Source organism: Trichomycterus rosablanca, chromosome 17, assembly GCF_030014385.1.
Source record: "Trichomycterus rosablanca isolate fTriRos1 chromosome 17, fTriRos1.hap1, whole genome shotgun sequence".
Lineage (NCBI taxonomy): Eukaryota > Metazoa > Chordata > Actinopteri > Siluriformes > Trichomycteridae > Trichomycterus > Trichomycterus rosablanca.
The window spans coordinates 16,153,515-16,730,230 of record NC_086004.1 but is presented as its reverse complement, the minus strand read 5'-3'; the positions used below and the strand labels follow the sequence as shown (position 1 = coordinate 16,730,230).

At 38.5% G+C, this 576,716-nt stretch overlaps 21 protein-coding genes, 1 long non-coding RNA gene and 1 pseudogene across 34 annotated transcripts in view; 16 read left to right on the top strand and 7 right to left on the bottom strand.

Moving 5' to 3' along the window:
- Nucleotides 1-521, top strand: part of LOC134331660 (mitogen-activated protein kinase kinase kinase kinase 4) — a 4,493-nt gene extending 3,972 nt beyond the window's left edge. The window contains exon 3 of the mRNA XM_063013158.1: nt 1-521. This exon is cut by the window's left edge and continues 1,069 nt beyond it. The gene's annotated coding sequence lies outside the window, so the exon portion shown is untranslated.
- Nucleotides 522-2,888: 2,367 nt separating this feature from the next.
- LOC134331320 (F-box only protein 15-like) lies at nt 2,889-20,661 on the bottom strand. Of its 2 annotated transcripts, XM_063012673.1 has the most exons (9): nt 20,369-20,661; nt 16,447-16,551; nt 15,837-16,067; nt 13,887-14,084; nt 12,943-13,069; nt 12,759-12,841; nt 11,834-11,979; nt 8,502-8,635; nt 2,889-3,582 (listed from the first exon to the last, which is right to left on the bottom strand). In XM_063012673.1, the coding sequence occupies exons 1-9, from the start codon at nt 20,458-20,460 to the stop codon at nt 3,301-3,303; spliced, it is 1,398 nt and encodes a 465-aa protein (XP_062868743.1). In that variant the 5' UTR covers nt 20,461-20,661; the 3' UTR covers nt 2,889-3,300. The 2 variants fall into 2 exon arrangements, with proteins under 2 accessions (XP_062868743.1, XP_062868744.1); XM_063012674.1 differs by lacking the exon at nt 13,887-14,084.
- Nucleotides 20,662-31,794: 11,133 nt separating this feature from the next.
- vrk3 (VRK serine/threonine kinase 3) lies at nt 31,795-51,142 on the top strand. Of its 2 annotated transcripts, XM_063012840.1 has the most exons (14): nt 31,795-32,606; nt 34,860-34,976; nt 35,060-35,161; nt 38,361-38,495; nt 38,878-38,930; nt 39,862-39,928; nt 40,039-40,120; nt 44,780-44,882; nt 46,359-46,445; nt 46,541-46,673; nt 46,757-46,874; nt 49,308-49,366; nt 50,635-50,775; nt 50,866-51,142. In XM_063012840.1, exons 1-14 carry the CDS (start codon nt 32,396-32,398, stop codon nt 50,868-50,870), a joined length of 1,413 nt encoding a protein of 470 aa, XP_062868910.1. In that variant the 5' UTR covers nt 31,795-32,395; the 3' UTR covers nt 50,871-51,142. The 2 variants fall into 2 exon arrangements, with proteins under 2 accessions (XP_062868910.1, XP_062868909.1); XM_063012839.1 differs by lacking the exon at nt 50,866-51,142 and having other exon boundaries at nt 50,635-50,850.
- On the top strand, nt 33,830-33,980 carry LOC134331986 (U1 spliceosomal RNA; annotated as a pseudogene).
- A 3,918-nt stretch (nt 51,143-55,060) lies between the features above and the next one.
- Nucleotides 55,061-66,693, top strand: acd (ACD shelterin complex subunit and telomerase recruitment factor). 2 transcript variants are annotated; one of them, XM_063013223.1, is made up of 14 exons: nt 55,061-55,105; nt 55,216-55,334; nt 57,802-57,923; nt 58,961-59,051; nt 61,664-61,743; nt 61,842-61,886; nt 61,995-62,041; nt 62,211-62,362; nt 62,437-62,515; nt 62,711-62,797; nt 62,906-63,019; nt 64,848-65,188; nt 65,292-65,368; nt 66,524-66,693. In XM_063013223.1, exons 2-14 carry the CDS (start codon nt 55,227-55,229, stop codon nt 66,597-66,599), a joined length of 1,419 nt encoding a protein of 472 aa, XP_062869293.1. In that variant the 5' UTR covers nt 55,061-55,105; nt 55,216-55,226; the 3' UTR covers nt 66,600-66,693. The 2 variants fall into 2 exon arrangements, with proteins under 2 accessions (XP_062869293.1, XP_062869292.1); XM_063013222.1 differs by having other exon boundaries at nt 62,633-62,797.
- Nucleotides 66,694-75,156: 8,463 nt separating this feature from the next.
- On the top strand, nt 75,157-84,683 carry ogfod1 (2-oxoglutarate and iron-dependent oxygenase domain containing 1). Its single transcript, XM_063012954.1, has 14 exons — nt 75,157-75,242; nt 75,375-75,544; nt 77,126-77,271; nt 77,363-77,409; nt 77,495-77,595; nt 77,692-77,808; nt 79,362-79,453; nt 79,599-79,727; nt 79,820-79,933; nt 81,539-81,618; nt 82,655-82,914; nt 82,994-83,110; nt 83,991-84,049; nt 84,226-84,683. Exons 1-14 carry the CDS (start codon nt 75,211-75,213, stop codon nt 84,382-84,384), a joined length of 1,623 nt encoding a protein of 540 aa, XP_062869024.1. The 5' UTR covers nt 75,157-75,210; the 3' UTR covers nt 84,385-84,683.
- A 705-nt stretch (nt 84,684-85,388) lies between these two features.
- fbxl8 (F-box and leucine-rich repeat protein 8) lies at nt 85,389-89,752 on the bottom strand. The gene is made up of 2 exons (XM_063012955.1): nt 89,591-89,752; nt 85,389-86,927 (listed from the first exon to the last, which is right to left on the bottom strand). Exons 1-2 carry the CDS (start codon nt 89,725-89,727, stop codon nt 85,961-85,963), a joined length of 1,104 nt encoding a protein of 367 aa, XP_062869025.1. The 5' UTR covers nt 89,728-89,752; the 3' UTR covers nt 85,389-85,960.
- Nucleotides 89,753-90,069: 317 nt separating this feature from the next.
- On the top strand, nt 90,070-104,780 carry tradd (tnfrsf1a-associated via death domain). The gene is made up of 6 exons (XM_063012949.1): nt 90,070-90,180; nt 92,042-92,100; nt 92,216-92,369; nt 94,734-95,014; nt 98,016-98,142; nt 104,220-104,780. Exons 2-6 carry the CDS (start codon nt 92,080-92,082, stop codon nt 104,516-104,518), a joined length of 882 nt encoding a protein of 293 aa, XP_062869019.1. The 5' UTR covers nt 90,070-90,180; nt 92,042-92,079; the 3' UTR covers nt 104,519-104,780.
- Nucleotides 104,781-108,481: 3,701 nt separating this feature from the next.
- Nucleotides 108,482-133,973, top strand: gnao1b (guanine nucleotide binding protein (G protein), alpha activating activity polypeptide O, b). Of its 2 annotated transcripts, none has more exons than XM_063013477.1 (8): nt 108,482-108,635; nt 118,467-118,509; nt 122,591-122,732; nt 125,306-125,466; nt 130,137-130,265; nt 131,079-131,208; nt 132,017-132,170; nt 132,262-133,973. In XM_063013477.1, exons 2-8 carry the CDS (start codon nt 118,505-118,507, stop codon nt 132,447-132,449), a joined length of 909 nt encoding a protein of 302 aa, XP_062869547.1. In that variant the 5' UTR covers nt 108,482-108,635; nt 118,467-118,504; the 3' UTR covers nt 132,450-133,973. The 2 variants fall into 2 exon arrangements, with proteins under 2 accessions (XP_062869547.1, XP_062869546.1); XM_063013476.1 differs by lacking the exon at nt 108,482-108,635 and adding an exon at nt 117,487-118,319.
- Nucleotides 133,974-134,744: 771 nt separating this feature from the next.
- LOC134331610 (uncharacterized) lies at nt 134,745-142,182 on the bottom strand. Of its 2 annotated transcripts, XM_063013089.1 has the most exons (3): nt 141,966-142,182; nt 136,330-141,691; nt 134,745-134,831 (listed from the first exon to the last, which is right to left on the bottom strand). In XM_063013089.1, exons 2-3 carry the CDS (start codon nt 141,429-141,431, stop codon nt 134,789-134,791), a joined length of 5,145 nt encoding a protein of 1,714 aa, XP_062869159.1. In that variant the 5' UTR covers nt 141,432-141,691; nt 141,966-142,182; the 3' UTR covers nt 134,745-134,788. The 2 variants fall into 2 exon arrangements, with proteins under 2 accessions (XP_062869159.1, XP_062869161.1); XM_063013091.1 differs by having other exon boundaries at nt 136,330-142,182.
- A 2,077-nt stretch (nt 142,183-144,259) lies between these two features.
- Nucleotides 144,260-151,405, top strand: tmppe (transmembrane protein with metallophosphoesterase domain). Its single transcript, XM_063013189.1, has 5 exons — nt 144,260-145,088; nt 148,229-148,339; nt 148,412-148,577; nt 149,521-149,660; nt 151,165-151,405. The coding sequence occupies exons 1-5, from the start codon at nt 144,380-144,382 to the stop codon at nt 151,353-151,355; spliced, it is 1,317 nt and encodes a 438-aa protein (XP_062869259.1). The 5' UTR covers nt 144,260-144,379; the 3' UTR covers nt 151,356-151,405.
- A 3,776-nt stretch (nt 151,406-155,181) lies between these two features.
- Nucleotides 155,182-156,337, bottom strand: exosc6 (exosome component 6). Its single transcript, XM_063012650.1, has one exon. The coding sequence runs from the start codon at nt 156,311-156,313 to the stop codon at nt 155,498-155,500; it is 816 nt and encodes a 271-aa protein (XP_062868720.1). The 5' UTR covers nt 156,314-156,337; the 3' UTR covers nt 155,182-155,497.
- Nucleotides 156,338-162,171: 5,834 nt separating this feature from the next.
- slc38a8b (solute carrier family 38 member 8b) lies at nt 162,172-171,688 on the top strand. The gene is made up of 10 exons (XM_063013414.1): nt 162,172-162,369; nt 167,033-167,231; nt 167,434-167,584; nt 167,686-167,787; nt 168,386-168,443; nt 169,980-170,094; nt 170,697-170,844; nt 170,955-171,154; nt 171,255-171,306; nt 171,412-171,688. Exons 1-10 carry the CDS (start codon nt 162,172-162,174, stop codon nt 171,512-171,514), a joined length of 1,326 nt encoding a protein of 441 aa, XP_062869484.1. The 3' UTR covers nt 171,515-171,688.
- Nucleotides 171,689-177,330: 5,642 nt separating this feature from the next.
- aph1b (APH1B gamma secretase subunit) lies at nt 177,331-188,525 on the top strand. Its single transcript, XM_063012937.1, has 6 exons — nt 177,331-177,619; nt 180,415-180,585; nt 183,212-183,285; nt 184,729-184,851; nt 187,380-187,507; nt 187,658-188,525. Exons 1-6 carry the CDS (start codon nt 177,507-177,509, stop codon nt 187,823-187,825), a joined length of 777 nt encoding a protein of 258 aa, XP_062869007.1. The 5' UTR covers nt 177,331-177,506; the 3' UTR covers nt 187,826-188,525.
- Nucleotides 188,526-195,383: 6,858 nt separating this feature from the next.
- herc1 (HECT and RLD domain containing E3 ubiquitin protein ligase family member 1) lies at nt 195,384-292,091 on the bottom strand. 3 transcript variants are annotated; one of them, XM_063013252.1, is made up of 78 exons: nt 292,044-292,091; nt 281,507-282,460; nt 280,763-280,858; nt 280,486-280,680; nt 273,181-273,492; nt 272,682-272,778; nt 261,949-262,092; nt 258,696-258,823; nt 258,447-258,591; nt 257,061-257,232; nt 256,813-256,947; nt 256,570-256,735; nt 256,352-256,477; nt 255,626-255,823; nt 255,368-255,520; nt 255,135-255,267; nt 254,835-255,026; nt 253,763-253,978; nt 253,487-253,660; nt 252,844-252,958; nt 247,978-248,098; nt 247,707-247,872; nt 247,189-247,471; nt 246,471-246,591; nt 246,334-246,385; nt 244,104-244,366; nt 241,493-241,696; nt 241,245-241,365; nt 240,924-241,161; nt 240,310-240,473; nt 240,043-240,198; nt 239,828-239,934; nt 239,142-239,246; nt 238,864-239,034; nt 238,497-238,736; nt 237,267-237,350; nt 236,578-237,101; nt 234,440-235,104; nt 232,826-233,042; nt 232,522-232,682; nt 232,275-232,391; nt 230,958-231,168; nt 230,761-230,873; nt 227,884-228,113; nt 225,413-225,678; nt 224,912-224,964; nt 224,607-224,807; nt 222,491-222,665; nt 222,133-222,400; nt 221,331-221,544; nt 217,293-217,498; nt 214,534-214,661; nt 214,289-214,425; nt 213,630-213,830; nt 213,407-213,537; nt 213,106-213,317; nt 212,892-213,012; nt 212,642-212,788; nt 212,449-212,550; nt 211,260-211,433; nt 206,590-206,934; nt 206,353-206,418; nt 204,396-204,521; nt 204,160-204,298; nt 203,826-204,007; nt 202,419-202,574; nt 202,223-202,345; nt 201,999-202,101; nt 201,715-201,884; nt 201,493-201,631; nt 200,561-200,730; nt 200,139-200,308; nt 199,793-199,958; nt 199,591-199,667; nt 199,205-199,457; nt 197,146-197,298; nt 196,151-196,456; nt 195,384-195,985 (listed from the first exon to the last, which is right to left on the bottom strand). In XM_063013252.1, the coding sequence occupies exons 2-78, from the start codon at nt 282,425-282,427 to the stop codon at nt 195,800-195,802; spliced, it is 14,418 nt and encodes a 4,805-aa protein (XP_062869322.1). In that variant the 5' UTR covers nt 282,428-282,460; nt 292,044-292,091; the 3' UTR covers nt 195,384-195,799. The 3 variants fall into 3 exon arrangements, with proteins under 3 accessions (XP_062869322.1, XP_062869323.1, XP_062869324.1); XM_063013253.1 differs by having other exon boundaries at nt 227,905-228,113; XM_063013254.1 differs by having other exon boundaries at nt 247,189-247,447.
- Nucleotides 292,092-298,041: 5,950 nt separating this feature from the next.
- Nucleotides 298,042-306,863, bottom strand: fbxo22 (F-box protein 22). Its single transcript, XM_063012738.1, has 7 exons — nt 306,696-306,863; nt 304,726-304,858; nt 304,389-304,476; nt 301,473-301,577; nt 300,949-301,101; nt 300,080-300,245; nt 298,042-299,255 (listed from the first exon to the last, which is right to left on the bottom strand). The coding sequence occupies exons 1-7, from the start codon at nt 306,824-306,826 to the stop codon at nt 298,862-298,864; spliced, it is 1,170 nt and encodes a 389-aa protein (XP_062868808.1). The 5' UTR covers nt 306,827-306,863; the 3' UTR covers nt 298,042-298,861.
- Nucleotides 298,042-306,942, bottom strand: LOC134331364 (uncharacterized). Its single transcript, XR_010015116.1, has 2 exons — nt 306,888-306,942; nt 298,042-298,302 (listed from the first exon to the last, which is right to left on the bottom strand). It is a non-coding gene; the product is annotated as an uncharacterized LOC134331364 (long non-coding RNA).
- Nucleotides 306,943-312,528: 5,586 nt separating this feature from the next.
- On the top strand, nt 312,529-452,292 carry vps13c (vacuolar protein sorting 13 homolog C). 4 transcript variants are annotated; one of them, XM_063012862.1, is made up of 85 exons: nt 312,530-312,726; nt 316,907-316,950; nt 318,585-318,627; nt 321,250-321,345; nt 322,930-323,031; nt 324,532-324,591; nt 325,316-325,384; nt 325,543-325,652; nt 326,639-326,698; nt 329,288-329,347; nt 329,496-329,576; nt 331,597-331,654; nt 332,577-332,704; nt 333,198-333,304; nt 337,860-338,031; nt 343,181-343,243; nt 343,348-343,483; nt 343,622-343,716; nt 345,755-345,897; nt 346,069-346,261; nt 350,749-350,863; nt 352,652-352,788; nt 352,900-353,029; nt 353,765-353,882; nt 353,990-354,125; nt 356,848-356,929; nt 357,016-357,116; nt 357,684-357,837; nt 360,924-361,003; nt 361,105-361,164; nt 363,490-363,640; nt 363,896-364,012; nt 364,972-365,075; nt 365,177-365,344; nt 371,863-372,167; nt 373,229-373,376; nt 373,730-373,844; nt 373,931-374,058; nt 374,161-374,317; nt 374,651-374,730; nt 375,019-375,078; nt 377,148-377,301; nt 378,000-378,116; nt 380,731-380,834; nt 380,938-381,105; nt 386,856-387,160; nt 387,252-387,396; nt 387,973-388,117; nt 389,655-389,782; nt 389,880-390,040; nt 390,236-390,489; nt 394,041-394,258; nt 394,428-394,520; nt 396,235-396,600; nt 399,664-399,753; nt 400,045-400,200; nt 400,310-400,574; nt 401,080-401,240; nt 401,982-402,103; nt 405,533-405,830; nt 410,672-411,061; nt 412,939-413,043; nt 419,469-419,624; nt 421,700-421,825; nt 422,045-422,178; nt 423,533-423,659; nt 428,804-429,039; nt 429,203-429,347; nt 429,434-429,574; nt 430,029-430,110; nt 430,266-430,335; nt 431,393-431,504; nt 436,687-436,800; nt 436,914-437,047; nt 437,405-437,486; nt 437,606-437,719; nt 440,591-440,666; nt 442,242-442,405; nt 442,696-442,741; nt 442,884-443,007; nt 448,005-448,119; nt 448,887-448,978; nt 449,282-449,405; nt 449,493-449,573; nt 451,865-452,292. In XM_063012862.1, the coding sequence occupies exons 1-85, from the start codon at nt 312,627-312,629 to the stop codon at nt 451,970-451,972; spliced, it is 11,214 nt and encodes a 3,737-aa protein (XP_062868932.1). In that variant the 5' UTR covers nt 312,530-312,626; the 3' UTR covers nt 451,973-452,292. The 4 variants fall into 4 exon arrangements, with proteins under 4 accessions (XP_062868931.1, XP_062868932.1, XP_062868929.1 ...); XM_063012859.1 differs by lacking the exons at nt 324,532-324,591; nt 325,316-325,384 and adding an exon at nt 433,651-433,713; XM_063012860.1 differs by lacking the exons at nt 324,532-324,591; nt 325,316-325,384.
- Nucleotides 452,293-470,851: 18,559 nt separating this feature from the next.
- anxa2b (annexin A2b) lies at nt 470,852-478,907 on the top strand. The gene is made up of 12 exons (XM_063012619.1): nt 470,852-470,902; nt 471,054-471,147; nt 472,104-472,198; nt 473,569-473,682; nt 473,875-473,965; nt 474,059-474,138; nt 474,545-474,604; nt 474,714-474,807; nt 474,884-474,979; nt 475,088-475,146; nt 476,928-477,050; nt 478,313-478,907. Exons 1-12 carry the CDS (start codon nt 470,852-470,854, stop codon nt 478,370-478,372), a joined length of 1,017 nt encoding a protein of 338 aa, XP_062868689.1. The 3' UTR covers nt 478,373-478,907.
- A 2,265-nt stretch (nt 478,908-481,172) lies between these two features.
- Nucleotides 481,173-487,051, top strand: LOC134331876 (uncharacterized protein DDB_G0271670-like). Its single transcript, XM_063013413.1, has 2 exons — nt 481,173-481,197; nt 486,294-487,051. The coding sequence occupies exons 1-2, from the start codon at nt 481,173-481,175 to the stop codon at nt 487,049-487,051; spliced, it is 783 nt and encodes a 260-aa protein (XP_062869483.1).
- A 7,414-nt stretch (nt 487,052-494,465) lies between these two features.
- Nucleotides 494,466-501,252, top strand: LOC134331441 (uncharacterized). 3 transcript variants are annotated; one of them, XM_063012863.1, is made up of 10 exons: nt 494,466-494,531; nt 494,844-494,954; nt 495,839-495,880; nt 498,310-498,345; nt 498,510-498,699; nt 498,899-499,013; nt 499,097-499,353; nt 499,701-499,906; nt 499,992-500,151; nt 500,748-501,252. In XM_063012863.1, the coding sequence occupies exons 5-10, from the start codon at nt 498,513-498,515 to the stop codon at nt 500,882-500,884; spliced, it is 1,062 nt and encodes a 353-aa protein (XP_062868933.1). In that variant the 5' UTR covers nt 494,466-494,531; nt 494,844-494,954; nt 495,839-495,880; nt 498,310-498,345; nt 498,510-498,512; the 3' UTR covers nt 500,885-501,252. The 3 variants fall into 3 exon arrangements, with proteins under 3 accessions (XP_062868933.1, XP_062868934.1, XP_062868935.1); XM_063012864.1 differs by lacking the exon at nt 494,466-494,531 and having other exon boundaries at nt 494,797-494,954; XM_063012865.1 differs by lacking the exons at nt 494,466-494,531; nt 494,844-494,954; nt 495,839-495,880 and having other exon boundaries at nt 498,322-498,341.
- A 26,751-nt stretch (nt 501,253-528,003) lies between these two features.
- Nucleotides 528,004-529,105, top strand: nmbb (neuromedin Bb). The gene is made up of 3 exons (XM_063013300.1): nt 528,004-528,166; nt 528,397-528,557; nt 528,873-529,105. The coding sequence occupies exons 1-3, from the start codon at nt 528,004-528,006 to the stop codon at nt 528,927-528,929; spliced, it is 381 nt and encodes a 126-aa protein (XP_062869370.1). The 3' UTR covers nt 528,930-529,105.
- Nucleotides 529,106-546,858: 17,753 nt separating this feature from the next.
- On the top strand, nt 546,859-561,971 carry tpma (alpha-tropomyosin). The gene is made up of 10 exons (XM_063013534.1): nt 546,859-547,077; nt 547,459-547,584; nt 551,505-551,638; nt 551,762-551,879; nt 551,989-552,059; nt 557,172-557,247; nt 557,337-557,399; nt 558,323-558,392; nt 558,650-558,728; nt 561,783-561,971. The coding sequence occupies exons 1-10, from the start codon at nt 546,964-546,966 to the stop codon at nt 561,784-561,786; spliced, it is 855 nt and encodes a 284-aa protein (XP_062869604.1). The 5' UTR covers nt 546,859-546,963; the 3' UTR covers nt 561,787-561,971.
- The last annotated feature ends 14,745 nt before the right edge of the window (nt 561,972-576,716 follow it).

Below are 576,716 nucleotides of genomic sequence, written 5' to 3'. Positions count from 1 at the left end.
TAATTGTGACAGGCCTAGTTGAGTAAAAAAGGGGCATCCATTGGTTAGTTAGTTATCAATAAGGTGTCTTTTTTTTTGTGCCATCTCAATATGGCTTTGGAGTGTGATGGACCATTTACCACAGACATTCTTGTTAAGCAAAGAAACATAGGCATATTTGAAATGTGTATTTTTAACATGTTTTATTAGATCGACTTGCAGGCTGCAACTGCTCTGCATCGATGCCCTAGTTAAATTGCCTTGTAAGGACATGGTTTACATAATGCTATACAAGGAATAAACCACCATTACTGTGGGTGTTATCTGAAATACTGAAGTTGGTTTTGTGTTGAACATCTCATATATGTGTAGATGCTGGAGTTGCAATTCAAGGTGATAACACATTAACTCAGCTTATCACATCGGCTTGCAATCCCTCTTCAGAAGTTTTGACAGAGTGGGGATTAGCCTGAATAACTGATAATATAATATTAAATGCTGTTGCATGCCAACCAAAAATAAAGGACCAACAGGTGGGTTTATTTGTGTGGAATAGCGGTTTATTCTTTATACAGTACAATACCACAGAAAAGTTATACACATATTAGTCCATCCCCCTTACTGAGCCAAGAGTGGGTGGTGAGATGATCATAGGTTGCAATTTGATTATAGGTTAAATTACGTTTGATAGAAACGTATGCTAAGTTCGCACTACACAACTTTTAGGATGTTCAGATCGCTGTACAGTTCGCACTACACAACTTGATCTCTTGTAATCTGGAGTCTTTTATGTCGTGGTTTTCACACTACACGATTGATCGGCGATAGGGGTCACACACTACACCGTCTATCCTCTGGAGGAATCTCGGATTAGTCTGTCTGGTCTCCTAAACTACGTTTTGTCACGAAAGCACGCGAGAAGCGAAAAATTCAAGAACAACAAGAAGCGAGCAATATTAGAAGGCGTGGACGATAGTGTTACAAATACTGTATTGCTTGTGTGTATGACGATGTATTCTGATTGATAGAAGCTATATCATGCCCTTGCCCAATACATTTACAACTTGTCCATTCGGGTTTCCCCTCACCACGTATCTTGCGTTCTGTAGATGTACACCGCACTCACTGCCTGTCACAACCTGATTGCAACACACTTCAAACTACATGAGTTTAATTTTTCTTAAGTCTGCGAGCCTCTCGGAGTTACAGTTAACACATACCGATCGAGAGCAGATTTGCCTTCGAGCTGGACATCTAGCGGCGACCTGTCAGCGAGCAAAAATCAGCGCAAATCGTGTAGCGTGAACTAGGTCGGTATTAGGAGCCCCATATGAACGACATCGAAGTGCATACTATAAATGTGTGCTGCCACCTACTGGAGCGTTCATTCAGTAAATAGATGTTTCCCCCCATCGTCTTCATCACTACATCAAACTCAAAACGCGTGTACCACTTGCTGTGGACTTAATTGATTTCTGAAGGTATACGAATGGTTACCATTATATTGATTTTAATCCATGCATGGATTTTTTGGTGCCAGACATCAGTTAAATCAATTGGCTAAAAGCACAAAGTAATAAAAACTGCCTGATATCTTAAACATCAGTGGTAGCAAACTTAGAAACTAAAAGCTTATGTTTTGTTCGTCGGAAAAGTGCTACTAATTTTAAATAGGATGAATATTAAAAAGTGGTACAATAGGTTGAGTAGAATGCTTCTGCTTAAACCTATGTTTGAAAAGTCAAATTGGTGAATTGCTGTCATTCTGATGCCACATTCAGTAAACAGGCCTAGTTTTGAAGTGATGCACCCCAGAAAGCAAAATTAATTTTAATCAATGGTATTTTTTTCCAATGCATCGAGTCACTATTGATTCTTGATGTCATAACTGATTTTAGACTAGTTAGTCTGGTTTACACATTGGCGGATATGCTATCCACCCCTGTGTAAACCAGTCATAATGCAGTACATTTGTAGCAGTTTTTATATTTCAAATAATTTATGTTTGAACCATTAAACATACTGATCATAATATAATACATGGTTTGAATACACTGGATATGGGCAGAGAAAGACCTGAGTGACATTGATTAGGGCCTAATTGTTATGATCAGATATGAACTGCTTTGAAACAGCAAGAAATGCTCACAGGCAGCAGGGGTAAATAACCACCAACAGTGAAAATTCCACAAACTGCTAAGAGATTGTTGGGCGGCCAAGAGGCTACTCTGGCTCAGATTGCAGGTAATTTTAATACTGTGATGGCAGCATTAACGATCCATGCATGCATAAATATTTTTGTTTACCTCTGGGGCGGCACAGTGGGTAGCACTGTCGCCTCACAGCAAGAAGGTCCTGGGTTCGATCCCCAGGCGGGGCGGTCCGGGTCCTTTCTGTGTGGAGTTTGCATGTTCTCCCCGTGTCTGTGTGGGTTTCCTCCGGGAGCTCTGGTTTTCTCCCACAGTCCAAAAACATGCAGTCAGGAGACACTGAATTGCCCTATAGCTGAATGGGTGTGTGTGTGTGTCTGCCCTGCGATGGACTGGCGTCCCAGCCAGGGTGTTACTATGTGCCTTGCGCCCATTTAAAAGCTGGAATTGGCTGACTTCCTCTCCTGACCATGAATAACACACACCTCCTTAAAGTCGTGTGCGTATCTGGCTAATTCTTTTCACCTGCACAAAGCAGATTCATAGGGGAAAACTATATTTTGCATGGAGAATCATGCACCATTCGGCATTATCCGTCTCTGTGCTGGCGCCATCGGACAGCCAGCAAAGGCCGTAACTGGTCATCCTCTACGGCATTTCTACCCAAGAACAAGCCAATCATTATCTGTGTAGGTGCCCAGCCTGCCCATAGCAGAACTGAGATTCAAATTTTGTTTAAAATGAGTTTGAAATGACTGCTTTCGTGAGCTAGCATGTTTTACTGCTGTGCCTTCCATACATACCACATTCTGCAGTGTATTAAATAAGTTGTGATAATTACTGTCTCACTTTTGTGAGATTGAAAAAAGGCTAAAAACATAAATAAACATTAGACATAAATGACTCTTTATCATTCTAACATTAAAATGTGACAAAGTAAACAAGTAGGATTTTTCAATCTCAAAACTCGAGATCTAAAACCTAAAGCATCCCTTATAACAACACAGAAAACACTGACTTACACCCCATTCCTCCCATAAATAATATGTTTATGCAAATCATATAAAACCAAATCATTGTTAGAAGCCTTAAAAAGAGAAAAAAACTGTGCTAACAAATTAGGAAAGTCTGAATCTCGAACTTGCAGTGTTGAAATGTATAATTATTTGAACTATGTAACATCGGTGCGAATTCTCCTGTAATGAGCGTTTACTCTGGTCAGCCGGATCCAGATGTGCAGGCCGTCCAGGAAATACAGCTGCAAGTCCTGCATCCACATCAGTTTCACCCGAACCTTTCCATCATCATCATCGTATCTCAGCACAAATTGCTCCTCATCGTGGCTTTCAGATGTCACATGAGAAAACGGCAGAACCAGGCCAGCAGGCGAGCTGATGCACCACACAGGCCTCTGAGCCTCATCCAGCACAGACACAGTCATCATGCAGCAGTTCTGCCCAGAAAAACAAAAACAATTTACAGTTCAGCTTGAAAGTATGTTTGCCCTGGCAGGCTTGGGATTACCAGGGTATCTGCAGGTATTGGGAAATTAAATTTAAGACTTTTTAATACCACTCTGAGACAAAAATTAAGACCACTGTCACAGTAACAAAGCAGCAAAAAGCACACATCAACATTATGTTTACAGGCTTCATTGTAAGCATGCGAGTGCTGTATTTTCTGTTTAACCAATATTTAATTATTTAAACTTAAATGAACAGTTTTGTATAAACCAAAACCATTTATACTTATATTTTTGTATAAACCAGAACCGTCTGTACACTGAAAACGGGGTCTCAATTTTCTAAAATTTTTCAAATACATACACTACATTGCCAAAAGTATTAACTCCAAGCACCTTGGCATGCTGACTGCTTTTACAAACATTAGTGAAAGAATGGGTCGCTCTCAGGAGCTCAGTGAATTCCAGCGTGGTACCGTGATAGGATGCCACCTGTGCAACAAGTCCAGTCATGAAATTTCCTCAGTACTAAATATTCCACAGTCAACTGTCAGTGGTATAACAAAGTGGGATTGGGAACGACAGCAACTTGGGCCCCGAAGTGGTAGACCACATAAAGTTACAGAGCGGGGTTGCCAAGTGCTGAGGCGACTGCATAAAAGTCTCGAACGCTCTGCTGTATAACTTGTAGCCAAACTGGGCTTACATTTCAAGCTTAAAAACCCAATTAGAAACACAAAAATAATTAAATTGCAGCATTTAGGGCAAGTTTGCATTTAAAAAAAGACGTTCTCTGACTTCACTCGATTTCTCCGCTCGGGAATAATCTGTCCTGTTACATGTTAGCATAATTAAACAAGTTTATTTCTTAATTATTTGTCATTATACTAAGAGCACTGCTTATTTTCTGCATGTTCTATCTGTAGCTCTGTTACGGCTCTCTCTCTCTCTCTCTCTCTCTCTCTCTCTCTGTGTGTGTGTGTGTGCGCGTGTCTCTCGCTCGCTCTTTATTATGACTCTCATTATGACTGATTGATTCCCTCTACTGATGTGAAGCTGAATGGGTGGATTACAGTCGATAAGAATTGCGCAAAACTAAAAAATACACATAGCGGCTCCCAGAGGCGCGACTCGGTTCATTTCGTTCATTTTAAAGAGCCGTTCAATAGAATCTAATCGTTCGCGAACGACCCATCACCACTGTCTCTTCGGGGGACGGGTCACACATGAAAACAGACTGGCAGATCGCAGTCACACACACTAGCTGTCTGTCGCAAACACGCTCCTTGAGCCAACTATATTTTACGTGAACAATGGGAGCCGACTCCCATCCAAGAGCCTTTACTTTCTTTATTTCCTTTTGTAACTTAAAACAAGGCAGAATGTTAGGGTGATCTTCTCCACGGCACGGGCAGGCACTCCACAGGCAGAAGTGGTAAAATTGAAGAGCCGTTTTGGAGCAGAAAGAGCCGGCTCTTCTCGGTGAGCTGAGCCAAATGGCTCACCAAAAAGAGCCGGAATTCGCATCACTCTTACACACAGGCGCAAGCAAGGCGCAGGCGGAGCAGTTTTCATTTCAGGCTTTGCGACTTTTTTATTTCTCTAATAAGCGAACTATTCGGTCAGATAGCTATTTGTAGTGAAAGAAATACTGTTACGATTTCAAGCATTTTCAAGCACTTTACCCAAAATTCCAGCACTTTTCAAACCTGGAAAATATGACATGAAAATTCAAGCATTTTCAAGGATTTCAAGCACCCGTACGAACCCTGTTATTAAATTTACACTTTACCATGCCAGCAGTGGCGTTTAGCAAGTAATGAGCGTAAGGTTACCTCAAATTAGCGCCCCTCGGAACCATTAACCCTTCTGTCGTGTTCGGGTCAAATCTGACCGATTTACAACTTAAAACACTCATAAATATTGTGTTTTACATCTGATTGCCTCAAGGCCTCATGATATCCTCCACAATATGCACTTGAACATATAAAAGTGATGATCACCTCTTTCATTGAATTTTGAGTGTTTTAGTCAGCCTTGTGACACCTGTGGTGTTCCCGGTCAAAAGTGACCGCCATAGGAAATGAATGGGTATCCAGACTATATTTATCCATCAGACAGAAAACATCCCCATACACACCACCCAAACTCACTCACCCACCCACCCACCCACTCACCCACCCACCCACCCACTCACCCACCCACTCACCCACTCACACACACATTTCAGACTGAACAATGTCTTTTGCGTGTACACATCTCTTTCCCGCGCTTATGTGCCGATCCTCCCACGTGAACCAACTTCCGGATGAAACAATGTATCATATCTTGACCAGACTAAACAGGTGTCTGTTATGTGAACCCATCTCTTTCCCGCGCTTATGTGTCCATCCCCCACGTGAACCACACGTTAACCACACCTTCCAGACTAATCAATGTATCATCTTCACACAGACCCCATATATATAGATTGATGTTTGCCTTGCACTCATTTTACTCTGAGCACAATGAGTAGGCGACTGACCAAGCGGTTATCTGTGGAAGAGGTTCTGGTCCAGGTTTTTGGACATGATGAAGAGGGCACTGAAATTGAACCAGAGATAGAGGAGGATGTCTCGGAAGTGGAAGACAACACAGATTTAGATCCAAACTTTGAGGAGACTGACCAGTCAGATGGAGAGGGAGAGGCACCTGAAGAACAGGCACCTGAGGAGAGATTCCAGTCCAAGAGTGGACACTTGCTCTGGTCTTCATCCCCCCAGGACAGAGGAAGTAGAGCGAGAGTGGAAAACATCATAAAGATGACTCCAGGGCCAACACGGTATGCGACATCTCGTGTGGATGACATCAAGTCCAGCTTCCAACTCTTTTTACCAGAGTCCATTGAGGGAATTATACTGGAGATGACAAACCTGGAGGGGAAGCGTGTGTTTGGGGACACCTGGAGAGAAATCGACCTGGTAGACCTCCAAGCCTACTTCGGTCTGTTGATTTTAGCAGGAGTATATCGCTCAAACAATGAGGCTACAAAAAGTCTGTGGGATGCAGAGTCTGGCAGGCCTATATTCCGGGCAACTATGTCCTTACAACAGTTTCATGTCCTTTCAAGAATTATTCGATTTGATAACAGAGATACACGACCCGTCCGCTGGCGAAATGACAAACTGGCTGCCATCAGGAAAATTTGGGACAGGTGGGTGGAGCGCCTACCACTTATGTACAATCCAGGCCCTGAGGTGACGGTTGATGAGCGCCTGGTTCCTTTCAGAGGTCGCTGTTCCTTCAAGGTGTACATTCCAAGCAAACCAGGGAAATATGGAATAAAGATCTGGGCAGCATGTGACGCCAGGAGCAGCTATGCCTGGAATATGCAGGTATACATGGGGAAAACCAGTACTGGAAGGGCCGAAAAAAACCAGGGTATGCGTGTTGTGCTGGACATGACAACCGGTCTCCAAGGGCATAATATCACATGTGACAACTTCTTCACATCATATGCAAGGAAAAGCCTTGGTGACTCCTCTTATTCAACGGCGTCAGCACATTCCCCGCACACCAGCCTCTGCCAGTCTGGTTAGGAGTGTGCAAGCCCCAGCCCCAGCCGCTGCCCTGGCTGCTCTCCCCCAACAAGGACATGGGCAGAAAAGGAAGCGCTGTGAGCTCTGTGCCCCTAGAGACAACAAAACAAGCCTGAGATGCTGCAAATGTGATGCCTATGTTTGCAAGGCCCACTCTGACCTGAGTGTCACATGCCACACATGTGCATGAATTCGCATGCACACACACACACACACACACACACACACACACACACACACACGACTTCATGTACATTACATGTTCATTTTGTATTTTCACTGCAGTTATTTTATGTCTAATTCTATAAATTCATGTTAAACACTACTTTGAGACATTGATCACAGCTAAAGAATGTTGAATAAAAATTTGGTGGTGAAAAATGGTTTTTGTGCTAATTTAAGAGCAGTTAAAACAGACCGGTCAATTTTGACCGGGAACACTAAAGTAAGGGGCGGGAGGTGAACATGACAGAAGGGTTAAGACTGCCGTTGGTTCCGCTTAGTTCAGTCCGCCGTTTAAACAGTTAAACAATTTGCAAACAAAATCTGGAAATTACGAGATACAATCCGCGAAAATAAAACCTAAATTATATTTACACTCTGTGGCATTTTTAAGACCAGTGGCAGATCCGCGGACACCCTGAATTACAATCATTACAATGATTGCAACTGGTTTAACTGAATGACTGAAACCCAATTCATTGTCAATTCACTTTTCTTAAAATCTGCTGGGTCAAAAATACAGCAAATAAGATAAATTTGATGAAATATTACATTCTACCATGTACCTTTGTGGCATGACCTGTTAATTTCTCAAATATAGTATAGTGATTTTTCTGTGCCCATATAAACTGGGCTACAACAATGGTCTCTTGCCAATACCCAACTTATGTGGTCAACTTATGCTGCTTCAAGGGGCTGCCATGATACAATAAAGCCCATTCAATAACGAGTTAGCCAAATAGAATACATTTCATACCTGGTAGTGTTCAATTAGCTACGTTTATTTACTATGTTTACTTGGTGAACTGGTTTACCTGAGTAAACAAGAGGGCAATTACTTGTGTTGGCTAACTGTAAAATGCTTGGTTAGATTTAAATGAATAAAAAAAGGCCCAAGTCCTTCAAGAAGTTCCCCTTTTCACTCCTAAGTTCACAGAAAATTATAAATACTATTTTGAAATAACACCTTCCAAATTAAAACTGCATACTTTTATTTGGCTTTAAAATAGCGTAATAGTGTAAACAATTAATGTAAATAACAAACAATGTAATTCTTGTTTAAAATGTTATAATTAAAAATAACTATAATGTTGAACTATTATCTGTTACCTTGATGTCTCCCTCTAGACCCTCGGCCTTCCAGGGCAAACTGATCTCGCCTGAGACGGGAGTGTGGTTTGGCCATGGAGACATGTTGTAAACGTTTGAAGGTCTGAAATGTACATATTCACGATGGTCCTCCACTGGTGAGGACAAAAGAAAAACAAAAAAAATTACTATGGTGTACAAATAATAAGGACACAGCATAGTTGAGTCTCCAATCACAAACGCTACTACATTAGCAGTCATTAATGAAGCAGGAAGTACTAAAGACTACATGTTTCTACCATATTCCAATTCATCCCAAAGGGCTCTACTAGGCCAGTGGAGTTCCTCCATACCAAACTTGTCTTTATGGACCTGAAAGGTCAATAATGCAAAGCTGTCACTGTTAGGCCCTTGATTAAGGCCCTTAACCCTCATCTACTTGAAATGTTTTTTAGCTGAATGGTAAGTCGCTAAATGTCTAAATGTAATTCTAAAGAGCAATTCATCCAAAATGGGACCCCAGGGCATAACAGGGTCATGTTTTTGGGATCAGTATAGCAATAAAATACTTAACAAAGCACTATACAGGTCCTTCTCAAAAAATTAGCATATTGTGATAAAGTTCATTATTTTCCATAATGTAATGATAAAAATTTAACTTTCATATATTTTAGATTCATTGCACACCAACTGAAATATTTCAGGTCTTTTATTGTTTTAATACTGATGATTTTGGCATACAGCTCATGAAAACCCAAAATTCCTATCTCAAAAAATTAGCATATCATGAAAAGGTTCTCTAAACGAGCTATTAACCTAATCATCTGAATCAACGAATTAACTCTAAACACCTGCAAAAGATTCCTGAGGCTTTTAAAAACTCCCAGCCTGGTTCATTACTCAAAACTGCAATCATGGGTAAGACTGCCGACCTGACTGCTGTCCAGAAGGCCATCATTGACACCCTCAAGCAAGAGGGTAAGACACAGAAAGAAATTTCTGAACGAATAGGCTGTTCCCAGAGTGCTGTATCAAGGCACCTCAGTGGGAAGTCTGTGGGAAGGAAAAAGTGTGGCAGAAAACGCTGCACAACGAGAAGAGGTGACCGGACCCTGAGGAAGATTGTGGAGAAGGGCCGATTCCAGACCTTGGGGGACCTGCGGAAGCAGTGGACTGAGTCTGGAGTAGAAACATCCAGAGCCACCGTGCACAGGCGTGTGCAGGAAATGGGCTACAGGTGCCGCATTCCCCAGGTCAAGCCACTTTTGAACCAGAAACAGCGGCAGAAGCGCCTGACCTGGGCTACAGAGAAGCAGCACTGGACTGTTGCTCAGTGGTCCAAAGTACTGTTTTCGGAAATCAAGGTGCCAGAGTCTGGAGGAAGACTGGGGAGAAGGAAATGCCAAAATGCCTGAAGTCCAGTGTCAAGTACCCACAGTCAGTGATGGTCTGGGGTGCCATGTCAGCTGCTGGTGTTGGTCCACTGTGTTTTATCAAGGGCAGGGTCAATGCAGCTAGCTATCAGGAGATTTTGGAGCACTTCATGCTTCCATCTGCTGAAAAGCTTTATGGAGATGAAGATTTCATTTTTCAGCACGACCTGGCACCTGCTCACAGTGCCAAAACCACTGGTGAATGGTTTACTGACCATGGTATTACTGTGCTCAATTGGCCTGCCAACTCTCCTGACCTGAACCCCATAGAGAATCTGTGGGATATTGTGAAGAGAAAGTTGAGAGACACAAGACCCAACACTCTGGATGAGCTTAAGGCCGCTATCGAAGCATCCTGGGCCTCCATAACACCTCAGCAGTGCCACAGGCTGATTGCCTCCATGCCACGCCGCATTGAAGCAGTCATTTCTGCAAAAGGATTCCCGACCAAGTATTGAGTGCATAACTGAACATAATTATTTGAAGGTTGACTTTTTTTGTATTAAAAACACTTTTCTTTTATTGGTCGGATGAAATATGCTAATTTTTTGAGATAGGAATTTTGGGTTTTCATGAGCTGTATGCCAAAATCATCAGTATTAAAACAATAAAAGACCTGAAATATTTCAGTTGGTGTGCAATGAATCTAAAATATATGAAAGTTTAATTTTTATCATTACATTATGGAAAATAATGAACTTTATCACAATATGCTAATTTTTTTAGAAGGACCTGTATGTATTTAGCTGTAACACATACTTTTTCATGGCTGAGGTTAATGTCGTACACAGTAATAATACAACCCCAAATCAGAAGAAAGTTAGAACAGTATGGCAAATAAAAAAAACATTTTATTTCATTTTATTACTGTGCAGTAGGCCTGAAATGCAGGAATGGATGTATATTAACAAATGAAATATCCTGGGTTCATACTGTGTGCAATAAAATAAAAGCAAATGTGCGCACACACACACACACTTTATCTGCATTTTCCATACAGTCCAAATTTTCTTATAATTTAGTGTTTTAAAGAGCCATTAATAAAGGTTTTTGATTTTTTTTAGAAAGTAGGTGGCTAGATGACATTAGGATTCAAATTGACATAATTTTTATGAAAGTGTAAAGAAATTAAATACAAATAAATTAACTATATTCTTTACAAAAAAGAAAAGTTTGCACATTAACACAGAGACAAATTAGTGTTTTTATTCTGAATTAAACATAAGGGAAAAGAACGCTTAACACACAGCTGTTTAATGCAAAAGCCCACCAATGCAAAGCTTGAGATCTTTAGTTTAAATGTCAGCAGTGCTATTGACATGGCCAGGCATACAAACAAAACTGGTCTGCCTATAAACTACTATGTCTATACTTGCCATAAGGATGGAGTGTCAACATGGTTTTCTTGCCACTGCAAAAACATGACCGCAAGGTGTCTGCACTAATGATTCACAGAGATTTACTGATCTGTATGTGACACAACTCTGTGTGGGAACATGCCACTCAGCACAGCTTGGTACAAATGGCAGGAGAATTGCAAAAGTGAACTGTAAAAAGAAGTTTTGGAAGAATTAACTGGAAGGATAAAAAAGTGACAAGAGACTACTGCATGTGAGGGGGAGGGTCTAGTCTGCAGCTCTCCTCAGTCAGTATGCAACGGTGTAAGCTGCAAGGGAATTCTAATAAAGAATTGGAAATTACTTTTTGAAAGAAAAAAAACTAATAAAAGACAAAGGGGAAAATGCAGAAACACATACAGCCTAAACCAGATGTATTTGTTTATTTTTAATATTGTGCAAAATATTTGCAGAGACATGCCATATTACACCTGGACCCTGCAGAAGATGTGTTAATTTATACTTATTTTTACAATGTACAAGTAGTGTAGTAGTACTGATTGAAGAGGGTGATCAGTATTACCTATGGTACAAAGCACCGGTGAGTAACGGCAGTGCATGATCCGTCTAACTGAATTATCCAGCAGTATTAGAACAGAATAGCCATGAAAACTGTCTTCTGGGATAAATTCATTGTACATTGGGATGATCTCTGCTGTTCTGTACGGGCTAAAAAGAAACAGAAACCCACAAAAAGTAAGTAACTAGGAATGCAATTAATTCTACATGTACATACAAAAAGGAACCACTACACCTTTGCTCATAACTTTGAAAGAATTTTGAAAATTGATCAACATTTGCTACTATTGCAGTGTCACATCATGATGACTTATGCAGACGATTGGCTAAGTACAGTTTCCTTAGAAATCTGACGTGTTATTCGATGGGTCTGAGGTTTGTCCTCTTGGCTAAGCACCAGTTCTTGAACTTACGCTATGCTGTAACTACGCGCTTTGAAATAATGTCATTTGTTGACTGATTGGGCAGTCAAATTGCTACTGCCTGGTCAAAGCACCAGTACAAGCAGTAGAGAAATACAAAAAGCATGGCTTATTTTACTGTGGGGCTTACAAATGTTACTGCTGTCTATTACAAAGAAGTGCCTGGACACGTGTAGGAGGAGACAGCCAGCAGGGGGGTTGTGCATGCAGCAAAGGCAGCGAATGCAACTGGGAATTGACTTTTCTAAACTGGGGAGAAAACACGAAACTGCTGAAAATTTTCTGCCGTATTTTTCATTTATTTATCTCTAGATCACATCATTGCCTACAGCAATCTGAGGCAAGTTTATAGCCAAGTTAAACCCATGTTGATATGAGGCACCCACACTACCTGCTGTACTGCCCTGTTTTGTCTGTTACATACTCAAAAACATATTCAAAGGCAGAAAAACACATGGTTAGTGTAACAGAGACAGAACACAAACACACATGATGACAGCACCGTACCAGAAAACTGTTCCGAGCAGACTTCTTTCCACTAGTTGGTGAAAGTGCAAGGTTGCCATTACAAAAGCAATCTTCCAAGTACCCTACAATGCACATGCAAAAAAACCACAAATAATGCATAATACATTTCGTCAGTTTGAAAAACACAAAGCCTTGTAAAAAAATCTAGTTATTTTCAACTTACCCTCCACAGTCCCACAGTGATCCCGTCATCAAACTGCAACAGATTCACCAAACAGTCTGCCCCAAAAAACTTCCACCTTTTATCACTGCACACCTTTATTTTACTAATCAGAGAGCGCCAACGCGGCCTGAATGACAAATGAAAAAATGGCTGCCTGACCGATTACCATGTCATTTACATTTGCAGCATTTGACAATTTTACCCATAACTACTCAATTGTGACTGAATACAATTTACTGCTACCACTGAGCTACCTGCTACCACTGAGCCACTTACTTTCTCCTTTTACAAAACATCCCAACTTTTTTTGGAAATGAAAACTATTTAGTGTGGCAAATATGTAAAAATAATTTTTTTATATAAAAACAGAATAAAAATTTTTGAGTGGCCCAGCCCTGACTGATCCCAACAGAGATGTTGTAAGAAGACCTGAAACAAGAAGTTCATGCCAAATCAGTAGTGTGTCTGTATTAATGCGCTTCTACTCTAATTTTCAACTTACATTGAGGTACGACTCAAGTATGAGTCTGTCAGGCCAGCAGTCTGGTCAGGCATTTAACAGATACAATTGGCCATGTCAAAGAGAAGGAAGGTAAAATGGGAAAACACCTATTTGCTGCTGCAACAGCAGCTCCTACTGTCTGGTCAAGATGCTGGCACATGCAGCAGAAAAATACAACAGAGTAGTGTTGTTCGTTGTGTGCGTTAAGACCAGCGGTTTCACACGTATTGTGCCTGCTAGAGGTCACCAGAGTACACAGGGAAATTGAGGATATTCAAACTGGGGGCCAGTTATTACTGCCATATGTATAAAATGCTGTGAGCATCTGAATTCAATGAGAAAAGTGAAGAAATTATGTCTCTGATTATTAAGGAGGTGCATCTAATTAATATAAGGTGGCAATTACTGTATAGTGTTATGACTAAATGATGTGCTTAATCACTTGTAGGATGAAGTAGATGCAGATGGACAGACAACTCCATGGATCTGTAAGGTTAAAACCTGGCGGATGTAGGGCCACACGCCAGTGTTCCAGCACACAGTGACGGAGGAGTCCGAGAAAAAAGCCCAATTTTGCTGACACACTCTCTGCTGTCCATCCTTATGGGTCAGTGTGATTTCCCAACCAACACGAAGATTTCTGCACCACAAAAACTGTATGAGGTGTCTTACAAAAACATAGGTAGAGGTACCCTGTATGACCAAAAGTATGTGGACATGTCTCCTGGTGTTTTAGCCACACCCACTGCTAGCAGGTGAATAAAATCAAGGATATAAATTACAAAACCCCTTTCCAGAAAAGTTGGAAAACTTGGCAAATGTTAAAAACTTGTGTTTTCACAGACAAACCTAATTGTGTTTTGTAAATATTAAAACAATAAAATGTAATGTCTGCAACACACTCAAAAAAGTTGGGACAGAGGCAAAATAAGACTATACAAGTAATACTGCTCTGGAAGGTTCCACAATTAGCAGTTTAACTGGAAACAAATGAGTTGGAGCATCCACCAAGGAGCAAAAATGGGTCATGGTTCACCACTTTGTGCCAAACTTTGTGAAAGAATTGCACAAGATGGCAAATACTAGGTCTTTCACCATCTACAGTTCAAAGTATTATGAAAAAGGTTCAACAAGTCAGCCGGTGCATAATAGCCAAGGGCTGGAAACCGCTGCTCAGTGAACGTGAGCTTTTTGAGAAACATTCATGCTACTGTAATAAACATGGGTTTCGGAGTACTTTGAAAAATTACTGTCACTGAACACAGTCTGCTGCCGCATCGAGTAATGCAACCTGAAACTGTATTCTGCAAAGAGAAAGCCATATATGATTTTTTTTGGCGGAAATGCTGGCAAGTTGTCTGAGTCCGAAGTCATCCGAGAGAAACCGAAAAACAGTGGACAAGTGTTCTGTGGACAGAGGATTCAGCTTGTTTTTAGAAAAATGGACACAAGATTCTGTGCCAACGATAAAGACCATCCAGACAAAACAGTGCAAAAAACCAAAAATGCAAAAACCAGCATCTGTGATAGCATGGGAGTGAATCAGTGCCCACATCATGGGTTATTTGCATATTTGTGAAGGTACCATTCATGCAGAGGCTTATATTGGTATCTTGTAAAAAAAATTGCAAAAATTAGTGACTTAAATTCCCAGTATAATTAAAAGTAAAGAGGTAAACATGTCTTTGCCCCAGCTTTTTCTAAAGGTGTTGCAGGCATTAATTTATATATTTGTTTATATTTAACAAATAGAATTACCTTTGTCATTGAAAACACTGGCAATCTTTTCTTTGTCCTTTTTTTATATAAAATAATGGTTTAAGTGAATTAACAAACTACAGATTTAGTTTTTATTGTATTTTTTAGAAAGTGTCTCAACTTTTCTGGAAATAGGGTTTGTAAATTATAGCTATAATTTGTGGAACTTTGGAAAGCTAGTTTCCTGTTTCAGCATGACTATACAAACATCAAGGTCCATTAGGATATAGTTTGATAAATATCATGTGGAGGAACTTCACTAGCCTGCACAGAGCTCTGACATCAACCCCATCTGAACACCTTTGGGGATAAAGTGGAACATTAATTACAGCCAGGTCTTTTGGTTCAACATCAGCAATTGAACTCACAAGTGCTCTTTTGACTGAATAGCAAGAAATATATACAGAGCTTGTGGAAACCAAAGTCTGTTATAGCCACAAATTAATCAGATAGTTTAAAATGGTCATGGTAAATGTTCACATACCTTTGGCCACATATTAGTTATAATCTTTTAGCTACATTATATAATTATTTATAATCTTTTAGCAATTAGCAACATTAGCATCATAGCTTTAATTAAAAAAAACTACATTGAAGAACTGTGATAAAGTGAGATCTATGAGAAAGATCCGACCTGAGGACCTGCTCGGTTTGTTGAGGCATGCCTGTGTATGGGTTGATGTGCGTCAACTCTTTCTTCCAGTCCATGTCCTTATGGAAGCCCATGTTGCTGAACAGTAGCTTCTTCCAGTACACTGCTGGCATGTCCTGCTCCTGTGTACTCACAGTTTTCTCCATCACACCAAGCTTTAGTCTCCATTTCTTTTTTGCAGCTTCATAAACGAACAAGTCATACCAAGTTGCACTGCAAAAACAAATCCATCTAAATGAGGACACCAGTTATGGGAAGTTATGCTTGGTATAAAACCTTGATACTGTTGTTGCTCCTTTACCCTGACTTGAATTTTACAGAACTGTAAATGTGAAAAATATCTGCAGACCGAAAGTCGTTTATAAAAACACCACAAGTTAAAGAGCTGATCAAGAAATAGAAGTTTTGAAGTTAAGCATTTAAATCTCAGTAGTACAACCAGCTTGGCATTCAACAGACACAACTGTCTGTGTCTGAGAAAGGGAAGGTCAGACAGGATTAGGTTGTTTGGTCAAGGCACCGACACAAGAAGCAGAGGAACACAAAGGGCATTGTGTGACTATTTATTATATGATCTTAAACCAGCACCTACTTATCGTTGGCCAACTCATTAAACTGCCGATTCACAAAGCCAACACAGAAGAGAGACTCCACATCCAAATAGGAGAAGATCTTCAGGATGATCTCAGGGGGTAATCTGGTGGAAGATGATATTACAGTACATTTAGCTATAAGGTTATAACAGTTTTTAAATTTCATTTTTTCTATTTAAATTTTTGCAATTATTTTCTTTCTGTGATTGGAATTCATATATTCATATGCCCGTCATTTCAGTTCTACAATTTCAGTAAAAGTAACCAAGTACGCTTAAACATACAAGAAATTTGTGCATTTTGCAGTAGTATAAAAACACATAATTTTACCACACACTGTCACGCACACACAGTCATACCTGTAAAGTTTACATGTTGTCTGAAGCACTGAGTGCAGCAACTGAAAGATCAAGTGTTGTGTGTGATACTATATGTTTCTATATGATACTAATTTGTAAACCTGTTTATGAGCATGAGAGCATGTTGGAACAGGCATTTTGTGGACTGACCTCCCAATTCCTCATTATTAATTAAGATTGACTATAGCTGGTGACTTCTCTGTGAACATACACCGATCAGGCATAACATTATGACCACCTCCTTGTTTCTACACTCACTGTCCATTTTATCAGCTCCACTTACCAAATAGAAGCACTTTGTAGTTCTACAATTACTGACTGTAGTCCAGTAGTAGTTTTTCTACATACTTTTTTAGCCTGCTTTCACCCTTTTCTTCAATGGTCAGGACCCCCACAGAGCAGGTATTATTTGGGTGGTGGATAATTCTCAGCACTGCAGTGACATTGACATGGTGGTGGTGTGTTAGTGTGTGTTGTGCTGGTATGAGTGGATCAGACACAAAAGCCCTGCTGGAGTTTTTAAATACCATGTCCTCTTACTGTCCACTCTATTAGACACTCCTACCTAGAGACGATCGCTCATCTATTGCTGCTGTTTAAGTTGATCCTCTGGACCTTCATTAGTGGTCACAGGATGCTGTCCACAGGGTGCTGTTGGCTGGATATTTTTGGTTGGTGGACTATATAGTGGACTATTCAGTCCAGCAGTGACAGTGCGGTGTTTAAAAACTCCATCGGCATTACTGTGTCTTATCCACTCATACCAGCACAACACACATTAACACACCACCACCATGTCATTGTCACTGCAGTCCTGAGAATGAAAAAATTAAAATGGTGTGAGTTCAAACAGGTGATATCAGTAGACAACTGTAATAATGATTTGGACCAAAAGCAGTATCCACAAAAACCTACGTCTTTCAGAAGCAAATATGGCAGAGGATCTTGTTTGTCAACAAATATGTGAGAAAATTATTTAACACTATCACTATACTACTCAAAGAAAGATTGGAAGGGATTTGCAAATTCATTTCTCTTTAGTGCATAACATCATTAAACAATTCAAGGAATCTGCAGGAATTACAGTGTGTAATTACAGTGGGCAAGGACACAAGCCTAAGGTGAACACCCATGATCTCAGATCCCTAAGATGGCACTGCATCAAGAACCATTATTCATCAATAGATGATAAAACCACAGGGATTACTTTGGCAAAAATTGGTCAAGCACCACAATACAGAGTTACATTCACAAATGTTACTTAAAACTTATTAAAGTTGAAGACTTCTGTTAACCATGTGCAGAAGCAATGTTCTTTGGGTTTGGAAGTAGATAAAACATGTATTGTGGTCAGATGATTTAATAATTCAGATCTATTTTGAAAGAAATTAAGCCCGTGTGCTCAAAAGCAAAGGTGAAAAGGACCATCCAGACTGTTATCAGAAATAATAATAACCACGATCTGTCGTGGAATGGGGTTGTATCAGTGTCCTTGGCAAAGATAATTTACACTTATGTGATGGCAGCATTAATGCAGAAATGCTGCCTTTTTCAGAAACATTTGTGCATTTTCCATGCTGCACACAAGGATGGCATGGATGCAGAAGAAGAGGGCATGGGTACTACACTGGCCTGCCTGCAGTTGCGACTTGTCCTCACTAGAGAACGTGTGGAAAATTTTGAAACAAAAAAAACGACAGACATCTCTGTACTGTTGCACACCTTAAGACGTCCTCTGTGCCAAAACATCTTTTAAGTGTTGTGAAAAGGAATGAGGACATTACAGTGGTAAATGCTTTACCATCCCAACGTTTTTGTAATGTGTTGCAGGTCTGAAATGCAGAAATGTATATTAACAAAGGAAATAAAATGAACCATACAAAAAATTTAATATGTTGGGTTAACACTGTGCAATAAAATGAAAGTCAAAGTAAATGTATAAAATGTTTTATTTGCATTTTCTTTACTGTCCCACCTTTTTTGATTTGGGTTTTACTTTTTCAATCATAAACACTATTGAGAAAGTCTAAGGTGCCAGTTACGTGAATTATAAAACATTCTTTGTCATCAAATTATTAACTTGGCATTTATATGTCTAAAGTTTTAATTTAAATGTCTTAAGTCTAAAGAAAAAAACAGTTACATGAAAAAGATGTCATGCTATGTGTGAGGTACATTATGATTACTTGCCTCTTAAAGTAATTATCTTGGCAGAGAGGGGCATTGTCAGATTTGGAGGAGGATGGAGGATGGGAAAAGAAAGGTGGTGGTGGTGGAGAAAAAATGGGTTTGCAGCTATTACCTCTACATCTAAGCAAAACAAAGAAATATCAGTATATGGCCATTATATTTTAATAAAAAATCAATTAATGGAAAACAAACATTTTTGTTTAAATCTAAACACCCAGCTGTAGTGTGAACAATATTTCTGAAAGATTTCATTCCACAAAAACATGTTTAGTCAAAACCAGTCATTAGCTAAAGTGGTGCAGCAGTCAAGTTTTAGTTGCCACTATCTCAAGTTTTATTCTCAGCGGTGACACCAGCCTGGCTATGTGCTTAACAGACACAACTGATTATGTCTGAAGGAGTAAAGACCAGATGGAGAATCACCCCAGACACAAGACGTGCAGGAATAAGGAGGTAGTAGCTCCTTGTAAAAAAACAGTACTCCTTGTAAAAACAGCTGCTGGCTGGTGTAAAGTAAGGCGTGTGTTAACCAGGGGCTTTTCTTGACCAGCAAAAGTGTTAAGCAACTAGCACAGGTCGCCAAAGTGAAAAATTTAAAAATTAGGCACAAACCTTATTGACATTACAATGAAACTACTTGACATTACAATGAAAAGACCCCCAGCAGCATGGTGGCACGGCTCCAGGGTAATGGGAAATGGGTTTGATCATCACCAAAGAGTAAGTAAAACATTGCCCTGAAATGTATTCATGCTTTTGCTCTGACCAAGTGCAACCCTGATCAGGGTAAAGAGGTTAATGCAGGGGAGTAAATACATTAATAAATATTAATATGCTTGTATTGCACCTTTAATCCATTAATTTAACCTGAGAGTGGCATCTATTTCTTTAGTTGCACCTACTTTTCCCCTTTGCTGATGCTGATAAGACACTTTTAAAATTCAATGCCATGATGTTTGAGATTGATTAATTTGAAACATCAAATTATTCTTAGTTTTGTTTCTGATGCACCTAACATAACATAACAGAGTTCTCTGGAACTCTGTTAGTTGCATTGTGTGGCTTTTACTATCTGACATCAGGTTAGGTCGGAAATCTTTTATAGCGGATGCATTTTCTTAACTGTAACCAACAGCCTCCTAACTGTAATCTACAACCAACACCTGTACAGCTTTTGTCCACCACCAGTAGTTGCACAGTTACTGAAATCTAAGAGCTAAGAAACAAGGAAAGGTGGACAACATTTAATAACTGTACACCTACAATGTGGAACCATATGATGATAAATATGTGATCTTTACACTACCAAGCCAACTAATGCCATATTGGTGTTGGTAACAGAAACTACCACCTGCTGAAATCCTGTACACACCTTCTCTTTTTGGTCCTTCCATGTCTACCAGGCTGAGCCCTTTCCAACCCCTCCTTCAGACTCAGTAGAAATTGACCTCGTCCACCTGACATTACGATGAAAAAAGTCTTATTTCCTTAATTAAGCGGAGAAAAACAATAATTCAGTTTCTTCAGAGAGCTGCAACACTTTACCAAAGTACAACAATTAAACTACAATCCAGCAACTAAACTACAATCCAACTCTAGTACAAACAATTTAACACGCGCGCGTAAAACACTGCCTGCGTTGTCCTAAATCACACGGTTTTTACTAGTAAGCAGGGATGGACTGGCCATCGGGAGGGTCGGGAGTTTTCCCGGTGGGCCGCTCTGTATGTGGGCCGCTGAGGGAGTGAAAAATAAATTCTGTTTTAAATATTCCTGAATAATAATCCTGAAGTATGCATTGGCCCGCCACAGTATTCTCACTGCATATCCATTGGCCAATCACAGAAATGTCCCTCCCCCAGGATAAACCGTAATCACAACCACTAGTTCAAAAAATACATAGTAAATGAGTGCGAGTTGGAGAAAGGGTCGAAAAAGCGTAAAGGAAGTGCAGAAAAAGCTGCAAACAGATGCAGAAAAGTGCAGGAAACTGGACAAACTGTTTGGCAGTGAGGAACTACAGCATAGCCAAAGAGCTTCGTTAGTAACGTCGTTTAAGAAGAGACTGGGCCCATCTCAAATATCGCCTATGCCCTACTTAGGGTACTTCCTAACAGTACAAAACATTTCTTTTAACAGTCACTGAATGATTAATAAGTAGTTATCTAAGCTACTGTTAGATACCAGGGGCTTTAAACCAGCCGTTTTAAGGACTATTTTTTGTTTGTGAAAGTTCTATTATGTCATGTTCAACATAGTGCACTACATAGGGCGGTGGATATAATTTGAGATGGTACCATTAGTCTCTGCAAGTAAACACTATCTTGAAATTTTAGAGTGATTATGTGCATAGCTCACATGGTTAATTTCACTTGTGAACATATTAAAGCAGACCTGGGCATTGTACGGCCCAACATCCCCAACCGGCCCGCATGAGGTTCGTGGCAATTAAAAATTAGACGTAAATAAATGTACATCAAACATGCAATATAACAGAATTGATTTTGACGGGAGCGCCGTGGCTTTAAATATCCGTTTCGTTTTACGTGTGTGAGAGTGAGAGTGTATCAGCGTCACCGTAATGCGAACACAACTGAGTGTGACTGACGGTCGAGTTTTTAACAAGACGTGAACTTCTGAAGTATTTATTTACTGAAGTCAGGTGTAAAGCTGTTTAACGATCACAATGTAGGCTTTAAATCGCTGTTATGGTACTAAACTGAGAAATACAAGAACATGAACGATGCAGAGCGTCACACCTGAAGCTTCTCTAACTAAACTGCACAAGCAACAAGAACTTTTTATAAAGTTTAACATCCAGAACTGAAGCAGTCGGGACCAGCTCTGTGATTTTAATAAGAATATCCAACAATAACAAAGGACTGAAAAATAAATGAGGTAATTAGACTCAAAACAAAATAGTGTAAAGTTTAAAAACCTGCACATTTTGTTCACATTTGTTTTTTTTTTGCATTTGTTTGTTTAAATAGTAAAATAATGTTGATGTTTTACTCTGCCTACTTCTAATTGTCTGATTGTAACATCTAAACATTAACAGCTTATTAGAACTGCACAATTTACTGCTTTTAATAAAGAGTGGGCAGTTGTAGGCTAGTTCTTAAGGTACTGGACTAGTAACCAGAAGGTCGCTTGTTCAAGTCCCACCACCGCCAGGTTGCTGCTGGTCCTTAACCCTCAATTGCTCAGACTGTATACTGTAACTTTATTGTAAGTCACTTTGGATCAAGGCGTCTGCTAAATGCTGAAAATGTAAATAAAAAGATAAAATTAATATTGAGCAGAATTAAGTTCACCTTATTGGTCCGGCCCTCCACAACAGTCCCAGTTGCTTATGTGGCCCCTTCGAAAATTTAATTGCCCACCCCTGTATTAAAGTATTTACACATGCTATTTATTTCTTTGCTAATCGGAGCAATGCGCTAATTTGGAACAAACGTGAATCACGTGTGAATAAAAGTGTGAAAAAAGCATATTTACCAGTGTTAAAGGTTTAAATACATCCAATAGAATAAGAAAACTATACATCCAATAGTTAAGAAACTGTAAATTTTAAGAAATATTGTAGAATTTGTATTCTATATGTAAATATATACATATAGAAGGGTATGACATGTGTATATGTATGTGTATGAAGGGTATGATAAGGGTATGATATATAGGGGGTGATATGTGTGGCACGACTTGCTTGTAGTGGGCTGGTCAAGAAAAAAGTCCAGGGCTGGATTTTGTTCCCAGTCCAGCCCTGCTAGTAAGTGCACTATTTAAACAGTTTCGAATGTTTTATTGTAAAATATTTTGATACAAATAAAATCTCACTACGCTCTGTAGAAAGTAAGGATTAAAATTAAGCCTTGGGCACTCAAACACTGCTGCATAATGCCCTCTGTAGGGAATAGGGAGTATGGTGTGATTTGGCACAGGATCAGGGCGGAGCCTCTTCCACATAAGAATAACCTGATTAACGAACTGTTTAATTGAGTTAATTCTTTGTAAAACAATGAAAGACATCTGCAATAAATTTAAATTAAAATTTTAAATAAAAAAAAATTAAAATAAATTTTAATCAAAAAGTATCTCGTTTTCAACTGAACCTTCCACCCAGTGCAGGTGCCAGTTTGCCCCATGCTGCCCCATTTGACCACAACTGTCCTTTTTTTTAAAAACCAAAATATGATCAATCTAATGTAAAATATAAAAAACAAGGCATAGTCATTGACAATAAATGATGTTTTCCATGTAGCTTCAAGAAGCTTTTATTGAAATTAAAAACATAAACTTAACTGTGCCTTTTTTTATTTTTCCTGTAGCCAACTTGCCTTGGGAGCTAGCATGACTTTTGATAAACAAAATTGATAAGAAACTACTGAAACAGGTGAGGAGATCAGATGTCTACATGCATAACAGGTGCTAACTGGAAGTAACAAAGTTAAACCAGTCAAACCAAATCCAGCCCAACCGCAACTGCCCACTGAATGTTTGTGTTATTTAATTACTTTTGTGGCATTTCGCACACCTTTTTTTTAAAAGCAATTAACAGTTGTAAGAGAGTACAATTCAAGCAACTGTGGGTTAATGGCCTTGCTCAGGCTTAATGCTGCGATTTTCTGATCAACAGTCCAGTACCTTAATTGCTGACCCACCACTCCTCTGTATATGAGGTGGCAGGTTGGGTGCAATGTATTTATTATATGATTTATGTTTTTAAACATTTGTGTCTGGTTGTTCAAACTTCACACAGAAAGGATCCAAACCACTCCACCTGGGTATCAATACTGATTTTAGAGTTTAAATAAAGATTGACTGATTAGTTGAAATGACTGTTAGCATTCTATGATGTCATTACCTGAGTCTTAGATTGGCTACATTTCAAACTGATTGAGTTAAGTGCTGCTGCTGTAGGGGTCGCTTCTTCTACAAGTTTCTAGTTACACAGGTTAGACAGGCTAAATAAATAATTCCATGGCATTTAATCATCTAGTTTTTTGGGGGGTTTTAAAAAAATAATTTTAACATAAATCAGGATGAACTAAGTGTTTGAGATAAGGCACAGTGAAAAAATTATTCGTCCACCATGCTATTTATTAAACAGTTTACCCTGACTTTAACACATCAACTAAATAGCTAAGGCTATAACAAAAGGGAGGATGCAGTGTGCTAATGCACCAATGGGAATATGATTTCAAGCAGAGACACACCAGGCATGTTCCGCATGTCATGGGCTGCAACATGCCCAGGCAGCAATAGAAAATTCCAGCACATGTGAACACTGCATGTTTTACCACGAAAAGCACATCATGCCAAGCTAGTATGCCAGGTCAGAACCCCTTTTTATTGGTGCAGCAGGTAAAGCAGGTTGACATCAATTGTTAATTTCATTTTTGGAATGTAGGCAGTGATAATGGGTATAGCACTTAAATAGAAAGTGGTAACAACCGATGCATCACTATGTGGCTGGGGGCACAGGCACTATGGCAGATTAATAAACGGCACTTGGAGTTACTGTTTGTGTCCCTGTATATGTGTTACTTGTACCCATTAAGGGATCTATATGTGTGTGTGTGTGTGTGTGTGTGCGTGTGTGTATGTATGTGTGTGTGTTTAAGCAGTGGTGTGCAGAGAATTGTGAACTTTTTTAGTGTTCCATGGAGATTATAATATATTTCCTCTAGGACTTGATGTATAAGAATGAATTATTTAAGAAATATACTTGGCAGATATTGCTGCGTGCCATGTAGGAATTCGAGGTAAATAATAGGACAGCACTTCTTAGTGTGTTGGTTTATGAAAGTCTTTATTAAACCAATTTCCCCATTGTGAGATTCATCAGTGGTGCTGGGGAGCATTTTAGTGACACCTTTTGAACTGTTAGATCAGGTAGATCTAAAAGTTTTATTGTTTAAGGTAGTGCTTTTGTTAGTCCTGACCTCAGCAAAATACATAGGAGATACACACTATGTCTTTTCACAGTGCATTCATGCAATTTGCACCAAGGGGCTTTAAAGTGTTCCTAAAAACCAATCTCAGCATTTATTAAAAAATGCATAGCCTAGTCTCATATGGAACTTTTCATCCTCCACCATTTGCTTTAATAAAACAAGACCAATGACTGTAAATGTGTTTCCCTGTAGATGTGCAAGAACGAAGGATTTTAGAAAGAGCTATTAGCTCTTTGTTTCTTAGTCTTAGTCATATACAAGAAAGAGGATCATTAAAACTGTGCTTATCGCACTGTATAACAGAGGCAATTTATTTGACATACTCTGGCATGGACTTGACAACCCCTGCAGGTTTACAGGTACATTCCACAAGGGGAATGGCAACTTCATGGGCTCTATTTAAAGAAGTTCCAGTTCAGGATGTGTTTGCAGTGACGGGCTGGTCATTGCCAGGTTGCAACATACATTTGCCAGGTTTTATAAACTGGATGTAACAGTAGCACATACCAGTATTAAACAGAACCAGCCCTTAGATCCATAACAGGCTGGCAACAGGCATTTGAGACAGATCAAACACTGATGCTCAGTAAAAGAAACTATTTGGAATTTAGCCTAAGAATCAGACAGGATGTTTTGCAGCCATGCTACCTCTGGACTGGCTTTTGTGGATGTGGGAAACAGATAAGTTTGGTGAAGATTCCTTTTCCTCCATCACACAGTGAACCATCCCAACAGTGGTAACTGGTGACAGAGGTGAGGCTTGAACCAGTGACCTTTAGATCAATAATCCAGTACCTTAAGTGCTATGCAGCCAGTGTATTTCTTTAAGTCCTTGTTTTTGAACCGCATATGCGAATAATCATTTTTTTACTATTTCACGATATTAATGACACAACTATTATTGTACACAAATTAAAATAATGCCACTCTCTGGGTTTTACATGAGAAGGGTATTTGGTCAGTACCCTTGAGACAGACATGTTCTGACTTCTGATAAATGCAACTGAGCATCGCGAGTGTTGTTTGTTTGTTCTTGGGGACAAAAGTGATGCTTAGTGACACAGTGCTCCCTGTGACAAAGCTATAGCTGCGTCCGGAATCGCATACTTAGAGAGTACGTACTAGATTGGAGGAAGTATGTACTACTCTGCCGGTAAAAAAGTACATACTTCCAGTACAGAAGTATGCAGTATGCACACAACACTGCTACGCACTACATCCGCCATCTTTCCAACGTCAAGGGATGACGTGGGACGTGATGACGTAATATCACCATGGTTACAGACTCATTACAAACCCCACTTGCCAAACTTTTGGATATTTATATTTATTTGTTATTTATTCGTCTTTAAAATGTTTTATTTTATTTATCTTACTTACACTTGTAAACAGAGGACCGCTATCTTTCTTGTTTCTTATTACGCTTCGAACGCCTACGCAGCTCCAGTTGCATTATGGGATACATTAACGGACCGCAAGTGTGCATCGCTTGCATACTCAAACATGGCTGCCCAATAAGTAGGTCATCTGGGTACTTCTCGCGTACCTCTTTGTGTATACTGTGTATTCGGACATACTAACCGCTCTCGCGTACTCATTTCACGTACTATTGAGTATGGAAGTATGCCATTTCGGACGCAGCTTATTTGAAAATTTTTTTTTTTTGCCATGTCTTTCGCAAACCTCACCAGGGTTAGGTGATTACAAAGAAGAATGTATAAATAAATGAATAACCACACAAACTCACTTCTAAACGTTGTTTGTCCCTGGCATGGTGGCTCAGTGGGTAGCACTGTTGCCTCACAGTGTGAATGTCCTGGATTTGATTCCCAGGTGGAGTAGTTCTGTTTCTTACTATAGATGAATTTTGGGAGTGTCTCTCTTGGAATTTGTGCCAAATTATTGAAAAGAGCATTTGTGAGATCAAATGCTGATGTTGGACAAGAAGCCTGGTTTGTAATTCCAGCTCATCCACAGGGTATTTAGTTGGTGTATAGTCATGCTGAAATACTTTTTACATCTGATATATAGTATGCACGTAGACCACTAATATAGGACACAAAATCTATTTAGGATTAAGCACCCTAATTTATACTAGTGCACTAAATAAGAGTATAATCAATAACTGTGTGCTGCTGGTGGCTTCAGATGTTCCAGAAGAAACGTGGTAGACTGCAGCTGTCATCGACCACGGGTACTGTGCAGCTAGAGGGTGAAAATGGGGGAAAGATAAAATTGGGAGAGAAAAGTAAACCAAAAAAAAGAAAAAAGAAAAAAAAGAAGACAACTTAAATAAACTCAGTCCTAAATGTCTATGTAATAGGCATGTAAACCACTAAAATATAATGCAGAGACTATTAAACTAATGAGATGAAGTTCTGAGCTACTAAAAGTATTAGTACTAAGTAATTTAATTTAGTTATTTATTGAGTTTGAAGCTCTTCTCATGGCCATAAAATACTAGCAAAACAAAATTTACTTAGCAAAGCTAAATTTACTTTAGATTTTTAATATTTAAACTTGGCTAACTTTCTTTGTAATTTGCCCACAAGTGGATTTGTGGTGGGGTTGCAAACATTTTTACTTGTTATAATGGGTTCATTTGGGTGTAGGTGGTGAAGCAGTCTAATATGCTAGCTTATCACCTCGAAGAGTTCGAGCTCTTGAGTTTAAATCACTGTGCTACCAGTCTGGCCAGGTGCTTAACAGACACAATTGGTCATACATGAAAGAGGGCTGGTCACAAAGACTTTCCCATCACTGCTGCTGCAACAGTGATAGCTATAGCAACTCCTATTGTCTGGTTGTACACAACATATAAACAACCCACATTTGGAATTTGACATGCTGTAAAATATCTTAAATCAGTGCAGGCATTTAAGAGGACACACATTTGAATCTTTCTAGACACATTTATATCTGTCAATCATTCCCCCTTACATTTTGCAATAATTCTCATGCATTGAAGGAGAAGTGTAATATATAGAACATATTGTAGCAAGCGGCCAGCTCACTGTCAGGCGACCATCTTGGGTTCCCCCCAAAAAAGGGAAATTAAAAAGATATTAAAAATGTATTAATGTAAATATTTAATTGTTTAAGCTATTGACAAGACTTATAAAACAGTTTCTGTGCAAACTGGATTTATTATAAGTATAAGCAGTCAGGCCAATTGGAAATACTAAAACAGACAATGAATAAATTCATCAATTAATAAGCTTTCAGTTTATGCACTGTAAGCCCAGACTTTATATCTAATCAAACATTCTTAGTACAACATACATAAATTATTTAAGTTTTTTGAAATGCAGAGTACATTGTACTCATTTAAGTACACATGTAAATGTGCTAAAAGATTTAAGTTTACTAAACAAAAAAAATTACTTTTCTATCAGATTAACTTAAAAAAGTTAAGTTAAGGTAGTTAAACAGAAAAACGCCCCCATTTATGTGTAAGTCCACCTTTTTTCAGCTTGCTGTTGGTGAATCAGGCAAAAATGCTTTTCTTGTGTTCGGGAGCCATTTGTTTTAACTTTTGTAACCTGTTGTTGCAAATTACTTTTTACTTTTCATTTAAGGCTTTTTGCAAAAGTAAACTTGTCTTTCTCAAATGTCTTTTGTGAAGTGGAACCTTTGTTAAACTAAGTGGACGAACATTTTCTTCCTCATTATGCTATTTTTGAGTAGCATGTACACCAGTCTGATGGGGCTTTTTCATCTTCCGTCTAATTTTGGTAAGTGTTGTACTTTACTTAACAATTTTGTTTAAAATAAATGATCTTAATGTTGACACTAAATAAATAATCAAACAGCGCTGCTTTATTTGCCTTATTTAGGCTACATGCTAGCATGTTAGCATGCTAGCCTTCATACGAAGCAAAGAGTGTGCTGGTCTGCTTTATTTTAATCCTTAAATGAATGGTATTAATGTTGATATTAATACTTCTGTTTCTTGTTTCTTTGTTTTGTTTTAGAGAGCTGCCAGCCAAACGTTAAGAAATCAGCTTGCTGTGTGAAACTGAGTACAGGTTCATGGTTACTGTGAAGAGCTGTTTGTGTTTCATCAGAACTTTATATACAGTTTGTACAGGTTTTAAGATGTTTTCTTGACATTTACATTTTCAGCATTTAGCCGACGCTTTTATCCAAAGCGACTTACACAATGAGCAATTTAGGGTTAAGGGCCTTGCTCAGGGACCCAACAGTGATAACTTGGTGGTGGCGGGGCTTGAACCGGCAACCTTCTGTATACTAGTCCAGTACCTTAACCACTGAGCTATCACTGCCCCATGTATTTTAAGTAAATACTTCTGAAGTGAAATAAAGAAAAATAATTTTATAATTCTGTCTGTTTTTCTATAAACATTTGTAATTGATATTTAAAATGTAATTAACATGAAAACTAAGAAGAAATCAATATTTTTCTCCATTGAGCTCAAGATAATAAGTAGAATTATTGGGACAAGCAGTTGGTAAGTTTAATCAACTTGTGTTTTAGGTGTAATAACCTAATTTTTTAAGTTATGCTAACTCAAGTTTTCATTATACATTACTTAACCTTTTTAAGGCAACCGGTTTCCTCAAATTTTTTAAGTAGGGCTTACAGTGTGGAGAGAGATTTAATGTGATATGAGGACACCACTGGCTCAGTTGTTTTGTTTTTTGTTTTTAATAAATATGGTATGGAAGTTTAGTATATTACAAGTGCTAAGGACATATGTGACATACATTAATAAAGCAAAATGAGTTGTAATATATGGACAGTAATATAAAGTTAGTTTGTAGCTATACAATATTCTTAATAATCAGGAGTATCCACATACTTTTGGCCATATAGTGTAGCTTTATATACCTCAGCCTTGTCTTCTGCATGCCTAGTGTGGTTATTTAATGTAGCTGCTAATGTGCTATTGTCAGAGCTACTGTGAAGCTAGCAGATTTTTACGTGGCAAGGCAATTAATAGACACATAAAATAAGAGGAGCATTAGTGGGAACCCTATTCTGGATGTTATTAAACAGTCAGCATGTGACTCCATGGTGTGTCAGAGGTTAGTTTAAAGCTTTTACAGCACATAAACGAATAGCATTTGCCCTATTATCAGATTATATGTTATTGACTCTGGATCATTAAAAAGAAAACTAAAGGAATAAGAGGAATTGAAAAATTAAACCTGATGTTTAACTCATTTCTGTCCGTGTAGGCTGCAGGAACATATCTGGTTGATGGGTATCGCAGCTATTGAGCTGGCAAAATGGAAGCTACCAAACACTTCTGTAGTACAGAAACAATGAATTGGTCTACAAGCACTTGAAAATAGCAGAGAAAACCATTACAAAAACAACAAAGCAATAATGTAATAATACAGCATTCTGGTTTTATGGCACACTCCTTTGTCTCATGGTGGTAAGGTTAAATAAAATTAATATATAAACCCTAGGAAGGGAAGTAAAAACAATCACATAGAACAATAACCAACTATAGGCTTTGCCCGAACTGCTGCCATAGCAAAGGAACAATAATTAGAAGATATGACTACATACTTTTGATAATAAGGATAACAAATATATAAGATGTACAATACACCCTATATTGTTTTAAAGTGGTTTATTCAGGTTGGTCTCAGGATTTCTTCCTTTAATTTTAATGGAGTTTTTCCTTGCCATTGTTGCCCTCGGCTTGCTCAATAGGGGTTTTTTGTCAGTTGGTCCTGGATTCTGTAAAGTTGCTTTGAGACAATGTCCATTGTAAAAAGCGCTGTTTAAATAAATTTGACTTTATTTGAGTATTCACACTAATGTTTATTTTATACATGTTGCTTTACCAGCTGCTATATGTTCCAGACTGAACTCTTAATGAACAAAAGTATTGGGACCACTGATGTCAGTAACTCTAATCTGACCACATTTTTCAGTAACAAGTAATCTAACGCGTTACTATTTCCAATCCAGTAATCAGATAAAAGTTACTTATCCAAGTTACTGTGCGTTACTATTTTTGCGTCTCGGAGAGTGATGTCTGGCCTATGCGACAATTAAGTAACGAGCTGCGTCCGGAATCGCATACTTACAGAGTATGCACTAGATTGGAGGAAGTATGCACTACTCGGCCGGTAAAGAAGTACATACTTTCAGTACAGAAGTATGCAGTATGCAAACAACACCGCTACGTACTACATGTGGGGACGTGATGACGTAATATCACCATAGTTACAGACTCATTACAAACCCCAATCGCCAAAGTTTTGGATATTTATCGTCTTTTTGTTATTTATTTGTCTCTAAAATTTTTATTTTATTTATCTTACTTACACTTGTGAACAGAGGACTTAGTTTTCCGCTATCTTTCTTGTTTCTTATTCCGCTTCAATCGCCTACGCAGCTCCAGTTGCATTATGGCAGCTGCTGAACGTAACTAATAAAGTAACTTGTAATCTAACTTAACTAAGTAACTAAGTTACTTTTTAAAGGTAACTATGCCATCACTGATTGGGACAATTGCTAACAAGTGTAATAAATCAATTATATAAAGGAAATTATATGCTTCCAACTTTGCAGCAACAATTTATGGAAGGCCCTTTCATGTTCCAGCAGCAAGGTCTATAAAAACATGACGAAAAGCTCGATTTAAAGAAATTTAAAGAATTTAAAGAAATCAGTGGCTGACATAAAGACCTAACCTTAGCCGCACTAAACAGTTTTGGAATGAACATCGATTGAGGCTTTCTTGACCAACATCAGTTTTGGCTGTTGTTATAGCTGAAAAGATGACATAAAGGTCGCTCTATTTTAAGATTTTTTAATAGGATGTCCAACAAGCTCATGATCAAGTGTCCACATACTTTTGGTCATTACATTTACGGCATTTAGCAGACGCCTTTATCCAAAGCGACTTACAGTATACAGTTTAAGCAACTGAGGGTTAAGGGCCTTGCTTAAGGACCCAACAGTGGTAACCTGGCAGTGGTGGGGTTTGAACCAGCGACCTCCTGCTTGCTAATCCAGTACCTTAACCACTAGGCTACAACTGCCCCAACTGATCATATAGTATATGGGCATACTTAATATTTAAAGAGGATTTCCTGCAGTGATGAAAAATGATACTCTGCAATACATTTGGCCCCAGATCCGGACCAGAAGACATTTGCTATGCGGTACAGCCGAGCAGCTAAACCCACCCAGCCTACTAGCGTTGTTTGACTTTTATTTTGACAAATATATACAAAGGTGACAAGGAAGTGTTGCTGCTTGGTTAGCGTGATGACAATACGTTGTTAAGTTTCGAATAACAAGGCATTAGATGCGTTGGCTCGTATTTAGTCTCTTTTAAAGCAAGTGCAGACGAGGAAAAATAACTTAAAACTGAAATCATCGTATCGCCAGTTTCTCTGTGTTATTGTTTTTGACTAGGAGGACTCCAGTAGGACTAAGGATCAGATCCAGCATGCCGTTGCATTTTTGTCCGCAATGTGGCTCAAAGGTTCAGCCTGGATTTAAGTTTTGTCCGTCCTGTGGGGAAAAGTTGCCCTGCCAGTTCGATGCTCCTGAAACTACCAGCAACGATTTATTTGGCGTTTTGGATACAACAACCTGTGACACACACAGGCAGCTTCCGTTATCAAAAGAGGTTCTGCCACCCGTCACCAACCTGCAAGGTAAATTTACAAGTCACAATTTCGTCCAGCAAACAAGTGCCCTAAAAACGCGTATCGGCCTTTGTGGACGCTTGACATATTTACATCCATTCTGCCACAAGAATATTAGTAAGCTTAGCTAGCATTGTGCATGGTCATCTTAGGTTTGTTGGTCATAGAAACCCAGTTATTGTGTGTCACAAGGACAGACCATTTTACACACTCTAACTATAGCATTTGTCAGTCCCTTTCCATGAGCTTGTGATGGCCTACTAAAAGACCATATACATTCTGGGCTGGATCTGGTCCAAATGTGCAGAGTCTGATCCAGAGCCATAAAACAGATCTGGCCCCAATCCAGCATGCATCCAATTACCATATCTGATGCAAATAAGGATCTGTACAGATCCAGATCCACCAATCAGGACATACTTGTTATTTGCCTTTCAGCTGATGATATTCAAACTAAAATTTTACTGTTGGGCCCTGTCTGTAGTTGCCTTACATTTAACCTGTATGTTGCGACAGGTCTTTCTTTTAAACCAAATATTAGGGCTCTGTAAAAACAGGTTTTTCATTTCCTTAACATTGCTTGTCTTCGCCCCATGCTCTCCATGAAAGATTCTAAAACTCTGTTTCATGCTTTTATATTATTTTGCTTGTGTCCCAAAAAACCTCATATAGCTTATATCACCACAATTCTGTGTCATTTACACCGGTTACCTAAACTCCTCATGCTGATATACAAATCTCTACATGGTTCCTCAGATACAGGGCATTTATTTGTCCCAAACAAATCCTTCAAGTAGTGGCCCCTAAACTATAGAGCACATTACCCCAGTCTCTTTGTGACTCATTATCTGCCTTGAAATCTGTGCTTTAAACTTCCTCTTTTTGCAATACTTTTATTTTTTTACTCACTGAGGGTTTTTTCTTCCTCCTCTTCTTACACTGTAAAGCGAACTTGGGTATGAAAAAGGCACTATATACATTGAACTTCTTCTTTAACTTCTTATTTTTATTGTCATTATGACATAAGTCAAAAGATTGGTTTTATAAAAAACACTCGGGGTTGTTGAAATGTCATGATTTTTTATTTTTTTTGGGTGATAAGATTAAATGCTTACACTTTCTGCTAAAATGCCAGGTTTTTGTGATGTCATTATTTGGAACAAGGTAAATAATTTCCACCTTATTTGTGACACTAAATCTGTGCTGTTTAATTAAAACAGCACACCTAAAAATCGCTTACCTGGCATGGGCAAGACCATGATTAAGAAGGTGGTTCACCCAGGGTGAGGCTCCAGTTGTGCTGACCCCTGCAAATTCCCCAAATGTGGGAATCTTGACTGCATAATTTCTGATAGTAGGGTACTGCGTTCGTGCTCTCCCCTAATATTTTTGGGACAGTGGTAGCCTAGTGGGTTGAGTTTTGGGCTATCAACTGAAAAGTTGAGAGTTCGAATCCCAGCTCTGACATGCAGCCACTCTTGTGCCCTTGAGCCAAGGCCCTTAACTTTCTCTGCTTCCAAACAAGCAGGGATATGTGAAGAAAGAATTTAATTGTACTGTACACCTGTATATGTATACATGACAAATAAAGGCATTCTTCTGCATTCTTTTTCTAAAAACAAACTGAAATTGTTTAGAAGGGAAAAATAAACATAAAAAATAAAACAAATGTGGACACCCACTTATATTTGGGGATGTGGCTGTGTTCAGAATTAACCAATCACATACTTTAGCGGAATACCGTACTTTGGTCAGGGTGAAAGGAATTCTGAACAGTTCCAGTGAACAGTTCCATGAGCAGTTTTTTTTTTTTTAAAAGATGAAGAGAATTTTCACCTTTTAGCACAATAACAACCCAAAACATACCTCTACATCAACAAAAGAATGGCTTCACCAGAAGAAAATGGCTTGGAATGGCTTAGTCAGATTCCAGACCTGAATCCAATTGAAAATCTGTGGGGTGACATGAAGAGGGATGTGCACACAAGATGCACTTGCAATCTTGGCAAAGAAGAGTGGGCAAAGATTGCTGAGTCAAGATGTACCATGCTGTAGTTTAGGGGCGTGCATATTCATGAACCACACTTATTTATTTAAAGGTTGTTGTTTATAAAGGTTGCAAGATTAGTAAGTTAGTGCCTTCTTACTTGCACCATGTGAAGTTTGCTACATGTAAATAACTGTAAAGAGGCGAAGATAAGTGCTTACTGTGTACAATAAAAAGGTTAAGTGTAATATATTCTCTTTGTTAATTTCTTATAGCTGTTGAGTTGACTGCTTGTACAGCTCTGACCCGCACACCCATCCAAAGTAGCCGCCGATCATCCGCCAGGAAAACCAGCAGTCCATCCACACCTACCAAAGTTGGTACTAACACAGGTAAATAGGAATGAAATGGCTGTGATTTTAAAGTTGATACTATATGAAAAAAACTTGCACCTAGATTTGTAATTTTATTTCAGATCGAAAGCCTTTGACATCACCTCTAAAACGAAAGGCATCTGCTGAGGTGAAAGAAGAGGAGCAAAAGAAAGTGACCTCTCCATTATGTTCTCCCCCTTCAGGTTAGCAATCAAATAGAGGGGAATAGGTACATTTTAGTGTAGTTTTTTTATTTTTATAGTTTACTTACTTTTAAAGTTACAATTTTAAGCTCCAGATTTTAAGCATTAAAATGAGAAAAAATGTTCATACAAAAATATTGTTGTAATTTATAAGCTAAGTCTCTGCGTTCTGCATTTAGTACAAACCCATTTGCTGACACAACAGCAGTGAGCAAGGAATCATAAGGCACTCCTTATATTTTTTAGGCTACAAAATCCTCTTGTGGATCTTTTCTCTTTACCACTTGGGGCAGCACGGTGGTGTAGTGGGTAGCCCAGTCGCCTCATAGCAAGAAGGTCTCGGGTTTGATTTCCAGGTGGAGCGATTTGGGTTCTTTCTCTGTGAAGTTTTCATATTCCCCTCATTTCTGCTTGGGCTTTCTTCAGGAGCTCCTTTTTCTTACACAGTCCAAAGACATGCAAGTTAGTTGAATTGGAGATACAAAATTGCCCATGACGGTGTTTGACATTGAACATGAACTGATGAATTGTGTAATCTAACTATCTGTTCTGTCATGAATATAACAGTAGTAAAACATGGCATTAAAATCCTAACAAACAAACTGTTGAGCTCTCCCCACAGGTTTATTATTGTGTGGTATTGGTTAGGGTGCTGCCATGACAGATGCTTAAATCTTTGTTCATGAAACCATGTTTTTGATATTTAGCTAATAATAAGTAGCCTAAAGTGGCACAGGGAGTAAGTGGTTTTTGGTAGTGTATTTGTTTAAATCTTGCAAATTTACCCGTAATGATTTATTTTTGACAGATTTTATTTTGACCTTGTCAATTTTTGTTTTGCCTATTCCTTCTTGCAGAATTATTTGCCTATTCTTTCTTGCAGAAAGTCTAGTCAAATTTAGTGGACGGACATTCACCTTCCTATCCTAGTGTAATTCTTAGCTGCTTAGTGGAAGGTTGCATGTTTTTCTGAAGAATTTGGATATACTTGGCTTTGTCCATTTTCCCTTCAATGCTTGTCCAGTTCTTAATAAAGTAAAAAAAAAAACACGAGCATAATTTTGCCACCACAGTGCTTCATAAATAGTTATGGTGTATTGTGTGCGGCACTGCTTGGTTTTTGCCAAACATAGAGTTGAACTTCAGTCTTGATCTCATCTGACAATAAAACTTTTTGCCAAATTTTTTAGTTAAACTTATTTAAACTATGATGGTTAAGTTACAAAGATTTATGTGTATGTTATGATAAATAAATTTAAATTAAACAAATATGTGTAAAATTATCTTTACACTTTATAGTTACCCATGTGTACACCGATCAGCCATAACATCAAAACCACCTCCTTGTTTCTACACCCACTGTCTATTTTACCCAAATAATACCTGCTCTGTAGTGGTCCTGTGGGGGTCCTGATCATTAAAGAACAGGGTGAAAGCAGGCTAACAAAGTATGCAGAGAAACAGATGGACTACAGTCAGTAATTGTAGAACTACAAAGTTCTTCTATATGGTAAGTGGACAGTGAGTGTAGAAACGAGGTGGTTTTAATCTTATGGTTGATCGGTGCATATACAGTGGGGCCAAAAAGTATTTAGTCAGCCACTGATTGTGCAAGTTCTCCTACTTAGAAAGATGAGAGAGGTCTGTAATTTTCATCATAGGTACACTTCAACTATGAGAGACAAAATTAGAAAAAAAAATCCAGGAAATCACATTGTAGGATTTTTAAAGAATTTATTTGTAAATTATGGTGGAAAATAAGTATTTGGTCACCCACAAACAAGCAAGATTTCTGGCTCTCACAGACCTGTAACTTCTTCTTTAAGAAGCTCTTCTGTCCTCCACTCGTTACCTGTATTAATGGCACCTGTTTGACCTCGTTATCTGTATAAAAGACACCTGTCCACAGCCTCAAACAGTCAGACTCCAAACTCAACCATGGCCAAGACCAAAGAGCTGTCGAAGGACACCAGGAAGAAAATTGTAGACCTGCACCAGGCTGGGAAGAGTGAATCTACAATAGGCAAGCAGGTTGGTGTGAATAAACTGTGGGAGCAATTGTAAGAAAATGGAAGACATACAAGACCATTGATAATCTCCCTCGATCTGGGGCCCCACGCAAGATCTCATCCCGTGGGGTCAAAATGATCATGAGAACAGTGAGCAAAAATCCCAGAACTACACGGAGGGACCTGATGAATGACCTGCAGAGAGCTGGGACCAAAGTACCAAGGCTACCATCAGTAACACACTACGCCGAGAGGGACTCAAATCCTGCAGTGCCAGGCGTGTCCCCCTGCTTAAGCCAGTACATGTCCAGGCCCGTCTGAAGTTTGTCAGAGAGCATATGGATGATCCAGAAGAGGATTGGGAGAATATCATGTGGTCAGATGAAACCAAAATGGAACTTTTTGGTAAAAACTCAACTCGTCATGTTTGGAGGAAGAAGAATACTGAGTTGCATCCCAAGAACACCATACCTACTGTGAAGCATGGGGGTGGAAACATCATGCTTTGGGGCTGTTTTTCTGCAAAGGGGACAGGATGACTGATCCGTGTTAAGGGAAGAATGAATGGGGCCATGTATCGTGAGATTTTAAGCCAAAACCTCCTTCTATCAGTGAGAGCATTGAAGATGGAACGTGGCTGGGTCTTCCAGCATGACCATGATCCCAAACACACCGCTCGGGCAACGAAGTAGTGGCTCCGTAAAAAGCATTTCAAGGTCCTGGAGTGGCCTAGTCAGTCTCCAGAACTCAACCCCATAGAAAATTTGTGGAGGGAGTTGAAAGTCCGTGTTGCCCAGCGACAGCCCCAAAACATCACTCCTCTAGAGGAGATCTGCATGGAGGAATGGGCCAAAATACATGTGTGCAAACCTGGTGAAGACTTACAGGAAACATTTGACCTCTGTCATTGCCAACAAAAGTTATGTTACAAAGTATTGAGTTGAACTTTTGTTATTGACCAAATACTTATTTTCCACCATAATTTACAAATAAATTCTTTAAAAATCCTACAATGTGATTTCCTGGATTTTTTTTTTTCATTTTGTCTCTCATAGTTGAAGTGTACCTATGATGAAAATTACAGACCTCTCTCATCTTTCTAAGTAGGAGAACTTGCACAATTAGTGGCTGATTAAATACCTTTTGGCCCCACTGTAATAACGTTTTTTATTTTGTTGTGACTTCACCAGAATCCAAGGCAAAGCGAGCCAAGCGATGTGTTGTGGAACCTGTGCAGGAAGGGATGGAGCTTTGTGACCAGTCAGGCAAGAAATGGAGATTGGGCAGACTGTTAAATCGAACAGAGGTGGAGCTAACATATGAAGGTATGGTATTTGCTGACCAAACGTTTAGGTTCACCCTTAGTCTCTGCATAGATTTATCTTACCTGTTGGTTAAATATGACAAAATATAGTGTGGCATTACTAAGGAGGAAAAATCTGAAAGCTATTCTCTATGAATAAAAGACTTGTCATGTGGGGGCTTGACCAGACTCTTAAACCCAGGACGTTTCAAATGTTTAAGCCAATTTAGTTCTTCAAGAATATGAAATGATTGCTTGAAATAGGCTGCATCCCAAATCACAATGCTTTGAAGGGAAGTCATTGGCTGTAAACTGTATTTACTTTTATTTACTTTTTTTTTTTTTAGCTCTTTAATATTAACAAATGACATCACAATTTTAATGGTTTTGTTTTTTTTATACAGTGCAACAAGCTAATGTGAAGAGCACATCTGAATGGAACCACATTTTGAAAATGGTGAGAATTAGTATAAAAAGTAATCTGATTCACACTCTTATTGTATAATTGTATTAAAAAACACCAAATTAATAATTACAAAACACAATATTACACTAAGAGAGTAAAACACATCTTAAAATATATTTGTAAAATAATTGTATTCATCCTCGAAACAAAATTAGCCCAAAATGCATATCAACCTTGTAAAGACATTGATTTGCATGTAAAATGTAAATGTCAAATCTTAAACATTACCGAAGCTGTCAATATTTTTTTTAATCTGTGCTGAAATTTAAAGAACATTAACAAGAACTACACAAAACACTTCATCCTGGAAAAGGGTCACAAAGCCATTTCCAAGGCTTAAGGACTCCACCAAACCACAACCAAAGCCATTATTTTCACATAGAAGTAAATTTGTAACACTGCTGCTGATACTCACCAGTGACCAGACTGCTGAAATTTCTCCAAAACATCACAAAATAACCCAAACCAAAATGTCCTTACATAAGGATATTTATTTGAACAAAGGGGTGCATCTTTACCCATAAGAAATAATGCCCATATTATACCACTAATTCGAACACAAATGGCCGGCCCATTCCTGAAACCTCTAAAGAACTACAGACGTAAAATCCTAATACAAGTTCAGATTTGGAGTGGTCTACACAGTCTTGATCTGAGCCCAAACAGAGATGCTGTGGCAAAACTTGAAACCAACATTAAATGCCTGATAACCTAGCATTTCTGCAAAAGTAGGGCTTAAAATGTATCCACAACAAGTGTAATATGGATTTTGAATACTTTCAAAAATGAATGAAATTGAGTTTAAAAAGTGACATATATGCAATAACAGAGGAGATCAGAAAAGGGGTAATTACTTTTTACATCACCGTATTTACTAAGTAGAATGTATGTTTAATTATTATGTATGTCTCTTTTACCTTAGGGTGCTAAAGAAGGACAACTGTTTAATGAACAGAATTTTCTCTTAAGAGCTGCTAAATCTGTGGCAGGTCAGTTTTGACATGTGCAGTATTTAAAAAAAAAAAAAAACATTTGAGTTGGACTTGCCACTAAAACATATGGTGTATATGTGTGTGCATGCCTGTGTTGCCTTTTTCAGTGGAGAAATGGGTGAAAAAACTTAACCTGGACTTTCTTGGAATTCCACCCTCTGTGGGCTTTGGTCTGTATGAAACATACAGGTATGTTTACATATATGTTTTGATCCATGAACATAAAACCATGTGCATTCTTTATGCCTTGCTGCTTGACCTTGTACAGTCACAACTGAAGGCCAGTACATGCAATGATTGATAAAGGTGCAAATACACATTTGCTTATGATTAAGTCCCTACCTAATTCACGGCTGTGAAAATCGTGTCATTGACCGCAGAATGAGCCGTTTCCCGTAAAATGAGCTGTTTCCCGTGCTAAATGCAATTTGCTGTGAAATTGAAAATTTAAAGGTTTGTGTTTAGCGTATTAACATTTTAAATTTTTCATGTACAGTACAGGCCAAAAGTTTGGACACACCTTCTCATTCAATGCGTTTTCTGTATTTTCATGACTATTTACATTGTAGATTCTCACTGAAGGCATCAAAACTATGAATGAACACATGTGGAGTTATGTACTTAACAGAAAAAGGTGAAATAACTGAAAACATGTTTTATATTCTAGTTTCTTCAAAATAGCCACCCTTTGCTCTGATTACTGCTTTGCACACTCTTGGCATTCTCTCAATGAGCTTCAAGAGGTAGTCACCTGAAATGGTTTTCCAACAGTCTTGAAGGAGTTCCCAGAGGTGTTTAGCACTTGTTGGCCCCTTTGCCTTCACTCTGCGGTCCAGCTCACCCCAAACCATCTCGATTGGGTTCAGGTCCGGTGACTGTGGAGGCCAAGTCATCTGCCGCAGCACTCCATCACTCTCCTTCTTGGTCAAATAGCCCTTACACAGCCTGGAGGTGTGTTTGGGGTCATTGTCCTGTTGAAAAATAAATGATGGTCCAACTAAACGCAAACCAGATGGGATGGCATGTCGCTGCAGGATGCTGTGGTAGCCATGCTGGTTCAGTGTGCCTTCAATTTTGAATAAATCCCCAACAGTGTCACCAGCAAAACACCCCCACACCATCACAGCTCCTCCTCCATGCTTCACAGTGGGAACCAGGCATGTGGAATCCATCCGTTCACCTTTTCTGCGTCTCACAAAGACACGGCGGTTGGAACCAAAGATCTCAAATTTGGACTCATCAGACCGAAGCACAGATTTCCACTGGTCTAATGTCCATTCCTTGTGTTTTTTGGCCCAAACAAATCTCTTCTGCTTGTTGCCTCTCCTTAGCAGTGGTTTCCTAGCAGCTATTTAACCATGAAGGCCTGATTTGCGCAGTCTCCTCTTAACAGTTGTTCTAGAGATGGGTCTGCTGCTAGAACTCTGTGTGGCATTTACCTGGTCTGTGATCTGAGCTGCTGTTAACTTGCGATTTCTGAGGCTGGTGACTCGGATGAACTTGTCCTGAGAAGCAGAGGTGGCTCTTGGTCTTCCTTTCCTGGGTCGGTCCTCGTGTGTGCCAGTTTCGCTGTAGCGCTTGTTGGTTTTTGTGACTCCACTTGGGGACACATTTAAAGTTTTTGCAATTTTCCGGACTGACTGACCTTCATTTCTTAAAGTAATGATGGCCACTCGTTTTTCTTTAGTTAGCTGATTGGTTCTTGCCATAATATGAATTTTAACAGTTGTCTAATAGGGCTGTCGGCTGTGTAGTAACCTGTCTTCTGCACAACACAACTGATGGTCCCAACCCCATTGATAAAGCAAGAAATTCCACTAATTAACCCTGATAAGGCACACCTGAAAACCATTTCAGGTGACTACCTCTTGAAGCTCATTGAGAGAATGCCAAGAGTGTGCAAAGCAGTAATCAGAGCAAAGGGTGGCTATTTTGAAGAAACTAGAATATAAAACATGTTTTCAGTTATTTCACCTTTTTTTGTTAAGTACATAACTCCACATGTGTTCATTCATAGTTTTGATGCCTTCAGTGAGAATCTACAATGTAAATAGTCATGAAAATACAGAAAACGCATTGAATGAGAAGGTGTGTCCAAACTTTTGGCCTGTACTGTATGTGTTTACGTATTGAGTGTGTTTTGTCCCTTTGGGGATTCCATAGTCAATGGAAAGTGTGCATCTCTACACACATGATCAACAAGATGAACTTTAGCAAACTCTAAAGACGCTCGGTTACACTAGCAAACGGTAAGACAAAATGTTCAAGATGTCAAAGTAAAGCAGCTAAAAACACTACTCAGGTAACTGAATTAGGAAAACTCCCAACTAATTCTGTGGATGGGGGTGTCAAAACACGAACAAGCATTTACGTATTTGTTAGGGTAGGCTGTGCTGTGTATTGTAGTTTCCATTGATTCTATCATTCAATTCATGAGTGTTATTTAATGACTGTCGTGAAATGTGGCACTTTCCTTTAAAAATTTGTAAAATCTGTGATTTTTGAAAAACAAGGTCCTTGAAATTAAGCACAATTTTCCGTAAGTTTAGTAGGACCCTACTTTCATTTTATTTTTGGCATTTAGCAGATGCCTGTATCCAAAGCGACTTACAGCTGTGTGACAGTATACAGTCTGAGCAATTAAGGGTTAAGGGCCTTGCTCAATGGCCCAACAGCAGCAACCTGGCAGTGGTGGGGCTTGAACCAGCGACCTTTTGCTTACTAGTCCAGTACCTTAACCACTAGGCTACAACTTTATATCAGTACACAGTATGGCTAAAAGTATGTGTGAGGTCAGGCGCTGATGATGGACAAAAAAAAACTGGCTCATAATCAACATTTAAATTTATTCCAACTGTGATCACTGAAGTTCCTGCAAACCAGAGTCACAATTTGGCAATATATGCATACAGTGTATCACAAAAGTGAGTACACCCCTCACATTTCTGCAAATATTTCATTATATCTTTTCATGGGACAACACTAGACATGAAACTTGGATATAACTTAGAGTAGTCAGTGTACAGCTTGTATAGCAGTGTAGATTTACTGTCTTCTGAAAATAACTCAACACACAGCCATTAATGTCTAAATAGCTGGCAACATAAGTGAGTACACCCCACAGTGAACATGTCCAAATTGTGCCCAAATGTGTCATTGTCCCTCCCTGGTGTCATGTGTCAAGGTCCCAGGTGTAAATGGGGAGCAGGGCTGTTACATTTGGTGTTTTGGGTACAATTCTCTCATACTGGCCACTGGATATTCAACATGGCACCTCATGGCAAAGAACTCTCTGAGGATGTGAGAAATAGAATTGTTGCTCTCCACAAAGATGGCCTGGGCTATAAGAAGATTGCTAACACCCTGAAACTGAGCTACAGCATGGTGGCCAAGGTCATACAGCGGTTTTCCAGGACAGGTTCCACTCGGAACAGGCTTCGCCAGGGTCGACCAAAGAAGTTGAGTCCACGTGTTCGGCGTCATATCCAGAGGTTGGCTTTAAAAAATAGACACATGAGTGCTGCCAGTATTGCTGCAGAGGTTGAAGACGTGGGAGGTCAGCCTGTCAGTGCTCAGACCATACGCCGCACACTGCATCAACTCGGTCTGCATGGTCGTCATCCCAGAAGGAAGCTGACGCACAAGAAAGCCCGCAAACAGTTTGCTGAAGACAAGCAGTCCAAGAACATGGATTACTGGAATGCCCTGTGGTCTGACGAGACCAAGATAAACTTGTTTGGCTCAGATGGTGTCCAGCATGTGTGGCGGCGCCCTGGTGAGAAGTACCAAGACAACTGTATCTTGCCTACAGTCAAGCATGGTGGTGGTAGCATCATGGTCTTGGGCTGCATGAGTGTTGCTGGCACTGGGGAGCTGCAGTTCATTGAGGGAAACATGAATTCCAACATGTACTGTGACATTCTGAAACAGAGCATGATCCCCTCCCTTCGAAAACTGGGCCTCATGGCAGTTTTCCAACAGGATAACGACCCCAAACACAACCTCCAAGATGACAACTGCCTTGCTGAGGAAGCTGAAGGTAAAGGTGATGGACTAAACCCAATTGAGCACCTGTGGCGCATCCTCAAGTGGAAGGTGGAGGAGTTCAAGGTGTCTAACGTCCACCAGCTCCGTGATGTCATCATGGAGGAGTGGAAGAGGATTCCAGTAGCAACCTGTGCAGCTCTGGTGAATTCCATGCCCAGGAGGGTTAAGGCAGTGCTGGATAATAATGGTGGTCACACAAAATATTGACACTTTGGGCACAATTTGGACATGTTCACTGTGGGGTGTACTCACTTATGTTGCCAGCCATTTAGACATTAATGGCTGTGTGTTGAGTTATTTTCAGAAGACAGTAAATCTACACTGCTATACAAGTTGTACACTGACTACTCTAAGTTATATCCAAGTTTTATTTCTATAGTGTTGTCCCATGAAAAGATATAATAAAATATTTGCAGAAATGTGAGGGGTGTACTCACTTTTGTGATACACTGTATATATAGGCAATTAGCATTAAAAAAAAACATGGACTTATTAATTAATTTCAAGAGGTGTCCACATACCTTTTGCCATATAGTGCACAAGGGTTTTTACTGTGAAACCCTGTAGAACTATATATTGGATTAAAATGAGAAGCTGGTTTCTAAAGCAACAGTTTTTTGGCCATATAGCACCAAAAGTTACAGTAGATCCTTGTGAAGTCCACATGAACTCTGAAATTTTAGGTGTTTTTTAGAATAGTCTATTGAGGCAAGGGATTATGTTTTGTTAAATACTGGAGCTGTCTAAATGATTAAATGCTTATCATTAATTTATTTGTGTGTCTTGTCTTTCACCATGCAGATTTCTAATTTTTCCTGACATGGGCCAAACTTTGCTGTCAGTTATGGACACAGAGAAGGAGCCTCTCCCCGAGAGGGCAGCCCTGCAGTTAGCATGCCGATTGGTACATTATCACTTCCCACTTTCCTGGTGCTATTTTTGTGATTGCATTCTTACTTCATTAGGGTGCCCCCCACCCAATTTCTTCTATTTTTGCTAATTTGTTGCATTTATATTAGGGCTGTCGTTAATTGCGTTAATTTACGTGATTTAAGGCGTTAAAATTTTAATCGCGATTAAAAAAATTAATCGAGAATAAAATTTCTAATCAAACGATTTTTATTGGGCTATGGTTGTGTGCTTTAAACATACATCACTGTGGTATTTTGCACTGCTTTAACATAGCAACATTGTGTTTATACTGTATAGTGATAACACAGGTCTTTTTACAGTTTGTGGTCGTGATTTAGAATTTACTCGAGCTGCTGCTACATATTGCAAAATGTGGGGTGTTTTCAAAAAGTGAGAAATCATGACTAGACAAAATTACACGCATCTGTGCGCACGGATACGCGTTACAGGCAAAATGAGCTCAGACAACTTTATTTCAGAGAAATTTGGATGGAAAGCCCATGAACTATACATGTCGTGGGAACATTACAAACACTGGTGTTAAATGGATCGCAATGGCCTGTAGACACTTTAACATAGTTAACAATGTGGGTCGACATGATGTTATACGTGTTGCATCTAGAAATGGTTCATGGTTCTTTAATCTCGATTAAAAAAATTGATCGTGTGACAGCCCTAATTTATATATTTCAGATATTTTGGCTATTTTCAATACAAGATAAGAACAACATAAGTAAAGACAAAATGCATCATCTAAATTTCATTTATTGAAGATAACGAAAATCTATATCAGACACATGATATGAAACGTGATTGCCCCCCTAAACCTAATAACTGGTTGTTCCACCCTTGCAGGTAACAACTGCAATCATATGTTTGTGATAACTTGCAATGAGTCATTTACATCACTGGAAAGGGGTTGTGGCCCTCTCTTTCTTGCAGAATTGTTTTTATTCAGCTACATTGGATGGTTTTTGAGCATGAGGCAATTGTGAATAATTATCTTAATCCCAGAGCCTCAGCAATGGCTTTGTAACTGTTTCCAGATTGGTAGACCAAATGAGTTTGCTTTAGATCTGTATTTGAATCATTGTAGAATGTGGCATCATATGCTGCATTTTGAGACCTTCTAGCTTACTTTAGATTCAACAGACCTCACAGTAATCATGTCTGGGTGTGGCTAGTGATATTGAACCCAGTAGTCAAATGAATTTGTTTAACTGGTTGATTTAGTAGCCAAGGGGAAGTTACTTTTCCACATAGGGCAAGATAGAGCTAAACAGGATCTTTCTTCAATGAATGAAATCATTAAACAATTGCATTTTGTGTTCATGTCTTTCAGATGATTAAATTATGAAAATTAATTTGACTATCTAAAACAGATAAGTGTTGTAAATCTGCAAAATACAAGAAATTGTGAAAGGCTCAAACATGTTCACAGCACTGTATATATGCATGTTCATTTTAGTTGGATGCCCTGGAGTTCATACATGAAAATGAATACGCCCATGCAGACATCCATGCTGGAAACATCTATACAGACAAACGCTCACAGGTTCAGCACTTTATCAGTGTTAATGGTTTATATATGTAAAAGTTTTACTATGCTTTATGAAAGAAGGTTCTATTAATATATGTGTCTGGTTTTAGGTGTTCCTGTCAGGCTTTGGCCATGCATTTAGGTTCTGTCCAGGAGGGAAACATGTTGAATATCGGGATGGCAGCCGCAGTCCTCACCAGGGAAACCTTTGCTTTATCAGCCTAGATTCACACAAGGGGGCTGGTAAGCAGACCACATGCATGCCAATCAGTTGTCATGTTCAGCTCTCTAATTTGGGGTGTGTATGTGTTTCTTTCACATGATAGGTCCCTCTCGTCGCAGTGATCTGCAGTCTTTGGGTTACTGTCTGCTTTTTTGGATGACAGGCAATCTACCCTGGAGTAACATATCATTAGCTTCATCCATCTCTGCTGAAAAGGAGAGGTAACAAACATTTGTTTTTTCACTTGTATCCAAACATTTGGGCACCTATTGCCAGCTAGTTTTGCACCATGTGTATGTGGCTACAATGCAAGAATCTACCAGACCCAAGGGGTGTTAGCAGATTTTTGATATTAGTAGAAGGGCATAATTATTGAAACATCTGATTTAATCAAAGCTGCACATGTTTACGCAACTGACATAATAAGTGCAAACATTGTACAAGACATTTTTGCTGGCATCCACTAGTCCCCTCTAAGAATGGTTTAATGCATATAAAAATAATGTAGTGGATATACAAAGTCTAGACATCCCTGTTAAATTACCAGGTTTTTGTCTAGGTAAGATAAATCACTTCAGATTTAATTCCACACTTAACCTGACCTATAATCTGTGCAATTCAATTGAAAAACTAACTGAAATTTGTTTAGAGGGTAAAAATAAAGAACTAACAACGTGGTTATTTGTGCATTTTCTGACACACCAGAGTGGAGATTCGAACTCGGGAAGTTCAGAATCCCAGTGCTGGTGTGCTAGCAGAATATCCCACTGCATCACCTGGGTCACTGCACAACTGGGGATGTGGCTGTATTCATAATTAACCAATCACATGCAAACTCATGTAAAGTAGTAATCAGTGACACCTGCCATCACTGATTGTCACTGATTAACCCCATATAAAGTTCAGCTGTACATTTACTTAGTTGCATCATACAGCAAAAGCCATGGTCTACAAAAAGCTTACACAGTAAAGGGATATCATCGTCAGGAGAAGGGTACAAACCATACTATGGCACTTTTTCAATTTAACTGGACTGATTATAGGTCACATTAAAGGTGGAAACAGTTCTGAAATTATTAATCTTGGACTTATACAACCTCAAATCAGAAAAAGTTGGGACAGTATGGAAAATGCAAATAAAATAAAAATTCAGTGTTCCTTACATTTACTTTGACTTCATTTTATTTGTTAATATACCTCCATTCCCGCATTTCAGGCCTGCAACACATTCCAAAAATATTTGGGACAGTAGTAATGAGGTGAAAAAACTACATAATGATGTAATTCCAAACAGGTGATGTCAACAGGTGATTGTAATAATGGTTTAGTACAAAAGCAGCCTTTGATGAGCAAAGATGACCAGAAGGTCTCCAGTTTGTCAACAAATATGTGAGAAAATTATGGAAATGTTTAAAAACAAAGTAACTCAAAGAAAGATTGGAGGGGATTTGCATATTTCTCCCTCAACAGTGCATAATATCATTAAACGATTCAAGGAATCTGGAGGAATTTGAGTGTGTAAAAGCCCAAGGGCGCAAGCTTAAGCTGAACACCTGTGATCTTCGATCCTTCAGACGGCACTGCATCAAGAACCGCCACTCAGCATAAGCTGATATAACCACATGGGCAAGGGATTACTTTGTTAACCATGTCCAGAAGCGTCGTCGACTTCTCTGGGCTCTGAGGCATCTAAGATGGACCATCACACAGTGGAAACGTGTACTGTGGTCAGATGAATTAGCATTTAAGGTCTTTTTTTGGAAAAAATGGACAGCTTGTGCTCTGGACCAGAGACAAAAAGGACCATCCAGACTGTTATCAGCAACAAGTCCAAAAGCCAGGGTCTGTCATGATATAGGGCTGTGTCAGTGCCCTTGGTAAAGGTAATTTACACTTTTGTGATGGCAGTATTAAGTACAGTTAAGTGCAGAAAAAGTACACTGAGAAAAATATTAAGTGCAGAAAAGTACACTGAGATCTTAGAGCAACATATGCTGCCTTCAAAACGTCATCGTTTCCAGGGACGTCCATGCATTTTTCAACTAGACAATGCAAAGCCACATGCTGCACACATATTAAGGCATGGCTGCAGAAGAACTGGCCTGCCTGCAGTCTGCTTGGTATCCTCAGTGCCAAAACGTCTTTTAAGTGTGGTGAAAAGGAATGGCAACATTAGAAAGTAGTAAATGCTTTACTGTCCCAATCTTTTTCAGAATGTGTTGCAGGCCTGAAATGCAGGAATGGATGTTTATTAATAAATTAAATGAAGTTGACCAGACAAAACATGAAATATCTCAGGTTCATCCTGTCTGCAATCAAATAAATGTCAAAGTAAATGTAAGAAACTCTGTTTGTTTTTTTTATTATTTGCATTTTCCATGCTGTCCCAACTTTTTCTGATTTGTGTTTGTATTTGACAACACAAAAACATTTTAACAGGGGTGTGTGGACTTTTTATATCCACTGTATATAATATGCTGCATTTATCAGATGTAACTCAGGTAAACACTTATTCAAGATTTTGGACACAGAATTCTATACCAAGGTGCATTGAAACTGTAGTGTGGTTTAACCTTATTAGCACACTATTGTACAGATGTTAAATGTTTATTTCTGCATTATTTATGGATAAACCCTGCTTTTTGTCTGAACAGGTATATGACTGATATTCATGGGCTAGTGAGCTACTGTTATAAAAAGAAGAAAGTTTCAGGTATGTGTGTATTTTAAATTATAAATGTTATTCATGATGTTTATGTCTCATGAAGTTTGGCAACAGCAGCATACATGTCTAACCCTAAAATACATACTCGGGTGATGGAAAGCATAGACTTGTGAAAAGGCTCTCCACACTTTTCCTTTATTATTTTATTGTCATTTTTTGAAACAGAAATGGCTGTTTTTAAACTTATAAATTGATTTAAAACGTAAGAAAATTAGCCAACAAAAAGCTATTTTATTGTACTTTTTCCTGGTGAGGTTACTTATTTTTAACACACTAAATAGCAAATAAAGTGCAGTTTGTGACATCACTCTCCAGCTTGACAGTTAAAGCACTGTCAGGTCTTCTTGTGTTATTTTTTTATGAGAAACAGCCTGGAATTGTACGTAGATATGTGTGATATAGTGCACTTTATAAAGGTTCAGAGTTTTTTAAAAGTTGTGTAGTGAGCCCTAGGTAGTGATGGGTCGTTCGCGAACGATCCGATTCTATTAAACGGCTCTTTAAAATGAACGAAAGGAACCGAGTCCCGCCTCTGGGAGCCGTTATAATATATATTTTTATTTCTGCGCAGTTCTTATCGGCTGTAATCCACCCATTCCGTTTCACATCAGTAGAAGGAATCAATCAATCATAATGAGAGCTATTTATTGTCGAAATTTAAATCCAAAAACGCATTCAGTATCGTGGAGAGAGCGAGCGACACACACAGAGAGAGAGAGAGAGAGAGAGCAAACTTGCCCTAAATGCTGCAGTTGTGCACATTTTTTTGGAAATTTTACTAAAATTGTTTTTGTGTTTCTAATGTTTTTTTATGCTTGAAATATAAGCTTGGTTTGCCTGCAAGTTATACAACAGATGATACAAACTTTATTTATTTGCAATTATTTAAAACTATTTTTTGTTTAACTATTGTTATTAAAATACTTGTTGGTGGCAAAATTTGCATGATTGTTCATCAATTATATTAATATCGGGGGACCCAGTAGCCACCTGAAATAAAAGAACGAAGAGCCATTTTTTTGATCAGCTTTTTAAAACGAATGGAGCCAAAAGATTCAGCTCCCTTCAAAGAGCCATAATTCCCATCACTAGCACTAGGCTGTAGTCTGAGCATGAAATGTGCTTTGAGTCAATAGGCAGAATTGTCCAGTTAAACTGGGTGGAGCTAAATACGCCAGTGTTGCTGTAATTATGCTTTGAAAGGTAATTTTTGTTTGTATAATTTGAGTGTAAGGGTTTTGTTTCAATTTTGGCAGGTGCATTACAATCCTACCTGTCTCATGTCATGAGCCTGCATTATACCGAGAAGCCTGATTATTCACTTCTGAAAGCTGGGCTTAATGAATCTCTGCAGAAGATGGGAGGAACTTTGGGACAACCGCTGTTCTTCAATTTGAGTAAATATACAGATTTTGTACACAAATAAGATTTTTTTTTTTTTTTACAATAATTTCAGGTCATTTTGATTAACTTGGTGTTTTTTGCAGGTTAAAAATGAACTGGACCATAACACTATGTTTTTAATTTATTTGCTTTTAAAGTAAAAATATTTTATACATTTACAGTAACATTTTAATAGTGTGTTCTTGATTATATCATTTCACTGATAATCCACAAGATTGTGAATGTTCTGAATGTATGATCACTTGGAAAAAACTCACATTCTAAATGTTTAGTAACTGCATCCTGTTCTTTTTATCATGATCACATTTGTGTTATGTAGTACTGTTAGTTCCTTTGTTGGATGTGTAGATTTTAAATTGAATAAAATTATTTTAAAAACTCTTAAGTTTGAAATTCTGCTTAGTTTTTGTTACTTTTTTTGCTGTTAGTTGTGTTTGGTGTTTAGTTTTTATTTTCAGACACTTCAGCTCTAGAGACGTATGGAGTTAGATGTACAGTGGTGTTCAAAAAAATAGCAGTCCAACACCATTAACCTGATGAATCACTGTTTTTAGTAGAAGTGATATGTCTACATAGCAAATAATTTACTTGAAAGTGTAGTAGAGTAATGAAAACAAAACAAACCCAACAATTAGGACATGCATGCTGCTCATTCTGAGTAATCGAAGCATTGATTGAAAGGGGTTTGTTCAAAATAATAGCAGTGAGGAGTTCAGATGGTGAAGTCAGAAGAACGGGTGTCAATTTTGGCCCTTATTTAAGGTAGGAGGGTGGCAAATGTTGCACAGGTTGGTCATAGTGCATTTCCTTCTGAAATACTGGGTAAAATGGGTTGTTCCAGACATTGTTCTGATGAACAGCGTACTTTGATTAAAAAGTTGATTGTAGATGGAAAAAACATACAGAGAAGTGCAGCAAATTATCGGCTGCTCAGCTAAAATGATCTCAAATGCCTTGAAGTGACAACCAACACCTGAAAGACGCGGAAGGAATCGTGGAACTACTGTTCGAAAGGATTGAAGAATAGCCAAAATGGCAAATACTCAGCCAATGATCACCTCCAGAAAGATCAAGGAACATCTGAAGTTACCAGTGAGTACAGAAGATGATTAAGTGAAGCCAATTTACCAGCAAGAACTCCTTGCAAAGTCCCGTTGTTAAGAAAAAGACACGACCTAAATGGGTTCAAATTTGCCAAGGAACACATTGACTGGTCCAAAGAGAAATGGCTCAACATTTTGTGCACTGGTGAAAGCAAAATTGTTCTTTTTGGGTCTAGTGGCCGTAGACAGTATGTCAGACGACCCTCGAGCACTGAATTCAAGCGAAAGTACACTGTGAAGACAGTAAAGCATGGTGGTACAAAATGATGATATGGGGATGTTTTTCATACCATGGTGTTACGCCTATTTATGGCATACGAGGGATCATGAATCAGTTTAAATATATCAGAATACTTGAGGAGATCATGTTGCCCTATGTTGAAGAAGAAATGTCCTTAAAATGGGTGTTTCAACATGAGAATGACCCAACACATCTTGGTTACAGACCAACAAGATTGAGGTAATAGAGAAGCCAGCCCAATCCCCTGACTTCAGTCCCAGAGAGAATTTGTGTTGTAATATCTGAAATGTGTTCTTTTGAGGCAAAACCCAAAATTGCAGAAGAACTGTGGAATGTAGTCTAATCATCCTGGACTGGAATACCTGTTCAGAGGTGCCAGAAGTTGGTCGACTCCATACAACACAGATCTTGGAAACAATTGTTATGCCACTAAATATTAGTTCAGTAATTTAAAGTAAAGTGAAACCTCAAACATTTTTTTCAGTTTATACATACATTTTTTGAGTTTTTAAAGAAAAATGCTGGCACTGCTATTATTTTGAACAGCCTAATATTCATTTTTCTTAACTTTCTGTAAAGGATGAACACAAACTGGCTAAATTTTGTTAATGTTTTGATTTAGAATTGAAAGTGTAGTATTTTCAGTGCATTTGCATTTATGGAAATAAAAGTTATTATAATGACTGTGCTTTATTCTCTTTTTTAAAATCACTGCTATTTTTTTTAACACTACTGTAAGTGATGATTGTGATGTAAGTGATGATTGTGGTTTAGGCTTCAAAAATCTAGACAAAATTAAAAAATTTTGAAATTGTATATTTGTAAAAGCATTTTAAACTACAAGTTGCAATTTATATAAGAGGTTTCATTTAAAGCTTAGAATACCTGCTTCTTAACCATGTTTTAAAATACAAATTCAGGGATTTCCACATTTTCAGTCCATTATGTTATTAAAAGGCTCCAGAGCAAAGCTGAAAACCAGCATTGAATGCCCATGGCTATTAATGGCACTGCATTAACAATTGACATGCTTTTGTAATAAATATACCACATGGGCTCTGAAATAGTTTTTCAGAACACTGCTAAAATGTAACGCGTAAGGTTGATGTAACGCAGCAATAAACATGCACCTCTCCCAACTTGCGTATTTAAAATATATGACTTGGTACTGTTTTTACTTGAATAAAGGTCAGTTTTTGGGAATTGGGTTTATTATATAACAACGGTGGTACTGAGGCACAGTGGGTAGTGCTGTCGCCTCACAGCAAGAAGGGCCTTGGTTTGATTCCCGGGCGGACAGCCAGGATCCTTTTTTGTGTGGAGTTTTTATGCCCCCCCATTTTCCTCCCACTCTAGCCACATCCAATTAACCAAGTGCATTTTACTTCCTCTTTACTGCTGCTGACCTCCACTCCTGACTAAGGAGGTTCGTGACTAAACCACGTCCCCTCCGACAAAAGTGCAGTAGCAAACTTTTGTGTAGGCAAAAAGCTTCTTTTCACCTACACAAATCAGGTTCATATGGAAATTCATATTGCACACGTGGAGTCATGCACTGGTCTCCATTATCCTATGTCTCTGTGCAGGTGCCATCAATCAGCCAGCAGAGGTCGTAATTGCAGCAGTCATGAGGAATCCCCTCTGGCATTCTGACCCTCTGACAAGCCAATATGTCCACATAGGCGCCGGTAACAGATCTGAGATTCAGACTCGCAAGTTCAAAATGTCAGCACTAGTGTGCTGGCATATTTTACTGCGGTGCCACCCAAGCACTGAGTTTTTTATATAATGAGAAAAATATTTGATCCTAACAAAATAAATATGAATAAACATGAATAGAAAATGCTAACTTATTAGTTTTGTCTTCATGTCCTTTGATCTCAGTAGCTCTAAAATGGCAGTTGCAAAAATGGTTGAATTTTAATTTGCCAGGATGTTCATACCACTGATCTGGTTTGGATGCGATTTCACTCAATGACTGATGATCCATTTGCACTTGCATGTATGAAACACATTCGCTTCTCTTACGATGATGTACCTAAGTACCTTATGTCGTTGTCTAATGGATTTAAGGAGACTCCTATCTGTTTTCTCACCCGCTTAGGTTATCTTTATGCCTTCTTCAATACTTTTCAATTTTTATTTACTTTTTAATGTAAATTTGGTAGTTTGGTAACTATACATTATTTCACAAATGTATTTATTGGTAGTTTGTTTTAAAAAAAAATAGCTCTGTCTCTTGCTAATTGTGTTGGAAATTTTTAGTTGTCATTATATGTAAACTTATTTTCTTGTAAGTTCTATTATTTAATTTAATTTTTTAAAATTTGTTGTCGTCATTGCTTTTTCCTGGTCTGGGTCACGCTGGGTCCACCTGGAAACAGGCACAAGGCAGTTCTACCCTGTACAGGGAGCCAATCCATCGCAGTGACATCAAACAAGCATGTCCGTGTCTGTGATGTTCGAATCTCAGCGGTGGTGGGCTAGCGACAGACCATTACGCCACCCAAGCGCCTGTTATTTTACATCAAAGGTTTTCAAGAGAGGGCGGCTCAGTGGGTAGCATTCCAGGTGCTTTCTGTGTGGAGTTTGCATGGTCTCCCGTGTCCGTGTGGGTTTCCTCCAACAGTACAAAGACATGCATTCAGGTTATTTGAAGATTTAAAATTGCCCTAGGTGTGACACTGTGTGTGTGTGGATCCACCGCTTTGACTTGTATAAAGCGGTGTTAAAACAGACAATGAATAAATATATTTTCTCATGAGGTTCAGCTGCAGACCTCAGGAGCTCAAATGTTTTAGTAAATATTGTATTTAGAATGACGACAGTGCGTGCATTGACCTGAAGGGGACAGTCAAGTTGTACGGGTGCTTAATGTACACACGGAACTTTCAAACTCAGTTACCGATTTTCTGGACGGAACAAAAACATTGATGCGCTGTTCAACTGTATCGCGAATATATACGTGAAGAAAAAAAGGTAAACAGACTGTAATGTTTACAGTTAATTTTAGCAAAGAATCACTAAATGACTATAGCTTAACTAACCGTAAAATTAAATAGGACATTCTGGCTTTCCCGCTGTTCTAGTCAGAACCGAAATGCGTCGTTGCAGAACAGAAACGGAACCGGAGCCGTGGATTGAGCAGCTTATTCAGAACTATGGTAAAAGCCCACGGGAGATCAGCGTGAGAGCTCATGTAGTGGGGGTAAGTCTACAACCTCTGACCTGCAATTTAATAAATATTCAGACTTCACCGTGTTTCGTACACGTGTAAAGTGTGTTTACGTGTTTTTACAAACACAAATAAACACAGCAGTAACAACAACTAAATAAATTCTGTCGATCCCTCAATTTCAAAACTATTTATGTATGTAACACTTACTTCGTAAATCTGCATGGTACAGTGTAAAAAGGTAAAGACTGTCACCATTACACTTTTAACTACATCACCGTGGACACATTTGCTGTTGTTTTTTTAACAGTATTTGTCAGTGCATTAACTTGAACATAACTAATATGAAACTAAATTGTAATATGTAGATCACTAAAACATACTATGTTTGTTAGGTTTTTTATCATTCACCCTTATTATCTGTTTAGTTTTTATTCTAGATTTGATACTTGGGAAAGAGTAAAATTTCAACCAGTGAAGTTCCAAAAATAAAAGGCAGTGTGCACTAGATCACTTACAAATAAAGTATACTTTTTTGGACCCAAATGTATGTACAGTCGGAAAGCCTGCACACCCCTTTCACCTTCTCCACGTTTTTTACATTACAGACTCATTCTATAATAGATTCAGTTAATTTTTTGTCACAAAATTCTACACAAAACAGACAATGACAAAGTGAAAGCAGGTTTTTAGACATTTGTGCTAATTTGTTAAAAATCAAAATGTAAAACATCATATGTACACAAGTGTTCACACCCTTTAATGACACCCAAAAGTGAGCTGAGGTGCATTTAGTTTTCACTGATACCGCTTGAGATGTTTCTACAATTTAATTGGAGTCCATCTGTGGTAAATTCAATTGATTGGACATGATTGGTGATTGCCAACACCTGCCTATATAAGGTCCCATAGTTGACAGTGCATATCAGAGCAAACTCCAAGCCATGGGGTCAAAGGAATTATCTGCAGACCCCAAATACAGGATTGTGTCAAGGCATAGATCTGGAGAATGGTACAGAAAAATTGCTGCAGCTTTACAGGTCCCAAAGAGCACAGTGGCCACCATCATTCATAAATGGAAGAAGTATAGAACCACCAAAATTCTTCCTAGACCTGGCCGCCTGGCCAAACTGAGCGATCGGGGAAGACGGACCTTGGCCAGGGAGATGAGCAGGAGCCCGAGGGTCATTCTGACAGAGCTTCAGTGTATCCTTGTGGAACCTATCAGAAGATCAACCATCCAGGCATCACTCCACAAATCACACCTGTATGGTAGAGTGGCCAGACGGAAGCCACTCCCTAGTAAAAGACACATGACAGCCCGCTTGGAGTTTGCCAAAAGGCACCTAGAGGACTCTCAAACCATGAGAAACAAGATTCTCTGGTCTGATGAAACCAAAATTGAACTTTTTGGCCTGAATACCATGCGTCACGTCTGGAGGAAACCAGGCACCGCTCATCACCTGGCTAATGCCATCCCTACAGTGAAGCATGGCAGTGGCAGCATCATGATGTGGGGCTGTTTTTCAGCAGCGGGACCGGGGCAACTAGTCCTGATAGAGGGAAATATGAATGCAACTAAGTACATCGAGATCCTTGAAGAAAAACCTGGTTCAGAGCACTTTGGACCTCAGACTGGGGTGAAGGTTTACCTTCCATTATGACAACGAACCGAAGCACACAGCCAAGAGAACAAAGGAGTGGCTTCGGAGAAAGTCTGTGAATGTCCTTGAGTGGCCCAGCCAGAGCCCAGACCTGAATCCAATTGAACATTTGTGGAAGGAACTGAAAGTGCTGTGTACCGACACTCCCCATCCAACCTGACCGTGCTTGCAAGGATATGCCTAGAGGAATGGGCAAAAAACAAGGGCAGAAAACAAGTGTGCCAAGCTCGTAGCTTCTTTCCCAAGACACCTTGAAGCTGTAATTGCTGCCAAAGTGCATCAACCAAGTATTAGGCTAAAGGTGTGTACAGATATGTAACCCCTAAATAAACGATTTTTGTCAGTAAAATACATTTTCATATTTTGTAAACTCTTCGTAATTATTTTTATTATTGGCGAATGTGTTTAGATGTTTGAGGCAAAAAAAGAACTCAATCTGTTATACAGTAGAATGAGTCTGTAACGTAATAAAACGTGGAGAAGGTGAAAAAGGTGACTTTCCGGCTTGACTGTATGTATATTTTGACAACATATTGAGGTGGGTGGTCTTCACTCTAGTCACTGTTCTGTACACAATTTTAATTTTCATGTTTTACCACTGTTTTATCCTGGCACCATTTCATTGCTGGGCCAGAATGACATTATACTTGATGAAATTAGGCTCACTAGGGTGTGGACTCGAAGAACAGGAGACAAAATATGTCATTTTATGTTTATATAAAATTCCCTAATGAAAATGAACTCCCTGTAACACTGCTCAAAGCACAAGCATGACATTACATGAAATATCTGTAGAGCATATGTGTGTGTGTAAACTGTTATGAGTGTAATTTCAGGTGAGTGATTTAAGTGAGTCACAGCACACAGATGAGAACAATGCCTGTATGCTGTTTCTTTCTGATGGAACTGTGTTCATCCCTGCGGTGCTCAGCACTGCCGCCTGGGAGCGACTACAAGAGTGAGTACACACTATTACCACTACACAAATTATTAATTAAGTGTTATGACACCAGCCACTAAACACCTGAGCCACATGCCTAATTTTAGGCTTTCATCTTTGCCATATCATCCTAAGCCTGTTTGGCCAATCAGACATTAGAATATACAATAAGGCCACAGGTTAATAGACAAAACTTCTGACTAATGGATTTGGGTACCTCATCAAAGGTAAATGTCTCCATCAAGAAACATTAAAATAAATAATGATGAGCTTTGTGACTTTGTGTCAGTGAGTGCTTTTACATGCAGACTCTGAAAAGTACCAAATATGTCACCTCATTTTTAAAAGTAAGTACTGGGCCATTGGATTAGTGTTGCTGACCAATCCCCCCACACACGCATAGAATTATCATGTGCAATGTGTTACAGATTTGTGTAAAGCACAATGATATTGGACTCTGGAGCAGTACAAGCATTTTAGGAAAGTCTGGGTTTAAGGAATACTAACAGAACACAACAGTGGGCTATAACAGTGTTATAGATTGATGGAGTAATTATATCAGGCTTAATTGCTTGACATCAGTGCCCATCATTACTAAACGCTTCTGCTGAGTAAAAGGTCATGTGACTCAGGTCAATACATTGTTTGACATAAATATAAAAAATTCTGAACATAGATCACTGATTGTGGGTATCATTAGGTGTTGATAAGCAAATATTCTGTTACTCAAAGTGAGTGAATGTATACTAACTGAGTGGATATTTAAATCCATATTGTACCTGTGTTTTTTTTCCAACTTCTTTTTATAAATGTTTTATGTGCCTTTATCCTGTACATATACAATGTCTCTTCTTTATTTCTTTTTTAAGTGACTGCATGTATGTTGACAGGTTACATTTTTTTGTTGAATGTATTTGGACAACTAATAATGTTGACTACAGCTGTTTACTCAAGTAGGTCTTTATCCCAGTGGTCATGGTGGTTTTCTAGCAGTTTTCAGTAATTTCAGCAAGTAAACCAACTAATTATTTTACATATGTTTTTTTAAATGCCAGATTAGAAGAAAGAGAGACATTTTCGGGTCTGGACAACACAACAGTGTCTCTACGAAAATTTCATCTTAGCTTTCACATGGACACTGAACTGGTATGGCTAAATATATAAATAATATATAGATAAAGCTTATTATTATGCCAAAAATAATAATATAACAATGCAGTTGCTTGAAATAGTCTTTAAATCTTTTGGAATTGCCTGAATCTCTGCATAAATTACTTACAACCAATTTTCAGTTAAGTCATAAAGGTTACAAATACATTGTGCCAACAAAAAACATATTTCATGTACAGTTGCAATCAGAAATATTCTGATTTCATAGAATTGAATGAAAATGAGAGAATGAAAAAATGTATTACAATTTTGTAAAGCAATTTTGATAACGTGAGGTAACAATTTTAAGAAAAACATGTAGTTCTCTTGACAAACATCCATGTGCAGTATAATTACATCTTTCAGTACTTGAAACATCCTCTAATAAGCGATTTGTGCTAACAAGTTTTTGACACCTCACTTGTTGAATCTAGACCCTTACTAAAGGTCATACAGAAACACTTCTCAAAGACTGAAAGAACATAGACCATTAGAAACAAGCACAAAACACTGTTCCTGCAGTAAGTATTACAAATGTGCAAACATGGTGTTATGAAAACAAACAGACTAAAAGTTGTGAAATCTAATTCTTCTTGTGCAAGATCTTTCAGCCCATTGATGTTTGATGGATTTTGTGCTGCAACTGCTTTCTTTAAATCTCACCAATGATTTTTCTTTGGGATTTAAATCTGGAGACTGCAAAAACCTCTTTTTTTGAGGAGTGCTTGGGATTATGGTCTTGCTGGAAAGTCCAGTTATTAACAAGGTTTAATTTGACCACAGAAGACCCCCCTTAAAATGTCTTGTAATTTCTGTGCATCCATGATGCCACTCGCATGATCAAGATTGCCAATTCATGCATCAGAAAACATTCCCACATCATTCGTGACCCACCCCCATGCTTGATGGTCATAAGACTTGCCTTTCTTTCACTGGCCAGTATGGCCAAGCAACGACCATCACCGCAACAGAAGCATCTCACAGCAAAACAGTGGTAAAACCAAGACGACCCAATCTAAAACCAAAAAACAATAAACTAGATTATTCCAGGGGAACTGTTGAGGTCTGTGGGCCAGAACCAATAGTTAATTACACTCACCCCAGCAATAATCTGCCTACAAGACACTTAAATACCACTTCGTCACATACTATGACTATGTAGTAAATATGGGCAGCCAGTCTGAAGGAATGTGCCATTATTATGCCAGGAAAGACTAAGCACAGAACAAACACAACCCCTTAAACACCCTCAAAACATTGGCGGTTTAAGGTCAAAATAAACATAACTACTCTGACACCCACAACCAAGAAATCCCACAAGGATGCATTTTATTAGTTACCCTTCTGCGTTTTCTGCAGTGTATATGTTGTCGATCTGTGTATCGGATTCAAAGGTAAACACATGCCATACTTCAAATGTCAAATGCGGATTATTATAAACACAGTCCAAACAAACAAACACCAATGTCCCTAGGAGCCTTTCGAACATCCCCAACACCAAGTCTCTATGTAGAAGCCCAGGAGCCACCTCTGGAATACAGACGACTGAAACTCTTTCTACAATACATCATCAAGCTCAAAGACAACCTGCAAAACCCCGCACACAGTAGTACTCTCTTCACTGCAACCTTTGCCCTACCCACTTAAGTCAACCTTCATCCAGCCACATGGAACACGGGTAAAACCACACCTAAAGTAAATTAAATTAAATATGAACACTATCCCCCACATCTACAAAAACCCTCTTCCACAGTGGAACATTATCAAAGCAAAAATCATCATAAACCTAGCTAAAAACAAGAAACTAACGTATATGGACACATACATGAAAGACTTTCTTGTTAAAAGAGAACTATCTATCATGCTCCTTTATATACATGGATGGTTCCAAAACTGCAAAACAAGTAACAGTTATAATCGGACAGCTCACCAGCACCACATACTTACCTTAACATAGTTCAGTTAGCCAAAGCCCAAGCCCTACTCATAATACTAAATCGTATAAATGCTACACAAAAAAAAACAGTAATTTGCACTGACTTAAAGTACCATTTACTAGCATTAGAAACTTATTTCCGAAGATCACCCGACAATAAACATTCTGGATAAAATACTAATGCTGACTAGACAAAACTATGTCATAAGACTGTGCATACAAGAATAATGCATCTGCACTTAATGAAAGGTAAACACCCCCCATGTGAGACATGCCACACACCCCTGTCCATTAAACATGTGTTAATAGAGTGTCCCAGATTTGAGGGCCCCTGACAAATGCTTCAAATACCAAAATGTGTGAAAGAAACATTTAAACAAGAAAATGCCCAAAAAGTGCTCAGGTTCCTCACAGAGGAAGGAAGGAAGGAAAACTCAAAATAACTTTAACCAAATATACAAGGACAAAAAGAATTACATATTTTATAACCAGTGTAACCATGGCATTAACTTAAAACTCTACAAACATGTTTTCAATTATATCCATTAAAAATCAAATCCACAACACAATGTGTGCAAAAAAAGTCTGAATACTTTCTGAATCCACTGTATATGTAACCATAAACTGCCTTTGTAATGAACCTACTAAAGCTATTTTTATAACTGTTTTCCAGACTTCTTGTCAATTTTACCTCAGTGTCAATCAAATCATCACTGTGGGCCGAGTCACCAGGCATCACCGTCCCCCTAGCTGGCAAGACAATCACAAGTTTTTTAAACACAACATTTTTAAAAACTGTTTATTATTTATCCTGTTTAAAATAATCACACAACCATTCTTGTCTCTTGTAGCACAATGCTTCCATCAGTTAGGCACCACATCCTGAAAACATGGCGGTATGAGTATGTTCAAGTGTGCATATAAACATCAAACTAATAAAATTATGAAAGTTAAATGACTCAGAAAGGTGATAATGATGTTATCAGTTTGCCTTTTTTCTTCAGATCCCTAATAAAGGAGTGTTCTGTTAGTTCTTTGAACTCACAGTCAGGTTAGTAATGCACCTCTTACACATGAGCATCAAACTTGCACGCAAAAACATTACACTTATATTTACTCATTAAATACTGTTTGCATACAAAATTACTTGGAGTCATCGAAATATACTCATTTACGAGGCTACAAATTATGGCCCATTAAGAAATGTTTTTGTTTTACAGGATTCCCACTTTCCTGTCTAATGGGGGCATGGCACAATGACATCATCATGGAACTTCTGAATGATGCAATTAAAAAAATAGCCCCACCCACTGTGTGTCCCCAAGGTGTAGCCACACCTACTAACTGGCACCAAGAGAGACTTCACTGCAGGGTGAGCTGGTATCCATGCCTACCAAATGGCACCAGCTGTCAGTAGAACATCCAAACATATGTGTTTTTTTCCAGGGCGAGAAGTGTTTCAGCACTCCTGTGTCTCATCTCTTTATCCCTGAGGATCAGAAGGAGCTGTTGACAGCTGATCCTGGTACTGTCTACCATCTAATTAATTGCTCCTTATCATTACGCCTTTGGGAGTTTCACCAGACGTGCATATGAGTTTCACAATGCATGTGTTTTTTCCTGTTAATGTTCCTGTGCACAGGTGCATCAACTACTAGTGAAACTCCGAGTGGCTTGGTGCCTTTTAGTGAGGACAAAATGATAAACCATCTGTTTCTAGCACAGGGCCAGGTGAGAGATTTGCCATCCATGGCTTTTGATAGATCAGAAAATGGGGATCTTCCCACCATGGCCTACACAAGACCAGGTAGGAGAAGAGAGCAGTGATGTAGAAATGCTGAGGATGGTAAATACTGCTCTCAGGTGTTTACTGTGATGTTTTTGTGTTCCACCCGACCACCGCCCCCTTTCCTAGTCTCTCAGGAGGTCTGGTGTTGCGATGGAGGAGGGAATGAGGAAAGAGTGAGCCCGTGGGATATGTTTTGTCCTGCTCCTGATCTTCTAGGAACCCCATCTTCCTCTTCAGAGAGTAATTCCTTTTTGCTATCATTATTTAATACACAAATTTAATGCATAATTTATTGTACTAAATATTGAGTGTGTGTTTATAAGCGAGTTATGATAAATAGATCTAGAATATGAATAAACATGCTAAAAATAATGCCTTAAAGTATCCCTAAATTAGTAATTTAAGTGAATATTAAAACAAAACAATGATAATTGATTACTATTTCTTTGTTTGTAATTTTGTAATTTTTAACATACCATGATCTGTTTAAACATACCAGGGGTTTTAATAAATTATAAATATGCAAACAGGAAACACCCTTTTAATACTGACTGTAAGCAAGCTAGCTAAAACTAAAAAGCTAAATCACAGTAACAGGTAAATAAACCATTTAGACATTAGTGCTGTGATGATACATTTGACCCAAAAACTTTGTATGAACACAATTAACCACTCAAGAAGCATTAACATGTGATAGCTCAGTGGTTAAGGTACTGGACTAGTAAACAGAAGGTTGCCGGTTCAAGCCCCGCCACCACCAAGTTGCCACTGTTGGGTCCCTGAGCAAGGCCCTTAACCCTCAATTGCTCATCGTGTTCTGCTCACTGTGTAAGTTGCTTTGGATAAAAGCGTCTGCTAAATGCTGTAAATGTAAATGTTTTGGAGTTCTGGGGAACTTTGTGGTCAGCACTTGTGGACAACATTATTGGCACCCCTGAATTTTATGTGCACCATGTAAAATATCTCCTGAAATGTTTGTAGTAAAATTGAAAAGTGTTTGGAGTAACTGCTTGGATATTTAGGAACTCACAAGTTTGATAAAGAAAAGCACATGGCACAAAATCAACACAATAAAAACTTGACTGGAAAAGAGGATCCACAGTTAAAAATGAAGTCAGGACACAATTAATGACACCGTTTTGTCTGTTTGAAACAAACAGACTAACCTGTGATTAATTAGAGATTAGACTCACCTGTCTCCACCTTCTCTCACTCGTCAGTGTGCACATGACTTTAATTAGCCTAGTAATGGTGGCTTTAATGCTTAGGGAATGCTATGGTAAATGGTACAAGACTATTTTTAAAATACCATGACTGTTAGTCAGGCGTATAGCTATTAAGAAGTTGTTGTTGTTGTTGTTATCAAGAAGTTTGCTACTTTTGGAACAGTCAAGAACCTTCCAAAATGTGGTGAAAAGAGGAAACTTGAGAGCATTTTATGAAAGTGTGACAAAGCAACCATGTACAACATCTAAAGAACATCAGGCTGAGCTGGAGACATCTGGAGGGATGATTTTAACCTGTACCATAAGCTGCACACTGAAAAAACAGGGCTCCATGACCATAGGCCAAGGAGGACCCCCTTACTTAAAGAAAGGCATAAAGAAGAACAACTAAACTTACACAGACAACAATCCTTTTGGGAAAATGTTTAATTGACATATGCCACCAAACCAGAGCTCTCTGGCAATGCATACCAGCATTATGTTCATAGACAATGAAATGAAGCCTATAAAGAAAATGTACACTACTTACAGTAAAACATGGTGGGGGATCCATAATGTTGTGGGGCTGCTTTGCTGCCTCTGGAAACAATTAAATAAGAGAATTATTAGAGATTTTGGAGCAAAATGTGCTTTTAAGTGTTAGAAAATTTGTTTTGAGTCTAACAAAATGGGTCTTACAGCAGGATAAAGACCTCAAGCACATATCCAAAAGTATTTTTAAATGGTTAAACGGGAAAAATAGACTGTTTTAAACTGGCCAGAAATGACTTTGACAACCCAGAGTAAAAACCTAAATTAGAATTTTTTTCTAAAAATAATTTTCTGTTTGTTATTACATGTAGCCAGTGTAGAGCCAAACTCCCAGCACGACAGCCAATCACTGCTAACTGCACCCCTTCAGGTGCCCATCGCAGCAAGCACACAAGTACAGACCTCTAGTACGAGCACAGTGGATGGGTCAGGGGATATTATTCTGCCCCATCAGAGACCCCACTCATCGCTACATAGTTTCACTCTTATATGTGACAAGACCACCACAGATGTAAATCAGGAGGAGCAGCACATGTCAACTCCCCCACCATTGATGGCAAAGAAGAAAGTCCAGTGTTCCCAAGAAAAATCTCTTATAAACTCTAGCCATATAAAGACACACCTAGTGTCCACATCTGCCGAGAGGGGCCAGGTAGGTAAAATCCATAACACTAGAAAAAACTTATGGATTCAATTTGTATACTGTGTGTTAGTTACAATCCACAACCTTTTCTTTTTTTCCCATTACTTTACAGGTGCATACAGACAGCAGTGTTTTTTCCTACACATATAAACCTTGTCCACAGGTTGTTTCAGCTCTTAGTCACTTCAAGTAAGTCAAAGACCTTTTTATACATTTTTAATATAAACCATTAATTTAATATATCTTCATGTGGCCCAAAACACCTCTTTCATAAACGTTTGGACAGTAGGTAAAATGGTAATAAAACCAGAAAGAGGTTATTTGTAACATTTTACAGTATGATGAGAAACAGCGTAGAATGTTGATTGGTCAAACAAAATCCACAGTGATGGTCAGAGTAAGAGAATACAAGCGCTTTATTAAGCAGTGTCTTGAAAAACACAAAAAAAGAAACAGGGCTACAGAAAATTAAACAGCTCAACAATGATAGTGAGGCAAATCAAAAATCATCCTGTTGTAGCTTCTGTTATTGTTTACAGTAAAAGTGACAGTTAGATATGGACAGTAGTAAATTAGGTACCGCATGGATAGTGCTGGATTTAGATGTGTAACCATTTGTACAAGCCCAAATCAGAAAAAAATAGGACAGTATGGGAGATGCAAATAAAAAACACAATGTTTTTTACTTAGTGGTTTACTTTGACTTTTATTGTAGACTATTGTAGTATAAAGGTTTGACCTTGTCATTAGATCAGGGATTAGTCTGCTTGTCCAGTAATTGTAAATCAAGTCTTAGGAATCTTATGCACTGATTCGCATAAGATGGGGATTGCAGAAGAGTTTAAATTCATGTTGGCCTGGTTTTCTGTAGAGTCAGCAGGCTAAAAGTTTTGTCTTGGTGTCTTTTTCTTGTGGTGGTGCAGGATGAGATCAGTAAGATCAGACTTGAGCTGGTGGAGATCCAGGCTAATGGAAAGGCCAAACTAACTCACACAGGTTTTGGTCGTCTTGTGAAAATTGATCAGCCAAAGTCAAAAACATGCTTCTGACTCACAGATTTTTTTGAGAGATCCAAATATATTTTCCTAGCTGAGTTAGTTTCTCTTAAATTTTAAGGGAAAAAAAAACAGAAATCAAACAATTATCAAGTATGCTATTTTCATACAAATTACATACAAAACACATAACAATACCAGGTAATTGCTTAGGTTACACAATTATTTGACTGTTTCTTCAGAAAATACACATTGTAGTCGATAGCTGAAAGCCTTATTTCAATTTGCTCTATATTTCAATGTGTAAAATGAATATGATAAATAGGATATTGTGTTTTATTTTGTTTAGGGTCCCAGAGCAGATGATGCAGTGGGCAGTGGCTTACATTGGGACACCCCACCATTCACTTATTTTAAAAGGTTAAGCAGAACAGTATTTTAATCATTATTGTTAACAGATTTATGCACACTATAATGTATTGTGTTATGGTTGCTGTAATAAAATGTTCCTTATTTTAAGACTGTTTTGTATAAGTCACCAATATAAACTGGAACTGTTGATTCAGATGAGGGATAGTCCTGTTTTGAAGATTATAGTTGAGTTATTGGTTTAAAATCAATTAAAATAAAGTTTATATACAGTGCTGGCCAAAAGTATTGGCACCCCTGCAATTCTGTCAGATAATACTCAATTTCTTCCAGAAAATGATTGCAATCACAAATGCTTTGGTATTAATATCTTCATTTATTTTGCTTGCAATGAAAAAACACAAAAGAGAATGAAAAAAAAAGTCAAATCAATTATCATTTTACACAAAACTCCAAAAATGGGCCGGACAAAAGTATTGGCACCCTCAGCCTAATACTTGGTAGCACAACCTTTAGACAAAATAACTGCGAACAACCGCTTCCGGTAACCATCAATGAGTGTCTTACAATGCCCTGCTGGAATTTTAGACCATTCTTCTTTGGCAAACTGCTCCAGGTCCCTGAGATTTGAAGGGTGCCTTCTCCAAACTGCCATTTTGAGATCTCTCCACAGGTGTTCTATGGGATTCAGGTCTGGACTCATTGCTGGCCACTTTAGAAGTCTCCAGTGCTTTCTCTCAAACCATTTTCTAGTGCTTTTTGAAGTGTGTTTTGGGTCATTGTCCTGCTGGAAGACCCATGACCTCTGAGGGAGACCCAGCTTTCTCACACTGGGCCCTACATTATGCTGCAAAATTTGTTGGTAGTCTTCAGACTTCATAATGCCATGCACACGGTCAAGCAGTCCAGTGCCAGAGGCAGCAAAGCAACCCCAAAACATCAGGGAACCTCCGCCATGTTTGACTGTAGGGACCGTGTTCTTTTCTTTGAAGGCCTCATTTTTTTTCCTGTAAACTCTATGTTGATGCCTTTTTCCAAAAAGCTCTACTTTTGTCTCATCTGACCAGAGAACATTCTTCCAAAACGTTTTTGGCTTTCTCAGGTAAGTTTTGGCAAACTCCAGCCTGGCTTTTTTATGTCTCTGGGTCAGAAGTGGGGTCTTCCTGGGTATCCTACCATAGAGTCCCTTTTCATTCAGACGCCGACGGATAGTACGGGTTGACACTGTTGTACCCTCAGACTGCAGGGCAGCTTGAACTTGTTTGGATGTTAGTCGAGGTTCTTTATCCACCATCCGCACAATCTTTCGTTGAAATCTCTCGTCAATTTTTCTTTTCCGTCCACATCTAGGGAGGTTAGCCACAGTGCCATGGGCTTTAAACTTCTTGATGACACTGCGCACGGTAGACACAGGAACATTCAGGTCTTTGGAGATGGACTTGTAGCCTTGAGATTGCCCATGCTTCCTCACAATTTTGCTTCTCAAGTCCTCAGACAGTTCTTTGGTCTTCTTTCTTTTCTCCATGCTCAATGTGGTACACACAAGGACACAGGACAGAGGTTGAGTCAACTTTAATCCATTTTAACTGGCTGCAAGTGTGATTTAGTTATTGCCACCACCTGTTATGTGCCACAGGTAAGTAACAGGTGCTGTTAATTACACAAATTAGAGAAGCATCACATGATTTTTCAAAGGGTGCCAATACTTTTGTCCACCCCCTTTTTTATGTTTGGTGTGGAATTATATCCAATTTGGCTTTTTGACAATTCTTTTTGTGGTTTTCCATTGAAGACAAATTAAATGAACATTTTAATATCAAAGCATTTGTAATTGCAATCATTTTCTGGAAGAAATTGAGTATTATCTGACAGAATTGCAGGGGTGCCAATACTTTTGGCCAGCACTGTAAGTAATCCAGATTTGCATTATAACCACATGCATAAATAACAATAATTTCAAGAAAACAAAAGTAAGAAGAGCAAGAAATTATTAAATATTGTAATATTTTATAGTTGCAAAATTTTTTGACAATTTACATCGTCACTCAAAGCTGTTTGATTTAATAAAATCTCAAACAGAAGCTGAATGACAACATGTTAACCTCTGCAAATTTGGATTTGTGTGTAACATTATTTTCTTACTGACATTAGTTGGTTAATTTACGATGTTGGCTGCATGATAGCTGCAAGATGGCTGCTATTTTGTTATTAGCATGTTCAGTCAAACTGTTTGCTACCACCTTTGTTTAAAATCTACATTCTGAACACTGAACTAATTCTACGCACTGTATTTATGTTCATTTTATTGTTCTACATTACTGTCACATTAACTGTTTTAGCTGTTTTTATTCAATAAAGCATAAAGACTTTTTGAATCAGCATAAAGACTACCACTGGGTCCAGGGACCATGTGCCAAGCACCTACTAGTGCTCCTCAGACCTACACTGTGGAAAAGCCACACTCAAAGGCTCACTGAGAAAGTGGACATACTGTATGTGGGGGAAAATAACACAACCCCCATTTTAAAAAAAGCTGTGATTTGTTAGGCATGCTGATTTCACAAGGAATATATTGTCAGAGTGCATTATTGTTTTATACTAATCAATAGAATAATTTAAAATCAAAGCCATATTACAATTGATTCTGTACTGATTTCCATTTCTGTATTTTTCCCACATTTGCATAGTCTATCATGTGTCTAAATGGTCCCTCCGGTGTTGTCTATTAAATATTCTATGATTATTTTCTGCAGTTTCTTAGTGTAGTCTACTCCAGGAGGTACAGTAAATAGGTGATCACTCTTACTGTCTCCCTTATTCCGTACTGCTATTTCATAGACAGAACCTCATTCCTGCATTTGCAATCTGTGACGTCTGTAACCTTTTCTACCTGTCTATTCAAATCTTCAACCACCACTGACCATTTTCCAATGCCTCTAGCTGCATATCGGACATATTATTACCTTTTATTATGAGCTCTCATATTTTTTATTGACCAACTTGTGTCATGTACATTTTATAATAACAAATTTTCTTTGGTAACGTCATCGTGCTTAAAAGATGTCGAATCACTTCACCATGCACAATATTAGGGCCATCTGCTGTCATAAAAGCACTTTGAGCCCAAATTGAATCCATGCTTGTATCCATTACTTCCATACATTATAAGTCATGTCTAAACATGCCCCCAAAGTAGAATGGATAGGTGACATCTACTTTTAACTGTTCTGTCTTTAGCATCTGCCATACTGCATCAGGAAATCTCACCAGTAGGTCATCTGATAATCATTTAATGTTAGCCTTAAATCTGCACGTTATCTTATCTCAAGAGATTAACAGTTGTGTCAGTACACTATGACATTAAATGTTGTTTCCCAACTGTTAGCGTTAATGGTTGTGTATACTGGAATATTTGTTTTCCAGGAGAATTATCTTGCAAATAGGTGAAGCTTAATTCCTTGATGTCTAATGCATGAATATGTGGCACTAGTATTCACTAGGAACGGTATTGTTGTTTACTGTTTATTGTTTATTAACAATAACTAAATCTTTGGGGTCCACATTTAACCCAAGTGGGAAGGATGTTATTACAAATTGCACATCAACACCCCCCCCATCCAGGCACCTTCAGTACCACCATTCATTACCGCCATTCGGTGTCATGGGTATTCTCAGGAACAGTCTGGTTAGGACAATATTGCCTTGTGTGTCCTATCTATTGTACTTGTTGGTAGGTATAGTTTTGTTGCATCATTCCAGGTGGAGGTGGTGGCTGCAGTGCTGGCAGAACCATTGGTTGACCTTGTTTTGGTGTCCCAGGCTGTTGTCCCAGCTGTTGGTGCATGCCCATTTGCCTTTACTGGGTTTCTTAGCCTTCGCCTTGCCCCCTGTATCTTCCCCTTCCTTGTCCGCCTACAAACACATTTATAGGATAAACTTATTGAGTAGGTGCAGGGGCTGGTTCTTGGGCTATAACTGCCATTGGTTGACTGTGTGACACGCCACCTGGTGCTTAGACTTGTTGAGCCTGTACTGGTTGTGTTACCATGGTTGCCTAAACTGTAGTCTCCACCTTCATTGTGTACTTTAAATTGTTTTTTGTGTGTTCTCCCAAAGGGGCTTTGCACAGCCATATGCCTTAAATGTGCTTCTGAATATGTTTTTCATTGCTCACTTTTACATGGTTTGAGCTATTATCACTTTTAGATCTCCAATATCTAGTCTTTGGTCTGTTTTTTGCTCTTTAGATGCTGTTATCCATTTCTAGCCTACTTGATTTAGGTTTGGTAGGTTTTTAATTAACCTTTTGGGGTCTGTAAATGTTCAAGGGACATAGGTTTGCTCAGTTTCTTATACCACCACTGGTGCCATTTTTGTTGGCTGAAAACTCAAAGTTAAGTGGATGATATGGAAAACTTAGTATCTTTCTGAGTGGCTTTACCAATAAATATAAGGATTTAGGGGAGTTTGAAACGCCAATTATTTTGTTAGCCACCTTAAGACTATTATTGAGATCATTCTTAATCTGCACATTTAGGTTCCCAAACCTAGCAATCATAGAAAAAGCTAAAACAGATTTAATAAATAAAACTTATTACATTTATTAATATTTTTTCTATCCACACTAAACAAGTTTCTTAAGTTTTTTTTACAAATTTTATCAGTATTTACCTTAAAGGACAGCCTATCATTAATAACTATCCCAAGGTATTTATAACTATCAACAAAATTAATTGTCATCTTATTAATATAGATGATGGCAACTCGAGCACTTTACAGAAGTCAATAAGCATGTCTTTTGTTTTTGTAATATTTCATTTCAAATTCATATCTGTACACCACTGCACAAATTCCTCAGCCACTGGGCCATGTTTAGTCTCATCTTGCAGTAGGCTAACAATCATTGTATCATCTGCAAATTTCAGGATATGTCCGTTTTGATATTGACTTTTACATTAACCTGCTGTGGTCTACATACGTATTTAAAAAATCTATCATCCAGGCTGCTAAGTTGATGATTGTTCAGAGTTTCTTAACTAAAATTTGGGGTTTAACTGTGTTGAAGGCAGATCCACAAACGTACGTCTTGAATGAGTGTTGGGACCTTCATAATGTTTGTAAAGAAGGCTCAGTAGAGTAATAGTAGCATCATCTACCCCCGCTGGAGCTGTGTGCAATGTGCATTGGATTTAAATGCTTCTCCACTAAACTCAAGTTAATGTTTAACTCGAGTTTAATGAGTTTCTCAAATGCATTCAATACTAATGATGTTAAGGCTAAAGTCGTTCAGCTTCTTGGGCGATTTGCCCTGCATTTAGCAACAGTTTTTGTTTTAACTACAGGGGTACCTGTAGCTTAAATCACATGCTCTACACTAAGCTGACTTAACTCATTTAGATATGAGTATGCATAGGATATTTTTAAGGGCCAATTGTCACATTATATTGTAATATATTTTATAATACAATAAATACAATAATAATATAATACTGGGATTTATCTATTCAAAAGTTTGTAGTGGCAAAATCCTCTTTGTCTTTCCTTATGTGAATTGTAGTTATGTGAATCCTCTTTAACCATCCACAACCAAACAGTCTAATGACCCTAAACATTTTTGCTTCCCCCCACCTGTAGATATTAATCGCCCATAGATGTCTTGGACCAATTTAAGAACTTTTGGCCTCAGATCACCACCTTGCATGCTTTGTCCAGTAGGTGAACCTGAGGGGTTGACTACTTACCTTGCTTTTTCAGAATGGCTTTTCATAACACAGCAAGGTTTTCCAGAGCCACTCCAGACAAAGCATGTGACTAAGAGCTACTTGGGAACAATATGGAAAATGCAAATAAAATGTAGTGTTCCTTACATTTACTTTGACTTTTATTTGATTGCAGACAGTTTGAACCCAAGATATTTCATGTTTTGTCTGCTCAACTTAATTTCATTTGTTAGTTTACCTCCATCCCTGCATTTCAGGCCTGCAACACATTCCAAAAAAATTGGGACAGGGGCAATTTAGGGCTAGTAATGAAGCAAAAAACTAAATAATGATGTAATTTCAGACAGGTGATTGTTATCATGGTTTGGTACAAAAGCAGCATCTAGGAAAGGCTGAGTCTTTGATGAGCAAAGATGGCCAGAGAATCTCCAGTTTGTCAACAAATGTGTGAGAAAATTATTGAAATGTTTAAAAACTATGTACCTCAAAGAAAGATTGAAAGGGATTTGTATATTTCTCCCTCTACAGTGCATAATATCATTAAATTAGAAATCGGTAGGAATTTCAGTGCGTAAAGGCCAAGGGCGCAAGCTTAAGCTGAACTCCCGTGATCTTTGATCCCTCAGACGGCACTGCATCAAGAACCGCCACTCAACAATAGCTGATATAACTACATGGGCAAGGGCTTACTTTGGCAAACCTTTGTCAAGCACTACAATATGGAGTTACATGCACAAATGCCACTTAAAACTTTACTGTACAAAAAAGAAGCCTTATGTTAACCATGTCCAGAAGCAGCATCAACTTCTTTGGGCTCGGAGGCATCTAGGATGGACCATCACACAGTGGAAACGTGTATTGTGGTCAGATGAATCAGCATTCCAGGTCTTTTTTGGAAAGAATGGATGTTGTGTGCTCTAAGCAACAAGTCCAAAAGCCAGGGTCTGTCATAGAATGGAGCTGTGTCAGTGCCCTTGGCAAAGGTCATTAACACTTCTGTGATGGTAGCATTAATGCAGAAAAGTACATTGAGATTTTAGAGCAATATATGCCGCCTTCAAAACATCATCTTTTCCAAGGACGTCTATAAATTTTTCAACAAGACAATGCAAAACCACATGCTGCACACATTACAAAGGTATGGCTGCGGAAAAAGAGGGTATGGGTACTGGACTGGCCGGCCTGCAGTCCTGACCTGTCCCCAATAAAGAATGTGTGGAGAATTTTACAACGAAAAATGCGACAATGACGACCCCGTACTGGTGCACATCTTAAGACGTGTTTGCAGGATGAATGGGACAAAATAAATTCTGAAAAGGTATGGCAACATTACAAAATGGTAAATGCTTAACTGTCCCAACTTTTTTGGAATGTGTTGCAGGCCTAAAATGCAGGAATGGATGTTTATTAATAAATGAAATGAAGTTGACCAGACAAAACATGAAATATCTCGGGTTCATACTGTCTGCAATGAAATAAAAGTCAAAGTAAATTTAAGAAACTTTTTATTATTTGCATTTTTCATACTGTCCCAACGTTTTCTGATTTGGGGTTGTAATTTTAGTCTATTGCTCTGCATTAAAATCCCTATGGATATCATTAAAGTACACTCTCAGTAGAACTCAAAAGAAAATAGAAATTACCTTTTTATTATTCTTTTTTTAAATTTTTTATTATAATACAGTATTTCTCCTGTAACTCTTCACTTCTCTACCATTCTACCTCATTCACATTTCACACATTCTTTCCCTCTCTATGAACCTTCACAAATGTTCCCCGGTTCCCTAAGCCTATGTACCACTTAATGACTTTAACCTATAAGCACACTTGGCTCCTAATTTTAGTTTTATTCCCTAAAGGGCTACTTAAGTCAGCCAGGCAGAGCTATGGTTATCTGACAAGATGTATTTCAGCAGAAAGAGCCACAGCTACCCAGGAAAAGCTACAGCAGACTGTTTGTATTTTAGAGCAGAAAGAACTATAGTTACCTATTGAAGACAGGCATAGACCATATGTTTGGGCAGGGTTCTCTATGCTTTTTCAGGTGCAGTACTTGGCCAGGCAGACTACTTCTGACAGCTGTTACTTTTCTCTCCAGAGGTTGTCACCCGTACCCTCCTAGGTGGTGATGGTGCAATGGAATGCTCCACTATGGATTCCCCATGGTCCCTAAAAACCTAGAGCCAAACAAATGTCCCAGGGAGTGACTGAGAAACATACAACTCTGTGTTCATCAGCTTTATGTCATTCATTTCCTCTGAGTTTTTAGTCCCCAGTTAAATGTTTTCCTTCGCTATACCACTATTTGTCAGGATCCAATTAAATATGTTTTGCTGCCAGTTATTCTTGACTATTCTTGCCAGTTATTGTCCCACATTCCTCAGTAGCTCCATTATTTCTTACACCTGCGTTTATTCTTTATCAAAAGTTCTTATAAACAAATAGGGTCATGTCTGTACGTCAGTATACAGAAATATATTGGCATAGGGTCATCTTTGTATGTCAGTATACAGGAATACATTGGCAGAATACACCACTGCTTTATACTAACCACTAAAATTCTTTAAAATTAAAGCAAGTCATATTACAGTTGATCTCTAACGGATTTTCTGATTAAAAACAAAATAATAATTAAGTCGAGTAAGTAGAGCTTGTTGTTGAAAGTTAGAGAGATATTGGGAGCTTATTGGGGAGGTAATTGCATGTCAATTAAAAAGCTTGCTCATTTCATCAAAGCTAAAAATAAAAAACAGTTTAGACTTAGAAGGCATATTTTAATCAAAATATCCCAAACTTAATGATGACATCGTTAAAGTTCAAAACCTCATAACCATCGTATACCTGACAGTTGCAAATAGCCGTTTTTTTACTTTTCTAGATAATGTCTAAAATAGTCTATTGATTTCATCTGCAACAGTTTTTTTTAAATAGAAATATAAAGAGGTGGATGAAAAAGCCAAAGCAGCCCTACAGCTTTAGGTAACTACATAATATAAGAATAACTCTCTCCTTTGTGTAGTTGTTTTTATCTTTCTGATACATTTACTCGCCTCAACGAACTTTAGCCTTTGTTTTGATGGCGTCATATTTGTGCGCCCTTCCCACTTCTAGCTTTAAAGCAAGCATGTCCACTAAACGTCTGTCTAATAGCGCTAAACCTGGGAAAAGCGCTAAAAAGGAGAAACGATGTGAAACCGCCATTATCAATTCTGACTTAGACAATGATGCCATCCGGAATGGAATAAAAGATGCATGGAAAAACAGGACGAGTTTCTTTCAGGGTTCGTATCCCACGTGTGGATCATTTACACAAGTATTCAGTCACTTCAGTTTTTTGTTTAATAAACTTCCATTGCATTTATCCACTTTAAATTTACACGTTTTCTGAACTTCCACTTCAAATGTTACATATAGATATTGCCACAAGTAAAAGAAAGGATTTATTTTGCAGATTGCCTTTGGTTTCACAATAAAAGATGTTACAGTTGTTTGGAAATACGCATAAAGTAGTTACTGTTAAGTTAAATAAGCTTGGTTAAGTAATAATAGACAACAACAGAAAACTACAGTCATAAGACCTTAAATATTCCTCTTGGTACAACTGGTCTGATTACACTGCAAGTTAAGTGAATGAAACCACGTCCCTGTACAGGTACACCACACACGATTTTAAAGTGCTATTGACAACGAAGGTAAAAACGAAACCAGCAGTTATATGAAAATTGTTGCCTCATGTTGGCTATAGATTTTAGGTATAAAATAAACTTGGGCCAGTCTAAAATCAACTTTTTCTTACAAAGAGGGACCAGTTCTGTATGATGGATTTGTTATTTGTCTGGCCCGACTTGAATTATGCCACCAGTATGCTTCTGAAATTGCCCCTTTGAATCAATTTTCATGTGCACCATTGCTGAGTGTGCCATGTTGGCTATAGATTTTAGGTATAAAATAAACTTGGGCCAGTCTAAAATCAACTTTTTCTTACAGAGAGGGACCAGTTCTGTATAATGGATTTGTTATTTGTCTGGCCCGACTTGAATTATGCCACCAGTATGCTTCTGAAATTGCCCCTTTGAATCAATTTTCATGTGCACCATTGCTGAGTGTGCCATGTTGGCAGTTAGATTTTAGGTATAGAATGAACTTGGGCCAGTCTAAAATCAACTTTTTCTTACAAAGAGGGACCAGTTCTGTATGATGGATTTGTTATTTGTCTGGCCCGACATGAATTATGCCACCAGTATGCTTCTGAATAAAAATAGGTTTTCCTTACAGTGGAAATGCAGCCTGAAAGAATGAATTGAAAAAATATTTCACAAAGTAAATATTTTAATTATATTTGAATCACATTTTTACATTGGCAATATCACGATGAGAATCAGCCAAAAAAATTATGTTCACGTCTTTATTTAGTTGATTTATGTCGGTAAAATATAAAGTGTGCAGCAAATATCCATGGCGAACGCTCCCTTTATGAATAAGCAACCAACTTCAGCCGCTAAATAAGAAGCTGCGAATAAGTAACCAAACAAATCGGAAGCCGCGAATAAGTAACTAACTTCAGCCTCGTTTGTAAAGTGGTGTGAAAAAAAAGCCATGTACTGTTTCAGTGCAACCTTAACTCAACATAATGCTTTTGCATAAGTAACATTTTTTTTAAACCAAAGTTTTTGATCCATAAATGGAAGATTATTCCTGCAGTCATGTTCTAATGTGACTAATCTTAAAGTGTTAGTGTATTAGTGTATGTTAATGTATTAGCATAGTGGTGGCGCAACTTGGGGGTGCCTTTTTATACTTGTTTATGGATATGCATATAATAATAAAAATTAACATAAGGTTTTCCTTTCTTCTTTATACAGGCAGTGTACACTTGGCGTGTGAGCCGTTCCCTCACTGTAAGATTGATCATTTTCTTCAGAACGAAAGATTTGCAGAGAGCTTGCGGGATGAGCTACTACAGCTTAATTTTCACAGAAAATCTAATGACCTATACAAATTCCAGCAGGTATTTATCTAATATAGTTGGATTTTCTTTACTGGGACTCTGCGTAAAGTCTTTTTTAATGACCACAAGAATTATAATTTGTCTTTTACAGTCTGATGATCTGAAGAACAGGAAAGATCACCACATTTCTGAGATAAGGTATCTTACAATACAATACAGTTTGTAGTGGGTTCTCTGCACTAAATAAGTTTTGGTATAACAGTTGTGTGTTTGTGTGTGTTAGATCCCTTATTTTTGAACAGTTTCGCTCATGGCTGGGTGAGCTCTTAGAAGTGGATTTAGAGCCAACTGTGGATATATCATGTGCTAAATATGAGCACACAGGTAATCTGTTTAACAGCCCCCTGGAATCTAAAAGTTTTTGGTTAAAAAAAATGTTTATTCACAATAAACATGACTTCTCCTTTACTCTTTTCACAGATGTGTTGCTGTGTCATGATGATGAGCTTGAAGGGCGAAGGGTTGCATTTATCTTTTATTTGTTGCCTTCATGGGACATGAGTGATGGAGGGACACTAGATTTGTTCAGTACAGATGGTAATGTGGTTTATTTTAAATAAATAAGTAAATAAATTAGATATACATATATATGCATATGGTTTTTCATCATAAATACTAAACCTGTTTATACCATTGTGATCAAGGTGAATATCCAGTCAGCATTTAATTAGGTAAAGCTATCTGGTATGTACCATAATTGATTATTTTAAAAGCTACACACTACCACACAGATTAACTTTGTGGGTACACAATAACTTACTGTAGCCCATCTGTTACTCTGTGCAGCCCATTGATTAATCTAGAGACCCCTTGTGGACCCCCACTGACCAGATAATGATTGGGTGGTCGATCATTTTCAGCATTGCAATAACGTGGTATTAACATGGTAGTGTGTGTGGTGTTGTGTGTGCATGTATCAGGTACAGCAGTGTTGTTAAGTTTTTGAATACTTTCTGGTTAGCACTTGCAGTAGGTGTACAGTTACAGCCTTTTTCTTTTTTTCATGCACAGTGTGCTTTAATCTTCTTCTGGTGTTTCATCAATGGACACTTTCTGAGCACAGAATGCTGTTGGCTTTATTTATTATACTGTATATATTTTGGTTGGGGCATGATTCTCCACCCATCAGTGACATTGGGGTGTATAAAAATTCCAACGTTACTGCTGTACCTGCTATTTATGCACAAACACACTACCATATTAGTGGAATTTTTAAAGTGCTAAAAATGGTCTACCACTCAAATAACATCTGGTCACTGAGGGTCCTATGGGGGTGACTTTTAATGGATAAATGCGGTATGGGATGGGGGTGACAAAGCAACAGATGGGCTACAGTCAGTAATTGTGTAACCCTCAAAGTTCATCTGTATGATTGGTGTAGCTTATAATAAACATTATTATTTAATAAATAAACAATAAATGTATTTATCAGATAGGTTTTTCTAATGAAGTCCTTGGTAAGTCTTGTACAATCAGGGAGGAAAAAAGAAAACTAATATTTAACCTTTTGTCATTTCTACTTAAAGGATATTAAAAAATAGTCTCTATCTTTTTCCAAATAGGAAAGTAAAGTGTATAACAATATGAAGTGGAGTAGTTGGCACAGTGGTAGCCAACTGGTCTGTCCTCATGTCAATGAACAAACCCAGATTTATCAGTTAGGATGTTGTGTAATAAATCATGATTCATCACTTCTGAGATTGAGACTGGGATCCATTACTTCTGGGAATTGAGTTTACACAGCTCCAGGACCCGATATTGGCCTGCTTTATACCAATCCAGTATCCGATATTCCTGCGTTTGTATAGCTTTCAGGTTGGAATTTAGTAGGCAGTGTTTCATCTGAGAACAATCAGGTCTTGACAGCCATACTCTGAACTTTTGCGGTTAACAATTTTACAGTCGAGCTGTACTAAGTTGCTACTAGGACCACTACTGACTTATAATGTCAGGTTGGTATTAGATGAAAAAATTTGTCAAACTCAAGTCTCTCGGACCATATCTTAACATAAAAATTATGCAGGCTCTTTTATGGGGTATAATGTTTAGTGGATGTGTAACATTAATGTTGCATGTGTTTTGCTGTTTAGAACATTATCAGCCTGTAAGTGTAATAAAGTCTCTGGTGCCCTGTTGGAACACACTGATGTTTTTTGAAGTATCTCCTGTCTCATTCCATCAGGTAGAAACAAATACACAGATTTTACTGAACTTCAGACACCTTCTGGTGTGTGTGTGTGTGTGTGTGTGTGTGTGTGTGTGTGTGTGTTTGCGCGTGTTTGCTCAACTAATATGATTAACAATAAAAGAATGTCCCTTATCCCTAGGTTTCAGAAGTTCTTGCTGAAGACAAGTGTCGTTTGTCCCTGAGTGGCTGGTTCCATGGGCCCTCCCTGCCGAGACCTCCTCGATACATAGAGCCTTTAATCCCACGTCACACACATATCCCTAGAAATGTAAGTTGGGTTTAGGGTTAGGTTCTGTTCAGAGAACACATGGTGTATGACATTAAAGTAATGTATTATTGTGTGATTATGTCCATATTTAGGAAGATATATTATTTGAGTGGGTGAATGAGACATACATGGACCCCCTGTATCAAGCACAAGTGCAGCAGGAGTTTGAGAACAGTTCAGAAATACGCTTACCTAACTTTCTGGTGGTAAGTCAGTTTTACCCCTTTGTTTGCCTATGTATATTGTTTGCATTTGCATATTTGTACTATACTTGCCCTTCAGTTTCTTTCATGACTCTTGAAACAGATTAACATCTTTTCCACGACCACAGGATGTGTCTTTTGACATAGTTGTTTAACAAATGAGAAGCTACTCACTGCATCAGTTAGGGTTAAATAACCTGTTGCCAGCTAAAACATAATCACCCATGCAGTAATTATCCAATGGGAGGCTCTTACCTATTTGCTTAATTAAATCCAGGTGGTGTCTTTTTTTTGGCCAGGCAGTGTATTTTGTAAATATAAACAGATTTTGAATTTGATGCCTGGAATAGAGGCATGTTTACTATTGTGTTACATCACCTTTACTCTAAAATCCAATATGGGGGACACTAAAGCAACCTCATAACATGACAGATGTAAGCTTTTGCACATTTTGCTGATAAGTCTGAATGGTATGCTTTGTCTTGCCATGGAGAATTTGACATCAGTTTTCTTAAAAACAAGCTGAAACATGGACTCATTTAGCCACCATCTTTCAGGCCATCTGGAATCTGTCTTTCGGACTCAGAAAACTCTGCAGTGTTTGTGCCTAGAATTGCTGTAAAGCTTTTTAAATATTAAAATTTCAGGTTGCATTTTTTTAACTATGTTAAGTGCCAACAGTTTTCCAAAGTACTTCCTAGCTCATGTTGCTATATTTACCACAGTTGCATTACAGTTACTCATCTAGTGATGTTTTAAAGGTCACCCATTCATAATTTCCCTACAGGGCCTGAGATTTCTTCAGAACCCCTTATTTTTTTACAGTATTATGTATGGTAAATGATGCAAAGACTGCTGAGCCTTTGGTGGATCTTTCTTTTATACTTAATTATGATAACCTTACCTGTTACTAATGTGCCTGCTTATTGTGCAGCATTTAAAAACAGTGAGATATTCTACATTCTATAAACTTTACATTCACATCACATTCTAAGTTTAATAATATTTACAAAATATAATTAAAATTGGTCAGTATATAAACATTTGAAATCTTTGTACTTTTGTAAGTTTTTATTGTAATTTAACAAAATCTCCCAACTTCTCTGTAAATAAGGTTTCCATTGAACAGTGCTTTTACAGTACATAATACATTTATAGTCTTTTATAGTACTACTTTTAAAAATTTTTATTATATAAAGTTTTCTTATAGTCTCAGTGATTTATTCAATAGTAGCCAAATGTGTAAAAATATTTGCTCATAATGTCAAATGTGTCAAATATTCTTTCTGAAGTCATCTGATGGGTTCCAAACAGCTAGTCTATCAAACTTCAGAGTGGTGAGACGTATTTCAAGTTGTGAAAATGGTGGTGAGGTTAAGGCAGGTTAAAAAAGCTTATCCTGTACACATAAGTATACAGCTCTGCATTTACTAGACTTAATTGTAAAACCTCACCAATTGTATACAATGGTCTTAGATTGTCCCTTTTAGGGCAATTTTTTTTACCAGGCTGATTTGGGTGTAGCATGCTAATATCACTAGAGACAATTGTATTTTATATGGTTTTACATTATATTGCCATTTAATTAGTTTTTCTGTTCTTAATTAGGAGGATAAATTTAAACAAGTAAGCAAGGCTTTACAATTGACTGAACTTCAGTGGGAGAGAAAAGGACCACCCAATAAGAGGTACAGTCAACCAAAGCTTAACTTACCAAATGTCAAAGGTATTGTCTCTGTTGTAATCAATCATCTGCCCCTTCCGGGAGGGGTTTCCATGTGGTTTGGAGATTCCCTGTGGGAATTTGTGCCCATTAAGTCAAAAGAGCATTTGTGAAGTCAGTCTGATGCTAGACAGAATGGTCTGGCTTGCAATCAACGTTCCAATCAGCCAAAAGGTGCTCAATAAAATTGAGATCATTTTGAAGTATTTACACTCATCTGACAGTCCCAGTTGCCTTTTCCCTGTTATAACCATGTTATTTAAAACAACAGCTGTCCAGAAGAAACAGGAATTAGTAATAGCATAGCATCTCAATAGCATCTAATAATAGTAATAGAATTTCAAAACTTATAAAGCACTTGGTGGCCAGAAGAATTATTGCACACTTACATGCTGTCAAAATGGCTCCAAACTCGCGAGGTGAATCATCCTACAGTGCATCCTGGTGCCATATCTTACAATACATTGTATTGTGTATATTTATAGTATATACAAACCCTATTTCCAAAGATTTTGACTACACAGCCTTATACACAGAAGGTTTGATGCACTTTATTGTTGCTTATCTGCAATTTTAGCCATAGTAGCACAATTAATTATCTTTAATAGTGGTTTGTTTATAAAGTACGCAGCATCATTTTCAGATTTGTGTGGATATGCTAAAGTATAGGTGTGTTAAGGCAAAGACTTCTTTGTAAACCTAGATAAGCATAGATAAACATATGTTCACAAATAAGTGTCAATGGTGATGGTTAGGAAAAACGCACATTTTAATAAGTTCAAGATCATTACAAAGTAGTAACTTCAATCCTTACAATTTGTGTCAGAGCACTCCAGTACCTGGATGGAAATGTTGGTGTTAATGTATTTTTATTAATTAAAGCAATTCTAGTCGGACCCAGGCATCTGTTGGCTTACGTATCATTTAGGGCATTATTTTGCACAGTATTTGAGGTCCTTTTCTACTTCTAGAGTGAGAATTTTGTGTCTGTGTGTGTGAAGGAGCTATACAAGTGCAAAGCTGGAGAGCCTGCCTTCATGTCTAAAGGAATGCTGGGAACTGCTGTCCTCCGAGCCATTTTTCCTCCTGCTTTCTAACCTGACAGGTCTGTCCCTTCATTATCTTGCTGCAAAAGATGAGGACAGTGAGACTGAAAGCCATTGTGAAGAAAGTGATGCAGAGAAGGGAGAAGGGAAGAGAAATGACACAGATGGTCAAAGCACTAGTACAGTTTCCTCCTTAACTACGGAAAACAACAAAGGTAAAAGATTTTTTCCTAAAATCAGGGTTAATTGAAGCCTGTTGTCTGTCTGTTGGCATGCTAGTTTTTTGTGTTTCAGGCCCTCCTATGTGTGTTGGTGAGCTCCAGTGCTGGACTCATGGTGATTACACACTGCTGCATGACTCAGTAAAAAGGGAGTTTGCACTAGACTTGCTTCTTCATCTGAACTGCAGAGGTATTATTCACAGCTGTTTTAATTACTGCATTATGTGCTGTTTGTTAATACCTTTCAGTCTCTGTCACATTGTTACATAATGTATGGATTCAACAGGACTGGCACCAATCAAGCTTGGGTGTCTAATTGAACCTAGTTATCTTTCAGATTAAGATTAACTAAGAAGGCAATTATTTTTTGACACTGGGCCAGTTCATGCTTTTCCTCTTAATAAATGAAAATCATTAATAAAACCGTAATAAAACTGAAAGTCGTTAATAAAATTGTCTTTGTGGTATTAGTTTTTGTTTAAGATCTGAAATATACTGTAACAAAATGTAACCCTAGAAAAATGCAGTTAAAAGAAAAAGCACAACCATTATGTGTATATTTAGTAATGTAACAGGATTTTATTGCATGCCTCTTACAAAAAACACATACTAGTGACAAGACAGTGACAAGTGATTGTGACAGCTAAAACAATTCATTAGTATCACTAATCAGAAACTATTGCAAATTGGACAAGTTTCTTGTACATATAAAAGCCTTGCTTTGTTTGTGTTGTAGCCTTTGAATGTTAACTGGGTTGATTAACAAAGACAAAAAGACTAAAATCTGTATGAATTACTTATCTTTATTTTCTGTTTACACTTTTCTTTTTACCCTTGGAAAGCATAGAAAGGTCAAAACAGGAAAACAACTAAAAAAAACCACAATTTGCAGTATTCATTGTGAAAGCATCAAGGAAAACTCCATCTAGTCTTATTAGTGAGCTTTGACTCTTTGCTGATGCCATTCATCCATGGTTGACACATGTTGGAAAACATCCTTCTAAAGAGTCATAAAATATGGGGGTATTGTAAAATTGAAATTATTATACTTTTCTTTTTTTTTGTCACAGGGTGGAATGTGGAGGTTGGAGGCTTTACATCCTATATTGCACATGATGAAGATGATGAGGTCTGTAATGGCATTAAAAATTGTCATACTGCATAATTTTATCTAAAATGGAATTTCCTAAAGTGCTTTTCCACCCATCAAGCCAAAATGATAAAAGTAAATGTGGCTAAACCTTTCTTAAACATAGAACTAAGAATCAACTTATTGTAAACTTTTCTAATTGTATGTGTTTGCAGCTCCTGACTGTATACCCTGAGGAGAATTCTTTGGCTCTTGTCTACAGAGACATGGAAACACTCAAGTTCATTAAACATATCAATCACAGTAGTGTTTCGAAAGACCCTGATCAGAAAGACACAGCATTTTATGACTTCTCTTTTACCTACTATGAATAATACGTACCTAATATAAATTTGAAAACAAATATTAAAAAGGACACTCATGTATGACTTTTACATGACTTAAGACCAATTGCATGCCTGGTTAAAAAGTGTTAAATGTATTATCACCTGAACAGGTTACAGAACACAGTTTCCATTGTTGATTAAGGGGGTAATCAGCATAGCCAAAATCCTCAATCATAATTATATGTAATTCTATATCATATCAGTATACATCATAATATTGTGCTTTTTCTGCTTAAGGTCAGATTTATAAAAAAATGAAAAGAAAAAATAAACATATTCACAACACAGCTTATGTCTTTTAATTGCAACTCTGTAAGCCCTTACACATTGTTATTTTTATTAAAGGCACTTTAAAGGTAACCTAATGTTCTACACCAGGGGTGTCAAACTCACAGCCCGCGGGCCAGATCCGGCCCGCCACGTCATTTTATGTGGCCCGCGAGAGCTTAAACGACTGTATGATTGTTGATGGTTCGAGTTGTTACAGAGATGTAGATATAATTTAATGGGAGTCCTGCGCCTTTAACCGGCAACTGCTGACATCGTAGTCATGGCAACTAACTTTGACCTCGCTGAGTAGCCATGTGACTTTTACTGCAAAAGAACGCGGGGTAGCGTAGTCAGTAACGTAAACAATAATAAATAAATACATATAATTATCTTGCAATATAATACCAAAGCATCGTCTGTAAGTAGTGGCGTTTATATTCTCAGTTGTTAGTAAATGTTTAGTGAGTATATCACAGCGTTTTAGTTACAAATTTACCGTAATTAAATACAATTGTTACTGTTACTATAGCAATTAGTATCTTTACATAAAATGCTAACTCGTTAGCGCTATTTTACGTTTGGTTAAATCTCATATTGTACCAGATGTAACACTTGACTACAGCTGTGTGCTTGTACTGTATTAAGTTCTTTATTGTTTTTATTGTTTGTATTTTTACTTCATTTTGATGCACACAGTGTATCACACAGCTGGGAAGCAAATAAACCGACTGTATTCTGAAGAGAGCTGTCTGTCTGTCTGTGAAAGGGGGATAAACTATTAGTGAGGGCAGAATATATAATATTAAAAATATCTTAAAAATATACTGTAAAATCCTAAACAAACTGCATCTTTTAAAATGCATGCTGATTTTGTGACCTGCAAAGTGACACATCCCGCCAGTAGATAATGTTACACATATTTACACATGATCCTAAAATGTACAAGAAGATAAGTAAGAAAATTAAGCATAAGGAGGAAATTTAATGAAAGTGAAAACAAGTTTGTGCTTCAGGAAGAGAAAACGGTGCGTCTCTTGTGTTATGAGGCCGTGTCTGTGGTAAAGTAGGACAATATAAATACAGAATTTAGCCTCCAAGAAAAACAACAGACTTCAATCACAGCAGAATACGTTACAGTCGGCCCTTTGAGGGCCACCATAATGCTGATGTGGCCCTCGGTGAAAATGAGTTTGACACCCCTGTTCTACACTATCAAATCACTGTACATTACACATTACATAAATAACAAGTAGATTCAGAAAACAACAAAAGCATGTTTGTATGCACTTGCAGGTTATTTAAGCAAGGTGCAAGTCCAGGGGTGTGGCTCCTTAAATGTTTTGAGTGTATATCTGTGCAAATCAGGGCAGTGTGTGCAGAATGCTGCTATTACCTCCTGGGAGACCACACAGTAACAGTGCACCTCACAGAGCTTCGTGCACTGTGTTGCCAAGTGTATCAGTGCTTTGTTAAGTTCAAGTGAAGGACAGGTTTGCAGACCCAGCACCTCCAGTGTGGCTGCATAATTCAGTGTGACCTGATGCAGCTCATGTAACAGGCATGTCCAAGTATGAAGGTGAAGTTGTCGCACAGGAATACTTGGGTAAAGCACTCTTCGAATGTGTCGATCTGGTAGTGTGTGGTCCAACTCAAGGTCTACCCTAAGACAAGGGTGCCTACGACTAACCTCTTGCCAAATCTGGTCGTTAAGAGGGGGAACATATTTTACAGAACGCTCACAGTGCAGCTCGAGCTGCTTCAGACTTGGTCGCTCAGAGACTAGGAGGTCTTTTAGGACATCTTGAGACAGGCTAGCCTGAAATAGCCCAATTGAGCTTAGGGCAGGGCAAAGTTTTAGCATTTCCCTCACGGTCTGAGCAACTACTCTGCACACAAGTGAACTATTGTTGATGAAAATGCTTTGCAGAGTGGGGCAAAGTAATGCTATGCTTTTGACAAAGCTGTCATTGAGGGTAAAGGGCACACCTCTTAGGTCAAGCATGGTGAGTTTTGATCCATCTGTCAGTACATCCATCAGCCCCTGCAGCAGGTCCTGCCCTGAATAAAACAAAGGTGCGGTCCCAACACAGCTAACACACAATGCATTCAGTTGGCCACTACCTGAAGCTAATGCCTGCTGAATCACCCAGAGTCCACTTCTCCGATTGATGGGTTCAGTCATACTGACACTCAGCTTTAAGTGCTTGACCAATGGCAGACGATTAGAGAATAGATGAGGCATGCAAGTTCCAGACTCACACCTGAATGGAGGAAAAATTAAGTGGGTAAAGTCATTGTTTACTTAGTTTAATAATAAAAATATTAAGTACATGATGTATTCTTAATTCCAACCCATAGAAATAACACTGACATCCCTTTAAATTCAAAAATATGTAGTAACTCCTCTATATAAACTATATGATCTAATGCATGTTAAAAAAAAAGCTTATTCGATATCCTATTTTATAGGCATTTATATGTAGTTGTTCCCAAGTTCCCACTCTGACGTTTAGGCTATACCAGTTTTATGCTTCTGGAAAGGATTTTCACAATATTTTGGACAGTGTCTGTAAGGACACTGTGTTAATTCAGACAGGAAAGTAATTCCATTTCCAGCTTCCCTTCCCCACGGCAATGCCAAGTTGTATTTGTGAACTACCAGGCTGGATGCTAAGGTATGGGGACACCTGGTTATAAGCTTGTTGGACATTCCTTTCCAAAAGCATAGATTAATATGTAGAAAATAAGTTAGAAAAGAAGGCCTGGGTCGCAATCAACCTTTTAATTTATTCCAAAAGTGTTCTTTGACAGTGAGGTAAATGCAGGCAACTGGAGTTCCTCCCCACCTAACAAATCAAACCAGGCCTTAATGGGACTTGCTTTGTGCACAGGGTCAAAGTCATGCTGGAACAGGAAAGAGCCTTTTCATAACTGTTCTGAGCAGTGGTGCACCACTCCAGTGCCCCAATCCTATCCAATGACCACATATTTGTAGAATTACTTAAATTTATAGCACTTAGCAGATGCTTTTTGCATTTCTCCTTTTTTCATACAGCTCTAGTCGTTTCCACTTTCCCGATTGTGAACCCTCCACTGCTCGCACCACTGACCATCAAGAGCTAGAACCATCAAGCACCATCTTCAAAAGGTTTTTTTGAGAAAAGTAAAACAGTAATTGGAAAAACAAAATACACCATCTTGCATTATTAGTATTCATCAAGGCCTAAATAACAGTGGTGTGGTCCTTGCCAACTTAACAAAAATATGACCTCAGGTAACAACAACACTTGCAACTCTTCCATTGATAATGTTTTTCAATGTCTTTCTTGTTGTGGAATTGTGTACATTAACCGTAACTGAGGCATGTGAGTCCTGCAGTTCTTTAAATGTTCATCTGGGTTCTTGTATGACCTTCTGGATGAGTGACTGGATTATGCTTTTTTCAGGAGATTTTTGTTGTCCGCCACCTCTGGGAAGGTTCTCCACTGTTTCAAGTTTTCTCCATTTGTTGAAAATGGCTCTCACTGTGGTTTACTGGAATCTCAGAGCCTAAGCAATTCCTTTATGACTCTTTCCAGACAGGTAGGTTTAAGTACATTGTTTCACATCTGTATTTAAATATATTTAGAGAGTGTTATGTCTTGTTTTTGAGACATTCTAGCCTGCTGCACCAGCCAGACAGGTTTTATGTAAGTTAGATTCAACTGGTCTAGTCAGATGAATTTGGTAACTGTAAGTAAGTCTTACATGGGGTTGGAAAATGCTGAATAGCATAGTCTTCTTTTTTACATGAGTTATCTTTGCCTAATATTAATTGTAATTGGATAATCCAAAACATATAAATGTGACAAATAAGTAAAAACAGAAGACATTAGGAAAGAGCAAATACTTTTTCAAACTATGGTCACGGGATGTAGCTCATGGGTTTCCTTTATATCTATGAGCATTAAATGACCTTGGACTGCATTTCCTGGGACACCCACTCCTACAAAGATTCCCAGCTTTTTAAATGTTTCCCATTTGTAAGCAATCCTTATCACTGCAGAACTGTGAATTAAATTTTTTGGGGGAAATGGCCTTTTAACCCATCCTGTATTCATTAGCAGCAACTAAAGGTCATGGCTTGGCCAATGTCTTTTCTTCTTGGCATGCTGTAGACACACACCTGAGTCCTCCAGACTACCAAACTGCCAATCTGGTTTATGAATGTTGGTTTACTTTTAGGCTCTTATGGCTGTGATTGAAAGAGGGGGTACCCTTCTTTTTCATTGACTAAGTAAACCCCTTGATTTATTGAACAACTTTTTTCAACAAGTTTACACCAAAAGCTGTAGAATTTTATTTTTGCTAGAGTATTCTTAGCTGTTGAAAGCTAGGTTAACTATAACACAATAATGCCAACTTTAAAAGCCCTATAGGTTTCCATAAATTTAAAACAAGCTGTTATATCAATTTAATTTAGACTTGTTTTAAAATTTAAAACAGACAAACTGTCATTTGGACTCGAACTTAAAATTGTCTTGTACTCATTTAAAACAAAAAAGTTATGTTTCAGGCAGGTGGACAAGAAGTTGAAGTGGCACCAACCCAAAAGACACCTAAAAAGCAAAACTCTGTTACACATTGACTTGAGTAGTCACAATATTATGTTGCTACCAGCCTGGATGCTATGACTGAAAAACTATTCAAAAAACGCTGAAAATATTATAATGCAAATCAAAACATATATTGGCATTCCATATGTGTACATAGGCCAGCTAATATAGTTTTTGTCTTTACTTTTTATGGTTCTAAATTGCATATATATATATATATATATATATATATATATATATATATATATATATATATATATATATATATATATATATGCAATTTAGAAAGTGCAAAAAAGTTTGTTGAATCAGCCTTATTATGTACTTACCTGATCTCAGTGTGTGTCCATACAGCTGGACATGTCATAGCGTTAGCCCATGCTTTACATACTGTGAGGGCAATGTACCTGTCCTTCAGAGACAGGAATGAGAAAATATGTGCAAGGATCTCCTCTGGCAGGTCCATTACACTGATCAGTAATGAGCTTACATGCATGTACAAATCTTTCATAACAATCACAATATCAGTGTTTGTGTTCTTCAGAAATCTAATATAAAGGTATTTACAGTGGCTCCGATGACAGATACATAATTAATTTATTGCGGTACTAGGAGGTTTAGTAGACCTACTTTGGTACATTTGTCCTACTCTAACAAGCGACAGTTTTTCTCCGCTTCCGCCTTCTCCAACAGTTCCGTTGGTACGCTAAAAATCTAGACAGCGCTGAGAAAAAAGGTTTTAACCAATCAGGTTGTTGAACACAGACTTCTCAGCCAATCAGAGCTCAGCCAATGCTTACGTGAAGTGTGCAATTGCGGCCCAACGTCTCCGTTGTGTTCTCTCCGACTTTTTAAACTTTTATTAGTTACTCCGGAGTCATCGTGGTATTGGAATCGTGTTAAGGCAATTTTGATTGGCGTGAGTAGTTCAATTACTTCTGATTAAATGTAGTTTTAGTACAGTAGGATGAAACGAACTACATCATTTTGGTTAACTTGGAAAAGTAGCATATTAGCTTTGTGACAGTTTCAGTTTGCCTGTCAAATACCAGTGTTAAAGAAAATAATAGTTTTTTAGTTTCATTAATAAATCCACGCTTTTTAAAATACATCATTATTAATATTGTTTAGTGTTAAATTTGTTGTTTCAATCAAAAGTTCTGAAGTTCACATGACGTTTTTTAGGGTCGTGTTCTATGACCTGAAAATAGTGATGGCAATTATGAAGTCTCATATGGCGATCCAGCCAAAGCACAGTTTAAATGAACTGGTTTACTTTCGATGCTTCAAATTTCAACTGCAGGCCTCTAGTGGTTATAAAGAACTATCAGCATGTGCAGCGTAGAAACCTGTGTGAGATGACCTCACTTTGTGTGTGAAATATGACCCAGTAAAAGCTATTAAAAAGCTTTTTAAAATGTGCAGTTTCCTACTTTACTTTCTTTATGTTGCTAGAGCTTGATGTGCCCCTGCACTTCAGTTGTGGTTTACATAAAGGTCTGATTAAAAATTACTAGATCACTCCAGTTTCTTGCTTAAATCAGCATCTCTACATATATGGCAGCCATTTCCTTCCAGTGTCTGTTGAAATCCAACACAGGCACACCTAATTCTTAAAGTACTGCTTAAATCATTGCTTGTACCAAACTTAACAAGGAACAATTTTTAAATCACCAGTCTGTGGTCATATCTGTCTTCTGGCAATAGAACCAAAAAATAATCACTGACCCTGTGAAAAGAGTGGAAAAGAAAATATTTAAATGAGGAAAAGAAGGATTCAATTTAAGATTTATTGGCAGAGAAATAAGGTCATGCAGCAGGACAATAAATATAAACTTGTTTTCTTTGTTTTATTTAAGGTCTTATCAGACTGCATCTTTTTATTTAAATCAGTTGTCCTTTTCTGCAGATAAATGCTTTAAATGAAAGTAATTTTATTTGGGAAAGTACTTTGGTTAGTAGTTTATACAATAAAGCAAAAATGTTCATTTTACTCAAGCACATATCTATCAATAGTAAAACCAGAGCTGTATATAAGATATAAAATAGGGATAATTTACTTAATACTTTTCTATTTCTATTTATTTTACTCATTTTTTTCCTTATTACTTTTTTAGTTTCCATTAAATTATATTTAATGACAGCTACTAGCAGTACAACACATGTGAAGCCAATGGCCACTTCTTTACCCCAACTAGTATACCTCTGCATTGCTTTGACCAGATAGTAGGAAACCTGCCAGACTTGACCAGTTGTGTATGTTAAAGTCTTGACCAGGCTAGGAGTACTGCTAAGACTTAAGGGGGTGGGCTAGTGCAGGAATTCCTAACCTTTTTTGTGTCGAGGCTCTCCAGTTAATTACTGTATGCATAAAGGCCCAAAACACTATAGGCACTACTTGAAAAATATAACATATATAACAATATAGCATAAATTCTAATTCTTTAATACTAAATTTAAATATGTTTGTGAATAAGGCAGAGCTTTCTATTTTAACAATTATTTTAAACTTTTAACTTTTTATGTACATTAACATTCACTGTACCATAAGCAAGACATTTAACCCTCCATTGCTTATTTCATGTAAATGCGTTTGCTTTGACTTATAAAGCTCAAGCTTTTTCTGTTTAGTATTGTTTAATAATTTTAAATAAATTATTTTACACAGAATAAATTTACATTTTGACCTTGTAGAATTTGTCCCATGTCCCATTTCTTTGAAAGCTTTGATAAACAATGTGGTGTTCGAATTTGACGCATGATTTGTGTTGCTTGTGCAGGCACTGAGAGAAGCTGGGGACTTTGGAATGCTCAGAAAATGGACAGCACTGACCTCACGGTACTCATACCTGGCTTTTGCTGGCACCCGTATTTACTGTTAGGACTGATGTTTGTGTATTGTTAATAATTTGTCATTATTTTCTGTTATCACTGTTGGTCTTACTGTATTGAAGAACTTGGATTTAAACAGCACAGATGATCGTGCATGGTCAGGATGTGTTGTGCTGTTTCTGCAATGTTGCAGTCAAGTACATAATCTAGTCACCATCTACAAAGATCAACAGGGAAAGTTCAGCATTTTCAAGGCCATCAAACTGACTCTTTCAGGTGGGTGCATTAGAGGAGACATAATGGTAGCAGCCAGGTTTGTAGACCCTTTGGAATTTTTTACGTGTCAGCATTAACTAAATGCTGCCTGTCTAAAGTTTACATAAGTTCATCTGGATTTTCTGCAATGCTTCTGTGTCAGTTTTGGATTGATGCAATTTAATTTAAGACATCTGATACATAACAATGTCTCCAAACATTATAGACCTGAGTATTTCAACCAAGCATAAAAAGAGAATTTTATGGGAGGTTTCAGTTTAATAAAAGTTGATGATGCAACAAAACAATTACCTAAACACATGTAAGTAAACAACAACAGAATGGTCAGCAGATAACTCCTCGTATTATGTCAATTTGTTTTGCAGATACAGGATATTAGGCTCTACTTTTTTCACCCTGGTCTGTAAATGATTAAACAGTGTGATCAATAAAAAAAAAAAACCCTTTATTTTATTAGTTTTGTCAGAAAGTGTCTCTGTAAGAGTTTGCTGCTAACAGGTGAAAATCGATGACTGCACATGTCAGAGGGGACACTTAATAGCTCGTGGCTCTCCTCGGCTAGCATGGGGGTGGTGCAAGCAGCAAGGGAATTGTAACAGGTGACTGAAAATGACTAAATTGGAAGAAAGGGGAGGAAATGCCCACACTGCTCTGTTCACCAAAATTACTTTAAAATCCATGTAATTCCAAAGGATTTACAAACTATATTGATATTTGACATATTGCTTACGTACTGGTGCTGGTCATAAAATTAGAATATCATGAAAAAGTTGATTTATTTCAGTAATTCCATTCAAAAAGTGAAACTTGTATATTATATTCATTCATTACACACAGACTGATATATTTCAAATGTTTATTTCTTTTAATGTTGATGATTATAACTGACAACTAATGAAAACCCCAAATTCATCTCAGAAAATTAGAATTAGAACATTTTCAGAAATGTTGGCCAACTGAAAAGTATGAACATGAAAAGTATGAGCATGTACAGCACTCAATACTTAGTTGGGGCTTCTTTTGCCTGGATTACTGCAGCAATGCGGCGTGGCATGGAGTCCATCAGTCTGTGGCACTGCTCAGGTGTTATGAGAGCCCAGGTTGCTCTGATAGTGGCCTTCAGCTCTTCTGAATTGTTGGGTCTGGCGTATCGCATCTTCCTCTTCACAATATCCCATAGATTTTCTATGGGGTTACGGTCAGGTGAGTTTGCTGGCCAATTAAGAACAGGGATACCATGGTCCTTAAACCAGGTACTGGTAGCTTTGGCACTGTGTGCATGTGCCAAGTCCTGTTGGAAAATGAAATCTGCATTTCCATAAAGTTGGTCAGCAGCAGGAAGCATCAAGTGCTCTAAAACTTCCTGGTAGACGGCTGCGTTGACCTTGGACATCAGAAAACACAGTGGACCAACACCAGCAGATGACATGGCACTCCAAACCATCACTGACTCTGGAAACTTTACACTGGATCTCAAGCAACGTGGATTCTGTGCCTCTCCTCTCTTCCTCCAGACTCTGGGACCTTGATTTCCAAAGGTAATGCAAAATTTACTTTCATCAGAGAACATAACTTTGGACCACTCAGCAGTCCTTTTTGTCTTTAGCCCAGATGAGACGCTTCTGACGCTGTCTCTTGTTCAAGAGTGACTTGACACAAGGAATGCGACAGCTAAAACCCATGTCTTGCATACATCTGTGTGTGGTGGTTCTTGAAGCACTGACTCCAGCTGCAGTCTACTCTTTGTGAATCTCCCCCACATTTTTGAATGGGTTTTGTTTCACAATCCTCTCCAGGGTGCGGTTATCCATATTGCTTGTACACTTTTTTCTACCACATCTTTTCCTTCCCTTCGCCTTAATGTGCTTGGACACAGAGCTCTGTGAACAGCCAGCCTCTTTAGCAATGACCTTTTGTGTCTTGCCCTCCTTGTGCAAGGTGTCAATGGTCGTCTTTTGGACAACTGTCAAGTCAGCAGTCTTCCCCATGGTTGTGTAGCCTACAGAACTAGACTGAGAGACCATTTAAAGGCCTTTGCAGGTGGGTGTTTTGAGTTAATTAGCTGATTAGAGTGTGGCACCGGGTGTCTTCAATATTGTACCTTGTCACAATATTCTAATTTTCTGAGATACTGAATTTGGGGTTTTCATTAGTTGTCAGTTATAATCATCAACATTAAAAGAAATAAATATTTGAAATATATCAGTCTGTGTGTAATGAATGAATATAATATACAAGTTTCACTTTTTGAATGGAATTACTGAAATAAATCAACTTTTTCATGATATTCTAATTTTATGACCAGCACCAGTATATTAATTGGTATGAGTTTTGTGTTGTTGAAGTTAGGGTATTGTATATCAGATGTTACAGGTGGGCTAGACGGTTATGAAATCCTAAAACTACATGATGCTGATCCCTCTCTGGGTGTGGAAATCAAGTTTATGGACATCACTCCTTGTAAGCGCTTTCTGGACAGCTACTCCTGTGGCTCACTTCTTCAGTCTTTGTCTCAGCATACCTCCCGTTTGCTGACCCTTCCTGATAATGTTGCATTGGAAGCCATGCTTAAGGCTGGGTCACATAACCTGGACAACAACCTTCAAGACCCAGAACTCTGTCTACAACATGTATACCAGTCCCAGGTAGAAACGTTTATGCTTTTTCTTAAATCTGGTTCCAATATGATGAAACATAGTTTTAACCTTTTTCTTTGCAAAGCATTCTTTCTTGTAGCATAGTAAAAATGTAAATAGTACTAGAATAAAAGCTAAAATTAAGCAAACAAAAATATACCCCTTTGTGTACACCCAGTTTCGCCTAGAATTTCAGTGATTGTCAGTTAGATTAAACAGATTTAAGTTACCAAATAGACTAACACTGCAAAAAACTGTTACATTATTTAGTACTAGTTTGGTTTTTTGTTTCTAGCATTATTAACAAACATTGTTGCAAGCAGGTTTACAAAGATTGTGGTTCAGACCCACATTTAGCATTGCAGAGGCAACAGTGGAAATGACACTACACAGGAGACATGATTAGCAGTTATTAAATGAATTTCGGAAAGAGAGCTTTGTTAAGCCTCAATATTTTTATAATCATGTCAAGTAAATTAAAATAGTAGCACAGTTAAACAGGATGAAGTACTACTTTTGAGTTGAATCGGAAAGTTGAATCGATATTAAGTATTAAACCCCTTTTGCACACTTTGTTGTATTGAGGATTTGATTTTGCATGGATGTAATTGCTTTGTTTACCACTCAGTCTACACCTAAATACCCATAATGAGTTTGTTTTGGGGTTTTTTACTAATAAGACAAAAATATTGTTATTAACAATTGTATTCAGATCACAGTTGGCCAGTAATTTTGACAAAAAAGTATCTTGGCAAAACAATAAGCTTTTCAAGAATTGGATATTTGGCCAAATCAGTCATCTGGGCAAAGAGGTCCTTTGTCAGGGAGGTAAGACAGAATTCACTGATCACTTAAAAAAGCTCCAAATGTCCTGTCCAGAGATTAGAGAAACTATTGGATGGACATATGGTGGCCGCATTAGGCTGTAGGGGGGATTCTACATGGCAGGGACAGGAACACTGATAGGAACTGAGGGACATGAAAATGCAGTCAAATACAGAAACATTTTTGAAGAAAATCTCTTTCAGAGCACACACAAACTCATACTGGGGCTATGTTATCTTTTTAATATGACTATGATCTGAAATATACAACCAAAACAGCACTGGAGTAGCTTTGGTGCCAGTCTCTGAATTATGTCTTAGAGCGACCCAGCCGAAGTCCAGACTTAAACCCCTCACACACCTCTGTGGAGAGACCTGAAGATGGCAGTACACAGACATCCAGTCTGACAAAGCTTAAGAGAATTCGCCATGAAGAATGAGATAAGCTGCTGAAATACAGCTATGCACAGTTTGTGAAGATGAATTTAATAAGACTTGCAGCTGTAATTGCTGCCAAAGTGGTTTCTACAAATTATTAAATAAAAGGTTTCTAAACTTTTGTGAATAAGAATTGTAACTTTTTTTTTATTTTAAATTTCTCAAGTTTTTACTTTGTCATTTTGGGTGATTCATTGTAGATTGTTGGGTAAAAATGGCAATTATATCATTAGCAATTTAAAAAAAGCAACAAAAAAAAAAGCTTTAAAATACTGACCATGGGCCAGCATTTAGAATCTACATTTTGATCACTGAACTGGTTCTGCTCACAGTATCTATGTTTATCTTACTGTTCTGCATTACTGCCATGATGTTACTCTGTTTTATATTACTTTTAAGAATACTGACTTGTTCACATGAAAATTGATGTTTTGTAGTTTAATGGGACACTATAAGCTCGATCCCCAGGTGGGGCAGTTCGGGTCCTTTCTGTGTGGAGTTTGCATGTTCTCCCCGTGTCCACGTGGGTTTCCTCCGGGTGCTCCGGTTTCCTCCCACAGACATGCAAGTGGATGTGAATTGGAGACACTAAATTGTTCATGACTGTGTTCCATATAACCTTGTGAACTGATGAATCTTGTGTAATGAGTAACTACCGTTCCTGTCATGAATGTAACCAAAGTGTGTAAAACATGACGTTTAAATCCTAATAAACAAACAAACAATACAAGCTTGTCTGTTATCGCTTAAAAGAAAATAGCAAAATTTACATTCCTAATTTGGAATCATAAAAAGATTATTATAAAACGGATAGTTCCGGTCCTAAAATCTGAGCCGCGTTCGAAGCCGTTGTAAAATCTCCGATAAACACACACCTATGACCACCTCACATCATTCCATATTAATACGCCACTGAAAAGAAAAAGTGAATGTTATGTTCGCCGTCATGTTGCCTAGCAACACTGTTAACGGACTACGTGATTTCGCGGAAGAATGCTTTTTGTAAGTGTTTTTGTAAATAAAAGCATTTATTTATTGAACATTGTTGTATTTTATTATATTTTATAATATGAACATATATAAACATCCTACAAAACATACAAACATACAAAACATTCTTCCCCGTCATAAAATCGCAGTAACGCACGGTCTCTCGTGGCTTATTGCTTTATTATTAAACTAGTATGTTATTTAACTTCTGCCGATGGCCCACTAACTGCTTGTTAGGGATTATAATTGACTACAGCTGGTGATTCTCCATGCCCATTTAAACAGGGCTAGAGGCTAAAGGGGCTTAATCTCTGTGAACTGCCCTTTAGGGCATGTGATTTTTTTTTTCTCTCAACAGTGTGAAATAAAAAAAATAAAAAAAATTTTTTAAATCAAAACATGCCTTACCTTATTACCTGATTTTGGTAAATTAATGGTTTTAAAATTAATTGATGCCTTCAACACATCAACAAAAGTTAGGATATGCAATTCAAGAACACAAATGTGGTCAAATGTTTTTGTCAAACATTTAGGGTATTTTACCCCTTCAATGGACAATATCCTTAATAAAAATATTCAAGGACTTCAAAGAAAAGGGTCTTAGGTTGCTTTTAAATGCCTGATCCCTCAGCCTTATGTTAACAACATTCAGGTAAATAAATTCAATTTCCAGGTGAGTTTAAGCTAACTTCTCTGTTCTTTAACTTGTTTTACTTAATCTAATTAGCACTACAACTTGTTTTCTTTTTGGTGTATAGCCCGTGCGTTTGCGTGATGATGAGGTCACACAGCTTGAGCAACAGCTTCAGAATAGCTATGCACCATCTAGTCAGACACCACAAGAAGTGCCAGTAAACTGCTTCCTCTTCCAAAAACGTTTGTTCAGTAAGTATAATAAAGATTATATTATACTGTAAAGCACAAGCTGTAGATTGTTTTTGCTTCATTCCAAACAATATTTACTGTATGTAATTTTCTCTGAAATTGTATTTTTGTCCAAGTGTTTGTTTCACTTTAAAAGAAGTAATTAAATAGATTACCACTATATGACCACCTTTTCTCAAGCTCTCAAATAAAAATTTCAGCAGTGCTACTTACTTACCTAGCTCGCCGTTCAAAAACACAATTGGCTGAAGCCAAGATGCAGTTGGTGATAGATAAAATCCTGTTAGGACCCTCAATGACCAGATGATAATTGAGTGGTGGACCATTCATTGACACTAATACGGTAATTAAATGGTAATGTATGTTGTTCTGGTATGAGTGTATTACATGCAGCATTGTTGTTGGGATTTTTAAATGCTATTTTAAGTTACTGACATCTTTATTAGATACATATACTTCATCAGCACTTGTTGATGAAAGCAAAAAGAAAAGACTTCCAATGTTTTCACTGATTCACATCACTGTATTTTGTAAATATAAACATATTTGGAATTTGATGCCTACAAAACACCAAAAAAGTTGGGAAAGAGGTGTGTGTATCTCTGTTTCATGACCTTTTCTAATAATGAGATGTTTTAATGTTTTGGGAACTAAACTCACTAATTGTTGTGGTTTTGCAAGTGGAATTTTTACTGGTTCTTGCTTGATACGTGACTTTAGCTGTGCACCAGTCTGTGGTCGCCATCGTCTGATTCTCCTTTTTATGCTGCACCATACATTTTCAATAAAAGACAGATCTGGTCTGCAGGTAGGTCAGTCACGCACACGCATTCTGTGTCTACTTTTGTAGTGCATACAGAATGAGGCCTGGCATCATCTTGCTGAAATAATCGTTGACTTATCGGCAGAAGACATCACCTTGATGGCAGCATGTGTCTCTCTAAAATCCCAATATATGCCTTCACATCAATGATACCTTCACACATATGCAAGTCACCCCTGCCATTGGCACTGATACACCCCATACCATGACAGCTGATGGCTTTTGCATCTTTAACTGATAATATTCAGGGTGTTCTTTTTCACCTTTTGCAAAGAGAACTCAATGACCATTTTTTATCTGACCACAGCACAAGTTTCTATGTCAAGCCCAGAGAACTCTAGGGCATTTCTGTGTAGAATTGATGAACAGCTTTCTCTTTTTTTTTTTTTTTTAAAAAGAGTTTCAGGTTGCATTTGTTGATGCAGCAGTAAACTTTGTAAAGTGACTCCTAAAGTACTACTTCTCCGGCTCCTGTTTGATTAGTGTTGGTTGTTTGCACGCATCTTTGTAGGGTAAGGCCCCCAAGAAAGGAGAATCTTTCACTGTTTCTGTTGGTCCAGATCTAGTAGATTGATAGTTCTGTGAAAGTTATTTTTTTTTTTTTTTTTTTTTTGGGATTGTGTAATTGTTGCGTTCATTTTAAGCCAGGTTGATTTAAAGATGAGGCCTAGGCAAAAGATGTCTTGGACAGTCATGTCAAATGAGAACTTGGACAAGAGAGAGTGGTAGGAGAGGTCAATGTTAAGTTTAGATTTCCTCCACTGTCTCTCAACTGCTCATCTCTTCTGTTGCTGCACAATGCATCTGAAAGCCAAGGAGCAGGGTGCAAAGGTTTTTTTTTAAGGGAGAGAGGAAAAAGCTGGTCAAGTGATGATGAAAGAGAAGAGAGTAAGGTATTGGTAGCAGTGTTGAGTGGGAGGGTAGCAAACACATTAGGGTTTGGCAAGACATTTATGATGTTAGAGATCAGAGAAGAAGGAGATAGGGAGTGAAGATTTGGGCAAGTAGGAAGAATTTATGTGGGGTTGGAAATGGAAAGGGTTGGGAGATAAAGGCAGAAGGACACAAATTATGGTTGAAGAGGTGACGTGGGGTGACAGTAAGGTCAAGAGCTAAACTTGCCTCCTTTGTGTGTCGGAGGGCTGTTGTTAAATAATGGAAGTTTGTTTAAGTCATGTTAGCATTTACGGCTATTTACATAACAGACACCTGGTTCCCTAAAAGTCTCTTTTATAGTTTCTTTTATAATACTGGAAATATGTATCTAAGGGCATGGTGTGTGCGCTATTATGTATCAGTTCTGTTTTGGAAAGTGCCATTGCAGTTTCCTGTTCTGTGTATTAGGTTTAATGAGTGGGGGTAGGGAATGGGATGAAATGGGCGCTGAGGAATGAGATGGAAAAGGAGCCCGGGCTCCTTAAAAAAAAAACAAAAAAAAAAACATGAAAAGCTGGGGGTGGATAAGGCTAGATTGGGTTGAATATGGGTAGAATAAATAGGGGTAGGGTTTGGGTGAATAGGGGAATAGAGTGCCACCAAGTTGTTTCAGAGTTCTGCTAACCATATGGACAGTGTTTCTCCAGGACATCTTTTCTTTTGCCATCCTCTTCCTCTTTAATTTTAGTGGCTGATTGGAATGAATGGAGCAAGATGGTGGGAGGAGGTAGGGATACATAAAATGGGTGATTATTTGTGACTATTTTGGTAGTACTAATTAGTGTATGGTGTGTGGTTGTAGTAAAGGATGGCATTTTCTAGCCCGTAGACAAGGCTGAATGCTGGGTAAATTGATGGATGGAGGCTTTTCATGTTGAAGAAGGGCTAATATTATTGTTGGAGGCATTTGTGGGTGGGGTTTTCTCTAAATATAGGTGTTTTTTGTTTGCATGGCATTGTCATTGCAATGGTCTGAGAAACAACGTTTAATTTTTTTGTGTTTCCTTTGGGTTTTGATATGCATGGAGATTAACTTTTGATTTGGGAGCGGAGCGGGTGAAGTGAATCCTTGGTATTTGAATCTTTGATGCTTGTGGCAGTCTGAGCTAAGATGTTGGAAGGGCAAAAAAGAGACTTATTCTGGGACTGTAGAAAATTTTGAAGCACAAATGTTTGAAGCAGGAGCTTCTAGTGTGCAGACGCAGACTGGAGAAAAGGTGGTTGAGCTGCTGGAGATGCTGGTGTTTTGCGCTGTTGGTGATTACAGCAGGTTTGTGAGAAGGTGTTGGCAGAAGTGGAAGATGGAGACAGTGGTGGATGGTAAGTACTGCTGGTTAAGATGTACTGCAGGGTGAGTTTTGCTGCAGCTTAGACGTATGAAATGAAGTTGTAGAACTGCTTTGGCTTTGAGATGAAGTTTGGATGTTGAAAACCATCTCGTGAAACTGCATGGTCTCTGATATAAGGCGTTGTAAAACCATTTGCATGGACTCATTATTTCTCCCAAATTCCATTACCCCTGTTAATAGGAAGGGTGAGCTGAACCAGTGGTAGGGTCCCAGAGTTGCAGGCATCAAGTTCCTAATTTCAGTTAAATAAAGGTTTAACAGAATTACCAAATAACACTTTTGTTTTTAATACATTTTCAAAATGTTACAAAAAAATTTTTTAAGAAATGGGCTATACACTATATTGCCAGAAGTATTCACTCACCCATGTAAATAATTGAATTCATGTGTTATCACTTTCATGGCCACAGGTGTTTAAAACCAAGCACCTAGGCATGGCTTCTACAAACATTTGTGAAAGAATGGGTCGCTCTCAGGAGCTCAGTGAATTCCAGTATGGTACCGTGATAGGATGCCTCCTGTGCAGTCATGAAATTTCCACTAAATATTCCGCAGTCAACTGTCAGTGGTATAACAAAGTGGAAGCGATTGGAAATGACAGCAACTTGGCCACGAAGTGGTAGGCCACGTAAAACGACAGAGCGTGGTCAGCGAATGCTGAAGCGCATAGTGTGCAGAGGTCGTCAACTTTCTGCAGAGTCAATCGCTACAGACCTCCAAACTTCATGTGGCTTTCAGATTAGCTCAAGAACAGTGTGTAGAGAGCTTCATGGAATGGGTTTCCATGGCCGAGCAGCTGCATCCAAGCCTTACATCACCAAGCGCAATGCAAAGCGTTGGATGCAGTGGTGTAAAGCATGCCGCCACAGGACTCTAGAGCAGTGGAGACGTGTTCTCTGGAGTGACGAATCACGCTTCTCCATCTGGCAATCCGATGGACGAGTCTGGTTTTGGCGGTTGACAGGAGATTGGTACTAGTCTGACTGCATTGTGTCAAGTGTAAAGTTTGGTGGAGGGGGGATTATGGTGTGGGGTTGTTTTTCAGGAGTTGCGCTCAGCCCCTTAGTTCCAGTGAAAGGAACTCTTAATGCTTCAGCATACCAAGAGATTTTGGACAAATTCATGCTCCCAACTGGGAAGAGTTTGGGGATGGCCCCTTCTTGTTCCAACATGACAGCGCACCAGTGCACAAAGCAAGGTCCATAAAGACATGGACGAGCAAGTTTGGTGTGGAAGAACTTGACTGGCCTGCACAGAGTCCTGACCTGAACCCGATAGAACACCTTTGGGATGAATTAGAGCGGAGACTGCGTGCCATGCCTTCTCATCCAACATCAGTGTCTGACCTCACAAATGCGCTTCTGGAATAATGGTCAAAAATTCCCATAAACACACTCCTAAACCTTGTGGAAAGCCTTCCCAGAAGAGTTGAAGCTGTTATAGTTGCAAAGGGTGGGTCGACGACATATTAAACCCTATGGATTAAGAATGGGATGTCACTCAAGTTCATATGCATGTGAAGGCAGACGAGCGAATACTTTTGGCAATATAGTGTAATATTTGTATTGAAATGTACAATATGAATACATTAACAATGCTGGTAATATAGATTTATTTACAACAATATACTGGTGCTGGTCATAAAATTAGAATATCATGAAAAAGTTGATTTATTTCAGTAATTCCATTCAAAAAGTGAAAAGTATATTATATTCATTCATTACACACAGACTGATATATTTCGAATGTTTATTTCTTTTAATGTTGATGATTATAACTGACAACTAATGAAAACCCCAAATTCAGTATCTCAGAAAATTTGAATATTGTGACAAGGTACAATATTGGACACCTGGTGCCAGACTCTAATCAGCTAATTAACTCAAAACACCTGCAAAGGCCTTTAAATGGTCTCTCCAGTCTAGTTCTGTAGGCTACACAATCATGGGGAAGGCTGCTGACTTGACAGTAGTCCAAAAGACGACCATTGACACCTTGCACAAGGAGAGCAAGACACAAAAGGTCATTGCTAAAGAGCCTGGCTGTTCACAGAGCTCTGTGTCCAAGCACATTATGAAAATTTCACACTGATGAAAGTAAATTTTGCATTACCTTTGGAAATCAAGGTCCCAGAGTCTGGAGGAAGAGAGGAGAGGCACAGAATCCACGTTGCTTGAGGTCCAGTGTAAAGTTTCCAGAGTCAGTGATGGTTTGGAGTGCCATGTCATCTGCTGGTGTTGGTCCACTGTGTTTTCTGAGGTCCAAGGTCAACGCAGCCGTCTACCAGGAAGTTTTAGAGCACTTCATGCTTCCTGCTGCTGACCAACTTTATGGAGATGGATATTTCATTTTCCAACAGGACTTGGCACCTGCACACAGTGCCAAAGCTACCAGTACCTGGTTTAAGGACCATGGTATCCCTGTTCTTAATTGGCCAGCAAACTCGCCTGACCTTAACCCCATAGAAAATCTATGGGATATTGTGAAGAGGAAGATGCGATACGCCAGACCCAACAATTCAGAAGAGCTGAAGGCCACTATCAGAGCAACCTGGGCTCTCATAACACCTGAGCAGTGCCACAGACTGATGGACTCCATGCCACGCCGCATTGCTGCAGTAATCCAGGCAAAAGGAGCCCCAACTAAGTATTGAGTGCTGTACATGCTCATACTTTTCATGTTCATACTTTTCAGTTGGCCAACGTTTCTAAAAATCCTTTTTTTGTATTGGTCTTAAGTAATATTTTAATTAGTTTTCAGTTATAATCATCAACATTAAAAGAAATAAACATTTGAAATATATCAGTCTGTGTGTAATGAATGAATATAATATACAAGTTTCACTTTTTGAATGGAATTACTGAAATAAATCAACTTTTTCATGATATTCTAATTTTATGACCAGCACCAGTATATATTTACAAAAATAGTGCATCATTTTTAATTTTTTGTTCTTTGTATTCTTGAAGATGACAGGCAGTTGACATCATCAGATCAGCAGCGCTTTGCCTCACTTGTGGGTCGCGACTGGAAACGAGTGGGAAGAGTTTTACAGAAGACCTGCCGGGCACTGAAAGGCCCTGCTATCGATAATCTTGCATATGAGTATGAAAGAGAAGGTCTTTATGAACAGGCCTATCAGCTACTGGGACGCTTCATCCAGTCAGAAGGACGGAGTGCGAGGCTAGGGCGCCTAATCAGTGCCCTGGAAGAAACCAAGCTGACTGGCATGGCTGAGATAATGTTGGACATTCAGTCTCAAGAATAAGAGACCCGAGAGACTTGACTTTGGGTAGGGTGGATGTGGGTTGGAATATCTGTCAGGGTTTTTTTTTTTTTTTTTTTTTTTTTATAAATATAGAAAAACCTACAGGTTCTGCCATCAATAATTTTGTCTGGTGTACCTATCAGCTACATCATGTCTTGATAATGAGAGACACAAGTGTGTGTGTGGGTGTGTGCGTGCGTGCGTGTTTGGCTAGGTCTGGTACCTTGGGATGTTTTTTTTTTTTTTTTTTTTTTTTTCAGAATCATACAATATTTTTTGAAAATGCAGTTTTTTATTAACGAATTATAGGTTGACTTTAAAAAGACTTTAATGTAGAGGTTTTAAAGACAAAGTATCTGTGGTGTGATAGTCTGCAGTCTTTCACATTTTGGCTGTGTATGTAAAGTGACCTTTGACCTTGGTATTTCCACATGTTGAAGGTCTAAGTCCAAAAGTAGAATGAATTGTCAAAAAAGGAAAATATTTGTACGATATTCTGTACAATTCAACTGAAAAACAAACTGAAATTGTTTAAGGTAAAAAATAAAAAAATAAATGTGATTGCAGTGTACATAAATCTTATAATGGGGTGTGTGGCTGTGTTCAGAATTAACCAATCACATTTGAACTCATGGTAAATAGTAGTCACTACACACAAACCATCAGTTAAAATGACTGATTGATCCCATATAAAGTTTAGCTCTTTGAGTAGGATTTTCCTGACATTTACTTAGTTGCATCGTAAAGCAAAAGTCATGGTCTGCAAAGAGCTCTCAGTAAACCTAAGTATAATTTAAGAGAATGGTACACAAATTTGCAAAGCATAACATACAGTGAGGAAAATAAGTATTTGATCCCCTGCTGATTTTGTAAGTTTACCCCCTTACAAAGACTTGAACAGTCTATAATTTTATGGAAGGTTTATTTTAACAGAGAGAGACAGAATATCAACAAAAAATCCAGGAAAAAAAACATTAAATAAAAGTTATAAATTAATTTGTGTTTAATTAAGGGAAATAAGTATTTGATCTCCTACCAACCAGCAAGAATTCTGACCCCCACAGACCAGTTGTGTGCCCATGAGGCACACAAATTAGCCCTGTCCCTGTATAAAAGACTCCTGTCACAGAATCAGTTTCTTCCGTTCAAATCTCTCGACCACCATGGGCAAGACCAAAGAGCTATCAAAGGACGTCAGGGACAAGATTGTAGACCTGCACAAGGTTGAAATGGGCTACAAGACCATCAGCAAGAAGCTTGGTGAGAAAGAGACCACTGTTGGCACGATAATAATTCAGTCCAGAATTACACGGGAGGAGCTTGTCAATGATCTCAAGGGAGCTGGGAGCAGAGAAATGCTGGATATGACCCCAAGAACACCATCCCCACTGGGCATTTCTCTGCCTCCAAACACGGCGAGTGGAGTTGATGCCAAAGAGCTCAATTTTGGTCTCATCTGACCATATCACATTCTCCCAAGCTTTCTCGGAATCATTCAGGTGTTCATTGGCAAACTTCAGACGGGCCTGTACATGAGCCTTCTTGAGAAAAGGGACTTTGCAGGCACTGCAGGATCTCAATCCATTACAGCGAAGTGTGTTACTAATGGTTTTCTTGGTGACTGTGCTGCCAGCTCCATTGAGATCATTGACAAGCTCCTCCCGTGTAATTCTGGACTGACCTCACCTTTCTCAGAATCATTCTTACTCCACGAGGTGAGATCTTGCATGGAGCTCCAGAGCGAGGGTGATTGACTGTGATCTTGTATTTCTTCCATTTTCGAATTATCGCACCAACAGTGGTCTCTTTCTCACCAAGCTTCTTGCTGATGGTCTTGTAGCGCATTTCAGCCTTGTGCAGGTCAACAATCTTGTCCCTGACGTCCTTTGATAGCTCTTTGGTCTGCCCATGGTGGTCGAGAGATTTGAACGGAAGAAACTGATTCTGTTACAGGAGTCTTTTATACAGGGACAGGACTAATTTGTGTGCCTCATGGGCACATAACCGGTCTGTGGGGGTCAGAATTCTTGCTGGTTGGTAGGGGATCAAATACTTATTTCCCTTAATTAAATACAAATTAATTTATAACTTTTATTTAATGTTTTTTTTTCTGGATTTTTTGTTGATATTCTGTCTCTCTCTGTTAAAATAAACCTTCCATAAAAATTATAGACTGCAAGTCTTTGTAAGGGGGTAAACTTACAAAATCAGCAGGGGATCAAATACTTATTTTCCCCACTGTATATACCATGAAACAGTAAAGACTGTCATCAACAAGTGAATGAAATATGGTACAACACTGACATTACCAAGCACTGGACATCCCTCCAAAATTGATGAAAAGACAAAAAAAGAAAAAGAAAACTGGTCTGGCAGACTTAGAGGCCAATGTAACGTTAAAGGAGCTGCAAGAATTTGCTTTGGAAATGTACCTTTTAGACTATTTGTGGTCAGCTCAGACAGCAGTCTTGTCTTTGCTATTGTGAACAGAGAATTAAACAGGTCTTTTTAAGCACCAGAACCACTATTCATAGGGTAATTCAAGTCATGTGAGCTGACACTGTAGGCATAGGTGAGTGTAATTTCTAATTAATCACAGGTTAGTTTTGATTTTGTCCTTTGTTTCAAACTAAACAATGGGTGCAATTAATTGTGTCCTGGCACTGTTTTCAATTTTGTATCCAAAATACAAAACAAAATACAACAAATATACACCGATCAGCCATAACATTAAAACCACCTCCTTGTTTCTACACATTACTGACTGTAGTCCATCTGTTTCTCTGAATGCTTTTTTAGCCTGCTTTCACCCTGTTCTTCAATAGTCAGGACCACCACAGCGCAGGTATTATTTAGGTGGTGGATCATTCTCAGCACTGCAGTGACAATGACATGGTGGTAGTGTGTTAGTGTGTGTTGTGCTGGTGTGAGTGGATCAGACACAGCAGCACTGCTGGAGTTTTTAAATACCGTGTCCACTCACTGTCCACTCTATTAGACACTCCTACCTTGTTGGTCCACCTTGTAGATGTAAAGTCAGAGATGATTGCTCATCTATTGCTGCTGTTTGAGTTGGTCATCTTCTAGACCTTCATCAGTGGTCACAGGATGCTGCCCATGGGGTGCTGTTGGCTGGATTTTTTTGGTTGTTGGACTATTCTCAGTCCAGCTGTGACAGTGAGGTGTTTAAAAACTCAATCAGCACTGCTGTGTCTGATTCATACCAGCACAACACACACTAACACACCACCACCATGTCACTGTCACTGCAGTGCTGAGAATGATCCACCACCTGAATAATACCTGCTCTATAGTGGTCCTGGGGGAGTCCTGACCACTGAAGAATTGCATAAAAGGGGGCTAACAAATCATGCAGAGAAACAGATGGACTACAGTCAGTAATTGTAGAACTACAAAGTGCTTCTATATGGTAAGTGGAGCTGATAAAATAGACAGTGAGTGTAGAAAGAAGGTGGTTTTAATGTTATGACTGATCGGTGTATATACAGTGGTACCTTATAGCTCGACATCATCCAAACTTGAAATCTTTGAAATTTGTACCCTTAAACTCAATGTTTCCCTTAAACTTTACATGTGTGCGACTGTTGCTTTGTTCAGCCTTTGGCTTGAGCGGTGCGGTAAAACGTCATCGAAGGGCGACTACGGGACGAATCTGCATTTGTGTGAAATAAAAGTCAGATTCACTCTGAAAGTGTCCACATGTATCCGTGTTTAGCTGGATTTTCCTTACTGTTTCACATTTAAACTTGAGTTATGTCTTAGGGTTCAGAGAAATTGTAAGAATCAACTTTTCTGAGAGTCTAAAATGCTCTTTGTTTAAAAAAAAAAAAAAAGCTTAATGTGACTTAATGTATTAAAAGAATGACACAGGAACACTAAACCTCTATTGTTACTGCTCATACGTTCTCTCCACTAATGAAATTCCTCGTTTGTTGTTTTATTACAATTTTTATTACCGCCACATTCCATAGAAAATAACAGCACAGCCAGCGCAAAAGCAATCATGTAAATGCGCACTTACCGACCTCGCTAAGGAATACGATATTCCAAGATCTAGCATTTTCACAATTAAGAAGGAAACAATGAAGAAGTCAAGGTAAGGTGCAGGTTTTATTGTATTTTTATTGATTTTTATCGATTGTTTTGCTATTGTATTTCAGTGTTTTGTAATATTATATTTGAGTTACTTCTATACACCGACTAGCATAACATTATGACCACTGACAGGTGAAGTGAATAACAGATTATCTCTTCATCACTCTGTGTGGGATATACAGTGGTGTTCAAAAAAAATAGCAGTCCAACACCATTAACCTGATAAATCACTGTTTTTAGTAGAAATGCTATTTCTACATAGCAACAAATTTAATCGAGTAATCGAAGCATTGATTGAAAGGGGGTTGTTCAAAAAAATAGCGGTGAGGAGTACAATTGGTGAAGTCATTCATTATGCAGAAGAACGGGTGTCAATTTTGGCCCTTATTTAAGGTTAGAGGGTGGCAAATGTTGCACAGGTTGGTCATAGCACATTTCCTTTTGAAATACTGAGTAAAATGGGTTCCAGACATTGTTCTGATGAACAGCGTACTTTGATTAAAAAGTTGATTGTAGAGGGAAAAAACATACAGAGAAGTGCAGCAAATTATCGGCTGCTCAGCTAAAATGATCTCAGATGCCTTGAAGTGTACAGTACAGATGATGATTAAGTGAAGCCAATTTACCAGCAAGAACTCCTTGCAAAGTTCTGTTGTTAAGAAAAAGACATGTCCTGAATGGGTTCAAGTCAAGTCAACTTTATTTATATAGTGCTTTTTACAATAGACATTGTCTCAAAGCAACTTTACAAAATCCAGGACCAACAGATATAAAAACCCCTGTTGAGCAAGCCGAGGGCGACTGTGGCAAGGAAAAACTCCCTGAAAATTACAGGAAGAAACCTCGAGAGGAACCAGACTCAGCAGGGCCCATCCTTCTTGGATGGTCTGGAGGATACTTTAAATAAATAGGATTTACACAAATCATACAAACACAGATTTAAATAAACTAAAAGTTATAACTAGCAATAAATAAATAAATATAATAATAATAGAGTTGTTATTCGGTCTAGTCTTCAATAAAGTCTGTAGTGAGTTCTTGTCATTCTTGGTGCAATTACTCCAGACCCGTCACATCCGGCAGGAGCAGCATCGTTGGTACTGCAGTCTCAACTTCAATCCTTAACCTCGGGCGGGTAAACAGGTTTCCATCAGAATGCCCTCAGGGTAAAACAATAGAGAATGTAGTTAATAATGTACAATTCTAGTTGAGTAAAACAGTTTTACAGAGAGTTTTAGACTCCGGCAGCCCTAATTATTACAGCATAACTAAAAGGGAGAGCGAGCAGGTAACAAGGTCATGAAGGCTTTCATAGGACATCAGCGCCCACCTCTCCTACCCAAACCTGAGTGATCGGACAGGAGAGGCAGAACGACAGCAACCCAACATCCCTGATCACCATAAGTTTCTATGACCAAGAACCCCCAAGCTCTGCGCCTTTGTCTATACTAATCAAAAGCCTGAGAAAATAAATATGTTTTCAGTCTAGACTTAAACACTGAGACTGTGTCCAAATCCCGAATAGAGGCAGGAAGATTATTCCAAAGTTGTGGAGCTTTGTAAGAAAATGCTTTTCCACCAGCTGTGGTCTTTTTAATTCTAGGAACTATAAGTAACCCTGCATCTTGTGAGCGAAGTGGACGCGCTGGGTTGTAGTGATTAATAAGTTCACTTAATGTGGAGCCAGACCATGTAGCGCTTTATAGGTTAGTAAAAGTATTTTATAATCAATGCGGAATTTAACTGGCAGCCAGTGTAGAGATGATAGAACAGGACTGATATGATCAAATTTTCTAGTTCTAGTTAGCACTCGAGCTGCTGCATTTTGAACTAACTGGAGTTTGTGTATGGATCTACCAGAGCATCCAGTTAGAAGAGCATTACAATAATCTAAATCTATTGTGACACCTAAGTTTTTTACATCTGAGCTGGGAGTAACGGAGAAAGTGTTTAGGTTTAGCACCAGGTTAGACAACATGTCTCTTGCAGCTTTAGAGCCAACAAGTAAAACCTCTGTTTTATCTGAATTAAGTGTAAATTTGCCAAGGAACACATTGCCTGGTCCAAAGAGAAATGGCTCAACATTTTGTGGACTGGTGAAAGCAAAATTGTTCTTTTTGGGTCTAGTGGCCGTAGACAGTATGTCAGACGACCCTTTAGCACTGAATTCAAGCCAAAGTTCACTGTGAAGGTAGTAAAGCACGGTGGTACAAAATTATGATATGGGGATGTTTTTCATACCATGGTGTTACACCTATTTATCACATATGAGGGATTATGGATCAATTTAAATATATCAGAATACTTGAGGAGATCATGTTGTCCTATGTCGAAGAAGAAATGTCCTTAAAATGGGTGTTTCAACATGACAATGACCCAAAACATCTTGGTTACAGACAAACAAGATTAAGGTAATAGAGTGGCCAGCCCAGTCCCCTGACCTCAATCCCATAGAGAACTTGTGGGACATCTGAAGCGCGTTTTTTGAGGCAAAACCCAAAATTGCAGAAGAACTGTGGAATGTTGTCTAATCATCCTGGACTGGAATACCTGTTCAGAGGTGCCAGAAGTTGGTCGACTCCATGCAACACAGATCTCGGAAACAATTGTTATGCCACTAAATATTAGTTCAGTAATTTAAAGTAAAGTGAAACCTCAAACATTTTTTTCAGTTTATAGAAATTTTTTTTGAGTTTTTAAAGAAAAATGCTGGCACTGCTATTTTTTTGAACAGCCTAATATTAATTTTTCTTAATTTTCTGTAAAGGATTAACACAAACTGGCTAAATTTTGTTAATGTTTTGATTTAGAATTGAAAGTGTAGTATTTTCAGTGCATTTGCATTTATGGAAATAAAAGTTATTATAATGAATTTGTGCTTTATTCGCTTTTTTAAAATCACTGCTATTTTTTTTGAACACCACTGTATAAGGCAGCAAGTGAACATTTTATCTCAAAGTTGATGTGTTAGAAGCAGAAAAAATGGGCAAGCGTAAGGATTTTGGAGTTTGACAAGGGCCAAATTGTGATGGCTAGATGACTGGGCATCTCCAAAACTGCAGCTCCAGTGGGGTGTTCCCGATCTGCAGTGGTCAGTAGATACTGACCACTGCAGATCGGGAACACCCCACTGGAGCTGCAGTTTTGGAGTGTTTTGGAGCTTGATAGATATCAGTGGTAAACCGGTGACAGGGTCACGGGCGGCCAAGGCTCATTGATGCACATGGGGAGCGAAGGCTGGCCCATGTGGTCCAATCCAACAGACAAGGCACCAAAACACATGGCACCAGGATGCACTATGGAAAGACAAGCCAGCTGAGGCAGTGTTATGCTTTGGGCAATGTTCTGCTGGGAAACCTTGGGTCCTGCCATCCATGTGGATGTTACTTTGACACATACCACCTACCTAAGCATTGTTGCAGACCATGTACACCCTTTCATGGAAACAGTATTCCCTGATGGCTGTGGCCTTATTCGGCAGGATAATGTACCCTGCCACAAAGCAAAAATGGTTCAGGAATGGTTTGAGGAGCACAACAACGAGTTTGAGGTGTTGACTTGGCCTCCAAATTCCCCAGATCTCAATCCAATCGAGCATCTGTGGGATGTGCTGGAAGAACAACTCGCAACTTACAGGAGTTAAAGGATCTGCTGCTAACATCTTGGTGCCAGATACCACAGCACACCTTCAGAGGTCTAGTGGAGTCCATAGTTTTGGCAGCAAAAGGGGGACCAACACGATATCGGTGTATATGCTCTGGTTGTTTATGCTCATCTTTTGCCAAAAGCACTAACACAACCCCATACCATAACAGTTCCTGCCTTGTGGACTTGTTGCTGATAACAGTCTGGATGGTCCTTTTAGTCTTTGGTCCAGAGCACACAGCGTCCACTTCTTCTAAAATACTTCTGACCACAATACACATTTTCAATGTATGATGGTCCATCCCAGATGCCTTTAAGCCCAGAGCACTAGACACCGCTTCTGCACATGGATAACAAAAGGCTTCTTTTTTGCACGTAAAGTTTTAATTGAAATTTGTGAATGTAACTGTATTGTAGTGCTTGACAAAGGTTTGCCAAAGTTATCCCTTACCCATGTGGTTATATCAGCTATTGATGAATGACGGTTCTTGATGCAGTGCCACCTGACTGATCGGAGATCATTTGTGTTTAGTTTATCCCTATATACACTGAAATTCCTTGAGATTCCATTTAATCATTTTATTATATTGTGCAATGTAAAGGAAGAAATATGCAAATCCCTTACAATCTCTCTTTGAGGAACATTATCTTTAAACATTTTAATACAAACAGAATATCTGCCCATCTTTGCTCCTTAAAAGACTTTTGTTAATACTGCTTTTGTACCACATTACTTATGCCTTCATCTACTAATTTATTAACACCTACTAATTTAATATTTTCATCTACTTGTTTACTTAGACCTAAGGGGAACTTGTAAACCCATTCCCAGCTTTCCTATTAATTAATTCATTAATTCCTATTAATGGGAGGTCACTGATTGTTGCAGTTTTGCAAGTAGAGTTTTTTTCTTTATTCTTTCTTGATATAAGACCAAAGTTGCTCAACAGACTGTGGTTGTCATTGCCTGATTCTCCTCTTCTTGATACTCTACATTTTAATAGGAGACAGATCTGGACTTCAGGCAGGCCAGTCAAGCATGCACACTGTGCCTACAAAGCATGTAGTACATGCACAGTGGGGACTGGCATTAACTTGCTAAAATAACCATGAATTTCCTTGAAAGATGTCTCCATGTCAGTAGTACCTTCAGACATATGCAGGTCACTCATGCTGTGGGTACCAATGCACACCATACCAAGACAGATAAAAAGAGAAAAGCCAAAGATCAGCTATTAGTTAACAGCTAAGATCTCTAGTTAGATAACATGTAGTTCACATCTGCTCTATCAAGTTTCCACTCATTTCCTGATACAGGAAAACATTTATTTTTTGTGGAAACCATAATAACTGACAGTTAGAGATTATGTTTGAATTGCTTTTTCAGTTTTATGTTTTATGTTTACATTTTTAGATCTAAAGCATCTAAATTTACTTATATATTTATTATTCTAGTAATATAAAAATATGATTTATGAATTTGATTCACAGTAGCTAAGTAAAACTGATAACAACATCACATTTATGTTCACACAGTTCTAATATATCAAACATGCTGTTAGACCTGAAAACAAATAGTTGTAATGGAAGACTTTATATTGAGGGCACTAAGATTAATAAAAACATATGAGGCTTTTCTGCATTAAGGCTTTGCTCAGGCCTGCCATTAAAGTATTAAATGGTTAAGAGATCACATTCATTTTATTTATGGGGATTTAGCTATTGCTGCGCTGTTTCATGAGTAAAGTCTATCCTGTTTAAGAGCTTCAACTACAACTTTAAATTGCACATATCTTGTATTTTTGCTTATTTGTGATATTGTGCACCTATGAAATACTTGTAGGTCTATACAGTTATGTAATGACTTTTTGATGTTTGTGCCTCTGTGAAGCATTTTTCAGTAATAAGGATAAAAGCACATTAAGCAGGCAGTGCATCCAAATATGACTCTTATCTCAGTAAAGTAATCCATCAAAACAACCTGTATGTGTGAGTGTGTGTGTTTGGGATGGGGGGGGGGGGGGGGGTATTCTGTGGATTATCATTTTTCTCTCTTAACTTCTGAGAACAGTGTTTTATGTCTACACATCTGCTTGCCTGTTTTTTATATTTAGAACCTTAAAATCATGTTTCCACAGACATGTTTTATTGACCCTACTTTCACTTTTAGGTACTTTTAGGTGTTTTCACTAACCAATTTGACTGTGTAAAGATGCACATTTACAGGTTTATGCCTGCAGCACACTCAAAAAAAGCATACAACTGCTTTCCATTTGGCATGTGCAACTCCAAATCAGAAAAGATTGGGACAGTGGTTACTGACTGCAGTGCAGAAAGTATAAACCCAAGATATTTCTGTTTTGTCTGGTCAACTTTATTTAATCTGTTAATATACCTCCATTCATGCATTTCAGGCCTGCAATTTATTTCAAAAAAATTGGAACAAGGGCAATTTAAGGCTAGCAATGAGGTATAAAAAAAACAATAATGATGTCATTTTAAACAGGTGATGTCAAAAGGTGATTGTAATCATGATTTGAAACAAAAACAGTATTCACTAAAGGCTTTGAGGGGCAAAAATTGGCAGATGATCTCCAGTTTGTCAAAAGAAATATTGGAAGGGATTCACATATTTATTCCTTTACAATGCATAATATCATTAAAACATAAGTCTAAGCTGAACACCTGTAATCTTTGATCCCTCAGACTGCACTGCATCAAGAACATTAATCAATAGCTGATATACTCACATGGGCAGTTCCTTTGGCAAACCATTTATCAAACATTGCAATAATGGGTTAAATTCATAAATGCCACTTAAAACTTTACTGTGCAAAAAAAAGCCTTATGCTATCATGTCCAGAAGCTGTGTCAAGTTTTCTAGGCTCAAAGGCATTTGGGATGGACCATCACACAGTGGAAAACATGTATTGTTGTTGGACAAATCAGTATTTCAGATCTTTTTAGGTGGAAATGGATGCTGTATGCTCCAGATCAAAAACGAAAAGGACCATCCAGACTGTTATAAGCAACAAGTCCAAAAGCCAGGGTCAGTGCCCACGGTAATAGTAATTTACACATCTGTGATGGCAGCATTATAGCAAAATAACACCTAAAACACTTCATTTTACTTCATTTGTATCCTCTGTGCCAAAGTGTTGTGAGAAAAAGTGGCAACAGTAGAAAGTAGTAAATGCTTTTTCTGTCGCACCTTTTTTGTGTGTTGCAGGCCTGAAATGGATGAATGAATGTATAATAAAAATTAAAGCTAACCAAACAAAACATGAAATATCTTGGGTTCATACTGTCTGCAATGAAATAAAAGTCAAATGTAAGAAACTCTGCATTTTTGCATTTTCCACAATGTTGTGGTTGTACTTTTGTGTTTTTAAACATGTTAAAACATTTAATAAGATGAATTGTATACTGGGTGTAAGTGAGTGTTTGTAAATCCATGGTCAGGTTACTGACCATGATATATTTCAAATATCTGACGTGAAAAGTAACTTAAGCTCTTGTCTGTTTTATGCATTGTCCAGTAATGTTAGCACATTATATAGTAAGAGGGCGTACACATGTTTCTAAAGTGGATGGTAAATGTACAGTGTATCACAAAAGTGAGTACACCCCTCACATTTCTGCAAATATTTCATTATATCTTTTCATGGGACAACACTATAGACATGAAACTTGGATATAACTTAGAGTAGTCAGTGTACAGCTTGTATAGCAGTGTAGATTTACTGTCTTCTGAAAATAACTCAACACAGAGCCATTAATGTCTAAATAGCTGGCAACATAAGTGAGTACACCCCACAGTCAACATGTCCAAATTGTGCCCAAATGTGTCGTTGTCCCTCCCTGGTGTCATGTGTCAAGGTCCCAGGTGTGAATGGGGAGCAGGGCTGTTAAATTTTGTGTTTTGGGTACAATTCTCTCATACTGGCCACTGGATATTCAACATGGCACCTCATGGCAAAGAACCCTCTGAGGATGTGAGAAATAGAATTGTTGCTCTCCACAAAGATGGCCTGGGCTATAAGAAGATTGCTAACACCCTGAAACTGAGCAACAGCATGGTGGCCAAGGTCATACAGCGGTTTTCCAGGACAGGTTCCACTCGGAACAGGCTTCGCCAGGGTCGACCAAAGAAGTTAAGTCCACGTGTTCGGCGTCATATCCAGAGGTTGGCTTTAAAAAATAGACACATGAGTGCTGCCAGCATTGCTGCAGAGGTTGAAGACGTGGGAGGTCAGCCTGTCAGTGCTCAGACCATACGCCGCACACTGCATCAACTCGGTCTGCATGGTCGTCATCCCAGAAGGAAGCTGACGCACAAGAAAGCCCGCAAACAGTTTGCTGAAAACAAGCAGTCCAAGAACATGGATTACTGGAATGCCCTGTGGTCTGACGAGACCAAGATTAACTTGTTTGGCTCAGATGGTGTCCAGCATGTGTGGTGGCGCCCTGGTGAGAAGTACCAAGACAACTGTATCTTGCCTACAGTCAAGCATGGTGGTGGTAGCATCATGGTCTTGGGCTGCATGAGTGTTGCTGGCACTGGGGAGCTGCAGTTCATTGAGGGAAACATGAATTTCAACATGTACTGTGACATTCTGAAACAGAGCATGATCCCCTCCCTTCGAAAACTGGGCCTCATGGCAGTTTTCCAACACGATAACGACCCCAAACACAACCTCCAAGATGACAACTGCCTTGCTGAGGAAGCTGAAGGTAAAGGTGATGGACTAAACCCAATTGAGCACCTGTGGCGCATCCTCAAGTGGAAGGTGGAGGAGTTCAAGGTGTCTAACATCCACCAGCTCCGTGATGTCATCATGGAGGAGTGGAAGAGGATTCCAGTAGCAACCTGTGCAGCTCTGGTGAACTCCATGCCCAGGAGGGTTAAGGCAGTGCTGGATAATAATGGTGGTCACACAAAATATTGACACTTTGGGCACAATTTGGACATGTTCACTGTGGGGTGTACTCACTTATGTTGCCAGCCATTTAGACATTAATGGCTGTGTGTTGAGTTATTTTCAGAAGACAGTAAATCTACACTGCTATACAAGTTGTACACTGACTACTCTAAGTTATATCCAAGTTTCATGTCTATAGTGTTGTCCCATGAAAAGATATAATGAAATATTTGCAGAAATGTGAGGGGTGTACTCACTTTTGTGATACACTGTATATATATAATGCCAAAAAGGTCAAATAACAAACTACAAAAAAAGTATGATTTTAAAGGTCGCAGCGGTTTAATAAAACCACGTCCCCAGTCAGAACAATTTCTGGAACTAGTAGTGTTGAGTAACCAAGAAACTCATTTCCATAAACATCAGTTACTTCAGTTAAAACTTTACTTAAAGAACAAACACAAACAAAAACTAAGCGTTACTAAATTATTATTGGTCAGGGCAACAGTAGAATTTGTAGCGCCCAGCCCCCACAGAACCCACCCAGAACCTGCAGTGGGGCTTTTCATTCGTTCATTCTTCTTTTTATTGGATACAATCCATATTCACATATCAAATATTTGATTTATATTGTTTCAGGGATGTAAACAATCATATATATTTATTTAAAACAGTTTGTATAGTAAGGTTTCAGTCTATTATATACCTACAAACTACACAGACGTGCATGGAGTTAACACCAGGAGTGACGTCAGCACAGGGCGGGCGAGGGCTTGGCTCTCGCGCAGCAGGAGCGCGCAGCAGGATGAGAGAGAAACGCGCGAGGCTTGCCGTTATCGCTGTTGCAGGATAAACATCTGTAAAACAGGGCGTTTACGATCGGACCAAAATCTGCTTTAAAATAATATCGGATGCTCTAGCACATTTCTACCGAGGAACACATAATTGGGGCTACGGACGAAATTTCGGCTGTACAGCTTGCTTAAGCCCGGTTTCAGCAATGGGATGCACGTTAAGTGCAGAGGAGCGCGACGCTCTTGATCGGAGCAAAGCCATTGAGAAGAACCTGAAAGAAGATGGAATCAACGAGGCCAAAACTGTTAAACTGCTTTTGCTCGGTAAGATTGTTCGTGAAAATGACAATGGTGGATTGCTGTGCAGATTATGTTTTATTGACTGAACCAGTGCCAAATTTTCCTGTACTGGACTGTTTGATGATTAGGTGTGAATGTGGTTATTCGTGCTAACAGTCTTTGTGTTTGCAGGTGGAGGGGAGTCGGGAAAAAGCACTATTGTCAAACAGATGAAGTAAGTCATTTTTAGAAGTTAATGCTGGTGTTATTCGTTTGTTTTCAGCTCCACCGTGTTTTTTCGGTAGATTTGTGGTTCTCTATCAGAGCTTGCACGTCATTTGCGCTGTCCAGTTTGCAGGTTCTGAAACAGTTCTGTCTTTAGCAACTGCTTTGTGTTTCTTACGTTGTGAATGCGTTGGAAAATTAATTAATGGGCTGCACAGTGACGCAGCAGTGTTGGTGCATCACTGGTCCAGAGATTCAGGATTTAATCCCTGCCTTTGATTCGTGTGTGTCGAGTGGGTTTCCTTCAGGTACTTTAGAATCCTCTTATCTTCCAGAGGCTGGTCTAAATTGCACCAGGTGTGAATACACGATTGAGTGTGTATGGGTGGTGCCCTGCAATAGGTGCTCCCATCGTGAGATCCATATCAGGATAAAGTGGTTAACAGACAATTAATGAATTAATTAAATTTCTCTTCAACTTACATTTCTATTCAACTTAACTATGAGTGTAGTAGTGTGTATATAATTAAAGGGTAGCCTTTTATAAACATGTCAATGATTAACATTTTTTTTTTGCTTTAAGACTTTGTAAAGCTTATGTTAAAGTAAGACATGACACCAATTATATATTAAATACTTGCTGTAATTAAACAGGAACAGTGTCCTCGAAATATGAATGAAAGCAGAACAAAGCATGACAGTGCATTTTTATGTTTTATACGTACCTTTTAGAAGTGGGATGCCTTATCACAATAGTTTACTGAAAAAGTTAGAAGATACATTAAGAAAAAAAATAGTAAGGCTAGTTACGGAAATGGGTAACTTCGCTCACTTTTAGGTGCATGTTAAATTTGCACAAATTTACTTCTTTTCTGTGTTAATCAAAACAACAAAGTGGTATAAAAGTAAAGTTTGGTAGATCAGACTTACAGGCCACTAGATATTTAGAGCAGAAATAAAAATACTAAAAACTAGAACACTTAAAATGTATGCCATATGTTGATTGTTTTTACATTCAATTACATTTGGCATGTAACGTGTTAAAACAAGTGGGTTATACAGTTAATATATATTAATACTAATAAACCTGTTATTATATGTTATGTTATTGTTATTAATACATTGAACATTTGTTAAACATTCATTAGCAATTGCTTAGTAAAATAACAGCAAAATGTTTTAAAACCCTCTGTGCCATGTGACTGAAAACACATTCATTCATTGTCTTTTTAACCACCTCTTTAGTCAGGGTCGTGGTGGGTCTGATTCACTGGGTGTAAAGTAGGAAACACCCTGGACAGGTCACCAGTTCATCATATGGGACACACACACACCTTCAAACTTATGACAGTTTAACTCAATTTGTCATAACTGCATGTCTTTGGACTTGTGGGAGGAAAATGGAACACTTATATTTAAAAGGATTTGATATCAGGTACATGATTTGTTTTGATTGATACAGTGTAGACAAGACTCTTGTGCAAAGTTGACTACAGTCATAGTGATGGTTACAAATGAAAAAATATTTTCACCCATCTGAGAACTGTTCTATAAAAAGCAAAAACTAGGCTTTGTATGTCTTAGGCTTTGCACTATTATTATTTTTTTTACAAAAGTAAAATATATACCATATGTTACTATGTAATAAATTAACAATCCCATCTTGATTTTCTTCTTAGTGTGTATAAACATCATATTTGTTATGTATTTGGTTTCTGAAAAAAAAAACAGACCACAATTTATGGACAACATAACACAAGGTTCATTAATGGGTCATGAATTTTGTATGTATGTGCGTGTTGTATGTATGTACAGTATGTGTATGTTGCAATAGCGCATATATGAAAGGATTAGAGCATTTTTTACTCTACAAGGGGTTGTGTGTATGAGTTTACATAAGAGGCTGCCCCTGTGTTAATGGTTAGATTTTAGTGCACATTAAAGGGATTATGGGTGATTTTACCAGTGTTGCCATAAACAGGAAGTGGGGCTGGTAGGAATGATTACAAGGGCCTGGAGCAAATAGTGCTAATAAAAATTAAAATATTCTGAAGGAGAATGGTCACGATGTATTACCTTTTCAAAATTTGGCATTCCTGGAATACATGACCTAAGTGTAAAACAATACAAACACACATCACACACAAACAATAATCTTGATAGTTGCATTCTCACAATTTTACAAAAGACAGTAGTAGACTGAACAGGACAGTGGTAGGTCAGTGGTTAAGGTAATTTTAATCAGAAAGTTGCTGATTCAAGCCCCGCTACTGCCAAATTAAATCTCTTCAGTTTATTTTAATGGACTTAAATGTGTTTTAGTACATACATTTTATGAAATAATTCCTCCTAGTAAATTGGATGACACATTTCTATTAAATCTCCACAGATTTTGCAAACTGGGCCTCAACAACATATTGCACTGACAATGCATATCTTACACATTCTGCACAGTCACATTCCATAGGATGCAATAGTTAAATTAAGGGCACAAGCACAGTTTATTCACATGAATTTATATATAATTTAAGCTTTTCTCTTTAAAAAGCTTTCAAAAACTATTTTCTTTTTTTCCAGGGCTTTTTTAATAGTGGTACATTTTAATAACAGTTTTGTATTGTGAGTGTATGTTTTGTTAAAAAAAGTTAATAATTTCATGTTGTTCATGATGTTCTTTGTAATTGTAATTTTTTTGTCATTGTAATTAATATTAAGTTGTCTTTTTAAATGTTTTTACTTAAATTTTTATCTTATTATCATGAATGTACATTCCAAATGTTTAATTATCTGTTTATGCAAAGTGAGTTATAGTTTCCCTTGTTACACTAAATACCAATAATTAATTTGGTTAAATGTTTATCTCATAAAAAAAAACACACAAATATATTGCAAATACATAATACATTGTAATTTTATTTCAAAATCAAATCTAAATATTTGGTTTTAGTAACCTGTAAAAATGCTGAATGTTCTTTTAAACATAAAATATAAACATGAAAATACACTTCAGGGTGCTCAGTGGCGCAATAGTAAATTACACTAGCCCATACTACTGGGATTGGGGGTTAAAACCCACAGCGGTGCTTTCAGTCGGTCAGGCATCTACATACAGACATGATTGGCTTTGTGTGTTGGGGAGGGATGGCCAAGACCTTGCAAAGGATTGCTGTCCTGTCTGGGGTATGTTACTGCATTGCATCCAGTGATTCCAGGGAAACCGGACCCACCGCGACTCTGATGAGGACAGAGCAGTGGTACAACATGACATTTAAATGAAAAATGAAAATGAAATACACTACTTATATTCGTTAGTGTAACAACATTTACATTGTCCCATTTTTCCATGCGTAATCACATTTGTCATGCTGCACTGATCAAAGGAAAAAACAGTCACCATGTGTATTCTGGTTGCATTGTTTTCTACATTAACTTTTGAACTTGCAGAGACATGTTAATTATTGATGTGTTTATTTTGTAATTTTAATGGCTACAAAATATACAGAACAGTTTTATTGAAAGATTTAACAAATAAACTAAATTTTGATATATAAATATAAATATGAATAAGCAAAATATATACATTTCTAAAAAATAAAGGGAAGAAAAGAATAATACTGAAGGGTATATAAAGACACTGCAAATGCATTCCATTTTTTATTATGTAGATTTAGTATGTAGTTTTTATGACATGAGAGTAGGCCCATCATGGTTTTTGCATGTCATGTCACTACGTCGTCATTGCTTTGCGATGTCTCATGTCGCTTGTAGACAATCCCCTGATAATGCAATGGTTTTTGCATTATGGCCTAATTGCATATACTATGTGATATGTGTTAGTTCAAGATATGTAATTGGTGTAATTTATAAGTGTTTGATCTGTGCCCGTTGTATTTTTAAATTGTTATAATTACCAGTACAACATAGTGACATAACCTTTACTTACCATGTACCTTTACTTTAATGGATTTTGTGTTACCTGCATGCAACTATATAGCAGAACTAAATTTATAAATTGTGTGTGCGCGCACACGTGTGTGACAGAGAGAGAATGAATTTATAATACTTTTAATTATAGTGTGTCTGTGTATTAGGATTATCCATGAAGATGGTTTCAGTGGAGATGATTTGAAGCAGTTTAAACCTGTTGTCTATAGCAACACTGTTCAGAGTCTGTTTTCCATTTTACGAGCTCTGGAGACCCTTGGCATTGAGTATGAAGACAAGGACAGGGCTGTGAGTAAACACCCACACACATTTATACATACATGCGCACACACACAAACACACAAGAACTGGTTCCCCATAAAAACCTCCTTCTTCATATGTGATGTGATATATGTAAAGCGTAACATATATTTTAATCAGCAGCTTTCCACATAGATACCTTGTTTAACTTAAAAAATTTAACTTTCCCGATGGTCTATAGTGACCGTGTATTAATAAAGTACATTCAGGCTTATGAATGCTCTTTTAACCAAATGTGCACACGTTTCCACATACAGTGGGGGAAATAAGTATTTGATCCCCTGCTGATTTTGTAAGTTTACCCCCTTACAAAGACTTGAACAGTCTATAATTTTTATGGAAGGTTTATTTTAACAGAGAGAGACAGAATATCATCAAAAAATCCAGAAAAAAAACATTAAATAAAAGTTATAAATTAATTTGTATTTAATTAAGGGAAATAAGTATTTGATCCCCTACCAACCAGCAAGAATTCTGACCCCCACAGACCGGTTATGTGCCCATGAGGCACACAAATTAGTCCTGTCCCTGTATAAAAGACTCCTGTCACAGAATCAGTTTCTTCCGTTCAAATCTCTCGACCACCATGGGCAAGACCAAAGAGCTATTAAAGGACGTCAGGGACAAGATTGTAGACCTGCACAAGGCTGGAATGGGCTACAAGACCATCAGCAAGAAGCTTGGTAAAAAAAGAGACCACTGTTGGTGCGATAATTCGAAAATGGAGGAAATACAAGATCACAGTCAATCACCCTCACTCTGGAGCTCCATGCAAGATCTCACCTGGTGGGGTAAGAATGATTCTGAGAAAGGTGAGGTCAGTCCAGAATTACACGGGAGGAGCTTGTCAATGATCTCAAGGGAGCTGGGAGCACAGTCACCAAGAAAACCATTAGTAACACACTTCGCCGTAATGGATTGAGACCCTGCAGTGCCCGCAAAGTCCCTTTGCTCAAGAAGGCTCATGTACAGGCCCGTCTGAAGTTTGCCAATGAACACTTGAATGATTCAGAGAAAGCTTGGGAGAATGTGATATGGTCAGATGAGACCAAAATTGAGCTCAACTCGCCATGTTTGGAGACAAAGAAATGCCCGGTGGGGATGGTGTTCTTGGGGTCATATCCAGCATTTCTCTGCTCCCAGCTCCCTTGAGATCATTGACAAGCTCCTCCCGTGTAATTCTGGACTGACCTCACCTTTCTCAGAATCATTCTTACCCCACCAGGTGAGATCTTGCATGGAGCTCCAGAGTGAGGGTGATTGACTGTGATCTTGTATTTCTTCAATTTTCGAATTATCGCACCAACAGTGGTCTCTTTCTCACCAAGCTTCTTGCTGATGGTCTTGTAGCCCATTCCAGCCTTGTGCAGGTCTACAATCTTGTCCCTGATGTCCTTTGATAGCTCTTTGGTCTTGCTCATGGTGGTCGAGAGATTTGAACGGAAGAAACTGATTCTGTGACAGGAGTCTTTTATACAGGGACAGGACTAATTTGTGTGCCTCATGGGCACATAACCGGTCTGTGGGGGTCAGAATTTTTGCTGGTTGGTAGAGGATCAAATACTTATTTCCCTTAATTAAATACAAATTAATTTATAACTTTTATTTAATGTTTTTTTTTTTTTTTCTGGATTTTTTGTTGATATTCTGTCTCTCTCAGTTAAAATAAACCTTCCATAAAAATTATAGACTGTTCAAGTCTTTGTAAGGGGGTAAACTTACAAAATCAGCAGGGGATCAAATACTTATTTCCCCCACTGTACATACTTCAAAGTCTTGTGAAAAACCTTCTTAAAATTGTGTCTGTTGTTATAGCTGAAAAGATCACATAGAGGTCACTTAATTTTAATATCATTGGTTTTTGAAATAAGATGTCCATCAAGCTCATGGTCAGGTGTCCAAATAATTTTGGCCATGAAGTGTAGCTAAATATGGTGTTATAGAACAAGAGTGGGAATTGATCTTTGGACGATATAGGGGAAATTCTGTAAGAATTGTAAAGCTTGTGTTTTTGTAAGGTACACCATATTAAGCTTTTCTTATTTACATTAAGTGTTTTGGATGCCCCACAAAATAAGCACATTTAATTTTTAATGCTGTGTGCCACTGAGTGCCCCCTGTTTAAAGGCTAATTAAGAACAACTTTAAACCATGAAAACTCTATTTTTTCCCTTTTCCTTTCCATTAATATGACAACCATCCGTATAACCATCTCCATCATGAACGTAATATTCTTCTACAATATAAATCTGACGTTTCTCTTCATGGGTGTAACAACCCTCCCTAACCTAAGGGTGGCAGTCAACCTCATCACAAGTAGTAAAACTTTCACCTATTTTAATTGTTACAACCCAACCCATGAGTGTAACCTCAGCTTTTTCATGTGTGCGACTGCTATGCCCCCTCTTGGGTGACACATTGATTTCTATGTTTATATTTACGATGAAGATAACGTTTATTACCTCCTCACTTTAAGACAGGAATACAAAAGAAACCCTATACTACTAACTCTACCCATATTTTAAGTGAAAAATTATGCCTGTTATGTGATTTGTCTGCAGGCAGATGGAAAGTTGGTCATTGATGTGGTAAACCGTATGGAGGACACAGAGTCCTTCTCAGCAGAACTGCTGGCTGCTATTAAGCGCCTGTGGAAAGATGGTGGAGTTCAGGCTTGCTTCAATCGTTCACGAGAATACCAGCTCAATGATTCTGCGCAATAGTAAGACAAATCTGCACACAGTTGCATTCACAAAAGCAACACAGAATGATAAAGCAAGAAGGTTCTGAAACTAACCAAGTCAACCACCAAACCGAGCAGCAAAAAAAAAAGAAAAAAAAGATTGTTATGATTAGTGTTTAACATTTTGTTTGACTTATCCAAAGTAAACATCACAGTAATCCAGCAAGAAGTGTGGTTGCTAAACAGCAACAGGGAGACCTAGTTCTGAAATCTAGTCACTTTGCGTAGTTTAGTACGTAGTTCTCCATGCTTGCATAGGTTTTCATAGTGTAATTCGTTTTCCTCCTTTATTTATAAACTTGCAAAAGGTAGATTGCCTGCCCATTGCCTCTTGGTGTAAGTGATTAAGTGAAAGTGTGTGGTGGACCCTTCTGATCAGGATGAAGCTTTACTAAAGATAAATGAATAGTAGCAGTAAGTGAAAATGAATAAATAAACAATAACTTAAATACCTTGAATTCAAATGCAAATATACTGTATTTCTAAAAATTACAGTGGCTTTGGGGTGAACTATTAAGGTATTATAGAGAGACTCTGGAGAGAGTAGTTAGTCTTATTGTCTATTAATTTAATAGTGGCGCAGTGTAAACTAGAAAGTATGGATCATGGGTGTGCCAACTTGCTTTATAGATTTTTTTTGTGTTATGTTGACCCAAATCGCAGCTGTCATATAACTTGCTAGATTGGCTGATGGACTGCTATTTATTAGTTTAAATGCCTCCCCAATGTGAAAAGTTTGTGGAAAAATACTGTAATAGAACACATAGATGCAGAAAATTTACTTGTTAAAACGTTGACTTTGGATGTGTTGGCTAGTTTAGCACCTGAGTTTAGCGGTTCTTAACCTTTTTTTTCCACTTAGAACCCCTTGTGTTCAAAAATATTTTCTGGGACCCCCTTAACACGGGTTATATTATTTTTACGCTATCAGCAAGGATATCAAAATGTGTTGTGATCTGCCTAAACCCTGCCTGAATGCATTATTTACTGTTTTTTATTGTAAATGTTATGTGTATTATTGTATATTATTATAATTATTATAGGTTTATGATGTGTTTTATGCAGGATAAAGGAGCACTAATAATAATAGTAGTGATAATTATTATCATTATTATCATTATTATTAATAATAAATCTGTGACAGCTCACCTTTCAACACAATGCGCAAAAGAATTTAGCCATAACAACACTGGAGTGGCTTTCACGAAAGTCTCCTAATTTACCGAAATTTCTCAGCCAAACCCCAGACTTAAACCCTATGAATATCTGTGGAGAGACCTGAAAATGTCAGTTTATGAACTTTTCACACAACCTGATAGGGCTTGAGATGATCTTCCATGAGGAATGGGATAAAATGCCCAAATCCAGGAGTGCAAAGCTTATAGAGGCATATCTAAAACACTTGCAGCTGTATTGCTTGCAAAAGAGCTTCTACAAAGAACTGAATAAATAAACTGACAACCTACAGGGGTTGGACAATGAAACTGAAACACCTGGTTTTAGACCACAATAATTTATTAGTATGGTGTAGGGCCTCCTTTTGCGGCCAATACAGCATCAATTCGTCTTGGAAATGACATATACAAGTCCTGCACAGTGGTCAGAGGGATTTTAAGCCATTCTTCTTGCAGGATAGTGGCCAGGTCACTACGTGATGCTGGTGGAGGAAAACGTTTCCTGACTCGCTTCTCCAAAACACCCCAAAGTGGCTCAATAATATTTAGATCTGGTGACTGTGCAGGCCATGGGAGATGTTCAACTTCACTTTCATGTTCATCAAACCAATCTTTCACCAGTCTTGCTGTGTGTATTGGTGCATTGTCATCCTGATACACGGCACCACCTTCAGGATACAATGTTTGAACCATTGGATGCACATGGTCCTCCAGAATGGTTCGGTAGTCCTTGGCAGTGACGCGCCCATCTAGCACAAGTATTGGGCCAAGGAATATGGCATGATATGGCAGCCCAAACCATCACTGATCCACCCCCATGCTTCACTCTGGGCATTTAACAGTCTGGGTGGTACGCTTCTTTGGGGCTTCTCCACACCGTAACTCTCCCGGATGTGGGTAAAACAGTAAAGGTGGACTCATCAGAGAACAATACATGTTTCACATTGTCCACAGCCCAAGATTTGCGCTCCAATATGAGGTATGGAGCCATTATGCAGTCCTTAAGCATTTGCTGTACCAGCTAGGCATGTTGGCATGTCAAGAGCTAAAAAATTTGTTTTGATTTTTTTAAAAAGTTTTTTTATTACTGTTCATGAATATCTTTTTTGAGGTAAAAACTATTTAAACTGAGTAATTCAGAGGTGGGCAATTAAATTTTCCTAGCTGCCACATGAGAAACTGGGACTGTTGTGAAGGGCCGGACCATTAGGCTGAACTTAATTCTGCTCAGTATTAATTGTATCTCTTTATAAGTTGTAAATTGTACAGTTTTGATAAGCTGTTACTGTTAAGAGTAGATGTTACAGTTAGACATTGTAAATGAGAAGCAGATAGAGTAAAACATCATTATTATATCACTATTTAATTAACACGAAAAGAGGTGTGGACAAAATGTGCAGGCTTTTAAATTAACTATACACCTATTGCTATTTTGTTTGGAGTCTAATGACCTCATTTAGTGTTTTCAAGTCCTTCTTGTTGGATATTCTTTCTGGATATCAGACAGCTGGTTTTAATTGCCCAAGTCCTGGATGTGTAAAATGTAATAAAAAGTCCTTGTTGCTTTTGCAGTTTAGCTAGCAAAGCTTCAGATGTGATTGCTCTCATTATTTAAGTTCTTGTAGTTCTCTGTGTTCAGTACCATAATGTTGATTTAAATTGTAATTCTTAAATGGGGGTGGGAGTGGCACAGTGGCTAAGTGAGTAGCACTGTCGCCTCACAGCAAGAAGGTCCTGGGTTCGATCACCAGGTGGGGTGGTCCAGGTCCTTTCTGTGTGGAGTTTGCATGTTCTTCCCGTGTCTGCGTGGGTTTCCTCCGGGTGCTCCGGTTTCCTCGCACAGTCCAAAGACATTCAAGTGAGGTGAATTGGAGATACAAAACTGTCTATGACTGTGTTCGATATAACCTTGTGAACTGATGAATCTTGTGTAACGAGTAACTACCGTGTCTGTCTTGAATGTATCCAAAGTATGTAAAACATGACGTCAAAATCCAAGTAAACAAACATAAATGGGGGTGGCACGTGGCTCAGTGGGTAGCACTGTCGCCTCACAGCAAGAATGTCCTGGGTTCAAATTCCCAGATGGAGCGGTTTGAGTCCTTTCTGTGTGGAGTTTGCATGTTTTCCCTGTCTCTGCGTGAGTTTCCTCCAGGAGCTCTGGTTTCCTCCCACAGTCCAAAGACATGCAAGCAAGGTGAATTGGAAATACCAAATTGTCCATGACTGTGTTTGACATTAGGGACTTGATTATGAATCTTGTGTAACATGTTAGTACCTGTCCTGTCATAAATGTATCCAAAGTGTGTAAAACATGACGTTAAAATCCTAATAAATTAATGAATAATTCTTGAATGGATTTACATCTGACTTCTGTAAATAAAAACTAAGAAGTCCATGTCTTGCTAAAACTCTATTGGCTCTTTCTATTTCACTCAAAGTTGTGTTTGCCAAAAAAGTATGGTAAAGTTGGATACACTTGCACACACAAATTGAAACGTAAATGTAAAAAAGCAGTCCCTTCAAAATGCCATTGTATTGCATGTAGGATATACACTTATTTACAACTGGTTTCTAATTACCACTGATCTCATACAGGCCGGTTGGGGACAGCCAAATGTGGCCCAGGGGCTGTAGAATGCCCAGGTGTGTATTTGTTGGCCAGTGTGCTAAATTTAAATACACTATAACTGAAGGTTTTTTTTTTCTTTAATTCACAAATGCGATAAGCATTATATATATATACTGTATTTGTCAGCCTATTTATGAATTGGAAATTTTAGTTTTTATTTTAGAATCTTCGAAAAAATTAAAAAACCTGTTTTCAGTTTGTCAGTATGAGTGATTAGGGATAGATTAATGGGTAAAAATGCAGTTATATCCAACAAAATCGAGTCAAGAACAAAAAGTGTGCAGAAATTTAATTTCCTTCGGGATCAATAAAGTATCTATCTATCTATCTATCTATCTATCTATCTATCTATCTATCTATCTATCTATGTGAATACAAGATGGTACTTACTGGTTTTCCTCACATGATAAAGTTTTTTTTTAATGTATTAATAATAATACTGATAATTCAGTGACACAGTTTACGCTTTTATTTTGGACACAGCAAACTTGTATGTTATATATTTTTGATTAATTTAACTTGTACATAAAAATAGAGAACAAAAATTATGTATTAATAAATATTATAAAGATATGTTAATATAATATATATATATATATAGATAAGTTTAAAGAAACTAAAGAGAATAAAAAGAATTCAGTTACTACATTAACATGTATACATATAGATTATATATACAGTGTAGAAAGTAAATATATTCCAGAAAAGTATAAAAATGAACAAAAATGGTTGAATATTCTTGACTTTTTAGGTCCTTGTTATTAATATACTGTTACAGATTTTATTTTGTGAAACTCTGTGGTCATGCCTTTATATCTTATATATGCTCTTTATTTGTTTAGTTACCTGGACAGTTTGGATCGCATTGGATCACCAGACTATTTGCCCACTGAGCAGGATATTTTAAGGTCGCGTGTTAAAACCACCGGTATTGTGGAGACACATTTCACTTTTAAGAACCTCAACTTCAGGTACAGTGTATCTGCTTTTTCATAAAGTTTGACTTTGCCAAGTATTAACTTACCAGACTCTATTCCAAACAAAACTAGTATTAATGTACTTTATGTACTATGTAGGTTAGTGTCACATTTAATGTTTATTAAAGGGTATAGAAGTCACATCCAACAGGTGTTTCTATTTCAGGGGTGTTCTAGGTAATTACAGATTTGTAATTAATACTGTATGTTAACACTAAAACTTACAAAAGATTTAGAATTTAAACACAAAAAGCCAGAGGCTAAATAAGGCTAAATTAAATTTTTTAATATTCCCTAACATATGGTTGGATACAAACTCAGTCCAGGATGTTAGCTGTGATATGTTAAAAACTCCAAATTAAATGTATATACATTAGCTGATTTTCATGTAGATGCAAACCACTGAGCAGCCTCAAGAAAATGTAAATCTACTTAAAAACATGTTAAGTGTTAAAGGATTCAGTAATGTAATTGCCATCCGTAGCCCAAACTTTGACTCTTTTTTTCAATGACACTATCCAATATCTGACTTCTGTAAGCTTGTTTAAAAACTAGAGCAGTAAACTTTCAAAGCCTAATTGGTTCTATTGCATTTTAACAACTGGCAGTAAATGTGTACTGGGGATTTACCTTACTTGCCACTATGACGTGAGATAAATCCTTTAGGGCAAAATGTAGACTAGCCAAGCAAATCTAAACTAAAATTCTTTGATTTTACTTGTAAAGCAACGTGTAAAGGTAAAGCTGATGCATGTAAAAATATAGATTATTTGACATTGTAACATGTTTTTGCTGTATCCACTTTAGATTGTTTGATGTCGGGGGGCAGAGATCAGAGAGGAAAAAATGGATTCATTGCTTTGAGGGTGTGACAGCCATTATCTTTTGTGTAGCAATGAGTGGCTATGATCAAATGTTACATGAAGATGAGACGACGGTAAAGAACTACACTTACATCAATGAAATGCATAACTCAGTATTATTTTTATTATTTTTTTTTTTTGTCATTAATACAAAATATTTTAGTTCATTTGATTTAAATTTATTTCTAAACTGCAGTAACCACATGTATTTGATTTTGAAGTTTTCATAAAGGTTGTTTTAGTTAGACTTCCTCATGCATAATATATATTAATTTCCTAATAATAATCATTTGTACATAAAAACATATATTTTAGCCTATACTTGGACATTAGTGAAAATAAACCCAAGTGTAGGATGCTTGACCAAGGTAGATTTTGTTAAGAGGAACTGGCACAGCAATCATCTGTGTCTCCATGCCCCATCTGCTGGACGAACTTGGGAAGGCAAAGGGCATGATTACGTGATTTCACAGCAGGTGGGCTTGTTACAGAACTCTCTCCCAAATTAACGGCTCCCAAAACTCTAATTCACTAAAGATGTTTTTAAATAATTCTCCTAAAGCCAAAAGCCCCACCATCCATAGCTTCCCTAGCAACACACCATCCTGGACAGGTGGGAGAAAGAGGGACAAATGCCCATTTAGAGATGGCATCTGTTTACTGCATGCTGCAGAAAAAATGGGGGCAAACAAAAAGTGGTAGTGGGCTAGTATAATTTATAGCTGCACCACCCGAACACCTAAAATGTATTAAAGATATTAAATAATGTATTTAATAGTATAAGTAGAATTATTAGCTGGGTGTACATTTGCACATTATTATTATTTTTAAATGCCCTTAATTTTTAATATGCTTTAATTTTATGCTGTCTTTTTACTGCAGAATCGCATGCATGAGTCCCTAATGCTCTTCGACTCCATCTGTAATAATAAATTCTTTGTTGACACATCCATCATCCTGTTTCTTAACAAGAAAGATCTTTTTGGCAAAAAGATCAAGAAATCTCCACTGACTATATGCTTCCCAGAATACACAAGTATGCATCTTAACATGTAGAATGTACAGACTACTATTGACACAACTTCCATCATATAACTGCTTTTGTAATCTTGTAATTTCTTTTACAGGTTCAAATACATTCGAAGATGCATCAGCATATATACAGGTTCAATTTGAAAGCAAAAATCGCTCACCTAATAAAGAGATCTACTGTCACCTGACTTGTGCTACTGACACAGGAAACATCCAGGTAGTCTTTGATGCTGTTACTGATATAATCATTGCAAACAACCTGCGAGGCTGTGGCCTGTACTGAAAGCTTGCACTAAATGGTTTTGTTAGTTTAAAATAGTCTCATCATTAGTCCCTCATTATGAAAACAAGTGACTGAACTGAAACCCCAGCATTTTAACTAGGGTCCTATGCTTAAAATGTTCACATGTTGACTTCTTGTAGTTTGTTTGTTTTTCTTTATATTCTTGGCTAAATTGAAATGGGCACAGGTTATGTTTGCATGTGCAATGTAAATAGCATTCACTTAAAGGCAGGACATGCATTATTATAGTGACCTGTCAAGAGCTAAAACAATGTTCATTGTATATGCAGACCATAAAAAACTTGAAATGTGAACTTTAACAAAATCTCAGGATCTTAGTTGGATAGTTTTATCATGTAAACAGTTTTTATTTTATAATATCTTATGATATGGGAGGTGGATGCTAATGTTTATTGTTCGACTTTGACATCTTGCTAAGCTGAATGCCATTTAAGAACCTGAATGTTGTTTAGAGGCAGCTTCCAAGCCATGAAGAGCCATGAGCTTTCTAAGCCATGTTACCTGAGCCTGCATATGGGTCATGCTGTAAAATGTGATTCCTTTAAGCTAGTTAAATTTCCTAATCAGTGTGATTCAACAGAATTCTTCCAAGAGCACAATTACTTAATTTGTATAATAATTTAAGTCACTATCAACTGTTTGTTTATTTATATAAATGTTAATGCTTGTATGTACAGATTTTTTAATTCTTTAACTGTATACATTTCAATAACATTAGGTAATAAATACAGAGGAAAAATATCCAGCACACCAACAACTGTAAAGAAAAGTCAATCAGTTAACAAAAAAGCACACCATTTCATTGAAGTAAATTATTAAATGGATGAGATATTGTTTGTAAATTTTTTATGTGTGTGTATCAGTATGGACAATGTATGCATTCATTCTGTACTTAGCCATGACTAGTTACTTAACCACGTTTATTTTATTCTACCCTGTCTTTTTTAATATGTGCGTGTGTGTATTTTAAATGTTAACCGTTTTCTCATTCATTGTACTGCTGGTTTGAGCTGACCAGCTAGTATATTTACTTAAATGTTTACAATAAAATTACAATTTAGCAACTTTTATATTTACCATCTCCACCGTCTGGCTCTCTTTGAAAGTGTAACAAAAATATTTGTTACAGTATATTTAATGCAGTTACCAGGTGTCAGCTCTTAATATTACCAAAGCCAGTTTATTTCAGTGCCTTTACTATCTTTACGGGCAGGAAGCTGGCTTGGGTAGCACTGTTGCCTTACAGCAAGAAGTTTATGGGTTTAGTTTCCAGGAGAAGTGGTCTGGGTCTTGTGGAGTTTGCATGTTCTCTCCATGTCTGTGCAGTCCAAAGACATGTACGTCTGGTGAATTGGAGATACAAAATTGCCTGTTACGGTGTTTGACATTGAACTTGAACTGATGCATCGTGTGTAACATGTAACTACCTGTTCTGTCATGAATGTAACCAAAGTGTAAAACATAATGTTAAAATCCTAATAAACAAACAAAATAATTACTATCTTTACTTGCACAATGCGTACTGCACTTTTAATAGCTTAAAAAGTGGAGCAGTTGTTTTAGAATAATTTAACTTTTGAATTATTTTTACTAAATGATTCATCCTGGTCAGAGTTGAGGTGATTCCATCACCACCAGGGCACCAGGCAGGAATACATCTTAGACGGGGTCTCAGGCTATCTCAACATAACATACACTCACATATTTACTTAATCAGTCGTGACTAAATGGCAGTTTAAATTAGCTCTTCTATTTTTTACAGACACGGGGAGACTGTGAAAAACTCATCACATGCTCAAATGCACAGAAACACATCTAAATAACCTTAATCAAATATTAGAAATCCTGTTAATGTCCATGTTTATGTACGAAGTCCATTTTCATGTCTTAGATCAATAGTTTTGTTCTTTATATAATATTATAATATTTTAAACAATCAACTCAATATAGTTGATTCTGAAATTCTGAATTCTGAAAATGGTTAATAAATAGCAGCTAACAGATCTGATTGGTGCTAATGAGCTTAGATGAATGAGCTTAGAATGAGCTTTGTGTCATCAATTTTCTTTTTTAAAAACCTGATAAATGCAGGATTAAAAATTTACCACAGGTTGTTTTTAACTTGTAGCCATAGACACATTAAGGTGCAGTCCGCACTGTTATAAATATTATTCTTATATACAAAGCCAATTTTTAAAAAGTTGGGACAGTAGCACAAATTTTAATAAATACAGATTGTAGCATCCCCCTTTAAATGATGGCTTGAGACTTGACTGATGGTATAAATTGCATTTATTGCTTCTCCTTGACAGCTTACGTTAAACCTTCTGAGCATTAATACAAAATAAACCACCGTAAGAGCTGAAAGAAATAAAACATACAAACAATTATGACACATTCTTCTAGAACAACCTTTCCATATAAACATGTACATAAGCACATAAACTAACATAACAATTCGTTACATACCCTTGCAAACATACAAAACTACCCTCTTGCATTACATACATACGTTGGGCAATGTTAGCTTTAGCATTCGCGCTAATGTGCGGATCCTTCCGACAGACGCATTTATCAAACTTTACTTATAGATAATATAAACATACTAATTAACAATAAAACATAACTTACACACCTTGTGCCTCTTAAAGGGGGGCTAAAACCATATAAAAGCTGCTTTATTTGCTCCTTTCAGCTGCTGCTCTGCCGCCAAACTAATCTGTTTTTTACCGTTAACCTGAGTTCACCTAGTTTCACAATAAAAGTCCCTCATACAAACATACTGTATGTGGTGGTTAAATTCACAGGCAATAAAATACAAAATAATTAGCACTTACTAAACAAATACAAAAACATTGTTATTCTTTGGGGTTATTTACACTCCCACCAAATTATATGTGTTTTAACTAAAGAACATGCACATATAATTTCCACATTTGAAATAACTCTTAATGTTTCACAGTTTACAGTCCTTGTACCATTCTAAACCGCTTCTTGCAATAAAACCAACTTTTGAACTGGTCGTTCTACCACTGAAGGCTTTCCAAGACGTTCACCTTTTTTGTTTAAATTTCTATCTCCTAAAGAGATTTTAGCCCTTCTAACCAGACCGTCCTTATCAATAACAGTCTCTATGACCCTTCCGAGTCTCCAGCAGTTCCTTGGTAAAGTGTCCTGTGAGTCTATCACTACATCTCCAATTTGCAAGTTCCTTTTAGTAATATGCCAACGCTGTCTTGCTATGATGTTGTGCAAGTACTCCTTTTTCCAACGACTCCAAAATTGTTCTGTCAGATACTGAACTTGACGCCATCTTTTGCGACCATACAGATCTTCTCTTTCAAATTTACCTGGAGGAGGTAAAGCTGTGATGGATTTCATAGTGATTAGATGATTTGGTGTGAGAGGCTCCAAACTGTTGGGACTATTCAGATTGTCGACAGTGAGTGGACGATTGTTAATTATTGCCATAGCTTCATAGAGAAAGGTCCGTAGAGATGAGTCGGTGAGTCTTCCTGACGAAAGTAGAAGTGTGGCATTTAACACGTTTCTCACAGTCTTTATTTGCCTCTCCCATACTCCTCCTGCATGGCTGGAATGAGGTGCATTCAAAACAAATTCACACTGATTTTCCGTAAGAAAGGTTTTCAGTCTATCCATATCAAGTTCTTGTAATGCAGCCTTCAATTCATTCTTTGCACCTACAAAGTTTGTGCCTTGGTCACACTTTATCTGACGAACAGTACCTCGTAATGCAATAAAGCATCTCAAGCTGTTAATAAATGCATCAGTTGACATGTCTTCTAACATCTCAATATGAATGGCACGAGAACAAAAGCAAGTAAGGAGCAAACCATACCTTTTGTGTTGCTTTCTGCCCTGTTTAGTCAGAAATGGACCAAAACAGTCCATCCCGCAAAAAGTGAACGGTGGTGAGGGTTCTACCCGTTCTGTAGGTAGGTCACTCATTCTTTGACCTTCAACTGGTCTTCTGAGCTTTCGACATGTAACACACTGATGAATGTGAGATGCAACTGCTCTGTTTAGTCCAGTAATCCAATAGCCATTGGATCTGATTTCATTGATAGTGAAGCCTTTGCCCTGGTGTTTTACCTTCTCATGGTAATGAGCAATTATCAAACTGGTTATGTGATGACCTTTAGGGATGACCTTTGGGTGTTTGAATGAACTTGAGGAGGATGAATGACCAAGTCTTCCTCCCACCTTGAGTACACCATCTTTATCCAGAAAGACATCAAGACTGTACAGTTTGTTGTGAATTGGCAATTGACTTCCCTTGCTCAACAGCTTTATTTCATTTTCATAAGCTTGCTTTTGTAGATCTTTGATGAAAAGAAGCTCTGCGCTTTGCCTTTCTTTTACCGTGGAGAGTGTATTTGATTTGTCTTTCTTTACACGACGTAAAAGACGTGCTACTGCTTTGATGGCTCGTGACCATGAGGAAAACTTAGACAGCCTGTCTGCAAGGGTCACTTGTTCTTTGGTCCTTGTCTGAAGTACATGGGACCTTTTGACTTCCGGATCTCCTATTGGAAGATCATGGATCAATTCTGTTGAAGGTTTAATTTCCTTTTCCCATAAAAACTTGGGGCCCGTAAACCAATTAGATGAAAGTAGCTCATCTATCGTTCTTCCTCTGGAGGCATTATCGGCGGGATTCTCATCAGTTGATATATAGGCCCACTGTTGAGGATTCGAACAGTGGCGTATTTTCTGTACTCTATTTGCTACAAAGGTGTGGAAGCGTCGAGCATCGTTGTTTATATACCCTAATACAACTTTGGAATCCGTCCAAAAGAACTCTTCCACGTTGGTGTAGCTTAGCTCTTCTTTGAGCATGTTGCTAACTGTGACTGAGACTACTGCTGCTGTCAGTTCCAGTCTGGGTATGGTAACTACCTTCAAAGGAGAAACACGGGCCTTGCCCATGATAAGAGCACAATGAACTTCTCCCTTTTCATTTTTCAACCTCAGGTAGGAGCATTGACCATATCCCTTATTGCTAGCATCTGAAAAGTGGTGTAGTTCCCTTTTATTCACCTTCCCAAAGTTAGTTGGTACATAACATCGGGCTATACTAATTCTTTCTAAGTTTGTGAGATCATCTAGCCATCTCTCCCACCGTGGCCTTAGTCTTTCAGGTAGTAGATCATCCCAACCAGTACCTTGATGGCACATCTCCTGCAGGATCCCTTTGCCATTAAGGAGATATGGAGCGACAATACCCAGGGGATCGTAGATGGAGGCAACAGTGGACAGTATGCCCCGACGTGTTGCTGGTTGGTCCTTTGCTGTAATTTTGAATGTGAAACTGTCACTTTCAATGTCCCAGTGAATTCCAAGTGCTCTCTCAAGAGACATATCATTCAATGTGAGGTTTTTCGTTTTAGTGTCTGTTGCACGTTCTGATGGAGGAATACTCTGTAGGACCACATTACTATTTGATACGAATTTGTGAAGACGGAGACCACCATTTGCACATAGTTCACGTGCTTCTAGTGCCAGCTCAATAGCCCTTTCTGCTGACTCTACACTTGTTACTCCATCGTCCACATAAAAGTCTCTTGCAATGAATTGTGCACCCATTGGATATAAATGACTGTTATCTTTTGCCAGCTGTTTTAGCCCATAGTTCGCACAACCTGGAGAAGACACTGCACCAAATAGATGGACTTTCATTCGGTAGTCTCGGGGTTGTGTGTTAGTGTCTCCATTTGTCCACCACAAGAAACGTAGATAATCACGGTCTTTAATTGGGACATGAAATTGATGGAACATTTTCTCAGTGTCACACATCAAAGCAATGTGATGCTGGCGAAAGCGAATGAGAACACCTGTTAGATTGTTTATCATATCCGGACCTGACAGTAGGTGTTCATTGAGGCTGTTACCTTTGTGTCTTGCAGAGCAGTCAAATACAACTCGCAACTTGTCCGGCTTTTTTGAGTGATATACTCCATGATGAGGAATGTACCATTTTTCACCACCAGCACCTTCTTCATGTACTTCCTCTACATCACCTCTTTCAATGAGATCCTTCATATAGATAATGTAATTATCCTTGTACTTCTCATTTACAGAGAATTTCCTTTTTAGGTGATTGAGTCTTATTATAGCAAGCTGCCGGTTGTCAGGCAGACATGGTCGTTCCTTAAATGGCAGGGGCATTTCATAATGTCCTTGTTCATTTTTCCTTATGCCTTTCCTCAGTATGTCCAGAAAAATTAGATCCTCTTGAGAGACAGTTTTGCCATCTCCATGGGTGTCCTTAAAATCAGACTCGAGAATTTTGATTGCATCGACTGGTGTCATTGCAGGGAGCTCTTTAACAGTTACTCGATGACAATGACCAGTTGCCATAAATGTACCAGCTTGCAGTGTTGAGCAGCCTACAATACTCCACCCCAAATCTGTAAGAATTGCATATGGCTCATTATCTTTACCAGATATGACCCTCCTTGGGACTAGAGTTCGGGGGCAGTTGTATCCAATTAGGAGACCGACCTCACAGTCAAGAAGAGGAGGTAAACTATCTGCGATGGTTGTGAGGTGTTCCCAATGTTTTGCCGTCTCACGAGTTGGTATGTGCTCTCGATTTGCAGGTATACAGTCCTTTGTGTAGGTAGAAGGGAGGTCAATATGTATAGTGGAGTCATAGCCTCTTACACAAAGGTCCGAAACTCTTTCACTTTTCATGATTCTATTTTCTCCCATCATTGTAGTAAGTTTTAGTTTTACTGGCTGTGTAGCCACCTGTAATTCCTTGCTTACATCTTCATCAATAAAGGTGGTGTCACTCTGCGTATCCAAAAGCGCATAAACAAGCTTTTCTTTAGATGGATTCCTTTTATAAGACACCCATACCGGCACTATCATTGAGGTACTAACTTCTTGACCTTTACTATGGACATTGAGTGACATAACAGCCGTAGGCTCAGTTTCATGCTTTGGTCGCGAATCCTTGCTTTGCCAGGGTCCCTTAGTGGTTTTCTTATAGTTGTCGTCATGGAGACAAGTAGGGTGTCTACCTTTACACAACTCACAGGTGTGTCGACGCCGACATTCCTTGGCACCATGGCCCAGCCTTAAACAACCATAGCACAGCCTGTTGTCTTTAACATAAGCCCTTCTGCTTTCTAGAGACTTGGACATAAACTCTGGGCACTTATGCAGATAATGACCGGTATCGTGACACAGCATACACTGAGTTTTCTTTCTTTCTTGATTTGCTGGGTGATCATTACTGTCTTCAAGAGTTTGAGTGTTCAAGACACTGGCCTTATTCCTTTTAATCTTTGTGTTCCTTTGATCATTGTAAGACTCAGATGAACGTAGTGCAAAAGTGGAAGTGATTGGATTGCAGGCAATTTCTGCTTCTAGTGTCATGAACTGAACAAAATCCTGGAAACAGGGAAATTCCTTTCCTTCTGTGAGGGCTATTGTGACCTGACGGTTCCATCGAGTAGCTAGCCAGTCTGGTAATTTTAGTGTCAACTTTTGATTTTCTTCGCAATCATTTAGAATGTCCAAACCCTTCACATGAGGCATTGCCTGCAGACATGCATTCAAGAAATCAGAGAAATCTCTTAATCCTTCAGCATCCTTGGACTGTAATTTTGGCCAATCTGACAGCTTCTCTCTTTTGGCTCTTTGAATTATAAATGGCTGGCCATATCGCCGATTTAACTTCTTCCACGCATCATTATAAGCTTCCTCGTCCTTACGATAGAAGGTGCCCTCAAGATATTTTTGGGCCGAACCACTGACATATCTCTTAAGAAAGTGCAGTTTGTCCGATGCAGGGATGTTCTTTCTATCTATTAGTGACATAAATGAAGCTTTCCATTCAATGAAGTGAAGTGGATTGCCATTAAACACTGTTGGTTCTGGAACTGGCAGTCTGTTCATGGCTATGCTGTCTTGAACAGCTTGGGCTAAGAAAGATATGTCGTTTGTTGAAGTTGATCGGACTTCATTAGACTGCTGATTGGCAGAGTGAGACACATGACTTTGACTTGCAGGATCCCTGTGAACTGAATAAATGTCATTTTCTTGTTTCACTTCTCTGTCATAAGCTTCTAGTCTGGCGTGAGCAGCCTTGACGCTCTTTTCAGCTTGCAAGCATTCTAATTCGGACTTGTGAATTTCTAATTCCTTTTTCTGTTGTTCCTCCATGGTTCTTATCCGTTCCTTAACTTTCCTTTCCTCCTGTAAGACCTTGTATTCAGCCTCTTTTGCTGCTAATTCTGCAGCTGCATCTGCTCGTTTGGCTGCAATGCAAGAGGAATCGGAGTGATGACTGATGCTTGACTGTGAAGCTGTTGAACCATATATGGAACAAGCGTAGTCAGGAACAAGTAGCTCACGCAGACGTTGCCTTTCGATTTCAGCATCAAATTCTCCATTTACACCAGTTAATCTCTCATAAATTATTTTGATAATGTCTTTAGTCACGGCATCACAGGCATCAACCTTACGCCTTACCTCAGCAGCAGGTGGAATGTATTCTCTTAATTCGTCATAAAGTTTGTTAATGTCACCCTTTGCCCCTTCGAGACTGTCTATTAGCGATGTCAAATGCCTTTCTGAAATATCTAATTTCAATTCTTGCCTTGCCTTTCGGGCTTGTACTTTCCATTGTTCATACAAACTTAAAAGTCTTTTCTCTTTTTTATGAAATTCCTCCTTTTGATAAGTTTGCATTTTTTCTGTAAGAACTCGTGGGCGTTCAGATCTTCTGGGCAGCTCTTTAGTGTTTTGAACGTTACCTTTTAGTTCAGTTAGAATTTTTTCTTTAGTCTGTATGCTTTCCTTTATTTCACGTCTTACTGCGCCCTCTGTAGTTTCTCTTTGGAGAATGTCTCTGCCTTCTTCAATCTCTCTTTGAAGAGTAATAATCTGCTCTTCGTTGTCCTTTGTGTTTGATGTGGACGTGGACATGTTTCAGGTCTTAATGTAGCAGTGTGCCTTAAAACTTTCTTGACCACCACACCGACTCTGTGCTGTCCGTGTATTTATCCGTACAAGCCGTTTTATTTTGCAGCACAGTAATTCGGTGAAAGCCAAAGCTCTTACTGTAGCATCCCCCTTTAAATGATGGCTTGAGACTTGACTGATGGTATAAATTGCATTTATTGCTTCTCCTTGACAGCTTACGTTAAACCTTCTGAGCATTAATACAAAATAAACCACCGTAAGAGCTGAAAGAAATAAAACATACAAACAATTATGACACATTCTTCTAGAACAACCTTTCCATATAAACATGTACATAAGCACATAAACTAACATAACAATTCGTTACATACCCTTGCAAACATACAAAACTACCCTCTTGCATTACATACATACGTTGGGCAATGTTAGCTTTAGCATTCGCGCTAATGTGCGGATCCTTCCGACAGACGCATTTATCAAACTTTACTTATAGATAATATAAACATACTAATTAACAATAAAACATAACTTACACACCTTGTGCCTCTTAAAGGGGGGCTAAAACCATATAAAAGCTGCTTTATTTGCTCCTTTCAGCTGCTGCTCTGCCGCCAAACTAATCTGTTTTTTACCGTTAACCTGAGTTCACCTAGTTTCACAATAAAAGTCCCTCATACAAACATACTGTATGTGGTGGTTAAATTCACAGGCAATAAAATACAAAATAATTAGCACTTACTAAACAAATACAAAAACATTGTTATTCTTTGGGGTTATTTACACAGATTGTATATACAGTGTATCACAAAAGTGAGTACACCCCTCACATTTCTGCAGATATTTAAGTATATCTTTTCATGGGACAACACTGACAAAATGACACTTTGACACAATGAAAAGTAATCTGTGTGCAGCTTATATAACAGTGTAAATTTATTCTTCCCTCAAAATAACTCAATATACAGCCATTAATGTCTAAACCACCGGCAACAAAAGTGAGTACACCCCTAAGAGACTACTACCCTAAATGTCCAAATTGAGCACTGCTTGTCATTTTCCCTCCAAAATGTCATGTGACTCGTTAGTGTTACTAGGTCTCAGGTGTGCATAGGGAGCAGGTGTGTTAAATTTGGTAGTACAGCTCTCACACTCTCTCATACTGGTCACTGAAAGTTCCAACATGGCACCTCATGGCAAAGAACTCTCTGAGGATCTTAAAAGACTAATTGTTGCGCTACATGAAGATGGCCAAGGCTACAAGAAGATTGCCAATTACCAATTGACATTGAAAATGGAAATAAAATAAATATGCAGTGTTCCCTACATTTACTTTAACTTTAATTTGATTGCAGACAGTTTGAACCCAAGATATTTCATGTTTTGTCTGCTCAACCTTATTTCATTTATTAATAAACATTCATTCCTGCATTTCAGACCTGCAACACATTTCAAAAAAAGCTGGGACAGGGGCAGTTTAGGGCTAATAATGAGGTGAAAAAACTAAATAATTATGTGATTCCAAACAGGTGATGTCAACAGGTGATTGTAATCATGGTTTTGTATAAAAGCAGCATCCAGGAAAGGCAAGTCTTTGATGAGCAAAGATGGCCAGAGGATCTCCAGTTTGTCAAGAAATGTGTGAGAAAATTATTGAAATGTTTGAAAAACAATGTACCTCAAAGAAAGATTGGAAGGGATTTGCATATTTCTCCCTCTACAGTGCATAATATCATTAAACGATTCAAGGAATCGAGAGGAATTTCAGTGCATAAAGGCCAAGATGGCACTGCATCCCTCAGATGGCACTGCATCAAGAACCGCCACTCAACAGTAGCTGATATAACCACATGAGCAAGGGATTACTTTGGCAAACCTGTCAAGCTCTACAATACAGAGTAACATGCACAAATGCCACTTAAAACTTTACTGTGCAAAAAAGAAGCCTTATGTTAACCATGTCCAGAAGCGGCATCGACTTCTCAGGGCTCTGAGGCATCTAGGTTAGACCATCACACAGTGGAGATGTGTATTGTGGTCAGATGAATCAGCATTCCAGGTCTTTTTTTTGGGGGGAAAATAGATGCTGTGTGCTTCAGACCAAAGACGAAAAGGACCCTCCAGACTGTTATCAGCAACAAGTCCAAAAGCCAGGGTCTGTCATAGTATGGGGCTGTGTCAGTGCCCTGGCAAAGGTAATTTACACTCCTGTGATGGCAGCATTAATGCAGAAAAGTACATTGAGATCTTAGAGCAACATGTGATGCCTTCATGTGATGCCTACTGTGTATAAAAGGTGCTATACAAATAAACTTGCCTTGCCTTGCCTTCAGGACGTCATCTTTTCCAGGGACGTCCATGCATTTTTTTAACAAGACATTGCAAAACCACATGCTGCACACATTACAAAGGTATGGCTGCGGAATGTATGTTTACCTTATGAGGCCACAAGTTTAATTATAAGTTTAAATTTAGTACTTATTTAATCTAAATAGCAAATAAGCCTCAAAGTCCTAGACTCCTCTATTTCAATCTAGCGTTCCCTTAGAGCACAGCGGATTTTTTCTCTCCAGTATACACTGCCCCTTTGTCATCTGTAACATGTAATCCTGCCCACAATTATTTAGATTGGCTGTTCCGCCGGTGAGTGGGCAGGGCTGCGGCAATCCAAAACAGTGTGGAGAGCGTGTCGACCAGTAGCATAACCGCTTTTCTGAATTGACCTCTCAAGTAGCCGATCCCATCGCGAAGTCCCAGGTTAACCACGCCCCTTTCACGTACGTTGAACTGCTTGTTGGCGGAAGTGCATGGCAAACCAGTAATCTGACTTTATTGGATAATATAGGTGTATTTAATTGTACTAAACATGTACAAAACAAGTACATGTTTAATTAATTAACACTGTAGTGCACATGCTATGGCGTGAACTGTACTAGCGGTCGGTTTGCGGCATAATGTTCGGGATAACTCGTCTTTCGACGGAGGGAAAGGTGGGAGTAGCCACGGGGGTCGTGTTCTTCTCTATGCTAATATCTAGAACGCTCGTGTCGGACCGAGTGCCTATAGAAACCCGCGCGATTCTGTTTCGCGTGCAGTTTCTACTCTTTATCAATTCTCTTCTGTTGCTGGGCTCTCTGTACATATGGAAGCGCCTGGTAAGGCGGCTGTGCACTGCTCGTGTGGTGGCGCGCGTTTGGCCACAGAGATGTTGGCGTGGGACCGTGCTTCTGTTTCTTGCGCTTGCTCACGGCAGCTATGTAAGCATGTTTTGGCTGGTGGACACAGAACCCCACTGGTTTGCAATGCTTAGCTTTACGTGTTTGGGCATTTATGTTATCCTCATATTCTTCCTAATGGCAACCAGCTGCCTGAACCGCATCCACCGGCTTTTCTCCCCCAGGTCTGATTGCCAGGATGGTTCTGCGAGCGGCGCAGTCAGGCAGACGCTTTTGGCTTTGTTGGTTACGGCGCTTTTGACAGTATACGGACTGTTTAATGCGGCACGGCCGCCGCAGGTTGTTGATGTAGAAATTCCGCTGGAGAAACTGCCGGTGTCAATGAACGGCCTCAAGCTGGTCCTGCTTTCAGATATACATTTGGGACCAACGGTTGGCCGCTCCAAGCTCCAGCTTATTGTTAACATGGTGAATCAGTTAGAACCAGGTAAGTGCAACACATTTTATAGCAGTTTACCCAAGTCATGAACACTAGCACAATAGACAAAAGTGCAGATTTATTTTTTGAAATGTATGGCTAAATGGTCAAATAATGTAAAATTTTACATAAAAAACACTTTTTGTGTGTGAATAAATATTTGTTTTATTTAACAGTCTGGATGTTCTTTTGTAATCTCTGCCCAGGAGAACTTGATGTCCATTTTTCCTAAAAGCAATCTGAACCATGGACTCATCTGACCACAACACATTTCCACTGTCTTTCAGTTCATCTAATGTCTTGTTCACACTACACAATTTCCAAGCGGCTTGCCAATCGCTCATCAACTGAAGAAAAATATCTACCATGCTAAATATCTGTCTGCGACTCAAAATCATGTAGTGTGCAAGGTGTTGCGATTAGGTTTTTACTGGCAGTGAGTGCGGTGTAGAGCTACAGCCAATGAGAACACAAGATGAGGGTAAACCCAGGGGAGAAATTGTAAATGTATTGGGCAGGGGCATGATATACAGTGGTGTTCAAAAAAATAGCAGTGATTTTAAAACAGTGAATGAAGCACAAAATCATTATAATAACTTTTATTTCCATAAATGCAAATGCACTGAAAATACTACACTTTCAATTCTAAATCAAAACATTAACAAAATGTAGCCAGTTTGTGTTAATTCTTTTCAGAAAGTTAAGAAAAATGAATATTAGGCTGTTCAAAAAAAGTAGTGCCTGCATTTTTCTTAAAAAATGTATGTATAAATAGCTATAATGTTTGAGGTTTCACTTTGCTTTAAATTACTGAACTAATATTTAGTGGCATAACAGTTGTTTCCGAGATCTGTGTTGCATGAAGTCGACCAACTTCTGGCACCTCTGAACATGTATTCCTGTCCAGGATGATTAGACTACATTCCACAGTTCTTCTGCATTTTTGGGTTTTGCCAAAAAAAAAAAAAAAAAAAAAAACGCGCTTCAGATGTCAGAACACAAGTTCTCTATGGGATTGAGGTCAGGGGATTGGGCTGGCCACTCTATTACCTCAATTTGTAACCAAGATGTTTTGGGTCATTGTCATGTGGAAACACCCATTTTAAGGACATTTCTTCTTCGACATAGGGCAACATGATCTCCTCAAGTATTCTGATATATTTAAATTGATCCATGATCCCTTGTATGCGATAAATAGGTGTAACACCATGGTATGAAAAACATCCCCATATCATAATTTTGTACCACCGTGCTTTACTACCTTCACAGTGAACTTTGGCTTGAATTCAGTGCTCAGGGGATGTCTGACATACTGTCTACGGCCACTAGACCCAAAAAGAACAATTTTGCTTTCATCAGTCCACAAAATGTTGAGCCATTTCTCTTTGGACCAGTCAATGTGTTCTTTGGCAAATTTTAACCCATTCAGGATGTCTTTTTTTAACAACTGGACTTTGCGAAGAGTTCTTGCTGGTAAATTGGCTTCACTTAATCATCTTCTATACTCACTGGTAACTTCAGATGTTCCTTGATCTTTCTGGAGGGGATTATTGGCTGAGCCTTTGCCATTTTGGCTATTCTTCGATCCATTTGAACAGTAGTTCCATGCTTCCTTCTGCATCTTTCAGGTTTTGGTTGTCACTTCAAGGCATCTGAGATCATTTTAGCTGAGCAGCCTATAATTTGCTGCACTTTTCTGTATGTTTTTCCCTCTACAATCAACTTTTTAATAAAAGTACACTGTTCATCAGAACAATGTCTGGAACAACCCATTTTATCCAGTATTTCAGAAGGAAATGCGCTATGACCAACCTGTGCAACATTTGCCACCCTCTAACCTTAAATAAGGGCCAAAATTGACACCCGTTCTTCTGCAGAATGAATGACTTCACCAATTGAACTCCTCACTGCTATTATTTTGAACAAACCCCTTTCAATCAATGCTTCGATTACTCAGAATGAGCAGCATGCATGTCCTAATTGCTGGGTTCATTTTATTTTTGTTACTCTACTACACTTAAGTAAATTTTTTGCTGTGTAGAAATAGTATTTCTACTAAAAACAGTGATTTATCAGTTTAAAGATATTGGACTGCTATTTTTTTGAACACCACTGTAGTTTCTATCAGAATTCACTAACACACACACACACACAAGCTACAGTATTTGTGACCTTACCGTCCACACCAAACCAATAATAATAATAATACCAATGTTGCATTGCAAAAAATATTTATTTACCTCCAACTCTCTCTCTGCAGAACAGACAATCCCTGCTGGCCACGTAACCCAATCCACTGCTTCACCTAGATTCATTTATTTTTCCTCCATGCTTTTAAGCTGCACATCAGCGCACAAACAACTTTGATTGCTCGCTTCTTGTTGACATGCATTTTTGGACATGGTATCATTATACCACTTATCACGTTTCGTGTTTGTTTTCATGACAAAACATAGTTTAGAATACCAGACAGAATTGTCAGAGATTCCTCCTGGTGATAGATTGTGTAGTGTGTGACCCCCTATCGCTGATCAATCATGTAGTGTGAAAACCCCAATGCCTTTACTCCCAATTACAAGATCAAGTCATGTAGTGTAAACTTAGCATAAGATGAGAGTTTTTGCCCAGAGAAGTAATCCTGAGCTTCAAAAATTAACTTTAGGGCCCATGATAATTGTGCAATAAAATCTCAAATCACATTCATGTCTATTTAAACTTGCTGTGATCATAATGAAACTATTCAAACTGCATCACTGCTGGCAGACACAACCACCATAATCTTGCCAGTTACAGTTTCACTGGCTGTCTGCACCTTTGTATGTACACACTTAAAGTATCATTTTTAATTGACCACATGAAAACAAACTTCCAACACATTAAAAAAAAACAATCAACTTAAGATATAATTTCTAAATTTAAAAATGTGTATGGTTCATGGTGTCCTATTATGCCATCAGTGGTTGTAATAAAAGCAGCCGATGGAAAGCAAATAATATTTGCCAAAAGGTTTTTAGGTTGTAGGTTATCTCCTTTTACCTCTTCTGCACACTAAAGAAAACACCAGAATCTTACCTACTATTCTGGCATAATAACAAAGCAACTTTGAATTTTATTTTTATGGCTTGTGTGTGTGTGTACTTTCATTTTAGATGTGGTAGTGATTGTTGGTGATTTAACAGACTCTAAGGTAACCCGGCTGAGGACTGCAGCAGAACCACTTGGCCTCATTCGTGCACGGCTGGGCTCTTACTTTGCTACAGGTCAGTGCAGAATAAAAAAGCTGATATACTGAAATATTCACAAATAATTTCCTGTGCTTCTATGGACATTAGGAAACCATGACTACTACACTGCTGATGTGGAAGGCTGGTTTGAGTTCTTGCACTCAAAGGGTATCAAACCTCTTCACAACAGCCATGTTCGAGTGTTTCCACATGAACAAAGCCAGGATTGGATCTGTCTTGCTGGCATAGATGACCTGGAGGCTAGCATGCTTCGGTTAGTCTAACGCACCCTATCAAGACCTACAGTGCAGTAAAAAGTATTTGCTTCTCACCTGATTTTTTCTATTTTTGCTAACTTAAATATTTCAGACCTACAAACAAATTTTATGTAGGATAGACAACCAAAGTATGCAGATTTAAATGATCACTCCATATATTGTTTTTCTTATTGTGGAGTTGTCTACTTTGACAGTGAGGCAAATGAGGCCGTCAGTGCTTTAGATCTTGTCTGCGTTCTTGATGAAATGTACGTAGACAGGCCATTCCTGGGAAGGTTCACTACTGTTCCAGGTTGCATCCAAGCTTGTGGGGAAAAACAGGGTTTTTCCTTAAAAAATAAAATTGTCAGTTAAAAAAAAACAGCATTTTGTGTTTACTTGGGTAATCTTTGTCTAAAATTAGTATCATATGTTTTACATTTAATTATCTGAAACATGTAATTGTGAAAAATATGCAAAAATAAAAGAAACTGGGAAGAGGGTCATTTTTTTCTTCACAAGACTACCTTATCTATCCCACAAGATTTAGTTGTTGTAATGCTTGTTTGATTAGTATAGGAATGTTTTACCCACCAGCCAAAGATACTTTAGTGTGTATGCTAAAATGTGTGTTTACAAAAAATACTAAGGTTTATTGTGAAATTTTGGGTTATTTTGCACAAATTCCTACAGAGATACTTTAAAGTTTTGTGAGAAGCTTTCTCAGAAAAATGGCTGTTGTAATAACAGAAAAGATCACATAGAGGTTACTCCATAATAGGATGTCCAGCAAGCTCATGGTCAAGTGTCCAAATACTTTTGTCCATACTGTATATGTACTATAACACAAATGTCATTTATAGTCATTTTTTTGCATTGAACTATTTTTAATTGTTTAATAATTCATACACTTTTTTAAAAGCTTCATGGGATAGTGAACTTATTTTTTGTTCGTTTTAGGTACCCTGGCCATGGTATGGATATTGAAAAGGCTCTGAGTGGCTGCAGTAAAAAACATCCCATTATTCTTTTGGCTCATCAGCCTTATGCTGCTAAAATGGCTCTCAAACAAAGGCCAGACATCAACTTAGTTCTGTCAGGTAAATGTTCTGATGTGGTTATTTTGCATATTGTTTTGTGTATAAATGAATCTAGTTACATATTTTGTAACTTACATTATTAACTTTTGATGGTACTTCACATGTAATGATAGTGGACTTTGAACAAGTCACATTTTATAAGGTTTCCAAATCAAACATACATTTAAGTTGCTTCACCTGCCCTCTAGCTACAGTTTGGTGAACCTTGTAAATAATTAATTACTGACTGTAGGCCATCTGTGACTGATATAGATAACCTCATATTACCTCTGCCATGACCATCAATAGAAAATAACCACCTTTAATGTATTTGTTTAATGTACTTTTCTTACAGTATGACAGAGGAATTTTTTTTTTTTAATCAGCTGCTTAAATTTTGCAGCCAACAAGAATGCTATGTTCAGATTCTAATAAAGCCCTGAAAGAAATTTAATAGTACACAGAATATACCAACTAGGTATTTGTGTTTAATAAAGGAACACTCCTGCCTTTCGCTAAACCTGTACCTGTAGTACACACATTGCTAGTCAGTTAAACCTGAGCTGAGGACACAGCACTAAATGCTGCAGGTACAGCAACCAGAAGTGCAAATTTTACCTGCCTTTTCGGTCACTGTCCCCTGTTGGTCCCATATGAATAAAAATATTATTTCTGTCTGTGGAGGTTAATATGATTTTGAAAAGGAAATCAAATCAATAACAGAACATGTGCAAAACAGTCAAGGGAATACTTTATAAATCCACTGTATGTTATATAATTATCAAATGTTACACATGATGGCAAAAACACCCATTAAACTGAGATCACTGGAAAATATCCATGTATGATTTTTGCCACATTACAACATGAGGTGCATTGGCACAGGTTCAGTCATTAAGATTATTGGATCCAATGAATCCATGGTCAAATAACAGCCAATATGCACTTTAAAAAGCAAACTGGATCCAGTTATGCAAAATAACCATCCCCATGCATACTTAAAAAAATCATTGTGTTAACATGGGTAATATACATTTCTTAAATCTCTCAAAAGACTGAACCTGGATTGTGAGAGCATTCCACTAGTGTATATTGTTCATTTTGTATTAGCCAACACAACTGCATTAGCTCAGTAATAGCTGGGTGGAAGGAAGGTAAAACATGACATGATTATTACATTTTCCAACTCTACTTAGTTCATGATAAACACATGTTTACCAATAAAATGTTGGTGTAATGGAAATGTAGGTTGGTCTATGGGGTTAAAACAGATAAAATGTATGCAAACAGGCAATACGTGTAAAATATTAAGGTAGAAAAAAGATTTAAAACAAGACAGTACTTTTAAACAGGACAATCCCAAACTACAGGATATTCAGTTGTACAAATCACACACATAATTGTCTGAAAAGATAATTAAGACCAGACATATATTATTAAAACTAAGATCACTAGTAAACATTTTTGTTTGCTTTTTCTTAAATATAAATCATATAAACAGTACGATGTATGTGCTTGTTTTTAGGTCACACTCATGCTGGCCAAATATTTCCTTTCACTCTCTTGGCATTCCTGGTGAATCCATATTTCTGTGGGCTCTACCATGTCTCAGACCAGACTTCAGTCTATGTTACTCCAGGAACTGGTTATTATGGCATTCCAATGAGAATCGGCAGCCGCGCTGAGATTACAAATATTATATTGAAATCTATCTGAGAGTTCAGGTGCAGATATATGCAACTTTGTAATAAAGAATTAAAAAATAATCACCATAACTGTAATTTATTGTTTATCATTGCCTGTGTATTTACCAAATACAATTGTCAACATCATATACAGTGGGGCCAAAAAGTATTTAGTCAGCCACTGATTGTGCAAGTTCTCCTACTTAGAAAGATGAGAGAGGTCTGTAATTTTCATCATAGGTACACTTCAACTATGAGTGCCAAATTGGGAAAAATAATCCAGGAAATCACATGGTAGGATTTTTAAAGAATTTATTTGTAAATTATGGTGGAAAATAAGTATTTGGTCAATAACAAACAAGCAAGATTTCTTGCTCTCACAGACCTGTAACTTCTTCTTTAAGAAGCTCTTCTGTCCTCCACTCGTTACCTGTATTAATGGCACCTGTTTGACATCGTTATCTGTATAAAAGACACCTGTCCACAGCCTCAGACAATCAACCATGGCCAAGACCAAAGAGCTGTCGAAGGACACCAGGAAGAAAATTGTAGACCTGCACCAGGCTGGGAAGAGTGAATCTACAATAGGCAAGCAGGTTGGTGTGAATAAATCAACTGTGGGAGCAATTGTAAGAAAATGGAAGACATACAAGACCATTGATAATCTCCCTCGATCCCGTGGGGTCAAAATGATCATGAGAGCAGTGAGCAAAATATCCCAGAACTACACGGAGGGACCTGATGAATGACCTGCAGAGAGCTGGGACCAAAGTAACAAAGGGACCATCAGTAACACACTACGCCGAGAGGGACTCAAATCCTGCAGTGCCAGGCGTGTCCCCCTGCTTAAGCCAGTACATGTCCAGGCCCGTCTGAAGTTTGCCAGAGAGCATATGGATGATCCAGAAGAGGATTGGGAGAATATCATGTGGTCAGATGAAACCAAAATGGAACTTTTTGGTAAAAACTCAACTCGTCGTGTTTGGAGGAAGAAGAATGCTGAGTAAACACCATACCTACTGTGAAGCATGGCGGTGGAAACATCATGCTTTGGGGCTGTTTTTCTGCAAAGGGGACAGGACGACTGATCCGTGTTAAGGGAAGAATGAACGGGGCCATGTATCGTGAGATTTTAAGCCAAAACCTCCTTCCATCAGTGAGAGCATTGAAGATGGAACGTGGCTGGGTCTTCCAGCATGACAATGATCCCAAACACACCGCTCAGGCAACGAAGGAGTGGCTCCGTAAAAAGCATTTCAAGGTCCTGGAGTGGCCTAGCCAGTCTCCAGACCTCAACCCCATAGAAAATTTGTGGAGTCCGTGTTGCCCAGCGACAGCCCCAAAACATCACTGCTCTAGAGGAGATTTGCATGGAGGAATGGGCCAAAATACCAGCTACAGTGTGTGCAAACCTGGTGAAGACTTACAGGAAACGTTTGACCTCTGTCATTGCCAACAAAGGTTATGTTACAAAGTATTGAGTTGAACTTTTGTTATTGACCAAATACTTATTTTCCACCATAATTTACAAATAAATTCTTGAAAAATCCTACAATGTGATGTCCTGGATTTTTTTTCTCATTTTGTCTCTCATAGTTGAAGTGTACCTATGATGAAAATTACAGACCTCTCATCTTTCTAAGTAGGAGAACTTGCACAATCAGTGGCTGACTAAATACTTTTTGGCCCCACTGTATAGAGTAGCCTTTTTTTTTTTTTTTTTTTTTTTTTTTACCCCTTTTTCTCCCCTTTTAGCGCATCCAATTGTTCAATTAGCATCGTGCTTCCTCTCTGTCCATGCCGAACCCTGCCCTGACGGAGGTGATTGAAGCTAACCCGTATCCCCTCCGAAACACGAGCAGCAGCCAGATGCATCTTTGCCACCCACACATTGACGAGTTTGGCGCCACCTAGCGTTGCATGCGGAGAGACACACCCTAAGGGCACCCCCTCCCATCTCTGTGTAAGCGCCTCCAATCAGCCGGCAGAGAACGCAATCGCATTCTGACAGAGAGAGACCCACATCCGGTTCTTTGTCCCACCCCCCACATGAGCAACCGGCCAATCGTTGCTCATATAGCCACTCAGCTTCGAACCGGTAAAGCAAGGCTGGATTCGATACGACGCTTCTCAGAATCCAGCCCTGGTTGCAGTGCGTTTCTTTTTACCGCTGTGCCACCTGAGCGGCGAGTAGCCATTTTTTAACAGAAAATTTAATTACATTTAATGTGATATACAATATACATCTCTTATTTATTGGCTCTGTTATTTGTGTTGAGATTTACAGTTGACTCATACGGGTAACACTTATGAACTGAAGCAGGTTTGTGCAGTGTTCATTAATGGTTTTTCTTATAAAGTCATAAAGATGCATACACAAAACAGCTATCTATAAACTGTGAAAGGTGTCATTAGTAAGCCTAATGATTGTTTATTTTTAGAATTTTAAACATTCATTCCAAGTTTGCCAATGTTTAAAAAGTGGGTAGGTGTTTCTATAGGAAATGCAAATTATTAACTTGATTTCTTAAATTTTCACTGGTTTGTAAATAGACAATTTGCCAATGTTGTGATTTGCATTTAAGTTTATTTACAATTAGTGAAATATGTTTTTTGTAGAACACAATATTAATCTAGGAAGTTTGTTTTCAAATGTATTTTCTCTTTTAAAATTGTTCTCTTAGACCAGGGGTGTCAAACTCAAGGCCCGCGGGCCAGATCCGGCCCGCCGCGTCATTTGATCCGGCCCGCAAGAGCTTAAACGACTGTATGATTGTTGTGATGGTTCGAGTCGTTACAGAGACGCGCTTATAATTTAATGCGCTCCTGCGCCTTTAAGAGACGTGACATCGTAGTCATGGCAACTAACTTTAACCTTCACTAAGAAGCCATGTCTTTTACGGCAAAAGAACGTGGGGTAGCGTAGTCAGTAATGTAAACAATAATAAATAAATACAAATAATTATATTGCAATATAATACCCAAGCATTGTCTGTAAGTAGTGGCGTTTATATTCTCAGTTGTTAGTAAATGTTTAGTGAGTATATCACAGCGTTTTAGTTGTTTAGTTGTTTTAGTAATTTACCGTAATTAAATACTGTTGTTACCGTTACTATAGCAATTAGTATCTTTACACACAATTTTAACTCGTTAGCGTTATTTTACGTTTGGTTAAATCTCATATTGTACCAGATGTAACACTTGACTACAGCTGTGTGCTTTTACTGTATTAGGTTCTTTATTGTTTTTATTGTTTGTATTTTTACTTCATTTTGATGCACACAGCTGTGGAGCAAATAAACCGACTGTATTCTGAAGAGAGCTGTCTGTCTGTCTGTCTAGCTGGGAAAGGGGGATAAACTATTAGTAAGGGCAGAATGATTGTCTTATAAATACACTGTAAAATCCTAAATAAACTGCATCTTTCAAAATGCAGGCTGATTTTGTGACCTGCAAAGTGACACATCCCACCAGTAGATGATGTTACACATATTTACACATGATCCTAAAATGTACAAGAAGATAAGTAAGAAAATTAAGCATAAGGAGGAAATTAATGAAAGTGAAAACAAGTTTGTGCTTCAGGAAGAAAAACCGGTGCGTCTCTTGTGTTATGAGGCTGTGTCTGTGGTAAAGTAGAACAATATAAATGCAGAATTCAGCCTCCAACAGCAATGTGACTGCAATCACAGCAGAATACGTTACAATCGGCCCTTTGAGGGTCACCATAATGCTGATGTGGCCCTCGGTGAAAATGAGTTTGACACCCCTGTCTTAGACAATGATGTTTTTCATGGCCCAGTATTTGAAGATCATTACCATAAAAGTTGACAACATATTTTTGGACAAAGACAGGCTTTTTGTTAAACTTTTATTTTCATAATATCATGAATAATGATTCATTAAGTCCCTGATTAAAGTAAAAACTCATTTTTAGACCCAACTTCAACTAACCAGTTATGTCATTATCTAGAAATGACAATATGTGGAGGAGTATGAACACAATGTTTTTTGTGCTAGAGAATGAATAAACATTTATGGATTTTCAGTTTAGTGTCAATCCATGGATGACCTAAATGCACAAAGTTTGCAATGCTTTTTAGTAAGTAATTCACGCCGCTCAGTCTGGTAGAAAGATATTTAAGAAAAAGCCTGAGTAAAATATGTTAAGTCTCATTTCTCAGATGGTGGTGCTTTTCTCTTAACAGCGCGCAGGATAGCTTGTTGTACCACCGGGTATAGTTTATGGCATCCCTCGACGCAGGTTGTCACTGCAGCAGTCAGCGTGTCCTCTCGCATCTCGCCTTCCGCATGAAGACCAGAAATTTGGTTGAGGTTCGGGAGAAGTGCCACCGTAACACGTCCCTGTTGTTCATTGTAACCTGTCTGCCAGTTTCCTTGGTCCTCCGATAAATCGGGGTCCAAGAAGAACGAATCACTGTTCTGTCTTAACGCGCAGCCCAGCACCATGTCGTACATCTCGATACCGGCGTCCACCAATGCCATGGAAGCGCAAGTGACTGCATGCGACAGGACCGAGCCGTCGTTTTCCAGCACCATAACGTTGACCTCGATTTGAGAACGCGGGTAACGGTGCAGGCAAACACCGGGCTGCATGCTCTCCAGCAACGATAAGGACAAATCCCGTTCTTCGTTGCCCTGGATCCACGCGCCGCGCTTCGGGCTAGAGAACGGCGCAAGTCTGAAATCGCACACGAGGCGGCCGCACTTCATGTCAGTATCGTCTTTGCGCTCGGTTTCTCGCGGACCGTACACTGCACACACGATCTTTGTATTGCCGGCCTCAAGGTAGGCAGAGCCTTTAGCCTGGCTCACCAGCCCACAGCGCGCGAACACTGACCGAACATCGGCGTTACCCCGATCCCCTTTCCTGCTGCTTACTTCGCTAATTTGTGCGCTCGCAGGAAGAAATAACAACGGAGACTGAGATAACTCAGGTCCACGGACTCGTTTGGTATCCACCGGCATCTTCTACTCACGTGTGTACAGCGCCAACGATAGTACAACTGCAGCAATGGGAATCAAGCAACAAACGAATTTCCGGTTACAGTAATATATTTCATAATAAGGGTTGTAACTTTTGTTTAATACAAGACAAAATATGCGACAAAAGTACACGTACTTTGAAAAAAAAAACGCAATTAAGCTGTAATTAATGAGTAAATCAACAGTCTCTGGAGAAATGTGTGTTCACAAAGTCAGGAGCCTGCCGTTTTAATTCCAATTGTAAACGGTTAAGGCTGTTTTACTATAAAAAATAAGGGTGTGTGTCTAAACCCTTTATACTTTAGATAACAAACCGATAAGCATGTTGGACTAAGAGAACAAACTTTCAGAACGTTTTACAAAAGTGTTAACCTAATACTGTCTTGTATACCATACAGCGATGTTGAGCGTTGCGAACGAAAGCTGATAACCGACTCTCACTTTTCCCCTAAGAATTCTACAGTACAATGCAAACAATGTAATAAGTATCTAACGTTGACTTGCCACTTTCCTTAGCTTTCCAGTTTCATGTAATTGGCCAGTACTGCACCTGTAGGAGGTGGTACATGCATTCACATGAGCTCACAGACACTGGAAATGCTGCTTCCACCTACTACAACTCAAAACAACTTTTCTGTTGAAAAACATCAGAAATTTCACCCCACCCTCTTTTTTTGGGTACTTTACCGAAAAATGCAATAAGGTCATAATTGTAAAATAAAAATAATAAAAAAAGAAAGAATAAAAAAAAAGAAAAAAAATATTAAGCATTTTAAGTAATTCCAGTCACAAGCAAAGGCCATTACCAGGACCATTACAGTGTCACAAGGACTGTTGGGGGAGGGGCAGGTAAACTGTTCCCCTCCAGATACAGTGTTACAGTGGGGTCAAAAAGTATTGTCAGCCACTGATTGTGCAGGTTCTCCTACTTAGAAAGATGAGAGAGGTCTGTAATTTTCATCATAGGTACACTTCAACTATGAGAGACAAAATTAGAAAAAAAAAATCCAGGAAATCACATTGTAGGATTTTTAAAGAATTTATTTGTAAATTATGGTGGAAAATAAGTATTTGGTCAATAACAAACAAGCAAGATTTCTGGCTCTCACAGACCTGTAACTTCTTCTTTAAGAAGCTCTTCTGTCCTCCACTCGTTACCTGTATTAATGGCACCTGTTTGACCTCGTTATCTGTATAAAAGACACCTGTCCACAGCCTCAAACAGTCAGACTCCAAACTCAACCATGGCCAAGACCAAAGAGCTGTCGAAGGACACCAGGAAGAAAATTGTAGACCTGCACCAGGCTGGGAAGAGTGAATCTACAATAGGCAAGCAGGTTGGTGTGAATAAATCAACTGTGGGAGCAATTGTAAGAAAATGGAAGACATACAAGACCATTGATAATCTCCCTTGGGGTCAAGATCTCATCCCGTGGGGTCAAAATTATCATGAGAACGGTGAGCAAAAATCCCAGAACTACACGGAGGGACCTGATGAATGACCTGCAGAGAGCTGGGACCAAAGTAAAAAGGCTACCATCAGTAACACACTACGCCGAGAGGGACTCAAATCCTGCAGTGCCAGGCGTGTCCCCCTGCTTAAGCCAGTACATGTCCAGGCCCGTCTGAAGTTTGCCAGAGAGCATATGGATGATCCAGAAGAGGACTGGGAGAATATCAAAATGATATTGAAATGAAACCAAAATGGAACTTTTTGGTAAAAACTCAACTCGTCGTGTTTGGAGGAAGAAGAAGAACCCAAGGACACCTGTGAAGCATGGGGGTAGAAACATAATGCTTTGGGGCTGTTTTTCTGCAAAGGGGACAGGACGACTAATCTGTGTTAAAGGAAGAATGAACAGGGCCATGTATCGTGAGATTTTAAGCCAAAACCTCCTTCCATCAGTGAGAGCATTGAAGATGGAACGTGGCTGGGTCTTCCAGCATGACAATGATCCCAAACACACCGCTCGGGCAACGAAGGAGTGGCTCCGTAAAAAGCATTTCAAGGTCCTGGAGTGGCCTAGCCAGTCTCCAGACCTCAACCCCATAGAAAATTTGTGGAGGGAGTTGAAAGTCCGTGTTGCCCAGCGACAGCCCCAAAACATCACTGCTCTAGAGGAGATTTGCATGGAGGAATGGGCCAAAATACATGTGTGCAAACCTGGTGAAGACTTACAGGAAACATTTGACCTCTGTCATTGCCAACAAAGGTTATGTTACAAAGTATTGAGTTGAACTTTTGTTATTGACCAAATACTTATTTTCCACCATAATTTACAAATAAATTCTTTAAAAATCCTACAATGTGATTTGCTGGATTTTTTTTCTCATTTTGTCTCTCATAGTTGAAGTGTACCTATGATGAAAATTACAGACCTCTCTCATCTTTCTAAGTAGGAGAACTTGCACAATCAGTGGCTGACTAAATACTTTTTGGCCCCACTATATATATACTGTATATATATAGAGAGAGAGAGAGCGAGAGAGATGGTCGGAGTCAACTTGTTCGAACGTCACGTGTTTCGCGAATTTCGGTTCGTAATCTGAAATTTGTTCGTACGTTAAGTTGAAAAAAATCGCTCGTAACCCGAAATGTGCATATGGTAAACCGTTCGTAACTCAAGGGTCTACTGTATTCCCTTATCAGGAAATTAGAATATTTAACAAAACATGATTCCAATCAAATGTCTTAGAAGTGTTTAGCAACTTCCATGTGCTTATGTCTGTAGTTAGCTGACAAGAAATCTGGCAAGGCTTCCAAATAATCTGTTAACATGAATGTTGCATATGATGGTAGTTTCAGAGACTTGGTTACCCCAAGATGCAAATCTTTTCTGTATCTTTCCATCAGGGATCCTTGTGGATATTTTTGCCTATCATCTCCCAAGTAAATGTTGGATTTTTCAAAACTTTTCAGTGTGAGATTTTTCTTACAGTCAGTCATGAGCTACGGCTGTGGTAAAACTGGGTAATGTATGGCAAGTAATACACAATGCTATACTCATTTACATATGGATAGCTAAAACAACAAGAAATTTGAGTGATTTTATACTTAACCTGAAACATAACAGTTAATATCTAATTGCTAAAGATAATGCCAGTTATCATTTTGCCATTACTTCCTAACAATAAGATACCATTGTACCCAGGGAAAGAAATCCCCTCCACATCCCCCTTCCTGGGAAAAACAGAGAGTCTTCACTCCCAGAGAGTCTTCACTCCCAATATAATCACTGTAAAATAACTATGTCATTTTTAATGATATATAGTGATATGATGCATTGAAAAAAAAACTTGTGCTAAGTATAAAATTGTTTTAAAATTTTAAAGGATTGCATTGCCGCCTTCATATGCCTCACGGTGGTTTGGTCCACTGTCTACCATCACCCGAATCCAACACATTAGTCCTCAGAGACTGTTTGAAAGTGTGTCAGTACTGGCTGACCTTCAGTAAATAGCTACTTTGCAAAATTTAACTTAAAACTAATTATATGTCAGACATTTTGCTTAAGTTCTACCACTCAATAGAATAAAAAAACACAGTTACAATATATTCAGACTAGGGATGCATCAATACCATTTTTTCCCAACCGAGTACAAGTACATGTATTTTTGCACTCGCCGATACCGATACCGATACCTATTTAGAATTATGCAATCTGGATCATTATGGAATAGTGTAGTTTTTAGTGTAAAATAGTGCAGTGGAACAGACATCATTGAGAAAGCTTCTGACAAGCTAACGTAAACGTTCATTAATAAACGCACGTAATTAACGCTGTGCATATCATACATGCGATGCGATTCTGCTGATTGAAATATTTACTTTAAAAAGATAATACAGTCCGATCCCATCTGAGCCGATTCTATCAGCACATCCATTCGTGGTTCACTTCGGTAAATCGTAAACGACTCTGAGTCGGCTCCCGCTCTGTGGTAAAAACCAGTATAATTAAGCCTGAGCTTTATAAGGTAAGCGAGTCACACAAAATGTTCTGTAGTATTTGGTGTTTATTTACAACCGCAACATTCATTATAACAGTAAAAACGGAGAATTGACTGAGAAAAGAAACTTACGCTGTGCTTAAAATGAGTCGACTCCTGAATCACTTGTATCGACACTGTGAACAGAGTATTGAACACAAACACGTCCTATAACAGCGGTCGCTGCTTTTGTAACCGGTTATCTTCGCTGTTAGCTCTATTTTGAAGGGGGTTTTTTTGTGAAACGGAACTAAATAACATTAAATGTGCGTGTGAGCGTGGTCAGTGAGAATAATTCAATCTGTCTCCCGTGGGTGAAAAATTAATTGCTTTAGTTTTAGAAGTAAAAAAATCTCGTAATGTCAGGCACTCGCGCCCCACAGGTTGAAAATCCCTGCGTTAACGCAGCAACGTGCACTAGGCACAAGGTATCGGATGTTTAGTATCGGAGCCTCGTCTGCGAGTACGAGTACGAGTTAATGAGCGCGGTATCGGGCTAATACCCGATACTAGTATCGGTACTCATGCATCTCTAATTCAGACTGTATTTTGTCTGCTCTATTACCTTGCGGTTAAATCTTGTGTGTCTCCTAATATGTAGCTAAGTTAGCTAGCTAGCTAAATATGTCTAGTGAGACATAAGATCCACTGTAAAAAATCAGCATAATGCACTGAATAGATCATTTAAAAAGACAAGAAAACTGCATGCCAGACAGAAAAGAAAAGAAAACTGCAAGTCAGAAAGAAAATAAAAGAAAACTGCATGTCAGAAAATTGTTAGATCCATCAATACCTGAAGAAATAGTACTGGTTATATTGTTTAGTAGCTCAGTGGTGTCTGTCTCCTCCTTTGACAAAAAAAAAAAGTTTTATTGTGCTACACGTTGTGCTTTAATTTCAGTGTTCTACATCCTTATATAGTTTTATAATCTGTTTAATACTGTTACTAATTTTAATATGTTAATATGTTTAATTCTAATTTTATGCTGTTACAATTGATAATGTATTGTACATTATTAAGTCTGGGTGCAAAATTGTCCATAGCTTGTTTTAAAGAGGACTATAGTGTGCTATGAACAGGCCATTTTGGTATTACTTGTCCAACATATAAAACCTGTAGCCTATTTAAAACAGTACTTTTGGTAGCACCTTTGGTGTCTGCCTCAGGAATACTCTTAAAATTTTACTTTTTATTGTCCCTCCCAACATGAAATGAAATTTATGCCCTTGTCCCTTAAAAAATTTACTTGTTTTACAAATTGTGTTGTTCCTATCCATGTGCTCTGTAATATGTTGTTTCATGGCCTAATAGAAAGTGTTAAAATAACTGTAAATTTAACCCCACTTTTTGAAAAGAACGTAAAGATGGGTAATTACAAACGTTAACCTGTATTAAAATTTCAGTAGCATTTTTGCCATCCTAAGCCGAAACTTTTAAGCGCAACGGTTGCTGTATTTAACGCACAGAAAACAGATCCTTGTGTCTTTTTCACAAGTTAGGTTCAGAATCCGTGACGCCAAGTCGCGCACGTGCTGAACATGTTAGGCAGACCTCGTATTAAGAATCTGGCAAATGACCTGCGACAGCAAAGCTAACAAATCTTTTCCACATTTCTCACCTGGATGTGACATTTTTCAGAGAGCCTTAACTCTGAGCACACACAACTCGTATGTTCAAGTGAACTGTTTAAACACGCTCATTTAAAAGCTAGTCCAAGATTTACTGTTTGAGTGTACCAACGGCATCGACTAGGCTGTGACGGACTGGACGGCTCGGTTTTCAGTGTATCCTCGCTGATTTAACCTGACGTGCTCCGCAATTGCTGCTTTAACGGATTTGAGATCCAGTCAGCATGGAGGAACTGGCGCGCGAAAGCATCCGGAGCATCAGTGTATTGCACAAACCGGCGCGAGGCTCCGCAGCACCGCGACTCGGGTCGTTCGGTGCAGTGTTCATCATGCTGAAATCTGCACTCGGAGCAGGACTCCTTAATTTTCCTTGGGCCTTTGAAAAAGCAGGAGGCGTGAGCAGAGCCATCACCGTAGAGATGGTAAGGTGAACATAGACAACCAGAGACAATATTTTGTCTTTTTTTGTTGTCACAGCTCACACGTGTGGACTAAACGCTTTAAGTGACAGTAACTAATATAAATTCTTATTTAAGACAAAGTAATATTTATCTTGTTTTCCTGTCGGGGCTGCTCAGGGCAATTGGGCCGCTCAGGTGGCGCAGCGGTAAAGTACGCTAGCCCACCAGAGTTGGGTTTCTAGATACATTGTATCGAAACTCAGCTCTACCTTTCCGACTGGTTGGGCGGCAGTATGAACAACATTAGGCTGTTGTTCAGGGGTTTAGGGGTAGAAGTCGGAGCATAGGTCCTCATAACTGGTACAACTGCGGCCCCTGCTGGTTGACTGACGGCGCCGTTACAGGGCTGAGGAATAACATTGAGGGGGGTGTGACCCTCCGTGCGCAGTGTCTCTCGGTGTACGAACTCGGCTCGTGCAGGTGAAAAATGCAAGTCTGTACTGATTGCGTGCCGGAGGGGGCGCAAGTCAGTTGAGTGGCGTCCTCAGTCAGCGGCAAAGGGTCGAATCAGTATAAAGGACACAATCAGGGTAATTGGACACGACTAGAATAGGGATAAAAATTGGGGGAAAAAAGTGGGAAAAAATCGATAATTGAAAAAAAAAAAAAGATAAGTTGCAATATTTATTTGTGACCTGCTAATAACTACTTTAAATGTAATGGTAAAGAAATTAACTGTATGGAACTTTTACTCATCATTTTAAAAGAAAAATCTGTAATATATTATTTAGAGTCATTATTCTTAAATTCAAAGTTCTCTAAAAGTCATGCTTAATGCTTTGGTGAACAGTAGGGCTGGGAGTCAAGTCTCTGATTTTTGGTCTTGAGAACTGAGTTGAATCTAATGCAGATTAAGATAAGGTTTTGTGAGTTAAAACTTTAGGATTGTGTTATCCTCCCTTTTAGCAATTTCAGATTTTCATCATAAATAAATACAAAGATTTTTTTTTTTTTTAAGTTATTTTCGTTTCATTTTTATTTACTTTATTCTGGTCAGAGTTGCGGTGGGTCCAATTTCACCTGGTGCACAGCAGGAATACCCTTGACAGGTCGCCAGTCCATTGCAGGGCTTTGGCCTTTCCCACTCAGGCATAGACAATCATGTCTGTACAAACACCTGGTCAGCTGGTAGCAAGACTGAGATTTGAACCAAGTTCTTAGTGTTGGTGGGCTTGTGTAATAGACCAGTACACCACCCTAATGCCAAGATTAAGTTCTGTTTATAACAAACAACAACAACAAAAATGGACGCAACCTTTCACAACAAAGTTCACAATTTTAAAATGCCATTTTAATATTATTATTAATTTTATTATTATTACAAAACTTGTGTTTTTTATCATAATTTTTACTTAATAAGAACATTATTAAGTAAAAAAACCCTTCAACATATACTAAATGGCCAAAAGTATTGGAAGACCTCACCATGAGCCTGTTGGACATCCCAATTCATAAACAAACAACATTAAATAGAGTGACTTCTGTGTGATCTTTTCAGCTATAACAACAGCCACTCTTCAAAGAAGTCTTCTCACAAGATTACTTGTGTGTCTGTGGGAATTTGTGCCCATTCAAACAAAAGCCTGGACACTGATATTGGTCAAGAAAGCCTCAATCGATGTTACAGTTAATTCAAAAGCTGTTCAGTGGGGCTAAGATCAGCCACATGCCTTTATAAATATTGCTCTGTTAACAGGGGAAGCATATAATTTCGTTGTGCACAGGGGAAGCATTTGTGCAAAGTTTAAAGCATATAATTTCCTGTATCTAACTGATTCCTTACATCTGTTAGCAATTGTTGTGACTGAAACACAAATTAAAAAAATAGAAACTTCTGTCTGTAGAGTGTAAGTAAGTAATTTGTGTTCTTATGCAATTTGCAACCACAATTTTCCCCAGATACAGTGTATCACAAAAGTGAGTACACCCCTCACATTTCTGCAAATATTTCATTATATATTTTCATGGGACAACACTATAGACATGAAACTTGGATATAACTTAGAGTAGTCAGTGTACAGCTTGTATAGCAGTGTAGATTTACTGTCTTCTGAAAATAACTTAACACACAGCCATTAATGTCTAAATAGCTGGCAACATAAGTGAGTACACCCCACAGTGAACATGTCCAAATTGTGCCCAAATGTGTCGTTGTCCCTCCCTGGTGTCATGTGTCAAGGTCCCAGGTGTGAATGGGGAGCAGGGCTGTTAAATTTGGTGTTTTGGGTACAATTCTCTCATACTGGCCACTGGATATTCAACATGGCACCTCATGGCAAAGAACTCTCTGAGGATGTGAGAAATAGAATTGTTGCTCTCCACAAAGATGGCCTGGGCTATAAGAAGATTGCTAACACCCTGAAACTGAGCTACAGCATGGTGGCCAAGGTCATACAGCGGTTTTCCAGGACAGGTTCCACTCGGAACAGGCTTCGCCAGGGTCGACCAAAGAAGTTGAGTCCACGTGTTCGGCGTCATATCCAGAGGTTGGCTTTAAAAAATAGACACATGAGTGCTGCCAGCATTGCTGCAGAGGTTGAAGACGTGGGAGGTCAGCCTGTCAGTGCTCAGACCATACGCCGCACACTGCATCAACTCGGTCTGCATGGTCGTCATCCCAGAAGGAAGCTGACGCACAAGAAAGCCAGCAAACAGTTTGCTGAAGACAAGCAGTCCAAGAACATGGATTACTGGAATGCCCTGTGGTCTGACGAGACCAAGATAAACTTGTTTGGCTCAGATGGTGTCCAGCATGTGTGGCGGCACCCTGGTGAGAAGTACCAAGACAACTGTATCTTGCCTACAGTCAAGCATGGTGGTGGTAGCATCATGGTCTTGGGCTGCATGAGTGTTGCTGGCACTGGGGAGCTGCAGTTCATTGACGGAAACATGAATTCCAACATGTACTGTGACATTCTGAAACAGAGCATGATCCCCTCCCTTCGAAAACTGGGCCTCATGGCAGTTTTCCAACAGGATAACGACCCCAAACACAACCTCCAAGATGACAACTGCCTTGCTGAGGAAGCTGAAGGTAAAGGTGATGGACTAAACCCAATTGAGCACCTGTGGCGCATCCTCAAGTGGAAGGTGGAGGAGTTCAAGGTGTCTAACATCCACCAGCTCCGTGATGTCATCATGGAGGAGTGGAAGAGGATTCCAGTAGCAACCTGTGCAGCTCTGGTGAATTCCATGCCCAGGAGGGTTAAGGCAGTGCTGGATAATAATGGTGGTCACACAAAATATTGACACTTTGGGCACAATTTGGACATGTTCACTGTGGGGTGTACTCACTTATGTTGCCAGCTATTTAGACATTAATGGCTGTGTGTTGAGTTATTTTCAGAAGACAGTAAATCTACACTGCTATACAAGTTGTACACTGACTACTCTAAGTTATATCCAAGTTTCATGTCTATAGTGTTGTCCCATGAAAAGATATAATGAAATATTTGCAGAAATGTGAGGGGTGTACTCACTTTTGTGATACACTGTATGTAGAGTGAGATATTGTTTCCTTAGATATGTATAATGGCATAATGTAAATGCTATGCATAATCTTAATTTGTTGCCAAAATTCACGTTTTTGGGCTGTATATGTGTTTTGATTAATTTCTGAATTGTGAAATATCAGTGCTTGACATTTTAATAATTTGTTTAATTTTCTGATAACAACCGAAAAAAAACTCCCTAAATTTGAGCTTATCAAAATTGACAGATTTTTTTGGGTTAGACATGTAACCTTTAAGAAAAATCCTACATATGTGTTATGTATGAGGGCAGTTATTATTCCCCAAATGCCATTTTGTATATTATTGAATATATTTAAATAGCCTTTATATGAGAGAGTCCAACGTGCAGCATAATGGCACAGCTGGTAAAGTGGGTCCTGTTGACCTGGGTTTGCCTTTGGTCACCATCTGTAAAAAGTTTTGCATGTTTACTTGGTCTGTGTTTTCTCTGTGTACTTCACTTTCTTCCACATTTTTAAAACAAAACGCAAAAAAAAGAATTAGCTACAACTAATTCCGTTTTGGTTTGAGGGAGTCTAAGTTGGTTAAAGTAAGTACATGTGTGTGTATGTGAGCTTATTGCATCCTTATTGTGTCATTAATTATTAGGCTTAGTTAAAGCAATGGTAACTTGTTTTTATTAAAGAAAAGAAACATAAAAAACAAAACAAAGAATTGCCTCCTAAGCATTTAGTTTTTCACATCAGGGTGTAAATTTACTCCTGCTTCTCACAGGCTGTCACTAAGGGTAGTTTGAGTTATTCTGCCCTGTATGTGTATGTGTGCCTATTGTATTGTCCTGTAGTTGCATTTTGTATTACTGTACCAACTTGATGTAGCCTATATTATAAACATTAGAAACATATCTTTTAACTTTTACTAGTCAGTGAAAGTATTTACGCATAGTTCTCATGTATAGCCTATACTTTCTGTGTTACACCCTGGTCCTGGATGAACTTTGTTTCATTTCAGTGTGTAATAGCATGTAACATGACAATAAAGCCTATTAGAACAGCTAACTTAGAACAGCACACCTTTGTTAGGTAATGAAGACTTTTCCATAATTAAGTTACTTATGAGACTGGTCTTTTCTACTCTTTTTTCTTTTTCAGGTGTCACTGATATTTCTAATCAGTGGCTTGGTCATTCTGGCATATGCTTCGTCTATTAGTCGACAAAGCACTTATCATGATGTGGTGAAAGAAGTGTGTGGCCTCAGGATTGGCCAACTGTGTGAGGTCTGCTTTGTCTTTAACCTCTTCATGATCTCTGTTGCATTCCTTGTGGTGGTGCAGGACCAGCTGGAAAAGTGTAAGTAAGAAAGGCTAGGAAGTGCGTGTCACTAAGTGTACACTTACTTACCACTTTTTTGGGGACATCAAGCTAATCCTGGACAGGACCCCTTCCTTTTTTATTCTCAGGATAGCCAGTTTTTTTGTTGGATGAATTTCATCAGGTGTTAGAAACATATCTTTTAACGAATTCATGTGTGTGGTGTTTGGGTGTATTTCAGTGTGTCTGTCTTTATATGAAATGGTGACAGGAGAAAAAGAGATGCCCTATCACTGGTATACGGACCAGAGCTTTTCACTTTTCCTTGTGTGCCTAATCATCATCCTACCACTCTCAATCCCCAAAGAAATAAGCATCCAAAAATACACCAGGTATATTTTAATATTTTATAAAAATGTAAGTCTTAAACACTGCTTTAATGAATAGATTGTGCTTTCAGTTTTAATGTGTATACAATTTCTCCTGTGTTCAGTGTTTTGGGTACGCTTGCTGCTACATACCTGAGTGTGGCTGTAATAATTAAGTATTACTGGAAAGGGGAACACATGGCCGACCTCACTCCACCACAAACAGGGTGAGCTACTAAGACTGTATGTCTGTATATTTGTATGTGAACCAGAATCCTGCTGTGCTTTATTGTTAGTTTTCTTACAATAAATAATCTAAAATAAAATATTTATTTATGTTTGTATATACGTATGTGTCCTATGTTGCTATTGTTAAACATTTAGGTATAGTTTATTACCCTAAAATAATACTTACAGAAAATACATTTTTACTTGTAAATGTTATGTGATTTCTAAAACCTTAAGAAATAATAATGGGCAACTGTACAACAGGTTTGCAATTATTTTCAATATATTTTGGGGGTGCAAATAATGTACAAAAGATTGTAGGAGTAAATGTACATAAGAAGTTTATGCTTTGATTTAAATTTAAATTCTAAATCTAAATTTCTAACATATAAAGTTAAACAAAGACAGAAGATTATATTTTTTCTTTAGTAGTTTTTTTTAATTGTCTTGCCTAAGTGAAAATTTGTAACTAGTTTCAAGCATCTTTCTTGAAGGTAAATTGTTAATTATATACTGGCTTCATGGTTAGCAATAATTACACTGTGGTAAAAATAGCAAAATACATAAACCTAAAAAAGCTCTTTGCGTTTGGTGCAGATTAGACTCCTGGGCCTCTATGTTCAGTGTGGTTCCAACCATATGTTTTGGTTTTCAGGTAAGATTTTATTACCACTTCTCTTCTTAAGGACTTGTTTACACCTGGATTTTAGAGCTGTCTTTCTGATCCAATCAAAGTGTCTACACTAATTACAGTATAAATGGGGTTAAATTTTGAAGATTTGAACAGTTAATCCACACTGGGAGGGGGTCAAAAATGCATATGGCCACATTTACATTGTGAATGTCATTGCAGTTCCAAATGCCTTTCAGACAGCGTTATTACAGTGTTCTAATATTTTAAATTTGTGGAGTTTGCATGTTTCCTCCGGGTGCTCCAATTTCCTCCCACAGTCCAAAGACATGCTGTCAGTCTAGGTCGGAATGTGTGTGTATTTGCACTGTGATGAACTGGTGACCTGTCAAGGGTGTTTTCCTACCTTCTCCCCGGTGAATCATACACACTGTGACCCTGAATAGGATAAAGTGGTGGTAAAACAGACAATGAATGAATTTTATTCTGTGTAATAAAATTTGGTAGACCTGTGTAAACTCTGTGTAAAGTTCAAGATTTTGTGTGCAAAAGAGAATCTATATATTAACAACAACTAGAAATGCCAAACTTATCTGAGGTAGACTGATATAAAGTGGAAACGTGTGCTGTGGTCTGACGGGCCCACCTTTTTAATTGCTTTTAGAAATAACATGTTCTCAGCTGTGCTATCGACCTGGCCAGCCATCCAACTGGAACAGTTATATGTGTCTGAGGGAGGGATGTCAATGGGACATCATTGCAAAAAATGCATCCTTTGCGGGCTGGTTGTGGCATCTGCACAAATGCACAATAGGTGCGAAAATTATGGAAAAATGTGGCTGGCTAGTGCTTTAGTGTTGGAGATGGTGGTTATAGACATGTCCCTCTTTAAAATGTTTAGAAAGGCAATGCAGCCATCACATTTAGAATTCCTTAAATTCAGGTGGTTATTGCAATGCAGGATTTTCAAAGCGAAGTGCCACATTTTATGGCAGTCATTAAAACATACATAAATTAGGTGATAAAATAAATGGAAGCTACATTACACAGCAAAGCCTAACTTGATAGGTGAAAGACAAAAGTTCTTGTCTGTGTCTTCATCGTATCGAATCTCAGCTCTGCCATCCGACTGGGCTGGGCGGCTATATAAATGTTTGGCTGTTGTTCATCCAGCAGGGAGCTGGATAGGGACCTCATAACTGATGCAGTTACGGCCTCTGCTGGCTGGTTGATGGTGTCTGCATAGAGTAAGAGAATAATGCGATTAGGGTGTGGCTCTCCATGCATAGAGCTGGTGCAGGTGAAAAGATGCAGTCGGCTACTGCTCACGTGTGCCTTATATTTCATACACTGTTGAATCACTAAACAAATTTTGAATTTCACAGCAAATTGCATATTTCACGGAAAATGGTTAATTTCACGGTCTATGAAGTTATCAAATTAGTCTGTAATATTAATTACCTAAATACTATAGATGGGGGCTCTGGTGGTGCAGAATAGATTGAAAAAATACTTGACACTATTTCTTTGCCCTTATGATTATTTATGTGTGCCATTTAGTGCCATGAAGCCTGTATTGCCATTTACAGCAGCATGGAAAACAAAAAGATTTCTCACTGGGTGTTCATTTCTGTGGTCTCCATGATCTTCTGCCTGCTCATCTACACTCTTACAGGTATGCTTAAGACAGGATATCACATCTGATAAAATTGCTGTGTTAGCTAAAGTAATAATTTTTCATCCTACAGTACAAAATGCTTATACTTATTTTAAAGTAAGGGGACACCAGGTAACACTAGAGACAACAAGAGCACACTAGAGTACAGCATCAAGGCACAGACTTTCACAAATGCTACTCAGCTTACAACTAATTCCAATTTGGTTACACTCAATTACCCTGTACCCTGTTCAGCCTCTGCTGATTGCACAACACCTTTGCTGATGGGCTGCAGGCTAAAACATGCCTTCTCTGACATCTATTAAGCTGTCAGCTGCATCTTCACAACCATCTTCACAGCCATTCTTGAATTCTTACAGAGAGGTTCAACACCTACAGAGGATCATCACTATTCTCTCTGTGTTTATGTATAGTAGGACTTACTGTTGCAAGGAGTTGATTCCCCACGAGGCCTCCCTTTCTTAAACACCAGTTGTACCTGTTTAGCACCTGGCCAGACCAGTGACACCACCAAAACTCATAATTGACTACTGTTCCTTCCAATCTCCTTTCTTAACCCTTTTTAACACTCATATATTCCTATTTCTTTTTCCTTGTAGGGGTGTTTGGTTTCCTTACATTTGGGCGTGAAGTTGCTTCAGATATCCTGATGTCATATCCTGGCAATGATGTGGTGATGATCATAGCAAGGCTGCTGTTTGGGATTTCAATCATCACCATCTACCCAATAATACTGCTGCTGGGCAGGTACACAACACAATAAGTTATCATATGCTATTAATCTTAAATCCTGTTTGCCATTTATTGTTTGAGATCACTTTCACAAACACACTGCTTGAATTTGTTATGCTCTCTAGGTCCGTTATTCTTACACTTATGCTACGTTACCGGGAGCACCAGGCGATTGTTACAGCAGTGTTCGAGTGCCGATGCAGAGTTTTTCTGACATTCCTGTGGATTGCTGTGACACTACTCATTGCCATCTATGTGCCAGACATGAGCGATGTCATTAGCTTGATTGGAGGAATCAGTGCCTTCTTTATCTTTATTTTTCCTGGTAACATATTTAAACAAACACAAATAAATGAATATAAACAGCAGTTACTCATAAAAGTCATAAATAAGAAAATAATTGATGTTAAACTATTCCCTTACAGGACTATGTCTCATTTTTGCCATGCAGACAGAACCAATAGGTCACATAATAAAGTCAGTGTTTTTTCAAATTATTAAATTCTTCCCCTTTCTTTATCACTGTAACCCTTTACTTTGTATTTTTACTCTCTCTCATAGTGCTGTTCTGTTTTTTTTTAGGATGCTGCTCACAGGATGGGGCGTTGTCACTGTTGTGATCGGAGCCTTCATCTTTGGCCAGAGTACTACTATTGCTATAATGGAAGTTGCACGCAAGTTTTGATCATCGTAATCCATACAATAAATGGTGCTGCTGAATAATGTAACTTAAAAAGTCATAATGTAAAATGAACAATGCTTATTTCAGAACAATGCTTATTTCATTTTTTGCTGACTTGGTCAATCCTCATTTTTTATTGAATTACTGAAAAAGCATTTTAACCTCCAATGTAAAGATTGTTTTGCTGGTGAATAGCATTATTTTAGTACAGTTTTAAATCTACAAAAATGTTAGTAATCATGTTTTAATTATATATTTTTTCTTATTTATTGTGAACATTAAACTTAACAGCTAAATTATTAAAATAAATAAATGAATCAGTTGTGTTTAGTTCAGGAAATGCAAGCGATTGTTCGTTTCCAAGTTAGTGCCACTAATAATAAGTTATGTGTTAATTAACTGAAATGTATATAAGGAAATATAAAAATATTTACAATTTGTTTGCACAGTCACATTATTTTAAAGTTAATACATTTTTTAATTTACCTGCTGTATTGACTACTCACTTTCCTTTTAAATTAAAATATCTTTTTCCACATATTTGAAGTAAAACATCTCAGGTGCTTCTGAAATAATTTTATCTATCAAAATATTTTCAACAGTTGGTTACTGATTCAGTCTAAACATGTAGTCAAAATAAGTTAAAATCAAAAAGCTTACATACACTTGTAAAGGCTGTCAGAGAATTCTTGTGATTTTAATAGATTCTGCAGCTGTTATTTTGCTGGCAGAATAATTGTAACATACTTATTTATCAAAGGGAATGTGCCAAAAGTATGTTTATTTATCAGTACAGTTGTTTAAGCCAGATCCATTGCTAGTATCCAAGGTGTATAAAATCAGTTATAAAGATTAATTTACGGTGATGGCCAAAATACTTGCACCCCTGCTCAATCTCCAAAAAAAATTGTTGCAACTGTGAATGCTGTGATATTCACATGTTTATTATTTTGTTTGCAATAGAATAAAAACAGAAATAGAGTGTATAGAGTTATTGGCCCTTCAAATTTGTATGTAAAAATTGCATTCCATTGTTATCATGTGGTGCTCATTTAATTTGTACTTAAGTGAAATCTCACTTCCTACCAGTTTAAATAGTGTTTACTTAATTTTTGTGTCTGTGTACCACACTGAAGAAAATGAAAAGCAAAAGAAAAATTAAGGATGTGAGAATCAAAATTGTGCAAAAGCATGGACAATGTCAAGACTACAAGTCTGTTTTCAGTGAATTAAATGTTATTGTGTACACATATTTAAGAAGTTTACACACAATTGCACTGTAGCTGACCTCTTTTAACATTGATAGAAAGGTGAATGGAAGATTATTTGGTAGGAGACCCAAAAGGACCACACTGCTGACACAAAGACATAAGGCTAGACTGGAGTTTTCCTATTTCCAGACAATTGGAACACTTTAAAGAAGCAATAAAAACTAAGAACTGTATTTAAATTGCTTGACCTCTTATTTAACTGATAGAAGTATAAAGAAAACATTTTCTGTGTTTTCACCTAACCTAATTGTGTTTTGTAAATAAAAAAAAATAAAAAATATGACGCATGCAGTACACTCAAAAAAAGTTGGGACAGAAACAAAATAAGACTGAGGTTATACAAGTAACACTGTTCCAGAAGTTTCCACAGGTCAACAGGTAAGGTCATCTAGACTGAGTATAACAGGAGCACCTTTGCAAGCAAGGATGGGACTTGGTTCACCACTTTGTGACAAATTGTCAGTTTAAAGACAATGTTTCTCAGTGCAAGATGGAATAGAATTTAGGTCTTTCATCACCTACAGTTCAAATATCATGAAAAGATTCAGGGAGTCGGAAATCTGATGCGTAAAATGTAACAATACTATAATCCACTTTACCTATAATGCTTAAGCTTCCTCTCTACTGATGCCAACCTCCACTCTGAGGAGAGCCGTGACTAACAAACGCCCCCTCCGACAAGTTTCTTTTTCAAAGAATGTTGTACAAACAAGCTTAATTGTTTATAAATTGTATAAAATATATACAGTATGTACAGTGATTCAGTATGCTGTTTACAGTAAGAAGTGCAATGGTAATTATAAATAGTGTATAGATTATGTTCAGTGTGTGCATTGTGGTTTAACAGTGTGGTGTGAAATTCAGTATAGTGGGCAGTGGTTATTTCACTGTAGTGAGGAGTTCAGCTGAGTGATGAATGAAGGGGAAATCTGCTCCTGAGCTGACAAAGACACTCTTGTATTACTTCCCAGAAGACAGGACGTTATACAATGTGTACCTGGGGTGAGAGGAGTTGATGATACTCTGATGATACTGGTATCTTGTGTCTTTAGTACTTAGTAGAGCATTCTTTTGCTGTTATGACGTGCCGCAAACATTTGCATAGCCAGTCACTAGCTTCTGGCTTCTGGTGTTCCTAAGGAATCTAAACCCATTCATAATGGGCAATGTCCTCCAGTTCACTCATTTTCTTGGGCTTGCAAGCTGCAACCACCATCTTTAAATACCACCAAAGATTTTTTAAAGAGTCAAAGTCAGGTGAATGTGATGGCTACTCCAGAATGGTCCAGGACTTTTTCTGAAACCAGGTCTTGGTGGACTGAGGTATGCTTGGGATCAGTGTCCTGGTGAAAGGTCCAATGGCACCCAAGTTATAGCTTCCTCACAGAAGGCATGATGCTTTGTCCTTGGATTTCCTTAATTTAATCTATCTTGCCCTCCACCTGCTGCATGTTTTCAGTGCCAGAGGAAGCAAAGCAGCTGGAGAGCATCACCAAGCCACTGCCATGCTTCACTGTAGGCAGGGTGTTCTTTTCAGTGTATACTTAATTCTTCCTCCTTCCTCCTATACAGCTGATCCATAGTCTCAAAAAATTCCATTTTTTATCACTACACAGACTTTTCTTGTGCTTTTGGGATCAGTAGACTTGTACCCCGGGGAGTTCAGGCATGGAGACCTTCAGTGTTTAGTATGCACCTTTAGTGACAACACCTGATTCTCAAATGTGTGTTCTTATGAGGTAATTCTGTTTGAGGGGTTGAATAATTCTGAGACTGAAGTAGTTATTAAATGTGGCATTTTTTGCTATAACTTTGTTGAAACCACTTGTTAAATTAGTTGTATTGAGCTATTTAAATTGTTTTGTTTGATTGGTTCATGTGGGCTGCACAGTGGCCCAGTGGGTAGCACTATCAATTCGCAGCAAAAAGGGCCTGGGTTCGATTTCCCGGCCAGGGTCCTTTCTGTGTAAAGTTTGCATGTGCTCCCTGTGTCCACATGGGTTTTTTTCAGGTGCTTTGGTTACCTCCCACAAGTCCAAAGACATGCAGTCAGGCCAACTGGAGGCCAAGTGTGAAAGTGTGTGTGTGTTACCATGTGATGGTTCCTGCCTTTGGCCCAATTAATCGGACCCACCATGACCCTGATCAGGATGAAACGGTGTCGAAACAGACTGCAACACTTCAAAAAAGCTGGGACATGTTTACCCCCGTGTTCCATCACCTTTCCTACTAAAGTGAAATATTAGAGTAAAACGTTCATAGAATAATAAAGTACAATGTTCCAAAATAAGCAGGTGATGGAACAGGTGAGGGAATCAATGATTAAGGATCAACCAAAGGTTATTACAAGCAATAATGAGTCATGTCTCACCACTTTGTGCCAGGAGAGAATCGCCAATCAGTTCAAAAAGAAAATTTTTCAATGCCAGATTGCAATTTAGTCTCTTACCCTCTACTGTTTATAATATTGTGAACAGATTCAGGGAACCTGGAGAGATCTTAGTCTGTATAGGGCAAAGCTGGAAACCACTGCTGAATGTACATAACCTTTGAGCTCTTAGATGGTACTGCATAAGAAACAATCATGCTACTGTGATGAATATAGCCATAGGGGCTCAGGAGTACTTCAGAAAAGCATTGTCACCTAACAATCAACAAATGTCACACAAAGAAAGCAGTGGCGGCTCCTGCCAAATCTCTCAGGGGGGCAATTGTTGCGATGATGGCCAAGGTGACCCGTTCAATGGGTAAATTAAAGCTTAAATAATTAACATCTTAAGTCATCTGTCAGTTTGCCCTCACAAATAACTTTGAACATGGAGAGAAACCAGCTTTACCATTAATCATAAAATTAAGTAAAGCCTTCACACTAACAATTTAATTCAGTCTTCATCAGATAGCATTTTATTTTAGGTGCAGCAGATCCAGAATAAAGATTGGCATCGGGGCTGATGTGCAATGAATAAAGAAGTACAATTAAACAATTGGGGAGATACAATAAGTGCAATCACAATTCACAATTTAAAAATTACATTACTTACTTGTAATTTACTTGTAACCTTTATGATTTTCCCCCTTTGTAGATACTTGCTTGATGTTTAAATTTTGGTCTGGGTGGCCCTAATTCTTTAGTTGCTAATTTATCCTGATTACTACGATGACTGAATGGCATTTCCCTTAATGACGCGATGGAACTGAGGTAATGGTAGTCATGGTGATGAGATCGCTACACCAGGTTACGTGTTACGCAAGCACGTAAGTGCGAGCCCTCCCGGAACCCATTCAGATTGTATTGCAGTGCCTACAGTTAAAAAAGTGCCTTAACATGAGAGTCTATGAGAGCAATCCGGGGTGATTTTCAATCAGACTGAAATCGCCCAAAAGGGGCGGTACTGTACGAAACACAACTCGACGCTGATTGGACTACGATGTTCAGAGGCAAGACAGACTGTCCATAACAGTCACAGCTAGTTTAACACTGGTTGAATGTGATAGAAACATTTCTTCCCTTTCGCCCTTTGGTGGTGCGTCGCCCGATCGCCCTAAGGAACGAGCCGCCCATAAAAGAAAGTGACCAAAGCCCTGCTATGAATTAGCACACTGTCCAGGGTATTTCAATGACTTTTCAGTCATTGTTCTCAGGTGAAACCAGACCTGCTGTGAGGCCCTGTCCATGATAAAGTGGCTGATGAAAAGGAAATGATCTTTTTTTTTTTTTTTTTACTTTCATGGAAGCCTCCATTTGCAGTAATTTCACAGCCTTTGTTGTAAAGGCCACATTTTTTACCATAAGGTCAAGCTGCTGCCATAACAGCACAATAGAACTAATTTGCGGTGATTCTGCTGGCCTTTGTCTTGCCTAATTTGGAGCAGTGCTTAGGGTCGTTAAACCGTGTTCTGATTAAATTGGCTTTCAAGCACCATCCACAGGTTTTGGCATGTTTTGGCAAAATTTATCACAAACATTACCCAGTGTTTTTGGCTAAAGCTGGACTCACCTCAACCCTGACCAGGATGAAATGGTTAGTAGATTAATTCACCAGTATACTTTAAAAATAACAATAATAACCTATTTTAAATAAGTTTAGGCTTGTGTTTATAGATAGCTCATAAACCAAGCAAGCATTATTAGCTTGAAATTAAAAAAAAAAAAATTTAAGTAATTCCAAAGAAAATAATTAAAACCTCCTACTTTATTAAATTAAAGTTAAAAATATAATAATTTATAAGAGATGAGGATTCTAGCCCATATTGCATTGTGAGTCATCTAGGATTTATATGATGGTTTACAATATGATTTGTTGTGGGCAAATCCAAACGCGCCCAAAGCAAACTTGTCCATCAGTACTAGTATGCTATCCTGGTTGCTCACGTCGGTTAGTAATTGGATCAATGTTGTTTTAAGTGGGTTTGTGGTTTAAAAATGTTTCACATTGAAAATGCTGCATCTACATTAACCTGTGTAAATGCGAAGGAATTCGGTTTGCATCTCTAATCACTCTCGGCCACCGTATTACGGCTGTGCTTGCTCACATGACAGGGAAGCGACATTAAGCTGTTAAATTTCCTGGTGTTGTGTGACTATTTGTAAGAAACGAAGACTCGTACTGGGTCGATCGTTTTTCCACCAACCCTCTAAAGAGCTGCATATATTTTAAACTAAGTAGTTTGCATGAGCAGACAGAAAATAATAGTAATTCCAAGCTAACCGAGGTTCGTTCATTATGACAGCCGCTGTTTTTTTCGGCTGTACATTTATAGCTTTTGGTCCAGCAGTAGCGCTGTTCCTTTTCACTATCGCCCACGATCCACTGCGAGTTATCTTTCTCATTGCGGGGTAAGTAAATCTGCCCTCATCATCTGTAGCTTCTGTTTTTTCTAGTGTTGAGCTACGGATGTTTAGTAGTTTACTGAGTGTCACTGCATTCCCTATCATTTATTTAATTTATCTCATTTACATTTACACGTCAGTGTGACATCACCGCAACTGTATTACATGTTTGCTAGCAATTAAAACCTTTTGATTTCTATAAGTAAAAAAAAAAACCTCATGGAACTCCTTAATCCTAAATTACATTTAGTCTGTTACATCCCTCTTGTTACTCAATGATTATTTATTCACGTTAGAAAAAAACCAAAAAAAACCCAAGAATAATTAGAAATTGCACTGGCCGCTTTTCCTAATCTGTTCCATAATAAAGTGCATAACTTAAAGGCATGGAGACTTCGGAATACAGTGACCTTAAGTTACCCAGTTTTCTTACTGGTTACCAGTGGTAGCATAATTATTGTAGAGTTAAGAACGCTTAACGTGAATAAAGCTATCACTGGTCATGAGGACACTTCCGCTCAAATGACGAACTTGTGATCCAAAAAGAAAGTAATCTTTACGTTAAGATTTTTTTCTTCAGATTTAAACATCTTATTCAAAAGCTTAATATGGCTTAATGTACTAAACCAGTGACCTAGAAACAAAACTTTTCTCACGTATCAGAGATAGATTGCAGACATGAAGAAACTTTTTATAGCGCGAGGTACTGGTGAGGATAGATCTCAGCCTCCTGCCAGAGGCGAGTGGACGAAAGAGTGTAGGTCCAGGGTGGAAGGGATCAGCCATGATCTTTACTGCTCACCTCAGTGTTCTGGAGGCTGGTAGATCCTTAAGAGATGGCGGGTTGCAGCCTATCACCTTCTGAGCAGAGTGAACGATGCACTGTAGTTTGTGCTTGTCCTTTGTAGTGACAGCGGGGTACAAAATAGTGATAGAGGAAAGCTACTTTGAATCTTGGAACAGAGGATAGACTCAGTAATGACTGTGTAAAAGTGCACAATCAGTGCCTTTGGCTGGATGAACTTTTTTTTAGCTGTTTAAAATACTGGAGTAATTTAAAGCTGTAGGTAATCATTAAAATAATGGAGACTGGAGGGTGTAGAACAGGTCCAAAATCAGCAGTGTGGGCTGCAGGCTTTCGTTCCAACAAAGCAGGACAACACTGAACTAAAGACTGAACAACGGTTTAACAAGTAGAATAAAAACTGTGCTTAGCTTGTTTGTAAAGACATCCTGCAGCAGTTTGTAAACCTCTTAACACTGCAAGTAGACAGTAGGGGTTTTATAATGGGTTAAAAGGCTGTTATAATAAATTTGAATTGGAAGAAAAAAAGCTTATCGTAAAAATTAATACTTTTCTTTTAGACAAGAGGTTTGTCAGTAGAGACTACATATGATCAGTAATAAGTGAGAGAAGGTTGGTGACCTAAGAAGGTCATTGTTATGGTAAATTAAGCCACATTAAGCTTTTTTCCTTATAATAGGTTTAAATGGAAAGAAAAATCCTAACAAAGATTAATACTTTCCTTTTGGAAAAAAAAATTGCACAAAATTGCTGGGACCAGGCAATGTACACAAGATGCCATATTGGACACACCCAAATAACACAGATTTTTATAATAACACTGCCCATTATTGTGCAGCATGCCAAACACATATTACATACATATAATTTTTGTCCATCAGACTGCCAGAGTCTAGTGGCAGTGTATTTCAAGATTGTGGATGCTTGTTTGCATCTGCCTAACCAGTAGAATTCCAGTTCATGAAGCTCAGGATGAAAAGTTAGCTGAAGATGGAGTTCAGAAGGTAGTAGTGATCACTGCAACTGAGGTCAGATCAATTTATATGTGATATGACTTAATAGTTGGTGGTGCCATTCTGTGCTTGTGTTGTCTACTGCTTTATGTCCAAGCTCTTTGTTGCTTTTAGATAGTTTTTGTATACCAAGAGCTAGCATTGTAAACTGGAAAAGCTAATAAATTATATGCCTTTTTAAATGCCACATTAGCAGCAACAGTGCAACTGACTGATCATTAGTCATGCTTTTAATATATTTAATAGAATGCCTTTATTTGTCATATATACATATACTGGTGTACAATACAACGAAATTCTTTTTTCGCATATCCCAGCTTTGGAAGCTGGTCTCAGAGCGCAGGGTCAGCCATTGCAGGGCGCCCCTGGAGCAGACAGGGTTAAGGGCCTTGCTCAAGGGTCCAGCAGTGGCTGCATGGCAGAGCTGGGATTCGAACTCTCAACCTTTCAGTTGATAGCCCAAAGCTCTACCCACTAGGCTACCACTGTACCACCATTTTATGCTAAGCTTAATTAGTTTCTGTAACAATAAATTCAAACAATCACTATATAACATATCAAAAATCTTTTTTGCAGCAAGCACTACTTTTTAGAAGTGTGCTAATTAGGAATGCAGATTTTGATCTTTAATGGATAACAGACTGTTATAAGTATTCTTATTTATCGAGTTCTTGTGTTTTGCCACTCTCATTGTTATTTGGTATATAAAATCAGTGCTTTAAGAACATACATGCTTTCTGGCAAGATTTGTTTGTTTTCATTGTTTGACATCTCTCCCCTGATAAAACCTTAAATTAATTTACCCAGAATCTTTTAAACTAGCTAATGTTGGATATATTGACCTTTATAGTGGAAGAAGGACAAGAAGTATGTAACAGTTTGAGGGTTTGATAGGTGTGTCTGAGAAGCTGAAATACTTCAGTATATTATAATTATCTCCACACTAAAATATATAATATGCTTTTTTTGTTTTTGTTTTACAGTGCATTCTTCTGGCTAGTATCTTTGCTGCTGTCATCTTTGGTATGGTTTATTGCTGTACAGATCAGCAACAAAGACAGTGCCACACAGCAGAAAGGGCTTCTTATATTTGGAGTGGTGCTGTCTGTACTGCTTCAAGAAGTCTTTCGATTTGCCTACTACAAACTACTGAAGTAAGTGTAGACACTTTTTAAAACCACTGCTATTAACTTACTTCATTAATGACTGTTGATGATAAACTATTATGGCAGAGCTCCTATAATAAGTTGTAGAAACTCAACTGGTGGTGTTTATACCATTGTTCTTACACCATACACCATAATCTTTTGCACCATACTTTGTGCTCACTTACATACCATAAATGTTATTGTTTTTAGTATATACAGTGGGGCCAAAAAGTATTTAGTCAGCCACTGATTGTGCAGGTTCTCCTACTTAGAAAGATGAGAGAGGTCTGTAATTTTCATCATAGGTACACTTCAACTATGAGAGACAAAATGAGAAAAAAAAATCCAGGAAATCACATTTATTTGTAAATTATGGTGGAAAATAAGTATTTGGTCAATAACAAAAGTTCAACTCAATACTTTGTAACATAACCTTTGTTGGCAATGACAGAGGTCAAACGTTTCCTGTAAGTCTTCACCAGGTTTGTACACACTGTAGCTGGTATTTTGGCCCATTCCTCCATGCAGATCTCCTCTAGAGCAGTGATGTTTTGGGGCTGTCGCTGGGCAACACGGACTCCACAAATTTTCTATGGGGTTGAGGTCTGGAGACTGGCTAGGCCACTCCAGGACCTTGAAATGCTTTTTACGGAGCCACTCCTTCATTGCCCGAGCGGTGAGTTTGGGATCATTGTCATGCTGGAAGACCCAGCCACGTTCCATCTTCAATGCTCTCACTGATGGAAGGAGGTTTTGGCTTAAAATCTCACGATACATGGCCCCGTTCATTCTTCCCTTAACACGGATCAGTCGCCCTGTCCCCTTTGCAGAAAATAGCCCCAAAGCATGATGTTTCCACCCCCATGCTTTACAGTAGGTATGGTGTTCTTGGGTTCTTCTTCTTCCCCCAAACACGACGAGTTGAGTTTTTACCAAAAAGTTCCATTTTGGTTTCATCTGACCACATGATATTCTCCCAATCCTCTTCTGGATCATCCATATGCTCTCTGGCAAACTTTAGACGGGCCTGGACATGTACTGGCTTAAGCAGGGGGACACGCCTGGCACTGCAGGATTTGAGTCCCTCTCGGCGTAGTGTGTATACTGATGGTAGCCTTTGTTACTTTGGTCCCAGCTCTCTGCAGGTCCCTCCGTGTAGTTCTGGGATTTTTGCTCACCGTTCTCATGATCATTTTGACCCCACGGGATGAGATCTTGACCCCAAGGGAGATTATCAATGGTCTTGTATGTCTTCCATTTTCTTACAATTGCTCCCACAGTTGATTTTTTCACACCAACCTGCTTGCCTATTGTAGATTTACTCTTCCCAGCCTGGTGCAGGTCTACAATTTTCTTCCTGGTGTCCTTCGACAGCTCTTTGGTCTTGGCCATGGTTGAGTTTGGAGTCTGACTGTTTGAGGCTGTGGACAGGTGTCTTTTATACAGAAAACGAGGTCAAACAGGTGCCATTAATACAGGTAATAAGTGGAGGACAGAAGAGCTTCTTAAAGAAGAAGTTACAGGTCTGTGAGAGCCAGAAATCTTGCTTGTTTGTTATTGACCAAATACTTATTTTCCACCATAATTTACGAATAAATTCTTTAAAAATCCTACAATGTGATTTCCTGGATTTTTTTTTCTAATTTTGTCTCTCATAGTTGAAGTGTACCTATGATGAAAATTACAGACCTCTCTCATCTTTCTAAGTAGGAGAACTTGCACAATCAGTGGCTGACTAAATACTTTTTGACCCCACTGTACTTGGAATGTCATAAATTAACTGATAACCCACAAGTCATTGTTCGATTAATGCTGGTGGTTAAAATATTCTTAAAATTAATTTTCAGCAGCTACACTAATGTTGTTAGGGTAAACTTTAATATACAGACTGCATCTCTAACGTTCATCATACACAACACACTATTTTAAACCATACGCTCTCTTATACCACATTTATACCATATGTTGCACTGTTTTACCATTTACATTTATAATTGCAGCATTTAGCAGGCTACCTTATTCGAAGGGTTAAGGGGGTTAAGCTTGAGAATTAAGGGCCTTGCTTAGGGGCCCAACAGTGGCAACTTGGTGGTGGTGGGGCTTGAACCGTCAACCTTCTGATTACTATTCCACTACCTTAACAGGTGCACAGGTGCTTTCACTGCCCTATCTTTTTATACCATACATCACACTCTTTTACCATGCACAGCACTCTCTTTCACCATACATTGCACTCTTTTATATACTATACACTGTAATCACTAATACAATATATTGCTCTTTTTTTTTACCATACACAGCACTGTTTATAGACATTCGCGATACTCCTTTACACCACACACATACCACTCTTTTAAACACTTTGCACTTTCTTTTAAACCATACGCTTCACTCACTTTTACAGTCGTCGAGGCGAGGTTCACAAAGACTTGATTTGGTGATTTTTATTGTGGAGACTTCAGTCTTTTATTGCACTGATTTTAATCACATTGACCATATTGAATTGGAATGATCCAAAAGCCTTTTTTAGAACAGAAGAGGCTTTTAATACTTTGTTTGTTGAAAACTTGAATTCATGTAGTATATAAAAAAAACCATATTATTATTATTCATAATACTCATTTGTTCACAGGAAAGCTAATGCAGGCCTGTTGGCCATTAGCCAAGAGGATACCATGCCCATCTCTGTTCGCCAGCTGGCTTATGGTATTGCACCACACTGACTGGACGATTTCTGTTTAAAATATGTACAGTTTTGTAAAAAAAGTATTTGTCCCTTCTGATTTATTCAATTTTGTGTTTGTGTATTTGTCACACTTAATTGTTTTAGATTAGACAAAACAAAGTAAACTTTTTTTTATTTAAGAAATAATTTTTAAATCACTTTTTAGGAAATACAGTCTTTTATAAAAGGGAAAAAGTTATCAAAAACCCACTGTCTGGAAAAAAATATTTTTGGCCCTTAGTTACTTAATTACAAAATAAACCAAATTTAATTCATTTTTGGGTTCCGTTAGAAAATGCCAGTTTACTGTCAGCCCTGTTAAGTTAAACATCACTTAAATAGTACCTTTCCAGGCAGTAGCAGGCAGCACACCACACAGCAATTAAAAGATATTACAGAAGGAAAGAAAAAGAAATTGTATTTATGTTGGTTTTGTATTCATGCAGTTTTTTAAAACTCTAAAATGGCTTTAACTGTCATTTTAAGGATTTGGAACTCCAGTAACCCTCTCCCAAAGGAAGAACCATCTCCCAAAAGAAAAACAACTTAACAGTGGTGTATACTACAGAGATCTTCCATAATTGCTCCAAAAGCCGCATTAATTAAAAAAAATGACAGAGTAAAATTAGAATGGGTCACATACTTTTTCATGGAACTATACTGTATAGTGAACTTGCAATGTTTCACTCATTAGGAACTAAAATGACTCAAAAGGAACTAAAAGAATGCAGGGATTTCCCAAAGTGAGATTATTTGTAATTTGTAATCAGCCGTTAAGATATTAAGCTTAACCACCTTGTCCTCCATGCTGTCAATAATACTTAAATTGGTTGGAGATATGCGACAGTCATAGTCTATATTTAAAAAAAAATAACAATTGGGATAAAGGGATAGTAGGTAAATCATTTAAAATTGGAGCTTGGTCTCTCATCATTTTGATGGGCTTACCTTTGTATTTCTGTTAAATTTCTTGTCATTATACCAATACAGGGTTTTACAGTATAAGAAAACACTGTTCGGCTACTTTTCCTGTGCATTGATAAAAAATAATTACAGAAAGAGACAGAAGGCACCTGGTGAATCTATAGTGTAGAATTAATGGCCTAGTTTTTACCTAACCATGTTTTAATTTGCCTGAAAGTGCCAACATTAGAAGCCCACAAATTAGTATCCCCCCTAGCCGGTCCGTGCCCCAGCATGACTCCCAGTGTAAATGGCTGACACTAACAGTTGATTAGAACTTTAAAACAATTTGAGAAGAAATTTTTTACATAACTATTAAAGTTGTTTGTTGTCCCTTCTGCCATGAACTTCACACATTCACACAGAAGTCTAACATTTTTCACATTTGAGTCATTAAAAAATTGCTTAACTTGCTATTTCTGTTATAGTTTTACATAATCCAATGCTTTTGTTTTATGTAGTTTCAGGCCTTGGCTTTGGATTCATGAGCGGAGCATTTTCAGTGGTCAATATCTTGTCGGACTCTTTAGGTCCTGGCACTGTTGGCATCCAAGGGGACTCTCAACAGTACTTTATTTCTTCAGGTAAAGGATTGTTTATTCAAGGTGAAGTGGACAGGCTGTGTAATGACTAGTGATTGTCATTGTTTTGAAAACAAAATGTTCGTCAAACAGCTATTTTTATTGTATGTAAAGTGTAATAAGTTAAAGCCTAAATAAGTCACCAGAGTCCTGCAGACACACAGTGGGTTATGTTGGGGAACTACCACTCAGAAGTGATCACTGTTTGTATGTCCCATCAGTTGCAAATGTTCACCCAAACAAACCTCTCTATTCAAATCAGCTGTAGTACTTTTAGGAGGTGCTGCTCAGATAGGCCTTACAGACCGCTGGAGTTTTAATAATCCTGAGAGTAAGATTTTTTTTGTCACTCACTTTATTGAAGACTGATTTCTTTCTACTATATAACAGATTTCTACACATAGTCAGCTCCTGTGAATATCATGCTACGGAACAAAAAAAGATGAGACAAAAAATGGGGTGGAGTCTTCGGCGCTGTGCAAGGACCCTAGTTAGTACCCCGGGCGCCTGTGAAGGAACGCAAAAGATTAGTGTGTAACTCTGTGCGTGAGACTAGCCGAAATATGGGCAAGTAAGAAGGGTTTGGTGGACTGCACATGTCGGAGGGAGCGTGTATTAGAAAAATATACCGTCCTTGGGCACGATTAGGGTCCTCAGCAGCAGAAGACTAAATGGCTATGCTAAATTGGGAGAAAAAGAGAGAAAATGCATAAATGAATTTGTATAAAAAGACAAGGATTCCACTCTTTACAGCAGTTACAGACCGATCTTCCTCTTAAATGTGGCATGTGCAGATCGTGCACAGTCAAACTGGCTTTAACATCAGAAAATAACTCAATATTCTCTACCCCTTTGACATACACAAAATTATTGCTTCCCTTGATGCTAAGAAAGCATTGCAGGATAGAATGGGACTATCTGTTTTTTGTCTGGAGAAGATTGGGTAAGGCAGACAATTTATTAGTTGGAACCGGCTTTTGTATTCTGACCCATCTGGTTCCATACAGATTGACAGGGTTACCCTCTTTCCCCCTTACTTTTGAATTTAGTTATAGAGCCATTGACAATCTGGCTCTGAAGCCAACTGCGATTCAAAGGTATTACCTGCTACAGTCTAGAACATACACTTTCTTTATATGCAGATGACATTCTTTTGTACATTTTGAACCTTGTCACCCCCTACCTCCTATTCTCTCAGGCTACAAATTAAATTTTAATTTAATTTAATTAAGCTTTTTCCAAACGGCCCCCTGAAGCTTTTATCAACACATTTTTTACTCCAAACCCAGCAAAAAAGTGCCTTATCAGATATTTATGATTTCGCAGTGTAAAGTGCATAATAAAGCCTGTTTTACCAATTCCAAATTAATAAAGATATTTCCAGATAGGAATGATGCCTGCAAGAGATGCAAGCAGTCTCCAGCAGATCCACAAAGTTGAATCAGTTCATCTGGACACAAGTTTGTTGTAGAGATACGTTTCGTCACTCAATCCGAATGACTTCTTCAGTCTGACTAAAGAAGTCATTTGGATTGAGTGATGAAACGTATCTCTACAACAAACTTGTGTCCAGATGAACTGATTCAACTTTGTGGATTTGTGTACCTGGATTATTGAGCATGCATCAACAGAGTCTCCAGCAAACTATCTACACATGTTCTGGACATGCTCCTTACACATTTTTGGGCTTAGATATGTGACACTCAGCATTAATGCAGTTTCTATCCTAAGCCAGTGACCTCCTTGTTTAGAATACCTCCAAAACCCACAACCAAAACTAGAAACCCAACAAACCCAAAAACTAGACGTCCCTTCAAAATTGTTGAAAAGACAAGACTAAAACTTGACAGAAGAGGCCTACAGCAACATTAAATGAGTTGCAGGAATTTCTGGCAAATAGTGGTTGTGTTCTACATGTAAACATTATTATTAATGTTTTAAATAATTGTTCCCAGACCAGTTTTCTTGTCTTTTCATTAGTTTTGAAGGGACGTACTTATTAATGACCGTCTTCACTTGTTCCATGGCTTATGTAATTCCCTGAGATTTTTTTGTACTTCTCCTGACTGATACCTTTCAGCAGTGAGATCCCTTTGATGTTGTGTAAGCTCTTTGCGGACCTTGACTTTTGCTGTAAGATGCCACTAAGTAAATGTCAAAAAAACTAGAACAGCTAAATTTAATATGTGGTTAATCAGAGATTTGTTATCTGCAGTATATATGTGGTTAATTGTTGGATCTGCTATCTGCAAAGAGAATGAAATTTGTTGCTATTTTGATAAACAAATTTAATTGACTTGATTAGTTAGAAATCCGCCGATTTGGTTTTGTTTTGTTACTTCCAACACACTTGAATTAGCTCAATAGGTAATTATAAATCCCTTAAAAGCAGGGAAAAATCCAAGTTAGTCCAAGTATAACTAATCCATTAACTACTGGAAACAAAACTATTGTCACTGTTTTCTGACTGATTAATAAATCAGCTCATTTCTAACGCTCATTATTATTGTTTTCTAATATAACCCTTACAGCTTTTATGACACTGGCTATAATCCTGCTGCACATGTTTTGGGGTGTTGTGTTTTTTGAGTCATGTGAGCATCAAAGATGGCTGTCTCTTGGGGCGGTGGTCTTCAGTCACTTGTTAGTTTCATGCCTGGTAAGTTTAACATGAATCACACAGTTGTGTAATGATGCTTTATTAACATCACAGCTACAGAGTTTAAATATAAAGTAATTCCAGCACTGTTTTATGATTTTTGTTGTTGTTATAGATACCTTATTAATAAATGGTATTTGTATGTTTCAGACATTTTTGAACCCGCAATATGAAGGCAGTTTGATTCCCACCTATATCATCCTGTGTTTGATGGCTGGCTGGGCTTTTACCTGTGCTGGAGGCTCTCTAAGAAACCTCAAACTGTGCCTCACCTGCAAAGATGGGGACTTTCTCCTGGTCAATCACCGGTCTAGATAACACTTTATCTGCAAACCTTAGTTGTCCGTTTACAGAATGGAGCAGGGTGCTTGCAAAGTTTATAACCTGGGATTTAGTGGATGCTGGGATTTTCTTTTGTTTTGTATACCTCGATCTGTGTATGTAAGCCAGGTTTTTCTTTTTATGATTGTCCTGTCTGAGATTAGTACAGTAACTGCTGCTGACACATTTTAGAGTATTGAGATTTCTTCCTTCAAAATCTAATAATTAAAAATTCAGATTATTTACAATCCCTTTTTTCTTTAATTATGCCTTAATACCTGTTAATAACATTACCTATTATGTTTAAGATGTTAAATCTATGACTGTCTTGTATGTAAATGTTGTTTTCTTTGATCCTATGTGTTTCGTTCATCAGGAACTAAGGTCTAATGTAAATTTGTGTTTTTCTAAAGCAGTTAAAATTAGTCTTTCATTAATAGCTTTTTGAATAATTCTCCAAACCCTACGAATGCTGTAAGTTTTTTGAGGGGCTTAAGGAATAACACAGGTACTACGTCACCATTATCTTAGATATTTTTTTTCTTGGCTGTAAGGTGTCTAGCATTTCTTTATTGTTAAAATCTAATTAGAAATATAATGCTATGAAGATTATTGTTAGATTTTTAAGTCTATACCACTCAGTTTTTTGTGTTATGAAAATTAATCAGATGTATTTAAATAAAAAACACTAAATCTGGACCTTTTTTGGGTTACTGTTTTCTCAGTATGAAAATTTTGTGGGGAGTTGCATTCATTCAAGAAGTACAGCATTACCCTACTAACGAACGAGTATATAAACGGTTGCAATTTAAAATGTTTAAATTTTAAATTGCAACCCCCACACACACACAAATTAAAGGTATTGTGGTAATGTATATACAATTGAATTAAAAGTATCCATAAAAAAGTCTTAGTAAACAGTAAGAATATTGACACATAAAAGCAATTTTGATAATGCAAGTTAATTTTAAACTTTAAATGAAAAATTTAGTTGTCTTGATAAATGTCCATGTGCACTGTTATCATTCTCAGTATTTGGCTTGAAAATCTGTAATAAGTGATTTTGGTAAGTGTTACAAGCTTATGACATCTCTCTTGTGGAATTCTCGGTCATTTTCTCATGCAAAGCTTCAAGCTTATTGAGGTTTGATGGCTTTCGTGCTGCAACTGTTTTTTTTTTTTAATCCAACCCAAGATTTGTGATTTACATATAAAGACTGAGCAGACAATTCCAGAAAATATATTAATTATATCTTTATATAGATAGATAGACAAAAAGTAGTTTTTACTTGAAAAAAAAGTCTTCTTGCTCCTCTGGCTGCTAATCACTTTTTTTCCTCCCTCCCTGGTAGATGGTGCCTTTTCCAGATGGGCGAACCTTGGTATAAACTCCTTTAAAGACTTGTATTTTGATAATGTATTTGCTTCGTTTCAGCAACATTCAGATAGATTTTCTATACCCAGACATCACTTTTTTAGATAACTACAGGTTCGCAGCTTTGTTAACAATACGTTCCCCACATTCCCCAACTCACCTGGAGACTCAACAGTAGATGGTCTCCTCACACTAAGAACAACTCTTAAGGGTCTGATTTCTAAAATTTATAATCAAATCTATGCCTTACGGTCAGAGTCGTTAAATACCATTAAATCCCTCTGGGAAGAGGACCTGGGGATAGTGATAACGGAGCCAGTTTGGGAGGAGATTTTACAACGTATACATAAGTCCTCCATTTGTGAAAGGCATGGACTTATCCAATTTAAGCTGGTTCATCGCACATACTATACCAAAGTCCGGTTGTCTAAATTCTATGAAAATGTATCTCCATTGTGTGATAGGTGTCAACAGGCTCCTGCGAATCTTATACATACAGTATGTTCTGGCTTTGCCCTTCCCTCTTTGCTTACTGGACAGAGATTTTTGGCACCCTGTCAAAGATAACTGGAGAGGAGATCGAACCAAATGCCGTGTGTGCGCTGTTTGGGGTTACTCTGTCACAATCTCTCCCAACACCCAAAAAGAATGTAATAGCATTTGTCACTCTATTAGCTATGAGATTAATCGTGATTAATTGGAAATCCAAAACTCCTCCTTCCTATACTCACTGGATAAGGGATGTTTTTCTCTTTCTTAAGCTGTAGAAAATTAGACTTACGCTTAGTGGCTTTTCAAACAAATTTGAGAGGATATGGGCCCCATTTTTCCAGTTTGTGGGGGGGGACAGATCTTCCACTCACTCATTTCAGACTAATCCTACTTGTTGGTTGGTTGCTTGGTTTACTGGTTATCGCTGAATGTTGCTGTTTCTGTCTAGGTATTAATGTTTGTATATGTGTTTTGCGTTGTGGGCTGGCCAATAAGGGTTTTCTTTCTTTTCTTTTAGAATTTCAATCGTATTTTTTTTCTTGCTATTTATTTATTTATTTATTTATTTATCTATCTGTTTTTCCCCCTTTTTTTATTTGTATTTTATTTTTTCTAATTGTATGTATGTATGTACAGTGTATCACAAAAGTGAGTACACCCCTCACATTTCTGCAGATATTTAAGTATATCTTTTCATGGGACAACACTGACAAAATGACACTTTGACACAATGAAAAGTAGTCTGTGTGCAGCTTATATAACAGTGTAAATTTATTCTTCCCTCAAAATAACTCAATATACAGCCATTAATGTCTAAACCACCGGCAACAAAAGTGAGTACACCCATTAGTGAAAGTTCCTGAAGGGTCAACATTTTGTGTGGCCACCATTATTTCCCAGAACTGCCTTAACTCTCCTGGGCATGGAGTTTACCAGAGCTTCACAGGTTGCCACTGGAATGCTTTTCCACTCCTCCATGACGACATCACGGAGCTGGCGGATATTCGAGACTTCGCGCTCCTCCACCTTCCGCTTGAGGATGCCCCAAAGATGTTCTATTGGGTTTAGGTCTGGAGACATGCTTGGCCAGTCCATCACCTTTACCCTCAGCCTCTTCAATAAAGCAGTGGTCGTCTTAGAGGTGTGTTTGGGGTCATTATCATGCTGGAACACTGCCCTGCGACCCAGTTTCCGGAGGGAGGGGATCATGCTCTGCTTCAGTATTTCACAGTACATATTGGAGTTCATGTGTCCCTCAATGAAATGTAACTCCCCAACACCTGCTGCACTCATGCAGCCCCAGACCATGGCATTCCCACCACCATGCTTGACTGTAGGCATGACACACTTATCTTTGTACTCCTCACCTGATTGCCGCCACACATGCTTGAGACCATCTGAACCAAACAAATTAATCTTGGTCTCATCAGACCATAGGACATGGTTCCAGTAATCCATGTCCTTTGTTGACATGTCTTCAGCAAACTGTTTGCGGGCTTTCTTGTGTAGAGACTTCAGAAGAGGCTTCCTTCTGGGGTGACAGCCATGCAGACCAATTTGATGTAGTGTGCGGCGTATGGTCTGAGCACTGACAGGCTGACCCCCCACCTTTTCAATCTCTGCAGCAATGCTGACAGCACTCCTGCGCCTGTCTTTCAAAGACAGCAGTTGGATGTGACGCTGAGCACGTGCACTCAGCTTCTTTGGACGACCAACGCGATGTCTGTTCTGAGTGGACCCTGCTCTTTTAAAACGCTGGATAATCTTGGCCACTGTGCTGCAGCTCAGTTTCAGGGTGTTGGCAATCTTCTTGTAGCCTTGGCCATCTTCATGTAGCGCAACAATTCGTCTTTTAAGATCCTCAGAGAGTTCTTTGCCATGAGGTGCCATGTTGGAACTTTCAGTGACCAGTATGAGAGAGTGTGAGAGCTGTACTACTAAATTGAACACACCTGCTCCCTATGCACACCTGAGACCTAGTAACACTAACAAATCACATGACATTTTGGAGGGAAAATGATAAGCAGTGCTCAATTTGGACATTTAGGGGTGTAGTCTCTTAGGGGTGTACTCACTTTTGTTGCCGGTGGTTTAGACATTAATGGCTGTATATTGAGTTATTTTGAGGGAAGAATAAATTTACACTGTTATATAAGCTGCACACAGACTACTTTTCATTGTGTCAAAAAGTCATTTTGTCAGTGTTGTCCCATGAAAAGATATACTTAAATATCTGCAGAAATGTGAGGGGTGTACTCACTTTTGTGATACACTGTATATGTGTATGTATGTGTGTGTGTGTGTATATATATATATATATATATATATATATATATATATATATATATATATACAGTGTATCACAAAAGTGAGGTGTCCACATTTCTGCAGATATTTAAGTATATCTTTTCATGGGACAACACTGACAAAATGACACAATGAAAAGTAGTCTGTGTGCAGCTTATATAACAGTGTAAATTTATTCTTCCCTCAAAATAACTCAATATACAGCCATTAATGTCTAAACCACCGGCAACAAAAGTGAGTACACCCCTAAGAGACTACACCCTTAAATGTCCAAATTGAGCACTGCTTGTCATTTTCCCTCCAAAATGTCATGTGACTCGTTAGTGTTACTAGGTCTCAGGTGTGCATAGGGAGCAGGTGTGTTAAATTTAGTAGTACAGCTCTCACACTCTCTCATACTGGTCATTGAAAGTTCCAACATGGCACCTCATGGCAAAGAACTCTCTGAGGATCTTAAAAGACGAATTGTTGCGCTACATGAAGATTGCCAACACCCTGAAACTGAGCTGCAGCACAGTGGCCAAGATCATCCAGCGTTTTAAAAGAGCAGGGTCCACTCAGAACAGACCTAGCGTTGGTCGTCCAAAGAAGCTGAGTGCACGTGCTCAGCGTCACATCCAACTGCTGTCTTTGAAAGATAGGCGCAGGAGTGCTGTCAGCATTGCTGCAGAGATTGAAAAGGTGGGGGGTCAGCCTGTCAGTGCTCAGACCATACGCCACACACTACATCAAATTGGTCTGCATGGCTGTCACCCCAGAAGGAAGCCTCTTCTGAAGTCTCTACACAAGAAAGCCCGCAAACAGTTTGCTGGAGACATGTCAACAAAGGACATGGATTACTGGAACCATGTCCTATGGTCTGATGAGACCAAGATTAATTTGTTTGGTTCAGATGGTCTCAAGCATGTGTGGCGGCAATCAGGTGAGGAGTACAAAGATAAGTGTGTCATGCCTACAGTCAAGCATGGTGGTGGGAATGCCATGGTCTGGGGCTGCATGAGTGCAGCAGGTGTTGGGGAGTTACATTTCATTGAGGGACACATGAACTCCAATATGTACTGTGAAATACTGAAGCAGAGCATGATCCCCTCCCTCCGGAAACTGGGTCGCAGGGCAGTGTTCCAGCATGATAATGACCCCAAACACACCTCTAAGACGACCACTGCTTTATTGAAGAGGCTGAGGGTAAAGGTGATGGACTGGCCAAGCATGTCTCCAGACCTAAACCCAATAGAACATCTTTGGGGCATCCTCAAGCGGAAGGTGGAGGAGCGCAAAGTCTCGAATATCCGTGATGTCGTCATGGAGGAGTGGAAAAGCATTCCAGTGCCAACCTGTGAAGCTCTGGTAAACTCCATGCCCAGGAGAGTTAAGGCAGTTCTGGGAAATAATGGTGGCCACACAAAATATTGACACTTCAGTTACTTTCACTAAGGGGTGTACTCACTTTTGTTGCCGGTGGTTTAGACATTAATGGCTGTATATTGAGTTATTTTGAGGGAAGAATAAATTTACACTGTTATATAAGCTGCACACAGACTACTTTTCATTGTGTCAAAGTGTCATTTTGTCAGTGTTGTCCCATGAAAAGATATACTTAAATATCTGCAGAAATGTGAGGGGTGTACTCACTTTTGTGATACACTGTATATACCTTCCGCTTGAGGATGCCCCAAAGATGTTCTATTGGGTTTAGGTCTGGAGACATGCTTGGCCAGTCCATCACCTTTACCCTCAGCCTCTTCAATAAAGCAGTGGTCGTCTTAGAGGTGTGTTTGGAGTCATTATCATGCTGGAACACTGCCCTGCCACCCAGTTTCCGGAGGGAGGGGATCATGCTCTGCTTCAGTATTTCACAGTACATATTGGAGTTCATGTGTCCCTCAATGAAATGTAACTCCCCAACACCTGCTTCACTCATGCAGCCCCAGACCATGGCATTCCCACCACCATGCTTGACTGTAGGCATGACACACTTATCTTTGTACTCCTCACCTGATTGCCGCCTCACATGCTTGAGACCATCTGAACCAAACAAATTAATCTTGGTCTCATCAGACCATAGGACATGGTTCCAGTAATCCATGTCCTTTGTTGACATGTCTTCAGCAAACTGTTGGCGGGCTTTCTTGTGTAGAGACTTCAGAAGAGGCTTCCTTCTGGGGTGACAGCCATGCAGACCAATTTGATGTAGTGTGCGGCGTATGGTCTGAGCACTGACAGGCTGACCCCCCACCTTTTCAATCTCTGCAGCAATGCTGACAGCACTCCTGCGCCTATCTTTCAAAGACAGCAGTTGGATGTGACGCTAAGCACGTGCACTCAGCTTCTTTGGACGACCAACGCGAGGTCTGTTCTGAGTGGACCCTGCTCTTTTAAAACGCTGGATGATCTTGGCCACTGTGCTGCAGCTCAGTTTCAGGGTGTTGGCAATCTTCTTGTAGCCTTGGCCATCTTCATGTAGCGCAACAATTCGTCTTTTAAGATCCTCAGAGAGTTCTTTGCCATGAGGTGCCATGTTGGAACTTTCAGTGACCAGTATGAGAGAGTGTGAGAGCTGTACTACTAAATTTAACACACCTGCTCCCTATGCACACCTGAGACCTAGTAACACTAACGAGTCACATGACATTTTGGAGGGAAAATGACAAGCAGTGCTCAATTTGGACATTTAGGGGTGTAGTCTCTTAGGGGTGTACTCACTTTTGTTGCCGGTGGTTTAGACATTAATGGCTGTATATCGAGTTATTTTGAGGGAAGAATAAATTTACAGTTATATAAGCTGCACACAGACTACTTTTCATTGTGTCAAAGTGTCATTTTGTCAGTGTTGTCCCATGAAAAGATATACTTAAATATCTGCAGAAATGTGAGGGGTGTACTCACTTTTGTGATACACTGTATATATATATATATATATATTTGTATTTTTCTTTAATGTCTTGTGTTTTGTGCTTAATATGTTATTGTTTAATTATTTGTTATGAATACCTGTAAGACATTTGTATGTTGTCTTTGATTAAAAAAATTCAATAAATAAAGTTGGGGAAAAAAAAAGTCTTCTTTGAGTGCACACAAACTCTTGGACGTTCACATTTCAACCTGACAATGACACTGAAAAGGTTTCAGGGTAAGTCTCTAAGTGAACTTATGTGGGCTAGTTTAAGCCCAGACCAATAGAACATCTGTAAAGTGACCTAAAGATGGCACTTCACAGATGCCCGCCATCAACTTTAATGAGGTACTCACAGGCAGCCGTGGTCGGAGGAGGGACAAGCCACAAATGATTGCCATGGTGTTGTGTATCCACAGCTCACTGATGTTCATTGAGAACATGAATGTTACAGTGTCTTAAACCAAAGAAATAAAACCACAAGAGTCCAATATTGATGCATTTATTTGGCTGCATTATGGAACTGGGTGTAGGCAATTAAATAAAGTTAAAACAAAATAAATATTGATACTAAAACAATTTCCTAATTAAGCATTATACAGAATGTACAACATTTCAATCCTTTTTCAAGAGATCATTTTATACACATTTCCCAAATGTAATAATCATATTCCAAAAAACCATGAAAAAGAATGAACAAAAAATGTGCTAAAGAAACTGTATCCTATTTGATAAATTAGGCCAACTTGATTACCGTAACTGCTAATAAAAGTAGTAATGATAAAAACACTGAGTTAATTAAGCATTTCTATGTAAATGTTCACCGTTTAAAAAGCCTGCACCAAGTTTTCATCTGTATTCATACAGGATTTACCAAACGTCTGTTTTTGTGCAAGGTAGAGGTTTAGTAGTCAGTGTCTGAACCCTCTGCGTTATCAACATTTCGAGACAACATGTAGTTGTCCATGTCAATTGAACGGCAGTTGTTGATAGCATAGCGCAGCCGCTCTGCCATCATAGACTGGCTGGAGTAGGGTGGAAGGCGAAGTTGGAAGAAACAAGTCTGAGAAGTGGGAAGACTATCATATGGCTGTGGAAAGAGAGACATAAAAAATCCTGAACAGGACATACATGTTTAAATATGTTCAGCACACATCCAAAGCAGGTAAAGCTGCCATTTTCAGTTATATCTACATTTTGAGTTTTTGCTTTGTAGTAGTAACAATGTGCACAGACACACAAAACTTTGCCTTACCCGGTCCACCTTCATGATTTGGAAGCGCTGTGAGATGTCGGCCATGTTTGCAGGAAGGCGTGAGCGGCCAGAGACAAAGCGCATAAAAAGCATCCGTTCTTCATTGGAGAACTCTTCCAGTGTCTGCCAGAACCACTGAACTAGCTGCTGTTGCTCCTCCACCTCACGGTAGCGCACCACCTTCTTTAGTACGTCAACACTGATCTCTGGAAGGCCGCACACCATTTGCTCCAGTTGGCGTGCTGTCAGCAGTGAAAGCAGGGGAACTGGCACAATCCATGACATGCCTTCACGTACTGCTGCTACCTGACTCACACAGGAAATAACATTTGTTACAATTTTGTAAATCAGTTGTAAATCAAGGTTTTAACTTGGTTGCTCATTAGCCAATTTAGAAGATTTAGTAGCCGGTCAGTATTTTTACTTCCTCTATAACATAACACGAGTCGGTGCAAAAAAGGTTTAATCAAATATGCTTCCTGAGGGAGAAAAATAAATTGCTTTAGTTTTAGAAGTAAAAAAAAATCTCGTAATGTCACGCCCCCCGGACAGGTACAGGTTGAAAACCCCTGGTTTATTTGGATGGGGCAGTCACAGAAGACTCATTGCTTTCAAGCACCATTCTAGCTACTTACATTTTATAAATTACACTTTTTAATTAGGTGTTTTATACAACACAATATTTGTAATCTTTTACAGTACGCACCTTTTTATGGGCAATAATGTAATGCTGCTTGCTAATGGCATTACAACTGTGATAAGCAAAAAAAGAATGAAAACCATCAGCAGCAATAATGTGGTCAACATGGACCGTAACCTAAAGGAACTCTAACACCTTGTAGAATTCATGCCACGAAAAATGAGGATGTTCTGAGAAAGCAAAAGGGATTCTACTAAGTTTTAGTAAATTGTTCCTAATAAAGTGGCATTTGAGTGTAGCTGCAGAAAAAAATCATAAGCTTTAATGACATGGCATTAAGAAATATTTAACAAACCTGACGGTCGATTTCATGTAGCCGGTATTCTATGGCACGCTCTACATACTCCTTTCTATTAGAGAAGGTCAGTGGAATGCTGTTTCCTCCCGGGATAATAGGCACCATTTTCCCATCAGCACTTTGACCCACAAATGAGTCAAGAGGAATCATCTACAAAATAAGCAAAAATTAATAATAAAATCAAGTGTCATTTACTCATGTTAATGCAACCACACATTCAAGCAAGTGTGGGATTATATTAATTATATATACTTATTATTCAGTAGCAATCACTATTACCCCCAAATTAGGTTTATTAGTAAATTTTACAAACTTTAAGCTGTTTTTTTCCCACTTTCCCCCCCCAATTTTTCTCCCCTAATCTAGTCGTGTCCAATTACCCTGATTGTGTCCTCTATACTAAATCGACCCTTCACCGCTGACTGAGGATGCCTCTCAACTGACATACGCCCCCCTCCGGCACGTACAGTCAGTACAGACTGCATTTTTCACTTGCACGAGTCGAGTTCATACACTGACGGGCACTGTGTATGGAGGGCCACACCCCCATCAGCATTATTCCTCAGCCCTGTGCAGGCGCCCTCAGTCAGCCAGCAGGGGCCGTAGTTGCACCAGTTATGAGGATCTATGATCCGACTTTTTTTTTACCCCCTAAAGCTGAACAACAGCCAATTGTTGTTCATGCTGCCGCCCAGCCCAGTCGGAAAGGCAGAGCTGTATTCGAAACCCCAACTCTGGTGCGCTAGCGTACTTTACCGCTGCGCCACCTGAGTGGCCCAAACTTTCAGCTGTTTGAAATAACACAATCAAGCAAGAACAATTTAAATAGTTCAACACAACATATACCAATTAGTTTCTCCAAATTCATCACAAAATGACTACTGCAGTCTCAGAATTATTCAAATTAGACCACCCTTTTGCTGTTATGAGCAGCTTCTGACAGTGATCCTGAAGAATCTTAGCCGATTCCTGGGACAAAGGCCTCCAGTTCACTAATAAACTTGGGTTTGTGTGCTGCATCTGCCTTTTTCAAATCTCACTTTTCCATGGGGTTCAAGTCAGGTGACTGTGATGGTCACTCCAGAATCTTCAGGGAAATCATTGGAAATCAAGTCTTGGTGGATTTTGAGGTATGCTTGAGATAATTGTCCTGTTGGAAAGTTGAATGGCACACAAGCATCACTTCAGCTTCCTCACAGAAGGTATAACATTGTCTCCTAGGATTTCCTGATTTAATTCATCTTGCCTTTCATACACTGCAAAATTCCAGTGCCAGAGGAAGCAAAGCAGCTGGAGAGCATCACCAAGCCACCTTTTTTTCCAACAATCATAGTTCCCCCACTTCTCACCAGTTTCCCTGTCCCTGTCACCTCGTTTCACAATAAGTATGGTATTAGCCAGATAATGTGTGGATGTCTGACCAAAGAGTCTCATTCCTCATCTTACTGCAAAATTCTTTTACATGAAGTTTCTAAAACTCTAACTCAACAGTGGCAACAGGTGGTCACCAGACAGTTCTGGAAACTCAAAGCTAACACGATGCACCGGATAACAATTTAAGGTGTCACAGTAAAGAGTTTGAATACTTCTGTGAATATGAGATTTCACTTTTTTGATTTTGAATACATTTTTTTAAACCCTAAAAACATGTAATTATCTTATTATGTCATTAAGGGTGATTAAGCGTCTGGTGGTAGTTAGCTGTGCACTTTTAACTTTGTTAATGAATGCTTTAGTGTGATTGAATATTTTCTTTATGGCTGTTGTTTAGTTGCTGTATTGAGAGCCTTTACTATGTAAAATCACCGCTCTAAGTATATTTAACACATTCTTACAAATTCTCTGTTTCTGATTTGTTTTAAAAGGTAAACTAATGAATTAACATTAAAAGTGCAGCTTAAAACCTAAGACACTACAGCAATGCCATTTGTTGTGAAAATAATACAAAATAACCAATCATAGGTGCAAAGCATAAGTTATAGTAACAGTCAGTAAAAAAAAAAACACTGTAAAATAAAGCACAGTTTTACAGGCTCTGTGTGTATAATTGTGCTACCTCATGGAAGTTCTGTTCAGTGATGCTGCTGTCTTCCAGATGAAGGATGCTGTTTAGTGTCTGCACATAGAGTAGGTCCACTTCCTCCAGGTCCTCCAGTGTGAGTGGGATGCAACACAGCTGCTTCCAAACCATCGGTGCCAAATGCAAATCCAGTGGTTTTTTGGTGCGGATGGCCACACCCATTAGGATGCCCAAAAACCTGAACTGCAGAAAATGCTCATCCAGGCAAGCTGATGGATTCAACAGAAACCTAAAATACACATACATGCATAAGCAAAGGAGATTATGAACATCCTTCCCACGTGCACTGAATTAATATACAAAGAGTGATTGGTGTAACTGTTTACAAAAGAGTATGAGTTTGAATAAAGGCTGAAATTCACCTGTCTCTGTTGTAGCCTACTTCCGCTGTAGCATTAGGAGAGGGAATAAGAAGGTCAACCACCCCTGTCTCAAGTTCCTACAAAAATGAACAAAAAAATATATCACTTAGAGCTCAAATACAGTATATGGCATCATCATGGTATCACAATAATATTCATCTAAGTAATTTTTTTAACAGTAGTCAGTGAAAAGTGGCTATACCTGACACATTTCAGTGATTGTGTCATCAAACACTCCTCCGGCATCATCAGCTCCCTCTCCCACTAGCTTGACTTTCCAAGCACGGGATGGCAGCCTTAGATCAGATGCGTTCAGCTTCACCACCTGTCGAGCAATCTGCACAAAGATGGGCTTACATTTCCGCCCTCTTTTGTGACAGAGAAAAAGACAAAAATACAGAAAACAAAAAATGAATAAGGAGAAGAAAAACACTTTTAAGCATCTGCTTCCACAGAACAATCTCACCTAACAAAAATATTTGACTATCATATATTCAACTTAAAAAGTTTATGGCACTAATATTGTGGACAATGCATACATCACTGACCGAGTGGAAATTCTCTTGACGGTGATCTGAGGGCCGTAGTTCTTTCCCTGGACCATAGTCTTACCAATGGAGCGCACCATTGGAAGCATATAAACACGTGGGGCCAGCAGGGGCCTCAGCTGCCCTTGAACTATACCCCAAGTTCCTTGGTTATAATGTGATGTGCAACTCTGAAACAGGCAAATACGCAGAATTTTTTATTGTTCATCGCATGTAATAACATTTCAGCATGTTAGTATGGTCTGCTCAGGTAGTACCACAACTATTTAACTTTCGCTTAGTGTTTTTATAACATTTTTATTTTACTTTCACTATATAACAAAAAGTAGGGCTAACTCACACAGCTACTACAGTTGACTACACATAGTGTTTATACATATCTGTTGGAGTTTTGTTACACATGGCTAGGTGTGTATGTGTACCTGGTTGTTGGGGCTAAGATTGAGCAGTTTCCAGGAGGAGTACATAAGGTCAGAAAAATGGTAGAGCAGACGCAGTCTGGCCCTCAGTACCTCCATGCTAACATCTCGCAGAGCATTATACTGAGGAGGCACACTTACAGGCAAGCCTAACTGCAGTGGTACTGAAGATCCTAGACAGCAAAAAACATAAGTTTTAGCTGCAAATGGATTAGAAGTTGCACACAGAGACCTGTGTGTGTGTGTGTGTGTGTGTATATAATTCAGTTTGAAAAACAGACAGGCAGAGAAAAAGAGAGACCTGACCATGAGCTTGTTGGACATCTCTATCCAAACACACTGATATTAAAATACAGTTGTAAAATAAATCTTATAAATGATATAAGATCATAAATAAATAAAAATGATTAAATACATAAATACGTTAAAACTGCCATGTCTTAATTATTTAACCCCTACATTCTCTTAATAGTTCTCCTATCCAGTACTGATCACTTTATTTGTAAAATATAACCTTGCTCACAGCATAAAAACTTTTATTATTTTCCCAATCTTATTATTACTTCTTGTACCTGTATTATTTCAGTGATTAAGTGCATATACCAATTTTACATGTATTTTTATGAGACACTGGTATTTTGTAATCAGGTTATATGTTGGTATTTGAAAGGCACAGTGTGTAATCCTGTCTGATAATGTTAAGTGTACTACACAGCAATAACAGGCAATGCAAACTTAGTGATTCTGAGTCTTTAAAAGTTTACTGTGCACTAGGTTTAAAAATGTTTATTTAAAAATAAAAAAATACAAAGCCAGAAAAAGGAAAGGAAAAAATAGTTTATATCTTATAATAATAGTCTTATAATTTCTAGAGCTAATATTCTACCCATACAACTTTTAATGCCTCTTTCCGACACCTTTTTGTATTTGTATACCTGGAGCTCTCTGTGGGATTGATGGTGCGGTCCATGCTGCACTGTGGCAGCGTCCTGCGGATATCTGCAGGATGTTCTTGCCTTGCAGAACGGTAATAAGAGTTGGCTCTCTTACGTGGTTTGTGTGGCCCAGACCCAGCTACAAAATATGCATATACAAACTCATTATTATAAGAATATTGCAAAACTACTTTGTTGCAGTTGTGTAAAGTACTAGCTTACTTGTCCCTCAGAGTTGCTACCCCAAGCATAAACATCTCCTGTGGATGAGAGAGCAAGTGTATGCTCCGAGCCCACTGCAACATCCACAATGAATACACCCAATAGGGCAGGCACCTGCTGGGGCCGATTGTGATTGCGTGCCCGCCCCTCTGGCAGACCAATCAGACGATCTATAACATTAAAATGGAAAACAGACATTAGTTATTTAAAGAACCAGATATTTATTAGAATATACATTGTCCACATTCGTTCATGTTAAAATGTGCTAACACACTTGCTGGTACCTTGGCCAAAAGTGTAAATGTTTCCATCTTTGGTCAAAGCCACAGAAAACTGGGTCCCACAAGCAACCTTTTTAATCCCAATTCCACACAGAACATCCACTTTCTAAAAAACACACATGCACACACAAGCATATATGCAATGATGCTGTTGTACTCTGTAACAAAGTTTAACACTGACAATATCTGTGTGATATTGTCATGCAATCTTTTTAAAATCTGAATACCTGTGGTGAAGATTTAGCAGTTGAGTTACCAAGACCCAGCTTCCCGTAGTCTCCGTCTCCAAATGCCCAGACTGTCATTCCATCAGCTGACACCACCAAGGTATGATTTAGACCACAAGCCACCTGTATGTACAACATAAATGAATGAACACCATCTACATGGCAATAAATATGTGTTAATAGAAGTCTTGTTTACCTGGCCAACCTGATGACCCTCCAGGGCATTGACTCTCTCAGGCAGTTTCTTATTGGATGTGTTGCCAAGGCCGAGTCTGCCATAGTCTCCATTCCCAAAGCAAAACAGCTTTCCATCCGCTGTTACTACAGCAGAGTGCTTAAACCCACAAGACATCTGTGTACAAAAACACAGTTATAATCAAGTTTTATATTGTACTTAATTATATTTTACATAGAATATAAAATACTTATAATTAAACACAACTAAACATGTTAGCAACAGGAAAGGGGAAATTTTGTAAAATGCAACAAAAACCTATTTGTTATGCAAATAGGTTATACCTATTTGTTGTCTCCTGTATGGTGCATCATAAAAAGAAGAATCACACGACAGTGATCACAGACTGTTGAGGAGCTAAAGTCTTGTATCATGCAAGAATGGGCAAAATATTAATTAGCAAAACTGTACAGTTCGTATCCTCAGTTGCTAAATGTTTAAAAAGTGTAATTAATAGGAAAAGTAATATAACATAATAGTTAACATGCCTCTTTTCAAGTATACCTTATTAACTTTTTAGACTAGAATTAAGCTTCCCAGTGAAAATGATCAAATCACAGGTTCATGTTTTTATTGCAGTTTACAAAGTGTCTAACTTTTCTGGAAATGGGGTTTGTATTTGAGAATAGGTGGGCCATAAGATTTCTACACAGAACATAGATTAAAAGGTAAATACTTACACAAGCAAGCAACATTCAGAAGATTGTTACAAAGTTTTTAAATATGTTAAACTGTTTGACAAAGTTGGCCTTATATTATGCAGATTTGTGAACATTAGCTTTGACATGCTTCTGTGTTTCAGAAACAAACACTGTCCCAAATACCTACTTTACTCTCCTGTATTCGAAACAAGGCAGCACATAGACTATGGTATCTGAACACTTGAAAGGCTAAGCACAATATTTTAGACACATCCATTTTGTGTTTTATACAAAGATTTTTTAAATTATGTTAAAAAATACTTACAACCTGTTGGACAAGTTTTGGCCAAAGCTGAAGCCAAAAGACTGAGCTGAGCCACAGGAAGAGACGCTTTTGTTTACACTCAGCCTCAAAGCTTAATCATGGTTAACAATTTATCAGTTAACTAGATTTAACTGTATTTTTGGGACTTATACATTGATTTTATTTTCGATTTTATAAAAAAATAAAATCTGGGACAAAATAAACCCAAAATAAACAAAACTGTTTTATAAAAAATTTTTATAGGACATCAATATGTGAATTACATTCTGCCTGTGATGTCCTGTGCTGCCTGTGATGTCCTGTGCTGCCTGTGTGTTATACAAACTTTAACATAATTTCATAAAATTGCTGTCACATGTTAATTTGGTTGTGAAAAAATGCAAGTGTTTTTCTGAACCAGACCTGCACCACCTCCTCCCCTTGCAGGGCCTCTATCTGTCGTGGTCTTCGTTGACGATCACTGTTGCCATGGCCCAGTTTGCCATAGTCACCATCTCCCCAGCTAAACACCTCACCACTCTCAGTCAAAGCCATTGAGTGTCCATCAGAGCCACAGGAAGTAACTAGCTGGGTTACCACAAAGCCTGCACATAAATGCATGCCGACCACAAGTGTCAACAAAGACATTAACAAAAACTGAAATGACTGCTGTAACTGATGCGTATGGTAGTCCTGCTACTGTGATAGTCCATAAAAACACTTAAAATATTGTCTGTGTATGTGTTTGTATTGTTACCTTGCAGTGCTGAGATGACAGTGAGAATATGCAAGTCATCAGAATTGCCCTGCCCCAGGCGACCATAGCTGCCCTCTCCACATGCAGACACTGTTCCATTGGCCTGAATCCCGAATGTGCAGTTCTGCCCACATACAACCTGCACATGCAGTTATAAGAATAGATTCATTAACTAATTTTTGTCAATGTTAAATTGTGTGCATGTATGCGCTACAGAGAAAGACACATCTGTGAACCTGCTGAGCCTGAGAGAAAGAGGTAGCAAGTGTAGGCACCAGAATGTTCCGTCCAGCCTCTGCAAGCTGACCATGACGACCTGCCCCCCACAAATACACATCACATTTTCCACCAAGGTGCCAGTCCTGTTCAAAACATTAAAACATATTTGCCTTGGGTTTGTTATTTGACTCAAGCTTTTGTTGAATTAAATATTTGCAAAAAGATTTGGGGTCGTCTGTCCCGATACATTTGAACCAAATGTGACTCTACTAATAACAATACACTCAATACTACAACAATACACAAAAGTAAATCATGGTACCTTGAGCCAATATTTTTTTATCTTGCAAAAATTTATATAATTAAGTTTTATGATATCACTGACTTTTTTTTATTTTTAGCTCTGATGACACACAAACTGTTAGTCTTGTTTCAAGATACTAGTATAATTAATCTGAACATAAAATATTTAATAAAATAATGAAAGATTATTTAAATGAAAAATTAAACTTCTCATAACTTAAACATGTTGCTGACTTAATTTCTTAAAACACTAATTTGATTTAACCTGCCCACTTAATGTCTGGATAAGTTCCAATGGCACTCACTCTGGTGACTGAACAAATCACAAAGTAAATGCTGTATAAAAGTTTTTTCATTTTTTGATTTCTTTTTTTAAAATTCTTTTAGCAAGTCTGCGAGAAAATAGACTTGTGAGACAAATGTTCTCTTATGCATGGAGGTATAAAATTTTATATGCTCTTTTTAATAAATATTGTATTTTTCTATATTATACATACTCACAGGTCACAATTGAAGCACACTAAATTAATAATTTATCCATTTCAGCAGATATATGCACTACTGGAGAGCTTTAAAGTACGAAATACATACAGTACATCAATTGTTCTGCCTTTTTACTTTCAATTCAAACAATATGATTGAAATACAAATTCACTTAAGAGTAATGTAATGCAAAAGTAGGATGGCACTGTAGATATAAGAGAAGCTATAAAACTCTCTTCTAGACTTCAACCCCAAATCAAAATAAGTTTGGACAGAAAAAATGCAGCATTTCTTAAATTGACTTATTTCATTGCAGACAGTATGAACCCAAGATATTTCATGTTCAAGATCAGTTAAGTTGTCCCATTGTTTTGCAAAACGTCTTAAGATGTGCAACAATACGGGTTGTAGTCGTCACATTTTCTTCCGAAACCATGATTTTGCAATATGAGCATGTGGTTTTGAACTGTCTTATTGAAACATGCATTTACGTCCGTGGAAAAGATGTCATTTTGAAGACAGCATATAATGCTCTAAAATCTCAACCTACTTTTCTACAGTAATGTTGCTATCACATAAGTGTAGATTTAAATTACCCAAGGGCACTGACACAGCCCCATACCATGACAGACCCTGGTTTTTAGACTTGCTGATAATATTCTAGATGGTCACACCATCAAGCATCCACCACCATCAAGCATCCATTAATAACCATTAAAACTCCATACTGTAGTGCTTGACAAAGGGTTGCCAAAGTTATCCCTTGCCGATGTGGTTACATCAGCTATTGATGAATTACAGTTTTTGATGCAGTACCAAGGGATCGGAGATCACGGGTGTTCATCTTAGGCTTGTGTCCTTGCCCGTTTTGAGATTCCCTGAATCATTAAATGATGTTCTTTGAGAAACGTTGTTTTTAAACATCTTTTGGAATGTGTTGCAGGTCTGATAAGTGGGAATAGATGTATTTTAACAATGACATGTAGTTGACCAGAAGAAAAAACATGAAATATATTTATACTTTTTGAAATGAAATAAGTCAAAGCAAATGTAAGAAACTGCATTCTTAATTGGCATTTTCCATACCAGCTTTATCCCAAATTGGAGTTATGGAATAATCTTACAAAATAAATAAAAAGACTATAATAGTACTAATATTTTTTTAAACTACATTCTTTGTGTTGTTACCTCAGGTCTAAATGTGGCCCATGACATTATGTGCTCATCCATCCCAGCAGTCCATTTACTGTTATCCTGGAACAAAACAAAATCTTACACATCATACTACAAAAAGTTAACAAAAAACATACTCTTTTAATAATTAAATATCAACGTTAATAACAGCTTGTATAAGTAGTTTACCTTCATAGGCAAACTTAAACCTCAAAACTTAAACTTTTCTTTAAATAAATGTACAGTACTTACCATTAGCAATGACATCTTGTCCTTGGCCACAGGCTCCAAATCAGGCACACTAAAGGATTCTGGGAAAGAGTGTCCTCGAGCGAGAGCCTCAGCTGTCTTTACAGTAGTGGAAAAGCAGTGAAGCCATGACCAGTCACTGCTGCCCCACAAATGTAAATGTGGTGAAGTGCAGGAAGAGGGAGATGATGAGCCAGATGAAGAGCCAGGTTGAAGAGTACAATGGACAAGGTGAGGTGGCACAGGAGGGTGACATAGTAGAGTGTCCAGCTGTAGCCCAACACCCAAAGAGGCCAAACACTGCATATAGGGGCTGTGGATCAGCTGCTCTCCACACACCACATGTGGCTATAGGACATGCACACATACACACAGATACACATGCTACTACATACTGGTGCAAATATAAGTACAGTTCAGTTTAATAAATTGACATTAGAATTTAAAATATTAGAAATTAAATGAAATGATTCAGGATACAGGCGCACAAACTCCTTACTCATTCCACTGCTTGTTGTAATACAAATATCAACCAGGATGTTGTTTTCATTCATTGGTAAGCACAATTTTTTTTAAATACAATGAACTAACTTAATCAGTCTAATGTAATAAACTTCTCTAATTAGTTATCTACCACAACATAAATTGATTGTTAGCTAGCAAGTTTACCACAGGATGAATTAGCTAGTTATTTATATATGTGATATGTCCACCCAGAGTTCTTACTTAAATCAACACACAATATGTATCAGAATATATTCTAATTAATGAATTTTAATAAGTTACCCTAATTATCATTGCCATGGTGATGGTGGACGCTGGCGCATTTGGCTGCCGCTACCGTTACCGTATTTTACCGTATTTTACCGTATTTTATTGTATTTTTATCGTTTTTCGTTTTCATCTTTTTACACACCTTGTGGATCTATTTCTTTTATGTTACTTTTGATACTTTTATTTGTGCTTTTGATACTTTTTGTTCTTTCTACTGTACATCGCGTCTGCGGCCGGTGGTGAACGGTGGATGAGTTTTCCTGGGATCGGCACGATGTTGAACTATTCCGTTGACCAGCTGAGGAAGTTCAACAACTGCACTACTCCATCGTGTATTTCAGTCATCAAACAGCTTGGACTCCTTCGCCGGCCTCGTTATATTCACAGGGGCTCCCGGAGAAAGCTTGTTTATCTTCGAAACGGTAACGCTATTCCATCCTTCTGGTCAGCCGTGCGCACTGTCGCTCCGCAAACACGTCATCAGAGCGCTGCTGCCTTGCACACCAGTAGCGGTGTAGTCTCCATGACAACGCTGTCCACGGAGTGGGATGGGAAACGCGGAGTGGACTTAGCAAATCTCCGTTCTCTTCCTCGTTCCTCACAGCCAACTACACAACAATACCACTTGAAAATGGCATTGCTTAATGTTCGTTCACTCAACACAAAAAGTACTGTACTCAGTGAATTTATATCTGACAGTGAACTAGACTTTTTCTGTCTCACTGAAACTTGGCATAAACCCTTGGATTATTTTATGTTAAATCAGACCACGCCAATGGGATACTCGTATATTGATGAACCTCGTATGGAAGGGCGAGGTGGTGGTGTTGCTGCAGTCTATAGGGATGATATTAAAATAACCACTTTGTCTTTTCCTGCTGCTCTTTCTTTTGAACACCTGGCTTTCAAGTTGTCAGGGCCTACTCCTCTGGTCACTGCTGTAGTTTATCGTCCGCCAAAGCCAAACGCTTCCTTTCTCTCTGATTTTTCAGATTTTTTAACCCAGCTTAGTGCCCTCTCATCCTCTGTACTGCTTATGGGTGATTTTAACATCCATATTGATGACAACAACTGTAAATTTGCCAGGGAATTTTTGGAATTGTTACAGTGTTTTAATTTCACACAACATATACATTTTCCAACTCATAAAAAAGGTCATACTCTTGACCTTGTCTGCTCTACTGGTGTCCTAGTTCATCAGCCGTCCAGCCATGACCTTACTGTCTCTGATCATTTGACAATCATCATGGACATTGAGGTCACTAGGCCCATCACTAGAGCTAAACGTAAAATATCCTTCAGGAATCTTCAATATATCTCTCCCTCTGCTTTCTCAGATTCTCTTGTTAAAAAGATGTCTGTCTGTCCTGTACTGTCTAGTAATTCATCTGACCTTGTCGATTACTATAATGACATACTCGCCTCATGTCTTGATGAGCTGGCTCCTTTGAGAACCAAATTTGTTTCATTTAGTCATTCCGCACCATGGTACACAATTGAGCTTCACCAAATGAAATCCCGTAAACGCCAGCTTGAAAGACTTTATAAGAAAACCGGTCTAACAGTACATTATCAGATTTATTCTGATTATCTTCAACATTACAAAGACGCTCTTACGGCAGCCCGATCCACTTACTATTCCGAACTCATACATGCTGGATCAACAAATCCTAAGACTCTCTTTTCCACAATAAATAAACTTCTCAAACCAATTGACAATACTACCAATTCCTTTACAGTTGACAAGTGTAACTCTTACCTCTCATTTTTTCAAACAAAAGTTGAGAATATCCACAATTTTCTGACAGTTTCCCCTGTCATCTCTGTTTCTCCGCCTATCTCATCTCAATTTATTACCCAGCCTCTGTCTCAGTTCTCACCTGTGTCTCTTTTGGACCTATCTGAGATCTTAACAGGGATGCGAAGCTCCACTTGTGTTTTGGATCCTGCTCCATCAAAACTTGTTAAGGGTTGTTTTCCAGTTATCTCATCACTTATCACAGAGATAATCAATTCCTCTCTTAGTTCTGGCTCAGTCCCTCAATCACTCAAATTGGCTGCTGTTACTCCCATACTTAAAAAACCTGGACTTGACTCTAACATTATGAGTAACTTTCGGCCCATTTCCAATCTTCCATTTCTGTCGAAAATACTGGAACGTGTTGTTGCCTCACAGCTCAAAGATCACCTAAATTCCAATAATCTATTTGAATCATTTCAGTCTGGTTTCCGCCCCCAGCACAGCACTGAGTCAGCCCTCCTCAAAGTCACAAATGACCTTCTTCTTTCCTCAGACTCTGGACAAATTAATATTCTCGTCCTCCTTGATCTTACTGCAGCTTTTGACACCATTAATCACTCCATTCTTCTGTCCCGCCTTGAATCCTCTGTCAACATCACTGGTACTGCCCTTTTGTGGTTAAGGTCATATCTCATAAACAGACAACAGTTTGTTAATATCAACAATTGTAGTTCTGCCATTGCTCCACTGTCCCAAGGCGTTCCCCAAGGCTCAGTGTTAGGTCCCCTTTTGTTTATTCTTTATATGCTCCCCCTTGGTGACATCATACGTCGGCATGGTTTACATTTCCACTGCTATGCTGATGATATTCAGCTTTACATCTCCTCCAAATCCATTAATACTGAACTTCACTCCACTCTGACAAATTGCATCACTGAAATGAAATTGTGGATGAAAGCTAATTTCCTCAAATTAAACTGTGAAAAATCAGATATGATCATCGTAGGTCCTACAACCCTGGCAAAAACCACAAAAAATTTTCAAATTACCATTGATAATGACACTTTGTCTCCGTCTTCTAACATCCGAAATCTTGGTGTAATTTTTGATAGCAACCTCTCTTTTGACCGCCATGTAAATCACATCACCAAAACTGCTTTCTTTCATCTAAAAAACATAGCACGTCTACGTCCATCACTCTCCTTTTCTGCCGCCGAAACCTTGATTCATGCTTTTATTACATCCAGAATTGATTATTGCAATAGCATCCTTTATGGTACATCTAACAAAATCCTAAAAAAACTTCAGTATATCCAGAATTCAGCTGCTCGCCTCCTTACTCATACTCGCTCCCGTGATCATATTACACCTGTTCTACAAAAACTTCATTGGCTTCCCGTTGCTCAACGCATTCAATTCAAAATTCTTCTATTCACTCACAAAGCTCTCCATAATCAGGCCCCATCCTACCTCACCGACCTGCTCCATCAGCACATTCCCTCCCGTAGCCTTCGCTCTTCTGAGGCTAACCTACTGTCCATACCCTCTAGGACCAAGCACCGGACCTGGGGTGACAGGGCCTTTTCCATAGCTGCTCCATCTTTATGGAATGCTCTCCCCAAACACCTACGAGATTGTCCTGACCTGTCCAAATTCAAGTCACTTCTCAAAACTCATCTATTCAGAGTGGCATTTAACTTGTAACAACACAAAATAAATGCTTTTATTTTTGCTATTCTTTTTAATAGTTTTTATACTTAGATCACGACAGAAATGTGAAGTCCTAGATCCTAAAACTTGTAAAGTTTTCAGTTTCCTGATTGCATGTAAATCTGTCCTGTTTCTGTCTAATTTTAAGAAATTGTTCTATATTTGTTGTTCTCTCTCATAATTTAGCTAATTTTTAATGAACTGTCTTATGCTGCTCTTTGTTTTTATCTTAATTATTCTTGATGTTGATGTACTATTTTGATTTTGTACTATGATTTGTATGGTGTATGTACGTATTTGTTTTGATTATTTGTCTTATGTAAAGCGTCTTTGAGTATCTTGAAAAGCGCTATATAAATAAAATGTATTATTATTATTATTAATTAGTGTCAGCAAAATTTAGATTTGAATTTAGAGATGGGGTTAATAAAAGACATTGTATTTGTACCTTTTCATATGCGTACTGTTCCTGAAGCATGATGGGGAGTCTCTCTAGGAAGGCCCTCATGCAGGGAGCCATGTTTAGTCCCACAACTCCCTGTTTCTTTAGGGCACTGCGACAGGTTGCTAATACATGGTTGGCTGCCATGAACTCCATAGAACAATTAACAACTAGAACATCCTACAACAGAAATTCAACAAGGTCATTAGAAACTAAAAATGAACATCCTGAAATGGTTGGTAATACGGATGCAGAACAGCACCAGTATCTCAGGAATAGGCGTTTAAACCTTAGGTCACTGTCTGTGAGAATCTGGCATGTTAACCCTGTTTCCCTCTCTTAAAAGCAGTAAAAGTACTATTGTTGCCCTGCTGGACCAACCATGACTCTGATCAGGATTAAGTGGTTACAAAGTCAATCTTGGTATTAGACAATATTAGTATTATTATTTATTTAATTGTTTTTTAAATATATAAATTTACTATTTACAGGGGTCAGCAAATTGTGCTTAAAATTAAACAAAATAATTGTTGATTCAATACAAATGTTGATATAAAACAAAAACTACTCAAATGCTTAATCAATTCACCTACTGACAATGATTTATTGTAAAATATTAAAACACTGTAAATGGGCACAATTGACCATCAATGTAAATGAGAAGGCATATTATATCAGCAGGAGAAGAAAAGTATAACTTTTTGATCACACCTAACTCAAAAACAAATTGTATTAAAATAGTGACATCCATGTGATCTATTTCCTTTATATAACTGATTTATTACACCTGTTAGCAGGTGTTGTGGCTGAAACACATGAATGCAATAATTAGAAAGGGCGTCTCAATAACGTTTTCCATGCAGAGTATATTAAAATCGCAATAGAACAATCAACAACAAATAATCGTTATATAAGGATGATGCAATAGCAAATAGGTAAGTCTATTGCAAGGTAGTAAAGCTTATATTGAGTATTTTTAGTTTGGAATTTTAGGTGCTGACAATATAAAAACCTAAAATTGAATTTGTTTTTGCATGGAACTGAATTTAGTATTATTAAAAATTAGAAAATAATTATGAATGTACAAAATGTCTAAGCAGGTCATGTCCGTGCAAAAAAGGTCCAGTTTTTTTACTGTATCACATACATATATCATATTAAAAATATAATTTATAATACTATCAAGATTTGCAACCTTTGATCGACTGGAGCAGACAGCCACTCCAACATCTGGGATCCACACAGTATTCTGAATAGCTCCAGAGCCAGCAACAACAGTCTGCAGCACTGAGCCATCCTACATACACATACACAATTTTAGTTATATGTCCACAAATGCATTGCACTAAATAAATAAAACCATACTAAAGGGTAATTCTGCAACTGACCCGAAGTGACCAGATGTTCAGGAGCCCTCCTACACCCCCAGACACCAGAGCCAGACCGTCTGGACTAAACGCTATTGTCTTAACAGGTGTTATATGACCCCGCAGTTGAAAGATGCACACTGCTGCCTTACACCATTGTGGGGCCAGCTGGAAATCAGATACATCATAACACACATAATGGATACAAAATCAACAGTAAAATGTCAAACTGGCAATACAGATATTCATGATTAAATATAACAAATAATACCTTGGGTTTAGACTTAGAATCCATTTCCCACCATGCCTCTGTGCTGGCTGAACCGGACTGGGAAAAGGCTGAAGGGTCCTGAGGTACAGTCCACACAGACACCAGGCCATTTTGGCAACACCTGTTAGGCACAGAACAATTGAGAATACGCTATAAGCAGAGAGGAGAAAATAGAACCACCGGTAAATAAGTGAATTTGTTTGTTTATACATACGTGGCCATCATGTTGAGAGCTTTGGGTTCTTGCCCAGGCAGGTTGCACCAAGCAACAGCATTTACAACACTGGGATGTGTGATGCTTTGAAGACATCCCCAGCTCTTTCCAAGCCCTATCCCAGACTCTGCCCATAGATGCACCACCTCTTCTTTGGCACAGCTTAGCAGGATCTGGCCACCTGGTGCCCAATGCAATGAACTGATGCTCTCCTATATTCAAACAAGGAAGGAAATTAATATTTTTATTTCATGCATATATTTACATATGTGCACAGTGTTTTTATATGCAACAAGCAAACCTTATGTGCATCTATGATGATCACAGATCCATTTTCCAGAGCTTCTTTACACCCAATCAGAAGCTTTCCATCAGAATAGCCAACAACAAACGGGCGATCCTCACTGTACCATGCAATGTGCATCACTGCCACTAAAAAAAATAAGTAAACAAGACAATAAATAAAGTTTGCCAGATGGCAGTCAACAAAGCATCCATAAATGTGCCTTTGTGTGTCTATGTACCATCTTTTCTATAGCAGTGTTGTAGTTCAGTTCTCTGCATGTTTGAGGGATCCAGAACTTCCAGCAAGCTCAAAGTTCCATCTATGCGACCAACCAGTAGCAGCTCATGAGATTCCCCAGCACAGGGACCCCCGGCCTCATTCTCTGGCCATGCCAGCGATGAGACCCAGTGAGGCTGGATGTCCAACAAGCCTTTACCGCCTATCATATATAACACACAAATACATTAATCTATAACTGCAAACCTGCTAAAGATGACATACCTACTCAAATGCTGAGGACAGGTTACTTTATGGTATGTAGTTTATGTAGAGTTTATAAAGCTGTAATGTTATTCTGACATTTTACGATATACTTAAAATGTCGATATACTTAAAATTGCCTTTGGCAAAAACTCCATATCATTTCTTCAAATACCAGTTATGACTAAGTGGAGGTTTATTAAGGTACCTGTTGAGCCCTGTGCACAGTCCAAGACAACTGCTGATACTATAAGGCTCCGATTACGACTTAAACCAATTAAGTATCAAATTGTGCTTTTATCACAAATATCAGCACAGTTAGAAATAACTGTTGTTTGAGTACATTTATTCTAAAAGATTCTGTAGTCAATAATCACTACTGAATGTTATTTAAGAAACAATATTGTGCTAACTTACCATTGACCTGCCAGATGTTGACCACTTTCTCTAAGGCGGCAGCCAGGAACTTTCCACTTACACTCCAGGCAACTGATGCCAGGCCAGGTTCACTTGGAGACCCAAGTCCACTCACACACTCATCAGGGGTACCATCTCTGAGAACATACAAGCATGCATAGCTGTGCTACATAGAATGCTCTGCAAAGTAAGACTACTACCTAACAGCTAATAAACCTCAACACGCGGCAGAGAACAGAGCTTACATTTTGTTGAAGACACAAGTCTGTTGCAGAGTGTACTGATTTTTGTTCACATTCCACACACGAACAGTTCCATCATTCCCACTGGTGGCCAACAGACCCTTCTTGTTACACCATCCACAGGAGATTACCTATAGAAAATAAACGACAGTAATTAACCTATCAAATGCAGAACATAAAATTTTGCAAACAAAAAACAATACACCCAGCCGAAAAGAACACACTTAAAACTCTAAACACCAAAGACAAAAATTAACAAATCATGAACACAAATCACAACTAAGTAATCATGAAACAAATCAGGAAATAACTTCAGAGCTACTGTATCTTGAACTCAAAAGATTAAATCATTTGCATAGACAAAGAACTTATACATCCTTCATTTAGCTGAAAAACCAAGCCACACTTCTTATTGTAAAGCGATCCTCAAATGAACAAAAAAAAAAACTATAATCAGAAACAAGTTTGACTTTTTAATTAAAATAACCTCTAATGCTGTAAGAAGAATGTAAAAATTTTTTATTTTCTATTCAATCTACATGCGCACTCAATCACATTGAAAAAAGAAAAAGTAAACAAAATTATTGAAATCTTTTGAAAAAGGTCCATCACAATAATATTTTTTATTCAAACAATTAAAATGTTATTACTTTATAAAAAGAATTACTTGCTGAGTAATTGGTAATTTCCCTCGATGGTGTATCTGAAGTTAATTTTAACATCTTCCTATTTAACTCTGCTAAAATAAGCTTAGAAAAAAGCTAATCTTCTCTTCTTACTGCTGCAGTCAAACATGCTCTCTGTTTGACAGGGGTTTGCATGGGTAAATCTGGTACAAACAAAGATGTGATTTTTTTTTTACCGTCCAATAGCACAACCTCTGATAGCACAACATCCGATAGCAAAACATCCAATTGCACAGCATTTCAGAATAATTAGGGACATAAAATTAAAAGCTTAAATGTTGTATGCATTATATTACCCTACTGGTATACACTATACAACCTATTTAAACCTTACACATTTAAAAAAAAAAAAATGCTATGCCTTCCACACGTCTTCCTTTCAGCCATTTCAGGACTCAAAACAGGTAACAAAATCAATGCCATTTCAAATAAAAAACTATTCGTGAAAATATATTAAGGATGGCAGGTGGCTGAGTTTAACTAAATAAAAAAGAAACACTTAAATTATGTTCAAAAATGTTAAGCTGGCTAGTTTAATTTTTTCTGTAAAACTTTACTACCCACTGCACACATCCTCAGTAGATTCTTGTTTAATAAATGAATTAAATGTGAGTTTGTGTGTTGGCCTGTCCAGGCATTTAAATAACCATCTAATTAATATTCTAATTTGTAACCAACATTTATAAGAAAAGAAAGTAAGACAACAGTATCATGGCTATCTCAGAAATCACAGAAAAAACAGATGGGACTACACACTAAACCCAATTTCCTGTATGGGGAAAATGTGGAAAAGTGGAAAATAGAGGATATATACTCATTTGATGTGCCTGATGCAAGATTTGAGCCCCCAGATTCTGTTAAGACACCCAACCAGTATCTCAAAACACTTTTAGAGACCAGGTAATTTAACATACTGCTTTCCACCAATATGTACTCATGCGCAAGAACTGGGAGATCCAATCAAGACTAGCCCTTCAGAGATTGAGGAGTTTTTGACTACGCTGCTAATAACGGGTTTGTTCATTTTCCCAGCCACTAAGAATTACTGGCACCACACTACATGTTTGTTTGTCTGATCTCCTCTACAATAATGTTTGTGCAGTCATTCATTCATTGTCTGTTTTACCACAGCTTTAGCCTGGTCAGGGTCGCAGTTGGTGCAATTCACTTTGCAAAAGGTATAAAACACCCTGGACAGGTCGCCACTCCATCACAGGGCAAACACACACTCACACACACACAAAGCAATTTTGTATCTTCAATTATCCTGACTGCATGTCTTTGGACTGTGGAAAGAAATCTGAGCACCCAAAGAAAACCCAAGTGGACATAGGGAGAACATGCAAACTCCACACTTCTTCAAACTTTGTTTTAATATATTTTCTATACTGCATATAGAATGCACTAGAATGCACTTTTACCATTAGGAGACATCGCAACCATTTGGTAGAGGTTCGTTAAAAAATACTGTGTGCACTAGTGAAAAATAATTATTGTTTGTTGTTAATATAGTCCCAAGAAATAAAGAAACATTTTAAACATTATTTTCTTGGTGAGACCTTTAAAGGTTTTAAGACGTGCATTTTCCTCAACACCATGAATCTTTCCTCTGCCAGTGTAATACAAAACTTTTACTCCAACATATGAAAACATTTCTTGTAAATATGACAACAGGTGTTCTTGTCTGTCACTGCTCATGTTGCTGTCAGCATCTGACAGAGAACTTTTTTTGTATTTGCACATTAATATGCTTAACTATTGATCTACCTTACAAGCGCAAATCATGGATTCGTCACACATCTCACAATAATTTAGCTACCAAATTTCTTGCTGTTTTATTTTGTAGTAAAGAGTAATGAATTTGCATACATTTTCTTTAGAAAATGTAGTGGAGTAAAAGTAAAAGTTGACGGAAATTTAAAAACTACTAAAGTACAGATACTACAAAAATACTTAATGTACTGTAACAAAGTATTATTACTTTGTTACAATACACCACTGACTATATATATATAACTAAATTACTGGATTAGGCAGAAAAATGAATACTACATGCAAACATTTAGTAAAACCTACTTTGCCATGGTGAGCCTCTAACTTTATAGTAGAGCACTTGCGTAGGTCTCCAGACATGTCAGCATAGGTCTGTGGTTGGCTTTGGTTGTCACGGTCATGGGCGGCGAGTGTGCGGACCAGCTGCTGTGCAGCCCATTGGCGGTGCTGCGATGAGAGGCGGGACGACAGACAGCATGCTGCCAGCGCATTGGCCAACTCCAGCGGGCCTACAGCAGGAGGGGGACATAAGAGGTGGGCACAGAGAGAGGATATTAACCCTGCAAGGACCCAATAGGGATCAATGCCAGGTCACAAGTAAGAGACACAGACACAATGAGATCAATGATGAGTGATTAAAATAAAGATGACAAAAAAAAAAGGCTTTTGGACTTCTACAAAACAAAGCTGCATGTAGAGCTAAGCCTACAAGAAGGTTCAAATCAAATTTCATTATTGATATTTTAATGGATAAATTGCCCGTTGCCCGTTCCAAAACAACGGGCAACAGTATAAATCTGACCCCACATTTGTGGCTAAAATTGTGCGTCTGTGCGTTTTTTTTTACCGTAGATATTAATTCAAGTTATACTCTGGTCTATCATTGTTTGTGTTTGGCTGGTAGAAGTTCAGTGCTAATATGGTTCTAAATCAATGTGCCTGACCAAACATTATTATGTTTAAATGTAAGTCTTACAACAAATCACAGGAATGTTATATTTAAGCAATAGAAAACGAGAGGGAGTGTGTTATCACGAATAACATCATGGCTGTGATTCGGTCGTAGATCATCACAGCCGTGATGTTATTCGCGATAACACACGACCTCGAGTGTTCTATTGCTTTTATACAACAGTTTTTACAAAATAAAGAAAGAAAATAAATCAAAGAAGCCCTGAATTTCATAATAAATATGCTTTAATATTGACAATACCTTCCGCCAAAAAGTAGTTCCACAACTAATATAAAGTTTAACACTACAAAGCAGACATCCCAAGTTGCAAAAACTTATTTCAGGGAGGTAAGAACAACAAGAAGAAAAAGTCAAGAACCTCCGAAGGGAAAAAAGAAATAAAAAACATCTTGCACACACCAAAGGATATTGGTGAGAACAGAACTCTTAGGAGCTGCTAACTGGGCTATTAAGCTAACTGTTCGCGTTACAAACACATTAATGTTCCCTACATAGTGCGCTAGATTGTATATCAGATAACGCATTCATGTTCACTACATAGTGCACTAGACAATATATTAGACAATTGGTTATGTTCCCTACACAGTGCTCTAGATTTTATATCAGATAACGGATTTAAAACGCGATCGGGGAAAAAAGGCTGTGTCGCCTGCGTGCGCGTTTGTGTGCATGAAGCTTGTCGTTACTGGCAACGCGTCAGCGGAGTAATACCATTGTGGTGTGAAAAGACCGTGCTGTTATCACGAATATCAGCACAGTTAGAACGCTTCTCAACCAATCAGATTGTAAGGTCGGAACTACCTGTTGTATAATCCACATTCATATTTTGCAGCAAAGAGAAAGGAATGCAAGGAGTGTAAGGAATGAAAAACAGTAGAGCAAGTTTACTCTTTTTATATCAAACAAGTGAAAGCAAACCATTAAAAACCCAAAATTGTAAATGTTGGTCAGTGGCCCATTATGAGCTAGATACCACCCTCCAATACTGTTCTAGTATAAGGGGGCAAAAAAAAACACTACTCCATTTAACAATGTGGCGTTATTCATCTCCTAATTGTCTGTTAAATTCTTAGACCAAGGCTGTTGGTAGGGTGTGCTCTCTTAATTAACCAACTCTTTGTTGTACTGGCTACAAACAGATCAAAAGTGGTAAACTGTTTATCAAAGAGGAGCTGTATTTCACTTTGGGCAGCAAACACCATTAAAATGCTGTGCTGCATTCAAAGCACTGCTAATACAAAAAACAATGTATCAGATGTGCTATTTGAAGAAACCATTTGATTTCCACACAGATGTTTTGTTAAGTTTTTCTTACGAATGGTATTCACTACTTCTACCATTACAGAGGAATACTAAGAATTACAGTGTATCACAAAAGTGAGTACACCCCTCACATTTCTGCAAATATTTGATTATATCTTTTCATGGGACAACACTATAGACATGAAACTTGGATATAACTTAGAGTAGTCAGTGTACAGCTTGTATAGCAGTGTAGATTTACTGTCTTCTGAAAATAACTCAACACAGAGCCATTAATGTCTAAATAGCTGGCAACATAAGTGAGTACACCCCACAGTGAACATGTCCAAATTGTGCCCAAATGTGTCGTTGTCCCTCCCTGGTGTCATGTGTCAAGGTCCCAGGTGTAAATGGGGAGCAGGGCTGTTAAATTTGGTGTTTTGGGTACAATTCTCTCATACTGGCCACTGGATATTCAACATGGCACCTCATGGCAAAGAACTCTCTGAGGATGTGAGAAATAGAATTGTTGCTCTCCACAAAGGTGGCCTGGGCTATAAGAAGATTGCTAACACCCTGAAACTGAGCTACAGCATGGTGGCCAAGGTCATACAGCGGTTTTCCAGGACAGGTTCCACTCGGAACAGGCTTCGCCAGGGTCGACCAAAGAAGTTGAGTCCACGTGTTCGGCGTCATATCCAGAGATTGGCTTTAAAAAATAGACACATGAGTGCTGCCAGCATTGCTGCAGAGGTTGAAGACGTGGGAGGTCAGCCTGTCAGTGCTCAGACCATACGCCGCACACTGCATCAACTCGGTCTGCATGGTCGTCATCACAGAAGGAAGCTGACGCACAAGAAAGCCAGCAAACAGTTTGCTGAAGACAAGCAGTCCAAGAACATGGATTACTGGAATGCCCTGTGGTCTGACGAGACCAAGATAAACTTGTTTGGCTCAGATGGTGTCCAGCATGTGTGGCGGCGCCCTGGTGAGAAGTACCAAGACAACTGTATCTTGCCTACAGTCAAGCATGGTGGTGGTAGCATCATGGTCTTGGGCTGCATGAGTGTTGCTGGCACTGGGGAGCTGCAGTTCATTGAGGGAAACATGAATTCCAACATGTACTGTGACATTCTGAAACAGAGCATGATCCCCTCCCTTCGAAAACTGGGCCTCATGGCAGTTTTCCAACAGGATAACGACCCCAAACACAACTTCCAAGATGACAACTGCCTTGCTGAGGAAGCTGAAGGTAAAGGTGATGGACTAAACCCAATTGAGCACCTGTGGCGCATCCTCAAGTGGAAGGTGGAGGAGTTCAAGGTGTCTAACATCCACCAGCTCCGTGATGTCATCATGGAGGAGTGGAAGAGGATTCCAGTAGCAACCTGTGCAGCTCTGGTGAATTCCATGCCCAGGAGGGTTAAGGCAGTGCTGGATAATAATGGTGGTCACACAAAATATTGACACTTTGGGCACAATTTGGACATGTTCACTGTGGGGTGTACTCACTTATGTTGCCAGCCATTTAGACATTAATGGCTGTGTGTTGAGTTATTTTCAGAAGACAGTAAATCTACACTGCTATACAAGTTGTACACTGACTACTCTAAGTTATATTCAAGTTTTATTTCTATAGTGTTGTCCCATGAAAAGATATAATAAAATATTTGCAGAAATGTGAGGGGTGTACTCACTTTTGTGATACACTGTACATTGCCTTTAAGTGATATCTGTTTTCATGTGTTTTTCATAATATAATTGGGAATGTTCACACTCCTGGTGGCAGTAAAACTTTAATACTAATTTATACTTAATATTTAAATTTATTTAAAAATGCAATACATTTAAGAGCATTAATTAAAAGCAACAGTATAAAAACATTGACATGCTGTCTGAGAAAAAGTGGTCTGGCTTTCTCAGGCTTTTTTCAGAAATGTGATGTAGTTTGCTACGATTTGACAAACTTGACCATTCCCTCCTTAACAATAGCTTTGTTGTATGCCAAAATGATTATTCAGCCAATGCTATTGTAGTCACTACTTATTAAAATTGTCTCCTGTACAAATTATTTGCTTTTAAATGTGCTGTGAAAAGGGGTTTGGTATGTGGTGTGTGAAACCTACCTTTCCTCTCTAATTCAGAACTGTCATAGCTGGGTCTTAGTCTTGCTCCCTTGTCTGCTAGGAGGGCCACCAAAGCTTGTGTCACCACAAAGTTAGGCGAGGTGACCAGCTTGTTCTCTTCTGCCACACCTCGTAGAAAACTAGGCAAAAACTTTCTCTGAATAGGATCGTCCACAGTGGTCAGGTTCATTCCTGTGGCTGCGGAAATTAAGTTCTATTGTACCGGGAAATTGTAAAAGAGAAAAACAAAAAAAATCTTAACACATGTTATTTAGAGTAAGTTCTGTATGTACCTCAGTTATACAACACTAAATCAGAAAAAACTGGGGTGGTATGGAAAATGTAAATAAATAAACTGCAGCATTTCTTAAATTGACATTTATTTTACTGCACACAGTAAAAACCCAAGATATTTCATGTTTAGTCAACTTCATTTTGTTTGTTAATACACGTCTATTCCTGCATTTCAGGACTGTAACACACTCCATAAAAAGTTGGGACAGGGGGCAATTTAGGGATAGTAATGAGGCAAAAAAAAGAGATAATGATGTAATGTCAAAAGGTAATTGAAATCATGATATGGTACAAACGCAGTATCCACTTGAGAAGCAAAGATAAAAATTAACAAAGAAATGAAGTTGACCAGACAAAACATAAAATATCTTGGGTCATACTATCTGCAATTAAATTAAAGTCAAAGCAAATATAAGTATATGTTTTTTTAATTAGCATTTTATATCTTGTCCCAACTTTTTCTGATTGTGGTTGTACATATAAACAAATAAATGTAAATAGTATTTACTTGGGTGCACAGTTGGACAAGCAGCTTGGCAGCACTGGGGCTGTTTGATGCAAGGCAGCCCACAGCGGTGCTGAGGTAAGCAAGACAGGAGATAGGTTTGGTGGGCTTGTTGGCTCCACGAGGCCGGTCTAATGCTGCAGGACCAGAGCCAAGGCCAGCAGAGAGACCTGCCCGACCAGCCGCGGCAAGACACATTAAACGCACCAGGGTCCTAATATCCGTAAGGCCCAGGGACTCCAGTCCAGCAGCCAGACTGCAGCTAGAGCCACTAAATAACATAGCAGTACATATTACTAGACATGATCATATATTTTTCAGTGGCATACACTGAAAACAACACAGAACACACTGCACCTACCTGACTGAGAGTAAAGATAGTGCTCTCATGACCATAGTTCTTGCCAGCAGGATTTGAGCAGCTGAAGCGACTCTCCTTAAAGCTATGATATGATCAGCAGACCTCTGCAGCCCTGCCGCCTGCTCCCCCAAAGTCAGTTGACCAGATGAATTTTTATCAACTGAACTTTGGCAGCCTGCAAATAATCATCACACACAACAACATATCAATCCCCAAAATATCCTGACGCACTGTGAGTGAACATAATAAAAAAAATTGGGGCAAAAGCTAGTTATACTACTATACTACAGTATTATCATTATTATCTAGGGCAGTACAGTCAATTCTCCTGTCGATCATAAGCTTAGTATTTCTCCAAAACATTCTGTATTCCATTTGGGTCTCCAGGCCTCTACATGGCTCATTCATTAACCCTCTAACTGTATTCATCCATCTTGTTGCTGACCATCCTACACTAGTTAATTTTAAACAGTGGTGGGTAAAGCACCTGAAAGCCATACCTGAGTAAAAGTACAAATAACTTACCAGAAATTTACTTTGATAGAAGTTAAAGTCACTTCTTAGAATATTACTTGAGTAAAAGTCCTAAAGTATCTGATGTTTATTGTACTCAAGTATCAAAAGTAATTTTCTGATATTAAATATACTTAATAATAAAAAATGAATGAAAATGAAAAATTAAGCTTGTTCTTTTAAGCCTGTAAACCACCTTGACAATGGAGCCGATCCTACACCTACAGAAAAACGTCTTCACAACATAAGAATTTTTAGAACATAATACATTTTCTTTCTTCCCTCTGATTACAATCACCTGTTGACATCACCTGTCTGTCATTATTTAGTTTTTTTGCCTTATTACTAGTCCTAAATTGCCCCATCCCAACTTTTTTGGAATGTGGTGTAGGCCTGAAATGCATGTGTATATGTATATTACAGGACAGTTGTAGCCTAGTGGGTAAAGCTTTGAGCTATCAACTGAAAGGTTGAGAGTTCGAATCCCAGCTCTGCCATGCAGCCACTGTTGGACCCTTGAGCAAGGCCCTTAACCCTCTCTGCTCCAGGGGTGCCACACAATGGCTAACTCTGCGCTCTGACCCCAGGTTCCAAACAAGCTGGGACACGCGAAGAAAGAGTTTCGTTAATCATTTTTAACTTGCATCAAAATGTTTCTTGAGGTTGGATGGGGAGCTCTGAAATGCAGATATTTCCGTATATTTGGTTAAACATAAGAGGCACCTCATCAACTTTTACTCCAACATATGATAACATTTCTTGTAATTCTTGTAAATATGGCCACAGGTGTTCCTGTCTGTCACTACCATGTTGCTGCTAGCATCTGACATGCCTGGAGTTGGGTGGAAATTGAAATGCATCCATCGCTTTAAGAGAACTTGTTAGCACTTGCGCGTTAATATGCTTAAACACTAATCTAACTTACAAGCACAGATCACAAATTCGCCACACCTGCTTGCTTGCAGTCTGTTACACATCTTACATTATTTAGCTACCAAATTTCTTGCCGTTTTTTTTTTAGTAACGAGTAACAAATTTGCATATGGCAAATGTGCAAATGAGTAAAAGTATAAATTTTATTTAGGAAATGTAGTGGAGTTAAAGTAAAAGGTAGCAGAAATGTAAAAACTCAGGTAAAGTACAGATACTCCAAAAAGATATTTAAGTACTGTAACGAAGTTTTAGTACCTCATTATTCTGTAAATGAGTAAAAATTAACCTAAAATTTTTGAAAATTAATTTACTTTAATTTATCCAGCCTTTAAATCAGACATCAACAATGCCAGACATCACATATCAGTGTGCCCTTAGTGCCAGTCCCCAACCCGGATATAGAAAGGTTGCGCCAGGAAGGGAATCTGCCGTAGAAACTGCCAAACCAAATGATCTGCTGTTGCGATCCCTAATAGAAGCAGGAATTACTATCCACTCTCTTAAAACACTCTCTTAAAATGTAATTTAGACTGTGCATGCATGTGAAAATTACAGTACTACAAGTGAGCCTGCCAAATACATCAGAAGTTATGACAGATTCAGATTCAGATTCAAACACAATGTAAATAATTGCAAACAAGTTACAAATGTAGGTGTGTTATAATCTTGCCTATCTGCAGCAGGGTTTCCTCCATGCTATTGGCGGCAGTAATCATGGCAACAGACGATCCAAGAGGGTCTGTGTCTGAAAAATGAACGGCATCAGGTACAAGTTTGCGTTCACTGAGCCCAAGAGGCATTAACAGCAGTTCAAACTCCTCTTCCCCTGTTAGTCTCTCAGCATCATCCACATCAAGCATGTCCCAATCCTCTATTAGATCCAAATACACACAATGAGTAGACACTGTTTATCAGATGTATTTGCACACAAACATAGTATTTTGCTATTTAAAATAACCATGAAATAATCAATACCTTCAATGACACTGTCTTGCTTTCCAAGCAGGTCTGGGGCTTGACCCTTGTATCTAAATGAAAAAAAAAAAAAATGATGTAAAAAGTACACACACACACACACACACAAATACCAAACCTGTTAACCAATGCAGCAATGACAGAATCAGAGATTTGAAGATAAAACAGATTTTAGAAATAAACACAGAAATGCACAAATGTGATCTGATTGCACATAATTTGTGTTAAGCTTATACAGAAATTCCACTGCATCCAGAAATCCTGCCCCACCTGTGTCTGGTCAGCAGTTTTCTAAACATAAATGTATACTAATATTATGTCTGCAAAAAAATTAGGGACAATGTTACATGCATTAAAAAGCTGATTACTTAAGTCTGGCTGGTTTTTGTACTGTAATTTCAAGAATCAATGTATGCCATTTCCATAACCACCTGAACAATCAGATAACTGCAGATAACTGCAAAACACTCGCTTACTCACTCACTCAACAAACCCACCTACCTCTCTGGCAAACCTTTGGCCTTGCTCTTCATGCTTAGATACTTCTCCCTGCAGGTACCACAAAGCAGGTAGTAAGGGTTCCCACTACCACACTCGCCCCCAAACCAACCATCCACATAGGAGCCATTGCTGCGGTAGCCCTGCCGGTTAGCACTGCGCCCACAGCCTGGATGGCTCTTTTTCATGTGTTGATTGAAGCTGGACACCTTTGCCTCACACAGCTCACATACCACAACCTCCTCTCTCTCCTCTGTCTCACATACATGCTGTAACATACATAAACAAATGCACAGAAAATAAGACATCTCAGATCATTTATAAGAAGAACTGCAGTAGAAGCATAGGTCATAGGTTACAGCTCTAGCACTGACCTATTACATGTTAGCACATTAGTTTGAAGTAAAGGCACAGATGCTCAAAATGTGTTTTTCCATTAGTAAAACACTAAAGATTAAAACAGCTGGCACCTGTGGGATTACATGCAGTGAGTTCTGTCAGTTAAACACTATATGAGCAAACATACAGTCATGTGAAAACACCCCATGAAATCCTTTACATATTTAAACAAATGAACATTTGAGCTTCATTTGAACAGTACTGAGAGATGGAGCTTATATAACTAAACAAATAAAATGTAAAAAAAATTACTTTTAAACACAAGCTGTAAAATGTAATGAACAAAAATGGAAATGTATTGTGAGGAAAAGTTAGGACACCCCCACATTTATTACTATTTTTTTATTACTCCGGTGCACCACATCAGCTGCAATGATTATACCATCGTTAGAGGACAGTGGAGTTTTATTTAAACCTCAGACATTAGTTTGGTTTGCTCTTGATTGTTAAAGTGAATGTTATCACCATGGTGAGATCTAAAGAGCTTTCTGAGGCCTTCAGAAAGAAGGTTGTAAATGCATATGAGTCTGGGAAGGGATTTAAAAAGATCTTAAAACAATTAGAAATCAGCCATTCCACTGTCCGGAAAATTATTTACATGTGGTGAACATTTAAAACCGCTGCCAACATGGCCAGGTCAGGCCATCCTAGCAAGTTCAGCCCAAGAGCAGACCGCAAGATGCGTAAAGAAATCTCCAATAATCCTGTCATCACAGTTAGCTCTTGCCACAGTAGATGTCAAGGTACATGCTCTACCATCAGAAAGAGACTGCACAAGTTTGATTTTCATGGGAGGTGTGGAAGGAGGAAACCCTTGCTGTGAAAAAAACATCAGGGCAAGACTAAAGTTTACCAGAGAACACCTAGACAAAGACCAGGACTTCTGGAACAATGTGCTTTGGACAGATGAATTCAAAGCTAAATTATTTGGGCACAGTAACAGAAGACATGTTTGGTGCAAACCAAACACAGCATTTGGGAACAAGCACCTCATACCAACTGTGAAGCATGGAGGTGGAAATGTCATGGTTTGGGGCTGCTTTGCAGCAGCACGGCCTGGCAAGCTCTCCATTATAGAATTCACAATGAATTCTTCACTGTATCAGAGGGTGCTTGAGAAAAATGTAAGACCATCTGTCCAAAAACTGAAGCTGAAGCGGAGGTGGACCATGCAACATGCCAACAACCCAAAACATCCAAGTAAATCCACCAAGGAATGGCTCAAAAGAAAGAAATGGAGAGTTCTGGAATGGCCAAGTCAAAGCCCGGGCCTTAATCCTATTGAGATGCTGTGGGGTGATTTGAAACTGGCTGTGCATGCAAGAAACCCATCAAACCTCACACAGCTGAAGAAATTCTGCATAGAGGAGTGGGGAAAACTTTCTCCCAGTCGATGTCAGAGACTGGTAGATGGTTAGAGGAAACATCTAATTGAGGTTATTTCAGCCAAAGGGGGAAACACCAGCTATTAGGACATAGGGTGTCCTAACTTTTTCCACACAATACATTTTCTTTTTTGTTTATTACATTTTACAACTTTTGTTTAAAAGTATTTTTTTCCACTTTTATTTGTTTAGTTATATAAGCTCCATCTCTCAATACTGTTCAAATGAAGCTCAAATGTTCATTTGTTTAAATATGTTCAAAAAGACAAAGGTTCTCATGGGGTGTTCTAACTTTTTCACATGACTGTATGTGGACAACTGGAAATGAGCTGAATATATGTTGAATATTTCATTTTAAAACCATAGGAAATAGTACAGATTTGACCCCCTTTATTGTTATAACAGCCTTTAATGATATGAAAAACCTTCAAATAGATTTTGTCTGTGAAACCTTGTGCCCATTTACTCAAAAAGCATTTGTGAGTTCAGGCATTGACGTTGGAAGCCAAGGTCACAGAGGTTTTTTTGGAATGTGCGTCTTTTACACACTGCATAGAAGTGAAGTCTTGAGTATGAAAGTATGGGACTCATTCAAATTCAAAAATTATTCAGATGTGTGTGCATTATGGCATAGCAGGGTTAATGGTGAGTAGAAAATTAGTAGCAGCTTCTGGCTGCAGGTACACACACCCATGTTGGCCAATCCAATACCTCCGGGATCCACATTCCAAGGATGTCTGAATCAGAGGCCAGCTCCTGGGTGAACATGGCTTCCATTGCCTCTTGGTCCAACTCCAGCTCTAGCTCTTCATCCAGATTGAAATCATAAGCACCCCTTAATGAGCCTGGGTCCTGCTGCAGCCCTGAATTCTCCCTTCGCACCTGAGCACGGTGAGCATGGACCGAATTATACAGTCCAGCTACACACACACACACACACACACACACACACACACACACACACACACACACACACACACGACACGACACGAACAAAAGCAGTAAAGTAAGAATAACATTTAAAACTAATGTGGGCAGTGTTACAACATTTGTGCAGAAAGAGTTTGTCTCATTGCAGGATTAAAACACCGAACAAATCGTTTCATGGCCAATAAAAAAAAAAGTGAGACAGAATATTAAAGAAACTATTTCAACTAAATATGATATTGACATAAATCCAAAACAGTTTTGAACAAACTTTCTTTAAATTGATTTTAATTTTAAATTTAAGATTTTTAATGTTCTGCTACTTACCAACTATTATAATTTTACTAAAACACTAGACCCTAGCCACTTATTACATGTGTCGAATGAAAAAGTGGACTAGTGTGCAAGAACAAAAAAACATCCTGTCCCAAAAAATGTTCCAGAAGTGCATAATAATTGCAAAATTCTAAACTGTTTATTCCCAAAATCAGTTTTTATCTCTCAGTTGTCATGGATTGCACAGGTTTCTACAACCCTGAATCAGAAAAAGTTGGGACAGTATGGAAAATGCAAATAAAATAAAAATGCAGTGTTTCTTACATTTACTTTGACTTTTATTTGATTGCAGACAGGATGAAACTGAGATAATTCATGTTTTATCTGCTCAACTTTATTTCATTTATTAATAAACATCCATTGCTGCATTTCAGGTCTGCAACACATTCCAAAAAAAGTTAGGACAGGGGCTATTTAGGGCTAGTAATAAGGTGAAAAAATTAAATAATTATGTGATTCCAAACAGGTGATGTCAACAGGTGATTGTAATGACGGTTTGGTGCCAGGTCTTTGATGAGCAAAGATGATCAGATGATCTCCAGTTTGTCCACAAATGTGTGAGAAAATTATTGAAATGTTTAAAAACAATGTACCTCAAAGAAAAAAGATTGAAAGGGATTTGCATATTCCTCCCTCTACAGTGCATAATATCAGAAAAAGATTCAAGGAATCGGGAGGAATTTCAGTGTGTAAAGGCCAAGGGTGCAAGCTTAAGCTGAACGCCTGTGATCTTCGATCCCTCAGACGGCACTGCATCAAGAACCGCCACTCAACAATAGCTGATATAAACACATGGGCAAGGGATTACTTTAGCAAACCTTTGTCAGGCACTACAATACGGAGTTACATGCACAAATGCCACTTAAAACTTTACTGTGCAAAAAAGAAGCCTTATGTTAAGGCATGTCCAGAAGCAGCATAGACTTCTCTGGGCTCTGAGGCATCTAGGATGGACCATCACACAGTGGAAACGTGTATTGTGCTCAGATAAATCAGCATTCCAGGTCTTTTTTCCAGACCAAAGACAAAAAGGACCATCCAGACTGTTATCAGCAACAAGTCCAAAAGCCAGGGTCTGTCATGGTATGGGGCTGTGTCAGTGCCCTTGGCAAAGGTCACTTACACTTCTGTGATGGCAGCATTAATGCAGAAAAGTACATTGAGATCTTAAGCAACATATGCTGCCTTCAAGACGTCATCTTTTCGAGGGACATCCATGCATTATTCAACAAGACAATGCAAAACCACATGCTGCATAGGGGTGGGCGATATGGCCTTTTAATAATATCACAATATTTTGTGATATTTTTGCGATAACGATATTCACTCGCAATATATAAGAACACTTTTTTAAAAAGTTTATTTTAAAAACACTTTTGTTTAGCAGACAGTCAGGAAATCTAAGGTACAAATGTTACTAAATGTACAGTATATACTGTATATATACTGTATATATATATATATATATATATATATATATAAATAAATATATATATATATACATCGTACGGCGCCCCTGGAGCAGACAGGGTTAAGGGTCTTGCTCAAGGACCCTACAGTGGCTGCATAGCTGAGCCTGGATTTGAACCGCCAATGTTCCGGTTGATAGCCCAAAGCTCTACCCACTAGCTACCACTGTCCCTGTAACCTGTGTGGTAACCTGTGTATTCTATGTTTGTTCACTGACACAGTTTTTGTTCTCACATCATTCTCGGACTCATGCAGTGACTCCTTGTACTCACGCGGGTGCTTTTGCTTTAGGTGCTGAAATAAAGTTGATGTGTTGCCACCTTTTGTCGTTACAGTATTTTTGCACGTTTTGTCTGACCTTCTGTATCTGAAAAAACTTCCACACTAGTGATGTAGCTCGGCTTTTAGGGACTAGTTCGTCCTCGGTGCTAACTCCGGTACTACTCTCTGTCCATTATTTCACTGTTACGCGCTTGAGAGCGAGTGACGTGCGTTTGCTAACAATATCGCAATATGGCAAAAATCATATCGAGTTTACAACTATACCGGTATTATCGTGAACGATATTATATCGCCCACCCCTAATGTTGCACACATTACAAAGGCATGGCTGCGGAAGAAAAGGGTACAGATACTGGACTGGCCTGCCTGCAGTCCTGACCTGTTCCCAGAGAGAATGTGTGGAGAATTTTAAAAGAAAAAAATGCGACAACGATGACCATGTCGTGGTTGTATGTAAAGATTTAGGGCTGTGATCGCATTTAAATATTGTGTTCCAACATTAGAATTAACCAAATTAATCATGAAAATTGCACAAGCATGTGTTCAAAGTACCTGCACGAGCTAGCAAAGTGCGAGCTGCAAGGTCAAAGCGATGCTTCCTACTCAGGGCTGAGCGCCCTCGTGGGTTGAGGCTGGAGGCAGAGTCCTGATCTAGTCCTTCATTGCTAAAGAATGAAACATTCTAAGCATCAGTGCGAGTTATACTTTAAACCAGAATAGCCTTATTTTACAGTGTAGGCTTATTTTACCTTTCGTTGAAACCTTCCTCCATCTCTTGCGCATCAACATTGGGGATGTCTCCAGGAGATCGCAGGTAGCTTCTCTCTGAACTCTTGTCCCCTCCTGAGCAGGAGTCCGAAGCTGCAGTGCAAGACTCTTCAGAGTCTTCAGTTCCTGGATGCTCAATCATCCACATAGCTAGGACTGTGATGTTCTGAGCATCTGCCTCACCTCGAGCACCTGGAAACACAGAAATAAGACTTTAGGTGTTTTAAACAATTAATGATGCAACAAACTAGCCCACTGAATGCTTCTATGTAGCGGATGTGAAGCCACCATTGCCAAAGCAAAGGTGTCAGTAAACTGATATGTTGACAACCAAAAGCAGCATGTCAGCTCTAAAAATACTCAAATTATTCTGCAAAACCTCACAGGACCCAAAATAGGTTTTTGTTTTTACAGTTGGAGAAATTATCACATTACAACAATTTTTCTCAGTAAAAGTGTAGTAGTCCTTGTTCTTACTTCTTAAAGGTGTGAACATAAATACTAAATATCCAAATACCTCAGACAGCCAGACTTTGGTTCTTTGTTAATATATTTCACATTTTCAACAATGCTAATAAACAGCTTGAATATGCATTGTTACTAGTTAAGCTACACACACTCATTTTCATGGTACTAGTCGCCCCTGTGGGATTTCATATAGTTTTTAAAACGTTACACTGGTTTTGTTAATTCTGTTCTCCACCACTAAGCTAAATAAATTTTTTGATTATTTATTTTCTGACACTTTCTAATTACTAGTCAGGAGGTCAGAAATACAGTGCATTTAATGTTTTACCAAGATTTAACAATATATTTAATGAATATATCTTCATTCTAAAATTAATAACGTTAAAAACAATTTAGTATAAAGGAGCATAAAGAAAAGGTCTAGTCATTTATGAGCAAGAATGGATTAATGCTTGCCACTTTGTCAAAACATTGTGACTAAAAATATATCATCAGATTATTCAAAATGTTCCTTAATGAGCAATTGCAAATATTCTAGGTTTTATATATTGTCTTTAAATGTTTAGTAAATACCACTACTGAATGCTCATGGCACTTCTTAAAAATAAAGCATGCATTCCTGAAGAATATCATATATCACCTGGGCTCAAAAACACTTTGATATACACTTGTGAATAATAATAGTCTGTTGCTGAATCTACAAATGCAAACGTTAAGACTTTATATGCTTAGCAGAAAACATTGAGGGCAACTTGAGGAAAATATAATCTTAGATTGCTCGAACTTTATAAATGAGTACTTATAAACAATTAGCTGTAGTATTTGTATACCTGTGGCTGCAAGAGCGTTCATGATCTGTCTTAGCGAGAACCCCATTTCTAGCAGAGGCACGGCAATAGCGGGGGGAGGAGGAGATGTGGAGAGACGGCTGCTGGGATCCGACAATGCTACGAACAAATATAAACAACCACAGGCACTGTAAAACGTATGTGTACCACAGATATCTTTTTGCTGTCAATCACTCCACCATTGTCATTTCAAACTTTGCCAGAAATCATGCCCATTCCTAGTGTGTACCTGTTCTGTTGGTAGTTCTGGCAGGCTGAGACTCTGGGGAGTTTAGGCTTTGCCTGCGACCATGTTCCTCTGAAGGTGAAGTAGGTAAAGATGAGACAGGAGGAGTCTGAGCTCGACGAGCTGGCAACAGTGTGGTGGTGGGATAACTGGAGAACATTTGTCTATTTACCCCATCACACAATAAAGACATTAATTAATTAATTTACAAAATATGCATTGGAAACTCTTAAATAAGCAACTAAAGCTGGAAGTCAAGATTATGCAGGAACTTGTATGGCATGTGTCCTCATGAATGTGTGTGCACCTGAGAAGACTTAGGGGCATAACTCCTGGTGACTCTGAAGCTGGTGCAGTCTCTGCATCTGTAACTGGTGTAGTTGCAGTGGTGACAGGTGTGGTTGCTGTGGTGGTGTCCTCCAGAGAGGAACTCATAAAGGAGGTGCTGCTGGAAGCTGAGGGGGAGGTGGTAACTGGAGTCTGGAACTGTTGCTCACCTTCCAGCTCGTCATTTTCGACATTTACTATCATACATGGACGCGGACACGGACAAACACCATATTTAGGTTAGACGAAACCTTATTAGAAGAAGTGTAAGTGTTGTTTTAAAGCCCATACAAACATTTAATTACTAGCTTTTCTTTCTGTTTACTCAAAAATATTTACACCTCATTAACCATAAATGAAACTGTCTGACTAGTAAAATGATACACACACATCAGGCATAACATTATAACCACCCTCCTAATATCGTGTTGGTCCCCTTTTTGCTGCCAAAACAGCCCTGACCCGTCGAGGCATGAACTCCACTAGACCCCCTGAAGGTGTGCTGTGGTATCTGGCACCAAGATGTTAGCAGCAGATCCTTTAACTCCTGTAAGTTGCAAGGTGGGGCCTTCATTGTTTGTCCAGCACATCCCACAGATGCTTGATTGGATTGAGATCTGGTGAATTTGGAGGCCAAGTCAACACCTCAAACTCGTAGTTGTGCACCTCAAACCATTCCTGAACCATTTTTGCTTTGTGGCAGGGCGCATTATCCTGCTGAAAGAGGCCACAGCCATCAGGGAATACCATGAAAGGGTGTACATGGTCCGCAACAATGCTTAGGTAGGTGGTATGTGTCAAAGTAACATCCACATGGATGGCAGGACCCAAGGTTTCCCAGCAGAACATTGCCCAAAGCATCACACTGCCTCCGCTGGCTTGCCTTCTTCCCATAGTGCATCCTGGTGCCATGTGTTCCCCAGGTAAGCAACGCACATGCACCTGGCCACCCGCGTGATGTAAAAGTAAACGTGAAAAACGTGATGTACAAGAAAACCAGGCCACCTTCTCCGTGGTCCAGTTCCGATGCTCATGTTGCAGTTCCAGTTCCGATGCCCATTGTTGGCGCTTTCGGTGGTGGACAGGGGTCAGCATGGGCACCCTGACTGGTCTGCGGATATGCAGCCCCATACGAAACAAACTGTGATGCACTGTGAATTCTGACACCTTTCTATCAGAATCAGCATTAACTTCTTCAGCAATTTGAGCAACAGTAGCTCGTCTGTTGGATCGGACCACACGGGCCAGCCTTCGCGCCCCACGTGCATCAACGAGCCTTGGCCGCCCATGACCCTGTCGCCGGTTTACCACTGTTCCTTCCTTGGACCACTTTTGATAAAAACTGACCACTGCAGACCGGAAACAACCCACAAGAGCAGCAGTTTTGGAGATGCTCTGACCCAGTTGTCTATCTATCACAATTTGGCCCTTGTTAAACTCGCTTAAATCCTTAGGCTTGCCAATTTTTCCTGCTTCTAACACTTCAACATGAAGGATAAAATGTTCACTTGCTGCCTAATATAACCCACCCACTAACAGGTGCCGTGATGAAGAGATAAACAGTGTTATTCACTGTGCGAAACAAGAGGCTTACCTCGTTTGGTTCTCCCACCATCCTGCTCCTCCAGCACACTATTAACCACAAGCTTGTAGATCATGGCCTGTGCCCGCTCCAGGTCGGCCAGGCTTAGCACCCGTTTAATGGGAGACCTCATTACAGCTCGCTTTACCATGTGGCGCATAAGAAACTGCAATGCTGAGCGCATCTCGGCTTCTTCCTGCAAAACAGAGACACTCTGGCTTCCACAGTCAGCATTGTGTCCACCTTCAGGCATGGCTTTAGGAATGAGCAGTAGCTCAGCGTATTTGCTGCAGCTCAGCAACACACTTAGGCTTTTCATGGCACCCAAGCAAAGGTAAGACAGCTGTACAGCATGCACTTCAGCCAGCACTGGTGCCTTCTGTATCTCAGGGTAAAGACTGGTGTGGGAGCGCACTTCATCCAGGCTATGAGAGACACGAAGATCTCCTGTTCCTTCACTGACCTCTCGCTCTAGATCCTGAGGCTCGTGGCGGTATCTGCGGTCATGGCGGTACAAGGAAGAAGAGGAAGAGGAGGAAGATGTGAATTTGGCAAAATCATCTTGTAGAGATGCCAGAGCAGTGAGGTCCAGCAGTAGTGTAGCTGTCAGGCCTCGGAAGCGTGCCACATCAAACGGCAGTGGCTCACATGGCTCCAAGTTGTACAGTGGTGTGTCACTAGGTAAACAGAAAGTGAAAAAGTGTCAGTCAGAAGCTGAAAAGATAGGAGTAAAAAAGAGAAAGGAAAAAAAACAAAAGAATGGGGTGAAAGGTCTGAGAAAAAATAATTTGGCTATGTAAAAACCACAAAATGAAAACGAAAGAAGGAAAAAGGCACCCAGGTGGCACAGCAGGATAGTCCGCTGGCATACCCCGGTTGAAATCTTGGCTACCAATCGGCTGGGCACCATTTAGCGGGCACAGTGCCTGCAGCAGAGAAACATTGGTCACCGTGTCTGCTGGGTGGGAAAGTGCAAGGACCGAGGCACCTTTGTAGAAAGTGGATGAGCCTCATGTGCGAATACACTGAAGCACAGGAATAAAATAAGGGGTCCGCAAGGACTGCACATGCATAGGAGGGGGCTTGAGTAGGCAAATATACCCGCTTCAAATTCAATCAGGATCCCCAGCAGTGGAAGACAAATGGACTACGCTAAATCAAGAGAAAAAAGGGAGAAAATGCATAAATAAATAAAAAATAAAAAAAAGGAAATGAGAGTGTATAGGAAAAAAACTGTTTAAAAATCACAACGTCTAAAAAGATGAGCTTGACAGATAATCATTAAATCAGTACATTAAATTTTATTATAGTTTAATTAGTTTTTTGCATTAATGTAGATGTTTATATTAATAAAATCTATTTTGATAACAGGCACTCAATAAAAAATAGGCAACCATTTTAGACTACTATTTATAGTAGTCTGTGACAGCCTACTACTTTGTATATACGAGTAAATGCCCTGCTATAAATGCTAATTAAAACAGTCCAAATGCCCTGCTATAAATGCTAATTAAAACAGTCCAAATCATTTTTTTTTTTAATCTTGTAATGAAAAAAAACAAGTTAAAATGTTTGAGTAATAGATGTAAACAGGACAAAAATATCTTTCAACATCAATGTACAACTTTCTTTTCTTTAAAACAAGTTTACAACAAGTTACAGCACTACCAGCTACTAGTTTCTCGCAAATGCACTGCTTCATTTACATGGTGACTGATCGATTACACTTAGCTCTGTGATGATGTGCTTCTCCCTAAGCAGAGGGCTAATTTTCGAGATTTTGTGAGAGCAAACCTGTCAGACACTCCCGCACTAAACACAAATGCACTAAACATGCTGAGTGTCAGTAATGTAACACTGTGGTCTTTTCCTTTTAATAAACTTTTAAATACATTTTTAATCATGAAATGGGTAAATGTCAACTTTAGATCCACATCGGTTGTTTTTTTCATGCCCCTTGCTAACTTAATAGTAGGACACAGTAAGATCACAGTAATGTCGTGAGAAAGAATTCTGAGGTAAGTGTCATACATATACATTCCACTATATTGTACATGTTTTAGTGTAGAGTTTAGTAGATATTGCAGCAGTATTTTGCAGCAGTATTTTGAACACAGTAAGCTTTGTTTAAATACAGCCGTCTGTCTTACCTGATAGTGATTTCAGCCTCGTCCCACTGCACTTTAGCAGACATGCTGCCTTCCTTTACCAACCCCAGCAGAGTGGCATGTCTTCCAGTTTGCTTATGTATGCAGCGGCCGCCAACCCTCAAACCTCCATCCGTACCTCCAATCACAGCAAGAACTGGCCACACAAGGTTGCACAGTGTACGTAGTTGCAACTCTGTTAGCTCACGGCCACTTCTCATCCTTTCCTCCTCCCCCCGATCTTCTTCCTTTACATCATTCTGCTCATCCCGGCTCTGTACTGACTGGCTTTTGCGGAGCCTTGTACCTCCTGGAGTCGGCAAGCCATCACGCAGACAGCCACGGATCTGCTGCAGCCGCTGTAGCATGCACCTGTTTATTGACTGTGTCCAGCCATCTGAGCGGTGCAGAATCCTTACCAACTGTGAGACAGCCTCTACCAGAACAGTGGCTACAGGACTGCAGATAGGGTCACCAGCTAAAAGGTCACGAGGTGTACCTCGCATTTGCATTTCACAGATTTTGACCTGTAAGCAAGTCAATAACATTTGAGTAAGTTCCTACAGTTGAGCAAACAAAAGGTTCTAAGACAGGTCTATTTAACTAAACATACTACCAAACAGCAACCATGAGCAAATAAATAAAAAAAAAATCTGTATATTTATGCTTTATATTGTGTGTCTGCTTTTTACCTTTTCTCCAGGGTTGCTGCTGTAGAACATCACACATGGATAGAGCTCTGTTGCATCCACATCTTCAAAGGCCAGTTTGGGCTCCTGTATCAGTGCACAATGCATGTTAGGAAACATTTTTGTGTTTTATTAATTGATAAAACCTTAGTGTTGCTTCTAAAGATTAAATAGTGCCAACCTTTTCCAAAAGAAGTGTAGGTAGGTTGGGCTCACCACCAAAATACTTTTCTGACTTTTATTTTAAAAGACAATGACACTAACTTTCTATTTTGATGCTTGCATTGAGTATAAAAAACTGCAATACTTGGAAGTTTGTGGAATAATGATGAGATCATGACCTTCCAACACAAGCAGAACTATTTGACCCTGACAGATTGTTATTCAGCAGTTTCTTTCTGTTTACTTTAATGGTGTATTGGAAGAAAATAATAGTTTAAACTAACATCAGTCCCTATAGCCTGTAAATTGTTTTTATTTATTTTCTTTGCACTTCATCTATGTACAAATACATTTACCAGTGATTACCTTGACTACATACTACACCAGAATAAAGTAGTTCTAAGTTATAACCATTTTAAGTTTAAGTCTAGTTTTTAAGTAAAATATTGATTGATATTTCAGGTAAAGAGTTGATGACATACAGTGATAAAACTGTCACAGCAGTTTAAATTTGAGGTCTAGTGTTTTTCTGATGAGACATCTGACAACACAGTAGTGATTATGCCACTATCATTGTCATTCTGACATGCTTTATGTTTTAAGGGTCAAGCAAAGAATGGTAGAGGACTTTTTCCACAAAAGAAACCCACATGCAAACCCAGATGACTACTGAGCTTTCTGACAGCATCCTCCAGTTGATTGTTAAGACAAAAGAGTATCACTTAAGCTGCATCAATCTTTACTGTAAAACATTTTTTGAGTGGTGGTATTCATCCTAAAAGTGAATTTAGGACATGTGACATTGTTGTTAAGTGTATTGCACTAAGTTCCTTTACTTAAATTGCAGAAGTTATTGCTTTAATTTTATGGGAGATTTTATGTTTGACATTACAATAAAGAATTTTGCAGAATAATGCCATGAAGTGCATATTCTGTTAAGAGAAGATTAGAGAAAATATTGAAAATATTGAGACAAATTCTACTTTTTCATTATTTTGGGTAAACTATTTTTATTTCACCACACAAATAACCCTAAAAGCAAGCACACAGAGGATAAGTGGATAGGCATACCTCTCCATTCTTGCCAAACGACACAGTGCGAGCCTCCATGTCCAACACGCAGGTGATGTAGTCCCCCTGTGTGTAGCTGGATAATGCAAGTGTCTGCTCTCCATTGTGGTACAGGTTTCCACTGTAGGCCCGGTAAAGCCACATGTCAGCTGTGGTGCGGTGGTTAAAGTCATGCACAGGCCAGCGCGACACACCCACACAAGTGCCCTCATTTCCACGATTCTCTTTAACAATGAAGAACTGACAAAAGAAAACAGTCTTAAATACATGTGCTAGATTATCAGATACTAAGCTGTAAAATATCCAGTTTGTTTTTGCCAGATTAGAGGTTGGATTTTTTTTTAATGAATTTTTGTAAGAATAGCACCTTCCACTGGTAGCAGCCTGAAGAGATGCCTGTGGCTGCAAGTCCATAGCCTTTGCCTCCACTGCCATGCGTTAGACCCTGACCATTCTCCACCACGCAGCACTGGGCCTTTTCTGGGTCAAAAATTACTTCTTGTATGGGTAGATTTTCCTCTTCCTCCTCTGTCTCAGTCTTAAGTAGACACAGAACCATAATAAGGGCACTTTACATGAAGAAGACGATGTAAAATAAGAAAATTTAATAGGGGTTACATATAATTTTATACTACTGTTGTTTACCTGGAGTTTGATCTCTTGCTCTCTCTCTTTCAGGGAGTGTTTGACCTGAGCTACTGGCACCTCCCACATGCAGTCAGACAGCAGAGAGAACAGCCTTTCCACCACCTTATAACAAAGGTAAAAAAACATTTAAGAATGTATCAGCATTATGATGATTATGCCAGTCACTTCATGCACATTATATAAGATACGCTTTGTATTTGATGTTATTTTAAGAAAATCTGCAGTAACACAGTGAGTACTGACTACATATTTCAAATAAAGTAAGTTTTTTCTCCATTGTTGAGTTACGAACAGGGTATATTACATATTCAAAGAAAAACGGCAAAGCCGTTTTGTAATCTACTCTGATTGTTTTCAGTGGAAGATTTACACTACAAGCCACATTGCTTACAGAGAGAAACGCTATGAACTCTGGGAATACCTCACCACTAGTGCATACGCTTCAACCAGACAGCTGGCAACGAAAACCATTCTAGCGTGTTGTAAATCTAAGCCAGGACATGTATGGTGGTGGCAGCATCACGGTTGCAAAAATACTTTTAGCAGCATGGAATAGTAACTAATTAAAATGTTTATACATTTATACAAAGAGTTTATACATAAAACTTAATCCACTTTGCCAAAACGCTTGAACTGCTTTTCCCTATAGAAGCATGGTAAAGTAAAGAAAACTGATAAGCAACCTGGTTTTTTTGATGATCCTCAACAGAACTCTCACAAGCAGGAAGCACAGCTTCCAAAACATGCAGGGCCAACAGACGTGTTCTTAAATTTCCCACTAATGGAAGACCTGAAATACATATGTATTTTATGAATTTTACAAGTGCACAGAAATAGTTTTAATCTAGTTTTTAAACAAAAAGTATACATACATAAAGTAGGGTTATTGTAATATTACCTGAACAGCATTTCTGAGATGCAATATTAAGCAACACTTCAGTCCATTTGGGAGAGGCCATCTTGGACTGTATAGCTTTGGATGATACAACCCGTCGCAGGAACACAAGAAAGTCCCCCAGGTGTAACTCTGCTGTGTGCTGTCTGCGCAGTAATGCTACAACCAAACAAAAAAATAATAATAAATTACAAATAAATAATAAATTATAATAAATATCTGAATTGTAATGATAAACGTGTGTGTAATTATAGTGTGAGGGCAAATTACCCCTCAAGTCTTTTTTCTTGGCCTCTGGGCAATCCTCTGTTTTCTCGTCATGCTCTGGACTAAATACACTGCCTGCAGCCTGGGACAGCAACGTCTTAAGCTGACTGCACAGCAGGTCCAGTAGAGCCTGCACAACCTTGGGACTCAACCTGTCTGCATATGTTCTAACATAGAAAAGCAATATTTAAAAACACTCTGCAACAGGTGTAGTATGTGTACCATTTCAATTAAAACAATTTTAATGTAAACTATTTATTAAATTCTAAATATTTACCATGCCAATATTTAGCACAAAAGAAGTTATGTACTTGCACACAATCCACATATATTTCTGAGAATGAGCTCAAGCAATATGCATCTTCCTATGCATTAGTGTAGTTTGCAGCTAGTATAAAGTATCAAATATTTTACTTAATGAAAGGTACGAGAAACAGAATTCCTCTTACATAAAGAGGACACACCTATTGTGCTACTATCTCTGCAAGTCACCATCATGGTGACTGCAAATTGAGTATGTAAGCATGTGACTGTCACACACTGCACCTTCTTTCACTCTCTACTTTAAACTTCTTGGCAAATGTGTTAGTAGTGTTTTTCTGGGATTAATATATTACCCGGTGCTGATGGCGAGAATCTGCAGCAATCTAGTGCTGGCCACTTTGAGTGCTGTGCTGAGCTGAGAGCCCGCAGGTTTGTGCAGGAGCTGTAGAGTTTGACCCAGTAGGGTTTCTTTTCCGCACAGCTGAGAAAGCACTTCAAGCAGGCCGCTGGAGATTGCCAGCGACACATCTACTGGCTGGTAACGCACACTTAGGGCAAAGACTGTCACTAACAGCAGCCTCTGCTGAGTTTCTGTGTGGCCAAAAAACACAAAGATTACTCAATAAAGACAGGACAAACCTTAAATTGTAACTCATGAGTGCTTTTTGTATTACCAATATGGTGTTTATTGGCCTGAAGTGCTCTTTCCAGTGTGACTGAGAGCTGCTGATAGATTTTATGTACAGCTGCCTGAATGTCCATCTGTAAACTTTTTTTTGCAGCTTGAACTCCATCCTGCAGAAAGGATGTATGAAATATACATTGAGAGTTAGAGTAAAAATTCTGTGGCAGATAGCTTCACAAAAATACATTTAATTTATTGTACTTTGTACTTATAACAACTTTAGAAAATTTTTATTACCTGGTAGTGGTGCAGCTGGACACTCTCTCCTTTAAGAGAGGAACCTAAGCCAAAGCACCCTGCCAAAAACTGCAGTCTTACTGATGTTAACAGAGAAGCAGAGTTAAAGGTGGCAGCACGACCAGCCACTGTAGCAGTATGGATGCTTTTCTCCTCCATCCCAGATATTAATGCCACAATCTGATGAAGGGCTTCCAGCCGCACCTAAGAACACACACAGATGGGTAAGAGATAATGGATGAATGTAGCTCTTAATTTTGAATTGCTTTTCTATTTTTTTGGCAAAACATTACATTTAACAAATGATCTGCGTTTTTAAAGTGGTTATTAGACTGCTTCTCTTTTGTAGTACATAGCAGAAGTGACAGAAATGCTCTATTGAAAAGAAAGCATACATAATTCATTAATATGATTTCACATATGCCAATAAATATACCATGCATATATTTGTTTTTTACATTTTTATATTAGTTGCAACATGTTTTATCACTGAACTGAGTGCTCTCCTAAATGACACATTATTAAACACATAGTCACTGCATGGAGGCTTTATTTCCTACACTTTAAAATAATAATTTTTTTTGGCCTGTGTCGTGGTCGAAACAGCCTAGCCATTGGAAGGTGCATTTGTCAATCCAATATAGAAATAGGAGGATTGCATCAGCAACCCCTATACACAGGAGGCTTTTTAAAACCAAATACACAATCAGTAATAAATGCTTAATGATATAACACTGACGCTGAATCCCAAATTTAGATATGTTCTTATAAAAAGGCTCAACTTTGACACTCATTAGTATTATTTAAAGTTGTTACAATTGCTGTAGGTATACTTAATTAATTCTGAGCCGTTTATTTTTGTGTGTGCGTGCATATATGCAATGGTTGTGCAAGTGTAAAGATAAAAAAAGGAAAATTTTAGGTACAAAATTTAAATCATTATTAATAATCACCATAAATAAAGCTAGAATGTCAGAACTCCAAAAGGAAGGGGCACATGACATAACGTTTAAGCAAAAGTTCCTAAATTTAAGTGCAGCTATATTTTTATCAAAATAGAAATGTAGTGGGTATTAAAAGTCTACACACAAGTTAAAATGCCAGGTTTTTGTGCAAAATGTGACAACAATCATTAGGGATGTCCCGATCACGTTTTTTTGTTCCCGATACCGATCCCGATTATTAATTTTGATCCCGATCTGATACCTAGTCTCAAACCGATACTTGTATTTTCTAGATATTGTCTAGATAAGAACTGGATAATACTGTTCACACAGTGCACACTTCAAGTACATAACAGTTATTCAAATTAATCCAATGTACATGTTTAACAACTAAATAGCTCTGCAGTGCTGTAGGGAAAAATGCTGCATCCAAGCTATTGGCTTAATGTTTTGTATTTTTACAAAATCAATCAAAATGATTGATAAACTTTACATTCGAAGAAAAAAAATCTGTTTAATGCAGTGATACACTAAAAATGAAAAATCTGTGTAGCAGCTTAACTTGAATATAAGAAAAAATGTTACTTAAAAGCATTACAGTAAAACCTGAATACCAAAATAAAATGGAAAGGCTCTTTTGTTATGAAGGAAAGCCAGTTTTTAAAGTGCTTGTATTTTGACAGTGGTTTGATGGACGTTTCTATGCAAAGTGAGTGTGTTTTGACCCTTTGGGGCTTCCATAGTGCATGGAATAGCGTGCTTGACTCTAGCTGTCCGCTATTCGGTACCGTAACAGAAGAAGTTAATAAAGTGTTATGCTCCTGACAATATGTGAATATACTGTGTATTTATTTCTTAATTAAACGAGTGCATCACTACGTTGTTTTGTAAACCGGAGTGATCCTTGACTCACACACCATATAAACAGTAAAATTCTACAGTAATGAACGCAGCTCTGCTCCTACCGCCTCGTAAAACGCTCGCATTGCAGACATTACACCCTGTTGGACTTGTTTCACTTTCCAATTTCCACACAGCGGACATGCTGATGTAAAACAAAAGATCGGGATTACGATCGGGTTTAGTAAAGCCGATTCCGATCAGTTAAAAAATGCCTTGATCGGCCCCGATCCCGATCTTTAAGATCGGATCGGGACATCCCTAACAATCATTCATATACTTCATATTACTGGGCTGTGGGGTAGGGTGGCAAGTCTGGCTACATTTTACTGTACATTAAGTATGCCAAAAGCATGTCGGAAAATGTGGACTGATGACACCAAGGTTGAACCTTTTAGCTGTAATTCCAAAAGTCATATTTGGCGCATTAACACTAAGCATAACCAAAATAATACCACACCCACAGTGAAGGATGGTGGTGGCAGCATGATGCTTTGAGGCTGTTTGGGGCTCCTTTTGTATGTCACAAAACCCTGGCATTTTACCAGGGGTGTGCAAACTGTTGATCCATTGTAGGTATAAACATGTATGACCGCTGCATATGAGCATATTGAACACCAACTGATGCACATGCCTTTTAAGTTGGTATAAATAATACATTTATTTTAAAGCTGCACAGAGTACTTTATCATCGTGCTGTAATACCCGTGTCACATAAAAACAAAGATTCTAAGCCCTAACAAAAGAGTTTCGAAACTTTCTTCTACCTCTGCCCTGCTTTGCTGCTGCTCCATGGCTATAATAATAGCTTGGGGGCTGGTGGACATGGTCTCCTCTGGTTCCTTGAATCCAGACGCATTGCCCATATCACCGATGAAAAAGTTGACAATGTTATCAATCAATGTGTGAATCTGCAGTGTGCAGCTCAGTTCAAGGTCAGATTCCTCATACGACTGAGATGAGTTGTACAAGTGATCACGTCCCAAACTAGGCCCAAAACAATCAGCAGAGTCAAAAGTACTGTGCAGATCTAAAGGAGACAAAATATAAATTAGATTTAAAGTACAACTAGCTAGTAAATAATGTATGATGCATTTTCCCCACAAACTTCTAGCTCGTCAAGTCAAACAACACACTTTTGTGGTTTAATAAACATGTCAAACTTTAACAATTACAACTCAATTATTTTAACTTCTCAGGTGTGTTTAAATAAAACAGGCATTCATAAAACAGAATCATATGTATTACAGTGGGGCCAAAAAGTATTTAGTCAGCCACTGATTGTGCAGGTTCTCCTACTTAGAAAGATGAGAGAGGTCTGTAATTTTCATCATAGGTACACTTCAACTATGAGAGACAAAATGAGAAAAAAAATCCAGGAAATCACATGGTAGGATTTTTAAAGAATTTATTTGTAAATTATGGTGGAAAATAAGTATTTGGTCAATAACAAAAGTTCAACTCAATACTTTGTAACATAACCTTTGTTGGCAATGACAGAGGTCAAACGTTTCCTGTAAGTCTTCACCAGGTTTGCACACACTGTAGCTGGTATTTTGGCCCATTCCTCCATGCAGATCTCCTCTAGAGCAGTGATGTTTTGGGGCTATCGCTGGGCAACACGGACTCCAAAAATTTTTTATGGGGTTGAGGTCTGGAGACTGGCTAGGCCACTCAAGGACTTTGAAATGCTTTTTACAGAGCCACTCCTTCGTTGCCTGAGCGGTGTGTTTGGAATCATTGTCATGCTGGAAGACCCAGCCACGTTCCATCTTCAATGCTCTCACTGATGGAAGGAGGTTTTGGCTTAAAATCTCACGATACATGGCCCCGTTCATTCTTCCCTTAACACGGATCAGTCGTCCTGTCCCCTTTGCAGAAAAACAGCCCCAAAGCATGATGTTTCCACCCCCATGCTTCACAGTAGGTATGGTGTTCTTGGGTTTTTCTTCTTCCTCCAAACACGACGAGTTGAGTTTTTACCAAAAAGTTCCATTTTCATCTGACCACATGATATTCTCCCAATCCTCTTCTGGATCATCCATATGCTCTCTGGCAAACTTCAGACAGGCCTGGACATGTACTGGCTTAAGCAGGGGGACACGCCTGGCACTGCAGAATTTGAGTCCCTCTCGGCGTAGTGTGTTACTGATGGTAGCCTTTGTTACTTTGGTCCCAGCTCTCTGCAGGTCATTCATCAGGTCCCTCTGTGTAGTTCTGGGATTTTTGCTCACCGTTCTCATGATCATTTTGACCCCACGGGATGAGATCCTGACCCCAAGGGAGATTATCAATGGTCTTGTATGTCTTCCATTTTCTTACAATTGCTCCCACAGTTGATTTATTCACACCAACCTGCTTGCCTATTGTAGATTCACTCTTCCCAGCCTGGTGCAGGTCTACAATTTTCTTCCTGGTGTCCTTCGACAGCTCTTTGGTCTTGGCCATGGTTGAGTTTGGAGTCTGACTGTTTGAGGCTGTGGACAGGTGTCTTTTATACAGATAACGAGGTCAAACAGGTGCCATTAATACAGGTAACGAGTGGAGGACAGAAGAGCTTCTTAAAGAAGAAGTTACAGGTCTGTGAGAGCCAGAAATCTTGCTTGTTTGTGGGTGACCAAATACTTATTTTCCACCATAATTTACAAATAAATTCTTTAAAAATCCTACAATGTGATTTCCTGGATTTTTTTTTCTCATTTTGTCTCTCATAGTTGAAGTGTACCTATGATGAAAATTACAGACCTCTCTCATCTTTCTAAGTAGGAGAACTTGCACAATCAGTGGCTGACTAAATACTTTTTGACCCCACTGTATACAATGCACAACCAGACTTGAGCACAAAACCTGTTCTCCTTGCATATTAGTACAAATGCAAACTATGGTACTAAAGCTAATAATTCCTGTACTTATTCCTATCTATAAAACAGTTAACGTGTTCAAGGGTTGGCTGAATGAGAATGTGGTAAAAAAAATATCAATAGCAAGAACACTTACCTCTCGTTTTATGGTTGAACGCTGAATCCAGATCAACATTCTTCTTGCCAGTCTAAAATAGGTCAAACCAAAAGTGATCTAACCCTTCATTTTCAGATATATAATTAAACACATACATAAACGTGGTGGTGACTCACCAACAAATATCCTTCTTCATCAGACTCTGGTTGTGACAAGTCAGATTCACTCCTGGATTTGGCGAGTCTGTAACTCAGGCTACTTTGAACAGAGTGGCTCTCAGCTGACAAACTCTCACTCCTGAAAATAAGTAAATAGGGCAATATATGCTAAGACCATAAAATTTTAAACTATATGAGGAAAAAAATATAATGGAAATGAAAAAGAAGCAGACTTTATTACATATAGCAAAATAAGCCAAGGATGCACAGACTGATTCTTAAGATGTTAATTTAGGGTCACTTGAGGGTAAGTATGCTGGGCAACATTCATTAATACTATTTATTTTTGCTAAATTCTTTATGCTGGCCTGGGTCACAGTCAGTCTGGTAACACTTGGGTACAAAGCAGGACCACGGACAGTGTGCCAATCCAACGCTGGGCATGACTTGCTTACACCTAGGGACAATTAAGATAAGCCAATCCACCTTACGCATTTTTTGAAAGCAACTAAAGTACCCAGAGGATACCCAAACAAACAAGTGGAGAACATGCAAAACCAAAAATGTCTGAAAACAAGAATCAAACTTAGACTGCTCACAAGAATAATAAAAAAAAACCTTTACACATTGACAAAAAAAATATATATTATTTTAAGTATAATCCTTGAAGTTTATAAAACAATCCTCCTCTTGTAAGACTAAAGAGGTCATGATAGCTCTGGTCACTGTCACTCACCTGGTCATAAAACCACATCCTTCCTGCATGGGACAGTGGGAAAGAGGCTGCTGATTGGTCTGTTGTGCAAGTGGTGGGCTAACAGCCATTAGAAGCATAGCACAACGATGGATGATGCCATTGCAGGTGGCGGTAAAAAGGTCCTGCCCATCCTGTAGGGGTGTACTGTTGCTGTGCTCCTCACCAGGTTCAACAGACTCCTCTTGGACGCTGATACTGCCTGTGCAGACTCGCTCTCGACCCCGTGCCACCTCTCGAGCTGAAAGAAAACATTGAAAGATTTCTGTGCCCATTAAGACACAGCAAAAAAAGAGAAGCGAGGTCAGAAAATAAATTGAATTACATCATAACAACACTGGTTCTCACTTCCATTTCAGCATACTCTGTGGTTTGTACCTTGTAATTCTACATAACACAATATTGCTGATTAAGCATTCAAAGTGCCTATTACCATCACATGCAAAGCACAAATACATGCTCCACTACAAGTGCACAAAATAATGCATAAGTAAACTCACTTCCTGCAGTCATGACCTCGTTTTCCCTCTCCTCCTCGTCCTGCTGGCCATCCTCATGGTCTCTCTCTCTCTCTGCCCGCTCCTCTAATTCAGCCTCCTCATCAATGGTGCGAGTAAAAGAATGTTCCTGTGCATCCAGCTCCACAGAATCTGCGTTTTCAGAAATCTGCAAATAGCCAAACAGGAAAAGTGGAGGTTTTTTAAAGGTTTAAAGTTCACATTTGTGCCGGTGGTTTTGTGACAATATGTGCACTTGTCTGAAAATTTGTACCCTTCGCTCTCTGGATGGTGGGTTGGCTTCGACAAGCTCCATGTTCTTGCAAGCCAGTACTCGATTCCTCACTCTATACACACTGCGATACACTTCTGCCAACAGCTTACATGGCTGATACCTATCACACCAAAAAAACATTAGAGGCTGACAAGTATTTGTCAACGTATCTGTAAATGTCACAGTCATGTGAAAAAGTTAGGACACCCCATGAAAACCTTTGTCTTCTTGAAAACATTTAAACATATGGACATTTGAGCTTCATTTGAACAGTATTGATAGATGGAGCTTATATAACTAAACAAATGAGACTAAAAAATTACTTTTAAACACAAGTTGTAAAATGTAAAAAATAAAAATGGAAATTTATTGTGATAAGTTTTTCCCACTACTCCATGCAGAATTTCTTCAGCTGTGTGAGGTTTGAGGGGTTTCTTGCATGAACAGCTCGTTTCAAATCACCCCACAGCATCTCAATAGGATTAAGGCCCGGGCTTTGACTTGGCCATTCCAGAACTCTCCATTTCTTTCATTTGAGCCATTCCTTGGTGGATTTACTGGAATGTTTTGGGTCGTTGTCATGTTGCATGGTCCACCTCCACTCCAGCTTCAGTTTGTGAACAGATGGTCTTACATTTTCCTCAAGCACCCTCTGATACAATGAAGATTCTATGATGGATTCTATAATGGAGAGCTTGCCAGACCCTGCTGCGGCAAACCAAGACATTTCCACCTCCATGCATCACAGTTGGTATGAGGTTCTTGTGCTCAAATGCTGTGTTTGGTTTGCACCAAACATGTCTTCTGTTACTGTGCCCAATTAATTCAACTTTGGATTCATCTGCCCAAAGCAAATTGTTCCAGAAGTCCTGGTCTTTGTCTAGGTATTCTCTGGCCAACTTTAGTCTTGCCCTGATGTTTTTTTTTTTTTGACAGCAAGGGTTTCCTCCTTCCACACCTCCCATGAAAATCTAACTTGTGCAGTCTCTTTCTGATGGTAGATGCATGTACCTTGACATCTACTGTGGCAAGAGCTACCTGTAGGTCCTGTGATGACATTGTAGGACTATTCGAGATTTCTTTACGCATCTTGCGGTCTGCTCTTGGTCTGAACTTGCTAGGATGGCCTGACCTGGCCATGTTGGCTGTTGTATGTTTAAATGTTCTCCACTTGTAAATTATTTTCCAGACAGTGGAATGGCTGATTTCTAATTGTTTTGAGATCTTTTTAAATCCCTTCCCAGACTCATATGAATCTACAATGTATATATTTTTTAATCCACATACATATAATTGACTCCATCTGGGAATCAAACCCAGGACCTTCCCACTGTGACACAACAGTGTTACTCACAAAGCCACCATTACAGCCCATCACGGTCCCAGTCCAAATCACAGTCCAAAGACTGAAAAATCTAATACATGCCTATTGATTGTCCAACAAGCGCTTGGACAAGTGTTCTTAACTGTTTAGTATGAAAAAGCCAATATCTTCAGAAATAAGTTGCAAATGTATCAACTTTGTATAAACAGAGTATTTTACTAGCAAGTGCAGAGTATGGTGTGGTGTGAAACCATAACTTAAGATGTTTCCAGCTCAGCCTGAAAATCACAGGTTAGTCTAGTTTAGCTCTTTGTTTTAAATTGAACCAAGGGTGCCATTATTTGTGTTTTGGCATTGATTTTAATTTTAAAAGTTATAATTTAATTTTGTCCTCTGTTTTCTGTGTCAAACATACGAGTTTATATACATATCCAATAGGGCTGGACGATATGGCTAAAATTTATATCACGATATAACTCCTAATTTCGGTCGATACGATATAATTCCGATATCGATATGAATAATACAAATGTCAGAAAAACTGCCAGAAACACCAACATTGAAAGGCTGTACCTGCGAACCTCTGAAATTTTTTTTTGCAAAGTCTATGAAATCTCACCCTTTACAACTACATATTTTAGAAATAATAATAATAATACAAATAAATTAGCTTTTACCTTTTACTTGTATTCAGCATTTGTATACAGACAAAAACACGACATCATTCTCAAAAACACATAAGCTTTGACAATATACAGTATAATATAATATATTAACATATGTCTTAACCAGAGGTGGAAAGAGTACTAAAATATTGTACTAAAGTAAAAGTACTTTTACTTTAATGAATTTTTACTTAAGTATAAGTAAAGTTACTAGTCTAAAAATCTACTCAAGTAAAAAGTAACTCATTTCAAATGTACTCCGAGTAAACTTTACTTAGTTACTTTATTAACAGGAGAGGAGGGGTCTCTTGGATATAAATCTCACAATAGTTGTTTTTAATTCAAATATAATAGAAGAAACATGTTGATACAACATTTAAAACATTTAGGGATGTGTAATGTGTCATTTTAGTCCCATAAAACTTTTTCAAACTGTATAACCACTAGTGATGTGTCGTAGAATGATTCGATTCTATTGAACGGCCCTTTAAACTGAAATAAAGGAACCGATTCGCGCTTCTGGGAGTTGTTATGTATATATACAGCTCTTTAAAAGGAACCAAGACAAAAGATCCGACTCCCCGTCGCAGAATTCACTGCAGCAGTTTCCCAGACGCGATTTTTTTTTAGCGTTTTTTTTTTACTCAGTAACGGATCTTATTTTAAATCTAGAGAATTACAATTCCTAATACAAAACATACTTTAGTAAAAGTACAATTACAGGCTGTGAAATCTACTTTAAAAAGTACAAGTACACAAAAAAACTACACAATTTCCACCTCTGGTCTTAACTTTAATCCACAACATGGACTGATTATTATTTGTATGTAAACATTTTCAAACAAAAGTGCTTAGAGTTGCTGCAGAATTTGCTATATCAGGTGTTGTGCTTGAAGACTACAGAAAAAAAAGTATAATATTTCTTCTCTTATCAACTATTTCTACTGCTTATTTTTCAGCTGTGGATGCTCGTTCACTCACAGCTGTTGAACTCATTTTGCCGCTAATATCCACCGTGTTGTAGCGTAGTGTAATCAGAGTGGTAACGCTGAGCACTGGCTTTGTGCCTGTGGCGTACATCATCACGCACCGACGTATGCATATCGATCGTTATTGAAACATTTTCTATCAGGATATATATCGATATCGAATTATTTTCCAGCACTAATATCCAAGTAGTTTCACTAAATAAATTTTTTCAGAAAATACATGCAGTCATGTGAAAAAGTTAGGACACCCCATGAAAACCTTTGTCTTTTTGAACATATTTAAACATATGGTCATTTGAGATTTATTTGAACAGTATTGAGAGATGGAGCTTATATAACTAAACAAAAATGATGTTTAAAATACTTTTAAACACAAGTTGTAAAATGTAATGAACAAAAATAGAAATTTATTGTGAGGAAAAAGTTAGAACACCCCCACATTTATTACTACTTAAAATGTCTAAAATAACAATCCAGTGCACCACATCAGCTGCAATGATTAGACCATTGTTAGAGGACATTGGAGTTTTATTTAAACCTCAGACATAAGTTTGATTTGCTCTTGATTGCTGAAGTGAATGTTATCACCATGGTGAGATCTAAAGAGCTCTCTGAGGCCTTCAGAAAGAAGGTTGTAGATGCATATGAGTCTGGGAAGGGATTTAAAAAGATCTCAAAACAATTAGAAATCAGCCATTCCACTGTCCGGAAAATAATTTACAAGTGGAGAACATTTAAACATTTAAACATACAACTGTCAACATGGCCAGGTCAGGCCGTCCTAGCAAGTTCAGACCAAGAGCAGACCGCAAGATGCATGAAGAAATCTCCAATAATCCTACAATGTCATCACAGGACCTACAGGTAGCTCTTGCCACAGTAGATGTCAAGGTACATGCATCTACCATCAGAAAGAGACTGCACAAGTTTGATTTTCATGGGAGGTGTGGAAGGAGGAAACCCTTGCTGTCAAAAAAAACATCAGGGCAAAACTAAAGTTTACCAGAGAACACCTAGACAAAGACCAGGACTTCTGGAACAATGTGCTTTGGGCAGATGAATCCAAAGTTGAATTAATTGGGCACAGTAACAGAAGACATGTTTGGTGCAAACCAAACACAGCATTTGAGCACAAGAACCTCATACCAACTGTGATGCATGGAGGTGGAAATGTCATGGTTTGGGGCTGCTTTGCCGCAGCAGGGTCTGGCAAGCTCTCCATTATAGAATCCATCATAGAATCTTCACTGTATCAGAGCGTGCTTGAGGAAAATGTAAGACCATCCGTCCACAAACTGAAGCTGAAGCGGAGGTGGACCATGCAACATGACAACGACCCAAAACATTCCAGTAAATACGCCAAGGAATGGTTCAAAAGAATGAAATGGAGAGTTCTGGAATGGCCAAGTCAAAACCCGGGCCTTAATCCTATTGAGATGCTGTGGGGTGATTTGAAACGAGCTGTTCATGCAAGAAACCCCTCAAACCTCACACAGCTGAAGAAATTCTGCATGGAGGAGTGGGAAAAACTTTTCCCCAGTTGATGTCAGAGACTGGTAGATGGTTAGAGGAAACATCTAATTGAGATTATTTCAGACATAGGGGTAAATACCAGCTATTAGGGCATAGGGTGTCCTAACTTTTTCCTCACAATAAATTTCCATTTTTGTTTATTACATTTTACAACTTGTGTTTAAATGTAATTTTTTAGTCTCATTTGTTTAGTTATATAAGCTCCATCTATCAATACTGTTCAAATGAAGCTCAAATGTCCATATGTTTAAATATGTTCAAAAATACAAAGGTTCTCATGGGGTGTCCTAACTTTTCACATGACTGTAAATGGTATACTTAATAATAATAAAATAAAATAATGCAAGTCTCTTACCTGTCTTCTTCACAGGCCTGGGCCAACAGTTCTGTGTGCTTCAGCAAAGTGGCCAAAACAAAGCGGGATACTATGTCCAATAAAGCCTCATTTGTAAAGGATGCACTGTCCCAGTCTAGAAAATAAACAACATAACCTATTATTAAATTCATTTTAAGTGGGTAGGTATATAAGAGGGCGGCACGGTGGCTCTCACTGTCGCCTCACAGCAAGAAGGTCGATCCCCAGGTTGGGTCCGGGTCCTTTCTGTGCGGAGTTTGCATGTTCTTCCCGTGCCTGCGTTTCCCGGTTTCCTCCGGGAGCTCCGGTTTCCTCCCACAGTCCAAAAATATGCAGTCAGATTAATTGGAGCCTGAATTGCCCTATAGGTGAATGGATGTGTGTGTCTGCCCTGCGATGGACTGGCACCCCATCCAGGATGTTATTGTGTACCTTGCGCCCTTTGAAATGCTGGGATAGGCTTCAGCACAAGACAACCCCCCCCCCCCCGCACGATTCCAATTGGATAAGCAGTTAAGAAAGTGAGTGAGTGACAGATATAACAGAGAACATACAAGTATCCTTACTTAATAATAAAAAAAACCTATATATAATTTTTAAGAGCCTTTTTGATAGCTGGCAAAATAATATGAGTTTGTATTACCTTTGCTGGTGGCAAAGTCTTGCATGTTGGTCCACAGGCTGTGAGCAGGCTCCTTGGTGGAGCCGAGGGCCAGCTCAACTAAAATGTTCAGGTCAGCACGCAGCAGACAGTCAAACGGCTTCTTCTCTTCATTACCACATAAAGCAACCTCAAGCAGTGAACTAATGCATGTGTCTATAACAAATACATGTGTTTGTATTTTTATTTAAAATATTACTGTACTTTTTGGTACTAAAAATGTTTAAAAATAATAAAGGAGCAGTTCCATATGTGTACCTAGCTGTGGTATGTCTGTTTCCAGGCCACTGCTAAAAAGTGGAGATTTGAGCCAGTATGCAGTATGTTGTTCCTCCAGTGAGGGAGCAGTGCCTTGAAGCATTCCACCAAGGCACTGGCCAATTAGCAAAGCCACTGTGCGCTCCAGATCCACAAGCCACACCCACAACTGTGTTGGGCCTGAAAAGCACATTGGCTCCATTAGCTCGGAGATCCCTGAAACAAGAAACAACAAAAAAAGTATTAAAACAACAATGTGGGAGGTCAATGCATAACTGGTATTAATTTTCCACCGCTGGCACCTGTTTCCACTTTAGAGTATAAAATCAATTTTTAAGTAAATACTGGATTAGTTAAAAACAGATAAAACTCAATTTAAAGACTTATATTAAAAATATATATATATATTATGTTTAAACATGAAAATATTAAAAACATAAAAATATATATAATTTTAATTTTCCAACTGGTAAAAGTTTGTAATTGGTTAATACTTTTAATACTTAATGCAATTAAGTAACAATAAGGAATAAAATGAGAAATCTGGGCATAACACATCCCATCATCCACATCAAAGGGGCTCAAGGTTTAGTGTGTGGAATTAAACTTGTTTACCCTGTGTTTGCATGGGTATCTTCCAGCCTTGTGCGACAATATAAGGTGCAATTAAATTATGTTGAGGCAGCATACTTTCTGACTAGTGTAAAAACAAGGTTGATTACTGCCTGATTAAGAGCTGTTGGGAGTGTTAGATCATAGAACCATGTCAGTAAATTTAAACAACCAATAGACGGGTAAAAAGTAAAAATAACAGAGTTGTGTCCAGTGTGGTTTTGTTTTTACACAGGTTTTAAGTCTGAAAAGTGACGGAGTGCATTTCTCTATTTCAGTGAAAATTCTAGAAACACAACACAAATTGTGGTTTGTGTGTCATACACTGCAGTGCCACTCATCATGCACAGCTTATTAAAAAGAGTTATTTATTAGCACAAGAATATAATTAAATCAGCGCTGCAACAATGTCCCATACACACTTTTTTATAAACTTTACTATTTATGATTAGCATTTTACCATGAAGTGGCCACTGTAGCTCTTGATCTTCTAATGGAAATGCAGCAGGCAGTAATCTGTTAAGGCGATCTAATGGAGGGAGAAGATCTAACAGAAAACTGAGCAGTGTTCGAGCCACCCACACAGGCAACAACAGTAGAGATGTAATAATCTGACACAGCATGCTTCCAGCCGCAGACACATATATCACCTCTACAACACACAAATATTACCAAAAAAAAGTCAGTTCAATTTTAATAGTAAAAGAAGACAGACCTACATAAATGGGATGTTTGTGTAAGAGGTAAAAACAACTACAACCTTGAAGTTTTTCACACACGCTACCATTTCCAGAACTTTCTTTTAACAGCACAGCAGAGCGAGTGAAAATGTCTGTGGCATGAGGAAGCAGCAGCTGCAGGTGTTTATGAAGAAGAGCTATGCTGCTGGAATCCTAGAAAACAAATCAACTCAGTAGGTCATTAAGCTGTTTATGCAATTTTGCAAAAACCAAACTAACAGTATTTTAGCATGGTGTATCAGGAGGTAAGCACCTCTGTAACAGGATTCATGTGGCAGTAGGCCAGTAAATGCTTCTGTAAAGAACAAAGGAGATCATGAAGGTGAGCTGGTTGATTGTTGTCAGATGAAGATGTGCCCTGTAACTGCTTATCACTGTTTTTCTCCAACTCTCCAAATGCCTGATCCTGTTAACATATACACATACAAATATTTAACATCAACATCAACTCAGTTGGGATCAGGGGTTTGAAGTAATAATTCAAATTTTAATTTAAGTATTGTCCCCTCACAGTGTAAAAGCCAAGGTTCCTGAGTAGAGTCTTCATAAGGATCTCCGCAAGGTGTGTATCAAGTTGTGTGCCAGGGGTTTGCAAGTCTGAGGACTGTGTAAGTGGCTCTGGGGCATCAGGAGGGGAACTGTAGCCCAACAGAGATGCAACATGCGTGTGATCCTGAAGACTGGTCAGAATTATGTCCAGTTGCATTCTCTAAAACCAAAAATGTGCATGACAAATAAGTCGAAACACTGCACTATAAACTATGTCACACTGGCATGCAAGTGGTAAAAATATGTAAGTTCCCTAATGTTACCGTAATGTTACAGTCATGCTAAATGCTATGTTCTTAACAAAATCTGCCACACTAGGACTTTAAAAATAGTTTTTATTTTTAACATTAGTAAATGCACCATAACTGTGTAGTTGGTTAGCTACGATCAATAAAGCCTAATATACATTAGGAAGGCTAGTTCTAATTTGTTGGGTCATTTAGCTATATTTAGCATTATAACGATGTCTGACAACATATATTCTTGTTCTACAAACATCTATGTACTAAACGCCCACTTGTTTGATAAACTTATTTTAAATGTCTTTAGGAAAAGAGAATATTGCATATTTCATCACTTGCATGTGTCAAATGATATCTAAGATTTCTACACAAATTACATGCATACATAGTGTGTTCTTGTCTAAACAAAAATGTAAGTATTCACAAAAACAAAAGCAGAAACCAACCTGTCCTTTGGAGAGACTCTCCCAGCGCTCAGGTCCTTGAGGAAGTAGTGAATGAAGAAGCTCCATTCTTTCCCTAAGAGGTGGCAGCAACATTGTGGCACCCACTGAGAGAGTCTCAATGACCGCCTTAAAAACAAAAACATTGTTTGCAAAAGATATCAGAATGCATTCAAACATAACAGCATTTTAGAGAAAAAAACACATGTACACTGTCACACCTCCTGAATTTCATCAGGTACTGATGCATCCATCAAACGAAAGAGCAAGTTGCGAAGGGGCCGAGCCTGTCGCCCAAGGATACTGGTAGCCACACCTCCTGCCAGTGCCAATGCCAGGTGATTAGACAACAGCTTCAGGCACAGCTTAAGAAAATTATGATGCTCTCTGCGTGACAAAAATTACAAATTAGACACAAACTAACAAGATACTAGTTACTGACATGACATTTTAACAAAACGTACTTGGAGGAGGGAAATGGGGGTGGAGGAAGTTTGCTGTTGATACCATCACAATATCGCTCCAAAAATGAACGCAGGTGAGAAAAAGTGCTCTCCTCCAGGTCAACACAGTAAGGCCTGTGCCATGCCACTACTTGCCTGGCAACAGACCCCCCACAAAACAAAGAAAGGTAACATTAAACAAAGAATATAAAACTTGATGAATTTAGAACTATGTTGGCAAACATGCCAATCTGAAAGCCATTGCTAACCTGTCTCTAGGTAGAGCAGTCCAGGCCAAACTGTGGGATGTTCCAGCTGAAATCTGCTGAATGGCTACTCCATCTAAACCAATCACCTTCTTGGGTTTAGTAATGGGACCAGTTGAATTGCCTTGACCACACTGCCCCATAGAGTTGTTACCCCATGCATAAACTTCATTATCTATAAAAAAGTTTAATAATAAAACACTTATTTTAATAAGACATATCTATCAATACACATAATATTCAATCATTAATTTTAAACCTGTCACAGTATTTAACATATTGATAATTATTTACCATACAAAATACTGAGACTAACATTTCAGAATAAATATAATAGACAAAAACAATTGCTTTAACTGTCCACATTCTGTTAATTTAATAGCATAAGAGAACAGAATAAAACAACGTAAGCAGTGTATTGTACACAGAGCTTGTGTGATATAAAGTGATTACATAACATAAAACAAATAGGCGTTTGGCTTAAGAAATTATGTTTAGGTGCTTGTGCTCTGTGCTTGTTGTTCGAGTCCACTATGATGTTTTAGACACTGTTAATTCTTTTTTTTTTTAATAACTCAAACTTTGAATATGTTTTACTAATACTATTGAAACTATTATTTCTAAATATTAGAAAAAAATACCCACATCATTATAATTTCACAGTCTAATATTATAAGCCTTAATATTTTTTGTGGTACACATGCCATCCCTCCAGCATATCAAAATCCCCTTCTCAAGCTCTAGTTAGACTTGAGAGACAATCAGAAAAACGTTGATTGGTGTTTGGCTACACTTTCAGTATGGTTGTTAAAGAATTTAGGTCAGCATCAAAATGCTACCTTTTATCCAATGTAAGCTCTTTGGTGGTCTGTGGCATTCATTGAGGAATGACTCATTCATTGAGGAATGACTGAAATTACAGCAGATTTGCATTTGGTAAAAGTTCAGACATGTATTCCAACAACCTAAGGATAACAGGATGTTTACAGATCTGCATGTATTTGCAAACTGAGCTGTGTGATATTTTGTGTGACTTATATAAATGTCTGTTTCTGCCTAGATGGCAACTAACTTTATTATAAATAAATAATAACACACACAAATCTCTTGGGCTCATTTGCTTCAGGGCATGAAAGATGGAAATTATGTTTGAAAGAGGCATCACATGTACCTGAAGTGATTTATTTACTATGTTTACACCTGCACTAGATTTGCTACAATACAATCGATTTAGTTAGATGCAGAGTATTTAGTTATTATACATTGTATTAGGAGTATTAAGTTGTAACCTTTTAGCATATAAGCAATGCACCAGCAATTAGTTATCATTACTATGTAAACCTCTGTGGGTGTGTATTTGAAGACTAGTGCAATGTCAACAAATGTTACCATGTGACAATGCGAGGCAATGACTGTCCCCTATTGAGATGTCCACAACTCGAGTAGTGGCCAATTCTTCTATCAGCTTTGGTCTTAGAGCAGTGGCCTCAGAGGAGCCACACCCCAAACAGGCACCACATCCCCATGCATACACCTAACAAAGAAAAAACATTAACACACAGTTATACACATTGTTACCATACATACACTAGTGTTTGCAAGTGTCTCTAAACTTTAAACAATTTCAGATGCATATACCTGTCCAGTGGAGGTAAGGGCTAGAGAGGACTGACTGCCAGCACAGACTTTACGGATGAACATGCCCTGCAGAGCCTCCACCACTTTGGGCTTGTACACTCGATTGGTGTCACCATGACCAAGTTTACCTGGCAAACAACAATGTAGACAAACAAAAATGCACCAGAAGAAAACTGTTGAGTAGTGAATGCCAACCAAACAACATTTACATAACAAAATCTGTCAATTCATTTATAGTGGGTTAAGAAAGTATTCAGACCCCTTGACGTTTTTTTGCACAACTTATTGCGTTGAGAATCTGATTTTCAAATGAATAAAACTGACATTTTTACTCACAAGTTTACACTGAATTCCCAAAAATAATGAAGTGAAAACAAGTTTTTGGAAAATAAATAAAAAATAAAAAATGCCTTCATGCCTCTGTGCTTATTTTCATGATACGATCTCTTCTTTTGGCTTGCCAGGGACATGGTCCCACAGAGCATCGGGTCACATGCAGAGAGCCACGCGCTGCCATCCTTTATCAGCTGCGCTCTCTGAAGGTGTCACGATCGATCAGCAGAAGCGCCACACTTAGGGTGCATTCACATGAGAAGCGGCAAAACCGTGAACTGCCGCTTTGCTCAGCGCTTGGCTTGAGCGGTGTGGTGAAACATCATCAAAGTGCACCATGACACAAATATGCAATTGTGTGAAATATCTGTCAAATCCATTATGAAAGCATCCACATACATCTGTGTTAAGCTGTATTTTCATTTTTAAACTTAAAGTTGTAGCTCGTGGTGCTGAGAAATTGTGAGAATCAGCTTCTCCAGGAGAGTCTAAGCAGCACCGCCTCACTCCATAGGAAACAGCGGCACAGCTGGTGAAAAAGCATTTTTGCCGCTTCATGTGAATGCGCCCTTACACAAGCAACAAGGAATCCTGTTCCTGCCATTGTCCCTTCCCTACAGACACACAGCCAATTGTGTGTCTGTGTAGGCGACCGGATCGCTGATAGCAGAACTGAGATTTGAACATCGGAGCTCAAGATCTCAGCACTGGTGGGCCTGCGTGTTTTACAGCTGCACCACCGAGTGCCTGCCCTGCATATTTTTAAGGATAATTATTTACCATCTTAAACATGAAGTTTGTTTGTTTGTTTATTAGGATTTTAACGTCATGTTTTACACTTTGGTTACATTCATGATGGGAAACGGTAGTTACTCATTACACAAGATTAATCAGTTCACAAGGTTATATCAAACACAATCAAGGACAATTTAATATCTTCAGTTCACCTCACTTGCATGTCTTTGGACTGTGGGAGGAAACCGGGGCACCCGGAGTAAACCCACACAGACACGGGGAGAACATGCAAACTCCACACAGAAAGGACATGGACCGCCCCACCTGGGGATCGAACCCAGGACCTTCTTGATGTGAGGCGACAGTGCTGCCCATGTAGCCACCGTGCCGCCCTCTTAAACATAAAGACTGGTATTTAGTCTGCCTCAAACAACATAGATGGGGTTCTGGAGGGTTGTGAGGATGACCTTAAAATGGGGTCAATGACCAAAAACTGTTGAGTTAAAAAGTTTTGTTGTTGGAAGGAAACTAATTCACTGATATGAATAGTTCCATCATAAAATAGTTACTTACTAAAACGCCTTTTTTAAGTTTAAGGGCGGCACGGTTCTGGGTTCGATCCCCAGGTGGCGCGGTCTGGGTCCTTTCTGTGTGGAGTTTGCATGTTCTCCCCGTGTCTGCGTGGGTTTCCTCCGGAAGCTCCGGTTTCCTCCCACAGTCCAAAGACATGCAAGTGAGGTGAATTGGAGATACTAAATTGTCCATGACTGTGTCCGACATTAAACTTGTGAACTGATAAATCTTGTGTAACCAGTAACTGCCGTTTCTGTCATGAGTGTAACCAAAGTATGTAAAACATGACGTTAAAATCCTAATAAATGAATACATTTTGAGTTTAAAGTTTTTTTGTTTTAAATTAACCACCATTTTTATGTTAGCTGGGTGGTGTGGCTTTAATAGTAGTAGTAGAACTTTATTGTCACTATAAATTGCAACAAGTACAATTACAGCGAAATTAGCCATCCACCTGTCCAAACATTCAATATGACAAGGGGGGGCCAGACCAGCGCGCACTACAGATCTGTCATGCCGTGTTGGTGGAATTAAGCTAAGAGTGGAAAACGTTGGGTTGGGGGTTGGGGAAATAAAGTTCTGACAGTCAATCAATTCGTGTAGCAAGAAAAAGTCTGTATAAAGTTCACGATGAAATGGTTGTTGACAGCTCTCTTACTGCCCCGAATAAACCAGCCAGTGGAGGAGGGTAGGGTGCTTCGCAGCAGATTCTCTGGAGGAATTTTCTTATCACCAAGGTCGTTGATGATAACAGTGGGAGCCAAGTGTAGAAATGACATGTTGTTTTTGTCTGAGCCCTAATAAATTAACAAGAACTCACAGAATTAATGTGTCTCTGATCCATCTCATTTCGCAAAGCCGTTAGTTTCTCCAGAATGGAATCCATGTTGCGATTAATAACCACAGTCTGAGTTCCAACAGCTCTACCCACCATATCAATCAAATCAAATTGGGCAGTTCCTTGGGACCGTTGACAACTGACCCAACTTTTTTAATTTCCCGATACAGCAGGGCTAAGCCTAAACCAATCAGCAGAAACCCCACAATTAAAGTTCCGAATAGGTAAACATCCTCTACGTCCTACAACGAAAGAGGTGCCAGGCACACGACTCTCCACTTCCCCCACGAGTCCGTCGCGTATCCTGCCATCTGCGTTCCATCGGGGCATGTGGGTTCCCCCGAACACGAACTTCTCAATGAGAAGATGGTGTCAATAGCATTCAGAGACCATTTAAACAATTCCATAATTTGTTCTTTGAGGAGCTGTGCTGAGAAAATCTCTGTAGAGTAGAGTAGACGAGACAGTACGATACAGGAGAGGCCAAGCAGGACAGATAAGGGAGGAGGGAAAGAGCGACCGCCTTCCACGAGAGCAAGAGCAAGAGACACTTTATATGAGCACTATTTAAAATGTCCAAGAGAAATATAAATACTACCCAACCCAGAGCCCACTAAAACTGCTTGCAGTCACTGTTTAGTTACTATTAAGTGAGGACACCAAAAATCATTTTATCATGATGACATTATAATTACAGAATCACTGCAAATAGGGCACATTGGTAGACACACATCTCATTAGGAACAAACATAGATTGTGGCTAGCAGGACTTACCATTGTCACCACCTCCAAAAGACCAGACAGTGCGACCATCTTTTGAAAGTGCAATTGTGTGGGAACTTCCACAGGAGACCTCTCCTACATTACTAATGTCTTTCACAAGCGTAGGAATGTTCCTGCTGTTGCTGTCACCATGGCCTAAGCAACAACATACAATAAAGACACTGTAAATTACAAAAAAATGAAGCAAATTATTAGCACTGTGCATTGTTAGTGGCATGACTATGCATATTCTCATACTTTAGACATATTTCACTTTGTCTGTGATTCTTTTCACATAAAGAATAATCACACCTTAGTTACTCACTGTTAGAAAAAATAGAAAGTACATTATCTAACTGCAAACTAGAAAAGACTACTAATAGGCTCATTAAACCACTTGTGGTAAAAATGCTTTAACATACAGTGCCATCAGAAAGTATTCACACGCCTTCACTTTTTCCACATTTTGTTACGTTACAGACATATTCGAAATCCGATTTGAGTATAGTTTTCTTTTTAAAAATCTACACGAAATAGCCCATAATGACAAAGTGAAAACATGTTTTTAGACATTTTTGTAAATCTTTTAAAAATGTAAACATTAAACATAATAGGTACATAAGTATTCACACACTTTGCTATGACGCTCAAAATTGAGCTGAGGTGCATCCAGTTTACACTGATCATCCTTGAGATGCTTCTACAACTTGATTGGAGACCACCTGTGGTAAATTCAGTTGATTGAACATAATTTGGAATGGCACACACTTGTCTATAAAAGGTCTCACAGTTGACAGTGCATATCAGAGCAGAAACCAAGCAATGAAGTCAAAGGAATTTTCTATAGACCTCCGAGACCAGATTGTGTCAAGGCACAAATCTGGGGAAGGATACAAAAAAAAGTTCGGCAGCATTGAAGGTCCCGAAAAGCACTGTGGTCTCCATTATTCGTAAATGGAAAAAGTTTGGAACCACCAGAACCCTCCCTTGATCTGGCCGCCCGACCAAACTGAGTAATTGGGGAAGAAGGGCCTTGGTCAGAGAGGTGACCAAGAACCCATTGGTCACTAAGGCAGAGCTCTAGTGTTCCCTTGTGGAGATAGGACAACCATCCAGTAGGTCAACCATTGCTAACACACTCCACCAATCAGGCCTTTATGGTAGAGTGGCCAGATGGAAGCCACTCCTAACTAATACCCCTTTTCCATCGACGCAGCACGGAGCCCGTTCTGGTTCCCGAACTTGACTTTGAACAGGTTCCGCGTGTTTCCACCGAAAAAAAGAGGTTCCAGACAGCGAACTAGCAGGCCAATCTGGCACCACAGAATACTTGATTTTTCAGCCAGAACCGTGACATCATCTGTGGGCGTATCGTGTTGTACAGCATAGCGTTAGCAACAATGGCGTCAGCTGGTGTCTCGTATGGAGCTTAATGCTGCATTTTTATCTTTTAAAATTCACCTGTGGCCGCTCAGGTGGCGCAGCGGTAAAAAACACGCGCTGCAACCAGAGCTGGATGTCGAAAGAGCGTCGTTTCGAATTCAGCTCTGCCTTCACCGGTCGAAAGGCTGGGCGGCTATATGAACAAGAAATTGGCCTGTTGTTCAGGTGGGTGGGGGGGGGTACTTTAGACCGGAGGGGATACTCTCTCAGGAATGGGGCGGTGGCGCCCTCTGCTGGCTGGTTGGGGGCGCCTGCATGGATACCATGGAGACGGGAGGGGGTGCGGCGGAGTGTGTGATCCTCCGTGCACAGTACTCTGACGCGCTCCACTCGTCAAGTGTGGGTGATAAGACGGTCGATTGGCTGTGCACGTATCGGAGGAGGCGTGGCGTATCCCTGCTCCCAATCAAGAGCAGGGACGGGTATAATGAGAGATTGACTGATGGGATGAAAAATTGGACGCGCTAAATTATTTTTTTTTAAAAACAAAAAAAAACAAATGATTACATTTTGAGCCAGTTTGCCGCTGATATTTTCAAAGCGCCTTTAAAAAGGTGAATTGTGTGATATTACGTGTTAAAAGTGACCCGGACAGAACGGAAACAGCATAACGTGAAAAATAAAGCGTGAAGCTTTTTCAGCTCCCCGAGCTGCATAGACACCACACATGAAGTAAATCCAGTTAAACACAGATACATGTTGTATTTTAGAGTAGATTTGATGTTTATTTCACACAGATGTTTGTTCGTGTTGTGGAACTTTAGTGATCTTTCACCAATCAAGCTGAGCGCTGAGCAAATCGGTTATTTGAGCCGAGAGTCACGGTGAAAGTGAAGCGCAAAACGCATCTCACGTTAATGAACTAAAGAAAACAACAACTGAGACAAACACGTCACGTCTTCTTATCACCGATTGTTAGATCGATGCTTTTTACATAAAAACAAACATCTGTAACAGCAGCACAAATGCTCGCACATAATCGCTAGTTATGAATGTAACTGTGGTTATGTGAGTAGTGGATGACCGCCAGGGCGGTGCCTAGTAGTGGATAATCCCGCGCGTGCGCGCTTCAGACCAAGATATTTTATACCAAATTAGTCACACGTGAACCCTGCAGTGATGTCACTTACTGTATAATACACCTGTGACTGACGCAGTCTTCCTCAGGAACCTGGAACATCTCGCACACTCCGAGTGACCAGGAACCCTGGCAGTTATCCACTATTCACATAACCACAGTTACATTCGTAACTAGCGTTATGTTTCGTATCTCCTGACCGCCAGGGCGGTGCCTAGTAGTGGATGATTTATGCCCACGCCGTCACGAGGAGTGCTTCAACTTCCACTCGTGGTAAGGGACAGGACAGCCGGTGCCAAGCTAGACCAGGCTGCAACATTCACGTTGGAAAAGCGTGAAAAACGTACATGAAGATAAACACACAAACCTCCGCAAAGTGGACCCCTCTTAAAGCGGTCCAAGATGTGGAAACTCTTCTGACAGAGTGACCAGATGACAATGCGGGTAAAGGACGGTTGGATGCCGTGTAGGCCATTTCAATGACCACCGTCAGCCAGCAAGAGACTCGCTACTTAGAAAAGCAATGACCACGCTTAGCGTCCGAGAAACAAACAAGAGCTGATCTGCCTTTTGCACAGACGCAATAGCAGATACATAGCATCTCAACACTCTGACAGGGCCCAAGAGCTGATGCCTGGGGTCAGACTGATCGTTATATACCACCAGACTAATAGACTGGTTAATAAATTCTGTCCTGAGAACTTTCGGAAGAAGAGCTGGGTTTTGTCTCAAGGTAACAGATGCCCCATCCAGGCCCCACCTGAGACACTCTGGGCTAACCGAAAGCGCATGCAACTCGCAAACATGCTTCGCCATAACAATAACCAGCAAAAATGCTGATTTAAGGGACAACCACTTGAGACCAACCTGGTCTAGAGGCTCAACTGAGCACTGCAAACATGGTGGCGGACGAATCACACGGGGGGGGGGCTAAGCCTCCTTGCACCTTTTAAGAAGGCCACAACAAGCTTGTGTGAGCCCAGAGATGAACCGTTATTCAAGGTCAATTGGCTCGATAGAGCGGCCACGTAGAACCTCAGAGTGGGTGAAGACCTCCTAGTGTCCAGCAACACTTGTAAGAAGGAAAGTATTGTTTCCACAGAACAGGAAGGAAGATCAACCAACTGTTCCGTGCACCAGTTCACAATGACTGCCATCTACCACCATACAAAGCTCGAGTAGATGCTGCTCTGGCATTTAGGATAGTGTTTCGCCCTCCTGGAAGACATGAGGAGAGTTCATTGTCAGCCCTAATGGCCACAGCCAAAGCTGGAAAAAATTCTGGTCGTGGATGCCACACTTGACCCTTCAGTTGTGAGAGGAGGTCTTTTCTTAGGGGGAGCCTCCACAGAGTACCCCGAAGTAAGACAGTAACCAGGGAAAACCATGGTTGTCTTGGCCATCAAGGGGCTACCAGAAGAACCTTGTGGCCCACCTCCTGAACTCTGCCCAGCAGTGCTGACAAGAAAGGGAGCAGAGGAAATGCAAACAGCAAATCTCAGTTGTGGGGTAATGCATCCTGACCGAGTGGGCTGTCCCACTGGTGTTCCGAGAACCATAGCGAACAATGAGTTGTGTCCTGTGAAGCGAGCAGATCCATCCATGACTGGCCAAGCTTCTCCCATATTAGGTGAACCACCTCCGGGTGAAGTCTCCAATGACTGGGGCTCAGAGACTGCCTCGAGAGAGCGTCCGCTGTCCCATTGGTCGTCCCTGCCAGGTGAACAGCCTGCAGAGAGAGGAACTCCGGATGTACTCATGTCCACAGCTCCTTGCCAGATACAAGAGCGTTCAGGACCTGGTGCCACCGCAATGGTTTATATGATAAACCATGCTCAGGTTGTCAGTGTGTACCAACACATGCCTGCCCTGCAAACTTTGGGAAAAAGAATTCCAAGGCAAGTTTTACGGCACATAGTTCTTGATATTGATGTGTTTTCGAGCTTGGCTCATAGACCAAGTGCCGTGAACCACTTGTGCCTCCACACGTCCCCCAGCCGGAAGCTGACGCATCTGTCGTCACCGCTTCCCTGCGTGTGGGTATTTGCCCCATGTTCACCCCTGACAAGATGAACTTTTAGAGAGCGCCATGGTTTGAGAGCTGGCAGACACTCTTCGTGGACCTACATATGCCTGTGGCATACAGGATCCAGATTGAGAGAAGTGAACCATATCTGAAAAGGTTTCGTGGAGTTTCCCCAACGTAACAACCTGTGCAGCCACCGTAAGTAGGCCCTGGAGATGCAGTAGCCTTAAGAACAGAACTCCCATGCTTAGTTTCGGGCGGCACACACGAGACAGGATTGTTCGTGTGCGGGTCCCGGGAAGTGAGGCTGCCATAGACAAGGAGTCTAGCAGCCTGCAAATAAACTGGATCTTCTGGACAGGGAGGAGGATGCTCTACTCCCAGTTTATTGCTAAGCCAAGCGCTTGGATGCAAATCAGCGGCCACTGTGTGTCCACAAGTGCCCGTGCTCTTGAGGGGGGCACACACAAGCCAGTCGTCTAGATAAGGAAGGATTGTTAATCCATGAGGGGTATCAGATCTGCCTGCTGGAGCATTCGAAAGGGAAGACCCTTCGGGTAAGAATTCCACCGACGGAGGTCCAGAATTGGCCGGAAGCCTCCGTCCTTTCTGGAACAACAAAATGATAAATTGAAGCCCTCTGGTTGAACATGAGAATCCGCCACCTCCTCTCCTCAGGAGGGAACAAACTTCCTGAGAGAGAGTGTAAGCAAGAACTTGTTTGTCATTGAAGTTACCCTTGGCAAGGAACTGATGGGGTGGCCGATGGTGGACTACAGTTTGTGACCTAATGACATGGCTTTGAGAACCCACTGATCTGTAGCCATACTTTCCCAACATGTCATGCACTGGGTCTTCAGCGGTTCCTCCACCGGCTGAAGCTCATCAGCGACGGTTATGGGCGGCGCTCCCCTTAGGATAGGGGTGGCGCGGCATTGACCTAGTCCCACAAACAGATGATATTGTCTGGCATGGCACATTCTATGCCATAGGTCTTGACTGTTGCTCTGAGCCCCGCAAGTACGTGAATGAAGGGCAGATTGATACTTCTGAGCGACAAAAGCGGTGACAACCTCGAGAAGCTTCAGTTCTGGAGGCCTCCAAAAAAGCAGAGCAGCGTTCAAGGGCTTCTTTGATTAGAAGGCCAAAAACACACCCTGGCACCAGGGGCAGTGGCCTGAGTGATGCTCTACAGGCCTCAGAAAGTGATGATTAGGCCAACCACACTTGACGGTGCCCATGAATCGGTGTCCCTATCAGCCTCCCATGGCTCCAGGCCAAGTAGCCAACTGACTGTAGGGCTGTATTTAAGAGCTCACCCACAGGTCCACTACTATCAGTACCTTGTAGAGAAGACTGCAAGGCCAGAGTAGAAGAGAGAGTGTCGACTACTTTGGCCATCCTAGTGGCAGTGTCATGTGCCTTATATAATAACCCATCAGTGCGTCTACACTCAGCACTGGGACAACGTGGGTCTGGGTGTAAAGCTTCATCAGCAGACACCACCTTAGACACCACACAAGCATCCACCGTTGGCATCTGGCTCAGTCCCATGGAAGCAGCATCCACCATGGATGTAGAGCCAGCTCTGCTGCACTTGCCCACGAACACTGGTTACACGTGTGGAACCCAGCTGTGAATTCGGCAGTAAGGTCTTCTCCGGCAGGAATAGAGAAGTTATCGGGTGGGACAGCGTGCATAAAGAACTTACTAGTTTTTGGGGCTGTTGGAGTTGGGGCATCAAGTCCTAGTTTGGCCAAGGCCAACTTTAAGGCGCTCTGCACTTGAGCAGAGTGTGCAGGAATGGCTGTCGGAGCACTGGCTTCGGAGTTCCATGAGTGCGAAGCAGAGAGAGACCCCGACCGTGCTGAAGCAGCCGGCGGGGAACCACCCGGCTGTAGAAAAAGACCTGAAGAATCCGGCATTTGATGCTGCTATAGAAAGTGCATCATCTGCTTTGGTTGGTATGCTTTGCTCCGGGATACTATAGCATCTAGTTTGTCACTAAGCATAAATAACGACTTCAACTGTGACAACTCATCGGAGAACAAGCCCATGCGTTCCGACAGCGCCACAGACCACTGAAGTCATGTCGTCATTTTGTAGGCCACGCCATGTTGTTATGCCCATATTTGGTAACCTGGGTCTAAGAGAAATTTTGAATGGGAAATATGAATGGAGATTTCGCAAATTGCCTCTCTTGCATCCTGTAGTCATAAAAAATGTTCCAAAGCTGTTACGTTTTGTTTTATGGAGATTCTTCTGTCTATTATCACTGGATCCTCTGAATTATGAAGTCGTTAAAAAGTCAAAATATGAATATTGCTACATGTAAGCTAATGCTACTGTGCACTGAATTGACGTCACTAAACTGGAAGCCTCTTAATGTTTTCTTTTTTTTTTCATTTATAAGCCTCTTAAATAACCGCACGAAGCAGCGCGATTCACCAGTGTAACTGTGGTGTGATATTCACAAGTTTTGGTTGATATTTTTAGTAGGTAGCTACAATCAAGTAGCAAGCAAGGATGGTTGGGTGTTACTCCTTCGGTTGTACTCAACAAAAGCGAGCCGCTCGTTCCGTTGATTCGATTGGTGTAGTTCAGTGACATCTAATTAATGTGCAGTAGCATTAGCTTTTGTGTAGCATTATTAGTATTACGACCCTTTAACAACCTCGTAATTCAGAGGATCCAGTGATGTACAGGAGAAAAATGTACATAGGACAAAACGTATAGGGTTCTGAACATGTTTATTTAGCACAGGATGCGTTAGAGTAAATTTTTTTGAAAACCCCGTTCATTTTTCCTATAGGAAATCTGAGTTAGACCCGGGTCTCCAAATATGGGCATAACGAAGACTACAGAATGACGCACGACTGCGTCTATGGACCTTCTCTTTTTCCTCTGCATAGGCCCTGGTCCCTCCGAGGGCCGCTTTGCAGTGTTGCTCGTGCCGCGCTGAGGAGCTGGTAACGCAGCCTCGCACCCAATCTCTAGCCCCGCTAGCCTTTCTCGGCGGCGGTCTAATGCAATAATCGCACAATCAATACACGGGTTCACCAAGGCTCCAAGGCAGCAAGGCACTGGTTACAACCGTTCAACACACGACGGTTCTGCGTTGTTGATATCGCGGTTTCACTCCTAGTACTGAGTAGTACTAAAAAAGAGTAAAAAAACTGCAGCAAGTACAAACTTGAGGTGAAAACGGCGTGACCATGGTACACACGCTGAGCAATGCTATCGTTATAATATCACGAGCTGTCAGCTCACAAAACACCGAGTGTGAAACTCTAGGTGAAACACTGAACGCCAGGTAATCTTTTCAGTTATCACCGAGTATGAAACTCTAGGTGAAACACTGAACGCCAAATAATCTTTCCAGTTATCACCGAGTGTGAAACTCTAGATGACAAGGCTGTGTTGCTAATGTAAAAGCAATCTTTTCGCTAACTCGAACGGAGAAGCAATGTCACTTAACACCAAGTACAGAACTCTAGATGAAAGCGCTAAATTATTACTAGTAATCTACTCGATACAGTGAATGAGTGTTGGCTTCACTTAACACCGAGAATAAACTCTAGGTGAAGAGAAATGCGCTGCTAGTGCTCGGAGTTGTAACTTTTCGAGCAGTGCGTTCCACACAAAAACGAATGTTACTCTAGGTTAGCGCTAACTAACTCCTGTAGTACATAAGCGTTACTTACGTAACTTACATAAGAGTTCCACGTACAGTATCAGTTCAGCTTACTCCACACCGAGTAATCTCCGGGTGCGAAATGAAGAAAATCCAGTAACAAACACAGCTTCTCTGGCTCATTCTCACACTGAGCGCACTCTAGGTGGATTTGGTTGCTACGGTCTTGAAGGCGAGGCGAGAAAAGAGGAAGACTGCGTGAGTCACAGGTGTATTATACAGTAAGTGACATCACTGCAGGGGTCACGTGTGACTAATTTGGTATAAAATATCTCGGTCTGAAGCGCGCACGCGCGGGATTATCCACTACTAGGCAGCGCCCTGGCGGTCAGGAGATACGAAACATAACTACACGCTCCGCCATGATATTACTACTCTTAACTTTGGTTAAGTAACGCCCACCGTTGATGACGCTGCTTGGTTCTTAAAAACTGGTGGAAACGCGCATCGGTTCTCTACAGAACACCAAGGTTCTGAGAAACCTGGACAGAACCGGTTCAAGAACCATGTTTTTTTTGGTGGAAAGGGGTATTAAAGGCACATGGCAGCCCGCTTAAGGATTCTCAGACCAGAGAAATCAAAATTCTCTGGTCTGATGAAACCAAAATAGAACTTTTTGGCCTGAACTACAAGCGTCATGTCTGGAGAAAAACAGGCACTGCTCATCGCCTGGCTAACACCATCCCTACTGTCAAGCATGGTGGTGGCAGCATCATGCTGTGGGGATGTTTTTCTGCGGCAGGAACTGGGCGACTAGTCCACATAGAGGGTAAGATGACAGCAGCCAAATATAGAGAGATTCTTCAAGAACCTGCTCCAGAGTGCTCTGGAACTCAGACTAGGGCGACGATTTATCTTCCAACATGACAATGACCCAAAGCACACAGCCAAGATAACAAAGGAGTGGCTTCAGGAGCAGTCTGTGAATGTCTTTGAGTGGCCCAGCCAGAGCCCGGACTTGAATCCAATTGAACATCTCTGGAAAGACCTAAAAATGGCTGTCTACAGACGCTGCCCATCCAACCTGACTGAGCTTGAGAGGATCTGCAGAGAAGAATGGGAGGAAATGCCCAAAAACAGGTGTGTCAAGCTTGTACAGACATACCCAAGACGACTTGAGGCTGTGATTGCTGCCAAAGGTGCTTCAACAAAATATTAAGCCATGGGTGTGAATTAATTGGCATCCGTCTATCTCGTGAGATAATGGTAGCGCCTTGGTCGGTCAAGAGCAGTCCTGTTGATGGCACCGTCTGGAGTGACTGAGCAATCCGATCCTAGCGTGGCAGTCTCTACCACAAGTATTGCAGACATAGTTGGAGTGTGGGAAAGAGGCCTGGGTTTGCTGACTTTGCTTTCTGTGTTGTCTTTGGTCCTCCAGCTGTTGGTTGCGTTTTTTTTCGCCTCTCTTGACCCCTTCTCGAACACTGTGGCGCCAGCCAACACGGTCGTCTGCGAGCAGTTCCCAGCTGTTGCAGTCGATGCCGGTGAGTTTCAGGTCGCGCTTGCAGACGTCCTTGAATCGTAGTGCCGGGCGGCCTACTGGACGACGTCCTGTGGCCAGTTCACCGTACATGACATCCTTTGGTATGCGACCGTCCTTCATTCAATGCACATGGCCCAGCCATTGCAGTCAACGCAGACAGAGCAGGAGATGCATGCTCTGTGAGCCAGCCTGCTCCAGGACAGCGGTATTGGTGCGTTTGTCTCGCCACGTTATGCCGAGGATTCTCCGTAGGCAGCGGAGATGAAAGCTTTCGAGGCAGTTCTCCTGTCTGGCATAGGTCGTCCAGGATTCACTGCCATACAGCATGGTACTGAGGACACAGGCCTGGTACACCCCGAGTCTGGTGTTTAGAGTCAGCAGATTGTTGTCCCATACTCGTTTGCTCAGTTTGGACATCAAACCGGCAGCCTTTGCACTGCACTTGTCAATTTCTCTGTCAAGCGACAGGTTGCTGCTGATGATAGAGCCCAGGTAGGTGAAGTGGTCCGTGACTTCTAGTACTTCTTTGTTAATTATAATTGATGGTGGTGCAGGGGCATCCTGGCTCAGTACCTTGGTTTTCCTGATGCTGATAGTCAGTCCAAACTCTCTGCAGGCATTGGCAAACTGATTAATCAGCTGCTGGAGGTCCTCCTCTGTGTGGGAAGTCAGGGCTGCATCATCCGCGAATAGCAGTTCTCTAATTAATACTGTTCGAACCTTGGTCCTGGATCTCAAGCGGGCTAAGTTAAACAGCTTTCCGTTGCTTCTGGTGTGTAGGTGGATACCTATTACGTTTAAATGTTTACATTTTTAATAACTTTACAGAAATGTCTGAAAACATGTTTTCACTTTGTCATTATGGGCTATTTCATGTAGATTTTTTAAAAGAAAACTATACTCAAATCGGTTTTCAAATATGTCTGTAACGTAACAAAATGTGGAAAAAGTGAAGGGGTGTGAATACTTTCTGGTGGCACTGTAAATCCTTATTTCTGCATGAAGAGGAATGTTAATTTACCAAGTCTTCCAAAGTCACCTTCTCCCCATGTGTACAGCTCACCATCCTCACTAACTGCTGCACTGTGTCTGTAACCTGCTGACACAGACACCACGACCTATAAAACACACACGCACACGCACACAGCAAAGTACACAGATTTTAAATCTTTCAACAGAAGTCTTTTTTATTTTACACAGTATGGTACTACTTGGCTTCAATCTAAAATCACAAAAAGTCACAGCTTGTTTAACATAAGACATGTGGAGGCAAAAGTCTGGGACCACTGGTGAATTTAGAACTTCTTAGTAATTGACACTGCTAAAGAGTAAGTAAGCATATTGACTCTGTCAATTTAATTGTACAAAATGTCAAATTTCATTTTTAATTGTAATGGTATTTAATCAAAAAGATCAAAAGCATCTACATTTTAGGTGCTCAGGTGGTCCAGCGGTCTAATGCACTAACCCCATCACCACTGAAATAATAATTTAAGTATACATGAATTGGTGTTTAGTACCTTGCCTTGAAGGGGTCCCTGTATGAGTTTGGGGTATTTTTGTGTGGAGCTGTTGCCATGACCCAGTTTGCCATAGTCTCCATCACCCCAGCTGAACACCTCTCCCTCACTTGTGAATGCCAGTGTATGGCCATCTGAGCCTTTGGAGGAGGAAGCTTTTTTGATGGCACGGTGGGGTTCAAAGGTCAGCTTTTTAAGAGTGGACTGGTTGTTGGAGTCACCTAGTCCAAGGCGGCCATAGCTTCCCTTCCCACATGCCCGAACAGAACCATCAGAGGAAATGACAAAAGTGCAATACTGACCAGCTTCAATCTGAAATTACCAATAAGATTACAACTTGGTTAACAACAAATATACGTACAATATATTCTTTGTCATAATTAAACAGTAAACAGCAAAATATATCAATAGTTAAAATAGGAGTCCACATTTTTTGCATCATGTTTAATGTTTTAACTAGGATGGGTTTTTTTTCAAGTTTTTCAAATCTTAAAAAAAAATATATCGATCAGCCATAACATTAAAACCACCTTCTGGTTTCTACACACACTGTCCATTTTATCAGCTCCACTTACCATATAGAATCACTTTTTAGTTCTACAATTACTGACTGTAGTCCATCTATTTCTCTACATAAACCACCGGCAACAAAAGTGAGTACACCCCTTAGTGAAAGTTCCTGAAGTGTCAATATTTTGTGTGGCCACCATTATTTCCCAGAACTGCCTTAACTCTCCTGGGCATGGAGTTTACCAGAGCTTCACAGGTTGCCACTGGAATGCTTTTCCACTCCTCCATGATGACATCACGGAGCTGGCGGATATTCGAGACTTTGCGCTCCTCCACCTTCCGCTTGAGGATGCCCCAAAGATGTTCTATTGGGTTTAGGTCTGGAGACATGCTTGGCCAGTCCATCACCTTTACCCTCAGCCTCTTCAATAAAGCAGTGGTCGTCTTAGAGGTGTGTTTGGGGTCATTATCATGCTGGAACACTGCCCTGCGACCCAGTTTCCGGAGGGAGGGGATCATGCTCTGCTTCAGTATTTCACAGTACATATTGGAGTTAATGTGTCCCTCAATGAAATGTAACTCCCCAACACCTGCTGCACTCATGCAGCCCCAGACCATGGCATTCCCACCACCATGCTTGACTGTAGGCATGACACACTTATCTTTGTACTCCTCACCTGATTGCCGCCACACATGCTTCAGACCATCTGAACCAAACAAATTAATCTTGGTCTCATCAGACCATAGGACATGGTTCCAGTAATCCATGTCCTTTGTTGACATGTCTTCAGCAAACTGTTTGCAGGCTTTCTTGTGTAGAGACTTCAGAAGAGGCTTCCTTATGGGGTGACAGCCATGCAGACCAATTTGATGTAGTGTGCGGCGTATGGTCTGAGCACTGACAGGCTGACCCCCCACCTTTTCAATCTCTGCAGCAATGCTGACAGCACTCCTGCGCCTATCTTTCAAAGACAGCAGTTGGATGTGACGCTGAGCACGTGCACTCAGCTTCTTTGGACGACCAACGCGAGGTCTGCTCTGAGTGGACCCTGCTCTTTTAAAACGCTGGATGATCTTGGCCACTGTGCTGCAGCTCAGTTTCAGGGTGTTGGCAATCTTCTTGTAGCCATGGCCATCTTCATGTAGCGCAACAATTCGTCTTTTAAGATCCTCAGAGAGTTCTTTGCCATGAGGTGCCATGTTGGAACTTTCAGTGACCAGTATGAGAGAGTGTGAGAGCTGTACTACTAAATTAAACACACCTGCTCCCTATGCACACCTGAGACCTAATAACACTAACAAATCACATGACATTTTGGAGGGAAAATGACAAGCAGTGCTCAATTTGGACATTTAGGGGTGTAGTCTCTTAGGGGTGTACTCACTTTTGTTGCCGGTGGTTTAGACATTAATGGCTGTATATTGAGTTATTTTGAGGGAAGAATAAATTTACACTGTTATATAAGCTGCACACAGACTACTTTTCATTGTGTCAAAGTGTCATTTTGTCAGTGTTGTCCCATGAAAAGATATACTTAAATAACTGCAGAAATGTGAGGGGTGTACTCACTTTTGTGATACACTGTATATATATATATATATATATATACAGTGTATCACAAAAGTGAGTACACCCCTCACATTTCTGCAAATATTTCATTATATCTTTTCATGGGACAACACTATAGAAATAAAACTTGGATATAACTTAGAGTAGTCAGTGTACAACTTGTATAGCAGTGTAGATTTACTGTCTTCTGAAAATAACTCAACACACAGCCATTAATGTCTAAATAGCTGGCAACATAAGTGAGTACACCCCACAGTGAACATGTCCAAATTGTGCCCAAAGTGTCAATATTTTGTGTGACCACCATTATTATCCAGCACTGCCTTAACCCTCCTGGGCATGGAATTCACCAGAGCTGCACAGGTTGCTACTGGAATCCTCTTCCACTCCTCCATGATGACATCACGGAGCTGGTGGATGTTAGACACCTTGAACTCCTCCACCTTCCACTTGAGGATGCGCCACAGGTGCTCAATTGGGTTTAGTCCATCACCTTTACCTTCAGCTTCCTCAGCAAGGCAGTTGTCATCTTGGAGGTTGTGTTTGGGGTCGTTATCCTGTTGGAAAACTGCCATGAGGCCCAGTTTTCGAAGGGAGGGGAGCATGCTCTGTTTCAGAATGTCACAGTACATGTTGGAATTCATGTTTCCCTCAATGAACTGCAGCTCCCCAGTGCCAGCAACACTCATGCAGCCCAAGACCATGATGCTACCACCACCATGCTTGACTGTAGGCAAGATACAGTTGTCTTGGTACTTTTCACCAGGGCGCCGCCACACATGCTGGACACCATCTGAGCCAAACAAGTTTATCTTGGTCTCGTCAGACCACAGGGCATTCCAGTAATCCATGTTCTTGTCTTGTACTTGTCTTCAGCAAACTGTTTGCGGGCTTTCTTGTGCGTCAGCTTCCTTCTGGGATGACGACCATGCAGACCGAGTTGATGCAGTGTGCGGCGTATGGTCTGAGCACTGACAGGCTGACCTCCCACGTCTTCAACCTCTGCAGCAATGCTGGCAGCACTCATGTGTCTATTTTTTAAAGCCAACCTCTGGATATGACGCCGAACACGTGGACTCAACTTCTTTGGTCGACCCTGGCGAAGCCTGTTCCGAGTGGAACCTGTCCTGGAAAACCGCTGTATGACCTTGGCCACCATGCTGTAGCTCAGTTTCAGGGTGTTAGCAATCTTCTTATAGCCCAGGCCATCTTTGTGGAGAGCAACAATTCTATTTCTCACATCCTCAGAGAGTTCTTTGCCATGAGGTGCCATGTTGAATATCCAGTGGCCAGTATGAGAGAATTGTACCCAAAACACCAAATTTAACAGCCCTGCTCCCCATTTACACCTGGTACCTTGACACATGACACCAGAGAGGGACAACGACACATTTGGGCACAATTTGGACATGTTCACTGTGGGGTGTACTCACTTATGTTGCCAGCTATTTAGACATTAATGGCTGTGTGTTGAGTTATTTTCAGAAGACAGTAAATCTACACTGCTATACAAGCTGTACACTGACTACTCTAAGTTATATCCAAGTTTCATGTCTATAGTGTTGTCCCATGAAAAGATATAATGAAATATTTGCAGAAATGTGAGGGGTGTACTCACTTTTGTGATACACTGTATATATATATATGTATATATATATATATATATATATATATATATATACACACACACTTGAGGACAAAATTATTAGCCCCCCTATGAAAAATTCATTGTTTTAAATGTATTTCCCAAGTACTGTTAAATAGAGCAAATAACTTTTAACACAGCTTTTTCAAACATTCCAGTTTTATTTTGAATGATTACATCATTTTACTTACCCACAGAAATGAAATTATTTCACAAAATCAAAAACTACCACGGTCAAAATTATTAGCCTCCCTGATGCTAATAGTCAATTGTGTATCCTTTTTGCTATTGTGTTTTGCTATTGTATTTGCTATTAAGGATATTGTGTATCCTTGTATCCTAATTGTGTATCCTTTTTCCAATTGTGTATCCTTAAATTATTAGCCTCCCTGATGCTAATAGTCAATTGTGTATCCTTTTTGCTGGATAACAGCATGCAGTCGTTTGCTGTAGTTTTCAACAAGTCTCTGACGCATCTCCTGAGGAATCCCAGCCCATTCTTCTTTGGCAAATCTCTCAAGCTCCTCCAGATTTGATGGCCTTCTGGCATGAACCTTCTTCTTCAGTTCACCCCACAGATTTTCAATGGGATTCAAGTCAGGGCTTTGTGCAGGCCAGTTAATAACGTTCACTTTGGTCTTCTGGAGGTAGTTCTTTACCAGGAGCGATGTATGTTTTGGGTCGTTGTCATGTTGGAAGAGAAAGCGATGACCCAGACCAAGTTTTGCTGCTGACTGCTTAAGGTTTTCTTTCAAAATCTTCACATATCCTTCTTTCCTCATGATTCCTTCCACCTTGACAAGATTCCTGACCAAAGGACATGCTTCCAGTATGCATAATCTTTCTCCAGGTTGTCCTTAGCGTACTTCAGTCTGGCTTGAAGGTGTCTTTTCTGCAGGAGTGGAGTTTTACTTGGTCTGCAACCTCACAATTCATTCCTGTGCAGGGCTCTAGTGATTGTCTTTTCTGAGACAATAATTCCTGACTTGGCTAAGTCATTCACTAGTGTCTTGGCAGTTGTTCTTGGGTCTTCAGACACATCTCTCACTAGTTTTCTTTCCAGGGTCTTTGATATATTGCGCTTCCTACCTCTGCCAGGCTTGTTCTGTATTGTGTGGTTCTCTTTGAATTTTTTAATAATACTTCTCACTCCAGTTCTTGACACTTGGAAACGCTGTGATAACTTTGTATATCCTTCTGCTGCTTTGTAAGCATCGATGATTCTTTTTCTCAAGTCTAAACTGATTTCTTTTGTTTTTGGCATGATGCTTTCTCAAGTGACAGCTCAAATGCTTACTGAAGCTTTTATACTGTGTGTAAATTGGGAGATAACCCTCAGCTGTGACTTGATTTAATGAGCTTTCATCATTTCAAAGTTAAAGCACACCATTGCACAGCAGTGGTTTGTGCTATGGCTCAATAAAAAAGTCAGTACTTAAGGGGGCTAATAATATTGACCCCGGTGATTTTTGTTTCTTTTCAAATAGTTCTGTTATAGTAAGCAAATAAAAATAATTTATGCTTTCTAAAGAAAACTAGTATGTTTAGAAATGCTATATTGAAAAATCCTTGCTCTGTTATAAAAGGACTTTGGGAAATTTTAAAATTCATAGGGGGGCTAATAATTTTGTCCTCAAGTGTATATACTGTATATATATATATATATATATATATATATATATATATATATATATATATATATATATATATATATAATGCTTATCGCATTTGTGAATTAAAGAAAAAAAAAACCTTCAGTTATAGTGTATTTAAATTGAGCACACTGGCCAACAAATACACACCTGGGCATTCTACAGCCCCTGGGCCACATTTGGCTGTCCCCAACCGGCCTGTATGAGATCAGTGGTAATTAGAAACCAGTTGTAAATAAGTGTATATCCTACATGCAATACAATGGCATTTTGAAGGGACTGCTTTTTTACATTTACATTTCAATTTGTGTGTGCAAGTGTATCCAACTTTACCATACTTTTTTGGCAAACACAACTTTGAGTGAAATAGAAAGAGCCAATAGAGTTTTAGCAAGACATGGACTTCTTAGTTTTTATTTACAGAAGTCAGATGTAAATCCATTCAAGAATTATTCATTAATTTATTAGGATTTTAACGTCATGTTTTACACACTTTGGATACATTTATGACAGGACAGGTACTAACATGTTACACAAGATTCATAATCAAGTCCCTAATGTCAAACACAGTCATGGACAATTTGGTATTTCCAATTCACCTTGCTTGCATGTCTTTGGACTGTGGGAGGAAACCGGAGCTCCTGGAGGAAACTCACGCAGAGACAGGGAAAACATGCAAACTCCACACAGAAAGGACTCAAACCGCTCCATCTGGGAATTTGAACCCAGGACATTCTTGCTGTGAGGCGACAGTGCTACCCACTGAGCCACGTGCCACCCCCATTTATGTTTGTTTACTTGGATTTTGACGTCATGTTTTACATACTTTGGATACATTCAAGACAGACACGGTAGTTACTCGTTACACAAGATTCATCAGTTCACAAGGTTATATCGAACAGTCATAGACAGTTTTGTATCTCCAATTCACCTCACTTGAATGTCTTTGGACTGTGCGAGGAAATCGGAGCACCCGGAGGAAACCCACGCAGACACGGGAAGAACATGCAAACTCCACACAGAAAGGACCTGGACCACCCCACCTGGTGATCGAACCCAGGACCTTCTTGCTGTGAGGCGACAGTGCTACTCACTTAGCCACTGTGCCACTCCCACCCCCATTTAAGAATTACAATTTAAATCAACATTATGGTACTGAACACAGAGAACTACAAGAACTTATATAATGAGAGCAATCACATCTGAAGCGTTGCTAGCTAAACTGCAAAAGCAACAAGGACTTTTTATTACATTTTACACATCCAGGACTTGGGCAATTAAAACCAGCTGTCTGATATCCAGAAAGAATATCCAACAAGAAGGACTTGAAAACACTAAATGAGGTCATTAGACTCCAAACAAAATAGCAATAGGTGTATAGTTAATTTAAAAGCCTGCACATTTTGTCCACACCTCTTTTCGTGTTAATTAAATAGTGATATAATAATGATGTTTTTACTCTATCTGCTTCTCATTTACAATGTCTAACTGTAACATCTACTCTTAACAGTAACAGCTTATCAAAACTGTACAATTTACAACTTATAAAGAGATACAATTAATACTGAGCAGAATTAAGTTCAGCCTAATGGTCCGGCCCTTCACAACAGTCCCAGTTTCTCATGTGGCAGCTAGGAAAATTTAATTGCCCACCTCTGAATTACTCAGTTTAAATAGTTTTTACCTCAAAAAAGATATTCATGAACAGTAATAAAAAAAACTTTTTAAAAAATAAAAAAAATTTTTTAGCTCTTGACATGCCAACATGCCTAGCTGGTACAGCAAATACTTAAGGACTGCATAATGGCTCCATACCTCATATTGGGTGCTACATATTGTATTTTGTTTTACCCATGATAAAGTACAGACGTAAAGCATGGCAACATTAGCCTAGGCATATTTTTTCTGTGGGTGAGTGCATTACTTACTGTTTGTGCATCACTAAAGCTGGCAGCTAGTTTAGGCTGTAGAATCTTTTCCTGAGTGCCTTCCACTAGCTGATGACTGCTGTTACTGCCCCAGACATACACCTCACAGGTCTCAGACACCATGGCTGCTTCACCTGTCTGAATGCTGTCTGGACTTGCACAAGTTCTTGAGTAATCTGATGCCATGCGACAGACCTTTGACATCATTACATAAAAATTAGACTTTACCACAAAAGGACAAACTAGTTCTATATCTATAAAAACCTTGCTGTTTTACCTCTTCAAACAGACAGAGTGCTGCCTCATACAGGGAGCATAAGCCCTCAGGTGTACGAGTTGGCTCCCTCCATTGGCTCCGGTCTGCAGAAGAGCCCTATACAACAATCATTAAGCATTTTAGTTTTGGTATAAATGATTATTTTATTGAAAAAAAAAAAAAAAAACTCAGCAATTTGCAACTAAAATATTTCATTAATTATTAAAATTATTAAAACATGTTAGTGACAACAAAAACTTTTTCTAACTGAGGCATAATGAATATGTGTACTTTCTTGTGAAAATGTATTCCAAAAGCAAAACACTGCAAAATTTGTTCTGATTTTGAAAGCTGAACTTGATTTCAATACTGCTGTAGGAATGTGTCATTTAAATGTCAACTCATAACGAAGAAAAATTAGTTTAACCTCATACCAAAAATTCTCCGGCCACAAATTCCAGAAGCTGACAACCATGCCACAGTTAGTCACTAAAATCACTTTTTCAAAAATGTAATAACTATGTAAACATTACCTAAAGCTTTAAATTGATCTCTGTACGAGTTCATGCATTAAGCTATTGCCACATTTCTGACTGATTGGACGATTACATAAATGTTCAGGTGCTTCTCATAAATTGGCCAGTGAGTGTATATTAAATGCAATATTTACATCAGTATTCATCACCCACCCCGTTTCATAGTGAATTGTGGCAAATAACAATTGTGCAGAAAAAAATACAAACCTTTAAGTACAAAAGCACTTACCAATGATCGTCTCATCTGCATTAGTATGTTCATAAAGCAGTCATATCCCATCAGGCCCTCCTGGCTTTCACTCTGCTCCAGGCTGTTAAGTCCAACTGAAGCAGCCAGTGCCATCTCTACCCACTCAAGCAGGTAACGTAAGGAGCCTCTTTGTGCTGCCAGACCTAGAAGAAGCTCACATGCCAGCCTTCGGCCTACCACATCTGCCCCGGTTTGACGTGCAATAACGCCCTTTAAAAACACTGTGACCTGCATCAGGCAGTCCAAGCCCATGGGTGGAATCTTGCTCTCATTGGCCAGAGAAAGTGCTGGCAGTGACCCTACTACCTCTATTGCTGTGGTGATCACATCATTACAGAGGCTTAGCCCAGGCACAGCGGTGGGCAGAGCCCAGCTCTGGCGTAGCAGTGCAAAGAGCAGGCTCAAGCCAGTTCGCACACCCATTTCAATTAGCGTGTCCGTGCTGGAGCGTGGCCTCTCACTCGCCGCCTGCAGCTCGGCCGAGCTCAGTAAATTGTCACCAGAGTTCTGCTGCTGCTTTGCCTTCCCCCTGTCATGGTATTTGCTTGAAAGTGCATGAAAGATGCGCTGCAACACCAAAAGACGCTTGCGCAGTGAACTAGCAAATGGTGAATCTGAGCACACGGTCTTAGCCAAGTCTAGCTGGCTGGCCAGCAGTGCATCCAGGTAGTGCTCCTGTTCATCGCTTGACAGACAATCACGCTCAAAGTCTGGCAGCTGAGGTCCTTTGAAGCACAGCACCTGCTGAGGGAGTAGCACCACCTCTTTATTGGCCAGGAGCTTTGAGTGGAGTAAGGCCACACCTTCACGTGTGGAAATGGATTCACTCTCCTCAGCAATCCATGAGCTGTTTAGGTGCTCCAGCCATTTCAGCTTCACTTGTGGTATCTTCGTGGTCATGGTGCTGCCTCGTTTACACACACGCTACTTCATCTACCAAATGTACATAGGCATTGCATTAGTAAACATCTGTAACAATTAAACAATAATTAAGCATTCTTCTAGTTGATTTACAATTTTTTTCACTGACTAATGACCAGTATTAGCTGACCAATGTTTGTTTGTTTGGATTTTAACGCCATGTTTAACACATTTGTGTCATTTAATGGGAACAATAGGTATTATGTATCTGTCTTTATATTTTGGTCCATTTTATAATTTAATCTTTATTTTTATAGCTGCGAGGTAGGTTAAGACTGTTCTTGTGAGCTGACCAATGTAAAAAATAAATAAATAAATAAAAGATTGTACAGTTAATTGATTATTTAAAACTAAGCTGTAGAAATCTTGTGCTAATATTATAATGTGCTAGTATTACATTTCTAACTAAATCAGTCCTTAAGACAATAAGACTTTTGATGTACATGTACATTGCTAAAATATAAAACTTTTAAAATCACTGTCAAAATGTGCATTTATTTGTTGCAGTTTAGAGCACTGTTCTGAAATATTGCATTTCAAATATTTCTGGGCTTGATTCCGATTTTTTTTGGTTACTATCTGTATTATACACCATGATATAATTTACCTTGTGCATAGATTTGCCTACTATTTTTACTGACTATAGCCCATCTGCCTGTCATTATGAATAGTAATAGCTCAACGACCTGCCAATTTAAACATGTGCCAATACAGACCTGCTGCACTTGACATACTTATAAAACTGCTGACTCAAACTTGTGTGATATACAATAAGTTTAAATCAGCAAAGTTTAAAGTTTAAATTCTTTACGCTGCTTTCTCTGAGTTGTAAATAAATGTAATACAGGACTGTTATCTAACAATTTAATTCGAAGCATAATTGCTAACAGCTCCTACATTTCCGAATCAATTTTATTTGCAAACATTTCCTCTCTTCTTTTAGTGGCTTTCCCCGGTTGACCTACATTTAATATGTAGCATCCAACTCAATAGGTGTACAGGACTTAAAAATCCAGGGTAAAAGTGCATGTGTTAAAGGGATTGCCTTTTTAATATTGTAATTTTAACAAATTGTTCACAATATATGACAAAGTAAAAATAATCTTGTGAAGGTAGAACAACTTAACTTCGCAAAGTCTGCAGTATCAAATTAATTTATAAAGTTCAAAGTGCAACTGTACTAAGTGCAGACTAAAAAGATAGAACAATGTTAGATGCCAACTTTATCTCATGCTTGTGTGTATGGTTTTGCACAAGCCACATGCCCTAAGAGCCATTAGAACCGAATAGTGCCAAACCTGAAAAATATTTCTACAGTTCCACATTTATGAAACCGAAATTTGGATACCAAAAGTGGATATTTTGTCCCACGTGCTTCCATGCAACAGTTGTGTTACTCCTCCTCAGGTTATATATTTGGTTTGTAGGCTATTATCTACTCCAGATGCCCCAATTTCATATAAAAAATTGGTACTTTGGCGTAACCAGACATATTATACTTGAACAATATTGGCTGTATTGGGCCAGATTTATTTCAGTTACATGTTTACCTAGGTGTGCTCTACATACCACTGTTTGAGTTTGCCAAGTTACCAGAATGATTAACATAATAAAATGGTTGCCATGTCAAATGTATTATTTTAAGTGAAGTAATTACTGTAGGATTGCAACATTAGTTACATTTTATTTTATTATTGTTTAAAATACTACATTTAGCTAATTTAAACATGTGTTTCTGAACTTTGTGTTCCAAAAACATACACTGATGAATACACTGATACCCGATGAATCCTGGCATTGTCATCTTGGAATATGCCCGTGCCATCAGGGAAGAAAAAATCCATTGATGGAATAACCTGGTGGTTCAGTATATTCAGGTAGTCAGCTGACCTCATTCTTTGGGCACATAACGTTGCTGAACCTAGACATGACCAACTGCAGCAACCCCAGATCATAGCACTGCCCCCACAGACCTCCGTGAAGCTGGCCCCCCATGTGGTCAGAAATGGAATATAAATATTATTATTCGTTTGTGCTGCGTTTGTGCTGGTTTGTGCCGTAGGAATCATCGTTTGTGCTGGCACCGTTTTAGAGAAATTAAGTATTATATTTTATTACCCGTGACGTCACCAGCCCCCCATCAGAGCCCAAATTGCACCAAAAGCATCTCATTCGTTTGTGCTACGTTTGTGCTGGTTTGTGCTGCTAAAAGAAACATTTGTGCTGTTTTAATTCTCAAGTTATTACGCTATAAATATTACACCTGTGACGTCACCAGCCCCCCATTAACGTCCAAATTGCACCAAAAGCATCTCATTCGTTTGTGCTACGTTTGTGCTGGTTTGTGCTGCTAAAAGAAACATTTGTGCTCTTTTAATTCTCAAGTTATTACGCTATAAATATTACACCCGTGACGTCACCAGCCCCCCCATTAACGTCCAAATTGCACCAAAACCCTTTAATTCGTTTGTGCTACGTTTGTGCTGGTTTGTGCTGCTAAAAGAAACATTTGTGCTGTTTTAATTTGCAAGTTATAGGCTAAATTCTCTCTCTTTTTTTTTTATTAAGTGAGGACACTTAGCCCCTAACAATGTTAAAATTGCATCACAGAGTGAAATTTATTATAATCGCATTACCTTTAAAAACCTTTAACATTTTAAATGTTAAAATGTTATCCATAACATTATCCATACACATGTTACACAGCTAAATTGATTTGTGAATTCCAAATGTTAATGTTATTTCAAAGGTTTTAAATGCTTGTGGGCCGTCAACAAGTATATTGTACCTACAGACTCACCAAATAATCAAAATGTAACATAGCTTAAAAAAGTTTAGTCACAGCAAAATTCCATGGTTTGTGTTATAGCTCTGATGTCTTTGTTATTCTATTTATATAGGTCTTCAAACCAGAGTAAGAAGTAAAGGCTTTAACAAGACCACCCAGTAATGCAAGAGAGAAATCAGAAACAACTTCTTTTGGTACAGATGCTCCTCCTCTAAGCAAGGACGGATTAAGGATAGTCTGGGCCCCTGGGCAAAGAGTTGCCCAGGGCCCCACCCCATGCGCCCCCCCCCCCCTCCAAAAACATAAATAAATTAATACATTAAACAACCTGTCAATAACTAACCCTAACACAAGAATCTATTTTATATAAGTTTCTTTCTACTCTTCTTTCTTGCAAAGTCATCCACTAATTCATCAAAATTAAGCTGTCTGACCAAATCTGATTCAATGGCCAGAAGTGACAGTGAGTTCAGGCGGTTTTGGCGCATCCTAATCCTGAGTTCATTCTTAATACGAGCCAGTTTGGAGAATGAACGCTCCCCTTCACAATTTGTGATAGGCACAGTCAAAAAAAGTCTAAGTGCTATGTAGACATTTGGAAAGGTTGACTGTAAATTCAAATTTATCATGGTTTTGAGCATTTTACTAGGACATTTTTCTTTTTCTGTTATGAATGATTTGTATTGTATCAATTCATCTGCCAGGCTCATGTTCAGATCTGAAGGATATGCTGCAGCGAGTGAGTTAGCCTTTAAAGTGAGCTCACTGTTGGACATATTGTCAGGCATGAAAAGAACATCAAATAGCTCAGTTAAGTGTGTGTATGCATTCAAACTGCTTGAAATTGCTTGTCTTAAATTTAATTAATTGCAAAATTGCTTAATTAATTTGTGCCTCTGCGCTTAAAAGAAATTGAACATAATAATTTTGAAACAATACAAATTCAGAAACATTAAGTAAGGGCCTGAATCGCATATTTGCAACAAAACGTCTGTTATGAAATATGGTAGCTTGCCTGGCAATTTGTAGGTCCCTAGAAAGTCAAGGAGCCATGGTAAACGACTTCTATGGAAGTCAAGGGCCCCATAGCAGGGGCCCTCGTGATCAAGGGCCCTCTAATGGTATGCCCTGTTCTTCTCTAGGGCCCCCTGGTAGGGGCTCTCATAACCAGGGCCCTCTAAAAATATGCCCCCCTCTTTCCTAGGACCCCTAATAGCCAGAAGTCGAAGTCAGAGCAGTGCCACAACGCCTCATCCATTTTCATAAGGGGCCCAAAAGCATGGCTAGTGCCCAAAAGCATGGCTAGGACCCAAAAGCATGGCTAGGGCCCCCAAGAGGCCCTGGGGTCAAAGTCCCTAATAGTCAGAGGATCCTTAAAATGGAGGGCCCTCGGAAATAAAAATATATTGTATCATAAATGTTGATAGGCATCGCAAAATGTTTTGGGCCAGGGCCCCCCCGGGGCCCCCTGACCTCAAGGGCCCCTGGCCCGGTCAGTAATCCAGCCATGCCTCTAAGCCATTCAGACCCAGTTTGATATGGCGTTAATGTCATGCCGCTCAGACAGCATTTGCACCACTGGGATGTGAATAGAAGTATCTCCATGTGAGGACAGAACTCCTTGATATGGAAATATACTGTATGTCCTGATGTTTCTGTTTAGTGAGCCTTTTGACTACTGTACCTGTAGCATTAAAACTTACACTTGAGTATTTACTAGTATTTTGACTAGTAGTTGAGAGGGGGTCCAATAGTGGCATAAAAAATTTGTCAAGGCCGATGTCATGAATACTGCCCCTATGAGGCACACTGTATTTTATTAGATGAGGGGGAATCTTGTTCTAAATGTCATTAATATGATTAAAATTCTCAGAGGACTATTACAGGGTTTTATTAGAAGCAATAAATTACCTTAAAATGAGAATTATGTGTTTATGCGCTATGAAAGCTCTTTCCTGGAATGTCTCTTCCAACAGTTGCCTGAGGAGAGGACAAAAGAAAAGTATGCTCAGACCTTAGTCAAACGTGACTACCAACTTTTTGTTGCTAGGACAATGGTCTTTCTCATGTGTTTTTTTTTTTTTTTTTTTATAAAACTTGCATAAAAATAATGTTTTTTCATGCCATGCCTTGGGTTGTTGAAGCCCAATTTACTGGCCAGTGAGCGTAATTGAAAGGTAGGTCTTTATAATAACGTGGTAATGTGGTGTATAGTGGAGCAGAATGACATTCTGCCAAGGTTTTGGTGCAGCATGCTCTCTAGTGAAAGGGAAAGTACAAACAAAATGAATGAGTGCAGTGTAATTAGACAAGGCAGTGCATCTTAATACAATAAATATGCAGGGCAGCATGATGGAAAGTATAAATGTGTAAAGTATGCAGATTTGTGAAGACCTAACAGAACTGACAGCAAGTTGCACAGGGAGATGGATAAACAAGTATATAACCTTAATGACTAATATGACGTTATATGGTGAGGGTTATATATTTGTGTGTTTTGTAAGTGGATGCTGCAGTAGATTCTTGCAAACAATGTTAATGAGCCGAGGAAGCTTTGGGGTTACTTCTTTAGTGTCATTACAGTGATACACATATGGGAATCCTGATCACCAGTAAACTGCATGTCAAATTAGACATGCATTGCATTCTTCATAAAATACTTGTATTCATACAACAAACACTCCAACTCTGCCTCAGTATTTTATTACTGATGTTGAGTCTACTGAGACACTTTTCTCTTCATAAAGTGACAATAAAGTACAAAATATTGAAAATAAGTCATCTTACTGTTATTTTAGTCACGTTTTTACCTGGAAAAGAAATTTTAGGAGTTTAAGTTTAAGTTGTGCTGTCTGAAAATGACTGCTTACAGTCAAACAGGTCCCCCACCCTGTATCTCAGACTTTGGTCCTCATGGAAACATGGCTTAAAATAAAGATTCCCACCGTTAAGAAGTCACATAAGGACAATTGGTTTATTTATTAAAGGACTTTTGACATTAAAATTATTTATGCGACTAAATAAGAATGAATAGAGAGAATGCCATGTAAAACCTATACTTTTGTAGTGTATATTTCTGTAGTGTTAAGTGATTCACAGTTTACAAACGTGTGGTAAGTTATGTTCTGCCATAAGTTGTGTATATTGCAGGAATATCAATTAAAACATGAAAACCAATTAAAACTGCGTGTTTAGTTTCAAGAGGATATTGAAGAGGATACGCAGTATGGCTGAGTGCTTTGACATATCTGTGCAAAGTGGAATCCACATCCAATGACATCATCCAGATGAGATGACGTCAAACAAAATGATGTCAAACAAATGAGATGGTTTTGATGCAATTTGAACATTTTATTGGGCTAAATGTCCTCAATTTATAAAAAAAAAAATATTATTTAGCCTATAACTTGAGAATTAAAAGAGCACAAATGTTCCTTTTAGCAGCACAAACCAGCACAAACGTAGCACAAACGAATTAAAGGGTTTTGGTGCAATTTGGAAATTTTTAGGGGCCAGGTGTCCTCACTTTATAAAAAAATATATTATTTAGCCTATAACTTGAGAATTAAAAGAGCACAAATGTTTCTTTTAGCAGCACAAACGTAGCACAAACGAATGAGATGGTTTTGGTGCAATTTGGGCTCTGATGGGGGGCTGAGTGACGTCACAGGTAATAAAATATAATACTTAATTTCTCTAAAACGGTGCCAGCACAAACGATGATTCCTACGGCACAAACCAGCACAAACGAATAATAATATTTATATTCCATTTCTGACCACATGGGGGGCCAGCTTCACGGAGGTCCCCCACAGGCTTGTACGGTAGGCACTAGGCATGATGGGTGCATCACTTCAGCCGCCTCTCTTCTTACCCTGATGCGCCCATCACTCGGGAACAGGGTAAATCTGGAAATCAGACCACATGACCTTCTTCCATTGCTCCAGAGTCCAATCTTTATGCTCCCTAGCAAATTGAAGCCGTTTTCACCGGTTAGCCTCACTGACAAGCGGTTTTCTTAAGGCTACACAGCTGTTTAGTCCCAATCCCTTGAGTTCTTTTCGCATTGTGCGTGTGGAAATGCTCTTTTTTCACTATTAAACATATTCCTGAGTTCTACTGTAGTTTTTCTACGATTTGATTTCACCAAACGTTTAAGTGATCGCCGATCACTATAATTCAAGATTTTTTTCCGACCACATTCCTTCCTCGAAGATGATGTTTCCCCACTGTCCTTCCACTTTTTAATAATGCATTGGACTAGTGATGGGTCTGACGACCCTGAAGCCTCGGCGCTTGCGCCGAGTAAACAAAGCGAAACCCCGTGTCGATGCGCGTATCACTTTAAGGAAAACCACGTGACCGATACAGTTCCTGTATCGTTTGGTTTCGAGCGCGCTAAATTGTATTAATAAAGTAACTAATTAATAATTAAGTAATTAATAAAGTAAAATAAAAACTTATGAATTAACCTTGTTTGTTTCCAGTCTTTATTGAAGTTGCCTGCAATTACTTTTTAAATCCAGCAGATGTCGCCATTAAGTGATACAGCAACACAGTGTCGACATAGTTTGGGAAATGTGCCATACACCCAATGAGGCCTCATCTGCCCATCACTACATTGGACAGTTCTTAACCCGATTTTAGTAGTTTCAGCAATCTCCTTAGATGTTTTCTCTGCTTGATGCATGCCAATAATTTGACCCTTCTGAAACAGATTAACATCTTTTCCATGACCACAGGATGTGTCTTTCGACATGGTTGTTTAACAAATGAGAAGCTACTAACTGCATCAGTTAGGGTTAAATAACTTGTTGCCAGCTGAAACATAATCACCCATGCAGTAATTATCCAATGGGAGGCTCTTACCTATTTGCTTAGTTAAATCCAGGTGGTGACCTTTTTTTTGGCCAGGCAGTGTAACTTATATTGCTAAAAAATGTAAAGAAACATGTAAAGGCAATTTTCTGAGCAGCTTGTTTAAGTAATAACTATGAATATGAGATACTGATTACTAAAACACTAAACATTAAACTCAAACTTAAAAGTACACACAGTTTTTCCAGAAAAGTTGAGAAATTTAGTAAAATACAATAAAAAGAATGTTAATTGTCTTAAATCTTCAGTGTCCAAGTTTTCACTGATCAAATACATTGTAGTTTGTAAACATAAACACATTTACAATATTATGAAAGTACCTATTATAACAAGTACTAATTGCATAATGTAAGATAATTATAAAATTAACATGCCTGTGTTTTCTGGGTTTGATAATAATTTACACAGTTAATTTATTAATATGAGTTAGTAAGTAAAGCAAATAGTATATGTGCATTTAATTGGCAATGTTCAGGGTGTAGTCTTTACATGTTTTCATTGTTTAAAGATGGACCTGGACACGCCACGACCATGAGTACCATGAGACCTTGGTTATTGGCTAATCTGAATTACCCTCAAGCATGTAAATAAATGAAAGGGTGTCCAAGGTGCAGTGTTTCAAAGTGGCACCTGACTTGGTACCTGACCGAATCTAAGCATTTACGCCTTTTATCCAAAGCGACTTACATTTACATTTTCGGCATTCATCAGACTTTTTTATCCAAATGCGACTTACATTTGTGACAGTACACAGTCTAAGCAATTGAGGGTTATAAAGGTCTTGTTTAAGGGCCCAACAGTGGCAACCTGGGGTTTAAACCGGCAACCTTCGGCTTACTGGTCCAGTACCTTAACCACTAAACTACAGCTTACAAATCTGGCAGAATAAAGTCAAGTAATTAAGGTTTAAAGGCCTTGCAACTTGGCAGTTGTGTGACCTTCTGATCAATAGCCCATTACATTTACCACCGAGCTACACCGATCACTGAGAACTTCAACCATATCGTGGATTAGTGGTATCAGGTGTACAGCGATGAAGAGTAACCACACCTACATAGACTCATCAGCTATTTGGCATTGGATTAGGTGGACAAATTTAATGTGAGAAAAGAGTACAAGTAAAAATGATTTGTGGGTATGTGGCCCGACTCTGACAGCATGTAGTACCTTGCTAAATACAGAGCGAAATCTCAGCTACCAACTTTGCCTGATCTTCATTGTAGCCAGCTCATACCATGACTGAACTCGTACAGGTGACATACCCACATAGACGACATGTCCACATGCCCTTAACAATAATGTAAAGTCTTCTTTTTTCCTCTTTTTTTTCCTCAGCTAACCTCTGCCCAAGTCTGACGTAAAGCTAGTTTTTGAGCTAATGCTAAGAACGCTAAGCACAAACAGTGCACTTAAAAAGGAGTTTGTAAACATTAAAGCCAAAATTACATAAGAAACATAATGTTTTGCATTAAACAACCAAGCCATTCTAGATGAATGGCAGACAAAAATCGTGACAGACAGACAGAATGCCTGGCTAAGCCTAAATATTTTAACAAAGCTAGCCAACGTTAAACTCAAGCTTGCTAACACAAATGGCTAGGTTGGCTAAAGCTAAGCAGCTCTTTAACCAAAATAACTCTGAAACTAGTGAGCAGTTTTTGTTAACTACCTAACCTTGCTGACGTGCCAATTCCATATATTTCGACGTCGGTAGGTAAAACATGTAGCAAGCTGGTTGCCAAGATGTTTATTACTTGTTAGCATTCCCTGTCGCAACAGTCCTAGTCTGGTCAGCAAGTAATACTCAGTTAAATCCATACACAAGAATACCTTTTGTAATCATCATGATAACAATATTGCCAGTTTTGTCTGATCATTGTCCTAAGCAGTGTGCCGTTTTAAGCACAATCAGTAAACGGCGAAGCTTACCACAAACTGTCAAAGGTCGCTTCCGTGCATAACCGATACAAGCAGCGTTCATTGTTCACCGCTTCAGAGCGTATGTGTGCAGGTTTAAAAGGTACACAGCGGTTACTGCGCCTAAAATCTTCTTAATCGACTTTAAAACATTGGTAGTGAATGAGACACTGCATGAACTTGTAGTACAATGAGACGCCTCTCGTCTCTGCTTCCTCTCTCCACCAGTCCTCGAATCTCAGAACAGTCGCAGTGAACATTTCCTGAGTACTGTATGTTAAGTGTGAGATTCAGTCCAGTGCATCGAATACACTTATAAAATAGTATCTTATCAACTAAAAACCTATTTTGGGAAAGTTTGGACATTTTATAGAATGCAATAAAATCAAGAATCTGTAATTACTCAATTTTCTTGTTTTCGATCAACAAATTAAAATTTTGATGACTGCAACACACTCAAAGTTGAGACAGAGACATGCTTTATCCTCTTCCTATTAATTACACTTCTTTAATTCTTTGAGAACTGAGGAAACTAATTGCAACTGCAAGCTACCTATTCATGCTTAATACAAGACTCTTGTATAAAGGATAACCCATTTTTGCTTGCAAAGACTGAGCCTTTAATGAATCCTTCTTAAATACCCAATCATGAAATCCTCGCATGTTACCAATTCACCTGCTTATTCTGGAATGTTTCAAAATGGTTTAACAAATATTTTATACAATTTTCACTATTTAGCAATAGTAGTCAATTATCCATTCTTTAATTCACATGAACTAAACCCATATGAACTAAACCCAGAACGTTTGCTCATAACATCACTGTTTTCTTTAAATGCATGATTCAGAGGATTCAGAATCTTATTTTTTAATTTTATTTTCCTACAAGAGGATTGTTTATGACCCAGCTTTATCTTCTTTGCAGAGGCAGGCAAACTCTGTACATTAACTGTTTGCAGTTAATGAAGTTCATGATGTCCTTGATACTATACATATTTAAAACAATCTAAAATATTTATTGTTGACTGACTATTCCGGAACTGAAAACTTGGAGTCTTGCTGCACCCAAAATGCACATTCACAACTTTCTACAAAATATTTTTTAGCTATTCTAATTCTATGTGAGCAATTTAATTGACTGATTATTTTGGACAAAGCTAAACCAGTAACAGTGGATAACTATATCAGCTCACTACAGTTTTTGACTTTTGCCCCAAGAAAAATATTGCAAGACAAACTTTACATTTTCCATGAGGATAGACACGACCAAGCAAAATTAACTCTACTTTTTTCCATTTGATCTGCAACAATTGTCATTCAAGCTCTAACATGGCAATTTTGGAGCAGAACATTCTTTGTGTAACATTCTCCAATCCCATGACAACGTAAAGTTTTGTGACTGGGGCCAGTGTCATCAACCAGTTTTGATGGTTTTAAAATCCTGACAAATTTTTAAACAGCATGACAGCTTAGATTTCTATTTCAAGCACTTTTAATAGATGCAGTCAAGGTGTTTATGAATAACCACTGAAGCCAATAAAATAAGTTTGGAACCACCAAAAATCTTGCTAGACCTGGCCGCCCAGCCAAACTGAGCAATCGGGGAAGATGGGCCTTGGCCAGGGAGGTGTGGAGGAACCCAAAGGTCACTCTGACGGAACTCCAGTGTATCCTTGTGGAGATGGGAGAACCTATCAGAAGATCAACCATCCAAGCAGCACTCCACAAATCACGCCTTTATGGTAGAGTGGTCAGATGGAAGCCTGCTTGGAGTTTGCCAAAAGGCACCTAGACGACTCTTAAACCATAAGAAACAAGATTCTCTGGTCTGATGAATCCATAATTGAACTTTTTGGTCTGAATACCAAGCGTCACGTCTGGAGGAAACCAGGCACCGCTCATCACCTGGCTAATGCCATCCCTACAGTGAAGCATGGCGGTGGCAGCACCATAATGTAGGGATGTTTTTCAGCAGCGGGACCGAGGCGACTAGTCCTGATAGAGGGAAAGATGAATGCAACTGTACACTGAGATCCTTGAAGAAAACCTGCTCCAGAGTGCTCTGGACCTCAGAGTGGGGTGAAGGTTTACCTTCCAACATGACAACAACCCAAAGCACACAACCAAGAGAACAAAGGAGTGGCTTCTGAGAAAGTCTGTGAGTGGCCCAGCCACAGCCCAGACCTGAATCCAATCAAACATCTGTGGAAAGAGCTGAAAATGGCTGTGTACTGATGCTCTCTATCCAACCTGAGGGAGCTTGCAAGGATATGCCAAGAGGAATGGGCAAAAATGTCCAGAAACAAGTGTGCCAAGCTCGTTGCTTCTTTCCCAAGACGTCTTGAAGCTGTAATTGCTGCCAAAAAGGCATCAACCAAGTACTAGGCTAAGGGTGTGTACAAATATGTAACTCCTAAATAAACGATTTTTGTCAGTAAAATAAAATTGCATATTTTCTAAACCCTGTTTTCACTTTGTAATTATTGGCAATTGTGTGTAGATGTTTGAGGCAAAAAATGAACTCAATCTATTGTACTGTAGAATGAGTCTGTAATGTAATAAAACGTGGAGAATGTGAAAGGGGTGTGCAGACTTTCCGGCTTTACTGTAACTTTTTTCTTCTTCTGCAGCCATATTTTCCCAGCCATGTGTGCAGCAGGTGGTTTTGCATTGTCTTTCAGGAAAAATGCATGGACATCCCTGGAAAACATGTCATCTTCAAGGCAGCATATGTTGCTCTAAAATCTCAATGTACTTTTCTGAAATAATGCTGCCATCACACAAGTGTACATTACCTGTGCCAAGGACACAACAAAATACCATGACAGACCCTGGCTTTTAAACTTCTTAATAAGTCCTTTTAGTCTTTGGTCCATATCACACGACATCCATTTCTTCTGAAAAAGTTAATTCGTTTGACCACTATACACGTTTCCACTGTGTGATGGTCCACCCCTGATGCCTCCTAGCCCAAAACATTTGTCTAGTGCTTGTCTAATGTTTGCCGAAGTAATCCCTTGCCCATGTGGCTTTATCAGCTATTGATAACTGACAGGCCTTGATGCAGTGCCGTCTAAGGGATCGGATGGGTTTGGGTTGTGTACTCTTCCAGAAATGTGTGTGTGTGTATATACAGTTCCCTCCAAAAGTATTGGAACAGTGAGGCCAATCCCTTTATTTTTGCTGTAGACTGAAAACATTTGGGTTTGACATTAAAAGATGAATATGAGACAAAAGATCAACATTTCAGCTTTTATTTCCAGGTATTTACATCTGGATCTGATACACAGTTCAGAAGATAGCACCTTTTGTCTGAACCGTATAAAGTATTGGAACATGTGACTGTCAGGTGTGTTTTGTTGCCCAGGTGTGTCCTGTTACATTGATTATTTAAACAATATATAGCACTGAATGTCTATGCTCAGTATCAGATTTGGGTTTTGCCTGTGCAGACTGTGCATTTATAGTTAGAGGAGTAACCAACATGAAAACCAGAGAGCTGTCTATGGGTGAAAAACAAGCAATTGTGAAGTTGAGAGAAGATGGAAAATCAATCAGAGCCATTGCACAAATATTGGCCATAGCCAGTACAACCGTTTGGAATGTCCTGAAGAAAAAAGTTGTCACTGGTGTACTAAGTAACAGATGTCGAACAGGTAGACCCAGGAAAACAACAGTAGTTGATGACAGAAACATTGTGCGTGCTGTAAAGAAAGACCCTAAAACAACTGTTAGTGACATCAGCAACAACCTCCAGAGGGCAGGAGTGAAGGTATCACAATCTACTGTTCGCAGAAGACTTCATGAACAAAAGTACAGAGGCTTCACCAGAAGATGCAAACCACTAATGAGCAAGAAGAAGGCTAGGCTGGAATTTGCCAAGAAGTACAGATAAAGTTTTATGGACTGATGAGACAAAGATTAACCTTTACCAATGTGATGGAAAGACTAAAGTTTGGAGAAAGAAAGGATCTGCTCATGATCCCAAACATACAAGCTCATCTGTAAAACACAGTGGAGGTAATGTCATGGCTTGGGCTTGCATGGCTTCTTCTGGGACGTGCTCCTTAATCATTATTGATGATGTCACGCATGATGGCAGCAGTACAATTAACTCAGAAGTCTACAGAAACATTTTGTCTGTTAATTTAAAGAAAGATGCAACCAAACTGATTGGGAGATCCTTCATCATGCAGCAAGATAATGACCCAAAACACACTGCCAAAATTACAAAGGAGTTCATCAGGGGCAAGAAGTGGAAGGTTTTGGACTGGCCTAGTCAATCTCCAGACTTAAACCCTATAGAGCATGCATTTTACCTGCTAAAGAGGAGACTGAAGGGAGTAACCCCAACACCAACAAACACCAACTGAAAGAGGCTGCAGTAAAAGCCTGGAAAAACATCACAAAAGAAGAATGCAAAAGTTTAGTGATGTCAATGGGTCACAGGCTTGATGCAGTTATTGCAAGCAAAGGATTTGCAACTAAATATTAAGTCTTATTCACTTTAATCTGTTTTAAGTTTATCTGTTTCAATACTTTTGCTCACAAGAAAAATGGGTGGGTTCAGACAAAAGGTGCTATCTTCTGAACTGTATATCAGATCCAGATGTAAATACCTGGAAATAAAAGCTGAAATGTTGATATTTTGTCTCATATTCATATTTTAATGTCAAACCCAAATGTTTTCAGTCAACAGCAAAAATAAAGGGATTGGCCTCACTGTTCCAATACTTTTGGAGGGGACTGTATACAGTACATATATACACTGATAACATTCAAACCACCTCGTTTCTACACCCACTGTCCATTTTATCAGCTCCACTTACCATATAGAAGCACTTTGAAGTTCTACAATTATTGACGTGTAGTCCATCTATTTCTCTACATACCTTTGTAGCCTGCTTTTAGCCTGTTCTCCAATGGTCAGGACCCCCCACAGGACCACCACAGAGTAAGTATTAGTTGGGTGTTGGATCATTCTCAGCCCCGCGGTCACAATGACATGGTGGTGGTGGTGTTAGTGTGTGTTGTGCTGGTATAAGTGGATCAGACACAGCAGCGCTGTGTCCACTCACTGTCCACTTTATTAGACACTTCTACCTGGTTGGTCCACCTTGTAGATGTCAGAGACGATCGCTCATCTATTGCTGCTGTTTGAGTCATCTTCTAGACCTTCATCAGTGGTCACAGGACGCTGCTGGCTGGATATATTTTTGGTTGGTGGACTATTCTCAGTCCAGCAGTGACAGTGAGGTGTTTAAAAACTCCAGCAGCGCTGCTGTGTCTTATCCACTCATACCAGCACAACACACACTAACAGTGTCAGACAATATCTTGAGTCCTGACCATTGAAGAACAGCATGAAAGGGGGCTAACAAAGCATGCACAGAAACAGATAGACTACAGTCAGTAATTGTAGAACAAAATGTGCTCCTATATGGTAAGTGGAGCTGATAAAATGGACAGTGAGTGTAGAAACAATAAGGTGGTTTTAATGTTATGGCTGATCAGTGTGTGTGTGTGTGTATATATATATATATAAATATAAATAACATCAAAATAGTTTTCCTGTAACAACTTTTTTTGTTAATTTCAATTACTTTTTATTTAGAATATAAATGAGTATTTACAATTATGCTTTTTATAACTTGAGCAGGCTACATAATACTTGTATAACAACTAAATTATTAGTCTGAACAAAAATACAAATATTCTAATCTAAAATAAAAAGTGATTCATAATCTTATTTTCATCTCTGTATAAAACACTTTCAATTATCTAATGTGTACAGAATGCTATTAATAAAGCATTAGGAGATCATATCTGCTACTACTTAGGCATCTACGCCACAATCATATTAGGCTATAGCACTCTATGTAATAAAAATCTTAATGTAGATGTGATTAGATTTTAAAAGTCAAACGGTTTTTTTTTATAGAGGGACCATGTATCGTACATCTACTTGACACAAGTTGAACAGACGCGCAATAAGGTTTTTACAACATGCTTTCTGAAATGAACATTGTTTTATGTTGTTTTACTAGCAATAGCAATACAACAGCAGAACGTCTAAGTACACACCATTAAGTAACATCCTGTAGAAGGAAAAAAAAGCACATTACATTTGGTACAACCAAATTTACATTAGCTGGTTTGTCCCATCCCACAGTAAAACAAGAAACTATTTTTTGTAAATTAAAAACATACAGTAGAGGGGAAACGAATATTTACCACTTTTTGGTAATGTAATGTGTAGTACATGTCCACTCTAAATTAATGCACAAAAATGAAAAGAGAAGTATTTAGACATAGTAGCAATTATGGTGAAGGAGCTTCCTAAAGTAATCATGGATAAAAAAAAAAAAAACACTTAACAAACAAACAGCCATAGCAAATATTTAAACGTCCCCGTAAGTTAAATTGGTTCATACTGAGCAAGTGAAAGTTATTGGAACCACAGGTAATTGTCGACACAAGACTTCGCAACATGCTCTCAGATGAGCAATAATGAAGGTACAGCAACAGAAACAATAGTCAGACAGAAAACAATACACTTCAAGCTAAACTTATCTGAGGTGTGTAAGCACTAATAAATATGAATAAACATGTTGGAAATCCTGAGTAGGACAAAACGTATTTAGTCAGGAGAAACTGTATATTTGAAAGAGATATTTGCACTAAAGGTATGTTAAACAAATATAAAAGTGGCTGAAGAGTTGTTTTTCATCACTGTATGCATGCAAATATTTTTAGATAACTTCAGATCAACTTTTTAGTTATCATTCAAGTATACATCCAGTACCATACCAGCTTTACCATGGAGTGCATTATCCTAAGTGCACCAGACTCATAACAGTTGTGTAACCATGCTGTAGTTCATTTGCATCTGTCTGACTTAATGTGAATTTTTCTTTAACAACACGGTCACAGCCGATCTCGCCATTTCCAAAGAATCCAAAGAGAGGTACACTGGGAAAGATCTTGTGAAAAATGTCAGCCTCCACATTGTGCTGGTTGTTATAGTGGTTGTGTCCCCGTGCCACACATGCAAACATGAACCCTACTGTATTCCTCTCAGGTATGTTGACTGCTTTAAGCCGACTGATGGTGACTTCAGCTGCTTCAGGGGTGCTGACATCCTGGTCCAGCAGCACTGAGGCACCCTGAATTCTGGCACCACTTAGGGTAAGACCCACCACTCCATATGACCCAGAAGAACAGCTAGGAATAGCACAACATAACATTGTTTACAATTTTTTACATTTATAATACAAAAATAATTTTGAATACACATTCATAAAGGTACAAGATGCTTAGCTTATGTGGGATATTTTTCTACAAATCACTGTAATCAAAGGCCTGATATTATTAGCCTACTTTCATTTTTTTCTTTGCATTTTCTCCCCCCAATTTTCCTTCCAATCTAGTTGTATCCAATTACCCTGTTGCATTACGCTTCCTCTCTACCCTGACTGAGACTAACACATGCCCCCTCTGACACGTGTGCAGTAGCCGACTGCATCTTTCTCACCTGCATGATGCAAGCTTATATGCATGCGGATCAGCTTTGTGTATGGAGTGACACACCCTGATCAACGCATTATCCCTTGACTCTGTGCAGGTGCCATTATCCCTCGACTCTGTGCAGGTGCCATCAATTAGCCAGCAGAGGTTGAACAGTCTGAGTTTCGAACCGACGAATTCGAAATGTCAGCTCTGGTGTGCTAGCGTGTTTTACCGCTATGCCACTTGAGTGTTTTCATTTTTTATAAGAATAACATGTAATAAATATGAAATAATGACACATTCTCACACTATGATTCAGTATACCTTAACATTTTTTTAAACACAATCCTTGATGAATGTGAAACAATGGTGTAAGGCTGGAGGAATGTAAAGGGCACTGGGGAAGATTTAAGGCCATCAATAATTACTTAAACACAATGGAATTTGGAAAATATGTCATGTTAGGAAAATCAAAGAATAATAGTAATAATTTGGAACCAATGTTTTGGAAAAAAATTATTACTGGGTAAGACACCTACCAGTCTCTGTGCTGGGGGAAAGCACGGTCTACATGGCCACCAGCAATGAGCACATTACTGTTAGCAAGGGGCTCCAACAACTGGTTGAGGAAATGAGCAGCTCCATGTTTGTATGCATCATAGCCAAACAGCAACACCACCTTCAGGTCAGGGTTTTCAACCAAGCCTTATAAACAATAAAAACTCTTAATTAAAACAATGTTTATGTTATGAAAAAATATTTGGTGAAAACATTTTCCTCGAGTGAAGTAGATGTGAATGAAACTGTGCTCATTTTGGTTTAGTACATTATTTTATCATACAAGGATAATAGTATTATACAGGATTGGTACACGTAAAATGATCAGTCAACAAGCAGAAAATTATGTAAACAAGGTTTCCATACTAGAAAGGTGTCTTGGATAAAGTATAGTCCCCTCCACAAATACTGCCACCCCTTGAATATAAATAAAATGGACTGTTTGAGTGGTGTCCTGTCCAGGGTGTGCCAGTGCTTTAAGTTTATATAAGACTTGAAGGGACCCTGACCAGGTGTAAGCAGTTAGGATACATTTAATAAATGTGTAAAGAAAATATAAATACAGGATTTAAGAAAAACACCTTAATGCATAGTTTCTTTATTGTGTCTATGTACCCAAAAACAATTGGTAATTGTTCTGGAGAGTAGCGAAATTATCAGACTGTGTTTTGTTGGCTTGCCTAAAAATAATTGCTCAAATATAAATTTTAAGAATGAGTATTTCTTAGAATTAGACATTTTAAGACCAGTTTGCATTGCACACCTTATGAATATGAAAATGGTTTATTAATCTGACAGTGCATGTTTTGCCACCTATCGCAAACTGCTATGTTTATGCATTTATAAATACCTGCTTCCTTTAAAGTACTTTTGCTGAGACTCTTTTTGCAGAAGTGAAACGGTCTGATGTGAACCCCCTCTACACTAGAAAAAAGAAGGCTGAATCCAGCCTCGCCTTTCATAAACTCCTTAGGGGAACCACAAGGCAATCCTGTAGGTGTTACTACAAATAGATAAAAAAAAAAATAATTAAATACACATTATACTAGTAATGAAGACATGAATAAATGATTGTTTTGGTTTAAAAATGTCTCAACAAAAAATGAATACAACATATTAAAATTATACATGTATACACAAAACTTTAATTTCTTTTAATTTAATTTCATCCATCCATCTATTTATCCATCCATCCATATCAAAATACATTAATAGCAAAACATGGACCATTATTTTTCTCAGCTGGTTACTCAATGTAATTTCCAAAATATGCTAGAGATATATAAAGAGTTGGCAACAAAACACATACAATCAAACTATTGTATGTAAAACTTGATTACACCACAAACAAAAGAAGTAGACTGTAAAACTTACACACAATCCCTGGAGTGATGACGCATAAGATATCACAGGAGCTGGGTAACAAGCGTCTTAGTCTGCCCACAGCATCTGACTCCTCCTCAGGATGGCACTTCCTTGCTACAGTAAAATATATTTGAACTGTATTATTGTCGGTAGTGGTACTATTTTTACCCTTTCAAATACCAGTACCAATACCTAATACTCAAGTTTTAGCTGATGCAAAGTACTGATACCAGCCCTAACTAAAATATTTAGAAAATAACTATAATAATAGAACATGATAAGCTTAAATTACATTGACAGAACTGACGTAAGTAGACAGGAATATAAGGAGATGAAACGTAAGGCAAAAAGAGAGGTAGCAAAGGCAAAGCAGAAGGCGTATGAGGAGTTGTATGAGAGGTTGGACACTAAAGAAGGTGAGAAGGACTTGTATAGATTGGCCAGACAGAGGAATCAGGCTGGAAAGGATGTGCAGCAGGTTAGACTTGTCAAAGATAAGAATGGTAATGTTCTAACAAGTGAGGAGAGTGTGATGGGAAGATGGAAGGAGTACTTTGAGGAGCTAATGAATGAAGAGAATGAAAGGGAAAGAAGAGTAGAGGTCATAGGAACGGTGGATCAGGAAGTAGGAAAGATCAATGAGAATGAAGTTTGGAAAGCTTTGAAGAGGATGAAGAAAGGGAAGGCAGTTGGACCTGATGACATACCAGTGGAAGTATGGAAATGTCTAGGTGAGATGGCAGTGAGGTTTTTGACTCAATTATTCAATGGCATTGTTGAGAGTGAGAAAATGCCAGAGGAATGGAGGAGAAGTGTGCTGGTGCCCATTTTTAAGAACAAGGGTGATGTACAGAGTTGTAACAACTACAGGGGAATTAAGTTGATGAGCCACACAATGAAGATCTGGGAGAGAGTTGTGGAAGCTAGACTTAGACAAGAGGTAACCATTTGTGAGCAGCAGTATGGTTTCATGCCAAGAAAGAGTACCACAGATGCCATCTTTGCTTTGAGGATGCTGATGGAGAAGTACAGAGAGGGTCAGAAAGAACTTCATTGTGTCTTTGTTGATTTAGAAAAAGCGTATGACAGAGTACCAAGGGAGGAGCTGTGGTGTTGTATGAGGAAATCTGGAGTAGTGGAGAAGTATGTCAGACTGGTACAGGACATGTATGAGGACAGCAGGACAGTGGTGAGATGTGCTGTAGGAGTGACAGATAGCTTCAAGGTGGAGGTGGGACTACATCAAGGATCGGCTCTGAGATACTTCTTGTTTGCTTTGGTGATGGACCGACTAACAGATGAGGTCAGGCAGGAATCCCCATGGACTATGTTGTTTGCAGATGATATTGTGATCTGTGGTGAGAACAGGGAACAGGTGAAAGATAACTTGGAGAGGTGGAGATATGCACTTGAAAGAAGAGGAATGAAAGTCAGCCGTAGCAAGACAGAGTACATGTGTGTGAATGGGAGAGAGACAGGTGGAATAGTGAGGCTACAAGGAGCAGAAGTCACAAAGGTGAAGGACTTCAAGTACTTAGGGTCGACTGTCCAGGAAAATGGGGAGTGTGGTAAAGAGGTCAAGAAGAGAGTCCAGGCAGGATGGAGTGGATGGAGAAAAGTTTCAGGAGTGATTTGTGACAAAAGGGTGACAGCAAAGGTCAAAGGAAAAGTTTACAAGACAGTGGTGAGACCAGCTATTTTGTATGGTTTGGAGACAGTGGCATTAACAAAAAGACAGGAGAAAGAACTGGAAGTGGCAGAACTGAAGATGTTGAGGTTCTCCTTGGGAGTGACAAGGATGGATAAGGTTAGGAATGAGATAATCAGAGGTACAGCACAGGTTAAACAACTAGGAGATAAAGTTAGAGAGGCCAGACTGAGATGGTTTGGACATGTCCAGAGGAGGGACAGCTGGTATATTGGTAGAAGGATGTTAGAAATGCAGCTACCAGGAAAAAGACAAAGAGGAAGGCCAAGGAGGAGATATATGGATGCAGTTAGAGAGGACATGGAAGTAGTTGGGGTGAGGACAGAAGACGCAGTGGACAGAGTGAGATGGAGGAGGATGACTCGCTGTGGCGACCCCTGAAAAGGGAAAAGCCGAAAGAAGAAGAAGATAAGCTTAAATTATGACTTTTACTGTTTGGATAACTTTAAAGCCCTTTCTGTATTGATCTTTATCACACTGAAGAAATTCATAACATTTTAAGAATGTTAGACCAGGGCTGGGCAAAATGACTAACAAACTCCTATCTCCATATGCATTAGAGAAGTGGCAGTATACGATAGGATATGATGAAAACCTTAACAAAGTATGATGTTAACCCCATGGCAGGCCACAAGAATTAATATCTGTACATTTTACATCGTCAGCATATCCCTTGCTGGTAAATAAGATACCATTTGAAAGCTTAAAATGTCTACTTTTGAGCAATGTAAAAAACTTTAACTTATTTTGTTTATAAGTTATCTTAAAAACACAAAACGGTGTAGTTCTGAAAAATTCTAAATTTATAAATAAATTCTAATTAAAGTGTTTATATTTTGTATTTTTACAAGGCTGTATTTGTATTAATACTGACAACATTAATATCAAACCAACCAGCAAAATCTCACAATCACATTAATGCTGTCCATTTTACTTCAAATAAATGAGCATAAAAAAATCCCGAAAATGTTCAATATTGGATAATGCTTTGCTATCATTGTAAAATGAAAGCGCACCATAAACAACAGCACCGTGACCCAGATCAACCACACAGCAGCAAAAAATCATAACCAAATCAGACCAAATATTTACCTTTGTGTTGTTCCATTAGGAATATAATTAATTTTTTTAGCAAATGTTTTAGCTGTGTTTTTGGAACTGGATTATTAAAGACTTTTCATGGTAAATTATCAACTGAATTATTAATGCAATCTAACCTTTTTTGTGTCTATAAGAATGACAATGTCCACTGAAGTTGTCACTGTCCACCATTAACAAAGCTGTTTGGGGCAGCAGGAAGATTTCCTGCAAATAAGACAGAGGAAAAAAAAAGAATTATAAAGTGAGCAGCAATCATCTCATGTTCTGATATTCTAAAGATGGTATTAATGTTGTTAATGACTTTAAAAACATTGTATTTTATTTGTACTGTATTCTACCAATGCAATAAGAATATGAACTTCTGAAAACTAGATTTTACAGTGCTTGCTGTTAACTAAAAATTACTTCAACTTTTAAACTAAACAGAATATTTCAGCTTATGAGACGTCTAACCTCCAAACCCTCTTCCATAGTTTTGAGTAGAATGTGTTCTTCATATCTGGATAAGCCAGCAGCTGACAACCATGTCATTTTCTGTTGCATTCTCAGGACTCTGCGTGCACAGTTCCTCCATAGCCTACACACACTGCAACACATAACAATAAATTTCAATCTAGATGTATATTTATTAATTTATCTAGTTACACTACATGTAACTGACTGTGTCAGTCTAAAAACAATGAGCATTAATATGAATTTCCCTTTGTAACTATAATTGGATTAACTCTTTACCATAGCTTTTTTTATTTTGTAACTGCAGAAATTCAGTTACTTTCAACCAGAAATGAATTCGTTTCAGTTAATAACTGTCTTAGTGCTGGCCAGTCAAGGCCACTTACACAAAACTCAGGAAACTCAGTTACTTAGACTTTGATTTGTGCACAAGGACATTAATGCTTACTTAATAAAATATGTTTGCATAAAGCAGTATCCTCTAGGCCACCCAAAAATGATGGGTCTGGTTTCTCTCAAGGTTTCTGCCCTGTAAATTTAAGGGAGGTTTTTTTCTGCCACTGTTGCCCTCAGTGTGCTTATCAGGACTTTTTGGTCCTGGAATCTGTAAAGTTGCTTTGAGACAATGTCAATTGTAAAAAGAGCTATACAAATAAATTGAACTCAACATGACTATTAACTTGTGCTTTTATGGTGTAAAATTATATCATACAATACAGGAGACCTTCAAAATCATGGACCAACTCTCAAGACTTTAAATAGATCTGTATGTCATCTTCTAAAGAACTATAATGTTGTCATTAGTTATGATGAGCTGTCATGAATTGGGGACTACTCTAGATTTTTTATTTTTAAATGAATCTTAAATGTAAAGCACCAAAACTTAAATAAAAATGTGCACACTCACACAAATTGAAATAAACAGCCCAAAAAAGGCCGAAACGAAACAATGAACTTTATTCCAGCTGCTAAATAATCAATCTCAAGGCAATCTGCAATGCAATCTAGTGTAAACAATACAGCAAAGTGTGGATCGTAGATGCAACATACTGTCGAATCTGGCAACCTTTGGGTTATTTTAAGCATTAATCTACTGTTTAAATAACATACTTCACATTACCAAATATTTAAACAACACATAATAGACATACATGCCAATGATAAGCTTAAAATAACAAAAGTATTCTTGCAAATGAAATAAATAAGTGATGTAGGAGGTTAGAATACACAGCCTGTTTAATACTGTACATAATCAAGCCTGCACTGTGAAGGTCAGAATCAGATCAATCAAATCCTTGAAAAGTAAGACTAGAACTAATACCATAATTCAACATGTAATGTTTCGCTATGATATAGAAAACTCGCTGTATTATTCTGCACACCGAACAAAAAAACGTGATTTAGACGACAAGCTGTCTCAATTTGCACACAAAATCTTACAATGCTGGAATTAGTATCCTGGCCATTGATCTAAATTTAGCACACTATTTAGTATATAGGATGGCATTTGGAACATCAACTCTCTTCTGCTCCATGAGAAGTCTGATACTGAGTTTCATGCTGATATATCATGTAAATATGTTTCTTGTTTTCACTCTCGTGACTGCCGTGTGTACGGCATATCCAAGTCCTATGCCCCTGTGTGTATGTTTACATCTTTAACACTCAGCTCCATTCTGTGAGTGATGCTTAATGAATTGTTAAACCCAGGCGTTTTAGCTTTACAAAAACAGAATCGGAGACGTACCAACAGCAAGGTTTTGAATAGTTCAGCTGCATTAGTCGAAGTGGTGTGACATGATAGTGCCAAGTGTTTAAATAAATACAATCACAAAATATATATGCAGCCCACCACTAGATATATTGTGGGTGTTTTCCCGCAGTTTTTACATACTGGCTAACCTAGCTAACCACTAACCTTAGACTAGCTCCTTTTGCCTTAATAGCTAGCACGTAATCAGACAAAGTACCTTGCTATCCGGAAGAGCGCTTTAGTTGGCACAAATGTTAAGATTCTCTCCACGACTTCATCTACATTTCCAAGAACAAAGCCTGATTTACTCTCAACTGGAGTACAGGATAAGGCGGTGTCTGTTTCCATGTTTTACTGGACCTGCTTATCACAACAACTTTCAGCTCGTGACTGGCAATGTGAAACTAACCTCACACATTTAGCTTCCTTTAGCAATCCTGCAGCAGTTCATTTCAAACTAAAAGTTCGGTTAAACGCGTACAGTTAAAAGAACACAACAAGCTCATTACTCGTGTAAATAATTTTGTTAATTAGATTATTAGACAATGATTCTTGAGATAAGGTCTTTTTACGTCCAAAATTAAGAAATGTACAATAATAAAATACCTAACATTTGAAGGACCTGTGTATACTAATTAAATCCATTTCATATCACAGTATAGCATACCATCGGGGCCCAAACGTTTTAGAACCGTGCGCCTGTACACAAAATATAACGTCTCCACACGTAAATAAATTACAATAGCAGATAAAGCATTTTAGACGCTTATGTGCCAGTAAATTGGTGAAATACGGGAGACGGTATTGCAAGGACTGGAAGAAAGACAAAAAAAAAGTTGATTGGATAACAAGTGTTCGGACTTACAAGAAAAGGGCATTTCGCAACTGTAAATGTAAAACTAAATGTGAAATAAGAGCTCACCATAGTGACCTGGTTTCCCATGCTACCACAGAAAAACTCGAAGGACTGCTGCTCTTTTTGATGGTTTATGTTGCGTGTCATTCAAGCACTTTAAGTATTAATTAAAATGTGTAGTTTAAGAAATTTCCAAGGGATTCGTTCACACAGAACAAAATGCACAGCTTTTATTAATTTGGTGAACTGGGGTCTGAAATAATAACAATACTAATAATAATACTACTGTGAACAAATAGCTCACAAAAAATATAAATTAGTATAAAACATTAGTATAAAAACAAAGTAAGATTAACAGATCATTTAAGAGCAGTTCACTTGAAGTTTTTTTTTTTTCATTTATAGTCATTCACAGGGTAAATACAAACTGTATCCTATGTGGCATAGAAAAGCTAATGCATAATGTAGACATCTAGCTCAGTTACACTTACATTTTACCCTAAAGTTCTCTGGCTTTACTTAGGGTGACCATATTTTGAACTCTTAGTAAGCTAATAGGTTTTATAGACACCCGAAATGCAGACATGAGTAGGCCTAAAACCTCAATTACTTGAAATAATTATACTTAAATTCAACCTCAAAATTGAAAGGGGGCTTTAATAATCCATGGGCTTTATGACCACGCATTTAGACACATGAAAGAATAAAACAACTTCAAAAAGGTTTACACTGAACCATAGTTACGTTGTAGTCACTCACACTGTATTTAGCATATTCTTTATCTGTGCAGAAGTTTCTTTTCTTTGTCTCAGCTAGCAAACCTTAGTGTACTGGTCTTCCAATAGAATTTTTGTCCAATCATGACATGGACAGAAATGATCCAGTTTTGGCAAGCATTTTAGAGTGCCACACTCTTTAGGAACCTTAAGTTTGGCCATGATTGGGAAAGTCATTTTTACTGAGTTGTTAGGCTGACTATATGATTTGTTATTAAAAATGGAATTAGAGGGTAAAAAAATAAAATATAGAAGTATTTAGAAGCAATATTCTCAGACATCTGCCACTCCATTTCCAAAATGGTTCAGGAATTTTGTAAAACGCAAAAAACATAAATAAAATAAAATAAATCTATTATTCTGTGAGTCTGTGAATTGATAATTCTCTTGAAACTTCATGAACTGACTAAAGTACAAAGTAAATATTTACAATGACCAACTTTGTGTTAATAAAAACAAACATAGAATCTGAATGGAATTTTTGCCCACTGTTGCTTGATTCAAGACTTCAGCTGCTCAACAGATGATTTCAATTGATTAAGTACTATAAAGTTACTATAAATATCTTTTGGTTCATCATTATCATTCGGCTGCAAAACATAAGAAATTGCAGGCAACAACAGTCTTGACCTATATTTCTCGGTTTGATGCCAGGTCTGGTCATTGTAGTTAATTTGCAGACTTCCCTGGCCATGTTTCCACGTTTATTTATTGATATAAGCTCTGTCTTTCTGTTCTCAGACTATGGCCAATGAATCACAACTGTCACTGTTGGATGACCTCACTAAGCGGTTGCTGTCTGGTCAGTTTGTAAAGTGTCTCGTTTGGGACCCTATCTGATCGCTTGAGGTTAGCATCAGTATGTTGGCTGTTGTGGAAAAGATGTTGATCTGGTGTGTAAGTGTGTCTTTTGGTTACTTGGGTCATTTTTATTAATAAGCAATCTATCAACAAATCCAATGAAAATTATACTAATTATCATTTATTTTAATCAACTGCTTTATTCTGATCAGGGTTGCAATGGGTCCAATGCTACATGGAAACACTGAACCCAAAGTTAGAATATACCTGTACGCCCTGTGTGTTTCCTTACACTAAGCCAGCACAGGTCAATGCACAACATCAGATTTACTCATTCATTTACACATAGGGACAATTTGGAGCAGTGACATTTAATATGTATGATTGGTATGCCTGAGAGAACTGAAAACAACTGAAGCATTTGAGACCTAGTTTTACCCAAACATCTGCTGAACAATGAACAAAACTTTCTCCTTGTCAAGAATGCTGTAAAGACTTAAACCAAAGCCTAAAGTTAGGATTATGTCAAGCAGATGTAATTGGAGTGGGTCAACACTGAGGTGCCAGGTGTAGCCCCACACCTTCAGGAAGAGAAAATTAATTATCTTTAAAATTTCAAACCAAACAGAATGGAGGAATAAAAACAAAAAAAAGCTGCTCTAGCATTTTAAGACATCTAATTATAAGGATGTGTTCATCCTTATAATTGTGTAAGGTAAAGCTTTTAGGTAAAATAAAAAATGCAGCGGTAAAACGAATAATAAATGAACAAATAAATATGAAAAGTAATTCCTTTGTGATGTTGCCATACATTGCGGCTCATGCAGCAATAAAATTTAAGAGGTGGAGGGCAGAGGCGGGGGATGTGTTACATTAACCTACACAGGTTGAGATTGGTACTACAGTGGTACCTTGTAACTCAACATCCCCTAAACTCAAAATCTTTGAAACTCAACGCCCTTCGTGGAGGAATTTGTACCCCTAAACTCAATGTTTTCCTTAAACTCAATGTGTGTGCGACTGCTGCTTTGCTCAGTGCTCGGCTTGAGCGGCGCGGTAAAATGTCACACGTCATGCGTCATGTATGTGTTCAGATGGATTTTTCTCCAGTTTCAGTTTTAAACTTGTGTTGCAGTTGGGGTTCTGAGAAATTGTAAGAATCAACTTTTCCGAGATATATACATGTGGATGCATGTATATAACCCTGTCTGCTAACCTTTAACCCTGTCTGCTCCAGGGGCGCCGTAAGTTGGCTGACCCTGCGCTCTGACCCCAGCTTCCAAACAAGCTGGGATATGCGAAGAAAGAATTTCATTGTACTGTACACCTGTATAGGTATATATGACAAATAAAGTATATCTTCTTATCTTCTTATAAAACGCTTATCATAAAAAAAAACTTAATGTTTTAAAAGAACGACATATTTGTTCTCTCCACTAATTAAGTTAGTTTATTAGGATTTTAACGTCATGTTTTACACTTAGGACAGGAATGGTAGTTACTCATTACACAAGGTTCATAAGTTCACAAGGTTATAGCGAACACAGTCATGGACCATTTAGTGTCTCCAATTCACATTACTTGCATGTCTTTGGACTGTGGGAGGAAACCGGAGCACCTGGAGGAAACCCACTCGGACATGGGGAGAACATGCAAACTCCACACAGAAAAGACCCGGGCCGCCCCCAAGGACGGATTAAGGATAGTCTGGGCCCCTGGGCAAAGAGTTGCCCAGGGCCCCACCCCGTGCGCCCCCCCCCTCCAAAAACATAAATAAATTAATACATTAAACAACCTGTCAATAACTAACCCTAACACAAGAATCTATTTTATATAAGTTTCTTTCTACTCTTCTTTCTTGCAAAGTCATCCACTAATTCATCAAAATTAAGCTGTCTGACCAAATCTGATTCAATGGCCAGAAGTGACAGTGAGTTCAGGCGGTTTTGGCGCATCCTAATCCTGAGTTTATTCTTAATACGAGCCAGTTTGGAGAATGAACGCTCCCCTTCACAATTTGTGATAGGCACAGTCAAAAAAAGTCTAAGTGCTATGTAGACATTTGGAAAGGTTGACTGTAAATTCAAATTTATCATGGTTTTGAGCATTTTACTAGGACATTTTTCTTTTTCTGTTATGAATGATTTGTATTGTATCAATTCATCTGCCAGGCTCATGTTCAGATCTGAAGGATATGCTGCAGCGAGTGAGTTAGCCTTTAAAGTGAGCTCACTGTTGGACATATTGTCAGGCATGAAAAGAACATCAAATAGCTCAGTTAAGTGTGTGTATGCATTCAAACTGCTTGAAATTGCTTGTCTTAAACTTAATTAATTGCAAAATTGCAAAATTAATTTGTGCCTCTGCGCTTAAAAGAAATTGAACATAATAATTTTGAAACAATACAAATTCAGAAACATTAAGTAAGGGCCTGAATCGCATATTTGCAACAAAACGTCTGTTATGAAATATGGTAGCTTGCCTGGCAATTTGTAGGTCCCTAGAAAGTCAAGGAGCCATGGTAAACGACTTCTATGGAAGTCAAGGGCCCCATAGCAGGGGCCCTCGTGATCAAGGGCCCTCTAATGGTATGCCCTGTTCTTCTCTAGGGCCCCCTGGTAGGGGCTCTCATAACCAGGGCCCTCTAAAAATATGCCCCCCTCTTTCCTAGGACCCCTAATAGCCAGAAGTCGAAGTCAGAGCAGTGCCACAACGCCTCATCCATTTTCATAAGGGGCCCAAAAGCATGGCTAGTGCCCAAAAGCATGGCTAGGACCCAAAAGCATGGCTAGGGCCCCCAAGAGGCCCTGTGGTCAAAGTCCCTAATAGTCAGAGGATCCTTAAAATGGAGGGCCCTCGGAAATAAAAATATATTGTATCATAAATGTTGATAGGCATCGCAAAATGTTTTGGGCCAGGGCCCCCCCGGGGCCCCCTGACCTCAAGGGCCCCTGGCCCCACTGGCCCGGTCAGTAATCCAGCCATGGCCGCCCCACCTGGGGATCGAACCCAGGACCTTCTTGCTGTGAGGCGACAGTGCTACCCACTTAGCCACCGTGCCGCCCCCACTAATTAAGAAGCATAAGAAAACAATAGTAAAGGTAAAGAGCAGATTTTATTGTATTTTTGATTGTAACTCTTTTTAAATTGTATTTCAGTGTTGTTTATATTGTCCTTGTGTTATGTTCAGGGTATAAGTGTCAAAACCCCATGGGACCATGGAATGCATTAACAGGCTTCCTATACATCCCTATGGGAAAAATACCTTAAAACTCAAGATCTTTTAAACTCCCAGAACCAATTGACGTTGAGTTTCAAGGTACCACTGTATAAGAAAAATATAAATAAATCGTTAATTGTTGATATAACTAAATATTGATACATATTTTCGAGCGTAGGCATTTCATTATAAAACTTATACTTTATTTCCTGTCTAATTTGAAATCCTGGTAAATTGTAAATGCAGTTTTACAGGAGACTTTTTAACGACATTAGTTTAGGAGATTCATTTACTTTCTGAGAAAGTATTTCCTTCCTGCTCGATTTGTTTAGTCTGTGTACTATGATCAGGCGTGTGAGTCGATAGAAGAGATATTCGTCACTTCGTTTACATACACAGCGCTTTCACAGGAAGGGAAGTGACAGAAATCACGGGATCAATTTGGTACTGTTTGGATCCAAACCTTGTGGAGAAGTAGACGCACCTTATTGCACTATGGTGTTCGAATCTTTGGTCAGTGATCTTTTAAACAGGTTCATCGGCGATTATGTTGAAAACCTTGACAAGTCGCAGCTTAAAATCGGCATTTGGGGAGGTAAGGAAGATATTCTAACAACCAGCTGGTTAAAACGCATCCTAAAACTAGACTAAACTTAAAATGTATTGCTTATGATTTTGGACTGATTCCTGTGTAACTATTAGCAGCCAATGCTGGCTGTAATAAAGCGATATGGTGGGGTAATGTAACGTTATTTGTTGAAACAAGGCCAATTGGATAAGTGTGCACTGCACTGTCATGCGCCTTCCTTGAAACCAACTAATAATAATAAAAAGAATAATTATTGAATTAAACGTCATTTGAACCATTTTCATTTCTTATATATATATATATATATATATATATATATATATATATATATATATATATATATATTTATTTATTTATTTTTGCACGCTAAATGGTCTGTGGTTGTCAATTTATACACTTCTTGTAAACCTTTATGTGGCTTGCTAACGTTTCACCATTTAATTATGTCTTGCTTTTATAGTTATATTTTAACTTTTATGACATTTATCTGGTTTGGGTGCATGACATTTATTACAGAGATATTACACGTAGTATAAAAAGGAATTTTAACCAAGAGCAGTACTCTTAGGAAGGATAAATAGAATAGAATGGAACAAGGGAAAGAGGAGGTGTGTGTGGCCTTTGTGCTGACAGTGTATGTAGGTAGAGAGAATCATTGTGGGAAATGATTTGCTGTAGAGAAAATAATAAAAGCAAAGCATAATCAATATTTACAAAAAAATCCAGTTTACCAATGTGTGCTCCATTACAATGCGGTGCACTGCTGTGTTGGCAAATCATAATAAACAAAGAATAGGCTGCAGGATAGACAAAGTGTATTATCTGTAATATTATTAAGTTTGTATTATTTACCCATATATCAGGAAGTCTCGGGTAAAAATCTTAAAGTTTAGACGCAATTATTCTATTCTTTTTTAGGTTGGGTGTGTGGCTTTAATCAAATATTTACACTGTCAGGTAATCCAATTAATTTTGACCTTGCCTGCAAGGGTGAGGCACGCCTAAGGCTCATATTATTATAAGTTAGTGGCCCAACCACATTTTCAAGTAGCCTACTTTTGGTCATCTGTTTTTCATTTCAAGAACTGTTAACTGAAAAATGGAAAAATGGGCCTTTTTCTTGTTTTTATCGTCATTGTCAGTGGAAAAAATAGCTTTGTTTTACTGGTCTACAAACTGATCTTAAAATCAGATTAACAAACAAATTAACAGAAATTGAATAAAGGATCATATTTTTATTTCTATGTCGTTCATTTAATACATTAAACCATGTTAAGCTTTTTTAACGATAAGCGTTTTAGATTCTCTCTGAAAAGCTGATTCTCATAATTTCTCAGAACCCCAAGCTGTAACACAAGTTTAAAAGTGAAACAGTGAGGAAAATACAGATAAACATAGATACATGTGGACGCTTTCACAGTGTACTTCACAGAAATGCAGACTTGTGTCTTGGTGCACTTAGATTACGTTTTACCGCACCGCTTAAACCAAGCGCTGAGCAAAGCGGCGGTTTGTGCCGAGGCTCGCGGTTTTGCTGCTTCTCATGTGAATGTACCCCTAAGGTAACGTGTTCTATGTTTATGCATGCATATAGACCTGAACTTATATGTCAGTTAAAGCTCATAATATATCACTCTGCAAATGTTTGATTGCAATTAATACTACCAACTAATTATTTGGTTTAGGGGAGCAATTCCTTTTTTGGGTCATATAGGTTTTGAGGGTGTTTGGGTGGTGCATCTGTCTATTTTGCTAGTTCACCACAGCTGAGACCTTGGTTTGAATTTCTTGGATGCTATTGGCTGGCCAGGCATCTACACTGACGTAATTGGCTATGCCGTGAGGGGCCTTGTTCAGGGTATTCCTGCCTTGCATCCAGTGTATCTTGGTGAAACCGGAATCATCAAAACCCTGATAAAAATAAAAAAAAATGTGAAAAGGTTTTAAATAAATTCTTATTTTTAATAAATGGAATGATCATATAAATGTTGCATTTTGTGTTTAGTCATGTTGTCTGTTTTATATTTAATTTGTGCAAATTGCACTGTCCCAGCTTTTCTGAGTGTGGCATTCTAGATGTAGTTAATAAGGCTTGGTATTTCCTTGGTATTTCCTTGGACTTTTCAGGACTTTGATGGCAGTATTTGTTTCTCAAAAATCCTATTATACACCTGTGCTGCGAGTGTATTTTCATACAATATGCAAGTTATCTATAGGCATCTATAGGTTGCAGCAACTGCCTGTATAAAGTTACAACATTTTTCTGTAGTATTTCGTGTTTTGGCTGTATTTGTCACAGTAGCAAGATGGTTTCTCATGCAATGTTTCTCTGGATTTCCTGAATCTATTCACATTATTCACTTTAAATGGTTACATTATTAACATTACAGGTGATGGTGAAAGATTTAAGATATTTGCAATCTTTTACTGAGAAATGTTCTTTTTGAACTAATTGACAAGCTGGTAAAGAGTGGTGAGCCACTACCCATTTTTTCTTTGCAAGGACTGATCCTCATTTTATACCAATCATGATTCACCTTTTTTATTGTGAAATGTTTAAAAATGCTTCAGTTTCAATATTCTATTCTAGGGATGTCCCGATCCGATCTCAAAGATCGGAATTGGGGCCGATCAAGGCATTTTTTAACTGATCGGTATCGGCTTTACTAAGGCCGATCCTAAGCCCGATCCTTTGTTTTACGTCAGCATGTCCACTGTGTGGAAATACTTTAAATTGGAAAGTGAAACAAGTCCAACAGTGAAGTGTAATGTCTGCAATGCAAGCGTTTCACGAGGCGGTAGGAGCAGAGCTGCGTTCATTACTGTAGAATTTTACTATTTATATGGTGTGTGAGTCAAGGATCACTCCGGTTTACAAAACAATAACTTTTAATCCGAGTATGAAAACTTCAGGACCATAACATACAGCTTTTACGAGTTTACGTGTTACAAGACTGAACGACATCTCAGTATCAAGCACTCTGATTGGCTTAGTTATGTAACCGAGCGTCTTAGTGATGCACTTGCTTAATAAAGAAATAAATACACGGTATATTCACAAATTGTCAGGAGCATAACACTTTATTAACTTCTTCTGTTACGGTACCGAATAGCGGACAGCTAGAGTCATCGTGTTAGCCAAGCATGCTATTCCATGCACTATGGAAGCCACAAAGGGTCAAAACACACTCACTTCGCGTAGAAACGTCCATCAAACCATTGTCACAATACAACCACAGAACAGTTTGTTACAGTTACAACACGCATACAAGTACGGTGGCTCATAAGAAACAAACCAGATATCATTTAACCAAACGATCTACAATTACTACCAATTTGATACGGCACCTAAAAAATTAACACTCAGTCGAATACAGCGAGTTTATTATTATATTATGAAAAGAGGAACCGGCTGTCCGATAACACGGCAGAGATGCTGATTTTCCTCAAAAAGAACCTTCACTTCATTTTAAGTGTTCTAGTTTTACTACTACAATGCTGCACTAAGTTTGTTTACTTTTATTTTGAAAAAATAAAAGAACATTAAGCAATAGCTTGGATACAGGCAATTTATTTTCTTCAGCACTGCAGAGCTATTCAGTTGTTAAACATATACATTGGATTAATTTGAATAACTGTAATGTACTTGAAGTGTGCACTGTGTGAACAGTATTTTCTAGTTCTTATCTAGACAATATCTAGAAAATACAAGTATCAGTTTGAGACTCGGTATCGGATCGGGATCAAAATTAATGATCGGGATCGGGATCAGGCACAAAAAAACGTGATTGGGACATCCCTATTCTATTCACTTGCCCCGTCGCTTTTTTTTGCTGCAGGCATCAAGTTTAAAAGTTGTTTGTATTGTGGAATGCATTTAGGAATGTCTGTAAAAACAAAAACAAGGTAGTATTTTTGGTAATTTGTTAGTTAAAAGGTTTAGAAGAATGAACAAAGTACATTCATTTTTAACTGCATTTTTAAAAATGCTTTAGCTTTTTTAGAACTGGGGTTTGTAGTACAAAGTTACATTTGTTTGTTTTGACAATAATAAATAAAACTTTTAACATCAAACTTCCAAAAAATTAACTTTAAATGAAAATGCTATTGGTAAAACTCTTTTTTAAATTATTTGCTTCCTGTAGGTTTTTTAACAAATCATTAAACTGGATTCCTGTTTTTCTAGGTAATGTGGTGCTTGAAAACCTCAGAGTGAAAGAGAATGCTTTGGTAGGCTCAATTCCTTATTTAATCATTCTAAAATATTTAGTTTAAAAGGGTTAGACTTTTTAATGTTGTTAGGCCAGTAGATCTATAAAATATATTTACTGTCATGAATTGACATTCGTTAACCTTGTTGCATGTATTTGTTTTCCAGGATTATACAACTCCAAATCAGAAAAAGTTGGGACAGCATGGAAAATGCAAATAATAAAAAAACGCAATTCTTACACAATTTCTTACATTTACTTTGACTTTTATTTGATTGCAGACAGGATGAACCTGAGATATTTCATGTTTTATCTGCTCAACTTCATTTCATTTATTAATAAACATCTATTCCTGCATTTCAGGCCTGCAAGACATCCTAAAAAAAGTTGGGACAGTAAAGCATTTACCACTTTGTAATGTCGCCATTCCTTTTCACATGCATTTGTGCATGTAACTCCGTATTGTAGAGCTAGACGAGGGTTTGCCAAAGTAATCCCTTGCCCATGTGGTTATATCAGCTATTTTTGAGTGGCAGTTCTTAATGCAGTGCCATCGAAGATCACAGGCGTTCAGCTTAAGCTTGCGCCCTTGGTTTTAACACACTGAAATTCCTCCTGATTCCTTAAATTGTTTAATGATATTATGCATGGTAGAGGGAGAAATATGCAAATCCCTTTCAATCTTTATTTGAGGTTCATTGTTTGTAAACATTTCAATAATTTTCTCACACATTTGCTGACAAACTGGAGACCCTCTGATCATCTTTGCTCATCAAAGACTCAGCCTTTCCTGGATGCTGCTTTTGTACCAAACCATGATTACAATCACCTGTTGACATCATCTGTTTGGAATCACATCATGATTTAGTTTTTTTCAACTCATTACTAGCCCTAAATTGTCCCTGTCCCAACTTTTTTTATGGAATGTGTTGCAGGCCTGAAATGCAGGAATGGATGTTTATTAATAAATGAAATAAAGGCACCCAGGTGGTGCAGCGGGATATTCTGCTAGCACACCAGCATAGAGTTTCTGAACTCTGGTTCAAAACTCGGTGTTGCCACCGGTCGGCTGGGTGCCATCTGGCGGGCGTAATTGGCAGTGCCTGCAGCAGATACTAATTGGCCACCGTATCTGCAGGGTGGGGACCGGACTATGTGTGGGTGGGTGGGTCTTCATACGCTGTGTAAGGACCCTGAATGGCGGAAGAGATGCCTGTGCAGAATGCAGCGGCGAGAAGAGGAGGGCTGTACACGTGTCGGAAGAGGTGTGTGCAGCGATGTGGTCTCCTCGGATGCAATCTAGTATCTCTCAGCAGCGGAGGACAAAAATTGCTGAAAAAAAATAATAATAATGAAAGTTGAGCAGACAAAACGTGAAATATCTTGGGTCCAAATTGTCTGCAGTCAAATAAAATTTTTGTCAAACTCGAATTTCCCCCATGGGGATCAATAAAGGAATCTTATCTTATCTTAAAAGTCAGAGGAAATGTAAGGAACACTGCATTTTATTTTAATTTGCATTTTCCATACTCTCCCAACTTTTTCTGATTTGGGGTTGTATAAATTTGTACTTTTGAGTGTTTCGTTGCAGACAAGTGTGCTTTTATATTTATTTTAATGAACGTTAAAATGTACTTTTTTGTGTTTTTTCAGAGTGAGCTGGATGCACCATTTAAAGTGAAAGCTGGGCAAGTTGGTAAAAACAAAACCCTTTTCCTTTTTTTGCAAGAATTGTGAGCGTGCAAGAGGAAATAATCTGTGGAAGCTGTGATTAAAAAGATTAACATCTCTTTACTGTTTCTGTGTTAGTCTTACTGTGTTGGCTTTGTTAAATAAATCTCTTTCAGCATTGCACAATACAGCTTGCCTTTACTTTTACATGGACTTATGTGTTTCAACTATAGCACCCTTCTTCACTAAAAACATGAGGAAAAATGCCTTTGTACTGACACTTTTTGTCCCTTGTAGAGAATGTGACTGGGCTTTAGTTGTAAAAATGGAAGTTGCTTAGTTGCTGCAATAGTTAATTGGACATTAAAGTGACCTTGTTGTTTAATACCCTACTTAAACTTTTTCAGCCTCATTCTTCTGTGGAATCTCAAGAAATTGAGACTTATCTTAGGTATCACGATCAACAAAAAGAAAGTGACCCACCCAGTTACATATTAGCTGCAATTTTCGGAAGCCTGAAGTAAACAGCCTTTCCATGTCCCCATATAAGTATCTAAGTACAACAAACAGGTAGAAGCTGTGATGCTTGTTGGCAATGATGGCCAAGGGATCCTGGTGCCAGTACAAAACTCTGTGTCCACAGCCTAAGCTCGGTAAACCCTACAGTTTACAAAGGCTGCGCAGGAGTGAGAAATCTTGATCTGTGTGGTCTTCAAAGCTCTAGTAGACCATACCATGGTAGCAAAAGTACTAGAGGAGACTTGCACGCTCCAGAACCAGGTGTTTGATATCTTTTATTGGATATCAGTGGATAATACGCATGTTTAATAAGCATGTTTTCCTACACTGCCCCTGTTAAACTAAATAAGACTACAGTGTTATTTAGCAGACCAAATAAAAAACATATTTCAAAAAGTTACTAAAAATATTAGGATTCATAAATGCAGCAAACATCAAACCACTTGAACTTGAACGCTGGACTGACACTTCTCAAAAAATAACAATATATAATTGTATACATATTATGACCTGAAATACATATGCCTAGTACTATAAAAGTACAATTTGGGGGAATCAGGTAACTTTCATATAAATTACCATGGATGCTAACATGACAAAAAAAAGTTGTAAGGAAAAGTAGTGGTGAGGTTATAACATCCTCATCTGGTATTTGCTCCCTGCCACTGCCAATTGAGTCTGTTGGGCCCCTAGAAGGGCTAGCTCGAACTTGGGTCTCCAATGTGGTGGGCTAGTGTATTAGACTTCTGCACCACCTGAGCAACTCAATTGATTATTTTATTATGTATTAAATCACTAAAAATACATAGAAAACCGATCATAACACACTTGTTCTTAAATAAGGCATTTTACTGTAGTAATAGTGTACAATAAAACTTTTAAAACACTGATTACAAAATAGCTGCCAATGATAAATTTTATGTGGTTAGCTTAAGTGTTAAACAAAAATGCCAGAACCTAAACTGTAATGCTTTTATAGACACTACATAATCATAATTGCTAAAATGAATAGTAAAGAAATGTCATAAATAAAGATTACAAATGGCACAATTACATCATTAGCCCTCTACTGCACTGTACTGTAGATCCACTTTATGATACTAAAAATAAACTTAAATGCCCTTACATGGAAGGTGTTTTAACCAGGTTTGCACTTGGTTAACATCACTCGACATTTACACACCCCAAAATCTTACTCTTTCCCACACTTCTGATGAGTTTGAGTCACCTGCAGAAGAGGTCCTCAATCTGCAAAGATTTCTACCAAACTGTCTTTAGGTCAAGTGTCACAGGAAACCAGCTGTGCCTGTTCCACAAAGCAGCATGCGCCTGGACTGTACTGACCACTGGCCAGAGATTGTTGCAGCAAGAGGGAGGTGCAAAAATCCTGTCTGCAAAGGCATCATCAGGGTGACTTGCTTTAAGTGTAAAGTGTACTTTTGCCTTACCAAGGAGGAAAAACGGTTGTTCTCACACTTATGTATACTGTACACAGACAGTTTCTAACGTTTTAACATTTTTCCAGTGAACAAAAATAATTAAAAGTTGCATGATCTATGAAATGTCATGTTGCACATAAAAAAAATATGAATATACCATTTTTGTTGTTGCATGATGTTACCACATGGCAACGTACCAAAAGAACCCCCTTAAAATGTTTGTTTTTTTAAACAAAAATTAAGTGTTAGTCTAGGTTCATTTTAAGTGATAAACACTGTAACATTTTTCCAGGATGGGATAATAATGTGTGCAGTAGAGGGTTAATAAAAATGACATACTTTAGTGCATATTTTAAAGTATTCATAATTCATTTTGTCAAACTAGTCTTGCTGGTCTGACCCATGTAGGAATGCATATGGGTATGGCATAAATAAGTATTTAGAATTTATATATGCTAGTAAAGCACACTAACTAGGTACTCTGCATTGTTACTGAAAAGTGTTTTAATCTGTATTTAATGTATTTTGTTAATTTAATTGGCTTGATAATTTTTTTACAAATAGCCATTACTCTTACAGTAAACCCTTTATTTGGGTAGTTTTGGTAAATTGTCTCTCGGCTTAGCCTAAACCAGATGTAAATTTATGTCTATGCAATATATGACTTAACATATGTTCTTTTGTCCTAGGTAAGCTAACTCTAAAAATTCCCTGGAAGAATCTCTACAGTGAAGCAGTGGTTGCTACCTTAGACGGTCTGTACCTCCTTGTAGTTCCTGGAGCAAGTAAGTGTATGACGTTTCTTTAGCTTGTGGTGAAATGTCAATGTGCATTAATATTGTGAAACAAAAACCTTTTCGTTTAAATAATTGATATGGTCTACATTTGTGCCATTAAAAAGTTTGCATTTTTTCAGACATAGAACAATATTTCCGTTTTTAAACTGCAGTTGAACCAAGAACAAGCAAAAAATCTTTTGTTTTTTTGAATAATAATAATAATAATAATTTCAAGCAATCAATGGAAATTTCTTTCCATTCCAGAAACAAATAATGAAACAATTATTTAAATAGTGTAGGTCCTTAGTTTAGAGATGTTTAGATACGAGTGATCTAGACAAGATGTCTTTGGACTGTGGGAGGAAACCGGAGCATCCGGATGAAACTGATCTTGTATTCAAAATATGAACACAATTTTATCATTAAGAACAGCAATGATTAAAAAAATTGCCATTAAATAAGTATCTTAAATGTTGGCACCCCTTAATTTAGTATCTTGTGCAGCCTCCCTTTGCTAAGCTTAAGTTTTCCTATAATGCTAAATTCTAAATGAAACTAGAGAACACCTGCTTCTCTTAACCTCATTCCACAGATTTTATAGGGTTTAGTTTAGGGGCCTGGAATGGCCATGGCAAACCTTCATTCTGTGGCCAGTAAAGCATCTTTGTGTGGATTGTGAGGTGTGCTTTTTATTATTGTCTGCTTAGAAACCAAAAATCTGTGATGTTTTTTTTTTGCACTTTTGCATTGCTTCTGGATGCAACAATAAATTTCATATTGTGAAAAACAATTCCAATTTAATTCTTTGTTTTTTACAAGCACTTTTCTACCATTGGTAGCTGCACTGAAATGAAGGAATTCTCTAGTTAGCAGTGATATTTGGATTTGTAGCAAGCACTTTGTAAATGAGGACTATGTGGAGTATATGTAAACTGTATGCAATTAATCTGACTGCAAGCCCACAGCGCATATACTCTTATCTGTGAGAGGTGTAAAAGCCACATCTGTCACCATTGATACGAAGGCGTTTATTGGGAGAGAAACATGTTGCCATCAAGATGATGACTTTTCACAGGAAGTATATGATTATTTTAGCAAGACGATGCCAGGCCTCATTCTATATGCACTACAACTGTAGTCACAGAATTCATGTTTTTGACTGGCATACCTGCAGTAAGACACACACATCTTTCCCAACTTTTTTGAGTAAGTTTCAGGCATAAATTACTGAATGGGCTTATATTTACAAAATGCAGTGAAACTGATCAGTGAAAACATTGTAAATAGTTAAATAAGCTTCTTCTTTATGTTTAACTTTTGTGTTAAATCTATCTGTTCAATAAGTTAGACGGAAATGGTGTCTAAAAGTTAGAATTAAAAAATGAATGTTAGCACTATAAATTATCTGTCTTTACTTTAAAGTTTCTGTCTTATTTTATCCATGTTTTTGCTTAGTTCAAACCAACTAACAATTAGTACAGTAATCTCCGTTTTTTGTCTTTATGGGACCATTCTTTTCATAACTTTAAACAACGTATGTAACAATGTACAATATGTAAGTATAATAATACCTGTATGGATGTTTTATAGCTGTTCAGTATGATGCAGTTAAAGAGGAGTGCTACCTGCAGGAGGCTAAACAAAAGGAGCTTCAGCGCATTGAGGAGGCCTTGCAGCAGGTTTTACGTCAAGGTGAGTCCCTTAACTTCTTAATCTTAATCAGTTTCTTTTCTGTTAAAGTGCTCCTAAAATGAAAAAATAAAAATAAAAAAAATATTAAGAATAAAATAAAGACTAAAAATAAAATTGGAAAGGAATTGTATTTTATCCTTATGGTGAGTCAATACATTCTCGGGAATCTGTCTTAAATGCTGGCTCACCTCCCAAGACTTGAGTGGTCAGATTGGGCAATTAACAGACATGTTTTTCACTATTTATGCAAATCATGTTTGTGCAAGAATGACACAGCATCACTGCCAGTTGAATTCTGCTGCAGATTCTTTGCTTTCATCTAGTGTTTTTGCTTTGTCTTTGTGCCCAGCAAACACGAGAGTTTTCTTGATTTTTTTATCTCCCTAGTTTCCCAGTGATGTAAGCTGGAGGCACATTATTATCTTGATATGACATTAATAGTTTTGTAGATGTTAGTTAGCTTATTTTTTGATCTTCTGTCAGCTGCTTAGAAGAGCTCATTGGATCTACAATTGAAACGACAGAAAATAATGAACTTTAATAACTGTTGGCTAACTTTATGCATGTACACTAAGGATACAGCTTTCTATTAGTTGAACATAATCACTGTGTTAAATGATTTTACCTTTTTTCCTATGTAATCAAAACTTAATGTTTATGCAATTCTGCTCAAATAATACTGTATTTTAAGATCTACCCTATTCTTTGCATTATTATTTTTTGTTTAGTAGCTATAGTTTGCACTCAGAAAACTGTACACAGCCTCAGTCTTGTTTAGTTTAGTTTGTAGACGCCAGGGCCGGACGATTACACAGCCGAGATTCAAACCCAGATCTCTGTGGTTGTGGGCTAGCATAATAAACAGCTGTGCCACCCAAGTGCTGTTCAAAGAGGGCATGTAAATTTACATGTTGATGTAAACTTTCTACATGATGTTTGTTTGTTTGTTTATTAGGATTTTAACGTCATGTTTTACACACTCTGGTTACATTCATAACAGGAACGGTAGTTACTTATTACACAAGGTTCAGCAATTCACAAGATCATATCAAACACAGTCATGGACAATTTAGTGTCTTGTGGATTGTGGGAGGAAACCGGTCACTCGGACGAAACTCACGTGGACATGGGGAGAACATGCAAACTCCACACAGAAAGGACCTGGACCGCCCCACCTGGGGATCTTCTACATGATGTAGATATGTTTTTAGGCCATCTTTGGTACAAAACATACCAAGTTATTTAGTCTTCATTAATTCAGAGACACTTTTAATATCTTTGGTTTATGTTACAAGTTGGTATTCTGTCGCTAAATCTGTGAATTATAAAATTAGTAAGCTTATTAAATTGTACAGTAAGCCACCATGCTTTCCTTGTACTTACAAAATGCTGTAAGTACTACTATCTGTTTAGTTCATCTTCAGTTCACCTCACCTGCATGTTCAATAATGCTAATGACTGTTTATTTACTTGATTTATGCTGTGCGTGGCTGGATGCAGACTCTCAGATGGGAGAGTTTGTGTTTAATCTGGAGAGTTATGTGTATAAGGATGCACATGGTATGTACAAATCACCATTTTTATTAGTGTGTTGTTTGGACTGTGATTAGGTGATCATTAATTTAAGATCAGTGGTGCTCAGACTGTGGCTCAAAAGCTGCATTTTCACAAATCATCATTACAGTCTATACCATGGGTCAAAAAAGAGGTCGGCAAAAAAAGGTTAATCCATAAATGTAACTCATATGTTAGGTAAATCAAGCGTCAGTCACAGACAGTGCAGAACAGTGAAAAAGATCTTGGTTGTTACTAGATACAACAATACTTTTTAAAGAACAATTGAAACACTAAAGTTGTATATACAATGATAGTTAAAAGTCCCAAACACTGCCCTTACATACAAGTTTTTTTTTACAAGTGTGTGTAAAGTTTTGACTTCATTCCTGATCTCATTTGGCTTAATTGTCTGTGAGAACCACAGACTTTAATCTACATTAGCATGTAATTTTTTTTCCTGAACATTTTCCTGAACATTTTCCTGAACATGCTTCTTTAATGCATGTATGAATGTGCTGATTTTTTTTTTAGTCTGCTTTAGTGTGTCTGCTTAAATGTGTGTCTGCTTCAATGTGTGTCTGCTTCAATGTGTGTCTGCTTAAATGTGTGTTTGATTAATTGTGTGTCTACTTAAATGTGTGTCTGCTTGAATGTGTGTGTTTGCTCAATTATTCAACTCTTTTGCTTTACTGACTGTTCTCTCTCTCCCAATGCTGCTCATTATAAGATAAAGGACGTAAACATAAAAAGCATAAAAAAGGCTTTAGGATGTCTAAAAAGCTTGATCACAAACCAGGTGGGTGTCTGTGATTCACTGCTAGTGTCTGGCAAACATAGAACAAAATCCAGTAACTTACTCTGTCCAGTTTGATTGATGTGCTGCAAATTAAAAAGTGCAGTGATTGGTAGTGATTGGTTTTTGCAGTTTTTGCTAACAGTAACTTCTTGTTACAGAGAAACATCAAGAAGAGAAGAAAGATACATTTGCTGAAAAACTGGCCACACAAATTATTAAAAATCTTCAGGTTAAGATTACCAACATTCACATCAGATATGAGGATGATGTAAGTACCCTGGGTGCATGTACACTGATCAGCCATAACATTAAAACCACCTCCTTGTTTCTACTCTCTGTGTCCATTTTACCAGCTCCACTTACCATATAGAAGCACTTTGTAGTTCTACAATTACTAACTGTTGTCCATCAGCTTCTCTGCATGCTTTGTTCACTCCCTTTCATGCTGTTGTTCAATGGTCAGGACCCCCACAGGACCACCACAGAGCAGGTATTATTTGGGTGGTGGATCATTCTCAGCACTGCAGTGACAATGACATGGTGGTGGTGTGTTAGTGTGTGTTGTGCTGGTAAGAGTGGATCAGACACATCAGCGCTGCTGGAGTTTTTAAATACTGTGTCCACTCACTGTCCACTCTATTAGACACTCCTTACCTAGTTGGTCCACCTTGTAGACGTAAAGTCAGTGACGATCACCCATTTATTGCTGCTGGTCACTCATCTATTGCTGTTGGTCATCTTCTAGACCTTCATCAGTGGTCGCAGGACGCTTCCCACAGGGCGCTGTTGGCAGGATATTTTTGGTTGGTGGACTATTCTCAGTCCAGCAGTGACAGTGAGGTGTTTAAAAACTCCCATCAGCATTGCTGTGTCTGATCCACTTTAGCACTACACACACTAACACACCACCACCATGTCAGTGTCACTGCAGTGCTGAGAATGATCCACCACCCAAATAATACCTTTTCTGTAGTGGTCCTGGGAGAGTCCTGACCATTGAAGAACAGCATGAAAGGGAGTGAACAAAGCATGCAGAGAAACAGATGGACTACAGTCAGTAATTGTAGAACTACAAAGTGCTTCTATATGGTAAGTGGAGCTGATAAAATGGACAATGAGTGTAGAAACAAGGAGGTGGTTTTAATGTTGTGGCTGATCGGTGTATGTGTGTGTATTCAGTAGTTGTAAAGTTTGTGTTCAATGTTGCCTTAATATTTGTTTTGTGTAATTAGTTGTATACTTTTTATTTTCAAGTTATCAGACCCTCAAAGGCCTCTCTCCATGGGTGTGACTTTGTCTGAACTCAGCCTACAGGTGATTGCATTTTTCACTCTTTTTCTCTCCTACTTTCTACTCTCAGTTTAATGTAGTAAATATCAGTAATAAAATTAAGAATATTAATTAAAAAAAAATATGAAAAGAAAATTTGTTAAAAAGATAGAATTATATTTAAAATACTAATAAAGTATCCTCTTTTACTTGGGTATCATTATAAATGTATCCTTCTGTACTACCACTAATTAATGTGAGAAAATTAAATATGAGAAAATATTGTTGTTATAATATAAGTATATTGTATATTATTGTATATTGCTTAGTGGGTAGCACTGTCGCCTCACAGCATAAAGGTCCTGGGTTCGATCCCCAGGTGGGGTGGTCCGGGTCCTTTCTGTGCGGAGTTTGCATGTTCTCCCTGTGTCCGCATGGGTGTCCTCCGGGTGCTCCGGTTTCCTCCCACAGTCCAAAAACATGCCACCAGGCTAATTGGAAACACTGAATTGTCCTATAGATACCTACCTGCTAGATGCACAAACCAGTGCATTGTAGTGCCGGTCCCAAACCCGGATGAATAGGGAGGGTTGTGTCAGGAAGGGCATCCGGTGTAAAAACTGTGCCAAATCCCGCCAGCGACCCCTAACGGGAAGAAGCCGGAAATGCCGACCCCGTAATCGAAAAACGGGACAAAGGCTGAGGAAAAAGAAGAATTTGAGTGTGGTACTGTAATAGGATGCCAATGTTGCAACAAGTCAGTTTGTTCATTTTCTACCATCAACCATGAGGGTTATTATTAAAAAAGGAAGTGTTTAGGAACTAGGGTTGGGCGGTATGATGGTATTACGGTATACCGCGGTATTTAAAAATGTTGACGGTATTTAAAAATGGTGACGGTATTTTAAAAATGTGAAGCGCCAAATTTCTGCTTAAGGTCCACCTTGAAAACGGACACTTTAAGACCTGCGCGCATCCACAATAAGGGAGGGGCGGGAGTTGTAGGTGGTTGGAGCTCACTGATTGGTTGTGGGGGTGCTCACTTTTTGAGGCGATAACGCAAAAGCTAGGGAGCTCTCTACATAGGCTGTGTTCAAACACCTAGTGAGCTGCCTTGCTGTCTTACTGCCTACATAGGCAGCTGCCTCAGTAGAGAGGATTCTAAGAAGTCAATGACTTATTATAAGGCAGGTTATTCGAACGCGCTACTTAGACAGCGATTCCATCAGGTTTTGTTTGCTAAGCTAACAGTTAGTATCTTGCCATTCAAAACCATGGGATGGGGTGGCACAACGCGCTGGCATGTCAATATAACATCTGTGTACCGAATACGCTTACATTCACTGACAAGCCCGAACCTGCAAAAAAACACACTTGTGCAAGTTTATACAATATAATATTATCTGTGTGTGTGTGTGTGTGTGTGAGCTCACTCTTCGCGATACTCGGATTCCGGATTTGAATTCCGACAATAAACAGCTTTTATTATGACTGATTAATTCCCCGTACTGATGTGAAGCAGAATGGGTGTATTACAGCCAATAAGAACGGCGCAAAAATGAAAAGAACATATAAAACATATATATAACGGTTCCCAGAGATGCGACTCGGTTCATTTGAAAGAGCCGTTCAATAGAATCGGATTGCTCGCGAACGACCCATTACTAACAGAGAGACGCCCCCCCCCCCGTGGTAATACCGTATACCGCGGTATTTTATGAAGACGGTATGACGGTATGACGGTATGAAAATCGGCAATATCGCCCAACCCTATTAGGAACCACATCAACTCCACGTAAAGTTACACAGAGGGATTTGTTAGCTGACATGCTAGCGGGTTGTGTCACCTTAGCCCATTGGTTTAAATGTCCTGAGGCTAACTCTCTCAGCCAATGATGTAATCACCGTCTAAATAGTGCACAATTTGCCTTATAAGTTTAATATTTTATTAGAATCCTCTCTAATTAGGCAGGCACTCTCTAGATAGGCACTCACTAGGTTTTCAGATAGACCCTGGGGTAACAGTTTACCTTTCAACAGTCTTAACAACATTGGAGTGTCTATGGGTCATGTCTATGAATGGAGAGGAGACTTGAACCCTATCAAACAACAAAGAGACCGGAAGATGTTAGTTCAAAGACCCTCGTCATCAAGAGCTTAAAGGATTTGCCATGAAGAATATGATAAACTGTTCAAATTCAGGTTTTTAAATCTAAGAAACTGTAATTGCTGCCAAAAATATTAAACAAAGCGTCTCAATACTTTGTTAATAAGATTTCAGTTTTTGATTTTTAATTAACATTTAAAACAAACTCTAAACCTTCACATTTTGTTATTATGGATGATTAGGTGTAGGTTCATGGGAGCAATAGAAGTTACATCCATTCAAAATTAAATCCATATCCTGATTGGATTTTATAAAATGACCCGTTACTAGTTTTTAAGTACATTTAATGGCTCTTTTTTGTATGTTTATCGCCAGTGGATATTATTCTAACTTTTCTCTCCCTTAACTTTTGCATTTTTTTCCTCTCTGTCACAATATTACATATCCATAGAGCCATGGTTTATTGTTTTTGTTTTTTTACCATTTGAAAACAGATTATTAACTTATAAATCATTCCTTATTAATAGACAGCGGATGAGAACTGGAAGACTTGCATTTTAAATGAAGCTGCCAAAATCTTCTACAAGGTAAAACATTGACTGTTTTTAAAAAGGTGACAAAATGCTAAACTGAATAAAGATTTGGCAACTAGTAGTGCAAATGTTCCTGTTTTTCTTTTTGGTTTGCAATATGCTGTGTGTGTACATACGTATATGTGTGTGTGTGTATTTACAGCTGGGCTGTTTGGAGTGTCTTTGTGCCTACTGGAATGTGAACAGCCCAATATTCTACAGAGACTCCTGGGATGAAATACTGGTAATGTTTTACTGGCCAGAATGCCAGAAATGAAAGTCATCACAACAAAGATATTTGGCAAATGAAAAATGCAACAATGCAGCACTTCTGGTTTTTGTTTGTCATAACCTTCCATCAACTGAGAGGTTATGCAAACAATTACAGCACTTAGAACCATATATCTTGTCACAGTTAATTTTGTTTCCACTGTACATTCACGCTTTGCAGCAATCACAGTCATTAAAAAGAGCACAGTTATTTTTCTCCTGTTAATATCAAATAGATTAATTTGACTGATTTATTAATTATTGAATGAATGGATTTACTAATAATAAATTAAATGGTGTCTCAGTGGGTAGCACTGTCGCCTCACAGCAAGAAGGTCCTGGGTTTGATCCCCAGGTGGGGCGGTCTGGGTCCTTTCTGTGTAGAGTTTGCATGTTCTCCCCGTGTCTGCGTGTGTTTCCTCCATGAGCTCCGGTTTCCTCCCACAGTCCAAAGACATTATTTTCCTGGTTAAATAAAATAAAAGTGAGGTGAATTGGAGATACAAAATTGTCCGTGACTGTGTTTGACATTAAACCTGTGAACTTTTAAATCTTGAGAATCGTGTATCTATCGTTTGTCATGAATGTAACCAAAGTGTGTAAAACATGACGTTAAAATCCTAATAAATAAATAAATAAACTTTATTGCTATGAGAGTGGATCCAGGTCATTGAGTGGAATATCAAATAGATTAAGTACAACAAATACCAGCATGATAAATAAACGTTTATTTAAATAAAATAAAATAAATAAATAAATATTTAAATAAATAAAAAGTTTATTTAAAACAGGCATATTATATATACTGCATAATATAAAATGTGTGGGTGTGTGTGCAAATAATAAAAAAAACACATAGTTTCTTACATTTACTTTGACTTTTATTTCATTGCAGACAGGATAAACCTGAAACCTGAGATATTTCATGCTTTGTCTGCTCAACTTCATTTCATTTATTATTAAACATCCACTCTTGCATTTTAGGCCTGCAATACAGTCCAAAAAAAGTTGGGACAGTAAAGCATTTACCAAGGCCGCCATTCTTTTTCACCACACTTAAAAGTCGTTTTGGCACCGAGGATAACTCTGTATTGTAGTGCTTGATGAAGGTTTGCCAAAGTAATCCCTTGCCCATGTGGTTATATCAGCTATTGTTGAGTGGCGGTTCTTGATGCAGTGCCGTCTGAGGGATTGAAGCAAGCTTGCGCCCTTGGCCTTTACGCACTGGAATTCCTCCCGATTCCTTGAATCGTTTAATGATACTATGCACTGTAGAGGGAGAAATATGCAAATCCAGCCTTTCCTGGATGCTACTTTTGTACCAAACCATGATTACAATCACCTGTTGACATCACCTGTTTGGAATCACATTATTATTATTATTTTTTCTTCTCCTCATTACTAGCCCTAAATTGTCCCTGTCCCAACTTTTTTTGGAATGTGTTGCAGGCCTGAAATGCCGGGATGGATGTTTATTTATCATAAAATATATTGGGTTCAAACTGTCTGCAATCAAATAAAAGTGAATGTAAATGTAAGGAACACTGCATTTTATTTTATTTCCATTTTCCTTACTGTCACAACTTTTTCTGATTTGGGGTTGTATATACAGTTTTGTCTTTTCACTGTCATTAAAGTTTTGGTGTTTTCCTTGCTCAGAGTTGCTCTGGTTCTAAATCGCTTTTAAGCTAAAACTCCTAGCTAGAGGTTTTGATACTAGGTTAGGAACTCTCTTTATAAATATGGTCCCAAAAATGAATACACAGTGAGTAATAGTTGCAATATACAGCATTGTAATTTTTTTTACTGTAACTGTATCATACTCATACTTACTAAATTTTAACTCATACTATTCATGTCCTAATTTAGTGGTGGTAATAAAAATAAATGAAGTTGCTGATGGGGATATAATGATACCACAGCCACGTAATGGGTTGAGTTATTGCTTTTATACACAACAGTAGAGCGTAATTTCTGTGTTTTGGTTTTTTTAGGATAAGCTGAAAGCAGGAATCAGCACCAAAGATAAAGAACTGGATGGCTACCAGTATAGTAAGTATTAAAAATAGAGATGGTGTGATTTATTATTATTGAAACATTATAGATAGATTATAGAATTGTCAATATTTATATGTACACATTTTAAACAGAAGTTACTGTTCTACATTACTGCCACTTTCACTATTGTTTCATCAATACAACATGAAAACTAAAGGCTCAGTAATGTTTTTATATTTTTATGGGATGCTGTATGCTTATCAGTAGTAGAAACAACAATGGAAACACTTTCATACAACTTAAATTTTTTTAGGTTCTGCTTGACAATGGGGCATCAATGATAGTTTTTTCCCCCAGATTTCAGCCAGGAACAGTTATTTCTATTTTTATTAACAATTCTTTCAAATAATTTTATTGTCTAAATGTAGTTTTTTGCATCATCTTAATCAGTTCTCTATTACCGGTTATTTGTAAAACTGGAAGAATTAATTTCATTAAACAAAACATGAGATCACTCAAGGGAAAGCACTACACATTTTGTAAAGATATTTTTTAAAGGTCAAAACCTTTAAACCATTGTGAAATGGGACACACATCTAGGATTTTAGACATTTTCTGCTCAGTTCATCGTACTAATCTTTTAAATTTTAGTCATCAAGATGTGGATTTTCCTTTGAATTTTGGATAATTTTGCTTTTCCTCAACTTGCATCAGACGAGGTCCAAATACAGCATTGTACTCCTGTCTTTGCTTTTCTTTAGAAATGTATGTATTATGTATACTATTCTTACATAGTAAGGTCTTAATGTTGTGCACCTCTCAGTTGACATTAACAGTTAATGCCTTTGCCTAACACAAATATATGCAACACAGTCCATTTGAACAGGTGTTAGACTGTATTTATTGACATTATGTGTCTGTAATATCTCTCACTATAGTATTGTAAAATCATGCAAAATTGTTTGTGCTTTTATAGTTTTTAAACCCATCTTTGCCTCTGCCAAGATGTGCATCAACCCAAATGCTGAGGTTGAGCTGAAGTCACCCAAAGCAAAGGTGCACCTGGAAGTGCAGAACATTGCTATTGAAATAACCAGGCCACAAGTATGTATCCATATCCACTTCATTAACACAGTTAAAGGTGCAGAAAAAGGCTAATTGAACACATCCATTCACTTATTCACAGTTCACAAATTATGTGAACATCTGCGCTAATAATTTCCCTAAAAGTGAAATGAACTGAAGAGGCCTGTTTATGAAAAAATTACAGAATAGTCTAGAATTGCTCTGCTATGCAAGTTTGTTCAGGTGGTACAAAATGTGTTTGGTGCTAAAAGTGGTTTTGCCTAATATTAAGTGTTTATAAGGGCTACGTACATGTTTTCACCTAATCTTTGAACAATTAGTCCCAAGTACCATTGTTTGTATGTTAGTTATCTATCTGTTGTTATGTCTTTATTTAAGATCAGAGCAATTGTTCTAAAATACTGGTAAAAAGGGTTTGCAAAATTTTGAACTTCATAAGGCAAAACATTTATTGCTAGTCACTTTTATGTGTATTTAAGTGATTAAAAACAGGTAATTTTTGTTTTTGTAGTACTTATCTATGATCGAGCTGTTGGAGTCCATAGACTGTATGGTTAAAAATGGTCCCTATAGGAAGTTTCGACCAGATGTCCCTGTCCATAAACATGTCAAGCAGTGGTGAGTACTCAACATTGTTGATACTGATTAGCTGATTAGAATGTGAGGTACATTTAATTTATTGCATTATTTTGTTCTGTAGTGAGTGACAAAATGTGTTTCTGAATTCTAGGAAAGATTTAATAGAATGTGCATAGTTGTATCTGCAAACATATACAGTAGTTTGTATGTAACAATATTTGTGTAATAGAACATCAAGCCTAATTTTAAAATAATTAAGTTCATTTGCACAATATGCAGTGCAAGCAACTGAGGGTTAAGGGCCTTTCTAAAGGGCCCACCAGTGACAACCTGGAAGTGCTGGGGCTTAAATCAGTGAACTTCAGATTACTAGTCAAGTATTTTAGTATACACCCCCATAGTTTCCCAATCTAGTCATAACTTCGTTTTTCATTATATGCACTCTACATTTAATAGTTGCAACATATTCCAAAAAAGTTCAAACATGTTATAACACCTTTCCTACTAATTACACTTTTTAATTGTTTGTGAACTGAGGTTACTAATTTAAAGGTTGCAGTTGCTGCTCTACTGTACAGTTCATGGTTGCCATAATTATTTCACCAAGACAGTGCCAGGCCTTATTCTACAAGTGCTACAACAGCGCGGCTTCGTCTGCACTGATTGTGCGTGTTTGGTCTGGCAGAAGTCAAGCACCTTGAATAGGAGAATCAGACAAGATTCTAAGCCAATTTCTTAAATACCTCGTGAAGTCAAAGTGTAATGAGGTTCAGCTGTGGATCATTAGCTTTGGACCAATCATAGCAAAGGGGTGTCAACTTGTAAATAAAAACAAAGCTTCCTCAACCATGTGCTCCCGGAGACAGGGGCGTGGCACATACAGTGTATCACAAAAGTGAGTACACCCCTCACATTTCTGCAGATATTTAAGTATATCTTTTCATGGGACAACACTGACAAAATGACACTTTGACACAATGAAAAGTAGTCTGTGTGCAGCTTATATAACAGTGTAAATTTATTCTTCCCTCAAAATAACTCAATATACAGCCATTAATGTCTAAACCACCGGCAACAAAAGTGAGTACACCCCTTAGTGAAAGTTCCTGAAGTGTCAATATTTTGTGTGGCCACCATTATTTCCCAGAACTGCCTTAACTCTCCTGGGCATGGAGTTTACCAGAGCTTCACAGGTTGCCACTGGAATGCTTTTCCACTCCTCCATGACGACATCACGGAGCTGGCGGATATTCGAGACTTTGCACTCCTCCACCTTCCGCTTGAGGATGCCCCAAAGATGTTCGATTGGGTTTAGGTCTGGAGACATGCTTGGCCAGTCCATCACCTTTACCCTCAGCCTCTTCAATAAAGCAGTGGTCGTCTTAGAGGTGTGTTTGGGGTCATTATCATGCTGGAACACTGCCCTGCGACCCAGTTTCCGGAGGGAGGGGATCATGCTCTGCTCAGTATTTCACAGTACATATTGGAGTTCATGTGTCCCTCAATGAAATGTAACTCCCCAACACCTGCTGCACTCATGCAGCCCCAGACCATGGCATTCCCACCACCATGCTTGACTGTAGGCATGACACACTTATCTTTGTACTCCTCACCTGATTGCCGCCACACATGCTTGAGACCATCTGAACCAAACAAATTAATCTTGGTCTCATCAGACCATAGGACATGGTTCCAGTAATCCATGTCATTTGTTGACATGTCTTCAGCAAACTGTTTGCGGGCTTTCTTGTGTAGAGACTTCAGAAGAGGCTTCCTTCTGGGGTGACAGCCATGCAGACCAATTTGATGTAGTGTGCGGCGTATGGTCTGAGCACTGACAGGCTGACCCCCCACCTTTTCAATCTCTGCAGCAATGCTGACAGCACTCCTGCGCCTATCTTTCAAAGACAGCAGTTGGATGTGACGCTGAGCACGTGCACTCAGCTTCTTTGGACGACCAACGCGAGGTCTGTTCTGAGTGGACCCTGCTCTTTTAAAACGCTGGATGATCTTGGCCACTGTGCTGCAGCTCAGTTTCAGGATGTTGGCAATCTTCTTGTAGCCTTGGCCATCTTCATGTAGCGCAACAATTCGTCTTTTAAGATCCTCAGAGAGTTATTTGCCATGAGGTGCCATGTTGGAACTTTCAGTGACCAGTATGAGAGAGTGTGAGAGCTGTACTACTAAATTGAACACACCTGCTCCCTATGCACACCTGAGACCTAGTAACACTAACAAATCACATGACATTTTGGAGGGAAAATGACAAGCAGTGCTCAATTTGGACATTTAGGGGTGTAGTCTCTTAGGGGTGTACTCACTTTTGTTGCCGGTGGTTTAGACATTAATGGCTGTATATTGAGTTATTTTGAGGGAAGAATACATTTACACTGTTATATAAGCTGCACACAGACTACTTTTCATTGTGTCAAAGTGTCATTTTGTCAGTGTTGTCCCATGAAAAGATATACTTAAATATCTGCAGAAATGTGAGGGGTGTACTCACTTTTGTGATACACTGTACATGAAACATGAGCTCCGGGAGCACAGAGAGGCAGGATTCGTGACAAATGTGTACACATCTGATCATAGCATTTTACATTCAGTCTATCGAGGTGAGCTTGGGTTCAGAGAACTCAGTGGCATTTCACCAATACGAGGATGGCAGAGGATGATGCAAAACTAATTTATAGAACACTGACACTGTTATATACAAAATTGTATTACTGAACAAGTGATTATTCACAATACCAACTTAATTGCTTACATTATTTCATAGCATTATACATTGAGGAGCCAAAACATTTGGACTACGCACCTAAAATGGTGTCAAAACAGCTTTGACCCACCAAGAAATTTATATTCTTTTAATTGTACACAAGAGTTTTTAACCCTGTGCTCTTGCCATAACTATTTTGCCTTATTAAAGTCACTTAGGTCTTAGTTTTGCCCACATCTGCTGCACACACTATGTACACTGTGAGTAACCACTGTGCACATTTTTGAAGGAGGGATCCTAAATTTTTAATCCTAATGTTTTATCTAGGCATGACATTGCCATCATTATGCTGAGGCCTTATTAAAAATAAATGGCCTTCTTCTATTTTAATTTGTTTATATGATATGATGCCAAATCTTCTGTAAAGTAATGTAATATGTAACATGAAATTATTTAAAAGGGAAATAATTAACTTGGACACAAAATTCACATCAAAGATCTGCCATATTTATATACAGTGTATCACAAAAGTGAGTACACCCCTCACATTTCTGCAAATATTTTATAATATCTTTTCATGGGACAACACTATAGAAATAAAACTTGGATATAACTTAGAGTAGTCAGTGTACAACTTGTATAGCAGTGTAGATTTACTGTCTTCTGAAAATAACTCAACACACAGCCATTAATGTCTAAATGGCTGGCAACATAAGTGAGTACACCCCACAGTGAACATGTCCAAATTGTGCCCAAAGTGTCAATATTTTGTGTGACCACCATTATTATCCAGCACTGCCTTAACCCTCCTGGGCATGGAATTAACCAGAGCTGCACAGGTTGCTACTGGAATCCTCTTCCACTCCTCCATGATGACATCACGGAGCTGGTGGATGTTAGACACCTTGAACTCCTCCACCTTCCACTTGAGGATGCGCCACAGGTGCTCAATTGGGTTTAGTCCATCACCTTTACCTTCAGCTTCCTCAGCAAGGCAGTTGTCATCTTGGAGGTTGTGTTTGGGGTCGTTATCATGTTGGAAAACTGCCATGATTTTCGAAGTTTTCGAAGGGAGGGGATCATGCTCTGTTTCAGAATGTCACAGTACATGTTGGAATTCATGTTTCCCTCAATGAACTGCAGCTCCCCAGTGCCAGCAACACTCATGCAGCCCAAGACCATGTGTCTCATGTGTCTATTTTTTAAAGCCAACCTCTGGATATGACGCCGAACACGTGGACTCAACTTCTTTGGTCGACTCTGGCGAAGCCTGTTCCGAGTGGAACCTGTCCTGGAAAACCGCTGTATGACCTTGGCCACCATGCTGTAGCTCAGTTTCAGGGTGTTAGCAATCTTCTTATAGCCCAGGCCATCTTTGTGGAGAGCAACAATTCTATTTCTCACATCCTCAGAGAGTTCTTTGCCATGAGGTGCCATGTTGAATATTCAGTGGCCAGTATGAGAGAATTGTACCCAAAACACCAAATTTAACAGCCCTGCTCCCCATTTACACCTGGGACCTTGACACATGACACCAGGGAGGGACGACGACACATTTGGGCACAATTTGGACACAATTTGGACATGTTCACTGTGGGGTGTACTCACTTATGTTGCCAGCTATTTAGACATTAATGGCTGTGTGTTTAGTTATTTTCAGAAGACAGTAAATCTACACTGCTATACAAGCTGTACACTGACTACTCTAAGTTATATCCAAGTTTCATGTCTATAGTGTTGTCCCATGAAAAGATATAATGAAATATTTGCAGAAATGTGAGGGGTGTACTCACTTTTGTGATACACTGTATGATGTGTACAATTCAGGAACTCAGTTTTGATTTTAAATATTGTATGCGGCTCCTGCATTTTTAGGTGGATGTATGGCATCAACAGTGTTTTGGAGGTGCACATCAAACGCTTTAACCAAATGTGGAGCTGGCCTCATATCCTAAAACACAGACAGACACTGAAAGCCTACAAGGCAGCATACAAAGCCAAGCTGACTCAGGGCAAAATCAGAGAAGACACAGAGAAACAGATCCTGGTACACACACACACTCACACACACTATATCTATATACAGTGGGGGAAATAAGTACAAAGACTTGAACAGTCTATAATTTTATGGAAGGTTTATTTTAACAGAGAGAGACAGAATATCAACAAAAAATCCAGAAAAAAAACATTAAATAAAAGTTATAAATTAATTTGTATTTAATTAAGGGAAATAAGTATTTGATCCCCTACCAACCAGCAAGAATTCTGACCCCCACAGACCGGTTATGTGCCCATGAGGCACACAAATTAGTCCTGTCCCTGTATAAAAGACTCCTGTCACAGAATCAGTTTCTTCCGTTCAAATCTCTCGACCACCATGGGCAAGACCAAAGAGCTATCAAAGGACGTCAGGGACAAGATTGTAGACCTGCACAAGGCTGGAATGGGCTACAAGACCATCAGCAAGAAGCTTGGTGAGAAAGAGACCACTGTTGGTGCGATAATTCGAAAATGGAAGAAATACAAGATCACAGTCAATCACCCTCACTCTGGAGCTCCATGCAAGATCTCACCTGGTGGGGTAAGAATGATTCTGAGAAAGGTGAGGTCAGTCCAGAATTACACGGGAGGAGCTTGTCAATGATCTCAAGGGAGCTGGGAGCACAGTCACCAAGAAAACCATTAGTAACACACTTCGCCGTAATGGATTGAGATCCTGCAGTGCCCGCAAAGTCCCTTTGCTCAAGAAGGCTCATGTACAGACCCGTCTGAAGTTTGCCAATGAACACCTGAATGATTCAGAGAAAGCTTGGGAGAATGTGATATGGTCAGATGAGACCAAAATTGAGCTCTTTGGCATCAACTCCACTCGCCGTGTTTGGAGGCAAAGAAATGCCCGGTGGGGATGGTGTTCTTGGGGTCATATCCAGCATTTCTCTGCTCCCAGCTCCCTTGAGATCATTGACAAGCTCCTCCCGTGTAATTCTGGACTGACCTCACCTTTCTCAGAATCATTCTTACCCCACCAGGTGAGATCTTGCATGGAGCTCCAGAGTGAGGGTGATTGACTGTGATTTCTTCCATTTTCGAATGATCGCACCAACAGTGGTCTCTTTCTCACCAAGCTTCTTGCTGATGGTCTTGTAGCCCATTCCAGCCTTGTGCAGGTCTACAATCTTGTCCCTGACGTCCTCTTTGGTCTTGCCCATGGTGGTCGAGAGATTTGAACGGAAGAAACTGATTCTGTGACAGGAGTCTTTTATACAGGGACAGGACTAATTTGTGTGCCTCATGGGCACATAACCGGTCTGTGGGGGTCAGAATTCTTGCTGGTTGGTAGGGGATCAAATACTTATTTCCCTTAATTAAATACAAATTAATTTATAACTTTTATTTAATGTTTTTTTTCTGGATTTTTTGTTGATATTCTGTCTCTCTCTGTTAAAATAAACCTTCCATAAAAATTGTAGACTGTTCAAGTCTTTGTAAGGGGGTAAACTTACAAAATCAGCAGGGGATCAAATACTTATTTCCCCCACTGTATTTATCTGTCTATCTATCTGTCTATCTACCTATCTATCGATATATATATATATATATATATATATATATATATATATATATATATATATATATATATATATATATATATATATATATACATACTATATATATATATATATATATTGTTATATATATATATATATATATATATATATATATATATATATATATATACATATATATATATATATATATATATATACAGTATATACTGTATCACAAAAGTGAGTACACCCCTCACATTTCTGCAAATATTTCATTATATCTTTTCATGGGACAACACTATAGAAATGAAACTTGGATATGACTTAGAGTAGTCAGTGTACAGCTTGTGTAGCAGTGTAGATTTATTGTTTCTGAAAACAACTCAACACACAGCCATTAATGTCTAAATAGCTGGCAACATAAGTGAGTACACCCCACAGTGAACATGTCCAAATTGTGCCCAAATGTGTCAATATTTTGTGTGATCACCATTATTATCCAGCACTGCCTTAACCCTCTTGTGCATGGAATTTACCAGAGCTGCACAGGTTGCTACTGGAATCCTCTTCCACTCCTCCATGATGACATCACGGAGCTGGTGGATGTTTGACACCTTGAACTCCTCCACCTTCCACTTGAGGATGCCCCACAGGTGCTCAATTGGGTTTAGTCCATCACCTTTACCTTCAGCAAGGCAGTTGTCATCTTTGAGATGTGTTTGGGGTCGTTATCATGTTGGTAAACTGCCATGCGGCCCAGTTTTCGAAGGGAGGGGATCATGCTCTGCTTCAGAATGTCACAGTACATGCTGGAATTCATGTTTCCCTTAATGAACCGCAGCTCCCCAGTGCCGGCAGCACTCATGCAGCCCAAGACCGTGATGCTACCACCACCATGCTTGACTGTAGGCAAGAGACAGTTGTCTTGGTACTCCTCACCAGGGCGCCGCCACACATGCTGGACACCATCTGAGCCAAACAAGTTTATCTTGGTCTCGTCAGACCACAGGGCATTCCAGTAATCCATGTTCTTGGACTGCTTGTCTTCAGCAAACTGTTTGCGGGCTTTCTTGTGCGTCAGCTTCCTTCTGGGATGACAACCATGCAGACCGAGTTGATGCAGTGTGCGGCGTATAGTCTGAGCACTGACAGGCTGACCTCCCACCTCTTTAACCTCTGCAGCAATGCTGGCAGCACTCATGTGTCTATTTTTTAAAGACAACCTCTGGATATGATGCTGAACACGTGGACTCCACTTCTTTGGTCGACCCTGTCGAAGCCTGTTCCGAGTGGAACCTGTCCTGGAAAACCGCTGTATGACCTTGGCCACCGTGCTGTAGCTCAGTTTCAGGGTGTTAGCAATCTTCTTATAGCCTAGGCCATCTTTGTGGAGAGCAACAATTCTATTTCTCACATCCTCAGAGAGTTCTTTGCCATGAGGTGCCATGTTGAATATCCAGTGGCCAGTATGAGAGAATTGTACCCAAAACACCAAATTTAACAGCCCTGCTCCCCATTCACATCTGGGACCTTGACACATGACACCAGGGAGGGACAACGACACATTTGGGCACAATTTGGACATGTTCACTGTGGGGTGCACTCACTTATGTTGCCAGCTATTTAGACATTAATGGCTGTGTGTTGAGTTTTTTTCAGAAGACAGTAAATCTACACTGCTTTACAAGCTGTACACTGACTACTCTAAGTAATATCCAAGTTTCATTTCTATAGTGTTGTCCCATGAAAAGATATAATGAAATATTTGCAAAAATGTAAAGGGGTGTACTCACTTTTGTGAGATACTGTATGTACAGTGTATCACAAAAGTTAGTACACCCCTCACATTTCTGCAGATATTTAAGTATATCTTTTCATGGGACAACACTGACAAAATGACACTTTGACACAATGAAAAGTAGTCTGTGTGCAGCTTATATAACAGTGTAAATTTATTCTTCCCTCAAAATAACTCAATATACAGCCATTAATGTCTAAACCACCGGCAACAAAAGTGAGTACACCCCTAAGAGACTACACCCCTAAATGTCCAAATTGAGCACTGCTTGTCATTTTCCCTCCAAAATGTCATGTGATTTGTTAGTGTTACTAGGTCTCAGGTGTGCATAGGGAGCAGGTGTGTTCAATTTAGTAGTACAGCTCTCACACTCTCTCATACTGGTCACTGAAAGTTCCAACATGGCACCTCATGGCAAAGAACTCTCTGAGGATCTTAAAAGACGAATTGTTGCGCTACATGAAGATGGCCAAGGCTACAAGAAGATTGCCAACACCCTGAAACTGGGCTGCAGCACAGTGGCCAAGATCATCCAGCGTTTTAAAAGAGCAGGGTCCACTCAGAACAGACCTCGCGTTGGTCGTCCAAAGAAGCTGAGTGCACGTGCTCAGCGTCACATCCAACTGCTGTCTTTGAAAGATAGGCGCAGGAGTGCTGTCCGCATTGCTGCAGAGATTGAAAAGGTGGGGGGTCAGCCTGTCAGTGCTCAGACCATACGCCGCACACTACATCAAATTGGTCTGCATGGCTGTCACCCCAGAAGGAAGCCTCTTCTGAAGTCTCTACACAAGAAAGCCCGCAAACAGTTTGCTGAAGACATGTCAACAAAGGACATGGATTACTGGAACCATGTCCTATGGTCTGATGAGACCAAGATTAATTTGTTTGGTTCAGATGGTCTCAAGCATGTGTGGCAGCAATCAGGTGAGGAGTACAAAGATAAGTGTGTCATGCCTACAGTCAAGCATGGTGGTGGGAATGCCATGGTCTGGGGCTGCATGAGTGCAGCAGGTGTTGGGGAGTTACATTTCATTGAGGGACACATGAACTCCAATATGTACTGTGAAATACTGAAGTAGAGCATGATCCCCTCCCTCCGGAAACTCGGTCACAGGGCAGTGTTCCAGCATGATAATGACCCCAAACACACCTCTAAGACGACCACTGCTTTATTGAAGAGGCTGAGGGTAAAGGTGATGGACTGGCCAAGCATGTCTCCAGACCTAAACCCAATAGAACATCTTTGGGGCATCCTCAAGCGGAAGGTGGAGGAGCGCAAAGTCTCGAATATCCGCCAGCTCCGTGACGTCGTCATGGAGGAGTGGAAAAGCATTCCAGTGGCAACCTGTGAAGCTCTGGTAAACTCCATGCCCATGAGAGTTAAGGCAGTTCTGGGAAATAATGGTGGCCACACAAAATATTGACACTTTAGGAACTTTCACTAAGGGGTGTACTCACTTTTGTTGCCGGTGGTTTAGACATTAATGGCTGTATATTGAGTTATTTTGAGGGAAGAATAAATTTACACTGTTATATAAGCTGCACACAGACTACTTTTCATTGTGTCAAAGTGTCATTTTGTCAGTGTTGTCCCATGAAAAGATATACTTAAATATCTGCAGAAATGTGAGGGGTGTACTCACTTTTGTGATACACTGTATATATATATATATATATATATATATATATATATATATATATATATATATATATATATATATATATATATATATATATATATATATATATATATATATATATATATATTTATTTTTATATTTTTGTTCATATTTATATTGATATATACTTACATTTTAGTATGTTACACAGTGTTTTTACTATGTTACTAGGAACTGGAGAAACTTTTAGATGTATTCAATATCACATTGGCCAGACAGCAAGCTCAGATGGAGGTATGGAAATATTAAAGATACAGTTATATAATTATTTAGGCTCCAGTGACTGTACTGCTGATAATTCTGAAACATCAGATTTGATCTGAACTTTCCTCACTCAGGTGGTTCGGTCTGGTCAGAAGCTTGTTGCCAAAAAAGCAGCACAAAAGCAGACTGGAGGAGGATTCTTTGGTGGTTTTTTTGGAAGGAAAGAAGGGAAAAAGAAAGAACTAGAAGATGAGGTTAAAGAGTCAGAACGTAAGTGCTTTGATCATTTCAAGGCATCAGTTAAACTTTAGTTAATATTGTGAGTTAACTAATTGTATACTATTTTAAATAGTCACAATAAGCTATTTATTTCTATCTTATCTTGATTTTGTTTGTGTGTCTATAAAGGCATTGATACTATCCTGACCACTGAAGAGAAAACCAAGTTGTACACAGCCATCGGCTACAGTGAAAGCTCTCACAGCCTGGCTTTACCCAAAAATGTTTGTATGAAACATTTACACCAGGGTTTAAACCAGGGTTCAGAAATTCAGTCCTGGAGAGCCACAGATTACATATCTTAAAGGAATACTACATAAACACCATAATCATATTACTGCAGGAAATCACATTATGACTAAAACCCATTTACCGGGTGTACATGCACTGATTATGCGAAACCTTTGAGTTTACATGAGTATGTAAACATGTGAACATTTCTCAGTTATGTGACCTTTAAAGATTTACATATATTGAATTACTACAGTAAATATTAAATCTAATGTTCACTTATTTTACTGACCAAGTAGTGCTAGTATAAATATTGCATTTTATTATAACAACATATACATGTACAGTAGGGGCCAATAATGTTTAGTATTTTTTTTATTTATTTTTTTTCAAAACAGATAATCAGCATAAACCAATTAACAGTGGCTGCAGATTTATTAAAACAAGTGTTACTGGCATTACCCTACATCGATTAATAACTCTTTTAGAATATAGTGAAAGACCTAAATTATTGAAGTAAAAGCTCAGACGACATTCTCTATGACAGTAATTGACAGGGTAAATTTCACAAATGTCCACTTTGCTTTTAAGTAATGCCAAATACTAAAAAAATCTAAAATGTTTGTATTGTTTTAATATTCAGGGTAAGAACAATCTAGGACAGATATAATTCCTTTATTTGTCATATATGCAACCCCAAATCAGAAGTCAGTTGCAAACATTATGAACCCAAGATATTTTATGTTTTGTCTGGTCAGTGTTATTTCTTATGTTAATATACACCCATTCCTGCATTTCACACCTGCAACACATTCCAAAAAGTTGGGAAGGGGCAATGTAGGGCTTTTTTAAACAGGTTATGTTAACAGGTGATTGTAATCATGATTTGGTACAAAGTCTTTGAGGAGCAAAGAATTGCAGAGGATCTCCAGTTTGTCAACAAACACTTAAGAATATTATTAAAATGTTTAAAAACAATGTTTCTTAAAGAGAGATTCTAAGGAATTTGCATATTTTAAATGATTAAAGAATGATGAAGAATCTGGAGTAATTTCAGTGCATTAATGGCACAAATCTAAACTAAACACCCGTGATCTCCAACCCCTTATATTGCACTGCACCAGTAAACCATCATTTGTCAACAGTTGATATAACCACATGGACAGGAAATTTGGTATGGGGCTGTGTCAGTGTCTTTGGCAAAGGTAATTTGTGTGATGGCAGCATTAATGCAGAAAAGTACATTGAGATTTAGAGCAACATATGCTGCCTTTAAGACAATATCTTTTCTAGGGACATCCATGCAATTTTAAACAAGACAAAAACACATTACTAAGGCATGGTTACGAAAAAAGAGGATACTGGACTCGACTGGCAAAAAAATGTGTGGAAATTTATAAATGAAAAATGCAACAACTACAGCCCAATCTGTTGCACACCCTAAAACGTATTTGCAGGAAGAATTGGACAAAATAACAACAGATTTGGAATGTGTTGCAGGCCTGAAATGCAGGAATGGATGTGTATTAACAAATGTAATTAAGTTGACCAAACAAATCATGAAATATCATACAGTCTGCAATCAAATAAAAGTCAAAGTAAATGTAGGAATATTATTTGTTTGCATTTTCCATACTGTACATCCATGCAGTCATTACATTGGATATAACATTAAGTATTTTTTTTATTTTAAATTTGTAAAAATTTTAGTGTTTTGTTTTTCACATATATGAATGTTTTGCTTTTCTACATTCCCTAGCATCAAATGTTATGTATTTTATGCAGGTCTGTTGGGTAAAATGTTGAACATAAAGCATGACTGATAGCATAAATTGCATGATTGTAAACAATTGTCCAACATTAAAAAAGTAATTATAGTAATTAGTAGTATATAGTTAAATTTTACTTTATAGACTCCCCACATCTCTCCATGTTGGTCTTTTACTTGCAAACTATTGTGCTGTGTGGCTTCTACTGCATTTTAGCTGGGATTTATAACAGCTAACAGTTTTTGTGGGTGTGTGGTTGCAGTATGTAGCAATAATCATCAACTTTAAGCTCCTACGGACATCAGTGACAGTACGTGAGGAAGCAAATGTTCCTGAAATTCTCAAAGTGCAAATGATTGACCTCAGCACCACTGTCTCCCAAAGACCAGGAGCACAGGCTTTAAAGTAAGCCTGACATGCACAGCTTACTTACTCACATACTAAAACACACTGCATATGTTTTACTTTTAAATGTTGTTTAAACTATTTAATTTTAGATGTGTGTATAAGTATAATAGTTTATAGTGAATAACTTGTGTTTTGTATTAAAATAAGTGTTTGTGTGTGTGCTGTTAGATTGGAGGCCAGTTTGGAGCATTGGTATGTCACAGGATTGCAGCAGCAGGGCATTGTACCATCTCTTATATCTACTGTGGGAGACCTGGACTCTTCTTTGCTCAGTGTGCTGTTCGAGCTAAACCCAGAGGAAAGCACTGCAGATCAGCTGCTTCGAATACACTCTCAACCTGTAGAGATCATCTATGATGCTGTGAGACACACACACATTCAGTTAACCTACAAAATAATATGCTGCTCAAAAAATTAAGGGAACACCTTGTAACACCAAGTCATTTAAACTTCAGGGATATTAGTATGTCCAGTTAGGAAGCAAAAAAGATTGTGAATCAATTTCATCTGCTTTAGTGCAGATGAAAGTAACAACAGGTGCCTCTGAGATGCAACACAAGACAACCCTCAAAAGGGAATGGTTTTGCAGGTGGTGGCTATAGACGATTACCCTCTCCTTATCCTTCTTGACTGATTCTTTTTTAGATTTGTGTTTTGCTAGTGTCCTTGTCAATACTATTAGCGTGAACTGGTACCTGCAACCTGTTAAGGTTGTACACAGCCATGCGTGCTGTCACAAAAAGGTTTGCTGTGTGTCCCAGCACAGTCTCAGGAGCATGAAAGAGATAACAGAACATGGCTTGTTACACAAGGAGAGCTGAATAAGGTTATAGAAGGGCATCAACCCAGCAGCTGGATCGGTATATGCTCCTTTGTGCAAGGAGGAACAGGAGGAGCACTACCAGAACCGGTAGCATGTTTCTGAACAAACTTTCAGAAACAGACTCTATGAGGGAAGCATAAGGGCCTGATATTATCAATTGGGACCTGTGTTCACAGCCCAACGTTGTACAACTTTATTGGTGTTTACCAGAGAACAGCAGAAATGGCAGGTACACCACTGGCACCCTGTGCTGTTTATTTACCTTTATGTTTAACGCATAAGTCAAGACGTAACAGTTATGCTGCTTGCAACATCATCCATTGGGGGTGGGTCAGTAATGGTCTGGGGATGCATAAGCCTGGAGTGTCTCACAAACCTCCATGTGATAGCCAATGGTACCCTGACTGCTGTTGTGTACCGGGATAAAATCCTTAAAGACGCTGGTACAGCTGGCCCTGGGGTTATCCTAGTGCTGTACAATGAAGGCATTGATGCTGCCAAGTTGCGCTGGAGATTGTTTAGGAGCTTACTGATGCCCCGATTCAGGTCTGGGAGGAGATTCCCCGGGACACCAATCAGCAGTCTCATTAGAAGCATGCCCAGACGTCACATTTCGAGTTGCTTGTGATGAAATTCACACAAATTGGTTACGTCTGTGATTTTAGTTTTTTTTCAAGGCCATAATTACAATACACAGTGGGGAGTCACTTCCCCTCATTATTCATATATACTTAAAATGGTTAATTTATGGATACGGCTTTGAATTTATGTTATAAGTTTGGTGTGATTTTGAAACTGGGCCTCAAAGGGTTGCTGATTGTGGTTTCTACTGCCTGTCATTTTGTTCTTTTGTTCTCAAATTACACAATTTATAACAGTAAAGATGAATTTTTGTACTTTCATTTATCTTTTGTTTATCAAGCTCTGATGTGTAATTTAAGTGTTACCTCAAATTTTTTGAGCAGTGTACTTTTACAAACTGCAGTTCATTGTTATTTTACTTTATAAGTTCAGTCTTCGCTTCTGGTCACTGTTCTCTGGGAAGTATTTTTTTTTTTTTTCCATCATCCAAAAACATGCAGAGTGTGAATTGGCTGTTTTAAATTGGTACTAGATGTGAGTGAACAAGTAAATATATAAGTAAATGGTTTAATATTACAGATTGGTGCCCTGTGTTTAATGTACTGTGTTGGACCCAGCATTACCATGATCAGAACAAAGCAATAGGTCTTTGAAAGGTGACGTAAAACCGAAGTGAAGTCTGGGTTAGCCGCCATTTTAGAGGTATTCAGTCTGTTATGTGTTGAACCCGGAGCAATGAATCTTTGTTTGCTTTTTTCTTAATGAAATTGTGCGATCCTTCATAAGTATTAAACAGCTACTGCGTTAAAATACAACATGTCCATCAATACAGCTGTAATATTAATCCAAAAAGGTAATTACTTAAGTAAAGGATATGTACAGGGGTTGGACAATGAAACTGAAACACCTGTCATTTTAGTGTGGGAGGTTTCATGGCTAAATTGGACCAGTCTGGTGGCCAATCTTCATTAATTGCACATTGCACCAGTAAGAGCAGAGTGTGAAGGTTCAATTAGCAGGGTAAGAGCACAGTTTTGCTCAAAATATTGCAATGCACACAACATTATGGGTGACATACCAGAGTTCAAAAGAGGACAAATTGTTGGTGCACGTCTTGCTGGCGCATCTGTGACCAAGACAGCAAGTCTTTGTGATGTATCAAGAGCCACGGTATCCAGGGTAATGTCAGCATACCACCAAGAAGGACAAACCACATCCAACAGGATTAACTGTGAACGCAAGAGGAAGCTGTCTGAAAGGGATGTTCGGGTGCTAACCCGGATTGTGTCCAAAAAACATAAAACCACGGCTGCCCAAATCACGGCAGAATTAAATGTGCACCTCAACTCTCCTGTTTCCACCAGAACTGTCCGTCGGGAGCTCCACAGGGTCAATATACACGGCCGGGCTGCTATAGCCAAACCTTTGGTCACTCGTGCCAATGCCAAACGTCGGTTTCAATGGTGCAAGGAGCGCAAATCTTGGGCTGTGGACAATGTGAAACATGTATTGTTCTCTGATGAGTCCACCTTTACTGTTTTCCCCACATCCGGGAGAGTTACGGTGTGGAGAAGCCCCAAAGAAGCGTACCACCCAGACTGTTGCATGCCCAGAGTGAAGCATGGGGGTGGATCAGTGATGGTTTGGGCTGCCATATCATGGCATTCCCTTGGCCCAATACTTGTGCCAAGGACTACCGAACCATTCTGGAGGACCATGTGCATCCATTGGTTCAAACATTGTATCCTGAAGGCGGTGCCGTGTATCAGGATGACAATGCACTAATACACACAGCAAGACTGGTGAAAGATTGGTTTGATGAACATGAAAGTGAAGTTGAACATCTCCCATGGCCTGCACAGTCACCAGATCTAAATATTATTGAGCCACTTTGGGGTGTTTTGGAGAAGCGAGTCAGGAAACGTTTTCCTCCACCAGCATCACATAGTGACCTGGCCACTATCCTGCAAGAAGAATGGCTTAAAATCCCTCTGACCACTGTGCAGGACTTGTATATGTCATTTCCAAGACGAATTGACGCTGTATTGGCCGCAAAAGGAGGCCATACTAATAAATTATTAACCAGGTGTTTCAGTTTCATTGTCCAACCCCTGTACATTACATTACATTTTCAGCATTTAGCAGACGCTTTTATCCAAAGCGACTTACACAATGAGCAATTGAGGGTTAAGGGCCTTGCTCAGGGACCCAACAGTGGCAACTTGGTGGTGGCGGGGCTTGAACCGGCAACCTTCTGTTTACTAGTCCAGTACCTTAACCACTGAGCTATCACTGGCCCTATGTAAAGCTCTTATGCTGTTGTTTCCACCGGTAGTTTAACCTGGAGTTAAAATGTGTGCTTGTGCTTTATCTTGTTTGCCTTGTGTTATGAATACAGCTGATTTTGACCCAGTCATGCGTGAACAATAAATTATGTATAATCAAATTTTTCATACATGTTATTGATTGTTTCCTTGTTATCAAGATTTTGAATGCCACATGAAGTATGGAAACCAGTTTTTACACCGGAACAATAACAGATCCCATGCTAAGCTTGTCTCAGTGTGGACTCTGCTCATTTTGCTTCTGCTTCTCCAGCTTGCACAGTCAGTAATGGTTGTACTGACCATTGATTATTAAATTGTGAAATTAATGTCTGCAACACCCTTTTAAAATGTTAAAGAAAAAAGGGAAACGATTTAAGACTATGAATTTGTAACAGATGAGGAAATCATAATTGGGTATAAAAGGAGGATCCACCAAAAGCTCAGTCTTTGCAAGCCGGGGCTCATGAGTCATGAGTACTCTGGAACAAATGTTTTCACCTAACATGGTCCAGTGCTTGTGTGCTTACGCATCGTACATCTTTTATGGATTTAAAAGTAAAACTGTCCCAAAAGTCCATCAAACCCTTTTAGGCTATTTTTTTTGTATTTATGTTTTTAAGAGTAAGTATTCATGTTAAAATGCAAAGACCATAAGGTGCAACAAAATGAACATTCTATTAAGTGCTTTGGTTACATTCAGCTATATACTTGCTAATTACCCTAAATATTGCACTGCTTACATATCATATATCTAGAGCTGAGCAGTTTTTGATCTTTATTTAAATTTTCTGTTTTTAACATATTTGAATTGGGCACATTAAAATCAGAGGCATCAATGTGTGTAAAGTTTATTGAACAGCCATTGCTGGACAACAGACACACTCAGCCATTTACTCTTACATAACATTTTGAAATTACCCATTCCACCTTTAGCATGTTTTTAAATGGTAGAATAAGGGCAGAGATAACCCACACTGACAGAAAAAAGAAACTCCTAAGAGAAAGAGATCCAAATTGAGAATTGAATATTGTCCTTTGTGACACTCTACCAACTGAAATTTTAACATTTTCAACAATTTCAACTTACTTAAACATTAATGTTTTCTTTGTTTGTAGCTAACTGTAAACAGCTTGATAGAGTTCTTTAAGGCGGGGAAGGGTGTGGACCTGGAGGTGATCACTTTAGCTACACTAAGCAAACTGGAGGAAATAAAGGAGAAGACAGCCAGTGGTAATGTTCATTAGTTTTTCTTGGCAGAGTCCCTTTCGATTGATGATAATTTGAATTATTGTAATACTTGTAATTATTTTTTGATATACAGTGTATCACAAAAGTGAGTACACCCCTCACATTTCTGCAGATATTTAAGTATATCTTTTCATGGGACAACACTGACAAAATGACACTTTGACACAATGAAAAGTAGTCTGTGTGCAGCTTATATAACAGTGTAAATTTATTCTTCCCTCAAAATAACTCAATATACAGCCATTAATGTCTAAACCACCGGCAACAAAAGTGAGTACACCCCTTAGTGAAAGTTCCTGAAGTGTCAATATTTTGTGTGGCCACCATTATTTCCCAGAACTGCCTTAACTCTCCTGGGCATGGAGTTTACCAGAGCTTCACAGGTTGCCACTGAAATGCTTTTCCACTCCTCCATGACGACATCACGGAGCTGGCAGATATTCGAGACTTTGCGCTCCTCCACCTTCCGCTTGATGATGCCCCAAAGATGTTCTATTGGGTTTAGGTCTGGAGACATGCTTGGCCAGTCCATCACCTTTACCCTCAGCCTCTTCAATAAAGCAGTGGTCGTCTTAGAGGTGTGTTTGGGGTCATTATCATGCTGGAACACTGCCCTGCGACCCAGTTTCCGGAGGGAGGGGATCATGCTCTGCTTCAGTATTTCACAGTACATATTGGAGTTCATGTGTCCCTCAATGAAATGTAACTCCCCAACACCTGCTGCACTCATGCAGCCACAGACCATGGCATTCCCACCACCATGCTTGACTGTAGGCATGACACACTTATCTTTGTACTCCTCACCTGATTGCCGCCACACATGCTTGAGACCATCTGAACCAAACAAATTAATCTTGGTCTCATCAGACCATAGGACATGGTTCCAGTAATCCATGTCCTTTGTTGACATGTCTTCAGCAAACTGTTTGCGGGCTTTCTTGTGTAGAGACTTCAGAAGAGGCTTCCTTCTGGGGTGACAGCCATGCAGACCAATTTGATGTAGTGTGCGGCGTATGGTCTGAGCACTGACAGGCTGACCCCCCACCTTTTCAATCTCTGCAGCAATGCTGACAGCACTCCTGCGCCTATCTTTCAAAGACAGCAGTTGGATGTGACGCTGAGCACGTGCACTCAGCTTCTTTGGACGACCAACGCGAGGTCTGTTCTGAGTGGACCCTGCTCTTTTAAAACGCTGGATGATCTTGGCCACTGTGCTGCAGCTCAGTTTCAGGGTGTTGGCAATCTTCTTGTAGCCTTGGCCATCTTCATGTAGCGCAACAATTCATCTTTTAAGATCCTCAGAGAGTTCTTTGCCATGAGGTGCCATGTTGGAACTTTCAGTGACCAGTATGAGAGAGTGTGAGAGCTGTACTACTAAATTGAACACACCTGCTCCCTATGCACACCTGAGACCTAGTAACACTAACAAATCACATGACATTTTGGAGGGAAAATGACAAGCAGTGCTCAATTTGGACATTTAGGGGTGTAGTCTCTTAGGGGTGTACTCACTTTTGTTGCCGGTGGTTTAGACATTAATGGCTGTATATTGAGTTATTTTGAGGGAAGAATAAATTTACACTGTTATATAAGCTGCACACAGACTACTTTTCATTGTGTCAAAGTGTCATTTTGTCAGTGTTGTCCCATGAAAAGATATACTTAAATATCTGCAGAAATGTGAGGGGTGTACTCACTTTTGTGATACACTGTAGATGATCAATATAACTCACAATGCTAACCACTACAAACTGTACTTGTCTACTCTAGGCTTATCTCATATTATAGAGACACACAAGGTTCTGGATCTGAGGATTGATTTGAAACCCTCCTATCTGCTTGTGCCGAAGTCTGGCTTCTATCATGGCAACTCAGATCTCATGATAATAGATTTTGGTTGCTTGCAAGTAGGTGTTAAATAAAGAACATCTCATTGTTACTGTCTTTGTCTTCTATAAAACTGTAGAAAAGAGTTTCTTATTATGTGTGTGTTGTCTGTGTGTGTCTGTATATTCTAGTTAAACACTATTAACCAGGGCAGCCATGAGCAGGCTGCAAGTTTCTCCTCCCTGGAGGAGATCATGGACAGGGCATATGAGAAATTCTCTTTGGAACTACGTAGTGTTCAAGTACTCTACAGCAAATCAGGTAGATACTACTGTATTCATTGCAAAGACTACTATGTGGCAGTCTCATCAGACTCATCAGACTTTATGACAACATACGACATTTGAAGAATTGTGGAGGATTTTAATTAAACTGAGAATATTGCCATGTGTGTTCATTTAAACTTGTTTAAAAGGCTTCTTTTAAGCTGTACTAGTTATATGTGTTGTAGCCTTTGTTGTTTGCTGTGTCCAGTGACAGAACAGCTGACAATACACAAAATGTTCTCAGTGTATAATACATTTCAATATATACCACAGTTATGTACATACTCTTGGTTAAAATTACGGTTAAACATTGGTTAAAAATTGAATTTTTTATTAGATTGATAAGTTTATTGTGGATGTTCAGTTTTCACGTTCACGTTTCATTCAAACAAAAAAAATTGTATGAGGTCAAATTATAGACTTCAAAAATATTTACATATTGCAAACAAAATTTTGGATTAATCTTTATCCTAATTTTAATGTTTTTGGCTACATTTCTTATTGCCAACATCCCCTTTTTTCATCACAAGTTGTCTTTTTATCTTACTGTCTTTTTTGCATATTTTTGTTCGATAAATTACTCATAAAAAGTATAGAATTATAAAAATAACAACAACACCAATAATAATAATAACAACAACAATAATAATTTAAAATAAAGTATTATTCTAATATTGTGGCTTTATTAGCAATGGACTGTGTGTGTTTGCACATATTTGTTTGACCACAGGTGAGGAGTGGAAGAGTGCTCGGCTAAAGGGTTCATCCAGGCAGCATGTGCTGCAGCCCATGAACTTCACACTGCAGCTTGCCAAATGTATGGTCGAGAAAGACATACGCATGCCAAGGTCTTTTATGCACACACACACACACACACACACACACACTCACACACATACATTCTCTGTTTGCCTTTAATGCACCAACACTTGTGTATCTCTGTTGTTTAATGCAGATTTAAGGTGTTTGGGGAACTGCCATTGGTGCATGTGAAAATATCTGATCAAAAAATCCAAGGACTTTTGAAGCTGCTTTACAGTATTCCCCTACCCAGCATTGCATCTACACCTCCATCTACCCCCAAAGAGAAGGTCATATGGCCCACACAGACATTTAGGTCCTCATTTAACTGTAGAAAAGATATTAATTTAAATACAGATATATGTTTAATCTACATATATGTGTTACTATATTGTATGTACAGTGGGCGAAATAAGTATTTGATCCCCTGCTGATTTTGTAAGTTTACCCCCTTACAAAGACTTGAACAGTCTATAATTTTTATGGAAGGTTTATTTTAACAGAGAGAGACAGAATATCAACAAAAAATCCAGAAAAAAAACATTAAATAAAAGTTATAAATTAATTTGTATTTAATTAAGGGAAATAAGTATTTGATCCCCTACCAACCAGCAAGAATTCTGACCCCCACAGACCGGTTATGTGCCCATGAGGCACACAAATTAGTCCTGTCCCTGTTTAAAAGACTCCTGTCACAGAATCAGTTTCTTCTGTTCAAATCTCTCGACCACCATGGGCAAGACCAAAGAGCTATCAAAGGATGTCAGGGACAAGATTGTAGACCTGCACAAGGCTGGAATGGGCTACAAGACCATCAGCAAGAAGCTTGGTGAGAAAGAGACCACTGTTGATGCGATCATTCGAAAATGGAAGAAATACAAGATCACAGTCAATCACCCTCGCTCTGGAGCTCCATGCAAGATCTCACCTGGTGGGGTAAGAATGATTCTGAGAAAGGTGAGGTCAGCCAGAATTACACGGGAGGAGCTTGTCAATGATCTCAAGGGAGCTGGGAGCACAGTCACCAAGAAAACCATTAGTAACACACTTCGCCGTAATGGATTGAGATCCTGCAGTGCCTGCAAAGTCCCTTTGCTCAAGAAGGCTCATGTACAGGCCCGTCTGAAGTTTGCCAATGAACACCTGAATGATTCAGAGAAAGCTTGGGAGAATGTGATATGGTCAGATGAGACCAAAATTGAGCTCTTTGGCATCAACTCCACTCGCCGTGTTTGGAGGCAAAGAAATGCCCGGTGGGGATGGTGTTCTTGGGGTCATATCCAGCATTTCTCTGCTCCCAGCTCCCTTGAGATCATTGACAAGCTCCTCCCGTGTAATTCTGGACTGACCTCACCTTTCTCAGAATCATTCTTACCCCACCAGGTGAGATCTTGCATGGAGCTCCAGAGTGAGGGTGATTGACTGTGATCTTGTATTTCTTCCATTTTCGAATGATCGCACCAACAGTGGTCTCTTTCTCACCAAGCTTCTTGCTGATGGTCTTGTAGCCCATTCCAGCCTTGTGCAGGTCTACAATCTTGTCCCTGACATCCTTTGATAGCTCTTGGTCTTGGTGGTCGAGAGATTTGAACGGAAGAAACTGATTCTGTGACAGGAGTCTTTTATACAGGGACAGGACTAATTTGTGTGCCTCATGGGCACATAACCGGTCTGTGGGGGTCAGAATTCTTGCTGGTTGGTAGGGGATCAAATACTTATTTCCCTTAATTAAATACAAATTAATTTATAACTTTTATTTAATGTTTTTTTTCTGGATTTTTTGTTGATATTCTGTCTCTCTCTGTTAAAATAAACCTTCCATAAAAATTATACTGTTCAAGTCTTTGTAAGGGGGTAAACTTACAAAATCAGCAGGGGATCAAATACTTATTTCCCCCACTGTGTATGTATGTATGTGCGTTTTTAAAGGTTACTAGGTTAGGTTAAAGGTTAAAGGCTACTCTAAGGAATGATAGAAGAGAACCATTTAATAGCTAGTGCTAAATCTGCCCCAAATAAGGAAACAATTATAAAAAAATAATCTGAAGTGGTGTCTATCTCATGATGTAAATTGAATTAATACAATCAGTACAACATTCTAAACCCATAAGACAAAGAAAGAACAAAAGAAGAACTCAAACATTCTGTAACAGGGCAGATTGCACCTCACCACTGAGGCACCAAGTTTTGCCCCACACCTGCAAGAACTGAAAATGAACCCAATTTGCAATCTGCTTAACCAAGGTAGGACAGTACTTCTGGTAGAAAAGTGTGTGCTCCACAGTTGTTGGCACCACTTCATTTATTACTTTGTACCACCTCCCTTTTTTAAGATAACAGCTTGTATTCTTCTTTTATATAATGTGTAACAAGACTGAAAAACACATGGCAAGGGATCTAAGAATCTCTCCAGATTCTTTATATTCCAGGGTTCCAGGGTTTATGGAATTTGCTTGTCAGCTCATCCCACAGGTTTTCTGTAGGGTTTTGGTCAGAGGACTGAAATGACCATGGCAAAACGTTGATTCTGTGGTCAGTAAAACATTCTTGTATTGATTTTAAGATGTCCTTTCAGTCATTGTCCCTTTCAAATATCTAGCCATGGCCTAGTTAAAGCTTTCTAGCTGAGGCAGTCAGATTTCGATTTAATATTAGCTGGTACTGTACATCATATAAAAATTGAAAATAGCATATTACCTTTATCTTTCAAAGTAAAGGTCTAATAACTGCATTATACACAACCTGCAAACAAAAAGCTTTCATTTAAATATTTATCTGTAATGCAACTACATGCAGAAAAAATGCATCAGGGGTTTTTGTTTTCTACTCTGTTTAGAGAGTTCATTGGTAGGTTGTGGAGCAAATGTGGCATTATATACAAAATGTATCAGTAATAAAATTCAATTATTGAATGACTGACTAAATAGGATCTGTGTGTCAGGTTGTTTGTTAATATAGAGTGCAGCAGATTATGAATGAATGTTTTCAGAACAGTGTGGTATTTGTACCCAGGTGTTGCAGATGCCATTAGCAGACAGAAGGCCAAGGGTGCTGAGTATAGATCCGTCAGAACTGCCCTGCACTGTAATATCAGGTGAGGGACACTTATGGTGACTTTACTTTAAATCCTTAACAGAGTGAAGTAAAACTAAAGCATTGTGTGTGTTTGTGTGTGTTTAGACTCTGAGGAAGACACTAGTGAAAGGTCTTTCAGTAAGGAAGCTCAGAGATCAGCGTGGGAAGAATTGATCGATATTCATTTTAAATTTGAAGTTAAAACAGTAAGCTGTTTTTCCTGCATTTTTGTCAATTTTAATAAAGTTTAATATTTATTACATATATTACAGATTTATTACATTGTATATACACTATCCTTCAGAAATCGTACATTTGTTCAGAATTGGATTTCACTTATTTTAGTTTCTTATACATTTTCCTAAATGGAACATTATTTAAAATATAGTTCTCAAACATGTTTAAGCATGTCGCTATTTAATTTTTGCAGTTAGGTTGATTTGATGCTACATGTACCAAACTTGCTTTAGCTGTGTTTTTAACTCCTGGATGGTATTTCCTTTACATCTTGTAATTGATGTTATCTAAGAATTAAGGGAACAATAAATGTGATGTTTTCTGTATTAGCACAGAACTAATTAATCTATCCAAAAAGAACTCCTAAAATATTTTTTTTAAGAAATATGGCACTGTTCATGTATTGCATTGATGACATATTGTTTATGGTTCCTGTTTGTGTGTGTTTTAATATGTACTTAATGTTCTATGTGCTGTTCCATGTACTGTGTTGATGTCCCTGTTGTGTTTTTGTCTGTTTGTGTTGCTGTGTATAGGTGCTGTTAGAGCTCATGTATCAGGAGGGTCAGGAAGACACTGTGTTGGCTCTGAATATTTCAGAATTGGGTACTGAAGGCAAGATGAGGACATATGACCTCACCATTACCTCTTATCTGCGCAAGATCAGACTGGATTACTGTGAGATTAAAGGTATACTGCACACACACTAAAGGTGTGCATTAGGTCAAGAATTCTACAGTAACTTTTAATTGCAACAAGAAAAAATAAAACATTGAATTATAATTATGTTTTTACCACTGTGAACAGTCTGAGCAGAATTAAGGAACTCATTGCTATACCTTATTCTCGAAGGTTGTATGGTAGATGTAGAAGTTGCTAAAATGGCTAATATAGAAAAGTTCTGAATATAGGTTATAATAAAGGAAAGTTAATGTGATGGTAAGTTTTCTTTTTGGTAAGAGAATATTATTATAATTTATGAGAATTTACTTTGAGATAAAGGTGGTCATGGCTCTGTTTGGATTTACTTTGGGTGGCTTGTGATTAATATGCAGTAATCAATCAAAGGACCCTTAACACAATGTGACAGTTTTTAAATACCCTATACAGGATGCCATTTGATCCATGTGCTGCAGCCCTAATTCAACAACTTGAGTATCCTCCTTTCTTGCTTATCCTGGTGCTGGTGGATGGTCATTTTCTGGAGTATTTCTTCTTGCCTTATTCATGTTTGATGGTGCCAAAGTGATGTAGTGCCACATAAATTCTTGTTGAGATTTTGGTGCAGGTCAAAACACCTCCAGGCAACCTCTTTGTTTTCTTTAGGCCACTTGACTTATGGCTTGACTGATTTGGTTTATCCTTTGCCTTATGCCTTTGACCATGCTAGTTTGCTGCTTGTTTTTCTCTAGAGTTTAGGTTGCAGAGTTGGCAGTTTCTTCTGAGCTATTTTAAAAATGGTTTTCTTTAGTTTTATAAAGGTTTTCTTTTCCTGGCAGGATAATCTGCTGTCACATTCTTATCTTTTCTGGGCAAGGAAAACCCCTAATGAACCAGCCTGGAGCAACAGTGACAGGGGAAAAAGTTCTTAATGCTGTATTATAAGAAAGAAACCTTGAGTTAAATTAAAAAAAGAACATATTCTTCATAAACAGTCTAAATAATGATTGGATTAATTAAATTAGGACTACACAAACATACTAAATGGATAAAAAAAATCAGTTTTTTTAATCAGAAAATTATCATTAATAAGAAGCATAATGAATGTAACAGGAGTTTACCATCCTAATTTCAGTCAATAATACTCAAAAACTGTCATTAGTATTTTTGCTGGAGCTAAATACTCATTGGGAATTATGCAAGAACATTAGTGCATTAAAATAGTAATCAAACAGATACCTAAGGCAGTGGTAGCTTACTGTTTAAGCTACTGAACTAGTGATCAATAGGTTGCTGGTTTAAACCCCACCCATGTCAAGTTTTTTATTTTTATTTTTCATTTAACCTTTATTTAACCAGGCAAGTCATTAAGAACTGCTTCTTATTTACAATGGCGGCCTGGCAAAAGGCAAAAACTCTTGAGGAACAATCATACAAACAAATTTACATAAGACATTGAAAACAAACAACAATGATCACAATACAATACACAACACATAGTCGAATCACCCAGCAACAGTATAAAAAAAGAATCAATTTGTCATACAGCTGCATGTATCTCTTAAGATATCTGTAATTTGTTTTTTAAAAGATGTCTTAGAAATAAATGTATCCAGCCTTAGAGTTTCAGTTTGTTCCAGTCTATGGCTGCAGCCCCTTGAAATGATGACTGACCAAAAATGGTGTTCGTTTTAGGAACCTTCAGTGAAATACGATGAGCAGCGCGAGTATAATAAACTGAAGATGAGGTTTGCAATAAATGACACAAATAGGGAGGAGACAAACCAAGCAGGGTTTTGTATATAAGCATAAACCAATGAATAGCACGACGAGTGTGTAAAGATGGCCTGTTCACAGTAGAATAAAGGGTACAGTGATGTGTTTTATATGGAGCATTTATCGCAAACCAAATGGCAGAGTGATAAATTACGTCAAGTTTCAGAAGATCACTTTTTCGAGCTGACCTGTATATAACATCACCAAAATCTAACAAGGGGAGGATGGTCATTTGTACAAGTTTCTGTTTAGCAGATCGGCTAAGAGAGGCCCGCATTCTATACAGAGAGCCTTAGATTGTAATTTGCTAATGTGATATGAAAATGTCAGTGTGCTATCTAGCCATATGCCCAAATATTTATACTCAGAGACCTGACTTAGCCCCATCGACAGTAATGATGTCATTTACATTTACATTTTCAGCATTTAGCAGACGCTTTTATCCAAAGCGACTTACACAATGAGCAGAACACGATGAGCAATTGAGGGTTAAGGGCCTTGCTCAGGGACCCAACAGTGGCAACTTGGTGGTGGCGGGGCTTGAACCGGCAACCTTCTGTTTACTAGTCCAGTACCTTAACCACTGAGCTATCACTGGCCCTGGTCCATGTCAGGGACTGCTTGGTGAACCGAACCTCTTTTGCCAAACCACATAACCTTAGTCTTGGTGGTATTTAACACAAGATCTAAATTAGAAAAGGCCTGTTGGACCATCAAAAAGCTATTCTGGAGCGATGAAAATACTGCCTCCGGAGATGGACCAATAGCATACAGAACTGTATCGTCCGCATAAAGATGGATTAATGTGTCTTCAACAGAGTAAACAATGTTGTTTATGTATAAAGAGAATAATGTTGGACCTAAGATCGAACCCTGAGGCACACCTTTAGTAACAGATAGAGGCTGTGAGAGAAATTGTTCTGATTTAACTTGGTGCACCCTATCCGCAAGATAATTTGAAAACCACGCCAGTGAGTGATCCGAGACTCCAATGCTGCCCAACCTATCTAAAAGCATTGAATGATCAACAGTGTCAAAAGCCTTAGCTAGATCAATAAATATAGCTGCACAACACTGTTTAGAATCTAATGCAGAAACTATGTCATTCAAAAGTTGCCAGTGTTGGGCCCCTAAGCAAAGCACTTAATATTCAATTGCCTGCATTGTATCAGTTATTGTTGTAGGTGTTTGTGGATAAAGTTGTATGCTTACTGCCATAAATGTTAATGTAATAATACCACCTGAAAACACTGGGCACAAGGAAGAATACACACTGTGAACAGGGTGCCAGTTCATTGCCTTGCCATACATGTCTTTGTGTTTGTGTGCATTTGTGCTAGATTCTAATAATCAGCCATTACATCTAATAACTTCATCAGACAAACATGGATCCGATCTGCTGAAAGTGGAGTATCTCAAGGTAAGCACAAAACTGCTAAAGCATTTACTTTTTATTACTGCTTCTTATGTAATATGGGTTTGAGTTGTTTGCAGTATTTATTAAATCACTGCATTATTTAGGCTGATGTAAATGGGCCCAGTTTCCAAAGCCTTTTTGACAACACAGAGCAGACACTGAAGGTACTTGCTACTTGTAATTTCTTTAACTTTCTGTAATGATTTAGATAGAAATGTATACATACAGTTAACATTTAGTTATCCTAAATATAAGATAAAATGGTTGTAGTTTGCTGATCCTAATTGGGTAAACTAAATGCTTTGCAAGTAAACATAGTCAAATGATACATTCTGTTAAACATTTTACATTTGCTTACGTTTATTGGACAAACAGCTGATTTAACATTCATTTATTCAAGGTTTTATATTAACATTATTTAAGAAATACCTGTTTAATTGGTTAAAGAAATTTTTTGGTAATTGTAAACATTTTAAAACTACTTTTTATTCCTTTACTTTAAAGATTCTTTAGTGTTTTACTGTAAAGCTTTTAAAGTTGTAAAGTTTCCACTTTTTCCACTAAAATCATTATTATTTTTGAACACTTTATAAAATAAAATATTTTTAAAAATTCTATTTATTTTAAACATTATTTATTATTTTAAAAACAAATTACATCACTTTTTACTTCTCCCCCACCCTCTCCGTTTCCAACAAAAATATGAAAGTGCAGAAACATTTTGAAGATCTTTCGTAATTGTAAAATATATATATTTTTAATTATTTGTTTTTATTTTTTACATTTAGTTAGTGACTTACATTTAGTTAAAATGTATTCAATTGCATTTGCTTCCAAGCTATAAAAGTAATGACTGGTTTCAAAATATATGTGTGCTACATACAGTGTATCACAAAAGTGAGTACACCCCTCACATTTCTGCAAATATTTTATTATATCTTTTCATGGGACAACACTATAGAAATAAAACTTGGATATAACTTAGAGTAGTCAGTGTACAACTTGTATAGCAGTGTAGATTTACTGTCTTCTGAAAATAACTCAACACACAGCCATTAATGTCTAAATAGCTGGCAACATAAGTGAGTACACCCCACAGTGAACATGTCCAAATTGTGCCCAAAGTGTCAATATTTTGTGTGACCACCATTATTATCCAGTACTGCCTTAACCCTCCTGGGCATGGAATTAACCAGAGCTGCACAGGTTGCTACTGGAATCCTCTTCCACTCCTCCATGATGACATCACAGAGCTGGTGGATGTTAGACACCTTGAACTCCTCCACCTTCCACTTGAGGATGCGCCACAGGTGCTCAATTGGGTTTAGTCCATCACCTTTACCTTCAGCTTCCTCAGCAAGGCAGTTGTCATCTTGGAGGTTGTGTTTGGGGTCGTTATCCTGTTGGAAAACTGCCATGAGGCCCAGTTTTCGAAGGGAGGGGATCATGCTCTGTTTCAGAATGTCACAGTACATGTTGGAATTCATGTTTCCCTCAATGAACTGCAGCTCCCCAGTGCCAGCAACACTCATGCAGACCATGATGCTACCACCACCATGCTTGACTGTAGGCAAGATACAGTTGTCTTGGTACTTCTCACCAGGGCGCCGCCACACATGCTGGACACCATCTGAGCCAAACAAGTTTATCTTGGTCTCGTCAGACCACAGGGCATTCCAGTAATCCATGTTCTTGGACTGCTTGTCTTCAGCAAACTGTTTGCGGGCTTTCTTGTGCGTCAGCTTCCTTCTGGCATGACGACCATGCAGACCGAGTTGATGCAGTGTGCGGCGTATGGTCTGAGCACTGACAGGCTGACCTCCCACGTCTTCAACCTCTGCAGCAATGCTGGCAGCACTCATGTGTCTATTTTTTAAAGCCAACCTCTGGATATGACGCCGAACACGTGGACTCAACTTCTTTGGTCGACCCTGGCGAAGCCTGTTCCGAGTGGAACCTGTCCTGGAAAACCGCTGTATGACCTTGGCCACCATGCTGTAGCTCAGTTTCAGGGTGTTAGCAATCTTCTTATAGCCCAGGCCATCTTTGTGGAGAGCAACAATTCTATTTCTCACATCCTCAGAGAGTTCTTTGCCATGAGGTGCCATGTTGAATATCCAGTGGCCAGTATGAGAGAATTGTACCCAAAACACCAAATTTAACAGCCCTGCTCCCCATTTACACCTGGGACCTTGACACATGACACCAGGGAGGGACAACGACACATTTGGGCACAATTTGGACATGTTCACTGTGGGGTGTACTCACTTATGTTGCCAGCTATTTAGACATTAATGGGTTATTTTCAGAAGACAGTAAATCTACACTGCTATACAAGCTGTACACTGACTACTCATGAAAGTTATATCCAAGTTTCATGTCTATAGTGTTGTCCCATGAAACGATATAATGAAATATTTACAGAAATGTGAGGGGTGTACTCACTTTTGTGATACACTGTATGTCATTTAATTTTTTTATGATTACAGATAGAGTTTTCCTCACTGGAATTTCTGTTGCACACAAAAGCTCTGCTGTCCACCATTAACTACTTTAATGCAGTTGTACCTCAGGAGCTCACAGCTAATGAAGAGAGAGAGACCAAGAGAGCAGCTAATAGAACTGCAGCAGAGAAGACTGGTAGACACACACACACACACACACACACACACACAATAACTTCCTACCACACAGATTACCAAACCTGTCCAGCTTAATCATCTTTATCCTGTGTGATGAAATGTTTTGTTTGCCTTTGGCTTTTTGTTGTTCTTCTATTGGTAATTAGTATAGTTAGTTCTAATATTGGTATATACACAACCTAGTTGTGAAATGAATGGGTTTGCTTATGAATGGGCTTTAAACTAAACCTAACTGATTACTGTCATTTCTTAGTAATTAAAGGTTCAAAGGATTCTGGCATAGTAAGCTTCAAGTTATTTGCAATGCTGGGCTCTTTTGGTGTGTTCATCACTGATGACAGAAGCAACATTGCAGACATTCGAATTCAAGGTACTTTTTGCCATGTTCCATTAATCAAAGTAAACTTTCATGAAACAGTTTGAAAGAACCAACACTATATGTTTGTATCTTTCTCTGTCTCTATTTCTATCTCTGCTGTGTAGAAATATTGACACCCTTGAATTTAATACTTTGTACAACCTACCTTTGCCAATGAGGCATCACTTAACACTGTATTTATAACACATTACGAGGTTAGATTAAACAGAGCACGTAATTTGCTTTTTACAGAATCTCTCCAAGTTGCATATGGTCCTAGGTCATCTCTTGTGCACTCTTATTCTTAACTCGCTCCACAAGCTGTCTGTGTGGTTTAGCTTAGGAGACTGAGATGGCCATGTGTTCAGTAAACCCTTTCCTGTGTTGATCTGGACAAATGTTTTGGGTCATTGTCCTGCTGGAAGATCCAGTCAGAGGCAGACAGATTTTGATTTAAAATGTAACCTTTAAAATTGCGAAAATTAAAGTTGCCATGTACCATAAGGTGGCTTTCACATTATCAGTAAATTGTGCTTTGTTCACCTTGAGACTGGGAACACATTGTGGCTTACCACAACATTTAATCCTCTCACTTGATACACAGCAAAATCACTTTCTGCTGGCTGTGCCATTAAGCGGCAAGCTTGAAAACAAAACACAGTCCAAGTCCAAAGTCCAAGAATGGTTAAAAATTATTTCCTCACCATTATGCAAGTGAGATCAGCAGCTAAAACAGTATTGCTCCTTAATAAGGTTTTAGCAGTTAAATACAAGGGTTCATTGTGAAAGATTTAATGATGATCAATGTGCTTACCAGAGACATCATTAGTAAAGGCTGAATGTGTCTTTGTTGTTGTAAATTGGGTGACATCGAGATTTAGTTGGTTACTGTATTAAAACAAACATTTAGATAATTATATAAAAAACTCAAAACATTTTACAACTGCAGTTGACATGATTTTTTCTTCCAGGAATTGATTTATCTATGGTGATCCAGGCCAAAGAGACAGAGGTGTTTGCCCGTCTGCGAGACATTGTAGTGCTAGATGTGGATCCAAAAACAGTTCACAAAAAGGTTTGACTCGATTCAATTAACCTTATTTCAAGCTTAAATAAGACCATCCACAGTTTGATTTTTTTAGGACTAAAGTAGTTAACAAATTGTCTTTGTGCCAGGTGGTGTCTATTGTGGGTGAAGAGGTGTTTAGCTTCAAGATAAGTCTTTATCCAGAAGCCATGGAGAAGGGGGGTTACACTGATACCTCAAAAGTGGACAGTAAAGTCATCCTAAGATTAGGCTGCATCAAAATTGTCTACCTTCACAAGTTCATCATATCTCTTCTGGTAAGATGTGAAATCTCACATACGCACACAAACACAGATCAATAGCACTCACTGTACATGGACCAACTTTTCTGCCATGTTGCAACCGTTTGCTTTGCAGAGTTTCCTGTTGTGAATAGAACAAGAGTAAAAAATATATTTATGAAATAAAAATATAAATATATACTTGTTTGCAATGTAAAGAAAGTCTGTTGAAAGGATTTATGAATAACCCAGACAAAGTAAATAAAAAAGCAGACTTTTTTGTTTCACATGCAAGGATTAGATTTAAGAAAACAGAAATACAGTGTATCACAAAAGTGAGTACACCCCTCACATTTCTGCAAATATTTTATTATATCTTTTCATGGGACAACACTATAGAAATAAAACTTGGATATAACTTAGAGTAGTCAGTGTACAGCTTGTATAGCAGTGTAGATTTACTGTCTTCTGAAAATAACTCAACACACAGCCATTAATGTCTAAATGGCTGGCAACATAAGTGAGTACACCCCACAGTGAACATGTCCAAATTGTGCCCAAAGTGTCAATATTTTGTGTGACCACCATTATTATCCAGCACTGCCTTAACCCTCCTGGGCATGGAATTCACCAGAGCTGCACAGGTTGCTACTGGAATCCTCTTCCACTCCTCCATGATGACATCACTAAGCTGGTGGATGTTAGACACCTTGAACTCCTCCACCTTCCACTTGAGGATGCGCCACAGGTGCTCAATTGGGTTTAGTTCATCACCTTTACCTTCAGCTTCCTCAGCAAGACAGTTGTCATCTTGGAGGTTGTGTTTGGGGTCGTTATCCTGTTGGAAAACTGCCATGAGGCCCAGTTTTCGAAGGGAGGGGATCATGCTGTGTTTCAGAATGTCACAGTACATGTTGGAATTCATGTTTCCCTCAATGAACTGCAGCTCCCCAGTGCCAGCAACACTCATGCAGCCCAAGACCATGATGCTACCACCACCATGCTTGACTGTAGGCAAGATACAGTTGTCTTGGTACTTCTCACCAGGGCGCTGCCACACATGCTGGACACCATCTGAGCCAAACAAGTTTATCTTGGTCTCATCAGACCACAGGGCATTCCAGTAATCCATGTTCTTGGACTGATGTCTTCAGCAAACTGTTTGCGGGCTTTCTTGTGCGTCAGCTTCCTTATGGGATGACGACCATGCAGACCGAGTTGATGCAGTATGCGGCGTATGGTCTGAGCACTGACAGGCTGACCTCCCACGTCTTCAACCTCTGCAGCAATGCTGGCAGCACTCATGTGTCTATTTTTTAAAGCCAACCTCTGGATATGACGCCGAACACGTGGACTCAACTTCTTTGGTCGACCCTGGTGAAGCCTGTTCCGAGTGGAACCTGTCCTGGAAAACCGCTGTATGACCTTGGCCACCATGCTGTAGCTCAGTTTCAGGGTGTTAGCAATCTTCTTATAGCCCAGGCCATCTTTGTGGAGAGCAACAATTCTATTTCTCACATCCTCAGAGAGTTCTTTGCCATGAGGTGCCATGTTGAATATCCAGTGGCCAGTATGAGAGAATTGTACCCAAAACATTAAATTTAACAGCCCTGCTCCCCATTTACACCTGGGACCTTGACACATGACACCAGGGAGGGACAACGACACATTTGGGCACAATTTGGACATGTTCACTGTGGGGTGTACTCACTTATGTTGCCAGCTATTTAGACATTAATGGCTGTGTGTTGAGTTATTTTCAGAAGACAGTAAATCTACACTGCTATACAAGCTGTACACTGACTACTCTAAGTTATATCCAAGTTTCATGTCTATAGTGTTGTCCCATGAAAAGATATAATGAAATATTTGCAGAAATGTGAGGGGTGTACTCACTTTTGTGATACACTGTATATGGACATAAAAAATAATAATTGGTGCACCCTAATATCTTTTAACACTGTATTTATAAATATAAATGAAATGTATGAATTTATAAGCATTTACAACAATATGTTTTAAAACAAAATTGAACAGGGTGCTCAGGTGGCTTAACAGTCCACTTGCCAGGTCATTTATACACATTACCATGATAACTTCTAAAAATCTATTTAAAAAAACAGGATATCAAATATCCTTCAGATGTGTCTAGAACTCAATTTTAGTCCACAAGTTCTAATTTAGATTGATTGAATATACTTTGAAAAGGCACAGGCCTTGGTCTATAAATTTCCACAATGAATACTTTATTGCCAGGACAAAAACCAAGCCATCAAATCTGGAATAAGGAACTGTCCTCTGATCACCAGGATCAGATTGTAGCAGGACATAAAACAGGACATAGACAATATCTAAGGCACTGAGTGCTCCACTGTCAAAGAGCATAAATTGTGAGAAATGAGGGATAGATGAATACATACAAATACAGGAACTTCCTTGAAGAAAACCTCTGTAAGAGCACATGCAAACTCAGACTGGGGCAACATTTCTCCTTTTAACACAACAGTGACCTGAAGCAAACTGCCAAAACAACACTGAAATAGCTTTGGGCAAGTCTCTGAATGTCATTTAACAGCCCAGCCAAATATCAGCTACATTTCTTAGCTTATAGTGATAGGTATAATGCTGCTAAAACTTATGTGAATCAAAAAATATTTTAAAGTCTAAAACATGTTTTACTTTCTGATTAAGATTGATGGGTAAAGTGTCAATTATATTTATTTAAAATCAGGTCCAGAACACAGTAGAGGTACAAAAAGTCATGGGGTCTATAAATATTCTAAAAGCACTGTACAATTAAAAACTGCCATATGTAAAAATCTGGACACCATATAAAGCCAATAATTAGTAACATTTTCCTCTGCCTGTTATTACAACTTGAAAAAGTTTGGGCACCCTTTCTAACCTGTTTTACCCACACTCATTTAAATATAGTTCTGTTTTGCCCATGTATATGTGCCCATGTTTAGAATTTACCCAAAGGTTTTTTAATAGTTATAATATTTGGACAAAACAAATATCTGCTTTTGATAGACCTAAGTAGTGGGATTATTGTCAATTTCAACAAATTCCATATGAGCATTTTTAGGTTTACTTTCCAAACCTTGCCATAGATACCATATTTTTCAAGTACTTTGTACTTACATACAATTCATGTACTTGGATAGTTTTGGTACCTAAGTGTTTACAAGTCACTTATGAAAATCTGTTATCTGCATTCCGAGATATTTATATACTTACTGCAGTGCTTATGGCTGAGCTTAATGTGTACAGTCAAATATTTATATCACAGAGAAGTAAGTCAACAGCTTTAGTAAAGAATCATTTGAACAGGGAATTATATTACACTTTGGGTCTTTTATCCCACATAGTAATAATCTAATTTGCTTTATGATGGTGTACATTTTTTATCCAGATGATGTTTGGTATATTTTCAAATTTGTAAACTGGCACCACCAAATTGTCTGCATTCATAAACATTATATCTGTTCTGTCGGTGTTTGTGCTTATGTTTGTCTTTTTTTTAAGGATTCTTTTAGCTATCAGTACCCCTCAGCTGATGAGGTAGAGGCTTGGGCATGCAGTATCAAAAAGTCTTTAGCTTTAAAGCTTCATCATTCATGCTCTGTCACACATTCTCTCATTCACTATCACACTTTAATTTTATTGTGACCTGCATTTGTTATATGTTGCAATGTTATAATAACTCACTATCAGTAAATATTACTTAGCATCCCATTTCCCACACAGCAGTGATTTGCAAATCTTTTTTGACCTATATTTAATTTGAAAACATTACAAAAACAAACTATTTAGTGTTTTCACTACTCAACCTTATTTTTTTTTTTTTTAATATATTATTATTTTAATTTCATATATTATTATCTTATTTTAATTCTAATAAATTCTTATTTTAATATCTGTAACAGCTTCCAAAAAGTTTTGACAAAGACTTGTTTACCACTGTGCAAAATCTCTTTTTAACATTCTCTACTGACATGGAAATAACATATCTATACCAAGACCTATGCTAGCTTTGGCAAACTGTGTATTCACTGACAAAGGGCTTTATTGTTTTACAAACCCCATTTCTGACAGTGCTGGGACATTATGTAAAATGTAAAAAGAAGAATCTGATTTGTTAATTCTCTTGAATCTGACAAAAGTAGAAAGAAAGGTTTCCCGGTGTTTCAGTGATCACTGTATTTTGTAAATAGAAACAGCTTTACGATACCGTCAATTTAATCCAAAAATTGGGACAGAGACAAAATAAAAGTGAAAAGTTTCACTTCCACAATAAGCAGGTGAATTGGTAACAGGTGAGGGAATTGTAATTGGGTATAAAAAGAACATCCACCAGGATCACGCTTTACAAGCAATGATGAGTCGTGGCTTACCACTCTGCCAAACGTCTTGAGGGAATTTTCAATTAGTTTAAAGTAAACATTATTTATTAGATCTGAAAGAGGAAATCTGAAGAGATCTTAACACAGTCCCCGCTGCTTTAAAAATGCTACCTGAAACCTGTTACCCAAAGAGAAAGCTGTACATCAATCCTATGCAGAAAAGCCTCAGAGTTCTCTGGGCTAAGGCTCATCTTGAATGGTTTCAAACAGTGTAAAATGTGTGCTGTGGTCAGTTGAGTCAATTGTTCAGCGTGTTTTTTTTTTTTAAAAAAAGGACATCAGTTTTTCTGTGCCAAAGATGGAAAGAACCATCCAAGCTGGGAAATGTGAAAAAGACAACATCTGTTATGGTATGTGCGTAAATTAATAGCCACTGCGTGGGTAATTTGCATATGTCTGAAGGTACCAATAATGTGGAGGCATAATGTGATTTTAGAGAGGCAGATGCTGCCATTAGGGTCTCCATGATTATTTTAGCAAGACATGACCAACTGCAACAATTAGTGTCCTCTGTTACCAGACTATTAACAAAGCTCATTAATAGGAAAGGTGATGGAACACAGTGCCAAACATGCCTCTACCCCACTTTTTGTAAAGTATTACAGGCATCAAATTCTAAATGTTTTACATTTACAAAATACGATGAAGTTGATCAGTGAAAACTTTCTTTCGACTTTTATCAATTTCTTTTTATTGTGTTTTTGCTTTGCTTTTGAATCATTAACCAATGTTAAGACTTGTATATGGATGTCATTAATCAGTTAACTGATAACTGACCAAGAAGTAATTGTTTGATTAATGCTGTCAGTTTGAACAGTGCGTGTGTGAACACACACAAGAGTTTAGACCGCTAAACTGAGACTCGCCCTCAGTGCACATGCGCCAGTGTAATGTTATTTTTTACAGAAATCATTTGGATTTTTGCATGATTTGCAAGGACTTTGCGTCATGTCCCAAGATAAAGGTAGAACTGTTTAGCATCCTGTAATATGATATGATACTGATGTCAAAAAAAGGTTTTAAATAATGATAGCATTTTCATTTATTATGAAATGCATGTTAAGTAGTTAGCGCTCAAAATTAACTTTTTAAATTCTACATTTGTAATGTTGATGAGGTTCTGCTTACAGTATTTATTTTCATCTTGTTTTACATTTATTGCATGTTTACAATGTTACACTATTTTTCATTCATTTATTAAATTTTTCCCATTTCAAACGCTTTACATTTACATTTTTGGCATTTAGCAGACGCTTTTATCCAGAGTGACTTACAGAAGTGCCTCCATAGTAGACATTACCTTACTCTAGTTTAAGTAAACAACAGTTCAAGAACATAAATCTGCTGAAACCCTGTTAGAACCAAAGTTTTTTTTTTTTTTGTTGTTGCAAGAAATCAATGAGAATAAGAGCTTAAGTAAAGAGGTGAGTTTTTAATTGTCTTTTGAAGACAGCAAAAGACTCAGGTGTTCGGACAGACAGAGAAAGTTCGTTCCACCACTTGGCTGCAAGTACAGAGAAGAGTCTTGAGGATTGTCTTCCTCGAGTCCTGGGTGAAGGATCAAGTCGGGCGAGACTAGTGGCTCGGAGGCTTTGTCTTGGTTGGGGTCATGAGAGGCCAGTTTTATTGTGAAAAGGCAGGAATAGCCTGAACAAGGCACCAATCTATTGTAGGGCTTCCCCACTCCCAACCTTGGATCTCAGCAGTTGTGGGCTGGCATAATTGACATCTGTGGCACCCGAGTGCTGAAACTCAATGATCCATTTTATGTATTAGTTGGAGGCTATAAGCTTGTTGGTTATTGGTTAACCATTGACTAATGATGATTGTTTAAAAGAAATTAGCAAAATAGTTCCATGCAAATTCTAATTCCATTTACTTTTATATTATTATTTGCCCAAATGAAAATGGGTAAAATGTGTTTTATGTGTTTTATGCAGCCTTGTCCAAATTTGTAGTTTGGTTGTACATTTGGTCACTATTCCTGCATAATGTTTTTCTACTTTTCGCACAGTAACATCTGTAGATCTGGTTCAGGTACATCTCATTGCAATCATTTCATTTTTGCCATTAATAAAACATGGCTCATGCTTTCGCATTCATAAATTCAACAGTAAGCCATTTGCTAATTGTCACCTTTTTTTATAGACCTTTGTGGATAACTTCCAGACAGCCAAGGAGGCATTAAGTGTGGCTACGGCACAGGCAGCAGAAAAAGCAGCCTCCAGTGTAAAGGATTTTGCTGAAAAGAGTTTTAGACTTTCCATGGACATCAAACTCAAGGCCCCACTTATTGTCATACCAGAGTCCTCCACATCCTACAATGCTTTTGTGGTTGACCTGGGTCTTATCACAGTCAGCAACAGCTTTTCTTTGACACCAGCTGAGGGATTTTCTTTTCCAGCTGTAGTGGAGACCATGGATGTAAAGCTCACCCACCTTAAATTATTAAGGTAAAACATTGTAATTTACGATGCACATTTGTTATAACATAATAATAATAATAATAATCTTCTTAGCATTAAACCTTGCAACTTATAAATTTAAATTATAGTTCAGTCTGTAAAAAAACTGGCTGTCTCACCATTTGATTTAATTTCTCTTAAGATTTTTTTGGTATTTGGCTGGATACATATTATTGCCCCAGGCTCACAGAAATAGATATTGTATGTCACTTCTCATCTTAATACATTAATAGTCATATATAAAACAGTAGTTCCAACCAGATGAGGTATGTCAGTGTTGGAATCTGATTTGTTTCTAACAGTGGGCTGTGAACTGCTATTAGGCCAAATTATGAAAAGTGACAAATGTTGTTATTATTATTATTACTGTGAAGTAAAATTATTACTTCAGTTTGAAGTAATAAAAAACACATTCTGCCCTAGAAATTAAATACAAGCCCCATGTCTGAAGGTGTTAAGGATGCAGATGCCTATACTGTACTGGGATTTTAAGACATATGCCGCCATCAAGGTCATGCCTTTTGTGCTTGGCTATTCCAGCAGAACTAAACTTGTCTGGAAATGAGAATTGTATAAACAGTATATGGCTAAAAGTATGTGGACACTAATAATTGAGTTCAGATGCCCCATCAGATGCCCCATCCACATTAACAGGTGTATAAAATAATGTCCTTTAAAGTTCTAGCAAGGTCCATAAAGAAATGATTTGATGCGTTTTGTACAGTGGAACTTCACTGGCTGGCACCTTTGGGATGAATTGATATGTCGAATGTGATTCAGCCTTTCTGAGCCAACATTACTCTCTAACATCACTAATGGTCTTTTAATTGAGTGAGCACTAATACCAACAGACCTTCTTTTTACCAAGTGACTGTGATCATAGCACAAAATATATAAAATCTTTTGTTGCGATTTTTTTTGGGTCATTTTATAAAATGTCACCTCTTTTTTGGAAATAAGGTTTGTGGTATTGTGGTTTTTTTGCCAGTCTTTAAACCACTGTAAGAATAAGTTGTAGCAGTGGACTGTTATATTGCTTTTGTTTTTAGGACAGTTTTAAAGGATGACGCACCACAACCAGACTTTGAAATTCTGCAACCCATTAACTTGGAGCTGTTTGTTAAACGAAACCTGGCTGCATCCTGGTTCACAAAGATCCCTGGTTTAGAAGTCAAGGGAGTGTTAAAATCTGTGAATGTGAGTACTTAATTATAACACTTAGTATTTAATGTATGGATATGTATGTTTAATGCCAGGTGGAAATATTTGCCCAGATATTTGTCTAAAAACTGACATGGTGTTGTATTACAATACAAAAGCAGATACGCCTCTAAATTTCCTTTGAATAATAAATCTAAAGTCACACATATAACAGACATACATAGGCGCCAAATGTAAATTCACTGAATACAGCAAAATTGTGACATGTTTCTTTGACAAATAAAACGGTCATGGCCCATGAGCAGACATAGCGTTAATGAACTTAACCCAAACCAAAACCATTACATATGTGACTTTGCATTAACAAAATATTTTTTCTGGTTTTGTAGATTATTCTTGGTCAGGACGACTGTTGTGTTCTGATGAACATCCTAGGAGAAAACATTGGAGAAGGTAGCAAATCGTCAGACAGAACCTCTGACAGAAATAAACCTGGAATTAAAGGTGATAATATTGCAGCTTATTTTCTGTGGTTTGATTGCTCATCCTACTAAATTCTAAATATGGATTGTATCTAAATTGTTTTACAGATAAACCTGAAACAAATGCAGACCCCAAATGGGCACTTTCTGTAAAGACAGGAAGCCAGCCAGCTATTACCAGTGAAAACATAAGTGAAAATGTTGCCACTGCTCTCCTTAACTTTGAGATCATGGAGGTACATTAACAAATTGTACTGTTCCAGTTTGTTTTGATTGTATGTATGTATGTATGTTTTTGCTTTACATCCAGGATTTGACAGTTTGTTCTTTCTGTGTAGGTTTTGCTTACATTAAAAAAGCCAAAGTATGGGACTGAGTCTCCCTTTTTGGTCCTGCATGCAGCTCAGCTTGGAATTGACACCACAGTGCACAAATATGATATGCTGGCCACCATGTATATAAAGAGCATATCAGTAAAGTGCTTAGAATTTCCAGGTTTGTAATAAGTAAATAAACTAAAATGTTATATTCGGCATTAGATTTAATGGCTGTCTTTTACTGCAAGGAAATGTGCAGACCCTGTCATAGTTTAGCGTGCTTTTAAAATGATGCCATATACAGTATATTTAGCATTTATTAAAATGTATTCACCTTTAGCAAGACATAAAGTTGTAAAACTATATAAGGTATTTAGGCTATAATGTACTGTAATGTATTGGATGTATTACAGATTTACTTATGATCAAGGTAATCTGAATTACATACACAATATTCTTTGTGTAAGTGTAAAAAGTACACACTTTAACAATGTTTTTTCTGTTGTCATAGATGCTTATGGAGAACCTTTTTGCATTCTCAATTCTTCAGCTAAACAAGAAGCTGACCTTCTTAAAGTGGAGTATTTCAATGTAGGGCTTAATTTTACCCTGCTTTGATGTCTAGCTAAACTTTATATCTTAAAACTGTTCTCATGATACAAACTTTATTTATTGACCATAGTAGATATAGTAGATATTAGCATTAGCTGCTGTTGTTGACCTAAAAAACAAAATAACATTCCATTTCAATACCATTATTATGTGTTAACTAATTTATTTTCCCAGTGGCATGTGTAAAGCAATTTTTGTTTTATGTAAGGGTACTTAAAATATGGTGCCACATTAAGCTTCTAGGTTTTTCTGTGATCTGTTCTATAGGCTGATTGTAATGGACCCAATTTTGCTGCTGATTTTGAGAACACAAAACAGAGAATAAATGTGAGTATTACTTATTTTACTAATAGCATGCTTATGTGAATAATCCCTTTATACAGTGGTGTTCAAAAAAATAGCAGTCCAACATCATTAACCTGATAAATCACTGTTTTTAGTAGAAATGCTATTTCTACATAGCAAAAAAATTACTTAAAAGTGTAGTAGAGTAATGAAAACAAAACAAACCCAACAATTAGGACATGCATGCTGCTCATTCTGAGTAATCGAAGCATTGATTGAAAGGGGCTTGTTCAAAATAATAGCAGTGAGGATTTCAATTGGTGAAGTAATTCATTCTGCAGAAGAACGGCTGTCAATTTTGGCCCTTATTTAAGGTAGGAGGGTGGCAAATGTTGCACATGTTGGTCATAGCGCATTTCCTTCTGAAATACTGGGTAAAATGGGTTGTTCCAGACATTGTTCTGATGAACAGCGTACTTTGATTAAAAAGTTAATTGTAGAGGGAAAAACATACAGAGAAGTGCAGCAAATTATAGGCTGCTCAGCTAAAATGATCTCAAATGCCTTGAAGTGACAACCAAAACCTGAAAGATGCAGAAGGAAGCATGGAACTACTGTTCGATAGGATCGAAGAATAGCCAAAATGGCAAAGGCTCAGCCAATAATCACCTCCAGAAAGATCAAGGAACATTTGAAGTTACCAGTGAGTACAGAAGATGATTAAGTTAAGCCAAATTACCAGCAAGAACTCCTTGCAAAGTCCCGTTGTTAAGAAAAAGACATGTCCTGAATGGGTTCAAATTTGCCAAGGAACACATTGACTGGTCCAAAGAGAAATGGCTCAACATTTTGTGTACTGATGAAAGCAAAATTGTTCTTTTTGGGTCTAGTGGCCGTAGACATTATGTCAGACGTCCCCTGAGCAATAAATTCAAGCCAAAGTACAATGTGAAGACAGTAAAGCATAGTGGTACATGATAATGACCCAAAACATCTTGGTTACAGACAAACAAGATTGAGGTAATAGAGTGGCCAACCCAATCCCCTGACTTCAATCCCAGAGAGAACTTGTGGGCTGACATCTGAAGCGTGTTTTTTTGAGGCAAAACCCAAAAATGCAGAAGAACTGTGGAATGTAGTCTAATCATCCTGGACTGGAATACCTGTTCAGAGATGCCAGAAGTTAGTCGACTCAGTGCAACACAGATCTCGGAAACAATTGTTATGCCACTAAATATTAGTTCAGTAATTTAAAGTAAAGTGAAACCTCAAACATTATTTTCAGTTTATACATACAGTTTTTGAGTTTTTAAAGAAAAATGCTGGCACTGCTATTTTTTTGAACAGCCTAATATTCATTTTTCTTTACTTTCTGTAAAGGATTAACACAAACTGTTTAAACAATAATATGCAAGTTTAAACACCATGAGACCACACAGCCATCTGACTGTTCAGGAAGTGACAAGTTCTTTCTCCTAGAGATGAACTTTGGGAAGAAAAAAACAACTTCAAGGCAATGCTACCAAATAACAACCACATGTGTGTTAACTTCTGTTCCTTCTGTTCTGATCCTAACTGACACATAAAAGTACTAGGGCTAACTGTCAGGAGTTGTGAAAAACTACATTTACGTAAATGTGGCTAAGGTCTATGTAAACTTATTTAAATACACCATCTATGTAAACCTATGTAGGTTTTGTAAAGGAAAATGTTAATTAATACATAACAAAGAGCGCATTGCTTGCAATTAAGTGACCTACAAATGCTGTTGCTCACAGTTTTACGACTTGCAGATGTTGTAGTAGTTGTCTTCAAACAGTTCCTGTTTCCCACCTAAGTAACATCTGTCAACGTGTGAACTCTCCCACTGTCCCACAAGGACATTTGTCTCTATGTATATAAGTGGATCATTCCCATTCTCTGGATCGCACTGCTGAGGTTTCTACATGAAGGCTTGCCAGTGTGATCCTTATCTGCAGATCTTATCTGAATAGACCTCTTTTTCTACTTATAATTCAGTCTTCAAGGTATTTATTAAAAGCAAGGTCTTTATTAAAAGGGTTTTTTCCACCACAGTTTATTGGACATGTTATAAATGTTTGTGTATATAGGTTATGTTCTCATCCCTGGACTGGATGCTGCATACAGAGGCTTTCCTTTCTTTCATGGACTTTATTTCTGCTGCGCTGTCCTCTAGCAGCTTTTCCTCACCTGAGAGAGAGAGCAAGCGTGTTGAAGAGACAAAAGCTATCTCTTCCAAATCCAGTATGAGTGCATACACTAAAACCCACACACCTTTTTATCGTTTTCAGTAGTTATAGAATTGATTTTTATGTAGAGGAGGGCAAAAAGCCCACAGACATTTCTTCATTAGAACATATTCTTTTAAGACAAGTCAACCCCCCAATAAATTTTGATTTCTGCAATAGTTTTTTTCGTTGACTGTTTAAAAAACATTGGGCAAAAACCCTAGAGAATTATTTTACAAATGTATAGTTTTTAAAATATGTTTTATAAAAAGTATGACACAATCTATTGGGGCCAAAATATCCATACATAAACTTTGAACTTTGATGATGTAAAGAGTTATTTATTATTTACCCTGGTGACATGACCATTTAATTCCTTGACTAATTATGAATAACTACAGTTGGTGACTTTTTCTGTCCATATTAATAGGGCTTATTTAACTGCACACTTCACAAAGTACATACTACAAATGTCCTTTTGCCGTTACTGTTAGTTTTTTTGTGGTTTTTGGTTTACCAAATTTTTTCTCAGCCTGACAGTTAGTTTTTTTTCTAACCTTGGCAGGAGCGTACCGCTTCATGCACATCGTAATGGCTTTATTCAACATAGTCCTATTCATCTGGACACAGTTATATCACCAGCTTCAGCCAGTTATTGTTACAAACAAGTTATTAGAAGAAAAGAAAGCAAGCAATTTTTACATTTTATTTCAGCTGCAAGTTCCCCTTCTGAGGAAGACATCGTTGATATAAAGATCCAGATGCAGCTTGGGGCGTTGAACGTGCTGCTGTGTGATCAGCACTGCAACATAGCTGACATTAAGATTCAGGGTCAGATTTTTTTAAGACAATTTAAAAAACAATTTTTCATTAAACTGCATATAGACCCACACACATTCACTCTCTTTCTCTCTCTTTTTCTCACACACACACACACACACACACACACACACACACACACACACACACACACACACACACACACACATATTCTCTCTCTCTCTCTCTCTCTCTCTCTCTCTCTCTCACACACACGCATGTATATGTATCAGTGATGTTTACATGCAAATGAGTTATGTATATTTATTTTTAAACAAAATCCTTGGGGAGTGAGGGATGGCCGAAGCCAATTGGTTCCCCCATAAAATGGAAAAACCTACCTCATGTTAAAACTTTTGCAGTCAGAAGCCCACATGCATCATTAACCCAATTTTAACTGGTAAGTTCCTTGGTCAGCTTTATATCTGAAGGTGTCGAATTGCAAAGTAAACTACTGGGTTGGGATCTATTACTTTTACCGTGTTAATAATGTGTATGATCGTGTATGAGCAAAAGCTAATGAATTACTGATAAAAAAAATATAAAATAGGAATTAAGAAAAAAAACATTACACAGTAAAAACAGAAAAAGAGTAAAACTAAAGAAAGTTTCTCACATGTATCTGTTCTGTAGCTGTATGATAATCTTACTAAATGATGCTCATAATGATTGTAACTCTGTGGCTAGATTAACTTAATAAAGAATTATTTACAGTGAGGAAAATAAGTATTTGATCCCCTGCTGATTTTGTAAGTTTACCCCCTTACAAAGACTTGAACAGTCTATAATTTTTATGGAAGGTTTATTTTAACAGAGAGAGACAGAATATCAACAAAAAAATCCAGAAAAAAAACATTAAATAAAAGTTATAAATTAATTTGTATTTAATTAAGGGAAATAAGTATTTGACCACCAACCCCTACCAACCAGCAAGAATTCTGACCCCCACAGACCGGTTATGTGCCCATGAGGCACACAAATTAGTCCTGTCCCTGTATAAAAGACACCTGTAACAGAATCAGTTTCTTCTGTTCAAATCTCTCGACCACCATGGGCAAGACCAAAGAGCTATCAAAGGACGTCAGGGACAAGATTGTAGACCTGCACAAGGTTGAAATGGGCTACAAGACAATCAGCAAGAAGCTTGGTGAGAAAGAGACCACTGTTGGCACGATAATTCGAAAATGGAAGAAATACAAGATCACAGTCAATCACCCTCGCTCTGGAGCTCCATGCAAGATCTCACCTGGTGGGGTAAGAATGATTCTGAGAAAGGTGAGGTCAGCCCAGAATTACACGGGAGGAGCTTGTCAATGATCTCAAGGGAGCTGGGAGCAGAGAAATGCTGGATATGACCCCAAGAACACCATCCCCACTGGGCATTTCTCTGCCTCCAAACACGGCGAGTGGAGTTGATGCCAAAGAGCTCAATTTTGGTCTCATCTGACCAAATCACATTCTCCCAAGCTTTCTCTGAATCATTCAGGTGTTCATTGGCAAACTTCAGACGGGCCTGTACATGAGCCTTCTTGAGCAGAGGAACTTTGCGGGCACTGCAGGATCTCAATCCATTACGGCGAAGTGTGTTACTAATGGTTTTCTTGGTGACTGTGCTCCCAGCTCCCTTGAGATCATTGACAAGCTCCTCCCGTGTAATTCTGGGCTGACCTCACCTTTCTCAGAATCATTCTTACCCCACGAGGTGAGATCTTGCATGGAGCTCCAGAGCGAGGGCGATTGACTCTGATCTTGTATTTCTTCCATTTTCGAATTATCGCACCAACAGTGGTCTCTTTCTCACCAAGCTTCTTGCTGATGGTCTTGTAGCCCATTCCAGCCTTGTGCAGGTCTACAATCTTGTCCCTGACGTCCTTTGATAGCTCTTTGGTCTTGCCCATGGTGGGCGAGAGATTTGATTGAAGAAACTGATTCTGTTACAGGTGTCTTTTATACAGGGACAGGACTAATTTGTGTGCCTTTTGTGCACATAACCGGTCTGTGGGGGTCAGAATTCTTGCTGGTTGGTAGGGGATCAAATACTTATTTCCCTTAATTAAATACAAATTAATTTATAACTTTTATTTAATGTTTTTTTTCTGGATTATTTGTTGATATTCTGTCTCTCTCTGTTAAAATAAACCTTCCATAAAAATTATAGACTGTTCAAGTCTTTGTAAGGGGGTAAACTTACAAAATCAGCAGGGGATCAAATACTTATTTTCCCCACTGTATAATTCCTTATTTAAACAAAAAACACTACATTATTTTACAGCCTGTTTCAAAAAAGTTACTGTAATCCTTTTAAACATGAACAACATACATAGTTTATTACTTACAAAAGTACAAGTATTACAGAACAGGTAATAAATTTAAGGGATTTAGAAATAAAAGCACTACCTGAATCCTAATAATACTTTTTGATAAAATATTATTTGTAGTTAACAAGCATCCATATTCTATTCTGCTTAAAGTGTTCTGTTAAATATTTGATCAAATATTTTGGTTGTCTTTTCTATGTTCTCCCCAGAACTGAATAGCTGATTGATTTATGTTTAACCAAGCTAATTACTGGCTGACTGCTATAATGCTTTTTAGAAGTATGGTCTTTGTCTTATTTCTTTTCTAGGTCTGCATGGCTCTCTCCTGATGCACAGGAACCAAACACATATGTCTGCCAGCCTGCAGAACTTTCTCATTATTAATGTGGATCCCAAAACCATTCACAAGAAGGCAAGTTAGCATTTGGTACTGGTAACAAAATTGACACAATATTGAACAAATGTGAAGCTATCTATAAAAAATGTTGCTTGTTCAATATGTTTGTGTTTTTCAGGCTGTCTCTATAGTGGGTGATGAGGTGTTTAGCTTTAATATGAGTCTGACTCCCAAAGCCACAGAAGGAGATGGTTACACAGACACATCAAAGGTGGACAGCAAGGTCAAGCTTAATGTTGGCTGCATTCAAGTGGTCTATCTGCACAAGTTTGTCATGTCATTGTTGGTACGTTTCAGTCTGATGCACACACAAACGTACACAGATTTGTTCAACCAATGGTGTTTGGTGTTTTTAAGTATTTACCTTCAGTTTTGCATTGGAACTTCCTGAATGGCCATAAATATTTGGACATCTGCTTATTAGGATATCTTAAAACCTGACTTTAATATAGAGTTTGCCCTCCTAAAACACTTTGTAGTGTGTGGGAACTCTGCCCATTCAGTCAACGAAGATTTGTGAGATCATGCAGATGATGGAGAAGGTCTGATTTGCAATAAAAGCTTTTAACTTTTATAAGTTCTCATAAAAGGATTTAACTGGGTTGAGGGTCAGGGCTCTGTTCTTTTGCACCAAACTTGTCAAACCATGTCTTTATGGACCTCGTTCAGTGAATAACTGTTGGAAGCAAGTTATTTATTTTATATATGAAGGATTTTATACCTGTTAGCAGTGAGTGTGGCTGAAACAAGTGTGGCTGTTCACTTTTTCTCCCAATTTAGCATAGTCAATTTGTCTTCCGCTGCGGTGGATCCCTTATTTTATTTATTTTATTTATTTATTTAACAGGGACAATGTACATTAATCAACATTTTTGTTTCCACATCAATGTAAATGTACCAGAGTTAGCTATAAAGCTAATTTCCATCTGTAGTCCCTAGGCAGGTTATTGTTGTAGGGTTGGAAGCAGTGTCAATAGCTCAGTAAAACATTATACACAGAAGAAGCTATTAAAATACACACATATATACACATAAACGTACATACATATAACATCACAAACAGTAGATAGAAATATATGTGATTATCAATGATAACAGGTTTGATTTGCTTTCAGCCATGTCTTCAATTTATATTTAACAGTCTGATAATTTGTGCTCGCTCTTAACTCGATTGGTAAGCTGTTCCAGTATTGAGTGGCTCTAACTGAGAAGACTGCTTGCCCAAATTTGCTTTGTCTGTATTGTACAATACAGTCCCCTCTAGTAATTGCTCTTGTTATCCTACTACCTCTACTATCTTTTTGTGCTATAAACTGATTCAAGGGAGGAGGAGCAAGCCCATTTAAAATCTTGAAAATGAGACAAGCATCTGCAAAATGTTTGAAGTTATCAAAACTAAATAAATTATGCTTTTGTACAATATGACAGTGATGATAGCTATTGGGCTTTCGGTCTAATACCTTTAGTGCCTGTTTATAAAGAGACTCAATAGGTTTTAAGATTGTAGAGCTTGTTTGTGACCAACTTGTAAAGCAGTACGATATATGAGAAAAAATCATTGCGTGCATGAAGAGTTTGGCTGTAGCAGCTGTTAGATATGGTCGTATGTGTCTAAAATTAGCTAAGTTCAGTTTAACAGTACTTGTTACCTTTTTAACATGCTTTTTAAATGACATGTTTGAGTCTAAGATGATTCCAAGATATTTAGTATCAGACACTACTTTGAGCTTTTCTCCTCTGACCAGAACATCATCTTGAAACGTTTCTGTCAGTTTTTGCGAGAAAAACATACAAACAGTTTTATTTACATTCAAGTGTAAGCATGAATTAGTTAACCAATTAGATACAGGGATCATGGCTGCAGTTAACTCACTTGCAGCTTGCTGTTTATTTTTAGCATGTACATAAATAACGGTATCATCAGCATACATCTGTATGTTGGCAGATGAACAGACCGATGGCAGGTCATTAATGTACAGGCTGAACAGAATAGGGCCTAATACTGACCCTTGTGGGACACCTGTATTACAATTTAAATATGTTGACTGAGTTTTCCCTATACGTACACTTTGTGTCCTATTTGATAGATATGAATTCATCCATTTAATAGCATCAATAGAAAAGTTAAAATTAGTTAATTTAGACAAAAGTACCTCATGGTTTACAGTGTCAAACGCCCGCTTTAAATCCAGGAATACCGCTCCAATTACTCCACCTTTATCTAGTTTTGATTTTACGCTTTCAAGAAAATAGCAAATAGCTGTTTCTGTTGAGTGGTTAGCACGAAATCGGGTGCAGAGGAGCATAACCCTTGTTCAAGTGAGCAGTCAGCTGCTCTACCACCCATTTTTCAGCCACCTTGGAAACCACAGGTAAAATACTAATAGGTCTGTAGTTTTCCACAGCTGTTTGATCACCTGCCTTGAAAATGGGTGTTATAACAGCCGACTTCCATGCTCTTGGAAAAACTCCTTGCTTAATTGAGTGATTAATCAAATTAGCAATGGGGCTAGCCAAGATATCCTTATATGATTTTATAAAATTTGTGTCCAAACCATAAGCATCTTTTGCTTTAGAGTCTCTTATCGAACTCATAATGTTTAATACTGTAGATTCAGATATTTCTGCTATTCTAAAAATGGGTTTGGCATCATCAATAAGAGTATGTAAAGAAATCTGCGTGGAATAATTCTTGCTCAGTTGCTCAACTGAGTTTATGAAGAAATTGTTAAAAGTATTTGTTATCATTTCATGATCCTGAGTTAAGATACCGTTCACTTTAAGTTCATGTTCCTTTATTCGCTGGTTATCATTCCTTCCAGTTAATTTATTAAGATTTTTCCAAATGAGTTTTCCGTTTCCCCTTGCATCATCAATTATCTTAATAAAGAACTCAGCTTTAGCCTTTCTTATATTGCATTCAAGGAGGGTATATTGCTGCTCATGTGCCCTCAGAGTCCTTGCACAGTGTTTGAAGACCATTTCCCAACCCATCAGACAATTTGTATCTGCTGCAGGCCTACTAAACGGCGCCAGTAGCAGATCAGAGATTCGAACCGGGGTGTTCTCACCTCATAACGTTCATTTAAGTAATGTATCACAGACCTTATATCACTGACATGGATTGGTGCTCTGCCCAGGGTGTATTTCTGCCTTATTCCAAGTGTTTCTGGGTAAACATTTTGCCCACTATGACCCATATTTGCAAAAGAATTAATGAACGATTGCAAAAGGTCATGACATTTTGTAAAATGCAATAAAGAATCTGTGATTTAAATCTATTGAACCTTTTTGTAACTGTCAAAATATAAAAATGATTTCTGTTTTACCAACGTAATTGCATTTTGTAAATATAATTTTAAATTCATTTAGAATTTGATGACTGCAGCACACTCAAAAAATGTTTGGACAAAGGCTTGTTTACCACTGTGTTTTATTATCTTTCTATAAATTACACAATTGTTGGGAACTCATAAAACTACTACTAATACTACAACTGCTACTAAAAACAATAATAAATCATGCTGATAATTGTAAGATATAATTTTATATTTTTCCTGTTCTAAAACATTTTGTTCTCATGTTTATGCTGTGACCTTTTACATACCAGACACACATATACAAACAAAGCCTCAAACCTGTTATTGATACTGCTGTTTAACTCCCATCCTAGTGCTTTTTACTGCATTCATTAATGCAGTGACCTAATGTTCCAGAGTAATGACCTTTTTCTAAATAGATCGGGTTTGTTGACCATAGTTAGGGTTATAATTTAGGTTGTAATATACCATGACAGTAGGGTTCTTTAGAGTAACAAATCTGCTTTAGAGTAATAGTGTTTTAGATAATGAATGTGCAGACTATCAACAAAAGCATGGACATTAGTCAGATTAAGCAAACTTTCACAAACTGCAGTAATACTAGACAGTTTTGGAGAATGCACCTGCACTGTATTTTTTTTACCAAGACATACAAAAGGAAAAACGGTGTTCAGTTCATCTACCGAGTTATGGTTTTGTTAATTTTAAATAAATCAAAGATAAGGGGGAGGTGATGTGGAGGGTATAGACCTTTGGAATTTGATTAAGTAAAAATCCTCACAATTTGGTGCTTGGACTCTGGTGAGTACCAGAGAGAAGTGGCAGCAAGGATGCACTCAGCATACTCTGAACCGGTGGATTTTTTTGACTATTCCTTTTTGATACGAAACTTCAGCTGCACAACAGACAGTCATTGCTGTTGTCTGTTGCTGCTGTTCCTCTCTTCATGATGCAACATTTTTTCATGATGCAACATATTTTCAGTAGTAGACTGATCTTAACTGCCAGCAGGTCGAAGAAGCACATGCACTGTCTCTCTACAAAGGCTCATGGGTGCAGTGTGTTCAGAATAAGACCTGGCATTATCTTGCTGCAATAACCATGGACTTCACAGCAAAAGGCATCATCACCCCCATACCATGACAGATTTTTTACTGATTAAAGTCTGGATAGCTATTTTTCTTATTGGTTTTGAGAACTTCACATCTTTATTTTCCCAATAACAATCTAAAACATGGACTCACCTGACCACAGTACATGTTTACACTGTTTTTTTTGGTCCATCTGAAATGTGCTCAGGCCTAGAAAACTTAGTATTTAAGCAGTGTTTAAGATTAGAATTGATGAATGGCTTTTGTAGTAGTAGTGTTTAAGGTTTAGTGTTAAGTGACAACAATTTTCTGAAGTACTTCTGAGCCCATATGCCTATATTTATTGAAGCACTATGAGGGTTCCTAATGCAATGCATGTGATTTTTCTTAATCTTTTAGCAATTTTATGTGTTGTAGATAGTGAAATACTTAAATAATTTGCAATTATGCATTAAGCAACATTCTTTTTGAATAGATTGACAATTCTCTTTGCATGTTTGGCACAATATTTTTAGCCAAGACCCATCTTTGCTTGCAGAGACTGAGCCTTTGGTGGGTCCTTCTTCTATACCCAGTCATGATATCCTCACCTATTTTTAATTCAACTGCTTATCAAAACAATGTAACTTTAATGTTCTTTTTATCGTTTTTTTGCCCCTGTCCCAAGCATTTTTTTAATTGTGTTTCAGGCATCAAATGTAACATTAATATATCTATAACATTATATCTGTCTGTCTGTCTGTCTGTCTGTCTGTCTGTCTGTCTGTCTGTCTGTCTATCTATCTATATTAGGCTTAAAGAGATTTAACAAATCACAACTAATCTAAACAGTTAGATTTTTTGAAATGTGATTTTTAAAACGTATTTGACTAAGAAATATGAAATTTTGTCAAGAAAGAAAGTTTATACACTGCCATAAAACATGTATATAATGCTTCCTGATTTTTATTTACTGGTCACAAAATTATTTGATTGTTTCACAAAATACACAAAAAGTAAGTAAACACAAAATACAGTTTTTAAATAATAATTCTACTTACTGAAAAGAGAAAGTATTGCCTATTACTAAGATGATCAACCAATTTACTAAATGTGACTGATAATTGGGTTTAATTAGACAAGACACACCTGAAACTGATTATTTCCAGCTCAGTTAAATCTGAGCATCTAAACATTATGTGTCCTGGGTTCCACCACTGTTTCTGTTTTTGTCTGTGAACAATGATAAACCATCTAGTAAAACTGCAGTTTTTGGCCCTCAGGCTAGTTTCTGTAAAGCAATGTGTGTCCTCTGGTCAGTACAAAAAATACATCCATCTTATAGGAAAGAGACTTTATATTGTCCTTGATAACTGACGGTGGGTAAAGTCTGCAATGTGAAAGGCTGATCATTTAATAATTGTAGGCAGGCATATATGCTTTAAATATGCACTATTGCTTCATAAACCCTAATACATGTTATTTTTATTTTAAACTGTTTTGTGTTTCTTCATGTTTTCTTTTTTTTCATATATAATACTCTGTAATACCTTGGTTTGGCAAATATCAGAAGGTCATGTGTATATGGTGCCTTATTAAATAAATAAATAAATAATTAAATTAATACATATATTTCTTCTTTTTAGAACTTCAGTAATAACTTCCAGACTGCTAAAGAGGCCTTAAGTGTGGCAACAGTACAGGCAGCAGAGAAAGCAGCCTCCAGTGTGAAGGATTTAGCTCAAAAGAGTTTTAGACTTTCCATGGATATCATGCTGAAGGCCCCACTCATCATCATCCCTCAGTCCTCCACATCAAGTAATGCTTTAGAGGCTGACCTTGGTCTCCTTACTGTGAGCAACAGTTTTTCTCTGAAACAAGTGGAGAACTGTCCACTACCTGCTGTCATAGATAATATGGACTTGGAGCTAACCCAGCTTAAACTGTCAAGGTAATAGCTTTCTTTTCTTTCTTTTTTCTAACTCCATAGCTGTAAGCATAATAAAATCTGTATGCATCTAGCTTGTGTGTTATGTGTTCAGAATCTCGATGAAGGAAGATGAAATGTCTGGGTCTAGGCTTCTGCAGCCAGTAAACCTAGTCCTGTCAGTCAAACGAAATCTGGCTGCTTCCTGGTTCCAGGACATGGCTGCTCTGGAGGTGGATGGAGATCTGAAGCCAATGCAGGTGAGCCCCATGTTTTTGGTTCAGGAGATTTTTTTTTCATCTCAAGTGGCCTAGTTTGCTTTTAAAGTGGACCCTGCAGTACCCACCACAAATAATGGCACCCTTAAAAACATACAACAAGCTGTAAATAACAATCCTTATTGCTTATGCATAGATCTTTCATTCAAAATATTACAGAAAAGCTACACTTTATTAGAGGTATAATGATTGATTTATTAATGGTCAAATGAGACCAATGTAGAGCAAAAAACACTTAAGGCTGGGTTTAGTCTGGAGTGATTCTGTGAAGGAATGGTCTTAGCCAACAATTATGGCACACAAAAATATTTGAGAAATATATGAGAAAATGTAGTTTGTTTTTCTTTGAACTTTTAAGGAAAGGGTAGCTTTTGTTAATATTTTAATTGAAAGATTTTTAAAGCAATAAAGAATGTTTCTTACAGCCCGTTTTGTTCACGTTTTTCAGCTGTGACAATATTTCAGGTGCCTTATTAATTTGATTGGAGTGAATTAGCAAGGCCTACAGTGACTAATCCAGAGTCCGTATTAAGAGGTCTCTGCATATGTGTGTTTCAGGTAGCTTTAAGTCAGGATGACTTGTCTGTGCTGTTAAAAATTTTAATGGAGAACTTTGGAGAGGCCCAGAACATTCAGCCATACAAGAGCTCAGATATAGCAATGAAACAGGCAACGGTGCCCACCAGACCTCCCACACAAACTGGTAAAACATGCACAGCAACTGTAACTTGCATTTTGTCATGACTATTGCAGGGATCTACAAAAATATATCAGAATGTGTTGGGCGCTTAGTTGGCACAGTGGTAAGGTATGCTAGTGAACTACTGCTAAGATTTGAGGATCCAGGGTTCCAGTCTTATTGGTAATATCGGCCGGTATCGATGGTAATATCGATGGTTCATGGCTCACCACTTTGTGCTACACTTTGTAAGTGAATTTTCAATCTGGGCAAAAAGAACATCTTTAATATAAGACAGCTAACAATTTTGGTCTTTCACTACCCACACACTATACACAATTCCCTGTGTGACTGTCATGCCCTCAGATGGTTGCATTAGAAACCATCATGCTGGGTGCCCAGGTGGCGTAGCGAGATATTCTGCTAGCACACAAGCACTGGGATTCTGAACTCCTCGGTTCAAAACTCAGTGTTGCCACTGGTTAGCTGGGCACCATCTGGCGGGCATAATTGGCAGTGCCTGCAGCAGATACTAATTGGCCACCGTATCTGCAGGGTGGGGGCCGGACTATTGGTGTGGGTAGTTGGGTCTTCATACGCTGTGTAAGGATCCTGATTGGCGGAAGAGACATTAACATTTTACATGTACATTTTCAGCATTTAGCAGACGCTTTTATCCAAAGCGACTTACAGTACAGTGACAGTATACAGTCTAAGCAATTGAGGGTTAAGGGCCTTGCTCAAGGGCCCAACAGTGGCAACCTGGCAGTGGTGGGGCTTGAACCAGCAACCTTTGAATTACTAGTACCTTAACCGCTAGGCCACAACTAGGAACAGACGCCTGTGCAGAATGCAGGAGCGAGAGGGAGGAGGGCTGTGCATGTGTTGGAGGAGGCGTGTACAGCAATGTGCTTTCCTCAGATGCATTTGGGTATCCCTCAGCAGCGGAAGACAAACTAGGTGCGCTAAATTGGGAGGAAAATGGGGAGAAAATGCATATAAAAAAAAAAAAAAAAGCAACCATTATGCTATAGTAATAAGTACAGCCACATGGACTCAGGAGTACTACTATGGTTATATTTCAGCAAGACTAAACTTTTCTGGAAATGGGGTTAGTATATACAATATAAGGCTAAAAGTATGTGGACACTAATAATTGAGTTTCATCCACACCCATTGCTAACAGGTGTATAAAATAATTTCTGGTAAATGAATTGTATTCTTCGAACCATGTGGCAACAGTTTGTGCAAGGCTATTTCCTGTTCTAACAAGGTCCATTAAAAATAGTTTGATGAATTTTATGTAGTGGAACTTCATTCATCTTTAGGATGAATTTAGTCTTTCTCATTCACAATTAGTGTCTGACCTCAAAAATGCTCTTTTTATTCCAAAAGATGTCACTTGAATATTTTTATCAAGCTACTCTGATAATGGCACAAAATAATTTTTTGTCAATAGTTGGAAAAGGGGTCTCGTTGTCACTCCCTACAAATGAAACTTGAAATTTTCATTACACAATGTTATGCCGGTACATCCCTGTGTGTTATTGTCTTTGCATAGTCTCTCAAAGTGGAGGAGGAAGAGATCCAGTATGCAAATCCAAAGAGGCTGAATTGAGAGAGAGTATTAAATTCCAATTGAACGTTGAATCACTGGGCCTGGTACTGTACAATGATGATTTGACACAGGTGTGTCTCATTATTAATAAGTACACATGCTTAGCAACATTGTGTTGGCTGCATTTCTATTTTCATACCTATGCATCTCTGTCTTTTTCTTATGTAGCCTGGTGTGCATCAGGACAGCTTGTGTCTAGGAGAGTTTATGTTACATAAGATAAAGGCCTCTGGCAGGATGTTTAATGATGGCAGTCTTGAGGTCCGTACCAACCTCACCACCTGTAACTTGGATGACCGAAGAAGCCACGTTGAAAGAGTCACATCCAGGTGACACACACTGACACTTTTAAATACAACACAGAGACATTTTATGTAACTACCAAGATAATAAGGTGGCAGTTTATAATATGTAATAATAATATAAACTGCCAAATTACATATCACTAAATAATTATAATGGCAAGATAGGGGAAATTGTTTAACATCTCAGTTTTTGCATTTCTGTATCTCATGAACTATTAGAATGCTGGGAAAACAGAATGGTGAGATCTCAGATGCCATGATTGATATGACTTACTCGCAGAGCGAGGACGAACGCTCTGTGGTAGCTGTGCTGCAGAATCTCTATCTCTGTGCCAGCGTGGAGTTCCTCATGGCTGTGGCTGACTTTTTTGTCCAGGCTCTGCCCCAAACTCCACCTCTTGCATCAGACAAGCCCAGTCCACTTCCTTTCAAACAGATCTCAGAGCCAAGGAGCCAAGGCGAGCGAAGAGCAGGTAGACAAGTTTTTTTTTTAATAATTATTTTATTATTGCAATGCATCATGGATCCCAATATTTAGTTTTATTGAAGTTGAAACACTGCAACACATCATTATGCCAATATTATAAGAAATAAATAATTTAATCAACAATTTAACTATTTTAAATAATTGTTAAAATCAGCTACAGTGCTAGTTGCAAGTCTCAAAGATCCTAAATCAGTAAAGCATTCCTGCACAATCTTGCTACCATCACTGTGTCTGACTCTTGGTATGATCTTATTGTGAAATGCTGGGTTGGGTTAATGACAAATGTGTGTGGACCTATGTATTTCAAAAAGTTTTACTTTCAGCTCATTAGTACAAAAAACATGATCCTAAATGGCTTGGGAGTAATCAAGCTGCCTTTTTGCAACTAAGAGAAGAATGTGTTAGCTGTAATCTGAGATGATCAAGGCCTGCATTCACATTTTTGCAAATTCATTCAAATGGACAAGTTATTGATGTCGTCCTTAAAGGCTTCTAGTGGGCAAACTACTTCTGGGAAGAAGTTTTTCAGTTGGAGATAATAGCTCTCAATGTGGTTTACAACAGCCACTGAGCCTTGACAATGGCTTGTAGGCTTTTTCAAACATAAATAACTTTATTTATTATTATGTCTCTTTCATTGTCTTTTAGCACAGGGGTTTTCAACCTGTGGGGCGCGCCCCCCCGGAGTACTTGTCTGGGGGATGGGCGCGAGTGCCTGACTGGGGGGCGTGGCATTACGAGATTTTTTTACTTCTAAAACTAAAGCAATTCATTTTTCACCCACGGGAGACATACAGGGGTTGGACAAAATAACTGAAACACCTGGTTTTAGACCACAATAATTTATTAGTATGGTGTAGGGCCTCCTTTTGCGGCCAATACAGCGTCAATTCGTCTTGGAAATGACATATACAAGTCCTGCACAGTGGTCAGAGGGATTTTAAGCCATTCTTCTTGCAGGATAGTGGCCAGGTCACTACGTGATGCTGGTGGAGGAAAACGTTTCCTGACTCGCTTCTCCAAAACACCCCAAAGTGGCTCAATAATATTTAGATCTGGTGACTGTGCAGGCCATGGGAGATGTTCAACTTCACTTTCATGTTCATCAAACCAATCTTTCACCAGTCTTGCTGTGTGTATTGGTGCATTGTCATCCTGATACACGGCACCGCCTTCAGGATACAATGTTTGAACCATTGGATGCACATGGTCCTCCAGAATGGTTCGGTAGTCCTTGGCAGTGACGCGCCCATCTAGCACAAGTATTGGGCCAAGGGAATGCCATGATATGGCAGCCCAAACCATCACTGATCCACCCCCATGCTTCACTCTGGGCATGCAACAGTCTGGGTGGTACGCTTCTTTGGGGCTTCTCCACACCGTAACTCTCCCGGATGTGGGGAAAACAGTAAAGGTGGACTCATCAGAGAACAATACATGTTTCACATTGTCCACAGCCCAAGATTTGCGCTCCTTGCACCATTGAAACCGACGTTTGGCATTGGCACGAGTGACCAAAGGTTTGGCTATAGCAGCCCGGCCGTGTTGTTGACCCTGTGGAGCTCCCGACGGACAGTTCTGGTGGAAACAGGAGAGTTGAGGTGCACATTTAATTCTGCCGTGATTTGGGCAGCCGTGGTTTTATGTTTTTTGGATACAATCCGGGTTAGCACCCGAACATTCCTTTCAGACAGCTTCCTCTTGCGTCCACAGTTAATCCTGTTGGATGTGGTTTGTCCTTCTTGGTGGTATGCTGACATTACCCTGGATACCGTGGCTCTTGATACATCACAAAGACTTGCTGTCTTGGTCACAGATGCGCCAGCAAGACGTGCACCAACAATTTGTCCTCTTTTGAACTCTGGTGTGTCACCCATAATGTTGTGTGCATTGCAATATTTTGAGCAAAACTGTGCTCTTACCCTGCTAATTGAACCTTCACACTCTGCTTTTACTGGTGCAATGTGCAATTAATGAAGACTGGCCACCAGACTGGTCCAATTTAGCCATGAAACCTACCACACTAAAATGACAGGTGTTTCAGTTATTTTGTCCAACCCCTGTATTTCATTACTCTAACTGACCATGCTCACACGCACGTTTAATGTTATTCAGTTCCGTCTGAAAAAAACCTTCAAAATAGAGCTATCAGCGAAGATAACCGGTGACAAAAGCAACGACCGGTGTTATAGGACGTGTTTGTGTCTTTAAGAGAGACGCTCTGTTCACAGTATCGATTATAAGTGACTCAGGAGTCAATAAATTTTAAGCGCAGCGTAAGTTTCTTTTCTCAGTCATCTCTCCGTGTTTACTGTTATAATGAATGTTGCAGTTGTAAATAAACACCAACTACTACAGAACATTTTGTGTGACTCGCTTACCTTAAAAAGCTGAGGGTTAATTATACTGAGTATTACCACAGAGCGGGAGCCGACTCAGAGTCGTTCTGCCTGTGGAGCTAAACGTTTTCTGTCAGTCAGAGCAGATGATCCCGAACTAACCAACTTAGTAATTGATGAACTTTTGTCTATGCTTGACTCTGTGAAGTAACGTTTTCTGTATACAAGAATAAATAATTCCATATTCTGTGAAGGTCTTGCCTCTAACAGTTCCCTTAAACAGCTGGACCTGCACAATAATCAGATCAACCACCAAAAAATTATTTACCAAAGTGAACCACGAATTTATATAATGTGCTGATAGAATCGGCTCAGATGGGGTCGGACTGTATTATCTTTTTAAAGTAATATTTTCAATCAGCAAAATTGCATCATATGTATGATGTGCACAACATTAATTACATTATTTTAGCTTGTCAGAAGCTTTCTCAATGATTTCTGTGCGGTGGTTGACGAAGGGGAGGGGGGGCGTGGCGCAAGTTCGCGGTTGGCACACGAAGGGGGGCGCATGTCCAAAAAGGTTGAAAACCCCTGTTTTAGCACACTGTGCTGCTTGTTTAGTCATTCTGGTCCACTTCTCATGTCTGGAAAGGTTTATCTGAAAAGATGTTTAGAATGAATTAATAATGCCTGGGTGACATAATAATAAATATACAGTTCACTGTCAGTCTGGATACTGCAGTCCCTCTTAGCTTTTAAATGTTGAGTTGTGGAGTACCTAAAAGTAAATGGGGAAATTTGTACTTTAGTTCTCCAAATGACTTATTTAAAGGTAATAAAGGTTATATGCAAATAAAGAATTTTAGTGATCATAAGAAACAAACTTTATTGACAAATGTATATGGACACCTCTACTACTCTGGACACCTATACCACAGATAACCCTGACCTCAACCCTATTGAACACATTTGGGACGTATTGGACATATTGCCAAGCCTTCTCACTCTACACCAGTGCCTCACAAGGTGTCCACATATTTTTGGCAATTTACTATTTTAGTTATCCAGTAATTAGCATGTAGATTATGTATCTTTTTGGTTTTTTTAATGTAAATTTAGAAATTGGATTCTGTTGAGATGCTGGCTATCTTTATACAGTAAGTCTTGCATTAGTTTGTTGGTGTGTTTGTGGATGCAGGTCCAAGGACCACACTGCGGGCCGTTGTGGTGGACCCAGAGGTGGTGTTTGTGGCAAATCTGAAAAAGGCAGATGCTCCTGCATTAGTGGCTTCATTCCAGTGTGATTTTACCCTGCAATCTGAAGAGGCAGCTCAGGTTATGAAGATCAACCTTGGGGGTCTCAAAGTTCTTGCCTGCCCCTTTATCAGGAACAAGGACAGCAATGCTGTTACCACTGTACAGTTTGCTACCACTTTATAATTATGTATATATAGAATTCTTATTTGAGTATCTATTTGCAAGTTCATTAATTTTGTTCATTTGTCACTCCTAAACACAATTTAACTGCTTTTAAATCAATTTTATATGTATTTCAACTGTAAAATATTGGACACTTCTTTACCAGGTGCTGAGGCCATGTTCTGTTGTTCTGGAAACTAGAAAACCAGCTGATGCTCCCATGAAAGGCTCTGTAATTGTTGAAGAAGTCATTGTAAAAGTGAGTAGCACTGTGGTACTAAACTCTGTTGAAAAAGCTAACACTTAAAGTGCTAAGACAAGTGCTTCTTGAGAAAAATATAGTTTTCAGTGTGCCAACTGCTGATGTAATGGCAGTTTGTTTTCCATGTTTATGTGTTCTATAAGAACTGACAATTTTATACAGTAAAAAAACGAACAATTAAAATATCTTGTTCACAAAAGTATTTAGACCCCTGGCTGTTGCACATTGTGGTCAGGTGCAACCTGTTTGCCTTTTGTAAAACCACACACATGGGTCTGCAAGGCCACACAATTTACACTGCGATGTCAGGGCAGGACAAAAACCAAGCCAATGAACTGTCTGTGGATTTCTGTTGTCAAACAGTTTTTCAGCACAAGGCAAGAAAATAAAACAATATCTAAGGCTTTTAAGTGTTCCCAGGATCATGGTGGGCTTTTAAAATGATAGAAGCTTTGCACAACCTTGGACCTTCTCTGAGTTTGGTCGTCTGGCTAAATTGGGCATCTGAGTACAAAGGCCTTGGTCAAGGAGGTAACAAAGAACCCAACAGTCATTCTCAAACATTTATGTAACACTATATTAAGCAGGCCTTTGTTCTGCAAACAAATCTGCATCATTCAATCTGATGCAGTTTAAAGAATGGGATAAATTGCTCAAATTTAGTTGTTCAGTTCCTGAAGAGATACAAGATACGAGTATACAAGAATACGTGCTGCTGTAATTGCTGCCAAATTGTCTTCTGTGTATTGAATAAAGGGTTTAAATACAGAGATTTAATAAAAAAAACGTTTTTGGGAAGAAATAATTGACGGAATTCTGTTGAGATGGACCATTCCTGTTGATGCAATCCACGTCAGAATGTGGATTTGCACATCTTTGTTCATAGTGCCTTGGACATGGGTTGACAGACAGATCTGACTGCCCTGTAACGTGTGAGAGAACTTCTCATAGTAAGACTGAGCATCTGGACAAAATTAATTGTTAATATATTATTAGTTAGTAATATAGTTGTATTTTAGAGTGAAGTGTGTAGTAATTTATTTTTGCTTTTGTCGCCTTGTTTTTGATATTCATTTGTAGGGCACTCTTTTTTTCCTTCTTCATATTGAACCCTTTTTTTCCCAACATTTCTACCACAAATTTTTTAACATTTCAGTGTGGATGTGGCTTTGGCTGAAATACCTGAACTCAATAATTAGGAGGGGTGTCCCTAAACTTTTTGCCATATATCATGTTTTTTGAATTTTCATGCTGTGAATATAACCATTGTGTAAGCACGGCCAGCTGTAGATAACAAATTGAGAGATTTTGTCTTGATTTAACGGACTTGACTTAATATACTATAGACTTACGTGTGTTGCTTTTAATTAGTGTCTAATTTACTTTAAATTGGTTTCAATTAGTGCACAAAACATTTTAAACAACACTATTTAAAAGTCTAATACTTTGTAAAGTTCAGATTAAGATTTTAGTTTTTGTTTAATTATTTAGTCATTTGATCTTAGTTTTAGAATGTAGTGCTGTTACAATTTAATTAAATATGTTAGGAATCCTGTAGGGTTTGTTTCACTTCATTACTTTGGTCTATGCCCCGAATTTCTTTAAATCCTACGCATTAGCAAGTCTAGCATGATGGAGCAAATAATTACTAATTATAAGCATGTTTTAACTTGTTTCTTATTTCAACATTTCATTTTTCTTTGTTGCTTAGATTTCCCCCATCATCCTTAACACAGTGTTGACCATCACAGCTGCTATGACACCGAAGCTTATGGAGGAATCGCTTAGTCAGGATGCTGTTGAGCTCAGCACACTGTGGGATGTAAAAAGCATCTACTCCTGTAATTACTGGTTCCTGGATGTCGAGACTGCGGCTGAGGTGACTGAGAGTTTTACTGAGGTGCATAACAGCAATGAGGGCGAGACATTCAGAGCTGAAGTGAAGGTGGTGCAGGTGACGCTGGAGTCTGGGCTTAGCCACCACACTGTCCCACTTCTGCTGGCTGAGTCTTCCTTTACTGGCTGTGCACGGAACTGGTCATCACTGCTAAGTGTATCTGCAGATATGACACTGGAGGTGTGTATAATTTATTGTATAACCCTTTTTTTTCGAGTGAACAAAGCATATTTAATTTTCTTTAAATTCCTTCGGGACCACTAAAGTATCTATACATCTGTCTGTCTATTTACATAAATAAAAAACCTATTTAGCAAGCCTAGGTCTGCAAAGGCTAGGAAAATGTCCCTAAATATTATAAGAAAGTAACCGTGAGAGGGGCCAGACTCAAAAGTAACCATCTTTCTTGTCGACCAAAAGATAGCTGGACTCATGTAATTAGGAATAAGCAAACAGACACTAAATAGAGAAAAAAGAATGCTTACAAATATGATTTGTACAAATTCATAACCAGCTGTCAGTTATACAATGTATAGCATGAGACTACTGCACTAGTTCCCTAATTAGAACTGGATAACTACAGGTGTAAATCAGACTGTGGTACTACAGGCATGGTTTTTCTCTCTGGACATCAGTACCCATCTGAATGATCTTATGAGAGAGGAAGAATAACAGCAACCCAATCCCAGTTCATAGCAGATCTTTACGACCATGAACTCCAATCTCTGCACCTGTCTAAGGGCAGGGATGGACAACCGTGTAGAGCCCAAACGCAGCATAGTCCAATGTCCTAAACATTATTGGGTTGTAGTGTTTACTATGTTTATTCCAATATTGTGGAGCCCAGGACTAGCCCATAAGCCAGTTATTTTAGTATTTTGCAGTTGATGCTGAATTTAACTAGGTTTTAATAGTCTATAAAAAACCCAGTGGCCATTCAAAACCAGCCAAAATATCCAGATGGTTAATGAAACAATGGTAAATGCACTTATCATGTAAATGTTTAACCCCCCATCACCTTAAAATGTATTATGGTGATGAGTATAGAATTGAATGACACTAAACTAGAGGTCTCAGTAAACAGACAAAGAATATTAAATATTACATACAAACAATTTTGATAACATAACACACTTGAGTTGACATATGCCAAATGTGTGCACTATTATTCAACCCCCTAGTCTCAGTGCTTTGGTGGAACATCTGTTTTCCATGATAATCTTTGATAAGTAATTTTGACTACTTCTGCTGTGAAATCTTCATTCATTTTATCATGCAAATGCTTCCACCTCATTGAGGTTTGATAGCTTTTTGTGCTGCAACTGCTTTCTTTATTCCCACCAAGAGTTGTCTTTGAGATTTAAATCTGAAAACTGAGAAGACCATTACATGAAACTGCAAGACTGATTTCTTTGCCAAGCTTTTGTTAACTTGGAATACATAATGCCAGTAAACAGTCAAGATTACCAGTTCCTGCAGCAGAAAATCATCTTTACATCATCGTTGAGTCACCTCTATGCTTGACTGTAGGAAAATAATTATTTTGATCATAAACCTTGCTTTTCATGTGCCAGACAAATCACTCGTCCATATGACCAAGCAGTTCAACTTTTGAAATGTAAATTTAAAAACACTGGACTGATAAAATGACCATACAAAATAAATAAATACAATAATCATACTTTGTTTTAATAAACATTTCAGTGTTTAAAAATAAATATTGAAGTATTTGCATTGTAACTGCATTATGATGGAGAATGACTCCCACCCCATGCATGAGACTCTGGCAGCACTGGGCAGCTCCTTCAGTTACACACTGCTTCACCCCAAATGTGGGAAAGAGCGGTACCGCTGGTCCTTCCTTCCTGCTGCTGTTAGACTATATCAGGGGTTTTCAACCTTTTTGGACATGCGCCCCCCTTCGTGTGCCAACCGTGAACTTGCCCCCCCTCCCCCAACTTGCGCCACGCCCCCCCTCCCCTTCGTCAACCACCGCACAGAAATCATTGAGAAAGCTTCTGACAAGCTAAAATAACGTAATTAATGTTGTGCACATCATACATATGATGCAATTTTGCTGATTGAAAATATTACTTTAAAAAGATAATACAGTCCGACCCCATCTGAGCCGATTCTATCAGCACATTATATAAATTCGTGGTTCACTTTGGTAAATCATAAGCGGTTCTTGCTTTTTGATGTAGATGAGAGCAGAAAACGTTACTTCACAGAGTCAAGCATAGACAAAAGTTCATCAATTACTAAGTTGGTTAGTTCGGGATCATCTGCTCTGACTGACAGAAAACGTTTAGCTCCACAGGCAGAACGACTCTGAGTCGGCTCCCGCTCTGTGGTAATACTCAGTATAATTAACCCTGAGCTTTTTAAGGTAAACGAGTCACACAAAATGTTCTGTAGTAGTTGGTGTTTATTTACAACCGTAACATTCATTATAACAGTAAACACGGAGAGAAGACTGAGAAAAGAAACTTACGCTGCGCTTAAAATGAATTGACTCCTGAGTCACTTATAATCGATACTGTGAACAGAGCGTCTCTCTTAAAGACACAAACACGTCCTATAACACCGGTCGTTGCTTTTGTCACCGGTTATCTTCGCTGATAGCTCTATTTTGAAGGTTTTTTTCAGACGGAACTGAATAACATTAAACGTCCGTGTGAGCGTGGTCAATTAGAGTAATGAAATATGTCTCCCGTGGGTGAAAAATGAATTGCTTTAGTTTTAGAAGTAAAAAAATCTCGTAATGCCACGCCCCCCAGTCAGGCACTCGCGCCCCCCCAGACAAGTACTCAGCCCCACAGGTTGAAAACCCCTGGACTATATAACCAGCACTGTTCCAGACAGATCACACACACACTTTAAATTATTCATAACTATGTGCAACTTTTTTCCCCATGTGCAATATTTTTCCCATGTGCAATTATTTGTAATTATTTGTAAATGAGTTTTTCTGACTTTTTATTATTATTGTTATATTGTACTTCTTATTGTCTATCTTTTGTATTGAGTGCTTTACTGTCCCTTCGCTGCTGCAACAATGTGAATTTCCCCACTGTGGGACTAATAAAGGATTATCTTATCTTATCTTATGATTGGTGACATCACCGTTTACAACATTTTTACCTAAATTAAAGATCATGATTTAGGTTTTGTTGCTTTCATATTTTATATACTGATTTATTCTGGTGTGCACTAAGGTTTGGTACATATTTATTGTTTCAGGTGAACTATTTTAATGAGACTCATGCTGTTTGGGAGCCCCTAATAGAGAGAGTTGAAAATGGGACCCGCAGATGGAAACTTGGAATAGAGGTGTCATTCATTCAACATGATTGATTATATATTGGAATTATTTATTATCTGGTGTGTGAGGTTTAAAGCAATATATTAAAAAGGAAATGCAAATAAAAGTTATTTAGGAAGTGGCATTTTAAACGTGTTTAAATTATGCTAAATACAGTATCTAGCTGCTTAGGTTTACATGCTCTAGTATTCTTTTTTTTATTTTCTTTTACATATAATTTCATTCTTCTTTGTGTGTTGCTTTTAAGAACGTTTTGGTTCCTGTGTTCTAGTTTGTTTTTGCATATGTTTTATGTATAGATAAAGAATAACCCTGCTCGAGATAAGAGCCCTGTTCCTGTTGAGGATTTCTTAGTGCTGCCTGAGCCTTGCACAGCCATTAACATCTGCTCTAAGGACACCATGAACATCACATTGTCTAAATGCTGCCTAAATGTCTTCCACAAGCTTGCCCAGGTGTTCATTTATTAAATCAAAACTGTATAAATGCCATTTCTATAATGCAACAAATTATTTATAACAGTTTATTCATTTTCTATGTGTAAACTTTTGTGTTTGTATACAGGCTTTTTCAGAGGGAACTGTCTCCACCTTTGATTACAGTCTGAAAGAAAAAGCTCCATTTACTATCCGAAACTCCTTGGGTATCCCGCTTATTGTCCAGCATAGTGCTAACTTGCGTGTAGCGGACTCGCCTACTCGAGGCAAAGTACATAAGGTGGGGGTAGACAACTCTGTGGAATTGCAGTATTCCATTTTTGAATCTTCAACACGAGGAAAACTGTCAACGCTGCAAAGACAGGAGAGCTGCTTTTTTAATATTAGCATAGGTATTTTCACATTCTCACAAAATAAAAAAAATTGTGTACAATGAATAAGAGTACAGGAGTAATATTATTTGGGTAATTCATTTATCTGCCTGCCTGTTTTTAGCTTTGATAATTAACGAAAAATATTATCTGTGCATTGAGTAAGAGATTTTTTGGGTTTTCCATAAGAGTATGTAGGGTTTTTGTAGTTAGTGATGCAGTAATGTCACTTTGATCAGGACAGACTTGATAAAGTCTGAAGGTCTGGAAAAAGTAAATGTGCACATAATCTTCTTTGAATTACTGTGTACACGTAATGCCAAGTAAAATGAATGGACATACATGTATCTTACAAGTGTAAATGTAACTGTTTATAAAATATTGGATTTTGAATCTTAGGATCTATCATATTTTTGATATTTACAATTAGCTTACATCATTGTAATATGGTTATAACTTTTGTTAAACCAAAATATCAGTTTAATTGTTGTGTAAAATTACTAATGTATGTGTCATATATTGTAAGTGCCCACAGGATACAGTGAGATCTCCAACATCCCTGTTGACAAACCAGGTCGGCGACTCTATAACGTGCGCAAGCCTGTTCATCAGTCATCTGTGTCTGTGCTGCTTCAGATTGATGCATCTGAGGGCAACAAAGTCATTACTGTGCGATCTCCATTACAGGTAAACCAAGCTAAAAAAGTAATAAGTAAGTAAATAATTTATAATTTATAAGTATATATATATATATATCAGGCATAACATTATGACCACCCTCCTAATATTGTGTTGGTCCCCCTTTTGCTGCCAAAACAGCCCTGCAACTGCATCTGACACCTTTCCATCACATTAACTTCTTCAGCAATTTGAACTACAGTAGCTCGTCTGTTGGATTGGACCACACGGGCCAGCCTTCACTCCCCACGTGCATCAGTGAGCCTTGGCCGTCCGTGACCCAGTCGCTGGTTTACCACTGTTCCGTCCTTGGACCACTTTTAATAGATACCACCGCAGACTGGGAACACCCCACAAGAGCTGCAGTTTTGGAGATGCTCTGACCCAGTTGTCTAGCCATCACAATTTGGCCTTTGTCAAACTCGCTCAAATCCTTACACTTGTCCATTTTTCCTGCTTCTAACACACCAACTTTGAGGATAAAATGTTCACTTGCTGCTTAATTTATCTCACCCACTAACAGGTGCTGTGATGAAGAGATAATCAGTGTTATTTACTTCACCTGTCAGTGGTCATAATGTTATGCCTGGTCGGTGTATATATACAATGTTTCACAAAATGTTTTATGTTGTATAAACTTATTATTAAATAAAATAGCCTAAAGTGTCTTAAACCGCCCCGGTCCGCCTTATTATTTTGTATTTTGCCTTAATATTATATTGTTAAGTTATGCTTGTTTATTTGTTATAGATTAAAAATCATTTCTCAGTGCCTTTTGCCATTTTGAAGTACTGCCCTGAGCTGGAAGGACTGGTAAATGTTGGGGTTGCTGAACCAGAGAAAGAGTCAGATGTCACTCTGGACTCTTACAGGTATGATTGTGGTAAAAGCGTTACTATAAACGTTTAATTTCTCAATTGTGCATTAAAACTGTAATAAACCAAACACTTGATGTAATTTGATGTGGAGAGATTTAGAAGAAAATAATTTTCATTAAATGTTTCGTTTACCTACCACACAATCTCTTTATTTTCCATATACAACCCCAAATCAGAAAAAGTTGGGAAGGCATGGAAAAAGCAAATAATAAAAAAACACAGCGTTTCTTACATTTACTTTGACTTTTTTATTTCATTGCAGACAGGATGAACCTGAGATATTTCATGTTTTATCTGCTCAACTTAATTTCATTTATTAATAAACATCCATTCCTGCATTTCAGGTCTGCAACACATTCCAAAAAAAGTTGGGATGGTAAAGCATTTACCACTTTGTAATGTTGCTATTCATTTTCACCACACTTAAAAGACGTTCTGAGGATAGCAAGTGATTTAGTGTTTCAGGTTTTATTTTGTCTCATTCTTCCTGCAAACATGTCTTAGGATGTGCAACAGTACGGGGTCGTCGTTGCATTTTTCGTTTCAAAATTCTCCACACATTCTCTATTGGGGACGGGTCGGGACGGGACAGCCATGTCTTTGTAATGTGTGCAGCATGTGGTTTTTGCATTGTCTTGTTGAAAAATGCATGGATGTCCCTGGATAAGATGACGTCTTGAAGGCAGCATATGTTGCTCTAAGATCTTAATGTACTTTTCTGCATTAATGCTGCCATCACAGAAGTGTAAATGACCTTTTCCAATGGCACTGACACAACCCCATACCATGACAGACCCTGGCTCTTGTTGCTGATAACAGTCTGGAGGGTCCTTTTCGTCTTTGGTCCGCAGCAGACGGTGTCCATTTTTTCCAAAAAAAAGACCTGTAATGCTGATTCGTCTGACCACAACACACGTTTCCACTGTGTGATGGGTCATCCTAGATGTCTCTGAGCTCAGAGAAGTCGATGCCGCTTCTGGACATGGTTAACATAAGGCTTCTTTTTTGCACAGTAAAGTTTAAGTGGCATTTGTGCATGTTACTCTGTATTGTAGAGCTTGACAAAGGTTTGCTAAAGTAATCCCTCACCCATGTGGTTATATCAGCTATTGTTGAGTGGCGGTTCTTGATGCAGTGCTGTCTGAGGGATCGAAGATCACAAGCATTCAGCTTCAGCTTGCGCCTTTGGCCTTTACACAGTGAAATTCCTCCTGATTCCTTCGATGGTTTAATGATATGCACTGTAGAGGAAGAAATATGCAAATCCCTTCCAATCTTTCTTTGAGTTACATTGTTTGTAAACATTTCAATTATTTTCTCACACATTTGTTGACAAACTGGAGATCCTCTGGCTGTCTTTGCTCATCAAAGACTCGGGCTTTCCTGGATGCTGCTTCTGTACCAAACCATGATTACAATCACCTGTTGACATCACCTGTTTAAAATCGCAATAAGTTTTTTCACCTCATTACTAGCCCTAAATTGCCCCCGTCCCAACTTTTTTTGGAATGAGTTGCAGGCCTGAAATGCAGGAATGGATGTTTATTAATAAATGAAATAAAGTTGAGCAGACAAAACATGAAATATCTCAGGTTCATCCTGTCTGCAATCAAATAAAAGTCAAAGTAAATGTAAGGGACACTACATTTTTATTTTATTTGCATTTTCCATACTGTCCCAACTTTTTCTGTTTTGGGGTTGTAAGAGTACTGCAGTGACTTAACATACAATTAAATATTCTCAAACATTTTAGGCCATTATCATCAAAATATGTTTCCCCTGATAGTTGGCTATGTGTTACTTTGTATTATACTTTTTAAGAGCAAAAAATTATTCCAGACAGTTTTGTTTTCCTAAAACCAAATAGTGTGTTTTAATCATCTAGGGTAGAAGGCAGGGTGCTGAGATTTACGCAGAATTAACAAGTATTAATTTATATTTATTTATTGATGTTTTAAAGTCATGTTTTACGCACTTTGGTTACATTCATGACAGGACAGGTAGTTACTGGCCACACAAGATTCGTCAGTTTAAGTCTTTAATGTCAAACACAATCATGGACAAATTTGTACCTCCAGTTCACTTCACCTGCATGTCTTTGGACTGTGGGAGGAAACCGGAGCTCCCGGAGGAAACCCACGCAGACACAGGGAGAACATGCAAACGCCACACAGAAAGGACCCGGACCGCTCCACCTGGGAATTGAACCCAGGACCTTCTTGCTGTGAGGCGACAGTGCTACCCACTATGCCGCCCGTATAACAAGTATGGTACTTTTTTGGAAAAGATGCACCAATCAATTTGCAATTAATAACCTGGACTACCAGATTGTGCCACTTTTAGCAGCAACAACTGCAACCAAATGTTTTTAATAATTGTGGATACTTTTGTGGCCCACTTTTTATGAATTGTTTGTTTAAGGTCTTGCCACAGAATCTTAACAGGAAAAAAGCCAGGGCACTCCAAACATGATTTTTATTAAAACAAATAAAAAAGAAAATACAAACAGCCTTTTGCAACTGCAAAAGCAAATTGGAAGTTTGGATTTTCTTTCTTTTATTAGCTTCTGTAAAATACCAGGGATAAAGAAGATTAAAGATACAGTGCCTGACGAAATCCTTTTCTTTTGTCACATACACTGTGAACGTTAAAATAAGTTTTAATTATTCTAATTTTCCAGCTGTATTTACACACTGTAAGCCTCATCATCAAAGTGAAAAGCAGATGTTCCAGAATTTAACTAATAGTAATGCATGGTAGCATAATAATTTTCCCCTTCAGTAGGACCTGGGCAGTTCAGAACTGAAAGAAAAGTGAATGCTGCCGATGACATCCAAATTCTTGAGGAAAGCTTGCGGCTCTCTGCTAGACAGTTAAAAATGGGCAGGATGTTCACTTTCCAGCACATAAATGAGCGTAAACACAGTGCCCAAAAAAGCAGTGGTTTAAGGATAAAAGGTGAATGTACTTCAGTACATCAGCCAAGTTAGAGCCCTGACCTGAATCCAATAGAAAAATCTGTGAATAGAGAGCAGTGCATTGCAGGAACAACAAGGAATTTGACTGAACTCAAACAAGTCTGCAAGGAAGAATTGACAAAAATTTTGCCAGTTTAGGTGTGCAAAGGGACATATCTGAACAGACTGATGAATGCTATTAAGACGAAGTACTGAAGTACTAAATCAGGGGACTGGTTTACTTTTCCAATTTTAAGTTTTTAATTAAACTATAGGGACCTTATTGTCCCAAATAATGTGTGATTGAATTGGAATTTTAAATGGCAAGTGCAATTTCCAAATGTTTTCCCCTTGGTATCTTTGGGAGAGGGTTGTGTCACCATAGTCTACATAAACAATTATACTTAATTCAGTTGGCTCTTAATGTCTTCATCTGCATTGAAATACAATTGTGTATTTTCTTTAGATGTCAGTTGTTTTTGCTGCCTACCGGTCCTTTGGAGGGGCAGTATCATGAATCAACCACCTGCCTTGCGTGGAAGGAGCAGGTTCACTTAAGTTCAGAAGTGCGTTCTGTGCTGCAGTGCCCAGCGCATGATAGCAGCTTCCTGCCATTAGTCATCAACACAGTAGCAGTGCCAGATGACCTCTGTCATATTGCCAGTCATGGTGAGGAGGACTGGGACCCCGCTTATATAATCCACCTCTACCCAACAGTTGTTCTACGAAACCTACTTCCCTACAGCATACGTTATTTGATGGAGGTAGACAACTTTGCTTTTATTTTAAAACATTTACATTTAACACTTTTTCATACTGCTTAAGAAAAGTGAAGGGAACCCTTAAATCACACATCCGATGTTGATGAACAAAAGATTTAAGCTAAAAATATTTACTGATATAAATTGTGTAATTTATTGAAAACAAAATTACATAACAACAGTGGAAACACTGTTGTCAGTGGAAACCAAAATTACTCCACTGAGACCTGGATTCAAAATCACCCCAAAAATCAAAAGTAATTTGAATTGAAATCACAGGCTGATCCAATTTACATGAATTTCAACACAGCAGCTCATAATAGTGTGTATGCCCCCTACATGGGAACCTGCTTTTATATGAAAGAGAACAGGGTAGCAAGGGCAGACCTGCAAATTCTGATGTTCTAGAATGCTAGTTGTAGAATGCTAGTCAAGCTGTATTGTGCTGGACTGTGAGCACAGGTCCCACTAGAGGACATTGGGCCCTTATGCCACCCTCATGGAATCTGTTTCTGGCAGTTTGGTCACAATCACGTACACCAATAGCCTGCTGAAGGTCATTTTGTAGGACTCTGGTAGTGCTTCTCCTGTTCCTCCTTCCTTCATGCTTTTGAGAATGTACAGGGACATACAGCAAACCTTCTGATGACGGCATGTATGGTTGTGCCATCCTGGAGAAACTTGATTACCTGCACAACCTAAATGGGCTGCAGGTACCACCTCATGCTTATTGACTATAAAATAATCAGTCAGGAAGAATAAGAAAAGAGTAATTGTCTGTGACCACATCCTGCAAAACTATGCCTTTTAGGGGTTGTATTGCTGTTGCTTCTCCAGTGCATGTGGTGTCCCTTGTATTTTAACCAAAGTGGATAAAATTTACATACATTACGCTTCATAACTACAGATTGATAACCCTGAAGTTTAATTGACTTGGTGTGACTGTGAAGTGTACTTTAACTTCACACACTGATGCATTATCTCTCCCTGCTGCTAGTGGTATGAACTAATTTGGTGTAATGCTAATTTGGTCTCATATACAGTTAAATTAAAATATTATGTGTACTGTGGTAAACATGGATATTAATTGCCACAGACAATAAAAAGACTAGAAGAGAATGGCTTCTTTGTTGGACATCAGCCTTTAATTATATGGTGAAGTTCACTTGATTGTAGACACATGGATAGAAGGACACAAAAGTGTTGTAAGATTTAACTGTGAAGTTTACTTTAAAATTGTATCTGGTTTATTGCAAGAAGAATCTAAAATTTGTTAATTCTCTTGAACCTTAATTTAACTGACAAAAGTAATGACTTTTAATTCTTCATTGGCCAACTTAATTGTATTTTTAAATACATATTTAAATATAAACAAATTTTAAATGTTGCCTGCAGCACAATCAAAAAAGTTGGAAAATGGGGAATGTAAGATTGAATGGTTCATAGAATGTTAAAGTTAGAGCATTTTATTTATAAATGTATTTATTTATTTTATTTTTTAATTTTCTATTTTTCCAACCTTTTCTCCCCCAATTTTCTCCCCTAATCTAGTCATGTCCAATTACCCTGATTGCATCCTCCACTGATTCAACCCTCCACCGCTGACTGAGGACGCTTCTCAACTGACACACGCTAGGGATCGGGGCCGATCAAGGCATTTTTTAATTGATCGGAATCGGCTTTATTAAACCCGATCTTAATCCCGATCTTTTGTTTTACGTCAGCATGTCCGGTGTGTGGAAATAGTTTAAATTGGAAGGTAAAACAAGTCCAACAGTGAAGTGTAACGTCTGTAATGCAAGCGCTTCACGAGCCGGTAGTAGCAGAGCTGCGTTCATTACTGTAGAATTTTACTGTTTATATGGTGTGTGAGTCAAGGATCACTCCGGTTTACAAAACAACGTAGTGATGCACTCGTTTAATAAATAAATAAATACACAGTATATTCACATATTGTCGGGAGCAGAACACTTTATTAACTTCTGTTACAGTACCGAATACTGGACAGCTGAGTCAAGCAAGCTGTTTCATGTTCTATGGAAGGCCTAAAGGGTCAAAACACACTCACTTCGTGTACAAACGTCCATCAAATCCTTGTCACAATACAAGCACTTTAAGAACTGGCTTTCCTTCATAACAAAAGAGCCTTTCCATTTCAGGTTTTACTGTAATGCTTTCAAGTAACTTATTTTCTTATATTCAAGTTAAGCTGCTACACAGATTTCTGTTCATCTTTAGTGCATCACTGCATTGAACATATTTTTTTTCTTCGAATGTAAAGTTTAAAGTAAAACTGTAATTATCTCACTCATTTTGATTGATTTTGTAAAAATACAAAAACATTAGGCCAATAGTTTGGATGCAGCATTTTTCCCTACAGCACTGCAGAGCTGTTTAGTTGTTAAACATATACACTGGATTAATGTGAATAACTGTAATGTACTTGAAGTGTGCACTGTGTGAACAGTATTATCCAGTTCTTATCTAGACAATATCTAGAAAATACAAGTATCGGTTTGAGACTCGGTATCGGATCGGGATCAAAATTAATAATCGGGATCGGTATCGGGAACAAAAAAACGTGATCGGGACATCCCTAACACATGCCCTTTCCAACACGTGCTCAGTACAGACTGCATTTTTTACCTGCATGAGTCGAGTTCATACACTATATTGCCAAAAGTATTCGCTCGTCTGCCTTCACACGCATATGAACTTGAGTGACATTCCATTCTTAATCCATAAGGTTTAATATGATGTCGGCCCACCCTTTGCAGCTATAACAGCTTCAACTCTTCTGGGAAGGCTTTCAACAAGGTTTAGGAGTGTGTTTATGGGAATTCTTGACTATTCTTCCAGAAGCGCATTTGTGAGGTCAGACACTGATGTTGGACGAGAAGGCCTGGCTCGCAGTCTCCACTCTAATTCATCCCAAAGGTGTTCTATCGGGTTGAGATCAGGACTCTGTGCAGGCCAGTCAAGTTCTTCCACACCAAACTCGCTCATTAATGTCTTTATGGACCTTGCTTTGTGCATTGGTTTGCAGTCATGTTGGAACAGGAAGGGGCCATCCCCAAAGTTGGGAGCATGAAATTGCCTTTCATGAAATTGTTTCTTTCACTGGAACTAAGGGGCCGAGCCCAACTCCTGTAAACCATCCACACACCATAATCCCCCCTCCACCAAACTTTACACTTGGCACAATGCAGTCAGACAAGTACCGTTCTCCTCATCCATCCTTGTCCAAGACTCGTCCATTGGATTGCCAGACAGAGAAGCGTGATTCGTCACGCCAGAGAACATGTCTCCACTGCTTTAGAGTCCAGTGGCGGCGTGCTTTACACCACTGCATCCGATGCTCTGCATTGCGCTTGGTGATGTAAGCTGCTCAGCCATGGAAACCCATTCCATGAAGCTCTCTATGCACTGTTCTTGAGCTAATCTGAAGGCCACATGAAGTTTGGAGGTCTGTAGCGTTTGATTTTACGTGGCCTACCACTTCATGGCTGAGTTGCTGCTGTTCCCAATTGCTTCCACTTTGTTTTAATACCACTGACAGTTGACTGTGGAATATTTAGTAGCGAGGAAATTTCACGACTTGTTGCACAGGTGGCATCCTATCACGATACCACACTGGAATTCACTGAGCTCCTGAGAGCGACCCATTCTTTCACAAATATTTGTAGAAGCAGTCTGCATGCCTCGGTGCTTGGTTTTATACACCCTGATTAGCATTATTCCTCAGCCTTGTGCAGGCGCCATCAATCAGCCAGCAGGGGTCGTAATTGCACCAGTTATGAGGACCCATGATCCGGTTTGCCCCTAACCCTATAAACATGTTCATGCAGCCGCCCAGCCGGATGGCAGAGCTGAGTTTTGATACGATGTATTCAAAAACCAAACTCTGGTGTGTTAGCGTATTGTACCGCTGCGCCACCTGAGCGGCTAAGTTAGAGCATTTTAAAACATTTCACAATGTGCAGGCTAGTTGGAAATAGGGAGGCTATCATGATAGGATATAAAAAGAGGATTCACCAATTTTTGTTCCTAATAGGCAAACCTAAAAATAGATTATGGTTGTGTGGGGTTGTGCCAAACTTGTAATTCTAAAAAAGAACATCTTTGAATACAAGATTGCCAGTAATTTAGGTTTTTCCACATTTACTATATATGTGTGTAAAAAGATTCATATTCACTGTACCATATGTGAAAAGATTCAGGAAATGTGGAGGAATATGTAAGGCAAGGTTGGAAACTGCTGTCAATTGTGCAAGACCTTCAAGCCCTTAGATGACATTGCATGTGAAATCATCTTGCTGCTGTTATAAATATTGCCACATGAATTCTGAAGTACTTCAGAAAATAGTTGTCACACAGTCCACCACTGAATTAAGAAATGCAACATAAAACTCATATTGTGGTTAGATGAGTTCACATTTCTGCCTTTTACAAATGTTTTTTAAAATGTTTTAAAAAATTCTTATTTTATTAGCTGCAGAAAATTATTTAAATCCAACTTCATGATTTATATATAACAATAACAAACAATTCAGTTGTGACTGTTAAATGTAAATCTGATCAGGATTTACATTTTTAGTTTGTAATTATATGCAGTTAAATACATAACAAAAACAAATAAATACCTAACTTACTAAATGAAATGTCTCTTAACTAAGGCCATGCAACATTAAACCACAGAACTGAGACACTGGTACTTCATGTGTTTTTGTTGTTAATAAACCAGATTAGTGTTGCAATATTGTTGTATTACGACAATGACAAAAATAACTTTTAACTTATACATTTTATTCTGTTCTAACAGTGTCTCTTCTGTTTTTCTTAAGGGTTCAGCAGAGTTCTATGAGCTCCAGGAGGGCAACACAGCTGATTTATTAAACGCATGCATCATGGGCGAGATCATGGAGTTTGTGCTAGTGAAGTACCAAGGTCGCAACTGGAACAGCCATGTTAAAATCAGCCAGGACATGTCTGAGTTGTTCCCTGTATGTTTTACCAGCGACAGTGCTGAGAAGCTTACTGTGGACATTTGTGTCCATGTGGGCCGTGTGGCTGGTCGGTTTATTGTTTCCATCTTCAGTCCATACTGGATTATAAACAAAACATCCCGTGTGCTGCAGTACCGGGCTGAAGACACCTATGTGAAACACCCATCTGACTTTCGAGATGTGATCCTGTTCTCCTTTAAAAAGAAAAACTTCTTCAGCAAAAACAAAGTAAGTGTTTTAAATATATATGTCTATATAGCTTTAGACTATTTCCAAGCTTAATGGCATAGTGGCACAGCTGGTAGAGTGGGTGCTGCATTGCAGCATTGTTTTGGGGACCTGAATTTAATCTTTGCCTTTTCTTACTGTCTGTATAGAGTTTTGTGTCAGTTACTTCACTTTCCTCCCACTTCTAAAACATGCAGAAGAGTAGTTTGGTTATTTCAAGATGTCAAATCAAGTCAAATATACAGTATTTGTATAGCTTTTTACAGTAGACATGGTCTCAAACCAAAGTACAGATTACAGGTTCAAAAACCCATAAATAAAGCTGAGAGCAACAGTGGAAAAGGAAAAAAAATCCTATATATTATAAAGGAAGAAACATTATAAGGATCCAGACTCTACAGGGACCTGTCCTTATTGTGTGGTCCAGAGTATATTTGGATTCATTAAAATAAAATTTATTATTCACAAACTAAATATATAAAAAGAAAAATTACAAATAAACAAATGAAAACAACAAGTATAATGGAAGTAACTAGAGTTCATAATACGTCAGTTCAGTCTGTGGTAGAATAATGTCTAATGGTAAGTTCCTGGACATCACTTTTGGACTAACCAGGACATGCAGCAGTCCATAAACAACAGCATTGGTGACATGGCAGCCTTAAACCCATGTTTAAAAAAACAATCCTGACTAGGTGTGTGTAATCACTAAGTGAGTGATGAATGGGTGAATACAAGGCAGCTTATAATGATTTCTTTTCCCCTTTCATCTCCTAATCTAGTAATTTATATTTCTATTAATTTATATTCCCTGAATTTGCTGTCGCTTGCACGATGTGATCAAGGAGTGCTGGATCACCTCTGACACGTGTATAAGTTGGGACATTTTTTTAAAAATGCATTAAACAAGTATTTGTCAATTCTCTTGAACCCATATTTAACTGACAAAAGTTGCAATGTTTTCACTGACTAACTACATTCTATTTTGTAAATATGAAAAATGAAAAAACGAAAAACTTGCACTTAATAACAATTTGGGACAGAGGCATGTTTTACATGATCTTGGGACAGAGGCATGTGTTACATAATCTTTATATTAATTACATTTTTAATCAGGAAACAATTGCCCAGTAGCGTTTCTGCATCAAATTAATTTGTACTGCATAATTACATTTTAGGAATTTGTGAAATGTTGTAAAACTAGAATGTTTAAAATTTTTCACTTGTATTTGCGTCTGTCCTACCTTATTGTTGTGTTGCAGGCATCAAAATCTAAATTTGTATGAATTCACAAAATACCATTTTTTCTTTGTACATTTTTAGTTAAATAATTGATGAATAGAATTACTAAATCACAATTCTTGTTTTATTGCATTTTACAAAATTATACGATGACATTTCCTGTTTAGTAGCACACTGTTTTGCAACTCTCAATATAATAATAAGTAAAATCAGTAGTTAGCCAATATAAAACTAAAAAAAAAACCTTGATGTCAGAAGCATGATGAAAGTATCATTTTATGTATGGATGAAAAATCTAAATTAAATAATATACTGTTAAATACTTGGATTTAACATTTAGCAAAAAAAAGAAAAGGGTATTCCTCATCCTGCGCATATTCTTAATGTGGATCTTTTTTATTGTGTTTAAATAAATAAAGGCTATGAACTTTGGTTATCAAATATCTTAATAGACAATAGCAAAACTAGTAACATTTTAAGTAACACTATGGTAACCACACATCTGTTTAAGCAGAAAGACATGTTAATTTACAAGATAAATTCACAGGCTTATTCACAGGTTATCACCAGCACAGAGTCAACAAAAAAGACTTTACTAAGTATTTACTATGGTTTCTGATTTGTTTATCGAACAGCTGCAGCTTTGTGTGTCCACCAGCTCCTGGTCAGATGGCTTCTCTCTGGATACAGTGGGTAGTTATGGATGTGTTCGCTGCCACGATAAAAACATGGACTACCTGGTGAGAGTCTGGAGAAGGTTGAATATACAGGGTCTCTTAAAAACAAGGAACAGATGGTGGCTCAGTGGGTAGCACTGTCACCTCACAGCAAGAAGGTCCTGGGTTAAATTCCCAGGTGGAGCCATCCAGGTCCTTTCTGTGTGGAGTTTGCATGTTCTCCCCATGTCTGCGTGGGTTTCCTTTGGAAGCTCCAGATTCCTCCCACAGTCCGAAGACATGCAAGTGAGGTGAATTGGAGATACAAAATTGTCCGTGACTGTGTTTGATATTGAACTTTAGATAATTAATCTTGTGTAACCAGTAACTACCTGTCCTGTCATTAATGTAACCAGTAGAGTGTAAAACATGACGTTAAAGTCCTAATTAAATAAGTTTTAAAAAAGCAAGAAAAACTCATATAAAATGAAAATGGATTGGAAGATTATTCGGAATTTTAGACACAAGCTGTGGGATGATGAGATCAATTCACTATCAATTATCAGTTTCACAAGTTGGATTCAACTTCAGGTTTTCAAATGGAAATGTAGGGATGCGACACATCAAACTGGTAGATAATTTTACCATTTGTGAAAAAAACATTTGTGAAATCAAAAAATTGACCAATGCCATTGACAGATCTTTTGATTAGTAACAGATATTCTCGGATGAAGGCTACACCTAGTCTGTAAGGGTAACCTAAGCTACATAAACAGCAGGTACCGTTGGCCCATTGTTAATATGATTAACACTGTGAACTATAAGATTGCTAGGTTTCTGGCATAGATTTTAGACCTATTGGTAGGTAGCACTGAACATCACATTCAGAACATCATGGATTTTGTGGATAAAGAGAAGGGCTTTGACTGAATGGATGGAGTCGGATGAAACAATGGTCTTGTATGACATTACGTCCCCCTTTACGTGTGTTCCGTTGCTGAAGCAGTTGAGGTAGTCGATAGGAAATTACAAGGCGACCCCACCCTTAGCAAGAGGACCACCCTTACCACCAACCAGGTGTGCTTACTTCTGGAACTGTGTGTTTAGTCCACCTACTTCACATACAGGGGGCAGTTCTATAAACACAAACATGGGTGTGCTTTGGGGTCCTCAGTAAAAAGAAGGTACTAATATCACAAGAGAGAAATTTCATATTATGAGGGCCCTTGATGAATGTGGTTATCTAAAATGAGCATTCATCAAAGCTGTGAAAAATGCCCAAACACTGCTCCAGAGGACTGAAGGAAGGAGGACAATTGAGATGCATATTTTCCAAACACTGCGTATCAGTTGCTTTGAAACCCCAAAACATATTATGCCAGAAACTAGTTCACCCTAAGGATCGAGTCCCCTAACACGAACAGAGCAATATAGTGAATGCTGATAGGATTGCCGGGAACTGTTCATTGGGGAAACTAAACAACCAATAGTGAAACGGATGGCCCAACATAGATCTAGTCAAGTCAAGTCAACTTTATTTATATAGTTCTTTTTACAATAGACATTGTCTCAAAGCAACTTTACAAGATCCAGGACCAACAGATACAAAAACCCCTGTTGAGCAAGCCGAGGGCGACTGTGGCAAGGAAAAACTCCCTGAAAATTACAGGAAGAAACCTTGAGAGGAACCAGACTCAGCAGGGACCATCCTTCTTGGGTGGCCTGGAGGATACTTTAAATAAATAGGATTTACACAAATCATACAAACACAGAATTAAATGAACTAAAAGTTATAACTGGCAATAAATAAATAATAAATAATAATAATAGAGTTATTATTCGTTCTAGTCGTCAATAAAGTCTGTAGTGAGTTCTTGTCATTCTTGGTGCAATTACGCCAGACCCGTCACATCCGGCAGGAGCAGCATCATTGTCTCGGCAGTCTCTACTTCAATCCTTAACCTTGGTGGGTAAACAGGTTTCCATCAGAATGCCCTCGGGGTAAAACAACAGAAATGTAGTTAAATAATGTACAATGCTAGCTGAGTAAAACAGTTTTACAGACAGTTTTAGACTCCGGAAGATTATTCCAGAGTTGTGGAGCTTTGTAAGAAAATGCTCTTCCACCAGCCGTGATCTTTTTAATTCTAGGAACTATAAGTAACCCTGCATCTTGTGAGCGAAGTGGATGCGCTGGGTTCTAGTGATTAATAAGTTCACTCAGATACTGTGGAGCCAGACCATGTAGCGCTTTATAGGTTAGTAAAAGTATTTTATAATCAATGCGGAATTTAACTGGCAGCCAGTGTAGAGATGATAGAACAGGACTAATATGATCAAATTTTTTAGTTCTAGTTAGCACTCGAGCTGCTGCATTTTGAACTAACTGGAGTTTGTGTATGGATCTACCAGAGCATCCAGTTAGAAGAGCATTACAATAATCTAAACGAGAAGTTATAAACTCATGGATCAGTTTTTCAGCGTCATTAACAGATAGTATATTTCTTATTTTAGAAATATTACGCAAATGATAGAAAGCAACTCTAGTAATATTATTAACGTGTGTATCAAAGGAAAGATCTGAATCTAGTGTGACACCCAAGTTTTTTACATCTGGGCTGAGAGTAACACAGAAAGTGTTTAGGTTTAGCACCAGGTTAGACAACTTGTCTCTTGCAGCTTTAGAGCCAACAAGTAAAACCTCTGTTTTATCTGAATTAAGTAAATTACACAACATCCAGTTTTTTATGTCGTTTACACAATCTTCTATCTTACTGATTGTGTCAGTATCATTTGGTTTGGCTGATATATACAGCTGTGTGTCATCTGCATAGCAGTGAAAATGTATGCCATGTTTATGAATAATTTCTCCTAGTGGAAGCATATAGAGTGTAAATAATAGCGGTCCCAGTACCGACCCCTGTGGAACAGCACACTTTACTTTTGTAGATTCCGAGCATTTATTATTTACATAAACAAATTGAGAGCGGTCAGTCGAATATGATTTGAACCAAGAGAGAGCGAGTCATTTAACACCTACTGTATTTTGTAGCCTATCCAGTAAAATGTTATGATCGATCGTATCAAACGCCGCACTAAGATCTAATAGAATAAGAAAAGAGACACATTCATTATTAGAAGACATTAACAACTTGTTAACTACTCTAATTAATGCGGTTTCGGTACTATGGTTGGGTCTAAATCTAGATTGAAATTTTTCATGAATACAATTTTCATTCAAATAAGAACATAACTGTTTGGAAACGACTTTTTCTAATATTTTAGAGACAAAAGGAAGGTTTGAAATTGGCCTATAATTACATAAAACATGTGGATCAAGATGAAGTTTTTTAATAAACCCCTGTTGTGTAATCAGGGGTTTAATAACAGCACTTTTAAACAATTTAGGTACATACCCAAGGCTAAGGGATGCATTGATTAATGTAAGCAGGGGCTCTACAACAGCTGGGAGTAAATCTTTAAGTAAACGAGTTGGAACAGGGTCGAGTATACACGATGATGACTTTGATGATTTAATCAATGCAGTTAGTTAGTCTACTAGTTAGTCTACCCATTCTGGCCAGGACTCTGTGGTTTACACTCACCTACATCCAGTGTTCACTCATTAAATAATGAAAATGTGCAGATCCTTGATAAAAGATAACACTTGTTTTAACAAGGAGTTAATACAGCCATCTATGTGAAGAGGGAACGACCATCCCTGAACCAATGCTGTGATTGCTTCTATTCCCCAATCCCATGTGAATAACACACGTGGCCATTGTAATTAATGGTCATTGTGATTTGCATATTGAACTGATCACCTGTTCCACTGTTATGCACTGGTGCCAATTTCAGCCTTTATGCAAATAAACTGCATATAAAGTTTGGGGTATTCACAACCAGCGCAGACTGAAGAAGTCTCTTGGGTGAGTGACAAAACGTATCTCCACGCCAAACTTTGTGTTCAGATGAACTGATTCATTTTTGTGGGCTTTCCTGATGAACTTTTACCAAAACATCCGGCATAATGCTGGCAGAATCATCAGCAATTTTCACATTCTTCAGTATGTCTTCACAGAGTAAACAAGTGTTCTGACATGACCATACAGATCCAAAGGGCTTAAATCAGGAGAACATGGTGGCCGACTCGATCCCTGTGACCAATCCACTTTTGAGGAAACTGCACATTAACATAGTCTCTGACAGTGCATACATAATGAGGCATGGTGCCATCTTGTTGGAAATGTTTAATCCTTTCACAACAGGTGTTGCAAAATGGGCTAAATTGAGGCACAGCTAAACCCCAAGCCCCAGAAACAGACAACGAGTGCTACATTGTATTTATTGCTAAATAAGCCCATAATAGTGGTTGCTATTTATACATTCATAGCCATTTTTGCAATCCAATGTGAAGTTTTTAGTCGACATGACCTGTTTCTCTGAATTTGGCAAGAAGTTTGGCAGTTGCACAGTGGGTAATATGAGGCCTGTTCGAGTAGATGTAGTTGCAATGATGTGTGCTTTGTTCACCGGAAATGAGGATGATCTGAAAGTTCTGCTTGGATTAAGACCATTCTTTACATCCTTGTACAGAGGAAAAAATGAATGAAAATTTCATGAAAATGAAAGTCACATAAACATGAAGCACACTGTCCTTTATCCTTTACTAGCTGGATGAGTCACATACCTACCTTTGCATTTGAAAAACTGAATCCAAGATGCCATGTTTGGGACAGGTTTCCGTCTTACCCCACAGCTTGCATTTAAAAAAGGATATTCATCTGCCAGACCGTTTTTATTTTACAGTGTATCACAAAAGTGAGTACACCCCTCACATTTCTGCAAATATTTCATTATATCTTTTCATGGGACAACACTACAGACATGAAACTTGGATATAACTTAGAGTAGTCAGTGTACAGCTTGTATAGCAGTGTAGATTTACTGTCTTCTGAAAATAACTCAACACACAGCCATTAATGTCTAAATAGCTGGCAACATAAGTGAGTACACCCCACACTGAACATGTCCAAATTGTGCCCAAATGTGTCGTTGTCCCTTCCTGGTGTCATGTGTCAAGGTCCCAGGTGTAAATGGGGCGCAGGGCTGTTAAATTTGGTGTTTTGGGTACAATTCTCTCATACTGGCCACTGGATATTCAACATGGCACCTCATGGCAAAGAACTCTCTGAGGATGTGAGAAATAGAATTGTTGCTCTCCACAAAGATGGCCTGGGCTATAAGAAGATTGCTAACACCCTGAAACTGAGCTACAGCATGGTGGCCAAGGTCATACAGCGGTTTTCCAGGACAGGTTCCACTCGGAACAGGCTTCACCAGGGTCGTCCAAAGAAGTCGAGTCCATGTGTTCGGCGTCATATCCAGAGGTTGGCTTTAAAAAATAGACACATGAGTGCTGCCAGCATTGCTGCAGAGGTTGAAGACGTGGGAGGTCAGCCTGTCAGTGCTCAGACCATACGCCGCACACTGCATCAACTCGGTCTGCATGGTCGTCATCCCAGAAGGAAGCTGACGCACAAGAAAGCCAGCAAACAGTTTGCTGAAGACAAGCAGTCCAAGAACATGGATTACTGGAATGCCCTGTGGTCTGACAAGACCAAGATAAACTTGTTTGGCTCAGATGGTGTCCAGCATGTGTGGCGGCGCCCTGGTGAGAAGTACCAAGACAACTGTATCTTGCCTACAGTCAAGCATGGTGGTGGTAGCATCATGGTCTTGGGCTGCATGAGTGTTGCTGGCACTGGGGAGCTGCAGTTCATTGAGGGAAACATGAATTCCAACATGTACTGTGACATTCTGAAACAGAGCATGATCCCCTCCCTTCGAAAACTGGGCCTCATGGCAGTTTTCCAACAGGATAACGACCCCAAACACAACCTCCAAGATGACAACTGCCTTGCTGAGGAAGCTGAAGGTAAAGGTGATGGACTAAACCCAATTGAGCACCTGTGGCGCATCCTCAAGTGGAAGGTGGAGGAGTTCAAGGTGTCTAACATCCACCAGCTCCGTGATGTCATCATGGAGGAGTGGAAGAGGATTCCAGTAGCAACCTGTGCAGCTCTGGTGAATTCCATGCCCAGGAGGGTTAAGGCAGTGCTGGATAATAATGGTGGTCACACAAAATATTGACACTTTGGGCACAATTTGGACATGTTCACTGTGGGGTGTACTCACTTATGTTGCAGCTATTTAGACATTAATGGCTGTGTGTTGAGTTATTTTCAGAAGACAGTAAATCTACACTGCTATACAAGCTGTACACTGACTACTCTAAGTTATATCCAAGTTTTATTTCTATAGTGTTGTCCCATGAAAAGATATAATAAAATATTTGCAGAAATGTGAGGGGTGTACTCACTTTTGTGATACACTGTATATGAGTTTTTTCGTACTGTTTATTTCAACATGTATATGTGTGTGCCTCTGAAGCTCTTATTTATGTTTTTTAAACTTAAAGCTGTTAAAGCTCTTATTGCTGTTTTAAGGTGGGGATCAGTATCCAATTAAGCAGTTTTAACCTCACCCGGATCGTGACTATGAGTCCATTTTTTACTCTGGTAAACAAATCCTCCTTTGAACTGGAAGTGGGTGAGGTGCAGAATGGCAGTGTCAGCAAGTGGCACTACATTTCCTCTGCTGAGGTAGGAGTACAGTAGTTTTACTTTGTCTTTTTTTAATATATTAAAATTTGAAAATTAGGCCTTTTCAAAGTCAATTAATTCATAAACCCATTTCTGGAAAAGTTGGAACATTTTGTGAAAATTTGTGATTTGTTAATCGTCTTGAACCTTTGTTTTACTGAGGAAGGTACAAGGAAACATATTTTCAATGATTTTTGTTAATGTAAAAAAAGTTTGTATGTTTTTATGCCTGCTATAGACTCAAAAAGTTAAGACATAGGCATGTTTACCACATTTTACACATTTCCTATAAATTACACATTTTAATTGTTTGGGATCTGATTTATTGGATTTATTCCACTTCTTGCATAATAAAAGACTTCAGGTGTTCAACTGTTCATTGTCACTTTGTCACTTTTGATTCTCCTCTTGATGAATGCCATAAATTGACAATAGGAAACAGATCTGGACTGCAGGAAGACCCAAGCACACACATTCTATGGAGCCACACTGTTGCTAAGCATGCAACATGAGGCCTGTCATTGTCTTCCTATAATAACCATGGACTTTCTGGAAAAAGGTGTCACCTTGATGGCACTAAGATTACTATGTATGCCTCTGAGTTAATTGTGTCTTCACAATTATGCAAGTCATTCATGCTGTGGGCACTGATGCACCTCAACACTGTGACAGATGCTGGCCTGTGCACCTTTCACTGTCAAGTTTGAGTAGTCCTTTTTGACTTTGTCATGGATTCATTAGCATGGGCTCAACAGAACTGCAGTTTGGCATATAATTAATGTATTGTTTTTAACACATATCTCAATTGCTTTCTTAACCCTTTGATGCACAAGCTAAGCAAACCCCTTCTAATGCACAACATGGGTCAAAAATGACCCATATTCATCCATTCAAGAATATTTTCATATGCACATTTGTCAGTTATTCATGTATTTGCTGTCTTAGCTAATAAAAGCCATCTATACTAAAATATGTAAACAGCTAGCAAGCAAATAGTATTGGACATATTCAAAAGCCTAATCTTTGGTTGTCTTTCAAAAGTTCAGTAGATATGTTTTTGACTACAAACACTTACAAATGTCAGTAGTTTCTGTCAAATTCCATAGTAAATACATAAAGGTCATTTTTGACCCATGTTGTGCATTAGAAGGGTAGTGATACAAAAATGATTTTTATTAAAAAAGCAAAAAATATAAAACTGAAATAAGGATTTGTGATGATCAAAAACAAGTTAATTGAAAAATTCATGGAAGCTTGAATGACGAAATTAATTTATTGCAAAGATATAGAAAATAAAAACTCAGTTGGGTCACTTTTGACCCAGGTTGTGCATCAAAGGGTTAAAATCAGGGAAAATTACCCCATCCCCTTGCCTATATACACTGACAAATCTGAAACTCAACAGAAACCTATGCCCTTCTTATGGCACTGGAATATGCAAGACTCATGAACAAATACAACACGCTGATATGTACAGACCACCATAAAAGAACTCACAGACAAAAAGTTTGTTGTCAGACTATGGTGGATACCAGGGCATTGCGAAATATCAGGGAATAAAAAAAGCTGAGCGGTTGGCAAAAAAATAATTAACTTTAAACTTCCACCAACAGACATCAAACCTCTCATAAACAACTACATAAAAAATAAATGGCAACTTGAATGGAACACACAAACAAACAATAAACAATAAATGAGATAATCCCCAATGTCAGAAATAAGCCAAAAATACACTATGGGAAACTTACAGACCAAGCTATCTACCGTAGATTTAGAATAGGCCATTCCAGACTGACATACCAACACTTAATACTAGGAGAAGACCCCACTCTTTGCGAAGAGTGTCAGACACCCATCACCATAAACCATCATGAATGAACGCCCAAAGTTCAAAATTCTTTAAACATTTCATTTTTGGCCTTTGTCCCAATTTTTTAAAGTCTGTTCCAGGCATCAAATTGTAAATGTGTTGCTTTTCCTTAAGCTTGTACGCTATTTGTGTGTGTGTGTGTGTGTGTGTGTGTGTGTGTGTGTGTGTTTTGTGTGTGTGCGTGCGTAATATGTGTAATCTATAGTGTCTGCCTCTATGGCCAGAGTCGAGCACAGGAAAGCTTTGTGTCCGGCTTGTGGGCTCTGAATTTGCCTCCAAATCCTTCTTTTTCAACAAGCAAGACAATGGAACTCTTCTTTGCCTGAAACAGGTAAATGTGAACGTGCTGTGAATGTTAGAATATACTCATCATTGAAGTTTATTAGCATATTGCCATTATTTAAAGTCCTACATAATCAGTTTGTACTTTTAGACAAACTGCATGACAAAGGCAAACTTGACTTTCCAGAGAGCTTTATATATAGCTAAACCCTGCAATCCAAAACTGTTTAGTACTGTGCAATCAATACTGTTTTGTCATCTTTTTTAGTATGGAGGCATTATTGTAGATGTGAACATCTCAGATCACTCCACTGTCATCAGCTTCACTGATTATTATGATGGAGCTGCTCCTGCTTTGTTGGTGAACCACACATCCCATGCCACCATAACCTTCAGACAGAGGTTAGCACCTTTCACTGTGTCACAATTACAAATTTAATAAACGCTTTTAAGCATATATATGCACAAAGTAAAAGTAAAGTCCTAAATAAAAATGTTACCCTAAATTGAAAATAAACAAGTCTATAAATGTATCTAAATTACTTTTACCTGTGCACTGAATACTAACTCTGCCATTAGCTGATGATGTTAATTATATGCCCAAAACACGTACAGTCTTCAGTTTAATAAGTGCACACCACTGTGCTGCATTGGTTTCATAATGAATGCAATAGCTTAAGAAAACTCAAGAAAATATTTAACAGTATGTTTTAATTTCCAAACACTTCTGAATCTGAAACTAAATGCATAATGCCATATAGCTGCCATATATTTGTTTTCTTGGATTTAGTTAAGCTATAGTAAGTGCAATTTGTCCCTGTACCATGTCTTATCTAATAATAATGAAACGTCCAACAAACTTGTAGTCTGTTGTCTACATGCATTTGGTTATATAGTGTATCTGAACTAATACAAGCTATTAGAAATTTTATTATAAAATTAAGTAATTGTAAAAACATTCCTCCTGTATTGACAACCCATGTAGAAAAGGGGTTGCCTTTTGGGGCTGTATTTCAGCAGTGGAGTTGGGGATTGGGTCAGGATTATAGTCTGATTTCAAACAGGTGATGCCAACATTTGACTGTAATCTTGATTTGGAATGAAAGCAGTATCCACAAAAGTCTGAGAAGCAAAGATATGCAAATTTATTGTTCGAAACAATATTTCTCAAAGAAAGATTGGAAGGGATGTAATAGCATAACAAAAAATTCCAGATTATTTTTTCATCATTACACTAATCTCCTAGTCTAACATTGCCATAACCCATGTGCCCATTTGTTTGCAGGTATCAAATAAGTAAATAATTTACAAAAATCAATATAGTTGATAAACATAATAAAATTTATAAATCTTTTTTTGGATGTCACATACTGTCTGGATTATATATTTTTTTTAATTAAAATAAATAATTTGTTTATTTTTGTAGATCTGTAAGACAACAAGTGCATCTTAAAGAAATCTTTAAGAAATTTAAAGATTGCAAACTTTTGATCGATAGGAGCACATTCAAGAGAAAGTTATGTTTACCATGTTGGGATATATTTATTGTGTGTTGATGTTAAGGCTTGTGTAAATGTACTGAAGGGACTGATAGTACAGACTACCATCTGTTCCCGCTGCCTGATTCCCTATCCAGCTGCTTTTTGCTCTCTCTCAGCTCATGCTTTCAATGTTTGACAAGTATAATTTGTGTGTGTGTGTGTGTGTGTGTGTGTGTATGTGTGTATGTGTGTATGTGTGTGTTATTTCGGTACAGTGGCTGTGAAATGACTCAGGACCTAAAACCATGTGAGGTGCAGCGCTTTGTCTGGGATGACCCTGCAGGTGTGCGTAAGCTGTGTTGGAAATTTCAGGGCCACAGTGGTGAGCTGGACTTGATCAAGGTTAGGAAAGTGCTGTACACTTTATAAGCCAAACACAAACATGAGGAGTAAGCTTGTAATAGAGAATAGCTTGTAGTAAAGCTAATGTCTTTAATGTTGATACTTCGTCTTTCAACAGTTATTTTTTATTTACTTTAACTATTTCTTTAGCTAAAATTACTTAGGCATTTAATCAACAAAACCTAGACTAAAAGCATAATAAAAATTAAACAAGTAAAATATGCCTTTGTAACAGTTGTGTTTTTTATTAAAGACAAGATGAAACAAATATTAGTTTTTACAATAAAGGCAAAATAATAAATATTTGATAAATGTCAAATACACTGCCTGGCCAAAAAAAAGGTCACGTTTATATTTTAAATTTTCGGCATTTAGCAGACGCTTTCATCCAAAGCGACTTACAGGTATGATTGAACACAATTTTGAGCAATTGAGGGTTAAGGGCCTTGCTCAGAGGCCCAACAGTAGCAACTTGGCAGTGGTGGGGCTTGAACCGGCAACCTTTTGATTACTAGTCCAGTACCTTAACCACTGAGCTATCACTGCCCTGGTCACCACCTGGATTTAACTAAGCAAATAGGTAAGAACCTCCCATTGGATAATTACTGCATGGGTGATTATGTTTCAGCTGGCAACAAGTTATTTAACCCTAACTGATGCAGTGAGTAGCTTCTCATTTGTTAAACAACCATGTCAAAAGACACATCCTGTGGTCGTGGAAAAGATGTTAATCTGTTTCAGAAGGGTCAAATTATTGGCATGCATCAAGCAGAGAAAACATCTAAGGAGATTGCTGAAACTACTAAAATCGGGTTAAGAACTGTCCAACGCATTATTAAAAAGTGGAAGGACAGTGGGGAAACATCATCTTCGAGGAAGGAATGTGGTCGGAAAAAAATCTTGAATGATAGTGATCGGTGATCACTTAAACATTAGGTGAAATCAAATCGTAAAAAAACAAAACTACAGTAGAACTCAGGGATATGTTTAATAGTGAAAGTAAGAGCATTTTCACATGCACAATGCGAAGGGAACTCAAGGGATTGGGACTAAACAGCTGTTTAGCCTTAAGAAAACCGCTTGTCAGTGAGGCTAACCGGCAAAAACAGCTTCAATTTGCTAGGGAGCATAAAGATTGGACTCTGGAGCAATGGAAGAAGGTCATGTGGTCTGATGAATCCAGATTTACCCTGTTCCAGAGTGATGGGCGCATCAGGGTAAGAAGAGAGGCGGCTGAAGTGATGCACCCATCATGCCTAGTGCCTATCGTACAAGCCTGTGGGGACAGTGCTATGATCTGGGGTTGCTGCAGTTGGTCATGTCTAGGTTCAACAACGTTATGTGCCCAAAGAATGACTGACTACCTGAATATACTGAACCACCAGGTTATTCCATCAATGGATTTTTTCTTCCCTGATGGCATGGGCATATTCCAAGATGACAATGCCAGGATTCATTGGGCTCAAATTGTGAAAGAGTGGTTCAGGGAGCATGAGACATCATTTTCACACATGGATTGGCCACCACAGAGTCCAGACCTGAACCCCATTGAGAATCTTTGGGATGTGCTGGAGAAGACTTTGCGCAGTGGTCCAAATCTCCCATCATCAATACAAGATCTTGGGGAAAACTTAATGCAACTCTGGACAGAAATAAATGTTGTGACATTGCAGAAGCTTGTGGAAACGATGCCACAGTGAATGCGTGCCGTAATCAAAGCTAAAGGCGGTTCAACGAAATATTAGAGTGTGTGACCTTTATTTTGGCCAGGCAGTGTATATACAAGGGATTTATTCAGACCCAAGTATTCAGACCCACTAATTTAATGCACACTTTGTTTTGTGGATTTGATTTTGAATGATTACAGTTGCCACATGTACCCCTTTATCTATAATTAATCATTTATAATTAAGTTAATTTTTAAAGATTTTCAAATAATAATTAAAAATAATAAAATCTGGATTTTCAAAAGTATTCAGACTCTTCGCTGTAACATTTCAAATTTTGGTCAGGTGCATCCTGTTTGGTTTAATTTTAAAAATGTGTCTAGTCCACCAATGAGGATAAACTCAGTTTATTGCTATGTAATTTAAGAAAGTTGTGATTTATCCAAGGTTTGATTTCTGAAAATGGGAATCCGAATGGGAGTATATACAACCCCAAATCAGAAAAAGTTTGGACAGCATGGAAAATGCAAATAATAATAAAAAAACCCACAGAGGTTCTTACATTTACTTTGACATTTATTTGATTGCAGACAGAATGAATCTGAGATATTTCATGTTTTGTCTGGTCAACTTCATTTCATTTATTAATAAACATCCATTCCTACATTTCAGGTCTGCAACACATTCCAAAAAAAGTTGGGACAGTAAAGCATTTAGCACTTTGTAATGTTTCCATTCATTTTCACCACACTTTAAAGACGTTTTGGCACTGAGGATACCCAGCGATTTAGTGTTTCAGCTTTTATTTCCCATTCTTCCTGCAAACACGTCTTAAGATGTACAACAGTACAGGGTCGTTGTTGTTGCATTTTTCATTTCAAAATTCTCCACACATTCTTAGGTCAGGACTGCGGGCAGGCCAGTCCAGTACCCGTACCTTCTTCTTCTGCAACCATGCCTTTGTAATGTGTGCAGCATGTGGTTTTGCATTGTCTTGTTGAAAAATGCATGGATATCCCTGGAAAAGATGACGTCTTGAAGGCAGCATGAAGGCAGCGTCTTGAAGGTTGCTCTAAGATCTCAATGTACTTTTCTGCATTAATGCTGCTATCACAGAAGTGTAAATTACCTTTGCCAAGGGCACTGACACAGCCCCATACCATGACAGACCCTGGCTTTTGGACTTGTTGCTAATAACAGTCTGGAGGGTCCTTTTCGTCTTTGGTCTGGAGCAGACAGCGTCCATTTTTTCCAAAAAAGACCTGGAATGCTGATTCATCTGAACACAATACATGTTTTCACTGTGTAATGGTCCATCCTAGATGCCTCTGAGCCCCGAGAAGTTGACGCCGCTTCTGGACATGGTTAACATAAGGCTTCTTTTTTGCAAGTAAAGTTTTAAGAGGCATTTGTGCATGTAACTCTGTATTGTAGTGCTTGACAAAGGTTTGCTAAAGTAATCCCTCACCCATGTGGTTATATCAGCTATTGTTGAGTGGCAGGTCTTGATGCAGTGCCGTCTGAGGGATCAAAGATCACACACGTTCAGTTTAAGCTTGCGCCCTTGGCCTTTACGCACCGAAATTCCTCCTGATTCCTTGAATCGTTTAATGATATTATGCACTGTAGAGGGAGAAATATGCAAATCCCTTCCAATCTTTTTTTGAGGTACATTGTTTTTAAACATTTCAATCATTTTTCACGCATTTGTTGACAAACTGGAGATCCTCGGTCCATCTTTGCTCATCAAAGACTCAGGCTTTCCTGGATGCTGCTTTTGTACCAAACTATGATTACAATCACCTGTTGACATCATCTGTTTGGAATCACATTATTTAGTTTTTTTCACCTCATTACTAGCCCTACAATGCAGGAATGGAGGTATATTAGCAAATGAAATTAAGTTGAGCAGACAAAACATGAAATAACTTGGGTTCGAACTGTCTGCAATAAAAAAATGTCAAAGTAAATGTAAGGAACACTGCATTTTTATTTTATTTGCATTTTCCATACTGTCCCAACTTTCTCTGATTTGGAGTTGTAGATGATAAACAGGAGGTGTTTCCTGGACTAAATCTTGTGGGGACCCTGCGAGCGACGAGCTGTGGAGGAAGTGTTTCCAGAGAGAGTAATAAATTGCTGTCTGCCAGTTAGGTAGGGGGTGAACTATTTCAGAGCAGATCCATCAAAGCCCAGCTCATAGAGCCCTGACAGAAGGATGGAATGAGATACAGTGTCAAAGGCGGCACTTGGTTGATGCACCCTCATCTGCAGATAGAAGAATATCATTGATGACTTTATCCAGGGCAGTTTCTGTGCTATGACATGGATAAATTCCTGACTGGAATGGTTTAAAAAGCATTATTAGTTTGTAAATATATTTGGAGTTGGCTGGCAACAACTTGGAGTTGGCTAGCAAAAATGGAAGAGATAGGGCAGAAGTTGTTAAGATTAGATTGGTCAAGGCCAGGTTTGTTAAATATAGGGGTAACTGCAGCAATCTTAAAAGCAGAGGGAACTTGGTCAAGAAACCTTGATTTACTAACTGGCAGGAAGAGAGGCTTTGACTAGGTAGGTGGGTAGGAGGTCTAGAGAGCAGGTGGTAGTAGTAGTAGTTGTAATGATATTAATAGTAAGAAATTATTTAACAGTTATGAAAGACAGAAGAAGGGTGAAAAACTGGAACACCCTAGTTTGAGTCAGACAGTATTGGCCATGTTGGAGAAAGAGCAAGAAAATCATCACAGTGACTTCTACTGTCTGGTCAAGCTGCACAGCACTACTGTCTGAATTTTGGAATCTGCTGCTTTACGGAGTAGAAAAGTAGTCAGCAAGGGTTTACCAGAGTGCATAGGGGAATTGGATATACCCAAATGCAACCACCCCCATAAAAACTTTGCACAAAGAAAACAGTTACTGTATATAAAAACTAATACATTTGTAATTATTAAAAATTTAAAACGGACATGGCCAAAAAACAATATAAATAGCCATGATTTTAAATACATTAATGGCACTACATTAAAACTGACATGCTTCTGAAAATAAAATAATCATGCTGGTTTAAAAATACTTTCTTATTAATAAAAACTGTTCATTGTTGCATTTACAAATGCAAATGAAGTCTGACATGCAAAGCAGAAGCCATGTATCAACAACATCCATAAACACTGGGTTCTATCTCATCTGAGGGTGGCTTCATAGCAAAAGAGTGCAGGCGCTAGACAGTCCTGGCAGCAGTGCAGACCAGCTTCCTTTAAAAATGTATGAACCATTATGATACACAATTTAGGCGAACAGAGATTTTGGACTATTAAGCAGCTGAATGTGCGCATGTGTCTGTTTTCCCACTGTTCTATTTTTTTAGGAATTGTAATAAACATTTAGAGTGGTAGCAGTAATTTCTAGCGCTGTACTTGGTCATGCTAACAAAAGTTTATGTTACCAGCATACTCAGCTAATGTTTCTGTTTTATAGGATGAATGTGGACAGTTTGCATCTGATAGCTTGGGTCAGGTACACTGGGTGTCATTCCTGGATGGCCGACAGCGTGTCCTGGTTTTTACAGATGATGTGGCTGTTGTAACCAATGCTCGTCAGGCTGAGGAGTTGGAGCAATTCCAACAAGAAGTCAATATCTCTCTACAGAACCTGGGTCTGTCTTTTATCAATAATGACAAGAGACATGAGATAACATATGTGGGCATTACCAGGTGAGAATTCTCAATGCTCTCTAATATGATACAATGCCCTCTAATACAAATAAATAGCATTGTTTAGAAATAAATAATAATAATAATTCTTAAAAGCCAAGACAGCAGTTTAAGTGTAAGTTATAAAAGTATGTATACATTATACTATTCAATTTATGTTAAGTTCTGGTGTGGTTTGGGAAATGAGACCAAAGAACCGCTGGAAGTCTTTTAACCATAAGAACATCAGTGTTTTGGAGAAGGCCTACCAACATCACATTAGTGGCAAGACTGAGCCAGGCTGGTTGAAGCTGGAAACAGGGCTTGAGGTCAGAAAATGAGTCTGTCTGTTATAAACATAGTAAATATGGTGACATGGGCCATGTCTGATTTATGCTAGTGTTTGTTTTTTTAGGTTAACTTTGCAAGGATACCCATGATGATGAGGCAGCCTTTCTCCTGCTTCATCCGGAGGAACTTCCTTTCTGGAATTCACATTGAGCTGAAGCAGTCAACACATCAGAGAAGCCTGCGAGCTCAGCTTTACTGGCTGCAGGTAAATTCACAAATCTTAACTTAACAATTAGGTTAAAAAGCATAAATCAATAGAAGTGGGCTTTTTGGATATCTGTGTCTTATGCAAGTTCATATTACAGTGGTACCTTGAAACTCAACGACAGTTGTTCAGGGAGTGGCGTTGAAATTTACCCTCCCCCATTTCTTCACATCAGTCTGTGCAAAAGCATCACTAAATCACTGAGTAAACTGAATCGCTCAGAAACGACTCTTTTTAAATGAATTATTCATTGGAATTGAATCAGGGAGTTGTGCTCTTGTCTATAGTAAAGATTCATTAGTTTTGCTCACTCTATTTCATTATGGTGTCGTGCGTAAACAACTCAATGATTCAGTGCATTTGTTCGGTTTTTGTTAGTTAGAGTGGAGAGTGTGAAAAGTTTAAATAAGTATTTGTTTTAAAGAGGACATTCACAAATCTGTGTTTATTCCAGGTGGACAACCAGCTCACAGGAGCAATCTTTCCAACAGTCTTCCACCCAGTTCCTCCACCTAAATCTATTGCTCTGGACTCAGGCAAGACTATTTTTTCACTTCTTTTTACTTTTTTAAACATCTTTTTACTCTTGGTTTAAATTGTGTTTTTTTTGTTTATAGTTGTATATTGTGTATAGTTTTGTACATAGTGGATTACACAGTGCAAATTTGTATTTTTATTTTTGCATATTCAGAGCCAAAACCCTTTATCGATGTAAGCATCATCACAAGATTTAATGAACACAGTCAAGTAATGCAGTTTAAGTAAGTTAAGGTTCTGCTGTACTGCCTAACATTTATCTATACTTAGCTTTTCTGTATGCATTAATCAACCCAAAACATTTTTATAATGTGTGTAATATGCACTTAATATTTTTAATTTGTGCAATTAAGATGGCAACCTTTTTATATACAGTTGCAGTTGGAAATATTCAACCCTGTACAACCCCCTAAAAAAAATAAAAAAAAACATTAATGACCAGGAAAAACTGGAAGGGTCATACGAAATGCAGAGTACTTGAACACAGTTATATGAAATGATAAATCCTAACTGGAACTGTTTGACAATATGGTTTAAGAAAGGCAGAGTGATTTGTCTAGTGCAAAAAGAAGGCTTATGGGCATTAAACCTTATGACCAGAAGAATATTATAAACAGCATGGTTAAGTATGGAGTTAGGTCATTGATGATGTGAATGTCACAGGGATGTATTTCTGTGTGACTGGCATCATGGGTTTACAGAAATGCCTATGAATGCAGAATTACCTCACAAAATAACTTTTAAGGCAAATAGATATGCCTGTAAACCTGTGTGATAACTGAACCAGTCACACAGTGGTCCCAAGCACAATTCCAACCAAAAGTTAACCAAAGTTAACCAAAAACCGGTTCAGAAGTCTCCAGATTTAAATCTTGGTGAGATAAAAAAAAAACCCCAGTGAACTGGAGGCTTTTGCACAAGAGGATTGGACAAAGATTACACAACAGAGGTGTCAGAAGCTTGTCGGCACGTAAAGAAATTGGTTATTAGGGTTATTAATGCACAAGGATGTTCCAGCAAGTACTGAGACATTTGTCAAAAACCCAGGTGTTTTTTATTTAAATAAATAAACTCAACATTGGTTGTATTTATTAATAAGTATTCTTGGTGAGACATCTAGTTGTATATTTAATTGTATCAACATCACCATATTTCAGATTGAAACTGTATGCTTTTTTATGTTTAATATATGCTGTTTTATGTTTATTATATATAATTACGTTTAAGATTATAATTTAGTAATTTATTAAACTGCTTACACAATACATTTGTTGTATCTAGGTACTTCATGGTACTAGTGCAGGAAATGGCATTAAAGATTGATCAAGGATTTTTAGAAGCAATTCTTGCTCTGTTTACTCCCAACAACAACACGCAGTCTGACAAACAGAAGGTAACTGTAAGAGTACATGTAATACAAATGCTGCTGAAAACCTTTTGGGTGAATTTTCTTATCTGCTATATTTTGGTTGTTCTTGTTTTTGTGTTTCTTAATGTCATTTTTAAGTATAGGAAGGACAGACTCCAGTTTTGTAAATTCAGAAGTAATCCCAAATTTATTTGTGTAGTGCTTTTTTACAATAGACATTGTCTAATGTAAGCCAATAAAAAGCAGTCTTTAAATACATTTGCACAACAAATAAACAATAAAAATCATGTCTTATGAAATATTTTAATAAATTTTAAAACCAGCAAAGATATGTTCATGTTAGCACCTGTTACCATAGTTTAAGTTTTATAAAACTTGTCATGTACAGTGTATCACAAAAGTGAGTACACCCCTCACATTTCTGCAGATATTTAAGTATATCTTTTCATGGGACAACACTGACAAAATGACACTTTGACACAATGAAAAGTAGTCTGTGTGCAGCTTATATAACAGTGTAAATTTATTCTTCCCTCAAAATAACTCAATATACAGCCATTAATGTCTAAACCACCGGCAACAAAAGTGAGTACACCCCTTAGTGAAAGTTCCTGAAGTGTCAATATTTTGTGTGGCCACCATTATTTCCCAGAACTGCCTTAACTCTCCTGGGCATGGAGTTTACCAGAGCTTCACAGGTTGCCACTGGAATGCTTTTCCACTCCTCCATGACGACATCACGGAGCTGGCGGATATTCGAGACTTTGCGCTCCTCCACCTTCCGCTTGAGGATGCCCCAAAGATGTTCTATTGGGTTTAGGTCTGGAGACATGCTTGGCCAGTCCATCACCTTTACCCTCAGCCTCTTCAATAAAGCAGTGGTCGTCTTAGAGGTGTGTTTGGGGTCATTATCATGCTGGAACACTGCCCTGCGACCCAGTTTCCGGAGGGAGGGGATCATGCTCTGCTTCAGTATTTCACAGTACATATTGGAGTTCATGTGTCCCTCAATGAAATGTAACTCCCCAACACCTGCTGCACTCATGCAGCCCCAGACCATGGCATTCCCACCACCATGCTTGACTGTAGGCATGACACACTTATCTTTGTACTCCTCACCTGATTGCCGCCACACATGCTTGAGACCATCTGAACCAAATAAATTAATCTTGGTCTCATCAGACCATAGGACATGGTTCCAGTAATCCATGTCCTTTGTTGACATGTCTTCAGCAAACTGTTTGCGGGCTTTTTTGTGTAGAGACTTCAGAAGAGGCTTCCTTCTGGGGTGATAGCCATGCAGACCAATTTGATGTAGTGTGCGGCGTATGGTCTGAGCACTGACAGGCTGACCCCCCACCTTTTCAATCTCTGCAGCAATGCTGACAGCACTCCTGCGCCTATCTTTCAAAGACAGCAGTTGGATGTGATGCTGAGCACGTGCACTCAGCTTCTTTGGACAACCAACGCGAGGTCTGTTTTGAGTGGACCCTGCTCTTTTAAAACGCTGGATGATCTTGGCCACTGTGCTGCAGCTCAGTTTCAGGGTGTTGGCAATCTTCTTGTAGCCTTGGCCATCTTCATGTAGCACAACAATTCGTCTTTTAAGATCCTCAGAGAGTTTTTTGCCATGAGGTGCCATGTTGGAACTTTCAGTGACCAGTATGAGAGAGTTTGAGAGCTGTACTACTAAATTGAACACACCTGCTCCCTATGCACACCTGAGACCTAGTAACACTAACAAATCACATGACATTTTGGAGGGAAAATGACAAGCAGTGCTCAATTTGGACATTTAGGGGTGTAGTCTCTTAGGGGTGTACTCACTTTTGTTGCCGGCTGTTTAGACATTAATGGCTGTATATTGAGTTATTTTGAGGGAAGAATAAATTTACACTGTTATATAAGCTGCACACAGACTACTTTTCATTGTGTCAAAGTGTCATTTTGTCAGTGTTGTCCCATGAAAAGATATACTTAAATATCTGCAGAAATGTGAGGGGTGTACTCACTTTTGTGATACACTGTATATACTTCATGGACAGTATTGGGACACCTACACATTACATCTACAGGAGCTTTTGTTAAATACAATTCTAAATATGTATGCTTTAAAATAGAGTTGATCTCCCCTTTGCACCCCTGTAACAGCTTCCACTCTTCTGGGCAGGCTTTCTACATGATTTTGGAGTGTAGGAATTTTTACCCATTCATCCAGAAGAGCATTTGTGAGGTCAGACACTGATGTTGAGGACCTGATTTGCAATCTCCATTCTAATTCAATGCAAAGCTTTTTAATGGGGTTGAGGTCAGAGTTTTTGTGCACGCCAGTTAAGTTTGTCCACACGAAACTCTCCCAACTATGTCTTAATTGACATTGCTTTGTGCATTGGGGCACAGTCATGCTGAATCCAAAATGCCTTTCTTAAAAGAAGAAGAAGATATACTTTATTTGTCATATATACATATACAGGTGTACAGTACAATGAAATTCTTTCTTCGCATATCAGAGCGCAGGATCAGCCATCTTATGTCGCCCCTGGAGCAGAGAGGGTTAAGGGCCTTGTTCAAGGACCCAATAGTGGCTGCATAGCAGAGCCTGAATTTGAACCGCCAATCTTCTGGTTGATAGCCCAAAGCTCTACCCACTAGGCTACCACTGTCCCTAAAACTGTTCCAACAAAGCTGAAAGAATACAGTTGTCCAAAATATCTTGGTATGCTGAAGCATTAAGATTTCCCTTTAGTGGAAATAGGGGAAAAACACTTCCATTGCATAATCTTTCCTCCACCAAACTTTACAGTTGACACACTGCAGTTAGGTGGGTAATGTTTTCTTGGCAATCGCCAAACCTAGACTTCTCCATCAGACTGCCAGATAGAGAAGCATAAATCGTCACTTTACAGAACATGTTTCTACTGCTCCAGAGTTCAGTGGCAGCATGTTTTACACCACTTCATCCAACGCTTGGCATTGTGCTTGCATGCAGCTGCTTAAACATGGAAACCCATTGTGAATCAGTTTCACTTGCTTTGGTAACCCTTGAAGGGTCACAATAACATTGACATGATAGTTAATGGTACCCTGACTGCATAAAACACATGTGTAATTATTGTAATTAGTGTAATTATTTCAACACCTTGTGAAATCTATACTACAAAGTATTGAGGCTGTTTTAGGAGCTAATAAAAGTCCTACACAGTATTAATATGGTGTTTCTAATAATGTGGCCAATAAGTCTGTATTCTGCATATATAGAAAAGTAATTTGACCACAATTTGGATTGCCACAGAAAAGGGTCTCTCTCTCTCTCTCTCTCTCTCTCTCTCTCTCTCTCTGTCTTTCTATATATATATATATATATATATATATATATATATATATATATATATATATATATATATATATATATATATATATATATATATATATATATATATATATATATATATATATATATATATGTGTGTGTGTGTGTGTGTGTGTGTGTGTGTGTGTGTGTGAAACATGTGAAGAAGTTAGGACACCCCATTGTAAAATGTAATGAACAAAAATGGAAATTTATTGTGTGGAAATGGTTAGGACACCCCCACATTTATTACTACTTAAAATGTCTAAAATTAGGATCCAGTGCACCACATCAGCTGCAATGATTAGACCATTAGAGGAGTTTTTATTTAAACCTCAGACATTAGTTTGGTTTGCTCTTGATTGTTGAAGGCCTTCAGAAAGAAGGTTGTAGATGCATATGAGTCTGGGAAGGTATTTAAAAAGATCTCAGAACAATTAGAAATCAGCCATTCCACTGTCTGGAAAATAATTCACAAGTGGAGAACATTTAAACAACTGTCAACATGGCCAGGTCAGGCCGTCCTAACTAGTTCAGCCCAAAAGCAGACCGCAAGATGTGTAAAAAAGTCTCCAATAATCATACAATGTCATCACGGGACCTACAGGTAGCTCTTGCCACAGTTGATGTCAAGGTACATGCATCTACCATCAGAAAGAGACTGCACGAGTTTGATTTTCATGGGAGGTGTGCAAGAAGGAAACCCTTGCTGTAAAAAAAAAAAACCTATCAGGGCAAAACTAAAGTTTACCAGAGAACATCTAGACAAAGACCAGGACTTCTGGTACAATGTGCTTTGAACAGATGAATCTAAAGTTGAATTATTTGAGCACAGTAACAGAAGACATGTTTGGTGCAAACCAAACACAGCATTTGAGCACAAGAACCTCACACCAACTGTGAAGCATGGAGGTGGAAATGTCATGGTTTGGGGCTGCTTTGCAGCAGCAGAGCCTGGCAAGCTCTCCATTATAGAATCCACAATGAATTCTTCACTGTATCAGAGGAAGCTTGAGGAAAATGTAAGACCACCTGTCCAAAAACTGAAGCTAAAGTGGAAGTGGACCATGCAGCAGGACAACGACCCAAAACATTCCAGTAAATCCACCAAGGAATGGCTCAAAAGAAAGAAAGAAATGGAGAGTTCTGGAATGGCCAAGTCAAAGCCCGGATCTTAATCCTATTGAAATGTTGTGGGGTGATTAGAAATGGGCTGTACATGCAAGAAACCCCTCAAACCTCACACAGCTAAAGAAATTCTGCATGGAGGAGTGGGAAAAACTTTCTCCCAGTCGATGTCAGAGACTGGTAGATGGTTATAGGAAACGTCTAATTGAGATTATTTCAGCCAAAGGGGGAAATACAAGCTATTAGGACATAGGGTGTCCTAACTTTTTCATTTATGTTCATTACATTTTAATGAGTTTAAAAGTATTTTTTTTCAGTTTTATTTGTTTAGTTGTATAAGCTCCATCTCTCAATACTGTTCAAATGAAGCTCAAATGTTCATAGGTTTAAATATGATCAAAGGTTCTCATGGGGCGTCCTAACTTTTTCACATGACTGTATATATACTTTTGTTTCGTACGTTAATTATTTTTCAAACCACTCTAAAACATGTTTTTTGCTTCATCATTATGCATGATCATGTGTAGAATATGAGTAAAAATGACATTTATTCAAAATCAAATCCATACCACAGTATTTCCATTTGCATGTATGAGAACCATGTTTTTATTTAGATATATTTTTTAAAAGTTATTAACAACTAGAAACGATTTTGTAACTGATGAATAAATAAATGAGACAATGACTGGGTGTTGTAAATCAAGTCAGACACATTGTGTTTTTGCAAAGACCAAGCTGATTGAAAGAGATCTGAAGTCACTACAGACAGAGCTGATGGAGAGCTCTATTACAGACATTGCAGGCCTCAGCTTCTTTGAGCAGTTTCACATATCTCCTGTTAAAGTAAGAACAAATCGACTTCTTCAGATATAAAGCTCTAACAATGAATAATGCATATATAATATTACCATTCATTAAATTGATATGTTTATATATTTGTTTTTGTATGTTTGTAGCTTCATTTGAGCCTGTCCATGGGCTCTAATGGAGATCAGTCTGAGGAAGGGAACATGCTGCCTATTCAGTCAGTCAACCTGCTTCTTAAAAGCATTGGAGCAACACTTACTGATGTAGATGACCTCATTTTCAAGTGAGTCTCATATCTATATTCAGAGAACATTGGCACATGAGCCAAAATGTGCAATTAAAATGTCGTGTACACAGCAACAGGCAAGTTGTGCTTTTCTTTTGTTGTGGCCACAGTTGACTTCAAAATGTAAATGTCTTTTTTTTTTTTTCTTTTTTTTTTACATATTTATGTTATTGACACTGATGTAATCTTAACTCCAGAGTATTATTTCTGGTTTTGTGGTTGATCATATTTACGGCTTTTGGACTCACAATTATTAGGTGGTAGCAGTTCATGTAGCCTTTATGCAACATCTAGCAGAGCAAAAGTATTAGGAATATTAGGAGAATGGCTGAATGCTTTATGTTATTTTTCTAGACTTGCCTTCTTTGAAGTGAAGTACCAGTTCTACCGAAGGGAGACTCTGATGTGGGCTGTCATTAAGCATTACACAGAACAGGTCAGGAATCTTTTTTCCTTCAGCATTCTGAAACCTGGAATTATATATTTGTATACACATATTTATATTTTATATACACATACAGTATACTTTTCTAATCTGTTTTTTTTTTTTTGCAGTTTCTAAAGCAGATGTATGTTTTGGTGTTGGGACTGGATGTGTTAGGAAATCCATTTGGGCTGATTAGAGGCCTGTCAGAAGGTGTGGAGGCTTTCTTTTATGAGCCTTTTCAGGTATGTGATGTTCACTAGTGTGCAAGAAATTATAAATGACAGTGATTTAGTACTTCATAAACACAAGTTAATTAGCAAATAGTGGCATATGGAGTTAGTGAACAAGGCATATTCACCATTTCAGTCCACCTGTTTCTCACCTTTACATAATTATTCTATGTAAAATGTGTAGCCTAGGCTTACGGATATGGACAACCACAGGGTCAAATTCCATGTTTTGTCATTTTTGTGAAAATAAGTTACAGCTACAGTTAACTGTTTAATTGATTGATTGAATACTTTATTGATTCCCAAGGGAAAATTGCAGTGTTACAATTATAATTCACAAACATCATAAGTATCACACACAACACATCAATGAAGTGCAAAGAAAATTAAATTAAAATTTAATATATATACAGAGTGAGTCAAAATTATGTTAACACTAATGGATCTATTCCCCGCGTAACTGTTACACACTGGATTTTGTGTTAAACAGATGGCGAACAGGTTGAGACTGTCCTATAAATCATCTTACACATATGAAGTATGTTTTGTGCATAAATGGTTTTCGCCATTCAAGTGTTAACATAATTTTGACTCACCCTGTATATATACACTGAACAGCCATAACATTAAAACCACCTCCTTGTTTCTACACTTACTGTCCATTTTATTAGCTCCACTTATCATATAGAAGCACTTTGTAGTTCTACAATTACTGACTGTAGTACATCTATTACTCTACATACCTTTTTAGCCTGCTTTCAACCTGTTCTTTAATGGTCAGGGCCCCCACAGGACCACCACAGAGCAGGTATTATTTGGGTGGTGGATGATTTTCAGCACTGCAGTTACAATGACATGGTGGTGGTGTGTTCATGTGTGTTGTGCTGGTATGAGTGGATAAGACACAGCAATGCTGATGGAGTTTTTAAATATCATGTCCACTCACTGTCCACTCTATAAGACACTATTACCTAGTTGGTACCTAGTTGTAGATGTAAAGTCAGTGACGATCGCTCATCTGTTGCTGCTGTTTAGAGTTGGTCAAGGAGGTGGTTTTAATGTTATCGCTGATCGGTGTGTATAAATAAGTTAAGTTGTTCCTTTGACTTTTTTTCTGGTTCTCTCAAAGGCTACAAATTCATTTTTGCACATTATTTTTCATCTGTTCTCAAATGCTACTAATATGTTTTACAACACATTGAAACTATGTACAGTGTATCACAAAAGTGAGTACACCCCTCACATTTCTGCAGATATTTAAGTATATCTTTTCATGGGACAACACTGACAATATGACACTTTGACACAATGAAAAGTAGTCTGTGTGCAGCTTATATAACAGTGTACATTTATTCTTCCCTCAAAATAACTCAATATACAGCCATTAATGTCTAAACCACCGGCAACAAAAGTGAGTACACCCCTAAGAGACTACACCCCTATATGTCCAAATTAAGCACTGCTTGTCATTTTCCCTCCAAAATGTCATGTGATTTGTTAGTGTTACTAGGTCTCAGGTGTGCATAGGGAGCAGGTGTGTTCAATTTAGTAGTACAGCTCTCACACTCTCTCATACTGGCCACTGAAAGTTCCAACATGGCACCTCATGGCAAAGAACTCTCTGAGGATCTTAAAAGATGAATTGTTGCGCTACATGAAGATGGCCAAGGCTACAAGAAGATTGCCAACACCCTGAAACTGAGCTGCAGCACAGTGGCCAAGATCATCCAGCGTTTTAAAAGAGCAGGGTCCACTCAGAACAGACCTCGCGTTGGTCGTCCAAAGAAGCTGAGTGCACGTGCTCAGCGTCACATCCAACTGCTGTCTTTGAAAGATAGGCGCAGGAGTGCTGTCAGCATTGCTGCAGAGATTGAAAAGGTGTGAGGTCAGCCTGTCAGTGCTCAGACCATACGCCGCACACTACATCAAATTGGGCTGCATGGCTGTCACCCCAGAAGGAAGCCTCTTCTGAAGTCTCTACACAAGAAAGCCCGCAAACAGTTTGCTGAAGACATGTCAACAAAGGACATGGATTACTGGAACCATGTCCTATGGTCTGATGAGACCAAGATTAATTTGTTTGGTTCAGATGGTCTCAAGCATGTGTGGCGGCAATCAGGTGAGGAGTACAAAGATAAGTGTGTCATGCCTACAGTCAAGCATGGTGGTGGGAATGCCATGGTCTGGGGCTGCATGGGTGCAGCAGGTGTTGGGGAGTTACATTTCATTGAGGGACACATGAACTCCAATATGTACTGTGAAATACTGAAGCAGAGCATGATCCCCTCCCTCCGGAAACTGGGTCGCAGGGCAGTGTTCCAGCATGATAATGACCCCAAACACACCTCTAAGACGACCACTGCTTTATTGAAGAGGCTGATTGTAAAGGTGATGGACTGGCCAAGCATGTCTCCAGACCTAAACCCAATAGAACATCTTTGGGGCATCCTCAAGCGGAAGGTGGAGGAGCGCAAAGTCTCGAATATCCGCCAGCTCCGTGATGTCGTCATGGAGGAGTGGAAAAGCATTCCAGTGGCAACCTGTGAAGCTCTGGTAAACTCCATGCCCAGGAGAGTTAAGGCAGTTCTGGGAAATAATGGTGGCCACACAAAATATTGACACTTCAGGAACTTTCACTAAGGGGTGTACTCACTTTTGTTGCCGGTGGTTTAGACATTAATGGCTGTATATTGAGTTATTTTGAGGGAAGAATAAATTTACACTGTTATATAAGCTGCACACAGACTACTTTTCATTGTGTCAAAGTGTCATTTTGTCAGTGTTGTCCCATGAAAAGATATACTTAAATATCTGCAGAAATGTGAGTGGTGTACTCACTTTTGTGATACACTGTATGTGATATATATGTTTTATTATCATCAGGGGGCTGTTCAAGGGCCTGAAGAGTTTGCGGAAGGTGTTGTGATTGGTGTTCGCAGTTTGCTTGGTCATACAGTAGGTAAGACCTGCCTGCATTCTTTAGCTCTGTCACACAAACTAGTGTTATTATAATTGTAATTTGTCATGTTTCTGTTTGTATTTGCATCAGCTCACAATGCTGTGAAAAATTATTTGCCCACTTAACAATTTCTTTTGTTTTTGCACACTAATTTTATTTATCAAAGAAAAAGTGTTATGTAGCCCTATCCAGCCTTGTGCGACAAAGTAATTGCCCCCTTAGCTAATTATCTGGTTAACCAAATTTAATTGACAGTTGAGTTAAATACTGCCAGACCTGCTGAATCTAAACCTTATTAAATAAAACCTGTCTGGCAATGTAAAACAACTCTTAAAACAAGTTGTGAAAAGCAGCAGGACTACAGCGAACCACAGTGTAATCCATAATTGACAAATGAAAAAAAACTTGTAACAGTAGTGAACCTTCCCAGGAGTGGAATTTCACCAGTAGTGCATTGATCACTCATCCAAGAGGCCACAAAAGAACCCAGACAAACATCTAAAGAACTGCAGGCCTTACTTGCCTTACTTTATGTCAGTATAAACAATTTCACAGTAAGAAAGACACTGGGCAAAAATGACATCCATAGGAAAGTTGCAAAATGCAAACCCCTGACTATAAAAAAACCTCTCTTGGCTTGTCTCGCGTTTACTGAAAAATTCTAGTTGATGGTCTAAGGTCTGCTTTGCTTCCACAGGACCACAATTTCTGCTCTCTCTGTAGGAAAATCCTAAAGGAAAATGTTGCCCATCAGTTTGTAACCTAAAGCTCAAGCCCAGTTGACTTATGCAGTAGCACCTAAATAAGTCCACCTGTGAATGGGTCAAAGGAAAGAAAATTCAGATTTTTGGAGTGGTCAAGTTAAAGTCCTGGTTTGAATCCTATTTAGATGCTGTGGTAAGACGCTAAATGGATAGTTTGTGCTTGATTTCTTTAATGTAGCCGACCTGAGGTCCTGCAAAGAAGAGCCAATATTCCTTGACAGTGATGTAAAAGCCTCATCACAAAATATTACATGCATTTTATTGTAGTTGTTATTGACAAGGGTGGCAAAACCAATCAGTAGGTTTAGAGGGCAATTACTTTTGTCACATGGGTGATATATGTTTTAAATAAATCTTTATTTTTAAATAATAGAATGATCAAAATGCATCAGCATCAGTCTTTATCCTAGGATATTAGTTGAAAGATATAAAACATTTGAATGTGACAAATGATCAACTATATGGCCAAATAGTTTTTCACCTCACTATATATGTATAAACTTACTTTATTGCATTGTGCTGCACCAAATTGTCCCATTAATGTAAGCAGCTCACTGTATTGTACTACTAAGTTAAAAATGTGATATATGTCGCGGCATAACAATATTTAAATGTGTTGTAACCTCCTATAATTATGTTAATAACATCATAGTAGTCACTTTAGTGATAAAGGGATGTGAGTGATTAATGTGCAGTCTGCAGGTGTCTACAATACAAAAGTAATATTGTTTTCATTAATTATCATCCTTAAACACACACTTATATTTAAATTGTGCCTCTTGCCGTGGTGTGCTGTCTTCTTGTCTTACAGGTGGAGCTGCTGGTATGGTGTCACGTATTACAGGTTCAGTTGGAAAAGGCCTGGCTGCAATCACTATGGATAAAGAATACCAGCAGAAACGCAGAGAGGAGATGAACAGACCCTCTAAAGACTTTGGCGAGAGTCTGGCCAAGGGGGGCAAGGGCTTCCTGAAGGTATGTTAGCACATTTAAAAAAATTACATTTCAAATGCAACTTGGGATAAAAGAAAATAGAGCAGTGCTATCTAATATTAATGCCTACATTATTTGTTATTTATTGGTTTTATCTAAACCTATTTTTTTTTTTTAGAATATCTTAACTAAAATGTCTTGTTGGATAATAATGATTTATAGTGTTTTATTAATCACAGCCTAATGCATTTTCAATGTCTGTTTAAGCTTTAATCCTGAGTAAAAATATAAAAATTACAAGGCTACTTGTTTGTTTGTTTTTTCTCTCGCAGGGAGTAGTTGGAGGTGTGACAGGAATTGTTACCAAACCTGTTGAGGGTATGAATCAAATGTACTTTAATTTAATTAAAAATAAAATGTAATTAATATGCTGTTTAATATTTAGTATTTTGTATAATATGTGTGTATATAAAAACTATACTCATCTGGGTATTATTGGCTTTTGTTTTTGTTTGTTTAGGAGCAAAGAAAGAGGGTGCTGCAGGCTTTTTTAAGGGGATTGGGAAGGGCCTGGTGGGAGTGGTTGCCAGACCAACAGGGGGTATTGTGGACATGGCCAGTAGTACCTTCCAGGGCATTCAGAGGTAAGATATATATATAGAAAACATGTATTTTAACTGTCCTATCTGCTACAGTTATGTTTTTTATGGACTTACACAGTTCTAAAAACTACATCTTTTACATGTTAAATTGCAACTACGCATCAAAGAGGAGAATACCCACAGTGATATACACTAAGCATTCACAGGAACACCATACTAAAATTCTGTATGATTCTCTCCTCTTTAGTTCTAAAAAATAGTCTGTTTTTTTTGGCAGAAACTTCATGGTGTGTTGAAAACATTAATGCTGGGATTTTCGACCATGTTGAAATGATTGCTTTATTGCTACAGATTTGTCAGGTCTAATGACTAGGAGGGCCACTGAGGTACACAGACGCTGCTTTGTGATGTAGTATATTATTAAAGTGGTAAATTGTGGCCGTAAAGAGTTGCATGTGGTCAGTAGCAATACTCATAAAACATAAAAGTTTATGGCAATCAATGCTCAGTTGATATTGGGTGTCCCAGTGTGTGCCAAGAAAACATGTTTCACACCATTACACCACCAACAACCTAAACACAAGATTGGTTTCATGGATATATCAAGTTTATGCCAAATTCTGGCCCTACGATGTGTACAACAAAGCAGAAAGTAAAATTCATTAAACCAGACGAACATTATTTTAAATCTTCGACTGTCTAGTTTTACTGAGCCTGTACCCAGTTTATCCCCAGATTTCTGGACTTGGCTGACAAGTAAGTGAAACCCAGTATAGTTTTCTGCTGCTGTTCTGAAATGATTTTCTACTCTGTAAAGAGTGATTATTATTAGTATCATCAATAATTTTGCCAGCTTAAACCAGCATGGCCACTTTTATATGTCCTTTAAGACTGTTGTGCATAAAAATCACATTAAAATCACAAATCATATATTTCCTACATACTCAAATGAGCCCATCTGGTCCCAGTAACCAGTAACCAGTAACTTCACTCAGTTCACATATTTCTCCATTGTACATTTGACTATTACCTACTATTCTAGACACAATGCTATGATTTAAAACATTCCGCTACTGTTTAATGACTGGTTAATTGAATAAATACATGAATTTGCTGGTTTACAAGTGTTCCTAATAACCAGCTGGTAAGGCTGTATTTTATGTGAAGTAACACAGTGGTAAAAGTCTACTCATCTCCTATGGGGAAAATATGCTTTTTAAAAATAAAGTACAGAGAAACTTTTGAAAGAGCTCTTTTGTACTGTTTCACACAGGTACTGAAACCAAGGTTACACATTTTAAACACAACAATCTAAAATATACAGCAATTTCAAAGTAATTGCTTCTTTGTGGTTTCATCTATTACTGCATTTTTATAACGGTTAATATTTCTTCATTATTAAACATTGTGACATTGAACTATTTTGCAAATCAGAGTTTTATATCACATATTCTAGATAGATACTCTTGATTCCAAATGAAATTTGAACCTCACTATCTTGACATAACAATGGTAATACACACTATAAAGATTTAACAGTACACAAACAAAAATGGGGAGGTTCCTGCACTATACATATTTGTGTACTACAATAACCAAGATTACAAGAGCTTATAAATATGACTATTGATGCAGCATGCAAATACTACATTTAGTCAAGATAGCATTCGTTTGGCTGGGAGAAAGCCTCAACTGATGTTCCAGGTCATTCCAGAACTTTTCATTGAGGCTGAGGTCAGGTTAAATAGCTTCTTTTCCTGTGTAATTTATATTTTCTTTGTTTTGACTGAGGCTGAGGTCAGGGTTCTGTGCAGGCCATTGGAGTTTCTTTAAACCAAGCTATTCCTCATGCCTTGCTTTGTGCACAGGAGCACAGTCATGTATAAATATATACATGTAAATAAAGTGGGGGAAGGGGACTGCATGGGTGCTGCTGACCTGATCTAATGTATGTGAATAGCTGTGGTATGAGATGATGTTTTAATGGCTGGACAGACAGGAGTTGTATTATTAGGAGCTTGGCAGGTTGAGGGTCTGGGGTGATGGCTGGACAGTACCTTCTGTACGCCTCTTAGCTGTTTCTTGTTTCTTGCCTTAAAAGGCTTATTTCTATTTGTTCAGGAGGGCCTTTGACGTTGTTATCCAGGCTTGTTATCAAAGCAGCAGACAATTTTAATAAGAGCAAAGCAGAGGTCCAGGTAGTCAGAATACACACAAAACATGCAATACGTAATTAGAAAGGGATATAGGCACCGAAACACCGACCAACTAAGTAGGTTGTCACTCACAGCGACACTGGGAGACTCATTATGTTTGCTGAAAAGCAAATACAGCATTTTGTAGTAAAAACATAACAAATAACAGCTATAACAAACTAACAGCTAATGTATAATTTTGGCCTAAAGTGGCCTAAATAAAATCCTTGCAGCTCGTATAGATACTGGGGCAAGTCTAGGGTGAAACCAGTTATTAAGAGGGCAGTTACTTATTAACAGGTGTGAGATGGATAATGGATTGCCTTCTATGTACTAACAACAGTATACTATAAGCCTTACTTGGTAACTACATGAAAATTGTGTACTCACTCACTCACTAGAGTCGGTCTACTCACACATTAGACTGGTGTTTGACACATGACCTTGACCCAGTAAATTACTGGTAAAATACCGGGTAAACGTACATGTGTAAAATAAGTTTATGTTAAACAGCAACTTTTCTTGTGTAATTTATATTTTCTTTGTCCTGACATATTTGTGTGTTGATTTGTTTTTGCTCCATTTTACTAATGTTGTGCCTCTTTTTTCTTATAAGTTAATAGCTTGATCTGTTTGGTTCTTTTAGTTCAGTGAGTATATGTGTGTATTGGTATGTAAATGATTACATTAGATGGATATGGTCATCATGAATGTTTTTTTCATATTAACTTGCTTAGGGTTAATATTGCCACAGGCCCGGCAAAAAGATTAATTTGGCAAGGAGCTAGAAAAATTACAAAGGGGACACAAATACCTTGAGCAGTGTCAGGCAACACCAGTATCACACTGTTTAATTAATTCTGCCTCTGAACCAAATATTAAAATTAACTAAGTAACTTAATAGCAGAAAATGGACAAATGCAAACACCCAGCTTACAAAAACATTGTTATGAAATGATAAACATGAATGTAAATAGCTAAATTGGAGTAAAAAAACACCAGCTACAGTGTTTTGCTAGACAACATCACCATTACTCAAAGCAACCATCACAAAAAGTAATAACAACAAGCTTAAAACTCCACCACAGCAAACAGACCAGTAAACTTTACTGTTACCTTTAGTGCTGCATCCATTTTAATCTAATGTTAAACCTTCAAAGAAAAATGTTTGCTGCCTTTTTAAAATGCCGGCCAAATTGAGTTAACCTGGTTTTCTTCACATGCTCTGTAAAAATACACTACGCTTTATTTTATGTTGTTAATGAACTTAATAATTTTACTGCTGTCTACAATATAGTTATTAATATCGAGTTGAGGTAAATTTAGCGAACAAATATTTTAAGTGACTGGGCATAACCCCTCATGCTCCCCATGTTGCCGGGCCTGTATTACCAGTGATTACAATCTGCTTGTTTGAATGTTTTCAAAGACTGGTAAGTAAACAGGATTAACAACACTGCATCATGGGTGATGAAGAATGCAAAATGTGTTACACTGCATTATTCTGACATACGTTACTGTTCAATAAACATTTTCTAATATTTGTTAAAATCCCCCATTGAACTCCCCATCATTGGCAAATGACCTTCCCCTTTGCTGGAGTGTTTAATTATGGTCTGATGAGCAGAACAGCATGGAGAGAAGCAGTGAATTATATGGCCAAAAGTGTGTGTTCATCTTCCTGGGAGGTTGGTGGGCAGTGGTAGCTCAGCAGTTATGGTACGGCCTAGTAATCAGAGGATTACTGGTTCAAGCCCCACTGTTGGGCCCCTGAGCAAGGCTCTTAACCATCAGATGCTTGCATTGTATTTTGTCACAATTTTAATTTGCTTTGAATAAAGTGTCTGCTAAATGCAAAAAATTTAAATGCACTGTTGCAACAGTGGTAAAGGCATCTAATTTTTTTATTACGTAATTGATTTTATACACATTAGAAATGACTGCCGCTAAACACAACTCAGTCATTACCGGGGGTGCCCGCTCATGTTTGGCCATACATGTTTTGAAAAAGAAAAACACTATAAAAATAAAAACAACAATAATAAAAATATAACGTTGTAAGCATAGGTCAAAATTATGGGTTATTTTTGGGTATGTTTCTACCCCTAATACACCATTTAACACAAGCATTTCTGGCATAAAAAAATCACTATTATTTTAAGTGTATTTTAGAATATGCATACTGTCTTTGCCTGTGCTGCTCTTCAGATCTGCACTAGTTCATTACACTGTTAAGATGCTGGACTCTCTAATGCGGTCTGTATTTCTATAGTCCAAAACTCACATGTATCCTATCCTTCTGGCCAGTGCAAAAAAGCATTCCCATCTCCATGAAAGCTTAGTTTCAAGTAACCCAATAATACTAATGCTTTTTTCCATTTCCTCAACAAATGAGCAGCAAAAAATATAACTGAGGTGCTCGCTTATGTGTTCCTGCTACCACAAAGCCATTAGAGCCCCTCCTGATTTTTTGTAAGATCCACAACCATTCATTCATTATTAAGGACATTAAACATTTAGAAGTTTAAACTATCTCTTTCCGTATGTCCTTATTATTCCATGCCTTCAATGTAGAGGTAACATAAGGTGAGAAAACAAATAAGGATGCACACGGTACTCACAATTACACCATATTAATATATATAGTGACTTGTTTCATGCTGTGGTTATATGGTATGACATTCAAGTTACAATTTGACTCCTAGTGATATTTACACAATCAAAAATTCTTGCATATCAAAAATATGCATATCTGTCTAAAACAATTTTTCATGGCACAGTTTGGAGTCACTAGATAGCAGATTCAGATTGTAACAGGGAGTAACTGAGCATTTTGATTGACAGAGTGGCTGAGTCAACAGAGGATGTGACAAAGCTTCGTCCTGTCCGACTTATTCAAGAAGATGGTATCATCCGACCATACAACCAACAAGAGTCACAGGGCTATGACCTTTTCCAGGTGAGATCTATTAACAGCATTATATTGAATGCACTGCATGAATAGGTATTATAAATAAATATAAATCTATATTTCAAGCTCTAATGTTGTCCTTGTTTCTTCTGTCATTTCCTACATGCAGCCTGAGAAGGAATAGTGGGTTTTAAGTTAAATAAAAGAATGATTCATAGCACACATTCGGAAGCTGTTGCTGTATTGGTTGTCTACTGGTGGTTAATTATAACATGATTGTTTAAAAATTAGAATTTTAATAGGTCTATCACTACAAATGAAGAATTTATCCAGAACATAAAATAATATATTATGTTAATGATGTAAATAAATCAGTTCTTTAAAATGTTTCATTGATGCATAACCTGTGTGAATGTATGTCCGTACTGATATTTACAAAGTAATATTACAGTGACTTGCAATAATTCTGAATGCATGGCCAAATTGATGTTTTTTTAAATGTAACAGTTCATAATGTCTGACATAACTTGCTATTGTGAGTGTCCTGTCTTAGAAATATTTTAATAGGGGGTAGGGGTCCTGATATTTATTTTATTTATTTTTGCTTTATTGATTTTTTTCCTAAATAGTCATGACATCTGAAATAAACATTTGTCAGTATATCATGGCCAGAGTGTGTTTTATTTGGATTCAGGAGGATTTCTTGGTTACAAATATTATCCTACCTTTTACATGTTGCATAATATGATAAAGTTAGTATGAGTTAGGTCTTTCTAAAGTGTGGTTATATGTTTGACCAAGTTTGTGTTTTTCAGAGATCAGAGATTAAACAACTGGATGGAGAGTTCTTTAGAGAGCTCTATGAGTACCCTGGTCAGAAAAAAACCCACATTATTGTCACCAATAGGTACTTAAACTTTTGCAGTAAATATGCAGATAAGTATTGTATGCCAATGCATTAACGCTGACAGTTTTTTCTTTAAAAAAATAGTAACTTAATTTGAAAAAAATTCAATCTATTATGTGGCACAGGGTGCTACTTTTTAGTGTTTAGTTATTGATATGCTAATGCTATTGCAGTTATCGTGCAGCTAAATACAATGAACATTTTTTTTTCTTTTCATACAGTTACTTTATAAGGTAGTAGTTTGAATCTACTGCTTCTTTTTGAAATGCTGTGTTTGTGTAAACTGACATGTTTCTAATGCAGGAGGGTGATGTGTGTGAAAGAGATCGACTTGATTGGTCATTTCAGTAAAGAATGGGAGTGTCATTTTGAGCATTTTCTCAAGCCTCCATGTGTGGAAGAAGGAAATTTAAAGATTTATTTCAAGGTGCAGAGTGAAAACATCTTTCACAGTTAAAATTTTTTGCTACATTATGTGAATTTCTAAATGAATGTAGATTTGTTTCTTGTTTAGGAGCAAAACAAACTAAAAATCTTGAAAGATGAGCAGTTACCAGTGAGATTACTACACCTAAAACAAGCAGACACGGCTGAGGTAAAATAATTTTAAATGGATTCAGTTTGTCACTGGTTGTGAAATACTAATACCTTATACAACAATTAATATTGTTGTTTTTAACTTTTTATTATTTACAATTAATCTATTTGGCCAAACATATTGTGACACTTGAGCTTGTTGGACAATTTAAAACTATAGTTATTAATATTGTTACTTGTAGATTATAAAAGTAGCAAGGTTACATTTACAACATTCTTATCCAAAGCAACAAGAGCCTCCTCAGTAAACATTTCCTTACCTTAGTACAAATGGACAACAGTCAGGTTTAAAAACCAGGTACTTGATTCAATATACAAACCTTATTGTCATAAAATTTGAGACAGTTTTATAAAATGCAATAAAACAAGAATCTGGGATTTGTTCATTTTCAAAAAAAATTTTAACTGACAAAAATACAAAGGAATTTATTTTATTATTTTGGCTGACCAGTTTCTATTTTGTGAATAGAAACAAGTTTGATGTCATGTACACTCAAAAAAGTTGCAAAAAAAGAGCAAAAAAAAGAGTGAAAAGTTTAAAATATTCATGTTACACAGTTTAAACATTCCACAATAAGCAGATGAATTGGTGTTCAGTGAGAGTATCATATGTGTTTGTATAAAAGGAAAATACAACAATTTTAGTCTGTGAAGGGCAAGACTGTAAACTGGTGCTGAATGTACCTGACCTTAGAGCCCTAAGGTAGCATTGCATGAAAAACCATCATACTCCTGAGATAAATATAGCTACATGGGCTAAAGGAATTCTGACAGTTGTGACGTAACACAGCAAAATAAATTAATTATCAATTTTACACTTAAATGGCTCTGGACACAAGCTCATGTCAAATGGACTGAAAGAAAAGTGAAAATGGGCTGTGGCCAGATGAGTCCACCTCTTAGCTTGTTTCAGAAAAAAGAAGTGGCTTTCTTTGTGCCAAAGATGCAAAAAACCATTTAGACTGTTATCAGTCAAAGGTGCAAAGACCAACATATGTCATGGTACGAGGTGCATCAGTGCCCATGGCATGTGGGTCCTGAATATGTGTGAAGGTACAACTAATACGTAAAAGTATGTTTGGATTTATCCTGCCATCAAGATTATGTGTAATGGTTGCTGCTGTCCTAAACCAGGAGTGGAGGTATGCAGCAGAAGAAAAATACAAATCGGGGAGTAAAATATGACTACAGGGGGAGAAAAATGGGGAGAAAATGCATAAATAGAAAAAAGACGTGTGATGTAAACACAGTGTTAAACATGCCTCTGTCCCAACCTTTTTCTGTCCCAAAGTTTTTAGGCATTAAATCTATTTCTATTTGTTTATATTTATTTTATATTTACATTATATTTTGGTCTTTAAATAAACTGGAAATCTTTTCTATGTACCTTTGTCAGTTAAATAAAAGTTGAACTGTTCCAGAAATGGGGTTTGTAGATAAGTCCAGCAGGGTTGGGTTAAGGCAGAGGTGGGCAATGACATTTTTGAAGGGGCCACATAAGAAACTGGGACTGTTGTGGAGGGCCGGACTAATAGGCTGATCTTCTGCTCAGTTTTAATTGTATCTCTTTTTAAAATGCCAGTTAAATTTACAGTTCTAATACGCTGTTACTGTCAAGAGTTTGTTTGTTTGTTTTATTAGGATTTTAACATCATGTTTTACATTCTTTGGTTACATTCATGACAGAAACAGTAGTTACTCATTACACACATCAACATTAGTTTACTTTTTAATAAACTTTTTCGAAAATAGGTATGAACAAAATGTGCAGGTTTTAAATTCACTTTACACATACATTTATCGCTATTTGTTTGGAGTCTAATTACCTAATTTGCTGTTTTTCGTCCTTTGTTATTGTTGGATATAGTTTTTAGATATCACAAAGCTGGTCTTGACTGATCCAGTCCTGGATGTGTAAGACTTAATAAAAAGTGCTTTTGCAGTTTAGCTAGCAAAGCTTCAGATGTGAGCACTCTGCATCATTCAAGTTCTGGTATTTCTCTGTGTTTAATACCGCAATGGCGATTTAAACCCTAGATTTAATGACCCTAGATGTGATCCTTAAACAGCTTTACATCTGACTTCAGTTCATGTCTTGTTAAAACTCTTCCGTCTCTATTAGTCACACTCAGTTCTGTTCGCCAACACATGATGATGAAGCTAAAACGTAAATTGAAAAGTCATTGAAAGTCATTAACCTGATATTTATTTATTTAATTGTATTATTGGCATAAGAAATATTTGCTAAATCGCTTTAACCTGAATACTGCTCTGACTTTTGGTCCACAGAAACTGCGAAATGCCATCCAAAATGCCCAGGTTGCACATCAGCAGAATCAGTTGATCAGACAAAAATCTCAGCGTTTCGTCAAAGCAGGATCAAAAGCTAAGCCATGAATGACACAGACTACTGCTATGTGGTATACAACACTGTATCATAACTGCCCTAAATGTGCACACAGCTGTTTATGCTGCTGGTTAGTTTCATCCAATCAACATTTACCCCTAATATTAAGTGGGCTCCAAAACATTTAAACAGTATCACATTTTTGTTTTTGGTTTTTTATTCTTCATTTTGCACTGCAGTTAATTTAATGACCAAATCATTACATGTATAAATTATTGTCCTGCACATGTGCTAATGTTCTAATATACAAATGCACTTATAATTATGTAATTCAAGGAAAACATTAAATAAATTTTTTCAAAGACACAAACATTTTCAATAAATTTTATTGCTCCAAGCAGCTAAAATGTGATCAGATTTTTGTATAAAAAATAAAGCAATACTGCCTGCAGCAACTGATGATGAAATATAACAAATATAGGATGTGACAGTCTTTTAGATAAATCAGTGACATATCTACAGAAATCCAGCACTGAGGATAAGCATCCTAAAACTAATTTATAAATGGATTTGTAATTTGTCCATTGTGCAGAGTAAACAAGTACAAAGCCAACGAAATGCAGTAGCATCTAACCAGAAGTGCAAGATAGAGATTATTTACATATATTACAGTTAAAGTGCAGAAGTGACCAGATAAGTGAAATGAGGAGACGTAAGTTAAGAATATTCAACAGATGATGTTGATTTTGAACAGATAATATTGATATCAAACAGATAATGTTGATTGTACAGTGTATAGACTAATATGCATTTACAGAGTAATGGAAGGTGAAAGGTGCAAGTAGTGCAATAGTGCCACTGTAACTGGCTGCCGGTGATGCGTTGGGTGGTTTTAACCACCTGCTGGAGAGCTTTCCGGTCAGCTGCGGAGCAATTGCCGTACCACACAGAGATGGAGTTTGTTAAAATGCTCTCAATGGTACAGCGGTAAATGTCCACAAGTATTCTGGGACACAAGTAGGCTTTCTTGAGTCTCCTTAGAAAGTTAAGGCGCTGTTGTGCCTTTCTGAAATAGGTGAATGTAATTACATAAACATAGAGTAATAAAATAACTGTTTTTTTTATTATCTTGGGTCAGTTTAGAATGTAATTGTGTTTGATTTGTATTCTTAAATGTTTATTAATTATTTTGGTTTTTTATACAGGTTATAGGAATAGACCAATCTAAAATATGAATTGCTAATTTAATGGGTAAACTTAATCATTGAAGTCATGATTGATGGCTAATACAAAATGTTTTATACATACTCCAAAATACTATTTTAGTTCATTATACTGTTCACAGTTAGTTAAATAACATTACGCAATTTTAGGTTAATTGTAAGATGTTATTCTAATAAATGTTTCCTTGCACTTCCAATATATTTTACTGTATTTAATTTTAGCAGTAATCTCATTTTAACAGACTGTTCTGAGTGTCACTATAGAACACATCTTTACTATGAGAAAAGTTATGTTTGCTTATAGCTGAGCAGAACAGTTGCATGTTGGAAAAAGTAAATACAATTTTATTTTACTAATAAAGGAAACATTGTATATGTTTAATAAAGATCCATATTATTATAAACATACTGTATGTAGAGTGCTTTGGAAAAGTAACCATTAGTTAATGACCCCAATCATTTTTATATGGTTAGTTATATGTTTATATGTCAGTGTAGGATTTGTATCTATTTTATTAAGGTGACAAAATTAAAATTAAAAATGACAAAATTGAAAAGATTTCTTAAAATCTAGTATGTAAGAAGGACCATGATCAAGCTCAACCACACATAAGCAGGAAAAATGACCCAGCCAAAATGACCACAAAAAGGTGAGAGCAAAGTACACTAAAATCACTGAGCAGTGCACTAGCATTTCAGGTTAAGGTGTTCAAGACCATTTCTAGGACTTGTATGAAATCAATGATAAATAAATAATGCTTCCAACTTTGTGTCAACAGCTTGGGGAAAACCCTTTACTGTTCCAACATGATTGTGTTTTTTTTTGCACAAAGTAAGGTTCATAACGACTTGGCTTGAGGAATTTTGCTTCGGAAAACTTGAGTGGTCTGCATAAAGTCTGATTTTTAACCACTTTAAAACATTTTTGGGATTATTTGTAATGTCAGTTGCAAACCAGGACTTAATGTCCATCAAAATTGCCTCACCTCACTAATGCTCCATTGACTAAATTGGCACAAACTTCCACAGGCACACTTTTAAATCTTGTAAAAATCCTCCCCAGAAAAGCAGTGGCCATTGTAGCTGCAAAAGATGGGGGCAATTCCATATTATTGCCCAGGCTTTATAAATGAAGAAGATAACATTCAGTGTAAATTTTTTAATGAATATACATTATATTAGCAAGAAATTACTTATTTGTAAAAGCAAACCTTGCTTACTGAGTGACCAGTAATTTGACCTGTACCCTATGAATTCATATAGTGTGTGCTTCAAATTATAATCCTGCACCACAGTTATGCAAGCCTTTATTATCACAAAAGTGTGTAGTGAGAATCAAATAAGATGGGTAAACAAGTGTAAACACTTGTAACTACATGAGTAAAAACTAAATACATTTTTAACATGATTGTCTTATCATTAATGGCCTTAGGTCTGTGTGTGTCTAACTTAAAAGCACAATTACAACTTATCCAAGAAGTCATGAAAACCCAGACAAACTGCAGTTGCCTAGATAAGATTAGCTTTTATAATTCCACTATTAGAAAGAAAATGGACACAAAGGTATCCATGAGAGAGTTGCAAGGCAAACAGCACTGTTAACCAAAAGAAGCATTAAACCTGTCAAAAATCACTTTTAGTATTCTAAGCTTTTGTGGACTAATGGGTCAAAAGTAAAAAAGAAAATTGCCATACACTGGAACCATGACATCTGGCACAAAGCAAACAGCATTCCACAATAAAAACATCATAACAGTTAGTGGGATGGTGTGGGGATTCTTTGCTTGGGTTATGAAAGAACAATAAAGCACAAGCCTTTGTGTAAATGGCTTAGAGGAACCTTTACAATTATAAAATTATAGCTTTGAAATTCATTGAGATGCCGTTGCAGGACCTTAAACAGGAAAGCCTGCCATTTAAATTAACAGCTATTCTTCAAAGAAGAAGGGGCAAAACTCCTCCACAATGATGTGAAAACCTAAGAACCAGTTACCAAAAGTGTTTGATTGCAGTTATTGCTTCTAACATGGCACAAACTGGTGTTAAATAATTTTCTTATTCATGTGATATTGTTTTCTTAAATAAATAAAATGATCATTTAAGAACAATGTTTTTATGGCGTCTTTGTCTTACTGCACGTGTGTAGGAAGCTAAAACCATGTAGTGTGACAAATAATTAAAACATTTATTAATGACACTGTATAAGGTATTTACAGTTCATTGTTAATTTATAGACTGTTTATTAACCTTCCTTTAAGCAATTAATCAAATAACATGGATAAAATGTCTATCTTTAACTATATATGCAATCATTCAACTTACAAATAGGATTACTTTTAAGACTTAAAGCTACCACTTTAAAGCTTTCCAATGTTTTGTACTCATTTTTTCTTAGGTATGTTTTAGTTCCATTTCAGGCCATTATATTACTGGAGGAACTGTGACTGAGACAGCTTTTTCTAGTATGAGAGATTTTGCTTAGATCCAGCATATATTGTACCTTTTTACTGGAGGTTGGAAAAAGTTTCCCAGCTGTCCTTAACAATGTTTTTCCTATTCAAAGTCCATGCAAAAATTAAAATGTGGAAACTCTGAAATCCTGGTGTATTTTTTTGAATGGCAATTTTAACTATTGTTGTGGGCATTTTGTAAAAAGTCTAAGAAAGGTACATGCTAGTGCAAAGTATTCTTATTGTAAACATTGGACCTTCAATATTCATCATGAAATGCATCCTGAAACTCTGTTACACAATGAGAAAACAATTAATGTCTGTCTTGCTGACAAACATTAATTATATGTAGTTATCAGGGCCTGAGCTTAACTCAGATGGACTGATGAGTCTGTTTCAACTTGTTTTCTTGAAAAAGGTCACTGAGTTCTCTGTGACAAAGACAAAAAGGATCTTCCAGACTTTTATAAGCAAAAGCTGCCATGGCCAACATTTGAGGTGTTGTAAATTTTAGATAGATGTGTTGCCAGCAAGGCAACATCTGTTCCCAGGAATGTCTATGGTTATTTCAGCAAGATGATGCTAGTTCTCATTCTGTATGCACTACAACAGTGTGGCTTCATAGACATAAAGAGCATGTGTTTAACTGGCCTGCTTGTGGAAAACATTTGGTGGATCATAAAGTGGAGAATCAGACAACGGTTTGCACTAACTAACTGCAGCTGAAGTCTTAAAATAAGTTTTTGGCTTCCCAGAGGTGTTTGGTGGCTGTACAGAGTTCGGTGAAGGGGTACGTAAGAAGACTAGTAGAGAGAGAGAGAAAGAGAGACTACTTTTTAAGTTGTTTTAAATGGGATAAATCAGAATAAAGAAAAACTAAACAACCTTAATATAGGACGGCAACAAAGACAAAGGCAAAAATTAGAGGATAAACAGCAAACAACAAAAGAAACCAAAAGAAGAAAGGGACCGTTCATGGAAAAGGAGGGCGGCACGGTGGCTAAGTGGGTAGCACTGTCGCCCCACAGCAAGAAGGTCCTGGGTTCGATCCCCAGGTGGGGCAGTTCGGGTCCTTTCTGTGTGGAGTTTGCATGTTCTCCCCGTGTCCTTTTGGGTTTCCTCTGGGTGCTCCGGTTTCCTCCAACAATGCAAAGACATGCAAGTGAGGTGAATTGGAGATACTAAATTGTCCACGACTGTGTTCAATATAACCTTGTGAACTGATTAACCTTGTGTAATGAGTAACTACCGTTCCTGTCATGAATGTAACCAAAGTGTAAAACATGACTTTAAAAATCCTAATAAAAAAACAAAAAACACTCTGGACTGGACACTGACAGGAGACAGAGAGACCATTACCAGCCTAATGTTATAGACAAAACGAGCCGATGCATGGCACAAAGCTCTTTGCACCCACGTCAAACTCCGCAAAAAACAAGTTCTGACCAACGGTAGACACATTGTGGTAAAGGAAAAGGGCAGTAACCAGAAATGAAGCCAGCCTCAGCACTATACAAGAGGACACGATAAAAGAAAAGTTGGAGACTGAGGTGAACTGCAAGTTGGGGGCTCTTATCATCTCCAAAGAAAGGACGATCAGCAAAAAAAGAGCAGATGACCAGTCATCAAGCGAGATGGAAACAAACAAGAGGAGCAATACATCCAACAAAATAATTATTGAGTGCACCATAAACCAGACACAGGAAGAGGGGTATGAAAAGGAACCTCACCAAACAAAAAAGGCATGGCATATACTAAAGAACTGGAAAGTACAGTGTCCCAGTTCAGACAATTCCTTTTCATACAGGAAGTAAAACTGGTAGAAATGAAAGGAGAAGTAAAGGAACTCCAGCAGGACAGAGAAGCTCTATGGCGGGAATTGCAGACCCTGAGAGAAATTACAGCAGCAAGAAAAGACTCTGAAATGCCTGACAGAACAACTGCAGGACATCAGTGCCAGCCAGGAAACCCCACGACATACAGCGAGGCAACCCCCCCATGCCATAGCCACACCCTGCACAGCCAGAAACTTATCACTCCATACAACCTACAAATCAAACTCTTCCAATTGCAAACACAAATACAGCAACTCGCATCACTTTGACAGACAACCTAAGCCACACCAAACGCCACACCAGGACAAGCGGAGCACTACCAGCAACATTTAATTGCTAGCAGAGGGGAGCAGCGCTGGCCTGACACAATGGAAAACCAACACCAACAAGCAAGCATGACCCAGGCACATGACCCAACAGACCGGCCCCACCCAAAAGCCAGAGAAGCTGAGCTATGCTGGAGCAGTAAAAAAAACAGCAATTGACTGTGCTTCAGAACTGGGAGAAATCAAACAGTTGCTCAACCTTAACACAGACCTAAAATTACACCACTCACTTTTTTATATAAAAAGTCGAATTTTATTTAGCTGTATCCCTAATTGTAAAAGTAATTAAATTGTAATTATCATAAACTTGGACAATGATACCACTATCTATATCAATGTAGAACATTTAGGGCATGAAATCTTCACTGTTTGGGTATAATTCAGAGAGAACACAAAAAAAGATATTGATATCATAATCCTTCACAAAACCTGGTGTAGATCCACCATCCACTGTTCCACAGACAAAGAAACCTTTTCCCAGAAATCAGGTTTAAAGACAATACCTTTATAATCTCGAAAATACCATAATTGGCTTAAAATCAGCAAAGACATACAGTGTATCACGAAAGTGAGTACACCCCTCACATTTCTGCAGATATTTAAGTATATCTTTTCATGGGACAACACTGACAAAATGACACTTTGACACAATGAAAAGTAGTCTGTGTGCAGCTTATATAACAGTGTAAATTTATTCTTCCCTCAAAATAACTCAATATACAGCCATTAATGTCTAAACCACCGGCAACAAAAGTGAGTACACCCCTTAGTGAAAGTTCCTGAAGTGTCAATATTTTGTGTGGCCACCATTATTTCCCAGAACTGCCTTAACTCTCCTGGGCATGGTGTTTACCAGAGCTTCACAGGTTGCCACTGGAATGCTTTTCCACTCCTCCATGACGACATCACGGAGCTGGTGGATATTCGAGACTTTGCGCTCCTCCACCTTCCGCTTGAGGATGCCCCAAAGATGTTCTATTGGGTTTAGGTCTGGAGACATGCTTGGCCAGTCCATCACCTTTACCCTCAGCCTCTTCAATAAAGCAGTGGTCATCTTAGAGGTGTGTTTGGGGTCATTATCATGCTGGAACACTGCCCTGCGACCCAGTTTCCGGAGGGAGGGGATCATGCTCTGCTTCAGTATTTCACAGTACATATTGGAGTTCATGTGTCCCTCAATGAAATGTAACTCCCCAACACCTGCTGCACTCATGCAGCCCCAGACCATGGCATCCCCACCACCATGCTTGACTGTAGGCATGACACACTTATCTTTGTACTCCTCACCTGATTGCCGCCACACATGCTTGAGACCATCTGAACCAAACAAATTAATCTTGGTCTCATCAGACCATAGGACATGGTTCCAGTAATCCATGTCCTTTGTTGACATGTCTTCAGCAAACTGTTTGCGGGCTTTCTTGTGTAGAGACTTCAGAAGAGGCTTCCTTCTGGGGTGACAGCCATGCAGACCAATTTGATGTAGTGTGCGGCGTATGGTCTGAGCACTGACAGGCTGACCCCCCACCTTTTCAATCTCTGCAGCAATGCTGACAGCACTCCTGCGCCTATCTTTCAAAGACAGCAGTTGGATGTGACGCTGAGCACGTGCACTCAGCGTCTTTGGATGACCAACGCGAGGTCTGTTCTGAGTGGACCCTGCTCTTTTAAAACGCTGGATGATCTTGGCCACTGTGCTGCAGCTCAGTTTCAGGGGGTTGGCAATCTTCTTGTAGCCTTGGCCATCTTCATGTAGCGCAACAATTCGTCTTTTAAGATCCTCAGAGAGTTCTTTGCCATGAGGTGCCATGTTGGAACTTTCAGTGACCAGTATGAGAGAGTGTGAGAGCTGTACTACTAAATTGAACACACCTGCTCCCTATGCACACCTGAGACCTAGTAACACTAACGAGTCACATGACATTTTGGAGGGAAAATGACAAGCAGTGCTCAATTTGGACATTTAGGGGTGTAGTCTCTTAGGGGTGTACTCACTTTTGTTGCCGGTGGTTTAGACATTAATGGCTGTATATTGAGTTTTTTTGAGGGAAGAATAAATTTACACTGTTATATAAGCTGCACACAGACTACTTTTCATTGTGTCAAAGTGTCATTTTGTCAGTGTTGTCCCATGAAAAGATATACTTAAATATCTGCAGAAATGTGAGGGGTGTACTCACTTTTGTGATACACTGTACATGCCAAAAGACATATCCTTTGTGCAGCATACATTAACTCCAGAAACTCCCCATACTACAATGAGGAGATCTTCACCTCGCTCCACAATGAGATCTGCAACTTTTAGGTCGAGGCAAATGTGCTGATCTGTGGAAACCCAAACACACATACTGACTTCATTACAGCGCAAGAAAGCAATAATATATTTGGACACCAATACCCCTGGAACACTACAAACCCTCCTCGCCACAATTCCAACCAGCAGATAAACAAGAACGAAAAGCTTTGCTACAGTTCTCTTGAAGCCTGAGTTATTAGGGGAGACATTGGGCAGGCACACTTTTTGCTCACCTCTGGGCAAAAGCACTGTAGACTTTACAATTACAGATTTGTATCCTTCATCTATCAGTGCATTCATGGTAAAACCACTTACACCCATATCTGACCACAGCCAAAATTACTGTTCATCGACAGAACATAAACTAATTCTACTACACAATCTTAGCACAGTAAGCTGTATAGCATTAACAACGCATACAGATGGGCCCAAAACAACACAGAAAACTTCCAAAAAAACAATTAGCAGCACTAAAAAAAAAAAATCCACATACCCTAACAGCAGTGGTGTAATGTAACAAAGTATTTTTTTGGAGTATTTGTACTTTACTTTCATTTCCGTCAACTCTCACATTTACTCCACAACACTTCCTAAATACAATGTATACTTTTACTCTGATACACTTACCTTACGCAAAATTATTACTCGTTACTTAGGGTGACCATACACTCTAAAAAATAAAACATTGGGTCAACAAAAAAAATTAAGGCAACGTTTTGCATTAGTCTTTTTGAGTTATGCCAACTTCTCCTAGAATTACGTTGACCCAACACAATATTTTAAATTACACAATCTTAATAACTGTCAACATGAACACATATTTTTAAGTTAGTGTTATTTAAAAATGCTTTTTACTGAATTATGAAAACCTAAAATATTGTGTTGGATCAACGTAATTCTACAAGCAGTTGGCATAACTCAAAAAGACTAATGCAAAATGTTGCCTTGATTTTTTTTGTTGACCCAATGTTTTATTTAATATTCATTTAACTTAAAAGTTTTAATACTAAATAAAACATTGGGTCAACAGAAAAAATCAAGGCAACATTTTGCATTAGTCTTTTTGAGTTATGCCAACTGCTCGTAGAATTACGTTGATCCAACATCCTGTAGCCTAATATCTCTAAACATTAATTTGAATGTTTGTTAGCATTGCACTGAATTTGCTGAATGTAAAACAATTTAAACAATGATACAAGAACATGGAAACATGAATTATTACCAAAAATCATTTATTACAGAACACATCTACTTTTAACAAATCCCATTAGTGGACAACAATAAAAACTATGAAAAAACAAATTCCACATATCAGTCTGTAAAATCAGTATTTTAAAAATTATATGCATTAAACAAATGAGTAATGTTTATTGTTTAGTTTATTTTTACCTAGAACGCAAACACGTAATAATTAGCTAGCCAACCTTAGCATAGTTGTTGGCTACTTTTGCTACACAAACATCGTAAAATAGACTAGACAAAAAATAAGTTTTTAATAGCTCACCAGGGAAATTTTATGTCACTGGAAATATTTTAATCCATGAAAAAGTCAAGTTTTACTCAGTTTATAACACCAAATGGTGTGTTGGTCCATGCCACTCTGAAGAAAAGCTAGCTAGCTAATTTGCATAGCACTCAAACTCTCTCTTTCCCGCTCTCTCGCTCTTGTAGTTTGTGCCTGCCGACCTTCAACTGCAAAGCGGGCAAATTATTCAAATCACAAAAGTGAAATCTGTAGATATATAGGTCAAAAATTGTTTGTAACAGTTAGAATGCCCACCTTGCTTGTGAAAGACTCACTCCACAGTGAAGAAAGGGCGCCTTGAAAACACAGACCGTTTCTGTCCGTGTGGGCGGGGCGAATTTAAACTACTGAGAAAATTAAGTCGTACAGTGTATGTATTTTAAGTTGCTAGAAGCTAAATTTTGTTCTTTATTGTTCAACCCAATATCTTAAGTTCAGGTGATTCATTATAGTGTGTTGAAACAACACTTATAATTTGTGCGTTATCAGAACTCAATAAAATAACAACTGCAAGTAAAAAATTGTGTAATATAATGTAACTTAATTTTTTGTCATACAGCAGTGCATATATTTAAGTACTGGTTAAAGGCCATCTGAATTACTTTTTAGAGTGTACGTCCTCTTTTTTCAAGACATGTTCTCTTTTTTTGGACCTAAAATGTGTCTGGCTGTGATTTCTAAATCACCAAAAATTCACCTTTTGTAGTCTGCGTTTGATATTCTGTGTGTGTTTTTGCACTGATTTCACCTTTCTCTTTAGATCCCGCTGTCTCACACTTCTTTTAAAAATGCCCAAGCATAAATAAAAATTTAAAGATGAATTACAGAAAAAAAAATCTGTCAAATATTTAAACCCCTACAAGCAAGCAAGCACAAATTTTTGATCTGTGCTTGAAAGTTATATAAATGGTTAAACATATTAATGGTTCAAGTGCAAACAAGTTCTTTAAAAGCGATGGATACATTTTGATTACCACCCAACTCCATGCATGTCGGATGCTAGCAGCAACATGGTAGTGACAGACAGGAACACCTGTGGCCATATTTACAAAAAATGTTTGCATATGTCAGTGTGAAAGTTTCTTCATATCAGATGAAGTGCCTCTTATGTTTATCCGATTCCTTAGTACATTAAACATATTTACTTAAGTAATATTCTAAGAGGTGACTTAACTTGTATTAATTTCTGGTAAGATATTTGTACCTTTACTCAAGTATGGGTTTCAGGTACTCTATCCACCACTGGATAACTATTCTTAATGATTCTTAGTGTCGGATACTTACCTGACATGTGGACTCAAGGCTTAATAACACCTATTTTTAAAAATGGAAATAAATTTGCCATCACCAACTGTCAAATCTATGTGACCTGTAACCTTGGAAAGGTTTTCTGCAGTATCATTAACTCAAAATAATCGACTTTCTTATGAAACACAGTGTCCTGAGCAACTGTCGGATTGTATTTTTTTCAGATTACCGCACATCTGATATTTACACCCTACACACTCTAATTGACTTACATGTTCACCAAAACAAAAATAACGAAATACATCAATAATATAAATGTGGTGTAATGTACATTTATAAAGCCTGTTTCAAAGTCATGATTTAGACCATGTATAGGCATGATTTAAGACCAAACATATATAAATATATTTTTGCCATTTAGCAGACGCCATTACCCATAGCAATTTACTGAGCAATTGAAGGAAGACTACATTTTTCACCTGCACGAGTCGAGTTCATACACTGACGGACACTGTGTACAGAGGGCCACACCCCCATCAGCATTATTCCTCAGCCCTGTGCAGGCACCATCAGTCAACCAGCAGGGGCCGCAGTTGCACCAGTTATGAGAACCTATAGTCCGACTTTTTACCCCTATGAACAACAGCCAATCGTTGTTCATGCAGCCGCCCAGCCCAGTCGGAAAGGCAGAGCTGAGATTCGATACAATGTATTCGAAACCCCAACTCTGGTGTGCTAGTGTACGTTTTTACCGTTGCGCCACCTGAGTGACCTCATACCGCGACTATTAAAGTAATACAAAAACTGTTAAAGAAAAACTCCAAAGACTGGATTCAGTTAAAGAGAAAAAGGATCAATGCTTTATTTGAGATATGATCACATCTGGGCATCAATTCGATACTTATTTTATATCTTTTTCTATGCCAGGAAGTTAATCATCCTGCCTTTCTTTTGCATTTAATCTTTTAATTTGAATACCAATCATGTCCATAAAACAACTTTTTACATCATCTTTCTGACCCATTTGACCACCCGTATCTACAACAAGCAGGTGTGCAAATTAATGTCTTTTTTTTTTTTTTTTTAAATACAGTGATCTCACCGACACTTTCTATTCTTGTTGTTGTTTTCACTTTTTTTTTTTTAAATACAGGGACCTCAACCTGTTTTTATATTGCAGGAGGTTTCTTTTAACAAATACAGTAAGTTCAGCCCTTTTAATCCTACATGTGTTTTGATCTTTTAACAAGCCCTGCCACCTCGTTAACAGGCCATGAGATTCATGGTTTCAGTATTTAACAGTTCCAAATAGAGGCCTTTAAGATATTTAAATCTTTTCCAATTACTTATTCTATTTAAAGTTTTTGCTCAGTTTACTCCATCATTTCCCCCTTTCATGACTTTGTCTCATACATGATTAATTTAGTCTGAGTATATGAATGGTTAACATAAGTGGTTAGTATTAAAATTAAAAACCTGCTGCTTGTTCATCCTGTCATCCCTCAGGGATGGTCAAAAAAACCTTCAGGATCACGAGAAAATTCTCACAAGCTAACTATCAACCAAGTTGTAATTGAGGGAAAATTCAACACTTTACCCAGCTTACCTACCATCAAAACTGATGCAATAGTGTAATCGACACCTATAATAATAAAAAAAAAAAATTCTTGGAAAAAAAGAAACAAAAACATGTGCTTACACATACATTTTAAAACGGTAAAAAATACACAACAATTAAGTCAAAAAATATTAAGGTCTTAACGTATAAAAAGAAAAAACTGTCAAAATAAGAACTGTAAAAAGAAGAAGTGTAGCAGTATTGCACATGTACAAATAACAGTATTATTGCATGCTTTGTAAAGTTATTGCACCTCAGTTTATGATATTGTGGTGGGGGGGGGGGGGGGGTAGAAGGGCAGTATTTATTTAATGCAACAATGGCACTTGGAAAAACTGTTTTCGTTTTTCAGTCTGGAGGTGTGTGTCTTTAAGACCCTATAACGTCTTCCAGATGGAAGCAGAGAAAAGAGAGTATGTCCAGGGTGAGTTGCATCTTTCAGAATCCCTCTTGCTCTGTTTAGACAGCAAGTTCTGAAGATGTCCTCCAGTGTGGGCACAGACCGACCAATAATCTTTTGGGCAGTGTGTATTACGCTCTGGAGGGCTTTTCTGTCTGCTACTGTGCAGTTGGCATACCATGCATTGATACAGTACGTCAGTATGCAGTGGTAGAGCAGAGCAGTGGTAGAACGTCACCAAAAGCTCTGTAGCCAGGCTGTTTTTCCTGAGTGTTCTCAGAAAATATAGCCGCTGTTGAGCTTTTTTGACTGGAACAGTGGTGTTTGTGGTCCAGGTGAGGTCCTCTGCGATGTGGGTCCCCAGAAACTTAAAGCTGGAGACTCTTTCCACTTCTTAAATGTTAAAATCCTAACTAACACCTAAATAACTAATTTATGCTCTGATTGTATCTATCCATCTTGTAGCTTGCTGTTAGATGTGGGATAAAGATGGCTAGCATGAATAGAGGTAAAGGGGAGGAAGTTGGATAAATAGAATGGCTAATTATTTGTGGTAACTGTGGTAGTACTAATTAGGGCATGGTGTGTGGTTGTAGTGAAGGATGGCATTTTTTCTGACCCCTGGACAATACTGGATGCTGTGAAGATTGCTTTGTCAAGCAAGGTTTTTCTTGTTGTTGAAAAGGTTATGTCATTGCTAGAGCTGTCTGTGGGTAGGGGTTTGCCAAAGTTAAGGTGTGGTGGTTGTGTCAGAACGTCATTGTGTTGACACATTTCATTGATCTAAAAAATGGCGGTTTATTATTTTTTACGTTTCCTCAAAGTTCTATATGCATTACTTTGTTTTGCTATTTTTTGTTTATGCATTTTACCGTTTTTAGCGTTGTGTCTGGTTGTGTCAGAGGAGGGTATATTTGCTTGCCTCACGTTCCCTCTGATGTGTGCGCAGTACACTGACCCCTTCTTATTCACCCACACGATTGGTGAAGCCACGCACTGATCTCCGCGCTCCTCCACTTTCTGTACAGATGCCTCGGGCTACCAACCAAGGTCCTTACACAGTGTCGAAGACCCCACCCACATCAGTCCGGACTTTTAGCCTTCCCGCAGACTTTAAATGGCCAATTTTGTCTGCTGCAGGCACTGCAATTATGCCCACTAGAGAGCGCCCAGCCAACCGGTAGCAGAGCTGAGGTTCGAACTCAGGAGTTCAGAATCTCAGCGCTGGTGCATTAGCGGAATATCCTGATGCACCACCTGGGTGCCATTACCGAAGCAGAATGGGTAAGGCAAATGTTTGGTAATTAAATTTTAAAACATGTGGCAGTCTAGGCTGAGATGTAGGGAGAATAGAGGAAGAAGAATGTTCTAAAACACTTATGTTTAAAGGAGCTTCTAGTTTGCAGATGCAAACTGGAAAAGAAAGTGGTGAAGCTTGAGATGCTGGTGTTTTGCGCTGTGGTGGTTACAGCCGGTTTGTGAGGAAGTGTTGGCAGAAATATAATGTGGAGAAACAGTGATAAATTGCAAGTACTGCTTGTCGTGTCTTACGACTACATATTAAAATAATCACGAACACACAGAGTTGAAGATATTACTTAGATGAACTTTACTTTTTTTTTTACCAACAACGTATCAATGTGCAAAGCGAATTACACAAGGGTGTGCTTCCGCTAAAAGAAGTAGATCCTTATTAAACACTACACTCCTCCCCTTTTAGGTTGATATTACACGTCGGAATAATTAACTTATTCAGCAACTTGTTGCAACACTTAAAGATGCAACAAACATTTTGCTTTACAGGTCACATTTGAAATGAAACAGTCCATAACTTTATTACAGCCACCTGTAGGCCTGAATAAGACAGTCCATTATAAGTTCAGTCTTTTAGGTGGTGCCCTGATTCTTTCTGGGTAACGCGTTGGAACCTGGAGCGTTTTCTCTTCTGCGGGCAAACTTTCCTTTGCAGGTGTTAGTTGAATGGACAGCGTTCCGATACACAAAGAGGAAATTGTCCACTTTATGCTGAAGAGAGATGTTTTCTTTTTTTCATGGCCTTAATTGACCTTTTAAAAGTTTGAACAAACCGTTCTGCTAAGCTGTTTGTTGCGGGATGGTGTGGTGCTGACTTGAAGTGCTTAATGGCATTATTTTTTATGAAAAGTTTAAATTGAAATGAACTGCGAGCCATTGTCGCTCACAATTTTTTCAGGCAAACGACGTTTCTGGAAAATATGTTTCTCAGTACAGAAATAGTCTTTTCTGTGGTTGTGGATTTCATTTGTATGACCTCTGGCCATTTTAAGTGGGCATCCACAGCTATTAAGAACATGGAGTTCATGAATGGTCCAGCAAAATCAATATGCACACTCTGCCATGGTGTAGACGGCCACTCCCATGGGTGTAAGGGTGCCTGTGGGGGTGTGTTCTGAACGCTGTGACATCCTGGACAGGTTTTTAGTGATGTCCTCAATCTGTCTGTCTATTCCCGGCTACCATGCGTAACCACGGGCCAGGCTTTTCTTTTTGACCGTGCCAAGGTGACCTTCATGTAGACTTTCCAGTACTCTAGTGCAAAGCTTGGAGGGCACTACTACACGTGATCCACACAGTAGGGTTCCCTGGCAAACAGAAAGTTGATCACGTCTTGCAGAAAAGTCAGGAAACATGGCATTTCCATGTGCAGGCCAACCTCGTACTGTGATGTCATACACTTTGGATAGTGTAGGATCATTCCGTGTTTCTCTTTGAATCTCAGCACTAGTCACTGGTAGCTGTTCCACTAGTGTTGTATGGAACACATCTGCTGGGTCTCGCACTATAGTCTTTTCTTCCTCAGTTGTCAGCAGCGCCAGGTGTGTTAAGCCATCAGCATTACTATGTTGCTTTGTACCCTTAAACTCAATGTCGTATGAGTGAGCCCCAAGGAACAATGCCCATCGTTGCAGTTGGGTGGCTGACATGACAGGAATTCCTTGCCTGGGGTTAAAGATGGATACCAGAGGCTGGTGGTCTGTCACTAACGTGAATCTTTGCCCATAAAGGTAATGGTGAAACTTCTTTATGCCCCTCGCAAGGCTAAGGGCCTCTCGATCAATTTGTGCATAATTGTTCATTCTAGCCATGATGCTAAATGTATATGAAGACCCTACCCCATTTGTGTTTGTAAAACAACCTTGAGTAGAAATGTGAACCTATACTTGTTTTCCCCGCCCGTTTGTTGTTGTTTATTGTTTTCAATTAAAAAGCAAAAATTACTTGTCTCAGTCTGTGTCAATGCCACAGTACTATAGATCACCGTGGCTAGGGCAGTGGTAGCTTAGGTAATGGAATAGTGATGAGAAGGTTGTCGGTTCAGCACTGCTCCCTTAACCCTCAACTGCTTGAACTGTATTCAGTTGCTTTGGATAAAAGTTTCTGCTAAATGCTCTGAAACTGCAAAAGTATGGTTTTACACAGGGTTTAGTACTGCGCCATATAACCGTAGTGTATGCTGTTAGGTGCCGGGAGGATTGCCGGGAACTGTACATCGGGGAAACTAAACAGCCACTGGCTAAACAGATGGCCCAACATAGAAGATCAACCTCTTCTGGACAGGACTCCGTGGTTTACACTCACCGCAAGCCAGCGACCACTCATTTAATGATGACGATGTGCAGATCCTTGACAAGGAGGAACGCTGGTTTGAACCAGGAGTCAAAGAGGCCATCTATGTGAAGAGGGAACAACCATCTCTGAACCGGGGAGGGGGCCTGAGAGTACATCTCTCACCATCTTACAATGCCGTAATAGGAGCTATACCCCAATCATGTGTGAAAGTGCCTTTGGCCACATGGCCATTGTAATTAATGGTCATTGTGATTTGCATATGGACCTGATCACTGGTTCCATTGTTATGCAATGGGCGGTGATTGGTCGTTATGCAAATCGGCTGCATATAAGGTTGGGGTATTCACCACCAGCTCAGACTGAAGAAGTCACTTGGATTGAGTGGCGAAATGTATCTCTACAACAAACTTGTGTCCAGATGAACTGATTCAACTTTGTGGATTTGTGTATCTGGATTATTGAGCATGCAACAAGAGATTTAGTACTGTGACTTAATGATACTTTTTTTAAATGCCTTTTCTCCCTCTTTTTCTCCCCCTTTAAACGTGTCTAACTGCCCGGTTGTGTCATGCTTCCTCTCCACCAATGCCGATCCCTGCTCTGATTGAGGAGAACAATGTTAACCCACGTGCCCTCTGACACGTGGGCAGCATGCCCTTTGCATCTTATCACCTACACTTTGATGAGTACAGTGCAGCTCAGCACTGTGTACGGAGAAACACACCCTGAGAGCACTCTTTTCTCATCTCTGTGCAGGCGTCATCAATCAGCCAGCAGAGGTCGTAATTGCATTAGTTATGAGAGAGAGACCCTATCCAGCTAAATCCCACCCATATCTGAACAACAGGCCAATCATTGTTTATGTGGCTGCTTAATTAATTGTTAAAACTTAAAAACATCTTATTTAATACACACATTAGCAATATTACTAGAGTTGCTTATCTTCATCTCCATATTATATCCAAAATAAAAAATACATTTGATCTTAGAGGCTAACAAACAAATTCATGCATTTTTAACTTTAAGGTTTAATTAATGCAATGCCCTTTTCACTGGTTGCTCTGGTAGGTCTATAAACAAGCTCTAATTGGTTCAAAATGCAGCAGCTTGAGTGCTAACTAATACAGTGCTAACTGTATTAACTAGAAGTTTGATCCTTTCAGAAGACTTCATTTCATGGGGTTGCAGTTTTAATCTACAAATTACAGTTGATGGTTTTAAATTATAGGAGGCAATAAAACTCTGACTGGTGTACTCTTTTACAGTTCATTCATGTGGCAATAAGGATGGACAATTTGCTTTGCTCTTGAAAACTGAAAAGGGAACACCATTAAGAAATTTTAGTGGACAGTATAGAAAAGATGTAAGATATGTTAAACTTTTGTTGTTATTGTAGAATGGGGGACCATCTTTGCATCATCTGTACAGTTCATCCAGACAACAGGTCAGCAAGTTTCTTTCATCACTAACTACACAATTTCTCTCTCATTTTCACTCGTCATATAATTTTATATCATCCAAAGTCTATCCAATACTTTTATCTTTGCCTACCCCTGGCTGGATGATCCCTACCCCTGAAGCATGATCCTATCATCTCTTAGTCTGCACTAGAACTCATTCAATGGAGCAACAATTGCATGTTACAGTGTATAGCACTACCTGTTCATGCGACTCGTGATAAGTCTTGAAATGGACAAGCATTAAAAATTCAGCCCAGTATCAAGACCATTAATGTGGTCGTTAGCAAAAATAACCTTACAGACCTCAGCGTCTTTGCTGTTCTTGTGCCTGGCTTGTGTTAAGGTTAGCGGGCTGGCTAACGTTGCATGGTGAGTTTACTTAGCATTGATAGCAGTTAAGATAAGAATGCAACTCAAATTTGATCCTTTCTCTGTTTCAGATCACCATCTTCCAGTTTTTGTCTTTGTGGCTTATCTCTGCATCTTTATGCTACTAAGATCTTTAGAACTAAATTAGCCCTTCATTAAATTAGCCCTTCAAGTTTTGCTCTGATGTATTATTACACTTAGGCACTTCAGTAAGTTGTTTTTAAATGTTTAAAAAGGTAAAGAATATTCAAGTGAAATAGTCTACTGAGTATTGTAAGAAAATTGTGAAAGTTAAGAAATAGAAGATTTCTCAGATTTTAAAAAATATTTTTTAAACAATTACAAACTTATCCATGTAAATCATGTGACTGACACTAGGTGTGGTATTCTTATCAAAGCCACATATAGTTTGTATCTCCCTATCTCTCCTCCGAGACCTTTGAAACTAAGGGTGGGGTAGTTAATCATGTACTCATGAACCTTGTCCTCAGAGGTTGTTCCTCATATTTCTTTACTATTTTAGACATCTGGAGTTCCTGTTAAAACTGTATGCTCTACAGGAAGTTTAACATGGCATTGGTATCAGAGTTTTTGGGACAGCTCACTCTGGGCTTTGGTGGGGTAAGTTTGATAAATAAAAGATGAAAAAATTATTTTTTAACAGAAACTAACTGACATACCAGAAAATAATTAATAACACTTATTTAAATAAAGTCAAACTGGACAATAATAAGTTTTATTTAAACAAAATCATTTTTAATTAAAATATCAGGAGAAAGAACCCCGATTTCCAACAGTAGTAGCAGCACCAAATTTTGATCCAGAGAAGGATGCAAGCTGGATTGACACAGCAATTGCCACCAAGGGTAAGAAAAACAAGTGCTTTTGATACCTACACTATTTATATGGTTCTGATTAGATAGATTATTGTTTAGATTAAGTTTCATGTCTCTGAATTTAAACTTGATACAAAGGAGAGCATACCATGTTCCCCTCTAATACCTTAATGCATATTTCACCATTGAAACATCTTACCACCAGTAAATGCGAACATAGTGAACAAAGTGAACATAGTGCTCTACAGGAAGTTTAAATAGCATTTGTATCAGAGTTTTGGGACAGCTCACTCTGGGCTTCGGTGGGGTAAGTATGATAAATAAAAGATGAAAAAATTATTTGCAGGACCCGGACAACTTTGATAGAACTTTGAATTTTGTTCTGTATAAGAAAGTCCTGAGGAAGAATGTCTGACAATCAGTTCATGACCTAAAGCTCAAGTGTAGGGCTGGGTTATGCAGCAGGACAATTATCCAAAGTCCAACTCTGAATGGCTCAAAAGAAAGAAAATTAAGGTTTTGGAATGGCCTGATATGAAGCTCATTAAGATTCTGTGACCTTAAATGGTCAGTTCATGCTCCAAGACCTTTCAATGTAGCCAGATTAAAACAACTCTGCAAAGAAGAAAAGGCCAAAATTCCTCCACAGCAATGTAAATGACTCATCGCAAGTTATTGGAAACATTTTATTGACACAGTAAAATTGACATAAAGATGACACAACCAGTTCTTAGGTGTAGAGGGGCAATTACTTGTCTACATATAGGTTTTGAATAAATCTGAAATAAATGTAACAATAATAATTTACAGACTGCATGTTGTGGTTACTTTTATTGTCTTTATATTATTTTAAAAATATTTGGAAGATCTGAGCATTTAAATGTGAAAAATTGGCAATAAAGAAATTGGGGGGGGGAGGGGGGGGTGTCAAACAGCACTGTATATATTAAAGTAATGCTCTTCCTCCCTCACATATCCTGTTTTAGGAGTGGATGAGAATTTAATCATTGACATCCTAACAAAACGCACCTACAGCCAGAGAAGAGAGATTGCATTTGAATATGAGAGAAAAACGAAAAAGGTAACCATCAATGTAGCCAAAACTGTATTGATCAAATAATACTTTAGAAGCTATTTAACCTGTGAACTACAATATGAGTGTATAATTTTTTATCACATTTTTGTTCTTTTTTGACAGAGATCAAATATGTAATGTTTTAAGTTTTAAATTATTTATTCTCATTAATATTTTATGTATTGTTCCAGTAACTACACTTAATATGCTGAAAAGATTCAGGGAACCTGGAGAAATCTCATTCTGTGCAGGGCAAGGCCAGAAACCCCTGTTGATGTGCATTACCTTTGCATGTGATAACATCATGCTTTTGTGATAACAGGAGTTTGGGAGTACTTCTTAAAACCACTGTCAGTGTACCGGGCCAGTGATAGCTCAGTGGTTAAGGCACTGGACTAGTAAACAGAAGGTTGCTGGTTCAAGCCCCGCCACTACCAAGTTGCCACTGTTGGGTCCCTGAGCAAGGCCCTTAACCCTCAATTGCTCATTGTGTTCCGCTCACTGTGTAAGTCGCTTTGGATAAAAGCGTCTGCTAAATGCTGAAAATGTAAATGTACCCAGAAGAAATGCAACATGAAGAAATTAATATAAAGAAATGCAACAAGAACCTATATTATGCTTATAAAAAGTAATACATCAACATGCAAAAATGCCACCACGTTTTTGGGCCCAAACTCATCTCTGACAGATAAAAAGGCAGTGGAAATGTGTGCTGTGGTTGGATGAGTTCACATTTTATCTTGTTCACTAAGAAACAAAGATCGAGTCTTCCATGTGAAGGATGACAGGGACCTTCCAGACTGTTATCGGCAAAAAGCGCATGAGCCAACATCTGTCATGATATAGGGGAGCATCAGTGCTCATGGGTGACTTGTATATATGGGAAGGTACCATTGACTCAGAGGCATATAATGGGCTTCCGGAGAAACATATGCTGCAATAAATAAAACATATTTTCCCAGTAGGTCCATTTTCACTTAAACAAAACAATGGCAGGTGTCATTTTGCAGGCATCTAAACAGCTTGGCTTTATAGACACAAACTGTGTGTGCCAGCAGTCCAGATCTGTCTTTTATTGAAAATGAAAGATCATGATAAAGAGAAGAATTAGGCAAAGATGACCATGGACTGTTAAGCAGGGGAATTATTGTATCAAGCAAGACTGGGCAAAATTTCACTTGCAAAACTGCAACAATTGATATCTTTACATTCCAAACTCATTAAAAGTGCATATAAAAGCAAAAGTGTTGGAGGTATCAAATTTCACATTTGTTTATATGAGTCTTTATTTGTGTTTAAGAGTTTAAGAACCTTATTCTATATACAATTTAGAAATTTCATTTTCAGTTTAACATTTGGCATTTTGGGTTCTGTAGGACATGGTTACTACCCTTAGGGGGTTGCTGTCAGGCTCTTTGGAAAACGTGATTCTTGGTCTAATGAGAAGCACAGCTCAATTTGATGCCTTTGAGCTTAGAGCAGCAATGAAGGTGAGATCCTGCTCCACAATGTGTGGCATAATTTTCAAGCAAAGCACTATACTATATTATACTATATTATATTATGTTATACAACAAGGTATAAACCTATTTGCTTATAAACTCCATATAAACAACCACGGCTTAAGAAACGGTGATATTGATCTTTATACCTAAAGATGAGTGGTGTGTGGTATTATGCAGGGTCTAGGAACTGATGAGGAAAGTTTAATAGAGATAGTCTGTTCTCGCAGCAATGAGGAGTTGGTGGAGATAAAAAAGGCTTATAAAGAATGTAAGTAAACCTGTTCGCCTTTGTCTGCAAAGTAAATCACAGTTGTATATGACTAGAGGAAACAAACAACAAATCTCTTTTCTATTATAATAGTGTTTAAGAAGGACTTGGAAAAAGATGTGGCTGGAGACACTTCGGGTGACTTCTGCAAATTGCTGCTGGCTCTGATTGGGGTAAAAAAAATTTTTGGACGACTTGGTGACCTGTGTGTATGTGTGCGGCAGAGAGAGAAAGAGAGAGAGAAAGAGAGAGAGAGTAAGTGCATGTGGGTGTATGTTGATGCATGTGCTTAAATGTCCTTTTGGGAACTAAACATTGACTCAATTATAAAAATACATGACTTAATATTTCCCCCCATTTGCTCCCAATCTATTCATCTCCAATTCCCTCTACTATTGGAATCATGCAACTAGCACCACCCCCCACGCCGACCGAGACTATCATAGCCCTCTCTGACACACGTTTAATCGTCTGTCTGCAATGGAGTCTGAGAGAGAGCTATATCACATTTAGAGAGATTTTATAAAACATTTTAGAAAAAAAAGTCACCACAGAAGTCTGTTTTTGTGTGCAAGACAGGCTAAAAGAGAAGAACCAAGCAATATAGTGGACTATGAGAAAATTGACAGTGATGCCAGAGTGAGTTCACTTCACAATAATACACTTCATAATGCAAATACTTGTGGAAAACAGAAGCTGTAGTGTAACGTAAAAATGTTAACTGTGGTTGTTTTGGTGGTGTTTATAGGCCCTCTATGAGGCAGGAGTGAAACGGAAGGGAACTGATGTGGCCACCTGGATCACTATCTTCGCTGAGAGAAGTGTACCACACCTCCAGAAAGGTAAAATCCCTACACATATGTGAGCTGTACTGGTCTGACCTCTCTTTCTTTCTCATTTTCTCTCTCTCTTTCTCAGTGTTTGATAGGTATAAGAGCTACAGCCCATATGATATGAAGGAAAGCATTCGGAAAGAGGTGAAAGGAGATTTGGAAAAATCCTTCATTACATTAGGTACATAATCTTAACTTTTTCTGTAAATTTATGTGGACTGATGTTTTCTTGAAAAAAAAGGCCTCTTTAACGCATCTTCCTATTAATGTTATCTGTTACTTTTTGCAGTGGAGTGCTTTGAAAACAAACAGCTTTACTTTGCCAACAAACTTAATGAAGCCATGAAGGTAAGGTTCTAAAGTCAAAAGGATATCACAGTAAAATAAAAGTACATTTGCAATGAAATGGATATCTATCTATCTATCTATCTATCTATCTATCTATCTATCTATCTATCTATCTATCTATCTATCTATCTATCTATCTATCTATCTATCTATCTATCTATATACAGTGTATCACAAAAGTGAGTACACCCCTCACATTTCTGCAAGTATTTCATTATATCTTTTTATGGGACAACACTATAGACATGAAACTTGGATATAACTTAGAGTAGTCAGTGTACAGCTTGTATAGCAGTGTAGATTTACTGTCTTCTGAAAATAACTCAACACACAGCCATTAATGTCTAAATAGCTGGCAACATAAGTGAGTACACCCCACAGTGAACATGTCCAAATTGTGCCCAAAGTGTCAATATTTTGTGTGACCACCATTATTATCCAGCACTGCCTTAACCCTCCTGGGCATGGAATTCACCAGAGCTGCACAGGTTGCTACTGGAATCCTCTTCCATTCCTCCATGATGACATCACGGAGCTGGTGGATGTTAGACACCTTGAACTCCTCCACCTTCCACTTGAGGATGCGCCACAGGTGCTCAATTGGGTTTAGTCCATCACCTTTACCTTCAGCTTCCTCAGCAAGGCAGTTGTCATCTTGGAGGTTGTGTTTGGGGTCGTTATCCTGTTGGAAAACTGCCATGAGGCCCAGTTTTCGAAGGGAGGGGATCATGCTCTGTTTCAGAATGTCACAGTACATGTTGGAATTCATGTTTCCCTCAATGAACTGCAGCTCCCCAGTGCCAGCAACACTCATGCAGCCCAAGACCATGATGCTACCACCACCATGCTTGACTGTAGGCAAGATACAGTTGTCTTGGTACTTCTCACCAGGGCACCGCCACACATGCTGGACACCATCTGAGCCAAACAAGTTTATCTTGGTCTCGTCAGACCACAGGGCATTCCAGTAATCCATGTTCTTGGACTGCTTGTCTTCAGCAAACTGTTTGCGGGCTTTCTTGTGCGTCAGCTTCCTTCTGGGATGACGACCATGCAGACCGAGTTGATGCAGTGTGCGGCGTATGGTCTGAGCACTGACAGGCTGACCTCCCACGTCTTCAACCTCTGCAGCAATGCTGGCAGCACTCATGTGTCTATTTTTTAAAGCCAACCTCTGGATATGACGCCGAACACGTGGACTCAACTTCTTTGGTCGACCCTGGCGAAGCCTGTTCCGAGTGGAACCTGTCCTGGAAAACCGCTGTATGACCTTGGCCACCATGCTGTAGCTCAGTTTCAGGGTGTTAGCAATCTTCTTATAGCCCAGGCCATCTTTGTGGAGAGCAACAATTCTATTTCTCACATCCTCAGAGAGTTCTTTGCCATGAGGTGCCATGTTGAATATCCAGTGGCCAGTATGAGAGAATTGTACCCAAAACACCAAATTTAACAGCCCTGCTCCCCATTTACACCTGGGACCTTGACACATGACACCAGGGAGGGACAACGACACATTTGGGCACAATTTGGACATGTTCACTGTGGGGTGTACTCACTTATGTTGCCAGCTATTTAGACATTAATGGCTGTGTGTTGAGTTATTTTCAGAAGACAGTAAATCTACACTGCTATACAAGCTGTACACTGACTACTCTAAGTTATATCCAAGTTTCATGTCTATAGTGTTGTCCCATGAAAAGATATAATGAAATATTTGCAGAAATGTGAGGGGTGTACTCACTTTTGTGATACACTGTATATATATATTTTTTTTTTTTTAGAGTAAAAGTGTCAAGGAGAAGGTTATCACTCGAATCATAGTTTCTCGGTGTGAAGTTGACCTCATGAAAATTTGCAAAGAGTTCAAGACAAACCTTGGAAAAACACTCTACCAGACAATTTCAGTAAGTATCATTCCTATCTCTTTTTATCTCCCACTTTCTCTCTCTCTCTCTCTCTCTCTCTCTCTCTCTCTCTCTATCAAATCTATCTCTCTTACTTTGTTTCTCACTCTCTCACTTTATCACTTACTCTATAACATTAGAACCATCCACCTATGCTGTCAGCTTTGATTGCTGAGACATGGACTCCAAAATACATCTGAAGAAGTCCTGTGGTATCTGGTACCAGTTGCCATAGCCTCTTGAAAAAAATAGTCTGGTCTCCAAACAAATGTTCAGCGTTTTATGACTTGTCCCTCCTTGGACCCATGTAAGCAGGTTCTCACCACGACTGCCTCTTTGCTGTTTAACCCATTAGTTTGCCCTTAAAGATTTGGCCATTATCAATATTACTCAAGTCCTCATGCCCATTTATGCTGCATTCTGCACAAGTACTCTGAGTAATTATTATCCACCCAATACTGGATAATATCTGATTGTAACATTGCCATGAACATTTCTGGGGGCTGGTTCTAATGTTTTTTCCTTTGTCCAAATGTCAGATTTTTACAATTTCACTGATTTCTTTTGATTTACTCCATTTTCACCTTTATTCATGAGTAATAAAGAAATTCTGAAGTTAATGTACTTGTTTTTACTTGATGGCCAATATTGTCTGCTGCAGGCACTGCCAAATGTGCCCACTAGATGGCTGCCAGCTGATCTGTAGCGGAGCCGAGATTCAAACTGGGGTGTTCAGAATCTCAGTGCTGGTGTGCTAGCAGAATATTCCGATGCGCCAGAACATAAAAAAATACTAAAACAGAAGCATTTGTACTACAGTAGAGTTCTTAGACTTTTGACCCTACTGCATATACAGTGAATTTAGAAGTATTTAGAAGTATTCAGACTGCTTGACATTTTGTATAATTTCTATAATTTCTGCTATATCTAGCTATACTACTTTAAATGATGATTGGATTTATTGAAGAAAAGATGCTGTTCAGCTCTTCCTGGCCATTAAATTAACCAGTTAACTTAATGTAGTTGACAATTTGGTTCAGTTTCACTGACCACACCTAGGCATGACTATTGCCAGTCCTGTTGAATATAAACAAAACTTAATGCCATTTTTGAAATTCATATACAAGGTTACAAAGCAATTGTTCAGGCAATGGAACTCCAGCAAACCACAGTATCCCTAAATGGAGAAAGCTTGACTTTCTTAGGACCTGGACCATATACTCATGAATTTTTCTGTTATATCCCTTTTGCATTTTTTTTAGGAGACTACAAAGGGTGATTACCAGAGAGCTTTGCTGAATCTTTGTGGAGGAGATGATTAAGCAGGACATGTTTTGCATAGCCCTTGGCTACAGTTAAACAGCAAGAGAATACAGTAACTATATGTATCTACCCTTATTCACTTATCTACACTAATCAATAACTGGTATGGTACATTGGTAAAATAGTCTAATACGTTACTGTAAAACTAAATTCACTTTTTACGTAAATGTTTATTAGATTGATCGGACTGATACTCTGATAAACCCTAACATTTAATTGGTGAATTAAATTTCTGTTTCTACAAATTATGCCCAATGGAAAGATTTAGGTCACAGAAAAATACATTTTGCTGTAACATTTGCAAACTAAATTACAAGCAATTGACTCTCCAGCCAGAAATGCGTACAGTAGCTTTTAGTACAGTATGGTTGTGCAGTAGCTACAAAAATGTTAGTTAACACAAGTGGATAACAGAGGTACAAACAACAATCAAAATAATATAAAAGTCTGCAGTCTCAAAGCTTAAATCAAATACAACTGTAGCTATTAAATTGCATATAATAGTAATAGTAAAGGTACCATTAAGCAATGAGATAAAGGCATGAAAATTAAAAACAAAGTTGATTAAATCTGGTTAATTACGAGTGTCCGTGTTCTTATTCTTTCTCTACATAAACATAATTTACACTCTCAAATTATTATTATTATTACAAAATTTTTTATCTGGTATTGCAAAAAGTTTGAACTTTTGCTGAAAACACTGAACCTTTAATGGATTACACTAAAACATTAGCATATAAAACGTTTCCAATACAAAGCCTCTATGTTGAAGCAAATTAATCCTCCTTAAACCTCAGTAGACTGAAGCTTTCACTACAATATGCCATAAAGCTCAAAGGCAATCCCCAAAACCTGGCTTACAGAGATGTATTCACACCAAAGAGTTCCAAAATTGTATACAGAACAAAACTTATCGACACACCAAGAATGTGAATAAAAAAACTAGAGGAAATTAATCTGGATATAAACGATATTGCCAGGGGTCATGAAACTTCTCTTCCCCCATGGGACATCATCAAACCCCAAATAATCATGAACTTGGCAATAAATGAAACAAAACACCCATTCAAACATATACCTAAGCAACTTCCTAAATATAAGAGGAAAACCTTCATCATACATAGAAATATACACAGACGGCTCCAAATCCCCAGACCAGGTCTCAGCTGCAGGACCAACAAATAGCATTTCGCAAAGTATGAAGCTACATAAAGAGAGCTCGGTTTTCTCAGCACAAGCTCAAGCAATATCCATGGCACTAGAACTTATAGGGATTCAAAATCTTGTCTACAAGCCCTGGAAACACTATCTCAAGACCATCCAACGATAAATACAATTTTAGATCAAATCCAAAGACTGACCAAAGAAAACTTTAAAATTAAATTGTGTTAGATCCCAGGGCACATCGGCATCTGAGGAAACAAAGAGGCCGACAGGCTGGCATGTAAATCTCCAACCATACAACAACCAAAAAATAAACTATTAATTTTGGATACCAAACCACAGATCATGAAATACATCAGAAACAAATGGCAACTCGAATGGGAATCACAACACAATAATAAACTTCATTAAATATACCCCAATATCAGCACACACCACAAATCTATGCCAACTAACAGAATGGAGCAATCTATATGGACTGGAAAAAAAATTTCAATGATCCTGCTATGAATGCAACAAATGTGTTAACATGGAGTTAAACCATAAAATAAACAAACAAACACTAAAACATTAATAGATTACATGCACCATGAGAGTTGTAAGGCACTGATGGTAATGAAAGTTCATCAAAGAATACATATAGGAACTTATCAACTTGCAAGTAATTATAAGCACACATACTATGATTGGACTTTAAAAGCAGATTTGACAGTATGTATAATGCCCAAAGTAATGTAACTTGTGGGACTTATCTCCTTTTACTATCTGGCTATGTGATGCATCTGTTTAAGTCAGAATGTGTCTTTCTTCCTCTTTCTTCTGTGTACAGCCTTTACATCCATCTTCATAATTACAAAATACAATTAAGCTCGTTAACCAAAAGCCATTTCTTTGTACTTTTGGCAGTTAAAAAAAGATTCCAAAACATTAACAAATCACAGATTCTTGTTTTAGTGCAATTTACAGAATGTTCTAACTTGAAATGTTCTGAATCGGGTTTGTACATTAAATAAGGAGCTTGTGGACGTAGTGCAGGAATAATAGACAAAGATAGCAACACATACAGAGGGCAATGTTAATAGAATGCTAAACAATAGTACACACTTTAACTTCCCTGTAGAGTCTTTAAATAACTTGTTTAGAATGCTGAAGTGTTATTGCCTCTAAAATAAAGTCTCGTCATTACCCTGGTCAGAAAATTTAGAACAGTTGAATCAGTTTTGTCATATTGGGGACATGGTCTAACAGGTTTCCCCTTCCTGAAAGGTTATGTCTGTGTTTAAAATTGGATCTGCTAAATCATTTTCTTTTCCTTACTTTGAGACACTGTTTATATGAGGTACCATTTACCAAATGCCCTTTCTTAGTATAAACATTATTAAAGCTAAATCTTGATATATTTCTTTTTAAAATTGAAAATAATAAGAATAATCAAAGATTCCTTTTAAATACAGCATCCTAACTAGAAATATCACAGAAAGTTGAAAATATCACAGAAAGTTGAAACCATTAGTTATTTACCCCTTTTACAGAATTCATTTCAACAAACAGAACATTTTACTTATAATTCACTATATGAACATTCAAGTGGGTTAGGAGTATCTATATCAGCAGTAAAGCATGCTCTATATCAACATGACCGAAAAGGGCTGCTCAGCAAGTAAGAAGCCATTGCTCTAAAATCGCCACAGAAAAGCCAGGTTACAGTTTGCAAATGCATATGGTGACAAAGATCTTACTTTTTGGAGGTCTTTTGGTCTGATGAAACTGTTTTGCCATAATCACCTGCATGGTGAAAAAGAAGGAGGCTTGCAAGCCAAAAAACACTATCCCAAACATGATGCACAAGGGTGATAGCATCATGTTGTGACTGGTCCACCTAACAAAATAGATAGATAAAAAAAAAAAATTGTGAAGATATTAAAGCTAATGACATCAGCACGAAGGTTAAAACTTGGGTGCAAATGGGTCTTTCAAATAGCCTCAATGACCTCAAGCATATTTTCAAAGTTGTGGCAAAATGGCTTAAACTTTTGAGAAACTGGTTGATTCAGTGATTATTATTCTGACATTTCACATTTTTAAAATATAGTAGTGATCTTAACTGACCCAAAAAAGGAAATGTGGAAAACTAAGTTTAAATAAATTTTTCTAGCAATCATTTTCTAATATTTTAGACATACTTAGAAGTACCAAAAATTAATAGGCTGCTTGGAAATACTTAGGACAGGGCTGTTTTAAACACTAGTTCTACGCTAAATGCTAAACAAGAGAACAGAAAAGCAATCTATACAAATATTAATATTAACAAATATAAAAATACTAATTTTACTAATTGCTAAAAAATTAATTTTATAAAAAAAGTTAAGAAAAAAGTGTTTTGTGAATAGAGGGAATTTCAGTGGCTGCAGACAAATCAAACAAAAAGAAAGAGAATTCTTGAACCCTGAATATTATCAGCTTTTTAACTGAACTACTATTAAATTTACATGTTATATTAAGCCATTTCATCTATACATCCAGTAGGTTCTAGATACATGAGAAGTCACATAGTCTAAAACAGAAGTAGAACAAAAGTTAATTGAGAATCATATCCATTATCCTTTTCATATGCATGCTGATATTTTGAAGTCCCATCAATAATATGGGCCACATTTTGTCATACAGAAAATCACTATATATAAAAGCCTGCCTAGTAGATGTGCTCATTGTTAGGATTAAAAAATGAGTGATGTTGGTTATTTTCCCAAGGTACAGTGTATCACAAAAGTGAGTACACCCCTCACATTTCTGCAAATATTTTATAATATCTTTTCATGGGACAACACTATAGAAATAAAACTTGGATATAACTTAGAGTAGTCAGTGTACAACTTGTATAGCAGTGTAGATTTACTGTCTTCTGAAAATAACTCAACACACAGCCATTAATGTCTAAATGGCTGGCAACATAAGTGAGTACACCCCACAGTGAACATGTCCAAATTGTGCCCAAAGTGTCAATATTTTGTGTGACCACCATTATTATCCAGCACTGCCTTAACCCTCCTGGGCATGGAATTAACCAGAGCTGCACAGGTTGCTACTGGAATCCTCTTCCACTCCTCCATGATGACATCACGGAGCTGGTGGATGTTAGACACCTTGAACTCCTCCACCTTCCACTTGAGGATGCGCCACAGGTGCTCAATTGGGTTTAGTCCATCACCTTTACCTTCAGCTTCCTCAGCAAGGCAGTTGTCATCTTGGAGGTAGTGTTTGGGGTTGTTATCCTGTTGGAAAACTGCCATGAGGCCCAGTTTTCGAAGGGAGGGGATCATGCTCTGTTTCAGAATGTCACAGTACATGTTGGAATTCATGTTTCCCTCAATGAACTGCAGCTCCCCAGTGCCAGCAACACTCATGCAGCCCAAGACCATGATGCTACCACCACCATGCTTGACTGTAGGCAAGATACAGTTGTCTTGGTACTTCTCACCAGGGCGCCGCCACATGCTGGACACCATCTGAGCCAAACAAGTTTATCTTGGTCTCGTCAGACCACAGGGCATTCCAGTAATCTATGTTCTTGGACTGCTTGTCTTCAGCAAACTGTTTGCGGGCTTTCTTGTGCGTCAGCTTCCTTCTGGGATGACAACCATGCAGACCGAGTTGATGCAGTGTGCGGCGTATGGTCTGAGCACTGACAGGCTGACCTCCCACGTCTTCAACCTCTGCAGCAATGCTGGCAGCACTCATGTGTCTATTTTTTAAAGCCAACCTCTGGATATGACGCCGAACACGTGGACTCAACTTCTTTGGTCGACCCTGGCGAAGCCTGTTCCGAGTGGAACCTGTTCTGGAAAACCGCTGTATGACCTTGGCCACCATGCTGTAGCTCAGTTTCAGGGTGTTAGCAATCTTCTTATAGCCCAGGCCATCTTTGTGGAGAGCAACAATTCTATTTCTCACATCCTCAGAGAGTTCTTTGCCATGAGGTGCCATGTTGAATATCCAGTGGCCAGTATGAGAGAATTGTACCCAAAACACCAAATTTAACAGCCCTGCTCCCCATTTACACCTGGGACCTTGACACATGACACCAGGGAGGGACAACGACACATTTGGGCACAATTTGGACATGTTCACTGTGGGGTGTACTCACTTATGTTGCCAGCTATTTAAACATTAATGGCTGTGTGTTGAGTTATTTTCAGAAGACAGTAAATCTACACTGCTATACAAGCTGTACACTGACTACTCTAAGTTATATCCAAGTTTCATGTCTATAGTGTTGTCCCATGAAAAGATATAATCAAATATTTGCAAAAATGTGAGGGGTGTACTCACTTTTGTGATGCACTGTAATTATGATTGTAATGCCTTTATACTTTTATTTCAGGCTGGAGTTTATTTTGCACAGTCTAGACCTACACTATATTGCCAAATGGTTTTGCCTGACATTTGTTGGGCAGTCAATTATTCTATTTAAAAAATAAAGTTTAAATGATTATGAGAATCAATTAGTATACATTTAAATTTTAAGAATAAATCTAAATGATTTTGACAGTAAGATCATATACATTTTTGATTTTGAGAATAAAGTCAAAATATAATGCCCATAGTAACCTAATTTTGTTAAAATCAGGAAAGGTGAGGATCTGGTACAGTTTTTGTATAACTGGATACATCAGCATCAGTTATTGGTATAAAAATGCTGAAATGGCTATTTGTCAGAAACTGTGTTAATTTAGAAGAAAGAACCAGACAGCCTTTCAGGAAATTGTCTCTATTGTTGAAGCAGAACTTGTAGGTAGTGGTTAAGAAGCTCTCCATGCTTATCCATGCTTCTCTACAGCTCCTGGAGAAAACCCATGTGAATAAACCAAAAGGAAAGTTGGGAAAAGACCATCAAGATGCTTATCACAGAGGACGGGCTGGGTTTGATTGGCACTGGAATGGCAGGCAATTTTTGTATGCTCATTCCGTATGCAGATTATTCGGTGCACAACATTATCAAGTCGATCATATTACACAAATGGTGGTGCTGGTTGTGTAAAACTGATTGGAGACTCGACTACCCAAAAATGCATGAATGCTTCTGTCATTTTGTAATGTCAGGTTTTTGATCGCAAAAGGGTGTTTATAAGTAGAAGCCACGGCTAAAACTGTAGGCATTCATATGTGGTAGATTGACGCACCTGTATGCTAAAGCGCCCAGATGCAATTTGTTATGTTGCTGAAGAAAGTGTAAAGAGCCAGCCCAGTTTCCCTGAAAAATAACAGTCACCTTGAATTTTTTGTGGCGCCTCAGGAAACCATTTTCAAACATGTTTCCACAGCACAGGTGTAGGGCTCTTTTTGCTAGGCTGGTCCGGTCTCTATGGAATCTTAATAAAGTTGAATGCCAGGTTGTGGTGGAGAGTTTTGCCAGCACTTTGTTCTCCTGGTAGTAAGGAAGTCTGTTTGTGATAAACTTGTAAGTTTCACTAATGCTAAAACCACACTACACGACTTTCAAAGTGTTCAGATCGCTGTACAATTTACACTACACAACATGTTCTTGTAATCTTGCAACATTGGTATTATGGTTTGGTGTGGATGCTAAGGTTTCAAATACTGTAAAGCTTGTGTGTGCTGGTGCATTCTGATAAAACTATATTATGGCCCTGCCCCACACATTTACAGCTTCTCCCCTGGGTTTCCCATCACTCCGTATTTTGCATTCGCATTGGCTGTAGTTTGACACCGCACTCACTGCAAACACTTTTCTCACTACAGGATTTTGATGTGCCGACAGGTATTTAGCATGCTTGATATTTTTCTCGAATCACTGCCAGACAGGTCGCCGCCAGATGTGCCAGCTTGGAGGCAAATTTGCATTCACTTGGTGCTCGAAAATCGGCTCTTAATCGTTATGTGTGAACTATTCATCGACTTGAATTAATCTTGTGCTGGTAATTAGTAAAACATGTCCAGATTTATAGTGTTTTACTTTGTATATCTTGAAGTAGAGCTTGTGACATAAATCCCTGCTGTTGCCGGAAACTCATGCTACCAGCGTTCGAACAAAGTGTGTTTTTGTTTATATTTTACTTCAGCGCATTAACATATTTTTGTCTGGTAAAAAAAGCCGTTTTCTGTGACTACCAGCAGGATCCAACTTAAACAGCACTTCAACTCTTCATTCAAAGCGAATTTCTTTTTTATGGCTCCTGCAGCAGCTCTGTATCCCTGTGCTGAGTTTAGTGGTATGTTTAGTTACAAGCAGCACTGAGTATAAACATGCACTTATAAAAAGCATTATATTATTCTTCCTTAATGGAGAATATTAGGAATAATCCTAGATGTCTGTTTGAGACAGTCCAAACGTACTAAAAATGTCACTGAAACTGAATCTAATATACCATCTGACTGTACCAGCGATGATTTTTTAAAAATTCTTTAATGACAATATACAAAAAAATATGACTTACTAGTACTAGTACTAGTAGCACAATTTTAGAAATTACTAACTCAAATAGCCTTTCTATTGACCTGGTACTCTAAACTATAAGCTCATTCTCTACCTTACACTCAGCTAGCAATTCTAAAACACACTTTTAGCCAAACACTAAACACCCGTTGCTACATTAAATAAAGCAATACAAACTGAATACCCTGTGTTTCTTTTTGGAATACGCTACCATGCAAACACCACACCCATGAACCAATTGCCCAAACCCAGCCCCCACAGGTGAAAACAGGTTACACATCTTGGTTTGCACAACAATGGAGGCAAATGCAGGAGAAAGAGGACAAAGCCAGGGAAGAGGACAGGGAAGAGGACAAGCACGAGCACGAGCACCAGCACCAGCACCAGCAAGAGCACCAGCAGCAAGAGGACCAGCAACAGCACCAGCAAGAGCACCAGCAAGAGCACCAGCAGCAAGAGCACCAGCACCAGCAACAGCACCAGCAAGAGGACCAGCAAGAGCACCAGCACCAGCAACAGCACCAGCAAGAGCACCAGCACCAGCAAGAGCACCAGCACCAGCAAGAGCACCAGCAATCGCACCACCAGCAAGAGCACCAGCACCAGCAAGAGCACCAGCACCAGCAAGAGCACCAGCACCAGCAATCGCACCACCAGCAAGAGCACCAGCAGCAAGAGCACCAGCAAGAGCACCAGCACCAGCAAGAGCACCAGCACCAGCAAGAGCACCAGCAGCAAGAGGACCAGCAAGAGCACCAGCACCAGCAACAGCACCAGCACCAGCAACAGCAACAGCACCAGCACCAGCAAGAGCACCAGCAAGAGCACCAGCAAGAGGACCAGCAAGAGCACCAGCACCAGCACCAGCAAGAGCACCAGCAAGAGCACCAGCACCAGCAAGAGCACCAGCAATCGCACCACCAGCAAGAGCACCAGCACCAGCAAGAGCACCAGCAGCAAGAGCACCAGCAGCAAGAGCACCAGCACCAGCAAGAGCGCCAGCACCAGCAAGAGCACCAGCACCAGCAAGAGCACCAGCAAGAGCAACTATCACCGATGAGATCCGGGCCACTCTGGTTGACCATGTGATCAACCATGGGTTGAGTTTTCGTGAGGCTGGGCAGAGGGTCCAGCCTAATCTAAGCCGCTACACTGTAGCAAACATTATCCGGACCTTTTGGAATGAGAATAGGTAAGTAAACCTATTTTCTATACCGTACTACTGAACTCTCACAACTGAACTGTGTACACCACTGTACTACTGCAGTGTTGTGCCAGATCATTATTTACAGTAGCATTTCACTTTACACTAATAACCATTCACATCATGTTTCTGCAGAACTGTAAGACTACACCTTACTGGAGGAAGAAGACGGCTGTTCACCCCAGAGCAGGAAGAGGAAATCATAAACATGGTCAGAGCAGACAACAGCATACGCCTTCGACAAATACGACAATACATCATTTCAGACAGTGTCACATTTAGCAATATCCATTCCGTGAGTTTATCTATAGACATCAAGTAAGCATGAAGCAGATATACAGGGTCCCGTTTCAGCGCAACTCTGAACTGGTGAAGCAACTGCTCTATGAATATGTGCAGGTACACTATGCTATCCTCTCACTGGTACTGTAATCCATTGCTCTGTGCAACATAATATTGAGTATGTTGATGCATGCTCAATAATGACTGAAGAAGTCATTCGGATTGAGTGACGAAACGTATCTCTACAACAAACTTGTGTCCAGATGAACTGATTCAACTTTGTGGATAATATTGAGTACTTTGTATATTTAATTTTTTTGTAATGTTTGGTTTCAGAGGGTGATGGAGCTAGATGCAGCTGCTGTGGAACACAAGTTCCTTTACACAGATGAAGCTGGCTTCAACCTTGCCAAAACAAGGCGCAGGGGGAGGAACGTTATAGGACAATGTGCCATCGTCCATGTTCCTGGGCAGCGTGGTGGCAACATCACAATGTGTGCAGCTATAAGCTAGAAAGGTGTTGTTCATCATCATGCCACCCTTGGTCCCTACAACATCATCACCTTCCTTGAAACACTGCACAACATTCTTATTCCCCATTACCAGGGGGAGGGACCAGGGCAGTCCAGGATAGTTGTTGTCTGGGACAGTTAGTTTCCACCGGGCTGTTCAGGTCCAAAACTGGTTCACTGATCATCCACAATTCGTTTTGCTTTACCTTCCACCATACTCTCCATTCCTGAATCCCATTGAGGAGTTCTTTTCAGCATGGAGGTGGAAGGTATATGATCGGCAGCCCCACCAACGCATCCCGCTTCTCCAGGCAATGGAGGAGGCCTATGGTGACATTGATGAGGGGGCGTGCCAGGGGTGGATACGTCACTCCAGACGGTACTTCCCTCGCTGTCTGGCCAAAGAGGACATTGCTTGTGATGTAGATGAGGTGTTGTGGCCAGACCCAGACAGAAGACAAGATGCACCCTAATTTCTTTCCCTTTTTTTTCCTTGGAGTTACAGGCCTATTATATTTTTGTGTTGTAATGTTTTACAGTATATACAGCATGTTTGTTTCAGTAATGTTCATACTCAAAAAATAAACATTACCCTCATTGTGTTTTATTTTATGGTGTTTATTTACTAATTATGCATAAATAGCCTGTATATTTATGAAAACATATGTACATATGAGTACTATGACAGACTTTTACAGCAGACTGCTGAGTCCTGCACACTGAACACTCAAAAACCACAAGCTAGTAGTGTTTTGCATTTATTCCATCAGTGTGTAGTTGTCGTGTAGAAAAATATATTCAGTTGCTGTGTGTGTGTCGAGTTTGGATACCAAAAATACCATTCTAGCAAGAGTTTACAGAGCTTTGGGTGAAGTGTTTGCTTTGTCCAGAAGTGTAAGATATTCTGCATATTGTGTATGTCGTTTGGGCAGCTGTGTGTTAAGTTTAGACAAAAGAAGAGATAGTTCCAGAAATTGGGTCTAAGCGAACTAAAAAAACTGTAATCAACAAGGATAATCATCATCCATCTATCGTATCATTGTCATGTATACTTGACCCTGTTCCAACTCGTTTACTTAAAGATTAGCCTTGGATATGTACCTAAGTTTTTCAAATGCACCATTGTTAAACCCCTGATTCAAAAAACCTAATCTTGATCCAAATGTTCTGTCTAATTATAGGCCAATTTCTAACCCTCCGTTTGTCTCCAAGATTCTAGAAAAAAAGCAGTTTTCCAATAATTATGTTCTTGCCTGCACGAAAACAGTATTTATTAAACATTTCAATCAGGATTTAGACCCAACCGCGCACCAAAACTGCAATAATTAGGGTAGTTAATGATTTAGGACTTGCACTCTCTTGGTTTAAATCCTACTTGACTGACCGCTCTCAGTTTGTCTTTGTAAATAATAAATGCTCGGAAACTACAAAAGTAAAGTATCGTGTTCCACAGGGGTCAGTATTGGGACTGCTATCATTTACACTCTATATGCTACTATTAAGAAATTTTTTTTATAAACATGCCATTAATTTTCACTGCAATTTTCACTGCTACTGTATGCAGACGACACATATGAGCCAAAGCCAATGACATTAACACAATCAGTAAGATTTAAGATTGTGTAAACAACATAAAAGACTGGATGCTTTTAGACAATCAGAAAGTTGCTTTGAGACAATGTCACTTGTAAAAAGTGCTATACAAATAAATTTTACTATAATAATTTTTTGACATGTTGTAATGAGCCACCAATAAAATATATGTTTTTTGAAAATCCTGAACTCTTTCTCTTGTTAATTATAAGTTACAGTTATATTCAGTTGCTAAAACACATTTCCTGAAATTTCCTCTCCTTTTCTCAAATCAGTAAATACAAAACCCAAAATATAAGCTACATTTACAAAACCTCAGACTTGTCTTGCAAAATCAATCAACTCAAAACTATTTTATCTCAAATGACACACAAAACCAGCCAATGTATATACACTACGCAGTAGTTGTTACACACTACATAAAACATTGCAAAACACTGTGCTATTAGCATAGCAGGACAAATTATCTGTGGTGTGTAAACAATGACAAATACTGTGTTTAAATACTGTGTTGTGTTTAACCTTCGTGGCCTGTGTGTGCCATTTTTGCATTAAAATGCACTACCATGCAGAATGTGTTTTGTCAGTAAGAATGTGTTTAGAGTTTTGCAAAAAGGTTGAATCAGATATGAAATCTGTGTCAAACTATGTGAAAATTGTTTAGGGTTTTGTGAAAAGAGTGATTAATTCAATAAATAAGTTTTGGCAGTTGACAGATGTGTTTTAGCAATACAGAAAAACTGTAATAATAGAGAGCATAGGTGCATTGGGTAGTGCTGTTGCCTCACAGCAAAAAGGGCCTGAGTTTGAACAAATCCAAGAACATGCAGTTAGGCCAACTAGAGCTACTAGAAATTGCCCTAGGTGTAAGTGTTTCTGTGTGTTTACATCAGACCCACCGTAACCCTGACCAGGATAACACGAACAGACAATGAATAAATAAAAATTTATAATACCCAGTTAATTTCATTTACGAATCAGTAAGATAAGTCATTTAAGTTAACAAGATAAGTTAACATTTACCCCACATTTAAAGTAATTGTAATAAAAATCAATAAGTTGTTTTAAAGCTGTATGAGACCTATCATATAACATGATAGTTAAGAATCATAGTCAGGGTTGCAGCAGGAATGGTTTTCCTAGTTTCACTGTGAGCAATGCAGCAACACACCCTGGACAGGGCACCAATCCATCACAGGGCCTCGGCCACCCCTCCTCAGACACAGCCAGTCGTGTCTGTATGGCCGACAGCACTGCTGGGAATTCTAACCCTGGATTCCAGCAGTAGAGTGTTAGCGTATTTTACTTTTTTTTTTTTTTTTTTTATGCTGAAAATGGTCCATTAAATCTAACCATTACCATCACAAAAACTTTTTATTTTATATTTGAACACTTTAATTGTGTCTTGTGGGATTTAAGAGCTAATAAAACACTTAAATCTGGAACTGTTGATTAAATTCACACACGTGTGACTACAGTGGTTTAATTCAGGACCACAGAAAGTTCATGCACTCGCTATGAGGCAGTGGCATTGCAAAATTAATGCTCTTGTTCTGCCTACTGTGATAGTTGGTATTTCAAATAAGGTATAGTATAAACCCCTAAGACAATGTGTAAACGTCTGAAACAGCGAAAATGTGGTAGCAAAAATGAAAAAAAGTTTACTTTAAAAAACTTTAAAATAACATTATGAAAATAATCTTACAAAGAGCGTGCTTTAAAAATGAATATACAAGTAAAGTGAAAAGTAACCGGATTGCAGAAAAAAGAGCTCAAAGAAAATAAATGTATTTGTAATAAGTGTTTTTGTGTATGAACAGCAGCGGTAGGCGTCCGAATACTTTTGGTCATGCAGTTTGTGTTGCCCGAATACTTTTGGTCATGCATGCAGAAGTAGATCAACCTGCCCTTTAAAATGAATGGAAGTGAATAGGGCAAAAAAAATAAGTTGGAACAACGTCAATATCTTGGAAAAATTGCTGGACAAAAGAAAAAGCCAGACAAAAAACGGGTGTAATAATAATAACTAGAGGTGCATTTACTGAAGAAAATGCGAGTGTGATTGCAGCTCAGCAGTGGTAGGTGTCCGAATACCTTTGGTCAAGCAGTTGGTGTTGTTGGTGAAAACTTTTGGTGATGCTCTTTAAAACTCTCTTCATCAAGAAATTTTTACCTTTAAACTTCACGTTTACCTTAAACTCGACATGTGTGCAACTGCCGCTTGGCTTGAACGGTGCAGTAAAACGTCATAATAACGTCATGGAATAACTGTCAAATTTACTCTAAAAGTGTCCACATGTATCTGTGTTTAGGTGGATTTTTCTCCTGTTTCACTTTTAAACTTGTGTTATAGCTCAGGGTTCTGTGAAAGTGTAAGAGCCAGCTTTTCCGAGAGAGTCTAAAATGGGTATAAATGGGTATAAAAACGGGTGTGGCGGGTGAACATGTGTGCGTATCTAAAAGCTGTGTACAAGCCGCGTTGTCATCAACGGGAAAATTACAAAAATGAATGGAAATGAATAGGGCAAAAAATGGGTATTAAACGGGTGTGGCAGGTGAAATGTGTTCAAATTAACCACATTAAAACAACTATTATTCTTTCAGACAAATGCGTTGGGTTTTTTTGTTTTATTGTTTGTTTTTTAAAATGTTAATATTTGATATTTAGCTTAATTTAAATTAAAAACAATACCGCCTACACTTACTACACTGCAAAAAGAAACCAATACAGAGCACTTAGTTGTTGTAGTGTTAAACTGTGCTAGCCCACTACTGCTGGGATCCACAGCGGTGCCACTGGGTAGTCAGATGTCTACATACAAAATTGACTGGCTGTGTCTGAGGTGGGATGGAAAACACGAAATGAAAATAAATAAATGAATAAATCTATACAGGGTAAATACTGTACAGTGTGTGTAATGTAACATTATATCAAAACTTTTTTTTATTACTTTTTCAAGCACTAATTACACAATCGATCAGAAAATTGCTACATTATTACAGGAAATAATAAAACAATATACATGTAGGTGTGTTTAAAAAAAATTAAAACTACCCTAAAGCACTATACTAAACATTAAAGACATTAAAATTGAGGAACTACTGTATATGAAAGCTGTAAAAAATAATGCAGCACTCTAAAAACACTCTTAAAAACCCTAAACAATGAACACATATTGATTAAAAAAACCCTGGGTATATTAAAACAGTAGGTGAATTTCTACTACCTACAGGCATGCAAAACATTCAGATTATAAAGGGAACTTCATGGCTCTGTGGGTTCTTCAAAACCCTCGGAGCGTAGATGTTTGATTGGTACTTGCAGAAATCCGCTTCAGGTCCGTTCCACTAATTATGTCGAGATGCGAAGCACACGTGGAGGTCAGACACGCAATATGCGACCAAGTGAATACTGTAGATTAGTTTCTGCACACACAACCAAATTGAAATCGCAGATTCAAAAACATTACCTTGGCCGTTAGTAAAGCGTCAAAATTGTGATTATTTTGCTCGAGTCCAGTTTTACAGTAGTCTACTGCGATCAGCGTACTAAACTTAACTAGATTTTACTATAAATGCGAATAGATGCGTTGACGCTAAATGAGACAGTCAAGTTTCTTGAGCTTGTATTGACTTTCCAACTGCAACCTTTTCTTCTCTTCTACAACTCACCGACTGAATTCGCGCGTAGCTCTTCTTTATCCTGGGAGGCGTAGGCGTTGAAACAGGATATATTTTCCATTTTCCGCCACAAACCTTAGCCAATTCCCAGATAGCATACGGATGTGGGCCACTCCTGGCTGAGATATGGCATTGCTGGCCCACTGTCGGGACTGGCAAACTGCATGTGAGCCAAAGGTGGCCATCATATTGAAAACACACATTTGGCCCACATGTCCCAAAACACATCTGGTCCACTTCTGTTAGAGATGTGGCAGTGTTACCTACATGTGTGCCATAAGTGGCCCACATATAAAAAAAACTCATATGGCCCACAAGTTCCAAAACACATGTGGTCCACTTCTGGTAGAGATGTGGCAGTGTTACCTACACGTGTGCCATAAGTGGCCCACATATAAAAAAAACTCATATGGCCCACAAGTTCCAAAACACATGTGGTCCACTTCTGGTAGAGATGTGGCAGTGTTACCTACACGTGTGCCATAAGTGGCCCACATATAAAAAAAACTCATATGGCCCACAAGTTCCAAAACACATGTGGTCCACTTCTGGTAGAGATGTGGCAGTGTTACCTACACGTGTGCCATAAGTGGCCCACATATAAAAAACTCATATGGACCACAAGTTCCAAAACAGATGTACAAACCCTGTAAACCAACATAAATCAAAATAAAATCATTCAACGGAATCAAAGGAGTGTGCATTTAAGCCAAACTTCAAAAGAAATTGTTCTTAAATAATCCGCACCAACATATAAAACATGCTCTATATATTATATATATATAAGATTAAAATAAGATTAAAAGTGGAACAAAAACTTCCAAGCTAGTAAGGTGAGGGTATGTTTTAACCACACACCGTACATATATAGCCTGAGTTTAATCACAAGAACCAGCAGTGGAATTTATTAACGCTACATGGGCTGAATCTCAAACAGCACCCCCTTCCTACAAAGTGTTCTATAGAATACACTAGGATCGGTGGGCTTGTAGTGCACTACAGGAGTTGGAAGGTATTCAGCCACAAAGTGAGAGGCTGCTTCAGCCTGACAATATGATCTGAAGATGTAAAACAAGACAATGCTGTAAAAAAAGTAAATAATTCTGCATCAAATATTATTTAGAATGTTTTACCTTAGCATATCATGCAGCTCTATGATTGTAAAATAACGCACATATTGGGAACACAGCCGTTGAACCGAACGCGCATGCGCAGCACAAGGCAACGTTGATTGAGGAGCAGAGCAGCAATTTCTGACGCCCAAACTGGTAAGTGAATAATTTTATGGTTTACCTAGCTAGCTGTTACTATTTATTTATACTATTACTATCTTAAACAAAACACGAACAGCATTTAAAAAAACAGTATTTAAAAATCGCATTTACAAGTGTTATGCTGAGTAAAACAGCCGGGTGTAAACAGCAACAGAAACACCACTTAAACAAACTGAGGTCAAATAAAAAGTCGTGATATTGGTTCATTTTACGCGAAATATTTGTGTTTGTTTTGTTTTATCTGGTTATATACAGCATGAAATATTTGGATGAAAGTCAGGACTGATTGACAGTTTACCTCAACAGGCAGGTTATCTACAATACACACAGCTAACAGCTAACGGCTCATTTACCTCAGGACTGCACTGCAATATCGTTCTGCATGAAAAAATACAAGCACATCGATATTTAGTCAAGGTAATCCAACATGCTTTAGAATTACGAAAATATAAATGTTGGTATGTTTAAATCAAACGGGGATTATAAAAACCATAATATTAACTTCATGCAGGGTAATATTTTAGCTGAAGTTACTGTATTTTGACGAGGATTTCATGTTGGAGGTTGATAAATGAGTGAACACTAGTGCTAACTATAAGCTAAAATTAGCTCCCGCGCGCGGGAAACAAGTAGCTAATACAAAATAATGAATATAAAATAATTATTCATCATTAAGTGCTGTTAAATCCATTCTAATTTCTGGCTCACTAGAAAACAACTTGTCTTTCTCCAAAAGAGTTACTGTCAATTTGGAAATTCCAAAATTAATGTTTTGCACAGTCACATACCTTTCTGCACTAACCAGTTGAAACAGATTCTCACAGCTACAGGCTAAACCAAATTTAGCTTTCAGTAACCATAATTATAAAAGCTTGATTGATTTACATGTTAAAATTAGTTATTTCTGTTCATTTGTGTAAACGTTCTCTCTGTGTAAACTAATCTTTAATTTCAGTGAAATCAGTGGGTCAGAAACATCTCTATCTTAAGAGGCTATCTAAAAAGCGCACAAAATAATAAAATACGTTTTATTTCCATCTTGCACAACGAAGTATTTATTTGTTGCCTATGTGTTACTGCACCATCACCATTAGATGTATGGAAACAAAGTCAAATGTGTATGTATTATTAATGTGTCATCATATTATACGATCAATTTTTTACCATCATACGTTTATTCAGTTTTCAGCTTCTATACTTTATTGAATAAATAAACGGTACAGTGATCCACAAACCAGCCAACTTTGTTTCAAAGTTCATTAGTAAAGTGTTAATACTACATTTTTTCTTTTCCCTTTCAGAGCATCTGACTGGAGATATTCTGAAGAGCAGAAAAAAAAACAGTTAAGTGTATAATGGAGAGACATTGGTGGAATACAACACGCAGCAATTTAAGGAAGAAAGCTAAGAAAAGGATCGATGGTTTACTAGAATCTTTGAGTGAAGAAGATGTGGGCGGAAGTTTTGGAGATGTTTCCTTAGTGTCCCCCAAAAACTGTGCGATATGTGTGTCAGGGAATAATGGGGCTAGTATGTCATCTTGTGACAGTTCTGACGATGATGAAGATTCTCCCAAAGATGATTTAGCAGGCTGTTTGAGAGAGTGGGCAACTTGTTTTAGTATTTCGTTGGTTGCGTTGTCTGCTCTGCTGTGTATACTGAAAGCTCACCATCCATCCTTGCCCAAAGATGCACGATCATTGCTCAAAACACAAACTTCATACAATGTTGCTTATTTGGCTGGTGGATCATTTTATTACTTTGGTGTGTTGAATATGTTCAGTGGGGTGTTTGAAAAACTGTCATCTTTTGTCCCAAATCGGCACACTTTTAAGTTACAGTTGAATATTGATGGTCTTCCGATTTTTAAAAGCTGTGCTGTGCAATTCTGGCCAATTTTAGGAATGCTTAAAGGCTGTACAAAGAAGCCTGTTTTGATAGCCATATTTTGTGGTAATTCGAAGCCTCGGTCATTGTCAGAGTACCTGAAAGATCTGGTCAGTGAATTGAAGTCAATGAGTAGTGGGTTTGTTGTCAGTGGTAAAACTTTTTACTTGACATTGTCCTCAGTTGTTTGTGATGCTCCTGCTAGGGCATTTATTAAGGGTATTAAATCCCACAATGGCTACAGCGGCTGTGACAAATGTGTACAGTCTGGTGTTTATATCAGCAATCGAATGACATTTCCTGAAGTGGATGCAAGACAAAGAACAGATGTGTCTTTTGCAAACTTAGAGGATGAAGACCATCATGTGCAACCTTCTCCTCTTTCTGAAACCACTGTTGGTATGGTCAGTGGTTTTCCACATGACTACATGCATTTAGTGTGCTTAGGCGTGATGCGTCGCCTGCTGGACTTGTGGATGGGCAATGGTGGCCCCTTGCATTGCCGGATTTCATCTCAACAGGTGTCTTGCATCTCAGAAAAATTGATTGCTCTGAGGCCTAATATACCAACAGAATTTGCCAGAAGACCTAGGGCGCTTTCTGAGCGGTTACGGTGGAAGGCAACAGAGCTACGCCAGTTTTTACTGTACACAGGTCCAGTAGTTCTGAGAGATGTGTTACCTACTGAGATTTATCAGAACTTTATGTTGTTATCTGTGAGCATCTACATCTTGGCAAGTCCTTCATATTGTTTGTTGTTGAATAGCTTTGCAGAAACTTTGCTGGTGTCATTTGTTGATCATTTTGGGGAGCTCTATGGTCATGAATTTTTGGTTTATAATATACATGGGCTGATACACCTTTGTGGTGATGTAAAGATTCATGGCCATTTGGACCTTATATCAGGGTTTCCTTTTGAAAATTACCTAAAACAATTTAAAAAAAATGGTCCGGAAGCCTAAATACCCATTGTCCCAAGTCATACGAAGACTTTCAGAACTTAATTGTTCCACAGATGTTTCTTTGCCCTCCCCTAGAACAGCATTGAAAATGCAGCATTCGGGTGGTCCTGTCACTCAGACCTTTGAGGGAACCATTTGTCAGTTTAAAGAGCTGGTAATGGATGAGTTCATCATTAACACATCAGAGAGGGATTGCTGCATTACAGTGAATAGCAAAATTGTCTTGGTACAGAATATCATTGTCCTTGAGGGAGTGAAATACATTGTCTGCAAAGAATTCAGGCATGCCACAAAGGTTTTTGACTATCCTATTGATTCAACAGATTTAGGAATTTGTTTTGTGTCAGATCTCTCTTCTACTCTACTGTGCCTTAAGCTTGAAGGCTGTATACGGAAGTGTGTCCGGTTACCTGTAGAGTCTGGTTTTGTCGTCATTCCGCTTCTACATGCAGAGTCCTCCTAAATATTTGAGATATTGTGACCAAAAAAGTTTACTTAATAGTGATATATTCCAAACAAGAGCAACAGGAATAATGATATAAAATGAGCATAAATCTAGGGTTATCACTTGATTTTTGGTCACAATATTCCATTGAATTAAAAGGGGCTACTTTACAGTTTACTGTGTTTTTTTTTATTTTATTTGCAATGTTACATAAAGCTGATCTAATATGTAGTATTGGCTGCGTGTGCCACCCTTAGCGTATACTAAATATCATATCAACAATATTTTAAACCTGCAAATTGTAAAGAAGCCAGTGTCTGAGTGGCTAGCAGAGTGTAGCAAACATGTAGAAATGAAGGTTGAGCTGTAGGGTTTAGTGACTGACTTGTATATAGGTTCATCCTAATTCTTTGTCTGAAATATGCAGTGGTAACAGATTTTTATTTATTTTTAACTGTGATTCATGGTCTCTGTGCAGACAGACCGAGTGCTGACTGACGGGCTCTTAGTGTATGTGAGTTTGATTTAATTTCAGCTATTACTGTTTGTTGTAAATGCTATCATTACAATTTCATTGACGTTACTGCTTATTGATGCCAATACTTATCAATATTCTTATTAATACTACTCTCCATAATTTATAATTGTCTGTGTGTGTGTGCTTGCTTTTATTTTTAGATAATGTATTATATTGTAGAGTTTTTACAAACAAACGAAGTTGCAGTTGTCCCATCAATTTGGGTTAAAAATGGAATGTGTCAGTGGCCGCTGACATATAAAATGAGTGACATCATGAGAGCTACACGGAATCAAGAGCAGCCTGGAGACCATTGGGAGTCATACAGTATAAAGATTTTATATACAACTGGTATGTACATAAAGGATTTATTTGCAGATTGATGGAGTTTAACTCTGGTTAATACTTGTGGAGACGTACCTCCAATTTAATGTACATTGTAGAAATTTTTTTGCATTGTGGGAATGGTTTCTTCTGTCTACAAGGAGTTCAAACTGTACTTGCAACTCATTTAACAAAATTTGCCCTTTTTTCCTTTGTTTCTCTTCAGACAACTATAACAGTGCACGTTTGAAACTCCCTGAGGCAGAAGCCATGACCGACATCCACACAGCGGAAGAAGATCAAGATGACACGATGGCAAAAAAATCCAAGAGAAAAAAAATGTAAATGAGTTAAAAGTTATTTTCCTATATTGTAATGCTTGTCATTTAAAATAATTTAGTTTTCTATGTATTCCCCTCACAAGACCCAACAAAAGACTTCTTGACAGTGAAAGTGATGATGAGCTCCCTATCAAAAAGAGCAAAAAACTCCCACCACCACCAGTAATAAAGTATCCAAACCCAGGATTGGCTAGCTCCAAGATTCAACCAAGACCAGTGAGCCCCGAGACCGGAGGTGGATCGGCAAGCCCCGAGACCGGAGGTGGATCGGCAAGCCCCGAGACCAGACGTGGAACATCTCAAAGCAGAAGATGGCCGTCTCAGACTCATGATTTTGCATGTGAGTAATTTTATAACTTGTTTACAATATGATGTTCTAAGTCAGTGTTCTTGTTACTGTTTAACTTGATGCTTTTATTCTGAGCGACTTACAAGGTTACTTGTATTACAGATAGGTCAACATGTTAGGAGTCTTGCCCAATGAGTGTAGCACAGTGTGGTTACCCAGCCTGGGAATCAAACCCCAGATTTCTTTCAGTCTAAATTAATATGAATTTCACTGCTTTTAATTACTGGGTAAATAGTATTAGCATGACCTAATGACATTTATATACAGTTTATTTAAATCTGCCTATATCCTAAGTCTAACCCTTTCTGTTATCATGTATTGTTCTTATTGTTTTTCAGCTGTTCTACATCATCTACTGATAAAACAAGAAATGGTCATAGACCAATTGAAGATCATCCTGAGGACTGTTCAGGCTATACAAGGAAGTACTGGAGGTCCAAGCGAGCAAGATTTTGATGAAGGGGCACTGCCGCTTACGGATCTTGAGTCACTGCTTGATCTAGAGAATGTTCTGAAAAATGAACAAGAGCTCAAAAACAAAATGGTAATAATACATTTTACGTCTTTCTGACTTTTCTTGATGAAATGTCTGTATCTTGGACACACAGTTAGTGCATAATTGTTTGCAGATCACTGCTTTGGGGCTTAATGGAGGGGTGGACCTGAAGGATACCGTGTGGCGAATTATGAAGCGAACTGTGACTAACTCTTTGGCCAAGAAGTTGAACTGGCGGGGCATAAATGGGAAAACGGCATTCAACAGCTTGTTACTAAAAGATGTGATTGCTGGTAAGTGCTGTATTGTACTACTGACTTGTTTGGTTACCATTAACTCTGATTTCTTTGAAATTGACTTAATGCTTTAAAGTCACAATGTTTCTGTGTGATAAAAATAGTGTACTTCTTGCCCACTTTTGTTCCACTATAACTTAAGGAATGAAAAAATAGAAATTAAGCGTTTAAGCAAAAGACTAGCTTTTATATTGAAATGCATTGTTTGGTGTGTGAAGTAAAATGATGTGGATTTGTTAAGATGTTGACCCATTTAAAAAGTTATGAGAAGTTGTCAGTAAATCAGAATGAGATTAAAAGAAAATGTCAGCTGTGATAAATGAAGTGTTCAATTCAGTGTGAGTGTGAATAGGTTAATTTCGCATGGTTAACGTTTTTCATTTTAAAAAGGATAAAAGGCAACAACTATTTTAAACACTTTGTTAAAATGGCAGATGGATTTAAATTAAAATTTTGAGCTCAGTAGTGCATTTATGAGAGTCATGTTTCCAATTTCATTTGAAATTTATTGATAAAATTCTATAATAACACTTGCTTTAATAAGTATTATAATCTCTGTTTTTTGTTGTTGTTTGTTTGTTTTTTCCATAAAGGAGCTGTTAGAAGAAATCGGCTCACCAGACTGGCAACAAATCAAGAAATTGAGTTCTACATAAGAAGATGGCTACATTTAGCAATAGACAGAGAAGGAGGGAGGAGGTTACGGCAGGAGAGACGGTCTGTCTTGTAAGGTCCCGCCCCTCTTCTTACCATTTGTAGCTCTCTGGTCCTACTTGGATGCTGTCTATGCAACGGACAGAAGGAGAGAATTTCTCTTTGTTAACTTTGGACTGTTTGATTGTTAAAGATGTTGGTGCTGTTTGCAAATATTCACTTGTTCCTGAGTTTCATTCTGACCATTGTATTGGATGGAGAAGAAGAGAGGAAGTTATGGCAGCATCCTCTTTTTTTGTCAATTTAGTTATTTTTGGTTTTAAAGAAACACAAGTATTGTGTGCACTATGATTTCAGTGTTTATTTTAAATGTTTACTGGACAGGGCAATGGAAAGAGAAAGCAGGACAGTAGTTTGAATGTTAGATTAAATTGTTTTGCACTATTCCAGTGTTTGCTTCCATTTTTTGCTTTCAGATGGCATTGAAATAGTATATAATATATATATATATATATATATATATATATATATATATATTATATACTATTTCAATGAAATTGCATCATATATATATATATATATACAGTGTATCACAAAAGTGAGTACACCCCTCACATTTCTGCAAATATTTTATTATATCTTTTCATGGGACGACACTATAGACATGAAACTTGGATATAATTTAGAGTAGTCAGTGTACAACTTGTGTAGCAGTGTAGATTTACTGTCTTCTGAAAATAACTCAACACACAGCCATTAATGTCTAAATGGCTGGCAACATAAGTGAGTACACCCCACAGTGAACATGTCCAAATTGTGCCCAAAGTGTCAATATTTTGTGTGACCACCATTATTATCACTGCCTTAACCCTCCTGGGCATGGAATTCACCAGAGCTGCACAGGTTGCTACTGGAATCCTCTTCCACTCCTCCATGATGACATCACGGAGCTGGTGGATGTTAGACACCTTGAACTCCTCCACCTTCCACTTGAGGATGTGCCACAGGTGCTCAATTGGGTTTAGTCCATCACCTTTACCTTCAGCTTCCTCAGCAAGGCAGTTGTCATCTTGGAGGTTGTGTTTGGGGTCGTTATCCTGTTGGAAAACTGCCATGAGGCCCAGTTTTCAAAGGGAGGGGATCATGCTCTGTTTCAGAATGTCACAGTACATGTTGGAATTCATGTTTCCCTCAATGAACCGCAGCTCCCCAGGGCCAGCAACACTCATGCAGCCCAAGACCATGATGCTACCACCACCATGCTTGACTGTAGGCAAGATACAGTTGTCTTGGTACTTCTCACCAGGGCGCCGCCACACATGCTGGACACCATCTGAGCCAAACAAGTTTATCTTGGTCTCGTCAGACCACAGGGCATTCCAGTAATCCATGTTCTTGGACTGCTTGTCTTCAGCAAACTGTTTGCTGGCTTTCTTGTGCGTCAGCTTCCTTCTGGGATGACGACCATGCAGACCAAGTTGATGCAGTGTGCGGCGTATGGTCTGAGCACTGACAGGCTGACCTCCCACGTCTTCAACCTCTGCAGCAATGCTGGCAGCACTCATGTGTCTATTTTTTAAAGCCAACCTCTGGATATGACGCCAAACACATGGACTCAACTTCTTTGGTCGACCCTGGCGAAGCCTGTTCCGAGTGGAACCTGTCCTGGAAAACTGCTGTATGACCTTGGCCACCATGCTGTAGCTCAGTTTCAGGGTGTTAGCAATCTTCTTAAAGCCCAGGCCATCTTTGTGGAGAGCAACAATTCTATTTCTCACATCCTCAGAGAGTTCTTAGCCATGAGGTGCCATGTTGAATATCCAGTGGCCAGTATGAGAGAATTGTACCCAAAACACCAAATTTAACAGCCCTGCTCCCCATTTACACCTGGGATTTTGACACATGACACCAGGGAGGGACAACGACACATTTGGGCACAATTTGGACATGTTCACTGTGGGGTGTACTCACTTATGTTGCCAGCCATTTAGACATTAATGGCTGTGTGTTGAGTTATTTTCAGGAGACAGTAAATCTACACTGCTATACAAGCTGTACACTGACTACTCTAAGTTATATCCAAGTTTCATGTCTATAGTGTTGTCCCATGAAAAGATATAATGAAATATTTGCAGAAATGTGAGGGGTGTACTCACTTTTGTGATACACTGTATATATATATATATATATATGATGCAATTTCACCTGTCTTCGATAGAAATCAAGGTTAAGTATCCTGAGTTCAAAAATTCTTTCATTCCAGTATCCTGTGTGAAGGCCTGTAAAGACTGCAACAAAAGTGAAATTGCAGAATATACTGCTTATTAATTGCTAAAACACTGCATGGTTTTTCCCAACAGCTCATTGCAGAAAAATGTGTTCAGGACTCATAAATTTAGCAACAATAGTGAGTTTATTATTATGCATTAAGAAGAATTTCATATCAAGTAGACTTAACATGCTGTAAAAATAAGTACATGACTTAAGAGTGTAAAAAGTGCTATGAAATGGTGTCTATATGACCATGTCTGCGGCCCGGAGGGGTCTGCCCAAGTGCCGTCAATCCATCCGGCAAGTGAGCCGGATGGAAATGGGGAATGTGGGCCAGATCTGGGCCAGAATCATTTTACTGTCTGAAATGAGTCTGGTGCAGACCTGTTCCAGATATGGCCCACATCTTGTGGTCAGCTTCTGGTCCAGATTTGGCCCAGTTGTGTGCTTCACTTTGGACTGACGTGTGGCCCTAATCTGGTGCACATGTGGCCCAAATCTTGGAACTGGGAGTGGTCCGCCCAATCGCCGTCCATCCATGTGGCAAGTGGGCCAGATGAAAATGGGGGATATGGGCCAGATCTGGGCCAGAATAATTTTGCTATCTGGGTTGTAACCCCTAGATGGTGTAATAAGTTCAGTTTTGGCAATAACATCCTGGGGCTCCCCACAAGACCGAATAGTCGTCTTTCTGAGATTTATTTATACAAAAACATAACATTTATAAAAGCAAGTTAATACATGTAATTTAAAATGACTTTGAATCAAAAAGGTCTAGATACCAATATCCTAGATTAAACGGATTTAACGTGGCGTAACTAGGAGCTCATGGACCCCAGTGCAAAAAAAATATTGGGCCCCCTCAACAAATTTCATATATATAAGTGGCGGCTGCTGGTCTTTCAAAGAGGGGAAGCTCATTGTCGGCTTACATCATAAAATTTGTCAAATTATTTATACATAAATTCTGCCCTCTGTTCCTTTTCAAGAAAATGGCCTGTGATCCTATCGTACCAAGTAGGTGTCTTTTCCAGGGACTTGACCAGTGTCCTGAAACAAATACTATGAGTGTGTTTTATTTACACAATGAACAATGGAAATGGTCAAGTAATTTCACCAAGCAAATACCAAGAAATGGGTTGCAGTTTGTCTTTCGACTTCACTCGCAAAATCTGCGATGGGACTAAAGCTCCCAGTAATTAAATCACGTGTAGATCTAAAAATAGCTGTCAATCAACGGGATTCAGCCTTTCGACTGATCCTCCAATCATCTTGCAGAAGCTCCGCGTCCAGACCCGCCCACAGCTCCAATTCACCCTCAGAGACGCTCAGCGTCCGGGGGCGGGACAAAATCGTGGCATTTATCCAATGACCGGCGAGTTTCGAAGCAATGAAAAAAACTTTTCCATGCAGTCCCATTGAAGTGAATAGACACTCAGCTTCTACGGGCAAATGCATTGACGCTACGGGAGTTAACAAAATCGAGTCAGTTGATTTGTTATAAATAGCTGATTCTAAACGAACTCGTCTTCGAGATGAACGTGTTCTAACGCATTTGTAGTCAATGAAATGTTAACACAACTGTACATATTTGACCATTTAATTTTTGACATTTTAGGGGAAGCTGAGCCTCCCTTGCAGTCTTAGAGAAATCGCCACATATATATATACAGTGTATCACAAAAGTGAGTACACCCCTCACATTTCTGCAGATATTTAAGTATATCTTTTCATGGGACAACACTGACAAAATGACACTTTGACACAATGAAAAGTAGTCTGTGTGCAGCTTATATAACAGTGTAAATGTATTCTTCCCTCAAAATAACTCAATATACAGCCATTAATGTCTAAACCACCGGCAACAAAAGTAAGTACACCCCTTAGTGAAAGTTCCTGAAGTGTCAATATTTTGTGTGGCCACCATTATTTCCCAGAACTGCCTTAACTCTCCTGGGCATGGAGTTTACCAGAGCTTCACAGGTTGCCACTGGAATGCTTTTCCACTCCTCCATGACGACATCAGGCGGCTGGCGGATATTCGAGACTTTGCGCTCCTCCACCTTCCGTTTGAGGATGCCCCAAAGATGTTCTATTGGGTTTAGGTCTGTAGACATGCTTGGCCAGTCCATCACCTTTACCCTCAGCCTCTTCAATAAAGCAGTGGTCGTCTTAGAGGTGTGTTTGGGGTCATTATCATGCTGAAACACTGCCCTGCGACCCAGTTTCCGGAGGGAGGGGATCATGCTCTGCTTCAGTATTTCACAGTACATATTGGAGTTCATGTGTCCCTCAATGAAATGTAACTCCCCAACACCTGCTGCACTCATGCAGCCCCAGACCATGGCATTCCCACCACCATGCTTGACTGTAGGCATGACACACTTATCTTTGTACTCCTCACCTGATTGCCGCCACACATGCTTGAGACCATCTGAACCAAACAAATTAATCTTGGTCTCATCAGACCATAGGACATGGTTCCAGTAATCCATGTCCTTTGTTGACATGTCTTCAGCAAACTGTTTGTGGGCTTTCTTGTGTAGAAACTTCAGAAGAGGCTTCCTTCTGGGGTGACAGCCATGCAGACCAATTTGATGTAGTGTGCGGCGTATGGTCTGAGCACTGACAGGCTGACCCCCCACCTTTTCAATCTCTGCAGCAATGCTGACAGCACTCCTGTGCCTATCTTTCAAAGACAGCAGTTGGATGTGACGCTGAGCACGTGCACTCAGCTTCTTTGGACGACCAACGCGAGGTCTGTTCTGAGTGGACCCTGCTCTTTTAATACGCCGGATGATCTTGGCCACTGTGCTGCAGCTCAGTTTCAGGGTGTTGGCAATCTTCTTGTAGCCTTGGCCATCTTCATGTAGCGCAACAATTCGTCTTTTAAGATCCTCAGAGAGTTCTTTGCCATGAGGTGCCATGTTGGAACTTTCAGTGACCAGTATGAGAGAGTGTGAGAGCTGTACTACTAAATTGAACACACCTGCTCCCTATGCACACCTGAGACCTAGTAACACTAACAAATCACATGACATTTTGGAGGGAAAATGACAAGCAGTGCTCAATTTAGACATTTAGGGGTGTAGTCTCTTAGGGGTGTACTCACTTTTGTTGCCAGTGGTTTAGACATTAATGGCTGTATATTGAGTTATTTTGAGGGAAGAATAAATTTACACTGTTATATAAGCTGCACACAGACTACTTTTCATTGTGTCAAAGTGTCATTTTGTCAGTGTTGTCCCATGAAAAGATATACTTAAATATCTGCAGAAATGTGAGGGGTGTACTCACTTTTGTGATACACTGTATATACAGTGTATCACAAAAGTGAGTACACCCCTCACATTTCTGCAAATATTTCATTATATCTTTTCATGGGACAACACTATGGGAACTTCCGGTTTCCGGTGGTACGCACGTTGAGACTGTAGCCTAGTTGTTTGTTTGTTTGTAGCCATTAGCGAAAAAACTTTTTATATACGTATGTTTTAAACCTTAATCTTTCGCGCGTAGTTGATATAGAGTGTTAATTTGTCTATCGTAAAAAAGCGCTTGTGTTTACGCTTGTTTACTAACGTAAATCCGTGCTTGTGAAAACTTCTGCTACCGGCATCCGAACGAAGCCGGTTTTAGTTTGTTTTGTAATTCAGCACATAAACATAATATTCATCCAGAATTAAAACCGCTTTCTGTCCGCACGAAGCACGTTTGTGTTTGTTTTTGTATTTTAGCACTTAAACATATTTACTTTGTGGAGAGTTAAAGCCGTTTTCTGTTCGTAGGAAGCGCGTTCTGTTTATTTGTTTTGTACACCAGCACATAAACACCCTTTTCCTTTAGAATTACAGCCGGTTTTGTCGGAAACAAAGCGCGTTTGTGTATGTTTGTTTTTGTAGTTCAGCGCTTAAACATCTTTGTTTTGTGGGGAGTTAAAACCGTTTTTTGTCTGTAGGAACCGCGTTTTGTTTATTTGTTTTGTACATGAGCGCATAAACACCGTTTTCCTTTAGAATTACAGCCGTTTTATCCGAACGAAGCGCGTTTGTGTTGTTTGGTTGTTGGTTTTTGTATTCCAGCTCATCATCGCCTGTTTCGTCCTGAATTAAAGCCGGTTTTCTGTGACTACCAGCAGAAGCGCCGGTGAATCCAACTTAAACATCAACTCATCAACTTCAACTCATCTTCTAAAGCTAAGTACATTTCTCTGTTATTATGGCCCCAGCAGGAGCTTTATATCCATGTTCCGAGTGCAACATGTTCAGTTATTCCTTCTCCGTGTTTAGTGATAACTTTATATGTGATAAGTGTAGATTAGTTGTTAGTCTGACGGAGAAGATCTCAGTGTTAGAAGGGCGCATTCGGGCTTTAGAACAGACTACTACTAGTGAGGGCTTAGATTCAGCTGTAGCAGTCCCGAATGCCAGCAGTTCAGGTATAGAACCCCAGACTCCGGCATTAGAGTCCTCACAGCGGGGCGACTGGGTGACATCTCGGTGACATAGTCGTAGGGCAAAGCACCGACCATCTCAGTTGCACGTGTCCAACAGGTTTTCCCCACTCAGTGAGCCACCCGCTGAGAAGCCTGTTAATGTAAGTGCTCTGGTTATAGGAGATTCTCAGCTCCGACACGTGCGTATTGCAACCCCCATAGAGACACCAGCAACCATAGTCACTTGTATTCCGGGGGCCAGGGCGCCTGACATCAGAGCAAATCTGAAAGTGCTAGCTAATGCTAATCGTAGATTTTCGAAGATTGTTATCCACGTCGGCACTAATGATGTTCGTTTACGGCAGTCTGAGGTTACTAAGAGTAATGTTAAAGAGGTGTGTGAGTTAGCTAGGTCGATGTCTGAGGCAGTAGTGTGCTCTGGCCCCTTACCGATTCGACCCAGTGGCGAAACCTACAGCAGGTTGTTGTCGCTGAACCGCTGGATGTCTAAATGGTGCTCAGAAAACTGCATTGATTTTGTAGATAACTGGTCCACCTTTGAGGGAAGGCCTGGTCTTTTGAAGCGGGATGGTGTCCACCCCACGTGGGAGGGTGCTGCTCGCATTTCTTGCAGCATAGGTGACAGGCTTTACCACCGCGTTAGTGTAGCGGCAGATAGTGTTAAATGACTATCCAGAGCCAAGACCAGGCAGCAGACAAACAGGCCTAACCGACTGTCTGCGAGTCGCCATCGGACGTCACCCGGAATCCTTAGGTCACAAACCATTGAGACTGTGTCTGTTTACCGTGGCAGGTGTAAGCCAAAACAAAATCAAAAAGTATGTCATAATAACTTAATTAAAATTAATCTAAATGAGCATCATGAAAACCATAGTAAAGCTAAACTAAAGTTAGGACTTCTAAACATCAGGTCACTTGCATGCAAAACAGTAATTGTAAATGAAATAATTACAGATAATAGTCTAAGTGCACTTTGTTTAACCGAGACCTGGGCTAGACCTGATGAGTATCTAAGTTTAAATGAAGCATCTCCTCCGGGTTACAGTTATGAACATAAGCCACGTCTTAGCGGTCGTGGTGGAGGAATAGCCACAATTTATGATAAAGACATAGGTCTTACTGTAAAATCATCTCCCATAACAAACTCGTTTGAAGTTCTTATCTCTGACATAACCAATAAATGTTCATCTGATAAAACTAGTATGTTTAAGCTGGTTACTGTTTATCGACCTCCTGGTCCTTACTCAGAATTTCTTAACGAATTTGCCGATTTTCTTTCTAGACTAGTCTTATCAACTAAGAAAGCTTTAATTGTTGGTGACTTTAATATTCATTATGAGGATAAGTGTAATCCACTCAAAATTGCGTTTGATTCTATTTTAGAGTCCTTAGGCATCACCCAAAATGTAACAGGACCCACTCACCGCTGTAAACATACCTTAGATTTAATACTTACTTATGGTATAAACATAGACAACCTGGAAATTGTACCACAGAATGACTTAATTTCTGACCACTCCCTACTAATTTATGAAGTGTCCCTGTCCAATTATATACAGCAACCACATCGTTTTAAATGTAAGCGCACAATTACATCTGCAACTGCAGCAGCGTTCATAAACTGCCTACCAGAATTACCAAATATACCAGCATCAGAACCTAAAGAACTAGATCAGGCAACTCAAAACCTAGAAACCGTACTGCGCACAACCTTAGATAACGTAGCCCCACTCAAAACTAAACTGATTAGGGAGAAAAAACTTGCTCCTTGGTACAATGACCACACATGCGCACTTAAACAAGCAGCACGGAAATTAGAACGCAAGTGGCGTCACACTACACTGGAGGTGTATAAGATTGCTTGGAAAGATGCTCTAACTGAGTATAAACATGCACTTATAAAAGCTAAATCTTTATATTATTCGTCCCTAATAGAGAAAAATAAAAACAATCCCAGATTCCTTTTCGAGACAGTGTCCAAATTAACTAAAAACGTCAATGAAACTGAATCTAATATACCGCCTGACTGTACCAGCGATGATTTTTTAAAATTCTTTAATGACAAGATAGAAAAAATACGACTTCAGAATCAAAGTGTGTCACTTGCCAATGTTAAGTATGGACTCACTCCGAGCAGCATTGGTGATAATAGTAACGAGTTAATCCAACTAAATTCCTTTAATCCAATCTCCCAAAATGAACTAACTATGTTGATTAAATCATCAAAGTCATCATCGTGTATACTCGATCCTGTTCCAACTCGTTTACTTAAAGATTTACTCCCAGCTATTGTAGAGCCCCTGCTTACATTAATCAATGCATCCCTTAGCCTTGGGTACGTACCTAAATTGTTTAAAAGTGCCGTTATTAAACCCCTGATTAAAAAACCTAATCTTGATCCACATGTACTAGCTAATTATAGGCCAATTTCAAACCTTCCTTTTGTCTCTAAAATATTAGAAAAAGTCGTTTCCAAACAGTTATGCTCTTATTTGAATGAAAATTGTATTCATGAAAAATTTAAATCAGGATTTAGACCCAATCATAGTACCGAAACCGCATTAATTAGAGTAGTTAACGAGTTGTTAATGTCTTCTGATAATGGATGTGTCTCTTTTCTTGTTCTATTAGATCTTAGCGCAGCGTTTGATACGGTCGATCATAACATTTTACTGGAGAGGCTAGAAAATACAGTAGGAGTTAAAGGACTCGCACTCTCTTGGTTTCAATCATATCTGACTGACCGCTCGCAATTTGTTCATGTAAATAATAAATGCTCGGAAACTACAAAAGTAAAGTGTGGTGTTCCACAGGGGTCGGTACTTGGACCGCTATTATTTACACTCTATATGCTTCCACTAGGTGAAATTATTCATAAACATGGCATAAAATTTCACTGCTATGCAGATGACACACAGCTGTATATATCAGCCAAACCAAATGATACTGACACAATCAGTAAGATAGAAGATTGTGTAAACGACATAAAAAACTGGATGTCGTGTAATTTTCTTTTACTTAATTCAGATAAAACTGAGGTTTTACTTGTTGGCTCTAAAGCTGCAAGAGACAAGTTGTTCAACCTGGTGCTAAACCTAAACACTTTCTCTGTTACTCCCAGCCCAGATGTAAAAAACTTGGGTGTCACAATAGATTCAGATCTTTCCTTTGATACACACGTTAATAATATTACCAGAGTTGCTTTCTATCATTTGCGTAATATCTCTAAAATAAGAAATATACTATCTGTTAATGACGCTGAAAAACTGATCCATGCGTTTATAACTTCTCGGTTAGATTATTGTAATGCTCTTCTAACTGGATGCTCTGGTAGATCAATAAACAAACTCCAGTTAGTTCAAAATGCAGCAGCTCGAGTGTTAACTAGAACAAAAAAATTTGATCATATTAGTCCTGTTCTATCATCTCTACACTGGCTGCTAGTTAAATTCCGCATTGATTACAAAATACTTTTACTAACCTATAAAGCACTACATGGTCTGGCTCCACAGTATCTGAGTGAACTTATTAATCACTACAGCCCAGCGCGTCCACTTCGTTCACAAGATGCAGGGTTACTTATAGTTCCTAAAATTAAAAAGACCACAGCTGGTGGAAGAGCATTTTCTTACAAAGCTCCACAACTCTGGAATAATCTTCCTGCCTCTATTCGGGATTCGGACACAGTCTCAATGTTTAAGTCTAGACTGAAAACATATTTATTTTCTCAGGCTTTCGATTAGTATAGACAAAGGCGCAGAGCTTGGGGGTTCTTGGTCATAGAAACTTGTGGTGATCAGGGATGTTGGGTTGCTGTCGTTCTGCCTCTCTTGTCCAATCACTCCGGTTTGGGTAGGAGAGGTGGGCGCTGATGTCCTGTGAAAGCCTTCATGACCTTGTTACCTGCTCGCTCTCCCTTTTAGTTATGCTGTAATAATTAGGGCTGCCGGAGTCTAAAACTCTCTGTAAAACAGTTTTACTCAACTCGCATTGTACATTATTAACTACATTCTTTGTTGTTTTACTCCAAAGGGCGTTCTGATGGAAACCTGTTCACCCGCCGAGGTTAAGGATTAAAGTCGAGACTGCCGTGACAACTATGCTGCTCCTGCCGGATGTGACTGGTCTGGAGTAATTGCACCAAGAATGACAAGAAATCACTACAGACATTATTGAAGACTACACCGAAGAACAACTCTATTATTATTTATCTATTTATTACCAGTTATAACTTTTAGATCATTTAATTCTGTGTTCGTATGCTCTGTGTAAATCGTGTATTTATTTAAAGTATCCTCCTGGCCACCCAAGAAGGATGGGCCCTGCTGAGTCTGGTTCCTCTCAAGGTTTCTTCCTGTAATTTTCAGGGAGTTTTTCCTTGCCACAGTCGCCCTCGGCTTGCTCAACAGGGGTTTTTTGTATCTGTTGGTCCTGGATTTTGTAAAGTTGCTTTGAGACAATGTCTATTGTAAAAAGCGCTATATAAATAAAGTTGACTTGACTTGACTTGACTATAGACATGAAACTTGGATATAACTTAGAGTAGTCAGTGTACAGCTTGTATAGCAGTGTAGATTTACTGTCTTCTGAAAATAACTCAACACACAGCCATTAATGTCTAAATAGCTGGCAACATAAGTGAGTACACCCCACAGTGAACATGTCCAAATTGTGCCCAAATGTGTCGTTGTCCCTCCCTGGTGTCATGTGTCAAGGTCCCAGGTGTGAATGGGGAGCAGGGCTGTTAAATTTGGTGTTTTGGGTACAATTCTCTCATACTGGCCACTGGATATTCAACATGGCACCTCATGGCAAAGAACTCTCTGAGGATGTGAGAAATAGAATTGTTGCTCTCCACAAAGATGGCCTGGGCTATAAGAAGATTGCTAACACCCTGAAACTGAGCTACAGCATGGTGGCCAAGGTCATACAGCGGTTTTCCAGGACAGGTTCCACTCGGAACAGGCTTCGCCAGGGTCGACCAAAGAAGTTGAGTCCACGTGTTCGGCGTCATATCCAGAGGTTGGCTTTAGAAAATAGACACATGAGTGCTGCCAGCATTGCTGCAGAGGTTGAAGACGTGGGAGGTCAGCCTGTCAGTGCTCAGACCATACACCGCACACTGCATCAACTCGGTCTGCATGGTCGTCATCCCAGAAGGAAGCTGACGCACAAGAAAGCCCGCAAACAGTTTGCTGAAAACAAGCAGTCCAAGAACATGGATTACTGGAATGCCCTGTGGTCTGACGAGACCAAGATAAACTTGTTTGGCTCAGATGGTGTCCAGCATGTGTGGCGGCGCCCTGGTGAGAAGTACCAAGACAACTGTATCTTGCCTACAGTCAAGCATGGTGGTGGTAGCATCATGGTCTTGGGCTGCATGAGTGTTGCTGGCACTGGGGAGCTGCAGTTCATTGAGGTAAACATGAATTTCAACATGTACTGTGACATTCTGAAACAGAGCATGATCCCCTCCCTTCGAAAACTGGGCCTCATGGCAGTTTTCCAACAGGATAACGACCCCAAACACAACCTCCAAGATGACAACTGCCTTGCTGAGGAAGCTGAAGGTAAAGGTGATGGACTAAACTCAATTGAGCACCTGTGGCGCATCCTCAAGTGGAAGGTGGAGGAGTTCAAGGTGTCTAACATCCACCAGCTCCGTGATGTCATCATGGAGAAGTGGAAGAGGATTCCAGTAGCAACCTGTGCAGCTCTGGTGAACTCCTTGCCCAGGAGGGTTAAGGCAGTGCTGGATAATAATGGTGGTCACACAAAATATTGACACTTTGGGCACAATTTGGACATGTTCACTGTGGGGTGTACTCACTTATGTTGCCAGCTATTTAGACATTAATGGCTGTGTGTTGAGTTATTTTCAGAAGACAGTAAATCTACACTGCTATACAAGTTGTACACTGACTACTCTAAGTTATATCCAAGTTTCATGTCTATAGTGTTGTCCCATGAAAAGATATAATGAAATATTTGCAGAAATGTGAGGGGTGTACTCACTTTTGTGATACACTGTATATATATACATAGTGTGGTGGGTGGTTGGGCCCCAGTGCACCTGCCCCCCCTGTAGTTACACCACTGGAGACATTCAACATGGAAGTCACTGAGGAAGGACAAAAATCCTTCTCTTCTGGTAATTCGCAATTACTGTGGATACTTGGTAGAACAAGTTCTAACGCTTTTACTCAAAAAAGTAGATAAACAATAAACAAAAGTAGACAGGATATACAAGAAATAGGCATATTAGTGAGTAAAACATTTGTTTGATTGTCTAAAAAAAGCCCAGGAGTTGTGTCGCTTTTCTAGTGGGAACTATTGAAGTTCCAAGTGGTTTGGGGTCACCAAAAAGTTCAAGACCTTGTACATTTGAAATACCCAAGTGAAGGACGTTTGGGAGTACTGTGTGATACAAGAACCTGACAAGGGAATGTAAATGCAAGGAAATAAATCTTTGTACTTCTGTCCTGACCAGTCCTGTGTGCATTTCTTTGTGGCATTCCAAAGTAATTAATGTCCATGTAAACTGCTTCTTGTTTTTTCCTTCCTCCAGAGATGAACTAAACAATCATTAAAGAAGCAATATGACAGTTAAGGTGGCAGAGTTAGGGCTTCACAAGACTCTGTGGAGCCATGCTAATGTCTTTATAAAGATAATAATATGGTTTAGCTCTGATGTTTGGATGTGAAACCAATGATAAGAGATGCTTTAGAATGTGTGGGCATTTGAGTCTTACTTTTGGTGTGTGGTAGTATAGACCAGTAATAAGGTATGAGAACTTCTTTAATATGTGGAGGTTTGAGTCCAGTCCTGGAGAATGTAAAGATGATCAAGGAAATTCCTTTGTTGCAACTGTTTTTATAATGGTTGTGTATACAAAAACAAAAAAGTTTATTAGTTGAAACATTAAATATATTCTTTAGTTTTTAATTCTTCAGAGGTAGAAGTCATTAGAAGTTCAGCAGGTTGGCAGTTAATAGAATAACATTTAGGAAATAGAAAAACATGCCTTTTTAATTAAATATTTCAACTGAGCTAGCTAATATGTAGCTGGAACTGTTTTTGTGTGTGTTTTTTGTAACTTTAGTTACAAACCTATCACTTAGCTGTGTTGCACCCAAACCATGCCACCAATCTGAAATAAATAAACATGGTGCCACTATTTTAAATGTGTGAGGAAAAGCTGTAAATAATAGAATCAAACAAAATCTCTATATTAAATTCTAACAAAACCCTCAACCTTTGTAATTATGTAAAACAAAGACCACTAAAAAGGAACGGCTGTGAACTTCTGAACAAATGATCTTAAAAATGTTACACTACTTATGTGCACTAGAAGATAAAATGTAAATATATTTAATGTTTCTAATTAGTTGTACCTATACTTATCAATAAATTTGCTTAATTTATTTTTAGCATTTTAACATGAAGCATATTTATAAGTTTGTAAAAAATCATTAAAATTAAACTGAAATATCTCATTTACAAAAGTATTCAGAACTTGTGTTGACAAGAATTATGTAACATTATGCTATTATGCTATTGTTTTTTCATTAATTTTCATTAGCTGCAACATCTTTGACAGGGTTGCAGAGAGTCCTGCACTATCCAGAAACGCAGCAGAAACAAACCCTAAACAGGATGCCAATCCATTGGAGACGACACCGTATTACATATGGACACTGTCTCAGAAAACTTCATAGATTTTAGAACCACCAAGCCCTAATGAGCATGCCAAGGGCAACAGCAGAAAAAAACTCCCTAAATATTAGATGGACTCAACAGGCACCATCCTCCTTGGATGGCCTAGAGGATAATTTGGATTAATTATTAAATTTATTAAACAGACTAGATGATAATAGGTAATATATAGTTATAATAGGTAAAATAAACATAAGAGATATTGTAGCCAGTTCACCTTTTGCATGACTTTGGAAAATAATAGGAAACCTGAGTTTCCTGAGGGAAGCCAAATATGCATAGAACAAACAAGCAAGAATTGGACCTACAAACTTAAAAACAACAATGTTGTAGTGTGGCACCCACACTGCAAGCTGTGTCATAATGCTGCCCAGGGCACTGCTAGCTTACCATATTTGGGACACATTGGGTGTACTCCCATTAAATAGCCTGAATCAAGGCAAAAAATCTGTCATTTCCTTACACACGCATCTCAAGATTTCCAGGCATTCATTTTACTCATTTTACCAAGCGTCATATCCTTTGTCTATTCTGTTAAGCACTTTCACAAAATATCATAAGCATGTTAATTCTTTGAAATCTCTCCTATTTAGCATGAACTGTACTTACAGTATATTACAACCCCAAATCAGAAAAAGTTGGGACCATATGGAAAATGCAAATAAAATAACAATGCAAATGCCGCTCAGGTGGCGCAATGGTAAAAACGCTGTTCACCAAAGCTGAATACATCATATCGAATCTCGGCTCTGCCTTCCGGCTGAGGCTGATCGGCCACATGAACAACGATTGGCCTGTTGTTCAGACAGGGGCGGGATTAAGCCGATTGGGGACTAGTGCGATTACGACCTCTGCTGGCTGGTTGGTGGCGCCTGCACAGAGATGGGAAAGGAGTGCGGTAGAGGGTGTGGCTCTCCGTACACAGCGCTGTATTGCACTGTGTACTCACACAGTGGAAATTTGTATTGTGGTCAGATGAATCAGCATTTCAGGTCTGTCTTTGAAAAAAACGGATGCTGAGTGCTCTGGACCAAAGACTAAGAGGACCCTCCAGACTGTTCTCAGCAACAAATCCAAAAGCCAGGGTCTGTCATGGTATGGGGCTGTGTCAGTGCCCTTGGCAAAGGTAATTAACACTTCTGTGATGGCAGCATTAATGCAGAAAAGTACATTGAGATCTTAGAGCAACATATGCTGCCTTCAAAACATTATCTTTTTTAGGGATGTCCATGCATTTTTCAACAAGACAATGCAAAACCACATGCTGCACACATTACAAAGGCATGGTTGCAGAAGAAAAGGGTACAGGTACTGGACTGGCCTGCCTGCAGTCCTGACCTGTCCCCAATAGAGATTGTGTGGAGAATTTTTAAATGAAAAATGTGACAACGACGACCCTGTACTGTTACACATCTTAAGATGTGTTTGCAGGAAGAATGGGACAAAATAAAACCTGAAACACGTAAATCACTTGGTATCCTCGGTGCCAAAACATCTTATAAGTGTGGTGAAAAAAATGATTACAACGTACTATAAACATTACAAAGTGCTAAATGCTTTACTATCCCTACTTTTTTTGGAATGTGTTGCAGCCCTGAAATGCAGGCATGGATGTTAATTAATAAATGAAATGAAGTTGAGCAGACAAAACATGAAATATCTCAGGTTCATCATGTCTGCAATCAAATAAAATTCAAAGTAAATGTAAGAAACGCTGTTTTTTTATTATTTGCATTTTCCATACTGTCCCAACTTTTTCTGATTTGGGGTTGTATGTGCTGGATTCACACCCTAATGGCCTGATAGAGTGGGTTGGCGTCTTGCAATCACATATTGCCTGATGAAAGATTTCAGACCCAGTAACACTGGCAGGAATCGTTGTTCAGTTGAATAATCAAAAAGGCCCTGTATAGTTCTAGAGTCAGAAAACCTCAGCTTCAACATTTAGACAACGTGCAGGAAGAATCGAGATTAGTAAAATTGCATGGAGAACCTACTTCAGTGTTCAAATCCTTGCTGTGCTGCAGGCACCTAGGATAGCAAAATGTTTGTATTGTGCCAATGATGCCTCCAGACTAACAGCCTGCAACAAGAATGCTGCTGCTCTGACTGTATGTGCAGAGGATGTCATAGTGCTAAAACCCAAAAGACTTCCTAGAGGATGCTGATGTGTATTTAAGCCTCCTCAGGGATGCAGATATGTTCTGTTGTCATGAATTCAGCCCCTCTGTTCCCTGAATCACTCCTGGAGGGTGCCTATGTGCCACGCCCCTCTCTTCGGGAGCACTCTCAAGCTGCGTCCGAAATCGCATACTTCCATACTCAATGACCTTCTTCGTGGGCAGCCATGTTTGAGTATGCAAACGATACACACTTTCGGTCCGCTAATGTATCCTATAATTCAACTGGAGCTGCGTAGGCGTTCGAAGCGGAAGAAGAAACAAGAAAGATGGTGGAAAACGGAGAGTCCTCTGTTTACAAGTGTAAGTAAGATAAACAAAATAAAAATTTTATTATTGCGTACAACCCTAAATAACGTTATGATAAGCGCAAAAAGACGATAAATATAGAGTGGGGCTTGTAATGAGCACACGGTCTGTAACTATGGTGATATTACGTCATCACGTCCTCACTTGATGTTGGTAAGATGGCGGACGTAGTACTCTTCTTCTTTACTGGCTGAGCGGTGCATACTTCCTCAAATCTAGTACGTACTCTGTAAGTATGCGATTTCGGACGCAACTTCAGTCTCTGGCAACGCCCATTTTGGCTAATTTTGGTACAGCTGTACCTCGTCTGAGCTGAGGGGATTTAAGAACGCAGTAGTGATGGGAATTATGGCTCTTTGAAGTTGAGCCGGATCTTTTGGCTCCGTTTCCTTTTACAGAGCCATTCAAAAAATGACTCTTTGTTCTTTTTTTTTCAGGCAGCAGGAGACGCTACTGGGTAAACTATAAGACAGCCCCGATATTAATATCAATGATGAACAATCATGCAAATTTTGCTACCTTGCCTTAAATGTAGGCCTAATTCAAACAATGCTTAAATGAGAATTTTTTTTTTTTTTTTTCAAAAGTCTACAAACTACTTTACAACTACTGTGGTTGCATTGCATTAAGTTTCAGGAAAATCCTCTCTTGTGCAGAGATGTGCCTGTGTTTGTTTCTGCTTTAAAACATAGGCGCCATTTTCTGCATGTTCTCTCGGTTACGTCTCTCTCTCTCCTCTCTCTCTCTCTGTCTCTGGCTCACTCTCTCTGCGTGGAGGAGGGCGATACTGAAAGTGTTTTCGGATTTGAATTTCGACAATAAACAGCTCTCATTATGACTGATTGATTCCCTCTACTGATGCGAAGCAGAATGGGGTGTTGTTTTGTCTGTCTGTCCAAGTCTTTGATGACATGTGACTCAACAGGGTTCAAGCCACCGTCTACTCCAGACGGCTCTCCCTGTATTATGTTGCCACTACCAGACAGAGCTCCAGCTCTCTCGTTGACGCCCCCAGACGGCACTTCAGGTCTCTTGTCAGCGCCCCCCAGACGGCGCTTCAGGCTCCTCCTTGGCGCCTGCAGATGGCGCTCCAGGTCTCTTGTCTGCACTCCAAGCGCTACTTCAGGTCTCACGTCGGCAGCCAGTGTTTGCTGCGCACTTTTATCATGCCTGCCTCACAACTTTCTAAAGGACCCTCAGGGGCCAGGACCTCCTGTTTGATTTTTTGTTTGTTATGTTCAAGGCACGCCGGTAGTCGTGCCTTTGGGAGGTGTCTACTGTCACAAATTCAGCCCCTCTGTTCCTTGAATCACTCCTGGAGAGTGCCTATGTGCCACGCCCCTCTCTCTGGGAGCACTCTCAGTCTCCAGCCAACGCCCATTTCGTGATTGGTCTCCAGCTAATTAGGCACAGCTGTACCTCGTCTGAGCTGAGGGGATTTAGTAAAGGCAGCTGGAGAGCAGTCACTTGAGACTATTTAATATGACTTTGCTTTTGTCGGCTTGCTCCTTGCTCATGTTCTCCATCTGCTTAGCCTTTGTCTTGTTATAGTGTGATTTTGCCTTGGCCTGTTTTGCAGCCTTCACCTTAGTCTGTTAGCCTTGTTTAGTTCTGTTTAGCTCCTTTCAGCCCTGTCTAGTTCAGCTTAGGGTTTAGTATAGCATAGCATCGTTCATGTGTGTTTAGTTTAGCATAGTTCATGTTTAGCTTAGTTTAGATTTAGCATTGTTTGTGTGTTCAGCTTAGTTAGCAGTTATCATTTAGCATATGTCGTGTGTTAGTATGTCTTGTTCTCTCTTGTCTTGTTTTCAACTTTGTCTTGTCTTTTGTTATAATTAAATACTTTTGTTTGATCATCTCTGCATGTGTGTCCGCCTCTTCTTGTCTTACATTTTACATTTACATTTTCATCATTTAGCAGATGCCTTTATCCAAAGCGATCTACATTACAGTTACAGTATACAGTCTGAGCAACTGAGGGTTAAGGGCCTTGCTCAAGGGCCCAACAGCAGAAACCTAGCAGTGGTGGGGCTTGAACCAGCAACCTTTTTAAGTCTTGTGCCTTAACCACTAGGCTACGGCTTGCCTATGACAATGAGTCCCAAAATGTTACACCTGTCAACTAATGAGTGTAAAGAGAATATTATCATTAGTGAGCATTAGTCAATATTAGAATTATTTTAAAGCAGTTTATACAACATTAACAAAATTAATAAATTAATGTTAATTTCCCTGCAATGCTCTTTTTTCTTAATATAAATATACAGTCAAGTCAGAAAGTCTACACACCTCTTTCACCTTCTCCTTTTTGTCACAATATTCTACACAAAATATCCCACAAGGACAAAGTGAACTCAGTTTTTTTTTATTTTTTTTTTATTTTTTATTTTTAGAAATTTGTGCTGATTTATTATCAAAATGTAAAATATCATATGTACACAAGTGTGCACACCCTTTGATATGACATACAAAAGTGAGCTGAGGTGCATTTTGTTTTTTCTCTGAGACTGCCTGAGATGTTTCTACAATTTACAACCCTAAATCAGAAAAAGTTGGGACAGCATGGAAAATGCAAATCATAAAAAACTTACTTTGGCTTTTATTTCATTACAGACAGTATGAACCGGAGATATTTCATGTTTTGTCTGCTCAACTTCATTTCATTTATTAATAAACATCCATTCCTGCATTTCAGGCCTGCAACACATTCAATAAAAAGTTGGGACAGTAAAGCATTTAGCACATTTATAATGTTGCAATTCTTTTTCACCACACTTAAAAGACATTTTGACACTGAGGATACCAAGTGATTTAGTGTTTCAGGTTTTATTTTGTCCCATTCTTCCTGCAAACACGTCTTAAGATGTGCAACAGTACGGGGTCATTGTTGTCGCATTTTTCGTTTCAAAATAATCCACACATTCTCTATTGGGGACGGGTCAGGACTGCAGGCAGGCAGGCCAGCCCAGTACCTGTACCCTCTTCTTCCACAGCCATGCCTTTATAATGTGTGCAGCATTGTCTTGTTGAAAAAGCATGGATGTTCCTGAAAAAGATAACGTCTTGAAGGCAGCATATGTTGCTCTAAGATCTCAATGTACTTTTCTGCATTAATGCTGCCATCACAGAAGTGTAAATGACCTTTGCCAAGGGCACTGGCACAGCCCCATACCATGACAGACCCTGGCTTTAGGTCTTGTTTCTGATAACAGTCTGGATGGTACTTTTCGTCTTTGGTCCATTTGCACACCACGTCCATTTGTTTAAAAAAAGACCTGAAATGCTGATTCATCTGACCACAATACACATATCCACTGTGTGATGGTCCGAGTCCAGAGAAGTTGATGCCACTTCTAGACATGGTTAACATAAGGCTTCTTTTTTGCACAGTAAAGTTTAAGTGGCATTTGTGCATGTAACTTCGTATTGTAGTCCTCTGGCTATCTTTGCAAATCAAATTATTTCCTGGATGCTGCTTTTGTACCAAACCATGATTATGATCACCTGTTGACATCACCTGTTTGGAATCACATCATTATTTAGTTTATTTTTTTTATCTCATTACTAGCCTTAAATTGGCTCTGTCCCAACTTTTTTTGGAAAGTGTTGCAGGCCTGAAATGCAGGAATGGAGGTATATTAACAAGTAGGAAATGAAGTTAAGCAGACAAAACATGAAATATCTTGGTTTCAAACGGCCTGCAAACAAATAAAAATCAAAGTAAATGCAACGAACACTGCATTTTTATTTTATTTGTATTTTCCATACTGTCCCAACTTTTTCTGATTTGGGGTTGTAATTGGAGTCCATCTGTGCTAAATTTAATTGATTGGAGATGGTTGGGGATTGCCAACACCTGCATATATAAGGTCCCACAGTTGACAATGCATATCAGAGCAAACTCCATGCCATGGGGTTAAAGGATTTATCTGCAGACCTCAAAAACAGGATTGTACCAAGGCATAGATCTGGAGAAGGGTACAAAAAAATTGCTGCAGCTTTATAGGTCCCAAAGAGCACAGTGGCCACCATCATTCGTAAATGTAAATTCGTAAAAAATCTGGAACCACCAAAAATCTTCCTAGACCTGGCCGTCTGGCCAAACTGAGCGATTGGGGAAGACGGGCCTTGGCCAGGAAGGTGAGCAGGAACCTGATGGTCACTCTGACAGAGCTCCAGCGTATCCTTGTGGAGATGGGAGAACCTATCAGAGGATCAACCATCCAGGCAGCACTCTACAAATCATGCCTTTATGGTAGAGTGGCCAGACGGAAGCCACTCCTTAGTAAAAGACACATGACAGCCTGCTTGGAGTTTGCCGAAAGGCACCTAGATGACTCTTAAACCATGAGAAACAAGATTCTCTGGTCTGATGAAACCAAAATCGAACTATTTGGCCTGAATACTAAGCGTCACGTCTGGAGGAAACCAGGCACCGCTCATCACCTGGCTAATGCCATCCCTACAGTGAAGCATGGTGATGTTTTTCAGCAGTGGGACCGGGGCGACTAGTCCTGATAGAGGGAAAGATCCTTGAAGAAAACCTGCTCCAGAGCGCTCTGCACCTCACACTGGGGCGAAGGTTTACCTTCCAAAATGACAACAACCTGAAGCACACAGCCAAGAGAACAAAGGAGTGGCTTTGGAGAAAGTCTGTGAATGTCCTCAAGAGGCCCAGCCAGAGCCCAGACATGATTCCAATTGAACATCTGTGGAATGAGCTGAAAATGGCTGTATACTAACGCTCCCCATTCAATCTGACAGAGGTTGCAAGGATATGCCAAGAGGAATGGGCAAAAATTTCCAGAAACAAGTGTGCCAAGCTCGTTGCTTCATTCCCAAGACGACTTAAAGCTGTAATTGCTGCCAAAGATGCATCAACCAAGTATTAGGCTAAGGGTGTATACCCCTAAATAATTGTTGTCAGTAAAACAAAATTGCATATTTTCTAAACCCTGTTTTCACTTCGTAATTATTGGCGATTGTGTGTAGATGTTTGAGGCAAAAAAAGAATTATATGTATTTTAGAATGAGTCTGTAATGTAATAAAATGTGGAGAAGGTGAAAGGGGTATGCAGACTTTCTGGCTTGACTGTATTACATGCATGCTTTTAGTTCACTGTGAATAATTGCAGTGAATCGAGCACAAGCAGGCAATTTATAAATTAGACATTTTTAAATGTAGCCAAGATATGAAAGTAATGTGAGTGAGGCATACATTAGCACACTTTAACATATTGTTCAGAGCTGGTCTAACAAATGTAATTAAAGACTTTGATTTTGATATATAAGTGAAATGAATGAATGTGAATTCATAGCTGTGATACCAAATGTCCAGTATAAAAGTACCTAATTAAAGTCTTCTGGCATGTATGTGTGAATAACTGCCAACTAATTTTATACTAAAGGATATTAATGGGATAATAAAAAGATTAAACTTGAAGGCCCAGGACTAATTAGCTGACAGTAAACACATACCTACTCATTTTTAAAATAATCAGCTTATAAATTTTGAAATCTTTGCATACGTTCTTTTAATAACCATACTGGTGATTAGGAGATTTATACTTTGCATAAAAAGGTAAAAAACACTTTTTTAAATGTATTTCTATTTATTTAAATAAACACTCATTAAATATTCATATTACAGGACAATGGAATCAACTGAATGATGGTAAATTATAATAAGAGTCAACTTTGGCCATAAACAAGCCAAAACCTTCTAAATACCACAGCATGCTGGCATTTAGCTACTTTTATCTCAAATATTGAAGTCTGGTACAGCCACTGTGACTGTGATGTCAATGAGATAGCTCACCAGCAGAATAATAGTGAAACCAGCCTGTATGTGTGCTGCACAGTGATGACATTCTGATAGTAATCTAGCATTCTCACATTAATTCTGAGACTGATGGGAGATAAAATAACTCAGGGATAATTGTATTCTAATTAAAATTCAGCAGATTTATGGTCAGGTTTATATATATACAGTATATATATATATATATATTATTATTATTATTATTTTTTTTTTTTTTTTGACACTTTGCTCCCCTTTGCATTCATAAATTATAATATCTGAATTTCTATATGCTAGTACTTTTCTATCTGCCGCTGACATTAGAATTTGTTGTACTGGTATGAGAATAACAGGGGCATGTAATGTAATTATATTTAGCTAACCAAAGCACAAACTGCCCCAGTAGAGCCATCTGAGTCTTTTCTGTGTGGATGTTTCATATTCTCACCATGTCTGCCTGGGTTTCCTTTGGAAGCTATACTTTTCTCCTACAGTCCAAAGACATGTAGGTTAGGTGAACTGAGAAATCATATATAATCTAACTACCTGTCCTGTCATGAATGTAACCAAAGTGTAAACATGACATTAAAACTTCCACTGATTAAAACTTTATTGAGCACTTTAACCCAGCAAGTTTACTTAGTTCAGAAGGTGCAGGGTTACTTGTAGTTCCTAGAATTAAAAAAAATCACAGCTGGTGGAACAGCAGTAGGTCCACAACTTTGGAATAATCTCCCAACCTCTGTCTGGGATTCAGACACAGTCCCATTTTTGTTAGGTCCAGATTAAAAACATGTTTATTTATTCATGTGAAAGCCCTCATGACTGTGTTACCTGCTAGCTCTTCCTTGTAGTTCTTCCTGTAATACTTAGTGGTCTCTGCAAAACTGACATTTTACTCTTGGTGATATAACATTTAAAAAAATGTTTTATTTATTTATTAAACTTTAGCGCGTTCAATTGCTCGATTGCGTCATGCTTCCTCTCCACTAATGCCGGCCCCGACTCTGATTTGAGGAGAACGAAGCTAACCCATGCTCTCTCCAACAAGTATGCCGTATGCATCTTTTCACTTACACTAGATGAGATCAGCTGCGGATCAGCTCTGTGTACAGAGAGACACACCACATCTGCACTCTTTTCCCGGCCTCTGTGCAGGCGCCATCAACCAGCCAGCAGAGGTCGTAGTTGCATCAGTTATGAGAGAGTCCCTATCCGGCTTAATGCCCTGCCTCTATATGAACAACATGCCAATCGTTGTTCATGTGGCCACTCAGCCCAGCCGGCAAGCAGAGCTGAGACTCGATACGATGTAATCGAGATCTCAGCTCCGGTGTCAGCGTGTGTTTTACCGCTGTGCCACTTGAGCGGCAGTAATATAATATTTTAATAACCCAAGGTGGTCCTGACAGAAACCTGTTTACCCACCTGAGGTTGAAGACTGCAAGTTGAGACTGCTGTGCCAACAACGCAGCTCTTGCTAGATATGACAGAAACCTGGCGTGTTGCACCGAAAATGTCCAGAACCCACTACAAACTTTATTACAGACTGGACTAAATAATAAAGAACTCAAATTGATTGTTTATTTTTGTTCATTATAACTTTTAGTTTAAATTAATTTTGTGCATGTATGATTTGTGTAAGTCTAATTTATTCAAATTATTCTCCAGGCCACCCAAGAAGAATGGTTCCCTCCTGAGTCTGGTTCCTCTCAAGGTTTCTTTCTGTAATTTTAAGGGAGTTTTTCCTTGCCACTGTCAGTCCTGGATTCTATAAAGTAATTGTAAAAAGCACGATACAAATTAATTTGACTTGACTTGACATTTTACTATCTTTCATTTTTGCAGCAACAGTTTAGGGAAAAACCCTCTCCTGTTCCAACATGTCAAGTCAAATTTATTTGTAAAGTGCTTTTTAAAATAGACATTGTCTCAAAGCAACTTTGCAGAATCCAGGACTGACAGACCAAAAAAACCCTGTTGAGCAACCAAGAGTGACAGTGGGAATGGAAAACTCCCTTAAAATAACAGGAAGAGACCAGAAAGAACCAGACTCAACAGAGACCTCCATCATCCATGGGTGGACTGGAGAATCATTTGAATGAACAGGATTTGCAGTATTTAATTTAAACTAAAAGTTATAATTAGCGAAAAGTATAAACAAGCAATTGGAGTTCTTTATCATTGGTAAAGCAGGCTAGCCCACTACTGCTGAGATCTGAGGATCCAGAAGCATGGGTGGATGGCCGAAACAACCTAGTCATTGAGAGGTGCACTTGGCAGTGTGCTCTCGGTGCTGGTTTTGAGCCCGGATAGAAACATGTCAGAAAGAGCATCCAGTGTAAAAAGAAAAAAACATTTTTTTTAAATGGAAACAAAATGTCCATCAAGCTTTGCAGAAAAATCTAAAGATTTTTTGTTTTTTGTCAGGGCTACCAGTACTTGCTAATGACTGTAAACATTATTAAAAAAATTTTTTTTTGCAGGGGTGATACTAACAGTGCCCCTGTGCACAAAGCAAGGTCTATAAAGATGTGAGGGAAAGCTTGTTTTAAAGAAACTCCAGTGACCTGCTCAGAGCTCACCTCAGCCCATCTGAGCAGCCTTGTAACAACATGTTGAGGCTTTCTCGAACAACATGAGTGCCATACAAATGCTCTTTTGACTGAGTTACCACAAATTCCTCACAGAAAGTCTTGTAAGAAGCCTTCCCAGAGCACTGGCTTTGATAATCTGAAAAGTTCAGATACAGGTCAGTATTTTAATATCTTTTTTTAAATGGGATGTCCAACAAGCTTATTTTGGGCATATAGTGTACATCTTATAATTATCACAGAAATAGAATGTACCATCCAAGGAAAATGGGTGTATGCTTAATAAAACAGTGTAAAGTATAGAGTTATTTTTGGAAGTAAAATGCATTGTGCTGAACATTAAACAGTGTTAGATTTTATAATGTTCTGATTTTTACATAATACATACCATTGTCTACGTGTGATGCAAAAGACAATATTATGTATGGAAGACTCAAGTAAAAATGTATCCAAGTACATAACGTCACTAACTTCAATCTGCTTTTTCAAATCCATAGACGAGTTTTTATTTCTGACACACCACTTGAATTGGAAATGGTCTACCCTTATTCCTTTTCCATGAAAGCAGCCAATCAGATGTTTACAGTCCATGATTCAAATCCAGATTCTGTTAAATTATGGTTTTTTTTTTAGAAAACCACCTGAAATTCTAACGACTACCTTATGTGTTACTTTTACAATTTGTTACAGATATCTGCTACATTTCTATAAAGAAAGTGAGTTGCCAAGTAAAATACTTTAGATACAAACATATCAAGAAAACTTATTTTACTCCGATCTTGTCGATGTCAATAAAGTTCAAAAAGGCCACCAAACAAATCAGCTTAATTGAAGAACAACTTAATTTAATCTTTTTATTTTTTATTTTTAAATGGTTGAATGCATCAATTAATTAAATCACTGTAGCGTAATGGGAGGCCTTAAATCTACCCACTACACCATGATACATAAAGTCAAAGTTTGTTTAATACTAGAATAGGAACATACTTACCAATGCTAGGAACTACATAATTCAAGCTACATAATTCAAGCTACCAGGTATGTTTTTGTTGGCATTGAATGTAGCCAGACAATTTTTTTGTAATATGGCAATGTGGAACACAATACCATAGTAACTCATGGCAGTTGAATCATTGTGGATTTGTGTACCTGGATTATTGAGCATTCATCAAGAGGAAGACTTGTATGAAATATGAAAATGTATGGTGTGTTATATATTTGAATTGGATGCTCTAAGCCAGCTGTCCCCAACCTTTTTTGCACCACAGACTGGTTTCATGTAAGATATAATTTCACGGACCGAAGGATTTAATTATACTGCTTACAAATTATGGAAAATTAGCTTTTTTTGCAGCAACGAGACGCTGCTCTTATCTAGGGATGATAAGATACAATAACACCTGAAATGTTTTGAAACTAAAAGCAGTGACAACTGTGATCTCTAATGATTTATTCTTACTGTGCGGCCTGGTAATAAATGACCCATGGACCAGTACCAGTCCGTGGCCTGGTGGTTTGGGACCACTGCTCTAAGATAGTCTAAGCTTAAGGTCAACACCTCAATGCCCATAAGTGGCATAGAAAGAATTTATGAATTTAAAGTTTTCTGAAAATAAGCTACAGTATACTAAATTATTAAAATGTATAGGATGGCCAATTTTGTTATTTATGGGAGTGGGGTGGGTTGCGCATTAATGGAGCTTTCTACGCAGTAATAGCCCAACCCACAGATGGTGTGATATTTAAGAGAAGGTTGAGCGTCTTTTACATTTGAAAACGGAGACGGTCAAAACTAGTACTGTATTATTATTATTATTATTATTATTATTATTATTATTATTTATACATACTAAACCACAACCTTTAAAATGTCCGGTTTTACGTTACATTGTTTTGCTGTTGGATTTTTCACGTATCTTGTGCTTTTTTCTTTTATTTCAATTACATCTTCGGTCAACCTCGATTTAAGTCAGTTAAGTAACAAAGTAGCAAAAATCAAAGTAAGCCCGAGGGGAAATCTGTGGGCAACAGGTAAAATTTTGTTTCTGTTACTATTTGTTTGTGCAAGAAATGCCTTATGAATTGTCTTACGTGATAGATTGAACCGGTAAACTTAAATGATTTATTATTCTTAAAATAGTTGTATACTTTTTAAGCGAATCCCAACAGCACTGTTAACAGCGGCTAAACTGGCATTAGTCTCTCGATTAACTTAGTATTCCTATTATACGCACGCGTCAGAAAGATGTACTGTTTTTCAGGTCATTTTATGGGGAAGAAAAGCATTGTGGACAGCGCACTACTTCAGCCTAAAGACAATACGATGAGTACCGTGAAGCTCGAACCAGATGGTTACCAGGACGCTCAAAAAATTTTCAAACAGATACAACTCGACCCACAAGGAAGCAGCATCAAAATCACGGTAACAACTATTTTAATGTTTTCTTAAACATAATTCTAAAATTATGATAATTCTAAAACTACGTTTTCTTTTATTGTTTTTTCTAATATGGCTGGGTTAGTTTGACAATATGTTTATAGTCTACTAAATGTTACAGTCTGCCAGAAAGGCTTACTGAGATTGAGAGTGAGATTATTTTTTTGTAATTTTATAAGTAGCTTTATTGTTTTACTTTTATTCTGTAATTGTGTACGTTTTGTAATTTAAAGCAAATATTATAAATTGCACTGCATATATCACTTTATTGTTAATCAGTTTGAAATTATTAATTTTTAGGATGCTGCATTACTGATGAAGGTATTAGAGAACTATGTCCAAGGCAACAGAAAGTGATGATTGTGAGGTCCACGATTCAGAAACCCTGCAGAAACCCCTTAAACAGCTAGATATACACTTACTGTCTGATTAAACCTGTAGGCCTACATGTCAAATCAATGTGTATGTTACGTGAAAAATCACTGTGTATTTGTTTTCTTAAAGACATTTAATTTAATAAACACAAAAACTAGCAATGGTGAAATAGTGCTAATGATTTAATAATGTGTCATGTTTAATTTATAATTTTGTTAATATACATTAGACCGCTCAAAATTTATTTCATACATTATCTCAACAGTACTATAAAAACTTAACATAGTATTGGTTCTAGGGCTGTAATGCTTCTGCCCTGCAAAATAAATGCAAACTGAACTAAAACACACACACACACACACACACACACACACACAAATGATTGTGACTTCATATTGGTCTTAATGTTCTTCGTACTAAACATGCAGAAAAATATATAATTCTTTAATATAGACTGGGAATTAAATAAATAGCCTGCACAGTAATGTGGTAGTAAATCTCACATCTGTTAATTTACGCAGAATGTCCTCCAAGTCTGTGTAGGTTATCTCTAAATACTCTATTGCCATTGTCTAACCCAGCCTTCACAAATGCAGTGACTTTTCACCTCTTTGTCTCCTAAATTGCTGATTGCTCAACAATGGTGTTCACAATGGCAGCATCATCATCACCTTTGGGTGTGTAGTTGTCATTGTTTAACTGATGCCAAGCAAAACAAAAAAGCCATGGCAGTACATGTATATAAAAAACTATTTGACCACAAAACAGATGTGTTCACGTTAAAATTACTAGGACCAGTTAAATAAAAATAAAAATGATGACTGCACCATTTAAAATGATTGTTAAAACAAACTAAAATATTTCATATATAGACATATACATCCAGCACACACAAATATGTACAAATTTTGATGTAATGTTTATGTTTAATGTAATGTGGTAAATGCTTTACCATCTTAACTTTTTTGGAATGTGTTACAGGCCTGAAATGCAGAAATGGATAAGTATTAACTTATTAAAATTAAAATGTCTTAGTCAGCCCTGGCACCTACCCTTGGTAAAAAAAAGAAAAAATTAAAAGTAGTTTTTTTTTTCTTTAATTTAGCTTAACATTACACTGGCAATATATAAAAAAAAACAATACGTACAATTTTGATACGTACAACTTTTTGACAAAAGCAACGTATTAGTATCTGATAATTAAAGAGAAATTAATGAAGATACATACAAAGCATTTTAACTTTGTCTGGTATGCTTTTGGAGAAAAAGGTGTCAGATGCGACCCTTGAGGGGTCACAGATTATTGCTCTAGGGCAGTGGTGGGCAAACTACGGCCCGCGGGCCCCGTTAGGCTGTTTAATCCGGCCCGCTGAGTATTTACAAAATTGTCCTAAAACCGCATTAATTTCACCTTTTCCCTGCCATACCCTGCGTTTCAATTAATTCCACTAGATGGCGCACGCCAAACACTACCGACCTTTGCTAAAGCCGAGTCTATCTGGTCTACTTAAGCAATAGAACACGAGAGGGAGTGTGTTATCGCGAATAACATGTGATTTGGTCGCATTTTTGGTCGTAGCTCATCGCAGCCATGATGTCATTCGCGATAACACACGACCTCAAGTGTTCTATTGCTTTTATACAACAGTTTTTACAAAATAAAGAAAGAAAATAAACCAAAGAAGCCCTGAATTTCATATTGAATTGTTGAGTTGCTGCTATGCAACGGTAAAAATTCCCTACCCTGCCTTGACACAGTAGCCTAAAAAAGGCATATAGTTTAACACTACAAGTAACGCTAGTTTGGAATAAAAATAATAAGTGAAGATGAATAAGCGAAGATGAAAGGAAAATGAGAAAAAGCTAAAAATAAAATTAATTAAGAATTAAAAGATATAATTTAGTTATTTATTAGAGTTATTGCGTTATTTGTATATGTTAATCTGCACACTTCCGTTCATTGTGCAGTTAGAAAAAAAGGCTGCTCTGTAGGATGTGCATCAGCATCAAACAGTCCGGCTCGCTTCGCTGGTGGCCTCTGTACTGTGTCTTCTGGGTCATGTTCTGCACTGAGGACTGCACTCCACCTTTTTCTGTCAGCTAGTGTGGGTCTCCAATAGCTTTTTAACGAGCCCTCAGACCTGAAACAACCGGCGCCGTGTGTGCATGAAGCTTGTCGTTACTGGCAACGCGTCAGCGGAGTAATACAGTTGTGGTGTGAAAAGGCCGTGCTGTTATCTCAAATATCAGGTTATGCTGCTATAACCAGCGCACACACACCGTTACTAAGAATAAAAGTGAATACTACCTAATATAATTCCCACTGTCTCCCATTGATAAAAATACGGAACAAAGCGTCCTGTATCAGTTCAATACTGAACGCGGCGTTTAGTCTCCAAATAAAGAAGGATTCTGTATTTTACGGGACGGTTGGTAACCCTGGTTTGATTGTCTCTTATATAATCAGTGAGATAAAACACAGCACCAAAGCTTCATCAGTCCCACACATTCTGCTGCTTTAATATAAGCTCCGATACACTGAGTCCAGTGTTACAAAAGTGAAACAAGCTTTAAAGCCTCGGTATCAGATGTTCCGTCCCTAATAAACAATGTTTTGTCCATTTTGTGTTAATTATTTTCATTATTTCGCTTTTGTTGTTCTTGTGGGAATTCCTTAGATGTTTAGAAGAGCGGACGGTAAAGAAATGCACACGCCACGTCTAACCGTCTCAAACAATCTAATAACTTTCCACAAGAAAAACAATAGCGGATCAACTGGATAAAATGATTTCCACAAACTAGACAAAACCTTGTTTATCATCACCATCACAAACTCCGTTCACTTTACCGCTGACAAACAGTTTGATTGACAGCTGGTAAGCAACACGCACTTCCGGTTTATTGTCCCTACCTTTTCCGTCAGAAATGTGCGGCCGAGAAGTGCAAAACAAATTTACATTTTAGAAAACAAAATTACATATGCCGAAAACAAATTTACAAGTGCTGAAACACTTTTACATATGCCAAAACAAATTTACAAACACTGGGTACCCAAGCACTTGTAAATTTGTTTTTGCTTTCGTTGTAAATGTTGTTTTTGTTTTTTTGTAATTTTGTTTTCTGAAATGTAAATTTGTTTTGCACTTCTCGGCCACCGTATTTTTTACACACATATGCTAAGTATTAAAAACACAATCCAGGGTTATACTTTTATTAATTAACTTTCATATTTTACCACTGTTTTATCCAGGTCAGGATCACAGTGGGTCTTGTTTCAACATAATCACTGGGCGCAATGCAGTAACACCCCAGACACGGCAGTATATTAATTCACAGGCAGTATAAATAACATGAAGCCAGGAAAAAAAACTCTACCTACTCAGGAGACTGAGGTCATTTGGAGTGCGGGGGGAACTCTTGAGGACTTTTTTTGATACAGTGGTGGCATCAGCCATCTTTTATGGAGTGGTATGTTGGGGCAGCAGCATCTCTACAGCGGACAGGAAGAGACTAGACAAACTTATTAAGAGGGCCGGCTCTGTCCTGGGGAGCCCCTTAGATCCAGTGCAGGTGGTGGGAGACAGAAGGATGTTAGCCAAGCTGGCATCCATGCTGGAGAACGACTCCCACCCCATGCATGAGACTCTGGCAGCACTGGGCAGCTCCAGAAGGAGCGGTATCGCAGGTCCTTCCTTCCTGCTGCTGTTAGACTGTATAACCAGCACTGCTCCAGACAGATCACACACACACTTTAAATCACTCATTATTCATAACAATGTGCAACTTTTTCCCCATGTAATTATTACAATGTGCAATGTGCAATATGTGCAATATTATTTCCCATGTGCAATTATTATTTGTAATTATTTGTAAATATTTTGTTTTTTCAGAGTTTTTCAGAGTTTTTTCTGACATTTTATTATTATTATTGTTATACACTGTACTTTTTATTGTCTATTTTTTGTACTGAGTGCTTTACTGTCCCTTCGCTGCTGCAACACTGTGAATTTCCCCACTGTGGGACTAATAAAGGATTATCTTATCTTATCTTAAAAACATTTAGGAGGTAAACAACTCCAAGTGCTGCAGTAATATTACCAGAAATTAAATACAGAAATACATTTCCACTTTTCCAAATGTCTAATACAAGAGCATCTGGAAAAATGTTGTGTAAAATTGTGTTTTGTAATACCAATGCAGTAAAAAAGAAATATTCTCCTTGTAAATTGCACATTCCACTGGAGCTTTAATAGAACTCTTTGGACAAAATGTAAAAATGAATAAAATGACATTGGAGCTAAACAGTGTGTTACTCATTAAAAATGATGCAAATATGTTTAACAATGTACAACAAAATACAAAAAATATCAAAAAATAAAAAATAAACTAAATATTTTTTAGATACTCACATTTATGGCTAGTTTACTCAAGCTTGACACATTGTGTCACATTGTGGATTAATTTTACCTCCATTTAAAGCCAACTTTTCAGTAACTTTACCAGCTGCTAAAGACAAATAGAGGAACATTGACTAAGGAACAGAACATGCAAGATAGCTACTTAATTACAGCAAATCTACCTTATCATATTTTTTTATTGCTAGATTGTTTGTCATGTCTTCATTGACAAATACAGTTTCCTTTCAGATTCAAATTATTTTATTACCGTAATCACACGCAAACACTTTTACAAAACTACACAGTGGAGCCACAGTACAATAATAATAATAATTATTTATGGCCTGAGGAACCAGGAGGTTCTCTGGTCTGATGAGATGAAAATTACAACGCCAAATCAGAAAAAAGTTTTTGACATTATGGAAAATACAAATAAAGATAACTGTTTCTTACATTTACTTTTCTGGTGTTGCAGACAATATAACCTACAATATTTTATGTATGTATTTCATACATCTATCCCTGCATTTCAGGCCTGCAACATGTTCCAATAAAGTTGAGATGGTAAACATAACAGTTGTTGTGGCATTTCTTTGTTTTAAAATTCTCCACTCATTCTCTTTAGGGACAGGTCAGGAATGCAAGCAGGCCACTCCAGAACCTGTACCCTCTTCTTCCACAGACATTCCTTTGCAAGAAATGCTGCCATTACAGAAGTGTAAATTATTTTTGCCAATGGCACTGACATAACCCATACCATGAGAGACCCTGGCTTTTTGACTTGCACCCACTGCAACTAGTAATTCTACAAACAATAGCAAAGAACAAGGAATTAGAAAAACTGAAAGAGCTAGAGCACATAGAAATAGCACAATGCTGTGCAAAGAAGTAAAGCTTGGAAAGGTTATATTTAGGGAATGAATTAAGGGTGGGGGGAGCTTCAGGTCAAAAAGGTCAGGTGATGTAGGGAACAAAGCATGATGAGAATTGTGGGTGTTTCAGAATCCATCCTCCCATAATGCACAGCTCCTAAAGCACTCCAACAAAGTCAGGTCTGGGGCTCTGAAGAATAAATTGTCTGTTGTATGTGGTAAGAGGCAGTTTGATGATAGGGATTAGGCAAGTCTTGGGCACAAGTCTGGAGAAAGTTATGGTACTGGCAGCAGTTTAGGGGAGCTGTCTGGAACTGGCAACAGGTCTGAGGGACTGGCTGGGTCTGCCAACAGGTGTCCCAAATTGCTCCACAGCGCTCTGGACCTCAGACTGGGGCGAAGGTTTACCTTCCAACATGACAACAACCCGAAGCAAGTCTGTGAATGTCCTTGAGTGGCCCAGCCAGAGCCCTCTGTGGAAGGACCTGAAAATGTCTGTATACCAATGATCCCCATCCAACCTGGTGAAGCTTGCAAGGATATGCCAATAGGAATGGGCAAAAATGTCCAGAAACAAGTGCGCCAAGCTCATAGCTCCCCCCCTGTGTGTACAGCTATGTAACCCCTAAATAAACGATTTTTGTCAGTAAAATTAAATTGCATATTTTCTAAACCCTGTTTTCACTTTGTAAATATTGGCGATTGTGTGTAGATGTTTGAGACAAAAAAAAGAACTCAATCTATTATAGGATGAGTCTGTAACGTAATAAAACGTGGAGAATGTGAAAGGGGTGTGCAGATTTTCCAGCTTGACTATATAATAAATAGAAACAGTTCCACCTGGAGCGAATTAATGGTGTTTGGTAAGTTATGATGTCCATGGACATCACTAATCATACCAACATGAGGTTGAAATGTATCCCTTATTTTATGCATTGTTTGGAAAATAGTTGTTTTTCCATCTTCAATGTCTTTAAAGATGTGTTGAGGGAAGTGGTAGCTAAGGGGTTAAAGTACAGGACTAGTAACTGGAAGGTCACTGGTTCAAGCCCCACCATCTGCCAGGTTGCCACTGTTGGGCCCTTGAGCAAGGCCCTTAACCCTCACTTGCTTGCAGTGTATACAGTCTCAATTGTAAGTCACTTTGGATAAAGGCGTCTGCTAAATGCTGAAAATGTAAATGTGTTGCAGGTCTAGTCCCTGTGCTTTTTGCAGCCCAAGGACAGGGACCAGATCTTTATACTTCTTGATTTGTGCCTCCTATCTCTTGCAATTGTTGCATTTTACTCATTTGAAAGAAAATGCATAAATGAATTCTCTTTAATCCATTTAAGTATTGGTCACAGCAATCTGGTGAACCAAGGAAATGGATTGCCATGTTTGGTTGTGGTATTGACGTCTATTAATTCCCTTTAGCTGCTCAGCTCCTTTGTTTCCTGATCTGCTAATTAATGCAGACTGCAGAGTGTCTCCTTCTTGACAGTCTGCACTATAGTATCAAATCCTGCCTTGGATGGTTGAAAATCTTTTCCTAGTCACACAATTTGAGTGACAGTTCTTGAGTATTGACTCTGTTTAGCCTTTGAATTTGGGTCCAGAATCAGCCTGGTGGTGAGTCACCCTACACCAAACCCATTACAGTTAGACTTTATGGACCCTTGACAGAATTAAGGTAGTCAGAGAACATCCATTTTTTGGTCAACACAAGAAGATGCTACAGCAGATTTTGGACCAGTTGCAGACCCTTGTCTGAGCCCAGACTGCTGCACCAGCTCCAATCCACCCACTGGCCCCCCTTTCTACAACCCCAAATCAGAAAAAAGTTGGGACAGTATGGAAAATGCAAATAATAAAAAAAACTGAGTTTCTTACACTTACTTTGGCTTTTTTTTCATTGCAGACAGAATGAACCTGAGATATTTCATGTTTTGTCTGCTCAACTTCATTTCATTTATTAATAAACACCCATTCCTGTATTTCAGGCCTGCAACACATTCCAAAAAAAGTTGGGACAGTAAAGCATTTACCTCTTTGTAATGTTGCCATTCCTTCTCACCACACTTAAAAGACGTTTTGGCACCGAGTATACCAAGAGAGTGTTTCAGCTTTTATTTTGTCCCATTCTTCCTGCAAACACGTCTTAAAATGTGCAACAGTACGGGGTTGTTGTTGCATTTTTCATTTCAAAATTCTTCACACATTCTCTATTGGGGACAGGTCAGGACTGCAGGCAGGCCAGTCCAGTACCCGTACCCTCTTCTTCCGCAGCCAACCCTTTGTGATGTGTGCAGCATGTGGTTTTGCATTGTCTTGTTGAAAAATGCATGGACTTCCCTGGAAAAGATGACGTCTTGAAGGCATATGTTGCTCTAAGATCTCAATGTACTTTTTTGCATTAATGCTGCCATCACAGAAGTGTAAATGACCTTTGCCAAGGGCACTGACACAGCCCCATACCATGACAGACCCTGGCTTTTTGTTGCTGATAACAGTCTGGAGTGTCTTTTCATCTTTAGTCTGAAGCACACGGCGTCCATTTTTTCCAAAAAAGACCTGGAATGCTGATTCATCTGACCACAATACACATTTCCCCAGTGTGATGGTCCATCCTTGATGCCTCTGAGGCCAGAGAAGGGCTAGAAGGGATATTATGCAGTGTAGAGGGAGAAATATGCAAATCCCTTCCAATCTTTCTTTGAGGTACATTGTTTTTAAACATTTCAATACTTTTCTCACACATTTGTTGACAAACTGGAGATCCTCTGGCCATCTTTGCTCATCAAAGACTCATCAAAGACTCATTCATGGATGCTGCTTTTGTACCAAACCATGATTACAATCACCTTTTGACATTACATCATTATTTAGTCTTTTCACCTCATTACTAGCCCTAAATTGTCCCTGTCCCAACTTTTAGAGTGTTGCAGGCCTGAAATGCAGGAATGAAGGTATATTAACATATGAAATTAAGTTGAGCAGACAAAACATGAAATATCTCAGGTTCATCCTGTCTGCAATGAAATAAAAGTCAAGTAAATGTAAGGAACACTGCGTTTTTATTTTATTTGCATTTTCCATACTGTCCCAACTTTTTCTGATTTGGGGTTGCCACTAGGGAGTATGACCTATTTTCTGCTCATCCACCAACTGGTATACTTAGGAGCGGTGACAGACCTCTGAGTTTCCAGTGTTGAGAAGGGAGGTAGTCCGCAGTGCAGCTCCTTTACATCTGGCAGGCTCATAGCTCCATCACCGACTATGCTTTTGAGTTCTGGATCGTTTGCTGAGAACAGGTGGAATTCTGAGGCACCATCTCAATAGAGGAACTCAAAGATGAGCACAGCACCGTCATGACTATTTAATTGGACAACCACCTCCAGGAGTGCATGAGAAGCTTCAGAATTCCTATTGGTAAAGACTGAAATTTAGCACATTTAAACCAGTCAGCTTTGCCCGCTTGCCCCCATCCCATCTTACCAATGCAAAGCAGGAGCCTGTGCAGCTTGGTAATGACAATGGTAATGTTAATGTCTTCTGTTCCAAACCACTATGGTAGAATGTAGCATTCCCTGCCTGTGGTGACTACCTTGATCACACCTTCATCCCATCTACCTTTACAAACAAGCAAAAAAAAGTTTAAAAATTTAACTCACCTAAGGATAATATGAACATCCAAAAAAAGCTGTTTGAAAGAATGTTCGCGGACTGAAAGCCACAAATGCATGTATATTAGCATAACATTGAAAAAAAAAGGTGCACTTACCTGGCAAACTCTATGACCACACGTGTAACATCATCACATGGCCGACCAGAGTGGAGGTTCATATAAAAGACAGTGTTCGTCCCAGGAGAGTAGATATGTGATAGACAAGACAGGACAGGTATTCAGGTTATACATGATCAATTAGTTTAAATTCAAACACAGGCAAATTTGTATCTCCAATTCACCTAACTTACACACAGAAAGAACCTGTACTACTCCACCTAGGAATCAAACTTAGGACCTTACTGCTGTGAGGCAGCAATGCTACCTACCAAGCCACTGCCACCTGTAATGGACAAGAAATCTGCACCCTGGACCCCTGCCTTTTTAAAGGCAATCCTTTGAAGCTTATAAAAACCTGAATGAGTACTTTGTGTCAGCCCCAGTGATAAGTCTGCCAAAACTCAAGGTCACTTTTGTGGTTGAGGTGGGTGAGTCTAATGTAGGGGTCAGAGTAGCTCATTTCTAACAAAAAAAGTATTTAGTTGTACTATACATGTGTATATGTATGTGACAAATGAAGGCATTCTATTCTATTCTAAACAATGGTATACCCAGTAATTTGGTGTCTGATGGGGGAACTCACTTTACAAGCCATTTTTGAAAGGGCTTCTGTTAGTGATTGGGGGTCTCCATCATCCTATCCTCTGGATTCCATTCACAATACAATGAATAGACGTATAGGGTCAATCAAGACCTGGTGTTAACACTTTGTCTAATTTCAGCCAACAACACATCCTGAGCTAGACATCTGCTTTGGGCAGATTATGCCCAAAACACTCAAATTGAAGTTTCCTCCACCCATGTTCCCAAAGCAAGAAGTTGATGTCTGTGTTTTCATTAGTTCAAGAGTGTGGTGGAAAGCATGTAACACTTTCCAAGCAACCACCACCTCTAAACCATCTGTTGCCAACCAGAAAAACCCAGCTGGTTTAAGGGCTTGATTTCCAAATAATTCTGCATTAAACACAATAATGGTCTATAAATTTCACAAGGTGGAGGGCTACTTAATAGCAATGGTCTATATATTTTATAATATATTGGGACATCTAGCTTCAGTACTCTAGGAACAAGACTGTCCACCCCAGCTTTAGCCAAAAACGTAGAGCTTAGGGTTTGTGGTCATAGAAAAATGTGGTCGTCAGGGATGTTGGGTTGCTATCATTCTGCCTTCTAAATGTTTACTCTGGTTTTTCAATGGTGGGGGGTGTCTTGAAAAGGTGTCCCTTTTGGTCTCTACACTACACTTAGTCTAGACTCTACACATCAAGGACAACTTCAGTTGTTCTGAAGTGGAGGTACTTTTGTAGATAGTAACCATGCAGCAAACAAGATGTACTTTTTACTTGTGTCAATACTGAATATAAAATTACATAAACTTATGCATGTGATGCAATTACTTGTTCAGTGAATACTGTATTGGGAAAAAAGTACAAAACTGATGAAGTAAAAAATAAGTTTGAATCTAAGGCCAAAAAATGTTGCCAAACTCAGAAGAGAGACGTTGACCACTGAAGGTGAAAAGAAGGCTTGCCCGGAGCTATCCATGCTAGACCAGCACATCTGAGCCATTATTCTCCAATAATGGCCCAGATGTGCTGGACTAGCACCGTTGGATGTACCATTAGATGAGCATCTGGACACAGATCTCGAACCCAGAGTCAGTGGTTTTATGTCCAAGGACATTCCCTTTCTCAGAATCAGAAGGTAAGTTGTTATTCATTCTTTTATTGTCTGTTTTACCTCAGAATAAATACAATTTGACAGTAAAATTTTTTCTGAATCTGTAGCAGTAAAACCATGGATCATATACATTTATAATGTAAACAACAGTGTTAAATCTAATGGTGGTGTTCTCTTATGCATGTCTATTTGTTTAAAAAGTGTGAAGTTCTTTTTTTTTATTATAATTTAATCACAACATTTGTTTTTGCAGTACAGACAAAACATTTCATAATTAAAACCCTCCAAAATAAAGTCACTAATGGTGTGTTTGTTTTCCAAGAATTGATTTACAGATGAACTCCCAGGAAACCCAGGAGACCACAATCAGAAAGTGGTTCTGGTGGTTGCAGATAAGTTGTACATTTATGTAGTAGTGTTGCTTTGATATTGCAGTTGAGAAATGGGAACAGATCTGGAGAGGGTGCTTGACGGCAGTAATAGTCTGCGGATCTCCTGGGTCAGGGCAGGTGTGATGCAAGCAACAGAGGAGTTGCAGTTGGATAAGGCTCATTTAGGAGAAAAATGGGAAAATGCAAATATAATAATAATAATAGGTAAATATTTGCTAAAAGAATTACCAACCCTTTGCTATATCTTTATATATATATATACTGTATTACACACATTTTTTAAAATTGACATGAAGGTCAGCTCATAGATTTTATATATATACATATATACAGTATATATATATATATATATATATATATATATATATATATATACTGTATATATATATATTATCAAAATGTTACACCAGAAGCTACACTTTTTTTTACCCCAAACACACACACACGCACACACACACCTTTGTTAGATAGAAAATAGTCTTTATACAGCATTGTATTGTGAGAAACAAGATAAGGTTAGAAAAAAGAACACTCCCCTATGTCTAGTATATAGCTCTGAAGGGGAAAATTTTTATTTAATTTTTGTTTTCAAGTTCTGTCCAGTCAGAATTAGGAAAACATTTGCTTTACCTTTCTCCCAGCTAGTGGGAGAAATACAGATTTTCTTTTAAGTCCTTTTTTCCCCACATAAATAAACTCTTTTTTCTTTCTCTGAAGATAAAGATGATAAGGTCCAAGTTGAAGATGAAGCAAGGTAAACTTTGAAGGGTGTTTTAGAGGTGTGGGATTGGAGGGTTTTGTCTACAGTATCTAGTTTTTTTCTTTCTGATGGCATCACAGGGGCTGTTAATGTTTTTTCTGGATGACTTTTTAAAATTCTGATGGAACACTAGTAAATGGAGATGTTTTTGATGGACTTGGAAGTTGCTGACTTAAATGTAGCAGTTGGCATAGACGGGGGTAGGTAAGGATGGTTGAAGTTGTAAGTAATAAGGTGGGGTTGTTTAATAGGCATGATAGTTTGGTAAAATAAAATAAAATAAAAACATTACTGATTTTAATGCATACTGCAGATATTTTGAAAAACAAAAAATGTGAAGAGCTGTGGAGAAAATGTGAAGGAGATGGGTGTGTGTACTTATCAAGAAGCAGAGAAGGAACTAAGGGGGTAAATATATAGGCAGTCAATTAGGAGAAGGATGAGTTTCACAACTTTTACAACTTTTACAACTCGTTTTTCCATAACTTGATTTATTTCATTACTTCGTTTAATAGAAAAAGTTATTATGTGACCCTAATGGGGAGGACATTGGCACTCTCACTCATTGCATTACGGATTATGTCAACTTCTGTGTGGAGAACATTGTTCCCACCAAGACTGTTTCTCCAACAATAAGCCATGGATAAATCCTGAAAAAAGGCTCTCCTAAAAAAAAAAAAAAAAAAAAGAGGGCCTTTAGATCAGGTGATAAGGATGAGCTGAAAGCTGTGCAGAGAGAAATGAGAAGGAAGATCAGGGAAGGGAAAGCCTGCTACAGGAGGAAGCTGTAAGAACAATTATAGCAAAACAATGTCAGCGGAGTTTGGAAAGGCCTTAAAACCATCTCTGACTTTACAACCAGCACTGCTCCCAGCAGATTACGTACACACATACTTAAAACTTTACATACTTACAGGAAGTAATAGTTTTTCAATGGAGCATAACAATGTGCAAAATGTTTTCACTTTCCCATGTGCAATTTAAGATTTTATGTGCAATAATTTGTAAATAATATTTTTCTGAGTTTTTGACTTTTTGATAATGTATATATTGTTATACACTGTTTATTTGTTTACTTTTTGTACTGAGTGCCTTGCTATCCCTTCGCTGCTGTAACACTGTGAATTTCCCCACTGTGGGACTAATAAAGGATTATCTTATCTTATCTTAAGCGTGTTGCAAGCTTTAAATTCTAAATTTGTTCTTTTTCATAAACAACGCAGTATTTTTTTTTTTTTTTTTGTTAAAGTTAAAGAAAATTAACAAATCACATTTTCTTATTTTAGTGCATGTTATACAATTATGTTACCTAAATATTATTTTTATACAAACCATAATTTTTTTATATTTTATAAAATAAATATATAGTCTAAGATAAAATTATCTGGAGTTCTATCAAATCCAATTGCACCAGGTTCATACACATTTGCAACGCAAATCTGTGCAGTCTAAAACCGTTATCTATGGTTTATGTTTTTTTTTTCCAATACAATATACTGTATGCATTTCTCAGATTACTTCACATGTTTTGCAGAATCGCACACACAAATTACAGTGTCATGTATAATTTACTTAAAGCAATAGGTGTGGCTAAAATGGCTAAATTCAATAACTAGGAGGGCTGGTACTTTAGTAACACAGTACAGTGCAAAAGTATTAGGTCACCACTAGCTCCCTTGAACTGTTTGGCGAGAGAGTCCTAAAGTTTTCTGAAGTAACCTTCTGGTATATTATACCAGGTTTCATTTAGCACTTCTCTAGCAGAGTTCTCTAGATTTAGGCTGTCTTTTATTTCATTTTCTGTCCATGTGATTTAGTTCTGCCTCTAAAATATTCAGGTCTGGACTATATGAAGGTCAGTCCAAGACTGTCAGTGTTTTATCAGCTGTTTTCTCCTTTTAAATACAATGTCACTGCATTAGCAGTGTGATTGAAATTGTTATTATGCTGTAAAATAAAACCATTTACAATCAGGCACTTTACAGAAGGAATGGCATGATAAATTCCATCCTGTCTTTAATTTTCAGCATTTATGATCTCATCAATAAGGACAATATGGTGGTTTAAGGTTCCATTCCATTTAAGTTTAAGAGAACCAAGTTCCTGCTTTTGCTCAAGTGTAAGGGGAGGTTTTTTTCTCAGATGTTTCTGTTTTTTTAAACTGCACACACAAAAAAACAGTAAATCTAATTGTGGCCAAAGATAATGTACTTACTGTGCACAGTACTGTACATCATTCATGTGAATGATGTTGACATACAGTGTATCACAAAAGTGAGTACACCCCTCACATTTCTGCAGATATTTAAGTATATCTTTTCATGGGACAACACTGACAAAATGACACTTTGACACAATGAAAAGTAGTCTGTGTGCAGCTTATATAACAGTGTAAATTTATTCTTCCCTCAAAATAACTCAATATACAGCCATTAATGTCTAAACCACCGGCAACAAAAGTGAGTACACCCCTAAGAGACTACACCCCTAAATGTCCAAATTGAGCACTGCTTGTCATTTTCCCTCCAAAATGTCATGTGATTTGTTAGTGTTACTAGGTCTCAGGTGTGCATAAGGAGCAGGTGTGTTCAATTTAGTAGTACAGCTCTCACACTCTCTCATACTGGTCACTGAAAGTTCCAACATGGCACCTCATGGCAAAGAACTCTCTGAGGATCTTAAAAGACGAATTGTTGCGCTACATGAAGGTGGCCAAGGCTACAAGAAGATTGCCAACACCCTGAAACTGAGCAGCAGCACAGTGGCCAAGATCATCCAGCGTTTTAAAAGAGCAGGGTCCACTCAGAACAGACCTCGCGTTGGTCGTCCAAAGAAGCTGAGTGCACATGCTCAGCGTCACATCCAACTGCTGTCTTTGAAAGATAGGCGCAGGAGTGCTGTCAGCATTGCTGCAGAGATTAAAAAGGTGGGGAGTCAGCCTGTCAGTGCTCAGACCATACGCCGCACACTACATCAAATTGGTCTACATGGCTGTCACCCCAGAAGGAAGCCTCTTCTGAAGTCTCTACACAAGAAAGCCCGCAAACAGTTTGCTGAAGACATGTCAACAAAGGACATGGATTACTGGAACCATGTCCTATGGTCTGATGAGACCAAGATTAATTTGTTTGGTTCAGATGGTCTCAAGCATGTGTGGAGGCAATCAGGTGAGGAGTACAAAGATAAGTGTGTCATGCCTACAGTCAAGCATGGTGGTGGGAATGCCATGGTCTGGGGCTGCATAAGTGCAGCAGGTGTTGGGGAGTTACATTTCATTGAGGGACACATGAACTCCAATATGTACTGTGAAATACTGAAGCAGAGCATGATCCCCTCCCTCCGGAAACTGGGTCGCAGGGCAGTGTTCCAGCATGATAATGACCCCAAACACACCTCTAAGATGACCACTGCTTTATTGAAGAGGCTGAGGGTAAAGGTGATGGACTGGCCAAGCATGTCTCCAGACCTAAACCCAATAGAACATCTTTGGGGCATCCTCAAGCGGAAGGTAGAGGAGCGCAAAGTCTCGAATATCCGCCAGCTCCGTGATGTCGTCATGGAGGAGTGGAAAAGCATTCCAGTGGCAACCTGTGAAGCTCTGATAAACTCCATGCCCAGGAGAGTTAAGGCAGTTCTGGGAAATAATGGTGGCCACACAAAATATTGACACTTCAAGAACTTTCACTAAGGGGTGTACTCACTTTTGTTGCCGGTGGTTTAGACATTAATGGCTGTATATTGAGTTATTTTGAGGGAAGAATAAATTTACACTGTTATATAAGCTGCACACAGACTACTTTTCATTGTGTCAAAGTGTCATTTTGTCAGTGTTGTCCCATGAAAAGATATACTTAAATATCTGCAGAAATGTGAGGGGTGTACTCACTTTTGTGATACACTGTACATCATTCGGGACAAAAACGTGTTCTGTGGATTCTGATAATATTCTTTCTATTGATATTTTTAACTGCAGTTAGTAAGAGAGGAAAATTTACGAGTTGGTGGAAATATAAAAAAAAAAGAAAAAAGTGTGTTTGTATGTGTGTGTAATTTTTATGATAGACCCAAAAGATATAACAACTGGGAGCTAAATATACATTTATGTACAGTGTATCACAAAAGTGAGTACACCCCTCACATTTCTGCAGATATTTAAGTATATCTTTTCATGGGACAACACTGACAAAATGACACTTTGACACAATGAAAAGTAGTCTGTGTGCAGCTTATATAACAGTGTAAATTTATTCTTCCCTCAAAATAACTCAATATACAGCCAATAATGTCTAAACCACCGGCAACAAAAGTGAGTACACCCCTAAGAGACTACACCCCTAAATGTCCAAATTGAGCACTGCTTGTCATTTTCCCTCCAAAATGTCATGTGATTTGTTAGTGTTACTAGGTCTCAGGTGTGCATAGGGAGCAGGTGTGTTCAATTTAGTAGTACAGCTCTCACACTCTCTCATACTGGTCACTGAAAGTTCCAACATGGCACCTCATGGCAAAGAACTCTCTGAGGATCTTAAAAGACGAATTGTTGCGCTACATGAAGATGGCCAAGGCTACAAGAAGATGCCAACACCCTGAAACTGAGCTGCAGCACAGTGGCCAAGATCATCCAGCGTTTTAAAAGAGCAGGGTCCACTTAGAACAGACCTCGCGTTGGTCGTCCAAAGAAGCTGAGTGCACGTGCTCAGCGTCACATCCAACTGCTGTCTTTGAAAGATAGGCGCAGGAGTGCTGTCAGCATTGCTGCAGAGATTGAAAAGGTGGGGGGTCAGCCTGTCAGTGCTCAGACCATACGCCACACACTCCATCAAACTGGTCTGCATGGCTGTAACCCCAGAAGGAAGCCTCTTCTGAAGTCTCTACACAAGAAAGCCCACAAACAGTTTGCTGAAGACATGTCAACAAAGGACATGGATTACTGGAACCATGTCCTATGGTCTGATGAGACCAAGATTAATTTGTTTGGTTCAGATGGTCTCAAGCATGTGTGGCGGCAATCAGGTGAGGAGTACAAAGATAAGTGTGTCATGCCTACAGTCAAGCATGGTGGTGGGAATGCCATGGTCTGGGGCTGCATGAGTGCAGCAGGTGTTGGGGAGTTACATTTCATTGAGGGACACATGAACTCCAATATGTACTGTGAAATACTGAAGCAGAGAATGATCCCCTCCCTCCGGAAACTGGGTCGCAGGGCAGTGTTCCAGCATGATAATGACCCCAAACACACCTCTAAGACGACCACTGCTTTATTGAAGAGGCTGAGAGTAAAGGTGATGGACTGGCCAAGCATGTCTCCAGACCTAAACCCAATAGAACATCTTTGGGGCATCCTCAAACGGAAGGTGGAGGAGCGCAAAGTCTCGAATATCCGCCAGCTCCGTGATGTCGTCATGGAGGAGTGGAAAAGCATTCCAGTGGCAACCTGTGAAGCTCTGGTAAACTCCATGCCCAGGAGAGTTAAGGCAGTTCTAAGAAATAATGGTGGCCACACAAAATATTGACACTTCAGGAACTTTCACTAAGGGGTGTACTCACTTTTGTTGCCGGTGGTTTAGACATTAATGGCTGTATATTGAGTTATTTTGAGGGAAGAATAAATTTACACTGTTATATAAGCTGCACACAGACTACTTTTCATTGTGTCAAAGTGTCATTTTGTCAGTGTTGTCCCATGAAAAGATATACTTAAATATCTGCAGAAATGTGAGGGGTGTACTCACTTTTGTGATACACTGTATGTAAAACCACGGCAATGTTAATAATAGACAACACTACTTTCTCCAAGATTACGTTGTCTACCCGTGAATCGCCTAAAGTGAATTTGGTGTGTGTGTCGGTTGAGAAGCATAGGGAGCCCATATTGGCTCGTAGTTCCCATATATAGTCCTGTGAACGGTGAAAGTTCTTCGCGCAGCAAATTTAAAACAGCTCCTTAAATAAGAGATATGCGCAGGGTGGGAGAGGCTTGCTAGTATCCGGTGTCGCATGTACCTTGAGAGGACACTACGAAAGCACATATTTGCCAGCTCTAAGTGAGACTGTTCTGGCACTTCAGGTCAGCGTTTAGCTCAGCGTAGACGCTCTTTGCTTCTCTGTTTTTTCCCCATTTGTCTCGGCCTCCAGGACAACAAGCAGCAATGGATGCCATTAAGAAGAAAATGCAGATGCTCAAGCTCGACAAGGAAAATGCATTGGACAGAGCCGAGCAGTCTGAAGGAGACAAGAAGGCATCAGAAGACAGGACCAAACAGGTTGGCTTCAACAATTCTTCATGCATGTGCGTGATACATACCCCACTATGATAGACTGTATACTCCTGAATATGCATATAAAACTTGTGTTGGAACTGAATAAGCTGTGCAGAGAGGGGTTCATAATTTAATTCTGCGAAGTAATGTCCCTTGCGTCTCTTTTATCGGAAAGACTAACACTTTAGCTTGACAAATTAATATAATCGAAAAATAAAATTACGATAATTAATGATTTTGCATATGACAAATAAAAAAAAAGAAATTAAAATTCCTAATAAATGGTGTATCATCAAGTAATTTTATAACCCTGTAATATGGGTCATATATTCAGTTTATTATTCTGTTTGTATTGACTACCTCTCCGTTTTTTCGTGTTTTTAGTTGGAGGATGATTTGGTCGCCCAACAGAAAAAACTTAAGGCAACTGAGGACGAGCTTGACAAATACTGCGAGGCCGTGAAGGATGCTCAGGAAAAACTGGAAATGGCCGAAAAGAAAGCCACAGATGTAAGTAAAGTTTAAGCTTGCAGTTTATTTCTGCGGAAATGGCTTTAACCGCGAGCATTCAGAATTGTTATCCTTTTCGACATCCATTGTCTATCTTTGTTATGTAAGTATTATTTAAATAAATATTGTTCGCTTTACTCAACATACTGCAAGTACCTTGGACAAAGTATGTTTGCTTGTATAGTTTTACATGTTTATGCTTACAGCGCGTGGATTTACATATTTAAATAATGCGTAGTTATGCGAGAGTTAAATTTAGGACCGGTGTTGTGCCGAATTCCCTCTCCCCTGCAGAATCCGACTTCCATTCGCCTGCCGAAATCATACACCCCCCATGATCTCAGCAATGCAGAGTCTGAATCACATCTCATTTATTTTTCCAGCATGACTTGTATTTTGTGTCCAGAAAAGCATTTTGCCCTACGTTTAACAGGGGGGATTTTATATAACACTGTCATACTAACACTGCCGAAAGCATACTGCCCAAATTACCCCCCCCCCCCCCCCCCCCCCCCGTTGAATTTACAGACAGATGCTATAGTGTAATCCACAAACGAATATAAGCCACCAGAATTAGTTAGTTGCACCCCAGAGCTGAGAGGGGCATAATTTTGACTTGTTCAAAATACTCCTTCAGACTATGTTAAAGCTTCTGACGTTTCCACCCATATTAATCTGATAGTTATAATTATTATATAGCTATAATGAAAATAATCATTACTACAATTGTTGTTATAATTATTATATATAATTAAACAGGTTGGTTATAATTAAACACGGTACTAACAACAATTGTAGTAATGATCATTACTACAATTGTTGCAACCTTTTTATGAAGTACAGTGAAGTACAATGTACCCTCATTTTTCATTGTCTTAGCTATAAACGCAGTGAAAGTCTGGCCGTTGGACGCTAATGGGAGTCGCATTCTGCCGGGGAGTTTATAGGGTAACGCTATGTCCTAGTGAGCCATAAACTCCCCGGCAGAATGCGGGGAGTTTCTACTATATGCTTGGCATTTCTACTCCGTTAATTAGAACTAATAAAATAAGACACGCGTTAACGTTATAAAACAAATCATACGTTTCTATAATATTCTACATACGTTATTCCAAAAACGAGGTAAGTTTAGTTTTCGAGAAGACACAACTGTAAATCTGTATTTCCATTATTCACTTTAATGGGATTACTCAGGTGAATATTACACGGCAGATAATTAGGATCGTACTCGGTGTATGGCTGCGTTTACTCACTGTAACTAAGCAAAAAATACACCTAATTAAAACAGCTTTAATAGGGATTTATAGATGTTCAAACGTGTGCGATTGAATTTACTTTATTGTGTCTTAGCAGCATACGGCATTTTGCAACCTGCATTTGAACATTTTATAAAATAGGTACTGCATATTTATAACATATAAACATAAAATAGGTACTGTATATTTATAACATATAAACATAAAATAGGTACTGCATATTTAGAACATATAAACATAAAATAGGTACTGTATATTTATAACATATAAACCAAGAGGTGTGAACATTGGCTTTGTGGTTGTTTTGCTGGCAGTCGAACTGGTGCATTGCAGAAAGTTGATACAAAACGTAAATAAACAAACAAATAAAATAATAAATACAAAGGGCGCTCGGTGGTGCAGTGATCTAACGCGCTAGCACAACACTGCAAAAGTTAAGCTTTTGGTCAAAGCCTCTTTAGTTCAATGATCCCATACGGAAATGTATATATGACATATATGCCCCTATAAATAATGGTTTTTCCACATATGTTACATGTAAGGGGATATATTATTATAACATACATGTATCCTCTGGATATATGTAATATATGTAGATATACTGTAAGTTTATAACATATATGAAATACCCATAATACAATGTGTGTATCTACATACATTAAATATATTTACAGGATACATTTTATATGGTATTATATGTTTTATCCATATATGTTAGCATACATATTTAATTTATTTATGCAATTTTATTAACATAACATATGATTTTTCTTATTTTTAGGCATTCATGTATATGTTTTATATTCAAATGTTGTGTATTATCCACATATATAAAGAATATATTTATATGAAAACATCTTATTTCAGTGTAAACCCCCAGACCTTAACAATTAACGCTGTAGGTAAAAACTGATTCTGACTCAAAGCAATTCAAATCTGCAGGTAATTTTATGGTCTACAGTTATAAATAAGGAATGACAAAGTGTACTAATACTAAATAATAACCTTTGGTTGTCGGTGGCCATTTTTACGGCTACTGTACATTTACATCCTGATTCTGCCTAGCCTCTGCATTTTGGACCAGAATCAGTCTGGTGGTGAGTGCCCTTCTGTTACTCTCACCACCCCATTATAGTTTTGTATTCCATTACTATTGGGTTTTAAATCATTAGAGTAAAACTATATCTTTTAAAAGAAGAAATACATAGTTTGTGCTGATCATTTAATTGACCTTATCTTACACTATGTGTTAATGGACAGTAAGTTGTTTTTGGAGTTCTGTTCATTTAATTATTTTAAATGTTTTCTTATCTATGTAATGACTGGCTAGCTAATATTACAATTCCTATAGGAAATCAAACCATTTTAAAAAGTCCCTTTTTAAAATATCAAACACCCACATCACCAGCTTTGCACATCTAGATTAGGGATTGTCAGGGACCAGTTTGTCATTTAAGAATTGTTTTAGTTGAGTACGGTTTTAGAGTAAGCTGCAAAGTCCACCCACAGTTTTTCTTACTTGACACCCTGCCATACATGCCAGCCTAGCATTAAGCTTGTGAAATACACAAATCAGACAATCTTAGCCATAAAGCCATGTGAGTCGTTTATTGTTGCCATTTGCCTCTTCATAACTTCTTTGATCAATAACCCTCTGTCCTTTTAGAACTTTATTCTGGAGCTTTTTTGAAAGAAGCTTTAGAATTAATTGATAATGAACTACTTGCAGTAAGATAAAATCTTAAGTAAAATCACTAATCCAAATCAGACACTTTACAAATGAAATTGCCTTAATTGATAAATAATTTTAATGCTTTTGTCACTTTAATGTTGATGCTTATAATATGTAAAATAACACTGAAATATTAAGATGTAATTTATTTTGTAATGTGACAAAAGATAAAAATTTTACATGGGAATATATGCAATGTGAATTACAAATTATTTGAATGAACGTGCTAGTAAGCAAACAATACATCTTTCAATAACTTCTTAATGCTACTTAGGATTAATAAAACAGCTGTATAAATGACTAGTGTATTATTCCTGCCAGAAAACCCCTAACCCTAGCTAACCCCTCTAATTTAAGCTTTTTGTTAGCTATCCAAACCAATTTATTTAACATTTTATCTGAAAACATAATTTATAAATTATTTTTAAAAATGTACCTATACAATGGCCAAAAGTATGTGCACACTTCAAACATGTGCAAACATTTATCATATACTTTCATCTTTGTGGAAACAGTCCTGAAAAAGCCCTTGTTTCAAAATGACAGTGGTTCTGTACACTAGGTTTGCTATGTTGACATGGTTTGGAATGAAGAAACTTAAGTGGTTCTGACTTTAATTCCCTTTGAACAACTGTGGGATAAAGTAAAACATTGCAAACCAGGCCTTTTAGTGTTGCAGCATTTATTATGGAATGAAACATTAGGGGTCTATCAGCTTAGCAACACACACTCTTCCTCCATTTTTTCATTCCTGCAACCTGAGTATTTCATCTCAGAATATTCTTAGTTTTAATCTGTATTATTAAAATGATACATTTAAAGTAGTTTTATGTAACTAAATTTAGTTAATCTAACTATGCAATACAATCCTATTAGTTCTTTTGTCAAGATCGGTTTGTGTGTAAGAGAGCAATTTTTTGTTCTGTTTTTAGGCTGAGGGGGATGTGGCTTCCTTAAACAGGCGAATCCAGCTGGTTGAGGAGGAGTTGGATCGTGCTCAAGAGCGTCTGGCCACTGCTCTGCAGAAATTAGAGGAAGCTGAGAAGGCTGCTGATGAGAGTGAGAGGTGTGCTGCTCATCCTAAAGGCCAATTATCTCTTAGATAAACATGCCAGATAAGTCAAATCGTACAAAAGGAGAGAATATTGTTAGGAAGTAATTTAAAGTAGCTGTTTCCCTTGTTTTATAGAGGCATGAAGGTAATCGAGAACAGGGCTCTGAAAGATGAGGAGAAGATGGAGCTGCAGGAGGGCCAGCTAAAGGAGGCCAAAAACATTGCTGAGGAGGCCGACCGCAAATATGAGGAGGTAAGAAAGATTCGTCCGACACATATTTTGTTTTCCATTTCTTTCCTTTACTGTTACTCCTTCTTAATATATTCCTGTTCAACTTCCTTGTGTGTGTGTGTGGTACAAGGTGGCTCGTAAACTGGTAATTGTTGAGGGTGAACTAGATCGTACAGAAGAGCGGGCTGAGCTAAATGAGGGGTAAGATTCCTGACTTTTAAAATAAGATACACAGATGTCTATTTTACAGTGGTGGGAGCAGGAATGTTTTCATGAAGGTGCTTTGGGAAAGCTAAACTTTTTAAAGCAAGACCCTAACAAAAAAAAAAAAAAGATATTCTGTTAAACAACAAAAAAATTTAGTTGCCAAGCAGTCAGAAACACTATAAGAAAGTAAAGATGAAATATATCAGTCTCAAAGGAGTTTTAGTCAAAATTAGTTTAATGCCTACATTGAATCACAGTAAAATATATAATCTGCAGTCGGAGAAAACTTGCAAGAGTCAGGAGTGGTAGGCCTGCTTACATTTCTTCACAGGGTTAGTGACATTTAGCCAGGAAGACACAATGAACATTCAAAGCAACATCAAAATAGTAATAATAAATAAAATTAAAATAATAATAATTATTAAACAAATAAAACCTCCACAGAACTATGCAAATTTCTAGCCTTAGCAACATTCAATTCACTATCAATTCAATGACAAAAGACTAGGCAAATTAAGATGTGTTGAAGAAAAGAAAGAGGAAACCACTGGTAACACAGACAAAAATTAATCATCATCTGACATTTGCAAAAAGCACCTGCAAAACGTTTTTTAGAATAAATGTTCTATTGTTTCAAAGATGTTAATGATGTCCAAGGTGAAAGTCAAATACAGATATGGTTGTAATGTTGATTATTTTGCTGCTCCAGAACCTGGATTACCTACTTGCTGCTGTCATTTAGTAGACGATAAATTGTACTTAAGAATTTATGTATGTTTGTGTGATACACATACATACATACATATATATACTGTATATATATATATACTGTGTATATACTGTATATATATATATATACATATATATATATATACAGTGTATCACAAAAGTGAGTACACCCCTCACATTTCTGCAGATATTTAAGTATATCTTTTCATGGGACAACACTGACAAAATGACACTTTGACACAATGAAAAGTAGTCTGTGTGCAGCTTATATAACAGTGTAAATTTATTCTTCCCTCAAAATAACTCAATATACAGCCATTAATGTCTAAACCACCGGCAACAAAAGTGAGTACACCCCTAAGAGACTACACCTCTAAATGTCCAAATTGAGCACTGCTTGTCATTTTCCCTCCAAAATGTCATGTGATTTGTTAGTGTTACTAGGTCTCAGGTGTGCATAGGGAGCAGGTGTGTTCAATTTAGTAGTACAGCTCTCACACTGGTCACTGAAAGTTCCAACATGGCACCTCATGGCAAAGAACTCTCTGAGGATCTTAAAAGACGAATTGTTGCGCTACATGAAGATGGCCAAGGCTACAAGAAGATTGCCAACACCCTGAAACTGAGCTGCAGCACAGTGGCCAAGATCATCCAGCGTTTTAAAAGAGCAGGGTCCACTCAGAACAGACCTCGCGTTGGTCGTCCAAAGAAGCTGAGTGCACGTCTTTGAAAGATAGGCGCAGGAGTGCTGTCAGCATTGCTGCAGAGATTGAAAAGGTGGGGGGTCAGCCTGTCAGTGCTCAGACCATACGCCGCACACTACATCAAATTGGTCTGCATGGCTGTCACCCCAGAAGGAAGCCTCTTCTGAAGTCTCTACACAAGAAAGCCTGCAAACAGTTTGCTGAAGACATGTCAACAAAGGACATGGATTACTGGAACGATGTCCTATGGTCTGATGAGACCAAGATTAATTTGTTTGGTTCAGATGGTCTCAAGCATGTGTGGCGGCAATCAGGTGAGGAGTACAAAGATAAGTGTGTCATGCCTACAGTCAAGCATGGTGGTGGGAATGCCATGGTCTGGGGCTGCATGAGTGCAGCAGGTGTTGGGGAGTTACATTTCATTGAGGGACACATGAACTCCAATATGTACTGTGAAATACTGAAGCAGAGCATGATCCCCTCCCTCCGGAAACTGGGTCGCAGGGCAGTGTTCCAGCATGATAATGACCCCAAACACACCTCTAAGACGACCACTGCTTTATTGAAGAGGCTGAGGGTAAAGGTGATGGACTGGCCAAGCATGTCTCCAGACCTAAACCCAATAGAACATCTTTGGGCCATCCTCAAGCGGAAGGTGGAGGAGCGCAAAGTCTCGAATATCCGCCAGCTCCGTGATGTCGTCATGGAGGAGTGGAAAAGCATTCCAGTGGCAACCTGTGAAGCTCTGGTAAACTCCATGCCCAGGAAAGTTAAGGCAGTTCTGGGAAATAATGGTGGCCACACAAAATATTGACACTTCAGGAACTTTCACTAAGGGGTGTACTCACTTTTGTTGCCGGTGGTTTAGACATTAATGGCTGTATATTGAGTTATTTTGAGGGAAGAAAAAATTTACACTGTTATATAGGCTGCACACAGACTACTTTTCATTGTGTCAAAGTGTCATTTTGTCAGTGTTGTCCCATGAAAAGATATACTTAAATATCTGCAGAAATGTGAGGGGTGTACTCACTTTTGTGATACACTGTATATATATATATATATATATATATATATATATATATATATATATATATATATATATGTATATATATATATATATATATATACATAAATGTGTATACAGTATATGCATACCTACACACAGACACACACTCATACATGTGCCGATGCATTTTTGTGTCTATACCATATAGAGGACCTTTGTAGGTATATAGTTTCTTCATGTAAGGCTTTTGTTGTTTTATATACCTTGTTACCCTCAGCTATTTCACACTCAATTATTACGTACAATAATGAAATCGAATATATATATATATATATATATATATATATATATATATATATATATATATACAGTGTATCACAAAAGTGAGTACACCCCTCACATTTCTGCAGATATTTAAGTATATCTTTTCATGGGACAACACTGACAAAATGACACTTTGACACAATGAAAAGTAGTCTGTGTGCAGCTTATATAACAGTGTAAATTTATTCTTCCCTCAAAATAACTCAATATACAGCCATTAATGTCTAAACCACCGGCAACAAAAGTGAGTACACCCCTTAGTGAAAGTTCCTGAAGTGTCAATATTTTGTGTGGCCACCATTATTTCCCAGAACTGCCTTAACTCTCCTGGGCATGGAGTTTACCAGAGCTTCACAGGTTGCCACTGGAATGCTTTTCCACTCCTCCATGACGACATCACGGAGCTGGCGGATATTCGAGACTTTGCGCTCCTCCACCTTCCGCTTGAGGATGCCCCAAAGATGTTCTATTGGGTTTAGGTCTGGAGACATGCTTGGCCAGTCCATCACCTTTACCCTCAGCCTCTTCAATAAAGCAGTGGTCGTCTTAGAGGTGTGTTTGGGGTCATTATCATGCTGGAACACTGCCCTGCGACCCAGTTTCCGGAGGGAGGGGATCATGCTCTGCTTCAGTATTTCACAGTACATATTGGAGTTCATGTGTCCCTCAATGAAATGTAACTCCCCAACACCTGCTGCACTCATGCAGCCCCAGACCATGGCATTCCCACCACCATGCTTGACTGTAGGCATGACACACTTATCTTTGTACTCCTCACCTGATTGCCGCCACACATGCTTGAGACCATCTGAACCAAACAAATTAATCTTGGTCTCATCAGACCATAGGACATGGTTCCAGTAATCCATGTCCTTTGTTGACATGTCTTCAGCAAACTGTTTGCGGGCTTTCTTGTGTAGAGACTTCAGAAGAGGCTTCCTTCTGGGGTGACAGCCATGCAGACCAATTTGATGTAGTGTGCGGCGTATGGTCTGAGCACTGACAGGCTGACCCCCACCTTTTCAATCTCTGCAGCAATGCTGACAGCACTCCTGCGCCTATCTTTCAAAGACAGCAGTTGGATGTGACGCTGAGCACGTGCACTCAGCTTCTTTGGACGACCAACGCGTCGTCTGTTCTGAGTGGACCCTGCTCTTTTAAAACGCTGGATGATCTTGGCCACTGTGCTGCAGCTCAGTTTCAGGGTGTTGGCAATCTTCTTGTAGCCTTGGCCATCTTCATGTAGCGCAACAATTCGTCTTTTAAGATCCTCAGAGAGTTCTTTGCCATGAGGTGCCATGTTGGAACTTTCAGTGACCAGTATGAGAGAGTGTGAGAGCTGTACTACTAAACTGAACACACCTGCTCCCTATGCACACCTGAGACCTAGTAACACTAACAAATCACATGACATTTTGGAGGGAAAATGACAAGTAGTGCTCAATTTGGACATTTAGGGGTGTAGTCTCTTAGGGGTGTACTCACTTTTGTTGCCGGTGGTTTAGACATTATTGACTGTATATTGAGTTATTTTGAGGGAAGAATAAATTTACACTGTTATATAAGCTGCACACAGACTACTTTTAATTGTGTCAAAGTGTCATTTTGTCAGTGTTGTCCCATGAAAAGATATACTTAAATATCTGCAGAAATGTGAGGGGTGTACTCACTTTTGTGATACACTGTATATATATATATATATATATATATATATATAGTATATATAATTAAGTGTGAAATAGCTGAGGGTAACAAGGTATATAAAACAACAAAAGGCTTACATGAAGAAACTATATACCTACAAAGGTATATATAAACCTACTATATGGTATAGACACAGAAATGCGTCGGCTAGTTAACAAAACTACAGATTTGTATGCCTGTAGTTGTGGTTAAGTTCAGCCTGATCAGTAAGTTCAACAAAAGGATGATGTATGTTTGTGTGGCAATGCTGCTATTAATCACAGAGTCCTTCAGTTCATAAGTTCCCCTTCACATACCCCTTCACATACAAGTAATGTCATGAGAGGTCACAATTTTTCTATAGTGATGTTTGATATTAACGTTAACTGTTGACCCATAAGTATGTTTTGTGCACTTGTGATGCAAATTTGATCATGAAGTATTTCTTTAAATAGCAACATGGCCTGTATATTTGAAAGCATTACATAACTACAGTGAAAATTTAAATCCATGCCAAAATATATTTATTCAGATATAAAGTATGGAAAGTAAAATTAGTCAGAGCTCATGTTCTTAACTAAAATGGTAGGGTTCACAGTGAAATTGATAATGTTTATTTGTTGGCTTTCTTTTTTATTAAAATAATTTATATTGTAGTAAGTGCTCTGATCTAGAGGAGGAGCTGAAAACAGTGACCAATCTTATGAAGTCCTTGGAGGCACAAGCTGAGAAGGTAAGGTTGTGTGTGTGTGTGTGTGTGTGTGTGTTTGTGTGTGTGTTCTTCTGTCTTTAACTTCCTGCTCATTTTCTTCATGCCTAAAGTACACTCAGAAAGAGGATAAATACGAGGAGGAAATCAAGGTCCTGACTGACAAGCTAAAGGAGGTATGCTTAATTTTAAGTTTTGTCAAAAAGTTTTACATGTTCCTAAAACCTTAAACACACTATGGCCACTGGTATTTAAACCATGTGCATATAATACATAATTTTGATTAAATGCATATAAAATGGATATAAAGGCATATATTAGAAGTGCTATGCCCAAAAGTACAGACACCTGGCCCTGGTCTTGTTAAATATCCTATTCCAAAATCATGAGCATTAATACCCCACTACTCACACATTCTGTAGCTTTAACAGCCTCTATTCTTTTGAAAAATTTTTTTGCTAGATTTTGCTCTGTGTTTGTGAGAAATTTTGCCCATTTAATCAAAAGAGCTTTTGTGAGGTCAAGCACTGATGTTGTACAATAAGGTATGGTTTGCAATGGACATCCAATTAATGCTAAAGGTTAATGCTGCAAAGTGGTAATAGAGGCATTTTTATTGTAGTCTCTTGCCAGTAATTTGAAATCATGTAATTTATTTTATATAATTGCTTTTATACAGTATATAACGGTTGTGGATGTTAGAGATGTTCCCTGGAGTACTGTTGTCCTTAATGCAAGACTGACCCTCTTTCTTCTCTGTGCCTGTGACTTCTTCGCTTACAATTAAAAATAAAATTAAACTTTGGAGTGCCATGATTTAATCTTACAAATAATATTTTATTCAGCCCACCTTTGGGTGACATATTTTTTTAGTATCCTCCTTAAAAATTCCAAGGTGATGGGCAGAATTACCAGACTGTTAAGTATCAAGTTTTTCTAGTCCAATCAACACTATGAAACTGCCTAATTTAAAATCAAGATGATAGTAAAGTCATGAGGGTATTTTCCAGACCAAAAGAGTAAAAATCTAATTCAACACTGTCTATAGATTGCATGACAGTCAGTTACATGAAATCTGGGGTGTTTGCTTGTGTGATAGGCTGAAACTCGTGCTGAGTTTGCTGAGAGATCAGTTGCTAAGCTTGAGAAGACCGTTGATGAAATAGAGGGTATGTCCATTTCCACACATATTTCTCATGTTATGCCTTTTGAAAAAATAAATTACATTTATATACAGTTTTTTGCTATGTTGCTATGTTATATCTGTCATTGTACTGTTGCAGTGTGTTTTTAGTAGCATGTCATGTGCTGGACTTTATAAAGAGTCCCAAAAAACCGCATAATAGTTCATATAGTTTTCAAATAGTTCAAATAGTTTCTAGTGTCTTATGACCACCTGTCTTCTGTTTCTGAATTTCTACTGTAGATGAGGTGTATTCTCAGAAACTCAAGTACAAAGCCATCAGTGAGGAGCTGGACCAGGCTCTGAATGACATGACCTCCATGTAAATACCAAATATTTTTTTTTGTGTGTGTATTTTGGTAATGTAGTATAAGATTTTCTGTCCTCAAGTGGTTTTTTAATTATGCTTTAGACTAACTAGTAATAATAGTTGTGTATACAGCACTGTGCAAAACAATATTTGCACGTAAATGTTTCCTATTCTAAACGACCGTTTCAGATTTAAAGAAAAAACAGTTTTTATATACCAACTGGGCAGGTGTGAAAAAGTCATTTAATCAATCCAAATCCAAATTTAATTAATAATTGTGTTGGATTAGACTACACACTGTCTTGGTTATTAACAGTCCCATTAAACATCAAATATAATGTTTCCAGTCTTGTAAAGGAAACCGAAAAGTCTCGAGAAGCAAATTATTAAAAGTTATATTTTAACAAATGTCAACAGAGATGGAAATTATTATTAACTACTAACTGAAACATGGACTTGTCTGACCACAGAACATGTTTCCAGTGTCAAACAGTTTCAGGTTGCATTTCTTGATGCGGCGGTAGCCTATTTGGCTACAGTGTATCACAAAAGTGAGTACACCCCTCACATTTCTGCAGATATTTAAGTATATCTTTTCATGGGACAACACTGACAAAATGACACTTTGACACAATGAAAAGTAGTCTGTGTGCAGCTTATATAACAGTGTAAATTTATTCTTCCCTCAAAATAACTCAATATACAGCCATTAATGTCTAAACCACCGGCAACAAAAGTGAGTACACCCCTAAGAGACTACACGCCTAAATGTCCAAATTGAGCACTGCTTGTCATTTTCCCTCCAAAATGTCAAGTGATTTGTTAGTGTTACTAGGTCTCAGGTGTGCATAGGGAGCAGGTGTGTTCAATTTAGTAGTACAGCTCTCACACTCTCTCATACTGGTCACTGAAAGTTCCAACATGGCACCTCATGGCAAAGAACTCTCTGAGGATCTTAAAAGACGAATTGTTGCGCTACATGAAGATGGCCAAGGCTACAAGAAGATTGCCAACACCCTGAAACTGAGCTGCAGCACAGTGGCCAAGATCATCCAGCGTTTTAAAAGAGCAGGGTCCACTCAGAAAAGACCTCGCGTTGGTCGTCCAAAGAAGCTGAGTGCACGTGCTCAGCGTCACATCCAACTGCTGTCTTTGAAAGATAGGCGCAGGAGTGCTGTCAGCATTGCTGCAGAGATTGAAAAGGTGGGGGGTCAGCCTGTCAGTGCTCAGACCATACGCCGCACACTACATCAAATTGGTCTGCATGGCTGTCACCCCAGAAGGAAGCCTCATCTGAAGTCTCTACACAAGAAAGCCCGCAAACAGTTTGCTGAAGACATGTCAACAAAGGACATGGATTACTGGAACCATGTCCTATGGTCTGATGAGACCAAGATTAATTTGTTTGGTTCAGATGGTCTCAAGCATGTGTGGCGGCAATCAGGTGAGGAGTACAAAGATAAGTGTGTCATGCCTACAGTCAAGCATGGTGGTGGGAATGCCATGGTCTGGGGCTGCATGAGTGCAGCAGGTGTTGGGGAGTTACATTTCATTGACGGACACATAAACTCCAATATGTACTGTGAAATACTGAAGCAGAGCATGATCCCCTCACTCCGGAAACTGGGTCGCAGGGCAGTGTTCCAGCATGATAATGACCCCAAACACACCTCTAAGACGACCACTGCTTTATTGAAGAGGCTGAGGGTAAAGGTGATGGACTGGCCAAGCATGTCTCCAGACCTAAACCCAATAGAACATCTTTGGGGCATCCTCAAGCGGAAGGTGGAGGAGCGCAAAGTCTCGAATATCCGCCAGCTCCGTGATGTCGTCATGGAGGAGTGGAAAAGCATTCCAGTGGCAACCTGTGAAGCTCTGGTAAACTTCATGCCCAGGAGAGTTAAGGCAGTTCTGGGAAATAATGGTGGCCACACAAAATATTGACACTTCAGGAACTTTCACTAAGGGGTGTACTCACTTTTGTTGCCGGTGGTTTAGACATTAATGGCTGTATATTGAGTTATTTTGAGGGAAGAATAAATTTACACTGTTATATAAGCTGCACACAGACTACTTTTCATTGTGTCAAAGTGTCATTTAGTCAGTGTTGTCCCATGAAAAGATATACTTCAATATCTGCAGAAATGTGAGGGGTGTACTCACTTTTGTGATACACTGTATGTTGATAATGGTCACATGGTGGTTTCTCAAATAATACCACCTGAGTGCTTGATGGTCATAAAAATTCAACAGCCTTTTTTGCCTTTAGCCTTTACGCCTATGAGATTTCCCCTGACTCCCTGAATCGTTTCATAATATTATTATTATTATTATATATTGTAGATGGTGAAGGTGGTGCAACAATGCACCGAGAAACACTGTCTTTGAACTGACTGACAGTTCTCTCTCACAAAGTTTTGCACAAGTGGTGAACCAAGACCCATTCCTGCTTGCAAAAACTAAGCTTTTGGTGGATGCTCTTTGGATTTCAATTCTAATGACCTCAGTTACCAGTTAAACTGCTAATTGTGGAAACTTCCAGAACAGTGTTACTTAACCTTAGTCTTATTTTGTCTCCTAACTTTTTTGAGTGTTTTGCAGGCACACAGGTGATTGAGTGTGTTTATTTTTTTAAGTGTGTTGCAGGTGTATTGCAGGCGTTACATTCTACTGTTTTTATAATTACAAAATACAATTAGGTATATCAGTAAAATTAATACAAATGTTTTCTTTGTACTTTTATCAATTAAATAAAAAAGCAAGCTATTACCTAATTATGATTTTTTAAAGTTTTTTTTATTGCATTTTTACAGCATAGAAAGTGTCCCAACTTGTCTAGAAATGGGGTTTGTACACATATGAAGTATACAATATATATGAATATGTACTGCTATAAAAAATATAATCGCCCTGCCTAATTACATGTGTTATTACAAATTTGTCATTATATGAGTAGGAGCAGACATAAAACCCCACATTTTTTTGGAAAATAGTATTAAAAGAAAACAACATTGTAAACTAAACTAATTAAATTACTCTTTGTTTCTTTTTTTCTAATTCACACAGATAAATGTTTTACATCTCATCACTGGGCCTTGGCACCAAAGAACGGACACCTCTTTCTGTTCTGACATCACATTATTTTTCTGCTTTCTGTCACTGCATTTATCCATCAGATCATTTACAGAGTGCATAAAGCCCAGCTCTGTTGTATAGAACTTGATTTTGCTTTCTGTAAAATAATAAACAATTTACAAAAAAATGCCTCACTTGCTTTTTCTTTTTGTTGTTTTTACTTTATTGTTGAAAAAAATAATCCACAAAAGCTTGTTTACCACCTTGAAGTAATTGTGCTTAATGTTTGTATACCCGTATCCTACTGAATGCTATAAATGCTATAACCTTTAGGCAAATCTAAATCTGTAAAGAGATAAATCTGTTCTTCCTAATACTCTCTCAGATTTTTGACCGCTAACTGGTCCAGCAGTTTTTTAAGATATTGACACAGAACCAACTCTGGAATGTTCAGTCTGATACAGCTTTTGGATGTGCACACTCGTTGAGACACAATGACAAGTTTAATTTTTTGTTTCATTCACTCCTATTCATTTTTTAAAAGGCATGTTAAGGTACTGTACTCAGCGCCACTCTTCCGCTTAACAAATTTATTGGCACTATTTTGGATATACCACCACCACATAGTCATTTTGACAAGCACTCGTTTATTTTTCTATTTGAAAACTCATGTACACCTTCAGTGCAGTCTTTACTCCGCACACACATACAAACTGTGACCAAAAGTATTCACCTCCATATACATATATACATACATACGTACATACCCCACATATTAGCAAAGGTGTTCACACCCCCACCAACTACAAGCTTGCACACACTCAATCACCTACCTGAGCAAAAGTATTTACACCCTTACGAAATACATGCTTTCACACACACAATCACCTACCTAAACAAAAGTACTTACATTTACACCAAATACATGCTTGCACACACACACAGTAACCTGTTTAGGCAAAAGTATTCACAACCCCACCAAACACATGCTTGCACATACACAATTACCTGTCTGAGCATAAATATTCACACCCCCACCAAATACAGTGGTACCTTGAAACCAACGTCAGTTGGTTCTGGGAGTGGCGCTGAGTTTAAAATGCGTTGAGTTTTAAGGTATTTTTTCTATTAGAATGTATGGGAAACCTGTAAATGCTTTTCATGGTCCTGTGGATTTGCATATATTTTAGGCTAATGTTTAGGCTAATACTGGGGTTGTTTTTGACACTTAGTCACTGAAAATAACACAAGTATAATATTAAAAACACTGAAATACAATTACAAAACAATTAAAAATCAATAAAAAATACAATAAAACCTGCACTTTACTTCTTTACTGTTTCCTTATGCTTCTCAATTAGTGGAGAGAACTTATGAGCAGTGATAATTAAGAGAGGTTTAATGTCGTTCTTTTAATACATTAAGTCATGTTAAGCTTTTTTTTTAAGATAAGCGTTTTAGACTCTCAAAAAAGCTATTTATCAGAACCTCAAGCTGTAACAAGTTTAAAAGTGAAATAGTGAGGAAAATTCAGATAAACACAGATTTATGTGCTTTCAAAGTGGATTTGACGTTTATTCCACACAAATGCAGATTCGTCTCGTATTTGCACTTTGATGACGTTTCACCACACCGCTCAAGCCGAGCGCTGAACAAAGCAGCAGTCACACACACGTTGAGTTTAAGAGAAACGTTGAGTTTAAGGGTTACAAATGTCTTGACAAAGGGTGTTACATTTTCAAGATTTTGAGTTTAGGGGATGTTGAGTTACAACTGGTACCACTGTACATGGTTGCACACACACACTTTAAACTTTTCAAATGTATAATTTTGTAAAAAACCTAAGTCAACAATAATTCTATTGTACAAACAATAAAACCTCTACAAACCGACTACATAATTGATTTGATTTCATGTTTTATCTGGTCAGCTTTATTTAATTTGTTAATATACATATAGTTATGCATTCCATGTCTGCAACACATTCTGGAAAAGTAAGAAGGATTGCAATTCCTTCCAACAACACTTAAAATGTATTGACACCAAAGATACCAGGCAATGAAGTGTTTCAGGTGTTACTTTGTCTTATTCTTCCTATAAACACGTTTTTAGGTGTGCAACAGTTTCAAAATATCCTCACACCTTCTCTATTAGGGACAGGTCAGGACTGCAGTATCCATACCCTCTTCTTTCACAGCCATGCCTTTGTAATGTGTGCAGTATGTGGTTTTGCATTGTCTTTGCAATGTTAAAAAATGCATGGACGTCCCTGGAAAAGATGTCTCAAAGCAACTTCACAGCATCCAAGACCAACAGACCAAAAACCCCTGTTGAGCAAGACAGTGGCAAGTAAAAACTCCCTTAAAATTACAGGAAGAAACCTTGAGAGAAACCAAACTCAACAAAAATAATTTGAATGAATTGGATTTACACAAACCATACATAAACAACATTTATTTCAATTAAGTTCATAACTAGCAAAAAGAATAAACAAACCATTGGAGTTCTTCATTACTCAGTCCAGTCTGTGATAAAGTCAATAGTAAGTTCTGGACATTTTCAAAACAAACATGCCAGATTCCTGTCATATCTAGCAGCATTGTTTGCACATCAGTCTTCATATTCAGGCTGTTCATCAGGTGGATAAACAGGTTTCTGTTAGAACCACCTTGGGGGTCAACAACAGAAAATGAAGACTGATGTGCAAACAATGCTGCTAGATATGACAGGAATCTGGCATGTTTGTTTTGAAAATGTCCAGAACTTACTATTGACTTTATCACAGACTGGACTGAGTAATGAAGAACTCCAATGGTTTGTTTATTCTTTTTGCTAGTTATGAACTTAATTGAAATAAATGTTGTTTATGTATGGTTTGTGTATGGTTTGTGTTTAAAACATAAAACCCTTTTTAAAATGTTAAAATGTATTATGAAATCATTAAGAATAAAATATCAGTTCCGCAGAGAACATCATGAGATTTTGGCACCCCTAATTATGACATCATAAACAAAAGGGAGAGCTAGCAGGTAACACAGTCATGTGTCACAGTCAGGCTTTCACAGGATGTCAGTGCCCACCTCCCCCACCGTCAACAAACCTGAGTGATCGGACAAGAGAGGCAGAATGACAGCAACCTAACTAAAATTTTTTATGACCTAGAACCCCTAAGCTCTGCGCCTTTGTAGTCGGGGTTTGCCAAGGGGTCAAAAACCTGGCGCAGTCAAAAGCCAACACATAGCGGGCAGCAAATCCAACAAACACGAGAGCACAAGACTACCCAGACCCCAGGATTGGAGCCACACATCGCTGGTTTGGAAAGACTAATCAAAAGCCTGAGAAAATAAATGTGTTTTTAATCTGGACTTAAAAACTATGTCTGTGTCTGAATCCCGACAGAGACAGGGAGATTATTCCAAAGTTGTGGTGCTATGTATGAAAATGCTCTTCCAGCAGCTGTGATTTTTCTTTAAATTCTAGAAACTATAAGTAAATCTGCACCTTGTGAACGAAGTAAACCTGCTGGGTTGTAGTGCTCAATTAGCTCACTCAAATACTAAGGAGCCAAGTCTTGTACCGCTTTATAAGTTAGTAAAAGTATTTTGTAAAAAAATTAGGAATTACAACCCCAAAACAGAAAAAGTTGGGCCAGTATGGAAAATGCAAATAAAATAAAAAATTCCTTACATTTACTTTGACTTTTATTCAATTGCAGACAGTTTGAACACAAGATATTTCATGTTTTGTCTGCTTAACTTCATTTTATTTGTTAATATACCTCCATTCCTGCATCTCAGGCCTACAACACATTCCAAAGTTGGGACAGGGGCAATTTAGGTGAAAAACTAAATAATGTTGAAAAATGTTGAAAATGTTGAATAATGAGGTGAAAAAACTAAATAATGTTGTGATTCCGAACAGGTGATGTCAACAAGTGAGTGTAATCATGGTTTGGTACAAAAGCAGTATCCAGGAAATGTTGAGTCTTTAATGAGCAAAGATTGCCAGAAGATCTCCAGTTTGTCAACAAATGCGTGATAAAATTATTGAAATGTTTAAAAACAATGTACCCCAAAGAAAGATTGGAAGGGATTTTCATATTTCTCCCTCTACAGTGCTTAATATCATTAAATGATTCAAGGAGTCGGGAGGAATTTCAGTGCGTAAAGACCAGGGGCGCAAGCTTACTCAAAAATAGCTGATATAACCACATGGGCAAGGGATTACTTTGGCAAACCTTTGTCAAGCACTACAAGACGGAGGTACATGCACAAATGCCACTTAAAGCTTTACTGTGCAAAAAAGAAGCCTTATGCGGCATCGACTTATCGCATGATTCCATGTCAAGCGGCATCGACTTATCTGGGCTTGGGGCTAGGATGGACTAGGATGGACCATCACACATTGGAAATGTGTATTGTGGTCAAATTAATCAGCATTCCAAGTCTTTTTTGGAAAAATGGACCAAAGACAAAAAGGATCATCCAGACTGTTATCAGTCCAAAAGCCAGAGTCTGTCAAGACGAAATCGCTTAATATCCTCGGTGCCAAACCGTCTTTTAAGTGTGGTGAAAATGAATGGCAACATTACAAAGTGGTAAATACTTTACTGTCCCAACTTTTTTTTGAATGTGTTGCAGGCCTGAAATGCAGGAATGGATGTTTATTAATAAATAAAATAATATATTTCAGGTTCATATGTAAGAAACTCTGTTTTTTTATCATTTGCATTTTCCATGCTGTTCCAACTTTTTCTGATTTGGGGTTGTACATTGGCAGTGTAGAGATGATAAAACATGGCTAACACCAACTGGAGTTTGTTTATGGATTTACCAGAGTATCCAGTGAGAAGAGCATTACAATAATCTAACCAAGAAGTTATAAATGCATGGATCACTTTTTCAGCATCATTAACAGAAAGTATATTTCTTATTTTAAAGATATTACACAGATGAAAGAATGCAACTCTAGTAATATTACCAACATGAGAGATCTGAATCTATTTTGACACCCAAGTTTTTTTTTTACATCTGAGCTGGGTGTAACGGAGAAGGTGTTAAGGTTTAGCACCATGTTAGACAACTTGTCTCTCGCAGCCTTAGATCCAACAAGTAATATAATCTACTGTATCAAACAGTGCACTAAGATCTATTAGAAGAAGAAAAGATACAAATCCATTATCAGAATGCATTAATAAATCACTACCTACCCTAATTAATGCAGGTGTAAACCCTGATTTAAATATTTCATAAATACAGTTTTTGGCGGATAAGAATATAGTTGTTGGGAAACTGCTTTTTCTAGAATCTTGGAGACAAAAAAGGTTTGAAATTGGTGTATAATTAAACACAACATGTGGCTCAGAATTAGTTTTATTAATCAGGGGTTAAATGCATTTGAACAATTTGCGTACATATCCAAGGCTAAAGGATGCATTTATTAAGGTAAGCAATGGCAGGAAGCATATCTAAAACGAACAGCATCAAGTTTACATGACGGTGACTTTGATGATTTAATCAAAGAAGTTAGCTCAGTTTGGGAGATTGGACTAAAGGATATTCTTGATGGATAAGTCGGCATTATCGCCCATGTTGCTCCACGTGAATTAATGCTTAATACTGCCAGGTGACACACTATGACTTGTATTAAGTCGTATTTTTTCATCGTCGTATCTTGTCATTTCATGTCGTATCTTGCCATTAAATAATTTTAACCCTTTGATGCACAACCTGGGTCAAAAGTGACCCGACTGAGTTTTTATTTTCTATATATTTGCAATAAATTAATTTCGTCATTCAAGCTTCCATGAATTCCTCAATTAACCTGTTTTTGATCATCACAAATCCTTATTTCAGTTTTGTATTTTTTACTTTTTTAATAAAAATAATTTTTGTATCACTGCCATTCAAACATGGGTCAAAATGAACCCTTATGTATTTACTATGGAATTTGACAGGAACTACTGACATTTGTAAGTGTTTGTAGTCAGAAACATATTTACTGATCTTTTGAAAGATAACCAAAGATTAGGCTCTTGAATCTTGAATATGTCCAATACTATTAGCTTGCTAGCTGGTAACATATTCTAGTATGGATAGCTTTTATTAGCTAAGTCAGTAAATACATGAATAACTGACATTCATGTGCATATGAAAATATTCTTTGCTTTTAATAGCCTTTTTCAAAGTGTTAGGTGGCTGGTCCAAGTCATTCCAGATTTACAGCAAAAATGGTCTCAGACATGCTGTTTGAAGAAAATTTGGTCCTGAAATTTCTGATGCTGGTGACCTAGACTATGTGCCACAGGGCCAAGGTGGAATTGAGGGTTTGTCTGTGAATCCATCTCACCTAGATGAAAAAAACTTCTTTGATGACACAGAAGACTCATTTGAGTCCTCTGAAGAGGAAACTCAAGTCTCTAAACTCAGAGTCTAAAAAATTTACTAAAATGTGTCTTACTGGAGCTAGCATCCCCCACTCAGGGCAGAACAAGAAGCTAAAACATCCTGAGGAGCTGCCCAGGACCTGCATTTGGTTCAACAACGGTTTCACCAAAAGATATATTAATCAGTAAGCTTGACCCTGCTTGCATGGGTAGACAAGAGTTTGGATGTGACTTTACGGGAACTCTTTCTGGATTCACTGCAAAAGCCAATGTGCAAGGCCACCATGACAATATGACCATGGAGAACTATGTGCAAAAGAAGGGAACAGCTGTTGTCCTCTTGAGCAACCATCATGATGACAAATCAGTGGATGTAAACAGTGTAAAGAAGAAACCAGAGGTCATCCAGTACCATACCTTCTGTGTTTTCCACTTCCAGCATGCGAACCATCTGATCCTTCCAGTACTATAACAAAACAAAAGGTGGACAGAATGGATCAGATGGTTCGAAGAACACGGAGGTGGCCCATAATTCTCTGGTACAATATGTTGGATGCATATCTTCACCGCTAACACCCTGATTACAAGAGATCTGCCCAGCTTCCAAGAAGTCACTAGCTGGCATTTCCAGTGCACCAATTTGTGCTGTATCTATATGATGTTCTCATCAGTTTTACGTTCAGTCACATTCACCACTCTTCACTATCATTCAATATCAGTGTTAATTTTACAGTTTTTTGCAGTTGCTAAGGCCCAAAAAATGGTACTAGTAGCACAATTTTAGAAATTACTAACTCAAATAGCCTTTCTATTGACCTGGTACTCTAAACTATAAGCTCATTCTCTACCTTACACTCAGCTAGCAATTTTAAACACACCTTTAGCCAAACACTAAACACAGGTTGCTACATTAAATAAAGCAATACAAATTGAACACCCTGTGTTTCTTTTTGGAATACACTGCCATGCAAACACCACACCCATGAACCAATTGCCCAAACCCAGCCCCCACAGGTGAAAACACTTCTGGATAATCTTTACAAATCAGCACCTGAGCCCTATAAAAGAGGTCACAGGTTACACATCTTGGTTTGCACAACAATGGAGGCAAATGCAGGAGAAAGAGGACAAGGCCGAGGACAAGGAAGAGGACAGGGAAGAGGACAGGGAAGAGGACAGGGACGAGGACGAGGACAAGCACCAGTACCAGCACCAGCAAGAGCACTAGCACCAGCAAGAGCAAGAGCACCAGCATTAGCAAGAGCACCAGCAAGAGCACCAGCAAGAGCACCAGCACCAGCAAGAGCAACTATCACTGATGGGATCCGGGCCACTCTGGTTGACCATATGATCAACCATGGGTTGAGTTTTCGCGAGGCTGGGCAGAGGGTCCAGCCTAATCTAAGCCGCTACACTGTAGCAAACATTATCCGGACCTTTCGGAATGAGAAGAGGTAAGTAAACCTATTTTCTATACCGTACTACTGAACTATCACAACTGAAATGTGTACACCACTGTACTACTGCAGTGTAGTGTCAGATCATTATTTACAGTAGCATTTCACTTTACACTAATAACCATTCACATCATGTTACTGCAGAACTGCAAGACTACCCCTTACTGAAGGAAGAAGACAGATGTTCACCCCAGAGCAGGAAGAGGACATCATAAACATGGTCAGAGCATACAACAGCATACGCCTTCGACAAATACGACAATACATCATTACAGACAATGTGACATTTAGCAATATCCATTCCGTGAGTTTATCTGCACTGGGCCGTCTCCTTCATAGACATCAAGTAAGCATGAAGCAGATATACAGGGTCCCGTTTCAGCGCAACTCTGAACGAGTGAATATGTGCAGGTACACTATGCTATCCTCTCACAGGTACTGTAATCCATTGCTCTGTGCAACATAATATTGAGTACTTTGTATATTTAAATTTTCTGTAATGTTTGGTTTCAGAGGGTGATGGAGCTAGATGTAGCTGCTGTGGAACACAAGTTCCTTTACACTGACGAAGCTGGCTTCAACCTTGCCAAAACAAGGCGCAGGGGGAGGAATGTTATAGGACACCGTGCCATCGTCCGTGTTCCTGGGCAGCGTGGTGGCAACATCACAATGTGTGCAGCTATAAGCCAGAATGATGTTCATCATCATGCCACCCTTGGTCCCTACAACACAGCACACATCATCACCTTCCTTGACACACTGCACAACATTCTTATTCCCCATTACCAGGGGGAGGGACCAGGGCAGTCCAGGAATGTTATTGGCTGGGACAATGTTAGTTTCCAGGCCTATTATATTTTTGTGTTTTGTAATGTTACAGTATATACAGCATGTTTGTTTCAGTAATGTTCATACTCAAAAAATAAACATTACCCTCATTGTGTTTTACTTTATGGTGTTTAGATAGATAGATAGATAGATAGATAGATAGATAGATAGATAGATAGATAGATAGATAGATAGATAGATAGATAGATAGATAGATAGATAGATAGATAGATAGATAGATAGATTCAACTTTATTGTCATTGCTCAGTACAGGTACAAGGCAACGAAATGTAGTTAGCATCTACCAGAAGTGCAAATAGTAGCATTGTGCAAAAAAACCGCAGAGAATATTAGTAACATATACCTATGATTAATATGAATATAAATTTATACTATAGCAATTTACATATATGGAATTATATCTATGTACGTAGTACTATATACATAATAGCAATAATAACAATAAGCATATTAATAAAAAATGAATATGTATTATAATAATAACAGTAATAATAATAATAAAGATTAGTTAGGTATATATTAGTAATAACAGTACTAGTAATAAAGGATGAGCAAATAGTAACTATACAGCTGTAACTATAACTATGGTGTATGGTGAAAAAAAAAACTATAACTACATATATATGTATGACAGTTGTGTAAAGTGCAGGTGCAATGATAAATAATAATTACGACAGTCCAGTGTGCAGTCTGGGGTGATAGTAAAGTGCAGGTGCAACTTGTGCAATGATAAATGTGCAATGATAAATAATAACACAGTCCAGTGTGTAATCAGAAGGTGCAATGATAAATAATAAATAATAGGTCCAGTGTTTAGTCCAGAATGTTGTGTGTTAACGGCGAATAGTGGTGTTCAATAAAGTTATTGAGGTGGGAAAAAAACTGTTTTTGAGCCGACTGGTCCTGGCACGTATACTCCTGTATCTTATCCCAGACGGCAGAAGGTTATACAGTGTGTGGCTGGGGTGGTAGGGGTCCCTGATGATGCTGTGTGCTCTGCGCACACAGCGCTGGTGGTGAAGGTCTCCGATGGTGGGGAGCTGTGTACCGATGATTTGTTGAGCAGTCCTCACCACCTTGTGAAGGGCCTTCCTGTCAGCCACAGTGGAGCTGCCGTACCACACTGTCACACAGTTGGACAGTACGCTCTCAATGGTGCAGCGGTAAAAGTTTGTGAGAATCTGGGGAGACAGATGGTCCTTCTTTAGTCTCCTCAAGAAGTAAAGGCATTGCTGCGCTTTCTTCACCAGACAGGATGTGTTGTGGGTCCAGGAAAGATCCTCAGAGATGTGGATGCCCAAAAACTTGAAACTGGAGACACGCTCCACCTCGTCACCGTTGATAAGGACAGGGAGGTGTGTACAGCTCCTGGTTTTCCGGAAGTCCACGATGAGCTCTTTGGTCTTCTCAGTGTTCAGATGAAGGTTGTTGGAGGAACACCACGCCACCAGGTGCTGGATCTCCTCCCTGTAGGCCGATTCGTTGTTGTCATTGATGCGGCCAACCACTGTGGTGTCATCTGCAAACTTGATGAGGATGTTGGATCTATGCAGCGGCACACAGTCATGGGTGAACAGGGAGAAAAGCAGTGGACTTAACACACAGCCCTGTGGAACACCAGTACTCAGAGACAGGCTAGAGGACACCTGACTACCTAACCTTACAGACTGGGGTCTGTTTGTTAGAAAGTTCAAGATCCAGTTACACATGGGGGTGCTGATTCCCAGGTCACTGAGCTTGGCTACCTGCTTGGTTGGGATAACCGTATTGAAGGCGGAACTGAAGTCAATAAACAGCATCCGTATGTAGGTGTCATTATTGTCCAGATGGGTGAGGGCGGAGTGAAGGGCAGTGGAAATGGCATCCTCTGTTGATCTGTTTGCACGGTAGGCAAACTGGTAGGGTGCTGGTGGAAGCGCCGCTTTCAGATGGCAGAGAACCAGTTTCTCAAAGCACTTCATTGCAATAGGTGTGAGTGCTACCGGTCTGAAGTCGTTCAGGCAAGCTGCAGTAGTACGATTTGGCACCGGAATGATGATCGATGTCTTCCAGCACGTAGGAACAGTAGCCTGGGCCAGTGACAGGTTGTAGATGTTAGTAAAAACCTGGGCTAACTGTTCAGCGCATGCTCTCAGGACACGCCCAGGGATGCCGTCAGGGCCGGCAGCCTTTCTCGCGTTTACTTTACTTAGTACTGAACACACCTCAGCTGTAGAGAGTGTAAGGAGTTTGCAGTCCTCAGGTGGTAGACTCTGTGTGGTGTGAAGTCCATTGAAGTTAAAGCGAGCGTAGAACCTGTTAAGCTCATCTGGGAGGGACGCACTGTTGGATGGAGGTGTTGGATGTGATGGTTTATAGCTGGTGAGTGTCTGAATACCCTTCCACATACGACGGGGGTCAGAGTTGTGAAAGTGCTCCTCAACAGACAGTTTGTAGGTGTGTTTGGCTCTTCTGATGCCCCTTTTCAGATTTGCCCTGGCTGAGCTGTAGGCCTCAGTGTCACCCGATCTGAATGCAGCGTCCCGTGCTTTCAGCAGAAGTCGAACCTCGGCGTTCATCCAGGGTTTCTGGTTGGGGAAGATTTTCACATGCTTGACAGAGGTGACATTATCAATACATGTGTTGATATAGTTTATTACAGATGATGTGTATGTGTCCAAGTCTATGTCCATGGAGGCTTTAGACAAAAACATGCTCCAATCAGTGTTATGGAACTGATGCTGTAGGAAGGAGATGGCGCTGTCTGGCCACATTTAACTGTCCTTGTTGTGGTTTTCACACATTTGATGAGTGGCACAGACCTGGGGAGCAGGAACAATGAAAGGTGATCAGACTGTCCCAGGTGGGGGAGGGGGGTGGCTTTGTATGCCTCAGTAATGTTCGAATACACATGGTCCAGGGTGTTCTTTCCTCTAGTGGAGAATGAGACATTCTGATGGAATTTTGGTAAAACAGTCCTCAGGTTGGTGTGATTAAAATCCCCCGCAATGATAAAAACTCCGTCTGGATGTGCAGTTTGTTGTTTGCTGACTGCTGAACTCAGTTTTTCCAAAGCTAACTTGGCGTTGGCATCAGGTGGGATGTAAACTGCAGTAACAACAACAGCTGAGAACTCTCTCGGTAGATAAAAAGGTCTGCACTTAATCATCAGATACTCCACGTTCGCAGAGCAGTGACTTTCAGTTACAATGGAGTCTGTACACCACGATTTGTTAACATAAATGCACAGACCCCCTCCTTTACTCTTACCGGAGTTTGCTGCCACTCTGTCAGCTCTGAACATGCTTCGTCCATCCAGCTCCACCGCGCTACTGGGGATGTTGCAATTCAGCCACGTCTCCGTCAGAATCATGATGTTTATTTACTAATTATGTATAAATAGCCTGTATATTTATGAAAACATATGTACATATGAGTACTATGACAGACTTTTACAGAAGAGTGAGTCCTGCACACTGAACACTTAAAAACCACAAGCTAGTAGTGTTTTGCATTTATTCCATCAGTGTGTAGTTGTCGTGTAGAAAAATATATTCAGTTGCTGTGTGTGTGTGTGTCGAGTTTGGATTCAAAAATACCATTCTAGCAAGAGTTTGCAGAGCTTTGGGTGAAGTGTTTGCTTTGTCCAGAAGTGTAAGATATTCTGCATATTGTGTATGTCGTTTGGGCAGCTGTGTGTTAAGTCTGGACAAAAGAAGAGATAGTTTCAGAAGTTGGGTCTAAGCGAACTCAAAATAACAAATAAACACATCACAACTGAGGTAATGCAGGTATGTTTTTAACTCTATCTTCACCCATCTATTTTACTCTAGGGCCTAAAACAATTTAATGGCAGTTTTATGTAGTAAAGGTTTTTGGTAAAGATTTTTGTGAGGGAGTTGAACTGCTCTAGTGTTTGGAACATTTCTTCTTTAAAAAAACAATAATAAACAATAAATAAAACACATAAAAAAATTATACATGACTCTTATTCCCAGCCCTGATAATTGTTATATAGCCTTGATGTATCTCATTATATTTTTAGAATGTGTTTTATATATTTGTATATGTAGGTTTTGGTGATCATTTGACATTGTATACACACACCATTAATACACACTTATATATGTATATATATATATATATATATATATACGGGAAGGTATTTAAAAAGATTGCTAAACAATTAGAAATCAGCCATTCCACTGTCCGGAAAATAATTGGGGAAAAAAGTGGAGAACATTTAAAACAGCTGCCAACATGGCCAGGTCAGGCCGCCCTAGCAAGTTGAGCCCAAGAGCAGAAGTCTCCAATAATCCTACAATGTCATTACAAGACCTACAGGTAGCTCTTGCCACAGTTGATGTCAAGGTAAATGCATCTACCATCAGAAAGAGACTGCACAAGTTTTATTTTCATGGGAGATGTGCAAGGAGGAAACTTTTGCTGTAAAAAAAAAACATCAGGGCAAGTCTAAAGTTTGCCAGAGAACACCTAGACAAAGACCAGTACTTCTGGAACAATGTGCTTTGGACAGATTAATTCAAAGAGTAATTATTTGAGCACAGTAACAGAAGACATGTTTAGCTCAAACCAAACACAGCATTTGAGCACAAGAACCTCATACCAACTGTGAAGCATGGAGGTGGAAATGTCATGGTTTGGGGCTGCTTTGCGGCAGCCTGGCAAGCTCTACATTATAGAATCCACAATGAATTCTTCACTGTATCTGAGGGTGCCTGAGGAAAATGTAAGACCATCTGTCCAAAAACTGAAGCTGAAGCGGAGGTAGACCATGCAACATGACAATGACCCAAAACATTCCGGTAAATCCACCAAAGAATGGCTCAAATGAAAGAAATAGAGAGTTCTGGAATAGCCAAGTCAAAGCTCAGATCTTAATCCTATTGAGATGCTGTGGGGTGATTTGAAACTGGCTGTGCATGCAAGAAACCCCTCAAAACTCACACAGCTGAAAAAATTCTGCATGAATAAGTGGGAAAAACTTTCTCCCAGTTGATGTCAGAGACTGGTAGATGGTTATAGGAAATGTCTAATTGAGGTTATTTCAGCCAAAGAGGGAAATACCAGCCATTAGTAAATAGGGTGTCCTAACTATTTCCTCACAATACATTTTTGTTAATAACATTTTACAACTTGTGTTTAAAAGTATTTTTTTCAGTTTTATTTGTTTAATGATATAATCTCCATCTCTCAATACTGTTCAAATGAAGCTCAAATGTTCATATGTTTAAACATGTTCAAAATGTTTTCATGGAGTTTTCATGCAACTTTTTCAGATGACTGTATATATATACAGTGTATCACAAAAGTGAGTACACCCCTCACATTTCTGCAAATATTTCATTATATCTTTTCATGGGACAACACTATAGACATGAAACTTGGATATAACTTAGAGTAGTCAGTGTACAACTTGTATAGCAGTGTAGATTTACTGTCTTCTGAAAATAACTCCATTAATGTCTAAATGGCTGGCAACATACTGTAAGTAAGTACACCCCACAGTGAACATGTCCAAATTGTGCCCAAAGTGTCAATATTTTGTGTGACCACCATTATTATCCAGCACTGCCTTAACCCTCCTGGGCATGGAATTCACCAGAGCTGCACAGGTTGCTACTGGAATCCTCTTCCACTCCTCCATGATGACATCACAGAGCTGGTGGATGTTAGACACCTTGAACTCCTCCACCTTCCACTTGAGGATGCGCCACAGGTGCTCAATTGGGTTTAGTCCATCACCTTTACCTTCAGCTTCCTCAGCAAGGCAGTTGTCATCTTGGAGGTTGTGTTTGGGGTCGTTATCCTGTTGGAAAACTGCCATGAGGCCCAGTTTTCGAAGGGAGGGGATCATGCTCTGTTTCAGAATGTCACAGTACATGTTGGAATTCATGTTTCCCTCAATGAACTGCAGCTCCCCAGTGCCAGCAACACTCATGCAGCCCAAGACCATGATGCTACCACCACCATGCTTGACTGTAGGCAAGATACAGTTGTCTTGGTACTTCTCACCAGGGCACCGCCACACATGCTGGACACCATCTGAGCCAAACAAGTTTATCTTGGTCTCGTCAGACCACAGGGCATTCCAGTAATCCATGTTCTTGGACTGCTTGTCTTCAGCAAACTGTTTGCGGACTTTCTTGTGCGTCAGCTTCCTTCTGGGATGACGACCATGCAGTTGATGCAGTGTGCGGCGTATGGTCTGAGCACTGACAGGCTGACCTCCCA

What these genes read in the sequence shown, in the direction of transcription:
- gnao1b (XM_063013476.1), top strand. Translation starts at nt 118,202, where the DNA reads ATGGGATGCACGTTAAGTGCAGAGGAGCGCGACGCTCTTGATCGGAGC. An exon ending in TTTAAGAACCTCAACTTCAG is followed by an intron (nt 130,266 to 131,078) that starts GTACAGTGTATC and finishes TATCCACTTTAG; the next exon opens with ATTGTTTGATGTCGGGGGGC. An exon ending in ATGCTTCCCAGAATACACAA is followed by an intron (nt 132,171 to 132,261) that starts GTATGCATCTTA and finishes TTTCTTTTACAG; the next exon opens with GTTCAAATACATTCGAAGAT.
- vps13c (XM_063012862.1), top strand. Translation starts at nt 312,627, where the DNA reads ATGGTGTTCGAATCTTTGGTCAGTGATCTTTTAAACAGGTTCATCGGC. An exon ending in AAAGCTTGATCACAAACCAG is followed by an intron (nt 325,385 to 325,542) that starts GTGGGTGTCTGT and finishes TTCTTGTTACAG; the next exon opens with AGAAACATCAAGAAGAGAAG. An exon ending in GACAGCAAGCTCAGATGGAG is followed by an intron (nt 343,244 to 343,347) that starts GTATGGAAATAT and finishes TTCCTCACTCAG; the next exon opens with GTGGTTCGGTCTGGTCAGAA.
- ogfod1 (XM_063012954.1), top strand. Translation starts at nt 75,211, where the DNA reads ATGAAAAAGCCAAAGCAGCCCTACAGCTTTAG. An exon ending in CAGGACGAGTTTCTTTCAGG is followed by an intron (nt 75,545 to 77,125) that starts GTTCGTATCCCA and finishes TTCTTTATACAG; the next exon opens with GCAGTGTACACTTGGCGTGT. An exon ending in AAAGGACCACCCAATAAGAG is followed by an intron (nt 81,619 to 82,654) that starts GTACAGTCAACC and finishes GTGTGTGTGAAG; the next exon opens with GAGCTATACAAGTGCAAAGC.
- tmppe (XM_063013189.1), top strand. Translation starts at nt 144,380, where the DNA reads ATGTTCGGGATAACTCGTCTTTCGACGGAGGGAAAGGTGGGAGTAGCC. An exon ending in GGGCTCTTACTTTGCTACAG is followed by an intron (nt 148,340 to 148,411) that starts GTCAGTGCAGAA and finishes TATGGACATTAG; the next exon opens with GAAACCATGACTACTACACT. An exon ending in CATCAACTTAGTTCTGTCAG is followed by an intron (nt 149,661 to 151,164) that starts GTAAATGTTCTG and finishes GCTTGTTTTTAG; the next exon opens with GTCACACTCATGCTGGCCAA.
- tpma (XM_063013534.1), top strand. Translation starts at nt 546,964, where the DNA reads ATGGATGCCATTAAGAAGAAAATGCAGATGCTCAAGCTCGACAAGGAA. An exon ending in CGGGCTGAGCTAAATGAGGG is followed by an intron (nt 552,060 to 557,171) that starts GTAAGATTCCTG and finishes TTTATATTGTAG; the next exon opens with TAAGTGCTCTGATCTAGAGG. An exon ending in GACCGTTGATGAAATAGAGG is followed by an intron (nt 558,393 to 558,649) that starts GTATGTCCATTT and finishes TTTCTACTGTAG; the next exon opens with ATGAGGTGTATTCTCAGAAA.
- aph1b (XM_063012937.1), top strand. Translation starts at nt 177,507, where the DNA reads ATGACAGCCGCTGTTTTTTTCGGCTGTACATTTATAGCTTTTGGTCCA. An exon ending in GTTATCTTTCTCATTGCGGG is followed by an intron (nt 177,620 to 180,414) that starts GTAAGTAAATCT and finishes TTTGTTTTACAG; the next exon opens with TGCATTCTTCTGGCTAGTAT. An exon ending in ACAGTACTTTATTTCTTCAG is followed by an intron (nt 184,852 to 187,379) that starts GTAAAGGATTGT and finishes TAACCCTTACAG; the next exon opens with CTTTTATGACACTGGCTATA.
- acd (XM_063013222.1), top strand. Translation starts at nt 55,227, where the DNA reads ATGCGTCGTTGCAGAACAGAAACGGAACCGGAGCCGTGGATTGAGCAG. An exon ending in CACATCCTGAAAACATGGCG is followed by an intron (nt 61,887 to 61,994) that starts GTATGAGTATGT and finishes TTTTTTCTTCAG; the next exon opens with ATCCCTAATAAAGGAGTGTT. An exon ending in AAGAGAGACTTCACTGCAGG is followed by an intron (nt 62,363 to 62,436) that starts GTGAGCTGGTAT and finishes GTTTTTTTCCAG; the next exon opens with GGCGAGAAGTGTTTCAGCAC.
- vrk3 (XM_063012839.1), top strand. Translation starts at nt 32,396, where the DNA reads ATGCCGTTGCATTTTTGTCCGCAATGTGGCTCAAAGGTTCAGCCTGGA. An exon ending in ATTATGTTCTCCCCCTTCAG is followed by an intron (nt 35,162 to 38,360) that starts GTTAGCAATCAA and finishes TGACTTCACCAG; the next exon opens with AATCCAAGGCAAAGCGAGCC. An exon ending in GGTGGAGCTAACATATGAAG is followed by an intron (nt 38,496 to 38,877) that starts GTATGGTATTTG and finishes TTTTTTATACAG; the next exon opens with TGCAACAAGCTAATGTGAAG.
- LOC134331320 (XM_063012673.1), bottom strand. Translation starts at nt 20,460, where the DNA reads ATGTCAGGTGGACGAGGTCAATTTCTACTGAGTCTGAAGGAGGGGTTG. An exon ending in TCACTGTGGGACTGTGGAGG is followed by an intron (nt 12,842 to 12,942) that starts GTAAGTTGAAAA and finishes TGTGCATTGTAG; the next exon opens with GGTACTTGGAAGATTGCTTT. An exon ending in ACCGGTGCTTTGTACCATAG is followed by an intron (nt 8,636 to 11,833) that starts GTAATACTGATC and finishes TGTCCTCACCAG; the next exon opens with TGGAGGACCATCGTGAATAT.
- nmbb (XM_063013300.1), top strand. Translation starts at nt 528,004, where the DNA reads ATGTCCGGTTTTACGTTACATTGTTTTGCTGTTGGATTTTTCACGTAT. An exon ending in GGGAAATCTGTGGGCAACAG is followed by an intron (nt 528,167 to 528,396) that starts GTAAAATTTTGT and finishes ACTGTTTTTCAG; the next exon opens with GTCATTTTATGGGGAAGAAA. An exon ending in GAAGCAGCATCAAAATCACG is followed by an intron (nt 528,558 to 528,872) that starts GTAACAACTATT and finishes ATTAATTTTTAG; the next exon opens with GATGCTGCATTACTGATGAA.
- fbxl8 (XM_063012955.1), bottom strand. Translation starts at nt 89,727, where the DNA reads ATGGACCTGCCAGAGGAGATCCTTGCACATATTTTCTCATTCCTGTCT. An exon ending in TGGACACACACTGAGATCAG is followed by an intron (nt 86,928 to 89,590) that starts GTAAGTACATAA and finishes TCCTCCATTCAG; the next exon opens with GTGTGAGTCTGGAACTTGCA.
- herc1 (XM_063013252.1), bottom strand. Translation starts at nt 282,427, where the DNA reads ATGACCACGAAGATACCACAAGTGAAGCTGAAATGGCTGGAGCACCTA. An exon ending in CGAGGTCATGACTGCAGGAA is followed by an intron (nt 247,472 to 247,706) that starts GTGAGTTTACTT and finishes TAATGGGCACAG; the next exon opens with AAATCTTTCAATGTTTTCTT. An exon ending in CTGCTAAATCTTCACCACAG is followed by an intron (nt 202,102 to 202,222) that starts GTATTCAGATTT and finishes TGTGTTTTTTAG; the next exon opens with AAAGTGGATGTTCTGTGTGG.
- fbxo22 (XM_063012738.1), bottom strand. Translation starts at nt 306,826, where the DNA reads ATGGAAACAGACACCGCCTTATCCTGTACTCCAGTTGAGAGTAAATCA. An exon ending in TTCTTATAGACACAAAAAAG is followed by an intron (nt 301,578 to 304,388) that starts GTTAGATTGCAT and finishes ATTTTACTGTAG; the next exon opens with CAAGGAAGTGCCATCCTGAG. An exon ending in AAGTACTTTAAAGGAAGCAG is followed by an intron (nt 300,246 to 300,948) that starts GTATTTATAAAT and finishes ATTGTTTATAAG; the next exon opens with GCTTGGTTGAAAACCCTGAC.
- exosc6 (XM_063012650.1), bottom strand. Translation starts at nt 156,313, where the DNA reads ATGCCGGTGGATACCAAACGAGTCCGTGGACCTGAGTTATCTCAGTCT.
- LOC134331610 (XM_063013091.1), bottom strand. Translation starts at nt 141,431, where the DNA reads ATGTCCACGTCCACATCAAACACAAAGGACAACGAAGAGCAGATTATT. An exon ending in GGCAGAAAGCAACACAAAAG is followed by an intron (nt 134,832 to 136,329) that starts GTATGGTTTGCT and finishes TATTTCTTTCAG; the next exon opens with CTCTTACGGTGGTTTATTTT.
- tradd (XM_063012949.1), top strand. Translation starts at nt 92,080, where the DNA reads ATGGACAGCACTGACCTCACG. An exon ending in CATCAAACTGACTCTTTCAG is followed by an intron (nt 92,370 to 94,733) that starts GTGGGTGCATTA and finishes ATTGTATATCAG; the next exon opens with ATGTTACAGGTGGGCTAGAC. An exon ending in CTTCCAAAAACGTTTGTTCA is followed by an intron (nt 98,143 to 104,219) that starts GTAAGTATAATA and finishes GTATTCTTGAAG; the next exon opens with ATGACAGGCAGTTGACATCA.
- anxa2b (XM_063012619.1), top strand. Translation starts at nt 470,852, where the DNA reads ATGGCATTGGTATCAGAGTTTTTGGGACAGCTCACTCTGGGCTTTGGT. An exon ending in TCACTCTGGGCTTTGGTGGG is followed by an intron (nt 470,903 to 471,053) that starts GTAAGTTTGATA and finishes TTAAAATATCAG; the next exon opens with GAGAAAGAACCCCGATTTCC. An exon ending in CACAGCAATTGCCACCAAGG is followed by an intron (nt 471,148 to 472,103) that starts GTAAGAAAAACA and finishes ATCCTGTTTTAG; the next exon opens with GAGTGGATGAGAATTTAATC.
- LOC134331441 (XM_063012863.1), top strand. Translation starts at nt 498,513, where the DNA reads ATGTATTATATTGTAGAGTTTTTACAAACAAACGAAGTTGCAGTTGTC. An exon ending in TCAGACTCATGATTTTGCAT is followed by an intron (nt 499,354 to 499,700) that starts GTGAGTAATTTT and finishes ATTGTTTTTCAG; the next exon opens with CTGTTCTACATCATCTACTG. An exon ending in ACTAAAAGATGTGATTGCTG is followed by an intron (nt 500,152 to 500,747) that starts GTAAGTGCTGTA and finishes TTTTCCATAAAG; the next exon opens with GAGCTGTTAGAAGAAATCGG.
- slc38a8b (XM_063013414.1), top strand. Translation starts at nt 162,172, where the DNA reads ATGGAGGAACTGGCGCGCGAAAGCATCCGGAGCATCAGTGTATTGCAC. An exon ending in GCTCATCTACACTCTTACAG is followed by an intron (nt 170,095 to 170,696) that starts GTATGCTTAAGA and finishes TTTTCCTTGTAG; the next exon opens with GGGTGTTTGGTTTCCTTACA. An exon ending in CTTTATCTTTATTTTTCCTG is followed by an intron (nt 171,155 to 171,254) that starts GTAACATATTTA and finishes ATTCCCTTACAG; the next exon opens with GACTATGTCTCATTTTTGCC.
- LOC134331876 (XM_063013413.1), top strand. Translation starts at nt 481,173, where the DNA reads ATGACCGAAAAGGGCTGCTCAGCAA. An exon ending in CGAAAAGGGCTGCTCAGCAA is followed by an intron (nt 481,198 to 486,293) that starts GTAAGAAGCCAT and finishes ACAACAATGGAG; the next exon opens with GCAAATGCAGGAGAAAGAGG.